This window comes from Tenrec ecaudatus, chromosome 4 (assembly GCF_050624435.1).
Source record: "Tenrec ecaudatus isolate mTenEca1 chromosome 4, mTenEca1.hap1, whole genome shotgun sequence".
Classification (NCBI taxonomy): Eukaryota; Metazoa; Chordata; class Mammalia; order Afrosoricida; family Tenrecidae; genus Tenrec; species Tenrec ecaudatus.
In genome coordinates, this window is record NC_134533.1 from 178,230,793 (window position 1) to 178,807,508 (window position 576,716).

General features: G+C 44.9%; 2 protein-coding genes, 3 non-coding genes and 1 pseudogene across 6 annotated transcripts; 1 reads left to right on the plus strand and 5 right to left on the minus strand.

Annotated features, from left to right (window-relative positions):
• Positions 1–17,657: 17,657 nt before the first annotated feature.
• On the plus strand, positions 17,658–355,739 carry OSBPL10 (oxysterol binding protein like 10). 2 transcript variants are annotated; one of them, XM_075547106.1, is made up of 12 exons: positions 17,662–18,222; positions 140,892–141,067; positions 145,595–145,674; positions 196,978–197,169; positions 268,103–268,313; positions 285,129–285,283; positions 315,304–315,453; positions 337,049–337,529; positions 347,643–347,829; positions 349,873–350,055; positions 352,569–352,722; positions 354,485–355,739. In XM_075547106.1, exons 1-12 carry the CDS (start codon positions 17,939–17,941, stop codon positions 354,527–354,529), a joined length of 2,298 nt encoding a protein of 765 aa, XP_075403221.1. In that variant the 5' UTR covers positions 17,662–17,938; the 3' UTR covers positions 354,530–355,739. The 2 variants fall into 2 exon arrangements, with proteins under 2 accessions (XP_075403222.1, XP_075403221.1); XM_075547107.1 differs by lacking the exon at positions 196,978–197,169 and having other exon boundaries at positions 17,658–18,222.
• Positions 56,789–56,895, minus strand: LOC142447496 (U6 spliceosomal RNA). Its single transcript, XR_012784194.1, has one exon. It is a non-coding gene; the product is annotated as a U6 spliceosomal RNA (small nuclear RNA).
• Positions 355,740–366,337: 10,598 nt separating the features above from the next.
• STT3B (STT3 oligosaccharyltransferase complex catalytic subunit B) lies at positions 366,338–459,153 on the minus strand. The gene is made up of 16 exons (XM_075547108.1): positions 458,479–459,153; positions 417,720–417,828; positions 413,452–413,739; positions 406,566–406,631; positions 404,518–404,617; positions 388,228–388,326; positions 386,256–386,402; positions 384,654–384,702; positions 382,948–383,102; positions 380,509–380,720; positions 379,016–379,203; positions 378,302–378,473; positions 377,221–377,394; positions 374,364–374,477; positions 370,449–370,661; positions 366,338–367,993 (listed from the first exon to the last, which is right to left on the minus strand). Exons 1-16 carry the CDS (start codon positions 458,790–458,792, stop codon positions 367,913–367,915), a joined length of 2,481 nt encoding a protein of 826 aa, XP_075403223.1. The 5' UTR covers positions 458,793–459,153; the 3' UTR covers positions 366,338–367,912.
• LOC142447372 (U1 spliceosomal RNA) lies at positions 393,736–393,868 on the minus strand (annotated as a pseudogene).
• A 22,200-nt stretch (positions 459,154–481,353) lies between the features above and the next one.
• LOC142447346 (U1 spliceosomal RNA) lies at positions 481,354–481,515 on the minus strand. Its single transcript, XR_012784087.1, has one exon. It is a non-coding gene; the product is annotated as a U1 spliceosomal RNA (small nuclear RNA).
• Positions 481,516–540,930: 59,415 nt separating this feature from the next.
• Positions 540,931–541,121, minus strand: LOC142447389 (U2 spliceosomal RNA). The gene has a single exon (XR_012784117.1). It is a non-coding gene; the product is annotated as a U2 spliceosomal RNA (small nuclear RNA).
• Positions 541,122–576,716: the final 35,595 nt, after the last annotated feature.

Here is a 576,716-nt window from a genome sequence, read left to right on the forward strand (position 1 = left end):
CTTAAGGTCCAAAGGGCAGCATTTACCCAGCACCAAGCTCAGAAGGTAGAAGAGGAGGGAGAATGGAAACAGGAACAGAGAGAGGAAGGGATGGTGCATGGAGAGGGCTGTAAAGGAGTGGAAACAAAATGGGTATTAAGTACTGAATGGAACCCTAATCGCCACTCTGTAAACCTTCACCTGGTGTGCAATACAAAGCGCAACAGTTACAAGACAAAAGGCAGAAAAGCAATAAAAGTAAGGAGACAGTAAAGTTTCTGGGAAAACAACTACTTTACAGGACTCAATAGCATTCGTTCCCATGACCCATCATGCCTGCTCCCAAGTAAAACATGTCCGAGGAACTTCCACCCAGAGCTGTGAAAGGGCGTGTCCACTGATGTTCATTCTCAGCATTCACAATAAATAGCTCCAGTTTTTTAGTCTGTTTTCAAAGGATACACTGAAAAATTCTAGCTATCATGTCTTGCCTACATTTGTGCTAGTCCAGGTTGACTAGAGAAACAAATCCGGAGACACTCATAGATGTGCAAGAGAGAACTTTATATCAAGAAGTAATTAGGCATCAATAAAGCATCCCAGCCCGGTCCAGATCAAGGTCCATAACTTCAATATTAGCCCCTAAGTCCCATATTAGCTCATGAATTCCTCTTCAGATTCATGCAGCACATACAATGATGCCGAATGCAGGAAGACCACAGGCTGGTGGATGGAAAGTCTTGTGGATCCAATGGCAGTGGACACATCTCCAAGGCTCTGGTTGCCATCAGTGTGGCTCCATGTGGCTTGTCAACAGGAATGTGTAAGAGAGAGGTGGGGGAGAGAGAGTTCCCAGAATCCTCTTGAGAAGGTCATGCTTATGACCTGATTGACAGGCTAGACTCCACCCCTTCATTCTTATGTATCAAATTGACATGAAATTGTGTAACCACCACAACGTCTACTGTCTGCCGGCTCTGCAGGGCTCTGAGGGTCTTAGAGCAGGACCGTGTCTTCTTCTCCACCGTCCTCTTGGTCCCCGGCACCTGGCCGTAAGTGAAAACTCAGAGTAAAGGGACACCAACGTGTGCATCCTCAAAAGCTTAGCACTAAAGTTCTATGTTGGGCTGTGATCTGAGAGGTCAGCAGTTCAAAAGCACCAGCCGCTCTGAGGGAGAAAGGTGAGGCTTTCTACACTGCTAGAGAGTTGCCAGCTCAGAAACCCACAGGGGCAGTTCTGCCCTGTCTGACAAGGTTGCCATGAATTGGAATGGACTCAATGGCAGAGAGAGTATAGAAGTGCTGCCTAAGAATAACCCTAACCCTAACCCCCCCTAAGAATAACCCTAACCCCCCTAAGAATAACCCTAACCCTAACCCCCCCCTATTTCCTTATTGGCCTCTTGTCTTGTCCTCCGGGTGCCCAATAGTATCCAATTGTCTTCTGTATTTGGACAGAAATGTTAGCTGACAGTGGAATAGATGTCAACCCTTCCTGGTCTTTAAGTAAGAGTCAAAGCGTTTGTGTGTCTGTGTGTGAACTCAGAGAAACCAGGTTCGAAAAGCTTAAAGCTCTCCTGTGGATCCTCAGGACACAGTCTGTACCTGACATTCCAAATCCTTCTAGAGCCACTCAGGTCCCCAGCTTGAGCAATTGCCACATTTAACAAGGGGTGAAAGGTGGCCCCATCTTGAAGTTTTTAAAAATGCAATCATACACAGAGCTGACTAAAATTAAATAAGGAAGGACTTTGAAATGTTCTCAAGTGCCATTGTGTAGAGGTGATGTTTGTTGACACCGGTCCACTGCTGTTTCCTCCTGTGACGGCTCTCCAAGACTCTGGTGGTCTAATTGGTTAAACATTAACCACCAGGTCAGTTGTTCAAACTCAGCCGCCACTTCTCGGAAGAAAGATGAGGCTGTCTGCTCCTGTAGAAAGTTCGTCTCAGAAACCTAGGGGCTGTGTTCCACTCTGTTCTTTGGTCACTATGCGGCAGACCTCGATGGCAGCAGATTTTTTTCCTCCCAGGCTCAGGGCTGGTCTCCAGAGAGCAAGCCCTGTGCCAGGTGGGCAGGCAGAAGCAGCTCTTCACATGATGCCCGTGCTAGGAGTTTTCAGTTGTCCCTTTGTACTTCCTCCTCTTCCTTCTCTCTGCCCTCTGCCCTGGGAGCTTGGGCACTGGACAGGACCCACAAATGTCCTTGCCCTCGGCCTCTGAGGATTCAGCCAGGGAAGACACAAGTGGGAGGAGGATCCTGCATCCCCTGAATGAGCCCAACAGGCCCACGGTTGTCCTGTGCGGTCTACTTCAACTCGTGGAGACCCGTGTGTTACAGAGGGGCATTTCATCCCACGGCGTTTCCTTGCCTGTAATCTGCAGAGGCGGAGAGTCAACCCTTTCCTTTGAAAAGCCACTGGTGGGTTCAAACGGCCACCCTTTAGAACAGCAGCTGAGCACAAACTGTTTGTGCCACTCAGGGACCTTTGAGTGATGAGACCTGTTGCTAAATCCAGTTCCCCTGGGAGACCATCGAGCTTCTTCGTGGCCTTTTTGTCTCTGGGGTCTCCTGGCAACTGAAGACTGGTGGGAAGCCAGCCTGGGTCCCTGAGCACTTTCAGGAAACAGGATGGGGTGGTTCAGGGCAACTTGGATAAAGCGGTTCCATTTCCTCCTTGGGGTTGTGCTTTTAGGGAAGGAAATAATAAAGTGAGAACAAAATGCTTTCTACACTAATCCTGCCTCATTAACACAACAAAGACAACCATTTCCCAAGTGGGATTATAACCAGAAGCATAAAAAAACAACAAAACCCACTGAATTGAGTGGATTCTGAAGCACAGACACTCTGTAAGGTTTTTTGAGGCTGTAGCTCTTTACTGGAGCAGACAGCCTCATCTTTCTCCAGAAGATTGGCTAGTGGGTTTGAACGTCCAACCCCATGGTTAGTAATCTCGTCCAGCGCTGACCTGAAAATGCCACCAGGGCATAAAGGTGAGGATTTACAACACGTACTTTTGGCAGGCACGGGTCAATCCATAGCCTCTGCCCTGTGTTATTTGTTTTTGTTAGATGTTCTTGAGTCATTCAGACTCACAGGGACCCAATCGCTAACAGAACAAAACACTTCCTGTGTTTCCTGTACCATCCTCAGTCCCTTAGCCCCTCCAAATCCCTTGCCATTGCTGCATGCAAAGCACATTCACCTCTTCACTGAATCCCCAAAGTGTTATAAGTCTCAAACCTCACTGGGTGTGACTTCTAAATCAAGCTTGAATGAGACGTTAGGGCGTTTCCAACCTGGGGCAACATTTCCCTTCCTCTGTGAACTTGTGGCATCAAGAATGCAAGCTTTCTCTTTCCAAAGCACTGTGATGGAATGGGCCCAAGGGAGACATTCTCAATATAGCTACATGCCTGTGTGCTGCTTAGCATCCACTTGGCATCAGGCAACATCTGTCTGGCGCCCATAAGGTTAAAGTAATCAAAGCCCAAATCAAACCTACAACTATTGCCTTAAAGGCTTGAAGGTAAACAAGCAGCCATCTAGCTCAGAAGCAACAAAGCCCACATGGAAGAAGCACATCAGCCTGTGTGATCATGAGATGTTGAAGGGATCAGCTATCAGGCATAAAGAACAGAACAATCATATCAGTGTGAATGAGGGGGAGTGCAGAAACTGAAGGAGCAGTACTGTTTTATCCTGAGTCAGGATTGACTGGATAGCCATGGCTGGGCATTTCACAGCGCACATCATGGACAGCATGCCAAAGGTGGGGACAAAGAGGAAGGAACAGGAGTTGGAAAATATGGCCTTGGTGATAGAAATAGAGCTAGCGATCACATGATCGAATTTTGCAAAATCAACCACTGCTTCATGGCAAATACTCTGTTTCATTAAGAGAAGCAGCAGCTACTTTACACGTGAACCTCACCAGATAGAATTCACAGAAATTTAGTTGATGGCATTGTGGGAAGAGAAGAGGGAGAAATTGAAGATCATTTGACAAAGCAAAATCAGGCACTGACTGTGATACAGACCACTAATTGTTCATCGACAATTCAGGTTGAAGTTGAAGAAACTTTTAAGCCCACAAGACCCAAAACATGACCTCAAGTACATCCCACCTGAAGGTAGAGGTCATCTCACCAACAAATCTGACTCATTGGACCCGAAGGACCGAAGACCGGAGAGCTGTGGGAGGACCGCCAGAGCAGCAGATGGGAAGGAAGAAAAAGGACCCAGGACATAAAAAGACCAAACTGGAAAGCAGGGGAAACGCTGACATTTGCTCTTGAATGTAGAGAAGTTAAAGCGAATGGAAGAAACGGTGCAATCAAAGAGCTGAATAGAAAATGCCAAAGGGCAGCTTGAAAAGACAAAGTAAAGCATTGTTATGAAATACACAAAGATCTCGAGTTAGAAGACCCAAAGGGAAGAACGTGCTCAGAATTTCTGATGATGAAAGAATTAGAAAGAAAAAAGAAAGAATTGGAAAAAAAATTCAAACCTTCAGTTTCAGTATTGAATTCAAAACACGGAATGAATCAGGATGCAGCAGAAGAAAATGGAAGGAATGCACAGCCAACTCTACTCAAAAAGAATTGCTTGATGATCAATCATTTCAGGACGTAGCATATGATCAAGAACCAATGATCCTGAAGAAAATCATTCAAGATGCACTGAAGGCATTCCCAAAAAACAAAGCTCCAGGAATTGTCCTGATCCCAATGGACACGTTTCAACGAACGGATGCAGTGCTGGGAGCACTCGTTAGCCTATGGCCCAGAAATTTGGAAGACAGCTACCTGGCCAACTGACTGGAAGAGACCCATTTCTGTGTCCGGCCCAAAGAAGGGGGACCCAACAGAGTGTGGACATTGCTGAGCCGTACCACTAATATCACATGCAGGTAAAACTTTGCTGAAGATAATTCAAGGCTGGCTAGAGTAGTGTATCAAGAGGGATCTGCTACAAAGCTGGATTCGGAAGAAGGGGTGGAACAAGAGCTGTCACTGCTGGTGGATCGTGCTGAACGCAGAGAATACCCCAAAGGTAAGTATTTGTATTCTATTGACGACACAAAGGCATTTGACGGAGGGGTTAGAAGACTACAAATAACATGAAAATGGGAATTCCACAACATTTAATTGTGCTCATGAGGAATTTGTCCACAGGCTAAGAGGCGCCAGTCATTGAAAGAGTGCTTGTTTTAAAATCAGGTGACGTGTGTATCAGAGCCATAGCCTTTCGATATGTTTAGTCAATCGGACTGCTGAGCAAATAACCCAGAGTCTGGACTATGCGCACATGATGAAGAAGGGCGCATCAGGATCGGAAGAAGGCTTATCAACAGCCAGCCATATGCAGACGACATAGAGGAGGACTTGAAGCCCTTGCTGATGAAGATCAGAGACTATACCTTCAGTATGCACTACAACTCATTGAAAAGAAAACAAACATTTCACAACTGAACGCAGACAACAAGATAATCAAGCGAGAAAACACTGAAGCTATTAAGGACTGCATTTTACTGGGATCCACAGTCAGTGCTCCATTCCATTGGGCAAAACCCGCTGCACACAAAGACAGAACTTTGAGGACTAAGGGGCACCTGATTCAAGCCACGGGACTTGCAATCAGCTCATATGAGCGTGAAAGTTGGACAGTGAATGAGAAAGACAGAAGAACTGATCCCTCTGGATCATGGTGTTGACGGAGGATATTTAAAGTGCCGCATATTGGCATAAAAAGCAAATGGATTTGTCTGGGAGGAATCGTAGATCCGAGGATGGAGAGACATTGTCTGTCATACTTTGGACAGATGATCAGGAGGAATCCGTCCCTGGAGAAGAACTTCCTGCTTGCTAAAGGAGAGGGTCTGTGGAAGACCCTCGCTGAGACGGCATGACACTGTGGTGCCAACAATGACAGCAAACAGAACAATTGTGAGGGTGGCAACAGTGACATTCCCAATTCGTCAGTATTCTTTCAAACTCTATGCTGGCTGTGCTGCATCTCCCCCACCCCCCAGCCCCTTTTGATCAGAATTCTTCCAGCGTGTCTTCGATTCAAATGTCCAGCGATGGTCTCATGACAAAGGAGGCAGCTGTTCACAGAGGCCATGATCACACATTCCAGATCCTCTTCCTGTTCTTGCCTCCCTTTCTTCCTCTGCTACCAGACAGGGAGCTTTCTATGGACAGAGACGGGCTCTCTTTTCACCCTGGAACCCCCAGGGATGAGCACAGTACCTGTGGTGGTGGGGGTAGTGGGGGTGGGGGCTGCTGGGTGCTTTCAGACTCATAGTGACCCAGAGGGCAGCAGGACGCAACACTCCCTGGTGCTGTGCCATCCCCACAATTGTTACATCTGGCTCATCGGTGCAGCCACCGCATCATGCCATCTTGTTGAGGCCCTTCCTCTTTTTCACTGTCTCCCTAATTTATGAAGCGTGATGTCCTTCTCCGGGGACTGAAACGCGTTCAAAGCACGGATGATGAAGTCTAGCCATCCTCGGACCCAGGCAGTAGCAATATCTGTTGTGTGAGGGAGGGCTAGTTAGACTAGTCTGGGCCAGCAAGTGTAGACAAGTGTATCATGAATTTGGATGGCTGCAGATCAGGTTGTTGTAATTAGAGCTGTCTCAGTTCTGATCCTGGCACTTACTAATTATGTGAGCAAGAAAGATCCTTACTCTGTGAACCTGGGTGTAATATTTTACTAAATACAATTCTCTCTCTCGTGCAGTGTTGTTGTAATTATCGGGGGCGGGGGGGAATCTGTGGATTGGAAATGAATACAAAAGATGACTGGGTGTCCTTTCCAGGGAGTGTTCATTCCTCTAAAGGAGCCCCAGGGTCATCTGATGGCACAGGGCGTCTCCTTTCGTGTGCCTTGCTCTTAACCAGGCCTCTCGACAACTCCGCAAGGTACAAGTTAAGTTGTAGCAAACTAATCGGAATAGCTCCTGTTCATGACCATGCAAGCAATTCCTGTTCATAGCACGCAGATGTACTTTGTCTGGTAGGGAACATGAATGTCGTGCACCAGCTTTAACATTGTACTGGCTTCCCCATTATTAATGAGTTGAATAAAATCTTGGACAAGGCCTCATTTCATATGTGCATGAGACTTACAATTTTACCTTTTGAAATGATAACTGAGCATAACGAAGAGTTGTAATAAGAGATGTAACATGTGTATTCTCCCAGACCCTCTCAAGTAATAGCTAGCGGAGAAGATGGCTATTTTATTGGCAAACTGAGACACCAGACAGAGTGTGCCACCGGGTCACCAAGGGCATAGCAGTTATTTTATCAACTGGTCCAGGCAGGGTTGAAGATGGAGAAATTCTCTGGCTGGCTGGATGTGCAGTTCACTTGCGCCGCTCACATTTCTCTTGGTCACAGGCACCAACACCTGCCTGACATGATGTGGGTGCTCATATCACTGAAGCAGACCGAACAGCCCGCCTTCAAACAGAGGAGACGTGTACCTGGAGCTGAGGTGACACCTTTTTTAACAATGCCACCAGAATCTTTCCTGCATCTCTCAAGTCCACCTCTGCTTTTTGGCTTGATTCTCTGTTCTTGAATAGTTCCTAGGACATGGGAACCTTGTTCACACAGCCAGGAACATGGTGGCCAGCTGACCCCAAGCCTTTCTCCCCAAAGCTTCTTTGATGGGAGAATGACATTTTCTTCTCAATTCCGGTGCAAAGGTTAGTGACTTAAGTGGGCTGCTTTGGAAAGCTATCGATCTCTGAGAACTCAGTTGTCAATGTGTAAGAAAAGGTTGTTTCCTGGGTGACCATAAGGCTGGAGCCAGTGAAAGAACCGCTCTACTGACAAGAGAGAGTGTGCGGAACAGAGAATGCAGAATGTCCTTCCATACACTATTGGGATTGGCTGGGAAGTTGAAGAATAACCTAATCAGAACCAGTCAGATTGGAGTGTATTGGGGGGCTACGGGAGGAAGAACCATGCAGGAACAGGGCTGAGAACACTCTGCTGGGGATCTGGCCATCCATTTTCTTTTCAATTTTTTCATGCATTTTCATAGAAGAAATCATGTGTCTTAGAGTGAGTGAAATAAAAGATGCGCTCAACTAGGTGCATAGATTACCCTCTGTATGTCAGCCACTGTGATAGCGTCCTTCCAAATCTTATTTAACTCTCCCAGAAACCCACTGGCTAGGTCCAAGGAGCTTCCCTCAGCTGTTAAGGAAACTGAGGTGCAGAGAGGCCATAGGAAGGCACGATACCAACTAGAGTCAAATGGATCCTCAAGCCTATTTGAGATGGACCCTTGTCTTTGGAAGCATGTATTAATACAAACTGGATGTTACTCTGATCTTAATCTTCGTCCTTCATCTGAGAAGGATGGCCATGCCATGATGAAAGGTGACAGGGAAAGACTGTGACCTGGTATCTGCGTGTTGCTGTACTCAGGTGCAATGGAGTTTGCTTTGACGCACAGTCACTTCGTGTGGCCAAGGAGATTTTCAAGGTCGCAACCTCTATGAGAGTGGATCGCAGGGTCTGTCAGGTATAAGACTCATGAAAGGGAATGTCACTCACTGGAGACAGGAACATACCTTCCAATAGCGTGAACTGGGGTGATGAAGAAAGTGGGGGATCAAGGCTGACGTCTGTGACGACGAGACAATATCGTCACACAGGTTAGTTCATGTGGAACAGGGCTTGAGCAGCAGTCCTGCATATTTAAAACACAAGGGAAGTTGTCTAAGGGGACACCCCTGGGTGACACCTTTGTAGTGACCTAGGTTGAGGGAATCGAATGACTTTGTTATGTCTAGTCTTCAGGCCTGGTCCTGGGACAGGAGCAAAATTATTGGGAATCAGAGTTGGCAGCGTTCCACTATGGGAACAGAGGTCGCCAGAGAGGTGATTCATTGCAACAGTAACTAGAGCAGCGGTTCTCAACCTGGGGGTCGAACGACCCTTTCACAGGAGTCACCTAAGACCCTATTTCTGATGGTTCTGAGGAACCGAGACACTGCTCATCCATCCGCTTCCAGGTGGGTCCGCCCACATGCAGATATGCCCACATACGGGGTCACCACAACATGAGGAACTGTATGAAAGGGTCACGGCATGAGGAAGGTTGAGAACCACCGAACTAGATGAATAGTTCTTTAGAGTTATGGCAGGGAGTCAAACTGCTCCACGCTCCCAAGCATTTACCTTTGGGCCAGCAATTGATCATTTTGACCCCTGTACTGCCAGGACTCTCCTTATCAAGGCACATGAGAGAAAAAGATTTTTAAATACCCATGTATACACGAAAGTAGGAATGACTGTTCAAAGTCACTGGATTACACCCATTGTGGCCTCTGGCATCTCTGCTGCCACCCCCACCCCCACCCCACCCCACCCACTTCTGGAAGGGATCTCTCACTGCTGGTCACTCTTCCTTCTTGATGGTCACGGATACTCTCCCTTCCTGTTTCCGAGAGAGAAGCTCACTCTGATACCCGGTGTAAGGGCGAAACCGAGCAAACCCCTCGGTGAGTGTTACACGCACGTTAGTTGCGCAGTCTCACTAACAGTCGTTTGCTGCAAGTGACAGAAACACGGACAGATCTGACGGGTAACATCTGACCTCCTCAGGCTTCAGTCGGGAAGGGAGAGTCCAACTCCACACCCGCTCAAGGTCGATTGCCATATGGCCGAGGTCGGATGAGCCATCCAAAGCAATTTCCCGGCTCATGAGGGAGGGGGGAGCGGGGAGGGAGGGGAAAAAAAAGAGGACCTGATGCCAAGGGCTTAAGTGGAGAGCAAATGCTTTGAAAATGATGAGGGCAATGAATGCACAGATGTGCTTACACAATTGATGTATGTATGGATTGTGATAAGAGTTGTATGAGCCCCTAATAAAGCATTTTTTAAAAAAAGAATTGAGGACAACAACAAAAATAAAGCAATTTCCCTTCACCACTGTTGTCAATGAGTGCAATATTTGGGAACTAGCCATCCGCCCAAATTCTGATGTTACCTGTTTGGTTTCCCTTGTTAGCAAGAAACCATCTGATGCAGGACTCCTGGGATACGCTGAGAGCAGTTCTCACTCAGCGCGCACCTCCTGTGGCAGGCTGTGCAGCTGGCGGGTGCAATGGGATGGTGAGGATATTCATGCTGTCGTTCTCTTTATTTGTGGCCACAACAAAAACACTGAAATGAAGCAAAAACTCAAACGCTGTATCCTATTGTGTAGTGTTTTCCTATTTACAGCATGGTAAGTGGGTACTGTCCAATATGCTTTTCGGATGAAAAACAAAACAAAAACCCAAACACTGAGAACCTGGGGGATAAGTTGTCCTAATGACAAGGTAGAGGGAATGCCCTGTGCCCCCCCCCAGGTCCACTGGACCCCTAATGCCATCTGAGCCAAGGTTCTTCCATCCTCCACCCCCAAATATTTGATAAAATATGTTGCAGACAGACTACTTAATGGGGAGAGTTTAAAAAAATCTGGGTTTTTTTTTTGTCTGACATCTGCGAATTCACTGATTTTTTAAAATCTCTTTAAAAATGAATGATGTTCATAAATGTTCATAAGGAGGCTATTAGGGCTTAAACATTGTCTATTGACATTATAACAGTCAAACTTACAGAGCCCGGTTATGCACATAAATCGGCCATACTTTTATAGCCTGAAATAATTTACTGCATAATGTCTGCTAGTAAATCCAAGCATATGATCCTCAATGTGACTTGTCAGAAAGCAAACTCACCGGCAGTAAAAAGGGCACAGGATCTATAAATAAAGGTACTCACCTTTGCCTCAAGGTAAATCTCTAGGATCATTTCCTCTCCTTTGGCTTTTGCCCCACCGTGAGTGCAAAGCCTTATGGGAAAGTGGGTAATTAAGGTTTGTGTCAATGTCCTGGGCCAGTGATTTGCCGTTTGAGACCTCTCCATGATGAGATCTTCTTGGGGCTGTGGGCTGCTTCCACTAGAAGTGGATGCTGTGCGAAAGCTTGTTTGCCTTTTCCTGGGTTGGGATCCTGCATCTAGCTTGTCAATCATTGTGCTGGAGCCATCGGTGTGCCATCTGACCTGCTAAGGTGGATTCACTCATCTGCAGTCAGAAGTCTGCTGGCTGATGGGGTTCATCAGCCCTGGTAACTTTGTGAATCAGGAGAAATCTCTGGCCTGACATCTGATCCATGGATTAGGAATTTGGCCACCTCTCCCATTGTGTGAGTAGTTTCCTTGATGTAATCTCTCCGCATATATACACATAGATAAACTCCACTAGTTTGCTTCTCTAGAGAACCCAGCCTCAGACACCCTTCTACCTTGTGTTAGTCCCCCAGATTCACCGCCTCATTGCCATCTGGGATGGAGTTCCTAAATAATATTCTTTGCGCCTGTCCAAGTGCATTTGTCAACTTTGTGTTTTGCTTTGCTTTGCTTTCTCAATTTTGTCCTCTAGGGTTGAAAATGGGACCTCTTTACTTACTGCTGTTGATGTCCAAGCAATCGTGTTTTCTTTCTTCAGTAGACTCAACCGGTTGAAAGCAACGCGGACGTTAAAATGAATCCAGAAAGAAACATCAGCATGTGGCAGCAGCTTCTTTCTGGAATTTCCCTCCTTTCTAAAAACGAGCAACAGAAAGATGCCTGATGGGTTTTCTGCAGGATTTTTTCTTTCTTTCTTTTTAAACTTGGGAAAATCAGTTTTATGGGTAAATGCCAAGTAACCCACTACCCCCTCCTTGTTTGGCAACTTATATTAAAAAAATGTTTTTGTCTTTAGATCTTCGCAGCCAGAGAACAGCTCATATCAAGATGTTGAGAAACCTCTAAGCAAACTTGTGTCATTGTTTTCTGCTTGGCAGCGTGGAGAGAATGCAGCGCTCCTCAGTGGACTGTAGCGAAAGAATGTTGCAATTCTCGGTTCAATTTAAAAGGTTTCTCTGAGCAGAGGTTCTCCTCTATAGGAAGGACTGCATTGTCGTTTTCTCTCTTTTATGACTCTTTGGTGTATTTTACCGGTGCAAGTAACCTACCTGTTTGGTTGTTTGACATAGCCAGGAGGACGTTGGGGCAACAATTTGGCACATTAGTTAACACTGTCATCGAAAGAGAATTGTTCAGGAACCTCCTATCATGAGTCTGGGAGCCCTGAGTCCACTCTGAGCTGACAGTGAGACCCTGGGGAGTCTCTTGACGTTCTGGACTTTTATTGTCCTTATTAGTAAAATGGAGATGTTGGCCGAATGCCTCCACTTCCCGCACTCCACGGTGCGTTTCAGCACAAGGCAAGTTGGGGAGAGATGTGACAGGCGTTCTTCGTGGTGACTTTATATCGCCGTACACTGCTGGCATGCCACTTCATCTTTGCATAGGGGGTCTCTATGGATTTTTTTAAACCTCTGATGTTTATATCTTATGGTCTTTCAGGAGCCTCCATATTGCTGAGAAACAAATGGATATCAAGAAGCTTTCTTCTTTTAGCAGGAAAAGAGCTGACATTGATGGTGTATTTTTGGTTCGCAAAAAAAGGTGCATATTTTGTCTTATTTAATCATCATGTGTGTTCATTGTAATATACCAGTGGGTGGTGTGTAGAAGAGACATCTAGCCTTTTATCCAAAAGGTCTGAGTAATATTGCCTGGGAAACAGAAAGGCTTGAGTAATTGATGGTGTGTTAGTCCCGGTAGACTAGAGAAACAAATTCATGGACATTCATATGTGTATAAGAAAGACTTTTATATACAAGAGCAATTGAATATTGAAAAGACATCCCAGTCCAGTCTGAATCAAGTCCATAAATCCAGTGTTAGCCCATATGTCTGATACCAATCTACAAATTCCTCTTCGGACTCACGAAACACATGCAATGATGCCGAATGCAGGATGATCACAGTCTAGGGCATGGAAAGCCTTGTGGATCCAGTGGCAGTGTAAGCATCTCATCACTGGCAGGGGTCTCCATGTGGCTTCTCCAGCTCCAAGGCTCTGGCTGCCATCCGCCTGTCTCCATGTGGGCTGGTCAATAAGAATGTCTCACTGGGACTGGATGTATGTCTTGCTATTTATCTCCTGAGAGCTTCCAAATGAAGCCATCAAGGTACAACCTGATTGACAAGTTAAACTCCACCCCTTCACTCAAAAGTCTCAAATGGACAACAGATTATGTAACTACTGCAGATGGTAAGTACCTAGATACTCAAGTATAAGTTGACCCGAATATCAGCCGAGGCACCTAATTTTACCACAAAAACTGCATTAAAAATGTGCTGAAAACCTCGGCTTATACAGGAGTATGTACAGTATGTAGACATCCATCATCCATCCATCCATCCATCCATTCATCCTTTTGTTTCTTCACTAGGAAGCTCATTCCCTAACCTAGGGGTACACATACACGGGCCAATTGCGACCTGACATACCTTTCTTTTGTAGATTTACATTGAATAATATTTACACTTTTTGGTCTATGGGTTTCTCACAGTGCCCCTCCATCCAGATATAAAAGAGTTCTATGACCCCTCCCATTCCAAACATTCTGCACAGCTTCCCTTTGTGGTCGCATCTTCCGTCCACCCCGAACTCTTGGTCCCCACGGAGCTATCCTCCCTCCCAACAGCGTGGCCTTGGACAGCAGGTCATAGCAATGGAATCGTATGGGAGCCCAACTTCTTCCACCCACACAATGAATTTGAGAGTCAGCTGTGATGCCACAGGTGCTAATGGCTTTTGTTGTTGAGTCCCCTGTATGACTGGATCACTGTGTTATTATCATATGTAATCCAATCCCTAGTTGAGGGCTATTTGGATTGCGTCCAGGTTTTGGAGGGTTGTGAATAAAGCAGCAATAAACACTCGTAAATCAATACATATAAGTTGTATTACTTATTACATTTAAATAAATATCTATGAGTGGGCTTGCTAGGTCATGTGGTAAGTGTTGGTCCAAGCTGGTTATATCTATTTACACTTTGCCAGCAGTGTGTGAGAGTTTCCGTTACTCATTACCAGCATTTCATATTGCCAAGTTTTTGTTTTCCTTAGGCATTCTGATAGGTATAGATCCAAGACTAATTCCCTCACTGCCATCCAGCTGAGTCTGACTTATAGTGACCCCATAGAATGGCCGCATAGGGTTTCTGTGACTGTAATTCTTTCTGGGAGTAGAAAGCCCTCTTGTTCTCCCACGGAGTGGATGGTGGTTTCGAACTACCGACCTTACGGTTAGCAGTGCAACTCATAACCCACTACATTACCAGGGCTCCATGTCTTTTGGTTAAGTCAAGTGTAGTTTTTGCTCTTATTCAGTTGATGTAATTGGACTGCTAACTGCAAGGTCAGCAGTTTGAAACCAGCCACTCCACGGGAGAAAGATGACACTTTCTACTCTCGGAAAGAGTTAGAGTCTCAGAAACCACAGGGGCAGCTCTACCTTGGTTTTCTAGGGTCACTATGAGTCAGAATCAACTCAGTGCCAGTGGGTTAAGTGCCTAGTGTTTAACCAGAGCTCTGTAATGTACTTAAAAACTGCAGATGATCCATTAAAAAAAAAGTAGCCAAAAAAATCACTGCTATCAATTCTGACTCACTCCCAACATTTAGGGCAGAGTAGGTTCCCCAGGCTGCAAATCTATATAAGGGCAGAAAGCTTCCTCCTTCTTTGTGGAACTGCTGGAGGGGTTGAACTGCTAAACAGGCAGCGCTCCTAACGCACTAAACGCTCATGGCTCTGCAGGCATAGGGCCCATATTTCTATTTTATTGCCTTGGGCCGGAGTCACTCATTGACCGGAAGGCACACTGTCCACACCTTAACCCCGCTCTGTTTGTTTTTCCATGGAATCAGCACAGGTGAAGTTCAGGTGGGGGCTGTATTTACATGTCACTGAATTTGAAGTCTGAAGATTTTCGTGCCGTATTGGCTGCTCTCTGAGCCTGTTTCTTCTGTGAAATGAGGTTTCATTCATCAAACTCTTACTGTGTGCAGGCCCCAGTGACTGGCTCTTCACCGCCAAAGTACCTGCCCTGCTTCCCTCTGAGTGGATAACAGGAGAATCAATTAAAAAAGTAACAAAAATATGCAGGAAACAGCTTTCTAGGCACTGAGTTGAATGTTCAGTGGTTTCATTAAATAAAAGAAATGAAACTGGTTACACAATCAAAATGCCTGAGTTCAAATCCCGGTAGAGACTGATAGCTATGATGATACAGAGTAACTTGCTCAATAAATATCACCTCTTATTGCTAATGTTGTCATTTGGGGCCCATGGCACATCCGAATAGGTGTTTCTTACATGAAGACCTTTTCCTTCTCTTAAAGGAATGCTGAATTTCACTGTTGTCTTGCTGAACTAAAGTGGGTCAAGGAGAGTTTTCGGAAATGACTTTTAAAGGAAAACTCCATGAGGACTAATCAGGTGAAGAGAACATGGAAAAGAGTCGCTGACAGAGGGAACAGCATGCGTCTCATCTCTCGTCCGATTACCTCCTCTTCCTCCATGTGTTCCATGTACTTCTTGCTATGGACTTGCCTCCTCGGCTCTTTCTGATCCCACACAGATGGCTTGAGAAATCTTATCTCAGCATGGCCTTGGCTGTTCCTTTTAGCTTAGTTCCCCCACCTCATGGGACTATCTTCAGGGCATCACGTTTTTATTCCAAGGTGAGAATTTGCTAAGCTAGCTCCTGCAGTCACAAGTTGACTGGGCAGAGCCCAGGAGCGGAGGCATGGGTTAGATACCATGAAATGAAATGCTGGTACTTGTCTCCTTTCGGTAGAAGCTTATGATGGGGAAGCTCTCCCCTAAGGGGGTGTTGATTAGCATGCAATGACTGATGTCCATAGTTTAGTTGGTATCCACTCTTTCGGTGTTTGTAAGGAGGGATTCAAATACTCACAGACTGATCAGTGTATCGGTCAGTGTAGGCAAAGTTTCGCTGTGGTAACAAATGGCTCTTCGTATCTCAGCAATTTACAACATACGTGTATGTTGCTCATGTTGCGCGACCAGGCTCTGTTGTTCTTTCTATGTGTTTTCATTCTGTGTCTCAAACTGAAGGAGGACCATTAGCTGGGCCGGCCTGCTGTCCTGTCAGAGGGAAAAGAGAAAGATGCTTGGAAGTGGCACACCTTTCTGCGTTCACATTCCAGTGGTCAGAGAAAATCACAAGGCCATGCCTGATGTCAATGGGGAGGGCAGATACTCTTCTGATCGGGAAGGTCCTGGAAGGGGGGCAGCGTGGGGATTTTGAACAAGTAAACATTCTTCTGTAAGTCATCACAGCCCATGTCACTGACCTCATTCAAACTCAGGTCTGTCTCACGTCAAAGTTGGGCTTTCTCTCATGGGATCCCTTTGGGAGAACTATGTGAGTGCAGACACCTGGAATTGTCATTTATTTGCAATATGCAACTACTTTTCACCAGTCTCAAGCCTGTTCCCACTAACATTTCTAGAGCTAAGCTGCCTTCGAAAGCATCTTAGAAGGATGTGAAGTCATAAAACGGCTATTGCTGGGAATTCCTACCAGGAGAGCTCATTCCATTCCACTTAGTAAACAAACAAACAACCCCCCAAACTGTTTAATTATTTATCTGCTCTCTACGACTGTAGATCCTTAGGGCAGGAGTCATATCACCCTTTGTTTCCTTTTGGTTGTGGATGTGTGTGTGTGTACAACTGAAGCTTCTCAAAGCTAATTTCCTAGATGGTTTTAGAAATTTCCAGATTGCATTAGATATTTATAATCACCAAGATTATTAACGGGGTGGAGGGAAAGAAGACATCTCATTTATTTTCGCCAAAGGGCAATTATTTTGATTGAGAAATTCTGTTGACGCTCTGTGCATTTTTAGGGGGGGGGAGGTAGAAGGTGCTAAGTTTCTAAGTCTTCTGTTGCTTTCTCTAGCTTCAAGCAGCCTTCGCACCGCTTCAGAGGCGCTGGTCCCAGGTTCGCGGTGCTGTTTGGTAGGACTGGGTGGTGTTTGGTTTGCCAGGTGTATGGATGTGTGTCCTCAGGGCCCAAGACTGGGGTGAGGTAAGGGAGGCCTCCAGGGCGCACTGTCAGGAAGCACGTGCCTGGAGCTGAGCGTTCCCTAGGTGGGGTCCATTGTGAGTTTATCAGAATCCTCCCACGGTGCAAATGCTCAGGGTGCAGTGACCTGTGAGAAGCGCCAGCCCTGCCAGGCCCTCCTCTCCCCTCAGATGTGCAGCAGAAGCTGAGGCCCTCCCGGCCTTGTACTTCGCTCTGCGCAGGAGGCCAATTCCCAGGATACTGTGTGCCTGTGTCTGGCCCACGTTTGTGGCGGAAGAGAGAGGGAGAGAGAAACAGAGGGAGAGGGGGAAGAGAGAGAGAGAGGGAGCGTGCTCCGGTGCTCGTGTTGGGTCGGGCGGTGCACATCCGGGTGGGGTTGCCCCTCCCTCCAGGTCCCGAGGTGGGTTGGGGGCGGGGAGGGACGCGGGGACGTCCCCTCCCAGCCCCCTGGAATCCAAGAGGGGGCGGCACCAGGCACGGGAGAGGTGCCCGGGCGCGCGTATCGGGCGTGCCCACCCTGCGGCTCCATCGCCCTGGGCCGGAGCGTCCGTAGGGCCCGGGGGAAAGAGAGGGAGGAGGAGCCCGCGCGGAGAGCGCGGAGCCGGCCACCCGCTCGGAACTTGCCGGGCAAACTAGTGCGGAGGGAGGGGCCGGGGCCGGGGCCCGGGCCGCGCGGGGAGGAGGGGCGGCCGCAGCTGGGTCCAGCCCCGTTGGCTTTCTTCCCAGCTCTCCTTCGCCTCCTCCTCCTCCTCCTCCTCTTCCTCCTGTATGAGTCAGGCATTTCCCGGGGACTTAGAGCAGCCGCGGGCGGCCCGAGCGCCGGGAGCTGTAGCAGCTGCAGCAGCGGCCGCCTCGCCAGGAGCCCAAGCGCCCAGGCTGCCACCGCGGCGGGCACCCGCGCCCCGGGCGCGCACGAACCATGGAGAGGGCGGCTCCGGGCGCCGACGCCGGCGGCGGCGGCAGTAACAGCAGCAGCCGCAGCAGCAGCCGGGCCACCTCGGCGGGCTCCTCGCCCTCCTGCTCCCTGGCCGGGCGGGGGGTCTCCAGCCGGTCGCTGGCGATCGGGCTGGGCGGCGGCGGCAGCCGCAGCAGCCCGGGCTCGGTGGCCGCTAGCCCGTCCGGGGGCGGCGGCCGCAGGAGGGAGCCTGCGCTCGAGGGCGTGCTCAGCAAGTACACCAACCTCCTGCAGGGCTGGCAGAACAGGTAACGCGCACGACCGTGCCCCCCGCGCCGCCGCGCGCCCCTCCGGGGGGATGGGGTGGAGGGTGAGCGCGCACAACCGTGCTCCCCGCGCGAGGTGGGGATGCCTTCGCACGGTGCCCTTCCTGCGTCCCTGCTTTCCTTCGAGGTGGGGTACCCAGGGTGGGGCGCGTTCAGACCCCAGCCCAGACCGCACCGCAGTGGCCCAGAGAGGCCAGAGCCCCGCTTCTGCACCGGCACCTTGGGGGGCTGGAGCGGCCGAGGGAGCGTGGTGGCCCCGGTGGACCTGCCAGCCGTTTCCCGGAACGGAAAGGCAGGTAGAGAGGGCCGGCATTGTGCTCGATGCCAAAGCGTTCACCTGTCTGGTTCGTTCAAAGCAAGTCTCACCAAAATAGTTCGTTTTAAACTTTGGTGCTTACAACGAGAGCAAGAGCCAGGACAGCCAAACCTCTGCCACTTCCCGTCCTCTGCGCCCCTGGTGCTCATGCAGTATGCCCCCCTCTCCGGTTGGTGGTTGGGAACCTCCAATCTCTGCAAAAGTTTCGTGGGAGGGTGTTTATTTCTAACATTGTCCCCTCTTTCGGAATGGATAGTTTGCATTTTACATTATTGTCTTATCACCCTCCACCCCCTGATGATTTTTGAAGTTTTCTGCATATTCTCCCCTACAGTTGGGAATGTGGACACGTGGGAGACGGGATATCAGGGCGCACTTGGTGTGGTTGTAGTGTGCATACTATTTTAATGAAGAAGACAGAGAGAGTGGCCCATGTGCTGCTTTTTTCACTTTCTACGCAAACGAGGGGACCTGGGAATGATCCATGCAAATGGAACCAAGCTTTTGGGAAAGGGCATCTTTTGGTTCTGCTTCTAATAGCTCGTGGATCTTAGTGGACCTTGAGCACTTATGGGGCTGTGATGTTTTGAGTCACATTGGGGGGTATGTCTTGTTGGTCTCCGTTGGTTAAACTGGTGTATTAGTTGGTCATAGTTTCCTGTAGCTTGTTTGGAAATAGTGCAGACGGAACATTTCTTGATGGGCAGATCTCATGCATGAAACGCCACGGGGGAAGGGAAAGCCTTCCAAGGCTCTGGGAACTAGGTGGCTTCTCTGCGATCATAGAACTTTCTTGGCTTCTCTGCGATCATAGAACTTTCTGAGGATCTCCTCCTATGTCCCTTTCATTCTCAAATTAACCCCAGGGCTCCCTCTAAGGGTTTTTACTGCCCCCATCACCCCCTTGCCCTTCTTGGACTTTGAAAAGAGTAGAGTGTGAAGGATGAAAGAAATGAGAAGACGAATGTGATGTCAATTCTTGGTAATTGTGTGTCCTGTTAATGACACCTCGGGGTGCCCCTCCAGTGACCACACTCTATGCGTGCTTGGGGCGATCACTTTTCATTGCTTTTTCTTCAAGTAGCTTATGAGGCCCACAGAGTTTGTACCCAGAATTCCAGTGCTTCTGCTTGCTTGGGGGCAGTATTTCACCTGCCATGTACATGCCGGGATTTGTTCTTTGGAGTGGATTGGGGAGGACTGCGAGTAACTCTCGCGGCAGAGAACTAACCACTGTCGTCACCCTACGGGACTGAGACTGCTTAGGTGACATGTGGGATTGTGTCCACTACAACGCATGCTTGAGTGAGGGCCCACGGTTCCTGAGTTGGCTGGCTGTGTCTGCCAGTGTGTGTTCTTGGCACTGAGAACTCACTGTTTCCCAGGTCTACCATCCACTCAAGTTCTTGTTCTAATAATGGTTAATGCTTCCGTACCAGGGTTTATATTTCCCGCATGGTTGAGAGTCCATTAGTGATTTGGAAATGATTTATGATGATTCTGTGATTGTGCATTTCGCTCTTCTCAAGGGAATCTTGCAGGTGAGTAAGTAAAAAAGTATTGCTAAAAAAATCATAGAAACCTTTATTAATCAAAAATATCCAAGAGTGGTTGTTGTTTCTTGACATTTTTCCCCTGAGGTCTGTATAATTCTTTTTAAGAAAAATTTAACTGTTTTTGTGAACTGGGAAAAAGCTTATAGAGCCAGATCTGTTTTCTTTTCAACAATCCATACACCTTTTGTTTTGCCTCATCAATTGTAACAATGTAACATCACTGACTATCACTTCCTCCTTGTTTCCTGTTTTCTTTTCTCCTTCTCTCCTAACCCTTTGAACTCTGTTCTTGGGTAAGTACTGTCTTTTTGATCTTGAATGGTTGATCTTAGTTGTGTATACCTCTTTAGTGTTATTGAAACCCTTTTAGATTTACCTATTTCTAAGGAGCCCTGCTGGTATAGTGGGTATGCGTTGGGTTAGCAGTTTGAAACCAACACCCATCAGAGAAATACGAGGCTTCATACCCCCATAAGAATTTACACTCTCAGAAACCCATAGGGGCAGTTCTGCCCTGCCCTCTAGGTTCCTGTAAGTCAGGATTAACTTGATGGCAGCGAGTTTTTGCTTTGTTTGGCTGAAAATTAAGCCATGGGAGAGAATTCATTTCTAGACTTGAGGAGTGAATAGAATCTCAGAGTAGTTTTACTCCTTTTACTAGACTTTCTTTCTGGTGTTTTTAATTTTGTTCCACTTTTATCACCAACTCTATCCAGGACTTGCTAATCCCGTCCCTTTTAGAGTTGTCAGTAGTGGTAGGCAGTCTCCATCTGGTTCTTCTGGTCCCAGGGTCGGAGACTAGTGTTCATGTAGTCTGCGCAGCAGGTGATTGCGTTGTTTCCTGCGTCTTTGATTTACGTCAGTCTTCTCTCCTCAGGAGAGACCAGTAGTTGTACCTTAGAGGGCTGCTCAGAAACTTTGAAGTAAGTCGAGAAGGAGCCCTGGTGGTGCTGTTAGGTCAGAGTTGGACTGTTGACGGAAAGGTCAGCAGCTCGAACACACGAGCTGCTCCTTGGAAGAAAGATGAGGCTTTCTGCTCCCGTACAGCCTTGAAAACTTCCGGGGGCAGTTCTGTCCTGTTTGTAGGGTCAGTATGAGTTCCAAGTGATTGGATGGCAGTGATTTTTGTTTGTTTGGGGAACCAAAGAAACTGAAGAGTAAGTCAGATGGGTGTTGCAGGGTGGATGGGCTAAGGTGACATTCCCATTGGGTAGCCCTTGCTGCTATGATGTTTTGTCCTATAGGAGAATTTCCTTGGCACAACTGTCCAGGCCTCTTCTTCACCGATAGCCTTTTCAATTTCTTAAAAAACCCTTCATAAGAAGCCCCCGTGATAGTCTTGTGTCCTTCAAGAAAATCGACTAAGGTTTTTTCTTTGGAATCGTAAAAAACACTTCCCAGTTGGTCTTCATGCTTTAAGCCTGGAAGGATGTCTGAAGCGGTGACATCATTTGGAAAGAGAAGTGGACAGGGGAGCGGTAAGTGGCAGGCCATTTGGTGGGTACAGACTTCAGGTGACGCATGAAACTCCAGCGTCTGGAGCTGAAGGAACCAGGGTGAGCGGGAACCCCGAGAACTCGTGTGGAGGCGGGCATCACATGGGCGGGCGGCAGGGGGCAGGCCGGTGCCCTGGAGACTAGGATTGGCAGTCCAGCTGGTGTTGTAATGCCCAGGAAGAGTTTGGGTTGGGAATGACCTGGTCTGATTCGTCCTTACAAGCTCTGCTTGCTGGGTGGAGGTGAGAGTGGAAACCCCAGGTCCAGCGAGGAGGGAACTGCAGGGTGCCCCGGGGGAGAGATGCTGGCAGCTAGGACTTGGGCAGGCAGGGCATGTGCACAGAAAGGCCAGGCTTATGAGAATGAATGGGAACCCCGAGAAGGATAAGGAAAGTATGATTCGCTAAAGAATTTCTCGTGTCATTTGGAAAGGTAGACTTGGGTGGCCTCCAGACTCAATCCTGATACCACCACTTCACAAGCATATGACCGTGGACCCGTTTCTTTGGTGCTCTGGATGTGTGTTTTTCTTATCTGACACATGGGGGAAAATGATCCTGCTCTTCTTAAGAGGGTCAATAAGAGTCGGAGCCGTCTCAAGGGCACCTAGCAAGAACAACAACTTGTTATTGGTCCATTGTGAGCATTAAATGAAGATATGAGCACACAGGATGTTGTTAGGTGCCGTTGCGTTGATTCCAATCCATATCAACCTTATGTACAACAGAGGAAACGCTGCCTGCTCCGCACCATCCTCACCATCGTTCCTATCTTGAGGCCATTGCTGCGCCACCGTGTCTGTGTTTCTCCGTGAGGGTCTTCCTCCTCTTCGCTGCCCCTCCACTCTACCAAGCATGATACCCTCGTGACAACTTGGCTAAAGTATTAGCATACAAGGGACCGAGAAAAAGCCGTTTGCAGCAAGAAAGAGAAGGGGTCGCTAATATTAGAACTTCAATTTGTCCCTTCTGAAAGATTTGACCTTGTCTGGTTTTAATTTTGTGGGTATGCTGGCTACCTTGATGAGCCCAGCTGGTGCAGTGGTAAAACTATCTGGTTGGTGGTTCAGAGCCCGTCTGCCATTCTAAAGCAGTAAGGCACGGCGGTCTGTTTCCGTGTCACCGCCTTGGGAACCCTAAAGGACAACCGTACTCTCTCCTGGGTCACAATGAACTCCATGGTTGTGGCTTTGGTCTTTCCGTTTAGTACTGTTACCCTGAGGAGTTACCCTTTTACGGCGAGAAGTCCCTAGGGGGGCCAGTGGTTAACGGGAGCAGCTGCTAATTGAAGCCACCAAGAGATATCTTGGAAGCAAGGTGGGGCCATCTGAATCCAAAGAATCAACCAGCGAAAGCCCTGGGGAGCCAGTTCGACTCTGACACATGCTGCTCATCATGGGAACTACACAGAGGGAGCAGGCATCTTCTTTGCTCTGTACTTTCCCATTTCATCTCAGAAAGATGACCCACTGTGTGATTCCACTCCTAAGTCCACCAGTGCCAAGCTTACATATCATGTTAAAGGTTGGAATAGTGGTCCCTGGTTGCGTGTGAGAGGTCAGGATAAAGGGCAGGGGCGTGTTAAGAGTTGATGCATTTTGACCTGGGTGTGTTCCATGTTGATGGTCCATTGAAACGCACGCCCCGTGTGTATTTTTCTACTGCCTTAGACTTCACCTCTCCCCCGAAACAGCCCAGTTATTCCGAGATGATGTGAAAGAGCCTGAGCAGCTTTCCTTTGAACAATAATCTTTTCAAACCACAAAATGCATCCAAGTTCACTTTACGTTAAAAAAGGCAATGGGGGTTGTGGGCGGGGGAAGAAAATAAACATCGCCTGTAACCGCACTAAGCAAGGGAAACCTGCAGGAACCCCATGGACCAGACTCTACATCCAAGGTGGTGGGGGAAGGGTCCTGCGGGAGTGGTTAGCACATAGCATTGTTCAGTAAATAGTTTGAACAGTAAATGCTTGGTAGGTCAGTCAGCCATCCCTTTGTTATGATTGCCCATCAGGGAATCTGGGGTTCCCTAAAGGTGTTCACACACAGGCACAGAGCAGCTTGGCAGCCCAGATCCCATGACGTGGTAGGGCTTCCTCCGCACACACTGACCAGAACATCAAACCCACGGCCTCGTGGTCCTCAGCCCGGCCATCCACAATTACCTCTAACATTATCCTCAAAACCCAAAAACCCCTCAACGCCATTGAGTCTATTCAGAGCAGCCCTAACATTATTTTTTTAACATCGTTTTATAGGGGGCTCCTACAACGCTTATCAAATGCATCCATCAATCCACTGGGTCAAGCACATGTGCACATTTGTTGCCATCATTGTTCTCAAAATATTTGCTTTCTGCTTGAGCCCTTGGCATCAGCTCCTCATTTTCTCCCCTCTACCTCTCCCTCGTGAACCCTTGATAATTTATAAATTATTATTATTTTGTCATGTCTTATACTGTCCGATATCTCCCTTCACCCACTTTTCTGTTGTTCACCCCCCAGGGAGGAGGTTATATGTAGATCCTTGTAATCGGTTCCCCCTTTCTACCCCACTCTCCACCCTTCTGGTATCACCAATCTCAGCACTGGTCCTGAAGGGATCATCTGCCCTGGATTCCCTGCGCTTCCAGTTCGTATCTGTAGCAGTGTACATGCTCTGGTCTAGCCAGATTTGTAAGGTAGAATTGGGATCATGATAGTGGGGGGAGAGGAAGCATTAAAGAACTAGGGGAAAGTTGTATGTTTCATCGTTGCTACACTGCACCCTCACTGGCTCGTCTCCATTCTGCGACCCTTCTGTAATGGGATGTCCAGTTGCCTACAAATGGACTTTGGATCTCCACTCCACACTCCCCCGCTCATTCACTATGGTAAGGTTTTTTGTTCTGATGATGCCTGATACCTGATCCCTTGACACCTTGTGATTGCACAGACTGGTGTGCTTCTTCCATTTTGGCTTTGTTGCTTCTGAGCTAGATGGCCGCTTGTTTACCTTCAAGCCCTTAAGACCTAGACGCTATATCTTTTGATGGCCAGGCACCATCAGCTTTCTTCACCACATTTGCTATGCACCTGCTTTGTCTTCAGCGATCCTGTCGGGAAGGTGAGCATCATGGAATGCCAGTTTATTAGAAGAAAATATTTTTGCATTGAGGGAGTACTTGAGTGGAGGCCCAATGTCCATCTGTTACCTTAATACTAAACCTATAAATGTATGCATATAGATCTGATTCCACATCTTCATATATAAATATATTTACATGTGTACATGCCTGTATTTAGACCTCTATAAATGCCCTTTGCCTCCTAGTTCTTTCCTCTATTTCCTTTTACTTTCCTCTTGTCCCACTATCATGCTCAGCCTTCATTTGGTTTTTAGTAATTCCTCTCATTTGCATTGCCCTTGATCAATCCCTACCAGTCCTCTTACAACCTCCTTGCCACTGTTTTGGATCACTTCACTCTTTTGGATCACTTGTTATTTCCTTGTCCCTGGGTTTGTTAACACCACTTCCTTTCCCCCCACCGGGGATCCCCCTTTTCCATGTCCCCCTGGAACTGTTGGTCCCGTTGTTTTCTCCTCCAGACTGTTCTTCCAGCCTATCTTATCCAGATAGACCTGCAGAGATAATAATATGCACAAAAAAAACCCAACAAGACAGAGTAAAACAAAACAACAACAAATAAACAATGGCAAAACCCTGTAAATAGTTCAAGGTCTGTTTTTTGACCTTTAGGAGTGTTTTTCTGTCGAGTCTGATACAGAGGCATTAGTTCATGGTCTGTTTGTTGACCTTTAGGAATGTTTGATGGGGTGCCATATCCTGGCCTCCAAAGTCTAGTTTTGGTATTCCCTCGGGACTTCCTTGCTCTGCTCCCTTTGCTGTTGTGTTGCACGCCCTTAGTGTTTTCCTTGGTGTGGTGGGGTCAGATCACTGTGTATCGTGTTCCCCTGTGTAGGGCTCTGGGTCAGTAAGGGATGTCGTGTTCGTAGTGGCAGCCCTTACATTATTGAGATGCTCAGTAAAACATTAATTTTAATTTTGCATGGTTCGGATAAACAAGCGGCCATCTAGCTCAGAAGCAACAAAGCCCACATGGAAGAACACACCAGCTTATGCGATCACGAGGTGCTGAAGGGATCAGTTATCAGGCATCAAAGAACAAAAAATATCATTGTGTGCACACCTCCATGATAGGATTGCTGAAGACAAATGGGTGCATTAGCAAATGTGGCGAAGAAAGCTGATGGTGCCCAGCTATCAAAAGGTAAAGTGTGTGGTGTCTTAAAGACTTGAAGGTAAACAAGCAGCATCTAGCTCAGAAATAACAAAGCCCACATGGAAGAACACACCAACCTGTGTGATCACAAGGTGTCGAAGGGATCAGGTATAAGGCATCATCAGAACAAAAAAACCTTACTATAGTGAATGAGGGGGTGAGTGCAGAGTGGAGACTCAAAGCTCATTTGTCGGCCACTGGAGATCCCCTTGCAGAGGGGTCTAGGGGAGGAGACGAGCCAGTCACGGTGCGATGTAGCAATGTTGAAAAATACAACTTTCCTCTAGTTCCTCTTCCCCCCACCCCCCTCCACTATCATGATCCGAATTCTACCTTGCAAGTCTGGCTAGACCAGAGGATGTACACTGGTGCAGATAGGCACTGGAAACACAGGGAATCCAGTACGGATGATCCCTTCAGGACCAGGGGTGTGAGTAGCGATACTGGGAGGGTAGAGGGAGAGTGGGTTGGGAAGAGGGAACCGATTACAAGGATCTACATGTGACCTCCTCCTTGGTGGATGGACAACAGAAAAGTGGGTGAAGGGAGACGTCGGACAGGGCAAGATATGACAAAATAATAATTTATAAATTATCAAGGACTCATGAGGGAAGGGGTAGCGGGGAGGGAGGGGAAATAATGAGGACCTGATGTCAGGGACTTAAGTGGAGAGTAAATGTTTTGAGACTGATGAGGGCAATGAATGTACCAATGGGCTTTACACAATTGATGTATGTATGGATTGTGATAGGAGTTGTATGAGCCCCTAATAAAACGATTAAAAATATTTGCATGGTTCAAAAGGGAATATAAAAAAAGTGAATATATATCCTAATGACTTAAAGCAGTGGTTCTCAACCTGTGGGTCGCCGGATTCATAACAGTAGCAAAATGACAGTTATGAAGTAGCAACGAAAGTTATTTTATGGTTGGGTGTCACCACCACATGAGGAACTATATTAAAGGGTCATAGCATTAGGAAGATTGAGAACCACTGACTTAAAGGGATGTTGTGTGTTCGGTTGGTTTTCATTTTCTTGGTATTGTGCTTTCCAGGAGAGTTGACAGAGCGAGCAAATCAGTTTTCCACTCTGCGCATCTGCACATCTTGTTTCATGGCATTGCTTGTAATCCTCACAGTGTACCAGCATTCTTCCCCCGTCCTCTCTGTGCTTCCCATGTCGTTTCCATTCATCATCCTTCCTGTCTGTCCTGCCTTCGGAAGGTTGCCTCTGTCTACATGCTGGCCTTTTGAGTTCAAAGGGTTGGCTGTTGTGCCTACGCCGTCACTTTAAAACGGTGCCTGAGAAGCAGAAACGTTCATTTTAATGTAGTTACCATTGTCAGTCTTTCCCCTGTCCCGTCCCCTCCCCTCCAATGGTTGCTTCTTTTTGAGTCTCCTTAGGAAACCTGTGCTTACTCTGAAGTCGCAAAGAAACTTTGTGATGTTTTGTTCTAAGATGAAAAATTGTTTCCATGGCTTGGAACTCCTTACACGTTGGAGTAGATACTGAGGGCCTGTGACAATGGACAGACACACAGTGGATTTTAGGCTCCTGGTTTGTATTATTTTCTTTAGGCTGCTGGGACACATTGGCTTGAAGCAACACAAATTTATTCTTACAGCTCTGGACGTCAGGAATCCAACATGCGCTGCTCTGGATGGAAATCAGGGTTTAAGGAGGGTCGGTCACAATCTAAGGGACAAGCTTCCTTAGCTCTGGTTGCAGCCAGCATTCCTTTGCTTGTGGCTCCATCACCCCAACCTTGGCCTGCTCCTGCACATCGGCTTCTTGTCTATGCTACATTTTCCTCTGGCTCCTTCCTAGAAGGGCAGCAACATTTAGCACTCATATCCAGGTTAAGCTTCTTATCTTCAGATCCGCATGTCCTAATTTAATCACATTCGTAACAGATTTCGAGTTTAGGTTGAGGGCATCCTTGGGGGCCGATCCTCGGCCTCTCACACAGTGGCAGCTACATGGTAGTTCTCAGGATGATCTGATGATCATCTTCCCTTCTCCCTCCCTCCAGTTAGCCCACCCTTCAGTGGTTGCCATGGTGACGGCCACATCTTTCCTGGGAAGGCACAGGTTGTTGTCACGACTCTTTAAGTGGGCTTGTTGAGAAACGTTGTCGTCGGCAAATGTGTTTGTCGCTGTCTACTAACTGGGCTCCTTGGGCAAATGGAACGTAACCTTGTGAGGGAAATCTGCTTCTAAGGCCCACAAATAAGCCCAATTTCCTTTAACAGTCAAAGAAGCGTTTCTTTCAGGTGGCTTTAAACACTAATAAGCAATCAACTCTGAAAGTATGCATGTCATAATCCACGGGTTTTCCTTTTATCATCTAAATGACTCATTACTCTGAGGCTTCAATATAAAGCTCCCATTAGCATCCGTTTCAGACACCCTCAGGCAGTACTGGGCATGCCCACCATCTTTCGGATGCGTTCCGACGACTGTCTACACCATGCTCCCAACAGATGCAGTATGTTTCCACTCCTAGAGGTCTCCCTGTGTTTCTCTCCAGTCATTTCCCTTTCACTGCAGCCCTTTGTGATTTTTATTCTCATAATGAGCTTTGTCTGTACTTATGATATTGCATGCAACATGGAAACCATGCAGGTAGACTACCTTTTTGGAGAATGGCTTTTTCGTTCCATCTCATGTTGTGAAATTTATCCATGTTGTGTCCACCCAGCTTTGGTGGTGCCAAGAAGAAGGCCTGAAGAAGGGTCACCGGTTGGATCCAGCAGCAGCTCCGCAGGAGAAACAGTGGGGCATTCTTCTTCCATAAAGACTGACAGCCTTGGAGACCCTCTGGGGCAGTTCTGTTCTGTCCCGCCGGTTTGCTGTAGGTTGGAATGGTCTCCTGGCAGTCATTTTGGTTTGAGGTTCTGCTCCAAGGTTGGAATTGGGTCACGCGGTACACCCACACCAAACTCACTGCCAGCGAGTCCATTCTGATGCATAGTGACTCTGTAGGATAGGGTAGAACTGCCCCTGTGGGTTTCCGAGACTGTAACTCTTTTTGGGAGTAGAAAGCCTTGGCTTTCTCCCAAAGAGTGGCTGGTGGTTTTCAACTGCTGACCTTGCGGTGAGCAGCTTGAATTGTGACCATTACATCACCAGGGCTCTTCTCATGGAGCCTGGGGTTGAGTTATGGCTGCTCAGCGAGAGGCTGGAGGCCGGTGCCCACCTAAAAGACCCTTAGAAGTGATCTGCTTCCAAAACATAGGTGCTGAGCACCTGGAGTCATCGTGAGTTCTTGTGGACTCCTGGGTACCTGGTGAGGTAAGTAGAGGGTGAGCCCGGGCCCTGGCAGACAGGTGGGCATTTCTCATCCCCTCCTTCCTCTCTGTGGGGGCCCAGACCCAGTGTCCTCAAGGCGATTCCGACACCTAGTGACCCTGTGGACCAGTGGCCTTGCTAATGCCTCGACCCTTTCAGACAGCTCCTCATGTGGTGGTGACCCCCCAACCATAACATTATTTTTGTTGCTACTTCATCACTGTCATTTTACTGCTGTTATGAATTGTCATGTAAATAATATCTGATATGCAGGAAGTATTTTCATTGTTACAAATTGAACATAATCAAACCATCGTGATTCATCACAAAACAGTATGTCATTATATATTGTGAAATATTTATTTCTAATGACAAATAAATGAAATTTTGTCTTGAAGCATGGTATAGCATGGGTAACAGCCTTCATGCCGGGCACTCGTATGTGGCCGTGTCTGCATGTGACCCGCCTGGAGACGGATAGAGGAGTGGTGTCTCGGTTCCTAAGGCCATCGGAAATAGATGTTATCTGATGGTCTTAGGTGATTCCTGTGAAAGGGTCGTTTGACCCCCAAGGGGGTCTCGACCCACAGGTTGAGAATGGCTGCTGTAGCGTCGAAGTGCCCCAGGGGCTTTCTGAGACTGTAGCTGTTGCTGGGAGCCCAGAGCCTCCTTGTTCTCAAAAGGCTGGTGGGTTTGAACTGTTGCTTGTGCAGTTAAGCTGCCCAAAGCTTAACCCGCCGTGCCACTAGGCTTCCGAGTTGGGCGCCCCGTGGTCTTAAATGATGTGGGCTGCATTGTGGTGGCTGTCCACACTTGCTGCTGAGCCAAGGGTCCCTGAGATGGAGTCTGCTCAGTGGGCGGGTGACGAGCAGTCTGGGCTGGGACGGGAGCCTTAGAATGATTGGGCTGGAAGCACAGGCGACCTTCAGTTCAGCCCGAACGGATGTGATTTTGGGCCAGACGGAGATGGAATGATAAAGAAAATTACCCGGACTTCAATCGTTGAAAGCTCAGATTGGCTTGACGATGGGATGGTCGCAGCCCAGCAAGAGAGTACTTTCATTTGTGCACCCCCCCCCAGCAGTGACGTCAATATTAGTGCTACAGTGAAGAAAACCAGGAACATGCAGGCTTTCTAGCAAGCCTCTCCTTGGAAGGTCAAAGAAGAAACTTGAATGACGAGCAGGCTCGTGGTTTCATTGCTTAGGTGGGTGTGTTGTCTGTAAACACTGGGATGGCGGGATGGGAGCTTGCAAGGCTTTTCGGTGTGGTATACCTGCCAGGAAGCAGCCACACTCATCCAGCATGCTGGCTGAGGACAGTGCCGAGGCGAGGCATCCGGCCAGCGTGTGTGCAGCCAGGACCCTCGTGGGGTGGGATGTGGTCACATTCAGGCCTCTCCGAGGAGGGGGTGCAACTGAGGCTCCGCCTGCCCCATTTTCAGAGTAGCCGAGACGCAAGCAGTCAACCCAGAGTGTCCTCCGCTCCTCTTTACAGAGGTGGTCACTCTATCAGAGCCACCGTGGCGGGCTAACGGTTCCCTGTAAACTCCCACACATTTTCATGGGCCCTCTGATCCGAGTCGGGCAATCGCCCCTGTCTGCTGGATGCCGGCAGCATCACCTGACAGCATCACCCAGCAGCATCACCCGACACACCCTCCCTTGCATGCCATTCGGTGGGCATTTGCCGAGCCCCTTGTGTACATGCCCAGGACCACGCACACAGCGAGAGACACACGGGGACAGAACACACAGGTGTTTCCAAACACGGGTGGAAAAGTTCTGTTATCTCTTCATTCTAGCTTCCCATGAACGTCCCGAAGCCCCCTCGTTACCAGCAAGTCCCGCCTTCAGGAGCTCCAGTCTGAAATGCTGCTGCCGCTGAGTGCGTGCAGACTCCAGGGACCCTCGGGGGCGCCTGCCCTCCGCCCTGCCTTGGCCGTGAGCTTCCGGGGGCAGGCCACCAGTCTTTCTCCCCCGGGGAACCAGAGCGCCTGCCATCTGGTGTAGGGCGGGGCAGACTTCTTCTCTACAGGGTCTCATGGCTTAGGTTTCATGGGTCTTTGTGGAAAATTCCTCAATGCTCCCATAGTGGACATGTAGGTGTAGCTGGGTGGGGGTGGGGGGATGTGAGTGGAGGGGAACTGAGCAGATCCCAAAGGCTCAAGTAGAAAGAACATGTTTTCAAAATGATGACATCATTTTGTACAAGTGTGCTTGACACAGTGGATGGATGGATGGATTGTGATAAGAGCTGTACGAGCCCCCAATAAAATGATTAAAAAAAACCCCACCCCAAACTACACTTTATTTTCCAAAACAGGTGGTGGGCAGGGTCTGGCCTGCAGGACCTTTAAGTAGCAGCCGTGGCAGCCTGGTGTGGTGGCTCAAGGCTCAGACTCTGCGATGAGACATCCTATGCTGGCTACCCTGCTCTGCCTGTGTGGCCTTGGGCCAGCTGTTGAACATCTGAGCCTCAGTTTCCTTCTCCCTAAGACGAGGGCGGTGTCGTGCCTGCCGTCGTCGGGCTGTGGGGGTCCGTGGAGAAGGATTGAGGACAGTGGCCCACACATAGTGTCAGGTGACCAGTAGGTGACACAGTCCCGTCTTGGGCTGCCTTCATAGGTGTGGCTAAGTGTGAGCCTGTCGTTACAGCCATTGTGTCCATCCATCTCCTTGCTTGTCTTCTTTTTCACTGACTCTGCTAAGCACGATGCCCTTTCCTAATGCCTGGCCTCTCCAGAGGACGTGGCCAAAGTGTCTGAGGCGAAGTCTCGCCATCCATACATCCAAGGAGTATTCTGGCCGTACTTTGTCCAGGTGGCTTCCAAAGCTGGCGCATAGAACACACTCTTCTGTAGGTGCGTATGAAGGCAGGGTGGTGAATGCCATGGTGGAGGACACGCCCGAGCGCGCCCCTCGGCCTGTGCATCAGGGGAAAGGTGACGGGCGAGGGAGCACCGAGAGTAATGTGAACTGCGGTTGCTCCTGCAGATGAGGGCTTGGCGCCTGCGTCCCAGGCAGAGGCTCCGGGGCTACAAAGGCGTGGAGATAGGAAAGATCATCCTCATAAAATGCAGGGTGGGGTGTGGTAAGAGACGAGGCTGTAAAATACAGAACAGGCCCGGAGCGGACCTTGTGCGCTGCTAGACCCCAGCTCACCCAGTACCTGCGTTGTCAGCAGGGAAGGCACACATGGGCAGGCCCAGGAGGCGTCAGACCCGTGACGTATGTGGGGAGGCTGCTTCGAAAGGTGTGTGGGGAAATGGAATGAAAAGGTAATGGACTTTTTCGTGAGCTGTATCCGGGACTGTCTCCTAGTATCCAGTTTAACTCTTACCGAGCCAATCAGGTATGTGGTACGTATGCTGATCTGTCCACTCCCCCTTAAGTCTGTCATCAGAGAAGTCCAGGTTTCGGTTGGATATGTGACTGTTGGAAATAAGACTGTCTTGGGTGCCCCCTTCCTCCCCCACTTCCCTCTTGCAGCGAGGGATGCTGTACAGGCGATAACGCTGAGTTGCCACCCGGGCGTTTCCTGGAAACATCATCCCTGTGCCCTCTGGCATGCTCCTTCTCTACCCTCTCCTCTTGGCACACAGATGTGAGAATTGGAACCGGAATACAGACGCGATGGCTGGAATTCCAGAAGCCCTTTGGAATGTCCAGAGGAAGACCATCACAAGACAGCAGAGGCCTGGCTTCTTTAAGGCTGCGGAGCTCTGGAGTCCTTTCCATGAGGGAGAAACCCTCTTCCATCGAAGCGACTCCTGCTCTGTGAGTGTCGATTCTGTGCTCCATCGGGTCTTCCATGGCTGGTTTTGCAGAGGTCGCTGGTTTTCTGAAGTGCTTCAGGGTGGACTTGAACTTTCAGCCTTTGGGTTAGCAGCTGAGTCTGTTCGCACCACCCAAGGAATCCCATCCATCAAACAAGCCTGATACATGAGACAGTCCCTTGGTTGCTGCTCAGATGGAAGCCACAGGCTCTCCATCGATTTCTTGAATTTTAAATGAGCCCTGATCCTCCCCTGAATGGCCTGGACTCCAGGGTGGACCCTTGAGAGTGGACAACTCTGGCATATTGAGTAGCCTGGCCTGGGGGACACCACAGCGTTTCAGCCTCTGAACACACGCTCAGCCCTGTATCCCAAACATCCCCTCCCTCGATGCAAGCATTCCCTTCAGTCTCTCTGTACCTCTTACACATGGCCTGTCACCACCCGCGCTCACCCTGCCTGACGCAAGTGTGCGTCGCAGGTGGAGACACGAGGTTTCAGCGGGACAGTCGTTGCAGTTAATACATTGTAGAGCTGGGCTCCCTTTAACTCTAAAGCAGTGGTTCTCAACCCGTGGGTCACGACCCCTTTGGGAGTCAAATGACCCTTTCACAGGGGTCTCCCGATTCAGAACAGTAGCAAAATGACAGTGATGAAGTAGCAACGGAGATAATGTTATGGCTGGGGGGTCACCACCGCACGAGGAACTGTATGAAAGGGTCGTGGCATGAGGAAGGCTGAGAACCACTGCTCTAAAACCTGTTTTCTTCCTGCTGCTCTGCAGAAGAACATGGTGGTGCTGGTGGGGGCAGGGGTCAGGTCTTCTCCTCCTTTATAAGTGGCATCACCAAAGCTTTCAGGGTTCGGCCTCCTGGTAAACCAGCTCCAGCTCATTCCACTGCAAAAGAAACACGGTTCCGTTTCCCCCCTTACTCCCCAGCAGCGGCCTTTCCAAAGAAGGCATCTTGGGGTGCCTATAAGTGGTTTTTGTAGCTCTCTCCTGGGCAGTATCACTTGCTCTGAGTGCGTGAGGCCTGGTGGGTTGCTTTGTTTTCTGTTCAGAAAGTGTCACGCTGCTTTAGGGCTGGCTGTTGAAAGGTTTCTTCTGAGCTCCTCTCTGCCTGGGTTTGGTTCTCAGTAAGGCCTTCCATCGCCTCCTCTGCCCTTCCTTGACTGTGGTTTATGAGTTCTGAGTGGGAACGGGATTGTTGTGACCCTGGGGCAATTGTAAATGGAGTTCCGGATGCAATGGTGAGGCGCGTGACTGCACACGAAAGATTGGTCCACCCAGTGGCTCGTGGAAGAGAGACCTGGCTCTCTGCTCCCATAGGGTTGAGAGACGCCGTAGGGAGCCAGCGCTCCTCCGTCCCAGGGGTTCACGATGGGTCCGATTCGACGGCATCAGCCACAACCGTTTTGTAAGGGCTGGTTACACGATGTGCTCCCCATGCATTAGGCTCAGTCGACATGGTCACGCCTTGTGGAACACACTCTACTTTTGGGAATCTGGCCTGTCTGGATTCCACCCTACTACTAATGCCTTAAAAATGGGCCTCCTGGACCCCTTGGTTAACCACGTAGCAGAAAACTTTTCTGAGTGTCTTCCAGCTGACTCGTCCAGGGGATGGGTCGCATCGGTTTGGAGTCCAGCAAAGCCCGGTGGTGCTGGCAAGGGCTGCGGAGGGAGCACCGGGCCCACCAGTCTGTGGCCGCTCCTATCGCTGCCCTCTAGGCCCTAGCAGCGTCCCCCGCGGTCATTACTAGCCTGGCTAATGCGCGCCTGTTCCTTTTTATGAGAAGCCCGATGTTGCTGTCGTGGCCCAGAGCACATTGTAACACTATTACAGCCACTTAGTTCATCCAACATTCTTGTAACTGGAATTGCTCTCTCCAAGGTCAGTGTTCATGATTTCCTTCAGACTCAGCTTGAGTCTCAGAAGATGGTCTTAAAAGCCAAAGTCATAAAAAACAAAACAAAATAATAAAATAAAATTAAAAAGCCAAAGTCACCTCCCGCCCCCCACCCTGCCCAATGAGACTAACAAGCTAGGCTGTCTTTATGGGACCAACAGACAGGGGTATCACAAGGCCTTTGTAATCAAAGGGAGAGGACTGAACCCGTGTCTGTGACAGCAGGTTTATGCTGGGTCAAGTGGTTTTTCCTATGAGAGAGCTCAGCATGACCTAAGTTGGAAGACACAGCATTGCAGTTAACCGTTTCATGGGATTGTTCGCATTTCCGGCTATCTTATTTAAGAGCTTACTTCCATTTCCTTCCCAGCATTGCTGTTTGCTGTGGCTTTTTGATGTTTGTAGTGTTCTGTTTGCTTGCTTGTTTATTTTTGTGCGACTTCTTAATCGCAAACTGTCAATTCATTTGTGCCACCGCTAAATGTATCGTGCGCTCTGGGGCGTTCTTTGTAAGTGACATCGGAGGGCACTTGGCTCATTTCGCGTGCGGTCTGTTGTCGTTGTTGCCAGGTCGCTTCCAGCACAAGCAGGGAGCCCTGAGCGCAGAGTAGGGCAGCAGCTCCTTAGGGCTTTCAGGGCAGTGACTTTTCACAGGAAGAGAGCGGGCCGGTCTTGCAAGGTACGTCTATCTTTCTGTGTAGGCTTGAACTGCCCACCGTTTTGCTTAACCAGTAACACAAAAGTACGTATGTCCATGGTGGTGTAGTAGTGACGCGTTGGGCCGGCTACGGCAAGGTCAGCTGTTCAAAACCACCAGCTGCTCCCCAGGAAAAAGACGGGACTTTCTGTTCCCGTAAAGAGTGACAGTCTTGGAAACTCACAGGAGCTCTGAGCTGGAATTGACTCGTTGGCAGTGACTTTGGCTTTTTGGTTTACTATATACATGCCAGCAATCTGATTTTTAATACGTTTATGCTGAGATGTTTACAGGTAAAGAAGCATTGTGTTCACAACTTGTTCTCAGAAGGTTTAGGAGAAGTGTGTGTGTGTGTGTGTGTGTGTGTGTGTGTGTGTATACACATAGAAAAGAAAAGGGATAGCCAGGGTGAATGATAATCATAATAAAATATTAATACCCCAAATCAAGTTCACTGCCACAGAGTCGATGCTGACTCACAGTGACCCTGTAAGACAGGGTCGAACTTCCCTGTGAGTTTCCAAGACTGTACCTGTTGACGGGAGTGGAAAGCACTCTCTTTGCTCACGTGGCTGGTGGTTTTCAACTGCAGACCGTGCGGATCTATGTTGACAATGGTTTCACCATTTATGTGGGATTTTCCTCTTAAAACACGGTTCACCCTAAAGGGGTTGTTGTCTGTTGTCAGGCGTGTTCTGGGAGACGACTCTTGGACATCCACATTGAGTAGGCGGTGCTTCCTAGTACTTCTCTGGTCCTCTTGCGATTCCTTCGCCTCGCTCAGGGGAACCTGCGGACGCTCTAAAGTACAAACCAGATGCTGCCTTTTAAAGACTCGAGGTCACAGATTGCCGCGATAAGTTACTGCCCTCTGTGTCCCGTCCCCCCCACCCCCAGGCCTCCCTGGACGGCCCTCTGGAAAAGAGCGACCAGGAAGGGGGTGGGGCGGATCAAACAGACCCTCTGCGGAGGGCCTGCAGGGTGGGGGTGCTGGTGCGGGGTAAGGGTTCTCAATTGTGATCACGTTGGTTAGGAATCCTCAGGGTAGTTTGGGGACAAGTGGGAAAAAAAAACAAACACGGTTCACTGTCACTTCTTTGTCCTGTGATGCATTAGCGTCTGCTCTCCGTAGATGCCCAGTGGCTGTAAAGTGAGTCCCAGACCACTAGATAGTAACTACAGTGAAGTCGACTGAATTGGTGAGCGCCTAGGAGCAAATGTTGAATCCACTTGGCAAAGGCGGCCTATTTGCAGCTTATGAAAAGACCCTTACGCCAAGGGCTGGGAGATTTGCGCCTTCATCTCTTCCCTGTGTCACATCCGTGGCCACTGGCTTCTGTGTCTGTAAATGGAATTCAGAGGTAACTATATTGCTGGCGTACCCCACCCCCTCTTATGCAACACAGGGGCATTGGAGTGAATCACCACTGACAGGCCCTTTTAAGCCGACGAGTTATTATGTGCTTCTGTGATTTGGAATTGAGCCGACACTTGCTTTTAATGGCCCGGAGTGCATTTGTTTGTCTGAAAGAGCCAGTGCAGTGGACAGTGTCTTGGGGAGTTTTGCGGGATGGCGGTTCCGGTCCTGCGAGTGGCCTCCATGTATCCTGGTGCCCTCGCTGCTGTGGCTGCCGATGGAGATGCGGGGCCCTCACACAGATGCCTTTTGGAGTCAGAGGTTCATGGTGCTGTATCCTCGTGCAGAAGGTCCACACTGAGAGTGCCTTTGCCCTGCCTGATGGGTTTCAGACTTCGCAAGCCAGCCTCCCATCTGCCACTTCCTTCTCCTCTGATACTTCGATCCCTGCTCTTTGTGGATGCCCACCAGAGGAGGCCTGCATACTAACCAGGCAGGCTAGTGGTCAGCACGCACGATTGCCCTCCTGTGAGTGACCGCAGACTGGGCTTCCCAGAAAGGGTCCTTTCTTGTTCCGGGCCCTTGGTGGGGTCAGGTGGGGTGGAGAGGACTCAATAAAGCCGACGCTGAGAACCTGTTCATCCTGGCTTCTGGGTATGGCATCAAGAAGAAAGCAAAGCACAACCTAAGGACCACTCAATGTGAAGAGGGTTGGGGGTGCCCCCCAAATGCACCAAGCATCGGGCTTTTATTCTCCCTCCTGGCTGGACTGGGCTAGCCCGTCTGCATCTACTGCCTGCTGGGGCTGGTTTCTGAACAAAGCCAGGGCTCCTGCCCTCTCCCGTGAGCAGAGGGGCATGCTTTCCACACTGGACCCCACTACTCACGTGGGCACCTGGCCTAGTCTTGCTGTGCCTTCGAGAGGGAAGGGGGCCTAGTGGAAGTGCCCACCTCACCGGGCTGCCAAGAAGATTGAGTTAAGTGAATCATTTGTAAAGGGCGAGGGCCAGTGCCTGTCGTATAGTACATGCCCTAACTCGTTGCCATTGCGTGGTTCTGACGCATGGTGGCCCCAGGTGTGTCCGAGTGGAACCGGGCTCCGCTGGTCTTTTGGAAGGGATCACCAGTCTTCTCTCCCAAGGCTCCTTCCTCGGGGTAGACTTGAACCGCCAGCCCGTTTGGTTAGCTGTCAGCCAGCAACGTGAACTATTTGCACTCCCCAACGACAGTTAAACCTGGGATGTGACTCCAACCCTCCGGTAGTGACCCCACGAAGGATTTCTGAGACTGTGAATCTTGAGGGGAGCAGACAGCCTCGCCTTCTGCTGTGGAGCCGCTGGTAGGTTTGAGGCGCTGACCTTGCAGTGAGTAGCCCAACGCCTAATCTATGACGCCACCAGGACTTGTTTAATGAATGCTGGGGAAAGGTCACACAAGCAGACTAAACATGTGGGCGGTGTGAGCTTGCTCTGCTTTCCAGAGCTTGAAAGATGGCTCAATGGGTAAATAAATAACCATCAGATATTTTTTATTGCTCTAAGTTTTTATGTGCAGAGCTAATGTACTTTTTATCTCACCTCACAAAGCATGTTTACGTACACCTCAGAAGCATAGCTAAACCCTTTATGATGTACGTAGTGAAACATGTTCTAAACACTTATTTAATAAAATCTTCCTCTCATGGATGACCGACATCTCCTTACGTGAAAATTCTAGTTCTATTACATCCTTGCCAGACCTGGTATTATCAGTGTTTCCCCCCTAGTCATTTTAGTGTGCACATTATCTGCAGCTCATCGTAGATTTAATTTGTATTTCCCTAGTGGCCACTGATGTTGACCATCTTTTCACGTGCCATGTTGATTTGCCACCCAGAATTCCTCTTTCCTAAAGTTTCTGAGATTTTTGTCCATTTTTAAATTGGGGTGTTTGTTTTTTTATTGTGTTTTGAGAGCTTTACATACTATGGATATAAATTGTGAGAGATGTAATTTGCAAGTATTTCCCCCAAGTTTACAGCTTGTCATTTCCAGTTAAACATTTTCAAATGTGCAGGTTATCATTTTTTTTACGTTATATGTTGTACAAATCTAAGAACTCGCTTAACTTCAGGTCCCAGAGATTTTTGCTTTTAAAACTTTCTAGGTCTACATTTTATATTTTAATCTGTGATGTAGCTTCAGTTAATATTCGGGTAAGTGTCGTTTAGGATGAAGAAGCTTTTTTGCTTTTTCATATGAGTGGCCAATTGTTCCAACGCTGTTGTTGGACAAATGACACTTGACTAATTGAGTTGCCTCTGTACCTTTCTCAAAACCCAGTTGGTCATATTTGTGTGGTATATTTTAATCCATCTTTCTCTTTCATTGATCTTTGTGTCTCTGCCAATGAGACAGTCCTGATCCTTGTAGCTTCATAGAAAGTTCTAACATGGCAGAGTGCCTGAGCCAATTTTTATTTTTCAAAGGTGCCTTGGCTATTCTAGTTAAAATAACTAGAATAAAATATGACTATTATCTAACATGAATTATAGAATCGGTGTGGTTAGATTTAGAAAGCAATAGGCTGTTTTTATTTGTTGTTGTGTTGTTTTTTTAATTGGAATTGTGCTGGGTCTGTAGCTAGGTCTTCACTGTGTTGAGTCTTTCAGTCCATGAACAAGGTATGCCTTTCCACGTACTAGGACTTCTTTGATGTCTTTCATAAGCCTTTTTGTGGTTTTCAGCATACCAATTCTTTATAGGTATATATTCAAGTATAAGCCGACCCGAATATCAGCCAAGGCACCTAATTTTACCACAAAAACGGCATTAAAAATGTGCTGAAAAGCTCGGCTTACACATGACTATATATGGTTTGTTTTGTTAGATTTAAGCATGGTCTTGTTTACTTTTTGGTGTTCTTGAATGTGCGCTATTTTCTAAAATTTGGGTTTGTAATTGTGTGTGGTTTATTGAAATGCAGTTGAGTTTCGCATACTTGTCTTGTAGCCTAGCACCTTGCTAACACATCATATTAACGCTAGAAGATTTTTTTTTGTTTCAATGTAGACATCTGCAATGTCAGGGAGTAGGTGCTGTTTTTTTTTTTTCTCCTTTCCCATCTGGAAACATTTTCTTTTTTTAAATTTCCTATTGCATTTGCTAGAACTTGTACTTTGAGTTGAACAGAAGTGGTGAAAGCGCGCCTTCCCAACACAATCACTGAAGACAAAAGGGTGCATAAGCAAATGTGGTGAAGATAGCTGGTGGTGCCCAGCTATCAAAAGATATAGCATCTGGGGTCTTAAAGTATCACCACTTTGTGCTAATAAGTCCACAGCCTTATAATTATGTCTACATAAACCCCTCAGGGTTAATAATGAGAGTAGCGATACCAGGAGGGGAAGGGGAAGATAGGGGGAGAAAATGGGGACTGATCACAATGATCTATATATAACCCCCTCCCAGGAGGACAGGCAACAGAAAATTGAGTGAAGGCACACATTGAGCAGTGTGAGACATGAAAAGAAAACTATAAATTATCAAGGGTTCATGAGAGAGGGAGGGTGGAGGAGGGAAGGGAATGAGCTGATACCAAAGGTTCAAGTAGAAAGGATATGTTTTGAAAATGATGATGGCAACATATGTACAAATGTGCTTGACACAGTAGATGTACATATGGATTGTGATAAGAGCTGTACAAGCCCCGAATCAGATGATTTTTAAAAAAAAGTGGTGCAAACGAGCATCCTCACCTTGTCCTCGATGTCAGGGAGACACAGTAGTCAATAGTTCACCATGAAGTATGATCCTAACTGAAAGTTTTCCCTTTGAGTTAGTTGGGGGTTTTTATCAGGCAGGTGTGTGGATTTTGTCCAAAAAAGCTTTTTATACATCAATTGGTTTAATTGTATGGTTTTTCCTCTTTAGATCAATAGTCAGCAGTTACAGTCCATGGGCCAAATCCTGCCTATTGCTTGTTTTCCTAAATGAGCTTTCATTGGTACACAGCCATGCCCATTCCTTTACATAGTGTCTGTGGCTTCTTTCAGGCTACAGTGGCAAAGTCAAGTGAAGGTAGTCCCCAAGTTACAGAATATTTGAGGGTGTTTTTTTTTTGGTATATCTTATTGTTAGTTATACACACACACACACACACAAAAATACACTATTTTACAGTGTTAAAAATATATTTGTAAGTTTTTATATGCAATGTTTTCAACTCCCAAAAGACTATAAAGACCAGATTTATAAAAATAAGGAAAAGGCACTAATAATGAAAATAAGATAAAGGGAGAGGTATTTGACTTGTCAGACGGACTGTAGATGGAGTAGTTGGGGGGGAGCGCAGTTGTAAGTGGGGGTTACATGAAGTTGCAACAGAGGCTCATTGCATGAAGTGCTTGCTAACCCCTGCCTGAGATTGTTACATTTGAACTTTGAACCAACCTTGCATTCCCAGGATATATCATATGTAGTCATAATGCGTTGCTCTTGTGATACCCCTTTTAATGCGCTAATACTTGGTTAAGGAGTTTTGCATCTACACTCATGAAAGATACTAATTTTCTTCTTTTCTTATATTGACTATGCCTGCTTTTGGTATCAGAATAATGTTGCCCTTAAAATGTGCTGGTAAATGTTTCTTCCTGTTATATTTTCTGTAGTTATCACTATCTTTTCCTTTAAATAATTGGTAGACTTTACTAGTGAAACTATCTGGCATGGAATTTCTTTTTCAGAAGGCGTTTCATGACAAATTTGATTTCATACTCACAGAGATATTAAAGTGATCTGGTACTCATTGGGTATGCGTTGATAGTTTATGGCTTGGGCGGAATGAGTCCATTTCATACTCACAGAGATATTAAAGTGATCTGGTACTCATTGGGTATGCGTTGATAGTTTATGGCTTGGGCGGGATGAGTCCATTTCTTATAAGTGGTTGAAGTATGTGTGGGGAGCTGCTTGAAGAGGTCCCCTTTTAATTTCTGTGGGGTCTGTGGTCATCTTCCTGGCCTGTGCATATCGGTGCTTTGTACCTTTTCTTTGTTATTGGTTGCCTTAATAGAGATGATCAATTCTCTACATCATTTTAAAGAGCCATTGTTTATTGTCCTGTCTTACTGTTTGCTATTTAATTGATTTTTGTACTAATATTTTTTATTCTTTCCTTCTGCTCTGAGTTAGCTAGTTTATTGTGCCAACCTGGCTGATAAACACATACGGGGTTAATTGAAGGGCGGAGGGATAAATGGCTCAGTGAGCCTCGTCTTTCTAGTCTCGGATCTCTTGCTTTCTGAAAGTTGGACCAGGATGAAGCTGCCTTGGCCAGTTCCCTGCTTTAGTTGGTGGGGTTCCCTTCCTGCAGGATATCCCTGAAGAGAAGCCACATGGACCTATCCCGATGCAGCCCTGGGTGCTGGATCAGCCGTGTGGAGACCCCTGCCAGCGCTGAGGTGCTTACATGTTCACTGACTCTGCTTTCTTCCTGCAGTCGGCATCGTGTGTGTTTTGTGAGATGGAGGAGGACTTTGTGGATTGGTGTTGGACATATGGGTTAATGGGTTAATGTTGGACTTGTGGGCTTGGGCAGCACTGGGTGGGATGTTTTCTTGATGTGCACGTAACTTTTACATAAAATTCTCTCTTACACATGAGTTTCTGTGGATTTGTTTCAAAGTACCCAGAGTTAATACATTCTCCTTTATGTTTAACTCCCTGCCACCCTCCCTCCCTGAGTTTCTTGAGGTGGAAGCGTACATCATTGACTTCAGATCTTTCTTCTTAGACCTTTCATCTTTTTGAATGTAGCATTTCATACTATAAGTTTTTCTCTAAGTACTGCTTTAGCTTCACTCACGCTGTCCCGGAAAACACCAAACAGGAAAGTTCGTCTTGGGATTTCCCCTTACAATCAGTGGAGTACGGTTGTTTGAAACTGGATAGTGGAACGTTCCCAGCATGGGATCACACAAGGTGGGATGGAGGAAGCTGTTACCACACTCCTGGATAAGTTCCTATTTGAAAGGGTTTATATCTCCAAACACTAACACCTGTTTAGGTAGAAACTGAAGTTCCTTTAATTATTATTGATATTTAAGATTTGATTGTAGCAAAAAGATGTAATGTACCATTTATCATTTTCACCATTTTTAAACGTACAATTCATCGGCATTAATGACATCCACAATGTCTTACAACCATCGCTGTGGTCCATTACCAGAACATTTTCATGTCTCCAAACAGAAACTGTATCCATTAAATCATAATTCTTTATTTTTCTTCCCCCGGCCTCACATAGTCACCCATCTGCTTTGGTTTCTATGCATTTGCCTATTTTAGACATTTCGTATACGAGGGATCATACAATATTTATCTTTTGGTATCTGCCCTCTTCCATTTTGCGTAATGTCTAGCTTCGGAAGTCACCTTTTCCTGGCTTGCCTGACCCGTTCAGATCCCTCTAAGTGAGGCTCTCCCGCCATGCGTCCTGGTTGGCGGCTGACACCGGGGTGTCACCGTGAGGCAGCCACAGGGTTCACATTTGCTTGGCTGCGAGGTATTGTCAGGTGCAGTCACCATAACTACCCCGGTGGCATACTGGGCTACGCGCGGGGCTGTTGGCTCAACAGTGTGACCCTGTGGGAGTGTCTCGGAAACCCACAGGGGCAGCCCACCCTGTCCTACAGGGTTGCACACCTGCCCCATCGGACTTCCCTGGCCATCAGCTTTGTGGACACGGATGACCAGCTTTGTCTGCTGCAGAGAGGCTGGGTGGGTTTGAACTGCCGGCCTTGTGGTTCACACTGGAGCACGTAACCCTCTGTCCCACCAGCACCCCTTCAGTTGAGAGTCAGTGCTCAGTGCTGGCTTGTTGAGCAAATGACTGAACCAGTACAGTTAGTTCCAGAACGTGATTACTTGCTTGGAAATGTACCATATTCCGTGGTGTGCCCCACATGAAGAGCATGCCCGGAAAACGAGGAAACAGTGGAAGGAACGGGGCCGGCTTGAGCAAAGGCTGGCCTTGGGAAGTCTTCGAAGGCCTTCGCGCGCAGCAGCCTTGGGTACACATAGCTTATACACGGTTATTTGTACAACCACCTGTAGGTGAGATTGTTAAGACTTTGAACTGTTATTGTCCCTTTGGGAGGAGGGCTAAGGGTTAAAAGCTGGGGGTGAGGGTTGTTTGTGTGGAAGATTTCATCAGATGTCTCCTCCAGGTAGTAAGCAATACAGAAGGGGGCTGATGAGTTCGAGGGAGAGGTGGACCACCAGTGTCTCGTGGGCTCACTAGGGGAGGTTCTGAGGGGCTTGGTTGGTGTCTGAGCCAGTGCAAGGGGCCGCTGAGCGAGATGAAAGAGTAAACCGTTCTTGTTAGGAAATGGATCGTGTTAAGTTGGGTGGACTGCCTTACATCACCCAGTTCATGGTGGTTTATCAGCCTTGTTATCTCATGTAGGTCAATTGGATCTCAAGGAATTTGGCCAGATGACAAACGATTTCAGATGGTTCCTCTATTGTTTTCTCATTTCCACAGTGTTTAGAATCCCAGTAGAGGGAAAGGCACCTTTTTCCTGGAATGTGAACTACATTTGGGGTTGTTTAATTTCAAATGACATTGTTGCGGTGGGCAGGGCAGCTGAAGGTCTGAATGATACACCGGCTCTGGCAGGCCAGTCATGCTTCGCTGATTACCTCTGGCATCCAGGGCTTGTAAATCGAGGTTGATGAAACCCCAAAATTGGTTCAAGAAGGGAATGTGTGAGGCTCCCTATTTGCACAATGCTTGGATCTTACTCTATTTACAAGGGACTTCAAAAAATTAGGGAAATTTTCTATTAATTTTCAACTCAGTTTTTCCATTATGTTTGTTGTTGTATTCTCACGTTGCTCAGAGAAGTTGTGTGTGAGTGTCGAGTATAATAAGCATTCAGTGAAATCTTGAACGGGTCCTCCCTGTCCCAGGGAACTTGGAAGAACAGCTTTACAGTTGCAGACGTCAGACCTCAGCCAGTGGAGTTATTGTCTTAATTGATAGCAACTTTCCTGGGTTTGAGTAAAGGAATCTTGGTGGGATGCTGTGGGATTAGCATTGGGCTGCTCACTGTAAGGTTGGCAGTTCAAATATGCCAGCCACTCTGGGAGGAAGAGGAGGTTGCCTGCTCCCGTGAAGACGTGCAGATACGGAAATGCTCTCTAGGGTCATCTAGCTGGCATCTGCTCAGTGGCAGGTAGTTTGGGAGTTTATGTATGTAGGCTGACAACCCAGGGAAAGTTCTGGCTCTTTATGTACCGTATATGCTCTAGTATAAGCCAACCCGAATATCAGCTGAGGCACCTAATTTTACCACAAAACAGCATTAAAAAAGTGCTGAAAAACTCGGCTTAGACACCAGCATATATGGTATACCTTATCCCCGAATGCATTTTCCAAACTAAACCCACGTGGCTTACTAATCAGGTGGAGTGGGGAGATGAACATCTTCCTTGGCTGGACATTGTTCTGAGGCCTGGTGGGGTCACAGATGAACTGCTCAACCTTCATTTTATGAGCAACGAAGCAGCCCCGCAGGATACACTGAAGTCAAAGTCGCACCCTGGGTTTCTGGCAAGCCTTATCAGGCAGTTTTGGAGAAATGCCAGAAAGGCTGAGCTAAAAATGGCCTTTCAGTCCTGTGGTTTCTGTTCCATAGCAAAGCATACCCACCAGCTTCTCATTAGCTGGCCAGTGTCCTGAGACTCATCTGATGTTCTGGTTTATTTATTAGCTCTGTGTGATGGAGAGAAAACTTCCAAATGAGTTGAGAGCCTTTCTTGAATGTCGTGTTCCTGAGTTATTAAAAGATCGCATTTGGGATATCGTATCTCCAGGTCTTTTGCTAATTTCCTGTGGTGTACAGCAGAGAGAACGGGTAGAATAGAAGCGTCTTTGAGGAAGTTGCTTTTATTCCACGCTCCCCTCACACGCACCCCCAACCACTCCTGATTATGAGTAAATTACCCACTGTTAGAGTCACTTTTAGTCTGTTTGTAGGTAGCTTGTGATGTGTGACGGTCCTACAGCACAGGACGGACGTCCACACAGAAAGCAGTCCCTGGTTAATTTTGATGACAGCGGACTAGTGGTTTGGGACTTGTCTCCACAGGCTGATGGATCCCAGGAGTTCTGGAGGACATAGATCTTGCATTGCTTGGGATCAGTTCTTGTCTGGGCCTAGGCTTTCTGGAAAACACTTCCATCGCTTACTCTGCCACACTTGAAAAACTGATTTTGGACCAGAATTCAGGAATGTGTTTTTTAGGACCCTGGACATTTAGAGATAATTTTGGGCTTCTGGGGGGCAAGTGCCATGGTGCATTCGTGAGCTTTCTTGGTGCTGTTGTGTAGTTTACCTTGTGGTTTAGGGCCTAGGGTTGCACACTTCTACTGTGCAGGGACAGAGAGTAAACGATTGAGGCTTTGTGGGCCATTCAGTCTTCTAATTAGAAACAAGGGTGTTCCCATGAAATTTTATTTTCAAGAACAGGTGGGAGGCTGTATTTGCCGATGGAACATGGTTTGACTGTTGGTTTTTTGGAAACGAGGGTAAAACAGATTTGGCTCTTGTTGGTGATAGAAGAATCCAGTCGTCAGACCGTGAACTTCTCAGTTAGGATTTAACATCCATGGTGGTGGAAAGGCAATGATCAAAGTGAAAGGTTTTCTTTCTTTTTTTGCAGGGGGTGGAGGGCTTGAGGGGTGGGGGGGGTCTCCCCTTGTATTCTGGGTTGACTAGAGAAACAAATCCAGTGACCCTCATGTATGTGTATGAAAGAGCTTTCTATCAGGGAGTGATTCTTTATCAAGGAAACATCACAGCCCAGTCCAACTGTGATAGTTTTATTTTTGTGTGTGTGGGACATGGCACCTGTAAGAAGATATGGTTGGAGGTTAGCTTGTCAATCAGGTTGTAGCTTATGACCTCTGAGATAAATGGCTCCCTGGAGGCAGGCCGGCCTCTCTCGCTGTTGGACAAGCCACACTAAGACCTGTGCGAGCCCCCGTGATGCGGTCACCGCCCTTGGATCACGCAACTCTGCACCCCCTGGCTCGCGATCCCCCTGCACTCTGCATCACTGCCTGTGGCTGCACGAGTCTGAAGAGGGATTTATGGACTAGTATCAGACTTAGAGATTTGATCTGGACTGGGCTGGAATGTTTGCTTGATAGACACTTATTTCTGGATAGAAAGCTCTCTCACACCTAGATGAGTGCCGTGGATTTATTTCTGTAGTCGACTCAACCTGGCCTAACGCACCAACTCAAGTCCATAAGTCCTACTCCACAAGGCATGGCCGTAAAGATGCGGTGGTTGTGTGGGGTGGAAAGTTCGGGTGTCACAAAACATGGCCTCCTCGACATTCTTCATAAGCACGTTAACCTCTGTCCTGCCCTCGCCCCTATGAAGTTGTATTTTTTCTGGATAGGAATTTCCAAAGATCCAAGGCTGGCAAGATTATTTAAGATAGGGCTGCTGTTGCTCACGGTATTTTGAAATTCTTCCTACTTTTGTCTCCCTCCCCCTCCTCCTGCATAATTTCCCTCAGAATAGGTTGTAAGCCACAGTAGGAGAAAATTCTTCCAGCTGTATTGCCTTACCTCGTCACTGACTACAAATGGGGCTAGCCAGTCAGCACGGCTCTCCTACCTTGGCCGCTCTGCCTTGCCCTCAGCTGTTTCCAGATCTCATATCTGCGCTCAGAGGAATGAGAGAAAGCTCTAAAGGCAGAGTTCTGCTTACAATGTAGCGGGTGTTCAGTGGGTCGCAATCTGAGAGGTTGGCAGTTCAAGACCATCAGCTGCTTCGTGGGAGAAAGAAGAGCTGCCTAATCCTGTAAAGACTTACAGTCTTGAAAACTTACGGGGCCCTATGGGGTCTCTGTGAGTTGGCATTGACTGGATGGCAGGGAGCATCTGAGGTTTGGATAAGGGTGGTGGGTGGTGGCTATAAGCCCGACACTTCTAAGGGCACAAACCTGATTTGTCTGGAAGGCAGTTATGCTCCCCACTGTAGCACCAATGCTGTTTATTTGGATGTGGAAGTTGTGGGAGGGAGAAAGAAAGAAGAGGACACACCTTTGTCATGAGGCTGCCCCAAGGCCACCAGATGGCTTGTGAGGCCCTCAAGGCATGCAGTGACTGCCAAGGCTATCTGACGTTTGCTTGAGAGACCTGAACTTTCAAGTGCTGTCCCTCTCCCTGACGTGAGGGGCGTCTGGTTTCTGCTTCTGGGAGACTGTACAGGTGCGATAGAGCCTGGCCACCAGCACTGTGGTCTCCTTACGTTACTTACCCTCCTCTGTCTGGCCTTCCTCGAATGTGGGAGCAGCCTTGTCCTAACCCAGCGAGATTTATTATCTGGGTGGTGGGATCAGAACTGTTTGGAGGGCGTGTTGGTCAGGAGGTTTCAGAGGGGGCTTTACAGCATTTCTGGGAGAACCAAGCTTGGATGCTAAGTGCCAGGAAACGGCCTAGCTTGGCGACATGTCCTGTCATTGACAGCTCTGACGGCCACCTCACTGCTGCCTGGTTGGCGAGCGCCAGAGCTAAAGGGACAACGTGAAGCATCTGCCGCAGCTGCTCCAAGAGATGACCTGGACCCACCACCATCTTGTCAGATCTCATCTCCCAGCGGCTACCGACTCCTTACGGTGCCCCTCTGTCTTTCACATCTCACAGGGGCTTGTCTGTTTGCAGGGATCTAGCTGCAAGGGAGTCAGTGGAGTGCGATTTTGCTTTATTTAGCTTTCTAGCCTTCGTAGGCTAGGAAGGCGAGTTAGAAAGCTGTCTGGTAGGCACTGTTTGTGACATGTGTGCACGGCTAAGCCCCCTGGCAGGTGGCTTCTGCTTGTCATGACAGGAGCAGAGAGAGGGGGCTGCTAGGAGAGTGGAGGTAGTAAGATCAATACCAATACCGGTGCTGTCGCCAGAGCAGGCTGTTCACTGTGAGGTGAATACCTGCCTTGGGTAGAAGTAGATGCCCATGCCCCTGTCCCCATCCTGCCGTTGGTGAGAGGAAAGAAGTGTGGCACTCACGGGGCCTCTTCTTAGGTAGCAGAACAGTGGGGAGGTGCAGGGACCAGTCTCTGTTGCTAGTTGGGCCTTGTATTTCCTGTGTGAGCTTGGGTAAGTTATTGCACCTTTCTGAGCTTCAGTCTGTTTATTTAGAAAACAGCGCTTTGCCCACCATATGGGGGTGGAGTGGTGGGGGGTGGTGAGCGTCACATCAGGTCCCATATGACTCTCGCATAGGCTTTTGATGAATGTGACGAGGTGCCTAATGTGACGAGGCTGCTGCTCTCCACTTCCCACCTTCCTCCCCCTTCTCCTTTTGTCTGAACAGTTCGCAGATACGTTCAGCCCCCTGCAGACAGTAGTGCATATGTTTTTTATTCATTCGCTTGCTCTTTCTGTCGACTCTGCGGGTACCTTCCGATTCCCCTTTCCCCCCGAAATTATGATGGCAAATCCCACGTACACAGGAAATGGAAGGAATTGTACAGGGAACACCTGGATTTTACAATGAGTGTCTTATCATTTGTCTCATCAAAGTTATCTATGCCTCACCCATCCAGCCTTTCATTTCCTTACACATTTCAAAGTCATTTGTATACACGGAGAGTTCACGTTCCTTTCAGTATCTCAGAAGGCATATTGTTAATTAAACTAAACCCAACCCCCTCGCCGAGTCCATTCTGTTTCACTGTGTCCTTGGATAGGGCTCCCAAGGCTGTAACTATTCCCCAAAGCAGATCGCTTCCTTTCTCCCTTGGCTGATGAGTTCGAATCTCTAACCTTGCAGTTAGCAAGCACTCCACATCTTAAGAGAGGAGAAAGCCTCGTGTTTCTCTCGAGGTGCGGCTGGTGGAATCGAACTGCAGGCCTTGCAGTTAGCTGCCCAATGTATAACGCCCTATGACACCAGGACTCCTGATCATTTAAACAAACAAGCAAACAGCAGCAACAACAAAAGCCGACTTCTGGTAGCTTAGTTACTAGAGTTCAGTAACTGTTTCATGTTTTCCTTTGGATAGGAGCTCGTGCAATGAAACGCACAAATCTGAAATGTGCATTTGTTGAGTTTTGACAACTGCGTACACTTGTGTTACCTACACTCTTACCGAAATATAGAATATCACCATCTCTCCAGGAAGTTCTCTCTGGTCCCTGCCCCTTCCGTCCCAGCAACAGAATTTCCTATCCATGGGACCACGCCGCAGACCCTTGCTTGCTTCTGGCTTCCTCCAGCTAGCGTGAGGTTTTGGAGATGCATCTCCGTCGCCCTGTCTGCTGGGAGTGTGTTCTTTTCTGGTGGGTGAGGAGGCTGGCTGTACCATTAGGCCTGACTGCAGCGAGATGGAAACATTCCCAGCTCCCCACGTGCAACCTAGAGGGCCTCTCCTCTTTAGGCTGCTGCTGTCAGTGCCCAGAGACTCCTGGCTAATGGCTGGGGTGGAAGGTGCTTATAGACCCTTTAGCTCCGTCCCCCTCCTGCCCTGTGCCACCTTGGACAGGATAGCCATTCTCGTGACCCCCGTTTTCCTAGCACTCGGGACCCGCCCAAGCGGGACTTCGAGGACAGGAGAAATGGGCCTTGGTAGCAACACCTCAGGCGGTTTTTGTTTGATGATTTAAAATAGGACACATTCAGCCTTATTATGGTCGGGGATTTGCTTGTGCCGAGAACATGCCAGAAATTTTAGGACCAGTTTGCTGCAGCAGCTGGAGCTGGGAAGAAGGCCCTGTTTAGCTTTTGTAGCGCAGATTCTGAAGCTGCTTAACTCTGTGATGGGGAAAAATCACCGCTATTCTCCTAGCTCCTGTTCCCAGTTCATTCCCCACTTCTCCTCCCCTTCTTCCTCCTCGCTCTCCCTGTTTCCCTGCCTGGCTTTTGCACATTCACATGCACACGCACATTTTGAACGAGTTTACGTGGAATGTCTTCTCTGCAAGTTTGTTGTGTTCCCGTTGGGTCAACTCCGAGCGACCTCCTGTGACAGGGTGGAACTGCCCCAGAGTGTTTTCTAGGCTGTGTGGAATCTTTCCAGGAGCAACTAGCCAGACCTTTCTCCCGCAGAGCTGCTGGGTGGATTCAACCTGCCAGCCTGTGGGTTTGCAGTCAAGTAGATGCTGACCTGTTTGTTACTGATTACAGAGATCTTTTTTGAAGGCGGTTCAGCTGTTTGAAGGGCAGAAGGAAGAGGGCCCAGGAAGAAAGGCCATGACTAGATAATGGCAATGCAGTGTCTTGGAAGAAGAACTGATGGTTTCACTTCTGGCTCCCTTGGCTAGCAAGGTGCTTGGCTTTCATTCCTCGCCTAAAACTGTGATTCTATCAAACCCAAGTCAAACCATTCTGCTGCAGAACGTCCCTCTGTAGATAGGGTTTCTGAGACTAAGAGCCGTCACAGGAGCAGGCAGCCTCACCTTCCTTCTGCAGAGCTCCCGGTGGGTCTGAACCTCCAACTTTGCAGCTAATGGCCCACGGTGTTCCCAGAGCTCCACCAAATCGACACCTAACTCCATGCGATCCAGTTGATACTGACTCTTGGCGGCCCTCCTGTGGGGTTCCCCGACGGTAACTTCACAGGAGTAGAAAGCCCTGTCTTTCTCCACAGAGCTGCTGGTGGATTTGAGCAGCTGAACCTGCGGATCGCAGCCCATCACATCATCCATCCCCCTTGCTCTACAGAGGGAGTTTGTTACGTCATACAACTGTGGGAGCCAAGTGTTGGCCTCAGAGAAACCCCACAGTTGGCATTCCTTCGGCACCGTCAGCACCTGCTCTTGCTCTGTGCCCAGGTTGTGGGATCTGTCGGCACACTAAAAGCATCTGCAAACGTGACTGCCTTGTCCCATCCGGGACCAGCTGAACCAGAAGTTTCACCTTTCTCTAGGCCAGTGGTTCTCAACCTTCCTCATGCCGCGACCCTTTCATACAGTTCCTCATGTGGTGGTGACTCCCCAAGCATAAAATAATTTTCGTTGCTATTTCATCACTGTCATTTTGTTACTATTATGAATTGGGCCTGTGAAAAGGTCATTTGACCCCCCCAAAGGGGTCGCGACCCACAGGTTGAGAACCGCTGCTCTAGGCAGTTCTCGTGGACAGATGCAGTTTGAAATCATGCACTAAGTACCTTACAGACCCATTTGGGGGCACATTTTAATCACCATATAATACAAGTAGATTTAGTGATGTAACAGCTTCCTAGTTTAGCTGACCAAATGGCTGCTGGAATCGGAAGTCCAGGGTAGGCCAGTCTGATTGCAAATGCCACGTGTCTCCCATTGCTGTTTCCCGCCTGGCCCTTCGTGCGCAGGATTTCCATAGCAGGAGTTGTCATTCTGATGTCCATGCCTTCATTGCCCCCAACAGGGATGGCGGGCAGGGTATTGTGGACAGGACCCTTGACCTCAAAGAGCGGAGTGGCTCGGGAAGAGGCCGTGAATGGGCCGGAAGTAGTGGCATGCTTCCTTCCTTTGTGGAGGGGCTGAGCTCGGTGTGGTAGGCCGGGTACTCATCCTGGAAGGGATGTTCCTACTTCAGATCCTGATGCGTGTGAGGGCGAGCATGGGCTCTGGGCAAGTGGGCAGGGAATGGAAGAAATCCCAACGCTGGAAATCAGAAAGAAGTATGAACTGATTTCTTTATGACCCAAGTTGATATTCTTCACGGAAGAAAAAAAGTCTGTGTCTACTGTGCATAAAATTCACGACTTCTCACTTCAAGCCTGGACTTTAAATTTGCATTTGTAAAAAATTTTTAAAGTGCTCGACACAGGTTTTCTATAAATTGCAAATTTCATTGAATTGAAAAGGATGAACAGTTTTTCTTGCTGTTGTTGAATATGATCATATGTCTGGAAGATGTGAATGGATTCAGAAATTTAGAGCTAAGAAATCCTAAGTACATAATGCCCATTTCTAACCACGTGCGTAAGACACAGATGCTGGAAGAGGGTAGAACTACCCCTGTGCGTTCTGAGACTGTAACGCTTTATGGGAGGAGAAAGCCCTGTATCTCCCCTTCAGAGAGGCTGATGGTTTTGAACTGTTGACCTTGTACTTAGCAGCCTGGTGTGTAATTACCATACTGCCAGGGCACCATAATGTGAATAATAAAGTTATTCTTGTAAGAAATCTTTTTAAGCAGTGAAGTCCCCAAGGAATCCCAAAAATAGACTTGGGGGGCAGGGCTTGGCAACTCATCAGGCTCGATCGGAAAACATTCATAAAGGTCAACAGACAGACCTGGAACGATATATAGGCTTTTCTTTTGTATCTTGTTTTTTTCATGTCTATCTATATAAGATCAGCAAGATAAACAATCCTGAGGACAAAACAACGAGACCGAAAGTTCCAGAGGGACATGAGAAAGGGGGAGGTGAGGGAAAGGAAGGGGGTAGCCAACAAATCCAGGGACAAGGGAACAACAAGTGATCTAAAATCGATGGCAAGGAGGGCATAGAATGCCTGGTGGGGCTTGATCAAGTGCAATGTAACCAAGAGGAATCATTGAAGTCTAAGTAAGTTTGAACATGATAGTGGGACAAGAGGAAAGTAAAGGGAAATACAGGAAAAAACTAGGAGGCAAAGGACATTTCTAGAGGTCTAAATACAGGCATAGACATATGTAAATATATTTATATATAATGATAGGGCATAGATCTATGTACACATATGTTAAATATTAAGGTAGCAGATGGACATTGGGCCTCTACTCAGGTACCTCCTCAATGCAAGAACACTTTATTCTAATCTGGCACTCTGTGATGCTTACCAGATTGCTAAAGACAAAATGGGTGCATAAGCAAATACGGTGAAGAAAGCTGCTGGTGCCCAACTATTAAAAGATATTGCATCTAGGGTCTTAAAGAGTTGAAGATAAGCAACAAAGCCCACATGGAAGAAGCACACCAGCTGTGTGATCATGAGTTGTCGACAGGATCAGGGATCAGCCATCAGAAGACCCCGAAAATAATTATATCAATGCAAATGAAGGCACGGAGTAGAGACCCAAAATCCATCTGTAGACAATTGGACATCCCCTCACAAAAGGGTCACAAGGAAGGGATGAGCCAGCCAGGGTGCAGTGTAGCACCAATGAAACATATAATTTTCCTCTTATTTTTTAATGCGCCCTTCCCCTCACTATCAAGACCCCAATTCTACCTTACAAATCTGGCTAGACCAGAACATGTACACTGGTACAGATAAGAGCTCTCTACACAGGGAATCCAGGACAGATAGACCCCTCAGGACCAATAACGAGAGTAGCGATGCCATGAGGTTAGGGGAAAGGTGGGGGAGGAAGGGGGAACCGATCACAATGATCAACATATAATTGCCCCCCCCCCCATGATGAACAATAGACACATGGGTGAAGGGAGACAGTGGATGGTGTAAGAGGTAAAAATAATAATTTATAAATTATCAAGGGTTCATGAGGGAAGGTGGGGGAGGGAGGAAAAAAATGAGTTGCTGATAGCAAGAGCTCAAGTAGAAAGAAAATATTTTGAAAAGGATGATGGCAACATATGTACAAATGTACTTGATACAGTGGATGTATAGAGTTTGATAAGAGCTGTAAGACCCCCCCCCAATAAAATGACTTAAAAAGAAATCTTTTAAATAGTACATAGTATGTCTAGAGATAACATTTAATTTGCTTTTTCAGTTTTACATATTAAAAAGAATATATGTAATTTTCTGCAACTTAAAAAAAAAACCCCAACAACACTTGGTATGGCTTCCACAATTTGTGTTCTTGTGCCTCCTGTGTCCTGTTCATTTTCAGGCTGCATCCCACACCGCTGTGCAGATATATCACCAGGTGGGTGATTCATCCTGGCAACGGACACGCTAGTTGCTCACCACGTTTGGCTCCGTGAACAGTACTGCTGCCATGTGCATGCTTCTTCATGTCCCCAGCTGTAAGAGTGGAATGAATTGTGAGGTTTTAGAGTTAGCCACACGCTCACTTTTATGGAATAAAGGCTGAGTTGTTTGCTAAAGTGGGTGCTTCAGTTTAATGCCTACGAGTACAGTCTCAGCGTTCCCGTCCTGCGTCTCCTCCAGCCTTTGCTCCTGTCAGACTGCTCATTTTGTCGGGCTGGGGGAGCCCTGGTGGCAGCTTCGTAGACTACATGTTGGGCTGCTAACTGCAAGGTCAGCTTTTCAATTCCACCAGCCACTTGGGAAGAAAGGAGGGTTTTTGCTCCTGTAAAGATTTACAGACTCAGAAGCCACAGGGGCAATTCTACCCTGTTCCATAAGGGTTGCTAGGAGCCGGAACCCATTCGCTGGCTGTGCTTCTAATTGGGATCTCATTAGTGTCTTAATTTGAGTGTTGGTGATAATTAGAAAGGTGATCTCATCATACGCAGAATGGGCACTCTTCTTTGGTGAAATGTCAGCTAGTGTCATTTTGCCCTGTTCCGTGTCTTTTTTCACTTTGGTTTGTGGATGTTCTTGTTATATTCTAGAGACTCACCTGCGGTTGCGCATCCGTGCAGCAAATCCGGTTCCTTGGTTTGTAGTCTGCCTTTTTATTTTATTGGTGATGCTTTGGAAATTAATCTTCACTCTTTTCATGATATAGCAACAGGCCGCCCACTGTGGATCGTTGCCCCACTCACTGACAGAAACACCCACCACTCAGGTCAGGGAAGTTCACGGAAAAATGCAGTGACAGGGTAATGGAATTTCCCCACCAAGTTTCTGAAGCCCTCTCCTATACCTAGTTATGAGTTTAGCTGCCTATCGTAAAGTCATCCTTTCGAAACTACCAGCCGTCCTGTAGAGAAAGATGAGGCTTTCTACTCCTGTAAACAGTTACAGTCTCGGAAACTCACGGGGACAGTTCTACCCTGTCCTGTAGGGTCGCTGCGAGTTGACATGGACTCAATGGCAGTGAGTTTGGAGGGCGTTTTTTTGTATACTGAAGATTTGCTATAGGTACCCACTTCGAAAAAAACTACTCGCTCTCAGATCTCTACTTCACTCCACATCCGAACTTGCAACTCCCAGCCCGGTTCTCAGCGAGCCAGTCCACACACACCTTCTGTTGAGAAGTTCTTAATTTTAGTGTGGTAACATTTCAATATTTTCTTTTATTGCTAGCTTGAGAGATATTTTCCTGCTGAAAGTTTTATAAGCTTATTTTTCTTATCTACATTCTTAACCCAGCTTGGGTTTTGCGTCTCTGATGTAAGATATGGATCCAGCATCCTTTTATGGTTCCTGCTACACACAGTGTTTTTAGGAGAATGCAGATCATCTAGCTTCCTACCCAGATCCAGGCTCATGAAAACACACATACACACACACACAGCAAACAAATGAAACCCTCTGCCATGGAGTCAATTCTGATTCACAGGGACCCTCCACAGGGTTTCTGAGACGGTCAATCTGAGCAGACAGCCTCAGCCTTTTTCTGCAGAGTGCTGACCTTGGGGTTAGCCATCCAGCACCAAACCCATCACTCCACCAAGACACCGCAGGCACCTGAAGGATGCTTCTTAAAGGCTGCTGTTACGTCGTGGGGACCCCTTGTGAAACAGCGAAACTACCTGGTCCTTTGGGACCACAGGTGTGCTTGCGTCCCTTGTGGTGGCCACTGTATTTCGGGTGTCTTCTAGCCCAGCGCTCTACTGGGCAACATTCTGTTTGGATCCACAGGATGTTGGGCAGTACGTCAGCTGACCCCTCTTCCCATGTTGTCTACTGTGGAAGCTCCTTGAAACGTGCCCGAGTTGTTCCGGCTGGAACTTAAAGCATCAGCAGTTTAGCCATGAAATCATTGTGGTTTGCTTTTTTGTTTTTAACTTTAAAAATATGGAAGGCTTCACGAATTGGCATGTCATCCTTGCGCAGGTGCCTTGCTAATCTTCTCTGCATCGTTCCAATTTCAGTCTAGGTGCTGCCGAGGCGAGCGCGCGTTGTGTGTTTTTTTCGGAGACAGTTGAAGGTTTTCATCGATAAGGAACCAATTTCAAAGGGCTGGCTTCTTCTCACTCTGACACCCTACCCTCCTGCCTCCTCTGCCCCCCTAGAGCTGTCAGAACCTTCATCTGGAATTTCATTTCACAGATAAATCGTCATGACCTATCTACTAAGTTTTGACCTAGCTTGTGATCCAAGGAGCCCTCGCTGCCCTGTGTGTTAGATGTTGAACTGTCCATCAGCCCCTGCACAGGACAGAGAGGAGGCTATATGCTCTTGGAAGGATTTGCAGTCCTGGAAGCCCTAGTCAGAATGTATGCAGTGGAAGTGGGTTTTTTTTTTATTGTCACACTAGATTTTATTGAGTTTCTAAGTTTCACACAATATATACTATTTTGATACCGTTTCAACTTCTGGCAGTGAGGTTCTCAGTACAAAATTCTAATACCACCAATAAGAAAATATTTCAAGTATTGTGCTGACTCCCAACTGGTCTTTCCTCATCCTGTACCTCACCACATTCCTCAAAGTCAAAAGAGAACTAAGGATTTTCTGATGTCATGCGCTCAGCTGCAAAGCTAACAAAAGGGAAGTGGGTTTGTTTTGATTTGGGTTTGGGCCGATGGTCTGAGAATTCTCCTGCTCTCTTACCAGACACTTCTCCCACCCCCCAAAGAATCAGATGGCCTTTCATTAAAGTTGATTTTGAAACTTGGGCTTGACTTATTCTTCAACTCACTGCCATAGATGTACCGTATAGACTCGAGTATAAGCCGGCTCGAATGTCAGCCGAGGCACCTAATTTTACCACAAAAGCTGCATAAAAAATGTGCTGGAAAACTCGGCTTATCCACGAGTATATACGGTACCTTCCAAACACATCAAGGTCAGGGCGAGGGGGCTCCTGCCGTGGTCTTGCCGGTTCCCCTTATGTTCCTGCCTAGCAGATACCTAGGAGCAGATTGTATGTGCTGTGTAGGAAGCTTGCTTTGGGGGCTTTTTCCAATTGCTCAGCCCAGCTTTAATGGGAAGCAGAGGCAGCAAAATTCTTCTTGGAAAATTAAAACTGCTTAGCAGCACTCCGGAGGCACATTGCGTACACGCCATGAAAACTGGAAAGTAAAACATGACACTTTATAAAGAGCATAAAAGGATCCATGTAACCTGGAGGAAAGTTGTCAGTGCCATGACCAAGGACGGAGGCCTGTTTATTGCTTCACTGTGGCCACGCAGGGTCACTCTGAGGCTCGTGGGCTCCTGGGCAGAGAAGGCTCCACCTGCAGGTTGCTGCTTTTCACCCGGAACAGTAAACCCATCATCTGGGAGGTGACAGCTTCAGTCTGGCCTGTACAATCCCACTCGATGCTCCGGGCTTCTCAGGAAGGCTTCGCCATCTGGGAGAGATGCCTTTGTTGACCTGCTGGCCCAATTGCAGTGAGGTAGAAGATGGGAAGATTCACAGCGAAGAATGACCCTCCCACTCCTGTGTGAGCGTATTGTGCTTGCGGACTTCTGGAATAGACTCCGTAGCAGAAGATCGATCTCCTTTCCCAGCCAGTGTACCCACCCACTCCTGTGTGAGCGTATTGTGCTTGCGGACTTCTGGAATAGACTCCGTAGCAGAAGATCGATCTCCTTTCCCAGCCAGTGTACCCAAGCCTTAGCTTCTGTAGGTGCCGGTTGCTAACAGCTCATACCTGTACCTGTACCTGTTGTGGGACCATGGCTGGAGAGGAGCCTCCTAACTGCACGTGACTTCCACTCTGCTTCCTGCCCATCCCCTGGCTCTGCTGCCACTGCCTCCCCAGCGTCTCCGGTGTTAGCACTCTCTCTGTTGTCTGGCCCAGGAGGTCCTTGGCTTAGGGATCTCGACCCCAAAGGACATGCGTCCCTCCTGTCACTTTTTTCTTGGCGGTCATAAGATCTCCATTGCCACCTCCAGGATGATGACTTTTAAGACTAGCGGAGTAGCAAAATGGACCGAAACCTCTTGTTAGAGTTCTGACGATTCGTTACATGGTCCCACTCCACAAGGGGGCCATGCACCTCGTTTACATTCTCAGCAAGCAGTCCAATCCCTCGGGTGGACCACAAGCACCTTTTTGTTTGTTTAATTTCACACGGTCAACTGGTGCCAGTCACAAAGACTGTGGTTAGGTCGGGCAAAGCACGGAATTCACTGTAGCACACCCATGGCCCACAAACTGGATCCAGGCTCTGTTCACATGGTGCCCCTTGCTTCAGTCCTGCCCCCACCTCAGCCTGGCAAGTTCACTGTCCTTGGATAAAGGCTTCCAATGTCGTCTGCTGAGGCCTCTTGTGCCATTCCCAGGCAGATACTGCTACCTCTGTACCTGCCCTGCCTGCCAGCAGGGCCTTTTTCACAGGTTGTCTTGCATCTGCCTCTGGTGGCTGAGGGAGTGTTGTACAAAGGCGGATAGTTCATGAACAAGAGACAGGAAGTGGACATTTGAAAAAACAAACACACTTGGTTGTGTGATGTCATGGATTGGAGATCCGCTGAAGTCCTGACTTGTTGCCTCTGTGAAGGGAACGCTTTGGAGATACGGAGTGTGCCGACGGGAACTGAGGTCACACAGGAGTCGGGTGGGTCATAATCTCAACCGAGACTCAGAAAGAAGGACAATGGCTGTATGATGCAGAGTTATGCTGCAGGGAAAGCCTGGGTGACCAGAACCGGAGAGGCGCTTCCCCGAGAGCCTTCGAAGAGGGCGGGATCCTACGGATTCTACCCTGAAGAATGTGAGACGATGCATTTCTGTTGCTCAGAGCTACCGCTCAGTCGTATTTTGTCACATTAGTGCCAGGAAGCGAATACAAGTGATTTCCACCTTTTTTGGTTGGTTTGTTATCAAAAAAGATAAAACTTTTGTATCTCTACTCCCAGCTTTAGGAGCGTTGGTGGTGCATGGGATGAACATCGAGCTGCTACCTTCAGTGTCAGCTGTTCAAACCCACCAGCTGCTCCGCAGGAGAAAGATGAGGGTGTGCTCCAGTAAAGGTCCCAGTCTAGGAAACCTGTATCTGGTGGCTGTGAATCAGGATCGACTGAAGGCAGTGAGCGTGGAGGGAGCTTTACTCTCAATTTTCAGTAGTTCGTTTAGTATCTGGCAAGGAGCCCTGGTGAGCTAAGGCTTATGCATTGGGCTGCTAACCTCCAGGTCGGCAGTTCGAAACCACTAGATGCTTCTCAGGAGAAAGATGAAGCTGAGCCCTCCCATAAAGAGTTTGAGTCACAGAAATCCGCAGGGGCCGTTCTGCCCTCACCTAGAGCGTCATATAAATTGGCATCACCTTGATGGCGGTGGGTTTGGTTTTATTTCTCTTTTAGTATCAATTGTGTTAGATACCTACTAACAAAAGGCATTGTGTGTCCGCTTATGCTTGTAAGTAATTTGCATGTCCTTAGTCCCAGCAGCATCTGCAGACATTTGAAAAGTAGCCGTATTTGTGTGCATGACACTGTTCATGTTAGAACAGGGGTCATGGCAGCTGATGTTTTACAGGGCTCAGGCCATCCCACGGACACTAGGTGTCAGACAAACGGGCGCTGACCTCTGTCTCACCGTCGTGCCAATCTGGAGAGGTGGGGCTGTGGGGACCTAGGAAGACCACGCATTTGACAGGGCGCTGCTTCTGGGCTCTGCCTGCCGTTGCCGTGTGGGGCGATGAATACAGCCCAGCTTGGACACAGATGTGGATTTTTATAAGGTGCTGCTTTGTAAAACAACTTACTGAAATCCATATGGATAATCTTTTTTTTAATCTGCCTGAATTTTTATAGATCATCTCATTTTTTAAAATTCCAGTTCACACACATTTTATTGTAGTTAAAAAATAAAATTGGCCATTTTAAGCATTTTAAACTGTGTGATTAAATCATGTTAATTATATTCATAATGTTATGTAACCTACATTATTTTTGATTTTCAAAAATTTTCCATCAGTCCCCAAAGAACCTCTGTACCTATTAAGCAATTGTTCCTCAGTTCCTCCTTCCAGCCTCTGCTAGCTTTTATTTAAAAAAAAAAATTTTTTTACTAGGGCCTCATACAACTCTTATCACAGTTTATACATATATCAGTTGTGTAAAGCACATTTGTATATTCATTGCCCTCATAATTCTCAAAACATTTGGTCTCTACTTAAGCCTTTTGTTTTATTTTTTTCATTTAAAAAATTTATGATTTAAAACTTTAGAGTAAATTGTTTTTCCATTCAACAATTCATACATTGATTGCAGTCCCCAAGATATACCAGCCTTCTTTCTTCCCACTTCCGCCCTCCCTGTGCCTCTGATAGCTTTAAATCTACTTTCTCTCTCTCTGCATTTGCCCGTTTTAAATTTTTCTTAAAAATTGCTCTTAGGGGCCATCAAGCCGCCTCACACCCCTAACACCCCTATGCACAGAGAAGCAAAACACTGCTTCCCAAAGCCTGACAGCCCTCGGAAGGGCAGTTCTACTCTGCTTGCCTGGGGCCACTAGAAGTCTGAATTGACAAGATAACTGTGTGTAGTAGAATTTTATCGTGGTTTTAATTTGCATTTGCCTGGGGGAACCCTGGTGGCATAGTGGTAACATATTGGGCTGCTATCCACAAGGTTGGCAGTTCAAAACCACCAGCTGCTCTCTGACCGAGAAAGATGAGGCTTTCTACTCCCATAAAGCGTTCCCACAGGATCAGGTTTATTCTGTCCTCTAGTGTCAATAGCAACTTGATGGCAGTGAGTTCTACGGATTAATGGTCTTGAACGTGTGGCTGTGGGCTCCTTGTGTATCTTCTTCAGAGAAATGTCCATTCAAGTCCTTGTCTATTTTATTCCATTCTTTCACTTATTTATAGTGAAAGTATATGCAATGAAACAGATACGAATTCAGCAATTTCAACATGTACCGCATGTACATGGACCAGTGACATCGGTTGCAGGTTTTAAGTAATGTCACCTTTCCCAGGTATCTCACCACCATTGACATCACAGAGGACCGACTCCTGAGCGTCTCCTCCAGTCCTTCAAGTTGCTGTTAGCCCTCGATTCCCACGCAGATCACTCTGTAAAAGGATGCCACCCTCCAGTGGAGTGGTCTTTACTACTTGAGCCTGCTGTTGTTTGGTGTAAGTGTTAGGTTCCTGGATTAGGGTACCTTGCTTCTTCCTTCACGGGCTGAAGGAATTCACGTGGCAGAAGCACGTTTGTAATCCAAGTGACTTTTAGGAGGAAAAGGGACGTTTCAGGTTTTACAGTCTCAAAAAGCACACGCTCTTTCAGGAAAGCATGCAAGGCTGCGTGGGAACCATGCCAGGGCTCACGGCTGAACGCAAAAAATCGTGCGGGAAGAATACAGGAACAGGAGTACCAAACCATGCTTGTGGGACCAGGACAGCCCAGGGGCCAAGAGAGGCCTGAGGGCACGTGTGTGCACCCCTGTGCTGAGAGCTGAGAGATCCCCCCTCCCTCCACCTGTCAAGCACTCCTTGAAAGAGAGGGGAAATCAAAGAGGCTTGGGCTTCCCGTGGCAGCCTTTTACCCCTACTGGCTGGGGAGGGGTGGTCAGACCCTTTCCTGGTTACCTCCCATAAGGAGCTCTTGTGCAGTAGGGTCAGCATTGGGCTGCCAGTCACAGGGTCAGCAGTTAAAATCTCTCTTCACTCCGAAGGAGGAGCATGAAGCTGCCTGCTCAGTACAGAGTTTACAGTCCTGGGGACCCTTGGTAGGGTTGCTGTGCTTTGGAATCCATCAAAGGAGACTTTTTGTTTGTATGATTTGTTGTAAATGTGAGTGAAGAGGATGGTTTTGGCTTATGATGTTTAAAGTTTAAAGGCTTCCTGTGGGCAACGGTGTCGGGGCATCATCCAGCCTCAATAGCTCCACAAAGTTTAGTCTGTGAAAATTTGAAATTCTGCTTCTTGTTTTCTCTCCTTTTGATCAGAACTGTTTTATAGAATCTTCGCTCAGAATATTACAAAGGTTAGGCAGGCACCACCCAGTTCTAGTCTCGCAGCAGAGGCGGCAGCTTGTTCATGGAAGCAAGCAAAGTAACAGAGAAGTAGGAGACTCAGAAACAGGACCCAGAAAGAGGAACTGGGTTGTGTGTCTGCTTGTAAACAAACAAACAAACAAACAAACAAACAAACAAACAAACAAATGTACAAAAGAAAACACGCTGCATCCTATCTGCTGACTGCCACTTTCAGACTCTGGTCTGGATGGACATGTCTGTAGCGATGCTGTGGATCCTGGGGACTGGAGAGCTGAGGTTGGGAGCCCCAGTTTTGGACCAGAAGGGCTGGCGGTGAGAATTTGGCTGATTGATCTATTGGACTGATTGTAGAGAAATCCTTCTTCCCCTAGAGGCTCTGAATCCTCTGTGATTATGGCCTGATTTTTCTTTTTGTGGGAAGCAATCAAATTGGCCAACACATGTGCTGGTATTTTAAGCTGTTAATGTTTAAACGTGTTTGTTGGTAAAGTTGTAGAACGTGGGCCCACCCTTCTCCTCACGTCTCAATATGAGGCCTTTCTTGAGGACATGTGCTCAAGACACGAGAATTTCCCCGCAGTCTACTTAAACTTGGGTGAGCAAGGTAATGGGGATATTAGGGAGTGGGGGGCACCCTTCAGGAAGGTGAGGTTTATTTAAAGATTTCTGTCCCTATGCCTACACATGACTTCAGCAAATGTGGACTGTCATCTAAAAAGTTGACTTTTTCTCTGCTTTAAAAAAAATGTTATTAAAATATCATTTTATTGGGGGTCTTACAGCTTTTCTAACATTCCATGCATCAATGGTATCAAGCATGTTTGTACATATGTTGCCATCATTTTCTAAACATTTACTTTCTATTGAGCCCTTGGTATCAGCTCTTTTTTCCCTCCCTCCCCATCCCACCCTTGTGACCCCTTGAAAAATGGTAATTATTTGCTTATCTTACACTGACGCTGTCTCCCTTCTCCCATGGTTTCTGTTGTTATCTCCCTGGAGAGGTGTGTTCGGTTATGTGTCGATCATTGTGATCGGATCCCCTTCCCTTCCCTCCTCTTCCCACCTTACCCGTGCCATTCTGGCATCGCTTTCTCATTCCTGTGCTTGGATTCCAAGTGTTGTGAGCTCTTAACTCTTTTATCTGTACCTGTGCACGTGCTCCGGTCTAACCCACAGTGAAAGGCAGGACTGGGGTCATGATAGTGGGGGTGAGAAGCCTCAAAGAAACAGAGGAATATTGTGTGTTTCAACGGTGCTAGACTGCACCCTGGCTGACTCATCCCTTCTTTGTGACCCTTTTGTGAGGGGATGTCCCAGTGTCTACAGATGGGTTTTGGGTCTCTGTTCCAACCCCTTTCATTCTCAACAATATGATTTTTTGTTTGTTTTGGGTCTTCTGATGCCTGTTATCCCATTTCGATGACACCTCATGATCTCACAGGCTGGTGTGCTTCTTCCATGTGGGCGTGTTGCTTCTCTACTAGATGGCCACTTGTTTAACTTTTAGCCTTTAAGACCCCAGACGCTGTATCTTTTATAGTCAGGCACCATCAGCTTTCTTTACCACATTTGCTTATACACCCATTTTGTCCTCAGTGATTATGTTGGGAGGGTGAGCATCACAGAATGCCACTTTGTTTGTAAAAAGACTAGACTTTTTCATAGGTGTCTAGCATCATCGGGCCTGATCACACTCTTCAGTACAAAGGAAACTGGTACCCACAGAGATTTGGTGACTTTCCTTTTAAAAAATATTATTTTGTAATTATAAAATCAATTTATTACTTAATAAAAGGCTGCTTAACATCACTAATAGGATACAAAATGGTATGGCTTTTATGGAAGCCAAATGTTTCTTTATTAGCAGCCTTAAGAATGTCTTTAGTGACTCAACTTGTAGCAGTATGTTCTGAGACAGTGATCAGAGAAATACACAAGAGATAATGTATGAAGATGTTTGTTACTGTGTTATTTATGATTCTGAAAAATAGGCAACAACCTACCTAGATAGGGAATGGTTAATAAGGTGATGCTGTAGTCACTTGCTGAAAGATGCTTCAGATGAGAGTTCTAATGAACATTTAGGGACAGTGGAATTAATATTCTTGATATGGTGCTGAGTGAAAAAGACAGGTTGCAGTTAGATATACGTGTGTCTGTCTCTGTGCATGCATTTAACTGGACAGTAAGCTTTTAAGGAGACATTCTGAAGTATTAACAGTGTATTTGGGGGAGGGTGTAATTAAATTTCAGTATCTATAACAAACAGGAGAAAAACTGAGTTTGTTTTTGTTTTGTCTTTTAAATGATTGAATGTCTAATGTAAAAGACCATGTGTCTTAGCCATTGGGCTTATTTGCATACTTGATTGCACTGAATGGCACTAGCCATTGCATTTTATGGTCAATTTATTTTCAGTTTAAAATTGTTCACTTTTATCCCTACCAATACTCATCAATATATAAGGGGGCTTCAAAAAGCTTGACGACAAATTCCATCATTTTTCTGTTTGACTTTTTCACAAACCTTTTGAAGACCCTTGTGTTAGTCCCGGTAGATTAGAGAAACAAATCCAGAGACAGTCATATGTATAAGAGAGAACTTTATATCAAAGAGCAATTGTACATTAAGAAAATATCCCAGCCCAGTCCAGATCAAGTCCATAAGTCTGAAATCACCCCATATGTCAATACTAGTCCATAAATTCCTCTTTAGACTCACGCAGCACATGCAATGATGCTGAATGCAGGGAGAGTGGGTGCAAAGTCTTGTGATCCAGTGGTGATGGAAGTATCTAAGCACGATGTGGGTCTCCACATGGCTCCTCCAATTCCAGGGCTCTGGCTGCATCTGGGTAGCTCCAAATGGCTTGTCAGAAGGCAGAGGAAGCAGAGAGAGTTGAAGCAGAGAGTGTATCAGCTCTCCAGTGAGCTTTTTACCTCCTTCGCACCTCCTAATGAGGTCATCAAGCTGTGACCTGATTGACAGGCTAGACTCCACCCCTATAACATATTTAACAAGTTGACATGAACTTACGTAACTACCACACTCCCTGGTATAAAAGTTTTGTGTTGGAGGTTTTAGACGTTGGGTTCAGGTGTTAATGAGGCACCCTAAGGTGGGCCAACCTTGACCCATGGAGACCCTCGGTGGATCAGAGTAGAGCTGTGCTCCGCAGGGTTGTCCGTGGCTAATTTTTTTTTAGATCTACAGGCCTTTCTTCTGAGGTCTCTCTGGATAAACTTGAACTTCCAATCTTTCAGTTAGGAGCTGAACAGGTTAACTCTGTGCACCGTCAGGAACTCCAGTGAAACATCTAGGTATGTTAGCTGCCTAGTGCTGCTGGGCCAGAGGTACCACACATGGTTGCTTTGAGCCAACAAATGCATTTTTTCACAGAGAAGGAGACTAGAAATCTGGCATGAGGGCACCGGTTCTAGGGGCAAACTTTCTCCGTCTCTGGACTCTGGAAGAATGCCCTGGTCTCTTCTGAGCTTCATACGATTGCTATCACCCTTTTCCATCTCTGGCTTGTCTAATCTCTTTCCGATCTCAGAAGAGGTTGATGCAAGACTACCCTGGCCTCATTAACATAACAAGGACAATGTGTGGTAGTTGGATGATTTTATGTCAACTGTACACTCATGGCTGGGGGTCCAGTCAAGCCTGTCAATCAGTGTTGCTGATGACATCCCCTTGGGGGTGTGGCCTTCTCTAGATGAGTGAAGGATATTGGGAACTGCTTTCCCTCTGATCTTCCAACTCCCTGCCTGCTGGAACTTTGCCTGCCTTGAAGGGTTGGCTCCAGGTGGGCTACCGGACCCTGAGAGCTGCAGGTGCCCTGCCGTGCTCCCATTGACCTTGGATCCACATGACTGCACCCACTGGCCTGTGATCTTCCTGCTTTTCTGTGTCACCAGCATGTGAAGAGGGATCTATGGACTAGCACCAGACTTAGAAACTTGAGTTGGACTGGGCTGGGATGCCGTGTGGCTGTATAATGACTTCTTGATATGCAGCACTTTCTGACACATGGATGAGTGTCGCTGGATTTGTTTCTGTAGACAGCCTGACCTCACACACACCCCATTCCTGAGTGGAGTTGTAACGAAGAGAATAGATATCAGGATGTTCAACACGTATTTCTGGTGGGAGGAACATACACACACACACACACACACATGACACAATTCAATTAATATAAGAGGGCTTACAAGAACTTAACGAAGGAAAATGTGTCATTTGACGTGTGGATTCCTACTTGGTGCTCTGACTGGGAGCAGAAGGGAGATGGTAAGCAGCAGCAGATAAGAATAGTTCTGAAATGTTTGAAAGTATTCTGGCAAGTCAAGGGCCTGGAAGAAATACAGCCTGCACTTTTTTTCCCCTGGAGGGATTTATTTGGCAACCAGAGTGCTAAAGGAAGATCTTTACGTATATCCCCTGCTTCCTGATATTTAAAGAATTCATCTTCCTTGTAATTTAACACCAGTGCATTTTCTCTTTCTTACCAAGGAAAGGCTGTGGCCCTCGGAGACATGAAAGATGGTGGTGGCTGAAGCTGCTTCCCTAGGAGTGATTTCTCAGCAATCCATTGCAACAGGATGTGAGAAACCAGAAATTGGGGTCAGCAGGGAGTTGGGCAGTGGGCAGGCAGCCAGACACATCTCGGGGGAGTCTGAGGCATCTAGACTTGATGCTTTAGAATTCTTGGTACACTTCCAAATCATTGTTTGGCTTTTAGCTTCTTCTATTGGAATTTACACAGAGAGCTGTGTTGGACTAAGTCTCAGCTCCCCTTCAGTAGTCTAAAAAAGTGACCACGTTCATATTCGCCCAAGAATGTGCTCCGTCTGCCTTTCCTGAGATTTAGTTATTTATTAACGATGGCTTTGCATTGTACTTTTATCTTAGATTTTGGAATAGGAGTTAGCAGTCTGTCTGTCTTACTTTTCCTTTCTGTTTGCTTCAGGACTCGATACATATAGTCTCCTGTGTCTATATGGCCACTGAAATATTAAATATCAAATATATACCTTTTCTCCTTTTGAAGTTATATCCTTACATATTGATATTGCAAGTTTCCATCACTTGGGATGTCGTAGGATTAGGAAACACTTTCTGACTACTTTCTTGACCCTTTTAACAAGTATTAATTGAAGCTCAGCCATCCTCATCTCCTGGGACAGCCATCAGTGGTGAGCTTGCAGGCCCTGCCCTCAAGGAGCTGACATTCTGGCAAGGAGATGGAGAAGTAGGAGGGTTTTCAAAACTTAAACAGTGTGATCGCAGTAAGCAGGGGTTGCAGGAGCCCAAGGGGAGTATTTAACCAAGCTTTGGGAGCTTGAGAGGACTTCTTAAAAAGTAATATTTTCACTGAGTCTTGAAAGTCAGAGGGTCTTGGAAGGCCCCAGCAAAGTCAAGGAGTGGAAACTTTCCAAGCAAAGTCTGGGCGTCGCAGGTGAAAAGTCCCATACGTAAAAGAGACTGTTACCCCTTTGGGAAAAGATAAAACCTTCTGGTATGACAACTCACCTCTTAGCTGCTCAGTATGATGAATTTCGACATTTACATCTAGCTATAGCACTACCACAGCGAATCCATTTATACAATGTTGCCATCACTCAAGAAAATCCCCCTGTGAGCCTCCCCAACTGGTCCCCCATACCGCCTCCCGAGAGCCACAGTCTGGCTCCTGTGACCAGCTTGGTCTTGCTTGGATTTCATGCAGTAGCCTGGCTTTCTTCGACATAATAATAGGAATTTAGTCCCCATTGTTGAGTTAGTAGTTTTTTTTAAATCTTTTTATTGGGGCTCATAAGGCTCTTATCACAGTCTGTACATACATCAATTGAGCAAAGCACCCTTATACATTCGTTGCACTTGTCATTCTCATAATTCACCTTCCACTTGGGTTCCTGGAATCAGCTCGGTTTCCCTCCCCGATCCCACCCCTGGTCCCTTGATAGTTTATAAATAATTATTATATCTTATCTTACACTCCCCGGCGTCTCCCCTTACCCGCCTCCCCATTGCCCATCTCCCAGAGAGGAGGTTGCACATAGATCTCCAAGATCGGTTCTCCCTTTCTACACCCCCTTCCCTCCTGGTGTCGCCACTCCCACCGCTGGTGTTGAGGGGTTCGTCTGTCCTAGATTCCCTGTGTTTTCAGATCCCTACTGCACCGCTGTACATCCTCTGATATAACCAGGTCCACAAGGTAGAATTGGGGTCATGATAATTGGGAGGGGAGGAAGCGTTTAGGAACTAGAGGAAGGTTTTGAGTTTCATTGTTGCTACACTGAACCCTGAGTGACTCATCTCCTCCCCACTACCCCTCTGGAAGGGATGTCCAGCTGTCTACAGATGGGCATTGGGTCCCCATTATGCATTCCCCCTCTTTCACGGTGATGTGATTCTCACCACCACCCCACCTTTGTTGTTTGAGACCTGGTCTCCTCTGCCCTTCACGATCCCCTATGTTGGGAGTTAGTAGTTTTTATGGCTGAATTACATTTAGGTTATTTCTAGCATTTGGTTTTAGTGAATTAAAAATTCTATGAGCCTTTGTGTACAAACTTTTTAAACAGACATATGTTTTTATTTCTGGGTCTGACTGACTAAGAAACTATCTTTGCCAGGAGGGTAAGGGGAAAGGTGGGGATGGAGGGGGAGGAACCGATCTCAATGATCTATATATAACCCTCTCCCTGGGGGACGGACAACAGAAAAGTGGATAAAGGGAGACATTGGACTGTGTAAGACATGAAAAAAATAATGTATAAATTATCAAGGGTTCGTGAGGGAGGGGAAAAATTGAGCTCATACCAAGGGCTCAAGCAGATAGCAAATGTTTTGAGGATGATGATGGCAACAAATGTACAAATGTGTTTGAAGCAATGGATGGATGGATGGATTGTGATAAGAGCTGTACAAGCCCCCAATAAAGTGATTTAAAAAAAAAAGAAACTATTAGAATTAAAAGACTGGTGGGCGGGGAGGTCAGGGTGCATACCTAAATTGAAAGGTAAATCCAGATGAAAGAGGTGGTCAGAACTAAGGTGCAGAAACACTGGAGTAGTTTAGGAATTGACAAAACATGGTGATGTGAAATAGATGGGTGATATAAGAGGTGTTATGCATTAAATGTGTTGCCCAAATATGGATATAATATATAATCTCACCACTATATTGAAGAATTGAACAGGATGAGATCACCTTCGCCTGCAGTCTAACCATGCAATTAGTCAATCAGTGGAAATCAAGCTTCTGAGTTGTAAAAAGAGCAGAAGAGGCTATAGGCGCCCACAGATGAAATGGGCTCAGGCGAGGCTCATCTACAAGGCAAAGAAGGCCCAAGCTACTGACAAGGAAGGGATTGTCACGGCCAAGATCTGACTGGACTCCCAGCCTCCAGAACTGTAAGAAAGTACATTCTGTCTTTCTTGAAAACGTCCACTTGTAGAATGTGTGTCCCCGTAGCACTAGCTAACTACTGAGACAAGAGGGAAAGGAAACCTGGGGCCTGAGGGTCATTGGTAATGTTTTTCTTTAAGCCAAGTGAAATAGCAAGCGGAGGGCTAGGAGGATCATGATGGGTGTAGGCACGTTGCCTGTGAGATACTTGCAGGCAGGGAAGCGGTGCAGGAAGCGGCTGGCACCCCGGGATCTGTAGGCCAGAGGGGACATCTCTCTGGTCTGCAGGGGTGGAGCCTGCAACGGTGACCAGAGATGTTGGGAAAGACCCACGGGTGAGAGAAAAATAAAAACAAGATATCATAGTCATCACTGTATCTTGTTTCAGAACACAGTAAAGAGCTGCTGTAAATCAATAGGACAAAGGTAAACAAACTAATAGAAATGAGACAAATGATTAACGCTTTCTTGGAGAAGAGGAAACAAGAATATTCATTAAGCCCACGAAGGTTTGACAACCTCACTAGCCGTCAGGGCAATGGAAATCAAACCCATATTGGCTTTCCCCCTCCCCCCATGCCCTTTACATTGGCAATAGCAAAAACAAGAAGCCTTGAGAATGGGGGATGGTAAGGGGGGGGTGAAGGCAGGAGGACTCATGCACGCTGCTCATAGGAGTGCAAGTGAGCGCAGGCTTTTCAGAAAGCCATCTGCGTCATGTGCTGAAACTGAACACAACTGAGTAATTCTCTTCAGCTGCGTCCCAAGATAGCGGTCGCACCTTGGCACCCGGAGTAGACACGCAAATAGTCATAGCAGCCTTCTGATACGAAGCCATCGGTGTCAGTCAAGAGAAGAATGAATAAGTTGTGCATTCATTCAATGGAATTGCATGTTGTTTTGGTTAATTACCGAGTTGGTTCCAACCAGTTGTGACCTCATGCCCACCAGAAGGACTCACTGCCCTGTCCTGCAGCGTCCTCACAGTTGTCCCTTTGCTGAGCTCCTGTGACAGCCTGTGGCAGCCCGTCTCCTTGAGGGCTTTCCTCTGTTTCGCTCCCCCTCCACTTTGCTGAGCACGATGTCCTTCTCCAGGGACTGGTCTCTGCCGACAACTTGTCTGAAGGATGTCGGACAAAGTCTCACCATCCTTGCCACTAAGGAGCACTCTGGCTGTATTTCTTCCAAGGCAGCTTGGTTTGACCTTTTAGCGGCCCATGGTATTTTCAGTATTCATCTCTAGCGCCACTCTCCGAACGCATCCATTCTTCGTTGGTCTTCCTTGTACAATGTCCAGTGGGACAGTGTACACCAGCGCGGATGGGTGCCACAGAGGAGCAGATGCCAACATGGACGAATCCCACAAAGATAACGCTAAAGAAAAAAAAAACAAACGAGATTGTTGGAGACAAAGCAGAACCTGATACTCTTTTGAAATGTTTGAAATCAAGGGAAACAGTCCCAGGGATTGCTTACGGGCCCACGTGCACACGTAGTAAAGCCATGGAGGTAGAAGCGCACGGCACGGTAACGGGTGAGTACTGCGGTCTCCTTTAGCAGTGTGGGCGGGTTGCCCACCAGGGCTTTCTTCTGCTCCAAGAAGCTTTGTTTATTGAGCGGGGGCATCAGGTACGTGAGTATTCATTGTGTTCTCTTACGACTTTTTTCCACTGTTGACTGATTTTTGTTTTAAAGGAGGAGCAGGTAAGGACAGAGAGCATTGGGAACACAGTGTGCTTTACAGGATTTTGACTCTGACCCACAAAAAGAAATATTTTATATTGCACTCCTACGCATGTATAAAAACAGAACCAAAATAAAGAAGCAAAAGGTCCACAGGAGATATTTATTTTCTTAGGAGATACATTCTGGTTATTTATTTTCTTAGGAGATACATTCTGGTTATTTCTATTTCGTCTCATTTGATGAAAAACATACTGTTGGTTACCTCTTTTCGGCACCGTCTGGAGACAGTTTTGCTTTTTCATGACTGCCAATTAGTGGGTAGAGACACCAGAGAGGGCTGCTAAACACCTTACAATGCACAGGTGTTCCACCTTAAGCAAGTGTTACCTGGTCCATAAGACCAATGATGGTAAGATGGAGAAATACTACCCTAAGTTGATTTCCTGAGTTGGGTTTACAGGTCTGGCGGGGCCACGATGCCAGGAGAACCAGAGGAGCGTGTTTTAGCAGGAAGTGAGCAGGGAGATAATTCACACTGTGAGCTGTTGAGAGAAGGCAAGTGAAGTGGTCTCTGGGTGCGGTCATGGGGCTCGGCAGCGGAGATGGACTGGAGACTGCAGCTGGGAGAGTGGAGCTAACACTGGGGGAGTGAGGAGAGAAGACGGGAGAGAGATTTCAGGAAGCTTGGCAGTGGAGAAGACAAGAGTAATAAGGAGCAGACCTTAGATTTGAGGGACGATTTTTTTAAAGGTGGGAGGTTTTTATTCATTGTTGGGTTGCTATGAGTCAGAATTGACTCTGGCGTTAGGCTTATTGATTTTTTGGTGGAGATTTTTTGGTCCACAAGGTGGACAATTGAGTGATGCTGATTCCAGGCTTTCAGTTGTGCCGTCATTCTTGCTCTTCTTTTCTTGATCTTTCCACCACCATTCACATAAACTTGGTGTCTGCTGAGCAGCAGAAACTCACTCAGAAGCAAAAGCAAACTCCCCTTCCCGCCACGGATAGCGGTTGTTCTGTGTATCTACTTACTTTGTATGAACGTGAGGCCATACATGAGTCGACCTCTTAGCTCGCTCAGCACGTTGTTTTCCACGCTTATCCCTGTTGTGACGTGCATCGCAGCGTGATTTCCTCTCTGGTCGAGTAATGTTGCATTGCGTGCGTGCATGTTATGCTTCCTCCTTTTGAATATTTAGAAAAGCGTTCCATGAACGTTGGCATATGGGTTTCTTTGATGTTTCTTCCACCTCTTCTGGGTGTGTAGCTGGGAGTGGAACTGCTGGGTCACAACATGCGGTCTTTCTAAGGAGTCTTGGTGGCGTAGTAGGTGATGTTGGGCTACTAACCCAGTGGTTGGGTCCACCAGCCACTCTGCGGGAGAAAGATGAGGCTTTCTGCTCCCGTCAAGGTTTACAGCCTTGGAAAACTTAAAGGGCAGTTCGCCTTTGACCTATCCATTCCTGAGTCAGAGTGGACTCTAAGGCAGTGGGGTCATGGTAGCTCTATTGAATGATAGGGTAGTAGGTACGCCATAACTTTAATGACTGTGGGTTTATCTTTTTTTTTTTTGAAGATAGGATGTGTGAGCCCTCCTACTTTATTCTTCAAGATTGCTTAGCTATGCAGGATCCTCTGCCCTGCCATATAAATTTGAAGATTGGTTTTTGTTTCTGTAAAGCAGGTGGTTGCAATTTAGACGGGGATTGCATTTGTAGTGTACTTTGGATAGCAGTGATCAAAACATCGAGACAAAAACCAAACGCACTGCCATGGAGGTGATGCTGACGCCTAGCAACCCTGTAGGACAGAGATGAAGGGCCCTGTGGATCTCCGAGAGGGTACCTCTTTAGGGAGCAGAAAGACCTGCCTTTCTCTCTCGGATTTGCTAGTGGTTTCCAACTACTGATTGTAGGCTCAGCAGCCCATGTGCCGGCTCTGTGCCCCCAGGACATCTTGCCTAGAGGCAGCCTTCAAGAAGGGGAATCTTGAGGACATTAAAAGGATGCTAGAACAGAGTGAGTGAAGATAAAAGCTTGCGGGCGTCAGGGAGGGTCAGTGTAGGTAGTGGCGCTGAGAGGGTGAGAACACATGGAGACCTTAGTCAGCAGTTTGACCTTAAGATAAGGGGAAGGAGGTGGGACATTTAGGAGAGAAGGCTTTGGAGCAGTCCTGAGTGATGACAGCCAAATCCAAGATGTGTATTTGGTGGGAAGCCAATCAGAGAGAGGTACAGTGAGGCCAATCTGGGTGGGCCGTCAGTGGATCCTAAGGCCCATTCCTTTTTAGTGCTGGCTGGACTCTGTCTCCCATTAAACTGTGAGGCAGGGTTTTAGATGAATGAAGGAGAATGACTGATAGGGCAGACAGACCCAGTTGTGGAGGAGTCTTATTCTGGAGCCAGCTTTGGGGAATGAGAAGAGATTGTGAGGTGCTAAAACATTCCAGGTTTTAACCAGATGGGAGGAAAAGTTGGGACTGGGTTATTGTTTCAAGAATATGCAATAGACTTAAGAAGGCAGCAGCAGGGAGACGTTGGCTGAATGAGAGAGAGCTTTGAACAGTCATGGGTGTGAGGTTGTGAGAAAGGATGCTTTGGACCTGGATGAGAAGCCTGAAGGGAGAGGGCAGTGAGTGATAGGGTCTCTTAACTCAGCCCCACTGGTGTTGGGAAAAGCGGCCTTTCTGGAAGCAATCTGGGGAGTGTTCTGCTGATCTGTAGTTGTGCCTTTCAGTGCTCTGACTTGGGGTGAGTTTGCTGCACTTTCTCTGTAATGAGTGATCATAGCCTCTGGAGAGGATGGAGAATCCCTATGGTCAGGAGTTGGCTTCAAAGCCCCTGTATGGCGTTTGAATGTGCTGTGGTCCTTTGGCTTCAGAGAGGCATGGCCACTACAGGTGTGGTTACAGTCAGTGGTGTTCCCCCCTGACCTCTGGAGGGCAGCAGGAATAACAAGGCTCCATCTGGGTTCGGTTCCATGTGGTTCTTTCCTAGAAAACGGGTGTTAGGCACCATGGTGGGTCCTACAGTCAGCAGCCAATAAACCTTTCAAAGCACATGACATTCCAAGGTGTGGGGGGGGAAGTTTTAACACTGTTTCATTTAATGGTTTCAAGGAAAGTGGGACTTTTTCCGTGAAACTTTTCTGTAGGTGAGCTATTTTTTTTTCTTTTGTAAAGAAAAGCTGGCATTTTTCAGACTGCCTTCCGGAGAAAAGAGAGCCTTTTTTTGGGGTGGGGGGTGGGGGCAAGGAGATCACTACGTGTCCCACAGAAATGGCTGGTATTTGACCATGTGAACAGTGTACTTAAACAGACAAACAAAAACTATCAAGATGGGTTGAACTGGAGATGATGAACATCTTTGTTTTGGATGCCTTGGAATCAAATCAAAATGGTTTTAACTCCTTTATTTCCTAAAAAATAGACTTATTTCTTTTTGGAAGCACACTGGAATCTGTAACAACATCAAATTAGCAGTGGCCTACATAAGGTATCAATGGATGGTGGTTGACTAAAAAGCACACCAGAGGCACTGAGTCAGTAACTAAACATTAGCACCCCACCTCTCCTCCCCCAAAACAAAAATTGTTTGGTAGGATCACACTATTTTTTCTTTATTTTTTAATAAATCATTTTATTGGGGCTCATACAACGCTTATCATGATCCACACATACATCCATTGTGTAAAGCACACTTACACATTCGTCGCCCTCGTCATTCTCAAACCTCGCTTTCCTCTTGGGCTCCTGGAATCAGCTCCTCATGTTCCTCTTCCCTCCCCCTCGCTCAGGATCACACTGTTATGACAAGAAGAAGAGTAGCTTTAACAACAAGCCGTCTCGGGGATGAGAACCTCTGGAGCTGACATTTGTTAAGGCCAGGTGGGAATAGTGGACCAGAATGGAGTTCCGTCAGGAAATGCTGCCCTGGAATTGAGAAGGGATGAGGAAGAGGGATGAAGGAGGCATAAAGATGAGGCTTTCTACATCCAGACAGCGGTACAGTCGTGGAACCCAAAGGGGCGGCTCGGCCCTCTTGCGTAGGGTCGCTGCCAGCCAGACTGGACTCTGGCAGCGACTACAAAGGGGCAGAGAAAAGCTTTTTCCTCCTGGCACCGTGACGCTCGATTCTGATTTGTAGACTTTTTGCTGTCACCTCAGTAACTGCGTTTCCAGAACTCTGCTTACACACCGCACCTTCCCTTTACGGTTTGAAGTAAGACACACCCCCCCCCCCCCCGCCAAAGAATGAATTTTTTCTTAATAATAATAGTTTAAAAAATAAATAAAATAAAAGTTTTTCTTCTTCTTTTAGTTGGGAGAGGGCATTTACCAAGATGTGTTTCCTTCACTGCCATTTCCAGCAGTCTGCTTCAGGGAACTCACATTGTGGTGGAACAGCGTGAGAAATCCTGTGTTAAAACGTGACCCTTTGTTAGTGATCTCCCTCTTGGCCCAGTGTGTGATTGCTCCAGTTTTTCACATTTTCTGCTTTGTGGTCGATGGAGGTTTTTCTTTGTTTCATTGTGTCGTTGTCATTGGGGCCATTTGTTTGTCTTCTGTCTTGATGGTGTGTGTTTTTCTGGACATGAAACCCAGATTGGTTATACCTATAGACACAACTATCTGGATCAATAGATCCAGATCGGTCTGGATCAATAGATTCAAAGGGAGGCTGGCAGGAAACGGGAAGCTGACAGCCATGGGTACAAGGAAGAAAAGTATTGGAATTGATTATAGGGATGGTTGTACATGCTTATGAGAGTGATTGAACTATTGAAATATACGATATGTGAATTATATGTCAGTGTTGTTGTTAAGATAAATTAGTTATTAACTTTGGGAATGAAAAGGTTAAGGAGGTTTCCCTATTACATGGTTTTTGAGTATCCCTAATGTGAGAAATGCGTTTTGAGATTCTAAGAGAAATGGGTTGGGCTTTGCTAATTGATCACCAAACATTCCTTTATTCTCTCTCTCTCTCTCTCTCTCTCTCTCTCTCGCTCTCGCTCTCGCTCTCGCTCTCGCTCTCGCTCTCGCTCTCGCTCTCGCTCTCGGAACTCTGGTTTGGATCTGGGTTGTGGTGCAGCTTCTTCAAATGTCTCACCTCCTCAGACTCCTTTGCTACTAGAGGTGACCCCAATACTGGCCAAACGAACAGTAACAAACTCATCGCTATGAAATTGAATGCAACACCAAGGGACCCTGTCGGACTGAATCCACTTGAGCTTCTGACACTGAATCTTGACAGTGGCAGGCCGTTCCACCCGTCTCTCTCAGTGACTGTGCTTAGCAGCTGCCAGGAGAGTTCATCCTCATTGAATACAAAAGACCTCAAAGTGCTGGCACTCACTGTAACCTTTGTCTTTTCTTCCTTCCTTTTTTGTTTTTTTTTACATTTTATTAGGGGCTCATACAACTCTTATCACAATCCATATATATATATATATATATATATATATATATATATATATATATATATATATATATATATATATACACACACACACACACACACACATCAATTGTATAAAGCACATCCGTACATTCTTTGCCCTAATAATTTTCAAAGCATTTGTTCTCCACTTAAGCCCTTTGCATCAGGTCCTCTTTTTTTTCCCCTCCCTCCCCGCTCCCCTCTCCCTCACGAACCCTTGATAATTTATAGATTGTTATTTTGTCATATCTTGCCCTATCCAGAGTCTCCCCCCCCCTCTCTGCCGTCCATCTCCCAGGGAGGAGGTCACATGTGGATCCTTGTAATCAGTTCCCCATTTCCAACCCACTCTCCCTCTACTCTCCCAGTATCTCCCCTCACACCCCTGGTCCTGAAGGTATCATCCACCCTGGATTCCCTGTGCCTCCAGCTCCCATATGCACCAGTGTACAACCTCTGCCCTATCCAGTCCTGCAAGGTAGAATTCAGATCATGGTAGTTGGGGAGAGGAAGCATCCAGGATCTGGGGGAAAGCTGTGTTCTTCATCGGTACTACATCGTACCCTGACTGACCCATCTCCTCTCCTAAATCCCTCTATGAGGGGATCTCCAGTGGCCGACAAATGGGCTTTGGGTTTCCACTCTGCACTTCCCCCTTCATTCACTATGGTATATACATATATATATATATATTTTTTGTGTGTGTGTGTGTGTGCATGATATCTGGTCCTTTTGGCACCTCGTGATCGCATAGGCTGGTGTGCCTCTTCCATGTGGGCTTTATTGCTTCTGAACTAGATGGCCGCTTGTTCACCTTCAAACTTTAAGACCCCAGACAGTATCTCTTTTGATAGCCGAGCACCATCAGCTTTCTTTGCCACATTTGCTTATGCACCCGTTTGTCTTCATTGATTGTATCATGGAGGTTTGCAGCCAATGATATGATTTTTTGTTCCTTGATGCCTGATAACTGATCCCTTCGGGATCATGTGATCACACAGGCTGGTGTTTTCTTCCATGTGGGCTTTGTTGCTTCTTAGCTAGATGGCCGCTTGTTTATCTTCAAGCCTTTAAGTCCCCAGACACTATCTCTTTTGATAGCCGGGCACCATCAGCTTTCTTCAACACATTTACTTGTTCACCCGCTTTGGCTTCATCAGTTGTGTCGGGAGGGTGAGCATCGTAGAGTGCCAATTTAATAAAAGAAAGTATTCATGCATTGAGGAAGTGCTTGAGTAGAGGCCCAAGGTCCTTCCGCCACCTCAATACTAAACCTATAAATATAGACACATAGATCTATTTCCCCATCCTCATATGTATGTTTGCATGTACATGTCTTTGTCTAGACCTCTATAAATGCCCTTTGCCTCCTAGCTCTTTCTTCCATCTCCCTTGACTTTCCTCCTGCCCTACTACCATGCTCTGTCCCCACCTGGGTTACAGCTATACCTCTTCTCTACGTAACCTTACCCTTGATCATTCCCTACCAGGCCTGCTACTCCCCCCTCACTACCATTTTGGGTCCCATGTTGTTCCCTTGTCCCTGTGTTTGTTCACAGCAGTCCTTACCCCCCACCCCCCGCTTTCCCCTATCCCAAGTTCCTCTGGAACTGTCGGCCCCGTTGTTTTTCCTCCAGATAGTTCATCCAGCCTGTCTTATTTAGACAGACCTGTGGAGACACTAATATGCACGAAAACAAGACAGAGGAAAACAAAGCAACAGCATACAACCAGACAACAAAACAACAACAACAACAAACCACTGACAAAGAACAAAACAAAACACATCAAGAAAGAAAAGCTTGCAGTTAGTTCAAGGATCGTTTGTTGGCCCTTAGGAGTGTTTTCCAGTCCAGTCTGTTGGGGCACCACGCCCTGGCCCCAAAGTCCACTTTCAGCATTCCCTGGGGACCTTGCCACTCCATTCCCTTGCTGTTCCGCTGTACTCCCCCAGTGCTTTGCCTCAGTGTGTGGTGGGATCAGGTCAGGTGCAATTCCCACACTGGGTCTTCGGTGCTGTCCCCTGTATCGCCTTTGGTCACTGACGGGCATCTTGTCTCATATTGGGGCCAGCCATGTTGTCCTCTCTGGACTGGCTGCTCTACTCAGGAACATCATCCTCACGGCCTGGTGGGCCAGGCTGTGCTCCACTCTCTCCTCCTCTCCTTTCATCTACTCCCGTGTGCTCTGATCAGATATGTCCCTGCCTCTTGGGGGAGGGGCAGGAATCCACTTAATTTTTGGTTTTCTTCCTTCTTTCTGCCTGAAGGTGCTCTAACCATCTTGCTACCAGACAATTACAAGTCACCGAGATTGATGGAGTCTTCTATGGCATCATGAAGGTACTCTACTATCAGCCATGAAATCTCCATCCTTAGAGCAGCAAACTTAAAGCTCTACTTGACTAATCTATTGTAGTTGACTTTCTGTTCTAGGCAGCCAACTGTGTTAGATCAGGTTAACTAGAAAAACAAATCCATAGACACTCGTATGTGTGTAAGAGAGAACTTTATATCAAAGAGTAATTGTACGTTAAGAAAACATCCCAGACCAGTCCAGATCAAGTCCGTCTGATATTAGCCCATATGTCTGATACCAATCTACAAATTCCTCTTCAGACTCATGCAGCAGATGCATGAAAGATCACAGGCCAGTGGGTGCAAAGTCTTGTGGATCCAGCGGCAGTGGAAGCATCTCAGCGCTGGGAGGGGTCTTCACGTGGCTCCTTCAGCTCCAGGGCTGTAGTGTAGCTCCATGTGTCTTGTCAAGAGAAATGTCTGGCAGGGAGTTTGTATATCCTGCCTCCAGTGAGCTATTTATCTCCATAGGACCTCCTAATGAGGTCATCAAGCAGTGACCCGAATGACAGGCTAAACTCTACCCCTTCACTCTTGGTAGTCTCGAGTTGGCACCAGATTATGTAACTGCCACACCAACTATGAAAGATGCTCCTAGAAAGATGATGTAGTAGGAATGAATCGAAGTTCTTTTGACTGTATACATTCCCTGGATGGCACGTGGGGTTAAGTGCTCAACTATTGACTGAAAAGGTTTCCATATACCCCGAGGCACCGAGGAAGAAAGGCCTGGTTACCTGTTTCCAAAAGTGCACCACCTCAAAAACTAGGCCCATCAAACCTTCCTCAAATCCCCAATAAGAAGTTTAAAGAAGAAACAAGTAAAACGGAAGCCTGTTTATATGGTTCTGTTCTGCACACCTCTGGTCACACCTGGAGTTGGAATCAACTTCACAGCAACACATTTGACCTTTAAAATTTTAAAATTAATTTTTACCATGGAAAAACATGTTCTTCAATCTATAAAGCAGATCCTCTGAAAGCTCTACTTTAAAGAATGTGTCTAGGTTTATACTTATTTATTTGGCCTTTATTTTAACAATATGATTTTTCCCTGATTGATGCTCTGTGATAATGGCATTCTGATCGTCTGCTCATCACCTCTCATCACCTCTTCTCCTTATTTGACAACTGTTTGCTTTTGTATGAGCGTAACTTTGTAACTTTTTATAGTTTTGCCTCTTACCAAGGCACTTTATATCTGCCAGGGTTTGGGAGAACGGTTTTATTACACTGCAATGGTCTCCTTTATCCAGGGTGGTTCTGAAAATCTGGAGGTGAGTTGACTGAGTTGCACATTTATCTGTGATAATCTCCGAGGTTTAGTCTCTTTTGAATGATTTTTAGTCTTGACTGTAGCACTTACATTTCTCTGTCTTCTTTCCCTTCAAACTTAATGTGCTGTAAACCACCACTTAACTGTCCTAAGGAAACACTTCATGTGAAAGCTCTTTGTGAAGTTAGGAATCCTGTTGTACTTTGATTGAACACCTCATAATTGCCCTCCTTCTGCAAATTGGATTTTGCTAGGGTCTTCTGATAGTGCTGAGCTTTATCCTCCAATGGGAAAAAAGTTCAGTTCTGTTAAAGGATATTTAAGGAAGAATTCAAATTGCTGGTAGACTATAAAATGCTAAAATGGAAGGGAACCTCAGCCAATGTGACCCCCACCTCATTCTGCGGCTACAGCTCTGAGAGCTACTCCAGGCCTCGTTGTTGAGTTACATAAGCAAGTCTCCAACCCCAAAATCTTGCTTCTTAAGCCAAGGAGTCCCTGAGGCATCCCAATTGTAGACTCGGGGGCAGCGCACGGCACCTCACCTGAATGGGTTGGGGGTGACTCACAAGGGGGTCACACGGAAAGTCCGGTGTAACGGCATGGCAGGTAGGGTAGGGGGTGCACACTAGACAGACCACTTCATCTCTGACTGTAGGAAGAATAATGGGGATTTATGGGAGATGCTGAGGACGAAAAGTGTAGAAGTGCTGTCAGGTTAGCGGGTCCCAGGTCAGGGAGCCCTGACAGAAAAGGAGATTGACTAATGAATTATAACAGGTCCAGCTCGCTACTGAACAGAGAGATACCCATCTACTCTGGGTCAGGATGGTCAGTTACGCTTGGAACTATGTGTCTGGTCTGTCTATATAAGAGACACAGGATAAGCAAGCCCAAGGAGACAGCAAAGGGACTAACAGTTCCGTGGTGGAGTGGGGTGGGGGAATGGGAGGGGAGGAAGTTAGTGGGGGTGTCAGGGAGGGGCGCAGTGAGCCAACAACGACAGGGACGGGGATATCCCAAGTTCTAAAATTGATGAGGAGGGTGTAGCGTTCTTGGGTGTGTTGGATCAGTTGAAATGTTTCAGAGAGTAATAGTAGGGCAGGAGGAAATGAAAAGAGTAAAGAACAAGAAAGTAAAAATTATACATATATGTACAAATATAGATGTGTATATACATAAATAGATAAAGATAGGTGTTTTGTGTGTGTATATGTATATATTTAAATACAAGACAGCAGATGGCCTTTGGGCCTCTACTTAAATCTTACCTCAGTACAAGAATGGTTTGTTCTAATTATGTGGCCCTGTATGATACTCACCTTCCCGACATGATCGCTGAAGAGAAAATGAGTGCCTAAGAAAATGTGGTGAAGAAAACTGATGGTGCCCAGCTATTAAAAGTTATAGTGTCTGGGGTCTTAAATGCTTCCAGTTAAACAAGCAGCCATCTAGCAGGGAAGCAACAAAGCCCACATGGAAGAAGTACACCCGCCTGTGTGGTCACGAGCTGTGGCTAGGGATAGGTATCAGAAGTTCAGAAACAAACAGTCAAATTGACGTGAAGGAGCGTGGACAAGGTGAGACCCCAAACCCACCTGTAAGATAATTGGACAGTCAGAAGAATCCCTCGGAAGGGATGATAAATCTAGGGAGCCGTGTAGCACTGATGAAACACATAGCTGTCTTCTAGTTGTAACAGCAGTGATGACTGTGTAACCCTACTCGAGGGGAACGAATAACCGAAATTCAGGTGAATGGATACATTGGGTGGTGTAAAATGTGGCAAATAATAATATATAATAGTAAGGATTCCTGGGGTGGGGGTGGGGGAGGGAGGGGACAAAGGGGAGCTGATATCAAAGAGTTCAAGAAGAAAGTTTTTTTGAAACTGATGGTGGTAGCAATTGTAAAATTATGCTTGACCTAACTGAACTATAGATTGTTGTAATATCTGTAAGCGCTCCCAATAAAATGATTAACTTAAAAATAAAAAGAATCGTGTTGTTTTAGATGGCCCTGACAGTAAGTGTGGCAGGTTATAGAGTTGTTTTTACTAATCTGAGCCACAGTGTCCATAAGTAAACTGGAGTCGCTCCACTTTCCCCCGGCGCGCAGCAAAATCTTTATATTTTGAGGGACTTTTTTGTAGTGTTCATGTTTCTTGGGAAACAGGGCCGTTTGGCTTCAGAAAAGTACCTTTAAAAAAAAATTCAGGTTTATGGAGGTAAGTAAAATTCATCCTTTTTAAGACGATAGTTGGATAAGCTTTGACAATGGGTATGGTTTGTGGAACTGCCACCATAAACAAGACAATATTTCCACCATCCTAACAAGTTAGATACATTTATTTCTTTTAATCAAGGTGAAACAATACTCTAGGTTTTTAATTTTTCGAATCCTCCATTGGTGCCTGCTTTCGCATTAAGTTGATATGTTCAACTTTTAGCATTTAAGTTTTTCTTCACTAAATATTTTTGAGTTTTTGTTTTGAAGTGGTTGTCCTAGAATTTATCACATATATATTAATTGATCATCTTCAAATATATACAAACTTAATTCCAATGATATAGAGCAGTGTGACTCTTATGTAAGTTCTGTTCTTTTATAGCTTTTTTGGTAGCATTATTAAGATAATATATTTTACAAACCTCAGAAATACATTGTGTGATTATTACTGTTATCGACTGTTGTCATTTCTTAGCTTAATATCTAGCGTAGGAGCCCTGCTGGTGCAGTGGGTTAGGCTGTGAGCTGCTAACTGCAAGGTCAGTAGTTTGAAACCATCAGCCATTCTGAGGGAGAAGATGCCGTTTTCTGTGCTTGTAAAGATTTGCAGTCTCAGAAACTCACAGGACCAGCTCTACCCGGTCCTATTGGGTCACCAGGAGTCAGAATCAACTGACTTGTTTGGTTTTTGAGATTTAATATAGAACTTTGCTTCTACTTGCTTTCTTTGTGTTCTTTGTAGCAAATATATTACACATATGGTATATTTCTATATGTTAGTGGCCCCCAAATGTATGTTACACCTACATGGGCACACTCACATTATTTTATACACTTTCTTTTAAAATTAGTTAAGGGAAGAAAGTAGAAAAATTGCACCCATATTATCTTTATTACTACAAGATTACATTTATCACTACTTTCTGTTTGTTGATGCAGATTTGTTTGTTTATAAGAATTCGAATAACAGTCTGGGTTCATTTGCTTATTACCAATGTGGTAGTTACACGTGTGTGTGTGTGTGTGTGTGTGTGTGTGTAACTTTTCTTCTTATTGTCATCTAGTTGATAGCAACTCATAGCGATGTAGGACTGGGTAGAACTGCCTCTGTGGGTTTCTAAGCCTGAAACTTTATGGGAGTAGAAAGCCTCATCTTTCTCCCATATATATGTACATGCATACACATACCACACATAATATAATATACATATAATCTATTTCACTGCCTTCAAGACAATTCTGAATCAGAGGATTTCTGAGATTCGGAATCTTTACAGGAGCAGACAGCCTCATCTTTCTGCTGTAGAGCAGCTGGTGGCTTTGAAGCTCCAATCGTGTGGCTAGTAGCCCAACACTAATCCCACAGTGCCAGCAGGGCTGTGTGTACATATGTAGTCGTTCACAAACAGTGCCATAAAGTTGATTCTGACACATAGTGACCCTATATAGCATAGGTCCCCAAACTTATTTGGCCCGTTGCCCCCTTTAGAGGACAACAACAAAAAATTATTCGTGCCCCATAGCAAGTAAAAATTTTGGACTTTAGCCCACAACCCAGGGTAAAGTATAGGTGTCTGTTTTCAAAGCACCCCTGGATACTTCCACCACCATCACCCCATCCTGAAGGTGGTATCGTACACTTTTGGAAATACTGCTGTACTGAGTTTCTGAGATTGTAAGTCTATGGGAACAGAGCTTGATTATGGAGTGACGGATGGGTTTGAACGGCCAACTCTGCAGTTAGCAGTCCAACCCGTAGTAGACGATGCTTATGAAGATCCCAAGTGTAGAATATGTCTCAAGGAAATGGCTCCTGCCGTGGTAGTCTCCCACACTCATGGGTCAGACATCAAGCTGGAGGCTTCTTCTGACTCCTGGAATTTCAGGGGCAGTTCAAACGGCAGGCTGCTGGCTGTAGTTGACTTACAGGCTATGGAAACCAGTGAATGTAGAGAGCCGCAAACAATATAGTAGACCACTGGCTCAAGTCCAAAGACTCAGAAATCAGATGATGATGATCCAGGCTGAGCCAAAGGCTATCGAGCTCTGCCGGAATGTCCACAGATTTGGCTACAGGCTCTACCCCTGAGGAAACGGCCTTTACACTGACTGATGGCTCATAGCAGATGTCATCACGGAACTTCTTAAATCAGTGGTTCTCTGCCTTCCTACTGCCGCGGCCCTTTCATACAGTTCCTCATGTTGTGGTGACCCCCAACCATAACATTATTTTTGTTGCTATTTCATAACTAATCCTGCCACTGTTTTGAATCGTAATGTAAATATCTGATATGCAGGATATATGTTCATGATTATACATTAAATATAAGTAAACATAATTAAACATAGTGATTAATCACAAAACAATATGTAAATATATATTGTGAAATATTTGTGTCTTCTGATGGTCATAGGTGACCCTTGTGAACAGATCGTTCTGCCCCCGAAGGGGTCGCAAACCCCAGGCTGAGAACCGCTGACTTATATCATATTAGAACCCCTCATGGGGGTGACTTTACATCCTAGTTGCCCAAACACTGAGAATGCTGACCAGCCTTGGTGACCCACCGTCGTAACCATCACGCCTCTCAGAAGAGTCCTTTTCCTAAAGCTAGCTTTCCCTGAACATAGGAGTCCGCGTCTGTCTTCATTGATATTGTTGGTTTGAATTTGATACTGTCATCGGGTCTTCCGTCTTCAAAGCATGCATTCCTAAAGATCTTTGAACAGATCTGTTTATTTCCTGGAGACATGAAGTTTATTTTTGAACTTTTCCTTGACAGGCCTGTTTGTATCTTGATGTGCAAGTACCACACTGCCTAAATTATTGAAGCTTCATAATATGTTTAAATGTCTCTCTCTGCTGTGTGTGTGTGTGTGTGTGTAGTATTTTGCTGTTCTTTTATTGTGGAGTAAAACACACAGGGAAAAGCAGATAAAACTCCATTACACTGCTCAATTCATCAGAATACTGAGCGTACCCCAGAAACCTCTGCCCCTCCACCCCCCACCCCCGGTGTATGAGGCCCTGTCTTTTCTCTTCTCCCTCCTCCCTCCCCTTTCCTCTTTCTCCTCAGCCTTGCCGTAACCTTCCAAGTCTTCTTTATTGGTGTGAAAAACATTTAAGAAATTATTTTCTGTTCTAAGTCATGTCATCCAGTATTGTCTTTATGAGATTGACTCATTCTGCTGAGAATGTTTGGTAATTACAAAATTTCATGTCAACTTTATAAGTCGGGCTAGGGGTGGTGACTAGCCTGTCAATCAGGTCACACAGCCTGATGAGGCCTCCTTGTAGGCGTGGCTTTTTCATGAGGATTCTGGGAACTGCCTCTCTTTCTCCCTGAAGGCAGGCCACATACTCTCTCTGTTTCACCTTCCTGTCGAGGAGACACAGCCACATGGACACCCGCACCAGCGCTGAGATGCTTCCACTGCCATTGGATGGACAAGACTTTTCACCCACTAACCTTTGATCTCCCTGCATTCGGCATCATTTTGAGTAGCTATGTGAGTCTGAAGAGGAATTTATGGACTAGTATCTGACATATGGGCTAGTATCGGACTTATGAACTTGATCTGGACCGGGCTGGGATATTTTCTCAATATATAATTGTTCTTTGATATAAAGCTCTCTCGATTTGTTTCTCTGGTCAACCCAGCCTAACACAAATGTCTTCCAAATTCATCCATGCCACGGGGTACTTCAGTTTCCTTTTCAGTTTTTAGAGATGTATGATATTCCATTATATGTATGTACCAGAGCTCATCCATTTCTTCACAGACTGACTTTTTGGGATATTTTCGGCAGCCTGGATGTCATCGTTAGTGAATTGACTATTCATGTCTTCTGTCCATTTTTGATTAAACGATTTGTGTTTTTCTTCAACATATTTATAATGACTACTTTGACCTCCTTTTCTATAAATTTCAGTATCTACTTGATCTTATAGGTAGTTTCTATTGCCTGTTTCTTCCCTCCATTAAACACGCCCCCCCCCCACTGTATGGACAATACTTTCCTGTTCCTTTGCAGACCTCATCATATTTTGTTGGTAACTAGACAGCTTAGATAATACAGTTTAGTACCTTTGGGTGCCAACTCCCCTACCTGGGGTTCATTATAGTAGTTTATTTGCTTAGTGGCAAGCTGCATTATTTCAGTGAAGCTGTTTTCCCCAGAGGGTTGGGTCTCTGATGCTGCTTCTCTGCAAGGCACAGCTTTGAGTGGGCCTGTAGTCGCCCTGGAATGACGGGGTTACTGGTTAGGCTTTCTTCTGTCTTTTCCTGATTTCGCTTAGCTGTTAAATTTCACAGGTTACTAGACAACCACTCTATTGGTTTTAAGAATGCCCCGGAGCATAAATTTCACAACCAACTAATTCAACTAAATTGTGGTTCTTTCTAAGGGGTAATTTCCGAAGTCAATGTTTGATCTTTGTTCTGAACTCTATAGAACTCCCTAGTTCTCTGTGGCAAACTGGCTGTTCTGTGCCTTAGGCTGTAATTTTATTAGATCCACAAATAATCTCCCAGTGCCTTTCACTACAACCTGTACTGCACCCTTCCCCCCATTATGATTGGAATATATCAAAGATTGTGCAATCATAACCACAATCAACTTTAGAACATTTTCTTCTTTTTTGTACACATTGTTATTAGCTCTCCATTTCCCCGGCAGACTCCCCTACCGTAACCTAAAGAAACAGTCCAGTTCCTGTCTCTATAATAGAGTTACCTATCCTGCAGTTCCTGAAAGAAAATCATGCCACCCTCCCATCTCACAGCAGATAGAGTACAATTAAAATACAGAAAGACCTCAAGCCAAAAGAAAACAAAGGAATGAAAACCAGAACACATTTAAAATGAGTTAAAAGGGAAAACAAGCGATAAGATGTTAAAATTTAACCAAAATATATCTGCATTCGTTCACTTTCGAGCGCACGATGAGGGCAAGGCTGGTCACGTCTCCAGTCAGTGGTTGGGGGGATTCGATGGAGGTTTGATTCCTGTGGGCCCTGTAAGTGGATTTGGAGCTTTCCTGTCATCTATAGCCTTCTGTAAACCAGGTGCTCAGAACTTAAGCTGCTAATACAGTTCCAGCCTCTGATCTTGGGTTTTATTTTTGATTATCCTTAGGTCACCCAAGGTGGTGTGCTACTCTTTGTAGACTTGGCTGACACCTCACTCAGATGGCTGCTTATTTTAAGACAAGCTTTCAAGCCTGCAGATGATGTTCTTCCTAGTGGCTGGGCACCATCTGACTTCTGCCCCACACTTTACTATAACACACATATCACGAGAGATCCCTTTGTGAAAGCACTTTGGAGCAGGGCTGCATCATGAAAATGGGTTTTTCTTTTGTTAGGGCTTAAGCTTAGGTGTAAGCTCAAAATTCATATATCTAAGGTTTATAGTTATATCAGCTCCACTTTAGTGACAGCATATTAGCCTTTTGAGAGATAATATAAGTAGCGTCCATGGGACGTTTGGTAATTATAATAAGAGGATAATTAAACTAGCCACTGGTTTAGATGACCATCCTGGCTTCTAAGGAGAAGTCTGGTTGTACTTCTTCCAAGACTGATTTGTCTCTTGCCAGCCTTATAATTTAAAGGCATCAATTCTTCTTTCATCTTCCTTATTCATTGTCCAACTTTCACGTGCATATGAGACCACTGAAAATACCACGGCGTGGGTCAGGCACACCTTGATCCTCCACGTGACATTCTTGCTCGTCAACACTAGAGCGGTCGCCTGCAACGGACTTGCCCAGGACACTCCGTCTCTTGATGTCATGATTGCTGCTGGCATGAACATTGATTGTGGATCCAAACAAGATGAAATCTTTGACAGTTTAGGTCTTTGTCCGCATAGCAGGGTATTACCTCTTGGTTCATCTGTGAGGATTTTGGTTTTCTTTACATTGAGTTGTAGGCCATACTGAAAGTTATAACCCCTCCTATAATCTGCATATCATAAAATTCAATAGTTCAGTCACATCAAGAATAGTTGTATGATATGCAAATTATGTGCCAATAAAACTAAAAAGGGAAGAGAATAGTTGTATCATCACCACAATCAATTTTAGAATATTTTCCTCATTTTTTTCTACATGCTGCCTTCAGATGCCATCTGCTTGGATATATTTTAACTACTCTGTCTATTTAGGTGTTTACATCAGTAGTGAATGCATCAAACTCGATTTGCTTCATGTTCCTTTTGTTTATTTAGCATTTTAGTGCATTTTGGTTAAATCAAATGGTTACTGTTTGTTTGGATTGTTTTGCAAGGAGTGGTGCATTTATCCTGATCAAGCCTCAGTGAAATGTGAAACATCACCCAAATCGCTCAAGTGTCTCCCGTTACACAAAAAGACATGAAGAAATTCTTAGCCCTAATTCTTACAATTTTTCAGAGTAATATGGATTGTGTTGATTATTTTTACAAGAAGTTTATAATTTCATGAAGATTTTAGTTCATAAAAGTAATGTTCCACATACATTGCAAAATATTGTTTCTTAATGTGAGACGTTCTATATTTCAAAAACTGAAAGTTATAAATAAATATGATAAAAAGTTGATGAGAGGTAAACCCATTTATGGTTTAATGCAAAAAAACACTTAACAGTCAAAAAAATACATGGCTACTTGGGTAAGTTGGTAAAAAAAAATCAGCTCTTTAATGTGTTAAATGCTTCCTTCCCCCCTCTATCATGATCCCAAGTCTACCCTACAAATTGGCTAGACCAGAGGATGTACACTGGTGTCTTATATTCATTATTAGCTTTTCCCTCACCTTCCCCGAAATACGCCTAAGGAATCATTAATTCAGTTACTGTCTCTATAGGTTTACCTATCTTGGATTTCATATACAGAAAAGCATTAAAAAAAACCAAATTCACAACAATAACAAAGTAAAACAGATAAAAACCTCAATTGAAAAGAAAGCAGAATATATTAAAAACCAGAACAAATTTAGATGGAGCATAAGGGAGATCAGTTGATAGAGTGGTGAATTTTAATCTAACTGCAGTATCCTTAATAATCCGCTCTCCAATAAATTCTGCATGATAGCAAGACTATTCACAACTCTGTTCCATGTTCAAAGGGGATTCACCAGGGGCTTAATCTATGTGTATTTCCCTTTCACTGTTTTTAAATGGAAAATCAAATCAAATGATGTAATCTACATTTTTACCTGTTTGCTTTAATATACTTTACAGTGCTCTTTGTCTGCGTGCAGGCCTGTTCCCATCCCTCAACTGTGGTCAGAGGGGTTTACCAGAGATTTAACCCCTGTGTGGACCATGAAAATGGATTTGGGGCTTCCCCTGTCATCCACAGCCTTCTGCAAACCAGGTGTTCACAATTTAAGCTATGATACCATTCCTTCCCGTAGCTTTAGATTATATTATTTACAATCCTTGTATCACACAGACTGCTGTGCTTCTTCCATGTGAACCTGACACTTCCCTGAGACGGCTGCTCATTTAAGAACAAGCCTTTAAGCCCCCAGACCGGATTCTTTCTCATATCCAGCTTCACCTAGCTCCCTCGCCTCACTTGGCGATAGCACTCGTGCCTGCGGGGATCTCGTCCTGAGGTCGAGCAGCCATCAGGGCCATGTCTTAAGAATTTAATTCTTTTTAGATTGGGGCTAGCATTAAGTGGAAGCCCCAAATCTATGTGAGCATCTCTGATTCCTATATGTCTCAGTGGCATCCTTGTCATTTTATGTTATGTAACATGAGAGCATTATCAGTGATATCCCCGGGGTATCACTTCTACTGTATGCTGACTTCTAGCACCCGTACAGGGCAGGGTAGAACTGCCCATGTGAGGCTCTGAGCCCACGCATCTTCACAGGAGTAGAAAACCTCATCCTTCCCCTGCGGAGCTGGCTGGTGGTTTCAAACTGCTGGTTTCGGTGTGCAGCCCAGTGTGTAACCACTGCACACTGATGGTGTCACTAGTCTAGCCAAGGGATTAGAATGTAGACACTGGAGAAAAGGACATTATAGGAATATAGGCTAGCTATTCACCTCAAAGCATAAATTGTTGGTCTGTGTAGATTGAACTCTTAAGTGTCTGTACATCACTTCCATAAACAACAGGGGCTGGAGACAGAGCAGATCTCCCAACAGTAGTCATTCACAACAGCAGGTTCATCCTTACCAGGTGGATACACGTCATCAGGAAGCAAGGCGGGCATTGCAAGAGCAAGTGTGTGATGCCGTTCTGGGCCGCCATTCATCCAGCACCCGCAAGGCAAGAGACTCAAACCAAGTCCACCGTCCAGCAGTCCTCTGCCCGTGGGCTAGTAGTCACCTGCTTTTGCTCATTCTAGGCTGTTTCAAGGCTGCAGTCCTTGGTCTGTATCAGCAAGTGCCTCAGGCCTCTTCATTTCCAGCAGGAAAGTTTGTGCCATCTGCTTATCGAAAGTTGTTCATAATCTTTCCTCCGATCTTGATGCCAAATTCTTCCTTTTGTAAACGGTTAATTCGATTATTTGCTGTGCACACCGATTGAATAACTGTGGGGAGAGTCTGTAACTATGACGCGCGCTTTCCCCGATTTTAAACCAGGCCGCGGCCCCTTGTTCTGCCCACCGCCTCGTGCTCCAGTTGTAGGATCCACTCGAGTGCCATGAAGGGTTTGGATTTCTCATTATTGGAAATGTTATCCGTAGTCTGTCGTGAGCCACGCAGGCAGATGCATTTGCACAGTCCACAAGATGCACATAACCGTCTTTCTAGTTTTCTCTGCTTTCAGCCAAGACTCACCTGACGTCAGCCACGCTCTCCTGGGTGCCGTGCCTTCTTCTGGATCTGGCAGCTCCTTGTCGATGTACTGTTGCGACCATTGGCGCATGATCTTCAGCATGTGAGATGAAGGATATTGTTCAATAGTTTCTGGATTCTGTTAGGTCGCCTTTCTTTGAAATGGGCGCAGCTCTCTTCCAGATGATGGGCCAGGTCGCTCTCTTCCAGATCTTGGCATAGGTGTGAGTGAGCGCTTCCAAACGTTTCGATTGGTTTTCTGTCAAACATAAGAGATACTGGATAATGAAGAGGAAGATGGAATAATTGCATTAAAGTGCTGTTAGTGAAGAATATTGAGTATACTACTAACTGCCAAGAGAGCCAACAAATCAGTACTAGAAGAAATGCAGCCAAAATGCTCCTTGGAAGCAGGGATGGTGCGATTTTGACTGGCTTACTTTGGACATTGTGTTAGGCAGTGTTCACTGGAGAAACAAAAGCAGGACACTGAAGATTTTATATATATACATATATATATGTGTGTGTGTTTATACAGCGAGAAGGAATACAACAGCTAATTAGTCCACACAGCAGTCCAGAGGGCTCGCCCCAGCTCACTTTCATGTGACATTTAATTTACTAAAGGTCCTTCCATTGCACGCCGGCCGCTGGTCCAAGGTCAAGGAAGCAGATTTCTAAGTGGATGACAGGAGGCTTGGAGTCGCCTGCCCGCAGCAGACCCGGCAAGGTGGTGCAGCCACAGCAGGAAGACGTGATTGGGGCCGAGGCCCACCGAGGCCAGGAGTGCAGCAGTGTACTGAAGCAGGTCGAGATGGAGGCCAAGGCGTGGTGATGCTCAGCACCGCGACAAGATCCACGGGCTGGCTCGGCCTCGAGAGTTAGCAGAGCAGCTAACTCAGGCAGCGGCTCGCTTACATTCGCTGGCCCTGTCACGCGCCACAAAGAGGAAGAGGCTGGCCTCAAAGAGCCATTTGTCATCTTGGTTGCCCTCCAGTCAAGCTGTGACTTGATTGACGGGCTAAACTCTGCCCACATGTTCCTATGGGGAGCCGTGTTAACACCCAAAACCCTGACTACTACAGACATTAGTATCAGGAGAATCAATTTCTGGTAAAGCAGAAAGAAGGCCTGTGGAAATGGAGGCAACTCCCAATGAGTGAGATTGACCCAATAGCCACCACAGTGGGTTGCAACTAACCTATGATCATGAGTTGAAGCAACCCTGGGCAAGTTTCATTCTGTTATATATAAGAGACCTGGGGTAACTAAAAGCAACTCACGCTCATTCGTTTTGTTTTTTGGATTTTTTTGGACTATTTTTCCTTCTTGAAATTCTGTACACATTTTCGGTATGCTTGTCGAGTGGTAAAATCACCCTGAATAGTTTTCTAGCCAGGTAGTCCACAGAACTCCATGCCTTAGCATGGGATTTGCTTGCAAGGCTCTCTTACACGTCTGTTCTGACCTAAGATGGATATCTCATATTTTTCGTTTTCATTCTTATTGCCGTTTATTTTCAGTATCTGTAAGTCATAACATTGAAATCTGTGAATGAGCAGCTGAGAATGATCACATTAGCAAATCATGCGCTGCAACATTGTATATAGTACATACTGCTAATGATAAGATGTGCAAAAAGCAGAAACAAAACTGAAGGTTTCAAGTGTGGTGCACGGTAATCGGAATAGGTCCTACGTTGGGGAGTACCTGCACTTCTGTTGAAATGACTGGCTGCTTTTGTTAACTGTATTAAAACTACCTATTTCCTATAAAATGTTATATATTATCAACTTTCTTTTTTTCTTAATTATATTGGTTAGGACTTCTAGACCCATGTTAAAAAACACTGTTCAATGATGATATTTAATCTTGACTAGAATGTCTGATGGAGCACGATGCTAGCTTTCTTATTGAGACCGCTTTTGTGTTATTTATAACACACCATGACCTTTTCTCTTTCCAAGCATGGATGTTGAGTAGTAGCAGGAACCTTTTCTAAAATGTTCTTTTACCTTAATCCTGGTGTGAGCTGAAGCCGGTGTACTTTTGACAATGAGATGATTGCGAGTCGATGTCTCTGTGCTGCTACTGTACAAATCTGCTGATTTATCTTTTTATTTATTTATTAAAAATCATTTGATTGGGGGCTTGTACAACTCATCACAACCCATACATCCATCTCTTGTGTCAATCAAGCATATTTGTACGTTTGTTGCCGTCATTCTCAAAACATTTTCTGCTTGAGCCCTTGGTATCAGCTCCTCATTTTCCCCTTCCCTTCCCTTCCCGCCCCCCACCTCCCTCACGAACCCTTGGTAATTTAAAAATTATTATTATTTTGTCATGTCTTACACTGTCTGATGTCTCCCCTCATCCACTTTTCTGTTGTCTGTCCCCAAGGAAGGGAGTTATATATGTAGATCCTTGTGATTGGTTCTCCCTTTCTCCCCCACCTTCCTTCCACCCTCCCCGTATTGCCACTCTCACCACTGGTCCTGATCATCTGTCGTGGATTCCCCGTGTTTCCAATTCCTATCTGTACCAGTGTACATCTTGTGGTCTAGCCGGATTTGTGAGGTAGAATTGGGATCATGATAGGGGGTGGGTGGCGGGAGTTGAGGAAGCATTAAAGAACTAGACGAAAGTTGTATGTGTTATCGTTCAAATCTGCGTATTAAATGGTTCTAATATTTCATCAACACAGGACCAGTAGTAGATGGACTTTGGATAGTGATTTCTGTTTTTCTACTTCCCTTGGTTACGACTCTAGTCTTAACCAGTCTAGATGCTGCTGAGTTAATAATTCTGACCCAGGAGCGTGAGACTAACACGGTGCTTTTAGGATTTTCAGTGGCTGGGTTTTGGGAAGCACATCATTAGGCCTTTCTAACAAAGTGCCTCCAAGGAGACTCAAACTTCCAACTTATTCAACTGCCAAACTTGCCCATCCCTCGTACCGTCCGGAGATTCCAAACTTCTGGGCTACCAGCTCACATTGAGTCATTTCCAAGTCCTAGCAATCCCACGTACCCTGTGGCTAAATTACAGGTGCATGCCTGCCGGAAGGTGTTCAAGGCTGTGACCTTACCGAGGCAGAATACCTTGTGGGGTGTGACTGTGCCTTCAAAGCAGCAACTTTCTCTTAGTGGTTAAGTACTTCATGTGCCTCCATGTTTCTAAGAGGTTAAAAGGATGGAAACGTGACTTTTGGACCTTCTTAGTGAATCAAGTTCAAGGTCGATGTGAGGATCTGAGCCTTCTAAGTAGAGTAACTATTGGGGGCAGAAGGCACACATAGTAACTATTGTCTGGAAGCATGCAGGTGCACTTTTAAAAGTCACCTTGATGTATGAGCTGTTCCTGAAACTCTATTAGTGGCTTGTTGTTATTTTTTCAGGCAGTTTAAGATGATGCCAAATGGACAGGATGTTTTGGTTATGTGTTGCCTGTTTTTTGAAAAAAAAAATCAATACCTCTGTATTAAGATTTTGTAAGGGCTTAAGTGCTCATTTTCTACAGAGTTTTAAATAACATTTGCAGTTCTCAGTCATTTTTCTTACCAGTTTTTATACTTCAGGAGTAGATGGTAACAGCTGCAAATAGAACCAAGTTGCTGTCAGCCCTTGGGAGTCTAATGACCTTGTTTTTACTGCTTTTGTGACTTGCTTTGACTTTTCTGTACCTTTGGGGCCCTACTTTTGCCCAGGCAACCCATCTTGTGTGGGCCTTTTAAACTTTCTCACCCCTTCCCTACACGACAGCCTTCCAGACCTGAATCCCAGTGGTGAAGAGGTTGGGAAAGGGGCCCGCCAAGCTAGCAGCACAGGTGCTGGGAGTCTTCACGCATTACAAAGCTCATGGGCGGTCATGTGCAGAGCTCCTCCAAGGCGCACTCAGCCTCTCCCCCAAGATTTAGATACGGTGCTCCTGGTTAATTCCTTCATCCCAGCTTTCAGGAAGAGCTAAATGGGAAGAAGCTACCCTGATGAGAAGCTGTTAGAGGCAAGTACAAAACCTGCAACAGGCGTGATCTTTTCAGCTAAGTGGGTGATATCTTCAGCTAAGTGGGCGATAGGAAAAAATGGTTACAGAGAATGGAATCTCCAAAACTCCAGTCATTTGGGGCCAGTGAAAGGACAAGCTTTTGGACCCCTTTTACCAGGTGGCGATGGATAGATGAGGATGGTGTTATCATTAGTTGCCATCTAGTGAGCTCCGGTTGGTGGCACCTTTGTAGCAGAATGAAACCTTGCCTGGTCCTGTGCCATCTTCACAATTAATTTGGTTTGTTGGAATCCGTTGCTGCAGTTCTGCGTCACTCCATCTCCTTGACGACTTCGCTTGTTTGGTTTGGTTTGTTTTGCTGACCTTCTACTTTACCGAACAGGATATCCTTTTAACGAACAGCAATTAATCTTTCCTGATGATGTGCCCTACGTCAACCCAAGTCTCCTCATCGTTGTATCTAGCGAGCATTCTGGTTCGATTTCTGCAAAGACTGATGTGTTTCTTCTCTTGGTGGCCCACGGTGCATTCTGTATGCTTTGACAACATGTAATGCTAATAAATTATTTTTTCTTCTGTGTTTCGTTTCCCACATTAACATGATTATTGAGAAATCTGAGCATGGGCCAGGCACGCCTTAGTCGTCAAGTGGCACTGTTGCTTTTGACATTTTCAAGAGGTCTCTTGCCGCAGATTTGCCCCGTGCGATATGTCATTCGATTTCTTGTTTTTATATGTAACATTAAAACTGTATTGTTTTGTCAATAAACCATGATGAAACTTAGAACTGGACCACCTGGCCCTTTCTCTTCTTATCTCCTCCCAGTTCAACAGGCTCGCATCGCTTAACAGCCAACGTTCTCCTAGATCTGCAGTTAAGCTCGACACGGTCAAGCCTCAGCACAATCTTCTTTGTCGTTTTAGCCTTCTTCCGGAAAATAGGCACTCTGCTTCCTGTCATATCGTCGCTTTCTCTGGGCACACAGAATCTTTGCCCTTCTTGCACTGTGTCACTATGTGGGGCTGGTGCCCGCCACTCTTCTTACAGAAAGTCCGCCGGGTTTTAGGAACATTCACCATGTTCACAGGAGCGCTACTGGCACCAAAAGCATCGTTTGATTTCTTGACTGCCGCGACCCTGAACGACTGTGCTGAGCTTAGTAGATATGAGTCATTCACTGCTGTATTTTTTTTCTCTCTCTTTATCAGGATGCTGTTTTTTTACAATACAATTCTGAAAATAGTTAAGATGACCTGACATCCAGGAAAGGCAAATTTGGTGCCAACTATCCAGTTTGAAGGCAGGGGAAGTGTGTGGTATGCTATCTAGAAGATTTACGGAATGAAGGCGGAAGCGTGCACGATCATGATCATGAAAGTTTAATGGCAGAAGTTAAATCATTGAGGGTCATCATTTCTTTAGAAATTAATTTTAAAAGACTGCGGATGAAAATATCCTGGAAGTATTCTGAAGATGCTTCCGTGGTATTTGGGTCTCACAGTAGGTGAGAAATTTCACAACAAGTGCAATTTTAATCTGTCTCAACTCCAAAATGTCAGTGATGCAGGAAGTTTCCAGAGTTTATAACTTCGCTGCGTCTTGTATGTGGTTGGAAAGTTCCACTCACATTATTGTCACTTCACATGTTTTATAGCATTCATATGTTAGAGTCATAAATTCTACATGAGACTAACATGCAAAACACTCTGTGGGTTCCTGTGTTCCCATGCTGCTTTTTCAGACCAGTGTGTGCATCTCCTCAATGAATTTGTGCCAGTTTTGCTCGTCTTGTCTTGTACTACATCCTTGAATGCAGTGGTTTCTGAATACCTATGGAAATGTGCCAAGGCGTTGTCATGACTGTCTCTGTAATTCAAGGTGTGCCATAAATCGAAGAAGAAGTGAGCTGATGTTTTAAGTTTATGCCAGGGTTTCTCAGCGTCAACACTATTGACCATCTGAGATGGCCAGTTATCAGATGTGAGGGACTGTCTTGTGCACTGTAGGATGTTTAATAGCATTCCTGTCAAATGGCAGAGGAAGCACGCCTGTTCCCACAGGAAAAATACATGTGAACAATGAAGTGTGAGCCTATGGGGTAAAGGCAAAAATGCATGTAAAATCGAGGAATGTTGCTTCTGCCAAAAAGAGGTCATCAGAAGCACAGGAAGGAGGAGGGGCGTTTGACATGGGCCTTGAAGAATCCATAGGAGCTCATCAGAGGGGGAAGCCAAGGGCTTTCACCACAGAGAAGTCTTAGCCAGTAAAGGCGAAGTGGCTCTGCTTCGGGCTGTCTTTGTCTGGAAGTGTCATAATAACTGTTAAACTTCTATAGATCTGATCACGGTCTTAGATTCAACAGTTGACGCTTTTTAATTCAACTCATCAATTGAACTATCCTCAATGTACTGTTGCTTATCCTATCCCCCCCTCCCCTGCCCCCGGGTTTTCTCTTCCTATCCCTCCTCCTCTAACCTCTGAACTTTGTCCTTTGGTAAGCGCCGCCATCTTGGACTTCCAGACGCACTGCCATTGAGTCAATGCTGGCTCAGAGCCACCCCCTGCGGCTTTCTGAGCCTGTAACTGCTTATGGAGCTTGAAAGCCCGGTTTTCTCTTGTGGAGCTGCTGCTGGTTTTGAACTGCTGACCATGAGGATTGCCGCCCAACGCCCCCCACCCCCAGGGCTCCCATTTTGATTTTAATGGTTGGTTGTCTTTGTCCTGTTAAAGACGTAGTACAATTTTAAATTATAAAAAAAGGGGGGGGGGATCAAGTTTTTTTTTTTTTTTAACCCAAAGCAACTGGCTGGGCTTTGTGCTCTCCTAAGGAGTCACAGTCTTGGACACCCGCAGGAGGTCGCTGTGAGTTAGCATTGGCTTGATGCGCAGTGAGTTGGGTTTGGTTAGTTTACTCTGGGGGAGGTAGTTTTAGGAGGGAGCTAAGTCATATTTTCAGGACATGTATTTATTCTAAGTTGCCCTTTAAATGTAGTCTTCCCATGGAAATTGTGGATTTTACCTGAGTAAGGGATAAAACTCTAGGACTTGGCTTTCCTTTCTTCCCCAAAGCCTTGAATATGTACACAGCAGATCTGACTGAACTCTCAGGGGAGGGGCTGAGACAGACCGCACCGCCAGGCTCTGGCTCTCCTCACCTGGTGGCCGTGTACCTGCAGCCCTGGGACACCGCCCTTGACAGGCTTGGCCCAGTCTGACGGCTTCTCTCATCTTCACAGTCAATTCCTTTAAAGACAACTGCCAAATACAGTTCACAACGCCAAGTGTGCTTTTTGTTGTTGCTTTGTGTTCTTTGACTGCAGTAAGTGTGTTTGAGAATGTTATGTTTTAAAAACACAAGAAGAAAAAGAAGCAGGTTTTCGGTTGACCTAGTAGAGGTGCCTCTCCTGAGTCTCTCGTCTCTTCATGCTGATGCCTGGTCTTTCCGTGGGACCTTGTGCACTGGGTAGGGACCGGCCGCACCCTGGTGCTTGGGTGGGAAACGGATCTTTGGAGAGAGAGCCAGGTACGGGGAGATGAGCACCGGGCGGTGTCAGTAAGACAGCGTCTGTGCAGTGGCCATCCACCGCTCCCCCTGCCAGTGGGGATGCTCGATTTTGGTTTTATAGGGTTGGGTGCTCGCCTGTCGGCATCATCCAATTAAAGGAAGCAGGTTCTGATAATGCAGACTGCATGTTATTCCTTTGCGGATTGTTGGTCTCGCCCTGTATTGTAAAGTGTTTAGGTTAGGGGGAAATTCTCCTTCACGTTTCCGTTGCCCCTTTAAAAGCCCCAAGGTGATTTTTACACCCTGTAAAAGCTCTCCATCAGCTGCTTTGCATTTTCCCCTGGAGATTCCATGGTCACTTGGCTATAGCATCTGTTTCCTGCTCAGCGGTGCTTCCCAGAGCGGGCAAGACTGCACCCCGCCATCCCACCCCGCTCGCCCCAGGTGTGCTAGCATGATTCAGGGCCTGCAAAAGCCCATCCCTGCACTTGATCCTAGATCATGAGCTTTAGTACGTTTCACATTGCTGGGGTGGGGGTGGGGGGAGGGACTGAATTATTTTTTTCTTTTCGGAAAATGTGGCTGTAGGCCAGATACATTTGGGAACCCCCCTGTATTTGGAGGTTCTTGTTGGAGAGCAGGCTACATCTTGGAAGTGAGGTTTTTTTAGCCAGATGTGTGTGCAATGCCGTGATGACGATTTCAACCTTGGCGTGACAGAGCCTCACAGAAGCTGTGTGTGTGTGTGTGTGTGTGTGTGCATGTGTGCGTGTTGGGATAGGGGACAGATCACATAGTGACCATCTGAAAAGCGACAAACCCAAGTCCTTGTCCTGCCTTCTCTACTTTTGAAAAATTGAAGATTATAGCATTAAAGTTTTCTTTTCTGCTTTTAAAAAAATTAATAGATTTCTTTAAAAAAAAAAAAGCTTGACCTCAGGAAAAGAAACGGGAATAATGATACCAAGAGGGTAGGGTGAAAGTAGGGGGAGAAAGGGGGAGCCAATCCCAGTGATTGATGCATAACACCCCCCCCAAGGGGATGAACAGCAGAAACGTGGGTGAAGGGAGGCAGCGGTTGGTATAAGATATAAAAATAATGCTAATTTATAATTTATCAAAGGGTCACAAGGGTGAGAGGGAGGAGGGAAGGAAAAAAGAGGAGCTGATACCAAGGGCTCAATTAAAAGGAAAATGTTTAGAAAACAATGACAACACATGTAAAAATATGCTCGATACAATTGATGTATGAAATGTTATAAGAGCTATAAGAGCACCCCATAAAATGATTTTTTGAAATGATTACATTAAAAAAAAGTATAAAATGTTACCATCTAGCTCAGAAGCGACAAAGCCCACATGGAAGAAGCACACCAGCCTGTGCGATCACACGGTGTTGAAGGAATCAGGCATCAGGCATCATCAGAACAAAAAAATCATATCATTGTGCATGAGGGGGGTAGTGCTGAGTGTAGACCCAAAGCCCATTTGTAGGCCACTGGACATCCCCTTACAGAAGGGTCTTGGGGAGGAGACAAGGCAGGGTGCGATGTAGCAATGATGAAAAATACAATTTTCCTCTAAATGCTTCCTTTCCCCCCCCTCCCACTGTCATGATCCGAATCCTACCTTGCAAGTCTGACTAGACCAGAGGATGTACACTGGTACAGATGGGAACTGGAAACACAGGGAAGCCAGGGTGGATGATCCCTTCAGGACCAGTGGTGGAGATACTGGGAGGGTGGAGAACCAGGGTTGGAAGGGGGAACCGATTACAAGGATCTACATGTGACCGCCTCCCTGGGGGACGGGCAACAGAAAAGTGGGTGAAGGGAGATGTCAGACAGGGCAAGATATGACAAAATAATAATTTATAATTATAGGAGCTGATAGCAGGGGCTTAGGTAGAGAGCAAATGTTTTGAGAATGATGAGGGCAATGAATGTACAAATGTGCTTGACACAATTGATGTATGTATGGATTGTGAAAAGAGTTATATGAGCCCCTAATAAAACGATTTTTTAAAAAGCTGTAAGAGTCTCCAATAAAATGATTTTTAAAAAGTATAAAATAATTAAAATTGTTTTCTAAGTGCAAAAATCATTAAAAAGGGTTTTAGATCTACAGAAAAATGGAGAGTTCCCTTCAGCCTCCTCATCCCTGTCCACTCCCTTCCCCTCATTATGAACGGCTTTCCTGGTGTGGTACATTCACTGCCACTAAGAAGCCCAGGCGGGCACACACTTATTAACCAAATTCATTCAGATTTCCTTTGCCTTAACCCGCTCACCTTTTCCTGATCCAGGAGACCACATGACATCCAGTTGTCACATCTCCCCGGGCTCCCTTTGTACCTCTCTCCCAGTGTATTCCGGATGACCTGAACACTGAGGATTTCTGACCATGTCATAGAGACCACAGGATGCCCAGATGCTGGCATTTGTGTTCCTTCTGACTAAAGGGAAGATAGTGGGCCTGGAGAGGGGGTGGGGGAGTAAAGTGGCGTTCTCATCTCAGCATCTTCAGGGTGTATACTAAGGGTACCTATGAGTTACATGATCATGACCGCGGGGTGTTGGTTTCAAGCGGTGGCGGAGGGGTTATGAATTAGGCTGAGATCCCGAAAGGTCTGCGGTTTGAACCCCCAGCCACTCCTTGGGAGAAAGACGCGCTTTCTACTCACGTAAAGAGTCGCAGTCTTTGGAAACTCACAGGAGCAGTTTGACCTGCCTTCCAGGGTCCCTGGGAGTCCGCACCGACGTGGTGGCGGTGAGTTTCGAGTTTTCTGCTGTTGGTTTTGGTCATCCGGTTGCAGTCGTGTGTGTCGCCAGCTGTAACTGGAGCAGCAAAATCACTGCAAACTTAGGCTTTACCCTTCTCCTCTTCACGGCGTGCTCTTGGGAAGGAGGTCACTGTGTCCAGCCCACATTGACGCCGCCCTTCCTTTGAGTGGTGACACATCAGGCAGCTGACTGCAGGGTCTTTGAAGGCCCCCCCCCACCTGTGCCGGGGGTCTCTGCTCCTGTCGTGTTACAGCCTTGGAAACCCACAGGGGCAGTGACCCTTCCCTGTCGGTCCCCATGAGTCCACATCGACTGGATGGCAGTGGGTTTGATTTTAGTATTTTACTTGTCTGACCTATTTGGGATTTTACTGCTTGGGAACTTGCCTCTTCCTACGTAAGTGTTTTTTGTGTACCGGCCGAGGTCTCCACTTCGAATTCATTACCCCGTTACTTGTTCTAACTTCCTCTGCTTGCTTGTCTATAGATTTCCACCTCCGCAGTGGGAATCTGCCAGGTCTCAGTTAATGGTTCAGTTCCAGTGAACACAGGTAGCAGTATCCGAATTGCTAACCTGCACCCTTGTGGAAAACAACCTTAGCAGCAAAACCACGGCGCTTACATGCGGTTCCTTTCGCCCTTCGCTTTACAGACTTCCTGCCAATGATGCTTGGGTCGGCACCTTTGCTCCTACGCCCCTTAGTAAGTTGGTTCAGATATTTTTAATCCAGGTAGATCCCCTCGATGCAGACTCCCTTCTGTTCCAGAACCTCCTAAGTCAGCGGTTCGCACCCTGTGGATAACGACCCCTTTGGGGGTCAAACGACCCTTGTACAGGGGTCGCCTAAGACCATCATAAAACATCTATTTCCGATGTTCTTAGGAACCAAGAGTCTGCTCCTCTATCCGTCTCCAGGTGGGTCTCCCACTTGCAGATACGCCCACAGACGAGTACCCGGCGTGAAGACTGTTACCCATGCTACACCATGCTTGGCACTAGAAATAAATGTTTCACAATATATAATTACATGCAGTTTTCGTGTTGAATCACTATGCTTTCATAATGTTTGATTTGTAACAGTGAAAATACATCCTGCATATCAGATATTTACATGATGATTCATAACAGTAGCAACATTACGGTGGTGAAGTAGCAACGAAAGTAATGCTATGGTTGGGGAGTCACCACCACTGAGGAACTATATTAACGGATTGAGGCATTAGGAAGGTTGAGAACCACTGCCCTAAGGGATCTTCAAACATTTGCATGCCTTCAGGTTTACTTTTTGTGCTATTTGGTTCTCTGGGTTTTGATCAATGCATAATGCTGTGTACCCACCACTACAAATTAGTTTCAGCATTCTCAGATTTCCTGTGCAACACCAGTCCTGCCTTTGCCCTGAGTCCAGGCAAACACCGATTCTTTTATTAGCATTACAGGTTGGCAGAGGGAACCCTGGTGGTCCCGCAGGGTAAGCACTGTGCTGCTAACCACAAGGTCACGGACTCAAACCCACCAGCTGCTCTGTGGGAGAAAGATGGACTGGTCTGTCTGCTCCTACAAAGAGGTAGAGTCTTAGAAACCCTACCGAGTCCTCCTCTGTCCTCCAGGGTCGCTATGGATCGTCACGGACTCAATGGCGGTGGGTGTAGGATTTGGGTTTTTCAAAAAAAGATTTGTCATTACGGTCTCTCGTTGTAAAACATTTTGCACATTTCAAGTTTTAATAACATTTAACCCTTTCTTGACATCTAATTCACGTACATTTCAGTTTTTCCAGTGGATAGCTACTGAAGATGACTGGCCGTTCTGAATTCACCATCACCCGTTGCTCCTGGGGGGACATAGGAGGATGGGTTTCACATTGCAGTGGAGAAGAGAATAAATACGAGACTGACATGCCTGTCACCGCATATAAAAGTAATTTGTTTAGGTTGCCTGTGCAGCCTGGCTTAGTGAGCAGACCTGCCTTGTTTGTGGTTGTGCTTCCTTGTTTCCCTGGGTCCCGGAGAGTGATCACCATTCACTCAGCAGGGTCAGAGACTCTTTCTGGAAGCCATTCTTCCTTCCTTATGAACTGCCCCGCCCCATGGACCGTTGGCCACCACGTTTGTATCTTGGTGATAGGACTGCTCACTGTGAGCCAGCACATCCTCCCTGGGGAATCCTGATGTGGAGAGACGCCCACCAGGAGGGTGTTCTCCTGGGACTCGAAGGTACCACCTCACGTTCATTTCTGGAGAAGCGGAGGCGAGGGTCAGAGTGAACATATCCTCTCTGTTGGCTGGATTTCAAGTGTTGGCTTGCAGGCCCATCTTGTGTTGAGGCTTTACCCTTGGCTTTTGTGGGATGCCTTGTCACCCCTGTATTTGCTCACACGGATTCAAATGGATTTCTCTTACTTGCGTGGAAGCAGTCTTCATGGAGTCATCTGTGTTTCAATGGTTTTTTTAAAAACTCTTCCAAGTGCTTTTAAGTGTATCTGATGTGTCATGCTTATTTACACATCGTGCTGAAGTGTGGGAAGGGTGAGATGGGAGTCGGCCGAGAGGCACTGGAGAGAATGAGTGAATCTCCCCAGGGAGAGGAGACACAGTCTAGGAAGGAGGGGACCCGGCTAGCCGGCAGTGCCTTCCTGATAAGAGGTCCCTCCGTATAAGCCAAGGGCAGTGTTTGGGAATGGGATCCTCTTTAGGAGCTGCAGGCTTTTTGTGATAGGAGGGCCACGAGGTCTAGGCCCTGAGGGTCTCAACCGTCCTCATGCCGTGACCCTTTCATACAGTTCCTCATGTGGTGGTGACCCCCCAACCATAACATTATTTTCGTTGCTACTTCATAACTGTCATTTTTCTACTGTTATGAATCAGGCAACTCCTGTGAAAGGGTCATTCAACTCCCAAAGGGGTTGAGGCCCACAGGATGAGAACCGCTGTAAGCAAACCCTCCCCTTAAATTAGTGGAGGCTCTTGAATTTATTTTCCTGTAATTGAGAAGCAAGATAGTATTCTTTTCATTTTGGGGAAAATAACTAAAAATCACCTCAGAATTATGGTTGAACTATTAAATTGCATGATATCCTAATTATATCTCAATAAAACTATTTTAAACATCACCTCAATAGGTTTTCAGTGTAAAGGTCTATCCGAAGGGGATAGTGCTTACATTTGTCCCCAGAAGATTCGAGGCAAGGAGTTGTGTTGGGGTGGGCAGGATTTAGAGCAGCTTCAGGAAAGGAGAGCAGAGCAGTCCAATGTCATGCTTGCTTGTTTTCCTTTACCCTCCAACAGCTATTTAATGAGCATCTGCTGGTTCCAAGTGTTGCAAGATGCAGCTGGGCACACCGTAGGAAATGCAACAGTTATTTCCTGAACGCAGCCAGCTTACATGCTAGTGCAGTGCTGCCCAGTGGAACCTTCGACCGTGGCGGGAGTGATCTTTAGGTGTACCGTCTGATACAGCCCACGATAGCCATGTTTGGGTTTTGAACATTTGAAAGTCGGCAGGTGTGATGGAGGAGCTGAAACAAACTATAGGGGGTCAAGTGGATTCTACTCATCCTCCAACTTCGACTGCCTCCTTCTAAGAAACCAAGGGGAAAATGATACAGTTGGCCGGAATTCTGGGTTCAGAAATGCCACATATGGGAAATGAGTGATTTTTGTGGTGACATTTCCCAAAGTGGCTTCTATGAAACATTCATGCTATGAGATATGCTGCCCAGGGACTCCCAAAATACCATGTAGGTTTGATCCATCCTAAGCTCTAAATTCACACAAGTGCATAAGGAGACCTTAACAGCAACTGCAGAACCCATATACACCATTGTAAGCAGAGTCAGAAGGTGGGAAAAGCTTCCTTGTAAGTACAACTAAATAAAAGGGAACAGCAAAACCAGTCGGACTTCTCTGCTCTGTATTAATTTGGGCTACTTTGAACCACAGGTTTTCTCACAACTCACTGCCATCAAGCTGATGCTGACTCAGAGGAACCCCAGTGGACAGGGTAGAGCAGCCCGGGTGGGTTTCCAAGACGGTAACTGGTTGCGGGAGTAGGAGCCTTGTCTTTCTCCCGTGGAGTGGCTGGTAGCTTTGGCCTGCAAACACAGTGTTTATGGATACCAGCATAGACTAGCTTAGAAAAATTGGCCAGATGATGCAAACACAAAATAATATGCATCCATAAAATTCTCTGAAAGATTTTAATGGTTATTGACAAAATGCAATCATCCCGTCCCCAAATGTACAATGTCATATCTAGGAAGCTGGCGGGATTCCCATATTCTAGGAAAACCAAGAACTAAGCAGAGAATGTGAACATTTGGTTCCAGTCTATTTATATAATAGTGACATCCTTTCCTCACTTCTGAAATACCTTCTTGAGCAGCAGAGGAGGCAATGGAGTGAGAAACCGAGAGAGCGGATCCTGCCCCATCCATCATGCTTGCGAACATCCATCACACTCGCCGCCGCGGTGGGAGAAGGCTGAGAACTGCCGAGTCGTGCATCTTCCAAGGTCCCTTTCAGAGCTGGAATTCTGTCATTCCATGACAGCTTTATTGAGAGGGTTCATTGTAGTAAAACAGTGCTTCATGGACGAACTTAAACTCTAGCCTCAATGAAGGACACGCTCAAGGTACTTAAAGGCTTCAATACCAATCCCGTGTATGAGGCAGGAGGCCCAAGTCATGCTCAGCGTTCGAAAAACCTTCACTTTTCTATTTGGAACTTCTCAGCAGCTCTGCTTTCCTCAGATTTACCATTTTTAAAAATCAGTGTCTGTGTATCATGGAGCATGTGGGGAAATTGGGCTGGCCCTGGTGGCACAGTGGTTAAGTGCCTGGCTGGGAATGGAGAGGTGGGTAGCTGGAACGTACCAGCTTTCTGTGGGAGAAAGGCATGGCAGTCTGCTTCTGTAAAGACCACCGCCCTGGAAACCCTGCGGGCAGTGGGACCCTGCTGTATCGGCTGGCAATGAGTCGTGATGGATTTTTCAGTAACTTTATTTTTAAGTAGGGCCCTACTTTCCAACACCTGTACTATACTAATACATTGAGAGTACTGTTTATAAGTCAGACCTGCCAACTAAAATATTTCCGTAATATAGTTATATTTACAAAAAGACAGTGATTCATATTTGCTTATTCTGGGCTTGAAGCCACTTTGCTTTTCAACCAAGGCATTGGGAATCATGGGAGTATCTGTAGGCAACTGGACGTCCACTTACAGAAGGGTCACAGGGAGGAGACGAGCCAAGCAGGGTTCAGTATAGCACTGATGAAACATACAACTTTCCTCTAGTTCTTTAATGCTTCCTCCCCCCACTGTCATAATCCCAATTCTACTTTACAAATCTGGCTAGACCAGAGGATATAACAGTGTTATTGGCATATAATTCACAGAGCAGGTTTGTTTTATGGAGCGCTGGTGGCGTAGTGGTTATGTGTGGGGCTGTTAACCATTAGGTCAGCAGTTCAAAATCACTAGCTGCTCTGAGGGAGAAAGACAGGGCTTGCTACGCCCATAAAGAGTTAGTCTCAGAAACCCACAGGGGCAGTTCTACCCTGTCCTGTAGGGCTTCTATGAGTAAGTATTGACTTGATGGCAGTGAATTTGTGTTTTCTTCATCCTATTTTAAAGAACCTCTGTTTGGCCTACAGAGTCCAGACTATTTCTTACCTGCCCCTAGGCAGCCACTGTCTGAGGAGTATTGTTTGGGCCTGCGGGCCCTAACATTCCACCTTAGGCGGAGGCCAGGGGCAGCAGGGGCCCTGTGAGTGCCATGGGGACCTGCCGTTTAATTTGTCCTGAAAGCAGGGCTTCTTACTGGTTCTTCCAGTTTTACCCCCTGCTAAGAGTTTGCCTTTCCACCCCAGAGACACTAATCAGGATCAGTCTTATCTCCAGGTGTGTCTTGCATTGACACACACTTGTATCAGCCGCACACAAAAAACCCCGCGTGAATGGAATGGAATGTATACCTAAGGACCACCTGGGTTTCCTGATAAACTGTAGGCACTGACTCAGTGTCTCCCAGGTGGAAATGGACATCCTCAGTGGTGGGTGAGGCCAGAATGAACCTGTGCTGTGAGGACGGCGAGAATCCTGGCGACTCCCAGGTGTGTGGCAGACATTGAGTCGTGGACTCTTGGTGCGAAGAAAGCGAACCAGATTATATGATCATTGGCGTACAGGGCGTGTGGCCCCATTCACTCGGGAAGTGGTTGATGAGGAAGGGGATTTACGTGTGCCGTAAATATTTCCAAGGATTGGGAGACTAATAAATGCCATCGCCAGAAGGGACGGCTGTTCATTACATTTTGAAATGGAAGCCCGGGCAGTATTTCGATCCTGCTTTTGATTCGCAATGCCGAGAAGTGCAACCATGTGGAATCTCGGCATTCCTCGCCTCTGAATTCTGTAACCTCAACCCCCGTCCCTGGCGTCTAACGACTGGGAAAGCCAGGATGGGAGACATGGGTCTTCTGAGTCCCAGGGCATGTCCTGACTTCGGCATTCCAGTGTCTTCCACTTCCCCAATGTGCAAAGACCTCACCAACCAACCACACTCCAAGCAGATGTCAGGTTGTTGAATTTCCAAGCTGCTACTCAGAGTGGGGGCAGTTCAGCGAGATGGAAGTGAGCCTCACCAGTGACAGAATGACACGCGTTTCGCCTGGGATGCGGGAAGGCCCTGGAAAGGAAAGCTAACGTGGATGCCGAGGGTCTGTATGTAAGTCACTGGGCGCTCTTTTGGTCTGCAGCCAGGAGAGTGAATTGCTCTGCTGAATTGGTGAGTCGCTGTAGACATGCTCATTTGCATTTTGGGGCTAATGAAAGAATTGGCCTGAGAGGAGGCGATGCAACGAGGACAAGGCTCCCCTTCCCCACTCTAGCTTTTTGGTGTGTTTTTGTTTTTCCACCTTGGGCTGGGCTAGCCATAGGGTTTATTAGCCACAAGAATCAGTGAAATGGAATCTTGTTTTCCATTATACTGCTTCTCTCTCCCAGCACTCCGTCCCCAGGTGCCTCACAGGACACCACGCAGAAGACCAGACGCCACGTCCAGTTGCTGTTCTGGTTGAATGCCAGGATGGTGTTGAGCTCTGTTTAAGCACTGTAGGTCGCGGGGAGAGAACGAGTCATTGCTTCTGGAGGTCTGGCAGAAAGGGGTTTGCTTATAGGAATGGAGCTTTGAGAGACCAGCTGGGGGCCGGGGACCAGGGCCAACCCCCTGAACAGGGTGCATGTCAGCCTAGGCGTCTTTAGCCGCTAAGTAAGTTCCCCCACAGCTCATTGCGGACAAAGGGAATGGCATTAAGGCCAGGAGGAAGAGCCTTGATGAGTGCTGGCTGAGCTTTGTTCTTTGAAGATGCTGCTCTCTCTGACCAGAATGACAGGTCTCCCCAGGGACCTATGGGGGCCCCTCTGAAGATCACTGCTGCAGAGGATATCGCAAGGCTTCCTGTTGGTCACGCATCACCAGAGAAGCGAGAGCCAAATACAACAATGTGACTTGTGGGCCCCGGAGGAGCCGCTCGCTGATCCCCTCCTTCTTGCCATCTTTGGGCCCGCAAGTGCAGCCATCATTGATCTATAGGAGATCAATATTCCCCGGGTACTTAGGAAGGCTCCTGGCCTATGGAAATGGAGCATTAGATCCGGGCATTGATCGCTATAACCCAAAGAATCATAGAACGCTTAAAGGCAAACAGACGTCCTGAAGATGTTGCAAACCAGACCTGCCTCCCCCCAACCCCTCTCACCCAGGTTTAACGTTTGGGTATCTAGTGTTTTCTCAACCTCGCTCTCACCTGTGATCCTCAGTGGATACCAGGAGACCGTTTACTGGCAAAACCATCACACCATGGTCTCAGACCGGCTCCCTTGCTTCTGAAATGGCTGGTGGGGCAAAGAGTTGTCAGACTGCAGATGTTAGAGAAGGGAGTGGCTGGTACACTTGAGCTGGAAAAAACTAAAAAAGGGAAGCTGTCTTGCTGACATAAACTGCTGCCTGGGCTGTCGCAGTGAGCTCTATTTGGCTTCTCCTTAAATTCTTACCTGCCGCTCCTTTCAACCCCATTTGCGAATCCTTCTGTCCTGTAATGTCATTTTTGTTCAGGGGCCTCCCCGCTTGTCCAGAATAGAGGCCCCAGTCCTTACCACACTTTGAAGGCCCTGTGCGAGCCGACCCTTGAGTGCCTCTGTAAGGCAGTCTCCCATTACTCTACACACACAAACACACACACACACACACACACACACACGCCACCCCTCCCCCACCAGCCCACTTTCTTTTGCTTGTCTCCAAACCCGAGTGTGAGTCTGCCTGCAATGGTATTTATTACCTAGAACACACTATTCCATCAGGTGGCAAGGCACCCTCTTCCTTCCTCCAGGCCCCAACTTGTGTCCCCTTACACACACGGCCTTCCGCAACCAACCGAAGAGGTTACAACTCTCTAAAGGACTCACTGACCCGTAACACATTTGCTTCTAGATTTGTGTTTTCTCCCCAGCTCCCACTCTATCCGAAACCCCGGGAAGGCCAAGATTTTTCTTTGTCTTGTTGACTTGGCCAGCCTGGACACTTGGAGCTGTGCCTGGAACGGAAGATAAATGAAATATAGATCACCTCCCAAGTTAATGAAGTAAGAGGCCAAAGGCCGCCTATCTGTTGCTGGTCCTGGCCCTTGTCCAGAGTAGCTGTGGGGCCATGGGAGCTCACTGAAGTGTGCTCGCATGTTTCATGACTGAAAGATCTTTCTGTTTGTGAGAAAATCAAATGAGTTATTCAGATACGTGTGGTGGAAGCCCAGGCACAGTGCTCAGAATTAGAGTCCCCCTTTTTTCCCCTTTTGGTACGTACAACAGGGCCTGTGCATACAGCAGATGGTCACAAACAGTGGGCTTGACGTTGCCTTTCCTCTTGGGTACGTGATGTCGCATCCAGCCTGGTAACCTATGACCTAATGCAGACCTTTCATGAAAGCCTGGCATCAATAATTCAGAGGTCTGCTTCCCAGAGCCATAAAAGACCTCTGGGCATAGAATCTCCAACACAAATGGGTTTGGCAGGCAAGTGGTCTTAAATGACTTCAAGTGCTGGTTCTTCCAAATTGAGCTTTACTTCAGGGAGTCCTGCATGAGCCCTGGGTAACCTGAAAATACAGGTTTGGCCATCAGATTACGGCCATCAGCTAGTGGTCCACCGTGCTTGGCAGGTTTGGCTCTTGTGCTTAGCAAGGAGGAGGGGTGGTGAGAGGGGAGAGCTAGAGGGTCCTGGTGGCCCCAGATGAACCAGTAATCCCTGGTAGATTAGAAACAGGGTATCGTGCTAATTGGTAGAGTCTGGCCAGGGTGGACTACACTGGAGTCTTAGAAACAGTCACAGCGTAGCAAAAAGAAAGAAATGCAATCTCTGGATGTGGAAGACAGTTTGGGCTCCAAAGAGTTTCCACAGTGTGGTAATGACACACGGGGCACGGATACTGAAGGGACCATGTTTTGTTTGCTGATCTTTTACCCCGAGTCCATCAGGGAACATGTGTCTAGACCCCTGTAAGTGCACAGTGCGGTGCCAAGTCCAGAGGGAAGCACAGTCAAGTGACATGTCCCCAGCGGCGTTTCCAGTGTAGACGGCAGAGATAGTCATGCAGCCGATAATAAAACCATAAGAGGCCACATGACGTCCCACTTCCCCTGCTCCATCAGTGCGCTGCTCAAGAGTAGAGGGGAGAGAGAGACATGAATTCTGGGTGAGGACAATAAGAGAGGTGGCTAGTCATCTACGAGGTCAAAAACCCCACGATCGTTTACTTCTCTCTTTTTCCCCCCCTGACTTTTTGAAAGCCTCCCCACACGATTGATGGTGAAAATCATTTAAGACGGTATGAGAAATGTATAGAACTAAATGAAAAGGGACTAGTGGGTGAAATAGATGCTTTTGTTTCATTCTTGCTTGGCGATGAGAGTAGCAGAGAACCTGCCTGGTAAACGAACGGGCTGGAACGCCACCCTTAGGGGGCGGATGCCTGGAGAACATGGGTTCGGTTCCCATTGTGGAATCTACAGCAGCTTTAGGGACATCCCACGCTCATAGGTGAGTAGACGAATGAGCTGGAACAGGGGTGACCGCTCAAAATTCAGGCTAGGATGGTTGCCACGCGCGGGTGACAGAGACCTTGTCATTGTTTCCTTGGGTCTTCTCTTTTGCGAGAGGATGGGCACCGTCAGAATTGCTCCCCAAGTGATAGGTTTTTGGCAGCGGTTCTTTTTTTAAAAGAGATGATAGAATGAAACATGTCAACCCGATTTGGAAAACCTCGTCAGCATTGTTTGGAATTCAGTTGATGTTTAGCGCTCTCTGCCCTCCTCTCACGAGGCAGTGATCTTATCTCCTGTGCTGAGTTCGGGTCAGGCTCGTGGGTGCGTTCCTTGTTGTGTACGCTGGTCACGCGCTCCTTGGCGCCGCGATCCGGTGGATGCCATCGTGTGATTTGAAGCACAGGTTTACCAGGAGGAAGAAACTCGGTGTGTGCGCAGTGTGCAATCAACCAAGCGTATCCGAAAACACGACGCTGCATCTGTGAAGCAAGATAAAGTATGTTTGTCAAGACACTGTTACAGTGATTGGCTAGCCTTCCTTGAATGTTGATTTCAAGTGTTTGACAAACACTTATTACGCGCTTGCTTGGTGACAGGCACGGCTCTCGCAAGTAACAATACTAAAAAAAAATAATTTCTTGTTGGAGCCCTGGTGGCATCACTGGTCAGCTGGCATCAGCTGCTAACTGAAAGTTGCCAGTTCCAACCCTATGGTTGTGCAGGAGACAAGAGGGGGCTTCCACTTGCTCCTGTACCGACTGCAGCCCAGGAAGGCATCGGGGGCCCTTCTGCTCCGTCTCGTAGGGTCTCTCAGAGTGGAAATGGGCTGGGTGGCACCTAGCAACCGCGAACAGCCCAAGGTCCTCCCTCTTCACACAAGTCTTAGCGAGTCGTACGTTTATTACCCGGTTCCTTTGGCGCTTACCGTTTGCCTTGTACCTAGGGCAGCCTGCGGAGAGATGGCTGGCTTGTGAAAAGCTCTTTAGAGGAAACCTCTACACTGAGGAGTCTGTCGGCCCCTCCCCAACCCCCAACCCCAGGAAAATGGCTGATCCTCACCCTGGTTGCACTCGGTGGCAACGCGCCCCTTGGTTCCCATCGCCCCCGGGGTGGAGGGGCTCAAGAGCAGATGGGAAATGACTTTACTACCAGGTCGCCTGTGAGCCTGCTCCGCCCTCTGGGAGTATGTGCTCCCCTGGGAGCAAGCCTTGCGCCCACACAGCCACTCAGGGGACCCGACGTGGCCTCGGGTGGTTTTGTTTTCTGGTTCCATGTGTTGGTCCCAGTGGATCGTGCTGCCTGGAGGCTTTGGGGCAGGTGTTGGAGGAGCGGTGGAGCTTTTTGTCTGGTTTGCGTAGTGATTTTTGGTTAGTGGAATTAGCTTCATGTAATGAGATGCCAGGCGGTGCCCTGCCAGCAAGCACATTTCCTCTTGTCTGTTTGCCCAGAGTTGCTGTGGCAGCCTGATCTGATTGTCCATCCATCATTTGGGCTTTTGGCTTTGGTGGCTGGACCCTATTGCCCTGCCTGTTCCCATCTCCTCTTCCCAGAATGGTGAGGGGGGGTGGGGGAGCTCTGCGATCTGCAGGCTGAGTGGCTTTTATGCTACTGCTGAATGTTTTTGGTGTCCTGCCAGGCTGGGAGGCTTGGGAGCCCATGCTGGGGAAAGGTAATCAAGCAATAAAGCTAATTCAGGGTGTGAGAAGGCGGATTAAAGTGGGCGTAGGAGTGGGAGAACTCAGGATGAGCGGGGAGCCAACCAGGCGCTCACAGTGGCTGGAATGTGTTAATTGATCCTGGAGTCAAATGCTTCATCTCTTTTAAGCTTTGGTTGGCCGGGTGGTTAGGATTTTTTTTCTCTTTCATCTTCTTCCCTTTCCCTCTCTGAGCTTTTAAGTCGCTGGGCCGTCCTTGGAGTTAGGAATGACTCCTGGCAGTCTGGGTTCCCTAGCTGTAGCAGACATCTCACCCTTGAATGACCATGGGAACATTTCCTGTCCCCAGGTCTCCTACCGGTGATGGAAAAGACTCTCCACTGCTGAGGCCCCTTGTTCTGATACGGACGATTTAGTGTGTGCTTCTCAGAAGTAAGGCCTGGACACCTGTTTTCCAAAGAGGAGCCATTGAAAACCACACAGAGTGCAGTTGTACTCTGCCAAGGGGGTCACCTGGAGGAGGGATCAGTGCCAACTGGTGCTGCCTTTTTGATAGAAGCACCGCGGTGATGCCAGATTGCCTGGGTTAGGTAACTGAGACGTGTTTGATGGGCCTCGCTTTGCCAACTTTAAAAAGAGGTACTAATCATAATACTTTGGGAGTAAAAAATAAACTGTCTCTGCCATTGAGTTGATGCCGAATCAGTGACCCTATAGGACAGGGTAGAACTGCCCCTGTGCGTCTCCAAGACGGTGACTCTTTTGGAAATGGCTGGTGGTTTCCAGCTGCTGACCTTGATGTTAACGGTCCACCTCATAACCATGATGCCACTAGGGTGGGCTTCGTACAAGACCTTTTGAAGGCACTTTAAAGTGGGGTGCCTGTTAGCATGCCTGAATGATTAACCCAGGTCTGAGTCAGTCTCCTCCTTGACCATGAATCCCAGCTTCTGCTTTCAGAATACGTGCACCCCTTCCCTTGAATGAATGACTGTGTAGTCACGATTCCTTAAGACTATAATAAAAATATTCTCAGAAAGGACACTTGTGGACAAAACTATAGTTTGTGGTTAACTGACTGATGAAGACTTCGTAAGAATAATGAGAACGTCCCCGCCCCCCAATTAAAATACTATTATTCTCGGGAAATTGCATATGCAGTTTGCCCTCCAAAAAGTCTTATGATTAATTGGTGTTGTGAATTATATTAAATGTAAGTTTCAGAGTTTGAAGCACTCGGTATTTTACCAAGTATCATGCCAGCCGTAACAGGGCTGCAATAAAATGCCGGCATTTCTGTGTTTGCACAGCTTAGTATTTGTAACATTGTTGATGTACTTGGTGACTTATCTTTATCAGCCTCCGAAGTGCCAAGGAGTCAGGTGCCAATTGGGACCCCGGTCTCTTTGGCTCTCAGGAGTCGTTGAAGAGAAATACCTTCTTGAATTCAAGTGCTGCCCCCTGACATGATGGACATTTTGCGAGTGCTATTACAGACTTTGTTTTGGTTCATGTGGGCAAACCTCTGATTGTTGTAACTCTTAATGAGTGTGTGTGTGTGTGTGTTGGTGATGGGGGGGCGGGTGGGCTGCTGAATCCAAGAAAGAAGCCGATTCTTGTCGTGAAACTGGCTTGCCGCGTGGCCAAGAATGATGGATTTTGGTCTTTTTGTTTGATCTCCTTCGCAGCAGTTTGTTACTTCGGTAACCACTTTGAGATCCTTTCGGTTCCTATTTGAACTAGTTGGTTGGCTTGTTGGTGAGCCCTTTGAGGCCGATTCAACAGAAATGTCAACTATCGTGAAGTATTTAAAATCCCGTTGAAGCCGACCAGCCTGAACTTCCCGATGTATACCTACTGGTCTATATGATAATCAGGCAAAAAAGAAGCCCCTCTCATTGAGAAGGAAAGATTTTATTAGAGCCATGAAGAAATAAGAAATGGAAGACTCATGGGACCGGGAAGATATAAGGTGCCATATAATAGCTTTCTGTGTCCCCAGCACTAAGAACACCCCATGCAGAGCCAGCAGAAGAGGGTCAAGAACCCTTCACGGCAGATTTGTGCTGAGCGTCCTTGAGGCGTCCTTAGACACTTCCTCTGGAGTATCGGGTAAACTGCTTCGAAAACATCTCGATTCGCCTGGATGCTAGTGTCAGGTTCACATTCAAAAACATAAACTGAATGTACGAAAAGTCACTTGGAATTTCATTGATCATTTTTTTGGGGGGGGGGTGGATTTCTATTTTCCCTTTTTTTCCTTCTGCTCTGAGAAAGCCAGTTCCCATTCACGTTGTCCTTCTTAGAGACCTTTTAGACTGCTCAACTTTAGCTTAAAAAAAAAACCAACAAAAAATCCCTCCCCTCTAGAACAATAATGGGGGTAGTGGTACCATGAGGGTAGGGGGGAGGTGGGGGAGAAAAGGGGAACCGATCATGATGATCAACGTATAACACCCCCCACCCCACCACACACACTCAGGGTGACATAAACAGAAACATGGGTGAAGGGAGATAGCAGACAGCGTAAGATCTGAAAAGAAGAATAATTTGTAATTTATCAAGGTCCCATGAGGATGAGAGCGTTGGGGAGGGAGGAAAATGCGCTGATATCAAGGGCTCAAGTAGAAAGAAAATGTTTTGAAAAGGATGATGGCAACATGTGTACAAATGTGCTTGACATAATGAATGTGTGGATTGTTAAGAGCTGTAAGAGCTGCCGATAAAATGATTTTTTTTAAATCTAAATAAAATCCCTCCATCTGAGACTCTCAGAAATTAATAAGCTTATGTAGAACCTGTTTTTCTGTTCAATTGAAACAATTTTGCCCACTAATTGTGAAACTGAGTTACCCATATGTTCATGTTATAGAATATACACTTGGTTTTTAAAGTGGCCCCAAAGAGCAACAAATCTATATGAGTTTTTGCTTCACTTTGTTCAAAGAATTCATTGTATCAAAGCTCTGCTTTCTCAGCAAGTGGAAGGCCGTGGGAGCTGGTTTTCATAACATGATCTAAAAATTTCAGTTCTATTTTCTCCCAGGACAAACTCCCCTGCTCCTGCAGTACAATCTGGGTGTTTCATAGTCATGCTAAGAAACGTTCATATAAATCAATCTACTTAAGAAAATGTTTGGGAAAAGCATGGTTTATTTTAACTGGCATAACAAGGTCTTAAAATAGGAGACACTATATTCTAAACGGCTTCCCTAGAAAAAGAAAAACGAAAACCAACAAGAACCTTAGAAAGCATACAAACAGCCCCAAGGTTATGAAAATAAAATAATTTACTATCTCCTGGTAATTTTAATATATTTCCACAAATAACTTACCCTGATTAGGTTAATAATAAGTAAGCATGTACATAAATCAAATAGTCTTAATAGTTCCAGAAATTAATGAAAATAAATTAATTCTGATACCTAGGGGTATCACCCACTTTGAGAACACTGATCTACCGTGCACCCACCACGCTTTGCCTTGGAGTTGTTTCCAACGCGCAGACGCTCCGTTTCTGAAATGCTCATCTTTATGGGAGTAGACACTCCCATCTTTCTTGCAAGGATTGGCTGGTGGGTTTGAGCCGCTGATTTTGTGGTTAGCAACTCCACTCTTAGACTACAGTGCCACCAGGGGGTCCTGATCCAGAATTTAGTAGCAACATTTTAGCAGGCAGATTCCTAGAGCCCCACCCCACCCCTTTGTTCAGAATGCAGCAGTGATCTTGATAAGTTTAATACCACGTTGAGAAATACATGATGATCTTCCCCCCTCTGTCTAAGAAATCATTCTCTTGTCATCTCTGCCTTATGTTGCAATAGAAAACGTGTCAATCCAATACTTTTTCTTTCGAGGTGTGTCTGCGTCTTCTCTATGGAGCATTTAGAGCAGGGGCCCTCAAACCTTTTAAACAGGGGGCCAGTTCACTGTCCCTCGGACCATTGGAGGGCCGGACTATAGTTAAAAAAAAACTATGAACAAATTCCTTTGCACACTGCACATATCTTATTTTGAAATAAAGAAACAAACGGGGCAAAAAACACCGACGGGCCGGATAAATGTCCTTGGCGGGCCCCATGTGCCCGCAGGCTGTAGTTTGAGGACGCCTGCTTTAGAGTGTTTCCTTGAGCTGAAACTTTCTGTCGTGGTTCCAGGTGTGTCTCCAAACTACTGAGTGCACCGGGTTGCTTTCTGTCCAAACTGTTTATTGGATTGTGGCAAATACCTGCTCCTATTTCTCTAAATACTCTTTTTAGCCTTTTCTTGCCCCAGGGATCTCATGTGAGATGGATGTTGATACTTCTTTTTTATTACACTCCCCGCCCATGTTTTAAAGGCTTACCCTGATGTCTGGTTAATCCCAATGCCTTGATGAATCTCCCAGCTCCCAAGTCTTTCTTTCGCCACATTCTGCATTTCTGCCATTCCTCTGAGTTATTTTTTCGTTGTCTTTTTCCTTTTGGTAAGTCATTTCATTGGGGACTTGTACAGGTCTTATCACAATCCACACGTGCTTCTATTGTGTCAAGCACATTTGTACATATGCTGCCACCATCATTTTCAAAGTACTTTCTTTCTACTTGAACTCCTGGTATCAGCTCCTCTATTTTTCTTTCTTGAACTCTTATTTTCCAAACCCAGTATTGTCAATGGGTGGTTTTTAAATACTTCTTTCCACCCCACCTTTTCAAATAGCCTCCCAAAGTTCGCCTAGACCAGTGGTTCTCAACCTTCCTAATGCCGCAACTCATGTTGTGGTGACTCCCAACCATAATGTTATTTTCGTTGCTACTTTATAACTGTCATTTTGCTACTGCTATGAATCTGGCGACCCCTGCGAAAGGGTCAGTCGACCCTCAGAGGGGTCTCGACCCACAGGTTGAGAACCGCCTACCTAGGCGATTTAAAACACGGGTTTTTGCTTTTGCTCTTTATTTTCTAAGAGCAGCTCACCTGCTGCTGATAAAAACATGTTCTTTCCTTCTTTCTGTTCCTCCAGTACACAGTAGAACCCCAGTACTCTGCCGCATCAGGACTCTGCAGCATCATCAGATTTTGACATGAATTATCAGGAAAATTTTGCATCCAACCCAATATGTGATTTTTGTAAACAAAAGCAGTTCATGTTTCAGTCACTCGGCGTTAATTGGCAGTTAATACGCGTTGTTTAAACCTTTTGCGGCTGTTTCAAGTGGTTTGGTATAATTTTCTTCATTTTTGTGGCTTTTTGTACTGTTTTTAGATAAAAGAACATGGGTCCTAAGAAAGAGGAGGTTAACCGTGTTATTGATATTGTTGATGATAATTTAGTAAACTCTTTTAGAATACACTTAAGGAAACGCCAACAGCAGATCACATTAGACAGTTTTGTTTTTTTGTTTTTTCAGAGAAAACCAGCCAGGTACTAGTGCAAAAAGACAAAGAAGGGAGAAGCAGTTACGAATTGATTTTATGGAAGACGATTCCCCTTTCAAACAATGACTCTCTCCTCCATCCCTCTTCTCCATATCTGTGTCACAGGTCCAGATCCTCTTCAATCTCAAGTTATGGGCCATATTGTAATTGTTAAAAAAACTTTTAAAATATTGTATTTCTTACTTAAATTATATTATTTAAATTTGAACTGATTTACTTTGAAATTTCTGTGTAATGTTTTGTATAAAAAGGCAAGATTAAGGTAAAAGCTTGTTGGTCAAGAACGGATTAATCCATTTTCAGTTATTTCTTTTTATTCTTTTTTTTAAACATTTTATTAGGGGCTCATACAACTCTTATCACAATCCATACATATACATACATCAATTGTATAAAACACATCTGTACATTCTTTGCCCTAATCATTTTCAAAGCATTTGCTCTCCACTTAAGCCCTTTGCATCAGGTCCTCGTTTTTTTTCCCCCTCCCTCCTTCAGTTATTTCTTAAGGGAAAAATTGATTCGGAGTTCGACTGCATGGCATCCTGATTGATACTCCTTCTAGAACAGATTAGAGTCGATGTTGAGGTCTGGGGTTCTGCTGTACAGTTACTTTCTTCCATAGCATGCACCTTTGGTTACCATGTGATGTTCAGCAGGTGTGCTGCCTTCTTTGTGGGAGGTGTGATTGCTCACGTGCATTGGCAATGAGTTAACTTGAAGTGGGGAGGGGACTCTGTGGGTTGAAGTGCAGCCTGGGTTCCTTCACTTCCGCCTCTTCTCCCAGCCAGAATTTCCAGAGGACGTTGGCCCCAGGGACTTTGACCTCAGTGATTGTGAACTGCCTGGAGGTTGAGTGGTGGAGAGTTGGGGAGGAGAATTTCTTGAAATTAACAATAGAGTTTCTAATTATAAATAAAAATGTAGACTATATTAAGCATCATTTTTAGTGGTGTGTGTGTATGGAGATACTGCAGTCCTCTTAAGTTAGCCTTAGCAATTAATTCCTAAATTCTTCACTAAAACAAGGATCTAGAAATGTGTTTGTTGTTAACGTTCATTTAATATAGTGATAGGGTTTCATCTCACTCTACCTCTCATGGGCCCTGCGTTATCACTCCCCCAAATAATGGCTGGTAGTAATACAGCTCTGTGCTTTTGATCATCCATGATCTTTTCAGAAAACTTGTAAATTTCTGGGGGGAGGTTCATGTTCCAGGATGGGCCAGACAGGTCAGGACTGTACCAGAGGCTTGGGGCTCTGCTCTCATGAAGATTACAGCTAAGACATCCTTGCGGAGTAGTTCTCCCCTGGATCACCGGGGAGTGCCGTGAGTCCGAATTGATGCCATGGCAGTGGGGTGGGGTGGGCGGGGCATATTTCTGAAGGGATGGGGTACCAGGAGATGACTGAAATGGCATGGTATGTTCATTAGGAATCCTGATCCGTTGTGACGAATGTTAGGTGCCATCAAGTTGGATCTGACACAGTGACTGTCAACAGTCACAAGTATAACTGAACCAAATACAGCCCATCCTGCACCATCATTGCAACCATTTCTTTGGTTTCAGCTCCTTGTTGCAGCCGCCGTGGTGAATTCATCCTGTTGAGAGTCATTGTCTTTTTTACTGACCAAGCACCACATCCTTCTCCAGAATAATCTGTGTCAAGATGGTTTCAACCACCGGTCCCCCAACCTGGCTGCCAGGACAACCACCTGGAGAGCTTTAAAAGCTCACCTCCAGCTGTTTAGTTGGCCTGCGTGCACACCGGGGATGGGGCAGTAGTATACCCTCTTCCTGTCCCCTAGAAGGTTGTGGAAATGTCTCAGGGTTGGAGCCCAGCTAGCACATCCCCTCGGTCCAGCTTTCTGTGTCCCGTCACTGGAGGGTGGCCGTGTTCTCCTCGCACCAGAGGACTTGTCGACTCTCAGCCATCACATCCAACTCCGAGAGAGCAGGCGGGGGCACGACAGAAGTGTAGCGCGTCACCTCTTCTAACTGGAATTTCCAAGACCACAGACGGTATATGTAGGTGGAATACAGGTTGGAGAATGTGTTCTGAGAGAGCGTGCTGTTCCCAGCTTTAAAAAAGAAAGCTTTGGTTTGTTTCTTGAGAGAGAAGAGAAAATGGATATTTTGGTGGGCCACTAAGCTCCTTCTGTCACACTTGACTTCCAAATACCAGGTAATCCATGAAAGAGCTGAGGTGCAGATCTTAAATTTAAGTCAATAATTTCTCCTCTGTTGTTGAAAAGGATGTCCAGTTGATGCCCACTCATAGCGACCCTCTAGGGCAGAGTAGACCTGCCTCTGAGGGAAGCAAATCTTGGAGTCTTTCTCCTGCTGAGCCACTGTGCGGGTTCAACCCATCAACCTTGTGGTTGGCAGCTAAACTTTCAGCCAGTGTGCCACCAAGGCTCCTTAGCCTTTTCCCAACTCCCAATCAAAATGGGACACGAGTGTTGGAAAACAGCCGGTGGAGTTGCATCATAATTGCTTTCAAGAGTGGTTCTTTCCCTCTCGGGTGTGCTGTCTCAATAAGAACGGATTTGCTTGTCAATGAAATTAGGGTCTTGAGAAGCTCTCAAAACGGGAAACATCCAGAGCTCTGTGTCTGGTCACAACTCAGACATGTGGTCCTTATTATTGTAACGCACACTCTGGTAGCACTTGACTGCCGTCCTTTTCATTAAAGAAATTCGGGTGGTAATTCTATGTAGCAAACCAGTGACTGTTTTGGCCATTTTTATGTGAACCAGTCAATGAGATGAAGTTCCCCACGGTGCGGAGCCGTCAGCACCATTCATTGCCAACTTTTCATCACATGTAACAGGACCCCAGTACCCCTAAAGCAGCGCTTCCCCGTCTCCTCTCATACCCGCTTCTGGTAACCTCTAATAAAAAGTTTGGTCTAGTGTAGGTATTTCCTAGAAACAGGCTCATGTAAGACCTGTCCTTCTGAATCTGACCTATGTCACCCAGCCTACGGTTTCTAAGTCCATCCATGTTGTAGGTTCCAGGGCCTCGTTTCTCTTTAAGGTTGAATTACATTCCGCGGTGTGGGTGTGGGTGTGGATCCCCTCCATGTGGAGACAGTTTGGCCTTTTGCGCCTGGTTCTTTGAGTGGGACCTCACGTGAGTCCAAGGGGTAAGGGCTGCCCAGCTAAGAGGGATCACCTGGGGGCTGATGCGAACTGAGCTTCAGTGGCCTGGGGGTGGGCCCAGGAGGCGCGGTGCCTCATGGGAACTTCGTGGGCAGACATTCTACTCTCAGAAAGAGTCAACTCTTCCCCTCCTTCCTCGATCCTTGTCCCAGGAAGTGGCTGCAGAGCAGTGTGGGAGGAGGGGGCTGAGAAAGGTAACGTACTGACAGTCACCAGAAGCAGCTTTGGAAACTCTGCCAGGAGTGCTAGGGGGCCTGCCCAGCCTGCAGACCCCGACCCCCACCGTGCATGGGTTGTCTTTAGAACAGGTCTGCTTTAGAGTTGCCATGTCGTTGTGCCAGCGCTTGTCCTCAGGCTGTTGGCCGAGAGCTGGGCCAGCCAAGATGAGCCTGCCCAGGGAAAGAGCAATTGTGATTCCCCCGTGAAGATGTTGGCGGGAACATGGACTGTGTTTGTTGCGGTCTCCTTTCCAGGTGCGCACGCTCTGGGAGCGTCTGCTCGGTCCTGGTTCTGAGGGGAGGAATGTGCTGGCAGTATGCAGCACGCTGCGTGTGTCGTGTTTGGTCCTGGTATACTATGGACCCTTCCATCTCACATTTGCTCTTGGTCTCTCTCACCCCATGCTCATCTCTGTTTGCATTTGCAATTTTATTTTCATCTTTATTTGCGTTCTCAACTCTAGGATTCTTGAATAATTCTCCTAATTTTTATCTTACTGTGGCTTGGGTGACAGTGGACAGAGCAAACCAGTTTTCCATTTAGCAGTGTATTTTTTGTTTCGTGACTTGGTGGCCGTCCCCTCCGTGGGCCACCACGCATCCTTCTTCCTCCTTGGAGTCCCGGTATCTCTCTGCTTTCTCCGCCCTTTCTGCCTTCTGAGTTTCGTGTTGGGGACAAAGGCTGTCCCTTTGGGTTTTGCATGGTCATTTGTTCTAAGTACATTCCTCACGACCTATGCTGTCCACTTGATAGACCTGTCTGCAGTTTGGCTACAAGGTGAGTCACCTTTGCAGGGATGGCCTCAGTTTCAGGTGTGAAGGATGTCAAAGGGGAAACAGCGCAGCTGCAAGGTAATGACTCAAGGTCTAACAGGATAGTTTACATTTCTTGCTAATTGGGTGGGCAGAGTGCAGAGACATCTCGAGAGCCAAGGTCAGCGCGGGGAGGGAGAGAAGGGGACGCCAGCTGCTAGCAGGGGCTTGGAGGCAGTTTAAAACAAAATGGAGTCCCTCATGCTAAGCTGGGTTACTGCACACTGGCAATAGCTCTGCTTCCTGTCGAAGCCCAGACTGGACGCCACCTGGAGTCCTAGGAATGTGGCAGAAGAAAACAGTTGACAATGGAAAAACATGAGTGGGTGTGATTTCGATTATTCCAAATGTCCTTCACCTGGAGCGGTTTACCCCCAAACGCCAGCCCCGCCATAGTCGTCTGTAGGTGTGAGGAAAAGACCAGTTTCAGATCAAAAGCCTGAGTGTCTGGAAAGGGTCCTGAGACACTCCATCCACTGACGACCATAGTCTGTGAAGAGCCGCAGCTGTTGAAGGCCATCTTCCTGAATGCTCTGGGGCAAATCGGAGATCTGAACAGGACTGGTCGTGGTGCTTCGAGCAAAGATGGTAGGTAGCACAGTCGTTCACAGCGGAGCGGCTGTGAGAGCGCCCCTGGCTGGTCTCCATCAGATTAACTGCAGCTGCATTCCCGTCTGCTCCCCCATGGTGAGCACCTTGTTGCTCCGGATCTGAATCCCTGTGGTTTCTGGGTTGGAACCTCCCCACCATAAAAATCCTGTTAACGCTTCTTCCAAGTCCCCCACCCAAGAGGAAATACAAGTCCTGCAGCATAAAGTCCAGAAAGTAGGGCTTGTCCTTCCGGAAGGCACAGGCCGCTGGCAGCACCAGCACATCACGGCCTCAGACTGACTGCGCAAGGCCTTCTCTTCCCTTGGGAGGAGCGCCGCTCTTCGTGAACACTCAGCTCTGCACGGCCTGGCGTTTTGTACCCCTTGGCATCACCTGCTGGAGGATGATGGGGAGGCGGGCGTGTGTAGGGGGTTTTGGAAACCAGCTCGTCCAGTGTGCAGGGGCTGGGGTGGGGGGATGGGATTTGGAGAGCATGGCGTTTTCCCCCAAACTCGTTGAAGCCCCCTCTTCTTCCTGTTGCTGCGTCAGGGTCTTGAGCTCTGAGAAAGCCACGGCTTTACTGCCCCCAGCACTTCGCTCAAAGCTGAGCAAGAAAAAGGTCTCCCTGGCCCTTCCTGCCCATTAAACCTCCCGGCCTGCATTTCCCTCGGTGCCCAGAGCGGGGTCGGACTGGCTGGGCCTCTACCCCCCAGAATCCTGGGGCCCAGCCCCTTGAGGGCAGCCGCAGCGTGCAGTGGACAGCGGCAAGTTACCTGGCCTGTCCCACCCTGCCTCCGTTCTCGATGGAGGAGATACACCCCTGGGCAAGAGTACCATAAATTCGGCGTCAAGTTCGCCATAGCTTTGGCTTTGCCCTCCGTACTTCCGCGCGGGCTCCTGTCCAAACCATTTCCCAGGCCGGAGCTTTTCAAAGTGTGACAATGCCCTATCCTAAGTTGACTCCTCCAAGCCTAGTACGCCCTGCCCCTCTGTTCTGTCTTTGGTGTCTGCCCTACTATACACATTTCCTCGTCTCAGCTGCAATCACACAGATGAAATTTTTTTAATTCTACCCACTTTCATCCATAACATCTTTGCACTTGCTGTTTCCTCTGCCTGGAAAATCCCTCCGTTTCTCCTGATCCTTCAGAGTTCCGGTCCTTTGCCCTCAGGAAGCAGTCCCTGACGTTCCTGGTCCAGTCAACTACTCAGTTACTCTTCTCTAGCGCAGCTTGAGTGTATCCTTTTGTACCTGGTTTTGTTCTAGCCCCATTCTCCGCCCTCACATGAGAGCTGGGGCCCTGTTTGCCAGCCCCCATTCCCCATCCCTAACCCATTGCCCTTGAATTGATTGACTTAGGTGACTTCCGTGAGTGTTGGCGTAGAACTGTGCCATACGGTTTTGAATAAAAGGAAACCTGGCATTGCGTTGATTCAGGCTCACAGTGACCCCAGGGCGGTGGTTCGCGACTCCTTTGGGGGGTCGAGCAACCCTTCCCAGGGGTCGCCCGATTCATAACAGTAGCAAAATGACAGTTAAGAAGTTGCAACAAAAATAATGTTATGGTTTGGGGTCACCACCACAAGAACTGTATGAAAGGGTCGCAGCACGAGAAAGGTTGTGGTTCTATCTGTAAGAGCCCCCAATAAAATTAATTTAAAAATACAAAGAATCTTGCCTTTTAAAAAAATGGCCCTGACAATAAGTGTGGCAGGTTATAGAGTTGTTTTTACTAATCTGAGCCACAGTGTCTATAGGTACACTGGAGTCGCTCCACTTTCCCCCGGCGCACAGCAAAATCTCTAAGTGTTTTGAGGGACTCTGTAGTGCCCATATTTCTTGGGAAACAAGGCTGTTTGACTTCAGAAAAGTACATTTTTTGAAAAATTCAGGTTTATGGAGATAAATAAAATACATCCTTTTTAAGACGATAGTTTGATAAGCTTTGACAGTGGGTGTGGTTTGTGGACCTACCACCATGAACAAGACAATATTTCCACCATCCTAAAGTTAAATTTATTTCTTTTAATCAATGTGAAGCAATGCTCTTTAGGTTTTTAAATTTTTCGAATCTTCCTCTGATGCCTGCTTTTGCATTAAGTTGATATTTTCAATTTAGCATGTAATTTTTTTCTTCACTAAATATTTTTGAGTTGGACTTCCCCTGTGAGTTGCTGAGACACAAACTTTTTATGGCAGTAGAAAGCCTCGTCTTTCACAGGCCATCGTAACCCACTGACCAGGGCCCCTAAAGGGTTTCAATAGCAGATTTCTTTACAAAATAAAGCTGTCGTTCTTCCTGGTGCCTCTGGGTAGATGCTCATGTTCATGTCTGTAACTTTAGCACAATGTTGCTCACATAAAAGGCACGCTTTTTTTACAAAAATCAATTTTGGGACTAGAACTTGAAAAAAAAAAAAGTTGGGCTTGGATGGATTCTCTTCTTAGCCCTAACCTGAATGAATACAATCCGCAGTGCTGTATTCATATCCCAGGACCCATTTAAAAGTGACCACATTGGGAACTGAATGGAAGTCCCTGGTAAATAATACAGCTAAAAAACCAAATCTCCCAAAAGGACAAATGGACCTCATTTTAGGTCGATCTGTCAGCATTGTAGCAAATTAACCAACGTGCTGATGATAATGTAACATGAGCATGTGCGCTTTGGGGAGGGCTTGTTGAATGACTTGTAGGCACAGAGATGATGGAATAGCCTGCCAGAGAGAATTAGCCGGCTTTTCAAGCTGCAAACGCAGAAACCACGGCTCACTGAGGGTGAGCATCCTGACCAACATCGCAGACCTGGGAACCTCGTGGTCTCAAGTGTGGCTGGTGGACAGCAGATCCACCTCACCTAGGAACCTGTTAGAAATGCAAACATAGATCAACCAGGTCAAACTCTGGGGGAGGAACCTACCAAGCTATGTTTGAACAACACCAACCAAATCAAACGTGATGCTATAGTGGTAATGCTGACAAGTAGCGACTCTGCAGCACTGGGGTGGGGTGGGGGAACTGGCCCTAGAAGTTTCTGAGGCTGGCACTTGTTTTGGGAGTAGAGCAGAGCGGCTGGCCGGTGGGTGCTTTCGCCTTGCTGACCTTGGAGTCAGCAGCCTAACTCTTAACCATGATGCTGCCCAGCTCTTGTTGGAACAAAATTGCGGGTGATTCCGATGCTGTAGCTGAAGTTTGGGAACCACCGAGTTGGACCACAGTTGGGATTCTTATTCCCAAATCACGTCTCTCCTCCAGGCTTGCATCCACTAGTTGCATGTTGCTCTGGTGCTGGAGGCTGGGTCCCCCTGGTGAACATGTTTCAGCAGGGATTCCAGCCTCCATCTAGGAAGAAAGGCCTGGTGGTCTAGTTAAAAAAAAGTCAATGCAAACCCTTTGGATCACAATAGCACTCAGCCCGACTTGCTTGCGTTGATACCTATGGCAGGAGGGGAATCACTCGCTTGGGGGGGGACGTCGTGTTTGGAGAAGTAGAGAACCGGCTAAAGTGTGATTTGAGGTGCATTTCAAGCTTACAGGACAATGCAGAGACTTGACTGTCAGCCCCCCTCAAGGATCGATCCGTAGGCAAATTCCTGGCCTTGTTGATAGCTGGAATGGAAATGTGAGTTATGACCTTAAGACTCACCTTGGAGAGGGGGAGAAATAAAGACCCACCTTGGGAAATTTAATTTTTAAACTTTAAATAGCAGAACCCTGGGTTCAGAAGACGACACAATATTCCGAAAGCCTGCGTTCATCCTGGTGAAACCTCCGTTCTTGCTTGCAGTGTCTTTGAAAGCGATCTGCCAGTCCATCAAATCTAAGTGCACTGCTTCCGGGCTGTGTTCAGTGTGTGCCTGGGCTCGTGCTGGCACCTGACCAGGCCGCTCCCCTGGGCACCTCCGCCTCAGCAGGTGCCCCTCCCCTCCTGGCCGGGCTCACAGGGGCACCCACAGCACTGCAGCAGCTGACTGACCCCATTGTGCAGGAAACGCCCTGCCATCCGACTCTGTCTCATTTCTTTAAACATTTTTCAACCCCTTCAAAGTGACAGAATCAGGAAGGGCACTGTCTGGCCTATCATGCTTAGACAGGATGAGGTTCTCAGGTTGTTAAGACAACCGACTCATTCTGTGGCGGGCAAAGTCAGGAAGAGTTGAGCCCCTCTCAGCGCCATCCTTTAATTGGGAGACTGAGCCCTCCCGTGTCTGCGCCATCCTTTAATTGGGAGACTGAGCCCTCCCGTGTCTGTTGCCCGGGGCATGAGCAGGGGAGAGTGACCCGGGAAATGATCCGAGAAGCGGGCTGAAAAGTGCGGTGTAAAGTCTACTCTGGGCTTCGCTTGGTGGGGCTTTAGAGACATTTAGGCTTACAATGGCTTCTGCATCACTTAGGCTACTTTTTGAAATTCACAGTCCTGATTTCCTGGCCTTATCCACAAAGATTCTGACTCTCCACGTATCTGTTGGGATTTACCAATCCGCATTTCTTTTAAGTTTAATCTGATTTTTTCCTTTTAATTAAAAAAATAATTTTCTTGGGGACTTACAGCTTTTATAACAACCCACATTATTATTTTTTAATTGGCTCTCCCAACTGGTTCAGAAGCAGAGTCACTGAACCAACCCTTTAAGAAACACAGTTACTGTCAGAAGCTGTGGGTTTCCCTGGCATCCACCAGCCCCTGCCCAGGCTGTACGCATGGGCTAGGGGTGAGGCAGAACTGCTTTGAACATTCCAGTTCAAATTAAAAACTATCATTTGTTGACTTTTAAGCTTCTTTATGGATTTTTTTTGGCTACATATCTATATACTTGAATATAAGCCAACCCGAATATCAGCTGACACACCTAATTTTTTTTGCACCTAATTTTACCACAAAAGCCCCGCATAAAAAAATGTGCTGAAAAACTTGGCTTATACACGAGTATATACAGTATTTAACATTTTATTTAGAGATGTGTCGGTGCTTTTATTTATGGTTTTGCTTCCCTTGTCTTGCTGCCTCACTCAGCTTAAAAGTAGTCACACACATTTTATCCTCAACACATACTGTTGGATTTTACTGTAAGTCATTCACATAGCAAATATTTGTTTGCTGTGAGGTGTAGTTACAGTGTGGACCTCCAGGTGTTTGACTTGCTTGAGGGGTGGGTGTGGGGAGCGCATTTGCTCTTTTTTTTAGCTGACATGGAAGATGTTTGATACACATTTTGAAAAATCATATTCTTCTGGGAATTTTAATGGACAGGTTTTAAAATAAAGCTTGTGATTACATTATTTTCATCTGTGTATTCTTTGTCCTCATCTGACGAGTTTTGGCATCTGTTTTCTACACTGAAATTTATATTCTGCATTTCAAGCTTGTCTTTATAATCATATCTCAGACTGCTGTGAGGTGTGAATTAATGTGTGCATGGCATGCAATACACAGACTGTCAGCCAAATGCTGTTATTACGCTCATCAATGGTTCAGATTGGATTTTTTTTTAAAGATCCCAAACAAGCATATATGCTTATCCTGTAGACTGGGCCATATTAAGTTTTTCTTTATAGATTTATAATCCAACGCATTGGCATTGCATTCTTGAGTAAAAATGGATCCTGTTCTAATGGAATTCTTCCATACTTGAAGGTTTTTTGATAACCTAGCATCTCTAGCAGCGTGTTGGAATCTTTATTGCATCGATTCTCAACCTGTGGGTCGCGATCGCTTTTGGGGATCAAACAACCCTTTCACAGAGGTCACCTGATTCAAAACAGTAGCAAAATTAGTTATGAAGTAGCAACGGAAGTAATGTTACGGTTGGGGGTCACCACAACATGAGGAACTATGAAAGGGTTGCAGCCTTAGGAAGGTTGAGAATTCCTGCTTTATTGTGTGTTTGGGGCTTAATGGCGGTGATGCTGGGCATTCCTGGTCACTGGTGCAACAGAAGACACATGGGGGGGGGGGCCGAGGGAGGGCAGTATGTAAGAAGGCCACTGCTGTTCTCCAGCGATTGACAGTGTATTCCAGACTTCAAAGATTGATGAGGCCTGAGATTGTGTCCAGGTGTTCTGCCTTGATATCTGCTGTAAGGTTTTGTCTGTAGGGTCTAGCATTTTCTCTTCAGGAGGGCTTAGGAGGGAAAGTCTCCAACATGTGTCCTCTCTAACTGGCCTGTGTTAGAGACTGAGTGCTTGCTACGAACTCATTGGAGGTGACGAGAGGGATCGCGGGATTGCAGATCCCACTGGGGATGATGTGTAGATGCTCTTCCAGACTCTAGTGGCTCCAAGGAGAGCTTGTAATAGTGGGTTGATCCCCTGGGGGATGGGAGGAATTCACTTATATGATAGATTCTAATACTTTTGAAGACTTAAGTCAAACCTGGGGGAAGATCTTCCCCCCTTCATGTATAGAATTACGCTCACTGGGTTTGCGTTTTCCTCGCTTCCTGTGCGCAGTAGATTGGAAGTTTGGGGAACATGGTACTACTAGAGCTGAGAAATGGCAGTGTTTTCAGTGTCTGTAGGCTGAGGGGAATTGGAGACCTGCCTCCACAATCGATTAGTTCAGCGCTTGAAGCCGGTGTCATGTTAGGCCTGGGAGCGTGGAAACAGGAGAGGGAATACCAAATGCTGGGGCCAGTTTGGTGTGCTGGTGGGGGCGTGGAACTGGGGGTTTAGGCGGAGTTGGCTACCAAATAATCCAACTCCAGAAGCCTAGGATGGGCTGTAGGATAAGGTCAGAGCTGTCCTTGGCAGGACGGGACAGGGTGTGGAGGCCTGAGCAGAGGCCAGGTGGGTGGGCTTGGATGGCAGATGCTCATAATAAGACAACACCTGGGGGGAGTGAGGCAGGGCCCAGCAGGAGAGAGACATGTCGCTCAGGCTGTAGGTCACCCAGGAGCTTGGTCGTCATCCCCCTCTCTCCCTTGAGGAATGGTGTGCTGTGTCCGCAAGGAACACCCAGGGCAGGGAGTCTCTGGTTTGAGCATTGGGTATGGAGATGGTGACGCTGAAGGTCTTGAATATAAGCAGACTCTGATGCCATCGTAAAAGCGACTGGTAACCTGGGCATCCGAGAGGAGGCATCAGCTCAGATGGCAGGAAACAAGTGAAAAGGTCCTGTTCCAGGTCCTTTACGTTTTTGTCATTTTAATTTTCACTTTGGAAATTGGATGAAATCATTGAGCCCTTTGTCACTTTGTCAATACCGGCCTGTCTAGCAAAGTTTCTCTTCTAAGGATTCCCTGGTTCCGCGCCCCCCCCCCCCCCCCGAGTTCCACTTTTCTCTGTAGCTCACTTGTGGTGGGGACCGGGGACTTCTGCCTGCTATGAACGAGTTGCTCCCTCTTCAGAGTTGGGCTGGCGGCTGGGGGTGTGTGCCTGGATCCCGAGCCTCCCCTCACAGTAAAATGTGGGGTTGGTTGTTAAGATTTTAATCTTGAAGTTGAACCTTAATGAAACTGGCGGGCAGATGGCGGGGGTGGGGTGGGAATTAAAGGGCTGCAAATGCAGACAAAATACCTCTTGAAAGAGATGCAAGATTTGGAAAGCATGGAGTGGGTTAGGACCATTGTTTTGCATGTGAGTGTTCTCTGTGTGTCATTTGTGTTTCTCAAATCTAGTGGAGTCTGCCGGAGGGACAGATGATGACTTATCCTTAGCCCTTCCCAGAGAGGGTTCTCCTGTCTGCCATAACTCCCAACTTTGGAAGTGGACAGGGCAGGGGGGGGGGCACAAAGGAAGAGTTCCCCCGGTGGGCAAATGGTTAATGTGCTCGATTGCTAATCAAAAGGCTGGCGGTTGAGTCCACCCAAGGGCACCTCCTGATCAAGCTGACCATCTACTTATGAAAAATCCCGCCCCTGGAAGCTCTGTGGAGCACAGTTGCACTGAGAAGCAGTTGGGGCCGCTGTGAGTTTGTGGACTGATGACTGGTACTGCCAGGAAGCCGGTCTCAGGCAAATGAAGATGGAGTTCAAGGTTTGATTTCACCCCTTCATGGTTCTTTCTCTCTCTCGACTTGTTAAGGTGGCAGGCGGCCTCTCTGAGTAGAATTCAATTCATACTTCTGTCAAGTTGCACACTAATGTGCTTTTTTTTTTTTAAAGGCAGGAGCTGGGTTTGGCTTGTCTTTGGAAGGGAGGACCTTTGAGAATGTTTCAGGATTTCTTCTAGCAATGTCACTAGGATTAATGAAGCCTGTGCCAGAAATCTGGTTCCCTTTCCTGTTGTGAACGAGAGCCAGGACTTTCAGTTTTAGCTGCAGGCACCAACCAGCAGGACTTGACAGAGCCGTTACCCTGTAGGAAACCAAATTCAATTTCTTCCCTCTCAGGGGGATGTGGCCCGCAGACACTGCCCTTCTTAATGCCGTATGGACAGCTATTACCTGCCTGTGACCCAGGCTTTCTTGCCTCTGAGGCCACCCTGAGAGGAAGGACACTGTGCTCTCATGTGGTTTTCAATGATGCGTTTTCCCGTCAGCTCCTTCGCTCTTCGAAATGTGATCGAATTTTTAACTGACCTTAGAAGAGGGGTCAACTACTGATGCCCTTCCATAGGCCCAGGTGACTCAGACCTGTGGACTTGCATCTGCACTATTGTAGGGAGCAGTGGAGACATCTCTCTCCTCTCCCATCTGAGGCCAGAGGTTCGAGTGCAGCTGTCACCTTGAAGTCAGTCATGAGAGCAATCAGTGTGTCCCCATATCTGGCATAATGTGGCATCCGTGGGTGGTTCTGTTGCCCTTACTGAAAAAACAAATAACAACCTGCATTCAGTTTGTTTCCCTGGACCCATTTCTGAACAGCGTCCTTTACAAGCACTTGGCTTACCTGTTTGGACAAGACGCTGCACTTGGGAAGCCACGCCTGGGGCAGTGGGTGAGGCAACAGGTTCCCAGGTGAGAAGGGGATGGAGGCAGTGAGTAGTGGTTCTCAACCTGTGGGTTGTGCCCCTTTTGTGGGGGGTCGAACGACCCTTTCACAGAGGACGCCCGATTCATAACAGTAGTAAAATTACAGTTGTGAAGTAGCAACAAAAATAATGTTACGGTTGGGGGGGGTGTGTTTCAGCACAACAGGAGGAACTGTATGAAAGGGTCACGGCGTTAGGAAGGTTGAGAACCACTGCTCTATTACAACCGACCACATGGGACACATGAATGAATTGCAGTTGTGGGCACATTGCTTATGTCTTTTCTTTGAAGCTAATTCGTGTGATCCCCTTTTCTGCTGTAGAAATGGCGCGCTTGTGCATGTGGGGAGGGGTGGGGTGTACGTGGGGACCACGGGGTACTGCGTTCCATCGCTCAGCTCGCGAGGACGATTGCTGCTAATGCTCTGACTTGCCAGGAGCCGTGTGCGCTGCGTAGCTGGCGCCCGTGACATTTAGGTCAAGCTGAAATCGGGCCTAAAGAGAAGGCCATGGAGGAAGGACTTGAATAATTCCACCGCTGGCTGGTGAGAAATTCCCCTGGTGGTTCTCTCGTTGAATATAGTTGTTGCCTCATGTAAGAAGTAGGAACGGATTGCAAGGAGAAGGTGGGGACAAAAAGGTTGTTTGTTTTGGTTTTGTAATGAGTCAAGCGCAGGCAGTTACTAGAGCAGACCTCAGTCTGAGTGTGGGCTCACCAGGTTTCCTAGTTGTGAGCATTCTCATGTGGGTGTGCCCTGGTGATAACGCTTGTCCAGGGGGTGACGCAGGGGCCCAGGTCGGTTATATGGTTCTGGGATTGCCCTGCAGGTGATCTGTGTTGTCACCTGGATGCCTGCCTCTGCCCCGCCCCCTACTCCTCCCATCATCCCTCCTTCCCTTCTGTGTGGTGTACAGACTAGGCTGACATTCTATCTGCTTCTAATTTTTTGACTGGCTAAAACTTCCTCTGGGGTCCTTCCCCTGGGATTTCTGATTCAGCAGGTCGGTGGTGGGAGGCCCTAAGACTATATGTCGCAAACAAGCTCACGTGTGACGTTGATATGGCTGGGCCAGGAACCACACTGTCATATCCTGTTCCGTGACACATTTTGTGTGTCTTGGTTGACCTCTGCCGGTCATGAGAAATCCCTGAGTGGTGCAGATGATTAGCACAGCAGCAGAAATGGAGGCTCATCTCCTCGGAGGCCCTTTGGAAGAAAAGTCTTGCGAATGGTGTTCTTCTGAGCCGAGTCATTCATATCTATGGAAAACAGTTCTACTCAGCTGCCCATGGCATTGAGACGTGTTGGCATCGACTGCCTGTAAGCGGTCTTGTTTGAATCGTGAGAAACAGAAGTGACTCAAGAAAAGGGCAGGAAAAGGGCGAGACAGTCCTGGCCAGACCACAAGGAATGATGAACACAGCTAACAGTAGTTTTCGGAAGGGAATTGGAGTTTTGAAGGAGAGAGAACTGGACCCACCCATTGCCATTGAGTTGGTTGGGACTCGGGAGACACCCTATGTTGGACAGAATGGAACTGTTTCTTGAGGTTTTTCCAGGCTGTAGATCTGCTATGGAAGCAGCTTGACTCTTCCCCCACTGTCCAGCCATTACTGGGTGTGAACTGCTGGCCCTGCGGTTGCAACCCCATGCTTAGCCTACAGTGCCGCCAAGGCTCCTTAAGAATTGGTCAGTCAGGCTAATGAGATGACTGCATCTTGCTCTGTAGGACTGGGCGCTGCTGCTTGACTGGGCGCTGCTTCAACTTTATTAACGTGGGAGCCATGAGCCTTTGTTAGAGCAGGAAGGATCGGAGAGTGAAGTACATACAGGTGTCAGGGAGAAAGTGCATGCCTTCAAGGGCTGGAGTGAGACCCCAGAGTTGGGAATTGCTTGCGTGGACAGTCCTGGAGCCTGAATGTCGATGAACTAGGTAGGTTTAGACCCCAAAGCCTGAGAGGCATTTCTTGGGCAACTTTCCTGGTGTCTATGGATAGTTGGTTAACTGGGATCACAATGTCTGAGAGTTGCTGGGTGGTGCACCCTGCACTTGGCTCTGAACCAAAGGCTGGAGGTTCAAGTCCATCCAGAGAGGTCCTCGGAAGAAAATCCTAGCAGCCTGCTTCCAAACATTACCCCCACTCCCTCCATTGGAAACCTTAGGGAGCACGGTCCAGTTTTGACATGCGTGGAGTCTCCATGGGTTGGAGTAAGCATGATGGTAACTGATGAAATTGCCTATTAGTTTATTAGGAGATTGAATTAAATGGGAGATTGCCGAATTTTCTTGGTTCTTTACTAAGGGAAACATGAAATTATTTGGAACAAGACAGTGTTATCTAATGAGACTATTAGATATGAATCTGCCTTCATAGCTCAGTAGCCATTTGGAAAAATACAAATGGAAAAGCCTATAGCTTTAGAAAATGTAATGATTAGTACGGCGTGAGCACTGGATTTGGGGGTGCGAGGAAACCGACCTCGTTGTCTGGGTCCACTGGTGCTTGCTTGCTGAAAACCCGACTTTCCAAAGAGGGGATTCCTCCCAAGCAGCATGGTGGTGATAGGTGCCCTCAAGCCAGTGCTGACCCATAGCGACCCTCTGCAAACAGAACAAAACCCTGCACGGCCTGCATCGGCCTCACAAATTGTTCCTGTGCTTGAGCCCGTGGGGCAGACGCTGTGCCGCTCCATCTCGTTGAGGGACTTCTTCACTGCCCCTCTGCTTTAAGCAGGATGTCCTCCAGGAATTCGTTCCTCCTGACAGAATGTCCGAAGTATGTGAGAAGTCTTGCCACCCTTGTCTCTAAGAAGTATCCTGGCTTTACTTCTTTCCAGAGAGACTGGTTTGTCCTTTCAGCAGTCAATAGTACTTTCAATGGTCGCCTTCAGCACCACGATTCAAAGCTCTTGGTTCCTCTTCCGTCTTCCTTCTCTAATGTCTGACTTTCACATGCACACGAGGCATTTGAAAATCCCATGCCACGGGCTGGCACAGAGCTCGCTCCAGAGGTCTGGGCAGCAGACTGGCTCCGTGCAGTGCATCGTTTGGTCCCTTGACTGCCGCTCTCATGAGCAGTGATTGCGGATCCAAGCGAGACAAAATCCTTAGCAATGCCAATCTTTTCTCCATTGATCAGGAGGTGACCTATTGGTCCAGTTGAGAGGCTTTTGTCTTTCCCCTGAGTTGTAATTGATACTGAAGGCGGCAGTTCCGGATCTTCATCAACAAATGCTTCAAGTCCTCCTCGCCCTTCGCAAGCAAGGTTGTCATCTGCATATCGCAGGTTGTTGGTAAGCTTTCCTCCAATCCTGATGCCACATTCTTCATATAACCCAGTTTCTCTGATTGCCTCCCTTTCAGACCAGATAAGCTTGAGAGGATATAACCCTGACACATGCCTCTCTTGTTTTTAAACCACGAGATCGCCCCTAGTTCTCCTTGCAGAACTTGATCCACGCACAGGTTCCATATAACACAATGAAGTATCTGGAATTCCCATTTTCTCAAGGTTAGCCATAGATTGTTAGGATCCACACAGTTCAATGTGTTGGTGAAGTCAATGGAACAAAACATCTTTCTAATATTCTTTGCTTCAAGCCAAGACCCATCCATCCATTAGCAATGATATCCCACGTTTCACGTTTTTGTGCGAACCACTGGCAGCTCCTTGCCAGTGTACTGCTGCAGCTGCTGCAGGGGGATCCTCAGCAGCGTTTTACTTGCATGTGATTGCAGTGATATTGTGGTATCATTTGAACAGTCTATTGGGCCACCTTTCTTTGCAAAGGGCAGACATAGGATCTCTTCCAGTCAGTTGGCCAAGTAGCTGTCTTCCTAATTACCTGGCATAGACAAATGACTGCTTCCAGTATTTCGTCAGCTTGTTGAAACAATTCAGTTGGTATTCCATCAATCCCTGGACCCTTGTTTTTGGCTAACGCTGTCAGTGCAGCTTGGACTTCTTCCTTCAGCACCATTAGTTCTTGCTTGTCTGAGTCTGGGTAAACTAGGGAAACAAATCTACAGAAAATCATATAGAAAGAGAATTTTATATCAAGGTTAAGTGTACATTCAGAAAGCATCCCAGCTGTCCAGTCCAAGCCCATAAGTGCAACTTAGCCCTTATGTCTGACACTGATCTACAAAGTCCTCAAACTCACAAAATAGAATGACGCCGACTGCAGGAGGACCACAGGCGAGTGGGTAGAAAGTCTTTAAATCCAATGGTGGTGTGAGCATCTCAGCGCTGGCAGGCTGCTCCAGCACCCAGGGCTGCATCGGGGTAAGTCCATGCGGCTTCTCCTCAGGGATGTCTCACAGGAAGTGAGCCTTGCCAGCTGAAGCAGAGAACTAGCTAAGGCAGCAGCACATTGGTCCAACCATCAGTGAGCAAGAGACAAGAGAACTAGAAAGGTGAGACTCACCGAGCCATTTATCGCTCCGCCCTTCAATTAATCTCACATGTGTTTATGGGCCAGGTTGGCACAATAAACCTTAACTATTGGGGATGGACCACAGAAAGGTGGGTGGAGGGAGAATTCGGACAGTGTAAGATATGACAAAATAATTTATAAATTATCCAGGGTTCATGAAGGAGAGGAGAGTGGTGAGGGATGGGAAAAATGAGCTGATACCAAGGGCTCAAGTAGAAAGCAAATGTTTTGAGAATGATGAGAGCTACAAATGTGCTTGACACACGATGGATGGATGGATGGTGATAAGAGTTGTACGGGCCCCCAATAAAATGATTAAAAATAAAAATAAGCCTTAACTCATTGCTCATATTGCCACCTCCTGAAATGGTCGAATGTCAACTAGTCCTTTTTGATGTAGAGACTCAATCTTCTTTTGATGATTTCGTCATCATTCAATCTTTTGCCTTTATTACAACTTGAGGCTTTAAGTTTAAGATAGGTGGAACCTGTTCTTGGTGGTTTTTAAGGTTTAGGCTTTGCACGTTTTCTTTTCTTTTGCCTTGTCTTCTCGAGCTGCCCTTTTGCATTTTCTGTTCGACTCCTCGACTCCGTCATGTGCTCCGTTTGCCTTAGCTGCTCCTGTCCTGTTAAGAGGAAGTTCATTCTCTTCTGCCGTCTACGTTGATCTTCTCTTTAAAATGATCTTTTCCTTCACGAATGGTGCTCTTGATGTCCTCCCACAGCTCAAGTCTGCTGTCATCAATGTTCGTGAAATTCAGTTGCGATTGGCTCAGGCTGTATTCTGGCTCTTGTGGACTGGTTTCCATTTTCTTCCGTTTCAACACGAACTGACGCGAGCAATTGATGGTTTGTTTTGCAGTCAGACCCCGGCTTGTTTGTAGCTGCTGCTGGTGGATTTAATTTTCTCTTCTCACAGATGTAGTCAGCTTGATTTCTGTGTATTCCATCTGGAGAAGTCCACGTGTATCCTCACTGTTGGGGAAAGGTATTTGCGATGAACAAGTTGTTGTGCAATCCTGTGATATCTGCAGCCTCGTTTCTGTCACCGAGACCATATTTCCCGATGACTGTTTCTTCCTCTGTTTCCAATTTTTGCCTTCCAGTCACCCAAATGCATTTTGATGTCACGTTTGATAAGTTTCTGACTAAAGGTGTTAGTACAATTCTTTAATTTCTTCCTCACTACTCTGGGTGGTTTGTGCATAAATTTGAGTAATGGTGTATTGATTTTCCTTGAATATAGATATAATCCTACCACAGATGCCATTGTACTGCAAGATAGACCTTGAAATAGCCTTTGATCATGAACACAACACCGTTCCTCTTAATTGGGTCAGTCCTGGTGATTTTCTGATTCAAATGCCTATGATAGCCATCTTTCTGCCTTCCATTTCATTTTTGACAACTTCCAATTTTCCTAGATTCATGCCTGGTACGTTCCAAGCTCCAGGTACTAGATTGTTACGGTTGTTTTTTTCTCATTTTGAGTTGTACCCCATCGACAAATGAAGCTCTCAAAGGCTCTGTGCCACCCACGGCAGTCGACTGGACTCAGAGCAGGCAGCTCTTTCTCGGCCATGTTTGGAGTGCATTCAGACCCGGTGTGGGGGTGGGGGTCCATCTTCTGCCACTCTCTCTGGCGATGCCCCATTCCCATGCAGTAGGTCTTCAGTCCAGCTGTTCATGTTTCAATTCTGTGCATGAGGTTTGCAGCCACTACTTCCTCCAGAATCGACAGCCGGTTCCATCTTTGTAGTCTTCTCTGAGTCTGGAAGCTCCACGGGAGCCAGGTCACTCTAGGTCATCCTGCTGGCATCTGCAATCCCAGTGGCCTAGCTCCCAGCAGCAGCAGCATGCAAGCCACCGCGGTAGCCCGGTCTAATGTTGTAACTGGGAGGCCCACCCATGACGGGATCTGACTGATGTCGAGTATTGCTCTGTGCGCTTCGGAATCATTGAACAGGTTAGAGAGCCTCTGTGAGCCCGCCGTCGTGGCCAGGTGTTTAGCTTCACTGACTGGCAACTGCGAAGTTTGTTTGCTTTGTCATGGATCACTGTTAGCTAGTCAGAGGGAATGGCATTCTGTATGTGTATACGTGTGTGTGTATTTCTCAGATGGGCCTGCCTTTATTTTTAGTCGTCCTGTGGTCGTCTTGGCAGTCCTGGTGGTCGAGGGATTGAGTTGGGCTACGAACTGCCAGGTCAGTAGTTCGAAACCATCAGACACTCCTTGAGAACGATGGGGCTTTCTGCTCCCATAAAGAGTTAGTCTGGGGAACTCACCGAGGCGCTTGCACCCTGTCCTATAGGGTCGCCATGAGTTGGCAGTGAGTGTGGCGGTTGACTTCCGGCCAGTGTGTACCTTGTGTGAACTCATGTTGGACATCTGAGCTACTTGATGAGACAGCTCCTCTGACCATGCTGTCGGTACCGGAGGTAAGACCAGACTGCAGGAGGCCTTTCAAAAGGCTGCCATGGACTGGCAGCTTTGGATGGCTGGTTCACATGGGAGCAGGGGAGACGGTGACGACTGCTTCTTAGCTGATGGATTGGGACTGTAACACAGCTTGGTTTAATGGTCTATCTGACTTGCTCCTCTTTCCAACCTGGACGTAGGGGAGAGTTTGGTGGCATTTCACCCCTCTGGAGCACAGAGGGAATTCTTGCCTCTTTGTCTTGGGGGGGGATGTTAAAGAATTCGCTGGAGTGTGCACGCATATCTGACAGAACACTGCGCTGGGAGCAGAGAGCCGTTTGGAGCCCTGAGACTGGCCAGGTGTTCAGCTGCCTCACAGCACCTGTGCCACCTGAGTGTGAAACGACCTCTCTTAGAGAGAGACCTGGTGAATTCCAGCTGTTCCTGCGAGGTCGTGGAGCGTGTGATGAGAGGCTGTGTTAAAATGCACCTGCCACTCGTTCACTGTTCCGGGCTTAATGTGGCACCTGGGGGAAGCGGTGGGCATCAATGGCACCACCCCCTGTTCCAAACCCCATTCTTATTTCAGACCAGCTCTCGTGGCTCGTGGCCTACTTCCCTGGAGCCACCGGGGAGGCTTTTGATTTCCAGCTCCTGGGACGTGGGGCCTGCTGTCGGGTTGTCTTGCGTATTTGTGTGCTGCCCTTGCTGCTTTGGTGTGGGAAGTAGGGCGAGGAGCGTGACGTGCTTTTGTTTCTCCGCGCAGGTACTTTGTGCTGCATTTTGAGGCTGGCATCCTGCAGTATTTCGTGAACGAGCAAAGCAAACACCAGAAGCCGAGGGGAGCGCTGTCGTTGGCTGGAGCCATCGTGTCCCTGAGTGACGAGGCTCCCCACATGTTGGTCGTGTACTCTGCCAACGGAGAGATGTATAAATTGAGAGGTACGAAGGTCTCCTCCTGGTGACTTCCAGACTGGAGTCCTGGGTGACATTCTGAGCTTCCCTGGTGATGGCTGGGTGTGGAGGTCCAGGGGTGGGCGGGGGATGGTAACCGCCCTCAACATTTCATTGTGTTGGAGAGTCCTCCATGGGAACAGAAAGGTACCCCTCTTCCCCCAGGGTGGGGTCAGGGGGTTGACAGTAGGAATTGCTTGTCCTTATTAATTTGCGCATTAGGATTAAAGACAGAAAGGGCAAGAGATTTCAAAACGGCTGGGCTTTGCAATCTTTTGAAGAATTTCTATTAGTATGAATTTTCTTTGGATTTATAGTTTGTCTTTTCACTGCATTATGTTGGGGGGCTAAGCTATGAGGACATGAGAACGTGTAATGTGTAATGGTCATTGTCTCTCTCCCTGGCACCATCTCTTAGTAAAGGGCCGCATTTGCTCTAGAATTGTTTTTAGTATACAAGGGGCTTCAAAAAGATTGCGGGACCAATTCCATTGTCTTTCTTAGCTCCATGTTCCCCTGACACATCGACCTAGAACTCAATGCTGTTGAGTCGATACTGACTCATAGTGACCCTATAGGACAGGGCAGTTTCCAAGACTGTAACTGTTAATAGGAGTAGAGAGAGCCCATCCTTCTCCTGTGAAGTGGCTGGTGGTTTCGAACTGCTGACCTTGTGGGTCACTGCCCAACTCATAACCACTATGCCACCAGGGCGCCCTGAACACATCGAAGCCCTCCTCGTATTGCATTCAGTTAACTGTGGTATTAAGGCCAACCAACTCAGGCTGAGTTAATTTTCCTCTGCAGGCTGCCTCCCATTCTCTTGGTTTCTTAAGCAGAGGTGTGCTCGGCTTCCTCCGCAGTGACCAAGCCTCTTAAGGGAGCCTCACATTTCACTCTAACACACATCCCTGGGCAGTGCAAATAGCTAACGTACTCGGCTGCTAACCAACAGGTGGGCAGTTCAAGTTCACCCAGAGGTGCTTTGGAAGAAGGGGCTGGTGGTCAGAAAATTCAGTCATTGAAAATTCTCTGGAGCACAGTTCTACTCTGACACACATGGGGCTACCAGGAACTGGAGTTGACATGAATTAGAGTTGACATGGTGGCAGATCCACCACAGAAGTGTTCCGAAATGCCAGGCGTGGTGGTGGCAGGATGATGGCGGCACTAGACAGCTTCCCTGGACTCTGTTTCAGTTGCTTGGCCGTGATGCTGCTGTTTTCCAATAACATAAAACAAAAGAATTTGGATGCACAAAAATCTAAATGTACATGCACAGTAGCACGCTCAATGTCATTGAAGGTCTGAGGAAAAGGTAGCAGTATGCATTGGGGATCTGTATTAAGTAGAAAAAGGGGAAAGAACCACAAATCAAACCCACCGCCTTTGAGCTGATTCTGAATCTTACCCACGGTATATAGGATTTCAAAGGCTTTAAATCTTTACAAGGACAGAAACATACAGCAGCTGGTGGTTTCGAACCACTGACCCAGTTTTTGATGGGCTGGTGTTTTACCCAACAGCACCCTGATCCAAGCTCCTGGTAACAAGCATTCTCATGACTCAGAACTCACTGCCATAGAGTGAGTGCCATGTGGACTCCTAGCGACCCTGGTGGGCAGGGCAGCACAGCCCCCGTGGGTTTCTGAGACTACCTCTTCTGGGGAGTAGAAAGCCCTGCCTTTCTCTCTCGGAACAGCTGCTGGTTTCGAACTACTGACTTTGTGTGTCACGTCACCTGGCGTCCTTCCCTAAACATGAACCCAAAGCAAACTTGCTGCCATCGACTGTCACTCAGAGTGACCCCCTGCGGGTTTCCGAAACTATTTACAGGAGTAGAGAGCCCAGTTTTCTCCCAAGAAGCTGCTGGTGATTTTGAACTGCTGACCATGTGCATTGCAGCCCAGCGCGCATAACCGCTACACCACCAGGGCCCCTGGCCTAACGTTTTGTGGTGCTTATTCATGCTGCTTTCCTACCTAGTGTTTCCTCTGTCCAGGGGAAGCGAAAGCCTGAAGGGAGTGTTCTCTCCCTCTCCCTCTCCCTCTCCCTCTCCCTCTCCCTCTCTCCCTCTCCCTCTCTCCCTCTCCCTCTCTCCCTCTCCCTTCCCACCCCCCCCAAGTGTGTGTGTGTGTGTGTGTGTGTGTGTGTGTGTGTGTAAAAACCTAGATTTCCATCTCAGCCAGCACCATGCTTTACTGCCCAAGAGCTGGAATGAACTTTATCTGTCTACACGTCAGATCTAGACACACGAGTTACACACCTAATGCAATGAAGAACGCATCTAGTTAATGAAGAGCGTTCTTCAGGTTGGAGGACAATCTGCTAGGATCATGTTCTCCTTTGAGATTCCTGCAGCGCACTTTCCAGCTGGCTAGATTTATACTGTGTTGGGCTGCACTTTACTCTTTATTGCTTAATAAATTGTCAGAGCACAGCAGAAACAATAGCAGGTGAAAAAAATTAATGGCACTTTATTTTATATATTTAAAAAAATCCTGCCTGTGGTTTATAAAAGGACACGAATCTGGGCAGAAGCAAAAGCCAGCTGACTTGACAATTGAGCCATCCAGTTTTGCCTTTCAGTAGTAGATGTTCTCTGGGTTGATTAAACCCCCCTGGGTTTTTAAAAAGAAGTAAATATTAAAATTATCCACCTGAAGTTTGTTGGAATTTGCATACATACTAAATTGGGAATTACCTACTTAGTGTGGGGTGGGGGGAAAGGGGGGCAGTGGATGCGTCCCAGACATCTGCCATCAAGTCACCTCTAGACTCCGAGTGGCCCGACAGGACAGAGTGGAAGTGCCTTTGTGAGGTTCTGCAACTAAATCTGTAAAGGAGCAGCCAGCCTCCTCTTTCTCCTGCAGAGCAGTTGATTGCTTTGAACTGCTGACCTTGTGGTTAGCAGCCCAACCCATAGACCACACTATACCACCAGGGCTCCTGACAGTCACATACAATTTACAATATAAGAAATAAAATGGGCCAACTGTGGTTTAAAACAGACAAAGCAAAAGAACATATAGAAATAGGTGAGTTGTTAAAAATGGCAGATTATAGGATGTTTCTGTCTACATTTGCTATTTTTGTTTCAATACTGTTTTGTTTTTAGAATTATGAAAGCATTAGAGTCCTGCTAATAGTTGATTATAAATGTCTTGAGATAGAGACAGCTCTAAAGTGGTTTAGTTTTATTTTCCCTAAGTCTTAATATTAAAAAACTGAAACATTGAAATAATCATAAGAGATGAGTTTCTTGTTGTTGTAACAACTGAAAAACCAGCACAAACCAACGCAGATGCATGTTTGTGCATTTGGAAACCTAGGCCGAGACTGAACTGATACAGAGCTGGGCCTTTGGCCGTTTCCGTTTTCATGGCCTTTGTGCCCCCTGGGCTCCCACTGTGTGGTCCTCGTGGCTGTGGTGCCACACGCCACCTGTGACCTTTCTCCTGCCTGGATTCTTAGACAGTGCTATCACAGATAGACAGTTAAACTTTCTTGAGAAAAAGAGGATAAACAACCCCCTCCCCAAACACTCAATCCAGCGACATTTTCTCCTGGAGAGTTGAGCTCTCCTCTCCTGGTCTGAGTCTATAATGCTTTGGACCAGGAGCCCGTCTTCATGGCACAGCCGGAAGGACTGTGGGATGGAGCGACAGACTGCCTGCTTGTCGCTCTGTTTCTCCACCTGAGCGTTCAAGGCGCAGCCGGTAGACTCCTCTTTGCAAACGGTGATCACTTCCAAGAGTTCGCCTGTGCGTTTTTCTGAGTCGATGTGTATGCGGTTCATCACTAAATCCGTGGTCTAGAGTTTGCTCCAATGTGTGCCAGGCCAGAGTTCCAGGAGAGAATCGTAGGGTGTCTTATTTGAGAGATGGGGTGTAGGTGGGAGAAGATAACCGCTTGGTGAGTTGAACTTTAATGTCTCTTTGGGGGAAACTTGAGGATCTCTCAGGCAGCATTTGGCATCTTGTTCTGTCCAATGGTGATATGAATCCTTGAGAACACATATTAAAATGGTAATTCAACCGAACGCTTATTTTGTAAATGGTAATAACGTCACAGTACAACGCTGGTGAATAACAAAAGGCCCTGGAAACGCGCACTGCGATACTCATATTGGCCACCCGAGGTAGAGACATTCAAAAATAATCACGTTCCCCTTCCCGGCTGCCTATTCAGCAGAGTAGAAATGATTTTTTCTCCCCTTCGTCCAGAGGAGATTAGAAAAATAAAAAGTAAAATTGTTCTTAGAGCAGGCATTTCCAAATACATTTTTAATGTAGTTCAAGGGGGAATTTTCTGGGGAGATGTAGTGTCATTTGTTTTTTGGGTTTTTTAGGTTTAAGGGGAAGCTGCTTGAGGATATTGAGGTTTGCACTGCTGAGTCCCTGCCTGCTCCCTGGCCTGCACTCCCCAGGGCCCCCATCCTCGTGGGTGGGCATGTGGAAATCGATGGGACGGGTTTTGAAACCTCCTCAACAAGCATTGCTTTCTCTATTTTAGCTGCCGATGCCAAAGAGAAACAGTACTGGGTGACTCAGCTTCAGGCTTGTGCCAAATACCACATGGAAACGAGTTCTAAGGTAAGTAGCAACAGCAGGGGAACTGGGGTGTTCCAGTACCCAGGACATGCCTAGCCCCGCAGCCTGGGTGCGTGAAAGAGTTCCTTTGGGGAAATTGGTCTTTCACAGAGTCTTCTAAATCATGTCCCTTCATGGAATTCCTACCTAGTGGCTACATTTCCATGGAAATCCAGGCAAAGGGGGTTGGGTTCTCTTGTAGGTAGAATGCCGAGGCAAGCTGGCAGCTGATGGACCAAGACTGCTCTTGCTGTCCATGTGGTCCATGCCGGCAGCTGGTAATCGGTCTATTGAAGCTCAATCGGATTTCCTTCTAGATGCCAGCGTCGTCCGTGACAGTTCTTGAAGAATTGTTGTCACTGATCATTAAATGAAATCTAGGCCTCAAATTGATTATGTGCCCTGCAGGGAATGCCTGCATTGTAAGTGTCGGGTAGTTTGGGTCCAAGTACAAATTATTTTCTCCTCGGGATATGGTGTGGTCTCTTGTGTCAGATGTTGTGGGAGTGACAGTGTCCTTCCTCGTGGATTGTTCTGCAGGGTTTCCTAACACTCAGAAAGATGGAGTTATAAAATTTGCACAGCACAGTAAATACTAACATTCAGAATGAGGCCGTTCCCTTTCATCCCATTAGCTCACGCCTGTGACTTCCACCTGTTCCTCCCTCCTATGTAAGTCTGTCCTCATTTTCCGGAAAGACTGATCAGTCCTTGATGGTGGTGTGGGTTATGCTTTGGGCCACTAACCACGAGGTCAGACGTTCAAAACCACTGGCTGCTTCATGGGAGAAAGACGAGGCTTTCTACTCCAAGAGTTTGTTTTGGAAATGTGCTTGACACAACGGAGGTCTGTATGGCTTGTGAGGAGAGTTGTCAGCGCCCCCAATAAAATGATTTAAAATCCAAAAAGGTTTGTTTTGGAAACCCACAGGGCGCGTCCACCCTGTGCTGTAGGGTTGCAGTCAACTCGATAGCGGTGAGTTTATTTTGGGAAATGATTTCTATTCACAGCAAATCCTTCATCTCCGTCACCTTCACTTGCTTCATGCATGGCTTTTCTGTTAGTCGAAGAGGCTCCGCCGAGCCTGTTCTCGCACTAAGATAAGGCTAAATAAGAACACTACACACCTGTCTGGCTTACCGACAGACGCACTTTGGAGTGAAGCTCCTGTCTGGCCTCCATCCTTTTCCTGGCTTTTTGTTTGGGTATCCTCCCTCTGGTAGAAAGACTCTCACGTGCTAATGATTTCATGCTTCATACTTGCCCACTTTCTTGCTTGGGGCTGTGTGAAACGCCTTAGACCACCTGTTGTGTCTGAGTGCAGCCCAGGATGGTTTCGTGACTGCAGAGTGGTTATTCTGTGGCTGGCTGGCCGGCCGGTTGGCTGGTGCTAGATTGTCCCCTTTCCTTTGGCTTGCTTAGGGTGGTAGTTCTCTAGTGATGCCCTTCTTGACCTGCCCCAAAGCTGTAAGCACTGGGCGGGGCACTGCTTCTAAAGTTTATCTTCTTTCTGCTCTCCCTTGTTTTCCAGGATTAGCATTGGCAGGACTCTGCCGAAGTGTCCAGACCTAGGTGGAGTAGGCTTCCTCTTCCTCCCTTTAATGTATATCTTTTGCTTTTATAAGACCCAAGTGGATCACATTAAAAGGGTATCTTCACCTATTCACATAAAGCAGAGGTCATTGCTGTTAACCGCTTCTTGAGCACCCCGTCGGAGATGTAGGGGTGTAGGTACTGGTATTCGCATATGTGTGTGGATACGGCCATGTGTATCTATAGCTACAGTCTCTATGGATGGGATCCTATAATGGGCCCTCGTTTGCTTTTCTTCGCGTTTTAGAGATCTTTCCATCTCGATCTGCTGCACTCCCCTTAGGACGGTCAGTTGTCCTTCCGGGGAGTGGGCATCTGTGCCTTATTTAACGGGTCTCTACTGGTGGGCACACAGGCGACTTCATTGCTGCCGCTTCGGTCCGTGTTTTGGTCCACAGAGCTTTTTGTACCTCAAGGAGGATTTGTACTGGTAGACTTGCTGGCTCAGTGTGTCTGCTACATTTCATGTTTTCTTTCTTTTTTTTTCTAGTGAGAAAGTGAGTGAGTTAGTGAGTTAATGAATGAGACAGTGAGTGAGTTAGTGACTCAGTGAGTGAGAGAGTGAGTGAGTGAGACACTGAGTGAGATAGTCCATGTTTTCGGTTTTGCTAGACGCCGTTGAGTGGGCTCTGAACCTGTGTGCAGCAGAATGAAGCTCTGCCTGGTCTTACAGACTAGAAGGAAATATCGCCTGGGGCCGCGCCATCCTCCCCATTGCGGGTATGCCCACGCCCACTTCCACAGGCATTGCTGCTGAGTGGTCCAGTCGAAGCTGCCCTACTTGGTATTCTCGCCCATATTGTGTGCGAAGTGATGTGCCAACCTCTCCCACTGATTGTGAGCAGTACTAGCAGTCAGCGTGTGACAGTGCAGAGGTGAAAGATGTTACCTCCATATTGTCCTCGCCAGGGCTCCTCAAACTTTTTAAACGGGGCCAGTTCAATGCCCCTCAGACCCATTGGAGGGCCGGACTATAGTTTAAAAAAAAAACTATAAAAAAATTCCTATGCACACTGCACATACCTTATTTTGAAGTAAAAGACAAAATGGGGCAAAAACACCTGGCGGGCTGGACAAATGTCCTCGGCGGGCCTCATGGGGCCCACGGGCCGCAGTTTGAGGGCCCCTGGTCTACCCTCATGACTGGGGCTGAATACAGCTTTAAAATGTGGCCCTTTACAGTTACATGGGAACTGCCAATGTTTATCCTTGTTTGTTCATATTTTTCCTTGATTTGTGGTACCTTGATGCATTGGAAAGATGTTATTTGCCTGCCCATGTACATGGTAAATATTTTCTCATAGTAGGTCATTTGTATTTTTATTCTAGTGTTTTGTAATCACATTAAGGGAATATTTTCATTTGGGGCTCTGCTTTAGTATTATTTAGAAAGGTCCTCTCTATTCCAAAATGATGAAAAGAGTCATCTTCTAGGGATTTATAGTTTAGGATTTTATGTATAAATCATTCATCTGATGTTTATTTGGGGAGCAGGAAGTGAGGTCAGGGGACCAGCTTTGAAGTATTCTCTCTGGTGTTTTGATGGGACAGCTTAGAGGGAAAGAGAAAGTTACTGCCATTGAGTCGAGGCGAACTCACCGGGACCTGATAGGACGGAGTAGAGCGGCCCCTGTGGGTTTCCGAGACTGTCACTAGTTATGGGAGTAGAAGGTCCGTCTTTCTCCCTCAGAGCAGCTGGTGGTTTCTAACTGTGGGCCTTGTAGTTAACCACTGAACGTGTAGCCACTACGCCACGGAGGAGGCTCCTTTGGTGGTCAGAAAACGGGGGAGGAGAACTTGATTTTCAGATATAATCTTTGCTTCAGTTATTAAATAGTGATCAAGTTAGTGTTCAGTTTAACAGCCAAATACTGACTTGGACATTCAGGCCTGTTAGGTGCTGTGGAGCCCGTTCTGACTCCCGGGGACTCTGTGTACAACGGAATGGACTCCTGTCTGGCCTGGTGTCACACTCAGTTCTCGCTATGGCTGAATGCATTGCTACCAGGACTAATCTTATTAGTACCGTATAGACTCGTGTATGAGCTGAGTTCTCCAGCACATTTTTAATGTAGTTTTTGTGGTAAAAATAGGTGCCTCAACTGATATTCGGGTCGGCTTATACTTGAGGATATATGGTATTTTTTAGTCTTTTCTTGGCAACCTAGCTATGATCTATTTGGAACTAAGAAATTGTGAACAGGCCTTATTCAGCAGACACATTCTGAAGCCTCAGACTGGACCTAGGTTAATATTGAACATGGATATAAACTTGGGAGTCATCTTCGCTGTAGGACAGACAGCTGCTCAGTCTGTCCCTGGTGGTTAGGAGTGCATGCTAAGCCGGACCTTTCTCCCTCCGCCGCATTCCTCACCATTCTCCCGGGGGATCCCTCCCCAGGGATTCTAGAGCATCTTCTCCCTACCAAAGAAGCAAAGCAAACCTACTGCTGTCGATTTGATTCGGACTCACAGTGGCCCTGGAGGACAGAGGAGATTGACCTCCTACTCTAAAGACTGTTGTTCCCTGCAGAAGACCTTCCTCCCGCAGAATGGTTGGCGTGTTCGAACCTCTGACCTTTGGCTTTAACCATTGTGCCGCCGGGTCTCCTCTTTCTCCCGACACCAGCTTGGGATTTCACCCTTTCGAGCCCCTTTATTTAGAATGAGGTGCTCCTGGAATGAATCGTCCGCAGTTGGGAATGGTGCTCATTAAACGCGCTTTAGGTGCCCGGGGTGGGTAGGAGGTGAAGTGTTGGTTTCTCGGTGGTGAGAACCACGTGATGACCATGCTCGGAGAGCACAGTGGGGCTGAAAGGGACCCTAACGCGAACCGGTGCAGTGCTCCCTAATTCCTGCCCTGATTCTTTAAGGAATGCCGAGCATTTAGGGATTGACCACAAAGTCCATGAGCTTCAGTGGGAGATTCAAGAGCCCTTTGTAGAACGAAGTAACAAATCCCCGGAGGCTCAGGGTCTCAAGGCTGATGCCATGCCTGGGGCTTCTCCCGCTCCCGCTTTGCAGCTAGAACACCTGAGCCCAGCTGTGTCCACAACACACGTAGCAGACAACGAGGGTGGCTGTGGTGGGACACACTCAGGGCGCTCAGAGGATGCCTCACTGGCTCAGTGGCTTCCTTCTGGCCAGTCTCGCCCATCCCTACCCGCGCTCCTGTCCGCATACTGTGGACTCACTGGGAGCTCAGGTTCTAGAATGGCAGTACCATTTTTAAAAATGATGGAAGTGTGTCTTGGTCTGGGCACTCCAACTCAGTGCTGCCTAGTGGCTTTCCACGCATGATGACCCCACGGGACACGCTAGAACTGCCTTTATGGATTCCTGACGCTGTAACTTTTTTCTGGGAAGCCACATCTTACAAGTAACCACGACACCGCCAGATCCCTGGGGTTTCTAGAGGAACAAGGTCAAGGAAGCTTGATTTGGCTTGAATGGATTTTGTCTCCGCCCAGTAACGTGTTGTCAGTCTTAACCTCTGTCGCTGTGGTGATAGTCCCCATTTGGGAAATACTTGACTTTGTTTTGCTAGTGAGATGGGCTAGTGAGGAAGAGGTCTTCAGTAGGTCTTCTACAAGATAACACAAGAGCAGGGTAAGCGTGCAGACGTGCGGGAAGAGCCATGTCAACCCACGTGAAGATCACCCGGAGCAGAAGTTGGAGGTTCGAACCTTCTCGAGAGCTCGCACCAGGAGCAGGAGGCCTGAGTTCTCATGTCTAGTGTCCTACAAGGAGAGAATAAACACTGGTTACAGCCGCCCATCTGTGATGTCTCTACTCCACTAGAACATTAAGATACAGAATCTTCACTTCAAGGACGTGGCTCGTGCAATTGCGAGGAAGGGGTTCACACCACTGTGGTTCATGGGACGTGTTGGCAAGTCCCAAATCTATGGCTCTCAGGTGACAGATTGAAGACCTCTGCTGGCCCATGTGTTTACAGGGCTGACCCATCTGGAGGCCTCTGTTGGCCACCGGGTCGCATGGGTTGGGCAGTCCAAACCTGCAGGCCACCTGGCAGGCCCCAGGATCTGCAGCTGATGTCCTAAGAGCCTGAAGGTCAGGTCAGAACAACCAGTATCTCTTCTGGATGGAGGGAGGTGGGGGCTCAGGGCCGAGGCAATGGCTGGCTTTAGGAGACTAAAGGGCAAGACAGGACGCTTGCCAAAGCACGGAGAATGCCGGTTCTCACCACGGTGATGTCAGTGTTAGCAACAAGCAGTCCTGAGCATCCAGGGGAGAGCGCGTTGTTTTGTTCTGCGTTCTTGCTGAGGTACCACACTCGGCCTCACCATCTGTCTATGAAGAGACCATTTGAGTACCTTCCTCCAGCCGGTCATCCTCCTCCTGTTTGCGTCCACGAGGGCGCTTCGGAAAAGGCCGTGGGCGCATGGAGTTTTCCAAGGACTTTTTGAAGCCCCTCACAGACATTGGTGTTGTGAGACCCTCTGCCACCTCCCTCTAGGTCTGGGTCACAGACCTGCTGGGTGGCTTTTCCCGTGTAACCGCTGAGTGTCCGGTTGGGCCCTGTTGGGCTGACGATGTTCCTGTGGTCTCTGTTGGGCTGTCACTTGATGACTCCTTGCCCTTTTTTCTGGCTCACTTCTCCTCCCTCATTCCTTGGGTGGCTCTTACTTAGGTGAGATGGGAAGTTGCGGAACCAAAGGAACATTTTTACTCTCATTTCACCTACGTAACAGCCTAGAATATTTTCTTTTTTTCTTAATCCGTGGTGTGTGGGGTAGTAAGGAAGTAGAGATGTTTGCTGCATTTGAAGTAGTTGACAATATGGAAGTTCTCGCTGTAACACTGGTTCATTTTGCATGCAGTCAGTGTAGACAGCCTCACTTCCCAAGCATCCCTTCCCTGAGCCCTCACCTGTCCTTGGGGCTCACAGAGCCCAAGACAGGCTACCATCCTTGCATTGACCGCACTGGGCTAGGTTCCCTGTCTGACACCTACACTTGACCTTGGGAGCAAACGCCAGCAACCACATTCTGTCGGGGAGACAGTAGTTCCTGAGGCATCTGCTTAAGGCTTTTGAGGACACTCTGGTGAGCTCAGATTGGTAGATGGTGAGGGCTTGGCCTTGCTAGGTAATTACAAATTAAAATTAAAATGATTGGATAAAGTCTTACGCTAATGGTGTCATGGAAGAATATGATTGTCGAATACAGGACTTTAGATTCCTCACATGTGTTTGGTCTTGAGTGAGCAGAAAGCTGCTGAGTTTTGAGGAAGGTATCATAAATATTCATGCCAGAAGCTGCCAAATCACGAGCATTCCCCCCCCCCCCCCCCCATCGTTCTTTTTCCGCCCTGGAGCAGGGGCGCTGCATATTAATTGGTGTGAGGCTGTATGGTGTGTCAGCAGTGTCGTCTCTGTAGTGGCTGTCTCGACCGCCCCCAGAGTTGATGGGGCAGCACTTCCTCTCCCCTTTAAGGACCTGCCTGTGTTGACACTACCTCCCAGTGACAGCTGACGCTGGGGAAGGAGGCCTTGGCGTCTGCTGCTTTTGCTACGACTCCGGGGAGCCCCCGCCCAATGTGAAGCATTCAGTGAGCATCCAGCAGACAAGCTCTTGAATGTGGTGGATTTGCCTGGCACGGGGTGGTGCTGGTTGGTACGCATCTGCTCTGCCCTGGGAGTGTGTCCTTTGGTGGTGTGTTGCTTGTGACTCCGTGGCCCTATGTGACCGGGCAGGACTGCCCGAGAGGGTTTTCCAGGCTGGAAATTTTGGGAGTGGATCCTCTGGCCTGTCTTCTGAGACGCCATCAGTGGGTTCGAACTGCCAACCTATTGGCTAGCAGTTGAGCGCTTAGCTGTTGCATCACCAGGACATACTCTGCAGACGGCTTTGGTCCCACGGTCTCTATGGGCAGTCCCTTGGCCACCATTCCCACCTGTCTGGTTATGTGTACATGGGTGGGTTTGATCAAGAAGGCCAAGCTGGTGGCCCCACCCCCTGGTAATCTTCGTTGACCCAAGTGTGCAGAGAGCCCTGCTTGGGGCCATTCAGAGACTTTATCTGGAGTGTTAGGGGTGACATGTAGATTATGTCTGTAGAAATCCTACTGCGGATGTGTGTGGGGGGGTGGGAGGGGGGAGTGGTATGTCAACCCCATAGCATTGTAGGAAGAGTGAGAAGATTTGAAACTATTGAACGAGTCTGTCCACCAAGCAGTTCTAGTGTGTTGGTGGCAAAAACCTAGAAGCCGTCTTGTCCTGCTGCTGCATTTGGGGTGGGAGCCAAAGGGCTCCGGCTTCTCGTTTGGGAGGCGTCTCAGCCCAACAGCCAGGGTCACCAGCATGCTGGGACTGACCAGTGGCCTTTTAGAACCGGAAACTATGGGACTTGGGGCAGCATCTAGTCAGTTCCTTCCCTTCCCCCAGGCCACCGGTGTCACCGAAATGCAAACAAAATGTATACACTGTTAACACCCAGTGTTATTTCCTGGAAGAGCACCATGCAGTACTGTTAGCCACTCTGAACTTTAAGGATTTTGGCGGTGTAAGAACCCCCAATCAAACGATTTATTTAAAAAAACAAAAACAAAACTGTCAATTAAAAAAAAAAGTCTAGGACAAAACAACCCAAAGAATTTTGGTGGTAATCTTAACCCAGCAACAAATAGTCTTCTTTGTGTGTCTCTCTCTGTGTGTGTACAAGAAAGAGGTTTATAGACAAGCGTAATTGAATATTGAGAAAACATCTCAGCCCAGTCCAGATCAAGTCCCTAAGTCTCATATTAGCCCATATATCCAATACTGATCTATAAACAGGAATATGACAGGCCATTGGGTGGGAAGTCTTGTGAATCCAGTGGTGTTGTAAGCATCTCAGCACTGGCAGGGGTCTCCACACAGCTGCTCCAGCACCCAGGGTTACATCAGCGTAGGTCCATGTGGCTTCTCTTCAGAGATGTCTCACAAGGAGTAAGGCTAATCAGTAGAGACTCTCCTAAAGAATGATCCAAGAGTGAATGTCTCCCAACTCCAAGGAGGAAATACAGGAGTTCCCAGAATTCTCAGGAGAAGGCCAGGCCCACACAGAGGCCTCATTGGCTATGATCCAATTGACAGACTAGACTCCACCCCTTAACCTTAATCCTTTCAAGTCTCAAATGGACACCAGATATCAAATATCCAAACCCATCCATCTGAACACAGGAAAACAGAGAGAATCATTTGTAATGAAGACAATTATAAAAGAGATACAGCTATCAAATTTCCAAGTGGAGAGAAAGCCAAGTCAATTTTTAAATAGAGCAGATGAGTTTAAACTTGAAGAAATAAATTATAGGATAACCCCAAAAAGGATTAATAAACTTCATCAAAATAAAAATGGAAATAATAAAGATTTAGTAAATATTAAAACAACAGCTATATACGTACAAGATAGACAAGTTGGTGATATAAACAAAGCTGTAAGACTATCCGTAGTCTCCCTCAATGGAAGAATACTTTAATCTATTAAATTGGCATTCTATGATGCTCACCTTCCAGACACAACTGCTAAAGACAAAGCGGGTGAATAAGCAAATGTAGTGAAGAAAGCTGATGGTGCCCGGCTATCAAAAGACATAGCATCTGGGGTCTTAGAGGCTTGAAGGTAAACAAGCGGCCATCTAGCTCAGAAGCAACCAAGCCCACATGGAAGAAGCACACCAGCCAGTGTGATCATGAGGTGTTGAAGGGATCAGGTATCAGGCACCATCAGAACAAAAAAATATTATAGTGAATGAGGGGGAGGTGGGGAGTATGGAGTGGAAACTCAAAAGTCCATTTGTAGGCCACTGGACATCCCCTTACAGAAGGGTCTTGGGGAGGAGATGAGCCAGTCAGGATGCGATGTAGCAACGATGAAAAATACAACTTTCCTCCAGTTCCTAAATGCTTCCTCCCTTAGCCCCCTTCATTATCATGATCCCAATTCTACCTTGCAAGTCTGGCTAGACCAGAGGCTGTACACTGGTGTAGATAGGAGCTGGGAGTGTAGGGAGTCCAGGGCTGACGGTCCCCTCAGAGGGAAGCTCCAGACTCTTAGGGGTGGTTCTCCCCACCTGTTCCTGCCTCAACCCACAGCCACCACTGCATGCTCCCTTCAGGAGCAGTGGTGTGAGTGGCGATACTGGGAGGGTCGAGGGAGGGTGGCTTGGAAAGGGGGAGCCGATTACAAGGATCTACATGTGATCTCCCTGGGGGACGGACAACAGGGAATTGGGTGAAGTGAGACGATGGAAAGAGCGAGATATGACAAAATAATTGATAAATTATCAAGGGTTCATGAGGGACTGCAGTGGGGAGCAGAGAGGGAGGGGGATAAATGAGGAGCTGATACCAGGGGCTTAAGTGGCGAGCAAATGTTTTGAGAATGATGAGGGAAGTGAATGTACAGATGTGCTTTACACAACTGATGTATGTATGGATTGTGATAAGAGTGGTATGAGCCCCTAATAAAACAATTTTAAAAAAGACTATCCATGGTTTGACATGATCCAGAGCCCCACACCTTTTCATAGTCAATAAAACACATGTAAACATGTCTCTGACATTGTGTGCTTTCAGTCAAGATTCATCTGACATCCATAATGATGCCTTTTAACCCGTGTCCTCCGGCTTGAACTTGTGGCCGCGTTGGTCAGTGTACTGCTAGAACTGTTTTCATTCCAGCTGGTGGGGTCACTGAGTGTTAGTGAAAAAATAGATTTGCAACGAAGAAGTAATTGGTCTTATAAAACTCTATCATGCACTTTACAGCTTTGTTTCTGTCACCAAATTCTCTTCTTTCTCATTGGCTCCGACCTTCTTGGCGTCACTCGAGTGGTGGTGGTGGCGGCGGCGGTGGTCTCTAGCTGCCATCGAGTATGTTCTGATGCTTGGAGACCTTATGCCCCGCAGACCCAGACACCGCATGGCCCTGCCCTGTCCTTACCACTGTCCCTGTGCCTGAGCCCATCGTTTCAGCCGCGTGTCAATCCATCTCCTTGAGGGCCTTTCTCTTTGTCACCACCCCCACCCCCTACACTTTACCAGACATGGTGTCCTTCTCCAGGGACTGACAGTATGCCCCAAGTATGTGAGGTGAAGCCCTGTCATGAAATGGAAAACAGTGGGATGAGTAAAATGTGGGGAGGGATGCTAGACTGCCTTTGTTCCACGTGTCTAAAACAGGAAAAATAAAAACCAGAACAAATGAATAAAGACAGAAGAAAACAAAAGAGAACACGTCACTGCCATCGAGTCAGTTCTGATTCATTCTAAAATCACCCTGACCCGATACGGCGGTCTCTAGCCACGCACGACGCTAGCTAAATGTGAGTTATTTGAGAGTGCATAGAATATCAAAGTGTGAGTTATTTGAGAATGCATAGTATATCAAAGTCGCCTCCTCAGTCTCAGTAGCTGCATGTCGGGTGCATGTTTGACACTCGGCTAGCACATTTCCGTCACTGCAGAGACTTCTGTGGGGCACCTGCTGACACAGTTTCAGCGACGACTTTATAAAAAGAGAAACTTGCAACGCCACGTTAGATCTCCGGTGCTGTAGACTTTTGTTTCTTTAAAGTTAAAAGGTTTGGGAGGAACTTGTCTTCCCCTGCCTCCTTCCCCTCCTATCAGGGGTTCTGGTCTTCTCGGAGCCCTGGGTGTTCTACGTCGAGATCACTTGCATTTCTGCAGTTGTCTTCTCTGTGCGCTGCGGATGCGCGACTTACCTGTGTGAAGGCCAAATTGTTCGCTTAGGGTCAGGTGTGCTACAAGCTCACTGTTGCTGGAGCTGTTTATCTGGAAAAGATCTACGTAGGTGGATTAGCTGTAGCCCATCTCTACAATGGAACAGCCACCAGGAAAGCCGGCTTTCAAGTCATGAAAAGACGGGGAACCACCCATAAATACATCCTGCTAAGTAAGAGAAGCCAGTTAAGAAAAAACAAAAGCCAAGGGGTGCGTAGAACTTCGTGGGGCGTGCGTAGAACTTCGTGGGGGGTGCGTGCAAGTGGTCAAGTGCTGGGCTGGTAACGACCTACTTCCAGGTGACCAGTCTTGAAGCTCCTCGACGCACACGGGATTGCCACACCTGAGAATTCGCTCCTCTGCTGAGAATTCTTCAGCTGCTTCCTCCTTACCTGCACTGTGTCCACAGGTGGGCGGACAGGAGCCACTTGCTGTGTAAGTGCTCACTAGTCGTGCACGCCGTTTCCCCTTTCATCGCCCTTCCCCAGTAGTAGCGGTAGCCGTAGCCGTGTTCGGCACAGCCCCGATGGCAGTGGCCATGTTTGGCACAGCCGCGGTGGCAGTGGCAGTGGCATTGGCTTTTGAGTCTTCAAGACACGAAACCTAACTTACTTACCTTTTACTTTGCCTTCCAGGTGTTAGTAGCGCCGAGTAAGAGGATTGATTCATTCTTACAGAGAACGCAATTTTCACTCCGTAGCTGGATATCAAGAGTAGCATTCAAGCACATTGTCTCTTTTTAATTTAATTTTTCTTTTCGAGAACTGCCCTGAGGAGCACATTTTTGAAGAAAGATAATAAATGGCGACTTCTAGCACTGCTATGCAGAGAAAATGGTTTCAAGATGAAGTTCACAGCTTTCCCGTATCTGTTTCCCCAGTCAGGTGCTACTGTTACCACATTGTACTGGTGAGAGGCTCAGGCATGTGCCCCAGGGCGTGTGGCTAACAAGTGGTTCCCATCTCGTCATTTGAGAGAGAATGTATGTTTTATAAAAACGACGCTTTAAAAGCGTATGGTTCCGTGGCGCTCGGGCTATTCACCAAGTTGTACCACCGTCGTATAATTCCGGAGCAGTTCTGTCCCCTCGGAGGGAAGCTCCAGACTCTTGGGGGTGGTTCTCCCCACCTGCTCCTGCCTCAGCCCGCGGCCACCACAGAGCACGCAGTATGTGTGACGTTTCATGTAATTCATCTGGTGCTCGACGTTCGGGTGGTTTCTACTTCTTGGCTATCAAGATTAATGCTGTCGTGACGATGTGTGGGTGCGAGTGTTTGTGTAGACATTTCTCCTGGGCCTAAAACGAAGAGCGGAATGGCCAGGCCGGATGGCAGCACCGTGTTCAACTGCTTGTGAAAAACTGCCTGGCTGTTTCCCAAGTGGACTCACCATTTCACATTCCCACCAGCTATGTAGGAGGCTTCCGGTTCCCCCACACCCCCCATCCCGCCAACACCTGTGACTGTCATTGTTTCTTTTTCTTCCCCATTGTGACATTCTTGCCGGTTTCATTGTGAAGGGATCAGTGTGCATTTTCCTAAGGAGTATGACGGTGACTCACTCCGTGTGTTACTGCCGAGCCGATAGCAGCTTGAGACAAGTGTAAGCAGAGCGAAATAGGAACAAGCATGGTTTTTAAAATGTGGCGGAAGCAGAATGGTAACAGGGAAATGTATCCCTGGAGTGGACGCTGGCAAGAGGCAGGGTGAGCCGTTTCAGGAGCTTGCCGTGGGACGCTGATGCAGCGGGCCACATGTTCGAGGCGACCTGATGGGCCCCTGGGAAGAAATGCTTTGAAGCCCTGGCTCATTGGGCTTTGGTGTAGATCTTCTTTGAAAGAGTATCTATTGGCACCATTTGCACATTTTATACTTTTTAAAAATTGCTTTTGTTCAATATCTTCTCGGTCCTGCCCCGGTAGGTATCCAGGAGCCTTGGGGTCAGGTGGTGGGCTGCCGACGACACAGCTGTTCACTCCTTGGGAGAAAGATGAAGCCGCCGTCTCCTGTACAGATTTTCAGTCTCAACAGTCCTTTCTGTGGCTTCTATGAGTTGGAATCCACTTGATGGCAGTGACTTTGGTTAGACTTTTACCTGATAAGTGATTTGCAAATACCTTTCATTTTATGTGAGTTGTCTATTTTCCCATTATGTATATATATGTAATTTACTCTCTATATAAAAAAGATTTGCATCTTTTTGACATAAGTATACTTTTCTAGAGAAATTATTAGCTGCTTCTTGTACAGTGGATAGAGCAAAGAATTAGCACCAAAGGACCTGGCTTTTAGCTAGGCCCGAGCCAGTCATGAGCCCCATTATCTAGTGGTGACTTCTCTGAGCCTCAGTTTCCACTTCTGTAAATTAGGCAGAATGTCAAGCTTACTGGATGACATAAAGCACTTTACAAATATCCATTGGTTTTATACCACGTGATGACCCAGCTCTGGCTAGAACATCTCTGTTGATGAATGACTGAGTTTGCTAGGCTCCATCTGCGGGTGGGTCCCTCAGGACTAGTCGCTAAGACCTTCCTCAAGCGTAATTTGAATGATTCTCAATGATTTGATGGCCTTATTCAATGCTCATATTTTTTTCAACCCAAACCCACTGCCCCTGAGTTGCTTCTTAGAGTGATCTATAGGGCAGAGTGGAATTGCTCCTTGAGATTTCCCAGACTCTATATCTTCCTAGGAGCAGGAAACCTCATCTTTCTCTCAAGGAGTCGTTGGTGACTTTGAACTGCTGACCTTTTGGTCAGCAGCCCAGCTTGTTGCCCACCACACCACCACCAGTTGCTCTTTTCATCATCCTCATGCATTTGAAAACTCCAGTATGACCTAGACTTCACCGTTTGGCGTTATTCATACTGTACGTTCTTGTAGTGAGTGGCTCTGGCCTTATTCTATCAGACTGTGAGATTAGAGGTGAGTTTATAGGCTGTGGGTTGGGACAGTATTGAGTCCAAAATCAGCCCTCCCACTAGTGCAACTCGGGGAAAGTTAACCTCCGAGCCTCAGTGTTTTCATGTGTGGAATGGGAGCAATAGTCATCTTAATGAAGATTGAATCATGGGTGGTAGGGAGGGTGAAATATCACATTCATTGTGCTCCGAGGTAGTAAGTGTTGAATCTCTCAAATAATTAGGACATGTGTTACCTACTTACACCACCTTATTAAACTTGATGCTTTGTTAAAATGGATGGTTTTTTAAAAATGAAGGTAATACTATTTTGGAATCAACCCAGATCAGTTGAAAACTGAGGGGCTGTTTCCCTTTCTCCCCAACTCCCCTCACTCACAAGCATCCCGTCACCCCGCCCCTGGGATCTTTGGAAGATTACACAAGCCTGGTAACAGTGTTTGTCCTGGGGAGGAAAACCTTGGTGTGGGGGTCAATTTATATACATTAAAAACACACTTACTGAAATGATTAACGTTGAAACTGGAGAACCATTCTAAAAGTCTGCACAGACAGGTTTTGCTGTGTGTGTGCTCAGGCCGGCACTGTGAAACATTGCCCCTTGTTGTATTTTGCACGGGAAAGTCTTAAAACCAAATGTCCTTGAAGATAACTCGATACATTCCAAATTCCTGCCAATTCATATTAGGCTTTTCTTCTCATTAGCCACAGTTGATTAGAAATGTTTCGAGTGTAATGCTCTTAAGGGGATATGCTGCTGTTCCCCATTTATTTGAAACAAATAGTAATTTAACGATGAGCCCTGAGGGGGGAGCCTCCTTCCTCAGCAGGACCCTCCCCTCCATGTTAGGGCAGGCCTTGGTGGATTAGCACAGAGTTCGTTCCTATCTCTGGGTAGTCTAGTCCATTCAATGTTAACCAAATATTGGCTGTTTGAAGCCACCGAAAGGATTGATTGATTGATTTATGGGGGGTGGTGGGAAGGGGTGTAGTGAGGATAATTTCTTCTGAAAAAATCAGCCATCAACAATTCTATGGATGTGACATAGGGGCCACCGGGAGTTGGAATCAATGTGAGGACAAGGGGTTTGGGGTTTTGTTTGCTTCCATTCTGAATTCTATAGCAGAGCTTCCTCTACTTGGAGATGTTGGTGAGAGAGATGCCATTAGGAACCGAAGTGCGGTTGAGTCCTATGTAGCTCTCAAAAGAGCCAACTTGTGCATCCTGCTGTATCTTGGCCTGGTTTAATATGGAAACCAAAACATTTTCGTTCCTCAAATTAGGTAAAAGCAAGATGTACTTCATCCCCCACTGAGAGGCTGAGGAACAGATTGCCCAGGTTGTGAAGCAGAGCATTATGGGAGTACTCCGAAGTAGCACACCTTCAGGGAAATAGAATGTGCCGGTTTCACGCTTGATAAACTCCCAGTACGGAAAGTTGGACAAGCTCATCAGAAGATTTATTCTTCCCTTGGCTCCATCTTTCTGTTTTCAGCCATTGGGCTATTTTACCTTTATGATATACTAAGTTCAGTGCTATTTTTCTTTGGAAAATTTTCACAGATAATTACCTTTTGGGTATTTAAAACTAAGTGTAAAACATCACCCTCCTAAACACACCATCAAATTAATGAAATAAAACACAATATAGGAGCAGCTTTTATTAAAACGATAAAGTCTGGAGGTTTTTTAAAAATCATCTTAATAAAGTGCAACTAGTTTGTATTCTTTCTGAAGCATACATTTAACAATTAGGCTGATGGTCCTTCCACCAAAAAAAAAAAAGAATTAGGGGTACCCAGGATGGCTTTCCAATGTTTTTTCAGAAAAAAAGATGGCACAATTTTGATTCGGTTGACTAGTTTGTTCAGCCGTTTATACGACTTAAGTAGAGTTCTGGTTGACGTCGTAATTTAGCCATTGGTTTTGGTCCGGAATGGTGGGTGATTTGGTGTCGGTAGACGTCTGTGTGAGGCGGTGCCGTGGGACAAGGTGGGCAATGCTTAGTCTGAGGAGAGTCCCCTCTGTGTGCTACCTCTGATTCTTACCTTTAAAAAGACCAACAACTTTGTTGTTAGGGACCTGCAGTTGGTTCCGATTCATCTGGAACCTATGTGCGATGGAAGGGACCCCGGCCCCAGCCTCCCCATTGTTGCTGCCTTTGAGCCCGTTACTGCAGGCCCTGGGTTAGTCTATCTCGTCAGCCAGCTTATTGGAAAAATAATTTACAACCCATGAAATGTGCCCGTGTTAAGTAAAAAATCCAATGATTTCTAATTCAGTTGTGTCAACATCACCACGATTGAGTTTTGGAGCCTCCCCATCACCCCAGTAAGAAGAAGCCTGTAATCCATTAGCCGTTATCATTCCCCACTTCCCATCCCAGGCCGAGGCGACCATTCCTCCACCATCTGCCTCACCCGCCTTGCCCTTTTCTGGGGAGTTTGCCTAAATGTAATGAGGCGCCGTGTGATCTTCTGTGCCGTGGCTTAATGTTTTTGAGGTTCATCGATGGTGCAGGATGCATCAATTCTTCTTTTTTAAATTGCAGGAGTGCATTCCATTGTAGGGATATGCGTCGCCCCATTTTCTCTGTTAATGAACATTTGGGTTCTTAATGCTTTTATTTTGCTAATTATGAATAATGCTATGAGCACTCATGTCTAAGTCTTGTGTGGACCTGTTTCATGTCCCATAGCTGGCTGCCTGGGCCAGGAATTGCCAGGTCACGTGGTCACTGCATAGCCTGGTCTGTTTGTAGGGCTATTTCCTTGCTTTACTTTCTTCACCAGCCTGGGAATACCTGAGGCCAGAGAAGCAAGCCTCCTTCGTGTTTCCCTCCCTCCCCCTTAGCCTTACACAGGTGCCGGTGAATGGACAGTAGGTTCTGCCCAATTGCTCTGGTGCAGGAAAGAAGCTGGTATCCTTACTCTGGGTGTGGCTTTCAGGCATGAGGCGGAGGTGTATCGAGGAAGCTGAGCTTAGGAAACTAAGACCCAGTTGCATTATTGCTCGCTAATTTGTCACCTTTTCCTTTATCCTTCTCTGTGTGACTTTCTAGTTCTTGCTCTTTGGCCTAAGGAGTACAAGAGAGACACATGGAACCGATCTGGACACAATCTGTAGCTTAGAACCCGACCAGCCTGTAGACAGAAGAATGAGAATAACTGATGTTTCTTTTAACCCACTGAATATGGGAGTGTTTTGTTTGTAGCATTAATGTGGCAATAATTGGCGGGTAATAGAGGTCGAATAAAAATTGCCCTACTCCGACATAAAGCCATGATAATACAGACTTGGACTCCTGTCCATGGGTCTGGTTGGCATAGGAGATGAAATTAGAATATCTACAAATAGGGATGAAGGACACACCTGATAGACGAAGGCCTGATGGTAGAAGACGGAAAGATGTGGAGCACCTTTGAAGTCAGGTGGCAGGCCGCTAATGGCTCCTGGGTTTGGCAGACAAGATGGCAGGCCATTAGCTCAAGACCAAAGAACCAGAGGGCCATGGGCCAAATGCAGGATCCACACTGAGCAAAAAGCAAATGAGCTTTCCTACAGTGTCCACTTACGTAAGAAGCAAGCCATACCCCTGAGGAAACGTTCTTTCCTTTGTGTCAGGACTATGATCCGCATAAAGGGGCTGCTCTCTGATCTTACAGCTGCACGGCAGATCCCACTGTAGAGTTAGTTACATTGTGTTCGGCCACATCACGGGGACAACTGGGCCTCCACTACCAAACCACTGACCATCCTGCTCAGCCAAGTTAACACCAAACCTAACTAGGACACCAGCCAAGCACATAACCACTGCAATGCCAGGGCTTCCTGATAAAAACTAAAACTGCCTTACTTTCTGTACCTGGTAAAGGGCTGCATTTTGCACCTAGGTCTCTGGTACTCCAGGGCAGGGGTGCTCAAACTTTTTAAACGGGGCCAGTTCACTGTCCCTCAGACCGTTGGAGGGCCGGACTATAGTTTTTTTAAAAAAACTATGAACAAATTCCAATGCACATTGCACATATCTTATTTTGAAGTTAAAAAACAAAACTGGGCAAAAACGCCCGGCGGGCCGGATAAATGTCCTCGGCGGGCCGCATGTGGACCCCGGCTCCAGGGCTTCTGGACTGGGCTACCTCCCTGTGTACGTGACAACTGATGCATGGATGCTGCAGGCCAACTGAGCATAGGTTATTTTGGTTTTTGTCTGGGTATCTTTTAGCACCTGACACAGCAACACCTCCAGAAGGTAGGAGAAGTATGTTGTTAACTTTTCAGCCCAGAAAGGGAAGTAGATCCTGAATATGTTATGTAGGAAGTGAAAGAGAGCTGGGAAGTTAGTTGAGCAATTTGGGCCTGAGATCAGGAGGAGCCGGCTTGTGTAGTTGTTATGCATTGGGCTGTGATTCCCGTGGTCCGCAGCTCCGATGGGGAGAGAGATCGTGTTTCTACTCCCCTAAACAGTTACTCTTGGAAGCCCACAGGGGGCAGCTATGAGTCAGCACTGACATCATGGCAGTAGAGTCACTTTTGGGCTAAATAAATCGTCCATCCATATCTTAGTTGTGTGCAAGGCCCCCTCACCCACGCCCACCCCCGGTTCTTCCAGACGCTGGTATTCCCAACCTCTTTTGCCTGTGCTATGGATAAAATGCTGCCCTCCAGCTGGTGATGCTGTCAGGGAAGCATTGGGCTGCGAACCACAAGGTCAGCAGTTTAAGCCCACCAGCTGCTCCTCAGGAGAAAGCTGAGGCTCCAGTAAAGATTTTTAGCCCCAGCAACCCCACAAAGGTCTCGATGAGTCCGAATCGATAGCAGCGGGTGCGAGAGAATTGCATTTGGGTTTGGGCAATGGGGCATTTTAAATGGAGGGCTGAGTTCCATTAGAAGGTTGGCACTGCCTGCGGGCTCTGTCTTCTCTTCCTCGGAACCCTCCTTAGGCCAAGTCAGCAGCTGGAAAAGGTTGCTGATGCTTGATACTGTCTTTAGGAGATCTATGTCTCTAGATAAATTTCCTCCCCACCCCCCATTCCTCTACTTGACAGCTTATCTTAATGGCGTCGACCTGCTACTTTGCTCCTAAGCAGATCTGCATACCTCTTTGGAGTTCCCATGTATATTGGCTAGCAGGCATGTAAAAACTGCCTACTAGGTGCAAAAAGGGGCACGGTGTGTGGTGCTCTTTCCTTTGGGGCGTGTAGTGTAGAACCTTTTAGTTTTCAGATTTCCCTCCTGTTGACATGAAAAGCAAAACGAGTGGAAAGAGCCCTTTTGTTTTGAGGAGGGAGCCAGTTCCAATGCCACATAAACGTCCTCTTCAACAATCAGTGGGGCCCTGCGCATTGTAAGGTCCCTCTGCATAAATCACCTTGTAACAGGGTCCTCAGCCTTTGGCACCCTTGACCTTAGGTGTGGGCTGGGGATTTCTCTGTGTGTAGGGGGGCTGTTCTGTGTCCGTTATAAGACACTTCGTAACCTCTCTGGCCTTAACCTTTCCACCACCACGGCTGCCCTGTTTGGTTGCAACACCTAGTAAGATTCTTTGGGCTTTTCCAAATGGTCTCTAGGGGGCAAACCCACCCCTAGTTGAAAACCAGTCACCACAGTCTTGTGGAGGTAGATACGATCTCCATTTTGCAGAAGAGTTAATGGAGGTTCAGGGGGTGCTTGGCAGAGGTGAGACGTGACACCAGCCCTGAGCTCTGGGTTGTCGCCTTGGAGTCCCTCTGGACGTCCCCCCCCCCTCCCCAGCTTCAGGGAAGCCTTGCTTCCGGGGGCGAGAGCGTAGCAAGGCGAGGAGACGGTTTGCAATGGAGCTTTTCCTCTTGGGAAAGACCTGCTCCCCTTGCCAGATGCGAGACAGCTCATCCATCACTCTGTGCTTCTCCAGCAAGAAGGGACAGAGATGCGCACAGAGCCATGTTTGAGCAGCGAATCAAGAATCCACTCGGTCCTGCTGTACCTGGCCCGGCAGGCACTGTGCTCTGGGGATCCCCGGGCCCAGACAAGAGAACTCCTTGTGCCCGGATTCTGCCCGTCTCTGCCAAGGGCTGGGTGGGGCTGCTCAGCACGTGTTGCTGAAGAGGCAAATGACATATTTTCTCACGTTTGATTTGCCTCGCTGCTCTGTGCTTTCCTGGCCGAGTGGAGAAGGGACGAGGGAGATGTGTGTGTGTGAGGCTGAAGCTTGACGGCCCTGGTGAGCTGGGCTGTGGCCAGTAGGCTCTCAGGACTCGCCCAGAGGGTGTCAACCTCCTTATGGGCTGCACCCACTCAGCCGTGGTGAGGACTCAGAGCGGCACCTCCTCTTGCCTCATCCCTCTGCGGGCGGATGCGGAGGCAGGCTCCTGCCACCTCCCTCACTTCTGGCAATCGAAGGTAAATGGGGAGTGGGGCTGAAGGCTGGGGTGGTGGTTCCTCTTCAGCTACAGACGAAGTGGTCTTCTCAACAGTACAGACAGGCTCTGAGGGCCTCATGGGGGTTCTGCAAACCAGGATGCTGTCCGTGTCCTCCCTCCCCGAGTGCCATGCACAGTACTGACTGGCTAAGCTGGACACGGTGTCTCCTTGGAATGTGGTTTGTAAAATGATATCAGAGTTGGTTGATGTTTGAAATAACAAGCAATCCCTGTACCTCTTGTTCTGTGAGTGTTTTCTGCCTCTTTGGTCTCAGCATCAGAGAACGGCTTTTATGTGACAGCTTTTGATGCCGCCTTGAATGGCCATGCTGTGAGCCCTGTCTTCAGTTCTTCATAGAAGGAGAAAGTAGGCAGACACACCCCAATGGTGGGTGCACCTGAGGATGGTAAGCCACGAACTTTGAGTATCCTGATGGGGCACCCGTGACCTTTGATGTGTGGTGCTTCGGGGCTATCTCAGTGCTATACTCTTTGAGGGAGAGGGAGAGGTTTCCCACGAGGGCTGCACAGGTCCCGCGAGGGTGAGTGCGAACGCTCTTGGAGAAGCTTCATCCAAGACATCTCGGGAGTGAGCACTGCCATTACCAGGGTGATGGATCCTGTAATGACCAGGTTCAGGTGCAGGAGGTTCCGAGGGTGTGCTGGGAGCGCATCGCCTGCTGACCTCGGCCTTTCTATGGGACGGGGAGGGGGAGAAGATGTCTCTCACCTTTGTCTTCTTTTTTTTTTATTTTAATTTTTTAAAACATTTTATTAGGGGCTCATATAACTCTTATCAATTTGATAGTGTGCTTAAGGTAGAATTTACATTTGATTCTTGTTTCTACCTACTGGAAGCCCTTTAAAGACCCCTACCTACATCTTCTGTTCCTCTTTCCCATCTCCTGCCCAAGTGATAATTTTGGTTCTGTGCCAGTTTTTAACAAGAGGGAGAAACGGATCCACGTTTTACCTGTTTTGTGATTTGTTGGGTTTTGTTTGCGTTTTTCAGCGAATGGGTCTTTGAAATCTTTCCAAGCTGCTATGGGTGTAGATCTGTCCATTTAAAAAATTCAATTGTGAGATATTCAATGGAATGCTTGTGTCATGATTCCTTTAATAGTTTCTTGATGGGCTATATTTTTGTCTTTTCCTCCCTACATAATAAACCCCCCTACATTAAAGAAAACAAACAAAAAACCCCAAACTTGCTGTCTTCAAGTTAGTGCTGACTTACAGCAACTCCCTGTGGGTTTCCGAGACTGTAATTGTTTATGGGACTACAAAGCCCAGTCTTTCTCCCAAGGAGCTGCTGGTGATTTAGAACTGCTGACCATGAGGAGCTCAAGCCAACTTGTAACCACTATGCCACCAGGGCTCCCGTCCCGTGCATAGTAGACTCTCAGATTCAGAGAAGGACGTGTTTGGATTTTGATATGAAGTGGTCGGACCAATGAGACAAGTCCCCCCCACCCCAAGAAAAACACAATAAAACTCACTACCATCAAGTCAATTCTGACTCCCAGTGAGCCTTTAGGACAGGGTAGAACTGGCCTTGTGAGATTCTGAGACCGCAACTCTTTTATGGGAGTATAGAAAATCTCTAGACCAAGGGAATCTTCTAGTCCTGCCATGAGCTCTAGGAATATTTGCTCAATGTCTCGTGGCCTCACATTTTTTGAACCAGAGGAATTTGAACTATAACCTGTCTCACCCTCCGATCAAGCTTTAAATGGTATCAATTTGTCTGTGTGTGAGTTACCTGTTGTTTCATGGCAAACATTCCAAAACTTAAGGTCATCAACCAACCATCCTTTTTGTAGCTTACAGTTAATACTGGCTATCTCTTCTCATTTGGGTTGGGTCAGCTGATGGTATCTGGATATGTTAGGTATTTACAGACAATTGACAGGTGGCCTCTCTCACGTTTGTGATAGTTGGCTCGTCATTGACTGGACTATGGGGTTGGGTGGGGACCAGTGAGTTATATATTTTTTATCCTCTAACAGTTTAGTCTGAGTCTGTTCACACAAGACTGGACAAAGTTTCCGAAGTCGCAAATGCAGAAGTCAAAGGCCTCTTGAAGCTTAGCCTTGGGCCTGACCTCGTGTCACTTCCTTTGTAGTATGTCCGTCAAAGCAAGGCCAACTAGTTCCAGGTGGTAGGGAACAAACGAAATTCCATCCCTTGGTGGGGAGTAACAGCTAAGCACTCACGTCATTTTCATTGTCTGCTATCACCTATACACGGTGCCTTTCAGTATTGATTAAAGACAGAAGGTAAAAGAGGAGAGGGCAGCCAGAAGCTGAATTTAGCAATATGAAGGGACCTCCCAGTAAATACTCTTGATGAAAAAAAAAAGTACCTTCAGCAACTACTAGTTATAGATAGGAGATATTCTGCCCAACAGCTAATCTGTGAAGTCAGAGTCCACCTGGCGCCTCCTGAGTCTGTTTAGGGTGGGGTTTGCTTACTAAGCATGTAATCTGGAATGAATGTTTCTGCTTGAAATATGTACCCTGTGCTCTGTAAACCCAAAGGACAGGCCCATCATTTCCATCTGGAGGGTTGGGCTTAGAGTCTCCCAGAGGAAGCGAGTTGGCATATATTGAACAAAGGAGATTGGGGTGAGTGGGGGTGGGGAGATGCTTGTAGCTAAAGGCAACAGCCTGAATGAAGGGTGATATTGCTTGGCAATCCCCACACACGTAAACAGCGCTCTTCCCACTTTCTCCCTGTGTTGACTGATTGGCTTCTTGGTCCTTTCATGATCTCTTCCGGGCATTCTGAATTCATCCTTGGCCAAGTGCTACCCTTTGATCTTGTTTGGTTGGTTTTAAGGAGTACATACTTAGCGGGTGTTACTGGTTTCCTTATAGGCCTGTCTGTTGGACTGAAATGGAGCCCTGGGGCTGAGATCAGCTTCGGGCCTGAAGGGTGTCTAAGGGCTGCAGCATCTATCTGAGGGGAAGGTCCATCAGACTCCATGAGACAGGTCTTTTTCATTGAGTGCCACATGTTTCTTTGCCCTTTCAGAGTGGTTGCCAGGGGCCCTGGACACCATTCTAGCCCTTCCGGTCTCAGGGTATGGAGGTGGAGCTTCACGTGGCTCATGAACCCTTGCTCTAATTATTTCCAGCTGCCTTGTATTCTCTCTCTCTCTCTCTCTCACATGTGGGAGAATCCAATTGTCGCATCCTAGAAGGCCCCTCAGCCTTACCTTATATAGGTAGAGTCTAGTGAATGTCTACCATATAGCAAACATGATGGCGAGAGAAAATTGTGCATATCTGATGTGGCCCTGCCTGCTAGGCAAATGAGATAGAGGTAGCCGAGCACCGCTGTGAAATCCTAGTAATGAATTACGTGACGCACTGTTCGGTGCTCTTTCTCTCAAGGCCCAGAAACGTGGGTCATGAGTTTCTGAGACTGATGGATGCCAGCCCACAATCAAGTCCTCTCCATTGTTGCCAGGAGGACCCTGGGGTGTCCACGAGCCCGTTGTTGTAGGCCCAGGGGTGAATGGTTGCGTCTCCTGAGCCCCCACCCCGCCTCCTGGAGAAGCTGCCCCCCACCCCTTTGCCAGAGAGACTCTCTTCATTTCCTGAGCCTGCCATGGTAAATCACTGCCAATTAGTTGGCAGTTGAAAACAGCAGAAATGTTCTTCTTAAAGGTCAAAACTCCAAAGTCAAATGGTCAGGTAGGGAGGGCTACACTCTCCCGAAGGTTCTAGGGGAGAATCAGCTCATTGCTGTGCCCTGCTTCAAATGGCTCCTGGGATTCCTGGGCCTGTGGGTTTCCAGTTGGGGTCCCTAGGCTTAGGGTCACCCCTGTCAGCTGAGTTGCCTGTTACATGCAGCTAAGAGCATGCTTAATCATACTATCCATATCATGATCAAGCTGTGGTTAAATAATGAAGAGGAACAAGGTGTCACTTTTCCCTTGTTCCATCTCACTGTGTAGCACCATATTCTAAACCACTGGGCCATGCTTTAGATGGGCAATGCATCTTGGTTTTTGGTTAGAAAAAGCTTTTTCAGCTGTTCCCGTGCTTTGTAAACTTTGAGCCAGAGAGGCGGTGGCAAGGAACGGGCACGTGGGAGAGGCAGGCATCGCTCCCATTTATTCCGGTCTCGGCACACAATGAAGAGGTTGAAACAGTTGGTTTGGGCTTTGATAGTGGAACATGTTGTGCTTGAAAAAGTAGCCCTTTTGTTTTCAACACGGTCGGAGGTTTGGGAATGGTTAGTGAGTTTTAAAAATAACCGAAGGAAAAAGTCAATGGGTGGACTTGGAACTAGAGCGTGGCCTTCATATTCTTCATGTTTGGAATGAGAATCATTTGTGTTTCTTAACCACGCATTTGCCCATATACATGTCTGAGTTTGCAAGCTTGAAGGCCGGTGAGGGTGGAATCCTTCCAAGAAGATCCAATGGCCACAGCAGAGAAGAAAATGAAATACTTCTCTGTGGAAGGGGGTGGGGGCTCGTTCAGTTCAGCAAGAGGTGAAATGAGAGATTTAGAGAAACGACTTGGAGAAGAACAACACTGGGATGTATGCCAAAGCACACACAACCCTCCAGCGCCCTCCAACCAGGAAATTTTCATTGCATGTGTCCTGAGACAACGCTGAATAATCTTGCACAGGGTGAGACTCCAGTGCCCTTTCTCCCTTCTAGGGCTGCCACAAGAGGATGCTTTTAAAGCATGGACATTGAGGTTTCACTCTGGGGCAGCGCTTCCCAAAGTGAGGCATGCAGGCCAAGCAGACACCCACTCTTGAGCCTGTGCTCAAGGGCCGCAGCACCAACGTTTTTCATTGCAAGGGGGGGCGCCGACTTTTTTTTTCTCTCTCTGGAGAAGGGACAATTAAATTTGGGAACCTAGCTCAGCTGGGGGCTTAAAGGGGTCTTGGCTATGTCTCTTTGTTCTTCTTCAGTGGACCTCTGGGTGTCCTTTGGTCCTTGGTTTGTAGGTGATATTCACGTGACTTCTGTCCACACCCCACACCCCCCAATGTATATACCCAAACCAAGCTAGGTGAGTTCATTCTGACTCGTGTGTGGACGACGACTGCATTCCATAGGGTTCTCCTGTTTGTGGCCTTTGGGAAGCAGGCTTGTCTTCTGAGGGGCTTCTGGGTGGCTTTGAACAGTCAGCTTTCTAGTAGTTGAGTACATAGGGCCACCCAAGGACTCCCTGTGTGTTCCTTGATATCTGGGTCTAATCTGCTCTGATTAACCTTCAGAAGTGATTACAAGTAGAACCCACTCCAATGAACATAGCAAAGAAAACCCTATTCTCAAACAGGCATAGGGGTTATGACTCCAACACTTTTTGGGGGGAGTGGGATGGGATTAGGGAGATGGTGGCGGGAACCTCGTGGACAGGAGGAAGAAGACAAGAGCGTGTTTCTTTCCATCTGGCTCTGCCTTGGGTGAGCTGTGGCTGCCTCTCTGGTGTCTCACCCATGGGCCAGCCTTCCTAGCCCCAACTCTCCCACGGGCAGTCCTCACTGTGTCTAGCTCCTGCTGGGTGACTGTAGAGTCAAATCGGCGTCTATCCTTCCCTTCTTTGTCCCCCAGCCTTGGTGTTCCTGGTCCCTGGGTTGTCTCACCTTTCCCTGGTTGGTCCTTACACTCTTCCATCCTCTCTCTATCTGCCTTCTTTAGAACATTTAATCTTTGAGTCATGTCTGATGTCCTGAGTGGTCCCTGATTGAGACCCCCTCATTTTGTGGCTATACTGAAAACACCCCGTTGTCCATGGTGCAGTGCGGAAAGGAAGTGGTGGAGGGGGTTCGCCCTTGGACCACTCATTTGGATAACTGAGTCTGTGCAGATAGGGATTTGGGGTAGCAGCAAGGAGCTGAACAAGGAAGGACCAGTTCTGGAAAAGGACAAGTCGTCAGCAACTCTTGTCAGAAGATGAGGAATGAAAGGCAGGAAGGATCCGAGATAACACGTGAATGGAGGTTGGGATAGGGAAAACCAACCTGCATCAGCTGATCTGTAACGGGGTCGGGGTTGCGCAGATCAGGTATTTGGAAGGAGTCCTGGCGGCTCCGTGGTTAAGCACCAGCTGCCTAATGGAATGATTGGAAGTTTGAACCCACCACCTGCTCTGGGGAAAAGATGTGCTGGTCTATTTCCGTAAAGGTTTCCAGCCTTAGGAGCCCCTTGGGACAGTTCTGTCCTATAGAGTGGTCGGGAGTCGGGATCACCTGGACAGCAGTGTGTTTGGGAGTTTAGAGGCATTCAGTAGCAAGTTCCTCTAGAGAGCATCATACGGATCCTCGGACAGACAGCCTCCTTTCCGTCCCTAGAGTAGGCATTTGAGAATCCGCTGGGACAAGGTTGACAATTGAAGATAGAAATGAGGGAAAGTTCTTTGTCCAGAAAAGCACATGAAGGAAACTGAAGGCTGGACCGCGGGGTTCACTCACGGTTGGGTGATGGAGGGGTAAGTCAAGGGCATTGATGAGATCGAGGGCGTGTATTCAGATACAGGAGAAAACTGGGATCGAAGCTCTGAGTGGCGGGAGTGCTCGACAGCTGCAGACCAAGAGGGCCTTCAGCGTTGTCGGGGGAAGGCCGAGGGAGCCTGGTGAGGGCTTTGTGGCTGTCAGACTTTAGCTCTCTGGTCGGTCTGCTGCTGCGCAGTTCCTTCCAGCTTGCCCTCCGGCAGCCTCTGAGCCCAGTGGTGCAGGAGCCCCCTGAAGCCAAATCGGTCCCACACAGGGGAGCCATGTAACCTTGGGCATGGTTTGCTGCCGACCACTTGGCTCTGAGGCACCCGATGACCCCAGGAGCAACGGAATGAGATGCTGCCTGGCCCTGCACCATTCCCGGATCTCCAGAAAGGCCGAGTCCATTTTGGGGACCACTGTATTTTGAGGGTTTCTCAAGTCCTCTTCCAGCACGGCCTTGGACACTATTCCACTGTGATCCATAAGTGTGTTTGTAAGTAGATGTCCAGGCCTCTTTGCCTCATCGTTCATAATCTGAAGCTCCTCTGGCCACCGTAGGTGGCTCTACCAGTATTGGAAATCCCAGTGGCAAAGCTTCCAGCACCCTGGCAACTTGCTGACCACCACAGTACAACCGACAGATGGGCAGTGGATGAGACCTTTCAATGCTATTAACACACATGGGGGAGGGGGGAGCCTGCCTGCGGCCTCGAACAGAGGTTTGGGGGCTGCGCAAAGCACCAGCTTACCCACACCCCTGTCTCGGGCACGCAGAACAGTGGAGAATGTCCAACGGGAGATGGGCGCGCTTGCGGGTGCCTTCCTCCTCCTCGCCATGTGTGCTGCCAGGGACTCCCGCTTTGCCGTTCCTTTGGCTGAAACTCGAGCCAGAGCGACTTCCTACTGCGTGTGCTCTGTGCGCGGTAACCAGTGGTTTACAATAATAGAATCCATTCACCCGTTCGACTGTTTCTTACCGAAGCAATGGAATTGTCCAGCAGAACGTTTGAGAAAGAGGAGAAAGAGCAGCGTGCTCTTGCTGCTGTAAGGGTGGTGTGAACATTCAGGAAAGTACCCTCAAGTAGTTCCCCCTTGTGTCAGTGGGTTTGCTTTTCATTTAGGAAGAATTTTTGAATCGTTGTTTAGAATGCTTTTAGCCATTGTTATCCTGTAACACCCGCCCCCCTGGTCATATAGTTTGCACTTTATGGGGAAATAAGACCAGTCTCTTAGTAATATTCCGTTGCTATTCCACATGCAAAGGAGCTGTGGTGGCGTAGTGGTTACGAGGTGGGCTCCCTAACACACAAGGTCAGCAGTTCGAAACCACCAGCTTCTAGAGGAAAAAGGTGGGACTTCCTACTCCCATAAAGAGTCACGGTCTCGGAAACCACAGGGGCAGCTCTCCCCTGCCCTGTAGGGTCTCTGAATCAGAATCGACTCGATGGCAGTGAGGCGGTGGTTGTTTCACATTCAATTTGGCAAAGTTCAACCTGCAGTAAAGAAAGAAGGTCTTTCGGAAGAAAGGCAGGTACCCCGGGAGGATTGTCTGTGGGAGCCTGTCTGATGCTTAAGGGCTTAATCCTATTCCTCACTCCGTGGGCTGTGAAATACTCGGGTGGAGGCTGCTCACGGGATTTCTAGAAGCTCCCAATTGGAGCCCGCACACCTTTCCCCCCTCCAAAGCGCCTCTCTGCACTGTGCTGATAGAAGGTGCAATCCGAAAGACAATACACGGGGCACCTTTGGCGCAGTAGAGGATGATGGGCACTTCGTTCCAGGAATCCTAGTTGCACACCTTAAGCAGTATAAACTATAAGCCAGACTATCATCTGTCTTATCACAGTTGTGTTTTTTTTTTTGGAGGGGGCTGGAGACAACCAATCGTTTACTGCCATGTTCTTCAGTAGGACCTTAGTTCCATTAACCCAGTGTTGGTGTCCTTGTTCATGGCCTTCTCTGCCCTCTATCTGCAAAGAGAGTGTCCGCCCACCTGGCTGCTGCCATTGGTCTGTCGAAGACTTCCAGTGACTGGGGCCATGCACGCCTACCTCTAGAGAGCCCGTTCAGTCACTGGAGGTATGCCCGGGGGATACTCTGCCATGTCTGCACCCAGTGTCAGATTGGGCCTTTCTCTGGAAGTGTGTCTCTGTATTTCTCAACAAAGCTCCTTGAACAAATGAGCGCTGGCATCATGCCACCGGGCGTGCTTTTAGAAAGTAAATCTGCAGGAGGAGGAGACGGATCGGCGAATATCCGAGATGACAGAGCAGACTCTACATACTAGTTTAGTGTTGTCCAATTCTAAGTGTTTCAGATGGGTTCTTCTGGAAAGTAGAGCCTGAGAAGCCTTGGATATAAGAAATATCCTAGGAAAGTGGTGGAAGGGAGGCTGAGAAGAGGGAAACCAAAGTTGTATCCTGTGGCTCCCTGCTGTGGACAAGGAGAGCTGATGCCCACTGGCCACTCGCTCAGGCCCCTTAGAGAGCATGCTTCAGCTTTGTCTCCTCCAGCCCCAGATGAGGAGCTTAGTTACCCCCTGGCTCTCACTGTCTACTGGTCAGGGTGTGGCCCACGGGCTGCGCACTCTCTCTTGCATTTCTAAATTTACCAAGGCGCCTGGTTGACTGTCCAAACTGGCTAGTACCAGGAGAGGAAATCGCACAGCCCAGGCCTGCTACGAGCATCTATGTGCCGCTGGTTGTCTCCACTGCTGGCTTTAAATGGGTGGTGGAGGCATGGAAGGCAGGACACAGAGGTATACAGCCAATGCCACTTCTGGCTCTCTCTTGGTTACCACTTGAAGCCTTCCCCCTGTATTTCTCATGGCTTCGCGGGTAGCCACAATTGATGCTATCTCATCACAGAGAATTTTTGTCCTGAGTCCATGTGACGGCTTTCATGTATTGGTCCCTAGCACTTAATCTCCCTTTTCTTCCCTCACATGGCTTGATGGGATTAGACCAAGTGGTCCTTTAGACTTCCAGCCAGCAAGTCTGTTCAAGCTGTAGGAATCCCGTCAGATTTTAGCACAGAGTAAAGCCCTTGAACAACAAAGAGAATAATTTAGACTCTTCCATCAGTGATAAGGGGAAGCTCTGGGGATAGGCAGAAATGTAGGCGAATCCTTCATGCACTATCCTGCAGAGAGTGATAAGAGTTCCATTTTCTTCCTGTGCCCCGGACTTTGTTCTGACAGTGACGTGCTGACTCAGATGAGTCATGGTTGGTGCTATTGTCAGGCCATCTTCTTCCCTGTCTCCAGAATATGGGCAGAGACCTGCCCTGCCCACATCTTCTTACACCGCCACTTTCCTCACTGAGCCAGTATGCGTGCTGTGAGCCATGTGCATGTCGAGCAGGACATGCTTTCTTTGAGCTCACACATTGGGGAAGTGGCCGCACCAGGGCTCTGTTAGGCAAGAAGTCTCCACTCATGACATGGAAAGACATCTTCCCTCACCCGAAGGCAGCTGGTTAGAGCAAGGAATCAAAAACATGATAAATACAGAGTGCAGTGGGCTGAATGGTGATCCCCCCACCCCACCAGAAGATCTGCCCACCCAGGAACTTGTAAATGTGACCTTATTTGGAAAAGTCATTTTCACAGATAAAAGCTCAGGATTTTGTGAGATCATCCTGGAAGAGGGTAGACCCTGAATCTAACAGCATGCGCCCTTCTAAAAGGGGAGAGGACACGTGAAGGTGAAGGCAGAGATTAGAGTCCAGCTGCCCCAAACCGATGAACACTTGGAACCTTCCGAAGCAGGACCAGGCAAGGGAGGATTCTCCGTCTGAGCCTTTGGAGGGAAAGAGCACAGCCCTGTGACACTTTGGCCCATGGCTGCTGGCTTCCAGAACAGAGACAGAAGGCTTTTCTGTTATTCTAAAGCACCGAGATGGAGAAGACGTACACGCGAGCCTTGCGTTCAGCATGTGTGCAATTTGACTAAAAGCACTCACCAAGCTTGAGGTCTCGGCCAGGGCCCTTTTCTTGGACCGCGGGTTTCCTGGTAGAGTCTGCCTTCATACCATCTCTCTGTGTAAAGTGTATCTGTAATGCTCCTGCTACCATTTTCTCTTTTGAGTTACATTTAAAATGCAGGCCAAACTGACGACAGAGTCCTTCTGGATTTGTATGACTTTTTCTGGGCTTTTTATAGGTGTCCTCTGGAGTGCAATGGTGAATGTGCTCAGCTTCTAACTGAGAGGTTGGAAGTTTAAGTTCAGGGGGCCCCTAGAAAGCAAGGTCCATGATCTACTTCAGAAAGTATTAGCCTGGAAAGCTGAATGGTGATACGAGATCACCGTGCATTTGGAATCAACTTGATAGTCTTTCATAAATGCCATTCCAATCCACTGATTCTGACTCTGGTCCCATAGGACAACTAGACCTGCCCCGTAGGGTTTCCAAGGTTGTAAATGTCCAAGGGGGCAGAAGTGTGCAGGTAGAACTAGAGATTGGCCACAGCCATGTGCGGGTGGCAGCCTAGCTGCATCGTTTGATAGATTTAATGAAATACTGGGAAGTAGAGGGCCAACAAAACGAGTTGGTTGACCTTGAGGACTGAGAACATCTACGGTTTCCCTAGCTCTGCTACTGGCTAGTCTGACACTCGGCCACCCCTTTGAGAATGGTGTGCACCTCTTCCAGATGGCTTTTAATGGCTCCAGCCACACCCTCTCTGCTTGGGAATGCTTAGAGAATAATTGAGTACTTATCTACTAGCTGAAAGGTTGGTGGTTCAAACCTACTGATGGGCCTTGTGGTATACTTTGAAAGATACAGAGCCCTACCCATTGCTTTGATTGGTGTGGTAGTTACATAATCTGGTGTCAGTTTGGGACTTGAGAGTTTTAAGAGTGAAGAGGTGGAGTCTAGTCTGTCATTTGGATCATAGCCAATGAGGCCTCTGTGTGGGCATGGCTTTCTCTTGAGGATTCTGGGAACTCCTGTTTTTTCCTCCTTGGAGGCAGGAGACGCTTTTCTTTGCTCACTCCCTGGGAGACATTGCAGCTGACAAGACACATGGAACTGCCTAGTGCCCTGAGCTGGAGAAGCCACATGGACTACACTGGTGCAACCAGACCTGTGAAGCTGGAACAGCTACGTGCAGACCCCTGCCAGTGCTGAGATGCTTACAGCACCACTGGATCCAAAGACTTTCCACCCACTGACCTGTGATCATCCTGCATTCAGCATCATTGCATGTGTTTCGTGAGTCTGAAGAGGACTTTTTTTTCCCCGAGAAACCTTAAAAACCCTAAAAACCTGCAACCCTAAAACCCCACAACCTGAAGAGGACTTTATGGATTGGTATCGGACATATGGGCTTAGACTGGACTGGGTCGGGATGCTTTCTTAATGTACGACGACCCTGTACATGAAGCTCTCTGTGGATTTGTTTCTCTAGTCTACCAAGACCAACACAGTTGGGTTCCAGTCTGCGGCAGCCCAGCAGCACAGAGGGGAGCGGCGCTCAGGATTTCCAAGGCTGGAAATCTTTACAGAAGATTCCTCCCACAGAGCGGCTGGTGGGTTTGAACCACCATCCTTTTGCAAAGACCAGCCGTGGGAACCCCAGGGAGCAGTTCTAATATGCACACAGGGGTGGGGAGGGGTGGCAACCATAAGGACAAGGGCAGGCATTCTGTCTTTGCCAGATAATTACTTCCTGTGCCAGGTCCTGTACATTTCGGTGATTTAGAATGACTGACACTTAGTTCTTAAACCCTTTATTCTTACAGTGGTACCTTGTCTGAAGTTCTTTGGTAAAAGTCAAAGGGTCTGAGAGTGGCTGTGGTTAATTTTCTTTAGATTGAGAAATTAGTGAAAAGGAAAAAAAATGTTATTTGTCAAGTCTTGTGTCTTGGGTTCAGGATTCTTAAATAAGACGCAGTCTCATCTCATTTATGTTTTAACATGTCTAGCTTGTGTTAGCAGAAGCCTATGAACTTTTGGCAAAAATGATAGAGACAAGGGAAGATACTAGTAGGAGGGGAAGAGTGACAGGTCGCTGAGGCAAATGGTGTTGTATACACAACCCTACAATAACAGGGTGCTACAGGCAACTGTATGGATAGGCACACAGACAGAATAGGTGTGGGGGAGAGAGGGAGTCTATCTGTAAATATATATAGGCTTGACAGAGGATATTTGGATATGCGCACTTTTTGCTACAAATATATCCATCAATGGGGAGCACACAGGAAGCAAAGTTATGAAAGGTATTTAGAAATAACCAAATCCCTTGAGGGGGACTGAGTTACTAGGCCTGGGGAGACACCAGGGTGAGTTGGCATAACTTCGTTCACGAAGCTTGTGCTTTACATCCTACTTTGTGTGAGTACGCACTAGGGTCTTAGAGACCTGTGAATGATGTCTACTTAAGATGCAACTGCTGGTCTCTCTCAATCTAGAGAAAGCAAGAGTGATGAAAATAGAAAGAAGGGGACTGGAACCATTAGACCAGTGCACTAGGGGGCCACATAAATGTTAGTCTGTAGTAACCCGGAGACCGGAAGAATTAGATGGTGCCCAGCAGTCCTTACCAACTGCTCTAAAAAGGTTCATATTAGAACATTCTGTTAGTGGTTACACTTTGGGCTGCTAACCCAGCAATTTGAAACCACCAAGCAGCGCTGAGGGAGAAAGACTGCGTTTTCAACTCCCGTCAAAAGTCACAGCCTCAGAGACCCATAATAGGGGTATTTCTAACTTGTCCTGCAGGGTTGCTATGAATCATTATTGACTCGATGGCAGTGCTATAAAGAGTGAGAAAATGTACAAAATCACAAAAGAGACTCGGCTTACTCATCAGATTGACTGGTGGATTCCTTTAGTCAGCCCTGTGCTAGGAAAATCCACACAAGATCCAAAAGGGCAGGTGAACAATTCAGATGGTTAGGAAAGGAGGGATAGAAACGGGGAAACTCGGTGGGATAAATGACAGTACCTGCCGGGATTGCCAGGGGCGTGCCAGAACCAAATGTGCGGGAGCTGTTGAGTGCAAAACAGGTCTGTGAATCTTCACCTAATTCACAATCAAAAGGTAAAAACAAAAAACAACCCCACCCCCAATGAACTCGTTCTGGTTTGTTCTTTCTTTAGCCGTAAGTACCTTAAGGAAGCATAAGGAAAGGGTTAAGTGTACATGCATCATAATATGGCCATGTAGGTGGTTCAGATGTATAAAAATGCAGAAAAGACAAATATCAATGGCTCCTAAGGTTCTGATCAAAGATGGTGTTTTAAGGGAAAGTCCTGTTTTATGGGGCTTGGCAGATTTCTGGAGCCCCCTTGTAGTTGCACCCCCTACTCCTACACGCACTCTCAGATTGGATTGGTAGTTTAGTAAAGCACTACCTACCTGGACCCCCCACTGAGTGATTAGCAAGTTTTGCATTTCTGTCTGAATCCAGCCAACACCACCATGCTTTGTACGGTAAGTAGTAGGGTTTGCTCCACAGATCCAGAAATCTCTCTGCGTAGCTCCCGCTCATTGACACCACAGTGGCACGGTTTAATTCTTTGCCTGTGAAACCGTTTGGAAAGCGAGGAGGAGGGAGGGTCCTTTTGAGCCTCACACTTGTGTGCCTGAGCAGTCTCGAAGGATATAATTATCTCCTCTAAGTAGCAAGTGACGCCTCTGTCAGAGATTAGTTATTGATTTTCAGAAAATCAAATGTGCTTCTTGAAATGTGCTGCCCGGGACTTGCGTTGGGTGCTCCCTCCCCACGGCTGGTTTCAGCAAGCTCCCCTTTCCCTTCATGTGATGGAGGGATCATTTATAGAATTCCTTGCTGGGCGTTTGCCTTTTGTTCTGTGATTCATTCTGGCATAAAATATCTTCTGGGTCGATTACGGGGAGACGTGAGGAGAAACAGAGAATGGAATAAATCACGAAATGCCCATGTTCAGGGCAGAAGTAATGCTGTTTCACCAGGAAGATGACCCAGCAGAGACCACACGTGCCGTGGAGCCGTATGCCAATTGTATGCAAATAACAGTTTAATACCTGAATGTGGCCCCGAGGAAAAAGCTTTATTGGAGCCCCTGTTCTGGTTGGCTCCTCATTTCCGAGTGTCTATAGGAGATGCGGGAGCTCTGGCTTGCCTGGCAGTTTTGCCTGTCATTTCTGTCAGCTCGCTGACCTCAACTCCTGTTGCTCTCAGCCACACGCACTGCCCCCCAGCCTGGCTGCTTCCCTGTGCCAGCACACCGGGTGGTCACCCCTGCCTCCACCGTCACCACCACCATGGGCCATTGGCATCTTCTGCGTCTCTGCCTAGGGAGTGTTCGTCCCCAGATGAGCTGGCTCGTCCCTTTGCTTCATTCTGATTTTAATCCACTATGACCTTGTCGGCAACCCTTTCCCGCCTTTCTCCATCTCTGCTTAATATCTTTATCAGCCAAATCACTTTCTAGTTCGCCTCCTTTAAAAAGGGTTTTTTAATCTGCCTGCCTCACCCAAATGCCTTTTCCAAGAAAGGCAGGGATGCAGATTTGGTTTGTTGCCCAGAGACGCGCCAGGTGCAGAGCACCCCAAAGCACCGCTTGCTGCTACGTCTGCTTCCAATCTTGAGGAGCTGTGTGTGCCTCAGAGTTGCACTGTGCTGCTTAGGTCTGCACTGGCTGACTTTTCAGAAGTGGTTTGCCAGGTCTTTCCTCCGACATGCCCCTGGGTGGACTCACGCCTCCGTGTCAGGTTAAGAGGCCATCTGGTGCTGAACCATTTGTTCATTCAGGGGCTCCTGCTGCAGAGTGATGCTCAATCCGTTGATGCTGTTGTCTCAGGGTGCTTTTCGCCCATTGAATGTCCTTGTGGCGTGTGTGTGAGGTGACTTTTCTACACCCATCTGCCTTCTAGGAAAACAGAAAGACCAATGGGTTGATGTTAATATATATTTTTAATTAGGCTGTCAAGAAATAATAATGTTGTTGGCAGGGAAGAGACAGTGGTCTAAGTGGGGCTGCTTAAACTTGTTCCGCTCACAGCCCCGCTTTGGTCTGAGAAATTTGGGACCTGGGCAACCTCTGCTGGCGAGGCTTTCAATTTATTACACATTTTATTTTGAATTCATTCTTCGTTCTTGCACCTTTTCGGAAACCTTTTTACAGTAGCTAAGTTTTTCACCACCCCCGTGTTCTGTCAGGCGACCCTGTATGTCCCGGCCCACAGTCTGAGCAGCTCCAGTGATGAAGATGAGCTTCAGAGAGATGCCTTGGCTCTCACATCTCTGTCTTCGTAACACTTGCAAGGTGTGGTAGGCTGCATTTTCTAGAGAAACAGAGCCAGTGAGACTCATAGGCGGATAAGAAAGAACTTTATATATCAAAGAATGTTATGTGAAGAAGGCACCCAGCCCAACTGAAACCCCTGGGGCTGGACCGATGCTCGTCAGAGCACTCTTCTTCCTTGCACAGATGCTGGTGGGTGGGTCAGGCAAGCAGGCAGGATGCTGGGAAGCACGGGCCCTGGGTGCAGAGTCCCATGGAACCAAGGTCTGCAGGAAGTTTAGGGAGTGCCACAGCGCAGTCTGCAGTGGCTGACCTAGAGCCAGATCCAAAATCCAGGAAGGCAGGATGGTGAATGCCAAGAGAGGGACATTCTCAGCCTGTCTTATAAAAAGGCCACCATCCCAAAGAGGCAGCATCAGGCTGTATCCTGACTGATAGACTGGACTCCACCCCTACCACCATGCAGGTACATCAAGTTGACATAAATCTGAGGTCACAAAAGGTGAAGCCCTGTGTCCTGTTGCATAGAACATATAGTGGCCACTTAAATAGATTCCTTGCCTTGAGTGTCTCCCAACCTGGACTGGGCAATCAGGTATGCAGACAGATGACACCGGGGAAAAAGGCATTCAGTGCTCGGAGTAATGCAAACGGTAGTTTCTCCTTGACTTCTGCAGATACACTGTCCATCACACAGTGCCCCTATTCTCGTGGCTAACTGATTGTAATCCATTCTATTTAAATGTGAAGGATGACCTCTCCTTATTTCAGCCCTCGTGAGCTCCTGGTGTAAGTGCCTGCCGACTGGCACGCTGTTATTCTCCACGGCAGAGGAGAGGAAAGGTCTGAGGATCCCAGTCTAAAAATCGTCTATTGAGAACCTTCGAGGACCCAGCGGCCTGATCTGCACCTGAGGGGAGACAGGCTGAACTGGGCAGCATTTCTTTCTGTTGTACGTGGGGTTGCAGTGAGTCGGGAGCCCACTGCCCTGGAGCGAACAGCAACAGTGAAGAGTTCTGCCGACTCTTTCAGACCTCGGTCAGAGTCAAGTATAATGGCATTATACTGCAGTGTAATGGCAGAGCTCGGGCTGACGGGGGCAGCTTAGGGAGTATGGATTAGAGTAACGGCTTCCTCATTTATCTGTGTGCCTGGGGAGAGAGGCTGCTAACTCTCTCATCTAACTCTCGCTGCAGTTCCTTCCTCTGCGAAAGGGAAATCATAGCATTTCCCTCATAGGGCTATTAAGAGGATTACCTGACTTAAGCTACACACATACTATTTAGACAGTTCAGGGCATCTGGTGCTACAACAGGGTCAGCTGTTACAGTGATTGCCAGCTTTGGGTCATAGCAACCTCGTGAGTTCAACAGAAAGCCCATTCTTTACAACACTCTTTGAAAATTTTAATCTTTACAACACATTCTAATGTCTTCTCAGTTTTCCTTCCTGTCCCACTCTCATGCCTTCAGGGCTGGGCTGTGTCAAGGATGGATGCTAGATCTTTGTGTTTTGTGCATGTGTGTCCGCGCATGTGTGCGTCCATCGCCCGTCCTGCGCCGCCTCTACTTTTCTACCCCCGTAGCTTTTCAAACTCAGTGCTGGGGTGTAAGTGGGTCCCATGTTGTTATGCTCATGAAACACTGAGCAAGCAGATGGACCCCTGGAAGGACACCCTTGTTTAGGCCAGGATAGACATTTGAAAAACTGGACGAGATCCATGTTTGTTCCCATTCCAAAGAGAGGTCACCCTACAGAGCACGCTCAGATTATAGAACAATATCATTAATATCCCATGCAAGTGAAATTGTTCTGAAGAGCATCCAACCGTGGTTGCAGCAGTACTTTGACAGGGAGCTGCCAGAGGGTCATGGGTGGCTTCAGAAGAGGATGTGGAACAAGGGAGATGATTGATGTCAGATCTTGATTGAAAACGGAGAACACTAGAAAGCTGTTGTAGTTTGACAATGCAAAAGCATTTGAATGTGTGAATCACACTAGATGATGGATAACCTTGAGAAAAATGGGAACTTCCGAACACTGTATTGCGCTCATGCGGAACATATACGTGGATCCAGAGGCAGCCGTGTGGAAAAAGAATAAGGGCAGTGCCGCATGGTTCAAAGTCGGGAAAGGCGTGCCTCCCGGCGGTATCCTTTCACCATTCGTGGCCAGTCCATGTCCTGAGCAGATAATTAGGGAAGCTGGATTATATGAAGAAGAATGTGGCATCAGGGTTGAAAGAAGGCTTATTAACAAGCTTTGGTGTGCAGATGGTGCTGTACACCTTGCTTGCTGAACGTAAGGAGAACATATGAAGCACTTGAAGACGAGGGACCGCAGCCTTCAGTCTGGATTACAGCTCAATGTAATTAAGACCAGCATCCTCGAAATTTGACCAATTAATGGAAAAAAGGTTGAAATTGTCAAGGTTTTTATCTTGCTTGAATTCACAATTAATGCTCGTGGAAGCAATGCTTGCTTAGCTTTCACATACTTGAAAATAGTACATGATTTTTTTTTTAGAGGAAGAGGGATTATGAGATAGTTTGGGTTAAGTTTGTTAAGAAGATAGAACCTGGTGAATCTGATTTTTTCCCCTCCCTAGGGTTATTTCCAATCAGATTGATTGCAATTCATAGTGACTACATCGGATAGAGTAGGACTGCTCTGTGGGTTTCTGTAATCTGTAAATCTTTACGAGAGTAGAAAGCCTGATCTCCCCCCACCCCCGAGTGGTTGGTAACTGTTAACCTAGAAATTAGCCTACAGTGCTTAACTCACTGCACCATCAGGGTTCCTGGAAAATGGCCCCTGTGAGGCAACCCCCCCCCCAAAAAACCCCAAAACCAAAGCAACCTGATAATATATTCTGGAGAATAAATTTAACTAAACCTACCTCATTATAGGAGCCCTGGTGGCAAAATTGTGACACATTGGGCTGAAATCTTCAAGGTGAGCAGTTCAAAACCACCAGCCGCTGCGAGCAGAAGGAGTTAGTCTCAACACAATCACTGAAGACAAAGCAGGTGAATAAGCAAATGTGGTGAAGAAAGCTGATGGTGCCAAGCTATCAAAAGATATATCATCTGGGGTCTTAAAGGCTTGAAGGTAAACAAGTGGCCATGTAGCTCAGAAGCATCAAAACCCACGTGGAAGAAGTATACCAGCCTGTGTGATCATGAGGTGTCCATGGAATCAGGGATCAGGCATCAAAGACTCAGAACAAAAAATCATATTTATTAATGAGGGGGAGCACAGAGTGAAGACCCAAAGTAGACAATTGGACATCTCCTTACAGAAGGGTCACAAGGACGAGATGAGTCAGGGTGCAGTATAGCTCTGATGAAACATCCAACTTTCCTCTAGTTCTTTAATGCTCCCCCCGCCCCACCACCACCACTATCATGATCCCAATTCTACCTTACAAATCTGGCTAGATCAGAGCATGTACACTGGTACAGATAAAGGAACTCAAACACAGGGAATTCATGACAGATAAACCCTCAGGACCAATAATGAGAGTAGTGATATCAGGAGAGGTATGGGGGGGGGGAACGGGAACGATCACAATGATCTACATATAACCCCCTCCCAGGGGGACAGATAACAGAAAAGTGGGTGAAGGGAGACATTGGTCAGTGTAGACATGAAAAAATTATAATTTATAAATGATCAAGGGTTCATGAGGGAGTGAGGGTGGGGTGGTGGGGATGAGCTGATACCAAGGGCTCAAGTAGACTGCAAATGTTTTGAAAATGATGATGGCAACAAATGTACAAAGGTGATTGACACAGGGATGTATGTATGGATTGTGATAAGAGCTGTAAGAGCCCCCGATAACATGTTTTTTTTTTAAGTTAGTCTTGGGAACCCACTGGGGCAGTTCTACCCTGTCAATCAGGTCCCTGTGAGTGGGCGACTCTGGCCATAAGTTTGGGGGGTTTTGGTTATCTCATCTATATATATTTTTGGCCCCTTGGGACTATTTTCCAGGCCCGCTGGTGGTATAGTGGATTCGGCGTTGGTTTAGTATCTGCTAGATTAGCTTTTTGAAATCACTGGCCACTCTGCAGGTGAAAGATGAGGCTTTCTACTCTTTTACAATGGATAGTCTCAGAAACCCATAGGGCATTTCTGCTCTGTCCCAGGGGGTTGCTATGAGTTGGAAGTGACTTGATGGCAGTGAGTTTGGTTTGAGGACTATTTTCTTCTGAAATATATTCTCCCTTGCCCCCTTTACGAAAGAATTCAAAGACATGAAAAAAGAATAAGCTCTAAATTAAAAGTCAATTGGATGCTGACATAATTAGTTGAGTCTCAGAAATTTTCCCAGCAGAAACACTTTCCACAATAAAAAAGTGTTTGCCACAAATGTATGTTTAAGTCATTTAGACCTGTATTTTGAAATTTAATTTCCCCCTGTTCTCTTTCAACTTTTTAATTCCAGCTCAGCAAGCGGCTTTAAGTCAGGGTCAGCTGATGATGTTTTCAATTTTAGTATTCACAGTATTCAGACGTAGTATTGGAAAATTGCCCATACAATGGGGGTGTCGGGAGACAGTGAACTCAGGGTCAAGGGAACAACAAGGGATCTGAAATCAACAAGAAGGACGGTGTGAATACCCATTGGGGTTTGAGCAATTGTAATATAGCCAAGAGAAATTACTGAGAACCAAATGAAAGGTGAACATGATAATGGGGCAGGAGGAAAGTAAGAGCAAACAGGAATGAACTAGGAGACAAAAGCCTTATAGAGAGGTATAATTATAGGCATGTATATATATAAATATATAAGGATAGGGATATTGATCTATGTACATATATTTATATGTTAAATTTTTATGCTAGCAGGCAGACTTTGGGTCTCTACTTCCCTCAACACGAACACTTGGTTCCAATAGCACAGCACTCCATGATACTCACCTTCCCAACACGATTGCAGAAGTCAAAATAGGCATAAGTAAATGTGAATAAAGCTGGTGGTGCCCAGCTATTAAAACACACACCACTTGGGGTCTTAAAGTTAAACAAGTGGCCATCTAGCAAGGAAACAACAAAACCCACATGAAAACACACCAGCTTGTGTGACCACAAGGTATCCATGGGGTCAAGTATCAGAAGATCAAAAACAATTATATCGATGTGAAAGAGAGGGGTCAGAGTGGAGATCCAAAGCCTATCTACAGACAATTGGACATACCCTCACAGAAGGGACAAGTCATCCAGGTGCGGTATAGCACTGATGAAACATACAACATTCTTCTGGTTCTTTAATGCTCCTAACCCCCCACCCCCAAACTATCACGACTCCAGTTTTACCTCACAAATCCCGCTAGACTGGAGTATGTACATCGGTACAGAAAAGAGTTTTGGACACATGGAAGCCAGGACAGATAACGTCCTCAGAGACCATAATAAGAATAGAGATACCATGAGGGGAGGGGGAGATAGCAATGATGGATGTATAACACCCCAATAACAGGGGGACCAATAACAGAAACGCGCGTGAAGAGATACAGTAGACGGTATAAGATATGGAAAACAATATATATAATTTATCAAAGGCTTGGGAGGGGGAGGGAGGGGAAATAGAGGAGCTGATAATAAAGCCTCGAGTAAAAAGATGTTTTGAAAATGACGATAACTTACAAGTTTGCTAGATTGATTTATGGGTGGTTATACCTGTAAGAGCCCCCAATAAAATGATTTAAAAATATAGTGTTATTGAATATAAAAAACTGCCCATAAATGCTTCTTTGTAACAAGGGTGATTCTTAATATTTGTCCTTTAGTTTTAAGACCCTGCCTGAGCAAGGCATTATTGACCAAAACAGTCTTTAAAAATCAACATCTGTGCCAGCTTAATAATCGTTTACCTGCAGTGGCACACGAAGGCGGCCTCACTTTGGATGATGTATTCATGCTGGTGCCTCCTGAGAGCACTTGCTAGATGGTGTTTTTGTTCCTTCTCCAGCTTCTCAGTAAGCTAAGTAGTAATGGCATTTGAGAGGGGAGGAAACTCGCAAGCTTACTATTCCTAACAGTTATCAAGTGGTCGAGCCCCGCTCGCACCATTGACGTCAGACACTGTTTAGAGACTTCATCCCACTGTTCTGCAGGACCAGACAGCTTGTATAGATCGTGCAATGAGTACAGAAACCTTTAGATAGCCCGATGCTTTTTCTCCACGCCTCAGTCAGGCTTACACTTCCTGGGCTTGTTCTTGATTTGCGTGGTTGGTGTGTTAGGCAGGGTTCTCTAGAGAAAGAAAACCAGGACACTTCGTAAGGGAGAGAGAAGAATCAGCCTCTGAGAGCCATTTCTCTCAGTCGCCCTCCAGTCAAGCTGCAACTTGATTAAACTCCACCCACATGTTCCTACGGGAGCCTAGTTGGCACGCACACACAAAAAAACCCTAACTCTCACCATTGGACTCAAACTTGTCAGTTTTCTAAACATGTCTTCCCTCCATGCCTGTGTGGTCAGTAGATGTAAAGACTTTGTCCATTCAGTTCCCTCCCCACAACCTTGGGAAACGTGTCAATCCAACAGTGAATGCCGGTTGGTGAGTACCCTGAAACCTGATGGTGTGCTTGGACAAGACGAGAGACTCAGGACTGGTCTTTCCAGTGCTGTTTTTGGTCGTAATCATGAAGTAGGCAAGTGATGCCTTCGAGCCAGTTTGGGCTCCTCACTTAGCCAGTGCTACAGCAAGCAGACGTTCACTTTCTCCCTGTTTACCAGGCACAGCACGATCTCGCCCTCATTGCCATGTAGTCAGTTTCAACTTGTGGCATCCCTGTGGACCTGGGCAGAACTGCTGCTGTGGACCACAGATGTTGACAGGAATAGAAAGCCTTGTCTTTCTCCGTTGGAGCAGCTGGTGGTTTCGAACTCAAATCTTGCAGTTAGCAGCCTGATGTGTAATCATGCCATCTCACTCACTACCATCGAGTTGATGCCAATTGATTACGACACCCCATACACAGTTACTGCCTCATTATCTCAATGTCCCGCTCTTTAATGGGACAGTCAACACAGGTGTGCAAAAAAAGAAACCAAAAACCATCAAAGTGATTCCAATTCATAGTGACCCTATCAGGCAGAGTGGAACGGTGCCCATGGGTTTCGGAGGCTGTAGATCTCTGGTGACAGAAAGCCTCATCTTTCTCACATAGAGTGGCTGGTGGAGTCGAACTGTGATCCTTATGGGTTGAAGCCCAACACATAACCTATGCCACCAGGGCCCCTCTGCCACAGCTATAGATGTTAGAATTCCCAGCATGCCTTCTGAGGGGACACAATTCAGTCCTTAGCTCGGGCTCCTTGTGTCCAGAGTCACCGGGATCCACTGGGTTTTTCAAAGCAGTGCCTTTCAGAAGCACTTGCCCGGTTGTCTTCCAGCTGCCTCTAGCTGGGGTCCAGTTGCTCACTTTGCACATAGTCAAGTCGAGCACATACCTGATGGGGCCCCCAGGGCACTCCCTTTGGCTGGCAGGTGAGAAAAGGGGCTGCTTCCTGAGGGGCGGGGGCATCAGGGCCAGTCAGATGAGCAGCTGATGGGAGTGGGGGGGGAGTTGGTTTATTATTCCCGGGTGGAAGCTGTCGCCCTGACTCAGAACTTCCCACATATGGCACACTTGACATTTCTGGTCGCTCCCACTGGAGTAAATATTTGGAACAAGACGCCATGTTGTTTCAGAGACTTAATATTTTAAATGAGAGGCAAGGATGAAGTTTTATGACATGTAAGTAGAATTTCAAAACAAAGCCTGGGGCTTTCAGAGACACGCTACTCGGCGATGACAATTGCTGTTCGCTGCCTTCCCTGGCACTCTCTGCACACCGGCTGTGAATTAAACCGTGAGAATCCCACCGTTAATGGAAAATTAAAGGTTTTTCGATTCAAATTTACTGCTTGTGAATTCAAATGACAGCCATTAAGTAAGGAGGTTAGACATCCGCAGCGGGATCATTTGGCTCCTAGGTGAATTTATTTATGGCCATTCGTGGGGATTCGTGCTGCGGGGAGAGGCCCCCTCTCTGCTTTGTGATGCAGTCCTGGTTGGCACTCGGAGTTTAGAAATGTTTTGCTCTATTTGTGCCCCTCGCTCCATGCCCTGCCCCTACGTGCTTGTTACCTAATTTCTGACCCTGTCTTTGGGAGCCATTTAATTGTAAGTTGGGCTTCACCATTTTGATTGCATGAGAGAATGGATGGGGTCCGTGACTCCTTAGGATTTTGTGCTGAGCACATTCTTAGCATTTTTAGATTCGGACTAGGTCGTCATGGATGAAGCTTTAGGTGAGGTAAGGGAAGAAGCCAGCCCTGGGGGCGTGGAGCCTGCATGTCAGGCACCCAGCACAGCATTTTCTGGGTGATCCGCTTTAATCTGCGTGAGGGCTCTTTGGGGTTAATGTTATGAATCCTCGTTCCAAGTTTAGAAGCCCGGTGCTTGAGGAGAGAGTTTAAATAGCTCGCCGGAGGCTGTACGGAGAGAACCTGGTGGAGCTGAAAGGAGGAAAGCTTGTCTGTCTGCCTTCAAAACCCACCGTAACAGCTGCCTGCTATTGGATCGGAATAAGCTTCCCAGAACAATCAAAATGTATTCTCGGCGACCGTTGCTGCTCAGGCCAATTTGCCGTGGTTACAGGGTTCAGGAAAGGACCGCCTTCCCACTGGGCAACCCCAGTGAAATGAGCGAAGCTGAAAATACAGATGATGGCTATATCCCACTGTGACCAAAATATCTGTAAATAGACGTACGGTCATTTAAAAATCAGTATGCCGCTTTCCGCCTTCTGTGTTCCTATTGTACCTACATTCAAATCCCAAGAACCTTTATAAGTTGTGGTATTGAGTGGTAAAAGGCTGCCTTCTGCACACGTTGCCTCCCAGCTTCTGATCCTTTGATGATTTGTAAAACTTAAGGCATCGGCGCCACTGAACAATTTCCAGAGCTGTGACAGTGGCCCAAGGCCCTATCTGCACTGTCTGGGCTTTCTGCTGCTTGCCTTTGTCTTCCTACGTCTTACTTCAAGCCCTTCTGCCTCGGAGCCCCTCTGTGATGAGTTGAACTCTCATTCATCTCCCAGCTTCTGTCACGTGTCTGGGGACATGGTGGTTAAGGCACTCAGCTGCTAACCCCACAGTTTGGTAGCTCACACCCTCAGCTGCTCCGTGGGGGAAGGATGTGGCAGTTCGATTAAGGAGGGTAGCCAGACAGAGCGACAGCCTTGGAAATCCCATGGGGCAGTTTGACTCTGTTCTATGAGTTGGTGTTGAAGCCAAGGCACTGGGTTGGGTTCGGTTTATATTATATCTTTTTTGAATATGTGTGTGTGTGCCTTTTATTTCCAGTGCCATTATAAGCATCTCTTGCAGATACTCTCTCATACAGCTTGTACTTTTTGACATCACACAATAGTGTTCTTCCAGCCATGCAAGGGGTTCCCAGAAAAACCCGGAATTGTGCTGCGCAGAGCAGAGCTTTCATAGTAACGCATTTTTCCAGCTAGGCAAGCATCGAGCAACTTGCTCTGAGTTAGTGCACTCAGTGGTGTTGCCTGGGAAGGTTCTCTGTGGTCACAGCGATTTTTTTTTTTTTTTTTTTGTAAAAACAGTTTCACTCGAACCTCACTTTTTGTAATGGCTGATTTAAGAGAACGGTGTGTGGCTGTGAAATTTTAGTTCCTGCTCAGAAAAAATGCCGCAGAAACTTGTGACGTAGAACACAGCTTACAAGGACAGCGCTATGGGGAAAAGGTATACAAGTGGGTTTTTTGTGTGTCAAAAAAAAAGTGAAATGTAGATTCTTGACAAACCTTGTTCTGGATGTCCATCAACTTGCTGAACAGATGAAAATGTCAACTCGTAGTGCATTTGGAGTTCCTTCCACCAGGTCAGACTGTTCATCAAGCTTTCTATTGAGATTTTCTGAAAAGATAGTGTAACATGTGACAAAAAGGCCTGATTTGTGGCAGACGGGACTGGTTTTGCCACCATGACCATGCACCTGCTCATGCAGCCATCTCAGTGTACCAGCTTTTGGCAAAACACAGCATGCCTCTTGCCCCTGCACCTTATTCACCTTATCTCACTCTGTGTGACTTGTTTTTGCAAATGGAGAGAGACATGAAAGAACGAGTGGAAGAGGTGAACAAAACAAAACAGGAAGGTGCTGTCAGTCATCCAAACAGATGAGTTTGAAAAATGTTTCCAAGAACAGAATCACAGATTTGACAAATGAGTTAAGTGTAATGGAGAGTACTTTGAAGGTGATAAGGTTGGTTCATAAAAAAAAAAATTAAATACATAGCTTTGGAGGGGTTTTTTAAATCCATTTTTTGGGGTGTGGGGGGAGGTACTCCCTCGTGTAGTGGGTGTGATGTATTTGATATGAAATCTCAGAAGCTGGAAAAATTCCAGTGTATCTTAATATTTGTCTTTGAACACTGAAATCAAGTCTAGGAGCCATTGAACTATAAAATGTCTAGTTTAAAGAGGAGCCCTGGGGGCACAGCGGTTACAAGTTGGGCTGCTAACTGCAAGGTCCGAAGTTCAAAACCCACTAACTGCCTCTGTGGGGAAAAGACGGGCTTTCTACTCCTGCAGACAGTGAGTGATGGAAACTCACAGGGGGGATGTTCTACCTTGTCCTGTGGGGTCACTATGAATTGGCATTGACTTGATGACAGTGAGGGTTTTTTTAAAAAATTGAATTAAAATAAAAAAAATAGGTAATGCACTTAACCGGACTCAGAATGAAAGACTGAAAAGCTATACAGTATTAAAAACCTCCTTCTCTTCCTGATTGCCACCCTCCAAGTCCCCACTTCATAAATACATTAGGGCTTTGCTAGGTTTACCTGTATCTTTCTAAAGTTCTTTTGTGTAGTTGTAAGCAAATAATAGAAATTCCAATTTTCCACAGAACTCTGCATTCTATCTAATGATTTCTCCCCACCCCATGCCACTTTTTTCCTGCCACACACTTTTAGCTAAACAGTAAAGAACTTTTAAAGACTAATTCCAAGCGGTTCTTATATATGCACAGCTCAGGAATATCCCACTGTGTAGATGTGCCCTTGTTTATTTCACCTGGCTCATATTGCCGGGCATTTGGCCGTCCCGTCTTTTACCATTAACCATCCTGCCATGTGTCTCACTGCACTCAGATGTCATTTGACCCAGTGTAGATGTATCCAAAGCATCCTTTCCCTGAAGTGGGCTTGCAGGCTCCTTAGGGAAGCACTTTTGCTACTGTGGCAGGCACTGCCGATTGCCCTTCTCAGGGCAATCTCTAAAGATTGCTTCTTTCTGGCCCCAGCAACACATGTGTCATCAAATGCTTTGGATTGTTGCTTATCTTACAAGTCAGGATGCTATCCAAGTGTGGCTTGAGTTTATACTTACCTTAGAACTAATGTTGAACATATTTTCCTATAGTTAAGGGCCATTTGTGTTCATATATGTATAGTCATATCTTTGTCCATTTTTACACTTTCCTATTTTATCAGTTTCATGGAATTACAATATATGCCTAATAAGTAAATTAAGATAATTAGATTTTCATTTGTAGGGAAAACGTTGCCGTTTTCCCGAGTGGAATGCTGTGTACTGTGATGGCGAGTCTAACGTTTTCCCTTGTAGAAGTTTTAAATTTTCAGGTAATCAAATTTTTCAAACTTTTTTTTAAAGTAGTAATCCTTTTTCACAAGCTTTCTTCTAGCGCTATTGTTTTCCCATTAAGCATTTGAACCATTTTGGATCTTTGACCTGAAGGAGACATTCAACCTTGCCTTTTAAAGGCTGGTTTAGTTTTCTAGTGCTACTATAATAGTTATACCACAAATGGATGCCTTACACAAAAATGGATTTCTCTAGATATCTGTGAGTTGGCTTTGGGAATGTCCCTATATCCTTTCAAGGTTCCATCTCTGGGCCCAGTGGCCCATGGAGAGCTCTCCCTGTATCTTGGCATCTTGCTTCCCCTTGGTCTTGGAGGTTCTCAGAGCAGGGACCACCTTGAGCTGGAAGGATGTGCTCCACTCCTATCTTTTCTTTCTTGGCAGTAGTCAGGTCCCTTCTCTCATGGCTGTTGTCACACACTTTTATCTCTGGTGAGGAAATTCTCCTTTTATGGACCAGAATAACAGGGATAAAAATAAACTCAAACTGCAAAATAACAGGGATAAAAACAAACTCAAACAGTTGACTCTGACTCCTAGAGACCTACAGGACTGACTAGAATTGTGCCTTCGGATTTCCAAGGCTGGAAATCTTCCCAGGCTCAGATAACCTCATCTTTCTCCCTTCAGCATCCAGGGGCTTTGAAGCATTGACCTTGAAGTTAGCAGCCCAGGACTTATTCCACCATGCCACCAGGTCTTCTTTCAGGTGTATGTCTCTCCCTAACCCCCTTTTACCAAGTTGGGTGATTACTTAATGGGGGGGCAGGTGATTATATCATTAGAGAACTGCCAATCGATGACAAATGCCTATCCGGTTGTTTCAACATTATGTCTTGACAGGTTTATCTCACTCCCAATGAATTGAGGTGCTGTCTTGATCATACACTACGTTAGCACATAGATTATACATTATACATTGTACTTGTAAGTCAGGATTAATTGGTAGATAACTTAATTCATTAATTTGACAAACATTTATTAAGCACTTAATAAATTAAACGCTGTGTGCCAAGTTTAGGGATATGAAGATGAATAAGAACGAAGCTGTTAAAGTAACAGTGAACATGATCTTGATGTAGTGTTTCAAGAACAGTGTAGAGGCTGAGGCCTAAAGGAGCTGCTTCACAGGTGAGGGCATAGCTCAGTGGAGTCTTGGAGAGTCGGCATAAACTCGCCAAACTAAGGAGGAGGTGAGGGGAGTGAGTGTGTGCAGAAGCACCTGTCCATGAGTGTCTGATCTTCAAAGGGAGTCTCTCAGTAACTCTACATGGCCATAGTTTGCAAGCAATTGGGGATGAAACCAAAAAGAGGATAGAAATTCTTTCTTTAAAAAAAATCATTTTATTGGGGTCTCTCACAGCTCTTACAACAATCCATACATCATTGTATCAATCAACAATGTGTGCATATGTTGCCATCATCATTTTCAAAGCATTTTCTTTCTACTTGAGGCCTTGGTATCTTCCCCCCCCCCTTCATCCACACTTGTGAACCCTTGATAAATTATAAATTATTATTTTCATATCTTAGATCATCTGCTGCCTCCCTTCACCCACATTTCTGTTTGTCCCCCTTAGGGGTGGGTTGGGTTATAAGTTGATTATTGTGATGAGTTCCCCCTTTCCCCTCCATCTTCCCCCTATCCTCACGGTATCACTACTCCCATTACTGTTCACCTGTCTTGGATTACGTGTGTCGAGAGCTTTCATCTGTACCAGTGTACATGCTTTGGCCTAGCCAGGTCTGTCAGGTAGAACTGGGTTTTATGGTAGTGGGGGTCGGGGGGAAGCATTAAAGAACTAGAGGCGTGTTGTATGTTTCATCAGTGCTATACTGCGCCCTAGCTGGCTTGTTCCTTTCTTGTCACCCTTCTGTGAGGGAATGTCCAATTGTTTACAGATGTGTTTGGGGTTTCTGCTCCAACCCTCCTTGTCCCATCAATATGATTGTTTTGGGTCTTCCAATGCCTGATACCTGATCCCATCAACTCCTCATCATCACACAGGCTGGTGTGCTTTTTCCTTGTGGGGTTTGTTGTTTCCCTGCTAGATGGCCGCTTATTTCTCTTCAAGCCTTTAAGACCCTAGATACTGTATCTTGTAATAGCCAGGCACCATCAGCTTTTTCACCACGTTTGCTAATGCACCCATTTTGTCTTCAGCGATCATGTTGGGAAGGTAAGCATAATAGAATGCCAGGCTCAATGTCCGTCTGCTACCTTAATACTTATGTGCATAGACCTATATTACTCTAGTTCTATATTAATATGTTTACATATATACATGTCTATATTTATAGTTCTATAAATGTCTGACCTCCTAATTCTTTCCTCTATTTCCTTCTGCCCCACTATCATGTTCGACCTTCATTCGGCTCACTGTAATTCCTTTCAACTACATTGCACTTGATCAAGCCCCACCAGGCATTCTTTGCCTGCCTCATCATCAATTTTAGATCTCGCATTCTCTTGTTCCTGAGTTTGTTGGCTTCCACTCTATTTACCCTGCCTCCTCCTCTTCCCTGTCTCCCTGGAATTATTGGCCCCATTGATTTCTCCTTGGGATTGTTTATATAGATAGAGGAGGGGGAAAAGTGGGGGTCGGGGGAAGCCTATAAATAGTTCCAGGCCTTCTGATCAGGTCTGCCTCCCACGTCAGAAGTCTGTTTTTTGGATTCCTGGGAAACTCCGTTGCTTTGCTTCTCTTGTTGCTCTGTTGCACGCCCTCTTTGTTTCGCTCTCGTGTGGTGGGGTCAGACCAGGCGCAATTCCCACCCCGTGTCTCCAGTGTTGTCTCCATAGAGCTGTGGGTCAGTGAGGAGATGTTGTGTCTTGGGGTGGGGCCAGCCCTTTGGTCTTCTCTGTGCATTGGCTGCTCCAAGCAGGAATGTCAGCCTTGAGGCTCGGTGGGTCACAATGAGGTCCACTCTCTCTTTCTCTTTTCCCCTTAGTTTGCTCCCGTGGCTCAAGGAGACCCACCACTCTCCCCAGGCTGTATCTTCAGTGCCGTCTTCTGTAGTGCATTCTTCTGGGGCGGGGGAAGACGTAGCTGGGATTGGGGCTGGCCCAGACATTTTTTTCTTAAGCAGGTGTTATGGGACTTGGGCGCTTATCTCCTCCATGTGTCTGGACTGATGAAGGGGCACTTCTATGCGGTCCAAAGTCAGCCAACACGTAGTCATGTTCTGCAGGTCAGTTGTTGAGTTTTGACACCTGTTGCTTATTCTAGAGTACTCCAAGCTCCCGAAGCCGAAGTCTCACTTTGCTACCCCATGGAACGCCCAGTTCTGCATCTCCTTGTAGCCAGAGACACCTCATTGCGGGGGCCCCCGGTGTTGTCACAATCACGCATCACAAGTCGCCTGCAGCCGCCCGAAGAGCCAAGAGTCAGATTTCCGGCCAGCTTCATGAAGTCAGAGAGGTAGGCCATGCGCTCCTCCTAGGCTAAGTGGTCCGTGGGAGTTGGGGGCCACAGCTGTTCTGCCTCTGTTTCTTCTTGATATGTGAAGAGAGGGGACCCCACCGCCACAGCGCGAGCCCTCCTGGTTACAAAACAAACTATTTCATAGGTTAAGCCAAGTCCACACCCCCCCCAAAACAGACAGAAATGGAAGTACTTCCAATATGGCAAAGACAAGACCGGAGACAGTAGAGGGTAATCAGGAAATCATTGCTCTGAAGGTCAGGAAGTGTTAGATCGGAAACGGATTCTTTCTCATTTCTGCCCTGTTTCGCTTTTTTCCTTATTTCCGTCCTCTCTGGGACACACTCCAGAATAGTGCTGGGTAGCAGTAAGGAGTTAGACTCTGGTTTAAGAACAAGTCTCGGAACAGCCCTGACCTCGGGACCTGCATCTGAACCACGGAAAGAAAACAGCCTTTAGTGTTGTTTCAAAGGAGTCCCGACACAGCGGTTCAAAGTGCATTGGCTGCAGACCCAAAATTCGGCGCTGGAGCTCAGCAGCTGCTTTGTGGAGAGGGACGTGGCAGTCTGACTCCACATAGGCGACAGCGTGGGCAGCCCCGTGAGGGTCATTCCGCTGTGCCCTACAGGACCTCTGCCCAGAAGCGACTAGAAGGTCATAGGTGTTTTGTTTTCTGTGCCTTGCACCTATTCCAGGTGATGCAACAATCATAATATTGCACGTGAACATCCTTGACCTAGACGTGCCTTATGACCGTGAAAGGGACTAATGCTTTGTTTTCACATCTGATCCACTTGCTCACTTAGAGAAGGTAGCACAACGCTTGCTCTCACAGGGAAACGGGACTCCTAGACTCGGACGCAGGTGCTCTTTCAGTTAGTGCACCTCCCACTGAATTGTTAAAATGCCAGGAGCCAGTTTTAGGTAGTGCTTTGTTGGCAGACTCGTTGGAGAGAAAATCCCAAAGTCTTCTGATTCAGTCAATGCCTAAAGAAGACGTTTTTGCCCCATAGATTGTTGACCCTTTTATACACTCTGTTGCCTAATGGAAGGTACAGAGACCGAGTTCTAAATGTTAAATTGCAGGTAGAATTCTCATGTTGAACAATGCATTTTGGCATTTTTTGGAAATGTTTGGCTGTTTGCTTAATTTGGTTATGTTATTTTAGCAGATGAATGATTGTGTATACATAGCGTTTCACTTTTCATAACAGCTTTGCAAGCCACTGTGTCGCAGTGCACAGAATAACCTCAAGCCGGTATACACAAGGACTGGAATAGTATAAGGCACCCATCTCTCAGCCTCAACAATTTGACCTTCCGTGGTTGTTGTTTCATCTGTTTTCTTCCACACCTGTCCACCTCCCGGCTTTCATGTTTGCTAGAGCCTTTGAAAGAACTCTAAGTATTGTATCATTTTATCATTGCCAATTAATACTTCCATATTTATCCAAGATAGGGATTAAAACAAATAAGCAAAATTTAACAAGAACATCATCGTAGAAAACAAAACAAGGCTAGAATACCACCGCCTTGCTTCTCTGTAGATCTCATTGCACATATCTTTTACAAATACTTTAAAGACTAGAGGACCCTTGGTGGTGCTGTCAGGTAGTCATTGTACACCAGCCCTCAAGTAGGGCGGTTCGAAACCTGCTTGTGCATGGGAGAAAGATGCTCCCGTAAAGACTTAACAGCCTCAGTCAAAATTGACAGCGGGAGGTGGGATTAAAGATGATAACTTAAAAAATGAGTTGATGATAATTCACAAAGTCTTGATTTTATGCAAGTGAATCTGTAGACGGTTATCAACGATGATGGTAGGCCTGTCTCAGGAGGAGAGAAATGGGGTGGGTGTGTCCTCTGAGCTGTGCTTTACTGCACGCTGAGCGTGTGAGCTTGATTTGATAGCGTTTGGTCTAGTAGAAAGCCGAAACCTGCCCGACCTTTTTAACAAAGTCAAGTGAAAAAAAAAACGCGTTGGTTTGTATATTAAAAATAGATAAAATAAAGGGTGGAACACAAGTACATTTAACAAACAAGTATAAAGAGAAAAATCCAAATTGCCATCCTTTCAGCTATAAAGTAATGATTTACTTTTCAGTGAATTTACTTTTCCTATAGCCACACACATCAATACACACTAACATTGCTGGATAATTGCATATGTTTATCTTTTTCTTTGTCATTCTGTGGAGGAAAGACTTTGACATATTCTATGGCGTTTCATTATAAAAATAATTAGGCAAAATGTCCCCATAGCCATTGTGATCCCCCCTTTGGTGCTCTTGGGAAGCAGTGTGGCACATCAGGTATGCTGTATTTGGAGCACCCGGCTTGCTGAAACATGGATCGTCTGTGACCTGGCTGGGACGCCTGCACCACACACATTAGCGTTGCGCAGGTCAGTGGCAGGTAGAACCCCTGTGATGGTCAAATGGGTCTGACGCTTGGATGTTTTGCCTGTGTGCTCTTCTCTCTGGAGAGAAGGCGAGGCTGCTGCTGGTGCCTGGCATGTTAGGATGCGCAAAGAGCCACTTTGTAAAGCTCTCTGAGCAAATTTTATTCTCCCCAGCAAGCTCGGCAGCTTAAAGGGTATATTAATTTCAGACTACCGAAGCTTTTAGATGCCACTGTATTTATCGAGTAAAGGAGGAGAGGAAAAGGGAAGAGCATTTTTATTCCAGCTGTGGAGGGAAGATAACCTTATGATCACTGGAGCCGGGGAGGGAATCGCCATAGACAAGACAGATGCGCCCAGATAGCTGAAGAAGAAATGTAGCCCTGCCATGGGCGCCGGGATAAGTAGTAAATGGAATGCTGGAGCACGGGTGAGAATAATGGGGCAGTATAAGTGATTACATAGCCATCATCGAAAATATGAAGAATTGAGATACCAAAGGTGAGTCCCTGAAGGTCTCCAGCAAGAGGAATAGAGGCAATTTTAACCACAGTATGATGGCAAGGAACAGGCATCTTTCAACAGATGAAGATGAAAGCATCTTTGTTTACCAAATTATCAACAGCAGTTGAAGCCATTGTGGATGACGGTGTTGACCACAAGGGGGCCTTTTTACTACAGTCTGGTGATAACTCAAGGCTAAACAGAATCATGCATTGCACTTGACCCATGTAAATTCCCTGTTGAAGAGTGTTACAGGTTGAGTTGTCTCCCATGTCTCGAGCAAGGGTGCACCAACATCTAGGGAACCTTGGTAGCAGAGTGGGCTACAAGTTGGGCTACTAACCACGAGACCCGCAGTTCAAAACTACCAGCCATACAATGAGAGAAAGGGGAGGCTTCTTACACCACTGAAGATTTACAGTCTCAGAAACCCAGAGGGCAGTTCTTCTTAGTCCTGTAAGGCCACTATGAGTGAGAATCGACTAGTTGGCAGCACTTTTGGAGTTTTCAATACGTTTGTGAGAAAATCCCGTTAACTTTTATTTCCATTTTTCCATGAACTTTTTGAAGTCCTCACATCTTTGTTTTAAAATCCTAACTCCTTTTAATGATGACAACCTCACTGGGGAATGGGCTTTCTTTGTTGTGTTAAATAAGCAAGGTTAGTGTCAAATGTATCTGAAGCCCCTCTCTTTTGAAGATTCGCAGTGATTATCCAATTTCATGTCAATTTGATAAGACATGACAAAATGAATTATGAATTATCAAGGGTTCGTGGGGGATGGGGAGGGAGGGGAAAAATGAGCTGATGCCAAGGGCTCAGGTAGAAAGAAAATGTTTTGAGAATGATGGTGGCAACAAATGTACACATGTGCTTGACACAATGGATGGATGCATGGATTGTGATAAGAGTTGTACAAGCACCCAATAAAATTAGTTTTAAAAGAAAAAAATAATAATTAGGAAAAAAATAAAGTGTTCTGGAATTTCAAAAAAAAAATTAAGGGGTTAACATCTATCCTGTCAGTCAGGTCACCAGGTCAATCTGGTGATCCCTCCCTGTGGGCGTGACCTTCTCATAAGGATTCTGAGATTTCTTCTCTTCTTCCCTGGAAGTGGACACACTCCTTCTGCTTCACATTCCTGTTGACATGTCATGAGGATTTGCACTCAGAGTGCTGAGATGCTTCCACCTCCACTGGATCCACAAGACTTTCCACTCACTGGCCTGTGGTAATTTTGCACATCCGCATCATTGCATAATGCTCTGTGAGTCTGAAGAGGAATTTATGAATTGGTATTAGACATACGGGATAATATCAGACTTATGGACTTGATCTGGACTGGGCTGGGATGTTTTATTAATATATAATTACTCTTTGATATAAAGCTCCTACACATATATATGGGTCTCCCTGGATTTGTTTCTCTAGTCTAGCAGGACTAACACAGGTATAAAAAACAAAGGGAGCAGAGCAGAGACGGGGGAAGAGAGATGCCCGCACACATGCAGATTGCCTGTGCTGGAAGCTCACGACCTCCAGGACCTTCTCCCGAGCCAACAGTGAGAGAAAACCTTCCCTTGGAGGCAGCACCCTGAGTTTGGACTTACGATGAGCGGAAGTGTCTTTTCGTTAAAGCCATCATACCCTGTGGTATTTCTGTGATGGCAGCAGGAGCTGTATGCTTTGGGAACAAGGGCAGGAGGAGGAAAGGTAATTTGGATCAAGTTATCCGTAGTAATACAAGTCCTGAATCCAGTTCAGAACATCATGGGACTAACCAAGCAATAATGTATATAAGATATTGAGTATTTAATTTTAGGTAAAAATCATGTTAGTGCTAAGACAGCATGTACTTGTGTATATGAAATAAGTAAGGTGTGTGAGTCCTGGAAGATTAGAGAAATGAATCCAGGGACACTCATATGTGTATGAGAGAGAGTTTTACATCAAAGAGCAGTTGTGTATCAAAACATCCCAGCCCAGTCCAAATCAAATCCATAAGTCTGATATTAGCCCGTATGTCCAACACTGGTCTGTAAATTCCTGTTCAGTCTCATGCAGCACATGCGATGACGCAGAATGCAGGCCGGTGGGTAAAACGTCTTCTGGATCCAGTGGATGCATCTGTAGGTCCGTGGCTGCAATCATCGTGGCTCCATTGGCTTGTCGCCAGGAAGACAGTAGCAGCACAGAAAGTGTGTGGGGCTCCTCCAGGGAGAAAGTTCCCAGGATCCTCCTGGTGGGTGTGGCCTTGTGACCTGATGGACAGGCTAGACTCCACCCCTACATTCTATTTATCAAGTTGACATGAAATTATGTAACCACCACATCAGGAAACCGGAAAACAGAATAACATGCACTCTGGGGCTCTTGCCCTCTTAATTAGGTCTAGAAGTCGTTTGGAGTAATGGTGTGCAGAAACTAGACTTTTACTTGCAAACCAAAATAGAATTTTGGGTAGCAAAACAACTTTATATATACATAATTTTCTCAGAATATTTTAAGAACACAGTATTGCTCAAAAGACCAGAATCAAAGCCACTGCCATTGAGTTGACACGTGGGGACTGTAGAGACGGAGGAGAACTGCCCCTTTTGGTTTCCGTGGCTGCACGTCTTTACAGAGCAGACACCTTCGTCGGTCTTCTGCGGAGAGGCTGGTGGAGTCGAAGTGTTGACCTTTATTACACGCGGGGTGGTTTGGGGAGCCCCTTAGTTTCTGTAGTCAGTGTCAGTGAGGTGGGTCTTACGTAGACCGTCCTCTAACTCCCTAGTTGACCAGCACTCCCCACAGTGCTTTGCTCTGTCTTCAGGAAACCTTAAATGGAAGCATCGGATAGCACTTTTCTACTATCTATTAAAAAAAAAAAGATCCCTTGTTGCCCTGGGGATAAGATTTGAGCCCTTCTGTGTGGCAAATGGGTCTTCTGGAATTTGTTCACACCCCACATCGCTTACCTGCTTCCTGCTCTGCATCCCACCCTATTCCCCTACCCCCCACTCCTCTGACTCTTCCACTTACTATCTCCATCTTTGGGGAGGTGCATTGCCTGATAGAAAAATCAGAGATGATGGAAATATCTTTGTTCTTTTCTGCATGGGGCTAAGAACTTCTTGTAATATGGTGGGCCACCTAGAGATGTGCTATCAGTGTGAAATTTTAAAAAACACAGCTCTTGTTTACCAAATGCTTTCTGAAAAAGCACCACCCTCGTCCAAGATCCTGTTACTGTAGGTGTGCATGTGAGTACGTCACACATGAAATCGACCCCTTGCCATCAGGCTGATCCCCACTCAGAAGCCTCGGAGGACAGGGTAGACCGCGCCAGTGCTTCCAAGACTATGTGTCCTTACGGACGCAGGTGGTCCAATCTTTCTCCCAGTGGCTGGTGGGTTCGTACCACTCACCTTTGGGTGAGCAGCTGAGGGCTTGACCACTGAGCCACCAGGACTTCTCATGTAGGAGTGTGGGTGTACATGCGTATGTGAGTTGAATGAAAGAGTTCAAAGTAGAAAAATCAACATCTTTTCCTCATTCCTCCCTAGAATTGCTAAGAATTGACATGCGAGGGCTATTCTGTGACCCTGCCTGCTAGCATGTGGGAATGTGCGTGTACACGTATGGATGTGCATGCACTTACGGGACTATTTGTGTTCTACATCTGGTTTCAGTTTAACGATTTCATTTCTGGGATTAGCCCTAGGAACAGTCTCCAAAGAGTTTGGCCGACAAATTATTTCCTCCACATTTAAATATGGTAATAGGCGCAGGCATGGGATAACACGGGCTTGCGAAACAATATGAACGTTGTGGAGTCAAGGTTCTTATGGTTCTGACAGGATGTTTATTTCATCTGTGATTCACGCTTGAGGCTTATTCACTCTGAAATATCCCCAGCTCATTAGGAAGGCGTCTGGATCCTGTAGCTTGGCAAGAGACGAGCTGGTCCTGCTGAATTGTAATGGGTGTGGGAGAGACAAGTACATAGATTTAATTAAGCTTTCTGTCCCAAGCTACGGACAAATTAGAGTGATCCTTTTCTTAAATTCTTTTATTGGTAAATACTTTGCTTCCAGACACCCATCCCTGTGAGGAGGGTGTTGACCCTCCTGGGTAGACACTGGAGACAGAAGCTCTGTGGAGGCTGTGTAATTGGGATGTAGTATGGTTCTGAGGACACATTTCACAAAGTGTATTGGGCTAGTTGGGGTTCTCCAGAGAAACAAAGCCAGTGGTGCATATACGTGTATGTACGTAGAAAGATGCACATTGAGAAATGACTCACACCAGTGGTAGAAGTGGGTAAGTCTAGTCTGGTTCAAGTCTGTAGGTTGAATGTAAGCTGGAAGGGTCTGCTGTGGCTGACAAACAGGAAGCAGGGAGACCACAGGCGGGTGGGTGCAGCGCAATGGGCAGGGATTGGCAAGTGAGACACATGGGTTACCCCCCCAAAAAAACAAAATAAAACTGGATGTGATGTAAAGGGGATAGTGCATTTAGAATTTGTTCCTCCAGGTCAGACTGTTAACTAGGCTTTCTATTTAGAGCCATGGTTCTTAACCTGTGGGTCGTGACTCCTTTGGGGGTCAAACAACCCTTTCACAGGGGTCGCCCAATTCATAACAGTAGTAAAATTACAGTTACGAGATAGCAACAAATAATTTTATGGTTGGGGGTCACCACCACATGAACTGTATTAAAGGGTCTTGGCATTAGGAAGGTCGAGAACCACTAATTTAGAGGTTCTGAAAAGATTGCGTAACAGTATGTGACAGGACAGGTAGATGGGGGACTGGCTTTGCTCCCAGGACAACACCTGTTCACGCAGCCCTCTCAGTGCACCAGTTTTTGCCCAAGATCAGCATGCCTCTCTTGCCCCATACACCTGACTCACCTGACCTCGCTCCATGGGACTTCTTTTTGTTTCCATGAATGAAGACTGAAGAGGGACATATGAAAGGACAGCGATTTAAAGTAGAAGAGGTAAAGGGAAAAAATGAGGGAGGTGCCATCCAAACAGATGAGTTTGAAAAAAGTCTTCAAGAATGGAGTCACAGATTTGACAAATGTATTAAGTGTAATGGAGAGTACTTTGAAGGTGATAGGGTTGCTTCCTTAAAAAAAAAAAATACGTAGCTTTGAAAAAAATCTGTTTTGGGGGGGACACTCCCTAGAATAATAGATTGAAAACACCAGGTTCCGCCAGTGTGAGCCGGTGTCTGACACTGTCAATCTCTACTAAGAGTAGGCCAACACCCGGATGAAACTTCTCTCGATTGTATCAAGATTGTGACCAAATTCAGGAAAGGGTAGTGTTCCACCCTATTCTCTCCACAACTGTTGACCACCCTGCTAGCTCAAATCTGGGGAGAACCCTGCCCCACCCAAATTGACATCAGTCCTTTCACATATCATATGCAGAGGTGGTGTTTATGTGGTTCTAGTCATGTAATTTAGTGTTCATATGCTCCAAGGTCACAGTGCATAGGTACAGTAAAGAGTCTTTGATTAAATTTCCACCTTTATAAATGGCTATTGACTCAGTCCTCTCCCCACTCACCCCCCCTGCTCCCCCAGTTGGGGTGATTTGGTGGGATCCTGCTACCCAGGGACGTGGTGAAGGTCTGCTTAGATACATGGTGCACAAGCAGCCTTTGCCGTGGGAGCAGTGATTGTAGAATACCACCGTAATGAATTTGATTAGCTGATTAATTTAAGTAACGATCAGCCTTGACAGTGTTAAACACTGGCCTTCCCGTCACCAGGGCAACCACATTTAGGATGTAAAGTCACAGTCAACCTGTGTGTGAGCGGAATGATTTTTGAAAACGTTTTCAATTAATTCTCCAGTGCAGTGCACTTTTTGGGTAAATGATGACAAGTCATCGTAGCGTGTATTTTTGGTAGTGATTTGCCAGCTCTCAAAATAATTCTGCAGACTTCAGTATTCAAAACTTACAGTGTGGGCTTAGTTAACGGCAGTGATTGCCACACAATTTTTTTAAAGGCATAGAGTGCTATTTTCCCATAAACACATCTCACAGATCCTTTTGTAGAAGAACAAGTGAAAAGTAGTGTTTTATTAGTGCCGATTTACTACTACAGGAGGTAAATGGGCATTTCCTGATGAGCAGGCCGGCTGGGAGAGGGAGGGTTTATGATGCCAGTGTGACCCCCGATGCTGTGTATTGGGGAGGCGAGCATCTGTGTTGTCCCTGAAACCCTTGAGAGCGAGCCTGAGAACACAGTCTGAGGGAGCGACCTGGGATCATGAATGAACAGTATTGCCGGTGACCAATGAAACAAGGGGCCCTCAGTCTAGTCCCCCCAACAGTGGCTGCGGGAAAGATGCTCTGGGGGGGCCTGGATGGTGCAGCTAGATTTGGGTGTGGGGTGGGGAAGGGAAGCACAGGGCAGAATGAATTAGCTCACAAGAGTAACTGTTGACCCAGACCAGGAGGCGACTGCATTCGGGATGAACTGCCGACTTCATGTACGAATGGAACACGCAGAGGCCAGGAGGTAGAGAAGTAGCCGAAAGCTGCCACTGCAGCCAGCCGGCGGCATGTAAGCAGTGTGTGAGACCAGAATAAGTGCCGTGGCGCCGAGATTCTTCCTCCTGTGGTCCTACTGGTAGTGTCTGTCCCCAAGGATCCCCTGACCGATGCCAGTCAGACCAGACCTGGGTACTGGACGCTCCCTTGAGGGCCAGCACGGGTTTCCAGTGTGGGGGATGGAATGATCTGGTCCAAGCACATGCTGGTTGGTGAATGGTAGGTGGAAATGATTAGATGCTTGCGTGAGTGCTGACTTGTGAGAGGTGGTTGCGTCTAACCAACCCGAGTGACGTCATGCATGATTACAGCCGAGAAGCCCCCATGGGCCACTTCTATAGCCCGTGGATGGCTGTGGGTGGACACAGACTCGGGGCACCTACCAGCAGCACAATAGTTAGGAGCCATCGGAATTTACTGGAAGCTGAGGCCAGTGTGGGCCAGCTGGCTGTCCAGGTAGACCTCCATGCTGTGGGCCCGTCAGGTTGTCCGTGGAAGAGTCATCGCTGGATTCATCTTAGAGTAGATTAAATTTGTACCTTACAAAGCTTCCTTGCTGATGCCTAGGTTACTGCTGAGCAAGTGGAGCATGTATGCGTGCGTCTGGCTCACAGAAATTCATGCCTTTGACCCTCTAAAGGAAGTTAAGTGAAGCTATGTCATGTCACACGTGGTTTTGTGACAGAAAAGGCTCTTCTGCCTGCTTTTACCTCGGTGGTGACTTAATACAAGGAGCTCCCCTGTGAATCCTCTCAGCTCTTGAGATAATAAAATATGTTAGGTAATGAGTGAGTGAACAAGGAGCGAATTTGACCAAGTTCACCGGTGGCACTGAAGCCACCCTTGATATCTGTTTTATGGTTATTTTTATTCTTGGTGATTTCTGCAGAGTATGAAAGTACCCTCTACCACAGTGGCGCATCCTGTGATTTCAGGATCAGAGAGCGCTTCTTGTTGAAAACCTAGTCATCTTGTTCTATTTGCAGGTACTCTGGTTAGGGTCCTCTCACAGCCCTGTCGGGCATCTGGGCATTACCAGATGACAGGTGAAATGTGTGTTCTCCTGCCCAGCGTCCCCAGCCACGCCTGGTCTGTTTCCAGGACCACTGCAGTTTCCTTTCCGTTCCCATGAAATTTTGTCGTCCTTCCCTTTTTGCATCTACTGTTATATTTGTAGTGGAACTGCCTGATGGATGGATGTGTAAATAAAACACCCCCAACTTTAGCCACCACGTATGAGGGGACTTCAAAGAGCTCTTGGGAGAAATGGGATATAAAGACTCTTTTGGTCAGGAATCAGAAGGCAGCAGGGATGATGCCAAGCACAGCTGGAGGCTGGCACACAGCATACTCTCCCCGGGCATTCTGGGGGCCTCTCTCAGGTTGACCTCCAGCATGGTAGGTCAATCAAGACAGATTTTTTTTTAATGTGACTGCTCGTGGCTCTGAAGCAAGTGTTTCTGGGGACAGGGCTTAGAAGGTGCCAGTTTTTTAAAACTTGAGTTGGAAATTGGCGCACTGTGCTTTCCACCATGCGTTATGAGTCCCGGCGGTCACAGAGCCAGAGACCCTCCCCCCATGGAGAGAAGAGCAGCGGCATCTTCATCTACCGAGTCAACCGTCTATATTTTACACGTATGGATGGATCTGAAGCCCTCCATGCCCCTTTCCTTAGTCTATACGTCTAGAAATCAGGCCCTTGTGAAGGTTGCTCTTTTAGGTAATAGTATTGAAGACGGCTCTTTCGTCTTTTACTTTGAGCTCCTGACAGTGCAGAGTCTTCCCACCCCCTGTCCAAGCTCCTGGCATCAGACCGCAGCTGGTCCGGTAGCCTCGTCATTAGAATATCTCGTCTTCTGAGGCCACTTGGAGAGGTCCCAGTCTAGTAGGATGTTGTCAGGACATAAAGTCCTTCAGAGTCCAGGGACTCCCTCCCGAGGAGAGGTCCTCAGAAACACATACTCCGAGAGTCCAGCTCAAGGCAATTTAAATCTTGAAGAATGACCAGGTCGACCAGCAGGGGCAATGCTTACACACGTGGCTGCTGACTGAAGGGTTGGTGGTTCATACTCACCCAACAGCAACATGGGAGAAAGACGTGACCTGCTCTCAGTACAAATAGACTGGACAACCCTGTGGGGCAGTGATGCTCTATCACGTGGCATCGCCACGAGTCGGGATTGACCCAGCGGCATCCAACAACAGTGGGCCCATCAAGGCCCTGCTCGGTCAGGATGCCTCCGCTGTTGGTACAGCCCAGTATATGTGCGTATACGTGAAGAGAACCCATACTTACCAAGTGCCGGGGCCGTTCCTGCCCCCCCCCCTGCCCTCCGAGGGCCTGTGGCGTGTGCTCAAGCAAACGCAGAACAGGACATGCCCGTGCCAGACTTTGAGCCCACAGTAGTCTCGTGATGAAGGTCTCTTTCCCTCCCACCCTCCCTCCAAGCCGTGCACAGACAGCTCCTGTCGCCTCCCCACCTCAATCTACACAAGCTCCGCGTGGTGCCGAGCAGGAATAGCGCTCACATCTAGGGCAGCATCTGCCCAGATCGCTTACTTCATGTGTGATTCCCAGGTTATATTTGGCATGAAAGGCAGCAATAGGAAGTCTTCATTTGTGTAGCTTTCGCTTATATTAACACTTTGTCTTATAGAGGAAAAGAGCAGAGACAAACAACCCAAACAAATCTGTCCGTGCCTGTAGGTAATACATGAGTAAGCAGCGCCATTGCTGCAGGGCGCCGGGGGAGGATGCCCACACGAGGGACGGAATCGGCATTCGGGGGGGGTGTAGGCTGCTCGCGGACCCCTGAGAGGACCATTGACCTTTGCACTCACCTGTGAAATGAAGGTGCCCAATCATCTTTAAATCAGAACTTGCGGCCGCGGCGAGGAAGACTTGGTGCACGATGGGATTTCTTTCTGAAGGCTGCGCCTCCCAGCAGTTCATTTCCGAGTCGGGTGATGATTCTCCACAGCTCAAGGGTCGTCTGAAAATGGGTCCTTGAAGAAAATAGGCCTGCTGGGTTTGTTTTCTTTCCAGAGAGATTCTATGGGTGTGTGTTGTGTATGAAGACATCCGGCCACACAATGAGCACAGCATGACACAACGGCCAAGCTGTTTCATAGCATGATCGACACATAACCTTAGCTGTCACGTTGCACTCACCGCAGCCTTGGCTGCAGCCAGACACAGGTTGATGCGAAAAATAATCTGATTGGAGATTTTAACCTATTCTGGTAAATGTGAAATGTTGATAACAAGGTAGTTGGTAGGCGATGAGGAAGCATCTGTGAAGGGGCTTGAAAAAATTGGTAGAAAAATGGAATGGAAGATATATACATCACACGCATACACATGTATGTACACGCATGTACTTACATACACAAAGGGGTGGCTTCTGCCCGACTGCCGGGACTGTGCAATGCACGGCGGACGGGTCAGCTCCGAAGGGTAGGGTGTCCATTTAGGGGCTGTAACAGGGACAATCTGAATAGATTTTCTTGACTATCACAGGTGCTTATTGGGAAGAAGTTTTCAGAAAATCGAAAACAGCCTTGCTGGAAAGCTGGGGACGTTTGCTCCGCGGACGTATTGTTGTTCCATCAGGACAGTGTACCCCGCTTTTCTTTGAGAGTGTCGGTTGCTATCCTTAAGAATGTCACTGACGAAAAGAATTGTATGAGCCCCAATAAATTGTTAAAATAATAATAATAAAAAAAGAATGTCACTGACTGGGGAGAGTTACTCACACACTCCGCAGCCCTGACTTAGCCCCCCAGACTTCTTTGTGTTACTAAATCTGCATGACCATTTGAACCCCCAAGGACGCCGAAACTGCCATTGAAGTTTCGTGGTGGGAATGGCTGAGCACTGCAGTCTTTGGGGAAGGGTGAGGAGCCCAGGTGCTCAGACTTACTGGCCACTACCTGCTTTTCAGAAGAACACAAGAACTTCCTCAGTGCTCCCTGGCCATTAAAAATTGTTGGACTGTAGCCCATAATCCAGGATAAAGTAAAGGTATCTGCTTCTGTATGCCCCCCATCTTCCCAGTGCCCCCCAGGATCCCCCAATTTGGTTGAGAGCAGCGGTTTTCAACCTGTGGATTGCGACCTTTTTGGGGGGGTCAAATGACCCTTTCATGGGGTCGCCTGATTTATAACAGTAGAAAAATTAGCAATGAAAGTAATTTTGTGGTTGGGGGGTCAAGCATAACATGAGGAACTCTATTAAAGGGTCGCGGCATTAGGAAGGTTGAGAACCACTGCTTTAGACTGATGGAAACACAACTTTCACAGGAACATAGGTGTCGCTCACGGGCTGTATGTGGTCCTCAAAATCATCAATCTAGCTAACCTCACACACCTCCCTAAAGGGAAGTAGTTCTAGCCAGCGCCTTAGAGGTGAATGTTTAACTAGTATGGTTTTGAGAATGGTATATTACAAATATTCAGATGACCCTGGGCAGAATAAAGGTTCCCCCCACCCTTGACCTTGATGGAGAGTCTGTTAAACCACTTTACATTTTGATACTTTAAATTCAGGTTCCAGTGGTTTTGTGGCAATACTTCCTGGCTTAGTGTGGCAGTTATATAATCAACTTGAGCAAAGGGGTAGAGTCTCACCTGTCAATCAGGTCATAGCCACTGAGGCCTCTGCGTGGGCATCGCCTTCTCTGAGGATTCTGGGAACTCTAGTCTACCTTCCTGGTGACAGGCCACGTGGAGTCACACTGATGGCAGCCAGAGCTCTGGAGATGCTCCACTGCCACTGGATCCACCAGACTTTCCACCCACAGGCCTGTGATCTTCATGCGTTCGGTATCATTGCATGTGCTGTGTGAGTCTGAAGAGGAATTTATACATTGGTATTGGACTTACGGACTTGATCTAGGTTAGCTGGATGTTTTCTTAATATATAATCATTCTTTGATATAAAGTTCTTTCTTATACATACATGAGTGGCCCTGGATTTGTTTCTCTAGTCCACCTGGACTACCACACTTAGTCTTGTATATATTCTTCAAGTTGGAGACATTCCAATATAAAACTTAATGTACATTGGTTTTCTAGTAGGAATGAATTAAGATTCATAAAAAAAAACCAAAAACTTGGGTACTGTATTTTGGGGGAAGGGGAGCTAGAACACCATTTTAGTATAAATTTTTATCTTCAGCATGAAAAAAATTATCCTTTGACATGTTATTGTAAATAAATATATATATATCTGTGTGTGTAATTTGTTTGTTACCAGCATATTTCCAGAATCAACATCTGACACTTTAACACTCAGGAGATAAGGAAAGGTGAGGTGAGGATTTCTCACTGACAGAGGAATTATCATAGGAAGACCTGTTATTTAGAATTTACTAACATTTGGGTACATAAATCACAACAGTAATATTTCATAATTACATGATGCCTTTCATTTGAGGCTCCAAAATTAATGTATAGTCCAACTTGTGAGATGTGTCAGTTGTATTAAACTCTGTGCTTGGAATATATTGATGGAGATGATTCCAGAATCAGAACTTGGATGTGGAATGTCTCCAGCTTGACAGGCTTCAAGAAGTTTATGGAAAGACAAGGTGAAAAGGTAGTGGACTTTTTTTCCAAGAAAATTTTGAAGCAGTGTGGTCCTGAGCCCCCAGACCAGTAGGATATTCCAAGGTGCTTGGTTATGGCTGAGTATTTCCCATCACTGTGTCCCCTGAATAGCCTCCTGTGTTCATGGATACATTTGTAGCATATGCAGATCCCTATGTCAGAATATCCTCTGTGAGCCCTTTGGTGTGTACTCCTGGGTGTAGTTCCTCTCCCCTCCCACACTTGCTCAGCTTGCATGTTTATGCATCAGCTTATGAATCACTCATGATCAAGATGGAAGAGTTGTGTATGTAATACGAGAGGGCTTCACAAGGTTCGTGGACTGGGAGACACTGGCGTTTTTCCACCTATTTTTTGAAGCCCTCTTGTATTTGCCTCTGGTGCCTTTGACTCTCGTTTTCCACCCAGTGTTTTCACCCACTGATCTTTTTTGGAGTTGACTGTCCCCCTTGTAGTCCTATTTCTTTTATCACATTAGATTTTTGAGTGAATTCAATGCACCTGGACCCCAGTGAGAAGGTACATACATTTTTAAAATTGAGATATGTGTTGGCTCTACATTGGTGAATCTCCTGAGTTCTCTCTGTTGCCTACTAAAAGCAACCACTCTTTCTATGTCTTGTATGTTTCCATACATGTATCATAATATATTTCCATATATACCTGCATGTCCATGTATCTCCTTAGCCTTTAAATACTTAGACTTGCATTTTAAAGACCACCAACTGCCGTGGGTTGTACACCTGGTCAGGTACTTGGTTGTACTGTAGCATAAACTTTTTTCACTTGGGAAGGGAGACATCAGGCAGTGTAAGATATGACAAAATACTAATTTATAAATTATCAAGGATTCATGAGGGAGGAAGGGGAAAAATGAGCTGATACCAAGGGCTCAAGTAGAAAGCAAATGTTTTGAGAATGATGAGGGCAACAAATGTACAAATGTGCTTGACACAATGGATGTATGTATGTATGGATTGTGATAAGAGTTGTACGAGCCCCCAACAAAATTATTACAAAAACAAAACAAAAAACTTCTTTCACTTGGAAATATTTCCTTATCAGTACTTGTGAAAACTGCCTCTTTCTTTTTAATGTCTGCAAAGTATTGTACAGAGGAACCCTAACATCATACTTTCCAACTTCTCGTCAGCAATTAAGGTGGCTTCAATTTTGTTGCTTTTCCCTGTTCATACTTTTCAACTTCTCGTCAGCAATTAACAGGTGGCTTCAATTTTGTTGCTCCCCCCCTCCCCCCTCCCCCACCCCCACTCTACATGAAGTAGCGTCCACCAGGGATCATGTCCTAGAAGTTAAGGGCGGATCTCTCAGCATAGTTCATGGATGGAGACTTACTCGATGGAGCGATTTATAGCACTCCCCAAATGTGGGGGAGCCTCACTGGCTCACAGTGCTATCAAATGTTGCCTTTTGTCAGTTGACTGAGAGGACGTGGTATTTTGTAATTTTAGTTTTTTTCAGGCCAGACCTCATTTTCTATATGAAAGCTCTTCATGTTCCCACTTTTACATTATCACGGAGGCAGAATTATTTGGTAATGGTTTGGGTTTTTTTTAAAGGGAATTAGCCTTTCATTATTTGTCAGCTATATTTTGATTTATTTTTATGTCTTTTACTATGTTGAAATTTATTTTTATGTAGCCAATTTACCGATCCATTTTTACCGCTTTATCAAGCTGTACATCATTATAAAAATTACGTTCTACTCTGGGATTATTTAAACAAAGAAACCTATGTTTGCAAATACCACCATGATTTCATTTTTTGAGCGCTTTATTGAGATATAGTCCCACAAGATTGGCTCATTTTAAAGCTATCGAGCTCACTGAGCCCGAGTAAATTTATATAGGTTGTTCCATCACCACAATTCTGCCACCGTGGTTTTCTTTTCATGTTTGAATTCGTTTGAGCAGGAATTTATTTTGGTGTGAGGAGATTTATTCTACATTTTATTACTTATTTATGCCATTTCCCCAACACTGTTTATTGAATAGTTCTTCTTTTCTCCCCCATCCTGCATTGTCACCTAAATTTCCTTATGTATTTGGATCTGTCTCTTGTCGGTCTTGATTTTTCAACCTATTCATTGACTAGAATTATTTTATTTCAAATCTTGCCAGTTCTTAAGTGGAGAGCAAATGTTTTGAGAATGATGAGGGCAATGAATGTACAAATGTGCTTTGTACAATTGATGTATGTATGGATTGTGATAAGAGTTGTCTGAGCCCCTAATAAAATGATTAAAAAATAATAATAATCCACTAACAAAAACTAACCTTTGTGAATATGTCTAAAACTCTGCAGTTGTGTGAAATAGACGGGGCTGCCAGTACTCAATAAATTAAGAGGAAAATTAAAAAAAAAAAAAACAACTAGCAGGTTTCCTGGCGGGCTAGAGATTGATGGGACCTCAAAGACTGGCCCTTAGTCACCCCCAGGACTGGAGCTGGACTCTCCTCTGTGCTAGCAGATCAACCATTTAAGATCCAGAGGGCAAGTTCTGAGGGTTGGGAAAGGAGGAGGAATGGAACCCAGGAAACAGGAGGTGGGATGAATAAGTGATGGTACTTAAAAGGGACTGCAAGGGATGAGTTGAAATAAAATGTGTATGAGTTGCCGAATATAAAACTGAAGCGCTGCTCTGTCAACCTCACCCAGTTTCTAGTACAAAGTTTAAAATAAGCAAATACCCTTCCTTTAGCTCAGTGGTTCTCACAACCCTTTCATACAGTTCCTCATATTGTGGTGACCCCCCCCAACCATAAAATTATTTTCATTGCTACTTCATAACTATAATTTTGCTACTGTCATGAATCGGGCAACCCCTGTGAAGGCGTCCTTCCATCCCCAAAGGGGTGGCGACCCACAGGTTGAGAACCGCTGTTCTAGATGATGCCTTAATTCCTGGTGAGGCTAGTGTTACGGATTACATTGTGTCATATCCACACACACCCCTCCCCGCCCAACAAAAAATAAGTGTTGTGAATCTTAACTTTTTTTGCCTGTGGTTACAATCCCATTTGGACATGGGCTGCCTCTGCTAGGTTAATGAGACGACTGGTGTCGGATTTACCTGGAGTCAGTCTCTTTTGAGATATAAAAAGGGTTAAACAAGAAAGCAGAGCAGAGAGGGGAAGATAGGTGACAGACCACAGGAAGATCTCCCAGGGCCAGGAAGTCAGGAGACCAAAGGCCTCCTCTAGAGCAGTCACTTTGAGTTCATTAGAGTCTGGCCTGGTCATGACAGCCACCCATTTGTGGTATTGGTGTTACAGCAGCCTGAGATAAGTTAAGACAGACTGTCCACCCTACTGATCTTAGTCTTGCTTTGTTTGAACACTTTGGCTGTGTCCCCATAAGAACTTTAAAGCTGCCTTTTCTGGTTCAAAAATTATCACTGAGCTGCCGTCCTGCTTGCATTTTTATTAGGGTCACATTATTTGTATGCATTAAGGACTAGTGTCTGCATTGTTAACTTTTCCATGAATATAGGAATAGATGGGTACTCATCTTTCTAGGCTTGTCCGTGTTCTTAGATGGCGCTCAAGGGCATTTTAGCTTGTACAGAGCCCACATGTGCCTCTTAATTCTTCAGTATCTTATTCTTTGGGTCGCAAAGGGATTCTTTGAAAGTTATGTTTTCTACCTGATGAGGTCACTTTTAAAGAGAAAAAAACTGGTTTTCTGTGGGTTGAATTTCTTCCCAGAAATCTAAACCGCAAGCCTCTTATTGTTTGTTAGTTTCCTTGAAGATATTGGGTCTTCTAGATAGAAAATCTTATCAGTTACAAATGATGATGACTTTCCCACTCCTCTCTGATGTGTGTTAACTTTTAAAGTGATCACCTTGATTAAAAGGTAATGTCCATTTGGAGTCGTGATCATGATCTTCATGGGTTTAGTTCTGATTTCTTTTGCTGAAAATGCGCCCAGTTGGTCCTTTGAGTATAAAATACACACGTGTATTTTTCCTTGGCCAAGCATTTTTAGAAATGTGGACAGGTGATTCATTCCTTCATCTGTTAAATATTCTTGCAGGCCTATGATGAGCCAGGCAGGATTCTGGCATCTGGGCTCCAATGGAAACGAAACAGATGTAGCCTTTGCTGTCAGAAGCTTAAAGGCTAGTGAAACGGACAGAGACGGAAATCAAATGATTAATAACTGCCGGATTCGCTGAGATACAGCAGGATTAAGGGCAATGTGAATTTCGCTCGGACGGTGGGGTGTGTGTGAGAGAATTTCAAGTGTCTTTGTGTTTTGTCCTTTTGGTTTTTATTTAATTTGGAAATGTGTTAATGCATTAGATCTCTTCTGGCTCCTCCCCGCTCCCCCACCGGCACGTCTTCAGCATTTCTCCCAGCCGCAGAGATTTTAGTGCAAACTCAGTGACTGATTCGCCCTCTCCGTCCACTGGTCGGCATTTGCTTGTTCTCATGATTTCCAGGACGCTGATTGTTTAAGAAATGAACTGAATTTGCTATCGAGCAGGGTAATTTATCACCTTGGATGGAGATAACGGTTGCTAAGGCAACTGGTTACACTCAGGGACCACAACTTCGGAACGTGACACCTGACAAGATCTTGCAACCTGTGATCCTTTCCTGGCCACCGCTCTCTCTGTTGCTGCTGGCCAGGCAAGCCTGTGTGTCGCCTTTTCCCTCCATGCCAGCTCCTGAAATAGTTGCCCTTCATCTCTTCTTCCAGCTCCCGTTCCCTTTTGCCCCCCAACGAACCTGCCAGGAGGACAGGCGTGAAATTGCGAGTCAGGGGCTTATTCTCAGCCATAGTCCAGGGTGTCTGTGGGCTGAAGATCTTGAAGGACACCTAGGGCTAGGACAAGCAGTTGCTCAGCCGCTCAGGCGAGGGTAGAAAGGCAGACTGTGGCACCTTCAGTCTGTGTCACTTGGAGTTAGTGACTCTCCCATCCTGTGGGGGTGTGCTTTGTCCAGAATAATGAAGTTCTTAGGGCATTATGGCCTCCCATCTGTAGTTCAATTCCTCATCGTCTGCCAGTCGGCAAGGGCTGTCTCAGGAGCTCTGGAAGCACACTGGTTAAACGGACAGCTTCTAGCTCACCCAGCAGCTCTGCAGGACAGAGCCCTTGGTGGTCGGCTCTTAGAAGACTGCTGCCCAGGGAACCGCAGAGGTCAGCTCTTCTCTATCATTTGGGCTCTGTGCGTGGAAAATCGACTCCACGAGCCCTTCTGTCGTCGTCGTAGGTGCAGTTCTCTTCCCTGGAGGAGTTTGATTCTGAATTTGGCAAAACCACATCTCTCCGTATCCACTGTCCTCTTCTGGTCCAAGTCACCGTCGTTGGTCTGTGAACTGCCCTCGTTTTTGTCCAGGGCCTCCATGCGGCCTTCCCCGCACAGCAGAATGAGGCACAGGCCAAGTCAACGTGCTGCTGACTCCTGTTGTACCTGGACTCTGACCCTGGAGTGATGACATCATCTGACCCTGGAGTGATGACATCATCTGACCCTGGAGTGATGACATCTGACCCTGGAGTGGTGACATCTGGCTGTGCCTCTGAACTCATTGCTTGCCACTCTACTACCCCATATCCTGGGTCACCCTGTACAGTAGAGACCCTGATCTGGACTTTCAGCCTTCAGAGTGGAAGAAAATGAAGTTCTATTGTTTGTAGCCACCCCGTTGTGCATGCTTTGTTAGGGAAACACTAAGAAATGAAGATTGTCATTCCAATGACCAGTCTTTTCCTGGTCCGAGCGAGGCTGGTGGAACCTCTGAGATGGTGGCCCTACGTCACCTTTCTGGTGCGGAAATGAACGTGTCCCACTTCCCCCTGTCCGACTGTCAACCAGACAGTGGGTCTGTAGTCGGAGTAACTCTGGAGAGGCATGAACCTGGATGGTGACTCAACCAGGGCGCATTTACTCAACACTGAAATCCCGAAGGGCTGGGAAAGACGGAGCACTGCAAACCGGCAATCCAGCAAGGTGAGGGTACCTTCAGGGGTGCCGTCACCGTTGAATGGTAACAGTGGTCTGCCGTGTGAACTTTACCCAGTTCACATTAAAGGCTTAAGAACAGGGAAAAAGCAACCGGTGGTTCTTTGGTTTGCGATTGCTTAGGCTTGTCTCGAGGTCTAACCGCGAAAGGGCAGGTATGGAGCTTCGAGGCGCCCTGCACTGAGTACGTTCCCAGCAGGGCTCCCCCACTGCTGGGGTCACTGGGGTCACCTTGTTCATCAGTGGTGCCGTGTTCTTTGCAAAGCATATGAATGTCCTTGGGGAATGGCCGTTCCTCCTCCTCGCTGGGGGATCTTGGGAAGGCCTACCTGGCAGTGTGGGTCTCAGGATGTTTAAAAGGAAGGTCCGATCGTGTGCCACATCGTCATCTGGCCGCACAGACAGTCACGGTCCCAACGCCCATAATGCCTTTTGAAAAGTTGGTGTGCAGACAGTGGTTTGTAATACAGGTGGGCGCTGCTTTGTGAGGTGCGTCCAAACACGATCACTGTCACCTGACAGGTATTTGGGCGTCTTTTACACGTGACATTGTGTACTATGCACTAAGACATGGGACTGCTGTTGCACATGACCGTTCCTACATGTGGACACGTTTGACTGACAGCTGTGGAATGGAGCTCACTAGGAACCCGAGGACGGCCTGGATATAACATCGTGTTTGAGCAGCGTCCGTATTCCCCAACGTCCTGTTTCACGATCGGATCGTGCACATATGATAACGTGCTGTGTGTTTTTATGTGTTGCAGGCACTTTTTGTCTGTGAAGGGTCTCTGCCATTTTCATATACTTGGGTATTGAATAGGGTTGGTTGCTGCTTTGCTCAGAATCACAAGAAGGCTTACCTCGTTAGGTGGGCCCGGTTGGGAGGGAGAGCCGATCGCCAGTCATTTCCGATGATGGGACGGAACACTTGCGTGGAGCTGAGAGAAGGAGTATGAGGCAGTGTACAGCCCCATTGACTGGTTTTCTTTCAGCGCGCAGTCGTGGTCTTCAGCGTGAAGCTCGGTGAGCTTCCAGAAGGGCACACTGAGGATGAGGGCGCCGGAGGTCAGGGTGGACGGATGGACGGCCAACGTCTATTTGGTCCACCCTCACCTGGGTGTTGAAGGAGGCCCGCGGCTCAGTGGATAAGTGCAAGGTCAATGTCAATGGTTGGAACTCCGTAGCCACTCGGTGGTAGAGCGGCGTGGCCATCAGCTCCCGTCAGGACCACAGCCTTGGAAACCCCCCGGGGGCAGGCCTGCTTGGTCTTGTGGGCTTGCTGGGAGGTGCAGTGGACTCACGGAAAGGCGTTTGGACTTCCCGGTGTGAGCTTGAGGGAGCCCTGGTGGTGTGAAGTTTAAAACACTTGACTGTTGACTAGGAGGTCTGGGGCTCGAGCACATCAGCAACTCCCCTGGATAGAGATAGGCTGTCTGCTTCTAGAACAATTACAGCTTTGGGGCAGTCCTGCGCGGCGGCCCTGCAGGGTCTCCGTGCCTCCCAGTGGGCTTGACAACAGTGGGTTTCCCTGGTGCTCACTGGCTTGCCCGCGGAGCACAGCATCCCATGTAATAAGCTGTGGATTCCCAGAGCAGGTTAGTGCAGGGAAGGTCTTGGCGGGGGTGGATTTTGCATTACCGGTTCTTCCCAAAGGAAGGGTGGAGATCACTTGCAAAGGGCAGACCTTGAAGATGTCCCTTTTAAAGAAGCCCCCAAACACACCCCCAGTTCATATGTTTAACGTGGGAGCAACGGGTGCTGCTTAAAGCTGAGGAGAGGGGTGTATCAGACCCCAAGCACCTTTTACGTTAAAAAAAATAATAATAACAGCATCAGCAGTAATAATTAAGAGTGTTTGTCAGTGATGTTGAAAGCCAGGAGAAAAAAGCCGGGTGTGCTTGTGAGAACAGAAAAAGTCATTAGGCAGAAAAAGTTGCTCCTTTGGGGCTAGAGTTTGCTTGTTTGAATTAAAATCTAAATCATTCCTGGTTGAGCACGTTCACCAAGTGAGGAGCCCTGATCAATTAAACAGTCTAAATAAATTGCAGATCCAAGCAGATTTAGTAGTGGGGAAAGGGATGTCTGATTAATTTTTAAAGCTTCATTGAGGTCGCTAATGCAGCCGTTTATTGCCGATGACAGGCAGCGTGTGGCTGTGCTGGTCGCGTCCCCTGACTCCGTTAGTGGGCCTGGTCTGTGGTGTCCACTGTGGGGGAAGCAGCTCTCATCCTTCACTGGTGCTTGGCTCGAAGATGAGAAAGCACGACTTTCGAAGCAAGAAATTCCACTTGCTGAAACAAAGGGCTGACCGCTTCCGTCCTAACGCAAAGCATCTAGGATTTGGGAAACATACTTTGCTTTTTCATTAATTGATGATGGCATCCCTTTGTTGGTGCTGGAGGCTAGTTGGCTAATTCAGAATTTAGGCCCGGAAGTCAAACTGATGGTGTGGCTTAGCCTTGCTGCTGACGACTCACCGCACGACCTTAGGCAGGTCCCTTAACCTCTCCTTGCCTCTGGTTCCTAACCTGTAAATCTGAATGATCAGGAGAGAAATTGAATTAGGTTAGTGTTGGTTTCTAAGCCACAGGGTAAAATAAATATTCATAACTCACACTGATATAAATGACTGAATAAATAGGGAAGGAGGAAATAGCTCTTTCTTACAGTAGTACTCTATTAGGCGAGGTTCTCTAGAGAAGTGAAATGTGTTATGTATCCAGGAAGATTTACAACAGGTAATGGCTTACACAGTTGTAGAAGTGGATTTGTCCAGTCTGCTTCAAGTCCGTAGGTTGGTTGTAAGCTGGAGGCGTCTCCTGACTCCTGTAGCTGCAGGGACTGACAAATAAGGAAGCAGGAAGGCCACAGGCTGGTGGGTGCAAAATTGAACGAATCCAAGGTCTGTAGTTTGCTTATGGCTCCCGAGATGGGCCAGTGATGCAACAGTAAGTCGATGGGCCAGAAGTAAGTGAGCCTTCTGCACAATGTCATTGGGCACTAAGAGTAGGCATGCCTGGAGTGAAATCCCCATTGTGTCAAGCCTGTGACCAGATGAGGAAGGGGTATCCTACCCTGTTCTTCCACAACTGCTTGGCTGCTTCATCATGGAGGCGACCACACTGTTAGATCATAACATGGGAGAACCGTATGATGGGGTGAATCCTGGCCGATCCAAGTTGACCTAAAACCTATCACACACTCCAATTAATGTCGAAGGGATGAGAGCAATTGAAGGTTAAGCATAATAGTAGTACTCATAGCAACCATCCACGGACACTAAAATTGCTGCGAGGGGCTGGTGAAGTGATAGTGACTCACGGTGACGACCCCACGTATAGTGAAACAAAACACTGCCAGGTCCTGCTCTGTGCCTTCCTCACACTTGTTATCTTTGAACCGGGTTTTGCAGCCTTTGTGTCCATCCGTCTTCTTGAGTCTCTCGTTTTCGCTGCCTTTCCACTTTACCAAGCGTGATGTCCTATTCTAAGGACCGATCTCACCTGATAACATGTCCAAAGTATGTGAGACGAAGTCTTGCTGTCATCTTCCAGGGAGCCTTCTGGCTGTACTTCTTCCAAGACAGATGTGTCTGTTGTTTGGACAGCTTATGGAGCTGACAGCTGGTCATCCTTTTCTTCCCTTCTCAGGAGTTTCACCACTGTGCTTTCTCTAGGACAGTGCTTCTCAACCTGTGGGTCGCGACCCCTTTGGGGTCGAAAGACCCTTTCACAGGGATCGCCCAATTCATAACAGTAGCAAAATTACAGTGATGAATAGCAACGAAAATAATTTTATGGTTGAGGGGGGGTATGACAGGGTCGTGGCCTTAGGAAGGTTGAGAACCACTGCGCTACCTCATTGATTACCTTCCCTCTCTCGCCCTTTCCCCTTGGGATCTCCAAAATACTTTCCCTTTGGTGTGAGAGTTTTTTATCTAGCCCCACTTCCTGGCTCAGCGCTATCATAGTAGTTGCTCTTCTTTGAAGGGCTAATTTCACGCAGCATAGTGTTGCCCACATCCATCCAGTGCTTCACGGTTTCACCACTGTTTCTACCGATGTATCATATTCCAGTGTGTATGCATACCGAGACATCCAGTCTACTCATAATAGTCGTGTCCATCTTCTTGATATGTGGCCAGTGCTGTGGTGAACCTGGGTGTGCATGTGCCAGTTTGTGCTGTGACTCCCAACTGGAATATGCTCCAGCAGAGTGATGGCTAGGTCACAGGGAACTTCTGTTACCAGGAGTTGGAAGTAGCACTACGTTGCTGTCCCCAGTGACGGTGCCTATTTTACAGCCCCGCCAGCAGTGTGAGAGAGAGTTTCTGCTGCTCCACAGCCTCTCCAGAATTTGTTGTTGTCTGTTTTGCTGTGCGTTTTAATTTGCCTGTCGTTACCATCTAATGCACTGTAGAGTCCATTCACGGCTCTTAGTTCTGGAACTAGCCTTGTCCTTTGTTGCACTGGATTCCCCACCCCTAGGAGGAAGGCCTTTCTTGATAGTAACCTGTGTCTTTCACCTACTGTGTTTACAAGGCATTGGCTATCTTCGAGCCCTGCAGGGAGAGACCTCAGGAAGCTAGGTCTGCTAAGGAAGCTGTCTGTACTGAAATTGACTCTGGATCCACTCACTCTTGCAGTAACACGCAGGATTGACGTGGTCGTGCTTTTGCACCTGTTCAGCGGGCAGTTGGAACCCAACATCTTTGTAGAGTGTTGGGCTGGCAGCAGGCTCTAATCCGTTCCTTCTGAGCGGGCCAAGGTCAATTTTCCAGGCCTGTGAATCTTTCCTCTGCCCAGATGGGAAGTGAGGATGGTGAAACTTGGTCTCACATACTGTGGACATGTTACTAGGAGAGCACAGTCCCTGGGAAAGCCCATCATGCTTAGTAAAATAGAGGGTCACTGAAAAAGAAAGACCCTGACAACATAGATGGGCACATGGCTCCCACATCGGGTCTAAACATAACAATTGCCAGTCCAACTTGACAGCACCTAACAGGAACAGCCACTTAGCTGGTATCCATAGCAACTGGTTGTCTCTGTAGGAACTTAGGGAGCAGCACCTTGGTTGCCATATCGTGGAGATAGCCATGTGGGTTGCACAATCTAGTTCAGTTGTACCTTGCAGAAATCACATGGAGCCCATGTCTGAGCACCTTGGGTTCAGTTGGGAGAAGGAGAATCCAACCTCAAACCAGTTCAAGGTCAGTTGCCATAAGGCAGGGGTGAGACATGCCTCCACCTTCCAACTTTCTTGGCATTATTGTGATGCCAACCATTCCTCCCACGGCAGTCTGTTGTCGGTGCATGCTACTTGTCGGCTGGGTTCCATAGTGTGTCTCAGTGGCTGCACTGAACTCATGGACAAAGCTCATAATTAGAGGGCTTTATTAGGGACGTTAACAGGTGACCACAAATCAAGAGCAGAAAATATTTGTACCGTCTCTTGTCCTCAGCAACAGCTTGCCTTCAACCAGCAGGCAAATCTTCTCCCTCCCGTCCTTAGCCTCTCGGGCCCTGTGGTCCCTTGGCCTTTCCTGGTTTGAGGGCCAGGAAGCCCATCCCTCTGCCTCACAAGCTCAGTGCTGCTTCTCTGCCCTGTGTTGCGGGTCTCTGTGGGGTGTGGCCTCTGGGGTCTTCACTGTCTCCTCTGCTCAGCTCTCACACGTGCTATACGGGCGGCTCTTTAACGACAAGGGTGGGAGCTCCTGCCTTCCTGCGTCTGAGATGACTTGCTTCGACTTCATTGCTGCTGCTGCGAGAGCCTGTCAACGCAGTTCTGGCTCGCAACCACTGCACGCACAGCGGAATGGAACACTGCCGGCGCCCGCACCCTAGTCCTGATTGCTCTTACGGCTGAGCCCATTGTTACAGTCACGGGGTCGATCCGTCTCGACGGGGCCTTCACAGGGAGGGCAGAAGGAGCCAAGCTACGAGTTGGAGTCCTCTATCCTTTATGTGCATGCAGCGACTGCACAGAAGAGCCAGCCTAAGCAATAGCACGCCACCACATCCCTAAATAAGGACAGTCCCTACCCCAGGGCTCTAAACATTTCTGGTTCTTGTGCCTGACATTCAACCTCCAGGGCAGGGGTCCTCAAACTACGGCCCGCGGGCCACATGTGGCCTGCCGAGGACATTTATCCAGTCCACCGGATGTTTTTCCCCCATTTGTTTCTTTACTTCTAAATAAGATATGTGCAGTGTGCATAGGAATTTGTTTATAGTTTTTTTTTTCATTTTTCAAAAAAAACAAACTATAGTCCGGCCCTCCAACAGGTCTGAGGGACAGTGAACTGGCCCCCTGTTTAAAAATTTTGAGAACCCCTGCTCTACGGTGCTCTAGAAAGTCAAGATGGCAGAATCCTAAGACTCCCCCTGCCTGCTGAAGACAGCCCCATTGTGGGAAAGCCAGAAGCTCTCTCGGTTATAGAGTGTTTAAAAATTTAACTTTCATTTTGGTGGGAGCCAAAGGTGAACTGAGGGTGCCCCCCCACTAAAACCTGCTATCGAGTAGATCCTGACTCTCAGTGGCCCTATAGAACAGTCGAACGGGCCTTAGTGTTTCTGAAGGACATCCTGGCCCTTCTGCAGAGACTGGGGGGCTTGAACCACCAGCCTTCCAGTTAGCAGCCCAACATTTACCCTACCACGCCATCGGGCTCCTTTGTCAGGGGAGGAAGTCACAGATTGTTTTGGAACTGAATGAAAATCTAAGCAAACTCATCGGGCGTGAAGCGCAGTCTGTGTTTTAGTCTTCCTTCAGCAAGCCACGGGCATGAAAGACTGAATTGCTCTGATAACCTTTTTATCGTACATGTTCCTAATTTTTATGCTGCTTTGACTGTTTCATGATGGTTTCTCTCCTTAAAAAGACAAAATCTGAATGTGTAGCATAAGTTTTTATAGCATGTTGAATGTCAGGATGTGGCTATGAAATTTTACTGCTTAGGGCTCTGCTTGCAGAAGCCCTGCGTGGTGTTACGATGGTGGCTTATTCCCGTAAGCCGTGGTGGCTTGGCGCTCACGGGTTTTCTGTAAGAGAGAGTGCTGGGAGGGAAGAGGAAACGCTCAGCATGTTGAGGGTTTAGCAGTCGTTGGCAGGCTGTGGGCTTCAGTTGTTTGTATTGGCATACGCATTAGGGGTTGGGACATAGCCATGCTTGCTGGCCGGGGCATCTGTGAGACAGGCTGGTGTCTAGACTGTGCTCACTAAGGTATCTGAGCTACTTTTTCTGTGTTCTCTGAGATTTGGGCCATCGTCATACTGGGGTGTGAGCAATCTTGACGGAAACAATGTGTCCTTGCCTTGTCACAGCAAGACCCTTCGTTGACCTGAAATTATATTGTGGTCCCCAACTGGGAAAGCAGAAACCTAGTGGCCCATCATCACACGATTCTCGCTCACATGAGCGATTGGACACGCCTCCAAATCCTTTATCTGCTCAAAACTTCTTGTCTGATACCCTTCACATGCCCAAATTGAACTCACACTGAGAGTGTTGGAGAAGATAGCCCCCTTGCTGTTGTAAGTTTAAGCTTTGAGGAATTGGATGTTGGAACCTTCATGTTCTTACTGGAGGTGGACACATATGTTTAGCTATCATTTCATGACTGCTCACCCTGCACCAGGCACTGTGCTCAATACCGATAGATTTGCTTCCACCAGTGAGCTCAGCCCTATTAGCTTTATTTTACGAACAAGGAACTGGAGGGGTGGAAAGGTTAAGTAACTTTCCTCAAGGTCGAGTAGCTAATAAATGTGAAGCAGGAATTCAAACTTGAGCTGATTGACTTCTCAGCCCACGCTCTTAATTGTGGCTGTAATCTAGTCTTCTGCGTGTGTGCAGCGTGTCTGAGAACAGGACTCAGAGGATGAAAATACCTGGCAGCAGACATCCTTCGTGAGAAGAGGCAAGATCAAGTTCAGGAGGAGCCTTGCTTGTGAAAGACCTATTGCCATCTATCTGTCTTGGGTTGGCAGTTTCTGCAATCTAGACATAAACCCTTCGTGGGAGCTGGAAGAAACGTGTGCTTTCTTATGAAATTACGTAGGAAGCCAATGGGATCTCTTTAAATGTTTGCTTCGTCGGCACAGTATGTATAGCATTCTGCAGGGTTGGTCACCAGTCGATCTAAAAGGCTGTCACGTCAGCCAGTGATTGGTGTTGGGAATTATGAGATAGTTGGGGTTCTTTTTCCATATTGTTGTTGGTTGCCGTCAAGTTGGCCCCAGGTGGCGATGACGCGTGGGACACATAAGGAAACATTGCCGGGTCCTGTGCTGTTTGCATCCCCACCCGGATGCTCACGTTCCCGGCGTGGCCACTGTGTGCTTTCCAACTTAAGGTTGGGAGACCTTCCAACTCAGGGACTCATCTTCCAGCACTTGATCAGAGAGTGTTCTGTGATCCATTCGGTTTTATCGCCTGGTTTTCACAAGTGAATTGCTAGGTCTTTCTTCCATGTCCATCTTAGTTTGGAAGCTTCGCGGAAACCTGTTCCCCCTAGGGGACTGTGTTAAGCCTGGTTGACTAGAGAAACAAATCCAGTGACACTCACATATGTGTAAGAAAGAGCTTTATATCAAGAAATATTAAGTATCAGGAAAACATTCCAGTCCAGTCCAACTTAAGTCCATAAATCTGATACAAGTCCCTCTTCAGACTCACGAAGCCACATGCAATGATGCAAAACGCAGGAAGATCACAAATAGCTGTGACCTTTTTTAGGGTTCACAGAAATTGTAGATTGGAGAAATGAAAACATCCTCTGAGATCAATTGGTTCGGTTTCATTTTCTTTCCTGGGCCCTGAGGCAGATGGGTGCAAAGTCTTATGGATCCAATGGCAGTGGCTGCATCCCTAGGGCTCTGGCAGGTCTCAGTGTGGCTTTCCAACAGGAAGGTGAAGGCAGAGAGAGACCCTCCTTGTGTTAGGGTACTCTAGAGAGACAAAACCAGATTGCTAATAATTATATATATCACAAGAAATGAACTGTTAAATTATATCGAGGTAGATATATAATACAAGAAATGAATGGTTAAATTATAAAGCAATACAAATGGCTCAGTGCCACTCACTCCCGAGAGAGAGTTGTGAGACACTGGCAGTCCTTCAAGTCTTGAGGGCTGCCAGGTAGTCCTCTGCAGAGAGAGCTAGGCTATCCCAGCACAGGCAGCAAACAACAAGGTAGGTCACCAACTGTCAGCCAGGTCACCAACAGTCAGTCCCTAGCTCAAAAGATGTAAATTCCAATCCTGTGGTCTTAAAGGCACCTCAACTTACAGCGACACAGTCCACAGGCTAGGCGTCCCACAGGTAGCGTAGTCTGTAAATTGAGGCACAGAACAAGCAAGGCAGCCGCACAGTGGTCTGATGATCAGAGTGAGAGACAAGAAAGGCGAGGTTCATGGAGCCATTTATCTTCCTGCCCTTCAATTAATCTCACTTGTGTTTATGTGCCCGGCTGGCACAATAAATTAACTATCTCACTCCTTATGAGAAAGCCACACCCATAAGGAGGTACCATCAGGCCGTGACCTGATTGACAGGCTAGATTCCATCTTTATGCTTTGACATATCATGTTGACATGCAATTAAGTAACCAGCACAGGGACCCTGCTGATTATTTGAAAGATCGTTAGGGTAGCTTCTTGCATCGTAGCAACATGCAAGCAGCCACAGAACAACAAACTGCTAGACTTTTCACATTAACTCATGGAACTTCTTTTGTGTTTTACAGATACTCCATACATCTCAATTCATGCCAGCTGCACTTCATGAGCTCCGCAGCCACATGGGGCTTAGTGGCTACAGTATTGGGCAGTGTAGAGGTAGAGGCATGCATTGGCAGCTTCTTGTGTCTGGACCCAGAGCCCGGAACCCTTTGTGTAAAAGTGAATGCTGTTGTTTCAGTTAATGGAATTAGACTATGCATGTATGCAGAGACCTGATTGATGCCGCTAAGAAGAATTGCAGTTAGTTTGTCTAACATCTACACACCTCTGTCCCCTTGAGACACCGTGGTCTGGAAGATGAGCAGGGTCATACCTAAGAGTTATTGGCGTTGCCAGACTGAATTTCCAGGCCCACGGTGCTGTGGAAATAGCAGTTACTGTGACGCCCCTCAACATTCCGACAGAAAAGCTGTTTGTATTTTACGCATCCTCTTTTAAGTGGAAAAATATCTATGACCTTTTGTAGGGTTCACAGAAATTGTAGATTGTGGAAATGAAAACATGCTCTGAGATCAACTGGTTCAACTTCATTTTCTCTCCTGGGCCCCGAGGAGCAAGGAGGTTAAATGCTTCGCGCGAGGTCATGGAGTTGGGTCTCTTGACTAGCGGCCATTGGGTTGCCTTGGCACCAGGGAAGGTCATGGGACTCCATGGGCTCAACACACCACAGGAAAAGGGAGGGAATTCCATCTCAGGGCTGATGGTTAGGCGTGCGCTATCTTCACAGGTCTGCGCAATGGATTGTTTTGGTTTTTACTGTTTTTAACACCGGACATGCATTTTCTGCTGGCAGTGAAATGGTTTGCAAGGGTTGTTCGTCTCTCTGGGAGGATCCTTTAAAATGTTTACTGTTTTGGTGTGTGTGTGTGTGTGTGTGTGTGTGTGTGTGTGTGTGTGTGTGAGAGAGAGAGAGAGAGAGAGAGAGAGAGAGAGAGAGAGAGAGAGAGAGAGAGAGAGAGAGAGAGAGAGAGAGGTGTCAGTTACTGCTTGAAAAAGACCCTAAGTGAAGTTGACATTCTGTGTAGGGTTGCCTCAAGTTCAAGTCCCCCAGAGGGTGATGTTGGCACGCTGGGAGAGTGGATAGTCTGAGAAATCACTTAGAGCTGTGTTGCTCGACACAACACCCGCCGGCCTTCGCTGCTGACCTCTGGAGGGCAGCGGCCAGGGATGCTACTCAACTCCCCCCAACAGGTGGGGACTGCCCCTGACAATGAAGAATTATCTAGGCCAAACTGTTGATGGTGCCAACGTTGAAAAGCCCAGACTTTCTGGGAGAGAGGTGGGCACCCTGCATATCTTGGTACTTTCTGTATTTGACAGACACCCCAAACCAAAGCCCCTTTTCTGTGGTGCGTTCGTCCCGCTCATGTTTCTCATGCCTGCGGCCTTAATTACAGGTGCTTTTTTGCTTGGAAGCGTTAGGTCTCTTCATTCATGGGGAGTGTTTTGTAAAAGAGGTGTTTCTTAGAAGACCCATGGTTGAAACGAGTCACCGTGAACTGTGAGAGCAGCTCCGCTGCAGAAGGCGACTGTGCGTGTGGCACTGGCAGGCTTTAGCCGAACTGTGCCCGGCACGCCTCGGCCCTGCAGTGCTGCCGTCTGACAGCCTGATCCAGAAACGGCTAGCAGTTTCCATGAGCTCCACTGCCGTGGAAGTCACACGCGAAGTCTAGAATGCCTGAAGACCCTCCAGGTGTTTTCATTTTCTGTTTACATTGTTTATACCACAGAGGGCGTGCAAATAAGTCCGTACCGGAGTGTGGCACTGACGAACTGTGCCAAGTGGAGGGAGGTAGCAAGGGCTGGTGGCCGCCCGTCTCTGCTGGTGCAGCTATTTTAGGCAGAGAGACGATGGCAGCAGCTCTCCCCCGCACCCCCCATTTGTGTGGAGTTCACAGGAGGTGTACATGCCTCAGCCCCAGGAGCCAGAACACGCCAAGGGGATTCAAGGCTGACGACGGTGTCTGTGGCCTCGGCTGGTTTTGAAATCACTAACTCCGTCGCTCGCTGCCATTGAGTGGCGTTGTGGGTTCCACGTTGGGCTGCTAACTGCATCGAGTTAATTCTGACCCGTAGTGACCTCCCATGTGTCAGACAGAGTAAAACTGCCCTTTTCAAGGTTTTTGAGACTTTGGAAATCAGATTGGCACAGCCGTCTGCCGCAGCACCTCTGGGTGGGTTTGAACTAGCAACCTTCTGGCTAGTGGCCGAGGATTTAACTGTTTGCACTACTCAGCATGCTTGTTTGTACTTAAATTCTAGGAAACCCAAAGTGTATGGGTTTGGCCGGGGCGGGGGAGTGTCAGTCAGCCCGTTTTACCTTCTGTAACAGTCGGTGTATTCAAATAGCAGTGAGTTTAAAACATGCCGGCACACACCTCAAAACAAAACAAAATTGGGTCCGCTCTCATTGTGCGATGCAGGCAGTCCCCGGTGCACGATGGAATTCCATCCCAGTGGTTCTCTTGTAAATGTGAGTCTCAGACTTCAGGTGTTTTTAAGTTTTCATTAATACTGCCTTTGATTGCCAATATTTTTATAAGTGGATCTCTTACTCTGGTAGTTGGCATAAGAATAATAACATCAGCAAACGGTATGCTGCCAACGTGGGAGGCTGTACATACTGCCCATGATCCGATGTGCAAAGGCACACACGCTGGAGCTCAAGTCTGTCCCAAGTCAGGGACTTCCCGTAATGACGAGTGGCCGCCTGTGCTGGAGGCCGGGAAAGGGGGGTCACTTCACAACACGGTGAACGGGGAGCGGCTCTCCGCTTCCTTGAGAACTTGGAAGAATTTCACCGCAGTCAGCAGTTTAACGATTTTATAAATGATTTTCCCCTGGATGAACATTGACTGAAAGTTCATCAAAATACCCGATTCTCGAAAGCTGGTGGACTGGTCTGTGATTTCCAGGTTCCCGTCCGGCTTGCTCGTGGTGAGACCCCTCGCCGTACCGCACCCCTGCTCTGCGCATTGCCCGCGCAATGAACAGTGAACCACACCGGATGGGCCTGTGTTCTTTGTTCCTGCTTAGAAATGTCGCCTCTGAGATCCAGTTTTTCATGTTAAGCCCTGCGTGCTTGGAAGATTAATGAGTTGCTTGCTGGATGGTCTGTTTTTCCGAGTTGGCCCTTAGGAGAGCTTTTAGGGCCTGGAGGTATATTTTTAATAGATGCTGCGTTATTAAGCTCAGGCTGTATTAAGCTCAGTTCCCTAAGGCATTGTGAAGTCTAAAAAGACCTCACTACTGTGCCGTCCCCTGAGAGTCCATAAGAACGTGAGTGTTCACTGGGTCGCGGTGTGGCATTATGATAAATATACGATAGCCAGGTAGTACAGCGAACCATCTGCCGGGCGCAAGTCAGAGTTGATCCTGGCTGAATCCGTAGAGGACACTGCCAGGGTATCTGCCAGTGTGAGAACCTGGGGGGCAATGGCTTCCGTATTTGCTGTTAATCCTTCCTTTTTCACGTAGCCCTGCAGACTCCCTCCCACCAATTCAGATGCCGACTAAACACCAGACCGGCTGGTTTTTACTAAATGGGAGTTTGGGGCCAGAGAATGAGCCTTCCCCATTAATTCTGCCATTAAAAGCCACGATGCATGTGCTCCCAGCCTGTGAGGTTTGAGAGAGGGTGCATTGTGGTTTTCAGATGCGATTTTTCACCTCGCTTAAGAGCCGAGTCCAAGAACAGGCTGTTCCAGTATATTTTATCCACTTATGTTTTAAAAGAAAACCAAACCCATTTTGTTCTGCAAAAAGGTCAAGCAGGTATTACTCCTCCCCGCCCTCCCCCCACCATGACCTTTATGTTCCTGAGCCGAGGATCAGAATCAAGCCCGCCCCACCCACGGTACCTTCTGCCTTTGTAGAATTGTTTGCGAGCCTCAAATAAACCCATGCTGCACGCCCGCCATCCAGGGAATCTTCTTCCGTACGGTTAAGATTTGCGGCATAATATTAAAGTGAGTTCTAAGCAGCATATCTGTGTCTTCTGTACCATCTGGCCTCCACACTTGGAAAGTGGATTTGATGGTGTCTGTGCTGAGAGTGGTTTGAGTTTTGAGGCATTGCCACCTCGTACCCAGCATTTTAGTTTCCTTGGATACTATAACAAAGTGCCCCAATGGGGTGACATAAAATAGTGGAGATATATTCGCTCACAGTTTGGAAGGCTAGCAACCTGCAATCAGCTGGGCCATGTCCTCTCTGAAAGCTCTAGAAGAGTCCATTTGATCTCTTTCTGGTAGCTTCTGGTGCTGCCAGCTCAATCCTGGGCAGTCCTTGAATTCTAGAAGCAGCCGTTCAGTCTTGGCATGACTTTCCTCATCGAGTGTCATTTCTCCTCTCAGAAGGACAGGAGTCGTAGTGGATGAAGGCCCGCTGTGTGGCATTATTTGACCTTAATTACAACCTCAAAGACTCTATTTTCAGGCCAGGTAGAAGTTTCTGGTAATTGAAACCAAACTAGACTCACTGCCATCAAGTTGATTCTGACTCACCAGGACCCTAAAAGACAGAGTAGAACGCCCCCGTAGGCTCTGTGAGTCTGTCAGTCTTTACTGAGGCGGATGCGAAAGCAAGAGTGTTGGACACATTTCTAATGGGTGGATGTGTCCTGTTGGTTGCAAGGGGTACCACGTGGCAGTGGATGGCCAGACCTCAGGCTTTCAAGTGGAGGCGTTGGGGCTCTGATCCCAGGGGTTGGTCCTAGTTAAAGAGGAACAGTTCAGTACCCAACGTCTCAGTGGCTGGTTTGCCTGTTGTCCACAAGTCAAATGCCAAAAGATCCCTCATTTGGCCTCTTAACCTGATGCCCTGCTTTATCCATGAGACAGTTAAAGTTTATTGTGCCAACTTGGCCGACAAACATGTGGGGTTAATTGAAGGGAGGAGAGATAAATGGCTCGGTAAGCCTGCCTTTCCAGTTCTCAGGTAGCTTGCTCTCTGATGGTGGGACCAGGGTGCAGCTGCCTTAGCCAGTTCCCTGCTTCAGCTGGCAAAGCTCACTTCCTGCAAGACATCCCTGAGGAGAAGCCACATGGACCTACCCCGATGCAGCCCTGGGTGCTGGAGCAGCCGTGTGGAGCCCCCTGCCATTGCTGAGATGCTTATAGGTTCATGGATTCGGCTTTCCTCCTGCAGTCCGCATCATTGTATCTGTTTTGTGAGATGGAGGAGAACTTTGTGGATTGGTGTTGGATTGTGGGCTTGGGCAACACTGGGTTGGGATGCTTTCTCCATGTGCACTTACCCTTTATACAAAACTCTCTCTTATGCCTGAGTTTCTGGGGATTTTTTTCTCTAATGTACCCAGACTAACACAGTCCCCATGGGCAGGTAGTAATTGTCAGCCTGCAGGTGGTCACATCTGGGTCTCAGTGGCAGACTGTTTCCTATACGTGCCATGGAAATCACCCTTAAGCATTCTGGGACAATTTGGCACACGTTCTTTCTTGAGCACATACTCGGGTCCCCAAGCACTATCACACACACATGGTCTTTAAGAGGTTTGGGGAGCAAGTGGCCCCAGGGGAAAAGCCATCCTAACATCCGCCCTGGGCCAGCAGTCTTCCTCTTTGAACCCAGACCAGCGCTCGAGTACTTTTATAATCATTTTGACAACTTGCTAAGCGGGAGGGGGTGGGGACAACTAGCTGTTTTAATTTGTATTTCTTTTTTTACTTTAAAAAATCATTTTATTAGGGGCTCATACAACTCTTATTACAATCCATACATACATCAATCATGTAAAGCACATTTGTGCATTTATTGCCCTCATCATTCTCAACACATTTGCTCTCCACCCAAGCCCCTGGCATCAGGTCCTCATTTTTCCCCTCCCTCATGAACACTTGATAATTTATAAATTATTATTTTGTCATATCTTGCGCTGTCCAACATCTCCCTTCACCCACTTTTCTGTTGTCCTTTCCCCAGGGAGGAGATTATATGTAGATCCTGGTAATCGGTTCCCCCTTTCCAACCCACACTCCCGGTATTGCCACTCTCACCACTGGTCCTGAAGGGATCATCCACCCTGGATTCCCTGTGTTTCCAGTTCCTATCTGTACCAGTGTACGTCCTCTGGTCTAGCCAGATTTGTAAGGTAGAATTGGGATCATGATAGTGGGTGGGGAGGAAGCATTTAGGAACTAGAGGAAAGTTGTATGTTTCATCATTGTTACACTACACGCTGACTGACTCATCTCCTCCCTGAGACCCTTTTGTAAGGGGATGTCCAGTGGCCTACAAATGGGCTTTGGGTCTCCACTCCACATTCCCCCCCTCATTCACAATGATATGATTTTTTGCTATGATTCCTGATCCCTTCAATACCTCATGATGGCACGAGCTGGTGTGCTTTTTCCATGTGGACTTTGTTACTTCTGAGCTAGATGGTTGCTTGTTTACCTTCAAGCCTTTAAGACTCCAGACACTATCTCTTTGGATAGCTGGGCACCATCAGCTTTCTTCACCACATTTGCTTATGCACCCACTTTGTCTTCAGCGATTGTGTCAGGAGGATGAGCATCATAGAATGCCAGTTTAATAGAACAAAATATTCTTGCATTGAGGAAGTACTTGAGTGGAGGCCCAATGTCCATCTGCTACCTTAATACTAAACCTATACATATATGCACATTGATCTATTTCCACACCCTCATATGTAAATATGTGTACATGCCTGTATTTAGACCTCTATAAGTGCCCTTTGCCTCCTAGTTCTTTCCTCTATTTCCTTTTACTTTCCTCTTGTCCCACTATCATGTTCAGCCTTCATTAGGGTTTCAGTAATTCCTCTTGGTTACATTACCCTTGGTCACACCCTGCCAGGTCTCTTACACCCTCCTCACCACCTATTTGGATCACTTGTTGTTCCCTTGTCCCTGGGTTTGTTAACATCACTACCTTTTCCCCTACCTCCCCCCTCCCCCATTCCCCCGGAATGGTCCTGTTGTTTTCTCCTTCAGTTTGTTCATCCAGCCTATCTTATTTAGACAGAGCTGCGGAAATATTAACATGCACAAAAACAAGACAGAGCAAAACCAAGCAACAAAATAAAACAAAAGAACAACCAGCCAATGACAAAGAACAAAACAAAACACAGAAAGAAAAGCTTGTAGTTAGTTCAAGGACTGTTTGTTGGCCTTTAGGAGTGTTTTCCAGTTGAGCCCTGGTCTCAAAGTCTATTTTTGGTATTCCCTGGGTACTTCATTGCTCTGTTCCCTTTGCTGTTCTGTTGCACTCCCTTAGTATTTTGCCTCGGCGTGGTGGTATCAGATCAGGTGAAATTTCCACACTGTCTCCAGTATTGTCCCCTGTAGGGCTATAGGTCAGTGAGAGATGCAGTGTCTCATAGTGGGACCAGTCATGTGGTCTTCTCTGTGGATTGGCTACTCTGAGCAGGAATCTCTTTGTCAAGACTTGGTGGGCCAGGATGTGCTCCACCCTCTCTTCCTCCCCCTTCATTTGCTCCTGTGTGCTCTGATCAGACATGTCCCTCTCCCGGAGCTTCAGATTCAGTGCTGTCCTCTGAAATAATTTTTTTCTAGGGGGGAGAGGCAGGTGTCCACGTATTTGGGATTCGACTGGTCCCGTAGACCTCTCCACTGGTTCCCTATAATTTGCATTTCTTTGATTACTTAGGGAGAGAAAATTTTCACCTGTTTATTGATCATGCACAACTTAATGTTGGTAATTGCCTGCGTTGTTTGCTGCTGAGACTGGTGATCTCTGTTTGTTGTCCAGAGGAAGGAACACCCAAATGGTCCGTACTGGATGGACTTTAGGATCATGTTTTTGACCCTCAGGACCAGCCGTGAGAGTACTGCTGCCAGGAGAGGAAGGGGGTGGGGAGAAAGCGGGAACCAGTCACAATGAGCGACATAATAACCTGTCCCACCCCCCAGGGAGATGGACCTCAGGAAAGTGGGTGAAGGGAGATAGCAGATAATGTATGATAAGAAAATAATTTATAATTCATAAAGGGTTCATGAAAGTGGAAGGGTGGGGGAGGGAGGGAAAAAACAAGCTGATACTAAGGGCTCAAGTAGAAAGAAAATATTTTGAAAATGATGATGGCAACTGAGATATAGTTAGTTTATTGTGCCAGCGTGGCCGTTAAACACATGTGGGATTAATTGAAGGGTGGAGAGATGAATGGTTTGGCAAGCCTCGCCTTTCTTGTCTCTTGCTCTTTGATCATCGGACCAGTGTGCAGCTGCCTTGCTTGTTCTGTGCCTCAGTTTGCAAGCTACACTACCTATGGGACCACACAATTGGAATGTACATCTCTGGAGCTGGCACTGATGGTTGGTGACCTGGCTGACAGTTGGTGACCTGCCTTGCTGTTTGCTGCCTGTGCTGGGATAGCCTACCTCTCTCTACAGAGGACTACCTGGTGGCCCTCAAGACTGAAAGGACTGCTAGTGACTCACAACTCTCTCACAAGAGTGAGTTGCACTGAGTCATTTGTAGTGCTTTATAATTTAACTGTTCATTTCTTGTATTATATATCTGTATATAATTTAACAGTTCATTTCTTGTATTATATATCTATATAAATATATATATATAATTATTAGCAATCTGGTTTTGTCTCTCTAGAGAACCCTAACACAGCAACCTATGTACACAAGTGCTCCACGCAAGATATAACAAAATAATAATTTATAAATTATCAAGGGTTCATGAGGGAGGGGGAGGGGGAGGGGAGGCAGTGGAAAAACTGAGGAGCTGATGCCAGGGGCTTAGGTGGAGAGAAAATCTTTTGAGAATGATGTACAAATGTGCCTTACATAATTGATGTATGTATGGATTGTGATAAGAGTTATAAGAACCCCTAATAAAATAATTTTTATAAGTGCTTGACACAATGGATGTATGTATGTATGGATTGTGATAAGAGCTTTGTAAGAGCCCCCTAAAAAATTATTTTTAAAGGTCATGTTTTTGTTTTCAATTAATAATGTACTGAAGTGCTTATAATAAGTGGAAAAATATTTTAAATGTTTGACTTCTAATTGCAGATAGTATCAACGGGTATATAAATATGGCAAGTGTTACCTGACCCAGTCAGGAATGTATATGCTGTACAACTTGGGTGACAAAGGGAAACCTATGCTCTCTCTCTTTTATAAAATTTATTTTTGAAGAGTGATTCAATTACTCTCGTGAACCCCCACCCTATTCATGGTTCCAAGAGGACTGTAGTCTCGTCTAGCCTGAGTCTCTTGGTCCTACTAGTATTTGGTGGTCTTTCTACAACATGGCTATGCCTCAGTTTCCTCTGGCACTGCACATAAGCTGACTCTCAGCCACGTTTGGGCTCCTCCCCCTCCCTTGGTTCCGCCCCACATACCTGCAATGCCTCTCCGTGGTCTGGCCCCTGCCTATCAACATGGCCTCCACTGTGTCTCACAGAGGCACCCAGGAGGGTCTCGGTTTGTCCTTGTCCTGAGAGAAATACATGCCATGCAGCCGGGTCCTGAGCCTGTAGTGGAGGGTCCACAGTTCACACGGCCGAACTTGGTTCTGGAGAAAACTGGTGTGGAATTTCAGAAACTATTTGCTTGTCCAACGAAGCCCGGCTTTGACGTATCATGTCTCATAGTGGACTCAAACAAGCCTCTCTGTCTTCTGTACTGTTAGTGTGTACATGGAACTACTGTCCCTACTGTCCCCATGCTGAGCTCGTCGTGGCAGCCACTGTGTCCGTCCATCTCCTGGAGGGCCTTCCTCTGCCGAGCACGATGTCCTTCTCCAGGGACTGGTCTCTCCTGACAGTGTGTCCAAAGTATGTAAGACGAAGCCTTGCCAGCCTTGCCTCTGAGGAGCACTTTGGCCTTACTTCTTCCTCATTTTAAACTCTATGAAATAGCTTTTGGGGGGGGCCTTAATAGCTGGACATGCCTGTGTTGAGCTTTGCACGATTACTTATACATCTTCTGGAAATCAGTAATTACTCAAAGAGGCTCAACCTAAGGAAAAGGAAATAATAGTAGAAAACAACTGTATCTTGGTAGCCTATTCTATGAAAGGTATTGTGAGGGAATCCTTTTGCTTAATTTTCTCATTTAATTCCAGAAAAAAACCCTGTAAAACGGAATGTTCTCTCACGTCTTAGAGGACAAAATTGAGGACCAGAGACAGTTAATTTCTTTGCATCCGCTGATACAGAGCTGAGTCTCGGTGCACGGCTGTCTTTGAACTCACAGCTTCTGCGGTCGGCCTGGACCCTGGTATTCGCATGTGGAACACTCGGGCCCGGTCCCTGGGAATTACCAGAGAAATGAACCACGATGCAAGTATTCTCAATGGAGCAAAAGATGGAGGTGTACTAAAATAAAGCTAGAAATACTTGAAGAAAGCATGCAAGAATTCCTTTCCATACCTTGGAGTGGGGCAAACCTTTCTAAACACAACTCAAAAATTTTAAGCCATAGTACAAAAATAAAATATAAGATAATTCATATGTTTGACTTCACAGCATTTCAGAAAATATATACCAGTGAGAAGGGGAGGGCCGGGGAGAGACAAGGTAACTACAAGCTGGGGGAAATGGAATTTGTAGAAAATGAGGAATTCTCCCCGCTGGATTAGGAACTCCAAGAAGCTGCCAAAGGAAAGCTCAACAGCCCAGGGGAGAGTAGGGAATGCATGTGTGAGGATTGTCCACTGAAGGAAAACGCCATTACCGGCTCTTTGCCTCCGTCCTTCGCTGGTTGAAGCAACATGAGAATTCTGGAAGCTGACTTTGGGTCCTCCAAGCTTTTAACAAGTTGCCTCTACTTAACCGGATGAACAACTTAGGTGAAACCTTTGCGGATCATGTTGTGTTACCAAGTCTGCTCTGATTCCCGGCTTGCCTATGCATGAGGGGAGGCGTCAGAAAACGTGTGAGGATAATTTGAAAATGATGGCAATACAGTGCAAATGTGCTTGATACAATCGATGTATGACTTGTAAGAGCTCTAAGAACCCAATAAAATGATTTATTAAAATTTAAAAAAATGTGTGAGGTATCCATTATCTCTCAATTTTATTGTTGCAAGAAATTTTTTTAAAAGATCATTTTATTGGTGGCTCTTACAGCGCTTATAACAATCAATATATCATTTGTGCCAAGCGTATTTGCAAATAGGTTGTCACCCCCTCTAGAAGTAGTGCAGGACCAGGGAGAGTTTGTTCTGTCCTCACACTCACGGGTGTGTTTGTGGCTGGTGATCGGCCAGTATTGTGGCAGTTGAGTAATGCCTTCCAACAGAGGGGGCTCCTCTGCCTGCACTCTTTAGGACAATGAGGTTTTGTGACCCATAGCATTTTCAGGGGCTAACTTTCAGAAATACATCTTAAAAATTTTTTTAGCTATGAATTACAATGATGGTTATATTATGCCTAGAAACTTTAGTCACCAGAATTACAACGTATACAGTATAAGAGTGCAGGTCTCTGAAATTTGGAGCATGTTTCATGATGAGAGGAAAGGCAGAAATTGAGTTTGGGATTATTATCTGTACCAGGAATTATTCATGGAATTTGAGGACTAGGCTTCTGTGGTAATTACATAAGCTGGTGTCCATTTGGGACTGAGAGGATTGAGTGAAGGGGTGGAGTCTAGTCTGTCAATCGGATCATAGCCCATGAGGCCTCTGTGTGGGCATGGCTTTCTCCTGAGAATTCTGCCTGGAATTTCCTTCTTGGAGGCAGAAGACACATTCTCTGTTCACACCCTTGGAGACTCTCTACTGACAAGACTGACTTCCTGTGCGATATCCCTGCGGAGACTGACTTCCTGTGCGATATCCCTGCGGAGAAGCCACATGGACCTACCCTGATGCAGCCCTGGGAATTGGAGAAACCATATAGAGAGCCCTGCTAGCCCCGAGATTCTTAGGAATACCACTCGATCCAGAAGTCTTTCCACCCACTGGCCTGTGACCTTCCTGCATTCGGCATCATTGCATGTGTTTTATGAGTCTGAAGAGGACTTTACAGATTGGTATCTGACATATGGGCTAATATCGGACTTATGGACTTGATTTGGACAGGGTTTGGATGCTTTCTTGATGTACAATTGCCCTTTATATAAAACTCTCTTACACACATACGAGTTTCTGTAGATTTGTTTCTCTAGTCTACCCGGACTAACACAACTTCTAAAAGAAATCACTGAATGGAGTGTTTGAGAGACACGGTGTTGAGTTTGAGCTGCTGGCCTTGAGCTTAGCAGCCCGACACCTCAACCACAGTGTTACCAGGGATCAGAGACCTTGGAAAACCGCACCAGAGACAGTGATAGGTAGAGAGGATGCCCTGTACCCTCTGGTTTTCTGAAGTCGCTGTGTGTGTGTGTGTGTGTGTGTGTGTGTGTGTGTGTGTGGCAAACACCTAGTAGCAAAGTCCAATTTGGACATTGCCCTTTGTACAACTTGGGTAGTCGAGCTCTTTTGAGTTACAGTTTATGAATCATATTTTACAACTATGTTACACCCAGAAACTTTGATCATAAGCATTCCAAAGTCTCCCAAGCCTTGATATTCTTAGTTATTCATTGATTGAAAAAAATTTCTTTTTAGTGTGGGAATTGGGCTTGTCTGATCACAAAGTAGATAAATATTGCTTCACTTTCGCAAATGATGAATCCCAACAGGGCCCCCTGCTCTATCGAGACCAGTGAGACTACTCTCAGGAATGTCTCCTTACCCAGAATGCACAGCATTCACATCCTGGGTTCCAGTGTCTCCACATTCTTGCCAGCATTTATTGTGTTCTGGGATGTTCGGGTTTTGTTTTTGAACTGGTGTGAGGTGATAGCTCATTTGTTGTTTTGATTGACAGCTCTCCAATGGCGAGCGATTGGCCCCGGTTATGTGTCTGTCCGCTGCTTGAAGGTTGTCTTTGCTGATTGTCTGTCTTCATTTTGTTGGTATCGAGAAGATTTTGTTGGCCAATCATGCACCAACTGGGCCATATCTTCAAGTTCGAGTCCGTGACCTTGAGGACATTTTTGAGTTGTGTCAGCGTCCTCACTTTACCCCCGGCCCCCTTTCTGAGCTGTTCTCCTGCCATGAACACACACTCGCCGGCTCCCCAATTCCTTTCTCATCTTTTACATTGCTGTGGTCCATTTGACAAGAGTTTTCCACTGGCTGATTTCCCAGATGTAGATTGGCGGAGTTTTCTGTGAAGATGCCTGTGGGTAGACTCAGTCTTCTGTCTCTGGGTCTTTAGCTGTTTGTGCCCCCCAGGGACTCACAAAGAGAATCACAGGTGTGCCTGGAGCCAGTCAGGCCTGGCACTTTCCACTTCATTGTAGCATGGCTTCCGTGGTCAGTTGTCTCCCATCAGCAGCAGCACTGTGGAAATGCTCCCTAGTCCAAATTTCATGAAGCTCTGGGACCTACCCTCTGGTGTACAGAAAATACAGGGGGGAGAGAGGAGCAAGTGAAATACCACACGAGGTAGCCATCAGATAATTCCACATGTAAGATCACAGACCTTATCTCTTCCATTGTTGATCTCATTGGAAGAGAAAGAAGAAGATGTTTTTAGTTTAAAACAAAAAAATTAACCACAAAACACTAGCAACATAGCAGCTAAATTCTACATGTGAACCTTACATTTATTTTGACAACTGGGGACCTCTGATTCTGAACTGTGGGTTAGATCATTTGCTGCGTCATTATGTGGAATGAGGGAGTTGTGGATAGGGCTGAGAATACTCTGACTTTGGGGACGTGTGTTAGTCTTGCCTAGGAGTAAAGGCGCAAGATGCCTTTTGCAAGGTGGGGGAGAGATGCTCACAAATGCCCACTTGCATATAGTTAGTTAGAGCATGCCTGGCAAAAGGTGGGTTCTTTGAATTTTTCTGACTATTGAATTTTTTTTAAAGCATAAGTACAGCTACCTGAAATGAAAACAAGCAAGCCCTCTAACCCCGTGGTTCTCAAGCTTCCTCGTGCCGCAACCCTTAATAAGAGTTCCTCATCTTGTGATGACCCCCCCCAACCATAACATTATTTTCGTGGCTACTTCATAACGGTAATTTTGCCACTGTTAGGAATCGTCATGCAAATATCTGATATGCAGGATGTGTTGTCCTTTTCTCTCTTTTATAGCCTTTTCTCTTTTTTTAAATCATTTTATTGGGGGCTCATACAACTCTTATCAAATCCATACATACGTCCATTGTGTCACGCACATTTGTACATTTGTTGCCCTCATCATTCTCAAAGCATTTGCTTTCTACTTGAGCCCTTGGTTTCATCAGCTGCAGGATGTATTTTCTTTGTTACAAATTGAACATAATTAAGCATAAAGCATAGTGATTAATCACAAAACAGTATTTAATTATTGTGAAATATTTGTGTTTTCTGATGACCTCAGGCTACCCCTGTAAAAGGTCGTTAGACCTCCAAAGGGGTCATGACCCACAGGTTGAGAACTGATGCTAACCTGTCCCTTTTCACACCCTGGAATCCAGACCTCCCCCTGCCCTCAAAGCCCCAAGGGGTCTCTGCTGCCCACTGGCCCTGCCTCTTCCTCCTCCCTCCCTACCTTCTTCCTGGTGCCCTGGCTTCCTCTCTCTCACTTCCAACCATGCCCTTCTTGCTCCCACCTCTGGGACTTGGCACCGCCTCTAGCGTCTTGCTGGGACACCCTTCCTTTGGCTCAATGCGTGGTGGTGGTGGGGGTCTCCCCTCGTTTCCTGAAAGTAATCACTAGCACTTGATTTACAACTGTACCCCTCTCCCTCTTTGTTTAGTCTCGCACTCTCCCCCTCTCCTCTGCCGCCTCTGACATTCTGCACTCCTGCTGCTCTGCCCTTATCCTCCCAAGGTCAACCGCTGGGGGCGAGGGTCCAGAGTTGCTCCATGCAAGACTGCCAGAGCCTAGAAGAGGGCCGAGGGAGGTCTGCCAAGGCTTTTGCGATGTGTTCCTGGAATCTCTTCCCTGAAATGTGTTGCTGTTGTGCCCAGTTGGGACGGAAGCCTGTTGGATCCTGCAGGATCGCCGTCGTCAGGAGTGGGTCACGTGTCGTTGGTTCATTTTTGGAAGTGTCTAGAAGCTCTGCTGAAACCCATTCAGCGTCACAATAGCGCACAAGCGTCCGCTGGCAGATGGGCGGTAATATGCATGAGGCGCATCTGCTGGGGGTTGAAACGAGGTCTCCTATCAGGGGAAATGTCAGGAAATTTAAACAGCCTCAAAGAGAAAGTTACCACTGTGAACTGAACCTTGGCGATGAACCTGATAGCCTTTAACAGTAACAGAAGGGAATCCGTAGGTGAACATCATTTAGCAACTGAAATGCGGGTCTGGGCTGTGAAAGCCAATAAAATTTGTTCTATAAAGGCTCTCCAGAAATGATTCACCAAGAAAAGGAAACAGTATTTGCAAAGCTATTTTGAACATAAAAATCAATGCCCGCAAAGCGTGAAGTCCATGTCTTTGAGTATATATTTCTCAACTTGACTAAGTACAGTGGTGAAGATTGTTCCAATTTACTGTTCGTCAGAGAACTTTAGAATAATTGAGTCAAGCTGCCCATTTTGAAGTAGTAGTATTTGGATGAGAATTATCTTTTTTCAACCTGGGATTATGAGAGGCTGCAAATTCTATGTAAGTAGAAGAGAACTGAATAATATTGTAATATTGTTTCTCTCTCTCTCTCACACATACATACGTGTATTAATTTCCCTTCTGAGACTAGAGCTATTTGTTGTTTGATAGATCTACACTTTAAAAACATTCTAATTTTAAAATATTTGGTAATTATGTAAAATGAGGAAGGCAGGTATTTCTAGACAAAGGACTAAGCTAGAAGAGTTGAATATCATTTCTATTGAGTCCGTCAATTGCTACCTACACAGATTTCATGCTACCTGCCTAATTGATGCAGGCAGAAGGTTCTTTTGTTTTTTTAATCTGTGTTTCCCATCCCTGTGACAGTCACCATTGTGGATACCATGCCTGCCTCTATTTTAAGCACTTTGCATGTATTCTCAGGTAAGGTCTCCTTGAAGTCGTCCAAGTTCTGCCCCACATTTGTCCCTGTCCTTTTGATCAAGATCCATCTGTTGGGTCTGTGAGCTAAACATCTGGAGAAGGGTCAGTGGGCATGAGCCATTTATTCTGGGCTCAACTCAAACCTGTCTCGGAAGAAGTACAGCCAGGAAGGAAAGATGGTGAAACTTTGTCGTTGGTACTTGGATGTGTTGTCAGGATGTGTTTGTACCTGGAGATAGGAGTGTGTGCTTAGGAGAAGTCTGAGATGGCTGCGATACAAAGCTAAAACAGTAACGGTTGTGGGGCTGGAGTGGGAGCAGGCAGCATTTCCTTGTGTTAGGGTGTGTTTTGTCCTGTGCCTGGGTCACCGTGAGGCAGAAACGGCTGTACACCCCCTGGCAGTGGCAGCACGTCAGTTCCTCTTGTTTTAGAGCAGAGCTGGGGCGGAGCAGCCGACCTTGGCTGAGCACTTGCTGTGGGCATTAGAAACGTTCTCAGTAGTTCTCCTGTTAAGGTCTTCATTCTTCACAACAAGCGTGGGTGCTTGGAGCTACTATGATCCTCAGTTTATACCGGGAAGGAAGCTGTGCCCCCGCCCTGAGCTCTGCCGCTGCTGCTTGGGAGCGGGTGGGCATTTCTCCATGAAGAAACAATTTCACTAGGTCGGAACTTGCACTACCCACCCCCTCTGTGCTTGTGTTTCCTGTGACTTTTCCGCACAGGATGGCATTGTGGGAGGCGAGCGCATCTCAGGTCAAGCTGCACATGAAGGCTTGCATGTGCCTTAGCGGCTCTGTTTCTGTAGATCTCCACCGAGCAGGGGTGAGGCCGTGGGCCCTTGTTTCCCAAACAAGCCTTGCAAACCAAGGGTGACCTGTTTGCCAAGGACGACAGACCAGCGGATGGCAGGGGATAAATAAGTGATTATGAACGTCAGCTTGTTGCCTACCGATGGGCTTTGGGTCTCCACTGCGCACTTTCCCTCCTTCACAATGATATGATTTTTTGTTCTTTGATGCCTGATACCTGATCTCTTATAGAAGGGTCTCAGGGAGGAGAAGAGCCAGTCAGGGTGCAGTGTAGCACTGATGAAACTTACAACTTTCCTCTAGTTCTTTCATGCTCCCCCCCTGCCCCACTATCATGATCCCCAGTCTACCTTACAAAACCAGCTAGACCAGAGGATGTACAGTGGTACAGCTCAGAGCTGGAAACACAGGGAATCCAGGACAGATGAACCCCTCAGGACCAACAATGAGAGTAGTGATACCAGGAGGGGGAGGGCAAGGGAAAGGTGGGGGACAAAGGAGAAACCAGTCACAAAGATCTACTTATATATAAACCCCTCACTGGGGGGCAGACATTAGAAAAGCGGGGGAAGGGAAACATCAGACAGTGTAAGACATGACAAAATAATAGTTTATAAATTTCAAGGGTTCGTGAGGAAGGAAGGATGGGGGAGGGAGGGGGGAAATGAGGAGCTGATACCAAGAGCTCACATAGAAAGCAAATGTGAGAATGATGATGGCAACAAATGTACGAATGTGCTTGATGCGATAGATGGATGTATGGATTGTGATGAGTTGCACAAACCCCCAATAAAATTATATTAAAAAAAAGAATTGTGGCTTGTTGGAACTGCCTCCCCACCTGTTCTTAATTCTTGAAGTTCTCAAAGGAAAGAGGCATGGGATATCCCCCACCCACCCCAGCTGTTCCCCAGAGGATAGGGAGAGTAGATTTTAAATTTTTGGTCAGGAAAAGATATTAAAAAATATATACACCCATTCAGCTTTTGGGTTACATGTTCAGTCCATACTGTGCCTGCTGTACATGTAATCGTGCATGCACATGGCTGTTTACTGCACAGATGTCTGTTCTCCCTGTCTTCTGCCCGAATTGTTCCACCAGAGTGGACTCAGACACTCAAATTTCTCTCTGTTGTTTTCAGGGTCCATGGACTCTCACATAGATACTTTTTTGAAAGAGCTCAATGCTCAAGGCTAATACTCTTTGTGACAGGAGCTAGATTTCTGTTTAAACCTGACTTCAGGGAAAGTTTTGATTCAAAACTTGGACATTCTTGTCACAGAGTGAATTTGAGGGTCTCAAGTGCTCATTGTATTAAGTCTGGTTTCTAATAAGAATTTTGTTTCACATTTCTCCTACTTCATTTGATTAAGACCCATCGACTAAGGCCTTAGGAGCCCTGCTGGTTTAGTGGTTACACACTGGGCTGCTAACCAGAAGGGCAAGAGTTCAAAATCACCAGCTGCTCCACAGAAGAAAGACAAGACTTTCTACTCCTGTAAAGAGTTACAGACTTGAAACCCCACAGGGATTTTACCCTGTCCTACAGGATCATTGTGAATTGGAATGAACTCCATGACCGCGAGTTTATTTTCGGGGTTTAGTGGCTCTTTGAGCAAAACATCCAGAAATACTAGCCAAGGCCAAGTTCATGGCTCCTGAGTCTTTTCTCACTCCCATTGACCCTGTAAAACAGGAGAACTGCTGCTGTGGGTTGCTGAGGAAGCAGAAAGCCTCATCTTTCTTCTGTGGAGAGGCTGGTGGTTTTGAACTGATGACCATGCAGTGAGCAACCCAACTCAGAGCCCACTACGCCACCAGGGCCCCTCCGTTTCTTCTGTTCTCCTGGCAAAGGAGATAGTAATTCATGGAGGCCATTAGACCTGCAGTCCAGTTCCTTCCCTGATTCCTGGGATCAGTTCTCCAATTTAACCCTGAACACCAGTCTCTCGGTTTAAACATTGGAGGACATGGCATGGCCCCTGGGAAATGACCTCTATGCCCTTTCTCCTTACCTGGGTCTGGAGCTTCTAGTCTCCATGTTTCAATTTTGTTTGTTTATTGACTGATAGTGTGGCCACTCGCCCCTTTGTAAAATCTCTACAATAACAAAGGAGTCTTTCAGCAGAAGCATGCTCCTACATTCTGTGGGTGCTCTTAGAAAGAACCATGGAAAGCCCATGGAGGCCAGAATCTCGGGGCTCCTAGATTCTGGATCCATGATCCTCTCTTCTAGGGGTTCCATGAACTATTTTCACCGTTTAAGAAGCCCTAATAGCACCCAGTTACTTCCCCACCTCCCTGCTTTGACTGAAATTAGATGACCATTTGGGTACTCTTCTGTCCTTACGCAGATAACTGAAGTTGAGGAGTTCTGGTGAGCCAGGTGAGTGGGATGCCTTAGTGGGGAAAAGGTGGGGAACACCGACTAAATGGGGAGCCTCCGTCTTCATTGGCAGCCTCTCTCTTACTGGGATCCTTCCCATTGGGACAGCCCCAACTCTGCACTTTAGCAGGTGATCTTGTACTTGTCTTTGAAGACTTGACAGATGCGTGCTTGGTCTCCTCGATTCTTTCTGAAGACTCAGAGGGACCTTGTCTATTGCCCCACTGCACCTGTTGGTTTCTTCGGTCCCCATCCACCATTTAGGTGGGAGCATTGTTTGGCAAAACCATCCACCCTTCTGTCAGCAGGGGGCAGCATGGGAGTGGTAAAAGTGGCAATTGTTCGAATTAACCAGGCTTTCAGAGCCTGCTAGCAACTCTGGGAACCCCTGCCTCCTGTGGAAGCCCAGGAAATGGTTATAAAATAAACACAGCAGCACTCAAATTCCGCATGTCGTTCCTTTTAAACTGACATTTGAAATGATTCTTGTTATTCAGAGATGGGCGTTTTCAGAGACATAGGGTTTTTTTTAGTTTTGTGGTTTTGACCTGTGTAGGGTGGAGGATGAGACCAGGTATCTCCCCTCACTTTGACCAAGTTAACCTTTCATCACTGCTGAACTGACATGAAAAGAAAGCCAGTTTGTCCCTGGAGTGAAATCTGTGTTTACATGTGGCTGTGGAGAGGATTGCGGTGCATGTTTATTTCCACAGTTGATACACATGAGAAAATAGCTGCAAGAGTAGCTAATACTACACATTTTCTGAAAGGTTAGTTTAATGCTGATGAATTCACAGTACGCAGGAAAAAGGCTAAAGGGAGACCATCTTTGTAAGCATTCTCAGAGGAGAAAATACTTTCTCTTTCTGGCACCCAAATTTGCCAAAATTGTAGTTGTGGTGTGTTGAGTGTAACTCAGAGACCTTCTAAGAGTGAGCCAGACCGTCCCACAGGGTCTCCTAAACAGAAAGCTAGGAAGAGTGGATCACCAAATGGTATTTCCCCTCTTCTTTCATTCATTTTCTTTAATCTCCTTTTTAAAACCCATTTCATTGATACAATTTACACGGGTTACAATTCAACAATTCGATCACATTTAAAAGAGTTGTGCAAGAATCACAATGGATGTTAGAACTTTTTTGGTACTTAGTGTGCAAAGGCTTTGGACTGTGTGGATCATAACGGACTTCAGACTCCGGAGAGCCTTGAGAAGAAAGGGAATCTCCACGAAGAGGCAGTTGTGCAGACAGGACGAGGGAATCGGGCATGGTTTAAAAGCAGGAAAGGTGGGCGTCAGGGTTGTATCCTCTCACCATACTTCCTCAGTCTACACCAAGCTGCTCATCAGAGAAGCTGGATTATATGAAGAAGGCAGCAGCGGCAGGGTTTGAAGGAAGGCTTGTTAACCTGTGATGTGCGGACGTGCTACCTTGCTTGCTGATAGGGAGGAGGAGCTAAAGCTCCTGCCGATGATGATCAAGGACTGCAGCTGCAGTGTGGATTACAACTCAGTTTAAAGACAGCAAAAATCCTCAGAACTGGACCAATACGTAGCAGTATGATAAATGGAGAAAAGGTTGACGTCAAAGATTTTGCCTGGATTGGATCCACAATCAATGCTGATGGGATCCAGTGTTGAACAGCAAGGATGTGACTTTCAGGACTAAGGCGTGCCTGGTCCAACCCCCAGGGTATTTTCAATCACCTCATGGGCATGTGAAAGTTGGACAGTGAATAAGAAAGGCCGACCAAAAACACGATGAATTTGAACTGTGGTGTTGGCGAAAAATATTAAAGGTACAAAAGAACAAACAGCTCTGTCTTGGAAGAAATACAGCCAGAATGCTCCTTAGGAGCAAGGATGGTGGAACTTCATCTGACACACTTTGGGCCTATTGTCAGAAGGGACAAGTCCTTGGAGAAGGACATCATGCTTGGGAAAGTAGGGGGCAGCGCACGAGAGGAAGGCCCTCAGCAAGATGGATTGACAGTGGCTGCAATACATGATAGGTTCAAACATAAGGACGATGGAGAGGGTGGCACGAGACCGGGCAGGGTTTGTTGTGTTGTGGCTGCGGCCACTATGAATCGGAACTCACTCGATGGCACCTAACAACAACAACAACTCATTGTTTGCTTCCCATTTTCCCCCAAACTCTCCTTCAATAGAAAGTATTCATCCAGTGTGAGAGATAGACTTGTCCCCAGCTTCTCTCCCCCCAATATATGTCAGAGGTAGGGCACTTCTTGCAACTAATGGTAAATGATTGTCAAGTTATCGCCCTGAAGGTACCAGCCAACCAGAGCAAGCAGACCCTATTGTCTGTCCCACTGTAGGTGGGGGTCATTCCCTACTGTTAGGGACAGTGGATTGTTTCCCCCTGAAAGCTCAGGATAAATCAAGTCTCCAGCTCAAGGCCAATCCAGGTTAGGCTGCCACCATGAATCTAGGATCCGCCCATCTTGTCACATATGTACCCTTAATCCCGCCTCTTCCTATAGCATGTCCACCCCTAGATCATCCCCCTCCCATTGCTGTATTGCCTATGGTACAACCCCTTCCGGTGACGCATGTCATTACCTATAATTATTGCATGCCCCCCAAAAGATCTCTGAGCCTTGGTTTGAAGTAATCCCTCTCTCTTGCCCTCTGCCCCTCCCACATCCCCATGTTCTGCTGACCATGCTGCCATGAAATGTGCCTACCTTCTTCATTTTACTATCTCTCCCATCTCTCCTAATTTCTATGGCTTTACTGTAATCTTTATAGGTCTTAACCGTACACAGTTGCGCTTACTGGATGCATGGTAGTGTGAGGGGCTGGTGTCCCCACAATCGAGCTACTGTCTTTGAAGATTTGCCTGTGCTGGATTTCATACCCACACAAAAAGGAAAAAAACCTAACAAAACAAAACAAAAAAAACCTCCATTGAGAAGAAAGCAGAAACAAAACAATTTAAACTTAGAACAAATTTAAAATGGGTCACCAGGGGGATCCGCTGATAGGTGTCAAATTTGAACCTGACTCGGTCTACAGTAATGCACTTGCCTGACGGCACGGCTGTTCACATGCGCGGTGTGCGGTCGGAGGGGAGGCTCAATATACGTGGTGACCCTGCGAATGGATTTGGGGGTTTCACTGACATCCATAGCCTTCTGCAAGCGGACGGATCACCAGGTTCTTGAGCAACTGATGAACTGGAACCACAGGCCTGTAGGTTGGGAGCCAAGCGTTTAACCATTGCACCATTAGCGCTCCTTAGCCAGAATTCAGCAACCCTACCTATTGATACACGTGTAACCACTAACATAGAGCATTACGTGAAACATTTTCCCTCTTAAAGCAGATTTGGCTGAACAAATAATCCTGAAGGCCAAAGCAATGGACCCATAGATGTATTCAGTGGTTCCGTAACCACTTCTTTAACCTTGACTTGCACCAGTCGTCCCTGGGTACCATGTTGGACTGTGGTCTGAGAGGGTGGTGGGTGATGTCCACCCGACATGCCTTGGAAGACCCTGGACAATTGGCTTCTGAACTGTTTAAATCACGGCTGCATTGGGAAGACTCAAGAGAGCTCTTGAGAGAGAATTGGCTGCCGCTCTAGCAAACCCCAAAGCTCCTGGGTGGTAATTTTAATTTCCACAAAGTTAAGGGAAGTGTTAGACCCATGAACCCAATGTGAGAGAATAGATAACACAGATAATTGGTTTTGTTTTTTTTTTAGATTTAAGAAATCGAGAGCCCGTGTTCATACATTCCTTTATAATCTTACTGAATATTGGCATTTCATTATGAGGCACTGTGAGATGTGAAAGAGGAGGTGGTGTGTGTTGGGCTCTGTTGGCAGTGAGTGTTTATTGTAGGCCTTTGTAGGAAGTTAGGATAGGGTCTCTACGCATCAGAACTGACTTGGTGGTACACAACAACCGCCTGTGTCGCTGGAGCCCTCTGACAGGTAGTTGTGTGACCCTGCCATGTATGTCACCAGCAATGAGTGTAGGCAACCATTCATGATTTGGCTGATTCACATAAAAGTGTTGACAGTTGTTCCACTGACTTACAACACGAGTTAAAAATAGTCTGTGAAGTAAACATTGCAAAGTTTTATACTCATATTTCATGTGTATAGGAATTCTCTATTGGGTTAAAACCAGCGTCACAGAGGAATGGGAAGAAATGAGCCCAGATTGAGAGGGTAGGTCTTCGTATTCACATGACGTCCATCGACACATCCCAAGGACTGGCTAACTGGACCGACCGGAGCAGGCACCTGACTCACGGGCAGCCAGACGTTGTCACTTGCTCTCAAATGTGAACGACAAGTGGAGGAAGAGTCTTAAGACTGAGTAGATTTGAATTCACAGCTCTGCCGGAATGTGCGCAAGAAAGCGAGAGAAGAAAAACAGACCGAGAGACAGAGGCAAGAGACTTACACCTCTGAAGGCCAGAGAGAGTAGCCCTTGCTAGTAAGTTCCTGCAACTTCTTCCTTGCGTCCAGGCGACAGCACACTTGCATTCTTACCCTGGTGGTATCCATACTCTTGTATTCATACAACAATTCCCCCTCTCCAACCAGCTGCGACTATTTATCGCAACTAAACCTTCTCTGTGACCATGGTCCCACTAGGCTGAGAAAAACATGCTACTGGAAAGATGAAATCTTGCTCTTGACTACAGAGGTTCCCGCTCTTGCTATAGCAAGAAAAAAAGCATCCTAATCCTGCTCATCCTGCTGCCTCTCCTTCTGCACTTGTTGTTTTTGAGGGTCCACTGACGTGTATACATAGAAATGGGAGTGTTGGGTGTATTTCCTCATGCAGCTACATCTCGGAATGGCATTCACATCTGCCGATCTTGTCTACCTGGAAGGGAGGGTCGTCGGTTCCTCTCTCTCAAGGCGCTACCTTAGTGCAGCGGTTCTCAACCTGTGGATCGCGACCCCTTTGGGGGTCGAATGACCCTTTCACAGGGGTCGCCCGACTCATCACAATAGCAAAGTGACAGTTATAAAGTAGCAACGAAAATAATTTTATGGTTGGGGGAGTTACCGCAACTTGAGGAACTGTCTGAAAGGGCCGCAGCATTAGGAAGGTTGAGAACCACTGCCTTTGTGCCTGCCCTCTTAGCTATTTAGTCATTCACTCATTCTTTTAAAATAAGTTTGCCAGGCCTTGCCCTAGGGCTGGGGAGCCACAATGAGGAAAGAAACAAGGGCCTTGTCCTTGTGGAGTTCAAAGCCACTCAGGTGCTGCCAGTGAGGGGTGGAACCCCATTGGTCTGCCTGGTGGAAACAGCTAGTGTATTCGAGTTCTGATGAAAGAACAAATTAACCAGAAGAAAGTTTGCAGACTGGTCTGGAAGTTGGGCCTAGAATCCAGTCAGGGAAGGCCTTGTTTTTCCAGGATCAAAAAGGTCAAGTAGGTTTTATTTATTTTTTTATTTAAGAACTTGAGACTCATTGATTGTGAGCCCATGTGCACAGTTCCATTGTTTGCCTCACTTTGGAGGAGGCGGGGTACTAGAGAACTAGTGGTGAAAACTGACGTTCCAACCATCCAGGCTAAACTCACTGGGATCCAGTTCATCCAAACTCAGCAGTCCTAATAGCATTTCCGAAATGAAACCTTTCCAGGGACTGAGAGCTTCCCCTTTGTCCCGAGGAGCAGCTGGTGCATTTGAATCATCACCTTATGGGGTAGTAGCCCAGTGCCTAACCTATCGTACCCTCAAAACTTCCAGAAAAAGGGAGAAATGGCTTTAATTCTTTAGTAGAAACTGAAGGGAGCCTTTGGCTTTGCTAGAGGACCATGCCAGTTTGTTAAAAACTTTCAGAACCCTTGTCATTTTGTACTTACTCTTTCCTCCCCTAACTTCTCTTTTCTTTTAAAATCATTTTATTGGGGGCTCATGCAACTCTTATCACCATCCATCCATCCAGTCAAGCACATCTGTACATTTGGTGCCCTCATCATTCTCAAAACATTTGCTTTTTACTCGAGCCCTTGGTATCAACTCCTCATTCTCTCCTAATTTCATTGTTCTCGCTCCCCCCCTCCTTTCCATTCTTTACAAACATATACCTCTCATGAATAATGTTCTTTGATTAATAATAGTACTCAGTTCTATTGTTCTGCTAAATGAAGGGTTGAAGGTGCAAGTCTACCCAAAGGCACCATGGAAGAAAGTCCTGGTGAGCTATTTCTGAAAAACATCATCTACTGGAAACATTCAGATGCACACTTCTATGAAAGGCACAGTGTCATCCTGAGTCAGAATGACTCCTGGGCAACTGGTTCGACTGTTTTTGGTGGGGGGTGAACTGCTTGCTCCCGTAAGCAATTACGCATTGAGTATGTTGTGTGGCTGACTCTTTGCTAGGTTGTGGAGATAGCTCTGTGGTCAGTGATAGTCTTGTAAATCCTGGGTGATACAAATAACTGAGTGTCCAACTGTTAACCAAAAGGTTAATATGCACTGAAACACATGGGGTTGCTGTGAGCCTGAATCGGCTCGAGAAATAGTGTTCCTTGTTGGCGTGTATTTGTAGAAGCATACTCCTAAAATCGTACCGAAGGCCCACCCAGTAGTTTCCAACTCGGAGGCGCTGTGTGGAGCTGGTTGCTGAGACTATAAACCTGTGGGAGCAGACAGCCTCATCATTCTCCGTGGAGCAGCTGGTGGGTTTGAAACAGGGACCCGGTAGCTAACTTCCTGGTACCTGACACACTGCACTGCCAGGCCTTCCTCATTTAGATGGTCTTTGTCAGAATTATACCCTTAAATCGCTTTCTGCACGTCAACGGACACCGGGCATCAGCTAAAGGAATTCGAGGGGGAAGTTGAGGTGGATCCAGGCCAATCGGTTGCCATCTCAGGGACAGTTTTCCATGGGTCTGCAGAGGCTGGTTGGTTCTGTGTAAAGCACAGTATGTGTGCTGTGTATCATTGTTCGAGCGCATATTTGAGAACCTTGAGGAGTACATTGTAAGCTGTTTATGCGCCGGAAGAATTTTGTTCTTTCTTCTGTAAAATGATGGCCGCAGTGTCATTTACCCAGTGGGGATACAGTAAATATTAATTACTGGTGGCTTATCCTGTAACATAATTTTCCCTTCCAGATTAATGAAGCAGATTGCTGATGGATGCATCTGCCTCTCCAGAGTTCGTTTGCCAAGGCTCAAGTGTTGTATGGATCTGCCTGGAGGGGCGAAGTTCTTGCCCATTTTTCCCCTCCCTCTTTCAAGCACCCTTTGGAGACACATTTCCTTCCTGAGAAGAACTGATCCTAGTGAAATTAACTTGAGCTGGGAAAGAGAATCCTTCTGTCATGTTCCTGTCTGTTGCTTTGGGAGATATTTGAACTGAGAACAATCATTAAGTTTAAAAGAGAGTTAGCAGGCTTTCACTGGGTCAAGCTTGTAATAAAAAATTTTTTTAATTACACAAGAATAAATTTGTGTACGAATTTATAAGCTGTAGTAACAATTCTAGAGTTGGGGAGCATATCGTGTGGGAGTCGGACAAAAACTCCGAAGGACCACGGAGCAGACCAAAACTCTGTGAACGCAGAAGTGATTGGGCACACAGAGACTAGTGCTAGGTGTTACAGATTCTACTGTGTTTTCCCAAAAGATATTTCACACTGCCTACAGTTTTAATCCCATTTGGGAATGGGGCTGTCTTTGTTATGTTAGAACAGATTTGGGGAACTTTTTTTTTTCTTCTATCAAGGCCCATTTGCATATTTCAAACATCATTCTTGGAATTCTGCTGGTCAAATATTTAATTAACTTACCCATAGTGAGGAGTCCTGGTGGCGTAGTGAGTTTTATGCTGGCCTGCTAGCCGCAAGGTGAGCCGTTCTAAGCCATCACTCTCTCCAAGGAAGAAAGATGAGGCTGTCTGCCCCCAGAGGGCTGAGCACAAGCGACTCCATCTTCAGAGGAGTGTTTCCAGGCCAGCAAGCTCAAGGCCTAGTTTGCGATAAAGATCTGCACAACTGAAGTTAAAATCTAGATGTCCATTTGGTGTGTTTTCTTTAAGAATTCTTTTTTTTTAATCCCATGCAAAATTAAGAATTTCCTTCAATTAGAGGTGGGATATCTGGAACCCCCGAGGTTCCTTGCAGGGGATGGAACCTGTGTGTGGTCCATGAGTGAATGAAAGAGCTCAAAAAAAAAATCCTTACTCTTTGCTTCTTTGTTTGCAAAGTACCAATTCTGCAAGAGAAGAATAACGGGGGTGGGGAACAGTTCATGTGTCACCTTGCATTTACTGAGAAATTGTATAGGAACTGATATTTTAGGTTACTTTCATTTGCTTTTCATTTTGTTTTATAGTGTACATGAGTATGTTGAGCACACAGCGTGCTTACCACAGATAGCTCTGTGTCTGATGAGAGAACTTGTGAGGGGAACTCCCATGCCATCCCTCATTCTCCACGATCCAGTTCTTGTTGACTATTATGGAGTGAGTCCTGGTGCCTCAAAGTTAATTTTTAATAAATTCTAGCCCCTATAGTGATCCTATTTGGAAATAGGCGATCCTTTGTTAATGAGACCTTATCAGCATAAGGTTTGTTTTAAGCCAATTATATTTGAAATATAAAAGTGTAGATCAGGCCCAAAGCAAGGAAATGCAAGTGAGAGAAGCTAGATGCCACCTGACAAGAAAATCGCTAAGAAACTGAGGTACCGAAGCTGCGAAGAGACGGACCTACTCAGAGCCGGGAGAGAGCTTTCCTCGGGAGCAGTTTCCCAAAGTGGGTAACACCGCCCCCTGGGGGCCACTGGAAGAATCGGGGGGGGCTACAAAACAGATCACACTATCCTTGGACCTGCTAACCTCAGTGCAGCGGTTCAAAACCACCGTGTGCTCTGTGGGAGAAGAGGAGGCTTTCTACGCCCAGAACATTAGTTTCTGAAATGCACAGGGTAGTTCTACCCTGCCCTGTAGAGCAGCGGTTCTCAACCTGTGGATTGAGACCCCTTTGGGGGTCGAACAACCCTTTCACAGAGGTCGCCCGATTCAAAGCAGTAGCAAAATGACAGTGATGAAGTAGCCATGAAATAATTTGATGGTTGGGGGTCACCACAACATGAGGAACTAAATGAAAGGGTCCCCGCACGAGGAAGGCTGAGACCCGCTGTCGGGTCTCTGAGTCAGCATCGGCCTCGTGTCAGTAAGTTATGAGACACTTTATTTCGGGGTGTGGGCTGTCATACCAAAAACTTTCATGGCATTTTTTCCCTCAAAGGGGCACAGCAGGCTGACGCTGTTTGGGCACCTGTGCTGGAGAGCGATCCTGGTTTCAGATTTGAGCCTCCTAAACTGTGACAACATTGATGTCTGTGTGTGTGGCCTTTCTGTCACAGCGCTGTGAAAGGCAAACATTTTCGAATCATGTTTTCTCATGATTTACCTGAGAAGAATGTACTTTTCTCATCAAGGTCTCGCTCAGCAGGGTGAGTTAGCCTGTGGATAAGCTAGCTGGCTTCCAAGCTTCCTCGTTGTTTTTAGGTGGAAGGCCTCACGGGGCAAGCACCCAAACAGAATGTGTGAACTCTTGTGCCGGGGTCTGGCCTTCTTTGTAGCCCAGCGTTCTCCGTGCATCCTGGGAAAGAGGCAGGGCCACAGAGACAGTTGGATGCAGAACACTGGGCCTTTAGGCTTATGTCTCCACTGGATTTTCATATGGACAAATCGCTTATCTGCTTAGTCCCAGGATCGGACAAAGTGAGAGCCAAAATGAGGAGCCTTGCTTTGTGACCAGGGAGGGAGCCTGGGAGGCCTCATCAGTTAATGTTGGCCTGCTAACCGTAAGGGGAGCAGTTTGAACCCAGCAGTAATGAGGCTTTCTGCTTCCATCAGGATGTGCAGGCTCAGAACCTTGGCAGGGGGGTGGGGGTGGGGGGGAACAGTTCTGCCCTGCCCTTCAGGGGTCCCCGTGAGCGAAATCGACTGCACGGCAGTGGGTTTGGGTTTTTCTTTCCTTTTGTAGGGGGGTGGGGGTTGCGGGGTATGACCAGAGCAGAATGGCAGGTTTGGAGTTGTAAATGGTAGAGTCTCTAAGAGATCACACAGAAACGGCCCTGTTTCTGTTATTCGTGTAAATGCCTCTGATTCATATGAAGGGCATGCATAGAGAAAGGGAAATTTGGGGGAAACAAACAAAAAAACTCCTTTTAAAGCTGAAATCAAGCTTGGGGGGGACCTCAGTCAGGCTTGGCAAAGATGGAGAAAACTCGCTTTCCATTCTTGTGTGGGTTTGGGGACAAACTAACTGGGCCATGGGACATCAGGTCTAGATGGAGCCACTGCCTCTGGGAATCTGAGTGTGTGGGGACCTGAGGACCTATTTCCTTCGCCCTTGGGAATTTTGAATAGCAGGCTTGTTCCAGAACTTTCTGGAGCCTATATAGTTGGTCCCCTATAGTTGTTTTTTTTTTCCCTTCCATTGCTGGGTACCGTCTGGCCCATATGCCACTCCCAGCCCCCGATACTGCTGCTGATAGAGGGAGACGCATTCTGCTTCACTTTAGCTGAACTTAAACACGTTTTCTCAACTGGATATGGAAACTTTTCTTAGCCTTTCTTTTAGGTGCATTATGCTGGTACATGTGCAAAGAATTAAAGTATTGAATTACTAATTGGTTGTTGTTTTTTATCCCCCCTTGTGAAATTGGTTAGGGGGAGAAATGACTTGCAGAGTGCTAGCAAGAGAGCTCGCTGCCGAAGGGATACAGAGTGGTCTGAATTTTCCAATGGCGAGTTGACAGTTTTTATTGAAAGCCTTAAAATGTTAAATACCCTTTAATCTAGCAATTCCTCTGCTAGAACTTTATTCTAAGAAAAATCATTAAAAATGTATGCTAAGATTTAGCTAAAGAGTTTTCTGAATGATAATTTGTCACAGAGAAAAAGGAGGAAATCATTGTGATGTTCAGCAGGAGGGACTTGGGCAGTAAATAGTGACCTCTACCCTGTTTTAAATGGTGTTTGAGAAATTCTTTGACATTGTATGCTGAATGAAAGCAGGTGGGATAGAGCATCCTGGGGCACAACCATTTTCATAAAAGTACAGTTATGCATAGAAAAAAGTTGTAAGTACATAGACCAAGATTTTAATATATATATTTCTCTTTGGTTTTAAATAAATTTTACATGGGGTTTAAAAAATTCCATTTGAGTTTTATTTTACCTGTAATGAGTTGCTTTTGTAATTTAAAATATGAGGATATTTTTAATTAGAGCAGAGGGTGGCCTGGTGGGGGATGGAACTGCTGCAGAAGCCTGGTTTTGTGTGTTGTGGGCTGGGGTGGGGGGGGGCAACTCTTTGCCCATCAGTTTCTGTGCTGGACTCTACTCAAATCAGCATTGTGGTGGGAGACAGAGAGTAAGAAAAATGAGTACTTGATTGTGATAAGAGTTGTAGCGTCCCCAATTAAATTATTTTTAAAAGGAAAAAGATGAGTACTTGATCATTGTTGTCATTATTAATAGCTGCTGAGTTGGCACTCAGCTCATGACCACCTCATGCCCAGCTGAACAAAAGCTGCCATTGTGCAATCCCCATTCCAGGGGGGGGTGGTTTTCCATTGGCTGAGTGTTTGAAGTCAATCATTAGGCCTTTCTTCCCCGTCTCTGCGAAACCCTGTATCATAGCAACACTAAAGTTACCACTGCCACGTAGGGGGTGGCAATGCATAAAGGTGCATTGGTAGGGAATTGAACGTGCGTCTCTGGCATGGAAGGTAAGAATTCTGCTGGACCACTGATGTTCCCATTCAACAGCAGGATTTAATTTTTCTGTTGATCACTTACCTTCTATTAAAAATCTGGGAACAAGTTGAGATTATAGTGTGGTTCGTTGTTATTGACTAGCTAGCATTCAGTACTGACAGGTGGAATTAAAAAGAACAAATGCTACCTCTGTTCGGGCATCATCTGTTACTTAATTTTTGCAGGTCTACTTTGCATAGGGTTACAGCTTACACAGTGCAGCCATTAAAACCAGATCTATGTTTACTGATATAGAAAGATGCCCAAGATGTGTTTCCTCCACTCCTTAAAAACCTTATCATCATGAAAAGTTTCAAACATAAACAAAAGTAGACCTGAGCATTGTAACCACGCTGCCCCTTCCGCAGCTTTCGTAGCCAGTGTTGTGTCATCCGCCCTTCCTCCCAGAGACCCTGGCTGGTACGGACGGCTAACCAGCTCAGCACTGATGGAAAGGAGGGTGGGCCATGCCCACCCAAAAGTGCCTTTCAAATGACCAAACCCACACTGCTGTTGAGTCAACTTCAACTTATCACAACCCCCCAGAGTTTCCCAGGCTCTAAATCTGTATGGGAGCTGAGAGCCTCGACTTTCTCTTTAAGAGTGGCTGCTGGGTTTGAGCCTCCAACCTTACAGTTAGCAGTCCAAAACTTACCCAATCGTGTCGTCAGGGTTCTCATTGAATGTCTGTGGTGTCAGTGTCTACTCTGAAATATGTAGAGTGGCGAAGAGTACGCATTGACTCAAGAGCAGCTGGCTTGATTTGGTTTTCTACTCCCTGTGTTAGGCCGGGTTGACTAGAGAAACAAACCCGTTGACACTCTTATATGTGTATAAGAGCCTTTAGATTAAGAAGTAATTATATATCAAGCAAGCATCACAGTCTAGTCCAGATCAAGTCCCTAAGTCTGACACTAGTCCATAAGTCCCTCTTCGGATTCACACAGCCACATGCAGCTATGCAGAATGCGGGAACATCACCTGCTGGTGGCTGCAAAGTCTTATGGATCCAATGGCAGCGGCATCATCACAGGGCTCTGGCAGCACCCAGTGTGGCTTTTCAACAGGAAGGTGAAGGCAGAGAGAGAGGGTGGGAAAGGTTCACAGGACCTTCCTTATGAGGAGGTCACACCCACAGGAGGCACCATCAGGCTGTGACCTGATTGGCAGGCTAGCCTCCACCCCACACACTTTCAAGTTGACATGAAATTGTTACTTCCACCCCACTGCACATCCCACTAGATTATTTTGAAGCCAATTCCATGCATTCTTTGTTATAAAAGGTCACAGAATTGTTGATAAGGGATAAGCCCTTTTCCGTCGACAGTCGCCCTTGCAGTAGACAATTGGGGCTGCTCTGTAAATGACAGTGAAAAGGTATGCTGAAGCGAGGCACACAAGTATTGCAATTACCAAGGGACCAGGACAGACTCCGGGTGTCCTACAGCTCGGGATTGACATTTCACCTACTCCGTTCTTCAGTCTTTTTCCTTCATGACGTACACAAAGGCCCATGTCATTGTTGAACTTGAAGCCTGCATCCGTCCGTCTAGCCTGCCTCCTCTCTAGAGGTCGAAGTAGAAGAGCCGAGGAGTAGAGTCAGTGACCCAGGTCACAGTGTCAACAGTGCTTGGCTTTAGGAAGTGGGATTACAAGGAAGTTTGACCTCTCGGTCATTGCTTTTCCTGTCTGAATTTCAGCCTGGCGGTTATTGATGGAGTTAGCTAGTCTTTTGTGGTCAGATACACGAAGCAAAGAAAAAAAATTGTTCCCAGGGGTTGAAGAAGGATGGTAGCATTTGAGGAGGTGCAGAAAGAAAGATGACGCTTAACTGTAGCTGTTTTATGAGGCGCCGGCAGGAGTGGGAGGGCACTTCCAAAAGTCCAGGCAAATCCACTTGCCTTTTCCTTGGAGGTTGTGAGGCACTCTCCTGTTTGCTTCCAGAAAAGATACTGATAATGTTACCAATCAAAGGATGCACATAGGATTCAGTCTCAATCTTAAGGGCCCTGAACAGGGCGGGTGGGGAGACTGAGTGTCAGCCGGGCCTTGCCACTCCATGCGGAGTGCTTTGTCCCTGACAAGGTCACCAGGCCTCTCGGAATCCATGTTTGCAGCCTGTGAAATGAGAGAGCCTAATGGTTCTTCCTGCTCCGAATGCTCTGACCTCACTTTTTCTCGACCGTCCCCACCTGGGCTTGGTTTTTCAGAGTCTGTACAGATAAAATTTGCCTTTTGTATTTGTGCAGAGTGCAGTTGTTCGTGGAAGAGGCGAAGGCATGCCTGTAGAGAAGCCCGAGGGGAGGAAGTGATGGGAAGGATCCATTGTAAAATATGTAGCCTCCGAAAATGTCACTGGTAGAAGTCACTCAGGTGTGAGACCTGTGTCCCACAACTCTGCCATTTGGGGAAGAACATTGGATTTGAATGCGGCTCCGCCCACGTATCACAGCACAATCTCTTGATAAGACAAAACAGAGCTTGTTCCTCACGGCCTAGGAGGAAACACCTCTGCTGAGAGCTGGCCTGATCTCTCGGAGGGCAGGAAGGCCACGGGCAGAATGCATTGAGAATCTGCAGTGGACTGATGATGAGAGGATTCAGTAAAAATCCCAGTCCTGGTCGGGATGTGCTCCCTGCAAGAGCGTGGCTGCAGTCCCACGGGCAACTGGGTTTATCACCAAATGTTCTTAAATCTGTCGGGGAGCAGAGATCAGTCGGGGAACAGAGATCAGTCGGGGAGCAGAGTGGAGACAGGGCTTTTGAGGGGTTAGCAGCTGCTGATGTTGGCAAGTGTCTGCTGGGAGAATTCCACGGAGAACTGATCCCATTCCCAAGACGTCAAAAGGCCCTGTTGGACCTCTCTGGTGGGGGCCCTGAGATCACACTGTCATTCATAATTCACTCAGAAAACCCCAACTGGGCTCCTGCCTGAGCCAGAGTCTGAGCTAAACCCGGGGGAAACAGGAACAAAAGTCATGGCTCCTGCCCTTGATGATCCAGGCGAAGGAGCCAGAAGGGGAGCAGGGCGGGAGGTGTTTGCAGCGCACTGGACTAAGGGCTTGGGGAGCGTGGGCAGCAAGGATTCCAAGGAGTGGGTAGTACAAAATGTCGGGAAGGGGCCTTGACAAATGAGAAGGGCCTGTATGCTGGGGGTACAGGTAGACCATCAGACCACCCTAGACAGCAGCAGCAGTGTTGTCAGTGGAGGGTTTCCTCCACATTTTAGCAAAGGAGGAAACTGAGCCCCAGAAGGTAGAGGTTACAGTTTCTAGGCCATCCAATCACACCCTGCTCCAAGTCCCTCCCTTTAGCCATAATTAAGGCTGAGGAACTGGGACTCCACCCCACCCCACCCCAAATCAACAGTCCTACAGTCCAGGATTGGTGGAAACAACTCCAGGATTTTGAGGCAAAGAAGTCATTCAAAGGTGGAGTGCCAATTGCTCATGATTTGAGACGTTCCTGTAATGAGCAACCAAACAATTGCTGATGTGGGGAGTCCCCTGGAATACTAAGGTGATGCTTAAAAGTATAGTGGGAAACTATAATCCTATCACAAGGCGATAGTAAGCTCTAGGGGTGGGGGGTTGGGTGTGTGTACACACACACACACACACACACACACACACAGATTATTTGGGTCTAAAGTTCCTTGAAGCCTGACTTGAGCCTGACTTCGACCTCGTTAGCCAGGGGCCAGCTCCCTGCCCCAGAGGAGATACTTGGGAAAGACTCCCCAATTCCACCAGCCTGAGGAGAAAGGCTCAACCTGGACCAGCTTGAAGGATCCCCAGTGACACATAGGGTTAAGCAGTGGGTGACTTTCCAAAAGATCCGAGTTTGACCCATCAGCCTGCGGCCCGCGGGAGAGAGGGGAGCGGCTGCCGAATGAAGGTCTCCAGCCTTGGAAACCCGTGGGCCAGTTCTCCGCTGTCCTGCAGGAGGGCTGTTCTGAGTCCCAATGGACTCGGGAGCAGCAGGGAGGCCACCTGGAGCATGGCATCTAATGGTTCCACCCGCTTCCAAGCAAGAGGGACTGTGGTTCCGAAGGCCCCGGTACACGGGTGAGCCCGGGCATGTTGCCAGCCTGCTGTGGGACGGGGAATCTGTGGTTGGGAAGTGCTTTCCGCTGATCTGTTGACTGGTAATTGCCGAGTGGCTGAACTAGTGTGTGTTGGCACTTTACCTGCCAGGGCCGGGCCTGTCTCCCTTCCTCCTGGCTGGGCCTTTCTTTCCCCGGTTTGCCCAAGCTGGTGGAGCTGATCGCCCTTGGGTTTTGCATGTTCGTTTCAAGCCTCACTGACCATGCCTGCTTTTTCTAGCCCCCAGTGACCCTGCGAGCAGGGAGCTCCTTGTGACTGGCTTTTGTCGCTGCAGAGCCCCTGTTGGTGCCGTGGGAAACAGGAAGTAGGGTTCCCTCCCTGGGACGTGTGCCTTTCAACTCGACCTACGTTTAGTCTGTGTCACAGCCCCGCAGCTGACATGTTTGAGATGTGGGTCTCTCAAGTTTAATCAGAGGCCATTTCCGGACCGGCATTTAAAGATGGCGAAGCCTCTGTTTGTGGAAGCAAACTCCAGAAAGCGATGAAATGTAGCCTGTTATTTTTAAGCCCCGCAGGTGATCCTGTTGATGTGCCCTGGGAGAAGCGCCTAGGGTTCCGGCTTAAAGCGTGTACAATTACAGTAGGCCCACCCAGGAGGGTTTTCAGGGCGGGCAGTGACTAGGTGCCTTCTCTCAGGGCTGCCCTTTGCTCTGAGTTGATAAGCCTTCTTGGAAGCTTGAAGAAGGGGTGAAGGGGAAGGGGCTGCTTTAAGGATTTGGAATTGGAGTTTTCTGGTGCAGGCAGACTTTGGGGACCACGCTCATAGGTGACTTTCATTAAACAAGTCGTATTGTTAGGTACCCAGGAGTCCGGTCTGACTCACAGTGACCCGGTGCACAACAGCGTGAAGCATCGCCTGGTCCTGTACCGTTCTCACAGTTGCCTTGGGGGGGCCCACTGTGTGGCCACCGGGTTGATCCACCTCATCAAGGGCCGTCCCCTTTGGGGCTCCCCTCCACCTTACCAACCAGGATGTCCTTCTCCAGGAATTGGTCTTTCCTAGTGACATGTCCAAAGCCATCGGTGGTTCTAAGAAGCTTTATGGCTGTCCTTCGTTCGAGAGAGATCTGTTTGTCTTTGGCAGTCCATGGGACGCACACTGTTCTTCACCGGCACCGCCGGATCATTCAGACACATCGCTTTTCCTTCATCTTCTTCATCTTCCTTACTCAGTTTCCCTGAACACCCAGAGATGGAGACAGTTGAAGCTTTTCCTTCCATCCCTTCGTTCTTCCTCGTCGAATGTTAAAAGACTTCTAACCACGATAAACACTCCAAGGGTAGGAAGCCTACATTTCTTTCAGAAGTCACTTGATTGCTTTTGGACCGAGTTCAGTTAGTGTGAAGGGCAGATTGGCACCGATTTGTGTTCTAAAAGGCAAGGGTTACGTTCTGAATCGTGCAGACAAATAGCGGAAGGACCTCGATGAGCCGTCATCTGTGCTCCAGCCACTGGCACCAACCACCTTCTGCGTCAGTGTGAAGTTTACCAGGCAATGCGTGGGAGCCGGGAGACAGCAGAGGTGCATGGGGTTGCAGTGTTTCCAAGGGAATGCTACTGGGGTTTTAGGCAAGGGCTGGCTGTTCCTGTTGCGTAGGGCTGTGCCCTAACCTGCACGGCATTTTACATCCCTCCTCGCTACCCAAGGAGTCCGTGGCCAAAGCAGGAAAGGTGTGCGCCAGGGGTGCATCCTCTGACCATCCTTATTCATCTGAATGCGGAGCAAATCCTCAGAGAAGCTGGCTTTATAGGAGGGGAAAGGCTACATTTTTAATTGTTAACAAATTACATCTTAACAGATTAATCTTAAACTGTTACATGTCTCGTGTTTTGATTAAGAGCAGGCTATCTCAAAAAGCATAAACAAGTAAGGTGTCGAGACCAAAGTTTATGAGTGACTCCCAGGATGGGAGGGAGGAGGGGTGATGGGGAGATGGTTGTTTATGGAACTCTGAGTTTAGTTTATGGTGACAGAAGTACCACGTTAATAAGGTTGTAGATACACAGCTGGTGATTGTAAGTTGTGACCTGCAAAAACCTGAATTTGTAAAAGTGGTAGGGCAGATGGAGAAGGGAAAAGAACAGGGTGGGGAGTGCAGTTTACTGCGATGGAACAATCCCATCACCGATAGAGTGGCACGGAGGATTGAAATTGTGGTCAATAAGTTGTAGATCTATAAAAAGATGAATTGGAAAACTAGCTTAACCAGTATCAGTGGTTCTCCACCTTCCCCATGCCGCGACCCTTTCATACATTTCCGCATGTGGTGGTGTGACCTCCAACCATAACATTATTTTCGTTGCTACTTCATCACTGTAACGTTGCTACTGTTCTGGGTGGTTCGACTGTTCAAGGAGTCATGACCCACAGGTTGAGAACTGCAGTAAAGCGTGCCAGCCTTGAGCATTCTGCTCTTTGAAGATCTACCGTATGGGAGCAACTTGACAGCAGCAAGTGGAAAGATTCGGTGGGAGCCTTTGGCCTTAAGCAGTTCTCTCACCGCTGTCGAGTGGGGTTTGTTAAGCAGGGAATGATTCAGAAAGGGTGATGAGCATGATGGTGATTACTGTCACTGAGTTACACACAGAGAAACTGGGAGCGGTGTATGTTTCACTGTGTATATTTGCAACAACAATGCACCAGAAGGGAAACTGCAAGCATCGTGGGGTTATTGTACTCTGGAAAACGTGGGCTCTAGAGGATGGCAGCTAAGGACGAGGAGGTCAGTGTCTTCCCAACAAATGCCGGTAGCCCCCTCCAGTCATGGTCACTGCCAAGCCCACTCTGCTTTCGTTTCCAAATGTTTCCTCTAAAGACAGTTCTGCTCCTTGCGTTGGCCTTAGGTTCTCGATGCAGACTGTGGAATTATTTTCCCAGAGCAGATGCAGGGGTTCAGTCTCTGGGCACATACTTCTCTCGTAATAGAGAGGACGCTTCTGTACCTAAGATTTACATACTCTTCTGCTGGTAAAAAACAACCCGAAAGCATGTTTTTATCCTACTTTGAGCACTTAGGATGCAGTTAGTTATTTCTGTTGACTGAAACGCAAATACATTCCATCTAGGTAATAACCTGACGATTCCTCTTTTCTTAGGAGTCCTAATCTCACCCATAGTTGCAGAAAAGATAATGGATCACACTTCTCATCATGGTATATTTTCCCCTTTCAGTGCCGCATTTTTGTAAGCCAGGGTTTTATGGTTGGATTTTACAGAAATGCTGACTACGACAAATAGCTTGAACTCCACCCCCCGTTAGCAGCTCTACTTTGAAGCCAAAACGTATAGGAGCGCTTCAGTTGGCTTGAGGCTGAATGTAACCGGCTGGCTGTGTTTCCTGACACGCACACTGACTGGGGGTGGGGGGTGGGCTTCCTCTCTTACTGCATCTCCAGCAACGCTGTGCTCATCCCGGATCTATTAGGTCGGGGGGCTTCTGTGGGATCTGCGCCCCCAGGGGGCTCTCCAGCGCTTTCAGTGAGAGAATGGTAATCCTGGGAATTCATTCATTCATTCAACAAATGTGGCCGGTGCTTGGGTGCAATCAGTGAGGCCACTCGGGCCGACCCCCACCCTTGTGCAGCTTCCACACGCGCGTCAATGAGCGTCAGGAGATGACAAGGTGTATTGGAAGGTGGTGAGTGCTATGGAGAACCAGGAGGCTGGCTCTGAGATTTGGGATGCCAGGGATTGGCCGGAGATGCAAACTGTCAATGAGGTGGTTGGGGAGGCTTCCCAAGAAAGACAACTGCTAAGCACAGACCTGAAGGAGAAATCGATGCAGAGGGGACCCCTCTTGTGGACCAGGCACTGCTTTGGGATTCAGAGGGCTTAGGGGTAACATCTCTAACAGACAGAAAACAGCCTGAAATGGCAGCCGATGGTGTGTGTGTACGCTACGGTGAGCCCGTCTGTGAATATTGAACTTGGTCATTTCTGAAGTAACGGCACCTGTCTTGGGAAGTTTCAGTGGAGGAATGTTTTTAAGCAAACCTCTCTAGAGTACAATGGCAAATAGGAGGTATTTGCTTTGAGACTTGAGGTGAGTTTTGTGTCCAAGTAAGAAATAGTGGTCACTGCCAAATCCTGGCTCTCCCCAGCCGACATCACCATGGTGGTAACAGCGCCCAGGGGTGAGCCTGCCAATGCGGGACACTGACTTCACGTTAAGGGTGGCTAGTGTGGGGGGAACCTGGAGGATGCGGGCTGGAGGCCAGACTAGGGGCTTTTGCCTGCCCGTAGCAAATGCTGGTAGCTGTAATTGAAGTTCGCCACAAAATACGCTTACCTCGGCTCACTTTAGCTCAAGTCACGACCCGGGCTGGGGCAGCAATCCCTGTTTGGCTCTTTGTTGTTTGGTTTGGTTTTCGCCTCCTCTCTGACCTCTTCTGGAGTGCTGAGGGACTTAAATCCTCAGTGGGGAGATAGTTGGAGTTTGGGGTCTCTGCACTGGTTTCCCTGTGATCTTCACGGGTGTCATGGCCTGCCCGAAAGGTCATTCTGCGTCTTGAACTTTCAAGAGCACCGCCAAGGAGTTGAGAATTGGAGCCCGAGGGAAAGCGGAGCATCACCTTTGCTGTAGCACTATGCCTCTGGTGCCCCATGGGCCCCGGCAGCCCTTTGAAGTCAAAGAACTTTAAAGATGGGCACAAGGACTTCTGTATCTTTCTTTAATGGATCTACCCCTGATGTACTTTCCAAAGCTCTGTAAAAATCATGCCGTCAGGCCTAGTGGTGCCTTTCAGCTCTCAGTTCTTAAATTCTCTTGGGGTTCGTGTTGTGGGTGTGCGCAATTGGCAGGTAGTTGTTTGGAGAGATTTACCTGGACAGAGTTCACTCGGTTCTGTGTCTTGCCCTCTGGACCGACTCTGGGCTCACTTGCCTGGGTGATGATGGCTTTTCTCTCTCCTCGCTGTTGCCCAGTTCCACGGTTAAAGCACCGAGTTCCAAGGCTATTGAGTGAAAGATTTCTAATGCTTGCTTCCTCCCGGTCTTGTCTTGCAGATGATGAACCAGGTGGAAGGACAGCAGAAGAACCTCGTGCACGCCATTGAATCCCTCCCAGGTTCTGGTCCCCTCACTGCCTTGGACCAGGATCTGCTGCTCTTGAAAGCTACCTCCGCTGCCACCCTCAGCTGCCTTGGGGAGTGCCTCAACTTGCTACAGCAGAGTGTGCACCAGGTGGGCCAGCCCAGCCAGAAGCCAGGGGCCTCCGGTAAGACTTGCAGTGGACTCTCTGGTGTTTGGAGTGGCCCTGATGTGTTTCTGTTTCTGTCCTTCTTTTTGTCTGATCATTCGTTCACCATCCCTCTGCCTGTTCTTTTATCCCAGTGTCTTGTCATCAACTTACTTCTCACTCTTGCAATGGGTTTCTGTTCGCACTAGTTAGCATCCTATTAGAAATGCCACTGACCTGTTCACGTGAATCCCACGAGACTCATTTCAGACAGGCTGGCATCAAGTAGTAGATCTCTTTCCATTGTTCCTTTGTTCTGTGTGTAAGACCCCTCGCTAGGAGGCATGTGGCTCACTACCTGTAACGGGCTGACTCTGTGGATTGGGGCCACCATGCTGTTGGCACCTGCTCTCTGCTGGCAGACTCCCTACGTTGTCCTCAGCTTTTGGCCCACTGACCTCATTGCGGGGAGCATCCTCGGGCATGTCCCCTCTTGGATTGTGTGAGGATTTCTCTGGGACACATTCAAGAAGCATTCCTGGCTTATTAATACATTAGAAGTAATACTACACCCCCTGAAGCTGTGTCAGTGTTTTAGAGGTGGCTTTAATCCATATACAGCTGAAGATGCTAGTGAGGAATAAATCCTGTAAGAAAGGTGAGGTTTCTATGTCACAGAATTATTAAATATTACAATTAACAGAATAACAGAAGCCTTATCAAGCTTTGTTGCCCAGGCGTCATTTAATTAACAAGGAATTGAGAGCAACATAGGTGACTGAAAGGACGCTAGGGACATGTATTCCCTAGGGCTTTGTGTTTCATGTTTGCCTCGAGTGCCCTTTCCTTCCATGTCACTGAAGATTAAAGGCAACAGCTCCTCTTCCAGAGTAGATTATGTTGAGTGTCTTCCTTCAGTACCCCGCCATGGTTTATTGAGCGCATCGTCATCAGCTCCTGAAGAGTGGGTGCAATACTAACTACTCGGTGAAGGTACTCCAGTGTTCATGTTTTGGGAGTACCTTTACCGAGTAGTTAGTATTGCACCCACTCTTCAGGAGCTGATGACGAACTGGTTCACCCAGGACCTTGGTGCTAAATGACCTGAGCGAGGCTCGAGGCTCCCCCTTCCCACTGTAACATCGATCTTCTTCGTGTGGCATTTTGTTCAGTCCAGAGCAGGCTGCCCAGTGAGTCCTTACACCGAGAGCAGGGATGTAGAAGTCTACTCTCACAATTCAGTGTATCGTACTATCGTTTCAGACTTCAAGAGCGGTTGCAAGCCTAGTATGAAACTTTCCCAAATACTTACATCTGCTTTCCCCAAATGGGAAGATGTCATGTTTGTGTCACTGGTTTCTCTCTCGTGCACTTTATACGTTTTAACCAGTTTGAGAGTAAGTGGCAGGCATGGTGTTCCATCTCTTTTAAAAACTGCAGGGCTTCCTTCCTTAACATTTGGGATGTTTTTTGATGTAATGGCAGCTTGATCAGGATCATTAGATGGGGACATGAATACAGCCCTGTTTCTGAGTCTACCGATGTTCATAAATTTCCCTCGCTGTCTCATCAGCGTCCTTGATAACAACCTCAGCAGAAACACGGCTGCTGCCAGCTCCAGGCCAGGAGAGAGTGTGTGCTTCGCGCAGGCACAGGGGGAGGTACCCAAACCTACTTCTCTCCGTGTCCGCTTCCTGCTCAGTCTGCCAGGTGAACCCCGTGTTGCCGCTCCCGTGAGATGCTGGGCACTTCAACATCTGTGAAGTTGGACACAAGTTCAGGGTCAGGTCTGGAGCCTTTTTATCGCTCTCCACGGTCTCTCTCTTTCTCTTCCTGCATGGTAACTTCAAGTCTCCAACACCTAATGGATTCCTGCCAAAAAGACGAATTCTGAGCAGGATGATTTTCCTGTTCCTAAAACGAAACACTCTTCCCGACTGTTCTCTAGCAAATCTTCCATTTCCTTTTATGCTTTCTGTTGGTCCCCTGCTGTTTTTCCCTGGGGTGGCAAGAGTGGCTTGTGCTGGATACTCCACAAGAGCTTGGCAGTTCAAATCCACTCAGAAGAACACTTGATTTGCTGCTGTGTGACGTTGCAGCTGTGGAAGACCCACCGAGTGCAGCTGCACGCTGTAACACCAGGGCTTGCCCTAAGTGGGAATGGACTTGCGAGTAATAATGAGCCTTTGGAAGGACAGAAAGCACTGATGCCATTTCAGATGTGGTGACCGATTGGAAGGAGAACTGTTGGGTAGGAGAGGAGACCAGTGGGCATAGGCTATTATGCCACACATGCAGGAGCTCCCAGAAGTTTGTGGGGAAATTCCATTACCTTTTTATTCCTTCCCCCCACAAACTTTTTGAAGACCTTGCTTGAGATGACGTGACATGACGGAGTTAGTTTCTTCGTGGGGTCTCTCCCCACTCCCTGTTGAGCCCCTGCCTGTTATTTCGTTTCTTCCCCTGCCATGGCCCCCTACCAGGGAACCTGGCCAGAAGTTGGACAATTGGGAGCACACAGGCATGACAATGGCCATTTTGTTTCCTTGTGGTCTTGATGCCTTTAAAAGTGATATATCCCGTGTGATATAGTCACTTAAGTTTGAAAATGTTCTGCATGCATCTGGTAAATCCATGTCACACATTGGGAGAGGAAAAAAAAAACCAAACAACAAAATCTGTAATTGCTTCCTGCGTCCAAACATCTTAGTTGCCTGCAGCTAAAGAGAGTCCCAGAATCTCCCGCTAATGGAGTAAGCGTATGGTGATGCTGGAAATGTAGCCAGAAAAGTGTGTTTGGTTAGAATCTGAGGGCTGTCGAGGTTGATGGTAGCTGTCGAGGTTGATGGTAGCTGTCGAGGTTGATGGTAGCTGTCGAGGTTGATGGTAGCTGTCGAGGTTGATGGTAGCTGTCGAGGTTGATGGTAGCTGTCGAGGTTGATGGTAGCCCACCGATAAAAACATAATGCTTATGTCTACAGCGCGGCAGCGTGACATGATGGAACTAAAAAGGCTCATTGCAGTGAGACTCTGCTAGTGTTTTGTGTGGATGCTCGATGGGCCGGGAGGTCCAGATTACCCTCTGAGCACCGAGTATCTCTACGGGTGGCTCTTGCTTAGCCTCTTTGTTGTCCCCGTTTTCTTCCTTTCCCCACCCCCACCCCCTTTTTTTGAATAAAAAATTAATTTCTGGTCATGCAGCATTTCATCTTCCGTAGCACTTCATTATCCCGTCTGGAGAACAGGCTGGCTTTGGAAGCTTTGCCTGCAGATGTTGCCGTCTGAGGCTCATTTTCTTTCAAACTCGCTCAGTAACTGGACAGGCAACTGAACACAGTCCTCATCTGCCTCCCACCTATGCGGTTAGGCTCACCAACCTGTCTCTCCTGATCGCATTAGGATGCAGGGGTGCCGGAAATGCTTTATTTTACCCCCTTTTAATGGAGACACTGTCATTAAAACGAATACGGAACTTTAACTTTCCGTATGCAGTTCTCTTGAGGTCTTGAGGGTGAGTCAAGCCAATTCAGCAGCTTGACGGAGGCGATGGAGCACGGGGGCTTTCGCTAGCCTGGAATGCTTGCTTCTAATTCTGCCAGAAAAGCCAGGCCCAGCACCCCGACTTGGAAAGGCTGCATTGCTTGGAAGTCTGGGCTCTGGTTGGTGGATTAGTAGGGTTCTAAGGCTGCCAAAGGCAATTACACCAAACCAGGTGACTGAAGACAACAGAAATCTGCTTCCCAGGGTTGGAAGCTGGGAAACTAAGCTGTGGACAAGGTTGGTTCCTTCCTGGGGCTTAGGGTTGGTTCCTTCCTGGGGCTTCAGGTGGTGGTCTTGGGTCTCTAACTCTCCTTGTAGTTGCCACAATATTAGTTGCCCCTTGGCTTGCAATAAGTGTTGCAACAACAATCTTTACCGATATTGTCACATGATGTTCTCCCGGTGGGTCTGTGTCCACCTCCCCCTCTTCTTAGAAGGACACCATTCCTAATGGATTTGGGGCTCATCCTAATCCAGCCTGACCTGTTTTTAACTTGATTATATCTACCAAGGCCCTGTTTCCAGAAAAGCCCCCTTCACAAGTTCCAGGTGGGCTTGAATTTTTGAGGAACATTATTCTAGGACAGAGAAGTCTCATGATTGGGGGCATGCACAGTACTCTTTTCTGTATTTCCTCGCAGTTAATTGCTTGTAGACCTTGATCTGGGGGGCACAGTTCAAATTCAGATGGAGAACCTGTAATCCGACAAATGCATGCTATCACGAGATAAGCACTAGGACCCTGCAGGAGCCTCGGTGCAAAGCATGTTTGCAAAGGGACCTTGGAGTCGGAGTCCCAGAGCAGGAGACATTGAAGGCTCCGTGGCCCACACATGGGACCTTAGGCATAAATCAAGAGCAAAGGGACTAGAGCCATAGATGGGGCCAAGTGAAAAGTTATTGCTAAGTCTGTATGGCTTTATTCCAAACAAAACATGTTCAACCTGTCTGTGATCAGCGAATGGCTCTAGAGACTTTCTCTCTGGAATATACTTGTCTCAATCATGTTCAGGTGCCTAAAGAAAGAAGAAAAGGTCCAATCAAAACAGTGTCTTCCACGGGGATCTTCTGGGCCAATTTCATTCAAGATAGGTCCACTCAGGAGTCTCTGGTGCCTGGTTTGGGGGCTTTTTTTTGGGGGGGTGGGGTTTGAGAGGGAGGGTTCCCACATGGATAGTAGTCTAGATTTTCTCAAGCACAGGACCATCTCAGCCCAGGGCTTACTGTGAAGAAGTTTTAAGACAGTTGAAATCTGCGTAGCTAAGGAAAAGGCTATGCAAGTTACGTCAAGGAATTTTGTTTCCATCATCCCTGTTCAGCTACTCATTTCGGATATCAAGGGCTGTCCTGTGAGAATTTCATTGGCTAACCCTAACCCACCCACACTACAGCCCTGCACTTGCCCCTTCAGGCTTTGCGTGGGTCCCAGTTGAGTCCACTGTGGATGCCAACCCGCTGTTTTGATGCAGCATGGAGAACCCCCTGTTCCTATCAAGTGGATTACAACTCATAGAGGGGCGGGGCAACAAAAACGGAAACGCTGCGTTCAGAAGTGTACAAGGTGGCACACTTTCGAACACTCGCCTACTTGAGACCAAGTCGGAGCCCTGGTGGCGTAGTGGTTGTGTGTTGGGCTGCTAACAACAAGGTCAGCAGTTCCAACTACAAGCAGCTCCTCTGGAGAAAGATGGGTCTTTCTACTCCTGTAAATAGTTAATCTCAGAAACTCACAGGGGCAGTTCTACCTTGTCCTGTAGGGTCATTATGAGTCAGAGTATAGCTCCAAAGGGAGTGAATAGAGTGAAGCCAGGTAATTTACCAAAGCTCAAAGGTCAGAAGTATTAAGAAAGAAGGAAGGCAAACAGGAAACACAGGGAAACAGAGCTGTTACAATGGGGGTGTGGGGGGGAGTCATTCTTGACACCGTGGGTATGAAGTATTGAATGGGAAACTGATCTAGCTGGTAAACCTTCACCCAACTCATAAAAGTTACAGTAAAACACAAATGTACAAAGGAGCTTCAAAAAGTTGGTAGGGAAAATTCTCTCTCAATTCAGTATTTTCATAAGCTTTTTTTTTAAGTCATTTCATTGGGAGTTCTTACAGATATCAGAACATTCCACAGTTCACTCACATCAGGCAATATTGTACAATTGCTACCACTGTTGGTTTCAAAACATTTTCTTTCTTCTTGAACTCCTTGATATTAGCTGTTTAATTCTTCCCTCCCCCACTGTAGAAAAATATATATATATTTTTTAATATATCCATGAACTTTTTCAAGCCCTTGTATGGACCTAGATGGAAGGCGTGTCAAGAAACATTTTGACATTTTGTTACATTTTGAACATTTCAGTACTCTTTCCTATGATTTTGCAGCAATATCGGGACTTAGCCTCGTATTTGAAGGAGTGAGGCCAGGGCAGGATTTCCTTAACTCATCCTCCTAGTCACGTTCATTCTCGGAGGAGACTTGTGGGGATCTAGTAAGGCGTTTTCATTGGTGTTAGGGAGGGAATTGTGTTTTCCCAGTGTGTGCGCGTGTCCGTGTCCCATTTGGGAATGGGCTTTTCTTGGTTATCTTACTGATGTCCTACCAGCGTGGAGGTTTCTGCCTGATCATGGTTGAGCACGTTCGGCAGAGAAGAGAAAGTACAAATGAAGGAGTGATAGAGCCTCATGGAGCTTCATCGAGGGAACTTAGGTTACTACTGGGACAAGTACCATCCTCTAAAACTTGTGCCCGGAATCCGGCTGCTAAGCTCCGGAGCTGTCCTTCCTCATAGTCACCTGCTGGTGGCCCTGCTGTTACAGCAGCAGCACATGTCAGGAACCTGCTTAGTCCTCGCATCTCAGAGCTCTCCAGAAACTGCCCTCTAGGAAAGGCTGTTACAGGACTCTTCTCGGCCTTTCCGCCGGTGGCCTTCTGCTCCCCCTGGTCTCCTCCCCCCAGCAGCCCAGTCCAGCTCCCAGCGTCCATCCTTTCTACTCTCACAGGCTTCCTTTCCTTGCCGGTCTGTGACCTTCTTTCTGGCCACTGACTGCTTCCAGTAGAGATTTACTCTGCACGGTCATCTTCCCCGATGTTGTGATTGAAAGCACAAGTGGGCGAGTCCTGTTGAAAAAGAGAGAGAGGAGAAAAGTCGCTATGGAGAATACGAGTCATTCTGATGGGTGGATTTTTTTTTTTAAACAGGACCTGCCCAGAGATACAGATCGTGAGTGGAAACCACCCTTGAGAAAGCATTTCATTACCAACAGAAAGCTTTTCCAACATGAACGTGCCTTACAGTCTTCTTGAGTGTGTGCGTTGTCTTCCATTTTGGAAACCCCTCTTGATGTTTCCTGCACCTGGGAGACACGGTCATGGTGTTACAGGGAGGAGGCAGGATTTTAGCAGGGCCAGCCACTTGTGACAGCCGCGGTTCTCAACCTTCCTCATGCCGCGACCCTTTCACACAGTTCCTCACGGTGTGGTGATGCCCAGCCATACAATTATTTTCGTTACTACTTCATCACTGTAGTTTTGCTACTGTGATGAATCGGGTGACCCCTGCGAAAGGGCTGTGTGATCCCCCACGGGGGTCACGACCCACAGGTTGAGACCCGCTGTGTCACAGGGATCTGGACAGAGAACGGAGTGCCGGCGCAGAGAGTGCACCTCTTGATACTCCAAGGCAAAGCTGAATGAAGGCCATGGCTGGCTGGAGATAGCGCCACAGTTAAATCTTTTCTCATTCTGCTTCTGGTTGGTTTGGGGAAACAAAACACTTCTTTTTAACTGTCCTTCTGCCCTTTGTTCTTACGAAGGCAGGTACAAGAGGGAGTGCAAGGGTGTAGAAGCCGGTTTGGAGGAGTAAGCCTCATTTGGTAGCCCACCTGACCCTGTGCTTTTCTGCTGTTTTCTGTTGTCTGTGATGGTCATCTTATTATAAACCTTGGGGTGGGTTAGAAAGTTAAATGGTAATTAATAGCCAGTCGATTTTGCTTTCAGCTGCTGATGCGCTGGAGATGGCTACTTGGATTCCAATCTGCTTTGAATGTGTACATGAAAACAAAAATATTGGCATATTTTTGACTCTTTTGACCTTTCCATATCACTTTCTACAGGAGAGCCACTGTTTCTAACAGATTGTATTTTATCAACTCCCAAACACCACTGCTAAGACACACCATTATTTCTGTACTAACAAGAAATAAAGAAAACCCTGCTAATTAAATTATAAAACCATTAAAAGTAAGGTGAATTCCAATTTCAGAGATATTAAAATGTGAAAATAGATGTGTCCTTAGAGTTAATGAAATATGATCTGACTTGCATTTCTATGATGCCATCTTGCGTCTATTTTTAATAGAGTAATTTAGCCCATCTGTGTTTTTCCTAAAACTAGTGTTTGTATGTAATGAGAACATTATTATCCTTACCACCCTCGAGTGTTTTTGTGAAAACCTGTTTTGCATTCTTCTACTTCAAAAACAGAAAGACTGCATTGGTTTCCACATTCAGATAGTGAGTGGTACTTTCTCAGCCTCGTTACCCAACTTACGCATGGAATGTCTGTTTACTTTAAAAACAAGTATTTCTTTTCCCACGGATCTCCTTTCTCTTTCTTGTTTGAACCCTGCCGTGTCAGCTCACTTGCTTTCTGCTATTGTGTCCCACAGGTTGTATTTCTCCTACTAGTTATTGTTAATCCTTCTTTCTTATTAAGTACATACGAAGGCGCTTCAAAAAGTTAATGGAAAAGATAACTAAAAATAAGATAACAGAATTTTATATGGTAGTGCTATGATTTGTCATAAGCTTTCTTTTTACCTGCATTTTACTTATCAAAGTTGACAGACTATTTTTAAATCTCTCATGATGAAGACTTCAGCGTCCTTGCTTTTTTTTTTTTTGGCTGCTTCTCCAGTTAACATCCCAAATCCCGTTAATAAAATATGGGGCCGTTGTTACTGCTGTTTGAGTACACATTTCTTACATAAGCAATGCATGCTCATGATCACTTCTCACTTAAAATAACTTCAATTTTGATATGTAACCAGGTTTATACTCAAGTCTAGGATGGTGACGAGGGTGAGGGGTGTGTGGCGCTTGATTTGAGTGAAAAATATGGGGAGGCAGCAAAAGGGATAGGACGAAGGAACGAGCTGTCCCCTTCTGGGGCTTAGCCACTGGCCGTCTTAGAATTAGCAGTGGGGCATTGTCTGGTAAACGACAAGGGATGAGGCGCTCAGCTTGAAAGCACTCAATACAACAGGAGAGGGGCTTCAAAATGTAATTAGCTTAATGACACGGATTGAATAAAACTTTGGGGGCATCGATTCACCGATGGGCACAGCTCAAAACGAAGAAAACACATAGTTGAAAACATCCGTTAAGCAGAATGTGGAACGTGCAAAGTATTGATCCAGAAAAATTGGAAGTCAAAATGAAATGGCACACATGAAGATCAATAATCCTAAGTATTAGTGAGCTGAAGTTGACTGGTACTGGCCATTTTGAATCAGACAATTACATGTTTTGTTATGCTGGGAATGATAAATTCAGCAGGAATTACATCACATCATCCAGAAGAAGCTTTATGCTATTTGTGATGTAATATCTGCATGTCTATAAGGAAGACCAATTAATACATCTGTTCAAATTTACATGCCATCTACCAAAGCTAGTGTTGACGAAATTGATGGATTTTATCAACTTCTTCCACCTGAGCTTGATCAATATGTAGTCAAGGTGCCTTGGTTATGAATGGTGATTGGAATGTGAAAGTTGTCAATACCTAAGGAGCAGTAGTTAGAAAAGAAGGTCTTGGTGACTAGAAGGTGAAGATTGCATGATACAGTTTTGCAAGACCAAGGACTTCATTGCGAAAACCTCTTTTCAACAACAAAACGAGCAACTACACGTACGACCTCTCCAGATTCAGTACACAGGAATCAAAGTGACTACCTCTGTGAGGAGAAAAGATGGAAAAGTTCTGTCTTAGCAGCCAAAACAAGGACACAGAGGCCGACTGTGTCCCAAACCAGACCATCACTTGGTCATGCAAGTTCAGGTGGAAGGTGAGGAAAATGAAAACAGGTCCATAAGTGCCACAACATGACCTTGAGTAAGTAGATCAGCTCTGGGTTTAGAGAACATCTCAAGAACAGACAGGGAGCATTGAACTACAGCTATGAGGGATACCGGTGACAACAGCTGCTGAGCTGTGAGATGGCATGAAGAATATGTCTGCAGATGCTCATTAAAAAGACAAAAGATCAAAGTGGATATCAGAAGAGACTCTGAAGCTGTTCTTAATCATAGCGTAGCTAAGGCAAGTAGAAGAAACGAAAGGGCTTGAGGAGAACATTTCAGAAGGCAGTTGGAGAAGTCAGATTTGAAAGTGAAATGTGCCAAGACCTGGAGTTAGAAAATGAACAGAACATGGTGCACTCGGCAGATCTCAAAGGGAAGAACCTGAAAAAAACATATCGAGCCATGCAGTCAGTGTCCAAGAAAGCGGGAGGAAATCAGAGTCACTGTACCAGGAATTGGTCAACGTTCAATCCTCTCACGAGCTAGCATATGATCAAGAACTGCGTTTATTAAAGGAAGCAGTTAAGTTCATCAAGGTCATTAGCAAAAAACAAGACTCCAGGAGTTGACCAGTTACCATTGGAGTTGTTTCAAGAGACGGATGAAGCACTGGCGGGACTGTAGAACACACCAGGTTTATCCATCTCATCAATCCTTGATGGGGTCGTCATTAGAAAATGTCAGAATTGTCTTGGCATCCAGTGCAAGCTCAGTAAGGGGTGGCCATTGTTAAACCCTGGTGGTATAGTGGTTGGACGTTGGGCTGCGGTCAGCATGGTTGGCAGTTCAAAGCCACCAGCAGCTCCTCGGGAGAAAGATTGGCTTTCTGTCCCCATGAACACTTATAGTCTCGGAAGCCCACAGGGGGTCGCTGTGAGTTACCATTGACTGGAGGGCAGTGAGAGTGAGCTTGGGTGCAAAGGTGATTTGGCAGGGGATGGACATGACCTGCCCTCTCTAGTCTAAATCTGTAGTATGTTTGTATTTTCTTCTGTTCATCCTCTGGTTTTTAGTGTGGCAGTGAAGTTCAACACTGGCCTGGTTTTTTGCCCTTCAAAGTTTGATCTACGTTTTCTATCTAAATGATCTGTCCTTCACGCCCTTTCTTCTCTCCCATCTTGTTACCATCTCTGAATTGCGCACTGGCAGGACACCCTTATTTTCAGACACTGTGTATTTGGCTTTCTGCAGCATTGATTCTGTATCCAGGAATCGGTGGATTTTACCTCTACAGATGCTGACTTGCTTTTCTCCACGTAATTCCATAATGCACCCATCTCCCTTTTTGCTACTTCTGGCTTCCTCCTCTTGTGTCAGAGGCTGCCTCATCCTGTATTGCGCTGGTGTTGCCCAGGACACTGTACAGTAGAAATTCCAGAGATCCGCTCTAAGTCATCTTGAGGATGGCATTTCTGTCTTCCAATTCTGTACAATCTTTTTGTTTTCTCTATATTAGAATTTTCCTACTGCTTCTTCAAATGAGACGGGTCCATCCAGACTCCCAAACTGTTGGCCAAATTCTAGAGTAGCTAGCTCATCTGAAATGGACTTCTAGCTTCACTCAGCGGTTCTTCGATTCTCTGAATCCACGGAGAATGCAGAAAACTATATTTGCCCTTGTATATGCACTACTTTCTTGTTGTCTGCCTTGGTCTTTGTTTATCCCCGTATGTAGTGTGCCAAAGACAGCCTAGATTCTCTGCTTCCTTCCTCACTGACTCCTGGGATATCATCTGTGGGTGATGGAGTGACAGAGAGAATGTACTTTCTTGATTGCCTGGACAAGCAGAGATGTTTTGTTTTTTTCATGGTACTTTCCAAGACATCTTCACTACTCTAAAGGACATTGTTTCAAGTATATAGTACCTTGTGTTTATGACACTGACGCCCAATATTTAAAGTCGGAATCTACTCTGGGTCTTTGAGGCATAAGTCAGTTAGCAGAACAGGTAAGAAATGCCTTTCCAGAGGAAGGTAAAAGCAAACAGAGGAACAATCTAGGAAGCAAAGCTATGGGTAGAGGCATAAACATAGGTGTGCACTTATGTAAATATATTCATAAAAATAGAGGTATTTGCATAGGTACATATATTTATACGGCAATACATTGAGGAAGTGCACGGCCTTTGGGCCTCTGCTCAAGCCCTCCTTCAATGCAAGAACACTTTGTTCTAACAACCTGGTATTCTGTGATGTTCACCCTCCTGTACGTTCACTGAAGACAAAATGGGTGCTCAAGAAAATGTGGTGAAAAAGCTGATGGTGCCTGGCTATCAAAATATATAGCATCTGGGGTTTTAAGGGCTTGAAGTTAAAACAAATGGCCATCTAGCAGAGAAGCAACAAGCCCACATGTAAGCAGCACACAAGCCTGTGTGATTATGAGCTGTCAACAAGATCAGGTAACAGGCATCAGAAGACCCAAAACAAGCAAGCAAGCAAGCAAGCAAACAAACTTATTATTGAGAATGAGGGGGTTTGGAGCAGAGACTCAAAATCCATCTGTAGACAATGGGTCATCCCCTCACAGAAGGGTCACAAGAAAGGGATGAGTCAACCAGGGCACAATACAATATTCCTCTGGTTCCTTGAGGCTTTCTCATCCCCCATTATCATGACCTCAGTCCTGCCTTTCACTGCAGCCTAGGCTGGAGCATGTGCACAAGTACAAATAAGAGCTCAGGACACACAGAATCCAGGTCAGAGAAGCCCCTCAGGAACAGAAATGGGAGTAGTGACACCAGGAGGGTAGGGGAAGGTAGAGAGATGAGCGGGGACGAAACCGTGCAGAAAGGGAGATAGATGGCTGTCGATACAAGATAAGAAAATACTCATTTATAATTTTATAATTTATCAAGGGGTCATGAGGGTGGGGGGGGGAGGGTAAGAAGAGGAGCTGATACCAAGGGCTCAACTAAAATGTAAATGTCTAGAATATAATGATGGCGGCATGTGTACACATATGCTTGATACAGTTGATGTGTGGATTGTTAAAAGAGCTGGAGGAGCCCCCAGTAAAATGATCTTTTAAAAAAATGCCTTTCCATTCTCACTTAAAACAATACTTCATTTTAATTGTGTTTTAGGTGAAATGTCGCCTAAGTGAGGTTTCCATTTTAAAACTTTTATACAGACTGGTCTGTGGCATTGATGGTAATGTTGACATTGCGTCAGCATTCTCATTTCCATTGTTCCGATTCCCTTGGTCTAGCTTCCCCTCCTGACTCTCTCATCTTCGCTGCTGGGTCATTATTGATCATTTGGTCTCGTAGTTAATTGTTGCAGGGAACACATTACACATGAGTGATATTTATTTTAACGCCAATCTGGCTGCAAGGTGACCTGTGGGGGTAGCTTCAATCCCAAGTTCAAAGGTTATCTTAAGATAATAGTCTTGGAAGTTCCCGTAGCCTCTGTTTGAGTTGTGTTTCACAATTTTCCTTCTGTTGTCTCTGGGCAGAATCGTTGGTAGTGGAGGCTGGGCATGCGCTAGTTCTTCTCGTCTCAGGTTAGGAGTTTGTGGTTCCTGTGGGCTTTCAATCTTACTCTTTTTCTTCTTAGGAGTTGACTCTAACAGTTACATCTCGATGGCCCCGCATCGGTTTCGCCCACCTCTCAAGGCAGATCCTGGTGCTCTGAGTCCTTGATTTCCTGAGCCCAGCCCCCTCTACTTTCCCGTGTCTGAGGCTGCCTCCCCAGTTCTTGCGGAATCCTTCGCTCTGTGATTTCAGGGCTGTGACTTTTTGCCCTGTTAGTGACAGCAAGGACTGTTGAGCAAACCATGTTACATAGAACGCTTTGCCTTTCTCCTCCTTTAAAAAATTTTTTAGGCCACGAGCTCAAAATCATTAAAAATAGCGTGTGTCGGGGAGGGTGGGGGGAAAGGAAAACGAGGAGCTGGGTCCAGGAGCCCAAGCAGAAAGTGAGTTTGAGAATGATGAGGGCAACGACTGTATAAGTGTGCTTTACACAATGGATGTATGTGTGGATCGTGATAAGAGCTGTATGAGCCCCAATAAAAGGATATATATAGATATAGATATATATAGATAAATATATATATACTGTCTCTGGATATTGTGGTCACTCATTCATTCATTCATTCATCAAATGTTGATTGAGGGTATATCCTATGTGGGGCTGTGGTCCAGGTCCTGGGAACGAGTGGTGGGCAAGGGCAGCAGTGCCCCCTGCCTGAGGGAGCTGATGCTCTGGCCAGAGAGCATTCTGACCGTGCCAAGTGCTGTGAAGCGGTCAGCAGAGTGATGTGACAGGGAGTGGCCATGGGGGCTGGAGAGGGCCCATGAGGCCTCTCTGTACGAGTGGTGGTTATGCCTGACCCTTGGATTCACACAGCGACTTCATCGACCTCCAGATGCATCAACTAGAGAGGTCAGCCTTCAGGAAGAGGGGAACTGCACATGCAGAGCCTCTTAAGACTGTCATGAACTTGACTCCTTTGAGGTAATGGGAAAAAATCTCAGCATAGTCTGAGCATAGTGAGCAACAAGGCGAGGACAACTATGTTGGGTGGGCTGCTTTGTGGCTTTGCCCTCGAGCAGGGGTGAGGGACCTCTGGCCCACAGGTAGTGTAAGGCCCACGAAGGCATCCGTACCAGCTGACATCACCCGCCTCACCGCAGAGAAGCAGTTCCGTCCGTCACTTCAGGGGTGAGCGAATGAAATGTTTGACCGCACATACAGCAGGCTCAGTTTTAAGTGGATAATTTTATAAATATCCCAATGGCCCTTGGATGAAAAGGTTACCTCCTCCTTCCCCGTAAAAGATAAAGCCAAATCATTGAGGTTTTATTCTGATGGCAGTGAGAGGTCATTGAGGGTTAAAGCCGTGATCTAATACTGGGCATTTAAAAGCAACAGAGATTATTGTCTAGAATAGTATTTTTGGAGAACAAGGTATCTACCAACTCACATATAGGAGCACATACACCCCTCTTTCCAGCTGCCGCTGTCATTTTGTTTCCATCAAGTACCTTGGGGTGTTCGTGTTTGGGGGTACGTAGAGATGCTTCTTCGGGCAGCTCTTGTGAAAAGACTGGTAGGTATCGCTGACCGCTGAGTGGGTGCAGATGAGTCTGTCTCTGCTCTGCTCTACCTTGGTGCTCCCACTTCCTAGACTGAGAACGGAATATTCATCTTCTTAGCTTTTTATTTGCTCATTTGAAGCAGGGGTTTGGAAGAGGCTGTGAAAGCTTTTGTTTTCGTGAGCTCCTGGATGTCTTCCTGTTTCAAAATCATAATTGCCCACCAGCCTTTTTCCGCTTGGTCCTCCGACTCTTCATGGTTTCTTGCTTCTGACTGTTTTAGGCGACGGTGGTAACTGAGGCAGCTGTGTGTATGAGTTCAGTTCACCTCCTCGGCGGGACCCCAGACCATGCCATCAGCATCCAGGGAGCACTTGTCCCCCAGGGCCGTGAGAGAGAATGGTACGGTTGCCAGGGTAGCCCCAGCCAAGGATAAGGTTTTACTCTGTGTGCTGGGCCTGAGGAGAGGCATGGCGGAGGGTGGACAGAGAACCATGCACACAGGACATTGAAGAGATACAAGCAGGATGAGGGAGCGGGGAGAGAGGGGGAAAAAAAAAGAGGACCTGATGCAAAGGGCTTAAGTGGGGAGCAAATGCTTTGAGAATGATTGGGGCAGGGAATGTGCGGATGTGCTTTATACAATTGATGTATATGTATATGTATGGATTGTGATAAGAGTTGTATGAGCCCCTAATAAAATGTTAAAAAAGAAAAGGGGAAAAAAAGAAAATGATTAGGGCAAAGAATGTACAGATGTGCTTTATATAATTGATGTATATATATGTATGGATTGTGATAAGAGTTGTATGATCCCCTAGTAAAATGTTTTTAAAAAAAAGATACAGGCAGATCCATAGATTGCAAATTAGCTGAGTTTGAAGCCAGTTCCGTTACTGTGAAGGAGCCCTGGTGGTTCCGGGATTCTCCTTGGGGCTGGGCCGCTCCCGCATGAGTTGCTGATTCAAGCTCTGTGGAGCAAAGGCCTGGTGATCCGATCCCAGAAAGTTTAACCCCAAACCCGTTGCCTTGAAGTTGATTCTGACTTAGAGCAGCCATGGAGGACAGAACTAGGACTTCTCCATAGTATTTCTGAGGCTGACATTTCAGGGATGCACCCTGCGACATCTTTGTGCCAGAGAGCAGCTGGTGCGTTTGAACTGCCGACCCTTTAATTCGCATCCAGGCACTTCACCGCTGTCCTTCGAGGAGAGAGACCCTGCGTGGTAATGCTACTGGGTCACACGGGGCTGTTCTGAGTCAGAGTTGGATGGCACACAACAGCGTCTTATAATGAGAAATGTCCCTCTCATTCCTTCCTCCTGTATGAAGCATGTAAAAATATTCTGATACATGACCTTTAATATAGTACCAGGGAACTCACTGTTGATGAGTTGCTTCTGACTCAGAGCGACCCTCCAGGGAGGGGTAGAACTGCTGTGGGTTTTTGAGACTGTCTCTATGGGCGTAGAAAGCCTCCATTTTCTTCCCTTGGGGTGACTGGTGGTTTCGAACCGCAGACCTTGAGCTTAGCAGCCCAACACATAACCACCGTGTCATGAGGACTCTTTAATACTAGAGATGGGGGGCTTTTATTTCTCATGCTGGAGGGATGATTGGAGAGCTGCTTTTGCTTTCCAAGTTGGGGTTCCTAAGAGTGCTTCTCGCGAGATGGGGAGGACCAGCCCTGTCAGCGATGGGCTTCCGGCGTCGGCTTGCCCGGCCTCGACACGTCTGACGGCAGAGACGACGTGTTCTGATTGCAGGCACGTTTGCTAACTAGTTGTCATCATGTCAGCTCACATCGAAACCACCTTTGGAGCAGCGCAGTTTTTAGAACATTTGACTTCTGATTTTTTTATTGTTAACGATCCGATTAACATGAAACAGAAGAGAAACAAACACGCCTAAGAAAATTTGACTTGGGTAAAGGAGATTTGCTTTTGTCCAGATCTGAGGGGGTGGGAGGTGGGGAGGAAGCCAGTGGCAGCTCTGGTCCTCACGTTATACAAAGAGCTGCTTAAAGCTAGCTTGTCAGAACCTAGTTTTTCACATCGAGCCCCATGTGCATCCCCCGTGGGGCCCCATGTTAAGCAGGTTTCCTCATACAACGAGGTGTACGTATTTCTTGGGCTTTTAAATGTTCCGTTTGGAAATACTTGGCATCATTCTAGGTCTTTATTGCAGAAAACATCCTGGGATGGCACGGGCCCAAGTCGCATTCCACAGAGCAGCTGAAGAACGGAACCCTTGGCTCTCTGCCATCTGCCAGTGCCAACATAACCTGGGCCATTTTGCCAAACTCCGCTGAAGACCAACCCACCTTACAGCCCGAGCCGGAGGTAAGTTAGCCGCCCTCGCTTAGCGCATTCATCGCTTGTGAGACTGCTTGTTCAGAAACACGGTAATTATATTTGTAACTTGCTCATTCCTGTGTTTCCAGAGGAGCCAAATTATAAACTGAAAGACTTTGCGGGGAGACAGATAGCCAGCCCGGCACGTCTCTCGTTCCTGTGTCTGGCATCTGCCGTGGGTGAATTGTGACCAGAGATTAGAGGGGTGTGTGTGGGTGTGGGGGGTGCCCCCATTTTCATGGAAATGGGAGTCATTTTGACTTTGGGAGAAATTCTACCTGACCCATTAAAACAGTGCCTCTTGGCATGATGGGAGCAGTTACAATATATCATGTCAGTCCCCAGAATAATGGCAGCTTGGTGCGGTTCATGCTAACACAGCTCCTGCCTCACTTGCTTGACTCCCGCACGCTACAGAACCTGGCCAGGACCGGGGCAGTGGCCAAACCTCCCCGCAGGTGCTGCGCTGCAGTCCAGGCTGCGGCTGCAGTCGAGAACTGCCCTGCCTTGTTAGGGAAGACTGGCCCTTGTGGCTCTTAGGGACCAGCCAGGCTCCGGTCATTAAGCTTCATGGATTTTATGTCATTGGCCCAACCTGCTTCCCCGAGGAACTGTCTGTCTGTAAGACACAGGGGGAGCCAAGGGCTGCCCTTGACACTTGTCCTTTGTGTCATGAGTGAATTTGCGTTGCTTCTCTGCATTTTGAAGCCCGGTACCCTCTTGACGTGAGCTCTCAAACTGGACTGAGACCCACTTAACCATGCGTCAGGGGTTAGTCCTGATTGTAATTGAAGTCATTTTACCCTGAAAGGTGCAGAGCACTCTACGGAATCGATTTTGTACAGTTGAAAGGTCCCCGGCAGCTTTCTTCAATCAATTGATCCTGGTGATCAATCAGAATGTTTCTCCAAGCACAGATGGGAGTTTAGCTCGTATGAGAGACGGCATTGTTTGACACGCCCACCCCCACCGCGTGCCCAGTATTTAATTAGAATCTTGACAATGATGAAGAAAAATATGAATTAATTCTCAGAAGAATACCCACTGCCATCGAGTTGATTTTAACCCATAACGACCCTACACAGATCTCTGAGGCTGTAAGTTTTTTATGGGGGCAGATAGCCTCACCTTGCTCCCAAGGAACAACGGGTGGGTTTGAACTGCCAACCTTGCTTTTCAACCCGATGCCTACCCACAGCACCACCAGACTCCTTCTGAGGGGAATTGGGGATGGGGATTTCTCACAGGCCTTTGGCCTCTGCTCATATAAAGAGTTTCAATGTGGGGGAAATGCGGCTCGTGTGAAGATGAGTTAGAAGGTAAGTCGGTGGTAGGAGCCCCATTGTCGTAGGGCTCCTTGGGGAGACTCAGCTGGGTTGGCATTCGAGGATAAGTTGCCCAGCTGCAAAAGGGTTGAAGAAATACGATCTCCTTTTTCTCCTAGAAAAGAGCCTTTGGAAGATCACACTGTAATGCACATATTTAAAGTCTTGCCCTAGAGGAAAATTAAGCGTGCAGATAGGAGTTTTTAGATCTTCAGAAATCCCAGCAATGTTCTGGGATAAAAGCCAGCAGGTCCCATAGCCTAAAAAACTTACTTTTAGGACTGGTTGTTTGAATTCCTTATTCTGTGAATTCTTTTTAGTTCTCAACTCCCCCTGATAGGGGCTAGCTTTTGTACCTGAAGTCGTTAGATTGCAAAGACTGTTCTTGGCACTTAAATATATTGCCCCTTTTGCTTTACCTGCCGATGCCGTTGGCAGAAAACAGTATATAATGGCCCACAAGTAGTTTCCAAGGTCAACTTTACAAAGACACGCTGAAGATGAAGAGCTAGGTGAGCGTTTCCCCTTGAGTTAGAAGCAATCATTCTTTTCCGGGTGTCATTTTCGCCCTTACTCCTTCCGTCAGCGCAATCTGTGATAACATTTGCTCATCCTTCAGAGCCACGAGAGACTTACGGGGTGATGCTGCCTTGGTGCTTTCGGAGAAGAGGGAATTGGAGTTCTTCTGTGGAGACTCCCCTCATCTTTTCCAGCAACAATGCTGGTAGATGATTCTCACAACTCAGACCAGCTAGCGTTGGTCGGACACCATTTTTCATTCAGGCCAATGCGCTTTGTCACATATATATTGGTCTTAATAGTGGAAGAAACGAGAAATATCCACCCAATTATTTTCCTGTCAGGAGGAGGAAAATGTTTTCATTCCTTCCCTTCTCTACAATTTAGAGAAAAGAAATGAAATGTCTAAAGGCTAAAATCTCCAGAAAGAGAGGGCTCGTAAACGCTTTTGATACCTCGGATGTAGTTACGTGTACAAGAAATCTACGGAACAGCTAATTTGAAGAACAGTTCTGGTGGCATGTTAGTGAAATGAACTGTTTTTTTCTGGGTAATTGTTTTAATTATGTTGGGTCTTTGGGGGCAGTAATTAGGGTATAGAAGGTCCCTTCCCTCCTCCTGAGTCTGGCTTGTCATAAAATAACTTAGGAGCACCTGGGGGTGGGGAATGCCCTGTAAAATTTAACCTATTTTAATTCTCAGAAGAATCAAAGCGCTAAGACCGGTGTGTAAGTTAAAAGAGATTTGTAGTTGGCTCTGTTATCAAATGAAATGATCTTAACGTTTTATTCTGCTGAGGCTGGAAGGAACTAAGTGTGCAAATGAAATATTCTTCCACAATGAAATGAGTTAGGGTCTTGGTTTTACCCATTAGTGGAACAAATGTTCACCTAATAACACTGGGACCTTAATCTTAGATAGGAAGGGGTTTTGTCATGCCTTCCCAGCTGGAAGATGCCTGGTGATGGATAGGAAGGATGGTGGGATTGCTCTACTGTGGGCTGACCCTCCGGACCTACATTCCTGCCTCCTGATGGGAGACTGGGAACCCAAAGGCCCCACATCGTAGACTTCTTGCAGCCAGGTTTCTAAATGCAGAAACAGGGAGAGGCATTCGTGTGAGATTTGGATGTCTGAGAGGGGGCCCTGTGCTGGCAGGCAAGTCCATGGAATGGGATCCGAGGGCTTATGGGCAGTTTCTGTAGCCCAGCTCATGTTCTGGGTCTTTGTCCACCTGTGTCACTGTGAGAAGCCACATGATCCTGGTGGCAATCGTTCACCACCTTTGGGTCATGGCTACATAGAAAGTCTCTAATGGGGCTCCTGACTTCTTCAGCCTTTCCAGTGATTGGGCGAGTACCGGATGCTTATGTCAAGCCCCTCACTGAGCGGAATAGCAGGGCTGGTTCCTGGTGGTTTGTGCTGGGTCATGACCCGTTAGGCTGTTGGAATAGGAGAGTGTGGTGCCACTTGGAGACCGATCTTGAGAGAGACAGCTCACACGACGAGACACGTCTACCTTTATGGGTGTTGGGTCTGAGGGAGCAAACCTTAAATTAAAAACCACATTTATGGAGGTAGAAGTCACCAGCAAAGCCACTCTTTCTAGACATTCCTCTCTGTGTTGCCAATTCAAAGTTGAGGGCAGCTGCGTACCCCCGACCCCCTCAAAATGTCCCCACGTGCCATTATAGATAGTCAACTTCTCCCCCGACCCGTGGCACCCGCTTTTCTGTTGTCTGAGCCGAGGTTTGCCGTGTGAGTGGGGTCCTGTAACGGGAGACCTTTGGCTGGCCGGGACGTTTGCGGTCTCTGTTGTTTCGCAAAGCAGTCATTCATTCCTTTTGTTGTTGTTGTTGTTGTCTGTCAGGATCCATTGTGCTCACACCTGAGGGCATCTGATGAGCCTGGAGTTTGATTTCTTCCACCCCTCTGTTGCGGATAGGCACCCTCTGGTCTGTTCCGGACCATCCTGTCTGCATGTGACACCCCTGGCCTGTGAGGTCTCCAGGCTGCAATCTGTATGGGAACCGGTTTCCAGGGTTTTTCTCGCCAGGAACCAGAGTGGGTAGAACCGACATACTCTTCAGGTGCTGAACCATAGTACTGCTTCCAGCTTTTGCTTACCACTATGATTTCTATGATAATTATGAGTTACCCCGTGTCCAGGCACCTTTCCCTTCCTCCTAGTCGAGAAGGTTAAAGAAACGGCACAGAAGTCATCCTGCTTGTCCCAGCACTCAAGACTCCGACTGCACTCACCGCCATGGTTCACGGCCACCCTATGGGGCAGGGTGGGACTGTCCCTGTGGGCTTGCGAGACTGCCGCTCGTTATGGGAGTGGAAAGCCTCATCTTTCCCCCGCAGAATGAGGGATGGTTTGTGAACGGTAGGTCTGCAGGTTAGAAACCCAACATAAGACCCTTATGTCACCAAGGCCCCCGCCACTGAGGCTCTCAATCCACCACATACGGTCCATTCCTATCAGCCTCTGGCTTATATTGCCTGCTAAGAAGCTCTGCCTGAGTGTCAGCAGTAGATATATAACAGTAGACCAACCTCCCTCCCGCCCCCACATCTAGCATGTAACCTTACCCAACGTTAGAATGACATCTCATAACAGTCATGTGTACTGAGCTTCCACCTGTATAAATTAGCCAAACACGCTGTGGTCATGCATTTGTGTAATTGGATTTTCAAGTAAATATGGGATAATCCTCTTTCCCCTGAGGGAGAGATATAATTTTTTTAAGAATGAAAGGAGGAGGCTGTTATAAAAAATGTAGCTGAATTCTGTCTCAGGAAGAATTTTCATGCTCTTGGTTGGATTGACGTTTTTAGCCCTGAACTTTTGAACCACTTAGCAACATGGAAAACTGTCCATTTGAAATCCTCTGACGTTCACCTCGAAGCCTGGCCAGTATAATCACTCAGCCTGTCTCTCTCCCCTCCTCTTCTTCATCCCCACGATACGTAAATGTGATGAGACTGAGGTTATGTAGCACTCATGGGCGCATCATAGATTTTTGAAGCAAACTAGATAATATGCTGTTTCCTTTTATCGTGTGGATGGTTCTTAGAATGCAAATTTTCAGACATATTGATTGATCAAAAAAATCTGACACACATTAATTGGTGGTCAACAATTTGACCGAGGAGTGAGGCAGCTATCACTGGCTTCTAATGGTTGAAACAATCACTTTTATGTCCTCTGACCGCCCTGGAGAGCTTAATTCCAAATGGTTGCTAAGAAGGACATGTCAATGACATTCAGAATTGAAGAGTAAGTCCCTGGATGAAATGATTCTCTTCTTCACTGCATTTCTCCTCCTAGGGAATTGGATTGCATCTCCTTCCCCAAACCTCTGAGGTAGGTTTTCGGGGGGGTCTTTGAAACGAAAGTTTAGAAGAGTAAAATTGACTTTAGGAATCGTATGTCCACTCTCCAAACTGGAGTAGTTGACCAGCTTGCCAAACTCATTGTTACTGAGTCCACCTACTGGGTGTGGATCTTACAGGACATCAGAGAGCTGCTCCTAGGGATTCTTAAGGTTGTCATCTTTATGGAAAGTGACTGCCACGTCTCTCCATGGAGTGGCTGGTGGATTTGAATCACTCACCCTGGGCACTAACAACCTTTTACATACAGGGACGCACGTAACCACTGCACCATCAGAGCTCCTTGGAAGTTGTTCAGTGATACGAACCACTGCTGCTGTTGTGTGCCGTTGAGTTGCTTCCCACTCACAGCAAGCCCGCGCACAGCAGAAGGAAACGCTGCCTGGTTTGTACCATCCTCACCATCTTTGCTCTGCCGAACCTCTCCTTGCAGCCACCGTCGGTCCTCATCTTCACTCGCCTTCCACTTGACCAAGCGTGACATCCTTTTCCAGGGACCGGTCTCTCCTGACAACATTCCCAAAGGGAGAGGATGTCTCATCCTTGCATCTTGGAAGCATTCTGGCGGTACTTCTCCCAAGATTTGTTGGCTCTTCAGGCAGTTTGTCTGAATTTCATACTCTTCAACTCAAAATGGAGACGCAGTGGCACAGTAGGTTAAATGTTGGACTGCTACCTGAAAGGTTGATGGATCAAACCTACCAGCTGCTCCTGGGGAGAGAAATGAGGCTCTCCACCACGCTGACATCTCAAGAACCCAAAGGAGCAGTTCCACTCTGTCCCGCACAGTCATCATGCGTCGTAGTTGACTGGCTGGCAGTGGTTCATTTGGCTTTAACATCGTAATTTAAATGCAGCGATTCTTCTCCGAGCTTCCTTACTCATGGCCTGCTTCCACGTGCGTATACAGCGAGGAGCACGTCAGTCCTCAAAGGGATGTCTTTTCAGCACGTTCAAGGGGTCCTTTGCAGCAGACTGGCCCAGAACGGTTGCACCAAACTGGCCACTGGTAAACACGAGGTTGATGTCCCCCCAGTTAGTGCCGTTCCGTGCCCCTCCGTTATATCGGCATCACGCCTGGGCTCAGCAGGCTTCTTTCAGCTCCACAAACAGTCACAACAGCAAAGAAAGCACTCACAGCAAACCTGACACAAATGGAAGCAATCATGAAACTGCACCTGCTGATATCTGGGAGTTGTGATCGTTAAACTTCTGGGTTCAGAGTAGCGAGCTTTAGGTTTCTTCCATTTTTCTCCTGACCGAAGCTATTGGCTCTTTATCCTTTTGTGTATCGTTACATGATTGTCTCAGGGCTGCAGCATTCCCCCACATTGCCTCCTACTGATAGTATCCTCTAGAGCAGTGGTTCTCAACTTTCCTAATGCCGCGACCCTTTCATACAGTTCCTCATGGTGTGGTGACCCCAACCATAAAATCATTTTCATTGCTTCTTCATCACTGTCATTTTGCTACTGTTATGAGTCATGCGACCCCTCTGAAAGAGTCGTTCGATAACCCCCAAAGGGGTCGTGACCCACTGGTTGAGAACACTGCTCTAAAGGAAAGAAGAAACAGGTTTCTTAGTATTCTACCTTTTCTCTCAAGGGAAGCGTCACCCTTTCACTGTATCCGATAGTCAAAACTGAGCCACTGGCAAAGGGCAGGTGGGTTTCCATTTCCATGACCATGTTAGAGCCATCAGGAGCCATCCTCTGAACCTGTGAATTGACTTTTTGTGAGCCACAGCAAAGAGGGCAAGATGCGCTCATGTCTGCGGTGCCCCCAAATCGAGCTTGAGCAGATGATTTCGTACGGTGTAGCGGTCGTCTTCCACATCCCGAGATCCCCTCACCTGGCTGCTTTGTGTGAGAGAGCAAATTCTTCGTGGCGGACTCCATGACTGGTTCATTGCTGGTGGAGACTCCACTGTTTAGCAAAGTACTTTTGTGCCTAGCGGATGACCTGTGATTATTCATGAATAATCATGAATATTCATGAGTGCATGTGAGCGGCAACACCCACCTGTCCTGTGAGTAGCTTAAAGGGGTGCTTCCGCTTGTCCTTGTCTCCGTTCTGTGCTCTTCTCTGGGGATTCGGGCAGCCCCAGCAGTAGTAGTGCATTTGACTTCTTGAGGGGTATCTGACTTACGTGTAGGCACTACTGAAGTGGAAGGCTCTTTTATGGCCCTGGTCCTCAACTTCTCCAGGTAGAAGCCTTTCCTCCTGTGTCCTCCATTTCTTAGTATTGTGTTTGAGCCAAGAGGTGGTAGGGATCTGTGGGGAAAGGAATCAAGTGGTCCTTGCTCTTGATTTGGTTTTTGCCCTGGATTCCTGAGCGATGCCTCTGAAACTCTGGCATTTCTCCATTGGCCGATGTCGTGGATGAGACTTCCAGACCGCTCCCGAGGGGTTTGAGATTGAGAGGTGCCTTTCAGCGAGCTGGGAGACCCACTGGGTGGTGTATCAGTCCAGTCTCGGGGTGAGCTCAAAGTTGAATGTAATCCATCATGCGTAGGTATCTAGACTAATAAGGGCTCTAGGTGCAGAATCATCAGTGGGTTTCCTGGTGGATCAAAGGCACCGGTGCACATGGAAGGGTAATGTGGCCTGTCTTGAGAAAGGAAAACTGCATTGAGAAGCCTCCCAGCCCTCTGTGTTGGGAACCCCATTCTGTGTGTCTCTTCACCCAAGTCCTTTTTGCTTTCATACAGTTGAGCTGTTCTCTTGAAGTGTCAGACCTGAGAGCTGTGGGAGCCAGGAGGTCAAAAGTGACTGGCGCTTGGAGATCCCCAAGCTCAAAACTGATACCCGAGTGGGGCAGAGGGAACCCCCCAATTTGTAGCCTGCACATCAGTTTGTCTCTTACCTTGAGACCTGAGCTAGCTGTGTGGGTTAGGACCAGAGGAAGTCTTATTGAGTCACTGGGTGTAATAACCCACTCAGACTTGGTTCCCAGCACAGGGAGGTGTGGAGCACTGACCTGTTGGGGGAGCCAGGGAGGGACATTCCATTGAGGGCCTGGCATTCCAGGAATGAGCAGTGGCTTGATTGCCTGAATTTCCTTGTTTTGGGGCTGTTGGCCCGGGGGAACCTAGTGTGTCCATCAGACAAGCATAGAAGACGGGCCTCCTGACTTTAGTAAGACCCTCAGGACTTACTAAATAAACCACGGAGCGATCTGGGTTGTGACTTGTTCTTGAAAATGCACTGCTCCCTCACCTGTCTGCTGTGTCACGGTATCATCGGACGATGCTTAATCTCCACAACTGCTCGTTTATTCGTGCGGCACATGTTTATTGAGCACCTACTATGCGCTCGCTGAGTGTGGAATGGGGGAGGGCCCCTCAGGTAGGCAGATGGCTTCCTAACCCAGCTTACTAGTGCTGGGCACACTTCACCGTGGTTCTTGATTATTTTTTATTTCTCGACATTAGCAGAAGAAAGGATTCTTAGCCACGTGGCATTTTCAGGTTAGCACACCAGAGCTCTGAACGTCTTGGTGGCTGCGGATCTACCTACAGCCCATAGCAAGTAAAGCGCCCATGTGTGAGATGACACAGACTTAAAGGCATGGCTTTGTGGTTCTGTAAGAAGCTGTAATGTTCATGCCTCCTGTAGTTAGTATTGCCTACCTGCCTCGCAAAATGTAACGTTTCTGCCTGCCTTCTTTATGATCGGGCGTCCTGGTGGTGTAGTGGATTATGCGTTGGACTTGGAACCACAAGATCAGCAGTTCATAACCACCAGCCGATCCAGGGGAGCAAGATGAGGCTTTCTACTCCCATCAAGAGTTACAGAAACCCACAGAGGCACTTGTACTCTGGATTCGGCTTGATGGCATGTGGGTTCTTCATAACCGATCCACAGCAAACAGACCTAACGATCGCGCACACAAACCTAAGCCCTGTAGACATGTTTCAGGCACTTGGTTGGATGCCCTAGCACAAATCCTCCTTGGATTTGGCCTTGGCTTCTGGGAGCATCAATGAACTCTCAGACCACAGGGCAGCATCACGGGACCTTTCCCAGCGAGGCTTTGGCAGGGCTTGTTTTCAGTGGATGCTACTTTTGCCAAGGATGCCTTTCTCCCTCCATCCCGATTACCTTCCTCGATTTTCTTTGTGTGAGTCCTAGCTCAGAAGGTTTTGTCCTCTTGGCTGGGTATTGTACTTATATGAGACACGGCTCTCAAGTCCTACCTTCCTGAGGGTCAGCCAGGCGTGTCTTGTAACATGGGGGGCGCTTTTAGGTTTCAGCCCTGAGATAAAGGAGCTCTTGGGAGTGGTCACATGCCTGTTCACCATGCTTGTCTCCCCTCCCCACCCACCCCCCACCCCCCGACAGTGCAGCTTTGTGACATAGACACCCACCAGAGTGTTGGGGGAGACACCAGGTTGGATGTGCCAATTGTGAGCTGGAGACACATGAAAAAACACAAAACAAAAAAACGACAACCCCAAACCGCACCCACCGGCCCAATTCCTCCCATCCTGCCTGCCCACAGGGGTGCCAAAGGATTAAACGCCTTGAAACTGGTGAATGAACGGGATCCATACTACCTCTTCCCTCTCCCTTCTCTCCTGTCTGTCAGTCCTGTGGCCACGGCGGGGAAGAGTCAAACCTGAACCCGAGGTGGAGAGTGAAGCATTGTAGCCATGTGGTATGATCCTTCTTAGTATGCTGGGGGGGGGGGGGATAGGAGTGGGGTGGGGGGAGGTGGAAATTCCTTTCCTCTGGCCCTGTTACTGTGGCTCCAGAGTTGGCAGCTACGACGACAGGTCTGCATTGCCCATGAAAGAGGGTCCTAGAGATGAGCTCGCTGCCACTGTCGGCCTGGTTTACATTTTTATTACCCCGAGATGAAGAACTATTCTCTAGGGGTGATTTTTTTCACTGGCGCTGACGACGTTTGCTTTCCTTCGACGCAAAGTCAGGGCTTATAGATGCATGTTAGGTGGGGGGGGGGACTAGTATGTGGTGGAAGAAAGAGTGAAAAGTTTTGCTCGTGTATGCTGTGGACTTTGCCTGAGTGACCAGTGAGTCCTTGGGCCCCGTTTTGGACTTGGATTGAGTTTGGAAGACAGTTTAGGAGGTTGTGAGTTGCCAGGCCTCGCCATCTGCTAAATCATAATTGTAACACTTCTGGGGCTTGGGGGTGGGCGGGTAATAAGAGGTGTGAGCAATGAGTCAGAAAGTAGATTGTGTGTATGAGAGAGCAGACAGACAGACAGCACATTGTAGAATTTTAAGTTCTGGCAGTGTTGGCAGATCCGATGGATCCTATAGTACCGGCACAACCTTTCCTTGTCTGCCTTCCCCATCCCCCAGCTGTACTATACATATGTACGGATGTGCTTGACACAATGGAGATGTGTATGGATTGTGATAAGACTTGTAAGAGCCCCCAATAAAATAGAATTTTAAAAAAAGAAACCAACTCTGTCATTGAGTCACTTGTGATTCATAGCAACTGTATATGACAGGGTAAGACACTATAGCTTTCCAGCTATCGATGGCTTCATCTTTTTCCAGTAGAGGGGCTGGTGGAATCGAACTGCTGATCTTGTAGTTAGCAGCCCAACACCTAATCCACAGCCAGCAGGACTCCTGCCTGTGATAGTCCTGTGAAATGCTCTCTCCCCTGGTGAAGGTGAGCATAAGAAAGGCAAGAAAACCAGGACTTGGTTCGAAAGTAGGAAATGAGCGAAGCGTCATAGCGAACAGTGCATCAACTCCCAGACCGTGGCCTGCTCCTCCTCCCAGCTCTCCAATTGAGTTCTTCCTTGACCTTCGCATGAGAAACCACTTTAAGAACAGGAAGCATCTATGGCTTTGTGGCTTTCGATCGCTTTCAAATTTATATTCCAACACTCTGAAGCCTCACCTTGTCCTAGCAAATGCTTGGTATTTAACCTACAGTCTGTGTTCAGATAAGGGCTTTGTGAGTTACGCTGGGAAAGGGCCTTAGGAATTATATTTTATTTTACATTCTAAATATTTGTGTTCTAAAATGGAGGGCCTGCCTCTACTTTTGCCTTTTGCAAAAAGCAGTAGGTTATGTAATGCATGGAGAAAATGAGTCCTTTGGGAGAAGCAACCTTTCCTATAAGTAGATCAATACCATTTTCATGAACCAGATTGAGAAAATAAATGAAAGCCAGAGGAAGGGGGACTGCCTTTTGTTTACCTGCCTTTTCGGAAATTCCATTTTGATGAATTTTTAAAGCTGTGAATTTAGAATGGAATCTAATAATGGAAATCCCTCGGGTGAGAAAATACACACTCGTGATAGGCATTTCTCCAAAGTGTTAATGCTGCTTGTCCAGACAGTGGGGACGCCCTGTCCGTGCAGAAGTGAGGGACAGGAGCCTGTTCACACAAGCCACTTCCGGAGCATAACCACAGGCCCTCGTCCATGCAAGTGTCCACTGCACAAAGGCAAGTTTTAAAAATTATGTCCTCTTAGGACACTGATTTCTTGAAGGAAAAGGTGGTGGAATATAAGATAGGACAAAAAAAGAGTTGTGGTAAGGGCAATGAGAGATCCTGTGTTGGACTAATACTTTCTGCTCCTCGCCAACGTCAAGACGTCACTCCTTGACAGAGGTGGGTTGGACAGACTCCAGCTCTGGAGGCTGACGGAACAGGTAGAACCCCACTCCAGTTAGCTCCCTGGGAGACTCAACTGATGGATTACATTGGGCCCATCCAGATAGTGTGTTGCCTGTCCGCTGATGAGCAACCTTAATTCCATGTGTAGCCTCCGTTCCCCACTGCTCTGTACCCCATAGATGCACAGTCCTGGGGGTCAGAGCGCTGTGGGCCATCAGGCTGCCTGAGAAAGCAGTTGGGTTGTCTGGCGTTCACAGAATACCTTATTTTAGGATCTTGGAAATGAAACGTGAATCAACCTCTGGCTTTGAAGTAGAGCGAGTCGTTAAGTTCTCTTTGAGAAACAGTCTGGTCAACGAGATGTGTTATTGGAAGAAAGGTAACTAACCAACTTTGATTTTTGATTTCTAAACTTGCTTTTTACTAATCAGCTATTATGTGCTGTGTGATGCCCTTCACCCCCTCCTGCTACGTCCCAGGAGCCTAGGATGAAACCAAACAAGCCCTGAGGTTTGCTCTCTGACAGTTCATACCTTCCATAGCTTGGCAGTAGGGGGAGGAGGAGGGCTTGATAACTGATTAGAAAACGATGTAATTGTTTCATTAAATGAACCGTGGATAGCAGTTGGATGAAGCTGGAACTAAGTGGCCATTATACTGCTATGGTCTATCTGTTTCTTTGTTCTGCACAGCAAACCGATATACCTTGTTTTGCTTGTCACACCCCTGAAATCACCTTCTAGGTAATTGGTGGCCTTCCAAATTCTGAGTGCACACTATGTCGAGGCTATTTCCCATGTCGATATAGAGATTGTGAGCAAAGCCTTCTGTTCTATGATTGGCATTATGGACCATAATGTATTTAACCCCAGGGGAAGACCTTTAGGTTGTTCAGTTTTTCGCTGTTGCCACATATTTTGGCACACATATTTTGGCATATAAATATGCAAGGATGTCTTTTATGGGAAGATTTTCCAGCAGTGGAATTTTCGTAGAATTCACCGAGTGAATGTGTGAACTTAAAATTTTGATAAAAACCTAACCCAACCCAACACCACGGAACTCTGGGCCTTGTCTTGACCCTCTACAGAGTTTGAGGCTGGAAATTTTTGTGGGAGGACACAGCCTCAACTGTCTCCCAGGGAGTTCCTGGTGGGTTTGAACCACCGATCTGGCAGTTAGCAGTGCAACACTTACCAACTCTGCCACCAGGACTCCTTATGTTTTGCTCAGCATTACCAAATTCCACTGTAAGACAGAATCAAATCTCTCTCCTGCAGAAACCTGGTGCAGTAGTAGAACTCTCAGCTACTGTGTGGGAGACCAGGGTTTGGTCCCTGGCCCCTGTAGCCCCAGAGCTATCAGCGTGCCTCTGCCAGGGTGTCTTGGGTGCTACTATGATACTGAACAGATTTAAGCAGAGGGTTACTTTCAAATTTATATGAAGCATGTATTTCATGATCCCGATTAGAATAACAACACACTTGTCCAGGAGTAGAAAATTCTGTCAAGATGTCTACCCATGTGACCAAAAAACTTGTCTTGGAGAGTCACCATAAAAACTCAGCCCCCTGCCAGGAAATGATTCTGACTCATAGCGACCCTGCAGGACAGAGTAGAGCGGCCCCTGTGGGTTTCCGGGGCTGTAACTCGTTATGGGCAGAGCAAGCCTCATCCTTCTCCCAGGGAGCAACGGAGTAGATTCCCATCTTCAAATTCACTCTCTTTGATGGGCGTGTGAGGTGTCACGACCCACAGTCGTCATCCATGGTGCCCGTCATTGTCCACATCTCCCTGGAATGATTACAGCTGTCTCAGGACGGTCCCCTGAAGTTCTCACGAAATGAAGCAGTGGAGAGCGGGGCCAGGCCAAGCATGGATTTTAGCGTAGAGGACGTACTGAGCCTCGTTTGGGATTTATGGCAGTGGAATAATATGAGGAAAATAAGAATTGCGGCAATTACCCTCTTAGATCCAGAGTATCCAGTCATATTTGAACGAAAATACAGGGAAACCTTGGTTTAATATCCTCACACAGTGGTAGAGAAATGGACTCACACAGTGCAGATTAAAAAGTAGAGAAACGCCTACTATTTGCGCCCAAAGGTATTGAGTGGGGTTTAGAGCTTGTAACTGTCACGAAGCCGCCATTGATGGTTCTTTGTCCGGGACTTGGGGGCTGTTGTGGTTTTGTTTTGTTTTTTTGTATTGTTTCCTTTTCTTTTTTTAATCTACGAAGCACAAGTGCCCATTTTCTCCCAAGTACTTATTTTCTTGATCTGTGAAGGTTTACAGAAATCAGGATGTATTCATGCAGCACATGCTGGAGCCTTGTCCAAGAAAAGAAAACAGACCGAGCCCGACATTGCCTGAGCTGTCGGTGGCTTCTAGAATTCCCAGCTCCCGAGCTGCTTGCGTACTAAATTGCTGGATCTTGTGAGGGGCAGGAGAGAAGGGTACAGAAACTTTACTTTTTTTTTCTTTTTAAAATCATTTTATTGGGGACTTGTACAATTCTTATCATAATCCATATATACGTCCATTGTGTCAAGCACATTTGTACATTTGTTGCCATCATCATTCTCAAAACATTTGCTTTCTACTTGAGCCCTTGATATCAGCTCCTCGTTTCCCCCCCTCTCTCCCTGCCCCCCAACCCTCACAAACCCTTGATAATTTATAAATTATTATTATTTTGTAATTTCTTACACTGTCCGATGTCTCCCCTCACCCACTTTTCTGTTGTCCGTCCCCCAGGGAGGGGATTATATGTAGATCCCCCTTTCTACCTGACTTTCCCCTTCCCCTCCTGGTATCGCTACTCCCATTATGGCTCTGAGGCGTTCATCTGTCCTGGATTCCCTGTGTTTCCAGCTCTTATTTGTACCAATGTGCATCCTCTGGTCTAACTGAATTTGTAAGGTAGAATTGAGATCACGATGGGGGAGGAAGCATTAAAGAACTAGAGAAAAGTTGTATGTTGAAACTCTACTTTTTGAAACAAAGCGAGAGTGGGTTGGTCCCTTCTGATCTTGGGAGGCAGGATGCTACCAGGCATTGATGCATTTGGCACGTGCCTGGCACATCGAGGGCCTCGATGATAATACGTTCTGGGGGCCTAGAGAGAGCATTATCTTCCGAAGAATTCTTAATGCACTTTGCTTTCTCCATTATTCATGATGCAATCCTGTTTGGCTTGCAATGTACAGTAAATGCTTCTTGCTCTAAATGACTTGTAAATGAAGACTCCTCTGCGGTTCACAATGCCGCGGGTTAGTAGGTGTTTCCTGGCTGCTCTCCTGTCCTTCCGAAATGTCCACTGGGGAGAAGCAGCTGAGATTTCCAAGTGAGCGGCAGAAGTGATTAAAATGGACAGATAAAATTTGAAAATTTTATTCATTCATTCGTTTATTTATTTACTTATTAATTGTTTTATTAGGGGCTCATACAACTCATCACAATCCATACATGCATCTGTTGTGTAAAGCACATTTGTACATTCATTGCCCTCATCATTCTCAAACATTTTCTCTCCACTTAAGCCCCTGGTATCAGGTCCTCATTTTTTTACCCTCCCTCCCCGCTCCCCCCTACCCACTCCCTCATGAACCCTTGATAATTTATAAATTATTATTTTGTCATATCTAGCCCTGTACAACATCTCCCTTCACCCCCTTCTCTGTTGTCCGTCCCCCAGGGAGGAGGTCACATGTAGGTCCTTGTAATCGGTTCCCCCTTTCCAACCCACCCTCCCTCTACGCTCCCAGTATCGCCACTCACACCACTGGTCCTGAAGCAATCATCTGCTCTGGATTCCCTGTGTTTCTGGTTCCTATCTGTACCAGTGTACATCCTCTGGTCTAGCCAGACTTGTAAGGTAGAATTCAAATCATGATATTGGAGGCGGGGGGAAGGAAACATTTAGGAACTAGAGGAAAGTTGTATGTTTCATCATTGCTACATCACACCCTGACTGGCTCATCTCCCCAAGACCCCTCTGCCAGGTGATCTCCAGTTGCCTACAAATGGGCTTTGGGTCTCCACTCTGCACTCCCCCACTCATTCACTATGGTAACATTTTTTGTTCTGATGATGCCTGATCCCTTTGACACCTCGTGATCGCACAGGCTGGTGTGCTTTTTCCATGTGAGCTTTGTTGCTTCTGAGCTAGATGGCCGCTCATTTACTTTCAAGCCTTTAAGACCCCAGACACTATATCTTTTGATAGCCGGGCACCATCTGCTTTGTTCACCACATTTGCTTATGCACCCATTTGTCTTCAGCAATCATATCATGGAGGTGAGCACACAATGATAGGATTTTTCTTTCTTTGATGTCTGATAACGGATCCCTTTAGTATGTGATCACACAGGCTGGTGTGTAAAGTTTGAAATTAGACTTGAATTGACTGCCTGCTGTGGCCACCGATGAACACAGTCACATTGTCCTTTCAAAGCTCACCACTTTTCCCATCTGCTGTAGGGCCCTGGCGATTGTCCTGATCGAACTACTGAGAATTCCAGCTCCTTCCTTAAGCTGTGCCTACACAAGTTTGAGAAGTCTATTTGTTCAAGTCTTAGCCCACCCCCACCCCCCTGCGTTCGCAGCCACGATCCTCAGAGCTGTGCTGCTTAAACCTGAGTGTGTCTCACCAGCCGCAGCGAGACACAAACCAGCTCGCTGCTGCTGAGTTGCTTCCGGCGCCTGACAGCGCCTCGTGGGTCGGAGGCAAACTTCGCTCCACAGACTTCAAAGGGTCTCTGGGTCGAGTTGAATTGCTAACCTTTCAGTCAGTAGCCAACCACTTAACTCTTTGTACCTCCTAAGGGCTAGTGATCACCTGACCAGCTTGTTCTGCTAGAGCAGCGGTTCTCAACCTGTGGGTCCCGTGACCCCTTTGGGAGTCACGTGACCTTTTCACAGGGGTCACCCGATTCATAACAGTAGCAAACTGACAGTTATGAAGTAGCAATGAAAATACTTTTATGGTTCGGGGGTGGTCACTACAGCCTGATGAACCGTATGAAAGCGTCACGGCATTAGGAAGGTTGAGAACCGCTGTGCTAGAGATTCCCAGGCCCCAGGTCAGGTTTCTGATTCAGCAGGGCTGGAGCCTGTCTGGGTCTCCGCTCGCTCCCTGCCTGAGTGAGAGTGGGTGCCCATGACTGCATCTTTTGTGAACAAAGCCCGGCAGCCTGGCAGTGAGCAGCCTCAAGCCTAGAGTCTGGAAGCATCACGACACATTCCCACCGACCTGACGGTCTCATGGTGTTTCCTTTTGAATAAAGCCTTTGACCATCTTGGAATCAGAAGCAATCCATCACAAAGCATAAATCAATAATCTGTGCATCGAAGAGCTAGCCTTCATTCTGTTTCCAGTGTGCATCCGTGGTTTCTAGAGGAAATTGTCGGCAGTGGAATTCATGTACGTGTTTCAAGTGTTTAGCTACAGGGTCGCCTAATTACTGCTTGTCGCCCCAGATACATTATTCCGAGGTGGACGTGTTGGTAACTCTGTTTTCTTGGGTCTTGCTTGGAAATTCAAGAGTTCTGAAATGCTCTCTTGTCCCCGAGCTGTATCATCCAGGGGTTAAGAGAAGCAAGCCTGGCAGTACCCGGAGCAGCCCAGGTGAGGCTGTCAGGTGGACTTTCGGGAGGAGGAGGAAGCGCTGGCTCTGACAGGGTGAACTTAGAGAGGCATCATGGTGCAAGGGCATCCTTTCTGAGATATGGCAAATGATCGAAGGTTACAGTGAACCAGGACTATATTCTAGGTTTTTTTTGTTTTTGTTTTTTAGCAATCATGCCCACTGAGACTTAGTGCCATGGCCAAGGGAGACCATGTGGAAAATCCTTGCCTCATCCGGAAAGAGACGCGGGCTGTGGGAAAGGATCAGCTTCCGGAGGGCCCGTGTGGGATTTGCTGGTGGGAAGAACAGCGTGGAGCAATGGATGGGACAGCAAGGCCCTGGGCTGAGTGACTGGGAGAAGAGTTCTTACTGAGATAGGAAGGTCAAGTCTTGGAGGGGTGAACCAAGAGGCCTGTTTTTTTGGTTTGTTTTACAATGAATGTCTGATGGTTGTTTTAAAGGTCAGTACAGAGACACTAGGAGCTGTTTTTACTTGACATTTACATTGCCCCTCAGGCCTGCACCACCATGTAGTTTTGATTCTTTCCTGCCTGGTCACTGTGAGTCCAAATGGGCTCAGGAGAGGTTCACCACCTCATTGATCTCCTCTGGGGCGCCCTGGCCGCAGTAGGGAGGGCAGATGCTGAGTGCCTGCAGAAAGATGAGCGGGTTGGCTGTTGCCTCTCCACTGGTCTGACTATATGAGCTTTGAAATGCTCATTAAAATAGTGTATTTGTTTCCTTAAGGTAAAATACAAATTAGAAGAATCTTAGTGGCTTAAGATAAAACAAGTGTATTGGCCTTGCAACTTGACCTTCCCATTTGTTGGCAGGACTGTAGGAGCCCTGCTGGTGTGGAAGTTTTACATTGGGCTGCTAACCACAAGGTTGGCAGTTCGAAACCACTAGCTACTTCTTAAGTGAAAGTACTTTCTATTCCATAAAAAGTTGGTTTTGGAAACTCCTTTTCTACCCTGGCCTATAGGGTGGCTGTGTTAATCTGGGTAGACTAGAGAAACAAGATTCATAGACACTTTATATACACTTTATATTCATAGACACAAAGAACTTTGTATGCAGAGTAATTGGACATTAAGAAAACATCCCAGCCCAGTCCAGATCAAGTTCATAAGTCTGATATTGACCCTTACATCCAATACCAGTCTGTAAATTCCCCTTCAGACTCACACATGTGCAGTGATGCAGAGTGTGCAGGAAGATCACAAGCCAGTGGGTAGAAAGTCTTGTAGATCCAGTGGCGGTGGAAGCAGCTTAGTTCTGGCGTGGGTCTCCACGTGGCTCCTCCAGTTCCGAGGCTTTGGCTGCCATCAGCACAGCTCCATGTGGCTTGTCAACAGGAATGTCTCACAGGGAGTGTGTGTCCTTCCTCCAGTGAGCTATTTATCTTAGCGCCTCCAATTGAGGTCATCAAGCTGCGACCTGATTAACAGGTTAAACTCTACCCTTCATTCTTAACAGGCTCAAGTTGACAACAGATCATGTAACTACCACAGTGGCTTGAAGTCAGAATCAACTCGATGGAAGTGAGTTTGGAGTTTGGGTGTTCAGTTCTCCTTCTGGGGGTGTCTAGGAGAGAATGTTTCCTCACTTTTCCAGCTTCTAGAGGGCACCTGTCTTCCTTCCTCTTTGGCTCCTGCCTTCACCTTCAGAGTCAGCAGCTCTGCCTCTCTCTGCCCCATCTTCTATTCTCCAGCGCCTTTTGACCACAGCCAGGAACGAGTTGGCAATTTTAGGGAGCCATATGATCAGATTAGTTTAGATTAAAGCCCTGACTGTGCTGTCAGGGAAGTGTTCAACTGCTCACAGAAGGCATGGTCAGTGGCTCAAAGCCCCCCAGGTGCTCCTCAGACGAAAGATGAGACTCTGTTGCATAAAGACGTATAGCCTCGGAAACCCTACCTAGAGCACTGCTGAGAGTCAGAGGTGACTTGATGGCAGTGAGGTGGTTGGAGTTGTAGGTGGTTAGATTGGGCTCACCTGGAATCACAGCGATTCAGCTTCTTTTGTCCCATGCGGGAACATTCACAAGGTTCTGGGAATTAGGATGTCGACATCTTAGACAGGGGCCATCATTCTTAGATAGCTAAGGGGGAGATGTTGAGTTGGCAGTTAGACAGACAAGGCTAGAGTTTTAAAAAGGAAGAATGAACCTGAGCAATAAATTTGGAAGCCATCGCCGTGTCAATTTTGTTCAAAGCCAGGGAATTGGATGAGATCACCCAGGGAGTGAGTCTAGACATAAGGTCAAGGCACAGACAGTCTGGCCTCAGCCACACTTCCCTGCAGTCAGTCTTTCTCTGCACTTGGTGCCACTCCTGCTGGCAGGAAACCCCTGTCCTTCCTCTGAGCCAAACCGTTTTTCTGGGATACTCGGCTGAAAGCCCTCTCCTCTGTTCAAGTTTCTCTGATCACCCCGGCCACACTATTCCTGCTGGCTTTTGGTGTTTTACTATACATTATTTGTCCTTCTATTTGTTTTCTGTTTTAAAAATAGCAGCTTTATTGAGATATAATTCACATACCATAAAAGTCCTCCAGGCAAAGTGTAATTCAGTGGCTTTCCGCATTTGCACAGATAGACACAGCCATTACCTACCACCGTTGTCATGACCTCAGGAAGAAGCCCTGCCTCCTGAGCTGTCGGCCCCGAGCCCCCATCACCCCAGCCCACTGCAGCCATTCATCGATTTTCTTTCCATAGATTTAGATGTGCTGATTCTGGGCTTTCCTATAAATGGAGTCATGTAATAGGTCTTTGGCAACTGCTCGGCCTTTTATTCTTAAATCTGGATTTCATCCTCACCCACTTACTTTCCCCCATTGCCTTTTTTAAACACGGAAAGGTTGGTAGTGTGGACCCACCAGCCGCTTGGCAGCAGCAGATGTGTCCGTCTGCTCTTGTAAAGACTGCAGTCTTTTTGTTTGTTTGTTTTTTCATTATATTCTTTTAAAAAAATCATTTTATTGGGGGCTCGTACAATTCCTATCACAATCCATCCATCCATCCATTGTGTTGAGCACATTTGTGCATTTGTTGCCATCATCATTCTCAAAACATTTTCTTTCTACTTGAGCCCTTGGTATCAGCTCCTCATTTTCCCCCCATCCCTCCCTGCCCCACCTCCCGCACAAACCCTTCATAATTTATAAATTATTATTTTGTTGTCTTACACTGTCCAACATTTCCCTTCGCCCACTTTTCTGTTGTCCATCCCCCAGGGAAGGGGTTATATGTAGATCCTTGTGATCAGTTCCCCCTTTCTACCTCACCTTCCCCTTCTCCTCCTTGTATGGCTACTCTCAATATCAGTCCTGAGGGCTTTGTCTGTCCTAGATTCCCTGTTTCTAGTTCTTTTCCCTACCAGTGTATATCATCTGGTCTAACCGGATTTGTAAGGTAGAATTGGGATCATGATAGTGGGGTGGGGGGGAGGAAACATTAAAGAACTAGAGGAAAGTTGTGTGTTTCATTGGTGCTACACTGCACCCTAGCTGGCTTGTCTCCTCCCCACAACTCTTGTGGAAGGGGATGTCCAGTTGCCTCCAGATGGGCTTTGGGTCCCCACTCCACACACTTACTCATACACAATGATATGATTTTTGGTTCTTTGATCCCTGATCCCTTCAACACCTCATGAACACACAGGCTGGTGCGCTTCTTCCATGTGGGCTTTGTTCTTCTCAGCTAGATGGCCCCTTGCTTACCTTCAAGCCTTTAAGACGCCAGATGCCGGCACCATCAGCTTTCTTCGCCACATTTGCCTATGCACTTGGTTTGAAGACTACAGTCTTAGACTCCCTAAGGGACTGTCCTACTCTGTCTTACAGGACTGCTCTGAGTCAGAATGAACTCGATGGCAGTGGGCAGGCCGGGGGGTGTTTGTTTTGGCTTATTCATCCCTTAAAAAACAGGCACCTCTTATAAAATGGGCGTTTGTGTTGGGATCATAGAAATGAAAACCTGGAGAGCAAATGCTTTGAGAGTGATGAGGGCAAAGAATGTACGGATGTGCTTTATACAATTGATCTATGTATATGTGTGGATTGTGAGAAGAGTTGTATGAACCCCTAATAAAATGTAAAAAAAGAAAAATGAAAACCTGAAATAGACAGGATTACTGGTGGCATAGTGGTCACACCTTGGGCTCCGATCCACAGGGTCAGCAGTTTGAAACCACTAGCAGCTCCTCGGGAACTTTCTACTCCCCTAAAGAGTTCCAATGTTGGCCCTCACAGGGGTAGTGAGTTTGGGTCATACGATAAGATGACAAACACTTGGCAACCACATTGTCCATTCTTGGATTTTTCTCCAATGCTAATAGTTGATCAGAATCTTTCTTCTCAGCCCTAGAGCGTTAAGGACATCTGCCAGCCTTCAACACTGGTGTTCCTCTGGCAAAAGGGATTAGACACCCCCAGCCTAATAGATGCACAGCTGCACAGTTAGGTATGTTTAATAAACACAGTGTGGCTGTAGGGAAAGTTCGTAGAGGGACTCACTCCTGCTTAGGATGGACATACCTCTAGCCACATGAAGTGTGCTGAATTCTAATGTGAAGGTTGAACCTCCAGCTAAGAGAAATTATCTGTGTCAACCAGAGTATCAGAGGACCTATCTTAATACCTTTTTATCTGTGGCACTTGCTACCTAGGGATTCAAGTTGGCTGGATTGATTGTAACTCTTTCGGGCTTTGTGGTCTCTTGCTGCTGCTCAGCTCCTTCATGTGTCTCTATGTCTCTTATGTCTTTTCCTTCAACGGGTGCCTTCCCTCGTACCAGTGCCCAGGAGGCGAGACCGGGGCCTGGAAGAAGTTCCTTCCCTTTCCTGGTTTTGTGGAGCCAGTTGATGGAGGTCCTGGCTGAGTCATGTCTCAGACCGCGTTTTGTTCATCGATTGTGCTTCCCAGATCTGAATGTGACCATGAGCTAAGGAGTTTCTAGAAATGCCTATGAATCCCTTGCTGGTACAGTCCGGATCCAAGAAGTGATGTTTCTGCCTAGTCAGGGCCCTGGGAGCCTGGGCCTGTGCAGCAGGACACTGAGACGAGGAGGCCGGGAAGGGAGTTAGCTGCAGTCACTCGGCCAGGAGAGCGCTGGTGCTGGAGGGGCTCTGCTGGAGGTATGTGGTTTCCAGTGAGACATGCCCGTGGGCACCACTGTGACCCAGTGAGGACATGGCAGGCTAATGAGGTGAGTGGCCATTGGCTGAGTGCTTCCTGGATGCCGGCCACTGTGCTCAGTGGGATTGTCCTCTGAGATGGACAGCACCCCCTCCATTTGATAGCTGAGCAGCACCTGTGAGCAGGGGTGGATTTAGATCCTGGCCCAGCTCAGAGCTCCCCCATTATACTCTTTGCCTCTTAAAGCTGGGGTGCTTATGTTCTCTGCATTTGGGGCCTCTCCTGGGAGGTTGGAAATGTGGTCTCGAAGGACACAGCATCAGGGCCATGGGAACCTGAGCCCCTTGAGAGCCCCCACGGTTGCTTTCGGGAGGTCTGGCTGAGCCTTTGCCTGTCTCATTCATTCAGTAGTGGATTTGACGTAAAGTTCTAGACCTTCTGCTAATTGAGATAATGTCATAAAGCACTCCCTCTCCTTCACGGCCCCACGTCTTCCCTTGAGCCTGTCTTCCTGGCGGCAGGCTGATGCTGAAAGGAGCTTAAAGGAGATGCGATCTGTGCGCCCTGGTCCCTGCATGCTGCTACACAGGGTGCCCGCTGCCTTGCTGCAAATCCACGACTGCAAGATTGACCTTTCGTTTGTTGCTTCTTTTATTACTATATATGATTTTTGTACTTTCTTTAGGTTTTCTCTGTTCCTTCTCAGTTCCTGTCTCCACCCACCCCACCCCCCTTTTTTTTTAATTAAAAAAATGAGACTGCGGTTTCTGGGCCGATCATGTGAAAAAGAATTAGAAAAGGAGGCTGTTGCTCTTCCCTGTGAGTGGATGCTTCCCTTGGGACGCCTGTTAACCCCAGCCTTGGCCCAGAAGGAATGTCTGCCCCCGGCCTCTACCCCGCCCCAGCCCTTTACATGCCCCAGAAGTGCCTGCCTGCTGTCAGGGAATGTTTATTTAAAATCACACCTTTCTGCAGGTCGGCCCCTTTGCTCAGGAAGAGCAGCTGTCCTTCCAGGCTATGCGAGCCAAGTGTGGCCAGTGTGTCTGTATGTGTGGTTAGAGCACCAGCACACCGCCCCCCAAGGACTGTGGCGACAGCGGCAGCCCTCTCACAGCTCCAGGATGGCAGCTGGGACCAGCCTGCTGTGTGGACGTGCTTCTGCTCAGGCCTACTGAGGACAAGAGCCAGCTCCTTCAGCATCGGGCTTCGCCCCCAGTGGCCCCGCTGTACCTACCTCCACGAAGGTCTCCAGCGTGCCGCGGTGTCCTGGCCTTGAACGTGACTCCACAGAAAGGGTAGCTGCATGGGCAGGAGCTTTCAGCAGCCGCTCCCCGTCAGGGCCCAGGGGCGTCAGCTGTGCAAGACACCACCCAAAGAGGTGTGTCCATCAGCCTCATCGTGGTCATGGCTTCCGACCGGAGGGGACCGTTCACCCATAAACCTAAGAGCCCTTCCACCCCGAAGGATGGCCTGCTTTGGGGGGGGTTTAGAAACCAGTGCCAACGAAGCACTTCCAGAGAAGTCCCACCTGTGCTGTGTGCGGAGGACAGTAGGTCATCAGGAACCGCCACTTTGCAGTCTTGTGACACAGCTGTCCATCCGTCTGTGTCCTCAGGGGAGATTGTTTTGTAAGCATGTGACAGTGCTGGTTTGGTGCTCCTGTGATAGAAGCTTCCTGGTGGGGGGAACAAGGGGCAAAAGGACCAGGTGGAAGCTGCCGGGCGCTGGCCACCTGTGTATGCCCTGGGCTCTTCCGACGCTCTCTGCCTGTGGGCAGAGCTGAACTGGATCTGCAGACACGGCCAAGCAGTTTCCATGACCTTGGGCTGCGAGAGGGGCCTCTTAGGATATGAAGTTTTACTATCATGAAAATACTGTTGGCGATTGAAGTAACTGCTGCAGTCGTTTGACTCATCTGCTTGGAAATAGTGAAGCGAGAACATGAGAGATCAAAGGGGGCAAAGCCCTTGGTTTTCTGGAGTCTGTAAGGGTTCATAAGAATGAGAACGCCATTATCATTACCAGTAGTTTGGACCCCGTGCACCTGGACCTGGTAGACACGCTGGTGTTCTAGCTTCTCCAGCATTGGCGGTGTGTCCGCTTTCATCCCACCGCTGTCTCCCTCTTGTCTTCGTTGTGCCTGTCTCCAGCTCCCTGACCACCGCCCAGCCTCAACGGCACATGTACTTTTTCTAGAATTGCTCATTTACTGGCAAACCAACTTCTATCGAATCACGTCCCTCAGTGAGCAGAGTGTACCTGCTCCGGTGGCTGGTATTGCATGTTATTATTGCATGTGACCCTGAGAAAAAGGTGACCTAAGGGGACATCCTTGCCTGCTTATGACTTTGCCCTGTGGCCATTCGTCATGACATTGTTCTCATGGGGGGGATACCTGAAGGGGTGGTATGTTGGGTCTTTTTTCTCACTACCGGCCTTCCTGGGACCCTCAGTATTGGGTTTTGTTTTTCATTTGTTTATTGTATTTATTACATGTCTAGATTGGTTTCCTTCCCCTATAACTTAATAGATCGAATATGTTCAGTCTTGTCATTCATACGCCGGTTCTTTTTATTCGGCTCAGTTCACCCCAGCGCCTGCTTGCCTAGGTAACAGTTTGCAGGGCATGTTACCCAGGTTTGAAAATGATGGAATTGTAATATGCTTGGCTGCTGGAAGAGAGCTTGACGGTCATCCTCTGGCCAACTCTGTTTTCTGCCCGTGGTCATGTAGATTTTTCAAGACATATGCAGGTCACTTTAATTCAGGGGGCCTTGTTTTTCTGTGGAGCATGTCCATGTAAGAAGGCCCATGACAGGAGGCCTGGACACTGGATGGCTGTAGGAGTCCCCTTCACCCCCCCAACCCTTGCTCAAGTGCCCTTGCACCACCTGTGCGTTTGTGATTTCAGGCCTCTGGGGTGTGAACTCCCTGCCCAAAGACAAAAAGACACCTTACAAGATTAGAGAGGGGCGCCCACCCACAGACCTTGACTATAATGTCTCGACTCCGTCCAGTAGAATTTTAGCACGTGGGGTTATCAGACATTTAAAGGGGAAACTGGTGGCTCAAGCTGTTTCTCTGGGGCGCTTTGATTTGAAAGCCAGCTAAGGCTTATGAGAACTGAGTGGGGGTGGGGGGTACAGTATTTGGGAATGGGGAAACATGGGTTCCTACAGCCCTGAAAGAAGGCCATGTTTTTGCATGTGAGATGAAGTGGGTCCTGAGACAGGAAATCGAATGGACTGTGCTGTAAATGTCTGTTGATGGTGTTTCACGACAACTGACCTAAACTGTCGTTAAATGATGTACTTGTATTGAATAAACGGTTGGAATTTCCGTCTTGCTTGGAATCTGCTTTCATGTTGAAGTAGGATGAAAAACAAGAGAGCAAGCCCAGGATAATTGTGCCTCCTGCCCCGATGAGCCCTGGGGAAGACCCCGTTGAGTCTTCCCGGGGCCAATCGCACACAGGTCATCGCTGTGACCCTCAGACACAGTGTCAGGAATTCGATTCCCCCCACTAGTTAAGGACCGCAGGACGGTGGCTCGGGAGTCACGCTGCACTGTGGTGACTGTCGGATGTCCACTCTTAGAGTCCATCTCTCACATGGTCTCAGCCCCTGTGGTCTTTGACAGGCCCTGGGGTGAGCCGAAGGGCAGACCTTTCAAAGAATCCAATTAAAGTGATGGATCTTCTCATCTGAAAACTATCGAAACATTTTGTGCATAAAATTTCAAAGATGGTCATGGATACCTTTCTGCCAATCCATGGAGCCCAGGGCAAGGACACCGATCATTCCTGAATGACCTAGGAATGTTCTGCACACCCAGCCTGCCCATGAAGCCTTTCCCCATCCATCAAATTCTCATTTGCCTTTTCCCCATTTACAAGTAGATAGGACTCATTTGATGTTTTGTAGCCACAATACCCTAAGGTGCTCCCGTGGTAGAAGTGCTAAGACACAATTTTTGTTTTTATTAAAAAACCTCATTTTTCCCAAGTCTGCTTTTTAAAAAAGATATGTTGTAATTCCATTCCATGTCCAATGTTTGTGGTTGGGATGGCTCATTTGCAGCTATCTCTGGGGTCGAGATATCTGAAAAAGATTCTTCATAAGTCTTATAAGCATTCCCAGCATTGCAAAACCCTTTCTCGTTTTCCATTTTCTTTTGAGATTGGGAAATACCGTTCTTCTGCCTTGGCACGCATCAAGACAGCTGGGGGTGCTTCTGAGGGAAATCCCAGTGAGCTGCAGCGCGTGGCGGGCCAGGGTCAGCCGAGAGAGGAGCGGGGGCCCGTAAGGGCCGAGGGGAGACTCTGGTTGGGCTCGTGGGCCTGGTCCCGGGAAATGACACGTAGGTCCAGCCACGTAATGAGTAAGTATCTTTGGATTGGTTCTTGGAATAGCAGAATCAACAAACCCCAAAGAGAACCAGGTTTTCTTCCTTTAAAACCAGGTTCACCTTCTTGAGTCCTGGAAATACCTTCTAAAGGTGGGTGCTTTGTGGAGGCTGGCAGTTTTGTGTTTATAATGCTAATTGACCTCTTTCAAACAACCTTGACCTTTTGAACCCTGGCACCTTTCTACCCCCCCAACCCCCTACCCACCCACCTCCACCCCGTTTGGGCCCACAACAGGCGGGCGGGTCTTAGCTTTCTGCAGAGGACTGAACCCCAGAGTGGGCAGTGGCGTGGTCTTCTGACAGGGTCATGACCAGCATTATGACGGAACCCCATCTTGGAATGGCGTCTTCCCCAGATAGGCGTACATTCTTCCCTTGAGCTTGGGTGGGTGGAGGAGGATTTGCTGAGAGAGAAAGGGCACGTTCTCAGGAGCTGTGATCGGCCCTTGATCCGCGTTGGGCATGCGTTACGTACACGCGGGGGATCGTTGTCAGTGAGAGATGCTGGTCAAGCTTGGGCCCCATGACTTTTCTTCCTTTGACTGCACTTCAGGGCCCCAGGAGGCCCTGCTCTGAGCTCTGCCTACCAGTTGTCCTGCAGCTGGTCTGCCTCTGGGCTCCGTGCACAGCCTGCTTTTGCTCAGCTCGGGCCAGCTCCCCGGCTGTCATGGGAAGCCTAAAAACTGAAAGTGTGATGTTGAGTTGAAGTGGAAAAAACTGGAGAAGGTTGTGTTCGCATGCGTGCGCCTCCTTAGTGTCACGCGGCGCTATCTTGTGGAAGGCTTCCTGGCTGCTGGATTGATTTTTTAAGGATACAGACAGCAGACGGAGGCGTGGTCCCAGGAGGGGCGGAGGGGGGCAGTAAGTAGGGAAGACGGCCATTGCTCCGCACATGGGCTTGTGGGCAAATGGAAAATGCCATCTTCCAAAGAATGAATCATTCTCTGCTTCATCGCCCCTTATGGCAGCCTCACTTGAGCCGTGGGTTTGTTTTCGTGCACTGGCAGTACTTTGTGAGAACAACTCATTTCAAACGGGAGTAATTGGGCTCAAACCCCAGCCACTGTCTTGTTGACAGTTTTACAGCCTTGGCCCCTCCCTCACTGGCTCTCCCAGGAGTCGGGCCTGGCGGTAGCTTGCCTTAACTTGGCTTGATTTTCCTTTTGCCTCCCCACACAGAAGGCCCAGCTGGGTTGAGGGGAGCCTGCTGGCCCAGAGGACCACTCACCAGATTGTCCAGAAAGGAGGCGGCAACAGCCCTCTGTGCGGGGAGGGATGTGCTATTGGGAGCTTCTCCCATCTTGGTGGCAATTTTGTGGAACTGCAAGCTCAGAACAGGCCGACGCTGCCGCCCACTTTCCAGCTCCTCAGGCGTCTGGAGGAAGAAGACGGTGGCCCTCCCAGTCCTTGCTCGAGCCATCCGGGTTCCTCCCTACAGTCGCCTCCGTGGCAGTGGCCCTGTGGCGGAGCAGGGCCTGGAGAGGCTGGGTGGCCAAAGTGAGTGCTGCGCTCGCACGGTCTCCCCTGTGTCATCTTGCTCATCTCCCCAGGGGAGAATCAGGGTGACCCATGTGCTCGGACTTGCCTCTGCTTATTCGTTTCTGGAAAAGGATGGAATAAACGCTCCCAGGCGATTTCAGCGTACGCTGGCCAAACAGCACACTGACGGTGTCAGAGACGAGCCTGGAGAACCAGGTCTGTGTGGGAAGGAGACTGGCACTAGGCTGGGGAGAGCCCTATGGGCATCACCCTGACCATCTGAAGCCTGTCTTGGTGTGATGGCAAAGGATTTGCCTGTGTGTTTATGGAAAGTGCCTATCTGAGTTGAAAGGCATTATCAGGTTGATAAGAGAAGAGGGCAAAGAAGCGCCCTTGTCTCCCCTCTCCGGAACCTTTTTAAAGGTGACTTTCGAGTGGACAACTGCCGACACCTTGATCACTACACTAACCTTTGTACTACCCTGGAAGAGCTTGGATCTAATGCCATGATTCTGCCTAATGAGGCTCTTAAATCGTCAGTGTTTGCACTGATATGTATATCCTTTCCATCTGTAATACCGTGGAGCGCCTGCATTTCTGTAACTTAAGTTCATTCTGCCTGACCTATCACAGGTGATTGGAAAAATGGATAATGGGTTATGCCGTGTGCTATTGGTCACACGTGAACAGGTGGTACGAAAACGCAGGCACACATGGGATGGCATTCCTTCTTTCAGCAGAATTCCAAGGGCAACTCTTCCTAGTAGCCAGAGTGGTTTTCATTGGGAACTTGGTGATTGGTAATTCCCCTCTACGTAGCCTGTTTTTTTTCCCTTTGATCATTTGAAAAATTGGAATCAAGCAATCGAATTAATAAATTTACACCAAGGAAAGGGGGAGGGCCTGCTGGCCAGCATCCAGCCAAGCATAGGATAACGATTTAACCCAGAAAAGTTCGGAGTTTTTGCTTAAATTTTCGCAGATCTCCTTCCCTAGATTAATGCTGAGACATTCCCTTCCTTTGTCCTCGCGATAATAATGGATGTGTAGAAGTAGCCCCAAGGTAACTTCTCCGTAAAATAATGGAATTCTAGGCAGTGCTGAGGACATCAGCTTTTGCTGAGAAGCAGAAAGTTTTGCATACAATATAGTGTCTAGATTGTGCAGGCTAATAGAGTTGTTGGGAATAAGCTAGACAGAGAGGACCGTCACATATGCTTTAGTCTGTTATTTGAAGAAAGGAAACTCTGGGTCAGGGCAAATTCGAAGGTCAAGAGTTTCACTCCTGGGTGGGGTGGGGGGGCGGATGTTGAGTGTGTCCCCTACAGTGACGACACACTTAAAGAAGCTCGTCCGTAGCCCCGTGTGCTTCGGGACTGAGAGCATCTCCCTGTGGCTGGATTGGGCTCCTCCATCGCTGCTAAGCACACGGGTGTCTGTGCTCTGCTGTTAACTTCTACTGGACCAACTGATGGCTTTTATTGATTCCTTTTAGCCAAATGCAGGTCCCGAACCTGTTTTGTCTGAAGATGAACAAAGTGACACTGAAGATAAGGAAGAGACAGAACTGGGTGTCATGGACGATCAGCGTAGTATAATTCTTCATCTCATCTCACAACTCAAACTTGGAATGGATTTGACCAAGGTAAGGGGGCCTGGGGCCCATTGGGTTGGTGGCCAGCTGTTCGGGTTTCTTCTCTACTCCCCTGCTTCTTAGTCACAGTCTTTTCAACTGTGGTGGGATTCCAAAAACGGCCTGGGGGGGCTGGCCAGACTGGCTTTCTAAGTACAGTTATTCCAGGTAAACTACGAAAGGGGACAGTTCTAGAGAGAGGTTTGTGCTCTCAGGAAGAGCATCGTGTGTGATTCTCAGTATGAAAAGCCTAGCCAGAAGATTCTCGTATGCAGTTTTCCCCTTGCATATGTTGTAGAAATGGGTCAGTGATCACAGTTACTAGAAAGCTTGATGGAGAATGTCTAAGAGTTCAGGGTTGTGGAAGTGAAACACGGTGGCCGAGGCGGCAATGCCCTGGTTGGGTTGTAACTCAACCAGGGCAGGTGGAGGGTCGGGAAACGCCCCTTTTTTGATCCTAACGGGTAGCCTGTGCTTGTTTCATGTTCTGTTCTAGTGAAGACTGAAGGTGACCTATAAAGACAGGCCCTGCGTGGCACAGCTGCCGTCGAGGGAAACAGGAGGAAGGAAAATGGTGGACAGGGAATGAGGCCAGTGTGCCTGCCTGCCCTCAGCCTGGGTCTGGGTGCAGTGGATGTCTCTTCTCAGCTGGGGCCCAAAGCACATCCCTGTAGCTGATCCAGAGCTCTGAGATGTCTTTAAAAAGTAACCTGTTGGTTGATAGGAAGGCAGTGGACCCTTCTTGGTGCTGAGCTCAGCCAAGCTTCGTCCTGGGGAGCCTGCTCCAGAGAACCCAGCGCTCTCACCATGGACATACTTCCATCGTAGAGACACCACATTCCCTCTAGGTGACCAGGAGTGACAGTGTGGGGCACAGCTTAAAGAATGCCTGGTATTCTGAGGGCAACGTGGGAAGGAGCTGGTCGTGGAAAGAGCCCAGACTTTCTTTGCAAGCCTGCCTGCGTTGGCTCGCTTCCGTCACTTACTCAGCTCACGGTGCCTCTCTGGAATGGTGGTGATGGGAGGTCATGTGTAAGTGGTCCTGGCTGGCCCTGAACCCCACCGTAGGTGTTTCATCATGCTTCGTGCCATTCCAAATGGGCTAACTTGCATGGTGTAGAGGAGTAGCTCTCAAGAGAGAGAGCCTTGCCCTGGGTGGAAGCTGGGCTGGGGATGGAAGTCCTAGCTTCTCCAGGCTGGGCCGGAAGCTGGGGGTGGACTTGAACTTGTTTCTGGAGGCACGGCCTGGCAGGAGAGTAACTTTGCCCGCCTGCAGGGAAGGGTCTGGAATCAGTGTGTGAGACCAGAGAACGCAGACAGGGAAGGGGTGTAGGTGCAAGAGACGTGATAAGGAACAGGTGACAGGTCATTTCTAGGTGACCAGGAAGGCAAGGCAGAAGCCTCCCAAGGTAACAGGAAAAACTTTTCTTTGAAATGCTTTTAAGTGTGTGAATCTGAGCCCTCTGATGCAGGGAAAGACCTCGCTTCTTCAAACAAAATAGTGTCGTTCCCTCCCACCCCACCCCCCACCCCCACCGACACACATGCACATACCTAGCTGCTCAGGAGGCCAGATATAGAAGGTTCCCTGCTTTGCCATTCTCCACCCTCTGTGGAAGCCTTCCCAGATGCACACCAGGCCGTGACTATTATGCCCCAGAAAATCTGCCTTTGTGTAACTTCAAACTCTATAATTCCCATCTCTTTTCTGCTCGAAATATCGCTTAAATGCTCATCATGTTTTGCAGACTAACCCAGACCAAGTTTGATTTAAGGTCCAGTGGATGGAGTCCAGGCAATGTGCACCAGAATGCAGGCCACTTAGGGTCTCAAACCATGCCATTTCCCAGTGGTGGGTTATGATGCATTAAAACCAAAGCCAGCCCCCAATAAAATGATTTATTTTAAAAAGCCAGTTGCTGCCAGTTCACATACCCAGGTGTGTCCGAACAGAATGATGTACCTGAATGGTTTCCAGTGGTTGATTTTCCGCCCAAATTATATTACCCTGTCTTTGGCTCTGAGCTGCCTTTGGGTGAACTCAAACGGCCTAGCTTTTGATCAGCAGCCTAGCGCTTAACCATCTTCATCACCAAGGGGGGGAATGAGTGGGTCAGACTTTTTGTTTTTCAAGTACAACAGGATATAAAACACTTGCCGACTGGCCGCGGCAAGCTTTTCTTTTGACTTCTGTGTATGTGTGCACCTGGGGACACTGGTCGGAAACACATTCTCCTCTCAGAGTAGGGATCTTTCAGACGATTGGTGTGAAACATGGGCGTGGCATCACGACAGCCACAGGAGATGGACCCTAGAAGGTAAACTAAAAGCGTCTGGGTCAGAGGCGGAGGAGCAGTGAAATGCTGAGGGGACTTGCCTTGTGGCACGTTGAGCGTGTGAGAGACTTCACGGTCTGGCTCTCTTGTTTGAAATAAACCATCAGCACGGTGCACTTCCTGTGGATGATTTTATTAAGAGGCGATTGCTTTGTGTGTTTGGACCCACAGTCTGTTCCTGACAGGGCAGACGCTGCGTTCATCTCGTACTCCATGGGGTACCTGGAAGAACACTTCTGGGCTACAGTTTATTAACATTTACTTGCTGGAAGTCGTTATTCAAAAACCCAGGGAACCGTTGACAAGCTGAAATACCTGGGAGAGGAAGAGGGGGCCTTTTATTACCTTGGGAGGTTTCTTGGCTTTTATTGGCTGCATCATAGAAAGGTCGATGACCCGCTCCTGTCACTGTCTCCCCTTCTCTCGGCTTTCGCCCACGTCGTTGACTGAAGCGTGTGCTCTGTTGACTGTGGAAGAACTTAGCCTGAATGGCGCCTCTTAGGCGCAGGTGCCCTGCAGCTAGAACATGCCTGGTCTCTATTCGTGCACTCAAGGGTAGAGCTTTGGTGTCTCTCCGTAAAACAAGGGGCCTCTGAGGATGTGACCAGGGTGGGCACCTGAACACATCCGTGCCAGCCTGACTGGGCACCCAGAGCTTCATTGTACCTTTCCAGACAGGGCATCTTCACGAAGATGTGATCTGTAGCATCACAAAGCACCCCAAGCTCAGAAGACCCCCGGGCTCTGCTGTTTAATGGCCCCTGTTCTCCAGTCTTGGGGTTCTTAGCGTTTGAACCAGGGACTCTGTGTTTCGATGTGGCGCTGGTGCCCAGGCAGGAGTTCTTGGGGTCTCCAGCACCCCGCTGGGTTCCTTCTTTGCGCATCTGTGTTCCGATTTCCACTGCAGAGCCTGTGGTTTCCTTCCCATTGGATGGCATGGGAAGGCAAGGAAGCAGGGCTCTGGAGAGATCGGAAGAGCCACCATTGAAGGGTGGAGGGGCACAGAAGGGCCTTTTGAGGAAGGGGCATTTAGGTTGAGCCTGAAGTGCAATTAGCATGAGCCAGGCAAGGGATGTAGGCAGGGCATTGCCAACAGCAGGCGCTGCCTGGGCAGAGCCAGAAGGGAGGAAGCCAGCCTGGCTGGAGGGTGGGAAGTGGCACCGTTGGACCCTGGAGTGGTCCGTAGGAGCCGTGTTTGCTGTGTGCCTGTCATTTTGAGAGTTACGGTGCTCTTGGAGGATGGAGGCAGATGAGAATATTGGGGTGTGGTGGCCAAGAGAGGTGAAGTAGTTGTGGCAAGGCCTGGGCTCCAGGAAAAGAGGCCCCCAGATTTCCGTGTCGAGGCTAGAGGTGTATGACCATTTCTGCTGACTTCTCGGGGATCGGAGAGGTAAAAATACTTAGTTTGCTCATCTAATAGATCTTTATGGAGCACCGCACGGGATAGCGACTGTCCAGACACTGCTGTGCACAGCAGTGAACAAGTTCTCCAAATGGGCGAGCGGGCACAGTGATGCCAGAAGAGAGATCATATACCAGTTTGCTGGCCACAGAGTCCCAAGGGAACAGTGTTCCGTGCTTGGCTGCTCGCTGAAAGGTTGAGGGTGGGGACCCATCAACTGCTCCATGGGAGAAAGCGGTGACACTCTGCTTCTGTTAGGATGGCAGCTCTGGGACTCTATGGGGCAGTTCTTCTGTGTCCTGTTGGGTTCAGTGGAATTGCGACAGTGGCAATGCCTGCCCTCCCCCCTACCGATCTAGAGAAGTCTACAGCGCTGAGAAGTAGTGATGAGCAATCAAGCAGGTCAGGGAGGGTGGGAAATGATGGGGAAGGTGGAAGGGAGAGCCGCCTTTGAGTGAAGCTCTTTAGGGAAGGAGTCTCTCGGGTGACATTTGAGCAGAGTCTGGATTAAAATGACAAACTCCACTTGTGAGTAGGGGACTGGTGTTTCAGCCAGAGGGGAATAAGAGTTTTTTTTCCTTAAAGGCTCAGGATGGACATTTTGAGGCAGAGCAAGGAAGCCAGGGCGGCTGGATCGGCGGGAACTAGGTTGAGTTGGCAGTTAGGTTGGTGAGATGGGAAGGGCTGGATTGCAGGAATTGGAAGGGCCGGGGAAGGGGCCCTGCATGACGCCTTAGCCACTGGAGGGGTCTGAAGCCAAGGGACGCCTGCCTGGCGGCTTTCCAGGACCACCACCCTGATGTCTGTGTGGAGAGGAGACTGGGTCCGGGGAAGGCAGCTAAGGGTGGGAGCGGAAGGAGTCCTGCCGTGACCCAAACAAGAGATGATGGTAGTGGAGTGGCAAGGGCTGAATCTGGATGCACACAGGCTGCAAAATGTCCGTGGGAAAATGGAATTCAGGGACGATGGCGTTTTTCCACCAGCTTCTCGAAGTTCCCCTCATCCTTAGAAAAATAGCACCAACAGGATTTGCCTGTGGACTGGAGGTGGAAAAGATGAGTGAAAGAGGAATCAAAGATGACGCTAAGTGATCTGAGTTCCCTGGGAGGGGTGAATGGTTTGCACTCAGCGACGGACTGAGAGGTGGGTAGTTCAAACCCGGCTGGGGGCAGAGGGATGGACTTACATAAAGTCACCGCTGGGGAAACTAGAGGGGGTGGAGCTCTAGTCTCCGAGATGGAGGCTCCTCCTGAGCCTACTTGATGGCCTGCTTTTCTTTTGTTTTGATTAAGGGTTTATTTATTTGGGGGGAGGAGGACTCTTAAGTTTGTAGCCTGAGAACTTCAACCAGCATAACAAACAATTAGAGTTACTGGTTTTTTTTAATCTCTTGCTGAGTAGCTAATCACCCCAAATTGTAGTGGCTTCAGGCACTCACCACTCACCACTTTATTTTCTGCCGCTGGACTAAGCTAGCGGGGCAGTTCTGGATTTACCGGTGGCTGCCTTGCTATGTGACTGCAACCAGCCGGCAGGACGGTTGTGAGCTAGACTTGGCCGATGCTGGGTCTCTGTCTCTCTCTCTCCATGACGTCTTAGGATTTTATTTTCACAGCGTCTATGCACATAGGCTCCCCACTAGTGGCTCCTCGGGAGAAAGCCGAGGTTATCTGTTCCCTTAGAGAGTTGCAGTCTCAGAAAACGTATGAAGTAGTTCTACTCCATCCTCTGGGGGTGCCATGAGTTGGAATCGACCCAGTGGCAGTGGGCTTGGGTTTGGGTTTAGAGAGTGGGTGAGATTTTGAGGGGATGCTTAACAATAGTTCAAGGCCGACTCTGCGTGGAAGCTGTCACAGGGAAAGGAGGGTCCCTAACCCCTAACGCTGGGGATACACATTCCATATCAGGGTCTGGTCAGATTCATAGTTTGAGGGAGAAGCTGGTTGGGGTCATTCTTCACTTTCCATGAGTCTTTGAAAATTGTTAATAAATGAGTGTAATTAATGTCTCTGAATGGTGCGTGCATAAACTGCTGAAGTTGGCAAATGTTTTATTATGTGGGGGCTTCAAGAAATTCTTGGAAAAATTCCAATATTTTTAATTTAAAGTTTGCATGAGCTTTTTGAAGTCCTTTGCATGTATTTCACCACATTTTTTAAAGAAGAGGAGAAAGAACAAATTGACCGTGACACTTTGTATTAGGCCTTCTCAACCAGCAACAGTAGCGGGGATGCATTATACCTTGTAGTATACCTTAGCTGCTTGCTGATGGTAGTATACATTGATCTCAGCTTTTTAGAAAGCATTAGCAGGTCTGCTGAAAATCACAGAAGTGCTCACCAAAGCTTTTGAATATATACATAATTAAAATGCTTCAGAATTAAACAACTGAATAAATACAACCCAAACCAATCAAACTCATTCTCATCCTATAGATTTGGATTCACTGTGACCCTACAGGACAGGGTAGAACTGCCCCTGTGAGTTTCCAAGTCTAACTTCATGGGAGTAGAAAGCCCTATTTTCTCCCATGGAGCGGCTGGTGGTTTTGAACTGCCAACCTTGGAGTTACAAGCCCAATACATAACCACTATACCCTCAGGACTCCTGGATAAGTACAATAGAATATAAAATACTCAAGTAGTATGGAGCTGGGGTCAGCTGCCAACATTTTGTATATAAGGACAGAGACTGTGTAGCTTAGGTTTTGAGGACTGCCTCAGTTAATCCACTCTGCAGTGAACTATTCTCAGCAGAGACATGGTGATTGAGGCCATGGTGCTAGTTTCTGACTCTGGTGTAGAGAATCATGCCACAACGCACATCCATACGCTTACCACTGAGCGTACATGAAAACCCAGCGTCATTACCTGCATACACTTTTGTGACCCAAGTCATTGGGTTCCCAGTTCTTTCCTCAACAAATCGCTGTTTCGTTGGCCATGGGAGTCGCTGACTCGTGCGAAAGAACCCCAGGTGGTGCTGTGAGACAAGCATTGGACCTGCTCCTCAGGGTCATGGCTCAACCCCACCAGCTACTTCACTCTACTGGAGAACGATGAGGCTGTCTGCTCCCATACAGGTTTACAGTCTCAGAAACCCTACCGAGGACTGCTGTGTCTTAGAATCTACCCGGTAGGGAGGGCTGGGGGTCGGAGAGTGCAAACCCTAACGTGAAGTCTGGAGAGCTTAGGTTCAGGTACCTCAAGCTCAGGCTCCTTTGTAACTTTATTTTTTGGATGGAATTATTTTCTTGGGCTAAATTTCAAGGATCCCTCAGCGTATGTACAAATGCGTGTTGCTGCGATCCTTTTAATAGGCGGTGCCTGATTGGTGCCCTGAGGAGCCCTGGTGGTGTACTGGTTGTGCGTTGGGCCATGATTCCCAAGGTCAGGAGTTTCAAACTCCCAGTAGGCTCGTGGGAGAAAGATAGGACTCTGTACTGCCATAAAGAGTTACAGTCTCAGAAACATGGGCAGTTGTACACTGTTACAGGGTCGCTATGAGTCAGCATTAGCTTGATAGCACTGAGTTTGCCTTTTTTAATAGGCTGGCAATGAGTTGGAATTGGCTTGATGGCTTTGAGTTTTGAGGTTGATTGGTTGGTGGTTTTTATGGAAAGGGTAAAGGGCCCGGGGTTTGTCCTGGAAGCAAGTGTTGCCAGCAGAGTTGTGGACAGACATTCAGGGGCCTGTAATCTCCCGCATTTTGCTTCTATTTCCCTTTCCTCTAGCCTTCAGCAAAGCGCTCCCCTGGTGGTGTGGTTATGTGTTGTGCTGTGATTCAAATGGTTAGCAGTTCAAATCCACCACCCTCTCTGAGGGAGAGACTGGTCTTTCTTTTTTCGTAAACACTTACAGTCTTTGAAACCCACCAAGGCTGAGTCGGCATCAACTCGATGGCAGGGCATTTGGTTTGGTTTAGTACACCCTTCTGCAACTGTTCTGTTCAAATTCTGTTCTTTGCTTTCAAATAAAACCTGCTACCTGTTCTAAGATGGTGTCCTTTTAATAGAAAGCGTAGTAGTACGTGTTAACCATGAACGCTGTTCTGCAGGCTAGCCATAAACCTTTAGCACAGAGTGATAGTGTTAGTTGCATATAGATGGGTCTCCCTGTCCACCTGAACTCTGCCTACAGTTTTATCCCCTGAGGCAGCATTGTGTCATCTCCGCACTCGTCTCTGCGCCGTGGGCAGGAGCTCATTCATCCTGCTCTGTCAGAGAGAATTAAACTAAGTGGTGGCAGGGTCCTGGGGGCGGTGAGGGATCCAGCATGGGCTGGAGCATATATCAGCTCTCCTACTTATCAGCCATCTGTCAGTGATGACGTCTCTCTGGGCCTCCGTTTTCTCATCTCTCAGAAAGAATGGCTCTGCCTGCTCACTGGGGTAACTGAAAAAGTTTGCACAAGACAACGAATGTGAAGCTCAAAGCCCCACCTTGGGCCCGGGCTTAAGTTCAATACCTGGTTTAAGTGCGAGACCTTGCATACATTCTTACAGTAGGCTTTTGTTTGTTTGTTTTTCTTTGTTGAATTATTTCTCCTTCTTCTCTGATCACCTGTCTGTGTTGATTGATGATTTGGAAGTCCAGAGTAATTCTAAAGGATCCTTGGTGGCATTGTGGAGTAAGCATGAGGCTGCTGACCAAGGTCTGTGGTTCAAACCCACCCACTTCTCTGTGGGAGAGCGAAGAGGCTGGCTGCTCTCACAAAGATTTACAATCTCAGAAACCCGATAGAGGACCGCGGTGAGTCGGTGGCATGGGTGTGGCTTGAGGGCTGGATTATGCAAACTGGAATGCCCTCCAGGGCTAACCTGAAGTTTGGGCGCTGAAGCATACCCATTGGTAACTCATAAGGACAAGCCAGCATTCTACTTCAGAAAACTTCACACCATGTGGAGGGCAGTTCCACACTCGGGATTGCCATGAGTTGGTACTAAGGGCAACTGGGGGTGGTGACTGACTATTTCCCAAAGTGTCAGAGATGGTCCAGGCGCGTCTATGATCGCTGGGAGACTGTCTTTCCCTCTCTCATGTTCTATCTCATCTCCGTTGTCCTCACTGCCCCTTGGATACTGCTCCCTGATTGTGACAACCACCAACATTTAGTAAGCATTTATTGTATTCTAGGCATGGGCCTACCGTAACTTAATTCTTGAATCATCGGGGGGAAAGAGACAATCCAGAGAGCTGGCATTCTTGTCTCCATTTGGCAGTTTGACATGCGTGAACTTGCCCACATCTCTTGCCCAGAGATGACTTTTGGCTCGCTGTGCTGATTTTTCCATGCAAACTGACAGCTCTGACTCGGAGAGGATGCAGGGATTCAGGTGCAAAGGTTTATGAAATGACCCTCGTGATGTCCCCATGATGGGCCACGTGGAAAGGGGCCAGCACTTCAAGGATACCCAGGTATACCTGTTAACTAAGTAAGGACACCTTGGGCAGCGTGTATTCGCTACCCTAACTTTTCCTTCTGTTCTTGGAAACATTTTTCAAACTCATCTGTTTGGATGACTGACAGCACCCTCATTTTATTTCTTCACCTCTTCCATGTCATCAAATCAAATCGTGTCCTTGTATGCCCGTCTGCATTTGAAGAAACAAAAAGAATTCACATGGAGCGAGGTCAGGGGAGTAATGTGTTCAGGGCAAGACAGGCGTGCTGTGTTTGGCTAAAACCCTGCACACTGAGGTGGCAGTGTGAGCAAGTACATTGTCATGGTGGCTAAGCCAGTCCCCCATTTGCCACAAATTAGGCCTTTTTTGGTCACACACTGTTAAGCAATCTTTTCAGGACCTTTAAATAGAAAGCTTGATTAACAGTCCAACCTGGTGGAATGAACTTCAAATGCACTCTCCCCCTCACATCAAAAAACAAATGAGCATCTTCTTGATCCATAATTTCACTTGACAAGCTTTTTGGGGGCAAGGTGCTAATGGCGAGCGTCTTCCACTGGCTTGATTGATGTTTGCTGTCAGGGCCATAAACATAGCACCATGTCTCATCACCAGTAATGACCTTGAAAAACAGAATCTGGGTCACTTCAGAGCTGCTTAATGTGCAGCGTGTTTCCAGTTGAGGCTCCTTTTGCTGGTCTGTCAGAACCCGATTTCGCAGTGACCCTTCTCTTTCCCAAATCTTCTGTTACTATTTGCTCCCCCAAGTTCCAAGATCATCCAGATAACTCCCCCGTCTCTTCAGTGGTCCGTCGTCGGTCTTTGAGCACAAGTGCACACATTTTGCCCGTTTGGGAAGTTAACAGATATCCAGAACGAGGTTTGTTGTCAATCAACATTTCACCTTTTTTCAAAATGAGAAGACCACTCATACTTGAGTTTTTCCCATCGCGCTGCCCTTGTAAGCTGTGTTCAACACCACAACAGTTTCTGCGGCATTTTTCCCAAGCAGGAAACAAAATTTCACAGCCGCATGCTGTTCACCGTAATTGGCCATAACAAAAAATCGAGGTTCAAGTGAAGTTGCCTTTATGAAAAAATTTATTGTGACCAGAGAGAACCTCCCCAGACAATGCCACTAGGTGCACTAACTCGGAGCAAGTTGCTTGATGCTTGGCTAGCAGGAAAAATGAGTACGACGAAAGCTCCGTCCAGTAGAGAGTTTTCCCCAGTTTTGGGGGGTACCCCCTCGTATGAAGGAGATTGCCCAGGGCTTTCTTTGGAGAAGATTACACCTATATCTGGCCAAGCTTTTCAGAAGCCCGCCACAGCTCTCTATTTGGGCTAGCAGAGCTGCCATTTGTCTGGGTCGCCTTGACACCCCCATCCTGGGTGGTGTTTGATTCTGGCATTCGAAGAAGCCAACCTGCAGCTTAGTTGTTCACTTTTAGATGGATGCAACTTTAAATGTAATTAACTGCTCTCCGAGTCCTTAGTGAAGAGCTCCTTGGCCCGCCTTCCCCCATAGTAGTTCATTGTCTTAATTATTTTAATGGGAGAAAAGGCAGGCCTTACTGATGGCTCAATAAATCTGTAGCGATTTCAGGCCATTTGGACGCCATCAGTCTGAACAGCTGGGCCATCGCTTACCCCTCAGTCGGAGGCAGCCCAGTTAGTACTCTCCACTTCTTGGCTCTGGATCTCCAGCGCCCAAGGGCCAGATGATTAAGCGACTTATTTGCAAACATACCAAAAATAAGAAGAGAAAGAAGGCTCAGGGGAGTGGTCTTAGAGCGAAAGAAATGAGACCAGACCAGGACATCTGCTTTCATGAAAGTGTTTCCGGTGTGAGGTCGATCTGGTATTCTGTAGACACCAGATAGAGATGAAAGAGGAAAGTGGGAATTCTGTTCCCAGCCCATTCTCCCTCCCCACCCCTTACCTCTCCAGGGATTCCACTTTTCCCAGCCCTGACATAGACACAGCATCATTTTCTAGTGCAAAAATGCGTACCTAGTAGGTTAGACCTGCTGCTGCTAATGAGTCTGTGTTCCCCGAGTCTACAATTTGGGGAGGATTTTTTTTTTTTGAAAATTGGTTATTCTCATGGACTGCACCTTCCAACTTCTTATTTTGAGCATTTGGAAATTGATCATGTGCAGTCTACAGTGAAATTTCAAGAGCAAACAATGAATGCACCTCACCCTTATTGGCCACTGCTGATCACTTTGCTACTTTGCATTTCTTCTTTCTTCCTCCCGCCCTCCTCCCTTTCCCCCATCCTCTCTTCTTACATCCATTTTTCCTTTCCTCTCCCCTTCCCAGGCCCATATTACATGCATATATGTACACATATTTTTTAAAAGAGTATATTGCACAGCACAATTCTTCCTACATCTTTTAGTGTTTCATAAGAATAAGGAAACTGAGGGGGGAGTGGGGAGGGAGGGGGGAAAAAAGAGGACCTGATGCAAAGGGCTTAAGTGGAGAGCAAATGCTTTGAAAATGATTAGGGCAAAGAATGCATGGATGTACTTTATACAATTGATGTATGTATATGTGTGGATTGTGATAAGAGTTGTATCAGCCCCTAATAAAATGTTAAAAAAAAGAATAAGGAAACTCTTTTACACAATATATTTGCTGTACAATGTAATCAATGTAATACCAGTTGCCTAGACAGCTAGCGCATAAGGAAAACGTCTCAGATCATCCCGATAATGTCTTTTATAACTGTCTTGTGTGTTTTAAATGTACAGATCTGATTATCTTGCATGTGGTTTTCATGTCTCTTGAACTGCTTTAATCTGAAAAAGTCCCCTTCCATCTTTTTTTTTTTTTTTTACCCTGGCAGTGATTTTTTTTTTTTGAAGAGTCCAGTTCACGTTGTTTGTACCATGTTCTTCAGTGTGTATTTTCCTGGTGATTCCCCCATCCCCTATGGTTCGTTTCAGATTACACGACAATAATGATAGGCTGTTGATGTCATAGCTAACTGATGCCGCCTTGACAGAAGCGCTGCAAGGGAATGGCTTTAAAGAACAGTCTTTTGTTTTCACTCTCTGGTGTCCGCCAGGATTCCTTGGTGCCTGCCCTTCCTCCTCCCCTTTCCCTGTATCTATTCTGGTTTTAGTTATTGTTGCAATTTAGATAACAGCTAACAGAGCAGACTAGCTTTCCATGTAACAATGTATAGGTGTTTGGTTTGTGCCCTTAGTTAGAATACACTCAGTGGAACAGCACTCTCCCACCGGTCCCGCTCCGTCAATTCACCCTTCTTGCCTGTCTTCTGAACTTCGTTTGGGGCACGATCCGGTTGTGGCGGGTTGATTGGAGGAGTACGTTCCTTGCGCACGTCAGTGTTCACTCTATAGGCTGGCTGTCGCTTAGCCGCGAGGTGGATCCAAGGAGTTGCCTTCAGCTCCAGGTTTGACTCTAGAGCCAGTCAGTTTTGGGGGTTCCACCAATCTCTGTCGGACCCGTAAGTCTGGTCTTTTTTTTTTTTTTTTAATGTGAAGTTCTACATTTTTGTCCTGTTCTCTCTAAGGCCTCTCTGGTCCTCACAGAGCGGTCAGTAAGGTTCTTGTGGTCTCAAGGTTGTGGAGACTGATGTGTGCGTGGTCCCTTAGGCTATTGGACTCACCTGCTGCATCTCTTCCCATTTTTTTCGCTCCTCACATCGGGGAGAGACTGATGGTTGCATCGTAGATGATTGCTGGCTAGTTTTTAAGGCCCCGTTTGCTACTTACCACAGGAAGAGGGAGAATACCGTGTCTGTGAATGATGCTATGCCAGTTGATTGAGCCGCCCCCAGGACTGTGCTCCTAAGCCCCCTAAGAACAGTGACTCATTCCCCAGGCTGTTTGGTTACGGGTAAGGTGTTTTTTGTAACTTTGCCCCTGTTTTTCCAACGTGTGTTTATTTATACCACATACAAATAAACGTATGCACAGATTCTCTCCTGTCAGACCGATGTGTGATCATGAGTACAGTCCCATTTGCCCAGTGGTAGGTACTACCTTCACTGCCAGGGGCGAGGAGTGGGGTCAACATTTGCATGTGTGAGGGAGGTTGCCCAACCCTTGTGGGGGCTGCACACACACAGGCTCCATTACTCCACACCCCTTCCTTAGGAGACAGAGAAAATCGAAACCCAGAGAGCAGGTCATTTGGAAGATCAGCACTTCTCCCTTAGTCTAAACGAGAATTTCCACTGGTGAAAGCTAGAAACTGCCCGGTAGTGTGCACATGCACTCCAGTACCAGTGCAGGGGCCCTCCAGTACCTGTGCAGGGGCCCTCCGGTACCTGTGCAGGGGCCCTCCGGTACCTGTGCACGTGCCCTCCGGTACCTGTGCAGGGGCCCTCCGGTACCTGTGCAGCTTGCATATGTCTCGGGAGCCACTGGTAATGTTTGCCAATGCTGATGTCGCAGGATTGGGTGTAACTGGTGTGCACCTCCCAGTGTCCCCCTTGCCTTGGTGGTCCTCTGCGGATCTCCCTGTATTGGGCATTGCCTTTTCCTTGACCCACATGGATATCGCCTACTTTTTTTTTAATCGTTTTATTAGGGTCTCATACAACTCTTATCACAATCCATACATACATCAGTTGTGTAAAGCACATTTGTACATTCATTGCCCTCATCATTCTCAAAACATTTGCTTTCTACTTAAGCCCCTGGCATCAGCTCCTCATTTTTCCCCTCCCTCCCCGCTCCCCCGTCCCTCATGAACCCTTGATAATTTATAAATTATTATTTTGTCATATCTTGCCCTGTCCGACGTCTCCCTTCACCCACTTTTCTGTTGTCCGTCCCCCAGGGAGGAGGTCACATGTAGATCCTTATAATCGGTTCCCCCTTTCCAACCCACTCTCCCTCTACACTCCCAGTATCGCCACTCTCACCACTGGTCCTGAAGGGATCATCCGCCCTGGATTCCCTGTGTTTCTGGTTCCTATCTGTACCAGTGTACATCCTCTGGTCTAGCCAGACTTGCAAGGTTGAATTGGGATCATGATAGTTGGGGGGGAGGGGGGGAGAGGAAGCATTTAGGAAGTAGAGGAAAGTTGTATTTTTCATTGTTGCTATATTGCACCCTGACTGGTTCATCTCCTCCCTGAGACCCATCTGCAAGGGGATCTCCAGTGACCTACAAATGGGTTTTGGGTGTCCACTCCACACTGCCCCCTTCATTCACTATGGTAAGACTTTTTGTTCTGATGATGCCTAATACCAGATCCCTTCTACACCTCATGATCACACAGGCTGGTGTGCTTCTTCCATATGGGCTTTGTTGCTTCTGGCCTACTTTCTACTTAGTGATTTTCCCCTTCTCTCCTCTCTCGCCCCTAGTAGCTATCCAAAAATGTTTCCTAATGAGTGTGAAGATTTTCTTGGATTTGTTGTTATAACGGCTCCATACAGTATCCGTCCTGCTGTCATTTGCTTGGTTCACTCAGCCTACTGTCCTCCAGGGTCATCCGCATTATGAGATACTTTTGGATTTGTGTGTCTTCTAAGATGCCATCATTCATATTCCACTGTGTGTATTTGCAATGGGATGTGTGATCCGTTCATCTTTGGATGGGCATGTAGGTGATTTCTGTTGGTGTGCTATTATGAATCAGGCCACAGTGAACATGGGTGTACATGTAGCCGTTGGTGTAGACTGTATACCTATTAGGGGAGTGTTGGGTCAAATGGTACTTCTAGTTCCAAGGCAGTGCCATTCTGTTTTCCCCAGTGGATGGACTATTGTCCCACCAGGAGTGTATGAGCGCCCCAACCCCACCCCCACGCCCTTACCAGCGTCTGGGTTCTGTTTTATTGAACTTTGCTAATTGTTTTGATTTGCATCTCTCTAACAGCTAACGGTCACGAGCATTCCTTCATGTATGTTGGCCACCGGGATGTTGGTGAAGTGTCTTAAGTATGTCTTCTGCTCATTTTTTAATTTGCTTTTTGTTGTGTTGGAGGCGTTGAAATTTGAAGTTTTCTATACATTTTAGGAGTGAATGCCTTATCAGATGGCATTGCCAGCCCTCCCCTATTCTGTACGATCTCTTTGCTCTCGTTCAGAGAAGTCTTTTGATGGATGTCAGTCATTCTGTTTGTTTTTGGTAACTCAGAAACTAATAGGCCTAGACTCACCCTATGATATGTGACCTCTTTAACATAGCAAAGGAAAACCTCTGTTTCCAAACAGGAATAGATTTTCAAGTACAGGGATTAGGATTTCAGCTGCTTGGGGAGGGAGGAGGCGCATTGTATTCCCAAGCAGCTCATTTTGAAAAAAGCCCTTTCCCTCTTTGATAAAGAGAAGATGAAGATGCTTTTAGACTGGGATGTAACTATGGTTTACTCCTCTTTGACTCCCAAGAAACTTTTGAAGACCCACCGTGGAGCCCACCAGCCCATTCCTTGGGCACTAAGAATGATCTGGGGTGTGTGTGGGGGGAGAGAAAGAGATAGATAGATAGATAGATAGATAGATAGATAGATAGATAGATAGATAGATAGATAGATAGAGAGAGTGTGTGTGTGAGTGAGTGAATGGGGGACCTGGTTTGAGCCCACTCGTCCTGGACACCAGGTGAGCATGTCTGCTGCGTCTGAGTCGGTGGGTCTCTGTCCCAGAAACCATGACCCTAAGATCAGCTTGCTTCCTGGCCAAGCTGCCACAGGCATGCTGCTCTGAGCGCCTTCATTTGTATGGCTGTGACTAGGCTGGGATTCCTGAGTCGATGTCTTATTTAAAATCTTGACTCAAAGGAGTCTGGAGTGTTACACAGGTGATGAAGGAGACCCCGCACTAAGAAATATGAGAGTGTCACCTAGCACCTCAGAGGAAATAAAGATCTCTCCCTCCAACCATTGTAATTTATTAGGGCTTCCTACCTCGTGCCAGGTCTCTCCCAGAGAGTTGAACCTGTGCAAAGAGCGTCTGCTTTGGAAATGTGTGCATAAACCAGAGCAAAGGCTGCATTGTAGGTGGGTGGTCGAGGTGGGTGGGGGGGCACCATGGTAGGTTAGTCTTGGAAACAGGAGTCAGAAAAAAACTTTGAGGAAATAATACTTGAGCCAAAGTAGCACTTTATCCTCTAGACAAAGCAAGAGAGAAGGCATGAGAATGAGGACAGAAAAGAGAGAGAGAGAGAGAGAGGCATGCGAGAGTAGAGAGGCGTGCGGGGGGCGGGGGGGGGGGGAGGGTGAGTCTCCTGTTTCCTAGAGCCATCAGGTCTGTGTTGGCTTGCAGAATGATGCATCTGGTAGTGCTCTCAGAGAGCTGGTGAAGGCAGCCTCCTGCCCACAGGAGGCTGGAAGAGCAGGAGGCGGCTGTCCTTTCCCAGTCTAAAGAGGGGTGCTGTGCTGGGTCCCCATTAAAGACCCACGGCCTCCCTCCCATCTGTAGCAAGGACGATGATTTTTGGAACGCTGGCTCGCCTTGCTATGCTACAAAGCATGAAGTGGGCTAGAAGGTAGAATTCATACCCCTCGCTCTTCCCCTTGCTGCCCCCCCCCCCCGGCCATTTGTTAATCAGGTGAGGTGGCCCAACTGTCCCAGTGTTTAGGTCCCTAGTCTGTGAGAAAGAGAAACTATTCTCATAAAGAAAACCAACTAGCCCTGTGGCCCTCGAGTCGATTCCGACCCTTAGCGACCCTATAAGAAAGAGTGGATCCTAAAGGAAAGCTGTCCCACAGGCATTCCACGCTGCACGTCTGTGTAGGAGCAACTGCCTCATCTGTCTCCCATGGGACAGCTGGTGATCGGAAGCGCTGCCCTTTCCGTGGGCAGCTGCGTGCTCTAAGCACTGCGTCACCAGGACTCATATTGTTAAAACCAGAAGTTGGTAACCACGGTGTTGTAAGAGAATGGAGAGAGCTTTGGGGTGCCCTTGGGGAGCTTTGGGGTGCCCTCCTGCCTATCCCCCCCCCTCAGCCTCTTTGTTCCTTCAGCCGTGGAACTAGAGCATCAAACTCATCTCAAAAGCCCCTTTGGTTCTTAATATTCAGCCATTCAGGATTTCCAACGGAATTCTTCCCCTTGTTGACTTAATCTAAGCCGTGAGGCAGTGAGTTGGGAAAGCTACCTACATTAGGGGAAATGCCCCAAATTCTTACCCTTTTCAGAGTGCATCCTTCGAGAACAACTGTTGGAGCTGATATACCCATTGTGTTTTACATCTTGGGTGCCAACAGGAGAGATTGTTGCCAATGAAGCCCCAGGGTCACCAGAAGGATGGTAGCCCACGCCAGGAAGCCGTCCTCACCTGAGGCTACCTACCCCTTCAGGACAAAAACCCCTTTCTCTCTGGTTTGTCTTCTGCTCTGCTCTTTGTAGCTGGCTTCGGTTCTGCTTTGCATAGGGGCATTTCTGTCTGTCACAGCTTGGAAGTGACAGATGCCACTGCTGTGTGTCAGTCCGGACTCACAGCCACCCCGCCGTGTGTGACAGAGCAGAGCCGCCCAGAGGGCTGGCGAGGCCCTCATCTTCACAGAGGCAGATTGCCAGGACTTCTCTTCCTCCACGTGGTTGGTGGTTTGATGGCTTAACAGCCCAGGGCTTTAGAAAAAACATTTTAAAAGATACTAAACTTTTCAGAAACAAAAACATCCTTCCCATCTCTGGCGGGTGGGCATTTCCTCAAGGTTCCCTCCAGATCTGTCTGTCTGCTCCTCTCGTGTCTGCCTGTCGCTGTCTCTCAGGACTTTACTTCTCCCTTTTGTTTGCAAGGAAGTCTTTGCCTCCCAGTGGGTGTCAGGGACACAGTTCTTATCAGGCTGTGTGACATTCATGGTCAACACGTGAACTCCCTCACGAATGTTGTCATGGGTGTTAGGGAATATTAAAGGGCAAAATTAGCGTGAACTTTGGGCAGCTCACTTGAACCAGGCATGGCTCTGGCCTAGTGGTGTGGCGTGGCCTGGCGTGGCACGACGGCAAGGAGTCAGCACGTCTTAAACCAGCCTCCTAGCTCGTCACCCGATGACTCTGTATACGGAGGAACCATATTAGCTCTGCAGGCGAAGGCTAGCTGTGCCTTACAGTCTCCAGGTGGCACAGTCACACCCAACACTGATACAGAGTTAAGCTCCTTCTAGGGCAGTGGGAAGCAGACTGGCTCCTTTGTACCACAGCAGTGGTGCCGAGTTCCCTGCTTCCAGCCCAGGTTCACAGTCATTCATTGGCTGGAGTGATGGCCGTTTGGGGGCAGAGCACACCCGCAGGGCCAACTGGATTCACCAAGTGTTCTACTTCATATCTTGAGTCATGGCAGCCCCTCAGCAAACCTTGGGGTAATCCCTATGCCTGTTTCCTTAGCACAGCGGGTCTCAGCCTTCCTCATGCTGCGACCCTTTAATGCAGTTCCTTGTGTTGTGGTGACCCCCAACCATAAAAGTGTAACGTAGTCGAGAGGCACCAGAGACCAAACAGTTGAATTTGAGCAAATAGGCTTTAATAGGGAAAAAACAAAACAACAGCTTGGGCAAAGTCCCGCAGTCCACAACATCCGGGCCGAGGGAGTCGCACTCCAGGCTACAGGAGTGGTGTTTATATAGCTGGGGAACATGTGACTGGGCTGCCTTGGGTCCATATAAGGTAAAGTAGTCAGGGATTGGGAGATACAGGTATGTGTGGGTTTCTGGAATGTAAGGTGTCTTCCTGGTCCCAGGTGTATTCCTGCCACGTGCAGGGCGGTGGGCCGAGAACAAAGCGGGCTGTGAGCAAACAGGGCGGTGGGTAAAAGAAAGGGAAAAACTTGCAAAGCGGCTACAGGTTACATTAGCCTGCTCTGGTCAGCTCCGCAGGGGTGTGGGGGAGATTCAAGGTCACTCGCTGCTAGTGGCTTCAGCCAGCTCTGGTCAGTCCCGCATGGGTGGGTGAGATTCAAGGTCACTTGCTGCTAGGAGCCGGCCAGAAAAAAATTATTTTCGTTGCTACTTCAACGGGGGTCTTGACCGCTTTGGGTGTTGAACGACCCTTTCACAGGGTTGCCCAATTCATAACAGTAGCAAAATGACAGTTATGAAGTAGCAGTGCAAATAATGTTATGATTTGGGGGGGTCACAACATGAACTGTCTTAAAGGGTGGCGGCATTAGGAAGCTTGAGAACCACTGGCCTAAGACCATCGGAAAACACATACATCCAATGGTCTTAGGAACCAAGACTCCGCTCCTCTATCTACCCACATGCAGATACACCCACATACGAGTACCCGGTGTGAAGACTGTTACCTATGCTACACCATGCTTCAAGACAACATTTCATTCATTTGTCATTAGAAGTAAATATTTTATAATATATAATGACTAACTGTTTTTTGTGATTCATCACTAGGCTTTAAGTAGGTTCAATTTGTAACAATGAAATCACATCCTGCATATCAGATATTTACATGATTCCTAACAGTAACAAAATGACAGTGATGAAGAAGCAATGAAAATAATTGTGTGGTTGGGGGTCACCACCACGTGAGGAACTGGATGGAAGGGTCACGGCATAAGGGAGGTTGAGAACCACTGACTTAGGAGAAAGAGGCGGCTTTCAGCTCTCCTGGAGAACGGCCTTTCCAGAAGCCCTCAGGGGTGGGGAAGTTCCACCCTGTCCATAGGATGGCTGAGTCAATTGATGCCTTGGCGTTGATTGTGTGTTCATTTGATGTCAGAGGACATTTCACTGCCTGGTGACCTGCCTCCCAAGCCCCTGCATTGGCTCCTTGCACAGTTTCACCTGCCTTGATTGTGTTGGGGGACAGACACAGCCTGGGCCTACCTCTGACCTTCTCTGGCTGCAGAGGAGGGGGAGAATCCAACTCCACCCCAGCCCAAGGGCTGCTTCCACAAGGCAGAGGTCAAACAGGCCGCTACCCACATCCTCCTTTCTCTTGGATAACTGTCCTCCCATAAGTCATTGCAATGGCTGCCCAGAACTCACAGACGACATTCACAATGACAAGGGTTTACTAGGGGTGCTAACAGGTTGAAAAATACACAATGCCTCTTCTCAGCCATGCTGGCAGTAATGCCTCTCTGGTCCCCCGACTCCCAGCCCAGTAGTGCCTGGGCACCCGCCTCCACGGGCCAGGAAGCCTGGCCACCATGGGTTGGCACAGCTGCTCTGCTCTGTGTGCTGTCGCCTCTGGTACCTCTTGTACATCGACCACATCAGGCAGGGATTGAGACGATGCTATGCCGGTGGCTCTTCCTTCTCCATGGTCTTCAGTGTCCTCTCCCTACTTCTGAAATGGGAACACTGGTCTCTCCCACTTTTAGTGCCTCATACGCCCTATTTGCATAGCCCCACCCAATCCTCTGGTGGGAGTTTCAAAGACATGGATAAAAGAGTAATTCCAAGTCCTGGCACTTCTCCACACGGGGCCTACACACACCTCTTCTCACAGAGCTCTCTCCACTCCCTTGCTGGCGATAGTCCCTGGTCTGCCTGGGCCCCTTTGAAGTGGCACGTGTATGTGCAGCATGCGCGTACACACACACACACACACACACACACAGCATTTGTGCTCATGAGTATCCTCTGAGCATCCTGTTACCCACAGTCATCCAATCGATTCTGACTCATCCTGACCCTAGATAGAGTTTTCAACATTGTAAATCTTTATGGAATCAGGCAGCCTCATCTTTCACCCTCAAGGTGGCTGATGGATTTGAACCACTGATTTTGCAGTTGGTGGCTTGGCACTTAGCTGACAGCACCATCAGGGCCTCGTGAGCACCCTCCTTGGCCAGGCCTGAGGTCAGGAAGAAGAAGGAACAACCCAGCTACACGGGTTTCTTCACATCTGTAAATCACGGACAGACAGAGACAGAGAGAGCGAGAGAGACAGAGAGAGAGAATGAGGATGAATGTGTGTGTGTGGAGAGCGCCAGAGCAAAGGAAGAGAAGGCGGCAGCTGTTGTTTCAGCTCAGACACGCAGAGAAGCAGGTTACACAGAACAGTGCTCACCACGATACTGTGTTGGTTTTGACGTTGCTGCTGCTGCAGCCACTTCCAATTCCCTTCATGTTGTTTCGTAGGATTTGTCATTTGTGCAGGAATCAAAAGAAATGGGCCCTTGGCGTCAGCCATGGTGGATTTGCTTCCCAGGAGCTGCGGCCTTTCTGTTCTCGTTCTCTCTCTCTCTCTCTCTCTCTCTTCTCTCTCTTCTCCTCTCTCTTCTCTCTCTCTCTCTTCTCCTCTCTCTTCTCTCTCTCTCTCTTCTCCTCTTTCTTCTCTCTCTCTCTTCTCCTCTCTCTTCTCCTCTCTCTTCTCTCTCTTCTCTCTCTCTCTCTTCTCTCTCTCTCTCTTCTCCTCTTTCTTCTCTCTCTTCTCTCTCTCTCTTCTCTCTCTTCTCTCTCTTCTCTCTCTCTCTCTCTTCTCCTCTCTCCTCTCTCCTCTCTCCTCTCTCCTCTCTCCTCTCTCTCTAGATTCCAGCCTCACTGTGTGTCCTTCTGTCTGCAGGTAGTACTTCCCACATTTATTCTGGAGAAGCGCTCCTTGCTGGAGATGTATGCGGATTTCATGGCTCACCCGGACCTGCTGCTGGCCATCACCACGGGGGCCACGCCTGAGGAGAGACTCATCTGCTTCGTGGAGTATTACCTCACCGCCTTCCACGAGGGCCGCAGGGGTGCCCTGGCCAAGAAGCCCTACAACCCCATCATTGGCGAGACGTTTCACTGCTCCTGGGAAGTTCCCAGGGACAAGGTCAAGCCAAGGCGGACTGCTCCCCACTCTCCTGGTGGCTGTGTCAACAACCCAATGGCCGATGGCCCTTCCAACAGCTACAAACTACGGTTTGTGGCTGAACAAGTGTCTCACCATCCACCCATCTCCTGCTTCTACTGCGAGTGCAAGGAGAAGAGACTGTGCATCAACACTCACGTGTGGACCAAAAGCAAGTTCATGGGCATGTCCGTAGGGGTCTCTATGATCGGGGAAGGTAAGCCACGTTGGTTGTTCGACTTTGGCTCTTATACCCAGGACAGTTTTATCCCTGGTGGACGAGTGATGGGCGTGTATGCGGAGTTCTGTTTTTATTTTGTTTTGGAGTGGAATGGGGATTGGAGGGCGGTGGGGGCAGAATGGAGAGAGCAGGTTTTGTTAACTGTGTCTGCTTTCAGTTTCTGGTAATTTCCCAGCGTGCGTAAGGTGATGGGGCAACAGCTGGTCTGCCGTTATTGGCCTTAGCAGCCACCCGGCCTGGATCTTCCCTGACCACATGTGTGTGTGAGCCTCCTTGTGTGTCTCTTGTTTCCAGCCTTGCATGAGGAGTGGGTTGGTTCCCACATTGTTATTCATTCTCACCGGTCTTCTGGCCCCAGACAATGAGGATAACAGTGCTGCCTATTCAGAATTTGCTCATAAAAATTCCCTAGGCGACCCTTTCGACTGTGCTAGAAACTGGGAAGCAGGAGCACAGATAAGCGTGCCACTGGCGGATTATGGCAAATAGCTGTGAATGAAGTTTATTCATTGTTTGAAGAAATTTATAATCATCCTTGTTAAATTCAAGCATCTGTATTAGCGGGTTTTTTTTTCTTCTCCATTTTTTGTTTGCTGTAGACTGCCGCCCCACTCCCACCCCCAACATACACCAAACACGGGCGTGCACGCACACACACACGCACACACACGCACACACACACACACACACGCAGGAATATCTATCACAAAATTTGGCTTTCGGTTTCAGGGGGATTTATATAGCTCCTCGGACACCCTCTCAAACCCCAGGCGGCAAGCACATCGTTCATTCCATTAGCACATTTTCTATCGAGCCTGTTGTCCTAGGAGCTGTGGATACTTCCGTGAACAAAACACACTGCAGTGCTCTGCCCCCTGAAAGTTTCTCATCGGAGGGCGGGGCGGATAGAGTAAAGAACAGGCTGTGTGGTGGGTTGGAAGGTGACAGGTGCTACCGTGAAGCCTCAGGCTATGCTAGGGAAAGGTTGAACACGGGGTGTCCGGGGAAGGCCAGACGCCAGCACAGACTGAAGCAGTGGGGTGGGGCTGGGCCCTGCGAGTTAGCCGTGAGGAGCTGAAAAGCAGAAAGAACAGGGCGGACCCGGAGGCCGCCCCGCCTTGCAGCGGGCGCAGAGTGGCTGTCTGACTTTCAGACCGAGTGACTGAGCACAGCAGCTTGCCCACGGGCGCATGTACAGTACTGAATGATGTCCAGTCTCACCCAAACGCAGGGGACGTGCTGGGGGCACCCTGGGTGGGAGGGAGCCCCTTTCATTCGCTCTTCTCTGCCAATGAGGAATCGTCCCTGAGAAGGTCGGCGAGTCAGAAGCCCAGAGGTGAGAGGGCAGCTGAGTGAGCAGCCAGGCCAGGTTAGCGGCTGGCACAGCGTTTCAGGATCCCTGTAGTAGCAGAGGAGGGGCCTCGGTGGCCCCGTGGGTTAAGCGCAGAACTGCGTACCGAACGGTTGGCAGTTCGAAACCATTAGCCCCTCCATGGAAGAAAGACGTGGCCTACTTCCATCCAGATCGCAGCCTTGGAAACCTGGGCAGTTCTGCTCTGTCCACCGGGGTTGCTGTGAGCAGGCATTGAGTCCATGGTGGCGATCTCCGGGTTAGGGCAAAGTCAAGGGTGTTGACATCCGTCTCCCAGTGTCCTACTTACCTGATGCACAGACGGCTGTCTTGATTTGGGTGTACTTCCAGGGGAAGAAAGATGGTGCATTGGATAGTTCCTGCCAAGCCACGTCTGACCTCTGTGACCACTGGTTCCCCCCAACTCTGCAGACTTCTCTCAGAGCAACAGGGAGCCACAGCGGAGCGCCCAGCATGACTCAGCACAGACCCAGCCCTGGGGTTCTATGAGCCCCCAGAGCTTGGCTTCCAGCACCCCAGCTAGCTCTGATGATTGAAGTCAGAGGGGTTCATGCCAGAGCGAGCGTTCCTGAAGACCCTAGGTGGGGGGTCTGCCTCAATTTGTAGGCTTGGATTTTTGGTCCTAAGAATGGGGGTGGCATGATTCTTAGTGTGGACTTAACTTACCTGGGCCTTTCTCTTTCCACCAGTGGTTAACCACTGGTCTGAGCCATGCGGTGGCTCCTGGTGTGCAGTCTGTCCCTTTATTGAAAAACAGAAATTGGTATTCAGGAGGGCCCGTCTCATTCTATTTAATTTTAGTACTGCTTTATCTTTCCCAGATGATAAATTCCTGGAAGGTGAAATATGTTTGTTGGCTAAAGGAGGTAGAGCGTTCAGACGGTTAGTTTACACCTTCACGCTGTTAGTTTGTTCTTGGGCTTGCCTCTGAGCAGAGGATCTCCGCTCATTTCCCAGAGAGAGAGAAACCAGAGACTGTGTCGCATGTTTGCCTCCTTATCTGGAACCATTGGTCCCTCTGTCTGGTCAGCCCCCCGGCATTCATTCGCGTATTTGTTCATATGGCAAGTGGTGGCCCCTGTCCTCGGTGCTGGGCATTCAGCAGTGACCAAGCCAGACAGAAACCCTGTCCTTTGGAGAACTGGCATTCTGATGGGACCATTCAGAGCGAGGGCCTGTGTGCGGTGTGCAGTGACGGGTGATGTTGGGTGCTAGAGAGAGCAATGGGAAGGAGCGGCAGGGCAGGGACGGGACGGGGTGGGGAACAGGGGTTTGCATGTTAAACAGGATGAGCCTCCATGCGGATGGAGACCTGAAGGAGGTGAGGAAGTGACAGACGATGTTTCAGGAAAAAAGCCGGCCAGGTAAAAGGTCCTGAGGCAGACCATAGCTGGGATGGTACCAAAGCCAATGTGGCTGGGAGGGAGGTCAACGAGGGAGGCTGCATCACAGGGCATCGCGGAACGATCTGGGCGTCGCGCTGAGGAACATAGAAGTCAATACAGGGGACGTGATTGGAGCAGCATCTCTGTGGTTGTGTGACTGATGGCAGGGTCAAGGGAGTAGTCCAAGGTCAAAGATGGAAGAAGAGAGAGACCTATTATCTGTGCGATCTCTCTGTTTCTCACTCACACAGTTTAAATGTGTCATTGATCAGAATAAGTCAATAGAATATCTTCTGATAAAGTAAATGCATTTTTAGCACACATAAATCAAACTTACTGCCATCAAGTCAATGCAGACTCATAACGACCCTATAGGATAGAGTTGAATTGTGCCTGTGGATTTCCAAGACTTGTAACTCTTAATGCCATAAAGACTTCTCAACCTTCCTCATGCTGTGACCCTTTCAGATGGTTCCTCATGTTGTGGTCACCCCCAGCCATAACATTATTTTCTTTGCTACTTCATAACGGTCATTTTGCTACTGTTATGAATTGGGCCACCTCTGTGAAAGGGTAGTACGACCCCTAAAGGGGTCATGGCCCATAGGTCGAGAACCACTGCTTTATGGGATGGCATCTGGTGGTTTCAAACCGCCAACCTCACAGTTAGAAGCTCAATGTGTAACCACTATGCCACCAGGGCTCCCTTCTTATACTGAGAAGAAAATGCTTATTCAGGTTCCTTTTTGGGGATCCCTACACGTGGCACCGGTCAAGAGGAAGGAAACCATCGCTTCTTGCATGGGTGGAGAGGGCAGATCCTCCCGGCCTCCCCCAGTGATGTTCCCATCTCCAGGGCCTGGGGCTCACTGGGGGTGTGGCCACATCACCGGGGCGACTGTGCTCCAGTGCTCCTTCTCCCCTCCTTTCCCTGCGCTGAATCCTTCCGTGTCTTGGTCACCGCCTTTGTGCTTCCAGTCCTTCCAGTGATGCCACTCCTGCCCCCTGCCCAGCTTGATGCATTGCAGCCTCTCTGTAGGGTTTTTTACCGCCACTTTCCTGAACCTGGCCCAGGAAGTGGACTGTCTTCAGACTCTCTGTGGAACGTCTCTGCAGGTTAGGCAGGAACCCTGCTGGCTTAGTGAGCTGCACATTGTGCTGCAGCTAACTGCAGTAGTTCGGAACCACCCACCACGCCCTGGGGAAAAGGTGAGGCTGTCTACTTCCATAAAGACCATCTTGGAAACCCATAGGGGCAGTTCTACCCTGGCCTATAGGGTCACTGAATTAGACTGGACCTGATGCCCGTGAGGTTAAGTTTGGGTTGAGTAAAGTAGACACTTGACGTTTTGGAAATTAAGTTCGCCTCTTCCCCAGGGTCAGGGTCTGCTGTTTACAATTCACATTGCACAGCCCGGGGCTGTGTACTTAACTGCAGGTGGAGCCACAGACAACCCCCTCCCAAGGCCCCCAATTGGAGGCATTCCTGAAGCAGAATTAGCATTTGCTGCTCTTACTTGCGTGAACATTCCAGTGAGAACATCTCCGTAATTAGGGAGCTGAGTTTAGAAGGAAGGTCTGGAGAGAGATTCTGGTGGGCTCCTCCCTGGTCTAGCCCTTTCTGAGCTCCCACCTCAGTGGGAATCCCTGCTGTGTGGAAAGACCCTGCAAGGCCAGGTGGCATTAGGCCTGGGACTTGACCAATGCTTTGCCTAAACCCTTTTAGTAGCTAAGGCATCGTATATGACCTTATTTTCATACAAAATGTTTCTAAGAATCCTCAAACTTCAAGGTAGAAGGTTCTGGTTCCTACAGGCAGAACTCCTGGGAAGGAAGTTTTGGAAGAAGGAAGGTGGGGGCAGACCCATTTCCTTTTCCTTTGCTTATTCCCTGTACGGATCCAGCATAATCCATGGCTTTGTTGATTGGATTTGAAGTTATGTTTTATGCAAACCCTCACTTTACAAATTAGATCTTAGATGAACCAATTGAAATTTTGAATGCAAATTCAGGGGCTGATTTCCTACGTGATACCTGCTCCTCGTCAACATGATTAGGTTCCAAACACCAGGTTAACTGTAAATCAGCAGTATGTGTAAATGGAGGGTGATGACATCATTCCGTGACTCCCAACCAACTGAGAGCCACAGCCCAGCTGAATGGTGACACAGTCTTCAAGCATGGCCCCCTTGGGCTTCCATGACTGCCAGGCTGACATCATTAATAGTTGGTTAGGAATTTTAAAATTCTTTTTGTAAATGTGAAATGTTGGATAATGAGACAGTCAATAAGTGAGGAGCGGGCGGATTGCCTTTGGACGCTGGCATATTTGACGATCATGCACTACCATTATAAAGTGCTTCATTCCTGCCTTGAATTTACTTTCACTGCTGCTCAGACGCTGACAGCTCCTAATTGAGACACTGTTCTGTCAACCCAATAGCTGCTGTCCAAGGGAGAGCGAGGGCCCTTCTGCAATCCACACCCACCTCCCTGCTCCCCACTGCTGGGAATGAGAGGCTTCCAGCTGCTCCCACAATTGGTTTCCCCACAAGCCCACAGAGTCCATGCCCTGCCAGTGGCACAGCCTGACTGGTTTCTCAGGAATTGGGGGAAAGGCAATTAGCTCAAGTAAAACCAGCCAACAGGACACTGCAAACAGACACCTGAGCAGCTTGCTGCGACCCTGTGCTTTCCCATAAAAATGCTCTATAGGAATTCTATGGCGAACAGGGGCAAAATTATTTTTTTAAGTTTATCAGTTTGGAAATCTTGACACTTTGCCCTGGGTTTATCTGGTAAGCCATCTTGTGGAATTTCAAATGTGAGTCTCCCGGAGGCGCGAGGACTAACCCAGGGCCTGGAAAGATGGGTGATGGGGAGTTTTTCCAGCTTCTCCCAGCCTCCTACGCCAATTAAGAAGGAACTTTCATTTGCAGGCCTATTTGTAAGTCTAATTTTATTGTGGTCTTTTATTCATATTAGGGGGATATATATGTATGTATATATTTTTTCTTAATTTTAAGCAACTCTGAGAAAAAGGGCCAGCGCCAAGGAGGCATCATCAGGGTGATTTAACGAGTGAACACACATTTATGGATCTGCAGAAAAGAGCCAAGGGAAGGCAGCCTCCCCAGTGCCGTCAAAGCACTCAGCTTGCACACGGGCTTCTGGGGACTTGGGGGGAGGTTCACCTTGGTTTCGAAGGGTTTTTTTTGAAAGACAATGAGGAGGAGTATGCTATCTCTTAGGTAAAACATTAAAATAATTGTAAAAAAAATAATATATCCCACCTGTCTCTGTCATGTCCACCCCCACCCCCACCCCACTGCCAGCGTTTCTGATTTGGAAATGCCTTGCTAAGAGTTCACCCTCCAAGCCAGCCACTGTGAGCCAAAGGTCATGGGGATGAAGTTGTCAGGATCTGGCAGTGGGCCAGGGTGCGTGCTCTGAACCGAGCTTAGCCTCCACCTTCCCACCTTAGAACAGCTCAGCCGGGTGTGGCTGCAGTTCGCTCTGTGCCACTGGTGAGGGCCCTAAGGCCCCGAGAGGGTACGATCACCAGGCTGGTGACAGAGGATTGGGAAGCCCTGACCCCGATCTGTAAAAAGATAGGGCCATATGCTCCATGGAAATAAGTTATAAAGAAAATATCGTGGGCACAGTCCCAGCCACCAGGCTGACGGGAGGTGAGGGAGCCCGTGGCTCGGTAGAGCTCTTTCTGAAGCCAGAGCCTGCTGGCCAGACAAGGAATAAGTGATTGTCCCCAAGGCATTCCCAATCAGGGGAAGAAAGCATGAACCATAAAATTGGAACAAAAAAGAGAAAGTGGGGTGGTGACATAGGGGAGACCTATTGGCTACTTGGAAGAAGCCACCATCAAGTGGTCATCTTAGCAGGAACCCTGGTGGTGCAGAGGTGAGGCATTTGCCTGCTGAGAGGTCAGGTTTCAGGTAGGTCAAAGGTGATGATTCAAACCCACGAGCTTCTCTGTGGGAGAAAGAGGTGGCAGCCTGCTTTGGTAATGATACCAGCCGGGGAAACCCACTGTGGCAGTTCTGCTCCACCTTATGGGGTTGCTGGGAGCCAGAGACCGCGTGCTCTGTTTTAGTCTGTCAGTCGGATCCCTAGCACACACCACTCAGTTAGCAATACGAAAGGTTGGCCATTTGAACCCACCCATTGGTACCTCTGAAGAGAAAGCCTGGTGATGCAGTACGACTGCATGCAATAGGGCTGTGTGTGTAGAGCAGGTCGACATGCAGTGGGACTCGGGCTCCAGGCCACACAGGGCCACCGTGCGTTAGAATTAACCATGTGGCAGCTAATAGCAACAACACCCGTTGGCCCTGCTGGAAGGTGTGTGGATCGACGGGTGGGGCATAGGCGGTGGGCCTCCTTCCCTTGGACTTTGCAGCCAGGATGACTGGCAGCTTGCCTTTGGGATAGGGGAGGGTCTAGTTGCCGGGCAGGGGCTGCCACAGTCCGGGTCTTTGCAGACCTGGGAGCAGCACTTTCGTGGAGCAGTGAGAAGCATCCGCGGGGGCCTCTCTCCAATGTCCACATCTAATTCCTAAACATATGTTGCCTAAAATTTTACCCTGGATGCAGGGCAGCCAACTGACTCAATCCACATCAGAGGAAGAAATGGAGCTTTGTATTAGAAGGTGCCCACCAGCACGGAGACCAGCAATAATAAAGGCTGTCTTTATGGTGCCCTTCCTGGCTGGAAGTTCGAATAGAGAATATTTAACTTCGAAATTGATATTTCGGGGAGTCACGGAGATGTATTACATTAACGCAGGCTTCAGGGTAACCATGGGTACCGTGTTGATCATGAGCATCCAGAGAGCATCGGGGTTCTCTGCATCGAAGGCCAGCCTCAGGATGCCTTTGTTGACTAAGTAGACCGAAGGGCCGAGCTCTTCATCACTAACAGGTAAATAAGAGAAGCCTCGTGGGGCTATCAGGCCTTTCCCGGCGATGTCTCCCTGAGCAGTGTTGTGGGGGACAATTCCATAGAGAGCAGAAAGTGCCGTAGACTCACTGTATCTTGGAAGGGGGGATTGTTCTAACTACATTAAGTGAAATAGCCTGGGTTCCATGTTGGTCTCGTGTCTTAGCTGAAATAGGGGCGTTCTGCCCATGCAACCGCATTTGCCCCTGCAACCTCGGCTTTAAACATGGTCTAGTTCAGATCTGACCATTCCCCTCCAAGGGTCCTAATTCCTGAAGACCTCCGGGGGGGGGCTCCCCTTGGGGCAGTTCTACTCTCTAAGGTGTAGGTGTGTGGAGCGAGAGCGGTAGTTGGCCCAGGGCTTTACTTTTAAGCAAGCAAGGTCAACTGTGTTATGGGATATGCTGCAACCAGAGTGGAGATGGTGGGGGAGCAGCCCCATCTGCTCAGATATTCCACATATTTGGATCCTGTGTATTGAAGTGACAGGTACTCATCTCTGTTCCTGGATGAAGGGAGGGGGCTTTAATGGTGACGTGTCTGACCTCCGAGCCCACCTGAGGGTCGGCGGCCACCGCTCTGCTTTTCTTAGTCCCCAGCTGCACCGCTTATGGGGTGAACCTCCCGGCACACAGGGACGCATGCGTCCCTTTAAACAAACCCAGAGCGGGTTCGCCTTGCGCGTCTAAGCCAACCACTTACTTCACTGCTTGGGAAGAACTGAATTTGATGGGCTTGGCTGCAAGCGTGATGGGCAGTTCCAGATAAGTCTGTTGTGACGAGCTGCTAATTGGTTCCGTGACCTGTGTGTGCAACAGAACCAAACACCGCCCAATCCTTAACATCCTGCTCCCGGGACCGGTCTGTCCTGATAACATGTCCCAAACCCATGAGCCCTTTCCCCATTCGTACGTCTAAGGCGCATTCTTCCGAAGCCGAGCTGCTGTCTTCCTGGAAGTTGGAGTCTGTATCGCCTTCATCAGCACCTCATCTCAAAGGCTTCCGTCCTGAGGTCTGCCCTGTGCTTGGCTTTGCCCAGCTCTTGTGCCTCGGAGGGAAGGGAAAAGACTAAGGTGGGACCACGGCAGCCACGCGCTAGTGCCACCTTTGCGTTTGCACACTTTATTTAAAGACCATTTGATTGGGGGCTCCCACAGCCCTCTCAAGAATCCATACATCAGTTGGATCAAGCCTATTGGTACATATGTTGCCATCATTATTTTATAAACACTTTCTATTTGAGAGCCCTTGGTATCCGCTCCTCTTTTTCCCCTCCCTCCCTGCACCTCCCACTAGTTTATAGTTGTAATTATAAATCACAATTGTTTTCATACCTTACACTGACCGCTTTCTCCCTTCACCCACGGTTTCTGTTTTTGTTTTGTTTTTAATCCCCCTGGTTGGAGGGGGTGGGGTGCAATAGGCTCCCCCTTCCTCCCTCCACACACCTTCTTCCTACGCTATTGCCGTTTTTAAAAAACACTTTAAGGAGGTTTTTGCTGCACACTGGGACCTTTCATGGGTCCTCTCCCACCACAGGACCTTTGTGCTTGCTGCTTCCTCCGAGTGGGACACTCTTCCCTCCCCTCTTCTCTCGCTCCGCTCAGGCCTCACGGTTTCAGAGTACTCTTCCCGCCCAGGTCAGCTCCCCAGTTGGCGGCTGCCATAGCTCTGGGCGCACGCCCCTCACACCTCTGTCAAAGGTGCAATTGCTCATGGCTTATTAATAATGTCTGCCTTTCTGTTATGTTCCGGGTGGTGGGGAGGCGGGGGACAGAAATGGTCTGTTTGTTCATCACTGTATTCTCAGTATCGCAAACAGCTGCTAGCACACAGTGGACACCTGTGGGAGGCCAGGTTGACTAGAGAAAAACCCAGTGACACTCATTTATCAAGAAGGAGTTACATATCAGAAAAACATCCCAGCCCGGTCCAACTCTCGTCCAGAAGTCTGATAGCAGTCCATCAGCCCCTCTTCAGACTCACGCAGCCACAGGCACTGATGGCGGACTGCAGGAAGGTCACGGGCCAGTGAGTGTAAAGTCATGCGCCAAACCCAAGGTCGGTGGAAACATGGCAGGGCCCCAGAGCACTCAGGGTGGCCAGCGAGCAGGAAGGCGAAGCCAGAGAGAGGGGGCCCTCCTTATGAGAAGGCCCACCTACTAGGAGGCACGATCGGGCTGTTGATAAGGTTGGCCGCCACCCCTGTACTTTCATATATCTCCACGTTGACATACAGTTACCCAACTACCACGACGCTCAGTGCGGCTGACCTTTGCAGCGTTGGCAGATGCGACACCTGTCACAGGATGCAGTTTGGTTTCTCCATCTTCGTGCCATCTGATCCACATCCACCCTTGTCTCCGCTCCCCCAGGTGTGCTGCGGCTCCTGGACCACGGGGAGGAGTATGTGTTCACCCTGCCGAGTGCCTACGCACGCTCCATCCTCACCATCCCGTGGGTGGAGCTCGGCGGGAAAGTCAGTATCAGCTGCGTCAAGACCGGGTACTCGGCGACAGTCACCTTCCACACGAAGCCCTTTTACGGAGGGAAAGTGCACAGGTAGGAGGGTGCCCAGAGCTTGTGGAGCTGGGGAGCCAGGGGGCCCCCCTTTGCCTTGGTTTTTTCCCGGCACAGGCCTAGGGAGCTCCTGCAGTGGGCTGAGGTGGAAGTCCAGGTGAAGTCGTGAGCTGATCCGATCCCTGTGGATTGATGTCTGCGGCGTGGGACCCGAGACCAGGCGTTTCCAGAAAGAGGCGATCCTCTCCCCATCGCCCACAGCAGTTCTGGGTGGGGAGCCCTCCCCATTGTGAATAGGTGGTGAGGTGCTCCCGGGATGGATTTGCACAACATCCACATCCGAGACGTCTCCATGGTGGCATGCTCTGTCTGCTCCCACAGCCCGGCAAGCCCGCCGTTTCGTGTGGTGTGGGCTCTGTTAGCATGTATCTCTAGTGTGTATCTATCTCCAGCGTGTATCTCACATCGTGAAGCTACGAGATCATGACTTTTTCCCCCCCCGGGGAGCCTGACTCGCACACACTGAAATGGAGGAGTCCCTGCTCAATGACTGCTCTAGAAGTACCCTCTTTCAGAGCAGACACACTGCTTTGTCCCTTCTGATGAAGTTCTTGTATGCATTGGATTTTTAGTTGATGCCATGTGTTTTTAGTCACAGAAGGCATGCTGAAGTCCAGGAGGAAAAAAAAAACAGTTCTATAACGGTCATGAATTTTGATACATTTGTATGGGACCTGTGACCGACGTGGATTCTGGTGGTGAGACGGATCCCAGTTACATAGGCCCCATACTGTGGCGACACAAGCTACAACCGCAATAGCCAGAAATCCGAGAGGCTGAGAATGTGGTGGGCTGTATGTGTCCCACAGAACCCAGGTGGCACTGGGGGTGATGAGTTGAGCTATCAGCAGTCTGAACCCAACAGCCCCTCCATGGGATAAAGAGGGGGCTTTTTGCTCCCTAACAATGTATAGCTTCGGAAATCCAAAGGAACAGTTCTATTCTGCCCTGTCGGACTGCTGTGAGTTGGACTTGACCCATGGCAGTGAGTGTGGTGAGTTTGACATGTCAAATGCACCGTGAAAGGGACAAGCAAGCTTCCATCTTATCCCCCCCCCCCGTGGGAAATGTTTCCATCTATGGCATTGGCATGAGTATATCCGAGGACAGATTGGCAAGCTGATGTTACCAACACATGTCAGTTCACGTGTCCTCCTAACTCTACAGCATGACCTTACTTTGCTAGCATGACATCAGTCATGCTAAAGAGGGCATTTTCATCATTGTTTCCCCCCCCTCTGTGAGAACCAGTTATTAAATATTTACCAGCACACACACTGAAGCCCTTCCTCCGTGTGCACCCCAGAAGTTTCCAGAAGACCTGGCAGTCTTGGGTTCGCTAGTAGTTACGGCTATGGAAAGAAGACTTCCCAGCTGCCTTAGAAAATGAAATGTAGCCCGAGAAACCACGAGACGGTCAGAAAAGAGCATAGCTCCATCTAGGACCCTTTCAAGGGAGCCTGGGCGGGGCTGTGAGGAGGAAGCTGCTGGTGGCTTTGCTGAGAGGCCCAGCGTGGCTTTCACTCCGTCACTGGGTGACCACGTCCGTCCTTGCCATGGTGATCTCGGTTTAGATGAGTGGTCATGTTGGACCCACATCGATGAATTTAAAAGTTCTCCCTCTGCCTTACTCTCCCTGTGGTTAAAATGTCGTGCTAATTAGATCCTGTTGTTGTTTTTGAAGGGGTGTCAAAAAGATTCTGCAAAAATGACATTAAACGATCATGGTGTTTTCCCATAGATTTGTGAAGCCCTACTTGTTTTGCTGTATTGTTACAAATTGCTCTAAGCTGATAACTGCTGGATAGCCTCTGCTTACCAGTTTCCCCATCAAGTCCCTCCCCCCACCCAACCTCCCCAAGGCTGTTGGACCAGATCTTCCGAGCTCCTCTTTAAGCAAGGTCACAAAAACAGTTCTCCCCTCCCCCTTCCAAAAGAGTCTCCTCTCAGTACTAGGGCATCTCGGGAAGCCCCGAGTATGGACGGTCTAGCCAGAGTGTGCTCACTGGATTCCTTGGTTCGTAGGGTCACGGCTGAAGTGAAGCACAACCCAACCAACACCATTGTATGTAAAGCTCACGGGGAATGGAACGGTACTTTGGAGTTCACCTACAGCAACGGAGACACCAAAGTCATTGACACAACCACGTTGCCTGTGTACCCCAAGAAGATTAGGCCTCTGGATAAGCAAGGCCCCATGGAGTCAAGGTAAGAATCACACTCCCTCCAGCATGTCTGTCCTCAGAGCTGGACTTCAGGGATACTAGGGGGGCCTCTGTAGCTCGTCTGGTAGAAATGGACCTGGGAATGATGTCCGTCTGATGCCAGTGACAGTTTGTGCTTCCCAGTGGGGGCGCCTAGTAGCAGATCCTTGGTAGGTTTCTGTGTCCTGACTTGGCCATGATGGCAAGGGCGAGCACATCGTCTGCAGCCTGACCTGAAAGTCTGTCAGCTCTGCCGAGGCGCTGCTAGATGATTGTACCGCTAAATACGGAGGACTGGGCTCAAAGAACTGTGCAGTGATCCATGAGCCTTTGTTACCCTTCTCAGATCACTCATAAAAGTATTTTAAAAGCAAAATATTCAGTGCCAGTGTGCTAAATAGCATGTGTTGGGGGGTGGGGGGCATATCTGAGCTCCCCTGGCATCCCTCTTACCAAGAGGCGTAGGGAGCAGACACGCCTTTACCTACTCTGACGCCAGCATTCTTCCCACGCGACGTCTCTGCTACGTTTGATAACCCGTCAAAGAGAAGCCCACGAGGTTTGTGTTGCCGGGGCCAGGGGTTTCAGAACACATGGATTCACTTTAGTCACAAACTCTACTTCTGTGAGTCTGTCATTTTAAAAAAATCATTTTATTTGGGGTTCATACAGCTCTTATCAAAATACATACATACATCAATTGTGTAAAGCACATTTGTAAAACACATTGCTCTCATCATTCTCAAAACATTTGCTCTCCACATAAGCCCCTGGCATCAGGTCCTCATTTTCCCCCTCCCTCCCCGCTCCCTCATGAACCCTTGATAATTTATAAATTATTATTTTGTCATATCTTTCCCTGTCCGATGTCTCCCATCACCCGCTTTTCTGTTGTCCGTCCCCCAGGGAGGAGTGTGAGTCTGTCTTGAGAGGGAAATGTTCAGCTCAGAAATGATTTCAAACCCAGGACTCAGACATTACTCACAATTAAGGGGGTTGATTAGGGGAGTTAATAGATTACAAGTCAGGATCGTTGGTCCTCAGGCAGCCATCACGTCTCTCTGTGATCCCTTGCCTCTGCCTCCAGGGCCCAGGAAGCCCGCCTCTTGCTTTGGGTCCTCTCACAGCCTGGGGGCGGCTGCTCATGCTGCGTCCCATTGTCCCATCGAGTCGCAGTGCCACAGTCTCACAAGCCGCTGCTCTAGGCTGCCACCATTTCAGACAGAACCTCAGTTATCCTGGGCTTTCTCTGTCTGCTGCCCTGATAGCCGTGGGGTGGGGTGGGGTGGTGGTGGTTGGTGGTGAGGGAATGGTAATGGAAACTGACCAATCCCCTCTTTCACTGTTATACACGCCCTGTTTGCATGTCCTGGTGGGTCTTAATAAGAGAAGCGGGTAGAAATTTCACTCCCCTACACCCCCGGCTGGAAAGGGTAGAGTGAAATCCACTATCTGTGCTCTGTCCTTGGCAGTGGGTGCGGCCATGGGTAGAGCCCATGGGTTTGTAATTCAGCTGCAGGGGTCAGTGGTGTGAAACGTGCAGATTCACTTTGGTCTTGCACGCTCCTCCTGTGATTCTGCCCGAAGGGGAAATTGTTCATCTCAGAAATGGTTTCAAACATAAATTGGGGTTTGTTTTTCAAGGAAAGCAAAACAGCAGACAACAGAAAGAAAAACCTCCCAACTATCCAACACTAGGAAAATGGCTGTGTGAATCGTGGACTCTCCTCAATCAGTGTAGCCTCAGTGTGCTGTGCATTTCATATAGCCATTTAAGGAGGTGTGCATGCAAGGGGAGCATGGAAATAACAGAATTTTTTCATGAACTTAGTGAAGTCTTCATTCATTCCAAGATGATTGCAGGAGACTCTTCTTGGAATGTTACATTTTCGCTTTTTTAATCTTTCAAAAATGTCGATGCTTTTAAAATCTTTAATGAAGCGTCATACCCGGGACACGGGCAAAGCCCAGCGCCTGATTGATTTTTGTAAATGAAACATGATTGGAAAACAGCTATCTATGGTCATTCATATTGTCTAGCTAGTATCCACCCACAGTCATAATGGCTATGTCTGCCTTAAGGGGCCCTGGTGAACCTGTGGGCTAAGCTTGGGCTGCTCACCTCTAGGTCAGCGGTTCAAACTCACCAGCTGTTCTGAAGGAAGATGAGGCTCTCTGCTCCTGTCAAGAGACACGGTCTTGGATGTCCCGGTAGAGGCATGCTGGGTCCCTGTGAGTCAGAACGGACTCAGTGACAGTGGGTTTGACTTCCAGGGGGTACTTACTGCAGTCTTCCTGCGACAGCACCAAAGCTAAGAAGTGGCAACTCGGACCGCGTGCTCCACAGAGCAAAAAGCGTTACTATCTGGCCTTTTCCAGAAAAAGTTTGCCATCCCCAGTCCTCATTCTGGCTCTTGGTGGGTCCAGAGGTATCTGAAAGGAGCTCCCCCTGAAGGTGGCCTATCCCAAAACCTCCTTCTTGCTCAGGTGGTCACTCTTAACTCTGCGCCTTCCCAGGAACCTCTGGCGGGAGGTGACTCGCCACCTGCGCCTGGGGGACATCGAGGCAGCCACGGAGCAGAAGCGGCGCCTGGAGGAGAAGCAGCGGGTGGAGGAACGGAAGCGCGAGAAACTCTGCACGCCCTGGCAGCCCCGATACTTTGTCCAGGAGGTAAGCCAGCCCACCTGCCACCCAGCCCCCACCGCCAGGAGAGCAGGAGCCAGAGGTGGGGCTTGGAGAGTGGGGCAGGGGCCTTTTGCTCCTTAACCCAGCAGTTTGCATGAATGAGAATAAATGGGCAAGGAAGGCCCTGGGAAAGATGGACTTGATTTTGGCACTAGGTTCAGACTAGATTTGGGGAACCTTTTTGTGAAACTGCATGAACTGGGCAACTGATAGTTCCCCTGTGGCCTCTCCTGGTCAGAAATGCCCAGCAGCCTACCAGGGAGGGGAGACCTAGGATTGAAATCTGCATGCTGTTCAGTGTACAGCCCCTGAACATGTTTGGGTGGCAGGACCTCTCATGATGGAGAACTAGCATCTCAGAGCTGGCTGGGCTGGGCATCCTCCACCAGACAGGCTGCTGCCACCCCCCAGGAAAGTAATCTTGGAAAGCAGAACTTGTCTCCACATGATTATGCACTTGTGGGGCAAGAGGACCGAGCAATATGTACCTGGATAGTAGCCCACCCAGCAGGTAGCCTACATGTGGGAAGCAGGCTGATGAATCCAGGGCAGACAGGAGAGTCCCATTTCTGAAGGGACAAATGCCACTCACTTCCAGGCAAGGAACTGTCTGATTCGTTAAGAGAAACCAGAAATCTGGATTTTTTGGAATGGTAAATCTAACTTTCACATTGTGAAGAAATTTAGAAACTTTTAAACATTGAAATCAGTGTTACCTAAAGTGTGCCACACACCCCCCTGGAATGCGCTAGGAGAATCCAGAAGGGCCTGCCAAAGCAGATGCCTCCACTTTATCCTGGATGATGGGCTAAACATTTTTAATTGCCAGAGGGGGATGTTAAGTGATTTTGTTTTTTCCCTGAAAAGAGATCAGTAGGCCAAATAAGTTTGGGAACCTATGACTTAAACATTTTAAAGTCAGTTGAAAATAATGACATAAGCTGTCTTTTGCCATGTGCAGCTGATCTCTGCCTTATGCTACAAGGAAAGATTGCTAATTGGGACCACTTTTGTGTAGCCGTGAGGTTACGGAGTGAGGTATAGCAGTGCTCACTGTGGTAATGAACGGCAGGGAGATGGACATAGCTGGCTTCCCTATTGCCATGGGGCAGGGGGGGTTCACATGTACTGCCCCTTCCTTATTCTGACACCAGCAGTTCTCATGCCCGTCTACATGTGTGCTGGGTTCAAGAATTCACTGCAGTGGCCGCAAAGAACTCTTAGGCAATACTTACAGTTAAGGGGGATATGTAAAGGAAGTTAATAGTTTGCCACGAGTCAGGATCAGCAAACGATTAGGAGACGATCAATCATTGAGCTCAACCAGCTGCCAACTGCCTCTCCTGTTAGCCTCTCCGCCATGTGGTCCCTGTGGCCTTTGCCTCCAGGAGCCATGCAGCCAGCGCACCTGTCTCAACGTTTTACTGAGTTAAGCCTCCTTGATGCAAACCAACAGCTTCCCCCTTCTTTTGTTGTTTGTGGGGGGTTTTATGGGTTACGTTGTGAGGATCATTATGGGATGGTGATGTGCAGCGAGGCCGAGGAGAGCCGGTTTGGGGGAGCGCAAGCTTGGCTGACTGAGATGTCAGGCACAGGGCAGAGCACGGGCTGGCAGGGGCCCCTGCCCAGCACTTGGCTTCCAGCCTGCTGTTGGGGAGTGTCAGAGGCGGGGTGCTACCCTCGCAGCTTTCTTGGAGCTTGTTCCCCGGAGAGGTCTCCACGTAATGTCTCCCTCCTTCTCTTGCAGGGTGATGGCTGGGTCTATGTCAATCCCCTCTGGAAGGCACATTGAGGGTGGAGGTGCAAAACTTGCCGAAATCGCTGTTTTGGAAGGAATTAAAGTGGTACAGTATCAGGGTTCGGCTGGCTCTCACTGACACCCCTCGATGTCCTCCAAGGCGTGGTACCCGAGAAAGGAATGCTGTGCCGTGAAGTGTGCACTCCCAAACATCTACTGTGGGATTGCCATTTGGGACATGTGTGTGGTACACAGACCTCTGTGAGCTTTCTGCACACTATGTTCACACGCATGCACGATACACACGTCTGCTGGGGATTACGACACATGTAAATATTGCACTTCCAAGCTTTAAGTGGGTAACTATAAGCTCCTTTCTATCGGTGAGGTGTGAGGTTCTCTACTGGGCACTCACAAAGGTATTCTCACTCCCGTTAAAGAGAGTTGGCCTGGCTCGGTTGACATCCACATAGAAATCGGGGGCACTGTCATTTCAAAATGGTGGGTTTCCACCTCCCCTCCACATCCCCACCTTAATGTTTCCTCTGCACCGAAGAAAGAGGAAAACTGGATTTCTTGCTGGCGGGGAAGGTTGCAGTGGTAAGCAGTCGTTGTTGGTCCTTGCCGGACACTTCCAGGATGGAGCAGAACCCCTCTGAGAACCAAGAGCCAGACCTCACCTGGAATTTTCCTCCATCTGTCCGCCTTTCCCCAGAAGCTCCCTGTCAATGTCTCACACTTAAAGTACTTCTTTTTTAGAAGCTGCTGCTTTTATAAAGAATAAATCATGTGGTGACCTCACCCCTTTTGTGAAGCTATATAAAGGGCTCTAGAAGTTGGATAAACACACGCGCATGCGCTATAAACATGCACCGCAACCTCAATCTGGTGGGTGGTTTGGGCAAAGAGAAAAGGATGGCCTATGGATTTTCTCTCTCTTTTTTTTTTACTTCACTTCTCTGGTTTGACCCCAGCTCTTGAGAAAGCCATGATGATTAAGACATACAAAAGCCCGCCGAAGTGTCCCAGGGTTTCAGTGGACTTTCTGTCTTCAGCTTTTACAAATGAGGGAAGACGAAGTATTTGATTTTTGCTCAGTGCTTATTTTTTACAGTACTATTCCAATGATATTTATAAAATCCAATAGCATGGCAGCTTTCTGTAGTAATACTAATGTTGTGCCTTTCGTCTGCAATCTTAACACCAGTTGTTCACACTTTGTAGATATTAGACAAATATATTTCGATTAAATACGCTGCTTCTCTGTGTGTCTGTCCGTGTTTTATTTTCAAGGATCCACATTTCCGCATGGAGTTGGTGTCTCTGACTGGGGTCCCATTTTAAGGGTTAGGGTGCTGTTCATTAATTTGGTTAACGATAGCCATTATTTAGCACAAAAATGTTTGAACACATTTGAGAAAAGTCGCCATATAAATTTTATTGATATTTTTCTGCCATGTTAAAAACATCTAACCCCCCCTCAAAACAATATCTAACCCGTTTCCAGTGAACGCTCTCAGTTAAGAGGTGGTCATGATAAAGGCTTGTTTGCTGTGGTCTTGGAGTTTCTAGTCTGCCTCCCACGCATAAGCCATCCAGGAAACGCCTGGAGAAAGGTTCATCTTTGTCCTTTTTTTGTGGTGAGTAGATGCATTTTGGCCTTTAAAGAGACAGGGAACTATCACGTAGCAATAGTTTCCAGCATGAGAGACCCCGTGTCCTCAACTGATCTAGGAGAGAAACTGAGGTTGCCAGTGCCTTCACAGCCACCCCACCGCGCCTTCCTGCCCTCAGGTAGCACGAGCCATCTTCACTCCTGGAGTCATCTCTGGTTTTCCATTTGACCATGTACTAGCCATGTAATTGCCCCCCTCCCATTTGGTTTACTGATATGAAATCCACATACCATACACGTCCATAGTTAAATCGCTTTCAGAGAGTTGTTTAGGCGTCCCCCCCCCATTCCCACATTGTTTGCTCCCAGGTTCCCCTTCCCTCCCCCGTAAGTCATTCCACTAGTTATTGTCTCTATGCTTCCAAATCCCTGTTTTCATAAACTGAGGCATACCTGAGACAATTTAAAAAAGACCACTAGCAACAAATATTAAAATAAGCCAGAGAAATTTTGGTCATGGAACAAGCAAGAAATAATTGAAACTATAGCAAATTCAGATTGGGTCAAGAGGGAGGCCACTGAACAGGTATCAATATTGTACCGTAGTTCCATCCACTATAATCGAGTTTACAATAATCTGACAGCAAAACTGTTCGTGTCTCACTACTGTGGCCAGAGGGATTCTACCAGAGGCTTATGCCAACTAGGTACTCTACAGACGGAATTTGGGCTCCCATTGCCCGCCATAGCCTCCTACAAATTGGGTGTTCCCAATGAAAGCTCTGATACCTTTCCCTCTATTTGGATTTTGTAATTATGATCGTTGGATCACACGGGCTGGTGTGCTTCTCCCATGTGGACTTAGATGCCTCACTTAGATGGATGCTTGTTTGAAAACAAGCCTTAATGACCGTAGACACTCTTCCACTTGTTTCTTCACTACACTTGGTTTGTAGCACCCTTATCGTCAGTGATCTCTTGAAGGTGAGTATCGAGCCGGTCCAGGTTATGAGAGCTAACTGTTCTTGGATTGGGGCTAGAATTATGAGTAAATGGGAGGCCAGAATCCAACTGCTTGTCCACAAGTTATGTATGACTTTGGTTTATTTTAGCATCTTATCTCTTTATGAGCAAACATTATCAATCCTCCCCTTGGGGTATAAGGATAACATCAATACTTTAATCAGCGGCATAGAATTTAAGCTACCGTGAAGAAAGGATGTGAGTACAGTACAGCTTCGAACTGCAACCCGTGAGTAGTTATATCCAAGTACTTCTAAGTAACGTGTTTAGTTTCACCCAGTTTTAGGCTTTTCACAAGCGGAGTCAAATACTACACTCAAGCATAGCTGGGTTATCTGAACCATTGTTTGGTTTGTAGGCCAACCCAAATGGCTGAGCTGCTCTACTTGTTCTCTCTAGTTTGTTATTCAACAATACAAAAACAAACTTAGGATGTAATGAATTATTTTTTATCATTTTATTAGGGGCTCATACAACTCATCACAATCCATACATACATCAGTTGTGTAAAGCACATTTGTACATTCATTGTCCTCATCATTCTCAAAACATTTGCTTTCCACCTACGCCTCTGGCATCAGCTCATTTTTCCCCTCCCTCCCCTAACTCCTCCCTCACGAACCCTTGATAATTTATAAGTTATTGTTTTGTCCCATCTTGTACTGTCTGACGTCTCCTTTTACCCATTTTTATGTTCTCTGTCCCCCAGGGAGGAGGTTATATATAGATCCTTGTAACCGGTTCCCTCTTTCCACTCCATCCTCCCGGTATTGCCACTCTCACTGCTGGTCCTGCAGGGATCATCCATCCGGGATTCCCTGTGTTTCCAGTTCCTATCTGTACCAGTGTACATCCTCTGGTCTACCCAGATTTGCAAGGTAGAATTGGTATGATGGTGGGGAGGAGGAAGTATTTAGGAACTAGAGGAAATTTGTATGTTCCATCATTGCTACACTGTACCCTGACTGGCTTGTCTCCTCCCTGAGAGGGCATGTCCAATTTCCTACAGATGGGCTTTGGGTCTTCACTCTGCACTCCCCCTTTCATAATGATGATCCTTTGTTCTGATGATGCCTGATCCCTTTAGCACCTATGATCACGCATGCTGGTGTGCTTTTTCCATGTGGGTTTTGTGGCTTCTGAGCTAGATGGCTGCTTGTTTATATTTAAGCCTTTAAGACCCCAGATGCTATATCTTTGATAGCCAGGCACCATCTTCACATTTGCTTATGCACCCGCTTGGTCTTCAGTGGTTGTGTGGGGAAGGTGAGCACCTTGGAATGCCAATTTAATAGTGTTCTTACATTGAGGGAGTACTTGAGTGGAGGCCCAATGTCCATCTGCTACCTTAATACTAAATCTATACATATATGCACATAGGACTATTTCCACATCCTCATATATATATTTACACATGTACATGCCTTTATATTTACATATGTACATGACTTTATTTAGACCTGTATAATGCCCTTTACTCCCTCTTTCCTCTATTTCCTTTTACTTTCCTCTTGTCCCACTATCATGTTCAGCCTTCATTAAGCTTTCAGTAATTCCTCGGTTACATTGCCCTTGATCAAGCCCTACCAGGCCTCCTACACGCTCCCGATTAGGATCACTTGTTGTTCCCTGGTCCCTGGGTTTGCTAACACCACTATCTTTCCGGAACCCCACCTCCACCTCTCCCATGTCTCCCAGGAACTGTTGGTCTCGTTTTCTCCTCCAGATTGTTCATCCAGCCTATTTAGACCTGCAGAGATAACATGCACAAAAACAAGACTGAGCAGAGCAAAACAAAACAAGCAGCTAATGACAACGAAACACAGCAACAAGAAAAAAGCTTGTAGCTAGTTCAAGGACTGTTTGTTGGCCTTTAGCAGTGTTTTCTGGTTGAGTCTGATGGGGCGCCAAGCCCTGGCCCCCAAATCTATTTTTGGTATTCCCTGGGGACTTTGTTGCTCTGCTCACCTTGCTGTTCGGTTGTATGCCCTTAGTGTTTTGCCTTAGTGTGGTGGGATCAGATCGGGCGGAATTCCCGGTGTCTCCAGTGTTGTCCCCTGTAGAGCTATGGGTCAGTGAGGGGTGTCCTGTCTCATAATGGGGCCGACCATGTAGTCTTTTCTATGGATTGGCTGCTCTGAGTGGAAATATCGTCTTCAAGGCTTGGTGGGCCAGGATGTGCTCCAGTCTCTCTGCCTCCCCCTTCATTTGCTCGTGTGTTCTGATTAGACATGCCCCTCTTCTGGAACTGCAGATTAAATGCTGTCCTCTGAAATAAATTCTTTGGGGGGGGGGGCAGGTGTCCATATAGTTGGGATTGGGGCTGGCCACTCAGACCTCGCCACTGGTTCCCTACTCCATGTTGGTATGTTGCATCCACATGATGGAGCACTGGGTTGAAGTCTGGTCCCCCTTTCCTGTGGAGATATAAAAATATACTCCCCTTGGGTGGGTTAGTGCCATGTTCCCCCCACTACCCATTCCCATCACTCAGAAACTCCCTTATCCTTTGCTAATCAGACTCTTGCTTTTGCTTTGTTAGCATGTGACGTATATTACTAATCAATAGTTTAACACCCCCTTTGAATTGTATGTAAATTGAATCACGTTTTTTAGCATTTTTATTTAAGACTATCTTATAAACATTTAAAAAATAAGGCTCTCACAATACTTAATTTTTCCTTTGTAACGGGCTTCATGGGAACTCGCTCAGCTGTCACACAGAAGATGTGGCAGTCTGCTTCTGGAAACACAGCTATGGGACTGGATGGGGCAGTTCTCCTGCTGGATCGCTGAATCAGACTTGACTTGATGGCAGTGTAGGAGGATGGCAGTAAGTGGATATTCTAGGATGTGAACATAGCACTATCAATTTATCCTACTTTGGATGGTCTTGGGTTTGTTTTCCATTTGGGGGATAATATGAACCATATTGAGAACATTTATGCCTATTTAACCACATGTGCATTAGGTTGGAATTGCCCTGTAGCTCAGATCTTTTTATTTCTTCTTCTCTGTAATTAAGGGGACTTAGGGGTTCACTATGGTTGGAGCCCTGATAGTGTAGTGTTTACTAATTGGGTTGTGATCTGTATGGTTAGCAGTTAGAAACCAGCTGCTGCTTGGGAGAATGACTGAGTTTTCTACTCCTAGGGCAGTGGTTCTCAATCTCCCTAATGCCATGACCCTTTAATAGAGTTCATGTTGTGCTGACCCCCACTCCCCCAACCATAAAATTATTTTCGTTGCTACATGAAAGGGTCATTCAGCCCCCAAAGGGGTCGTGACCCACAAGTTAGGAACCGCTGCCAAAGGGGGTCACATCTGATGGCTGTGAGCGAGAGGGTCACTGTGAGTTGATTCAGTGGTGGAGAGCCTTTTGGTGTTGGTGGCGCCAAGTGATTATTTGATTGCTAGCCAAAAAAATCAGTTGTTTGAAACTACCAGTTACTCCACAGAGGTATGTATCAGTTGGATTCTGTAAAGATTTACCACCTTGGAAACCATATGGGGCAATTCTATAAGGTTCACTCGATCAGTCAATATGGACTTGGTGGTAGTTTGGTTTAGGATTTCATTTTGGATTAGTTTCTATTGATGCATTTCAAATTCACTTATTCTATAGATGTTTCTAATCTTGATATTTTTCATTTTAGTGGTTTTATATTTTTAATGCCTCCAACTAACATGTTTTTTTGACTCAACATATGAAACATAGTTATAACTATTTTAAATTTGCCTGATTGAGGCATTTCTGGGCCTATTGATGGCTTTTTCCAATATGGGCCTTAATTCCTTCGATTGCCAGACATCTTGAATTTTATCTTGTTGGATGCTGCATTTATATTGCTATGTTCTTGAGTTTTGTATCATGACACCATTAAATTATATAAATGCTTGATCTTTTGGAGACCTGGCTTTAAGTTTTGTGTGTGCAAGACCTGGCAGAGTAGTGGTTGAGTTGGGCTGCCAACTGCAGTCAGCAGTTCGAAACCACCAGCCACTTCTCAGAAGACGGGGCTATTCCTGTAGTCTTGGAAACCCACAGGGGCAGTGGAGTGGTTTGGGGTTTCCTGCAACTACCGGTGATTATTAATTGTTCAAGTGGTTCTTTGTCTGTGGTTTCAGTTAGCTGCATGTGCTCCCCTTCACTGAGCTTATGAATTTCAACAATTGGTACATTTTATTTCTAGTTCTCATTTGCTCCCCTTCCAAATTGGCTTATGTTCTTTCCATTCACTCCTTGATCATTTCCATCGCAGACAATCTTCCACACAGGCTTCAATGGCAGTTATTGCCAGGTCTTCTTTATGTGGCCTTTGGATCTTTGAGGTTGTGGGGGTTGTTTGCAATCCTGCACTATTGACTTCATTTAATGTAGTCTTACGTTCAGAACCAGGTTAAATATGTAACTCACTTTTATTAAGCCACACAGCTAATGTGTGTTTGACCTAAACATATACAGAAGCTGACTTAAGAATTTACATGGGAGTTTCTTCATCAGCATCCTCCTCTCCACATATATATACATATATTAATTTACATTCAAAATGAACATGTAGCTCACTGAAGAGGATCTTCAGTAATTTCCAAATAAACTTTTAGCACCCGATTTTCAGGCAAAGGGTTAATTTTGAGTAGTTTACTTTTATAAATTATGGGAGATTCCCCAAGTTTTTCATTCCTCCTCAGGTTTGCCTACTGACCGAAATCCCTAATGTATGTTCCTTTTGGGGGAAAGAAGTGTAACGGTAGCCTGACTAACCCCATCTTCTGCAGTTTATTGTTCACATGTACCCAGGACTGTAACAATTGCCCTCCCCGCACTGTCCCCTTTCTCAGAGCTCCTGTGGGATACAACCCCGAGCACTGATCCACTCTAACCCACTTGTGTGAAATGTGGATGTTTCTCTATTTGGAACAATTAAGTTGTGCCATGTGCACAAGAGAACGCCATGTTGTCGCATCTGGAGTTATGATTCAGTGGCTTCAGCGTCCCGGAAAGTGGATACTTGACATGCTAATCAAAATGACTCCATTGTTTTTTTTAATTTAAAGAGAATAGATACTTAACTCTCCGAGAATAAGTCTTAGTGAGTAAATGTACTATCAAGAGATTGTGAATGTCTTTCTCTGGGAGACACAAAACTCGGACTGGGTGTAGCCGACATAGGGGAACATGTAAGCCACAGGATGACACACAGGACTAGTGAATTTTCTTACATCCTACTCCCTACAATGGACTAAATTGGGATCGACTCCCTTGCTAAGGAAACCCACACAAACTGGAAATCACGTTTCCCCTGAGAAATCTGCAGTGCTGCACAGCAATACTTTGGTAATACTAACATAAAGACGGGCAGTCCACATGTGTTTTGCAGTTTGCTTGGGTGAAGACTTGGGAGAATTTCAGCCTGGAAATAGTAGCTTCGTATTAATTATCACATCAATTCCTTGAATGGTTAGGGTGATTCTGGCTTGCTAACTCCATGAAGCTTGCTGAAATGAGAAAAAAAAAATCACGTAGTCTCAAATTATGTCTTGAATACACAGAGTGCACATTACAAAATATGACTACATAACTCCCCAAAAAAGTACATACAATGGAAACAGACCCACATGAACTTTAGTGCATCTATGGGACAATTAAAAATAATGAAGCACGCTGTTTGAGACTAAAGTACTCTGTGGGCCAATGGTAAACCACAACAGCAGCACAGGTTCGAGGAAGAGTCTGGGAAGGAGGATTAAATCCCGGAACTGAAAAGTAAGTAAAATTAACTTGATGGATGGGTTCAAAAGTAGGCTAGCCATAGTAGACGAGCAAGGGTGTGCTTCTGGATGACAGAATCTGTAGAGATGGGTCTAGCACGTTTAAGAACAGAGGCTGTGGTAGAACAGTATTTGAGAAACAGCTCAACACAAATAACATCTAATTTTTGTTTGCCAAATTCCAGTTCTGACCCCTTAACCACCCTGTTATGTTTCTAAACCTATGTGCTTTTTTCCCTTTCCCACAGCAATGTAAAAAAGTACACGGGCCCCTCAGATACTTCCTAAGGGATGGAGCAGTTGGCAAACAAAAGTAGGTGCGTGTTATTTGTGTAAAAACAGGTAATAACAGAACTTTGAGAATATATAATGCATAAATAACTCTAATATCAACAAAACAGGCCTCAACAAAATGCACTAATAAAAATATTTCTAAATGTTTAATTACCCCTAAAACCTTTCAAAGGTGTATATACAATATGAATTCAAAATAAAGGAGGACAATTCAAGGAGAAATAGCCAAATCAGTAATGTGATATTTCAAAATGTCCGCAGTAAATAAAACCCGATATAAAAATGACCATTAACCTGACCTTACGAGTATATGAAAATGGGTTTCAAAAAGTTCATTAAAAAAAGGATAATTTTTCTATGAACTTTAAAAACTACCTCATGTAATGTTCTATTACCTACCAGCAGCTGGAGAAATGCACACTGATGGCTACGGGAACCTGGTGCCAGTGAGTGAGGCTGTTAGCTGCAGGGTCGGCAGTCTGAATCCACCAGTCACTCCATGTGAGAAAGACGAGGCGTTCTCCCATAGAAAGTCTTAGAACTGTCCCCGCAACAGTTCTCCATCCTTCAGGGTCACTCTGAGTGGGGAACTGACTTGATGGCAGTGAGCTAAAGGACATTTGAAAATGAGTTCTGGATCAAGTGTCAACCAATTAAAAAATATTAAGACCATATATCTGAAAAAAAAATTTTAATTGGAACTAGAAAACTACCATTTTAAAAATCAAGAAATGTACTAAATGTACCATTCAATGAATGTACAACGTAAATTCATATCTACAAAATGAATGGCATTTAGTCTTCAGAAGTTGCAATTAAGGATATGGGGAAAATGTACAGCAACACTAAAATACCACCCACCAACCCCCTTCCCAAAGGTAAGATGTGTAAATAATGTAGAAAATATAGGAAGAAAATCTCATGACTGCAAACATTATAGACATTAAAACAATCACTAACACAAATATGAGAGGGCTACAAAAGTTTATGGCAAAAATAATAGCATTTTCCCAAATTTTTATTTGAAATTTCGACAAAACGGGTAGATTCCTTGGGAAAAAATATTTTTTTCCCCAAACTAACACAACCGAGAAAACAAGGAAATTATGCATGCTCAAAAAAATTTGGTTAATTTCCAGCACCCATGGATGCCCATCCAGCAGCAGCAGCTCCAAATTCCATGATCTTCTGGCCTCCTTGGCTATGATGGGAACAGGCTGGGGTCTTAAAGGCTTGAAGTCACACAAGCAGTCATCTAGCAGAGAAGCAACAAGCCCACATGGAAGAAGCACACCAGCCTGTGTGATCATGAGGTGTCAACGAAATCAGGTAACAGGCACCAGAATACCCACACAACAAAGAAGTATGTTGAGAATGAGGGGGATTGGAGCAGAGATCTCAAACCCATCTGTAGACAATAGGACATCCCTTCACAGAAGGGTCACAAGGAAGGGGGATGAGTCAACTAGGGTGCAGTAAAGCACTGATGACACAATATTCATCTGGTTCTTTGAGGCTTCCTCACCCCCCACTATCATGATCCCTGCCCTGCCTTTCAGTTCTGGCTAGACTGGGGCACGTACACTTAAACAGGTAAGAGCTCATGACATACGAAATGCAGGTCAGATAAACCCCTCGGGTACAGAAATGGGAGTAGTGATCCCCGGAGGGTAGCGGGAAGGTGAGGGATGAGAAAACCGGTCAGTGATCAATGCATAACCTACCCCTCCCAGGGTGATGAACAGAAATGTCGGTGAAGGGAGACCAGTGAGTGTAAGATATGCAAATAATTTATCAAGAGTTACATGGGTGGGAGAGGGGAAAAGGAGGAGTTGACACCAAGGGCTCAAATTACTATACTTGTGTATAAGTTGTGTTTTTCAGCACATTTTAAATGTAGGTTTTGTGGTAAGGTGCCTCGGCTGAAATATTTAGAAAATGATCATGGCAACATGTGTACAAATAAGCCCGATACAATTGATGTATGGAATGTTTTAAGAGCTAAGAGCCCCCAATAAAGTGTTTTTTGTTTTTTTAAAATGGGAACACATACTCTACTAGGATGTTTTCACCCTTTTGGGCTGCTAACAGCAAGGTCAGCTGTTTGAAACCACCAGCCACTCCTCAGGAGAAAGACTAGGCTTTCCACTCCCTTAATAGGCTATAATCTCAGAAGAAGAAAAAAGGCTATAGTCTCAGAAAGACATAGGCAGTTAGTTCTTCCCTGTCCTATAGGGTTACTGTCAGGGAGAACTGTCTCAGTGGGATGGCAGTGAGTTTGGATTTTGAGTCCTCTGGCTCAGGTGCATTAGAACTGCAGCAATAAACCCTGTAACACAAACCCATTGTTAATGGGTTGATTTAAACTCATAGCAGCCCTGGATTGGGACCAACCCTTGGAGAATGGCCCTTCAGAGGTTCGGAGACTCTCTCTCTCTCTGTCTCTCTCTCTCAGTAAAACACCTCATCTTTCTTCCTTGGAGTGCTTGGGTTTGAACCACCCAGTCTTGTGAGTAGCAGCCCAATGCTTAACCCAAGGTGCCACTAGGGATCCTAGGCAACATGAAAACTTAAATTTTGTCTGTATTTATATTACAAAGCATTATAGCTTTGTTCCATTCTTAAGTATAGCATAGAAACAAGTTTATAGCCTAAAATTTTAAGGTTATGATCTTTAATTTTGGTGATGTAGTGTTTGTGATCACACATGAAGTATATTTTAGAGACCAAGAAAACATTTTATGCCAATCATCCTACACCCCAATGCATCCAAACTACTATGATTTCACTTTTCTGCTACAGTGAAACCACAAATACTTAAGCGACTATAATTAGTTTTTGCTGTTTCCCGAACTAAAAGTGGTCAAGGAGGTTCTTCCTGCTCATGAGAAAATTATAATGCTGATTAAATCCGGGAACTTTATGGAACAGGTTCCTGTTATTTAAATTGAAAAGATAACTTCTTTCCAAACACAAGAACTCAAAAGGAGAGGTCCATACTGGGAATAAAGAAGATACAATAGTTGGTGCAAGTTGAATTAACACAGCATTCTTTTTTGTAAGCATTCTCAATGTTTCTATAAAAGGGAACCGAGGAGGAGGAATGTCTTCAGTTGCATGATTCCATTCAAACAAGACCACTTGTCAAAGACAACACGTAACACAAAATTTGAATGAACTTTATTTCCCCTACAGTCAACAACTTCTCTGCATTGAATTTTAACGTAACAAAGTAAAACAGAATCCCCCCCCTCCGCCCCAATGACAAGGTACCAGAAATCCAAATTTAGTTACATTTTATTTGTGAAAATGTTACAGCCATTTTATAGGTCTGTAAAAGAACCATCATTCGGGTCAAAAATGAATTTTATAAATCAAAGACATATTCTACACCTTGGAAAAGAAAATCAGCAGTAACATTCTCACGGAACATTGTAAATTACATTTTTCTTCATAAAAGGTACATACTATTCTGCACTTTCCCACCAAAAGCAGTGGTGTAAATTATGCTTATTATATAAAAAAACGTTATATCCCGTGGCAGGAAAAACCCCTTCTCTTTCACTTTTACTAAACAACTGAAGAAAATTTTCAAGTCTGTATAAAGTTGCCTCAAAGCTGGAAAGTGAACATGGTCAATCTCCATTTATATTTTAGTGCATTTGACAATTGTCACATTTTTAATAAAAGTAAAAAATGCATATAGCTCTAAAGAGTGTTTCATCAAACGCCTAAGAGGTTTTAAAAAGTATGGAGCAGAGAACAAAACCATTGTGATGGATGTTTTTTTTTTTTTAAAACATGAAAGAAAGTTTACAGGCGAAGTTTACAAATCCTTTGTCATGTTGAAGAGTCACAGAAAATGAACTTTGGATACCTGTCAACTTGAAGGGTTTTTCCTTAAAACTCTTGCATGTAAACATAGTGCTACCCTCAGTACTAAGATACCAAACTCCATCCTGGTAAGCAACAGTCCGTGCTGTTGCCATGATTTCCAAAGGATATAAATTTAGCCCTTGAATGAACAATGTACAACATCTGCTCTGTAAGTACCTGGAGAAAACAACTCGCAGCAGCCACGTGTCAACATAAAAATACTCTGTGAACCTGCTGGCGACTCAAGAGTTCCATCTTGGAAACAGCAGCAGTTTCTCGGACAGAGGCAACAGTAAGCAAGAGAAAATGGACATTTGATGAAACATTCTTTGCACTGGAGAAACATGAAAATAAATATATTTTTAAGGAAGTATAATTTCTTTCCTAATACCTCTCTCTTTTCTCAGGCCTGTACTCATTTACTAGTTCAAGAAACTCTCCTCACCCACTGTCATTTGTATTTTACATATTGCTATTTGGGGAATTCAAATGAAATGCAGGTCTTGTAAAAGAATAAAAACTGACAAGTATGCATGTGCCAAGGACCAAATTAGAGGGTTCTTTGGTGCAATTAGTCCAAATTTTCAGGTTTGAAGGATAATATGTACCAATAAAAAACCTGCTGCTAGACAGCGACAGCAGTGCTCGGTCTTGCTTCACACTACAAACCGGAAACAGCTGTTCTCAATAAGCCAATTTTATTGTTTTTAATCAGGCATCGTCAGAAAATTTTGTACATTAACCTGGACCAATGATGGTTCTGTACCCTCTGTTGCTGTGAAACATGACATGAGCTAAAGGCAAAGACCGGTTCTCACAAGGACAACTGCTTCAAGTTAGGAACCAGAACAGTGGATTTAAACAGTCTTCTTAGATATCTTCTTGCCTTTCTTAAAAGCTAGCTTATTTTTAATGTAGCCACGCTTCCTTTTGGTAGTCTAAAAAGAAACACAACATATGGGGTCAGTTGTAGCTTTCTAAAAGATTCAAAAGCAACATCTATACAACAAGGAAGTTCAAACAGTTTGTGGAAAATTCTCTTAATTCCATTTTTTCCACGAACAACTTCAGCACTACCCCCAAATACACGACTTACTGAATAGAGATGAATGAACTGTCAATTAACGTGGCCCTTCTGGCCATAATTCCTCATGTGACATATCTGAACATTACCCATCCAGTAGCTAAAATCCCATTTTGGAGAGCATATAATAATAGACAAGATTACGGTGGGATTGAGATGTGACTTGTGATCAAGTAAAGGGTGTGACTTCATTCTTAGGGGCATCTTGAGATTTTTGCTTAGTGGAGGGTGTGAACCTCGCCACATTCTTTGTTTCCTAGGGGCATCTCTAAGAATCTAGCTTAGGAGAGGGTGTGGTGTAAAACATATATATCCTTTGTTTCCTGGGATAGGGTAGATACACTGGTACCACCGTACAGTTCTAATGCAAGATGCAGTTCATCAGCTCACCTGAAAAGCCACACCTCTACTTCCTGACTGAGTTTTGGTAGAAGCAAATCCTGCTGTGACTCTTTCAGCATTTTGGGCATCTGGCTCTAGGACCCTGCAATTGGCTTACCTCTCTGCCTGACTTGGTTTTGGAAATGAAGAATACCCATCACCACATGCGAGACATTGGTCTCAAAATTAATTGAGTTTTTGGTGGTATGTTGCAGCAAATCCCCAAACCCCGGGACATGAGGGAATGTAAGCAAGGACGAGTGGGGTTAAAATGGAGAATACAATTTTGGAAAAGCCACATTTGGGACATCTTTAATCTCCAACTCCTGGGACCAGTTTGCTATTCTTTCAAAGAGTATTACCAGCAAGAATACTTTATTAATTTCTTTGAGCAATTCCCTACAGTTTGGACTCCATCAACAGCCATGAACAACCACTGAACTAGATGCCTGGAAGATGAAAGAACTCCCAGAACATTCATCATCAAGCCAACGAGCACCACTAACCAACTCAATGAACCCTGCCCTTTCAACCACTAAACGTTTACCTGGAATAATTACTTGAGCTTTCAAGCTCAATAAAATACAACACTACACCAAGGAAGTGGAAAATTGTTAATGCTGCTCCTGACTCGGCCTCCACGGAATTAGCTCTGTGTCAGAAGGCAAGCTAACAAGTTCTGGAGCCCCAGTTCCCTTACCTACAAAATGAGGTTGACTGTACGTATCTATGGCACTGTAAGGGAAATAAAACTACTTGGCACATCCGCCAAAAATATCTTAGGTAAGAAAACAAGCTTCATAAATGATTAGGCTTAAAGAGATTGAACCAACCAAGCAACTAGTCTTAAATTTTACATATCAGCTATGGCTAACTTGTTGCCTTACTTATTCTATCAAGCGTATGGTATTAAAACTTCATCAAGCACATTAAAAAAGTCAAACCAACTCAGTTTCTAACATAAAGCCTTAAAAAAAAAAAAAAGTAACACTGGGACTACAGAAGCCAAGACAAGGATGATACCCCAAAGGCCAGAGAGCAAGACACTTCCCCAGAATTCAGACTCACAGGCATGATCGTACATTGCTGTTCCTTAGTCACACATTTTGTTGTACTAGTTACAGCTGCACTAACACGGACACTGATCCTGAAGACTGAAAGCAGCCCTTCAATGGGTAGTACCTTATGATACAACCTTCATGTGTCATTTGGCTGTTAGGTACTTCCCATCTCCTACAGCTGAGCAACCTGTAAAACACTCACTTTTAGCAGTGCTTTATCAGTTGGCAGTGAGGTTTTGCTTTTCAATAGCAAAGATTAGTGATCTGTGGAAGTAAGCGATATAGATCACAATAAGGTATTTCAATATTATATACTTGTTAGAAAAGGAGTATGATAGTCTCATCCCAATTCTTGACCATATTTGTCATGTAAATTATAGTTAAAAAGATAAATGAATTTTGATGGTGATGGGGGGCGGCTTTAGAAGGCCTCACTCAACTCAAGCCTATTCTCTATCAAATAATACAGCGACATTATGCTAAGGGGACATGAAAATCCAATAGAAATTTGCTTTGAAAAAATGAGAAACCAAATACAGTTCTAATCCTGAAGGATTAGGTATTTTCACTTTGACCAGGTTTAGCAACGGATGGCCAGATACACCTGACTTTGTGAGTAAGTGTTAATGAGAATGGGACAAACCAAAAGGCAGGACCACCTCTGAAAAATCTGTTGCTTGGTACGTCTGAGATGCTCAGTTACAAAGGAACGCCCCCCCAGCAGGCTAGCCTTATATTTTTTACATAGTCTTTAAATATGTTTCAATTGTCAGATTTAGAAACTTTTCAGTAATTGTTTTTCACACAAACCGACCAACCCTCATTACCCTATTCCTCTTTATACAAATGACTTTCTCTGGCACTCACCTTCTTTGACAAGTACTTCTGTTTGGGGATGATGTTGGTGACTCGAGGTTTGTGGTCTAGGGTCTCCCTGTTATCAGGTGCTTTCACTTTATATATCCTAACAAGCCAGTGTTCCGATGTAAAGGCTTCCTCCAGATGCCTGAACTTAATGTCCTTGTTTCCAATCTCAGCATTACGTGTTCGGTCAAAACCCGGGGGGGTGCGAAAATCCAGCTGCAAAAAGTGACATTAGAATAAAATGTTCAGTATTAGAAAACATTTAATAATAGAAGACAGCGTATATGCTAAGCATCTCTTTAGAACAGTACTGAATAACAAACTTAATAGCGCTAATAATGTTAATTAAAACTGTAACCAACAAAACCAGTGACTACTGAGTTGATTCTGGCTAATAGTGACCCTGTGTGTGTCAGCCTAGAACCGTGCGCCAGTTTTCCATGGCGGATGTTCAGAAGTAGACCATCAGGCCTTTCTTATGAACTCGAACCTGCAGCCCTTGGTAAGCAATCAAATGCTTTAGTATCTGTACCCCCAGGAACTCTAGGATAGTTATCGTATGCACTTGTGGATAAGCCGAGTTTTCCAGCATATTTTAAATAGTTTTTGTGGTAAAATTAGGTGCCTTGGCCGTTATTTGGGTAGGCTTCTACTCGAGTATATACAGTAACTAGGTACTATGAAGTCACTGAAGAATGACTCTAATACATCAAAATTAGTATTTTACTTTATCCATAGACAGAATGAACAGCCTATAAACATAAAAAGCCAAACCACTGAAATGAAATCTATCAAAGCATTTTTAATAGGTATGAAAGGGCTTCATAATGTTTGGAAAACGAGAATGAAAAATAGTAGCATTTTTCTCTAAACGTTGTGAATCTTCCTCATATAACACTATAAGGCTTTGAGCTTACCTATGGCTGCCTGAAACAATCTTCACTTAGCAGTTCTACATGACTGGCTCTTTTCTGGCCTCTTCAGGTAAGCATTTTCTTTAGACTGGTGGCTTCAGCCACTGTTATTTCATGGTTCTCTGTTCTTTTATGCTATAGCACGTGTTGCTGGTATTTAAAAATATTACCTGCATTCTCCACCAGGAAGCCAGCTGCTATTCTCTTCTACCTTATTCGCAACGCTTTATAGTTTCAATGTTTTACTTGCAGATGTACAATAAATGTTTGTTAAATAACCAGAAAGAAGGCAAGGATATAAAGGGAGGTCAAATTCGAGGGAGCTTAAAAGTTTGTGGAAAAATGAAATTAAAATATAATGGACAATTTCCACAAACTTTTAGAAACCCCCTAGTCTGAAGCATAAAAAGAGAAATAATGGAACACATAAATCCAGCAGCACAAGGAATTCACTTTAAAACAAACCTAAGTATACTCAAGAAATGGAGTAATCTTGTTCTCACTTGTCTACACAAGTTTTCTCTCTTTAAAAAAATTTAAAATTTTAAAAACATTTTATTAGGGACTCATCCAACTCATCACAATCCATACATACATCAATTGTATAAAACACATCTGTACATCCTTTGCCCTCATCATTTGCAAAGCATTTGCTCTCCACTTAAGCCCTTTGCATCAGGTCCTTTTTTCCCCTCCCCGCTCCCACCTTCCTCATGAGCCCTTGATAATTTATAAATGATTATTTTGTCATATCTTGCCCTATCTGGCGTCTCCCTTCACCACCTTTTCTGTTGTCCGTCCCCCCAGGGAGGAGGTCACATGTAGATCCTTGTAATCGAGCTCTTATAGATATCAAAACATTTACTTATTTGGTTTTTGAACTCCTTGATATCAGCTCCCTTCCCTCTGTTACACCATCCAATATACCCAATCGCAACAAATTGTTGTTTGCTCCCCTCACGTGGGGTTAAAGAGTCATCACTGCTACCCGCCCTCTCTTCCCTCAGGGAACCATTACTCCTGTTACTGCTTCTGAAGGGTTGGCTATCTTGGCTTTCATGTACTGAACAATCTTAATTATAAGAATGGACATACACAAGTATAACATGATTAGAACTAGAGGATAGTTATGAGTTTCATCAGTGTTATACTGCACCCTGAATTTATCATCTCTTGTGTGGCTCTTCTGTGAGGGACAGTCCAGTTATCTTACAGGTGGATTTTGAGTCTCCATTCCATCCACATCCCTTCACATTGATTTGGCTGCTTGTTTTTTGAACTTCAGGTATCTATTCCCCTCATGATCACAAAGGCTGGTGTGCTGCTTCCATGTGGGCTTTGTTGCTTCCCTACTAGACAGCAGTTTGTTTATTGATAGCCTCTAAAACTCCAGAGGCTATGTATTTAAATAGCTGGGAACCATCAGCTTTCCTCACATTTACTTATGCACTCATTTTGTCTTCAGCAATCATGTCAGGAAGGTACATGATCGAGTTTTAAAAGCATTTATAAGAGGGATTCAAAGAACTCCTGGGAAAATGCCATTATCTTTTAAATTCTATTTTCCCCACAAGCTTTTTGAAGCCTCCTTGAATTATTCCTGAGTAGAGCAGGCATCAAAATTAATTCATGCTGGAAGCATGGTTTTAAATTGTTGGTAAAAAATAGGAAGTGAGATCTGATGAGACTATTAGAGAACACATAAACTAATCATAGATCCATTTTCTGAGGTAACTAATTGTGGTCCTATGTGCTGCTTTCTTTTTTTAAATATTGTTTTATTAGGGGCTCATACAACTCTCATCACAATCCATATATACATCAATTGTGTAAAGCACATCTGTACATTCACTGCCCTCATCATTCTCAAAATATTTGCTCTCCACCTAAGCCTCTGGCATCAGCTCCTCATTTTTCTCCTCCCTCTTGAATCCTTGATAATTTATTAATGATTATTTGGTCCTATCTTGTACCGTCCGACGTCTCCCTTCACCATGCTTCTTTCTTAACATGAGTTTGGAGAACAGGCAGTGGTTATCAAAGAGAAATCAAACCTCAATCTAGTAGTAAGATTATTTTGTGAACCATGGTAAACCAAAAGCTTGTTTGACAAATCGACTTTGAGGTACCGCAATGAATGAAACAGTGACATGCAAATTCCACTCAAACCACTGCATATATGAGCCTCTATCAACCACCGTCATGGTATTTTACAAAAGGATAAAATGTGTTTCACAAACAGAGGCTCAAATAAACCCCTTTAGTTTGGACAGTTATCGTAATCTCTGGTGATGGTATAAAATGAAACAAGCAATTCTTCCTGTGTCTCCCGGAATAATTTAACCAGAGAGCAACTCAGAACTGGGCAGTTCTCAAACTGTAATATGAAGGTACTAACTTGGTATTGGACTCATGAAGGGATTTCAAATAGTTTCCAACACCTCTATTAACAGATAAGGGGAAAAACCTCAGGTATTAAGCAGAGAAAATGAGAACTGTCCAAGAGTGAGATCTAAAATGCAGCATGGCTGACCAAAACTACTGCCCACTCCTTTTGCCCAAATGCCTGTTTGTTTTTATATCATAATAGCACCATCAAATTCAGATCCCCCTAGTTAGCTGTGATAACTGCAAACGTGTGCCTACACAATTCTTTAATTTCCCCAACAAACAGCAAGGTGACCTACCTAAGATCTTAAGTTTTGTAGCTGAGAGAACTTTCCCTGGAGAGCAATGTCTTTCAAATATCCTCAGGTAAAAGACGGGATTGGCAGACAAAGGTTGAATTTGAGCCAAATGCTTTTGGGAAAAGTTCCCGATCTAACAGATTCCTCCCACTTAATTTTTTAAATAGAAGTTTCCTAAATCTAAATTTAATGAACAACAAAATCTTTACAGAGCACATTCCTCAGGACAGGATACGCAAAAAACAATAATTATCGTATGTTTTCTTCAAGAAGCAAACAAGAGTTAAAAACATTCTTTAGAATGTAGAAAAACTAACCTGCATTTCTCCAAATCTGTAGTATGACATTTTATACATAAGGCAATTCAACAAAGTGGGGGATCCTGCTTTGTCTACACGGAATTCTCCCTGTGGCGTAAAATAGTCACTCTCCTACAAGAAAAAAAAATGCAACATTTTGATGTCAGTCAATTCTTCAAAGCTATAGCTCCTCCTTTTCACTTCTCCATAAGAACCAATGTTTGGAAGTATCTTCATAAAGTTTTATCATTAAAAAAGAAAAGGGTAAAATAAGGTATATAAAAGATTAATATCCAAGCTTAATACGTAACATATGCATCCCCCTTTAAAGCCCCAAACAAAACCATCACAGGTGTTTAAAGAAGCCAATTCTATTGATCATTTACAAAAAAAATAATATATATACCTAAGAAAACAAAGAAAGAACAATGATGCTTGTTGAGAAAGTGCAGAACAATTAAGCCCGCTACATTTTAAACCATGTTAAAGTCTTAATTAAAAACAAACACCGGCTAGGGCTAGCTCCAACTGCTCCCTCCCTACTTAAATCACTCCTTTAAGAAAATTTCCTATTTTATTTTTCCATATGAACTGTAAAATCAGCTTTTTTAAAAAAATAATTTTTTGGAGGCTCGTCCAATTCTTATCTCAATCCATCCATCCATTGTGTCAAGAACATATGTACATTTGTTGCCATCACCATTCTCAAAACATTTGCCTTCTACTTGAGCCCTTAATATCTGCTGCTCATTTTCCCCCTCCTTCCTCACTCCCCCCTACCTCATGAACCCTTCATCATTCATGTATTATTATAAAACCAGCTTTTTTACCTGGGCGGTAAGAAGGGTGTGTTTAGAAAACTCCTATAGTTATTTTTATTGGAATCTTATAAAATTTCTAAATTAACCTTATAGAGGGGCAACTTGGCAAATAGACGTTTTTTAAGTTATTCCTAACCTAGGACTTTGCCTAGGACTTTATCCTGCTAAGAAACTAGTACCGTTTATTCTCAAGTATAAGCTGAGTTCTTCAGCACATTAATTAGGTAAAATTAGGTGCCTCAGTGGATATTTGGGTCGGCACACACTTGAGTATATACGGTATACGGAACCATCAGTTAGACTCAATATACCATGGTGCATGCACATAGTGGTACACACTATACAGATGTAGTAAAGGAATGAAACAGCTTTCCACGCTATAATATGTAAAGTTCTGATACCCACCCCCTTTTTTTCTTTTGGGCATGGGATAAGCATTTACTGCATGTATATTCTCTTGTATACTATTTTTGAACCACATGAAGGTATTATCCCTTAAAATTTTAAAATAATGAATCTTTTAAGGCATAGAAATAGAGGATTTCTAAATACATAACTTTGATTTGTCACATGACACATTTTCAACACCACCCAAATAAACCCACAAATGAAAAACATGTTCAGAGAATTAAATTTCAGAAGATTAATTCAATTCATAGAAATAATGTCTATCAGAGGGAGGGGGAAATATGAGGAGCTGATGCCAAGGGCTTAAGTGGAGAGCAAATGTTTTGAGAATGATGATGGCAACAAATGTACAAATAAAGAGTTGTATGAGCCCCCAATAAAATGATTAAAAATAAATAATAAAGAATGCTTATCCTGCCTAGGGAAAAATGTCATAGCATTTACATTTGATAAGAAATTTGGAACCTCCTTCGCCCTCACTCCCATTATAAGACACACATGCATATACTTCCCCCTAGTCTCTTATTCTGCATCAGTGGGGAATCCTCTCGTGTTTTATGTGTGCATCACATAAAGCACAATGTTGGCTGTCCATCCTATAGGAATACCTAACTAAGTGGGAGAAAAGACGGAATGTAGTGACAGAACAGGCTGGATGTGATATGATGACAGTACACACATGGGTGTACCAGTGTAAGGCTTCCAGGAAAGTCAACACATCTCACACAAGCACATGTGTCAGATGAATCAAAAAAATACAACCACGAGGCAAGTTTCAAGGGATAGCATGGATTGACAAGCAACAGTTGATAGAGGGAAAAGAAAGCCAATAAAGGATAAAAAACTGAAAGGAATCAAATTCTTAAGCTAGGGAACTCTGGACTTCCTAACAATACTTCACTACAGAGGCTTTATGTATCTCACTCTACAACACTACAATTGGCTACTTGAGGCATCCCCTTCACCTGGGTTAACACCATTACAGCTGTGGGTGCTGGAACAGGACCCAGTGTTCAAAGCACATATGCGCACCAGCCACAAGCATCATGCTCACTGCACCACGCTGACAGTGGCAGAGCTTTCTCATTCAAACTCTAGCCTGTCTCGCTTTAAGGCCCTTTCCTGAGATCTACGAAAGAAATGCTTTTTGACAGGACAGTGGCACAGTTAATATGCTAGTAGAAGGAACTAAAACTGATGGTGCTATCAATTACAAAAACTATGCTTGATCTAACTGAGTTATGGATTGTTATATCTGTAAGAGCTCCCAATAAATAATAATAATAAAAGGAACCAAACTAAGGCAAAGATAACAATTTCAAGAAATCAATTCAGTAGCAGTTTTTTAGGGGTGGGGGAATGGGCAGGATCTTATTTAATCTTCAGAAATAACAAATTTAAAAGTAAAGAGGTCTTGTTAAGAGATTTCTGTGTGTGCGTGTGTCTGGGGGGCATGTCTTATGAATGAGCTTGGGAAGTTTTTAACCTGGGCATATTCCTCTACTGTCTTTAAATAACATTTGGGTGAGGGATTAATTTTGAGGAGAGAATAATGACAAGAAAAATGGTGCAATGAGCACAATAATAGAATCACTTGGTGACTATGAGAGATTTTTTCACAAACCATTAATTATCTTGCTCCTTACCCGAATGTCTTTTGGATGTTCTCCTTCAGCTATCCTAACCATCCAAAGAAACTTGTTGATGTCATCACCAGAGTAGCCAATCACGCCTCCAAAAATAACCAAAACATAATCTACATCCAGAGTCCTCATGATTTTATAGGCTGCTGATTCATTTGAAGACATAGCTTTTCCTACCTACAGAATGAAAAAAATAAAGAGAATCTGTGCTTAATCCCCGAATTCATTAAAAATAAATATGTACACACTTTTGCCACAAGATGGAACGCATCTCAATAGTTTGATTTACATGGAACTTGTTTTGGAGAATAATTTCCGATAACCATAGTAAAATTAGAGATTTAAGAATATCTCACCTACTGAACCAATTTATGTCAAAATCAAAGTACATGCAATAATGTTGTGGATAATAATTAAATTTCATGAAATAAATGTTGTAAAATAAAGGTAGTCAGGCTTAAAGGAAATAAAACTTTTCATGGCCTCAGGCCAGGGCTGGCCATTTTTCTATGTCCAGTCTAGATGATAACTAATTATAAAACTAATAGAATTCATTTAGTTAGGTAAGTTGATCTATGAGAACATTTCAAAGTACCGATGTGATAAATTTATGCAGATTTTTAGTCAATAGTTAACAGAACTTGCATGTTCAATATAATAGAGCATTTGCTCTACATATTTGGAAATATTATTCATTTATCAAGTAGACACAAATGAAATATAGATAAGTATTTTAAAAGTTGCAAATTTTGCCAAATTCTCCAGTAAGCTAAAAATGAGAATTTAAGATGTCTTGGGAAAATTCCATTATTCTTTAATTTCACTTTTCCATAAACTTTTGGAAGGCTCTCATATTACAATATCTCACAAGATCAGCTCCCAATTCCAACTAATACTTGAAGAAGTCAACATCATTTGTGAAAACAAAATAAACAAACATGCCTTCATTGAGTAAATACGTAATACTTTGAGAATTTAATTCAACACATCAAGAGTATTCATACACACGTTTTCTATTTAATAAGAGAAGCCTGCCTGCTAAAAGGATTTTGTATTTTTAGCCTTTTGATTATACAATTCTTACCAGTGCAATGTGGCTGTTATTCCATGTGTTATTGTCCACCAAAGTAGTTCTGTTAGCCATTCCGGCTATCTGGTAGCCATAATCCCACCAAGACATCACTCGGGCGTGTTCATCCGTATTTTGCCTTAGCCAAAAGTAAGCTTCTCTAAAATCATCTAAGATATTCCTAGTGCTGAAAGAACCACAATATTCTGTTAAAAGAGGCCTTTTAAGTGTCAAAAGGGTAGCTTAAAGTCTCGACCATTAATCACTACGCGTTTTAAGGATGGTGGCTAACGGTCTCATTTAACAGGGGGAAAAAGCAATCAACCACCTAGCAGTAAAAAAAAAAAATCAACAGACCTAGGTTAGAGATTTTCAAACTTTCATGTGCATACAAATAATCTGATTATCTTGTGACCAGAACAGACTTTAGACCAGTAGTTCTGGGGTGGAGGCTGATATTCTGCATGTCTAACAGCAGGTAAACGAAGCAGTATGTAAATCATATGGGAGGCTGTTAAAAGCAGACTGCTAGAGCCTGCCCACAGAGTTACTGGTTTGGAAGATTTGAGGTGAGGTCAGTATGAGGCATTTCTGGCAGTGATATGGCCAAGGAGCTGGCCTTGGGAATATCTGATGTATGTAATTATTTTGCAGGGATCTTCAGGAAGAAAGCACGAGATACAGTCTTTATGCTCTATGGAAGGGTGTGTGTGTTAGCTGTTTCCTTACCCATCATGATTATAAGAGGCTAGGACCACACTTGGGCTGGAGTAGGCATTGCTTGTCACCCATGTGCAATGGACTGCAAACATCATCAACAGCATTAGCATCAGCATTGTGACAATGCTTTTTATATTAGGACCTAATCCTTCTTCAGTCTTTTCCTGTTCAGTTACATGTTTCCTCACTTTACCTGCCTGAAGATTAGAAGAAAAAAAAAGTTAAACTCTTTAGTGTCTTTGTTTCAAGAACATACACAAAAAAATCGAGAGAAAGCTAATTCATAAATTTTATTCTGCCTCAGAAAACATACTAATTGTTAGGTACTCTTGCAGAAGGGTCCCAGGTGGCACAGTATTTAACTGCTGGGCTGCTAACCAGAGTCAGCAGTTCCATACCACCATCCATCCTCTCCTCCGGAGAAAGCTGCAGCTTCCTACTCCCATACAAAGTTGGTTTCAGAAACCCAGAGGAGTAATCTACCTTGTCCTCAGAATTGACTCCATGGCGGTGAGTTTGGTTCTACATTTTTGTGGGTGACAGTGTTTTCTACATATTATCAACAAAGATTTTAAAGTCAGTGGGAATTAGAAGCCCTTCTCCTGTACCTAATTCAGGAACAGCCAAAGCGCAAGCTATCATCTTTAAGAAGTGGCTTCTAAAGCCAGTTGTTCTTGTGTTTTACTTATTTTCAAAGGGAGATAAATAATCAAAGGCCCTATTTATGGTAACTTTTCCTTATAAAACTCTTTAAAACAAACAAGCACCCTGAAAATGGTATGTCCAACTTATAATCCAGAACCACGGATGACTTTAGTATGGGGAAAATTAATAAAACACTTTCAAAATTAATACATATACACTAGGAAATCCCACTGCTTAGTTGTATCCAAGAATCTAGTCGATACTCCAATGACATAGTTAACGTCATTAAGATACGTGCTCCGATCTCCACAAGGCTTTTCTACATTTGCACCACACGTAGTTCTGTTTGCTACCTGAGGGCCTAGAGGCTCAAATGGAATTACATTATATGGGCCAGTCGTTCTTAAGCACCTTATTTCCTTTGTTTTATATTGAATCTACCAACTGTCATCTTCAAACATTTTCCGTATAACATTAAACAAGTTGTATGGCACACACACTTCAAGGATCAGCCATGGTTTCAATGGGGTTTATTTTATACTGGCCAATTTTATGCAATTTAGTACAGCACTGGGTTTTTGCACTCAAAAATGGAAGAGTATGAACAGACCTTAAAATTAAGTATTTATAAAAATACCTCACTAAAAATAAGTGATTTGTTCTTGAATTACACACTGTACTTGTAGACTGAGCTAAATGACCCAGCCAACATTCAAAATGTGAGGCAAACAGTAGAGGTCACAATGAGAGAAAGTACAGTTTGTCTCATCTTTACTTAATCACATACTACATATAGCTTCCTGTGTGGAAGGAAAAAGCACATAAAATTTTTAAAGGCCTTACTTTAGATTCCCCACCTTATCATACAAGTTTCCTGGATTTCTTTTGTCATCTTCATCACTGCTATCCTCCACAGGAGGGTTTTCCCTTTTCATGTCATCCCCCAAATAGTGCTCAAAAACATTGGAGAAGGCAATGGCAGACAGCATACACACAACCGGCGTCAGAGTCAACATGAGCCGCACCATCACCCCAGCAAAGTAGACCGCGCTGATGGCATACAGAGCAACTGAAAGACAAGTTCTCTTGTAACACAGATGGAAAAGGCATTCACAGGAAACTAAACTATAGACTTGATGCCATATTAGAAATCAAGTTTAAAAGCAGACAAGTACCTCATAAAGCTCTAGCTAATATCTTTGTATGTGCTTAAAAGTTACACTGAGAAATTACAACTAATATTGACTAAATAAAATGACATGGCAACAGTTTATAAAAATGCATCAATTCAAATTTAATTACAGTTCCTCAAGGAGATTATACTTTATGCATCTTGTCAATAGCATTCAATATTAGAAAATCCATCACTGACAGATGAAATGTTACTATGCATTACATTATCAGACACAGTAAATTTACAAACTCAAAGTCTATGAAAAATTAGTGGCAAAATCTATCAGAAAGCCTGCTTCAAGGGAAAGTGAGATGATAATTTATTCACTAAAGAAAGAACTTGTAAAATTTCTTCCAAGAGACTTAAAAAAGATATTTTTAAGCACATGTCCAACAGCCAGAACTTTTTGGAAATGTGCTCAACACAAGGAAAGGTTCTACCATTTCTGGCTAAAGGCTCTAATTTACGAAGTCAAACAGTCATTTTAGTTCTGATCTTATGTTTAGCCAATTATAACTATTTTTCCCGAGGCACACAATGAATTTATTTCACCATAGTCCACAGTACACAGTTCTATGACCATTTATACATAAAAATGTTCTGCTTTGTGCTGGTTCCTTTGATTTATCCATGCTGTTCTTTTATTAATTACTGTGCTAAATTCCACTATAGAAATATATCAAAATTTATCTACCAAAGGTGACACTTGGAGCATTTCTAATTGGACGCTATTATGAAGAAAAGTTGCTAATGTGCATCCTTAAACACCTTTTTTGGTGGATTTACATTCTCTTTACCATTTTGTACTAAGTACTGAGTCAAGAGATAGGCCTAAGTTTGCTAACTTCTTTTAAGCGATAAATTGCTCACTGGCTCATGGCCAGTTCTAAAGACCATCGATCTAGGTAAACTAGAAAAAAATGAGTGTTTACCTTTAGTTAACACTCACGGAAATGGCTCTTTGTCTAATAGTAACTTATAATACTATTTAGAATAGTGTCTCCCAGGATCCCATTATTCCTGTACTTGCCATTAAAGTCTTGATTTTACTACTTATTGGCTTGTGTGGCCTGTGCACGTTATAAAGCTATTCTTGGTTTGAGTCTTATCATATGTACAACAGCCACAGCATAGTCCTTTGGCACCTGCTCACTTTGTCTATATCTATCTTGGAAGTGAGATCCTAAGTACATGACTTTCAAATAACACTTTGTATTTAAAATCTTATTCGCCGGATAGGGCAAGATATGACAAAATAACAATCTATAAATTATCAAGGGCTCATGAGGGAGGGGGGAGCAGGGAGGAAGGGGGAAAAAAAGCAAAGGGCTTAAGTGGAGAGCAAATGCTTTGAAAATTATTAGGACAAAGAATGTACAGATGTGCCTTATACAATTGATGTATGTATATGTATGGATTGTGATAAGAGTTGTATGAGCCCCTAATAAAATGTTTTAAAAAAAATCTTATTCAAAACATACATAAATCTATCAAAGAGCATTTTACTTAAAACTGGTTCTTATACCATTATTCTTAGACATAAAATGGATACCCAAGCCAATGCCTTCCTACTCAATCAGATCTAATTTAGAAAATGAAGCCAAGATTATGTGTCAATAAAGCTACAATTTTAATTCTGACTATAACAGCCAGGGGTCCTCAAACTTTTTAAATAGGGGGCCAGTTCACTGTCCCTCAGACACGTTGGAGGCCCGGACTATAGTTTAAAAAAAAAACAAATTCCTATGTACGCTGCATATATCTTATTTTGAAGTAAAAACAAATGGGGTAAAAACACCCGGTGGGCCAGATAAATGTCCTGGGTGGGCCGCATGTGGCCCACGGGCTGTAGTTTGAGGACTCCTGATAATAGCATTACCTTTTTCAGTAGCCATAATTAAATGCAAAATTTATATACTAGTCCTAAAGGGACAAAGTTAATAATTAGATTACTATATGTAATCAAAATTCACCAAATCTTTCATGGTTAAGCATCTATACAAAATGGGAGAAGTTTTATATTGAATATGTAGAGTTAAAGAAAAACAAAACTATAAAGTGAATTAATAACTTAAATAAGGAATATAAATAATGATTCCAAATTATTTATTTAAGTTCTTACCAAATACTCGTTCATCATTGATATTTTTGATGCAGAACCATAGGCCTGCTGGGAAGGTACATACAAGAATATGTAGATCAAAGAAGAAAGACACCCAAGTCGTAGGCTGATGCTCAGATACTGATGCAATAATTGGAATGTGTATTTTTGCATACCTAGCATAAAGAAGTTGATATTATTTAGAGTGAATACAATAATGATAAATCAGGAGTTTTTAGAAAAATGTCCTTTAATTGTAAACATAGTTCCCATCCCCTACCCATTCTTATTTATATATTCCAATGTACCCCAGGTATACTGGAAACACCTCCTCAGTTCACATTGGTAACACAAAAACTAATATGCCCTCTGTACAATCAGGAGAATCACTGTCAGTCTGTCCTATAACACTGTAGCAATCATCCATATGAGCCAGAGGCTAGATGCATCTCCAGGTCATTTCTTTTTGACAGCTGAGGTCAAGAGTGGGGTTCAGGCCCATTGGAAGTATGGGACTTTAGAACAGGGGATTCTGTGATGTCTAGTGGTTTAACAGTTAACACATGACATGCAACAGGCAGAATGGAGAAAAGCCACTTCCAGAGTGTCCAGGAGGGTAAGCAAGATGACTGGTAGGGGCTAGGTCCTACTGGATCTACAAGAGGCCCAAGGCCATGTGTATATAAATAAGACTGCCCAGCAAAGGAGAGGATTAAATTTGGGTATTATTAAAGGGTTATGTGTTTACATGACTGCATTATGGATACTAAATGTTTCTTCAACTTGGTATAACATAGGCCTGCATGTGTAATGGATGTCAATATGACTTATCATGATTACAGAGAGCTTGCATGTCTACCTCCAGCCTATACGTAACTGGATATGCTAAAGGGGGGATTAGGAATTGTCTGGAAGGAACAGGTTTTAAACCAGACCCCTTATGTAGTTTGGGGCTTGTTAGGAACCTGAGTTCTACCCCAACTGGACTGATTTTTCCAAGTGTCCAATTATTAGCTTTCAGTCATCACATATAACTTGTTTACAGAGTGAGTGGGGTGGGCTGTTTATGCTACTGATTGTATGTATCCTTTTAAGCAGACTCCGCAGGGGGTGATCGTGGTTGCGTGCTGTGGGCTGTTCAGATGCATCTGATGTCATGTGACAGAGAACTGCTTCATCAGGGGTTCTAGGCTATAAGCTTTAGGGCTCTTTTCTCTCTTGGAGCCACTGGGTAAGTTCAAACCACCAACCTTTCAGTTACCAATCCGGTTTTTATCTGTTGGGCCACCAGGGCTACTTCATTAAAAACTCAAAGCCAGGGCCACTGAGTTGATTCTGACTCCAAGAGATGCTACAAGTCCAAGTAGAACTGGCCATTTGAGAGGAAAGGGACACTTTTTACGTACAGGTGGTTCCCACTAACCGCATATTCAAGTAATCATGAATCTGTTTTTTGAGTACAGCTTATTAGTTACTAAGTACAACATACACCATTTGGCTGATGCTATCATTCTTAGACATGCACGTGCAGATGTCCAAAGATCACAAGTGGATTTGTACAGCTATCCATAAAGGCAGTGATAATGAAAACTGGAGGTGGGGTGGTGGAAGGGAGGCGATTCAACCAAATGTCAGAGGTGAATTAAGGAATTGTTCAAACAGAACTCCACACACATTAAGTTGAAGACAATCTTTGATAAAAGGGCAGGTAATGCACCTACACTTACCCAGTGTCCCATAGTGAATAAAACCTGCCACTCCATGGTGCAATGTAACCTTCCAAGGAAAAATACAGAGAAAATTCATGTCTTTAAAAATGTTTCAGCATGGATCGACTTAAGCTAATATTAATGTAATTTCAGTTTTTCTTTTATAGATAACATATTCCTGACAGATGGCAGTCAAAAGGTTATGATCAAATAAAAAATTACAATAGTCTTAGGAAAGGCACTTCCAGAAAAATACAGCATGTTAGATACAATTGAATTACCTATCTAGATCCATATATAGATAATTTAACTTAAAAAAAGGAGAGGGCGTAAGTTACCCAATTCAGCACACTAAATTCTATCAGGTAAACAACAAAATTCATATCAAATCAAAATTCCCATCACTATCAACTTGATTCTGACTCACAGCATCCCTGTAGGAAGGAGTAGAACAGTCATCACGTGGTCGCTGTCTCCAATAGCGCTCCCCACCCCCGTTTCCAAGGCTGTAAATCTTTACAGGAGGAGGAGAGGTCATCCTTGGAGACACTAGTATGTGGGATATGCTCAAAGTTCAGATAGCAGCTAAGAGCTTAACCAGTTAAGTACTGGAAGCTTTAAATTTTCTACAGCTCAGACCTTTTATCTAGCAAGGAAAAGATGCTTGAAAGTGGATTTATAAGAGTATGAAGCAGCAAAATCACATAAATATACACTCATGATAAAGTCAGTTACTAGCTATCATGTGTATGTGTGTTTTTTGACAAAAAGCTGACACGTGGCTATCACAATATATTACAATGAGAAGTTACATGTTTTAAGATTACAGCGAATACAAGTTTAAGAAATTTTAGACTTGGTTTAGAGGACAAACTTTAGAAGTTAAGCAATGAACTAAAAAGATTGTTAAAGGATTCCAGAGAAAGGGGCTTAAGTGGAGAGCAAATGTTTTGAGAATGATGAGGGCAATGAATGTACAGATGTGCTTTACACAATTGATGTGTGTATGGAGTGTCATAAGAGTAGTTTGAGCCCCTAATAAAATGATGAGAAAAAAAAAATTCCAGAGAGCAGGAAGGGTGTATCTTCCTTGAGATATGTACTGAAGACAAAGGAGGATATAACCCAGAAATATAGAAACATTCCAAAAGCATGCATCCAATTCTTGCCCTTCTTTCAGTAAGAGAGAGGGACAACATATACACAAGGTCCCAGGCACAAACATTCACGCTCGCTCCCCTACGTACAGACCCCGTACTTGTCAATTGGCTGCCATTATATTAACTCTGAAGAGGGAGAGAGTAGGGTAGGAGCAACCTATGTGGTTACCACGGTAAGAAATAATAACTTAAAATATATAACTGTTCATAAAGAAACGGTTATGTCCACTTTGAGGTTATTAAAAGTATATTTATTCAAAACGTATCACATGTATTTTACTCAATATAATAAACTTGATACTCTGATACTCTAAAAAGATATAACTTGTATTAATGCTATTGAGATTTTAGAACTTTTGCTATTTAAAATATTTTTCATAAAGAAAGTTTGATTACTACAATAAATGGAATTTGTATCCTTTTAAAAGTAATGTCGAGATACAATTCACATCTCACATACCTGTGTAAGTAAGATAGATGACACTTAGGAACACAGCACCCGCAGCTAACGATACACCCACAAAGAAAAGGGTCTGGAACTCCTGTTTGGTTAGTCGGTCTCTCAAATACTGCAAGAATGCGTAAGCTTGCAGCAGTGCAAAGACACCTAATAAAGAAGACACACACATGAATAAGCCAACAGAGCATGTCCCCCGATCATTTATGAATGTTCATTCAAAAGAGCTGCTGCTTTTAGATAATTTCACCTAGCCAAGATTCCCCTCGTCAAATGACAGCTAACCGATTTAATGTATCAAAACATTTTATTATACCCTCCCCTGCACCTAATCATTCTCTCCAAACATGCATCTAGTACCATGGACCACCAAAACCAAACCTACCACCATAGAGTCAAGTCCATTTTTATTCACAGTGACCCTACAGAACAGAGTAGACCTGCCCCCAAAGAGCTTCCTCGGCTGTCATTTTTGCAGAAGTAGACTGCCACATCTCACCCACAGTGACTGAAGCTTCCAAAAAGTTGGCTTTCTGGTTACCAGTCCGGTGTTTAAATTAGCCACCATACTAGCTAGGGCTCCTGCCATGGACTACCAGGTGCAAAAAAAAAAAGTAACAACAATAATCCCATTTCAATACCTGAAGCTCTATTTAGCACAATGAATTCTTCCCTTGCCCACACATTTTAATTGGGAAAGGAAGTAATAAAGACGTCATTAGAATAACAGAAATTGCACTGCCAAGGAGCAGTGATTTGATGAGAAAATTCTGACATACAGGCACTGGTTGTAGCAGAGAGATAGGATACGACCTTAATTAAGTAAAATTCCAAATTACCACAAAAGTGAGAAGGCTACACATGCAAAATTTAAGTAGTAACATAGAAAAGTATGTAATTAAAAAGAAGTAAAAATATAAGAAAAAAAAGCATGAAGGGCCTAACTTTAAAATAAGCGGACATTTCAACACACCTGGAATGATTTTTAACTTGTTTTTTAAAAATTTTTTTAAAGGAATTTTTCTTAAAAGCTCATTTAAAAATGTCTAAATAAATGTTAAATTTTGATTTTAAAAATATAACATATGCAGCAAAAAGGTGACTGCGTGGTTGCATAAGCACTGCTTCACATTTGTTCTACATTACCTTTACGCTCAAAATTGAATATGCATTTTTCTATGTTTCACATCACTACTTGAGAAATCGGTAACAAATCAGAAACAAAAAAAGCACTTCAAAAACAACACTTTATATATTTTAATATGTCATATAACAGAGTAAGGCAAACTTCTTTACTTTTGGGGGGACTGGTGAACTGAATAGTCAGAGATAAGGAACTTCATACATAAAGTTACATGCATTTCTATACTTATAGGAAATGTCACCAATAAAACAGCTACCCATAGATTTTCTTTGAATACGACAGAGTTTTATTCACAGATCTCCCATCATCTTATTAATTGTGGTCCAGGTTATTAACAACAAAGTACTGTTTATATAGAGGATAATTACAGAGAATTCTTCCATCAATATAAAAGGTATAGACAGAATATCAGCTAGTGAGCTGTGAAAGACAGAAAAATGGAATGTCCCACCTGAATTGCTGAAATGGAAGGTGCGTGGCAGTAAAGCAGAGATAAGTCTACTGTTCAAACTTTGTTTACACAAAGTTAGCTATTCAATGTTTGCAAGTAGCATAGATTATCCAAAAGAGAATGATTTTACCTTTTATAAAACCAGCGATGGAAAAAAGAAAACAAAAAAAACTAGCAATGGTTGAGTATATACACATTTTTGTCGGGGGGAAAAAAATTCAAACTCTTTTATAGATACTCATTTTTAAAGCGGTGGTGCTTTAGACTCTTTCTGACAAAAGTTAAAACTAAAATAAAACACATTCAGGTTTTTTTGAAGATTGCCCAACTACATATTTACATATTCTTTAGAAGATGGAAAATGAGTATTTTTTGCATACCTGCAGCTGCCATGTGTTCACTTGTTCTGATTGGTTGGAATCCCACAAAGGGTATCTGCATGGACAATATTAAGCCCACAATGTAGAAAGTACTATATGCTATAAAGACAAAATAGGAAACAAGGACAATTTATTACTACCATTATGTATTCAAAACATAAAATATACACATGAATTGTGTTCTTTTTTAACTAAAGTTTTAATCAAATTCATTTTAAGCATCTTGAAATGACGGTTCTATTTAGTACTTATTTAATTATCAATCATATATTATAAATCACACAGATTCTACTTGAGTTTTAATTACTTGATTTTGCAGAAAGTCATATTTGCATTCCTTCTCCAAATAAAATTGTTTGAATCCACTCATTAATAATAATTGATTAGATCTAAGAAGACACATCACATGTACATGAAACAAACACCATTCCCATTGGCATCAAAGCAAAATATGCATAAGCTAGTGAATATTTATCATCAGAATATATAAATAGCTGCTATTTTCTGAGTTCTCTAATACATCATACTCTTTTTATAGTCTCACAATAATCTTTGCACACACAGAAACACCTAGGAGTAAAAAAATATTAAATTCTATGACCGGTTAAATTTTTTTATCATACAAGAAAATGATTGCATAGATACAAAACCAAAAAGCAAAGACTAGTTACTGAGTTTAGGTTCTAATGTAGGAAACTTGCTCCCAACATTGAGTATACTTTAGTATTTTCAGCATATGTTCATCTAAAATGTATAGGCAAATATGGGAGGGGTTACAATTTAAAGACTAAGAATTTCTTAGCATCACAATTTCTCAGAAATCATAATTAAAAATTAACTAGGAATACAGCTAAAACCCCTTGAAATAAATGAATGTGAAAATTATTACATTTATAAAATTTATCTATACCTTTTACGAAACATTTGATAGAGATCAGAAAATAAGTGAAATCTAGTAAAATATACTAGAGCTTTTATTTAAAAATAGCAAACTGTTCTATTTCCCCCTTCACACTGCTTGCATAGGAAAGAATGTTTATTTGCTTTAAAGAAAACACCACCACATCTATAGAACGTAAATTATGGGGTATGAGCTAAAATATTAAGCTGCTTCCCCAGTTGACTAACAAGTGATAACTAAAGACAGTAAAAATAACAGGAAGCGCAAGTAAATTGAACAGGGAAGACACAAGTATGTGAATAAGTTTCCAAAGGCCCAAAGCCAATACAATGAATTATTCAAACTCAAAAGTAGTGAGAGCCCTGGGAGCAATGGTTGGGATCAGAGTTGGTCAGGAGGGTTGGATGGTGGAGGCATGTCTGAACACTACTACCTCACAGGACTGGGGTTTAGTTTGATTCTTCTGCCACTTATAAAACCAGAGGAAGTAGGATGTGGCCTCCTACATCACTTTTCTATTTCAGAAGCCTCTATTAACACAAAATAAAGCTAAAACAAACATACACTTATTACATTTACTTTTGAAATGGCCTCTATCTAAATCAGCCTCAGTTATACCAAAGACACAAATCTGACAAATGTTATGTCTGCAATAAGCCAAAGATCACCATTTTCTTTTCTGTATTTAAGTTTTCACTATTTTACTTAATTTTTTGGATCGTTGATCCTGAGATGTTTACATAAGGTGATACACGTTCTATCTCATTGTATCCTCTAACAGATAAAACCAGCGTCTCAGTACAAAATTGTGTTTAGGTGATATAAAATGTCAAACTTCACAAACTCGTCTTATTCTCATCCTTCTTAAATTTGTAAAATCATATATATACATATTCCATTTAAATCCAAATTTAAAATCCACATGTAAAATATAGGAAATAAGAATTATATACACACTGGAGTAAAAGTAGTGGAGTAGCCCTTAATCTTAATATAAACCCCAATATACACTGCAAAAATAAGCCTTTTTCTGGACTACAGCATCAAATGGTGTGGTAAAATTACACGTTTATTCATTCCAATGCTAACTATATATTACTATGGTCAAGACAGTCTAAATATAGAAAATCCCTTTCAGATCAATCCTACCAAAAATAAGATAAATCCTACCACCCTCTAACACAGTGGTTCTCCACCTTCCTAATGCTGCGACCCTGTGAAAGGGTCATTCAACCCCCCAATGGGATCACGACCCACAGGTTGAGAACCGCTGCTCTAGGAGCTGAATAACTAGTTGGGAAAATCAAGAGAATGTATACAAATAACCAAAACATATAAAAGCAGCAAGCACATGTGACATCCAACCAATTAAAACAAACAAACAAACAAAAAGTACCACATAGCTCTGTATGAGGGAGCAATCTCCATCTCTTCCTGGCATGGACAAAATAGCCAAGAAGGCCTGTATTGCTACCTGCTTTCCAATGTTGCCAGGAAGCCTCAAAGCCACAAACTCAGTTAACAATAACTTCTTAGAAATTCTCTAGGAAACCTGGCCAAATTATCGTCTACCTCTATCACACTTTCTATATATCTATGTTAAGTACTGTTCTTACTCTTTAAACCAAGAACACAAAAGGCATCCCCCATCAAAGTGGTGAGTTCTGAAAGAATTCACACCCTCAGGAATGTTATAAATCATTCATTACATCATGAAAACGTTACCACACTGCCATCCTGTGGAAGCACAATTACTGGCCTTCATTGCTGCTGATCATACTTCCAATGTGTAAGAATTCCAGAAAAATCACCATTAGAAATATATAAACACGGTCCTATGTACTATTTTACCAATTTTTAACCAGAGAAAATCACTTTGATTCAGGACAAATAGTAATCTTCTCAACAGAACCTTTCCAAATTACTTAGAACCCAAGCGTTTAAAACGAGACAGATTTGTACACAGTAGAAATAAAACATTGCCTTTGCCTTAATGCATTCAACCGAGCATCTATAAAATGCAAGGTCATTTCAAGTTCCATGTGAATGCTAGGTTTTGAAAAAGTTCCTGTTGTTTCCCAGACTTAGAACTTTGAGTACCTTCTCTTGGACGAAACATTAACACTTACATTGGCAATACTTTTTATACATTAAAATTACTATTGTACTTCCTTTTACTTAAATGCAATACTATGTTCCCGTTAATTTTGATCCCCATTGAATCTCACTGGCATTAAAAGGTTGCATTTTATCTCATCTTAATGGAAATGGTTGACAAAACTCTCCTGTCATCTACCTTCTCTCTTTCAAAAAGAAAAAGTATTAACCAAGAAAATCAGCATGAAAATACACTCTTCACAGAAGAGGTATGGTAGATATTTAAAATCAAACATTATCCAGTGTACAAGAGGAACATTAGATGCATTTGCACCTACTTAGACTTTAGGTGTTACAGAATTCTGATGACTTTCTTTCATAGCTAAGTCAGCCTCCAACTTGGAGGAAAAAATTCTGCATTTAAATGGTCATTACATAGCTAAGTAAAAAGCTAGCTAGATGACTGACATTGAGTCAGCTCATGGTACCCTGGGACACTATGATCACAGCACGGCTATGAAAAAGGACACTAAAATTAGCTGCAACTATGTTTTTATGTATACATGGTTTCTGCCAACCCAAAGAATCAGCATAGCATGCTTATGAAAATACCTGGCAGGGAGAGGGAATGATTGACAAAAGACAGGCAACACAAACATTATTTGCATAAATGCCAGGTATTACCAATTTTGCTGTATTATTGATAAAGCTAGAGACGTGAGTGAAGAACTAAGATGTTTACATGGATGAAATTTTATATTTAAGAAAAAAATGATTCTGCTTGATCAGCAGAAATATTTAATTAATTTTAAAAGGCAAGCGTTATGGGAAAAAATAATTTTTCCAAGTATGCTGCTTATTGTCAATTATGTTGGGAATGAGCCACAGAGTTAATATTTTATAAGCCCGGATTGTTAAAGCATTGAGAATTTGTTTAAAATACTCAAGTAGAAAGACATTTATAATCACAAGATTTTAAAATAGCAACTATATCTTATATTGATAGCAAAATGAAGTGCAAAGTTTTTTAAATCTAAAAGAAAAACATTTGGGCTTGCTTTATCTAATATGCCAGGAAGTAGTAATGGAACAAAAATCGGCAAAAGTATTTCATTCATAAACCAAGAGAGTGAAACAAGCACAAAATAAAAAGGAGTTTAAACAACACTGCACCACAAATCATGTTCTGACCAAACAAGCTAACGATTTGTTTAGGTCTTTCCTAACACATCCTTTTCTTAATGTTGGCAACTACTTTAAATTGGCTTCTAAATTTACTGACCACTAGGAATCCATTAATTTCTCCACAAAAGCAAATCTTTTTAACTATGAAACAGCTAACAGCTCTCAATAAGAGCAAACCCTTAAAGAAAATTTTACTTAGGTCTAGCCTTCTGAATTAAAAGCCTTTTGACCAAACCAATGGATTATTATAAAATCAACCATTAGAGACCCTACCTAATACAGGTGGCAGAAGCAATAGCATGTCTCGTCTTCAAGTATATACCTGAATTAACTCCTATCCCAATAGCCTTTAACAAACCCTCTGACAAAGCTTTTGTAATCCAGTGTTAGGAACGCCTTTACTACCTAAAAGGCATACTTAGGATACTTATCTGCAATATTCACTTTATATGATTAACAGTGCAACCACTGCCTAAATAAAAAAACAAAAACAAACCAAGACCATTTGCCTGTATGCTCTTGGCTCATGTATCCTGAAGGTGCAATACATAGGAAAGGCTAGAGTACTACTGATAAATTTAACATTCTAGAGTGGTAATATCATACTTATTTAATCCCTGCAAATAATGTATTTCGTCCATAGGTTCTAAGGGTACTTTCTTGTTTTGGAGAACTATCAGCCACAAAAAAAGTTGTACATCCCTTTATTGTTTTCAGTATTTTAGAGCCAAACCATTAAACTTATTTTACTGAATTCCATTATAAACACTGGCGTGTAACACCAAATATTATGTGGTCCTGGAATTTGACTAGGCTGCTGCCGCCAAATTGATTCTGACTCAAGGTGAGCTCGTGTGTGTGTAGAGTAGACTGGCTCCATGGGGTCTTTAAGGTTGTGACCTTTGAGAATGGAACACAATGCTTATCTTCTTCCTAAGGCTCTCTGATAGGTTTGAACCTAACACTTAACTCTTCGTACCACACCCCAGGGATACTGAATGTACAATTAAAACACAGAAACAAAAACCACATACATGCTTCAGGATAAATTTTACATTATTGTATAACATTCACACAAATCTTATATTATGTGTTACTTAGGATCAGACAGTCATGTGTTATATAAGATAAAATTTGTGTAGTTATGAGTTAACTTCATACCATTGTGGGTCATCTGCTAAACACTGAACTTATTCAGTATACAGAAATTTACTAATTATTTTCTTGACCCTGAAAGTGTTTACTATATTCTTTTTTTTAATGTTAAACAAAAGTTGCTATCTAACAGTTTTTTTCCTATAATTTTTTTTTCTTTTAAAAAATTGCAGGGGAAAGCTCAAAGCTTTCCCCCGCATTTGGGGAAATCGCAGGGGTCAGCACATCTGGAGTGCGGTGGGTGAGCCTCACCCTGGGAAAACCACCTTCCTGATCAAGGTGTCTCCCCTGCCAGGTACGTATGCTAGCTAACAGTTTTTAAACAGGTTCTGTCATGTATAATCCTGCGTGTCATTACACTAGGCAAGGAAACTGATGTTTAGCATTTCTATTCCATGAAATGTTAATAGCAATTTAAAAGGCTTCTCTGTAGTAGGAAAATATTAACTTTTACATTGCTCTTTGAATTCTGAACTTTACAGCTCTCATTTGAGAAAGAAATTTTAGTTTGTTCCACCATGACTTTTTCATACTTGAGTTCTCACTGATTTACTGAGAAAAACAGGATAATTTAAATTACGCTGTAAGCAGTACAAGTTATGTGGAAGACCGGAAATGTTCCTTTTTTTCTATCTTACTAATTAATCCATGTTTCTGCCTCAGTCAACTGCTTCTACTCCTTGTTATTTCACAATAATCCTAACCCCTCTTCCCAGACGAGCAACTTCCGAAAGCCCTGACATGGGCTATGGCTGGAACTGTGTATTCATATAGATAATAAGGAGCAAACAACAGACATGGTATTTAGCTTGACCTATTAAAAGTCCCTGGGAGGTGTCATGATTAACATGCTCAGCTGCTAATTGAAAGGCTAGGAGTTTGCATTGCACCCAGAGGCACTTCAGAAGAAAGGCGTGGCACCTGAAAATGAGCCATTAAACTTTTATGGAGCACAGCTCTACACTGACACAAATGGGGTCCAGTATGAATTGGTTTTAACTCAAAGACAACTGGACTATTACTGTGTGTTGGTGAGTCATTTCTGACCCATAGCAACCCTATGGGGCAAAGCTCAACTGCCCTGTAGTGTTTTCTAGACTTGATGGCACCTAAAACTCTTTACAGGCACAGATCGTTACATCTTTTCACTCCATTAGCCATCCCATGCTAAACATAACCACCTACCTTTGTGTAACAACCGAATGCCTAATCATTGCGACACCAAGGCTTCTTGTGCTAATTATTAACCTTTTAGTAAACACAAGGCAGCCATTTTTATTTGATGTCCTAAAAATCAAAACCGTAATATTTTTCAAGCAACACTACCAAAACAAAGACTATTAATAACATATATTTTAAAAATTAGATTTAGGGATATCCTTCCCTTGTTTAAATAGCTGTTTCCCCTGAGCCCCTCTTAGATTTAATCTACTAAAACCATATACAGCAAAACCTGTCAAGGTGTGTAATGTGGAAACCTGTCAGAGAAGGCAAATTCAAATATTTCCCACTAAAGCGAGCAATAGAAAGTGGTAAAGGCAGAAAAGCTGCAAGACCTGGGGGTGGGGGTGAGTCCTGTCAAGTTCCAGTTTTAAATTAAAAAACTGCTGTAGTATTAATACATTTGGAACCAAAGAGGTATGAAATAGCGTGTATGATGTACATATCTATGTATGAATGCAGAAAATGATGAATGGCACTAAATCCTAAAAGGGTTGTAAGTGATCGACACGTGAAAGAAAAGGAAGATTTAACATCAAGAAATATAAGTATGAAGTACATTAGTGGCCTAAAATATTGGAAAAAACAGACCTGTTACTCCATTATTTCTTTCAAACACCCAGAAATGATGAAGTAAAAGGGCTGAACGGAAAATTTCAAAAACAACTTGAGAAGGAAAAGCAAAAAAATCATGACGAAATGTGCAAAGACCTAGAGTTAGAAAACCAGACGACAGGAACATGCTCAGCATACCTGAAGGTCAAAAAATGAACAAAACAAGTTTCAATTTTCACACTGCAATAGCGAAGGATTCTACAAGCAAACACTGAACAAAGTAGGAAGCAATAAAAGATGACAAAGGGAATACTCATCATACAAAAAGGAACAGGTCAATTCAACCATTTCGAGGTACCACACGATTCAGAACTGATGGCACTGAAAGAAGAGGCCTAGCTGAAATGAAAAACAAGGTTCCCAGGACTGAAAGAACACTGAGGCGGTCCTAGAAGCACTCATTAGTAGATGCCAAGCAATTTGGAAGACAGCTAACCTGGAAGCTACCAGCTGGAAGAGATCCATATTTGTGCCCCTTCCAAAAAAAAAAAGAAAAAAAGGTGACCGAACAGAATGTAGGAATTGTTGAACAGTATCATTAATATCACATGTAAGTAAAATGTTGCTGAAAATAATTTGAAAATAGATGCAGCCGTACATTGACAGGAGCTGCCAGAAAGTCAAGCTGGATTCAGAAGATGTGCCTCGTGGTATATCATTGTTGACTTCAGATGGAGCTTGTCTGAAAGCAGAGAACATCAGAAAGATGTTTACTTGTATTTTATTGACTACGCAAAGGCATTTGACTGTGTGGATACCAACTATGGGTAACATTGAGAAGAACGGGTTATTCCAGAATACTTCATTATGCTTATGCGAAACCTGTACACAGACCCAAGAGGCAGTCATTAAACAAAAACACAGAATACAGTATAGTTTAAAATCAGGAAAGGTGTGAGATCAGGGTTCTCTCCTTACACTCTACTTATTTATTGGCTCCGCAAGCAGCAGTCGAGTAGTCAAAAATGATGTATTACAATGGACAAATGTGCCACACAAGACCGGCACTGAAGTGTTAGAGGACAGAAGTCACTTTGAGGACCCAAGTCACATTGTACAGTCAGTGGTCTCATGTATGTGAAAGCTGGATAATGACTAATGGAGACTGGGAAATAACATGCATTTGAATTATGGGGCTGGTGTACGATACTAAATATGTATACCACAGACTGCTAGAACAATGAAACAATTTGTCTTGGAGGAAGTACAGTTCTTAGAAGCAAAGATAGTGACACTCCATTTCACATACTTTGGACATATTGTCAGGCAAGACCAGCCCGTGTAAAAGGATTTTCATGCTTCGCAAAGGATCAGTGAAAGAGAGTAAGACCTTCCACAAAGGGACTGAGAGAGGTGCTGTACTAGGTTCAAACCCAACAATAATCTTGAAGATGGTCCAGGATTAAGAGTTGGAGGCAACTTTACAGCATCTAACAGCAACAGAACGAACCATTACAACAATTAAAAGTGGCTACTTCTGAGGATAAGAATTTGAGTACGTATTTAAAACTGCTCAAAAGAATTAACACCAAGCCTTCTCAAACAGTTCCAAAAATCAGAGTGTGTGTATTTCTTAAATTATTCTAGAAGGTCAGCAATCCCTTGACAGTGAAGCTAGACAGAGAACCAAACCGGAAACTCAAAACTCATTGCCAAAAGTCAATCCCATCTCATAGCGATCGTATATGATAGGCTAAAATTATCCCTGTGGGTTTCCGGGGCTGTAACTCTCTCTGGGAATAGGAAGTCTCATTTTTCTCCCACAGAGGAAGTTATAGTCCTTATGAATGTAAAAGCAAGCTTTGTCAATGAAATACAAGCAAATGGAATGTGACAGCATACTAACTGAAAGTATTGTGTGCTGTGATCAAGCAGGGTTTATCGCAAGAATGCAAGGGTGGCTCAACCTAAGAAAATTCAGTCAGTTTAATACAACCATTAAGACTATCATGCCGAAAAGGAATCTGACAAATTCCAATTATCCTTTTATAACAAAAAACACCCAAGCTAGGAATAGAAGAAACATTACTCAATATGATAAAGCTCACGGTTAACATCATATATATGTCAAGGGTGAATGACTATTAAGCGTGAATCCTAACACTGGAAACAGGACAGGATGCCCACTTTCACCAGTGCTAGTCATCACTGTGCGGAACATTCTATACAAAGCAATTGGGAATGAAAATAAAACATATCAAAATTAGAAAGAGGTAAAACTTTTCTTCTTTATGGATAATATGGTCCAATTTATATAGAAAACCCCCAAAGTATGTAAGAAAGCCACTCAAGCTAAAAAGCTAATTTAGCAAAGATATAGAGTACTGCAATCAACACATTAAAGTTTATACCAGCAATGTACAATCTGGAATAGAAAATTTTAAATCATGTCATTTACATTAGTATCTAAAAGATTAAAATAATTAGAATTAACCAGGGAGGCAAAAGAATTGTACAAAGAAAACTACAAAATATTGCTGAAAGAAACTACTGACCTAAGTAAACAAGATTCCATATCAAACTACTGTGGTATTTGCATAAAGATAAGCACATAGACCAATGAGACAGAAGTGAGAGCACAAAAATAAGGCCAAATACTGACAGCCAACTGATTTTCAACAAGGGCGCCACTTATAATCAATGGGGAAAGAAGCGTCTTTTCAACCAGTAGTGGTAGGCAAATGAACTCCCACATCCAAAATAAACTGGACTCCATGGGACATACAGGAGGTAACACAAAATGGATCACCCACATCAACAGGTCAGGACTTCAAAAATTTTTAATTCAATTTTCCGCCAACTTTTTAAAGTGTTATCATATGAGAGCTAAAACTATAAAACAACAATGGACAAAGTCTGTATGACTTGGATTTGGCATGAAGCAAAGTACCAGAAACAACAAAGGAGACATATAAAAATTTTAATTTGTGCATCAAAGGATATTACCAGGAAAGTAAGAAGACAACGTATAGACCTGGAGAAAATATCTGCAAATCATAAATCTGGATTGGAATGATTTAATATGTAGAACATATAAAAAACCTACAGCCATACAACAAAATTTTAAAATGGACAAAGGCTTGAAATTGTGTTTTCTTCAAAGAAAATACACTAATGACCTATGAGCACAAAAAAGTTGCTAAACCATCATGAATCATTATTCACTGCTATTGAGCCAATTCCAACTCATAGTGACACTGCAGAACATGGAAGAACTATCCAGGTGGGGGTCTCTGACCGGAACCCTTCACAGGAATAGTAAGCATGTCATCGTTCTTCCCCAGAGAGGCTGGTGGTTTTGAAGTGCTGGCCTTACTGTGCTTAGGAAGGCCCTACACCACCAGGGCGCCTATTCATTAATCATTGGGGAAAAGTAGATCAAAACCACAAATATACCAATTCACAATCATTTGCGGCGGATGTCAGAAAAGCTAGAAAATACCAAATCTTTGTGAGATGTGGATAAACTGGAAATCTTTTTTTGCAATGGTTCAGCTGCTAAGGAAAAGTTTGCAATTCTTAAAAAGGTTAAACACACAAAACTCTTGTATGACCCAGCAAGTTCACTCCTAGGTACGTGACCCAAAGAACTGAAACAGGGACTCAAACAGACACACTAGTCTCCATTTATTGCAAAATTATTCATAAAAGCCATAAATGAGCACCACGCGCATGCCTGTTTGTCACATAATAGTATGCAAACTTGTTTTCACTTTGAAACAATTGAACAAACCCCTCTAACAACAATCTTCATCACAATTACCTTCACTTACTGCTTAGGCAGCTTTGAAATCATTGCCAAGGCTTGTCTTTTTCTTGCACTCAGGTGAGGGTAACCAAGAAGCAAGCATTTAACTACAAATTTGGCTTAAGGACCAACATAGGAACTGATCACCTTTCTAACACAAGACTGCCTTTCTCATACACATAATGGAACATTACTCAGACATAAGGAGAAATACAGTTCTGATATATGCTAAGACAAGGATGAATTTTGTAAGCATTAACACTAGATTTATGAACCTTCTTATATATCTGTCTGTAAGGCCACATGTCAAATTGACACGTGGACAGATACCACACATTTTCTTTAAAAAGCAACTTAATTATACACTATTAGCTTATATAAATTTATAGTATTTAACAGTACAGAGGTAAGATACTGGGTTCAACATGTCATAAGGGTTGCTTAAGTTGGTCAGTATGACAATCTCTGCTGCATTGTCTGTCTTTACCTGTGATGCTTACTTTCTAAGAACTTTTTGACTATGTTTACATTTATTACAGAAGTAATGCTTCCATGGAATTACACAGATTTACTGGGATTAATACTCAATTTACACTCAGGTTAAATTGATAATGTAACTGTAGAGGTAAGGTTGAACACAGAACATTTTGAGACTAGAATATTTAGAAGAAAACAAATTTGGGGATATATTTGCCTCAGATAAAAGTCTGCATAAATGGTAGGAGGTAAATGTAAATGGTTTCTGTAATTTTCATTGAGGAAATCGAGATGTGTCAAAATGACACATCAGGACAATGTATAACTTCAATTCTATTCATTATCTGGAATAAGTACATTTACAAAGTTGGAAAGTAGATTAGAAGTTATCAGGGGCCAAGAAAGGGGAGGATGGAAAGTAGTCGCTTACTGTTTGGGAGGAGGATAAGGTTTTGGATCTGAATGAAGGCTGAACAAGTGCATGTAATTAATGCCACTGAACTGTACACTTTAAGATGGTTCTATATAGTTCACCACAATAAAACGAAGAAGAAAATGCTGGCGCCATTGAGTTATCTCATTCCCCATCCCTAAAACTTAAGCTGCCCTAAAACTTAGTTTCTTTGAAACAAAACAAAGAACCATCTCTAGTTTTGTATTAGGTTTTATCTCCCAGTAGTCTTTAATAGCTCCTGAAACATAATAACCCCAGCCTCTGGAACTCTGGTCTCTTCTGGTTATTTTCTCTAACTTTAACATTGTCAGAAGCAAACTCTTAAGGAGCACTTTGTGCTACTCTTGCTAAAAGCAACTATAATAATATTAGATCACTTTATCATCACAGCTTACTCTTACAGGTAGGAAGTGTTCCTATCTCCGCTAGACCTTAGAACAGTTAAGCATAAAGTAGCATTTTATTCAATGTTACAAAGTTAGTAAAGTGACCAGACTTGACATCAAATCCTGGTAGTTTGGCTCTGTTCTATCCCTGACGAGGGGGGATAGGGGAAAAAGAAAAAAAAAAAAAGAGTGAAGCACACCCTGGCTCACCATGCCTTAAGGACAATGTTCCTGTTCAGAACAGCAATGCACAGAGATGACCACAGGGCTGGTCCTGTGACCATGGGACACACGGCGGGAATTGTGCCTGCCATGAGCTCACTATGCCGAAGCCAGCCTCTGGGGGCATGCAGCAGAACAGTGGGGGGAGCAGAGCAATGAAGTTCCCAGGGATAGAGCATGGCACCCCATCAGACTCAACTGGAAAGCACCCGTGAAGGACAACGAATAGACCCTGAACTATTTATACATTTGTGAGTGTGTTGTTGTTGTAGCCATTGCTGCTTCGTTGTACTCAGTCTTGTGATGGTACATAGTATATGTCTACCTGGAAGGGATAGGCGGGATAAACAAGCCAGAAGAGACAATGGGATGACAATTCCGGGGGCACATGGAGTAGGGGAGGCGGGGGAAAGGAAGTGGGTGTTAACAAAACCAAGGACAAGGGAACAACACGTAATCAAAAATCAGTGGCAAGGAGGGTATAGGAGGACAGGCAAGGCTGGATCAACGGCAATGTAACCGAGAGGAATTCCTGAAACCCAAATGAAGGCTGAACATGATACTGTGACAAGAGGAAAGTACAAAGAAATAAGAGGAAAGAACTAGGAGGCAAAGGGTAGTCATAGAGATTTAAATATAGGCATATAAAGATGTAAATATATTTATGTATTATGAGGGGGAAACATCTATAGACATATATTTATAGGTTGAGTATTAAGAAAACAGATGGACCGTGGGCCCCTGCTCAAGTACTCCTTCAACACAAGAACACTTTGCTCTAACAATTCAGCAGACTGAGATGCTCACCTTCCTGGCATGATAGCTGAAGACAATGGATGCACAAGTAAATGTGGTGTAGAAAGCTGATGGTACCCGGCTACCAAAAGATATAACATCTGAAGTTTCAAAGACCAGAAGATAAACAAGGAGCCATCTAGATGAGAAACAACAAAAGCCATCTAGAAGAAGCACACTAGCCTGTCAAAACTCGATCACTGAGGACAAAGTGGGTGCATAAGCAAAAGTGGTGAAGAAAGCTGATGGTGCCCAGCTATCATGATATAGCATTTGGGGTCTTAGAGGCTTGAAGATAAACAGGTGGCCATCTAACTAAAAAACAACAAAGCCCACATGGAAGAAGCACACCAGCCTACCCCAACATGAACACTGAAGACAAAGCAGGTGCATAGGCAAATGCGGTGAAGAAAGCTGGCAGTGCCTGTCTGTCAAAATATATAGGATCTGGGGTCCTACAGGCTGGAAGATAAACAAGGGGCCATCTAACTGAGAAACAACAAAACCCACATGGAAGAAGCACAGCAGCCTGTGAGACCACAAGGCATTGAAGGGACCAGGTATGAGGCATCAAAGACCCCCCCAAAAAAACAAATCAGCATTGTGAATGAGGGGAAGTACAGAGTGGGGACCCAGGGCTCATCTGTAGGAAATTGGACATCCCCTTGCAGAAGGGATGTGGGAAGGAGATGAGCCAGTCATGGGGCAGTGTAGCAACAATGAAATATGCAATTTCCCTCTAGTTCTTGAATACTTCTTCCCCGCACTATCATGATGCCAAGTCTACCTTACATATCTGGCTGGACCGGAGGATGTTCACTGGCACAGATAGGAACTGGAAACACAGGGAATCCAGGACAGATGAACCTCTCAGGACCAGTGGTGAGAGTGGCGACATCGGGACGGTGGAGGGACGGTGAAGGAGAATGGGGTAACAGATGACATGGCCTACATATAACCTCCTCCCGGAGGGATGGACAGCGAAGAAGTAGGTGAGGGAGACGTTGGATGGTGTGAGATATGACAAAACAATAATTTATAAATTATCATGGGTTGAGGGGAGTGGGGAGGGAGGGGGGAAAATGAGCTGATGCCAAAGGTTCAAGTAGAAAGCAGGTATTTAGAGAATGATGATGGCAACATATGTACAAACGTGCTGGACACAATTGATGTATGTAAGGATTCTGATAAGAGTTGTATGAGCCCCTAATAAAAATGATTAAAAAAAATAAAAATAAATAAAATGGGGATAGTAACAGTGTTATTATGAGTCATAGTCTCAGAGGACACCAAAGCTAACTGGAATAAACAGTTCACAAAGACAATATTTTATATCCTACTCTGGTAAGTAGAGATTGGGGTCTCTGAGAGACAAAAGCAACTATCTGTGGTGCTCCTACTGGTCTCACCCCATCCAGAGGAAAGGATGATGGAAAGTCACCCTTGCGTCAGAACATCAACCATTTAAGATAAAAAAGGCAGCATAGAATGATGAGGGCTATCAGTGTGTAAATAGGCTTGGGGGAAAAAAGGGAGCCTACATCCAAGATCAAGTACAGAAAGGTAAGAAAGGAGAGAGGAAACAGGAAATACAGAAGTGGGATACCTAATGATACACTGACGGGATTACAATGGATGAGTTAAACAAAATGTGTATGAACTGTCAAATGTAAAAGTGACCGCCTCCTGCGTAAACCATCTAATTGATTTCAAAGTTTTTAAAATAGGGAAACTACTTGAGTTAAATACATGTAAAACACTAAAGAAGTTGTGGTACATATTAAGTTGGTATATTACTGCAGTCATGATGACTAAAATGCTTATAAATGTTAACGGATATACAATTTAAAAAATTTTTGAATTGAAATAACATATATTCATAATTCATACATTCACTGTAAAAGTCACTCTTTTTAACGTCCATGTCAGAGATTTCTAGTTTATTACAATAATGTACAACTATCACTAACTCAAAAAACATATTTCATCAACCTAAAAAGAAATTATGAGTCTATTAGTAGCCATTTCCCATTTCTTTCTCTCCTACTTCCTCTCCAACTCCATGGCAACCACTAATGTCCTTTCTTGTCTCTACGGATTTCACTATTTTGACCCTCTCATATATACACTAATAAGTGGCCTTTTAGTTTAGTTTCTTTCAATTACCATAATGGTTTCAAGATTCATCCATGTTATAGTATGTACTAGCACTTCAATCCTTTTTATGACTAATATTCCACTTTATGGCTATACTACAATTTGTTTATTCACTCATCACTAGATGGAGATCAGTCTGCTTCATTTTTTTAACTACTATGAAAAATGTACTATGAACATTTATGTACAAGTTTATGTGTGAACATACTATTTTCTGTTCTCTTGGGAGAAAATAATTAAGAGTGGAATCACTGGATCAAAAGGTCGATAACTCTACTTATAACTCTCTGAGGAAATGCTGAAGTATTTGGCAAAGCTTCTATACTTACAAAAATGAACTATCATTCAACACCTTTTATCTTTATGCTATGGCTTTTTGATAACACTATAATAGAACTGGTATTTACAATTTCTCTAATTCAACAAAAGCTAGTCTCTATTATAGAAAATGAGCTAAAGTAAGGCGACATCACTAAACATCCAAAAAATTGTGCTAAAACCTAGACAGAAAATAAAGTTTTCTAAAGAAAAGAGAGAATTATTTTATTTTTGAGATATGCAAAACAGGGTTTTCATAAATTTTTCAAAATGTTTGAGAATGTTTAGCCACTTAGGGTGATGAAGCTTAATTGGAATGACATGTACAATACAAAAGATGTGAGTTTCATAACAAGTGACCGTTTCAAAAGAGGGAAAATGATGGACAAACACTAAACCAAGACTAATTTCTAAAACAAAGTAAAAACTCATCAAGAAGCAAAATAAAGACAGCTGTTTTTACCATTTCATATGTAATATTGGCTATACAAAATTATTTGTGAATGAAAAGAATGTATATAAAACACCTCTTTAAAATGTTAGATGTCAAACTACTCACCTATATAGACTCTTCTGCTGTATCTCTGCATCAGTAACAACACAAATACATGCAGTGGGATAAGGTTGATGATGAACACATAACCACCCCAAGCAGAAACCTGTGGGGGAAAAAACAAACAAACTAGGGTAAATAGTTTATATTTTTATAGTTAAGATTTTCTTGTCATGACAATCAACAGGCAACAAATACAAGACACTAAGAATTTTAGTCATTTTGAGAAATGTTTACATGTAAACTTTAACAGCACTTAACAGCCTAATTATCTTTTATTGAAAATCAACTGAAATAGCAAAATCCTATATATCCATTATTTTCATACACAAAGTAGACATTTTTCAAATGAGATTAATTTATTAAAGTTAAAATATTATAACTTGTGAATTGGCTTATATACACATAAAATATTTTAAATAGAAAAATGGATTTTAAGTCACCTACTTTTTGATTATGTTGCAAGAAAGGTTAGAGAATAAAAACAATGTTAGCATCCAGCAAAAGCTCAACCAAAAGAAATATTCAGATGTGTTCAAGTATAATTTATTTCCTACAAATATGTAACAAAGCAAGATCTAATTTTAATGTTTTCTGGGCTAAAAGTTAGGATAATATTATTTAGTCAAAGTGAAGAAATGCTAGTAGCTAATAAAAGATTAAAAAGAAAATATCCCATTTAAAAAATATCTATTTTTTTGGAGTATTTAATAAAAGACATTAAGGCCTTGCCATTTACAAAGTTCTTGGATGTGATCTGAAAATTAACATGAAAGAATCACTACACCAATAACTTCAAGAAATTTATACATATACTATATTTTAATAAAGCTAATCTTATCTACAATGTTTCAGACTCAAAGATCCAGCTTTTTAAATATACAAGAACATTAATTTACTGTGTTAGTCACATACTATTTCGACAAAAATCAATATTAACCTAATACTCCTCATAGTACGTCTGTCCCCCCGCCCCAAATTTAAGTCTTTTAAGAGGATGGGGTTTGCTATTACTGATATAACTGCACAATATGTGTCCCAGGATATAAAATTTTAAAAAAGATTATGATAATATGGACACATACATTCTTAATCATTTACAAGAAACCACTGACAAAGAATTAGTAATTTTCAGTGTTGGATTACTGTATGTAAGAAAGACAGAAGGAAGAGATAATATGGAATCTAATCGTAAGCAATCTGTTGCAAAAAGTATGCCAGTGATTTACAAGCTAACCTGGAGGAGGTGCTGACTGTCTTGGGTAATGATTCTAAGGAAACCCTAGAATTCTAAAGAATGAGCACTGACTTCAATATGCTACTTTACCTATTTTATCCATTAAAAACACAGATAGCGTGGAAGCAACGGGAAAATAAACTGATGAATACTTGCTGATTTTATGTACAATCTTTTATAATATGTTGCGATTTTATTTCTTTTATTTCTGTCCTATGACCAGTTGGTGGTGAGTCCACTCTGATTCATGGTGCCCCCAGGCCGCCAGCCTTTAAACTAGCAGTCAGGCACACTGACTGTTCTACCAGGTGCTCCTCCTGGTCTATACAAATTCATTTAAAGGGGTTTTCTTCATTATTTTAAGCAACAGAAAAAAGTCTGAACATAGAACACTATTTCTACAACTTTCTCAATCCTTCCAACTCTTTAATCTTTATTTGGGTTACTGTTATTTTCATAACAAATTTTAGTGTATTACTTAAAATTATTTAATTGTTAAGCAATTTGTCTAAAGATCCATTAAAAAGTTACTAACAATACCACGAAAGTTCAACATTTCCAAACGTAGAACCTTTTGTTTCACCTGCTTCAAATATCGTATTTGAAATACTTAATCAGAATCTCCTCAGTAGTGTACACAGGAAACAGGGTGTGGAGAATGGACATATGAAACAAAATCAAAGTCACAAGACTTTAAGAGAAAAGAAGTGGAGAACATGTCCTGGATAAGAAGGGAAGAAGGAAGAGGAAATACTCCATCCAACTGTTGGGACCAACACCTGTTGGCCCTCATGTAGTTTCAAATACGAAACCTTACCATATAGAAATAAGATAAGCAGCAGCACACTGTCCAAAACACTGATCCAGTTTTTACAGATTTTACCTAAAAACAAAAAAAAAAATAAGTAAATAAAGCAGCTGATATGTTTATAAATACGTCTGGAGTTTATTTTTTTTAAAGCTAAATATTTAGTAAACAAACTATAAAAAGCCAAGGTTATTAGAACACTCGCGATAAAATGTTATCTAATGCACCTGAAACACACTACCACAAGGGTCAGATGTTTCTTTTTAGTCTAATTTTCAGGAAAAAGAATCAAATTACAAAAATATACATTTTTCCTTTAACTTTTTGTCTTAAAATGATTATAACCTTAATTAAAGAATCTGTAGGAGTTTCATGATTTAGTAAAAGACACTCATTAAAAATTTGTAAATTATGTTTTCACTGCCCCTTAAGGAAGGCTTATCATTTAAAGACTTATGGTGAAAGTGTGCTAGAAAGCAAAAAGAACCGACATCTCACTAGACATTTGTTCAGAAAGTCTAATCTATAATTTTCTTACAACGGACTATTTTATCATGTAACTCGTATACTTCTATGAACACACATTTTGACATTTTATCACTACTTTTAGAAGTTTGCAGACACAATAAATAAGAGATCAAAATTCCTAAAATAATTACTATAAGGTTTAGTTATCTGTAAGTGAAATCATCAATTTATTTGGACCTAAAGATAATTTCAACCAATGAAAATTAAAAATCAACTAATTTTTATTTCCTTAATAAATTTAATAAATTAAAAATAAAATCTTATATGCTTAAGTGTAAAAAAAGCACATGTTAGCTGCTTCTGAAGAAGAAATTTTAAATTTCAAAAACACAAGGTCCAAACACCGAGGTTAATGGACAGGGTCATCTTTAAAATAATTCAAGGAGGGTCCTAGAAAACAAGATATAAATCCCAATACAATCACTTCTGTTTTAAAAGATCTCTCCATAAACATTCACTAAACTTATGACATCCAGGCAGCTTTAGCCCTGAGACCCAACGTAGGAGTCCTAAATTAAAAATCTTTATGGGAGCAGACCACCCTCTCTTTCTCCTGAGGAACAGGCTGGTGGGTGGAAGTTTACATTTAACAATGTCTTACAAAGCTGTTTTGACCAGGGGCTTATGTAAAGAGCAAATGTTTTGAGAATGATGAGGGCAACGAATGTACAAATGTGCTTTACACAACTCATGTATATATGGATTGTGATAAGAGTTGTATAAGCCCCTAATAAAATGATTAAAAAACAAACATGTCTTTATCTAGACTCTAAAAATGCCCTTTGCCTCCCAGCTCTTCCCTCTATTTCCCTTGACTTTCCTCCTGTCCCACTATCATGCTCCATCCCCACCAGGGTTTCAGCAATTCCTCTTTGTTACATTACCCTTGATCATGCTTAACAGGCCCCCCAGTCTCCTCACCACCAATTTGGTTCACTTGTTCTCTTGTCCCTGGGTTTGTTAACACCACACTTCCTTTCCCCCCACCTCCCCCTCTCCCATGCCACCCTCCCCCATGATAGGTTCCACTGTTTTCTCCTCCAGCCTATCTTATTTAGACAGACCTGTGGAGATAATAACACGCACGAAAACAAGACAGAGCAAAACTAAGCAACAATATACAACAAAACAACAACAAACCAATGGCAAAAAGAAACAAAACACAACAAGATAGAAAAGCTTATAGTTAGTTCAAGGATCGTTTGTTGGCCTTTAGGAGTGTTTTCCAGTCCAGTCTGTTGGGGGCTCCAAAGCCCACCTTCAGCATTCCCTGGGGACCTTGCCGCTCCATTCCCTTGCTGTTCTGTTGCACCCCCTTAGTGTTTTGTCTCCGTGTGGTGGGATCAGATCAGGATCTATGTGCATATATTTATAGGTTTAGTATTAAGGTAGAAGGATATTGGGCCTCCACTCAAGAACTCCCTCAATGCAAGAATACTTTCTTCTATTAAATTGGCATTCTACGATGCTCACCTTCCCGACATAACCGCTGATGACAAAGCGGGTGAATAAGCAAATGTGGTGAAGAAAGTTGATGGTGTCCGGCTATCAAAAGATATAGCGTCTGGAGTCTTAAAGGCTTGAAGGTAAACAAGTGGCCATCTAGCTCAGAAGCAACCAAGCCCACATGGTGCAATCACGAGGCCCCGAAGGGATCAGGTATCAGGTATCATCCAAACAAAAAATCTTACCATAGTGAACGAGGGGGTAGTGAGGAGTGGAGACCCAAAGCCCATTGGTAGGCCAGTGGAGATCCCCTTGCAGAGGTCTCGGGGAGGAGACGAGCCAGATAGGGTACAACATAGCAACGATGAAAAATACAACTTTCCTCTAGTTCCTAAATGCTTCCTCTCCCCACCCCACCCCCACTATCATGATCCCAATTCTACCTTACAAATCCGGCTAGACCAGAGGATGTACACTGGTACAGATGGGAACTGGACACACAGGGAATCCAGGGCGGATGAGTGGAGATACTGGGAGGGGATAGGGAGGGTGGGTTGGAAAGGGGGAACCAATTTCAAGGATCTACATGTGACTTCCTCCCTGGGGAACAGAAAAGTGGGTGAAGGGAGATGTGGGACTGAGCAAGATATGACAAAATAATAATCTATAAATTATCAAGGGTTAATGAGGGAGGGACAAAAAATGAGAACCTGATGCCAGGGGCTTGGGTAGAGAGCGAATGTTTTGAGAATGATGAGGGCAATGAATGTACACATGTGCTTTACACAATTGATGTATGTATGGATTGTGTTGAGTTATATGAGCCCCTAACAAAACGATTAAAAAACAAAAACAACACTGTTTCCAAGTCAAGTCTGTAGTTTTAAATGGGCTCTACTACAACGAGACCATGAAAACAAATTGCAGGGGTTCTCGAATTTTGGGGGGAAAGTACTATAAAACAAACCAACAAAAAACCACAATGAAAAAGAGGGACAAAAACAAAGAAAAGTCCATTCCAAGTTTCCAGGACTTAAAAATATGTGGCGAGTTGACTTCCTTTAGACTAGTGGAAGTCTGCTTTGAATCCAGTGTCAGAGTGTATGGTTCCCCTCCTCTCTAAAATATAACCACTCCTCCCTAATTTTGAAAAGAAAAGTTAAAGATTACCTTTAACCTGGAGAATATAACGTAGAGGTGCAGGGCGTTGCTGACATAATAAAATGTTCCAAAGTTTAAGTGAAAAGTTTCCACCAGGGCACATTAAAGATTATTCCTATTTTATCTACCTTGAGAGAACAGAAGACTAAGAACTACATGGCTTTGCCCAAACTGTTTCCATAAGACAGAGAAAAGGAACGGATATTTTAAAGTGGTAGGGCAGGTATGTTCCAAACAGCCTAAATGTAAATGGTAAGACTGAAAGAAATCGTGTTTGCAGACAGTGAGATGGGCACAGCCAAAAACAACCCCAAGGACGAGGAAAGCAAAGTTCCATCCACTGCCAGCCAGTTGATTCCAACTCCTAGGGATCCTCCCACAACTGTAAAGTTCTTGTAACTTTTTTATTGGTATAGAATTCACACAGCATACAATTTAATCATTTAATCATATTAGGGAGTTAGCATATCATCAGCACAATTTCAGAACACTTTCTTCTGATACTCGAAAATAACTTTCCATTTACTCATAACCTCCCCTGCTATGCCCCTAAATAATTATTAATCCAGGTACTGTCTCTATGTACCTATCTGAATTTCATAGGCAGAAAATCGTTATCACACACACACACACACACACACACACACACACACACACACACACACACACACACACACACACACACACAATGATGAAACAGAAAACCTCAATCAAAAAGCAGAAAATATTAAAAACGGAAACAATTTTAAAAGGAAAATACAAATGATAGAGGGTTACACTTTAACCCAAGGGCATCTGCCACCATCCACTTTACAATGATCTATGTCTGATAGCAGTGCATTCACCAGTTTAATCCATGAGGGGACTCTGCAAAGGGATTCTGAGTGTCCACTGTCATGCATAGCCTTCTGCAAACCCAGTGTTCACGATTTAAGCTCTGATATCAGGACTGTAACTCTTTACAGGAGCAGACAGCCATATCGTTCTCCAGCAGAGTGATTGGTGGAAGATTAGAAGCCCAATGTCAAAACCACAGCACCACCAAGGCTCCCTAGACAAACTTATGGGCCTAATGATAAAGGGAAGCGAAAGAATACTAGAAGAGAAATAGTTCAACTGAATTTTAGAAAGACGGGTAAGCTATCCATTAAGCTGAAGCTAGAGAAGAAAAAAATGTCAGAAAAAGCCTGAAACTGACTACTCATTCAATCTCTCACACCTGCATTTCAGTTAGTAATTTGTGTATCGATTTTGAAAGCACCTTTCAACAGATGTTTAGAATTCATCTATGGTTCTCCTTTAAGGTGAGCATGATGTTGAGCTTTTTCCGCAGAGGGGTCCAGAGGAAGTGTTGCAGAGCAGGCCCTCCTGCCTTTTTAGGACAAGCTGTGTGGGAATGGGCACAGTGAAGCCCATACCAGACACTGGCCCAGAATGCAGTCTCTCTGGGACCTTGCACCATTTGATCTGGTGATAATCTTTCTGTACCCCCTTGACATAATAATCATAGTCAACATACTCAAAAGGCCTCCAGCCCCCATGAAACCTCACCTTCTACTGCACATCCATGCCAGAGGTCGCCAATGGCCATATTAGGCAACGCATGTACCAGGCAAGCAGTCTACTGCTTGCCAAGCAACTCCAGACAAGCTCTGTCTGGTGGAACCAGAGAACTTCTCAGCTGTCAGGGAGCTGAACCACGTCTCCATTTAAAAAGTCGGCTTTCCTATCATCTTTTTTAACATAGCTAATACTTCTTAAGATAAAGCAACTGTCTAATCCACAATGTCATGGACTCAGACTGCTATAATCTACTACAAGAAAATCAAGATAACATTTTAACTAGTAAATAGTTTACATTCTAAAATGTCCTTTAAATTTCAAATTCACAAATACTTGCTTCAAAACCTAGCTCTATGTGATTAGAAAGTAAATTTCCTAACCTTTCTGAACCACTTATACTTTAATCAACAATTATATCTTATTTTGTAAAGTTCTGGGAAATTTAAAAATAAAAAGTAATATTCCACATTGTAGATTATTCAGCAGATAACCTAACATTAGAGCACCTCCTCTTATTCTCAAGATATTTTGAAGGAAATACAGAGCTGGAAGATGGAAAATTAGCTTTGGAAGTGGGCAAAAGCAAAGAAAAATTGACGAGGGGAAAATTCTTGGTGCCAAAAAATAACTAGTCTGGTTGTCTTGCAGACAACACCTACAGAAGAAAATAAAAAGATTTAAAAAATCAAGTAGTTCTGAAAATCAAGCAAAATGTACTTAAATCAGTGTTTCCCAAATCAAACTACATACTATATTTCTAGTATTTATATATTTTTCCCTTTTCGTGTATTTTCCTACACTGCCTAAATTTCCTACACGTGGGAAATACTGTTCTAAAAATTTCTTTAAAACACATACAACAGTTGAGAATAATTTAATAGTCATAAATCCTGTCAATCAAGCCTATAAATGCTGTATTTGCAACATGTATTGCAGGCTGCATTATAATTGTTCTACTGACATAATTAAGCACACTACTCATACTGCTTCCCCAAAACCAGTCTCATATCCTTGGGAATAATCACCACCATGAAGCGTTTACAGTTCATTTTTACAATTTCATTATAAACGCAAATAAACCAAATAAATCTATGTTTAAAAAGCAAATGATACATTTACATAAGATTTCTTTTACTTTGCATTATGCTGCCAAGATCTATCCATATTTATACCAATTATTTTAATACATTTAGAAAATATACTATTTTTAAAAGGCATCATGAATGACAGCAGTCTAAAGCATAAGGTTTTTTCCCCCTCAGCTCCACACAATAAATAAAAGGTTTCCATGAATATTTTTATTTCAGCAGCAGTTGCAACATCTTGCTGCTTTCTCAGTACCTTCTTGTCACAACTGTGTCTTTTTTCTAGCTTTCTGTCTTTTAAATTCAAGATCAAACAATCACTTTTTGTGAGTGACCACAAGATTCTCTTTTAGAATTCTTTGCCAAGCAAAAATATCCACCAAATTAAAATGTTTTAAGATACGTAAAATTATTAAAAAGAAAAAAATCATGCTGCCATTCATTTATCTATCAAAATTATACATAATTCAATATAGGGGAAAAAAAGTATTCACATAAAACTTTGGGCCAATTTCCACCGCCTGAAAATAAAAGTTCAACCAATAAGTGAATGCAAGCAGGTTTTGATTTGAACCCAGCAAGCAACATCATTTTCATGCAAAATGTAACAAAAATAACTACATTTAAATATTGTGATAACAGCAAAAGCAATAATAATAATTCTAGTTTGGAAAACGCTTTGAAATCCCAACCCACTGAACCACATTTCAAGTTTTCTAAATAACTCTCTTACCTCTCTCCATTAAAAAAACCAACCAGCAGATGGTATTTTTATCATGATCTATGAGTCAGAACTAGCAGTAAGTTTGGTTTAGTTTTATTTTCTAAAACATGGAAAACAGGATTTACTGCAGGACTGTGGTGGAAATTAAATTCTGCATACGCATATGAAACTAGACCAAGAGGAAAAAACATCCCATGACATTTTAAAATGTTACTGATTATTAAATCTATTGTGAACAGCAACAATGATCTCTATATTCACCATTAATTGATTAGCAACAAATATGGGGCTAAAGATTTCACTCCAGGATCTAAGCAATACAATTTACAGTATTCTCAGCAGAACGGTCATGGATATTAATGGTGACAAAACATTAAGTGTTACTTACCCACAAGTAGTATGTGAACTGAAGTGCAAAAATAGCAATGCCTTCATTATCAAAAGATCCTGCTACTGATCGAGATATATAACCTGGTACAATAGCAATAAAACAAGCAGCTAAAAGTCCTGCTCCTTGGTTCCAAAGTTCTCTGGTAAGCAGGAAAGTAGATATAGATGTAAGGCCGCTAAAAGTTGGTGCAAGAAACACACATACATCTCTTATATGAACTGTTATATTCAATGTATTTAAAATCCAATGAATAAGGCCAGCTGTTATCATCAGTCCTGGATAAACCTAGAAAGAAAGAAAAAAAAGAGAAAGAATGAAGGGAAAAGTTAATCATACATAAACAAAATACCTGAAAATACTAATATAAGTGCTCTTTTTTACTCTTTATTTCTCAGTCTATATAACAAGCTGGAGAACAAAACTTAAACCCTGTGTCTTCTTTATATAGAACAAAATATAATGTGTATTTTAGACTGGACAGTATAGAAAAAGTTTAATATAGAGGGATGCATATATAATGAGAAAAGGCAGAATGTAAAGGAGCAATGATTAAAATTGAAAATGTTTAACAGTAAAAAGCAGTAGGGAACTAACTTAATGAATTGTGATCTTCCTACTGACAATAACTCTCTTATCTTACATTTTAAAACAGGGTCACAGTAAACCTTACCCTCAAATTTGGAATTTTAACACATTCTAATTTTCAAAGGAAATGAGAAAAAGGAGAGAAGGTGAAGTAGAAGTTGGAAAACAATAAATTATGTGGTATTTATAAATAATTCTCTTTGTGAGCTGAAAATTATGAAAGTGAACCATTTTTAGCTAGGAAAGAAGGGCTAGACAGCTGGTGAATTCCAAAGTCAATGACTTAGGACTCCTGGAAGTATGCAAGTTCTTATGCCACTCTAAAATTCGTAAGAAATGAAAAGGAAATAATATACTGGAAGAGGTCAGGTAATTAATAGTATTGTCCTGACCTTCACAATAAAAGAAGGTCAAATGTTGAGAGTATTTATTCTTAAAAGATATTTTTCAATGATTACAATATGCATTTACACTTTTACTCTTAGCTAAATCCTAAAAGATCCATTTTCTTCCTCCATCATTGAAACCACAAAGGTAATGCTATAAATTTTCTTTACGTTTCACTACCTAAAGTCGCAAGTCTTCATGTCCTTCGTTCACCTTTGTTTACATGGGGAGAAAGAAAGATAGGCCAAAGGCAAAACTACCATTATTCTTTAAAAAGGAAATTTTTGTTCTATTTCCTATTCAATACCTCAGTCTTCGGGTATGATTCTGTCACTAACCTTCCAAGAAACTAGAAGCTTGAAAATTTTTATGTAGGTCAATATTTCCATGCAATATGGTAGACTGAACTGATGTATCAATTTATATTACATTAAACCTGGAGGAAAGGCCACCCTACCAAAAAAAATAATAGACAATCTAAAAAATGGGGGTGTGGGGAACTCAACAAATGCTAAAAAAAAAAAAAAAGAAAAGAAAAAGAAATTCAAAGCCATACTCGTGCCATGGGAGCCCAAAGAAGGGGAAAAAATGAGACCCAACAGACTTCAGGGACTGGTGGTTGGGGAATTACTGTATATACTCATGTATAAGGCAAGTTTTCCAGCACATTTTTAATGCAGTTTTTGTGGCAAAATTAGGTGTCCTGGATGATATTTAGGTGAGCTTATACTCGAGTATATACGGCACCACCCATCCAACATAGAGACTTGAGAGAAAAAGTCTAGGTTCCTAGTATAAGATAGGGCCTAGAAGGGATGTCCTGGTTTATGAAAATAAGATGAGACAAATTCTATTCATGTATCAAGAGAAAGCTTTACCTTCCTTCTAAAACATGGAGTTGAAATAAAACATAGGAGAAATTTTTTAAAAGTCCATTGATGTGTGTGAATATGGGTTCCATATTTTTAACTATAAGAATCCTCAAGATAAGAAATGATCTCTAAAAAGTCTCCTAAAACCACAGAAAACCTCCCAGGGCTCCAGCAAAGGCAAATGTAAAAGATTACTATTATACAGATGGTCCCACATTCCAGGGCATCAGAATTCTCAGAGAAAACAACCCTGGCAATGAGGATGAATCCAAGACACAACGTTATAAGCCATAGTCCTCAAATACGTATAAAATATGGCAGGATTAGCACCATAAGAATTACACGTGATAGGTATTTACCACCTTACCCTCCAATAGTCAGATCCTCTGACTATTCCCACCCAGGGGCTAGCATGAATGTCTTATTGTGTCTGTTATCTGTTTATATCAAAGGTACGATTTCCCCAAACCAGAAACGCAACACATTATCAACAAGAAAAACACATTGCTTTCCAGCACTTGAACAATAACCAAAACACTGATAGAGTTGATTTCACCTCACAGGTGATCTATAGGACAGAGGAGAATTGCCCCTGTGGGATTTGGGAGGTGAATTTTTACAGGAGCATAAAGTCTCATCTTTCTCCTTAAGAGTGGCTGGTTGTTTCAATCCACTAACCTCGCTGTTAGCAGCCCAACTCATAACCCACTACACCACAAGCGTTTGTTTTTCTAAACTCAAAGAGAATATTTACAATATTTGGCTATATCCTAGTTCACAAATTAAGTTACTAAATATCACAAAGAACTGAAATGCATAGAATTTGTTCTCAGCATAATAAATTTGAAACAGAAATCATAATAAAGAAATATCTTTATCATGGAAAATGAAAATGTAAATAATCTATGATCCAAAGAGTAATAATTAATGGGAATTAAACTATAGTTTGAATTAGACAATAATGAAAATACTGTAAATGGACCCTAGTTGCCCTGGGATACTCTCTAGATCAGGGCTGCAAACTAATTCATTCCAGTTTGACCCCCTGCTGAAAATTTGCATTTCTACACCAGATGTACTGAATTAAAGTCAACATTTGAGCAAGATCGCATGTGATTTTGTAAACCTTGAACAAAAACTATTTCCTGAGGTCACCTTTCAGTTAGAAAATATATTGGCTCACAAAATAAAGGAGTATCAAACAAGTATTGCACTCCTTTAAAAACACAACCAACTGTGAAACCAAATGCTCGTCAACTACTTTAAAACAAATATGAGAGTGTTGGGTGCAGGGAAACGGGATAAATGGAAACATCAGTAGAATGGGAATACTGAGAATGTTCTCACATTATGAAGAGTAGAACCAATACTCTTAACTATTTGTGTAGGAATTGTTGAATGGGAACCTAAACTGCTTGTAGTGTTCACCAAAACCACAATAAAGTATTATTTTTTAAAAATACAAAACCAATGCTTCTGGAATACAACCAAAATATTAGAAGATGGTCCAAAAAAAAGGGGTCAGAAAAACAGCATAAAACATAATCAATACACATAAATTAAAAACAAATAAAGCAAATGTACATTAAAGAGAACCAGCAAAGTCAAAAGTTTCCTTGGTTTAGGGAAAATATAAACTGATTAAGTTCTGATAAATTAGATCAAAAAGGAAAAAAAATGATCAGTCCCCTGACATTAACTAGTGGCCTTTTCTTTCACATTCTCTTCAACATTTCTACACCACAAATCAGTTTCTCCATATTCATTTAAAAGTACTCTATTTTGGATTACTTTAGAGAAGATTTTAGGACAGCAATTCTCAACCTGTGGGTCACGATCCCTGGGGGTGTGTGTGTGTGTGTCAAAAGGCCCTTTCACAGGGGTCGCCTAATTCACAACAGTAGCAAAATAACAGTTACGAAGTAGCAATGAAATAATTTTATGGTTGGGGGGGGTACCACTGCTTTAGGACCTGGAAATTTAATGGTTATTTGATTCAGCTGTTTGAGACAGATGAAGCTTTCTGCTCCCATAGAGGTTGACACTCAGAAACCCAAAGGGGCAGGCTCTAGTCTGTCTAGAGGATCTCCATGAGTCAGAATGAACTCAATGGCAGTTCAGTTTTTTAAAAATTATTCTGAATGTCAACTGCCTTCCAAAAGTTAATTTTCAACTGAGCTGCTTTAACACACATAACCTGAATTGAAGTATATTGTAATATCTGACTCCACAACCTGTCAGAAAGTGGCTTAATGTAATGTAATGATAACTCAAAGTAGGTGAGCGGTATAGTTTACAGTCAGCTACAGAAAATATATTAGTTAACTTTACAAAACTTCCAAGAATCTCCATCCCTTGGAAAATTATGTTTTAATCAAGTAACTACAGAATTGTCTAATAAATAATTGCTAATATACTTACAGTACCACCTACTATTCTTCCTAGTGGATACCATGCTCTTTCATCAAACCAATTTAAAAATTCATAGAACCCATGAGAAGCAAGATGATGTGTCGATCTATAGTTAAACCTAGAGAAAAAGAGGAAAAAAAGGAATGTTAAACAAATGCTTAATAGGAAGACACAGCTCTATTTTCCTTGATGTTATTATTACTGTGCATTTCTTTTCTATAGCTACATATATATATGAAATCATTTTATTGGGGGCTCATACAACCCTTATCACAATCCATACATACATCAACTGTATAAAGCACATTAGTACATTCATTACCCTCATCATTCTCAAAACATTTGCTCTCCATGACTACATATATTTTTATAGCAACTTTTCCAAACTTGATTATTTTTAAAGAAATGCCTCACTCTGAGCATAACTAAAAATGCAACATGCCACATCCAAAAGGAAACCCCACACCTATAGAACCAGTCATGCTAAAACTAATATTTGATCATCGCTTGGGGTCCAGATAGGATAGGGAAGGTCAAGGCCCACAGAATTCATCAAATGGCAAATTAAATTCATCAATAATCTCAAAAGATTAAGAATCACCGGCAGGCGAGGAGACATCAAAACAGAAGCAGTATTTGGCATAACAAGCTCCAACTCTAAAACCCCAAATGTCTCAAATGGGATAAAGAATGATAGTATCACTTAAAAACAAATCATAACAAATTATAAAACAAAAACCCAAACTCACTGGCATTGTATTGATGCCAACTCATAGTGACACTATAGACAGGGTAGAACTGCCCTGTGTGTGTCCCAGAATAACTCTTGAAGGGAGTAGGAAGCCTCTTCTTTCAAGTGGCTTTGTGGCTAGTGGCTGTGCAGTCAGCTGCCCAAAGCAATGCATAATCGCCACACCACCAACCAGGGCTTCTCACAAATGATACCACCTCTGTACACCAACAATATGACCTTAGTGAATGGGAAATTATACTGATCCATGAAAGAAGACATCACAATAAACTCAAACGATATTGAAGAAAGCAGTTCAAAACACAAGCAGAAGAAAACACCACATGAAGACAATTCTAGGGACATTCCATGTTTAGTATAAGGCCACTAGGGACCTGGAGGGAAACCTTGAAGCAATCCCGAGAGCAGCAGCAGTATGGACAAGGAGGGTTTGCCAAGCAGCCAAGTATCAGAAGAAGTTCCTCAAGGAGAAGCACTACACATAGTGAGTGCAGAAGTCTATTAATAATGCTGGACACAAAGAAGGAAAGAAAATCCAACAGTCCTTGAACTTTGTAGTCACAATCACTAGACTCAAGCTTTGTAGTACTTACAGTTGTATCGAAAACAAAAATAACGCTCATCCCAAAATCAAGCATTTAATAAGAATCATGAAAATGAATGCTAAGCCTCAAAAATCAACAAATAGAAGAACTGATATCAGACAATGGAAATAATACTATCTTCAGAGAGCATCCTAAAAGTGTAACCTAAAAGTTAAGAGTGCAGGTGCTAGAATTAGGCTGCCTGGATTTTATTCTTAGATCTACGTTTACAAACCAGACTAGATTCTCTGTGCTCGACTGTCTTCATCTGTCAATCAGGAACAACAGTTAACTATCACATAAAGTAGCTATGCGGGGTCAAAACAAAAGCACCTCTGAAGGGCTTACACAGAGAGGGCACTACCATTATTATCAGCGAAATAAAGATTTAATGACAAAGATGCGAAGATTGCGAACAGCAAAAATGTGATTCTAAAAACAAATGAAATTAGAGTAAATAGCAGAAAGGACAACAATGGAGAGCAAAATTAACACAATTTTTGGAAAACAGAACACTGAAAAAATTAAGAAACCTAAAGACAAATCCATTAGTTCTTACAGGTCTTTTAAAAAGAGCCACAAAGGATTGAAACAAAAACCTTCATATACATATAAATAATTTTCCCAATGCTAAGGATTTTAAAAATCCTTAAAATCATGCAGAGAAAAAAATGATTAGGGCAAAGACTGTACAGATGTGCTTTATACAATTGATGTATGTATATGTATGAACTGTGAAAAGAATTGTATCAGCCCCAATAAATTGTGAAAATAAAAAAAATCATGCAGAGAAAATAGATTATCTACAAAAATAATAAGTCAAATTGATACAAGAGAGGAGTCTTCAAAATGTTCGTGGAAAAAATAACATTAAAAAAAAAACCTAGGTAGGGATTTCAAAATACATTTTTGCACCAAAATAAACTTGCATTAACTTGTAACATACCTGAAGAGGATTTCATTTGAGACACTAAGAAGGATAAGGCAGTAGTTTGCAAGGAGCCCCCATCAGAGGAATAGGAATTCTACTAAAATTGAAGCTAGTTCAAGTATCCAGTTTATGTTGAAGCTTGGTGGAAGAATGGTGAAATAGTTGATGCTTTACAAAGTTTATGTGGACAATGCCTCAAAGAAATCAGCAATTGATAAACGGATAATGTTTTAAGAAGTGATTAGGATGATAATAATGACGCCTGCAGCGAAAGACCACCCACATCAAGTACGAAAGAATAATTAACATCACAAACAATAGCCAGTATCACAGACTTCTCAACTGATTCCACTAACACAATTCTGATTGAAAAATTAAAGTTGAGCAAACTTTCTGCTTGATGGATGCCAAAACTATTAATGCACCCAGATAGCTGGCGACAAAATCCTTTAGAATTTCTTGGAAAAACTGTAAAAGAAGATAAAGACAAAAGGCAAAAGCAAGGCAATGGCTACCAAGAAGTGAAATTGTGGCATCCAAAAGCAAAGGTCATGGCACTATTATTTTGGGAGGCTCGAGGCATTTTGCTTGCTGGCTTTCTGGAGGTTCAAAGAACAGTAACGTGCTTATTATGAGTGGGTTTTTTTTTTTTTAATATTAGTGCTTTAGCACATAAATGCCAGCAAACCACCAGAGGATCCTTTCGCCACCCATGCCCCTTGCTCATTCCTCTCATCAAACATGGGCAATTTTGTGAGCATTTCAATAGGAAATCATTAGGCATCTAACGCACAGTACTGATTTAGCCCGACTTACTTTGTTTCCAAACCCTATGTCTTTAGAGAGTACCCATTTCTCTTACGTTAATAATGAAAAACAGACTGCACTGAAACAGTTAAATTCCCAAGGCCTTTGGTGCTTTAGGGACAACCTAAATGGCTGCTATCACCACTTAGTGCTTTGATCTGGATGGAGCCTACATTAGAAATAAGATTTTACACATTTTTATTTTAATCTTTTAATTCAATTTTCCACTAACTTAGAAGTCCACTGTATTTCTCCGTGGTATATCTGGATTTTACATTGCAATGGGGTAATAAATGTGTATTTCTGGCTGAGGGAAATGGATTTAAACTTAGAAGTATAGGAAAAACAATGTGTTAGCAAGAAAGGTTAATCTATTGTCAGAAACGCTATTTACAAGAACTAAAATTAAAAGGGAAAATCTCGAAGCATTTATTACACGTACAAAGCCAGGACCATGAAAAGGTTGCCCCTTAAGTAAAAAAAGAGATTAAAGATACTATTTCCACCACCAAGGAAGTGACAAAGCTTTTCGTTTCCTGGGAGCAAGAGTTGGGGCTGGAAGGAGGGGCGCTCAGTTGGAAAAGTCCAACTACTGCTGAGGGTGAAGTTTAAATTCATATAAACTCCCTGGGTGGCACAATCTGCCACGATCTAAACTACGAGAGAAAAGGCTGATGGTACAAAGAGAGATGGGAAAGTAGAGTCAGTATGATGCCTGAAGCTCAGTTTTAAGGGAAAGAAGCTGGTGATCTGAAAAATTATTTTACGTACTTGAGTATAAGCTGACCCAAATATCAGCCAAGGCACCTAATTTTAATGTGCTGAACATCTGTAGGCAACTGGGGATCCCCTTACAGAAGGGTGGCAGGGAGGAGATGAGCCAGTCAGGGTGCAATTTAGCAACGATGAAACTAACAACTTTCCTCTAGTTCTTAAATGCTTCCCTCCACCCGCTGCCCCCACTATCATGATCCCAATTCTACCTTACAAATCCGGCTAGACCAGAGGATGTACACTGGTACAGATAGGAACTGGGAACACAGGGAATCCAGGACAGATGAACCCTATAGGACCAGTTGTGAGAGTGGTGACACCGAGAGAGTGGAGGGAAGGTGGGGTAGAAAGGGGGAACCGATTACAAGGATCTACATATAACCTCCTCCCTGGGGGACAGACAACAGAAAAGTAGTTGAAGGGAGACGTCGGACAGTATAAGACATGACAAAATAATAATTTATAAATTATCAAAGGTTCATGAGGGAGGATGAGACAGGGAGGGGAAAAATGAAGCGCTATACCACGGGCTCAAGTAGAAAGCAAATGTTTTGAGAATGATGAAGACAACAAATGTACAAATGTGCTTGACACAATGGATTTATGTATAAAATGGTTTTTGTTTTTTAATGTGCTGAAAAACTCGCCTTATACACGAGTACATACGGTAATTATTTTATTTTAAATCATTTTATTGGGCGCTCATACAACTCTTATCATAATCTATCCATCCATCCATCCATCCATCCATCCATCCATCCATCCATCCATCCATCCATTGTGTCAAACACATTTGCTGCCATAATCATTTTCTCTCTACTAGAGCCCTTGGTATCAGCTTATTTTTCCCCTCCCTCTCGAACCCTTGATAATTTATATATATTTTTTCATGTCTTACACTGTCTGACATCTCCCTTCACCCACTTTTCTGCTGTCCATCCCCTAGGGAGGAGGTTATATGTAGATTGGCTCCCCCTTTCTCTTATCCTCCTGGTATCGCTACTCTCATTATTGGTCCTGAGGGGTTTAACTGTCCTAGATTCCCAATGTTTCCAGTTCCTATCTGTACCAATGTACATCCTCTGGTCTAGCCAGATTTGTAAGGCAGAACTGTAGAATTGGGATCATGATGGGGGTGGTGTGGAGGGAAGAAGCATTAAAGAACTAGAAGAAAGCTGTGCATTCCATTGTTGCTACACTGCACTGACTGGCTCGCCTCCTCCCCATGGCCCTTCTTTAAAGGGATGTCCAGTTGCCTACAGATGAGCTTTGGGTCTCCACTCCGCATTGCCCCAATTCACAATGATAGTTTTTTTTTATAATGGCTTGCACTAAATCTCTTCAACAGAGAAGTCTTCAAGTACTGTATATATAAATTTCCTTAGTTACCATACTGTAAAATATTGATGTGAAAGCTTGAGCTTAATCCTATTTTCACGGGCAAATTTCCTCTTCTAATCCATTCCCTTAACTTTGATCACATGATTCTTTTCACAACTCCTCACTCCAAGTTCTAAATCCAGATATAATTTGTCTACTCAAATATCTACTTAGATGGCCACCTCAAGCTGAACACACCTGATAAACGGAACTCATTTCCTCTTAGGAGTTATAGTGGGCTCTTCTCACTCCACAGATAGGTCTTATATCCCTCTAATGGCCTTTCCCTAGACGACTGGAGTTCTCGTGGTGCAGTGAGTAACATGTTGGGCTACTAACCTCAAAGTCTAATTCAAACTCACCAGCTGCTTTTCAAGAGAAAGATGAGGCTTTCTGCTCCTTTACAGATTTACAGCCTTGGAAACCCACAGGGACAGTTCTACTCTGCCTGTCAAGAGTCCTTATGAGTTGGAATTGACTCAATGGTAGCGAGTTTTCCTGCCACCTTAGGTGTTCCCAGTGCCCAGTTTCCCTTCCCACTTTTCAATTCATGTTCCACACAAGGGCAATCTTCTCTCTAAAATAATCTCATTACTTTTTATACTAATCCTTTCATTGTGCCCCAAATTCATAGTATAAGAATCTAACATTTTAAGACACCCTTCTCAATGCCCACCCTGAAATGGCACCTACTTACCTCTTTCTCACCTTACATTCTTAATGTTTTTATTCTGTGAACACATACTGTCCATGCTGTTTCTACCTATGGGTTTGCACAAACTGATCTTGCCTAAAGCACAAATCAGCCTTCTATATCCTTCCCAACACAGACCTTTGAATACTACATCAAGCTCACCTCTTAAAGTAACAATGCTTTTCAGACAAGAATTCCCAGGTGGTGAAATCGCTTGAGCACTCCATTACTTGCTGAAAGGTGGGAGAGGTTTGAATCCCCCCAGAATCACCTCAGAAGACAAGCCTGTTGAATATGTGCCAAAGAGAGCAAAGACTGAAACCTCACTGGAGTAGATCTACTGTGCATGCATGGGATCGTTATGCATTCATTAATTAACTAGATGGCAACTATCAACACTGCTTTCAGATGAGATGGCACCCTCCTTTGTACACTACACCTACTTTTCACCATACTAAATTGCACAAATTTACCTGTTTGTCTCCTTCACTACATCATGAAATATGTGAAATCAGAAATGTCATCTTAGGTCTATTAATAACAAAATGAGTAATAAATGTTTACTATATACCATGTGCCTTTATATTTATCTACATTAACTCATTTAATTTTCAAGATAAGTCTCTGAAGTCAGTATATTACCAAATTACAGATGAGAAAATTCAAACAAATAGTTGTAATTTGCTCAAAGTCACCCAAGTTATAAACACAGGTATAGTCTATTACGTATCACCTGGCCTCTACACAAATATGAACAAACCAATGTTTTAACCTCAGTACCAGAAACAGTGCCTCACATACAGTAAGACCAATCCATGAGCATCTCCTGAGTACAAATGCCCCTGAACAGCAGGAATTTGAACTGCAGGCACACTTGTATGTGGGTTTTTTTCCTCTTGCTGCTATTATGGTACATTCAAGTGTTATGATTATCGGATTAAAATGGCGATGATTAATTTTAGTGTCACCCAGCAGTCTAAGCAGACACCTGAGCTACATATAGCAACAGGGAAAATCTGAGTGCAAGTGGTCTCTGTTGTTCAAGGGGCAACTCTAATGTGATTTAGTGCTAGAGTGAAATTACCAACTGTGTACAATATCTTAATTTCTACTCTAATTAAGGTAAACTAGTCTTTCCATAGAAACAGATTATTCAGATAGGGAGTAATGAAAATAGTGCAACTGGTTTGATGAAATTATCATGTCCTCTGTTCAATGCTACTCACTCTCCTCCCACCCTACCGCACCTCTAAAATCTATAGATCTTCTACATCCCTCACAAAACCATTCAGCATTGGATACAGAAAAAAAAAAATCACCTGCAGTCAAATGAGTTTTTGTTTCATTTTATTCTTTAAAAATAAAAATGACTAGTCTGAATTAATTACCCATCGGAGCAACTTATCTAGCCTTATCCTAATAACCTCCATCTTTCTCATTATATCCTAACTATAATGGTCTTAACTTTCTCCAACACGCCAAGCTTGGCCCTGCCTGCAGAAATGTGTTGAATCCAGATGCGGAGAGCTAACTCCTTCATGTCATTTAAGTCACCTCAGAAATGCTTTTGTCATTTTCAAATCGGTAGTGGGCGCCTTGTATACACAAGCCCTATGTATACAACACACAGCAACCACTAGCTAGCATGTTACTTTAGGTTCTCACAGTCTCTAAAAGTGAAATTTAGTCCTGAATGGCACAAATGTGACACCGTGGGCTGGCATCAAGTCAACCCACTAGCTGCTCTGAAGGAGACAGGTGAGGCTGCCTGCTCCTGTAAAGATTTACAATCTCTGAAACCCCTTAAGGTCACTATGCGTTAGAATTAACTAGATGTCTATGGGGGGTTTGATGGCACAGACCGTTTGCAACTTAACTGCTAACCTAAATCTTGATGGTTTGAACCCACACAGCAGTACCATCATGGAGGAGCCTTCGTGGCATAGTGGGTTGCTAATTGTAGGTCACTATTTTGAAATTACCAGCTACTCTGCAAGAGAACGGTGAGCCTTTCTAATCCTGCAGTCTTGGAAACCAATCATGGTAGTTCTACCCTGTCCTACAGAGCAAGACACAATCAACTTGATGGTAGTTGAGTGCCATGAAAGAAAGGCCTCACAATCTGCTTCCATTAGGATTGCTATTAGTTAAGGATTAGTTGATTCCAACTCATGGCACCCCTACGTATAGACCATATGTACAGAAGTAGAACTACTCCGTATGTTGTGACCTTTCAGAAACAAATTACCAGGACTGCCTCTTAAGACACACCTTTGGAGGGGTTCATCTGAACCTTTAGTACTTAACTCTTTCTGCCACCAAAGACTGCTAAGATCAGACCCAACAAAATGGAGCAATTCACATGGGTGGCCAGGAGTCAAATGCAATTTAATAGCAGCTAGCAACAGTGCACCATATATACCAGAGTATAAGCCGATCTGAGTTTCAGCCAAGGCACCTAATTTTACCACAAAAACTGCCATGAAAAATGTGCCGAAAAACTTGGCTTATACGCGGGTGTATACGGTAATTAAAATCATCTTACTTTGTTTTTACTTGTCTTTGCCATTCTAGAAAGTAAGTTCCACTATAACAGGAACTCTGTCTATATCACTAACGCATGGCACTGTGCATGGCACAAAATTACCACAATGAAGATTTGTTGTGGCAGTTACATAACCTTCAACTTGCGAATGGGTAGAGTCTAGCCCAGTGCTTCTCAACTTTCCTAATGCCACGACCCTTTCATAAGTTCTACATGTTGGGGTGACCCCCCATTATAAAATTATTTGCGTTGCTACTTCATAACTGTCATTTTGCTCCTGTTATGAACTGGGTGGGGGTCCCTGTCAAAGGGTCGTTCGACCCCTAAAGGGGCCGGACCCATAGGTTCAGAACCATTCATTGGTCCAGCCTGTCAATCATGTCATAGCCAACGAGGCCCCTGTGTGGCATGGCCTTCTCCTGAGGATTTTGGGAACTCCTGTCTGCATCCTCTCACTGGGAGACATTCCTGTTGACAAACCACATGGAGCTACACTGATGGAGCCAGAGCCTTGGAGCTGAAGAAGCCATGTGGAGACCCATGCCAGTGTTAAAATGCGATCATCACCACTGGATCCACAAGACTTTCTACCCACTGGCCTGTGATCTTCCTGCATCCAGTATCATTGGATATGCTGAGTGAGTCTGAAGAGAATTTATAGACTGGAATTGGACCTATGAGCCAATATTGGACTTGATCTGGACTGGGATGTTTCCTCAATATACAATTACACTTTTATATAAAGCTCTTTCTTATACATGGGTCTCCCTGGATGTGTTTCTCTAGTTACCAGAACTAATGCATTTGTTTAATGTTGAGTGCTTTTGAAGGTCTCAGGTACTAAAAGCATCTGCTTTATCATAGTTTACATATGCAAAGTCCAGAAATCAGTGCATTCCAATTTCTAAAATGTACATGACATTTCAATTTATTACCTCTTCCCATGGAAACATATGGTAAAATAATGGTAACATAAAAATTAACAGAAATATATATGTCAAGAATAGATAAAAATGCATTTAAGACAAGATCTATGAATTTAAACTTCCATTTTAACCTCATTTCCTAGCAATCAAGGCAAGGGGGGTGAGGGGCAGGAGTAACAGAACACTAAATAGGAAGTATTTTAAAAATGATATTTTCTGAATCAAATTAAATTCTGGCATGTTATTAAATGATTCCAACACGAAACTGTATAAAATATAAAATTTAGCCCCTCATTTTTTGGCAAGAATTACACTATTTTATCTCTTTTTGGTTATGTACATGTAAGAAATGTAACAAATGGAGATTTGTTAAAATGTAGACTCCAGTTTAGTATTTCTGGAGTGGAAATGCAAATTCTCGGAAGGGGATCAAACTGGAATGAACTGGTTTATCTTTCTTTACCTTCTAGAGGAGCCAACTGGCACAAAGGTCAAACCTAGCAGCAGCTCTACAGAGAAAAGTCCAAGTGACCTGCACTGGTAGTGATTCTTGTTGTAAGGTGACCTGAGTCTGTTCTGTGTTCAACGTTCGGGACCACGGTCCCATCAGTGTCCGTCTGTTGTACATAAGGTTGCAATGTGTAGGAACTGACTCCATGGCACTCGCAACATCCCAACAGTAGGCAAAGCAGTACATGGAGCAAGATTACCAACACTAAACAAATGTATCTTGTGCATCTTAGAAAAAGCTAGGAGCTACATTCAAGATTCTGTAATCATGTAATTATTTTTCTTGAAAAGTTGGACAAAATATGGAAATCAATGAATTACAATCCTCATATAGCTTTTTACCTCAGAGACAATAATCCTGGACTTAAAGCTATACTTAAGGACCAAATTATAACTAAGAATCAAATACAAACTTCACCCTAGCCCTAGGGGCGGCCATCTGGTAATCTTATGTGGGAAAGGCAATAAGCAAGTATAATCAGAGAAAAGAAAACAGGGTACACCGAAGAACTGACTCAGTTATTTCTCTCCATTTAAAAATATTTTATTTCAAACATTTTGATAAAATATAGATTCTATGAACTTTGTCAATTACATGAATATAATAACTGTCATTTAAAATCACCACCCTAGACACAGGAGAGGGGGATGCGGGAGAAAGGAAGTGGTTGTTAATAAACTCAAGGACAAGGGAAAAACAAGTGATCTAAAATCAATGGCGAGGAGGGTGTAGGAGGCCTGGTAGGGGTTGATCAAGGGCAATGTAACCGAGAGGAATAACTGAAACCCAAATGAAGACTGAACATGATAGTGGGACAAAAGGAAAATAAAAGGAAATAGAGGAAAGAACAAGGAGGCAAAGGGCATTTATAGAGGTATAAATACAGGCATTTTCATATGTAAATATACTTATATACGAAGATGGGAAAATAGATCTGCATACACATATTTATAGGTTTAGTATTAAGGTAGCATATGAACATTGGGCCTCTAGTCAAGTACTCCCTCAACACAAGGACACTTTGTTCTAGTAATCGGGCATTCCGTGATGCTCACCTTCCCCACACAAAGTGAGTGCATAAGCAAATGTGGTGAAGAAAGCTGATGGTGCCCACCTATCAACAGATATAGTGTCTGGGGTCTTAAAGGCTTGAAGATAAACAAGCGGCCATCTAGCTGAGAAGCAACAAAGCCCACAAGGAAGAAACACGCGCACGCGCGCACACACACATTCTCATTCTCTCACTTTCCACAAAATGGAAAAGTCTGCGTAGTCACTTTTAACTGTGCAACATCTAGCTTAAAAATTTACACCTGTAACTACCAAAATTGGGTAGGTTAACCTCTAATTCACCTACTTAATGGAAAGAGCCCCAATACCACCAACAGAAATAACTAATTAAGGATGCTATTATAAGCCTAAGTAGATCAGGTTGGGGAAGGAATAAATGTCAACAGAAAATAAAAACAGAATACTGAAAAATAAAAGTTTAGAATACTATTAATTGATCAAGCACTTAAGGCTTTGTAGTTCTTCTGTTCTCTTTTACTAGGTACTCTCGGGTTACGAAAGGTCTGAGACTCGACAGGTGGTGGTCTTCATACATACTCAACCTTTAGCACTAATAGGAACAGAAACTGTAAAGCAGCTGAACCAAGTTGACATTTCAATCTACCTCTTATTTCTGCCATCTAGTGGCTGGATCAAAAGCAATAGCAGGCCAGAATGACACAGTAATATCCTATAAAGCATCTATTCTCAAAAGGATCCTTGGTAGTGCAGTGGCTAAAGCCCTCAACTGCCAACTCAGAGATTGATGGTACAAGCTTACCATCATTCTACAGGAGAAAATGTGGCAGTCTGGTTTCTGTAAAGATTTATTGCCTTCGGAACCCTCTGGGCAGTTCTACTCTCCTAAAGTCATTATGAATTTAAAAAAAGACCACACAGGTGTGGGTTTGGGATATTTTTTAAAAGATACTTTATGGGAACTATTATAAATAACAATCTGGGGGGGTTGAAAGCATTGATGATTTTATAGCCCAACCCCATGGGACTAAACAGAAGTGTATGGAAAGGGAAGGGATATATTGGAATGAGCAAGATATGTCAATAAAAATATTATTCAAGAAAAAAAGTAACCATCTAAAGCTAATCCTACCAAATGAAATGCTATCTAGTAATAACAGCAAACACACATAGCCAATTTTATAACTTAAAACCAAGGAAACGGAAACAGGAGGATATAATGAAGCATGCTATGATCAGCTTGGAGTCCTGGGGGCATTGGGTAGGCCATTAACCACAGTCAGACGTACGAAGTCACCAGCATTCCCCTAAAGATTTAAAGTTCTGGCCCCAATCCCAACTATGTGGACACCCCCCGCCTCTTTCTCCCAAGAAGAATGTACTTCAGAGGACAGCACTGAAGCTATCGCTCAGGGAGAGGGGCACATCTGAGCAGAGCACAAAAGAACAAACAAGAGAGAAGGAGAGAGAGTGGAACATATCCTGGCCCACCAAGCTCCAACAACAATATTCCTGCTCAGAGCAGCCAATGCACAGAGAAGACCATAGAGCTGGTCCCGCCATGAGGCACAACGTCTCTCACTACGGTCACTACAGGACAACACTGGAGACACAGTGTGGGAATTGTGCCCAATATGACTCCATCACACTAGGGCAAAACACTAAGGGAGTGCAACAGAGCAGCAAAGGGAGCAAAGCATAAGTCCCAGGGAATACCAAAAAATAGATGTGGGGTCAGGGCGTGGCACCCTATAGACTCAACCAGAAAAACCAGAAATACCCCTAAAGGTCAAAAACAGACCTGGAACTATTTATAGGCTATTTTTTATTGTCATTTTTTTTCATTCAGATATACACACACACACTGACACACATACACTTTCTTTCGTTGTTTTGCTCTGTCCTGTTTTGTGCTTATTATTCTCTGCATGTCTACTTAGATAAGATAGGTGTGACAAACAATCTGGAGGAGAAGAAGACTGATGGTTCCAGGGGGTACACAGGAGAGGGGAGGCAGGAGGAAAGGAAGTGGGTGTCATCCAACCCAGGGACAAGAGAACAAGTGATCTGAAAATCAATGGCAAGGAGGGTATAAGTCGCCTGGTGGGGCTTGACCAAGGGCAATGTAACTGAGAGGAATTACTGAAATCCAAACGAAGGCTGAACATGATAGTGGGACAAGAAGAAAGTAAAAAGAAGCAGAGGTAAGAAGTAGGAGGCAAAGCACATTTAAAGAGATCTAAATACAGGCACATACATGTTAATATATTTATATATATAAAACAATAGGGAAATAGATATATCTATACAAATACCATATTTACTCGAGTATAAGCCGAGTTTTTCTGCACATTTTTAAGACAGTTTTGGTGGTAAAATTAGGTGCCTTGGCAGATATTCAGGTCGAGTACATACGGTACTTATGTTAAGTATTAAGGTAACAGACGGACATTGGGCCTCTACTCAAGTAATCCCAATGCAGGAATACTTTGTTCTAATTACCCAGCATTCTGTGATGCTCACCTTCCCTATGCAATCGCTGAAGACAAAATGGGTGCATAAGCAAATATGGTGAAGACAGCTGATGGTGCCCAGCTATCAAAAGATATAACATCTGGGATCTTAAAGGCTTGAAGATAAACAAGTGGCCGTTTAGCTGAGAAGCAACAAAGCTCACAGGGAAGCAGCACACCAGCCTGTGTGATGAGGTGTTCTTATAAGTTCTACACTGTTCTATAGAGTCTGATATGATTAAGAATTGACTTGATAACACTGAGTCTGAATTGAGTTTACTATGATTTTAGATTCATCCATGTTTATGTATCAACAAGCAAAATGACAATACAAACTTCAAAGGAATATTAGTAACAAGAACTCTTGACTTTTACTAGGTCAACTCTAAAGTGAAAGACTCACAAATATACCAACGGCCACTGCTACACAACCAAATCACCCCTTCTTATTTACGTACAAGTAATTGCAGTTGGCCTATTACTCTCACTAGCTCCCCTCTGCTCCTATAACTGATGGCTGAATTGTTTGATTGCAAAAACATAAGCCACATGCTTGAGGCACATATCAGATAGTGTTTCTCTACATCTAAACGTATGGAGAAAAATCAAGGGTTGTTCAAAGGCTGAAAATGGTTCAAGACTTAAGAGAGTATCTATCTCATCTCATTTAAAGTGAGATGCATGAGAACATAGAATAAAACCTCAAAACAGAATTCTTGCCCACATTCATAGCAGTTTTTGCCTTAACTAGAAAAGACCACTATCAATTTTCCCCTGTATCCACTTATATAAGACCTATAAAGGATAACTTAATAAACTTACTGGGGGAAAAGAACAATGAGAAGCTGACAAGAAAAAAAATTACATAAAAATAAGAGGCAGATATAAGCATTTTAATGCTATTGGAAAAAATCAAATTACATATAAAACAGTATATTTGACAAACTAAAATTATCCAATAATACTTTTTAAAAACTAAGCCCAGGAGCCCCAATGGCATGTGTTAGTTACATAATCTGGTTGTCAATTTGGACCTTGAGGTGAGTAAGAGTGAAAGGGTGGAGTCCAGTATGTCAATGAGGCCTCTGTGTGGGCATGGCCTTCCCCCGAGGATTCTGGAGATTGCAGTATTTCCCCTTTGGAGGCAGGAGACACACTCTCTCTGCTCGCTCTACTGACACATGGCACTATGCTAATACACCCCTTGCCCTGGGAACTGGAGGAGCCAGGTGAAGACCTACATCAGCACTGAGATGCTTCTACAGCCACTGGATCCACAAGACTTTGCACCCACTGGCCTGTGATCTTCCTGAATTTGGCATCATTGCATGTGTTTCGCGAGTCTGAAGAGGACCTTATAGAATGGTGTCAGATATATGGGCTCATATCAGACTTATGGACTTGATCTGGACTGGGATGTCTTCTCAATATTCAACTGCTCTTCTATATAAAGCTCTTTCCTATACATGAAGTGTCCATGAATTTGTTTCTCTAGTCTACCCTAACAGCGCAAAAACTGATGCAAAAAGGATAGAGACTCTCTTTTCTAGTGAACACACACACCCCCCCAACATATATTTAAGTATATATATTCAAGCATAAAGTATACATATCACAGAAACAGAACCGCCAACAAATAGATACAAACACACTATATTTACATTTAGCCTTGGTAGGCCCTGTGGTTAAAGAACTTGGCTTTGGCCACTAAATGAAAGGACTGTAATTTGTGCCCACCAGCCTCTCCCTAAGCAACCTGGTTCTGCACAAATTTATAGCCTTGGAAATCCTAATAACAGTTATACTCTAGTCCTAAAAGGTCTCTATCAGTAGTAGGAATATACCTACAACTAGGCAAAAGGTTTGGTTTGGATATTTACATGTTTATTATATTATCTACTAAAAGTTATTATATACAACTTACAAGCATCATATTCATTATAATAAATATTTAAGTCAGGCACACATTTGCATATAATATGAATAAGATTTCTATGTAGCAAACATGAGTAGTATCTCTTGACCTACTATTTGCTAAGAGAAGTAAGGTGATTTGGTCAACTAATAAGCTCAAAAGGCTAAGTGAACATCATTCTGCAGGGAATATTCCCATGAGGGAAAAGTAACATCAAGAGATAAACCAAATCACTCAAAACAAACAAATGCATACAGGCCTTCTCTGGATAGCTTAAGTCTCAAGACTTAAGTCCTTCTCAAAAACAAGAGTGCTATGTTAAGATCTGAGTGCTATGTTAATAATTAAACACTGACATGTTGAGTGGCATGATACCAGTGTAGTCATCAAACTTATGAGAGTACTAATTATCAAATGAACAGATAATTTTTAGGGGGGAGCAATTAGTGTGTATAACCTGATGTTCACATTCTATAATACAAACAAAAGAATAAGGATGAAAACTTCAAATCTGAAAGACTATCAGTTCTAGTTTCTAGCTAAGTGACTCAGGAAATGTTACTTAACACCATTAGGCCTCAGGCTTGCACATCATCTATCAAATAAACCAACACCACTCACTCCTCACTTAATGACATGATTAGGAAGTTCCATACACCAGGTCATGATCATGTGAAATAGACACGGGAGTCAGGGGCCATGCTTCATCTTCAGCACAAGTGTCCACTCCCACACCACTGCTGAACTACTAGGCACCCTCAGAGCACATAGCACAGAGGGTCCCCTTTCCCCAGCATCATAGAGCCTGCAGGATTGGGGGCTGTGATCAGGTATTGCCTATCGTTCTTCTTGGACTAGGACCTCACTTGTTCTCCCATCCATCCTGGGGGCCTGCTTCCCTCTCCTCACTTTCGTGCCGCCCCACTCAACCTCCTCTTTGAGCCCTTCCTTACCCAGCATCACCCTATGGCCCTCCTCTTTACCACCAACCGAACTGAAATCTATGGCCTGACATCTAAGGCCCAGTCAGGGGGCCTAGAGTACCGGAGGTGCTACCTGACAGTCTTGTGTGTTTTTTTTTTAATTGATGGTAAGCGCAAAATGTTGGATAATGAAGTGAGGATTAGATATATACCAGTATTTCAGAAATCACTGCGTGTAACTTTAAAGAAAAAAATCATCCTATAGAAGCTGAGGTGGATTCAAGGGAATACATTTTAGAAAGCAATATAGCAAATTTTCTTTGTTCTCTTCTAGGGATGAAGTTCATTCTATTCCAAAACTACTCAACTTACCAAGTTAAAATGTTGTTCCTCAATCTATTTTCAGTAAAAAGATATCAGCAAACAATCAAAAGGAAGAAATGATTAAAGGAAGAGTGAACCAGTATTTTTTTTGAAAGGGATTGAAGAAACAGGTAGAAAAATGTAGTTTAGTATCTTTAACACATCTAAAATAACTCCATCTGTAACATTTATTAAATTCTTCAGATCATGATTATTCTGAAAATTACGAATGGTACAAATCCATTTACTGAACTATCCTAATTTCCCCCTTTTTACAAATAACCTTATACCATGCTTAACCTAATAACCATTTTTTGCCATTTGGAAAATAGTCTTGACACCTATACTTTGTCATGTTATTTTATCAACATTATCGCAAACATGCTACACTTTCTTAATAAGTAAACTAATTCTTTCTATAACTGTATTACTGAAAATGACTCTGGAAACTTCAGGAAAGAAAATGAATGGGAACTTTGATCCTAAGTTCTTAGGTCAAGGTCTAAAGATGCTAGATATTCATTATATATCAAAGAACCCCTCCAAGAGTAGCAGTATCATCACTTTTTTTGTTTTCGAATTTCAAATCCAAGAAATTTTAGAGAAATTTTATGTCTGAAGTAATATAAGTAAGTCATGCCACCAGAAACACTGCTATTACACTGGAGAGTTATATTAAAATGTCCGTGTCGATATATACAACTATAATGACTGAAAATTTTACTTTGACATAAAGCGAATCTTCAGAATTGGAAAGTAGGAAGGAAATACTTGCAAATGTGCTCGTGCATCGTTTTGTGTTGTGTTTAGGCGTGAGCACAGGACCTTTGGTATTACTCAGTCTTGCATTTTGGTCACCACCCCCTCGGCCAGTTTGTTGGAGCACAACAGCTTGCCTATCTATTGTGCTAAAAACGATGCCAACGGGATTTCAAATACCAACAGCCTCAGTCATATTAGACATGTTTAATGGGAGCTTCTAGACTAAGACTGGAAAGAAAGCCTGTCAATCTACTTCTAAAGTCAGCCAATGAAACCATAAAGGACAAAAGAGCCCTTTCTGAATTGCTTGCTTTGTCATCAGGAGAGTTCAATTGCTTCAGTAGGAAATCATGGTTGATGAAGTAGAGGGCCAGGACGAGCAAGGGAAGACTTGACTATGCCAGCAATCCTGAGGATGACACAGGACTGGACAAGGTTTCATTCTGTTCTGTATGGGTCGTTGACAGAGTTGGCGTTGACTTGAGAGCAACTATCCATTGATCTACCTTTTAGAATTCAAAATTGCTTGCTTTCAAAGTATGTAGGTTAGGTATTGCTGCTTAATAAAACTGCAGCACCAGGCATTTCTTTACATAAAGAGTTCAGCAAGTCAAAGAAGGTCACACATAAGACAATGCAATTTTCCAATCTTCAAATGAAGCAAAGCTCACTAATAATTTTTACAGATGTATACATGTGAGGTTCTATTTTTTAAAAAAACATGGCTAAGAATGTTAAAGAAAACTTGAATAGTAGTTTCCTAGAAGTGAGAAAAAACAAGATATAGAACAAATTCCAAAAGATATAATTAAATTGATAATGTTCTAGTAATCAGGTAGAGGGTTCATATGTGCTTATCATTCTGTGTCACAACTATATGGTATAGACATCCTATATACACACTACATTTTAAATATAATCAACTTACTACCATAACTTTATGTCATACAAGTATTATTAATCATGTACAAGCTAGATCAAATACTTAGATCGCACACTCCTAAAAGTCTGGAATAATTTTTTTTTCTAAAGGAAAAAACACATTTTTGTTTTTGTGTTAGTCTGGGTACTTTAGAGAAACAAATCCACAGATATTCATGTACAAGAGAGTTTTATATAAAGGTTAAGTGTGCACTCAAGAAAACATCCCAACCCAGTGCTGCCCAAGCCCACAAGTCCAACATTAACCCATATGTCCAACACCAATCCACAAAGTCCTCCATCTCACAAAGATGCTGACTGCAGGAGGAAAGCTGAGTCAGTGAATGTGTAAGCAAATCAGCACTGGCAGGGGTCTCCAGACAGATGCTCCCCAGGGCTGCATCGGGGTAGGTCCATGTGGCTTCTCCTTGGGGATGTCTTGTAGGAAGTGAGCCTTGCAAGCTGAAGCAGAGAAGTCGCTAAGCAGCTGCACCCTGGTGCGACCATCAGAAAGCAAGGGACCCAAGAACTAAAAAGGCAAGGCTCACAGAGCCATTTATGTCTCTGCCCTTCAATTAACCCCACATGTGTTTATCAGCCAGGTTGGCACAATAACCTCAGTTTTAAATGCATTTTACATTAGGTACTTAATGAGGTGAATTATTTTTTTGAGGTGAATTATATTAACATCAAAATAAAACATCAACAGTTAAAACCTTCTCTGTTTAATAAAGTGATGAATTAAGTGTTCCTCAGGAAATATTTTAAGGAAATTCCTATTTGTTTCTCTAGCTCATTTTTCTACGTTGAGTATACGAGGGGGTACCCAAACACAACTGGAATTTTTTTCAAAGCTATGCATTTAAATTTTTTTTACCAAAGCACCCAATCAAAGTACTCTCCATTACACTTGATACATTTGTCAAATCCGCAACTCTATTCAAACTCATCTGTTTGGATGGCTGACAGCACCTCCCTCTTTTTTTTTTTTTTTCCTTAAGCTCGTCAATGACCTCAAATCACTTTTTAATGTCCCTCTTCATTTGCAGAAACAAAAAGACCTTTCATGGAGCAAGTCAGCTGAGTAAGGTGTGTGGGGCAAGAGAGGCATATTGTTTTTTGCCAAAAACTGGCACACCGAGATGGCTGTGTGAGCATGTACACTGTAGGGCAGCAAAACCAGTCCCCAAGTCTGCCATAAACCCTTTTGTTGCACAATGTTATGCTATCTTCACAAAACCTCTAAAGAAAAGCTTGATGAACAGTCTGACCTGGTGGAACGAGCTCCAAATGCACTACAAGTCGATTCACTTGGGAAGTTGGCAGCCGTCTAGAATGAGGTTTGTCATCAGATTGACATTTTACCTTGTTTGAAAGAGAAAACCACTCTCATACACTTGAGTTTTTCCCCCGAGTGATGTCCTTGTAAACTGTGTTCAAGGTCACAAGAGTTCCTGAGGCATTTTTCCTACCCAGCAGGAAACAAAATTTCATAGCTGCATGCTGTTCTCTTAAATCGGCTATCATAAAATATGAGGTTCAAGTGAAACTGCTTTTCCAAAAATTTTCACTGTGACCAGGAAGAACCTTCAAAGGGCACACCTCTGGAAGTGCTAACTCAGAGCAGGTGGCTCAATGCTTAGCTGGTGAAAAATGCATACCATGAAAGCTCTGCTCTGCCCAGCACGATTGTTTTTTGGGGATACCCCTGGATGACTGACTGGCTTTTGTGTAGTTTTAAGCATTGCATCTACCTCACATTGTTTCATCACCCTGTTTTATCAAACGCCAGAAAACTGCTTAACATAATTAGAAAAAAAACCCCAAAACTTTATGGTCTAGAATAAAAGTAATCTTGGGATTGAAATTAAAGTCTCACTTTGGAAGTTTTTTAAATTAAAAAAATTTAAGAATATATTCAACGTTTAAGTGCAAATGTGTTCAAGGAACCTAAAATCGTTTGGCGAGATCATTACGGCATACGAGTTTTGTAAAGGGCTGACGATTCATTTGTTCTAGGGTTCAAACCACAGTAAAAAGATAAACTTTTATATCATTACTTATTAACTTCTCAAAACATACAATGTCCAATGATCTTCCCAAATACTGGATATAGACAAAGCTATTTTCTTTTTTTGTGTGTGCTACAAAGTAGGAACTTTTATTAAATAAAAAAATGACAGAATATTGTTTCTCAATATATCCTCCAGGTAGGGCTATAGAAGACAAAGCTATTTTCACAGCAGACACTTTAATGGAAATAAGCAACTTATTTCATTCCTAATAATATTTTAATTAAACAGCATTTAACCTATTAAGGTAAACTTTAAGTGAGATCAGTCAGCTATGATGGCTTCCTAAAGTGTTGTATAATTTGTTTATGTATTACCTATAATCACAAATTTAAATAAAAAACAAAATGGATCATTAATCTAACCTCACCCAAATCTGCATGAATTTCATATAGTCTAGAACTAAGGCTTATGCATAGAATAAGTTTCACTTCTGGCTATTCTTCCACATCTGAATATAGTTCTCAAGTTCAAAAAAGTGCCAACTATAAATTTTACTTTTCTCATTTATAATCTTAAAAATTAAGGATATTAGAACATTTGTAATTCAGATTTGGGGGGGATAATAACTAGCCTATCATCTTTTATTTGGTGTTCCCTAACTGGTGAATTACAATCTCAGACAGAACTCTCTAATTGTTACTTGTACTTAGAAGAAATACTGATGAAATTAAATTTCCATCCCTTGAGAGTCCTTTCTGAAGGTGTCCAGTAAACCAACCTGCCATCTCCCAATTGCGGATGGCAATCTTTGACACTCATCTGTCATTTCTTCTGTAAACACTATTATCTTTCTTCACCAAATCTTCCTATCCTCTGTAAGATTAAAATAGTACCTTCATTATAAGTATAATTATTATGTTACTAGACATATGGTTTTACTGACATCAGTCAATTTAAGGCTTATCAAAATCTTACACAATACAAATTTGCTGTGTCATTAGTATTATCATCAAAACTTAAAATATTGAGTTCACCAATGAGCACTCAGATTCCCAATACTGTGAAGGAATTAGAACGTATGGCACACAGAGACCTGAGTATAACTACATCCTATGGCTTTCCTAGTCTGCAAATCTCTACAGGAGGAGCAGACTGCTACCTTTCTCTAACAGGTGTTGATGATTTGAAAGCAACGCCCTTCCCATTAACTGCCCAGTGCTTATTAAGTCATTGCAATACCAGGGCTCATTCTATAAGGTGTTATGGAAATATTCTACCAGGAGACACTAGTTCTCAGAAAAGAGCACCATGCTTCAGAGTTAGCACACAAAAAAAAGAGGAAGACTTCCCCAGCCCCCAACCCCATGAAATGAATTAACCCAGTGGCTGCAACAATGGGCTCAAACAGCAAATTATGCGGATGGCTCTGCACCAGGCAATGTTTCAGTTTGTTGTTTGTAGGATTGCTGAGTTGAAACCGACTCAAAGGCACCAAACAGCAAAACAACAACATAGAAACATTTTTAAAAAGGTATTCGTGTTCTAAATAATGTTCTGTTCATGTATCTCTGTTGTTGGCATCTGAGAAAGTCTATTGTGTCAGCCTGGCCGATAAACACAAGTGGGATTAATTGAAGGGCGGGGAGATAAATGGCTCCTTGAACCTCGCCTTTCTTGTCTCTCACTATTTAATCATCAGACCAGTGTGAGGCTGCCTTGTTTGTTCTGTGCCTCAATTTACAGGCTACACTACCTGTGGGATGCCTAGCCTGTGGACTGTGTCGCTGTAAGTTGAGGTCCCTTTAAGACCACAGGATTGGAATTTACATCTCTTGAGCTGGGGACTGACTGTTGGTGACCTGGCTGACAGTTGGTGACCTGCCTTGCTGTTTGCTGCCTGTGCTGGGATAGCCTAGCTCTCTTTGCAGAGGACTACCTGGCAGCTCTCAAGACTTGAAGGACTGCCAGTGTCTCTCAACTCTCTCAGGAGTGAGTTGCACTGAGTCATTTGTACTACTTTATATTTAACTGTTCATTTCTTGTGTTATATCTATCTTTATAAATATATATAAAATTATTAGCAATCTGGTTTTGTCTCTCTTGAGGACCTTAACACAGCATCACTATCATTATTAGTATTACTAATTAGTATTACTAATGGGGATGGGGGAAACCTTCATAAACACCAAAACTCAAAGTACTATAAATGTACATACTTTAGGCAAAGAACAAGTAAGCTTCCCTGACTTTATATATATATATATAAAACTGGTTTTCAAACTCTTCTAAAAATGAAACTGGCCTATTTAGTCAAATAAAGTCCTATAACAAAATTTCATTAACTTGTGCTTTAGAGTAGAATGAACAAAGCCTATACTGAACAAAGCCTATACTTAAATCACCACTAACCAACTAACCACTAACCAACCTTAGCAACCAAGCCCTGAACCACTGCACTTCCTGGTATTTCCCAGAGAGCCATCCTTGGATCAGCTGTTCATCCAAATGAATTTCTCTACCTACTAGCAGTACTTGATGATTTTTTAAAATCATTTTATTGGGGGCTCATATATCTTAACACAATCCACACATACATCAATTGTATAAAGCACATTTGTACATTCGTTACCCTCATCATTCTCATATCATTTGCTCTCCACTTAAGCCCCTGGCATCAGCTCTTCATCCCTTCCCCACTCCCCCCACGTCATGAACCCTAGTTTATATATTATTATTTTGTCATATCATACACTGTCAGACATCTCCCTTCACCCATTTTTCTGTTGTCCACTCCCCAGGGAGGTTTTATGCAGATCCCTGTAATCAGTTTCCCCTTTCTACCCCACCCTCCCTCCATTGCCACTGAAGTGATCATCGATCCTGGATTCCCTGTGTTTCCAGTTCCTATCTGTACCCGTGTCCATCCTCTGGTCTAGCCAGATGTGTAAGGTAGAATTGGGATCATGAGAGTGGGGGTGGGGAGGAGAGGAAGCATTAAAGAACTAGAGGAAAGTTGTATGTTTCATCATTACTACACTGCACCCTGACTGGCTTGTCTCCTCCCCGAGACCCTTCTGTAAGGGGATGTCTAGTTGCCTACAAGTAGGCTTTGAGTCCCCACTCTGCACTCCCCCTCATTCACAATGATATGATATTTTTTGTTCTTTGATGCCTGATACCTCATCCCTTTGACACATTGTGATCGCACAAGCTGGTGTGCTTCCTCCATGTGGGCTTTGTTGCTTTCGAGCTAGATGGCTGCTTGTTTACCTTCAACACACATGATTTTTTTTAAACTTGTACTTTGAATAAAACATTTTGTCCAAGGGCAGTCTTTTTAAAGATCCTATACTACGCTAAGATACTTCTTTCAAAGACCAAACAAAACAAAAAAAACCAAACCTCCTGCCATCCAGTCTATTCCAAATCATAGCAACCCTATGTAAAATTTGAGACTAAATCCTCTTGGGAAAAGCCAGCCTTATCTTTCTCCCACAGCTAAACTGAGGATTTAACTGTAAGTAAACCTTGTAATTAGCCCAACACCTAACCTCAAGGGCCAGCGACAAGAGCTACTAACTCAATAAAGTCCAGAAGGGAAAAAAGAAAGCAGCAGCAGAGAAAACAATGAATAATGAAAGATATTCAAGATTCCATGACAGACACACACAATCTCACACATACAACCCTTAACACAAGGTAAACAATCCTCCACAAACACACCATTCATCAATAGTCCATTCCTAGGCATTCCTAAATTCCTTCAGCTCAAGGCATTTCCAGCATTCTCATTGCCCTTTTCTTTCAGGAACTGCCAACACTCCCTCACTCCCTATCTCTTCTGTATGTCGATTTTAACATATCCTCTTCAAAATGAGTAACAGTGGACAAAAGCAATAATTTTAGATGTAGCAATCTTGCTTTTACTTGGTTGATTATTTCATTATCATTTGTCGAACACAATGGTGTCTCTTCTCCCCAATCCCTTCTTCTTTAGATCCTGTGTCAAATGAAAGATGGAATGTCTCTGGCCGGCTAGTAGTATTCTTTCAAAAGCTGTCAAGGTTGACTGCAGCTCAAGAGAGTACCTTCCCCTTCTGCTTCCTACAAGTACTTACTGGTAGAAAAGCACAGACCACCTCTTCCCACAAGTAAGTAGTCTAGTTAATCAAAATGCTGCTGAATCTTACCTTGTTGACCCACTTATTTAATAAGCCATTTGACCAACAATGATGAATCTTTAAAACAATATTGAGTCAAAAAAAGAAAACACAAAAGCTTCAAGTCCATTTATTTATTTAAAGTCTAAAAACAGTAAAACTGTATTACTCAGGAATGAGCAAATAGTTTTATCCTTCATGTGAGGAAAAGGATGTTAATTAGGTAATCTTCATCTTACTAAGGATTCAAAGAACAACTGACCCTGTGTTGTTGTTAAACAACCTATTTAACAATATCTATAATATGCTATGCTGCAACACATAATTTGCTGGTTTTATGATTCTCAGATGTTCTAAGATCAAATTAATAAAAATATTGATAATAAAAACCAGCAATAATGAACACTAAGACCTTAAAAAAAAGCAAAAATATTTGACTTATGTCAGAACCACTTATGATGAAGGCATTGGAATGGAGCTCTTGTAAAAGTCTTGAGTAGGGAAGAATCCTGAAAGCAGGCACCAGGCCTTCTTGAGGTGGTGGCAATGTACTATATCTTGAACTGGGTAATGGTCACATGAATGTTTATAACCACTCCTTCTACGGTCTATCAGATTTATGTACTTTTCAATATGTACTACATTATTGCCATAAAAACCTCCTTTTGTTTTTTTCTTTAAAAAAAGACTAAAGGTGAACATCATCTCATTTATCATAAAGCCTTTATAGAACACATTTCTGCTTGTTCAATATCATCAGTCAAAAACAAGGCCAGGGACTGTAGACCACAAGAGCCAAATGTAACCCTGAGTATATCCTACCTGAATTTAGAGACCATCACAAGAACTTATAAAGATCTAACAAGCTGAAGGTTGACAATAAGAACACCATACATGAAGAAAGCAAAAGGTTATTACAAAGACAGGAAAGAAAGTAAAAAACAAAGTAGATGTCAGAAAAGCCTGAAACTTGCTCTTGAATGTAGAGCAACTAAACCAAATGAGAGAAATGGTGGAGTGAAAAAGCTGAACAAAAAAATGTCAAAGGGCAGTTAAAAAAGACAAAGTAGATTATTATAATAAATTGTGCAAAGACCTGCAGTTATAAAATCTATTGAGAGATACAGCGTCTGGGGACTTAAAGGCATGAAAGTAAACAAGCGGCCATCTAGCCCAGAAGCAACAAAGCCCACATGGAAGCAGTACACCAACATGTGTGATCATGAAGGGCCGAGGGGTCCAGGTTTCAAGCAACAAAGGCGGGGGGGAAAATCTTATCGTGAAATGATGGGAGCGCATGATGGGAACCCAATGCCCATCTGTAGACAACTGGACATCCCTTGCAAAGGGGTAGTGGGGAGGAGATGAGTCACTCAGGGTTCAGTGTAGCAATAATGAAACTCAAAACCTTCCTCTAGTTCTTAAACGCTTCCCCCCCTCCAACTATCATGATCCCAATTCTATGTTGCAAACCTGGTTAGACCAGAGGATGCACAGCGGTACAGCTGGAATCTGGAAACACAGGGATCTAGGACAGATCCCAAGACCAATGGTGAGAGTGGCGATACCGGAAGGGAAGGGGGTGTAGAAAGGGGGAACCGATCTCAGGGATCTACATATAACCTCCTCTCTTGGGGATGGGCAACAGGAAAGCGGGTGCAGGGAGACGCCGGGCAGTGTAAGATAAGATAAAATAATAATTTATAAATTATTAAGGGTTCATGAGGGAGGAGGGAGCAGGGAGGGGAAAAAAGGAAAACGAGCTGATTCCAGGTACCAAAGTAGAAGGCGAATTTTGAGAATGATGAGGGTAATGAATGTATAAGGGTGCTTTACTCAATTGATGTTTGTATGGATTGTGATAAGAATTATATGAGCCCTAATAAAATGATTTATAAGAAAGAGATTTAAAAAATCAAAAAGAAAATACAGATGTAGCATATCACAAACTAAAAGAATTGAAAAAATTCAAGCATGGAGTTGAAATCTTGAAGGATTCTATGGGCAAAACAAGAGGCAATGCAGGAAGCACCTAAAGATAGTATAAATAGTCACTGTGCCAAAAAGAATTGGCTGACCAATCATTTCAAGAGGGAGCATATTATGAAGAACAAATGGTACTGAAGAAAGAAATCCAAGTTGCACTAATGACATAAAAAACTAGGCTCTGGGAACTGGTAGATTACCACTCTGAAACATCTCAACAAGTCAACAAAGCACACTACTAATAAATCTACACCAAGATATCTGGAATATAGCCACCTGATCAATCAACTGGAAGAGTTTCCTATCTGTGTCCATTTCAAAGAAAGGTGACCCAAGAGAATGTTTATTATAAAAAATATCATTAATATCCCATGCAAGTAAAATTTAGCTGCAGGTAACTTTAAAACATTTGCAGCAGTACATTCACAGGAAGCTGCTAGAAATTCAGGCTGGAGTTGGAAGAGGACATGGGACAATGGGATATCAATGTTGATGTCAGATAGATTTTGGTTCAAAGAGAATACCCAAAAGATATTTATTTGTGTTTAATGGATATGCAAAGGGATAGGATTGTGTGGATCATAACAGTGTTAGTCTTGGTAGACTAAGAAACAAATCCAGGGAGACTCATATGTATATAAGAAAGAGGTTTACACACAAGGGGAATTGAATATTGAGGCAATATCCCAGCCCAGTCCAGATCAAGTCCATAAGTCCGATATTAATCTATAAAGTTCTATTCAGACTCACGTTAACACATGCAATGATGTCAAATGCAGGAACATCACAAGCCAGGGGATGGGAAGTCTAGTGGATCCTATGGCATTGGAAGCATCTCAGTGCTGGTAGGGGTCTCCACATGGCTTCTCTGGCTCCATCAGCCTCTATCCATGTATCTTCTCCACAGGGAAGTCTCACAGGGAGTGAGCCAAGGAAGTAATACCAATACTTCCAAGGAGGTAATACCAGAGTCCCTAGAATCTCCAGGAGAAGACCATGGATGCCCAAACAGAGGCCTCATTGTCTATCACCTGACTGACAGGCTAAACTCCGTCCCTTCACTTTTAACCCGTAAATTGACAAATAATTATATATAACTACTACAATAACAAATTATAGACAACATTAAGCCCACATGAAACCTGTACATAGACCAAAAGGCAGTTGTTTAACAAAACAAGGGGATACTGCTTGGTGTAAAATTAGGAAAGGGGTCAGGGTTGTATCCCTTTCACCTTATGTATTCAATTTGTATGCTTAACAAATAAACTGATAAACTGGAATATTCGAAGAGTACAGCATCAGGATTGTAGGAAGGTTTATAAACTGCCTGCTCAGAGGGAGGAGGACTTGACACACTTGCTGATGAAGACTCAAGAACTGTAGCCTTCAATATGGATTACAACTCAATGTAAAGAAAATAAAAATCCTCACAACTAAACCAATAAATGGAGAAAAGTTCGAAGTTCTGAAGGATTTCATTTTGTTTGGGTCCACGATTATTGCTTATGAAAAAAAGACGTCAACAAATCAATGGACAATATTGTACAGGTCAAATCTGAACAAGACCTCTTTAAAATATTAAAAAAGCAAAGATGTCACACATTGAGGTCTAAGATGTACCTGACCCAATTTTCAATCGCCTCTTTTCCATATGAAAGTTGGACAATGAGTAAGAAAGACTGAAGAACTGATGCATTTAAATTATGGTGTTGGTGATTACTGAAAGCATGATGAAATGCAGAACAACAAATATGCCTTGAAGTATAGCTAAAATGCTCCTTTGAAGCGAGGATTGGTGAGACTTTGCCTCACATACTTGGGACAAGTTATCGGGGGAGACCGGTCCCTGGAAAAGGACATCATGCTCGGTAGGGTAATCACAAAAGAGGAAGACACTTAATAGGATGGATTGGCTTGATAGAGTGGCTGCAATAAGGGGTTCAAACCTAACAGCAATTATGAGGATGGTGCAAGACTGGGCAGCATGGACATAATTATTTTGTCCAACTGCTCTGGATCAGTTTGGTTTACATTCCTCTTAAAACAAATTTTGCCCCTAACAAACAATACTTTAAGATGTACATATACCAGAACTTTGTAAGTCAATTACTATAATTTAGTTTTTAAAATGGTATGGAAACAGTATGTTCCCTTCCATGTTACTGTTATGTATTTATCTCATATACTGAAATATACTGAATTATTACATATCTATCAAGAGTATGGATAGATTTTTGTGTCCCCCACCCTCCAGTCATATGCAAAAACTTTATTGACAAGTTGGGAGGGCCCTCCGGCCTCTTGTTCCTAGCCCTCCTTAGTTGGTCATGGAAGGGAGTGTCACATCCACATTAGTGGGAGCACACACAACACGCTACCTAAAGTTACTATACATTGGAAGACGAGTCGGGGGGGGGGGGGCCCAATCTCAACTACTATGTGGACACCTGCCCCTCCCCCGAGAAGAATTTATTAAAGGACCGCATTGAATCTGCAGCTCCTGGAGAAGGATCGAAGCACAAGGGAACAGATGAAGGGGGAGCAGAGTGGAGCACATCCTGGCCCACCTTGAGGATGATGTTCCCAATTAGAGCAGCCAGTCGCCAGAGAGGACCACATGGCCGGCCCCACTAGGACACATGATGCCCCTTACTGACCCACAGCCCTACGGGGGACAACACCAGAGACACAGTGTGGGAATTGCACCGATCTGATCCCACCACACCAAGGCAAAACACTAAGGGGTGAAACAAAACAGCAAGGGAATGGAGTGGTGAGGTCCCCCAACAGACTGGACTGGAAAACACTCTTAAAGGCCAACAAACAATTCTTGAACTAACTAAAGGTCTACTTTCTTGTGTTTTGTTGTCATTGATTTGTTGTTTTGCTGTATATTGCTGCTTGGTTTTGGCTCTGTCTTATTTTTGTGCATGTTATTATCTCCACAGGTCTGTCTAAATAAGATAGGCTGGATGAACAATCTGGAGAACACAACAGGACAACAGTTCCGGGGAGACATGGGAGAGGGGAGGTGGGGGAAAGGTAGTGGTGTTAACAAACCCAAGGACAAGGGAACAACAAGTGACCCAAATTGGTGGTGAGGAGGTGTGGGAGGCCTGGTAGGGCATGATTAAGGGTAATGTAACCAAGAGGAATTGCTGAAACCCTGGTGGGGATTGACCATGATAGTGGAACAGGAGGAAAGTCAAAAGAAATAGATGAAATTGCTGGGAGGCAAAGGGCATTTATAGAGATCTAGATAAAGACATGTACATATGCAAATATATTTATATAAAAGGATGGGGAAACAGATCTATGTGCATATTAAGTATTAAGGTAGCAGAAGGACATTGGGCCTCCACTCAAGTACTCCCTCAATGCAAGAATACTTTCTTCTATTAAATTGGCATTCTATGATGCTCACCTTCTGGACACAACTGCTGAAGACAAAGTGGGTGAATAAGCAAATGTGGTGAAGACAGCTGATGGTGCCCGGCTATCGAAAGATGTAGCATCTGGGGTCTTAAAGGCTTGGGGGTAAACAAGCGGCCATATAGCTCAGAAGCAACAAAGCCCACATGGAAGAAGCACACCAACCTGTATGATCACGAGGTGCCGAAAGTATCAGCTATCAGGCATCAAAGAACAAAAAAATCATTTCATTGTGTGATCACCTCCATGATACAATCACTGAAGACAAATGGGTGCATAAGCAAATATGGCGAAGAAAGCTGATGGTGCCCAGCTATCAAAAGATATAGCATCTGGAGTCTTACAAGCTTTACTGTAAACAAGCGGCCATCTAGCTCAGAAGTAACAAAGCCCACATTGGAAGAAGCACACCAGCCGGTACAATCATGAGGTGTCGAAGTGATCAGGTATCAGGCATCATCAGAACAAAAAATCTTTCTATAATGAATGAGGGGGACAGTGTGGAGTGGAGACCCAAAGCCCATTGGTAGGCCACTGGACATCCCCTTACAGAAGGGTCTTGGGGAGGAGATGAGCCAGTCAGGGTGCGATGTAGCAACGATGAAAACATGCAACTTTCCTGTAGTTCCTAAATGCTTCCTCTCCAACTATCATGATCTCAATTCTACCTTGCAAGTCTGGCTAGACCAGAGGATGGACACTGGTGCAGATAGGAACTGGAAACACAGGGAATCCAGGGCGGATGATCCTTCAGGACCAGTGATGTGAGTGGTGATACTGGGAGGGTGGGTTGGACAGTGAGAACTGATTACAAGGATCTTCATGTGACCTCCTCCCTGGGGGATGAACAACAGAAAAGTAGGTGAAGGGAGACATCGGACAGGGCAAGATATGACAATAATTTATAAACTATCAAGTGTTCATAAGGGAGGGGGGAGTGGGCAGGGAGGGAAAAAAATGAGGAGCTGATGCCAGGGGCTTAAGTAGAGAGCAAATGTTTTGAGAATGATGAGGGTAATGAAATGTACAAATGTGCTTTACACAAATGATGTATATATGGACTGTGATAAGAGTTGTGTGAGCCCCTAATAAAAATTAAAAAATAAACGATTGGAAGACGAGGGCTGCTCCACAGTTGTATAAATAGATCAAATCTTTAAAACAAACATCCAGTGAAAATGATGCATCTCGTCAACATACACAAAGCACACTGGGATCACAGTTTACTGGGGAGCCAATGGGAGGAGAGGGTCCAGACGCCCACAGTATGGGGCAGGGGCAAGGCAAGCACAGGCATGGCCACGGAGACATTGCACATTTACAAGACCAGGTACTGAGGGGTTAGCGGCCACAGGCTCTTCATTCTAGGATAAGGAGGATTTCTAAATCAAAAATTGAATTCTGACTGGGGCGTGGGCGTGCTATTGCATGCTATCACCAAAGGAAAAACACATCACTGTAAGAACAAAAATCTTAAAGTACCCAAGAGTAGCTAATAAACTTGCAAATATGAAAAGAATTTAAAAAGAAACTTCAAATTGGTTATCAACTAAATCAATACTTTAATAACTGACAAACATAAATATAAGCCTTTTAAAACCATGTCTCGTCAATAGCATTTCCTTTTTGACAATATCCACACAGTGTCAAAAAGAATACTTTTTAAACCTAAACTGACTTATTATAGAACTTACAGGCAAACATTGTGTCTAATTGGTTTAAATAATCAATTCCGGAGAAGTCCAAAAGAAAGAAGAGACTTTCTACTCAAATAAAGGGTTACAGCCTCGGAAACCCACAGGGGTAGTGCTAAGCTTCCTACAGAGTAGCAACCTGACAGCAGTGACTTTGATTTAAAGGAGTCGGTTTCACAAAAGTTCTATCGAAAAAAAAATTCTACAGATAAACTCATAGGCACAATTGTACCCTACCACTAGGAGTTAGCGTCAACTCCATGGCAGTGAGCATGTGCATGAGCCTTAAATTGCCAGCATTTCTAATATTGTCCATTTTCTAAAATTGTCCAATAAATTGTCCATTTTTAAAGTGGTAGCCTATCTTCTAAAGAACCCATTTGTACACTACTTCTCAGAATTCTCCAAGGTAAACACAGGTGGAAAGATAATATTCTTAAAAATTTAACCAAGAAATAACTATACTACGTGAGAAAAAGTATTTCATCCCTCTGGTTCTCAGTTTCTTTATTCAGAAAATAGGGTGACAGGCCAAAAACTGTATAAGCCATTGGCTATAAAATTCTGAGTCTATTCTAAAATTATAGCTGCCTACCTCATAATTCCTTATCTGGAATGTTTTAATACTTCCAATCTCATTATTATAAACAAAGTAAATCTAAATGAACACACCATTCTATTGGACTCAATAATCTTTTCCTCATTCATCCAGTCCTTTAAAATCTATACTGCTAAAAACTCCCTAAATCATCCAGACTAAGTAAACTCAAACCATGTTCAACTCTTCTTTCCTCCACCAAAATAATTAGCCATCATCCAAGTAGCAAGCTTAGGGAGCAAGATCCTAGTGACCAGGCATTTTGATATATATCAATATATATGTTAGACGTAAAAGCAGATGATTAAAATATATAACATAAATAGACGAAACATTCATTCATGCCTGTCTTGAAGACAGAGCCTACTGCTGCCCTGTAAGACAGGCAAATTGCTTGTTAGGATTTGTGAGACTGAAAATCTTTATAGGTATAGACAGACTAATCTTTTACCCAAGAAGTAAAGGGTTTGAATCACCAACCTTATGGTTGGTGTTCCCAATGCTTAACCCACTGTACCACAATGGTTTCTTAATAGTGTAAATGACTCTGAGATATCATAAGGAAAGCTAGTTAACAAACCTGCCTTAGAACCAGAAGGTACATTAAAGCAAACAGACATGGAAATCAGGCTAACAACGGAGCCCCTTACTGAGAAGCTGATCCTGACTCAGCAATTCCATGTGTCACAGAAGAGAAACAGGATTTTCTTGGCTACATAGGATTTAATGTCTCAAAAAACCCAAAGGAATAATTATCTTCTGTCTTACAGTCACTACAGGGTCATATGAGTCAGAATCAAAGCAGTAGCAATTAAGTTTGGTTTGGATTTTTAGGTTAGTTGTTAAATGCAAACCCATTTGTGCCACCCAGGGACCTCTGGAATCCGTGTGTGAAATACCAGGATTGAAAATACTTTGTTATCTATGGAAATAAAAGATATTAAGTTTACTGGATCACCTCAATTCTAAAATACCACTAGATGGCATACATTCTAAAAACAAGTACTTTTTACTATTTAGAACATATACTAAAGTTATCTTGCAACACTAAATTCCCCAAAATGGAAAAGGCCACAGTTGACAATTTAGCGTACTGGACACAATTCTTTAGAACTGGTTTTAACTACAAAATCGTACAAATTTTGCTAACAGAGCAATCATCAACTTGTATACAATTGTTTTTTTTTAATGTTTAGATATCTTTCATTCGAAACTTTAAACAAGCAGTTCTTCAAGAAATGAAATTCTAAAAGTGATTAGTTTTCTTGGCAAGCCCACAAGTACAGTTTGTCTACATTTATCCATGGTAAGAGCGCCTCTACAGAACCCTGGTGGAGATGGTTTCTAACTAAAAGGTTGTGGTTCGAATCCACGTAGCAGCTTCTGAGGAGAGAGACGTGGCAATCTGCTTCTCTAAAGGTTACAGCCTAGAAAAGCCCACAGGGAAGTTCAACTGTTGCATGGAATCAGTGTTGTTAGGTGTCCTGGAGTTGGTTCTGGCGAATATAAACCCTCTCTCTGCACAACAGAATGAAACACTATCTGGTCCTGTGCCACCCTCACAATTGTTCTTATGTTTGAGTTCATTGTTAAAGCCACTGAATTAACCCATCTTGTCCAAGGTCTTCCTCTTTTTAATGCCCTGCTACTTAACCAAGCATGATGTTTTCCCAGGGATTGCTCTCTCGACTTGTCCAAAGTATGTGAGGTGAAGTCAAAATCATCTAACTGGCACACAACAGTAACAGCAGCAGCAACCACAGCACGGGAGCCTCTTGAGGGCCTAGGTTCCCAAATTGACCTGGATCTACTTCCCCATTTGCAGAAAAAAATCAACTCACCCCCACAATGAAAAACTTTTGTACTATAACCCATAATTCAGGATAAAGTGTAGCTATCCGCTTTTGCAGCCCCCTGGATTGCTCCAGCATCCTCCCATGGGCAGCAATACTGCCCACTTTGGGACACACTGATCTAGGACAGTTGTTCCTGTCTCTCCCAATCCTAAACCTAAACCAAACACGTTCCCCTTTTTAAAAAATTCTCAACTTCTAAGTTCCTGGAAATTATCCATAGCCAAAATAGTAAGATGAGGACACAAAAGGCTTCTCAGAAAAGATAGTTTAAAAACAAAATATATATTACACTAGGTAAAGAGTATCCAGACAAAAAGGGGTGAAGACAGCTGCAGATTAACCTTTTAAATTTCCCCGCTTTCAATAGTATCACTACTTTGGCCCATGCAGTATGCACTTGTAGGTCTCGTATTGTTTGAAAAAATATGTTTTACTTTAATCATAATTATGTTTAATGACAAATGTAATTTTGCAATTATACATAACACTAAATTAAGCCTTACAAATAGATGAAACATAAGAGAGTCAGATGAGAAATAATCAGCAGACTAACCACCAGTATTTTAGTAATTATAAAAATTTAGAATTTCCACACACATGTCTAATAAAAATAACATTAATAATTTCTACCCACTAGTTTTTCCTGAACCCCAAGTATAGCACAGTAAAATCATCTAACAAACCTATACTAATATAGGAACTTACTCAGTGAAGTCACTAACCCATGATGGAATCAGATCGTGTTAGTACAACTTAGGAATGATCAGAACCAGTTTTTATACACATTAAGTTCAAGTAGTATATAAACCAAATCCCACCCAGAAGCAAGAGCGTCTCTTTCTAACAGTTGAGCAGCAATGATGAAACGCGTTATTACAGGGAACAATGTACTATACGTATGCCTTCAAACAGGAAGTAAAAGAAGGAATAGGCAGATGACACGATATGATAAAGTAACTAGTGTTAATTGCTAATTTTAGAATCTAAGTAGTGATTTAGGATAGTCACTATAAATTTCTTCTGATGTTTTTGTATGTTTCAAAATTTTCATAAAACTTAATGTTTGGCAATACGTGGTTATAAAGGGTACCCTGGTAGTGCTGTCCAATAAAGGAGCTGAGGAAGGAGGAGGAGGTTACCTGCTCCTCTTAAGATTTATAAGCCCAGAAATCTCACACAGGGGTAGCTAGAGGTGTCAGATGGACTTGATGGCAGTGGGTTTGAGAGTAATTATAAAAGGCAAACTGGTAACCCTGTCAGTTAAATGTTGGACTGCTACCAGCAAGGGCACGGGTTCAAAACTACCAGCAGCTCAGTGGGAGGAAGATGAAGCTGGCTACTTCATAGATTTATTGTCTTGGCCTCGGAAATTCTATATAGCGTCACTATGAGTCAGAATCAACTCAGGGGGCAGTGGGTTTTAGTGTAGTGTTAAAATAACCTTCTTAACATAGTGGTTAAAGTACTGGGCTGCTAACTGCAAGAGAGATGGGTCAACCCCACTAACAGCTCCACAGTATCACTATAAATCAGGAGACTCAATAGTAGTGGGTTTTGGTATAGCAATAAAAGAACTCTGGTGACAAAGTGGTTTCAGTCCTGGGCTGTTAACTGCAAGGTTGGCAGTTCAAACCTACTAGCCACTCTGATGGAGAAAAAGGAAGCTGTCTGCTTCCATAAAGATGTATAGTCTCAGAAACCCTAAGGAGCAAATCTATTCTGATAGGGTTGTTACAAGCAGAACCAACTCAATGGCAGTGAGTTTGGTTTAGGCTTTGTGTAGTTGTAACTTGGGCAAAATCTACAGTGTTTCCAAACTGTTAATCTTTACAGAAGCACAGGGCTGCTTCTTTCTTTCAGTCACTGGTGGGTTCAAACCAGCAAACTTTTAGTTAATAGCCCCATCGTGTTTAACACTATGCCAATAGAGCGCCTTCTGGGTAGCTCTAGTATATCTCTGCCTAAGACCATCACATTTTCAAGTACATAAACAAATTCAGAAAAATGTGATTCAGTTGTTAGAAAATATTATTAACCTTTACATTTATTTCTGAAAGCATGTGTACACCAATGAATACTGAGATTTACAGTGAAGTTTTAACATTTACTCATATCCTTAAACACTCAAATACAAAACAAACAACAACCAAATATATTAGGTACAGATGGCTAGTGAGTTGCTCCATCATCAAACTGGTTCAAAAGCCATACCATATAGATCCTTGCACTAAGGAGTTTCTAAAGCTTGGTCTACTACCAATGCTATCTTTATGAAAACTATCCATGGCAGTAAGGCGTTTTATGTCCTACCCACAAAAACTCACTGACTCCAACTCACTGCTAGCAACCCTTAAGGATAGAGTAGAACGGCCCCTGTGATTTTCCAAGACTGCAACTCTTCTTAGAGAGGCGCTCTGGTGGCATAGTTGTTTGGGCGTGATAACAGCAAGGCCAGCAGTTTGAAGCCACCAGCCACTCCAAGAGATTAAGATAGCTTTCTACTACTGTAGTTATACGAATTGGAATCAACTCGATGGAAGTGGGTTTGGTTTCGTTTCGTTTTTTAAAAATTATTTTACATGACTAGAAAGCCTCACTTTTCTTCTGTGGAGCAGCTATTGTTTTTGAACTGTTGACCTTGAGGCTAGCAGCCTAACAAATCACCATTATACCATCAGGGCTCCTTGTTCTACACAAGATAGCACTCAAAATCTCAATATATAAAAACTCCAAAGGGGGAGAAAAAAAATCTAAGGTGTTGATTCATTGATTCAAACTACCTCAGAGCCTAGTATATGCCTCATGATACTAGGTGATTGCTACCTGTAAGTCACCATACTAAACCTAAACAGGAGCAGGTCCAAGCTCATCAGCCAAAGCAGCTCAAGAAACAAACTGGACCTTGCCCCTTTGATGTGCTTATAATATATAAATGAACTCAGATCTCAAAACCAGACAAATTTTAAATTACAATGAAATCAGTGACAGTATACCTGTTGTGAAGTGCAGCTGGACAGCTGTTGCTAATGATTTGGGGGATGTGTTCTAAAACTGGTATTGTTACCCAGTCTGTCTTCTTCAGTACTGAGGTCAATAGCCTCTTTTTGACATCTACAAGTGAAGAAAAACATGGTGACCTCAAGTACAGAAAGTAGTCCCCAACTTGCATAAACATGAAAGCATGCCTATTAGTAATTAACCTATTCAGACTATAGTTTCTATGGGAAAAAACTACATTCCAAGGTTCAATTCTAAACTGCAGCTTTCTACTCAACAGAAAGGCTAACCACAGGCCAAATCCAAGCCACAGAAATCTCTCTCATTCTAGGGAGGATCCACTATAACCTTGAAGGAGTGTAGGAGGGGATCCTCACCTTACTTAGGAAACGTTTATAATGTCTCCATGGAAGAAATTACTATCATTTTAGGAGACAAGGGTTACGGACAATGTAATAGGCAAATACAATACAAAATAATTAAAAGGTACAACAAAAATCCCTAAAAACTACAATGCCCTGTGGATATATACCCAACACTCAAACCCACTGCCACTGAGTTGAATCCGGCTCATAAACACCCCACGGGACAGGGCAGAAGCTACACCAGGACTACCAAGGCCGTGAATCTTTGGGGTTGGAAAGCAGACAGCCTCAGCTTACTCCAGAGCAGCAGCTGGTGAGTTCAAACTGCAGATCTTTCAGTTAGCAGCCAGGCCACTAGATGCTGTTAAACTAGTCTGGCCAATTAAACCAAAATGTCTGGCATGTATATACAGACTGCATAGTTTCAAAATGCTTTATCATGCCTGATCAACTCAGCTGATAAGGATATAATTACATGAAGCTCAGTTACAAAAATTTTAAAAATAAGTTCAGTATACTTTTAAATTCAGTAAGTATATGATATTCCTCATCACACACCATGCCTTATAACAGTTTAAAAGGTTTCTAAACTAAATCCAGTGACAAATTTTAAAAACCAGTAAAATTGTGACAATGAGTCATTTTTGGCAGCTAACTTAAGTCTTACACAATTTAAGAACATTGTAAAATTTATAGGCACAACCCACAATGAGAGAAAGTAAACCATTGACTAGGAAGAATTCAGAAATAAAAATAGTGACAATGGCAAGGAAATAGGTAGGGAGAAGCGTGGGCAGGCCAGAATAGATTGGTCTATGGATACAGAGCTTGCAGAAACACTTAAATCTTTATTAAAGGTTCATGCCATCACTACATTATAAAATAGTAATCTGAAAGACTCCCACCATCAGTATGACACTAGATTAAAGACCAGTATAAGCAGATTTGTAGGAAAACTGCTTTCAAAATTCAGAATAATGAAGGCAGGCAAGTTACTCTCTACCCATCCTTATCTCCAACTTTTATGAACTTTCCACCAGAATGTCTAACTACTAAGGTCTTCAAAAAACACAAAAAGAAAACCCAAAGTGGTCTGCAAAAGTAGTTTTTGAGGGGCGAGGAGTATATAGTGCGAATCTCTTAAGCATTTTACTTAGATATGAATTTATATTGGCAACTCTCCATTAACAATAAGGAAAATTATTTTATTACTTGTATGATTCCTACTAATCATAATTACCTAATATTGTAATAAACATTTAACCCCAAGTAAAGTAATATGTAAATATGAAAACATCAGTAAGCAGAATACTTAACTATTACATAGGCTTTTAAAAATTGAAAAGTGTACATATTTAGATCAGTAAATAAGAAATAGATTGAAGTGCTAAAGGATAAAGTACCAGAAATGTGTTTTTACACTTAATAAAAAATGGAAGGAAATTATTTTCATATGAATGAAAAAGAGGTTATACTCACATCAGGCATATTTGAGAAACAAGAGACGTGAGCTTTCAATTATTTATCTCCTCTTAAAAAAAAAACTCAACTAGTTTGTGAAGCAGCCTTTTCATGATCAGATTACTCGATTTTAATGGAAATCGTTGGCTAGTTTAATGCAGACTTCTAATCTTCCTTCAAAATAATAACGTTATTCAATTGTGAATTTCTCCACAATTCTTTATTTCAGCTTCACAGTGATATTAAATAGTACTGACTTCCATTCTTAAAAAACGCTATCTCTGGAAATACTCCTCACAATTTTTACCCGTAACGTTTGGACAATCATGAATTTTTTGCGGTTTTACTCTGAAAAGGCAGAACTTTCTCTTTTCACCTTGCTCAGTAAAAAACTGTTTTCATTTTCTGGTGCGAATTTCATGTTTATCTACTTTGCTTAAATGTTCCAAAGCTAAGACTACCTAAAAATACTACTTATGTCTAGGTTATAAACCTTGATATTCATGGGCTCATAAATAATCATGACTAATTCATTTTCTATCATTTCTATCATTCAAGTCCAGTAACATTAAAGTTATTAAAAAAAACTAAATCTAGAAGGGAAAATAAAACTCCAAACCCTTGAAACAGAATTAAAACGTTTCACAGGCTCATGTCACAGTAATTAACTGTTTATCTAAATTGAATTCTCCATGAGTGGGCCCCTCTTGGTGGTGATAGAATAACCTGTTTTTCTCTGTAGATCAGAATTTCAAGCCAGCATTTTAATATATGGGTAACTCATCCAGAGAAATATGTATTGCCTATCTATTTAGTGACTCTTAAGATTCTCTGCATTTCCAACGATTAAACAAAGATCCGAAAGTTCTCATTACAAAAGTCCCATTACCTCAACGCGGATAGATCAACAAGATGAATTACGTTACAAAGATCTACTCTCAGGTGAAAAGGACTTCTCAAGTCAGGTTGGACAGGTTGGGGAGGCGGAGGGGGAAAGAATGCAACCTTGCTCCAGGTGATCCTCAAGACCAGCTGAGGGTCTGGTCCGCCCGGGGTAAATTCCTAAAGCAGGCAAGTCGGTCTCGCTACCGCGTGCAACTCTGGCACTGCAGATGAGGACCCCCCGCCGCTATCCGGGAGACTCCGCGCTTGGCCACAAACCTCCCTGCAGACATCAGATAAAGGAACTAATGCGACGCGTTCGGATATTGTGCACAACGCACTGAGGGGGAGTTTGGCGCACAGGGTAAAGGATCTTGCTCGGGAAAGCAGCCCTGCATCACTGTGGAACAGCTGAGAGCACTCGGGGGCCGTGCAAAGCAAGCCACTCTCACAAACAGCGAGTGCTAAATAAACGAGAGCGCCCAGCGTTTCGGCTCACTTTCAGAGCTAGCGTCTCCTCGCCTCCAACACCCCGCACTCCGTCTGCTGTAAGGAGAGCAAAGGAGGCGCGGCGCGAGCGGGGCTGCCCGGACCCCGGGACCCCACTCCAGCGGCGACGGGGCACCCGACCGGCCCCCTCGCAACCAGCCCAAAGAAAGGACGCGCCAGCCGCGAGCGGGAGGCCAGGGCCGGACGCCCGAGCAGCGAGCGACCTGCGGGCTCCCGGCGTGGCCGCTCCGGACTCCGCCCGCGGCGGCGACTCGAGCCCGTGGCGGGGGGCTGCAGCCGCCCTCCGGGGGGGCCGTCGCAGCGGCCCGGGGGGGGCGAGGACGACGCCCGCGTTGCACTCGGGGTCCCCGACGCCCCGCCTCGGGCGTGCTCCGGGCAAACTTCGCCCGCGGGCGGGGGGCGCGCCCGGAGCCCCGGGACTCGCGGGCGGCGCGGGGCCCAGGGAGCGCGGCGGGCAGGGGGAGGGGCGCGGGCACTCACCACGGGTCGAACTCGTGGATGATGCTTTCGAAGCGGATGACGGCGAAGAGGCGCGAGCTGAAGCCGGCGAGCCAGGCCAGGAAGAGGATGGTGAAAGAGAGCAGCGACTGCCAGCCCGCCGGCTGCGACAGCCCCCCGGACAAGCCCGCGGGGGCCGACTTCGGCGGCGCCGCGCCGCCCGCCGCCTTGTGCGCGCACTGGGCCCCGGGCCCGTGGTGGCCGTGCCGGCTGTTCCCCAGGGCCATCAGGCCGCTCCACGGGGACGAGTTGAGGGACGACTTGTGCTTGCTCTCCGGGGCCGAGGGCTCCGCCATGTTGTGCCCCGGCGGCGGGTCTCGCTCGTCGCCGCCGCCGCCTGGTGCGAGGGGTGCTGGGCGGGGATCCGAAGGAGGAGGAGGAGGAGGAGGAAGAAAAAAAAGGAGGAGGGAAGAGCTCCGCGCGCTCCCGCCCTTAGCGCCGCGAGGCTAGGGGACGGGGGGTGGAGGCGGCGGCGGCAGCGGCGAGTCTCCGCCTCAGCAGCGGCCGCGACCGCCGCTCTCTCAACGCGGATGGCCGCTGCACCCCACTAGCCATCCGTATCTCCAGTGCAGCTGCGGCGGCGGCTCACGCCGACGGGACGAGGGCGCCAGAGAAGAGCAGACGGAGGCGGCACCACGGCCCGGAGCAGCAATGACATTCCCCCCCTCACCGCCGTCGCCCGCCCCGCCGTGAGGAGCAGGGGGAGGAGCCCCCTGGAGTCCGGGCGGAGCTGAGGCTACCGCCGGCTCCGCCCCCAGCCCAACAGGAACTGACCCCTCCGCCTGTCACAAATCGACAGGTCCGTTAGGGGGCGGGCCCAGGACCACGGCGCCCGCCAATGGGTAGATGATGTGGGCGCGGCTTGGCGCAACTGTTCCCCGCCCCCTTTCCCCCTCTCGGCCTCGCGCCCATTCTCCCGGCGCGGCCGGGGAGCGCGGCTACGGCTTCATTGTCAGTTGGAAGATGCGGTTTCGCGCGCCCGTGCGGCCGCTACTGTAGGACGCCCGGGGAGTCCTCTCGTTTCCTGGAGTCCTGCCCGGCCGAACGTTGTGGACGGGGTCGAGGACCGCAGCGCAGCCTCCGCCAAACTCGCCTGAAGGGGCGCGAAGGGCCCACACCTGCCGGGCGAGCGCTCGCAGGCTTTCCTCGGGCGTGACTTTTCACCCGCTTTGCGAGGAGCGCCCGCCACGTGACTGGCTGCGCAGGCGCGCTGCGCTAGCCTTCGGCGCGCCGGTCTCGCCAACGGGGATTGACCACTCGGGGCGCTCTGCGCCCGGGAGTAGGGAGTTCCGTGGCTGCGGCGGCGGTTCGGCCCGCGCCGGGGTCCTAGACCCCGCATTCAGCCTCCAGCTGGGCGACCCGTGGGATCGTGTGAGTGCAGGGAGACAAGTTTGCTGGCGCTGAGGACTGCTCCAGAACCGGCGGTCGCGTTCCCAGCTGTGAAAGGCTTTGTGGAATGGGCCAGGCGAGACGTCCCGCCTTTTCAGCGCTGTACTTCCCGTATTGCAATTACTTTCCCTCCTGGGTGACAAAAGAGAGGAGCACTGCAAAGCAATAAATGTTCCTGGAAATAGGGCAAGTCCAAGAGTCACTGTAAACGTCTGTTTCACTCCCTCACCGCCATCGAGGCAATTCTGACCCTGTAGGACAGAATGCTCCATCGGTCTCTGAGGCTGCAACTCCCTACCTCAATAGAAAAATCTCATCTTTAGCCTCGACCGTCTACATACATTCCTTCAAGGGACTGGAAATATTTAACTTTCCTTAGACCTACGCTGCAGCCCCTTTGTCACTGGAAAATAATGGAATAAAGATCCCTGTAAGTGAACTTACGCAGATCTAGGTCTAGGTGCAGGTTTCCGTTGCATTTCTAGGAGTCCCCAGTTGGTGCAAAAGGTTCAGAGCTGACTGTTATCTCATAAGTTGGTGATTTAAAACCTTCCAGATGGGCCTGTGAGATCGACCCAGCTCCTTGAGTCTGAGAGGGCCAGCTAAGAACAAGGTTGTATTTCTATACCTTTCTCCCCTTACTTACCTTACCTCCCACTAGAGAAAGTGTTCCCAGGCACTCTAAATTCAGAGCAAAACAAGTGGGTGACAAGGAGTAGAATTGCTCTAGTATGAAAGGCAGGGAGTTTTCCAGTATAATCACGATCCAATTGATCATTTTTTCTTGTAAATTCACAGATAATTATCCATTTTATTAGGTAAATAACATCTGGACTTAAAAGGGTGCATTCGTGAAAATTTATAAAATCCTTGATTGTTTTCTTAAGTCATTTACAAATCTTAAACTAGAGGTTTTGTTTGAATTGTAGGTTTTGAAGACATGAGGTAAATAAATGAGTGTACTTAGTACAGAGATGCTTTGTGAGCATATGGGTTCCAGCCCCTTTCAACCTGCTAAGTGGTTCACTTTTCTGATGCTCCTTACCAAAAAAAAGGAGGGGGGGGGTGTCTCATGAAGGAAAGGATGTAAAGGTTTCCAGAAATAGACTTTCCCATCGACTTAATAGCCAGCGTTGATTGAACATCTCAATTTTAATGAGAATTATGGCAAAACATTAACTGATCCCTGTTGCACAGGCTAAGGTGGCATCTCTTTCTCAGAACTTTAAGCAGTCCGTGCTTAAAATGCAGAATTTGGAATATGTCGGCCCATGTTCCATGAACTGAAGTTCCATGAAGCCTACAGTAACACAATGTATTTTGCATCTTTAGTTAAACTTGGTTGGCTGTTTCTTTTATATAGTCTGATGGGTAGATGCCTTCGATTATATTCTGCGTTATCTTCTGCTTTCTTTTTGGTTGATTGGCCGGAAGCCAAGAAGAAAAAGGCTCTGTTACAGCCCTAACTTTCCACAGACTGGCTGTGTGAACTCCAACCAGACCCACTGGTGTTTGTCGATTTCAGCTCATTGCAGCGCTGGAGGAGGACAGACTAGAACTGCCCCTGTGGGGTTTTGAGGCAGTAAATCTTTATGGGAGCAGTCTTTCTCCTGAGAGGCTCCATCTATGGCAGTGTGGTTGGAATTGTTTCTTTCAGTCTTGTAAAGGGAGCTCTGGCTGCAGAGTTGGGCTGCTAATCGCAAGTTCTGCAGTTTGTATCAACCAGCCAAGCCTCAGGAGAACGATGAAACTTTCTGCTCCCATAAAGATTGACAGCCTCAGAAACCCATAGGGACAGCTCTACTCAACGGCAGTGAGTGTAGTTTGCATTTTTTTAAGCCATGTAAGGGGAGGTCTGGGTGGCAGAAACAGTTTGCAATTAAAACCCAGTCATCATATGCCACCCATCTAGAGCCATGCCTAAAAGGTGGCAGTTCAAACCCACCCAGCGGCTCTGTGGGAGAAAACCTAAGGAACAGCTCTCATAAAGATCACAGCCAAAGAATGTCCCATGGAGTAGTTCTCTCTCTCACCAAGGGATTGCTAAGAATTGGAACCGACAGCTATAGGGTTGGTGTTTTTAGTCCTGTTACTTTGGATACATCACCAGCATGGGGTGCCCTTTCTACTGTCAGTATCAGTTGTTAATCAGTTAGAGATAGCCTTCTAAAAACACTTTCTATCATTGCAAAAGGACATGGTAGTGGTGAGGGTAAAAGTTGCAAGAAAAGATGCTCTTGGTGGTCATTCATTGATTTCCTCCTACAAGCCAAGCACTGCAGGCACTGAGACACAGCCCTCATGGTTCTTGCCCTTATGGGGTGCACCAGCCAGCCTTGGGTAAACAATCATTAATTAAATCATAGGGGTGTTAAGAATCAAAATGCTACATGACAAATACTATGGGAGAGACACACTCGGGGGATTTAATCCGCACCTCAAGTGTGGCAAAGACAGCACAGAGGAGGAAACTCAAGGATTGGGAACTGAGGGTGCGGATGAATGAGCCAGAAGAAGAAACATGGAAAGGGGAAGGGAGATGTATAAGGAGCCCAGAAAAGGGCCAGTAGGGCTGCAATAGAGAGGGACAGTAGGATGGACAGTAGAAAGCGTACCTCATGGTAAGAGATGTTTAACCTGAGAGCAATAACATAGTGGGTTACTTGTGGATGGCTTAAGGACAAGGTCCACAGTTCGAAATCACCAGCACTCCCGGGGTGGGAATGGGAGCATGGGGCGTGTAGAATGAGGCTTTCTGCTCTGGAAAGATTTGCAGTCTCAGAAACCCCCAGGAGCAGTTCTACTTTGCTTCATAGGGCTGCTATGAGTTGGACTCCACCGATGTAATTGAGTTTGAGTTTGTTTTGTTTTTTTCCCGGAGGGCAATAAAGACTGTTAAGCGGGATGTGGTGGTGGTGTATGAGGCAGAGAAGGATCACGTGTGTTTTGAAAGCCTGCCGAGGCAGCAACCTGGAGACCGAGTAGGAGAGCGTAAGAGTTGGAGAGGTCTCATCTATCTACCTGCACCAGCAGCTGAGATTTCGAAGCTTACTTTTGTGAGAAATATGGTACTGGGGAACCACTGAAGAATCCATAAAATGAGTTTCAGCATTTTGAATTTTCAATGTCAAAACCATTAATATCAGGAGGAAGAAGTGGTTTCCAAGTTGTGTGTGAAAATTGATTGAGTTGCTTTGCCTCTCTGTTTTTCTTGATAATGCTAGGTGCCTCTAATGCCTTGTCCCTGCATAACTTTCTATAGAAGCTGATAGTGAAATTTAAATGGTGAGATTTCAGGAATGGAGTGGTGGGACATTAGCAAAGCGGTCAAGCAGACAATGAAGGAGGGTCTCTCCCTCTTGAGGAGAGGCAGTATTTGAGCTGAAACTTAACAGGTAAAAAGGAGTATATTAGACAGATACCAGGAGGAAGGGTGGGGGGAGATTAAAATCAAGAACAAGGAAATCCTTCAAATTGGTACCAACCTGCCATAGAGTTAACGCGAGCTCAGACATCCTGTGGGTTTCTGAGACTGTTTACAGAAGTAGATAGCCCAGTTTTTCTCCTACACAGCTGCTGGTGGTTTTGAACTATCAACCATGCTGATTGCACCCAGCTCTTAACCCACTATACCACCAGTCTAATATTAAGGAAGGTGCACTGAGAGATGCAACTGAAAGGGAGATAAGAACCAGATAGATTATCAAGGATTTGCCTGTTTGGTTAGATATTACCCTGTAAGCAAATACAAAATACCATTAAAGCATTTTGGATAATAACATGTAAATATTTTTACAGCAGTGTGAAGGCTATATGTGGGATACAGAAAGGTCTTTCCCCAGGCTGTCCCGCCCCATATTACATGGCACATGATATGTGACTTGGAGGTCAGCTGCTTAGAGGTTGTCTCCCTGAGGGTATCAGCCATCTAGAGCAAAAAGACTCTCTGGTTTGTCCCACCGTAAGTAGGGCCTACTTCCTGCTAATAAGGATAATGGATTACTCCCCTGAAGGAGAGTCCAGAGACAAGGTCAAGCCAACTCAAGGAGGCCAAAGTTTAGGCTGCCATCTTGAATCTAGGGTCAGCCCATCTTGTCACATGTGTACTCCTAATGCATCCCCTTCCTATTGCATGTACACCCCTAGGTCATCCCCTTCCTGTCATGTGTATGCCTGCTGTACAGCCCCTGCCTGTTACATATGTGTAATCAAGGGGGCTTGCACGTCCCCCAAAATGTATATAAGCCGTGAATGGAAATATATCCTGCTCTCGGCGTGGACCTGGCTGCTGAGATCATAGCCGTCTGGGAGGCGAGCAATTGCATGCCTTATATTGTCTGATGTCTCTTTAATTTCCCCCTCAATTATACAACTACCCCTTGGGCCCGTTTGATTGTGGGGGCTGGTACCCCACAGCTATATGGCAAGGTTGAGATTAACACGGTTATAAGGAGGCATTGCAGATGTTCAGGCAAGAGAATTGGGTGCCAAGACAGGGACAATAGAGCCCTGAGAGGAGGGGACAGACAGGAGAGGTATCATGAGGGTAGAATCTGCAGCAATGTGTCCTGATGCTGTGAGTGAGACAAGAGGAAGTGGGGTTGGATGACAGGGCTGGGAGTGCGGAGTTTGTGACTTAGCATTTGCATGGGAGGTCGTGTCACACATGGGGCGGGGGACTGGTCAAGCAGTAGGTTTGGAGGGAAGATTAACATTTGACATGTCACATTTTCAGTCTCTTATTTAGGATACCCTTAAGAGCGACATCCAAGGAATGTGGCTAACAAGCACTTTAAAAGATTAACATACAGGAGGAAGGATTTCTAGAGAGGGAAAGGTTGGGACAATGCAGCTATGGATGAAAGAAATTTTTGAATTAGTTTTGTTGAGCGATAATTCACATATCGTACATTCAATAGTTCAGTCATATTAAGAAGGGTTGTGCAGTCATCCTCACAATCAACTTTGGAACATTTTCTTCCTTCTTGTTCCAATTGGTGTTGACTTCCCGTTTCCCCACCCTCCCCTTCCGTTCCCCAGGTGATTATTATTTCAGTTACTATCATCATAAATCTACCCACCCTGAGTTCCCTGTACAGAAAAGCATGCAAAACAAGGACAAAAAAACAAACAACGAAGCCAGCATTAATGATCATAGAAAACGGGGGGGAAGTCCAATCTAAGAAAAAAGTAGCGGATATTAAAAATTTAGAATAAATTGAAAGTGGAGCCAAAGGGAGATTTAATGATAAGGTGTTACATTCCGGTATAAGCACAGCTCCTAAGAACTACTTTACAGTGCTCAGGTCTGATAATAGGGCTGTTCACATTCCTAGTCTATAGACCGTGCTGCTCACTGGGGATTTGATCTATGTAGGGACCCTAAAAATGGATTGGGGGCTTACACTAATATCCATAGCACTCTGTAAATCAGATATTTAGAATTCAGACACTGATACCCTTCCCTCCTCCAAGTTTGGATCTTATTATTTACAATCCTTGGATCACATGGGCTGGTGTGTTGCTTCTCTTTGGACTTAACTGACTCCTCAGTTAGATGATGTCTTGAAACAATTCTTTAAGACCTCGGATGCTATTTTTCCTGAAGGCTGGGTATCAGCTATGGATGAGATTTTGCTGGAATCCAATTTAGGGTCAATGAGAATGAACCTAAGACACTCCCAAGTTACGTGAGAAGAGGTAACTTCAGATGGATCGAAAAAATGAAGAACTAACAGAAAGCATGATAGCCGAGTAACTATGAGGGGCGGGGGGATAAGATGAGGTGAGGAAGTGTGACATAGGTTGAGCAATACAATTTGCGCTTGGCAACTATGAGTTCATGGATGATTTTAGCAGATCAAACTAAGACAACGACCTACTTAGCACAAGCTAGAGAGACACACGGCCTAGGACCAAAGCCTGATTCCACTCTTTCTGGGCACTTCTTTGCAGGGTTATCTCAGTTCTGTGCCTTGGTATCCTCATCTCTAAAGTGTAGATACATGATGGTGTAGTGGTTAAGCATTGTGCTGCAATCTGAATGGTCGGCAGTTCAAAACCACCATCAGCTCCTTGGGAGAAAGAAGGGGCTTTCTATCCCAGTAAACAGTGATGGGCTGGCTATATGAGTCAGCATCGACTGGATGGCAGTGAGTTCAGAGTGACCGGGTAGATAAAGGCAGCACTTAACTCTTACAGTGGCAGTAAAGAGAAAATGAAGTCAGACCTGGAAAGAATTCAGAGCAGTGCCTGGCCCAAAGGAAGTACTCAAGACCTGCTGGTTATTAACAATTACAGGAACGACGGCAATATCCAGAGTAAGGGCAAATGGCTTGTGAGCTTCTCGGCTTCCTTGTAGTGAAAAGCATCTGCGTAAAAGTAAATACTACTTAAGGAATAGATACTGCTTCCGGGATGTCTATCTGTTGAACTCAGGGCCACCTAACATGGGAAGAAGACCTTGGACACTGGGCGTGGTGGGCAATTTGTAAAATGGCTGGTCATCATGTTCTGTGTCATCTCCACTTGTGTTTGGGCTAGGTCTACTGATTTGTTTCTAATGCATTATGAACAAGAGGAATGAAATGGTATGTCTGGTTAGGTTATCAAAGAAAGATCTCTCCTCTCTTTCAGTCCCACGTTTCACGGGGCTATCAACCGGCAAGGACCTGAGACCCACTGACAGCCGGAGCGAGTGAGCGTGCGTGAAAGCAGATGTTTCCCTCGTTGAGCCTCGAGCCATATGTAGCCCTCCAGGACATTTGGTGAGAGAATCTGGACTGCGGGTACTGAGGGTTCGGTTCTGTATCAGGGCTTGCCAGTAACTCAGATTTCGTAAGGCACCTTACGGAAGCTTTCTGAATAGATGTGTAAAACAAGCACAGCTGCGTTAGCTTAAAGCCAAAGCTTTTCCATCGTAGGAGTCTACTCGGTGTAATCTCAGAAGAAGAACCCAAAGTAGTGACAGACTCTGCCTGTCTTTTCATTGCTCTGGTCCCAGCCCCTGGAAGCAGGCCTGACAGAAGCCTTAAACATATTTGCTGGATGCTTGACAAAGTTGAGAGCACTGTAGTACAAGTAGTCCCCACATTGTGACGAACCACACATAGGAGTGTCTTGGACTTGGCTTTGTTTGGCCTTTTTTTACACCTTGTGAATAATGTACATGACCTGCTATGCTGCAGCATGTAATTTGCTAATGTTATGCTCAGATGTTCATTCCCAGATGTTGATAACATTCCCAACCCCCAAAGACAGAGATTGGATTTATGAAGATATTGATAGCAAAAGTGAATTTAAGACTCACCCAATTTATGTCCGAATCCAATTAGGATGAGTCAACAGAAAGGAAGGTATAAGTCTGAGGCAACCTGTATTGCACTGTTTTGGTTGCTACAAACAATGTTAATAAAGCAACTCAGCAAAGTTCTATTTCCGAGGTGATGTATTCTTAAATTTCTATGGAAGGGAGTTTCTCTACATTGAATTGGAATTTTGGATGAGAAAGGGTTTAAGACAATTACTTAGCATACAAAGTTAGGTAATGTCTAAGTGGTGAAAAACTCAAACCAAACTCGCTGCCATTGAGTTGATGTTGATGCCTAGTGACCTTCTGGACAGTATAGAAGGAGATTGTACCTCTTTACAGGAGTAGAAAAGGGATGAGAAAATGAGTAACACTTGCGACTTACCTTATGATCTGATACAGTAAGAGTGTACAACATTTTAGCTAAAGGATCACACAGTAAGTGTTCTTGGCTTTGTGTGTCACACAGTATGAGGCAATTACCCAGTTCTCCATCATGAAAGCAGCCACAGGCAATGCACATGTGAATGGACATGGTTGTGGTGCAAAAATATGGTTACACCCACAGGCCATCACTTGCTGACCTTTGTAAAATATTCATGATCTCTTATGAGTCGGCATGGACTTGATGGCAGTGGTTTTGGGTTTTCTTTTGTTAAGTACACACTCCTTCGAAGTGAGGATGTCAAGACTTCATCTCATGTTCTTAAGACGTGTTCCAGGAAAGCTCTATCTTGGAAAAGGACATCCTGCTTGGTAAAGTGGAGGGTCAGCTGAGAAAAGGAAGACCCGCAAAGATGGATTGACAAAGTGCCTGCAACCATGGGCTTAAACAGAACACCTGGGAGGACAGTGCAGGGCCGGCAGTGTTTCACAGCGTCCCCACAGCTCGATGGCACCTAGCAGCAGCAGCAGCAACAAGACTTAATCTTAGTTAAAATCTAGAGGGAGGCAAAGTTTTCCATGACACACACCCCGCAGAAGACAGAGAGCTTGTGCTTGGATGGTTAAGTAAGAACTCCCCCAGGAAGTGGCTGACATCCAAATTAGTCTTAAAGAATAGATAGGATTAAAAACAATTGTTGTTGTGAATTAGGTTTACTGATCATCAATTTTACATTCAAGGATCAAAGCACATTTTGTTACAACTTATCCATGACAATCCCTTTCATGTACTCTGACTTAGTCCATTTCCTCCTTATGCTTCCTGTTGCCATTCCTTCTTTTCAAAACCTCTGAACTTTGTCCTTGAGTAAAAGCTGCTGCTTTCCCCCCCTCATCTTAAATAGTTGATGACTGTCACACAGGGAGAGTTCATTTCTAGACCTGATGTGTGAATAAAGACCATAGGGTTGGGGGTTCCACAAGTTCAAACAGTAAGCCTGGTTTTGAATTCTGGTCCATATTTTTTCCTCTTCCTATCCAGGATATTGCAACAATCCTTTTCAGAGTAGTTGGTAGTGGTCGCCAGGCACTACCTTGTTCTTCTGGTCTCAGGGTTGTGATAGGTCATATTTGTGTATTGATTAATCCATTGAACTAAATGTTTCTGTGTCTTTTTATTGTAATCACTCTTCTTTCCTCTGGGCAATGAGAAGTTAATATTTACACTTTAGAGGGCTGCTCATGAGTTTTTAAGACATCAAAGTCTACCTTCCAAAGCAGGATAGAGAACATTGTCTTTGTGAACTATATTATGTCAATTGACCTTGGTGTGCCTTGTGCCTATGGTCCTGAGCCCCCCGACCCAGCAACTTATTCCCTTAAGGTGTTTGGTTACGTCTAAAAGTTTTCATAACTTTAACCCCAGATTGTATCACTGCATTCGTAGATTTGTTTGCCCCCAAGGTAAATATACATATACAAGTATCCTCCAGTTGTCTGCCAGCTTGTCATACTGTGGTGGCGGGTGTGTTGCTGTGCTGTTGAAGGCTGTGTCCTTGGTATTTCAAATACCAGCAAGGTCACCCAAAGTGAACAGGTTTCAGCAGAGCTTCCAAATTAAGGACAGACTAAGAAGGAAGAGGCTGTTCACTCTAGAGGAATAAGCCACTAACCCCCCTATGGATGGCATTGAAATATGATCAGTCACTGAAAACCTAATGAGTAGAACATTGTCAGAGAGAGAGGTCCAGAAGATAAGCCCCTCAGATTTGAAGGCACCCAAAATCTGACTGAGGAAGAACTGCCTTCTCAAAGTAGACAATAACAACGTGGATGCCGTGAAGTCTGTGTAACAACGTGGATGCCATGAAGTCTGTGGGAGTAAAGCCGTTGGAAACTTCGTTTGCTGATGGGGTGTGACTCAAAATGAGAAGAAACAGCTGAAAACATCAATAATTGGAATTTGGGATGTACAACGTATTAATGTGGGAAAATTGGAAGTCATTAACAATAAAACTGAATGCATAAAGATTGCGATATTAGGCGTTAGTGAGCTGAAATGGACTGGTATACTAAGCCTGTAAGGACACAATCAAGTGCTGCATTCATCATCAAAAAGGACATTTCAAGATCTAAAAGTACAATACTATCTGTGATAGGATAATGTCAACCCACGTACAAGGAAAGTCAACCAATGCACCGATTATTCTAATTGATGCATCAACCACAAAAGCTAATGATGCAGAAATTGAAGAATTCTGTCAACATTTTCAGTAGAAATTGATCACATATCTAATAAAAATGCAGTGATAATTATTAGCCATTGGCATGCACAAGTTGATAACAAAGAGGAGAAAACAGTATTTGGAAAATAGAGACTTGGTAACAGAAAGGAAGCTGGAGGTTGCATGGTAAAATCTTGCAAGACCAACAGTTGTTTATAGAAAATTCCTATTTTGAACAATACAAAAGTGACCATAACATGAACTTATGCAGATAAAATACATAAAAATCAAATTGGCTACATATGTGAGAAGCTCAATATCAGAAGCTACAACCATACCAGGAACTGACTGTGGAATAGGCCATCAATTGCTCATCTGTAAGTTCAGGTTGAAGCTGAATAAATCTCAACAAGTCCATGAGAGCCAAACTATTAACCTTGAGGATATCTCACCCAAATTTTCATCTCAAGAACAGATTTGATGAATCAAACACTAATGGCAGAAGATCTGATGAGCTATGGGATGATAAGAAGATCACACATGAAGAAAGCAGTGTTCTTTACTAGACAAAAATGAAAGAAAAGATCAAAGTGGATGTCAGAAGAGACTGAAGCTTGATCTTAATTTGTACAATAGCTAAGGCAAATGAAAAAAATGATGAAGTAAATAACTGAACAGAAAATTTCAAAGGATAAATCAAGAAGACAAGGTCAAACATTATAATGTAAAAAGACCTAGAGTTAGAAAATCAAAAAAGATAAACATGCTCAGCATATCTTACACTGAAAGAACACAAAAACAATTTCAAGCTTCAAGTTCAATAGTTAAAGATTCTATGGGAAAAATTTTGCATGATGTGGGAAACAACAAAAGAAAATGGAAAGAGTACACAAAGCTACTACCCAAAAGAACCAGCCGATTTCCACCATCCAAGAGGTAGCATAGGAGCAAGAACTGAATGTGGAGCTCCGAGCTTCATTTAAAGCCGTGGTTCTCAACCTTCCTAGTGCTCCGACCCTTTAATACAATTCCTCATGTTGTAGTGACCCCCAACCATGAAATTATTTTGTTGCTACTTCACAACTGTAATTTTGCTACTGTTATGAATCAGGTGACCCCTGTGAAAGGGTCATTTTGAACCCCCAAAGGGGTTGCGACCCACAGGTTTAAAGCATTAGTTAAAAACAAAGCTCCGGGCAACAAGTGTACAAATGTGCTTGACACATGGATGTATGTATGGATTGTGATGAGAGTTGTATGAGCCCCCAATAAAATGATTAAAGAAAAAGGAAAAAAAAGCTCTCAGAATTCATGGAATACCAATGACATGTTTCAACAAACTGATGAAGCACTGGAAACACTCGCTTGTCTGTGCTAAGAAATTTGGGAAACAACTACTTGGCCAACTGACAGGAAGAGATCCACATGTTTGCCCATTCCAAAGAAAGGTAGCCCAACAGAATGCTCAAATTATAGAACAATGTCCTTGATATCACATGCAAGTAAAATTTTGCTGAAACTTCAGGCTGGATTCAGAAGAGGACAGAGGATGTCATTGCTGACATCAGATGGATTGTAAGTGATAGGAGAAAATCTAAGAAAGATGCCTACTTGTGTTTCATGACTACGCAAAGGCAGATCATAACAACCCATGGATAGCCTTGAGAAGAATGGGGAGTCCAGAACACTTCCTTGTGCTCATGCAGAACCTGTGCATGGATCAGTTGTGCAGACAAAACAAGGCCACCTGCATGCTTTAAAATCAGGAAAGATGTGTGCCAGTGTTGTATCCTGTCACCGTGCTTATTCCATCTGTGTGCTGAGCAAGCAATCAGAGATGCTGAATTGTATGAAGAAACACTCTGCCTCAGGACTAGAGGAAGGCTTATTAACACCCTCCGATACGCCAACCTTCCTTCTTTAAAGTGAGGAGGACTTTGCTGGTGAGGATCAAGGATTTCAGCCTCCAGTAGGGCTTGCAGCTCAGTGAAAAGAAACCCAGCATTCTCATAGCTTGACCAGTGGGTAGCATCATGACAAGCAGAGAAAAGATCGTCCTTGCAAGAATTTCATCTTGCTTGGATATACAATGAATGCTCATGGAAGCAGCAGTCAAGAGATCAATGATGCATCGCATTAGGTCAATCTGCTGCACAGACCTCTTTAAAAAGCAAGAATGTCACTTTGAGGACTAAGGTGTGTCTGACCCAAGCCGCAGTATTTTGAATCGCCTCCTATGCATGTGAAAGTTGGACATTTGATAAGAAATACTGAAGATGAATCGATGCGGGTGAGCTTAGGTGTCCGTGAAGAATATTGAAAGTACCATAGGCTGCCAAAAGAGTGAAAAGATCTGTCTTGGAAGAAGTACAGCCAGAATATTCCTTAGAAGCAAGATGGGGGAGGCTTTGCCTCACAGCCTTTGGGCATCTTATCAGGAGAGACCAGTCCCTGGAGAAGTACATCATGCCTGGTAAAGTGGAGGGGGAGTGAAAAGGAAGAAGGCCCTCTGCAAGATGGATGGACACAGTGGCTGCAACAATGGGCTCAAACATAAGCACAATTGTGAGAGTGACGCTGGATCTGGTGGTATTTAATTCTATTGTGCAAAGGGTTGCTTTGAGCTGGAACCAACTTGTTGGCACCTAACGACAACAGCAAATATCTTCCATCAAACCCATATCCAGTTCAAAGTATACTCCCACTCTTGCTCGCACATGTTTAGTCTGGATGTCTATTCATACGTCAGCTTAAACATCACACTATTACCAGTTTGTGTATTTACCTCTGTTGCTTTTACCTCTTGCAAACCACACTCAGTGTCTTCCTTTGCTGCCATCATTTTGTCCAACCTCCCTCTTATTGTAGATTTCTTTGCCTTTCACCCACGTTATCACTTGTCAACTCTCTAACCAGTTGCTTTGCCTCCCTCCTTCCCTCTCTTACCCCTAATAACACCAAAGAACATTCTCCTTCATATTTTTTAAAATCATTTTATTGGGGGTTTGTACAATTCTTATCACTATCCATCCATCCATCCATCCATCCATCCATCCATCCATCCATCCATCCATTGTGTCAAGCACATATGTACATTTGTTGCCATCATTCTCAAAACATTTGCCTTCTACTTGAGCCCTTAATATCTGCTACTCATTTTCCCCCTCCCCACTCATCCCTACCTCATGAACCCTTCATCATTCATAAATTGTTATTATTTTTTCATATGTTACACTGTCCGACGTCTCCCCCCCGCCCTCTTCTCTGCTGTCCATCCCCAGAGAGGAGGCTATGTGTAGATTCTTGTAATCAGTTCCCCCTTTCTACCCCACATTCTCTCTACCCTCCAGGCATCACCACTCTCACCACTGGTCCTGAAGGAGTCATCTGTCCTGGATTCCCTGTGCTTCTAGTTGCTATCTGTGCCTATGTACATCCTCTGGTCTAGCCAGATTTGTAAGGTAGAATTGGGATCATGATAGTAGGGGGTAGGAAGTATTTAAGAACTAGAGGAAAGTTATATGTTTCATCGTTGTTACTCTGCACCCTGAGTGATTCATCTCCTCCTCACAACCCTTCATTAAGGAGGTGTCCAATTGGCCATGGATGGACTTTGAGTCTCCACTCTGCACTCACCCACATTTAGACTGATATGCTTTTTTCTTCCTTGATGCTTGATTCCTGATCCCTTTGACAGCTCGTGGTCACACAGGCAGTGTTTCTTCCATGTAGGGTTTGTTGCTTCTGAACTAGATGGCCACTTGTTTATCTTCTAGCCCCCAAGACCCCAGACGCTATATCTTTTGATAGCCGGGCACCATCAGCTTTCTTCACCACATTTGCTTATGCATACTTTTGTCTTCATTGATCATATCAGGAAGATGAGCACCCACTGAAATGATTTTTAGTTCTTTGATGTCTGATAACTGGTCCCTTCTACACCTTGTGGTCACACAGGCTGGTGTGCTTCTTCCATGTGGGCTTTGATAATTCTGAACTAGATGGCCACTTGTTTATCTTCAAGCCTTTAAGACCCCAGATGCTATATCTTTTGATAGCCTGGAACCATCAGCATTCTTCACCACGTTTCCTTATGTAGACATTTTTCTTCAGTAATTGTGTCAGGAAGGTGTGTATCCTGGAATGCCAATTTAATAGAATAACATGTTCTTGCATTGAGTAAGTGCTTGAGTGGAGGCCCAATGTCCATCTGCTGCCTTAATACTAAACCTATAAATATATGCACATAGATCTGTTTCACCACACTCTTATATAAATATATTTACATATGTACATTCCAGTCTTGAGTCCTCTGTAAATACCCTTTGTCACCTAGTTCTTTCCTCTATTTCCTTTTACTTTTCTCTTGTCCCACTATCATGCTCAGCCTTCATTTGAGTTTCAATAATTTCTCTCGGTTACCTTGCCTTTGCTGAATCCCTACCAGGCCACTCACACCCTCCTTGCCGCTGATTTTGGATCACTTGTTGCTCCCTTGTCCCTGGGTTGGTCAGCACCACCTCCTTACCCTCTCCTCTCCCTCTCCTGTGTCCCCCGGAACCATTAGTCCCGTTGTTTTCTCCTCCAGTCTATTCATCCAGTCTATCTTATCTACATAGATATGTAGAGATAATAATATGCACCAAAAATCAAACCATAGCAAGATAGGCGATGAGTGAGAACACAGTGATAACAACAAAAAAGGAAACCAATTACCCATCGAAGAATAAATTAATTAAAAGAAAAGAAAAAATTTTTTAAAGAAAAAAAAACCCTGTAAACAGATCAAGGTGTGATGTTTGATCTTTAGGCGTGTCCTTCAGTCAGATCCAATGGGGTGTCATGCTTTGACCCCAGAATCTGTCCTTTGTACTCCTCGGGGGCTCCCTGCTCTGCTCCACAGTTGCTCTGCTGCGTGCTTTTAGTGGTTTGCCTCGGTCACAGGGTCAGTCTGGGCCAGTCCTGGCACTGAGTCTCCAGTGTTGGCCCCCTTAGGGTCCTGGGCCATCGAGGACGGCGTGTCTCATAGTGGGATCAGCCATATTGTCCACTCTGTCCATTGGCTATTCAGAGTGGGGATATCGTCTTCCAGGCCTGATGGGCCAGCATGTGCTCCACTCTCTCTTCCTCCCCCTTCATTTGCTCCCATTTGCTCTGATCAAACATCCCCCTTTGCCCTAGCTGCAGCTTCAGTGCCATCCTCTCAAGTAAATTCTTCTTGGGTGAGGGGCAGTTGTGCACGTAGCTGGTATGGGGACCGAGCCCTCAGGCCCCTCCACTGGCTCTCCACTCCTTGCCGGCACACTGCATTAGTCTGGCACTGGCTTTATATCTGGTCTCTCTTTCCCTGTGGAGACACAAACAATACCCTCCCCTTGGGTGGGTCAGCCCTATTCCCCCATCACACATCTTTTGTTCCCCCTTTTCTCCCTCCACCCCCTTTTTAGTTGGCTACCTTATGTATCCCTGGATTTGGTCTGGCCCCTGCCATACTACCTGGACCTCACCCCTGGAGTGTTTGTATACAGTATCTATTTCCCTGTGCCCCTCTTGCACTTACCTTTCTAGAACGTTCTTCTAAGCACAAAAACATTTTATTGACTTTTTATAATAATGGTCTCATATATTTGTCCTTATGTAAAAATGACTAATTTAACTGATCGTAAGTTAAACCTCCAGATTCTTCCCTGTAATGAGATGTTTTGCAGTTTCACCTCACTTAAAAAATAGATACGATTTTGACACAATAGATTTGGAGGGTGCTGTCAGGCATTAGAAGCAAAAGAAAAGGAAAAACAAAGCCTCATATGATACATTTGGAAATCAGTTGGTAATGTGGAATTGAGGTGCATCATCATAATTTATCGTCATTTGCTACCATTCAAACAATGACACACTCCTGTCTTCCAATTTCTGGTTATGTCATTCATATCTTATTTTAGCATTCTGAGTGTTCATATTTCTGTATCCATGATCTCATGGCTTCTAATGAAGGAAGATGCATCCTTTAGGCAGGTGTTTGCCTAAGTAACACAGTTCACATGAGAGTAGCTTCAACAAGTAGGGGTCCTTGTCCCCCAACATGACGTCCAGAGATGGCCGGTTGGTATGGGTTCAGTTGCTCAACAATGCCGTCGGGGCGTCTGGTGTTCCCCATGGTCTGCTGGATTATCTGTTACCCTTACTCTCCTTGGTCTCCTCTGCAGCGTATCTGAAAGGTGAGCATTCTTATCCCAGATCCTCTTACCTGCACCATTCCAGGTGCGCGTTGGCCAAGAGGGGAGCTCAGTCAATATTTGAATCTAGAAAAGAAAGAGGGGTAGTTTTAGTTAGATGGAACCCAAGGAGTAAATACAAGATCCACAGCATCTTTGAGGCTGTTTTAAGTGGCAGTGTGTGTCTGTGTGTGCGTGTGTGTGCGTGCGCATGTGATTGTTCAGATTTGTAACTGTTTCCTAGAAAGCTTTCGAGAATTACCACTTTGGGGTCCTTCCGACTGATATTTTTGTGACCCTGATTTCAGACAGTGACTACCCGATATTTGTTCCTTATGCTCGCTCAACTTTGGGGTAAGTAATCATTCCTGTATGAAACCCTTTATTCCTGGAAGATTTAAATAACTCTGTTTTCCTGGTTAATCCAGGAACATCTACTCAACTGCCTTGCTGTATTTTTGGGGTGTGCTTATCATTTTTCATTCTCTTGCTTGTTGCCGCGCTGCTATAGGATGGCTGCTTCAGCTCCAAACTTCTCTGCACCATCTGACACAATCAGGAGGGACCAATCACCTCTAGCCATTTTTTGAAAACAGGAAAACAAAAGTTCCATAAAAAATTCCCTTAGCTGATTTGCTTTTTAGGTCTCATTAACAAAATTCCACCACTTCCACCTCCCATGATCACATTATGAATCCCCCTAACAGCCACCCCCACCCCCCAGTTACAGCCTCATTTTTTTTCCAGCCTCATTTCTTTAGGAATGTGTGCCTACTTGACAGCTCACACAAAACCCCTGAAATGGAATTTCAAGGGCCCTGATGGATGTGACTTTGATCATGTGCCAATTCCACAGCAGGTGTCAAGGCCAAGAGTCAGCCAGGATCCACCTGCTAAGAAACCATGTTGGGTAGATCCCAGATAAAATTTGTTTGTGGACAATCTTCGGAGAAAGAGTAGCTTTTGGGAAGCAACACATAACTTTGTTCTCTCCTACACCTAGGATGGAGAACTTAGGCCAAGATAAAAGCAGTCTGGTTATTTGTAGCATCATGTGCATATCAGATGGAGTAGAACCAAAGCATGTAAAGTTGGAGAATATGTAAAAGAAGTATGTTAAGGCGGTGGTAACAGGCTACGAGGAAACCTTCCTTTAAAAAATCATTTTATTGGACGTTCTTACAGATAGCATAACATTCCACAGTTCACTCACATCAAGCAGTATTGTATATTTGCCACAATCAGTTTCAAAACATTTCCTTTCTAAATTCCTTCGTATCAGCTCCCCTTTGGCCCATCTGTCCCTGACCCCTGCTCCCCAGGCACCCCTTTTTTCCATCTATACTTTTCCCCCCACCCCCCATATCTTACATAGTCCAATATATCCATTCATATACAATTCTGTTGCTCAATCACATCAAAGAGAGTTGTACAGTCATCAGTGCTGTCAGCTCCCTATCCCGCCCTTCCCTCATTCCCTCAGGGAACCGTTACTCCTGTTACTGTTTCTGAAGGGTTATCTCTCTTGACTTTATGTACAAAACCATCTCAAATATAACTTCAACATTCTTTTGGGAAATGCAAGTACATATAAACACGTTTTCTTATTTTCCCATTGGTTTCTCTAAACGTCTGTTCGCATGAGCATTGTCTTTTCTAAGTAGTTATATTTGAGCTCTTTCTACAGTATTGACTAGAGAACTTTAGAAATTCCTTTTTATGGTTGCATCTCATTCCATGGGAGGGATACCATCATTAGGTTAATCTGGGACCCATTGGTGGACATGTGTGCCCTTTCTACTCTTACGGTATTATAAATAAGGCTACAATGAATAGACATAAAGAAGTAACTTTGCCTCAGTGCAAGAGTTGGTTGGAGAAAGTTTGTATGGGCACATCCCATTTGTAATTTCAATAGATATTGATATCTTGCCCTCTAATATGGGTGGTACCGATTTACATTCCCACGTTATATGGTAGACCCATTTCCCCAGGACTCACAGAGAGGGTGTTAATGATCTGTTGACTTTTTGCCAACAGGTGAGGTGCGAACTGGTAGTTTTCATTTGCCTTGCCCTTACGAGTGAGGCTGAGGGTACTTGATTCTACATTTAACATTTCAGACACTCTTTTCACATCTTCAACGAGGCAGAATTGCCATCACTGATTGTGTATCCTTAAGCATAATTATTGGAGTCATATGCTCCTGTTATTCAAACCATTAACATGGACAGTTTTATTTGCCAGTTGCTCAGAAAACGAGGTCATCTATATTAAATTGATGCAAATCTGTTCTTTAAAAAAATAAAAATACAACTTTCCCACTGCTCAATTTAGCATGGCTCTTAGATGATCTATTCCACATTATGTACTTTATGAAAGTACTTTTGAAGTAATGAAGGAATTTTTTATGCTCCATTAAGAAATTCAGGTAGAAAATACTTAAAGATAAAGTAACTGTTAGTAAAGCAGTTCTCTGATAGAAAGGTGATTGGTTTTGTTGGAATGATCTTCGCTTCGGGAAGTTTTGCACCTTCCTTATTTGTAGCTAAATTGTCCACGTTTTCCTGAGAGCCTTTTAGGAGCAGATGTGTCAATAGGTTACTTTAGCAAATAGCGTTTTCTTTCGGTGCATTTCAACTACAGTGACCATATTATTAGGCAATGGCGTTATAGGATTTTTGCCAACAAAGGCTTGCACTATGGCTTTTTTTTTTTTACATGTTGGTCACATAGATTTTATTTCTGGTCACATGGAAACTTCACTTAAGCTAAGCATGATGAACAATTGCTCTGAGAGCCCAGGATCTGGCAGCGTTTCCTTCTGTGGTAGGTTGCTGCGAGATGGAACTGACTAGCGACAACAATGATTAACTTGATTGAAAAGAATGAATGCACAGTTTCGATCCTTTCTTTTCTGATTCCCGAGGAGATGACCAAAGGAGCCCTGTGGCACAGTGGGGCATGCACTGAGCTGCTGAATGCAAGGTCAGGAGAAAGGTGAGGTTTCCTAAGAGCTCTTAAAGAGTCATTGTCTCAAACACCGGAAGGGTGTAGTTCCATAGCAGTCCCATAGCTGGAGTCAAATCGATGGCAATGTGTGTGTGTGTGTGTGTGTGTGTGTGTGTGTTTGGGGGCCCACCAAACTTGATTTATGACTTCTTGATCATGGTTTCTATCTTCATTATACAATTCTAACCAAAAGCAATATTTCCAGACTGTTTTTATATCCATAAGCAGATTAAAGAGAAATGAATGAAATTACATGACTTAGCTGCAAAATGGGAGGGAGGGTGCATGACGCTGAAATCCACTTCTGGAAGTGTCAGGAAGCATGTGGAGACACGTGTGGCATGTGCGTGGGCATGTTAGGCCAGACTATTTTACTTAATTTGATCATTTTCCCCACGGTTATTTGGGTGGACATATTATTTTCAATAAATTACAGTTCAGTGATATAGATGCTATAATAGCTTCTCTTCCTAAACATTAAAAAATATATGAATCCAAGCAATCACAAAATCAATAACTGCTTTATTTTTGCAAGATAATTTATGAAATGATGTTCTTACGTGGTGGACCATTAAGTTAGTGAGGTTGAAGTTCAGAGCAGAAGTATATAAAATGCAAAGGTTTTATTACTTCATACTACCCAACAAACAAACAACTCCCCTCAATAAAACCCAAACCTCCAAACTCTGCTGTCCCGTCAATTTGGACTTCGAGCAACCTTAGAGGACCAGAGGAGAACTGCCCTGTTGTTTCGGAGGCTGTGCATCTTTCAAGGGGCAGAAAGCCTCAGGTTTTTCCCACAGAGCCGCTAGTAGGCTTGAACTGTGACCTTGTGGTTAGCAGCCCAACCTCTGCCCCAGGGATCCTATTTCATACTTCAGGTATCCGGAAAGCGGGAAACTTGAAACAGACTTTCAGTGGCTTAGTAAGCGGCTTCTGGCCTCCCCAACTGCCAGAAAACAAGTTTCTGTGGGTTGAAAGCACCCACGGTGGTAGCAGCACTACTAGTGCAGCAGCACGAGATAACCGAGACAGAATTTCACTTAGGAAGTACACAGAACGAACCTGCCCAAGGCACTGAAGGGGATTTTGTTGGTTACTAAATTCGTGAGACGTGGAAGAATGGAGGCTGCATTAGCTGGAAGTGTTAGAAAGACACATGGTTATTTTGATAAAAAGAGCTGAAGGGAGATATTAATTACAAATATTTTGAACTTCTAAAGCATAGACACGTTATGAATGCAGTTACATTTGGGGTGCTAATTCTGCTCTTGATAGTGTGGGTTTCTTAGGCTCTTTCAGCTTTCAAAGGACAGAGCTCATTTGGGTGACTGGGTAACGGAGTTTATTGAGAGGTTGCGTGTGTAGAGCTCTGAGAGAGACAGGAGAGTGTCTCCATACTTGCTGGACCGTGTAGAAAACAGGCAGTTATTTCAGGAGACCCAGCAGTTCTGGTGGCTGCACAAAATCTTACTAGGCCAACAGGTCGACAGGCCCCCTTCACTGCCCTCAGCAGCTCCCTACATAGCGTCCTGCCCATAAGATGAAGCCACTGTTCAGTCTTGGTTTACTCTTAAACTCACGACTCCTGCTCTCCTGCCTCTTTCCTTGTATCTCCTTAAATCTCCCACTGTGTTGTAACTTCTGTTTACTGTTGTTTCTTGCACATCTCTCAACTTCTCAACGGTTTCCCAGAAGTAGACCCTGACATGAGGTTTCCTGTGGTTTATTACGATGCGGTATTAAAGCAAGTGTACAGAGGACAAGTAAATGACGGCGGTGGAGGAAGCAGGCCAAGGAAGGAATAAGAAGCTAAGCAAGGAGGGTATCTCAGGAGGGTCCTTTAAGATGATCCTGTGAGATGTGGAACCCAGGTTTGTAAATCATGCCTCAAAGTTGTCCCAGGAGGCAAGGGGCTGAGCATGCCTGTTCCCATGATCCATCAGTCACTAACTTAGGGCTCTGGGATCACAGAACCCTAGGTGTTCTTGCTGTCTGGTCAGAAGCTAAGTTGGGGGTGGGGCTCCCACACAAAAGGTAAGCAAGGATTTGAGATTGTCTGAGTGGTTTCCATATCCCTTTTAATATGGCGTAAGCTTGAGCTTTCGAGGAGTAAAGATTTGATCGGGTTAAGAAGTTACCCTCCAGTGTAGTGGACAACTGCAAACCTCTAGACTAGGCTTCTTTCTCTGCTTCCTGGCCATGGCAGGGTTGTAGGGCCACATGTGGGATGTAGAGTCATCGGTGTGCAATGTGATTAAGGCTCTGGCAGGAAGGCTGAGGCTATTGTTCATCTGCCACCACCCCCCACACACGTCCTCCCCAGGGGAGAGTACGAACACATCCCCCCACTACCACAAATTGTGAAATCGAGTTTCCCGCATTTGGGGAAATCGCAGGGTCAGCACATCCTGAGTGCAATGGATGAGTCTCGCCCTGAGAAAACCACCTTCCTGATCAGGTATCTCCCCTGCCGGCTAAGTATTAATTATTAATTCTATTGTTCTTTTTAAGAAGAGGGCAGAGTAACAGTCTGGCCCCTTGCATGGTCCGTTCCAGTACAAACTACTTAATTTTCAGTTTCTCCCATTATACCTACATGGATGCTTGTTACTGTAATTTTTTTGTTTCATTTTGATTTTTTTTTGCCAAGTGTGTCTTGAAGTGGAGTCCTCAGGTGACATAGATAGTTATGTGCTCAACTGCTAACTAATGACTCAAGAGTAGCTGTTTGAATCCACCTAGAGGTGGCTCAGAAGAAAAGGCTGGTAATCTACTTCCCCAAAAGGAGTCACTGCAAACCCCACGCAGCACAATTCTATTCCAATGCACGTGAGGTCACTGTGAGTTAGAACTGAAGCTACGGCAGCTGGTATTTGATCTGGAAAAGAGCTATCACCTTTAGATCTCAGATTTCATCTTTTAGACAAGCGCTCTAAGCAGTAATTACTATTCATAAAAAGGGAAAATGCGTTTGATTTTTTTCATTAAAAAACACTTCCAATCGTATTTCTTTCTTTAGAATCTAGGTACAGAAAGTGCTTCTTAACAATGCAGGTCGTTGGCATCTGTATGTCTGTGGGTGGCATATGAGTCTGCATTTGCAATAATCAGCTAGATAATCAGACTCATGGCAGAATTTAAGGACCACTCTTTACAGAGTAGATGCATTCCCCCCCCTTTTTTGCTCTCAAGGAAACTGGAGCTGTAAATAGTAAGGAATGTACCCGGTCTTAATCAACGTACACCTCAGGTGTCTTAAAAGCTCTTTATCATGTAAAGAAGGTTTCATTGATGCTGTCTTTTCAAGGTGAAAGTGCACTTGTTTATAGAATGTTTGCTATCACATGGAAGCAAATTTCAAGGGATCTATGTGAGTGATAGTGTGAGCTAGACATTGGGTTGCTAACCAAAACCAAATCTACCAGCCTCTCTATAGGAGAAATATGAGGTTGCCTGTTTTCGTAAAGATTTACAGCCTCAGAAACCTTGTATAGGGTGGTGGTGAGTTTGAATCTATTCAACGGTAATTTTTTGTTTTATGGCTAGACAACATCTCCATGAATACCCATTTATTTAGGCTAATTTTAGCCTCCCAGTTGTGAAATTATGTAATTGTAATTTTAATTCAAATATACAAATATTCATTCTAGCAATAGCAACAACAAAAATCTTGGGCACAAAGGCAGCAGCCAGACAAATCTGTGAAGGTGAAGGCTCTGGTAGAACACCATCAAGAGTTTCCATCGATGGTTCAGCAATGTTATTCCATGCACAGGGTTATCGTGTATGTGTGAGTTGGTTCAAACTCGTTGCATGTGGTAGGCCAAGAAGGTTATCCCATATATACAAAAATAATCAGAATGTGTACATGGAATTTGGGGACTATGTGAATGTCAGAATTAGATGAAACTGTAGTTCTGCCATATTCAAGACGTACCTCAGATCTTGCATGTCTGGACTAGACAGCGCGAGGAAACAGCTGCTTCTCTATCAGGAGTGGTTTGAAACATTTGCGGAGTTTAGCAGGGTGCTGAGTTCTGCGCTTCCAAATCAAAGACTTGTCTTACCACAGAAAGATGGAATGGTGTCAATAGAAATCTGATTTTTTTTTTTTTTAGTTTTAGTCCCCATAAGCTATTCCTCTAGTGCATAGGCTTTCAACTTCACTTGTTCCACCATCCCCTCTCCAGAAAACCAAAACAAAGCTCCTCTACCAATTACGAGCTTTTGTACTGTAGCTCACAATTCAAGATAAAGTATACCTGTCTACTCTTGCAACGCCCCCGCCCAATCGTAGTTCCAGCACCCTCAGGCGATGGCATTGCCCACTTTAGGAAACACTATGTTTATTGGGAAGAATTAAGAGACTCCAGAAGGTAGCAGGCTCACATCTATTCCTGGTCTTATCTGAAGTCAGAATTTGTGTTTCTTCCACTAAATTAACCTTTTGCTAGGTGTGTAATACAGAACCTGGTGGTGCAGTGAGTTAAGCATTGGGTTGTTAATCACAGGGTCAGCAGTTCAAATCCACCACCCCTTTTACAGGAGAAAATTGATCTATCTGTTCCTGTAAAGATTTACAGCATCCATTCCCAAACTTATTTGGACCCTTTTCAGAAACAAAACAAATGACTCAGTGCCCATCTAGCACCTAAAAACTTCTGTACTATAGTTTATAATCCAGGCTAAAGTGTAGGTATCTGCTTTTGCAGCTTCCTGCATTGTTCTAGTGGGCTCTCCTCACCTCCTGTCCCCCAGGGGACAGAATTACCCACTCTGATAAACACTGATTTGCAGTCTCAGAAACCCTATGAAGCAATTCTACTCTGTCCTATAAGGTCACTATGAGTCAACATCAACTCAATGACAGTGGGTTGGCTATATGTGTATTGAGCACAACCTACGTGAGCATTGTGTTTTACTTTGGCTTCCTACATTTAAAAAATATGAGATCTTAATTTTATAGGAATCAATGAAATGAATCATAAAAAATGACTAACATATAGCTTTCATTAATCTAAGAAATTCAGCAACATAGAAAGTACCCCAAATTCTATACTTTGAATTCTTATTTTACCTTTATTCTAAAATATATGAACATATGACATAGACATTATATGTAATTTCATGTATATGTCACACCTTAGATGTGAGTAACTTAAAAAGTACAACCATGATTTCTTTGGTTATAAGAACCCCCAGTTTCAACCCCACATTTTATGGGTAACCAAGAAGTCGGTCCCAAAGTGAAAAGTGGTTTGCCAGAGGCACTTAGACTCAGAGCCCAGTTCTACTGATTCCTAGTGCATCTTGAATGCTTCTCATGACACCACCCTAAATATTATACAAAAGTAAGAAGTGGGATTATAGTATAAACTTTAGAGTCCCAGAATAACACAGATGATCAGAGACAGAATAATGCTTGACAGGGAGTTTCTAGTAAAAATGTTGAGAGAATTCAATAATGCTACACAACAAAAAAACTCCAAAACACAGTGGCTGAGTACAGAGAGTGTTGATGTTTACTTGTGGCTTGTCAGCAGTCTGTGACTCTGTTGGGTTTGATGATACCAACTGGATTTATTTTCAGCTGTGGGAAGGGTGAGGTCTTCTACCTCAGTTTTCTCAACTTCCTTAGCCTCAACAACTATTCAAATCATGTTTTTCTCATGTAGAAACAAAAGAAGCAAACTGAATCATGTGAGCACTCTTAAAATCACAGTTTGTGTAATTCTACACCATTTGTGTAAGGTTATTGATCCAAAATTGTCATTTGCCAAGTCCTATATCAAAGGGGCAGGGCTGTATACACCACTAAATCCCCTGGGAAGCATCACAAAGACTCACAGTAAGAAAAGAGTATATGATCCTATTCCAGGAGAATAATGAGTTGAAAACAGTAATCCAATTTATTTTTTAAAAATTCACTTTTGGTCTTTGGTTATTAGAAGATAGTTTATAAATTGTAGTATTATACTTAATAAGGAGAAAATTTATGATCCATAAGTAGGAATAAATTCTAATATACTGTGTATATTCTCTTCTTTATGATAAGGGAACATAGTATTAATTAACATTTCTATATTTTTTTAGCAAAGTGTATGTTTCCTCTGAAGAATGTTTCTTCAGCTTTGTTTAAATGAGAGAAAAAGAAATAAATTCTGGTTGTAAGCTTGTCATTTGGGGGAAAATTTAATTCTATGAGGAGTCTTAATGTTTAGGGAATATAAGCCGAAACTCCATTTACCTAATCATAGATTCAATTATCAGATAAAGGAAGGTTCTGAATCCAACATTATGGAACTAGGAAGCAATAAATAAAGAGATCAATCCAGAGTCCAGGACAAGCAGTAAATAAAAGGCTTTGTAGAGACCCAGGAATAAGAAAGAAGCCTACCCGGACTCCCAATTGCAATCCCAATTCTATCCTCATCTATTCAGACTCAGACACCTTTCTTTTGGGAGGCCTAAACTTGACTTCTGAACAAACCTCATTTCAAACTAGACTAAAAAAAAAAAAGATAATGCATTAGCTCATCTGAGTGGCAAGTCCAGGGTTTGTTATGATTTCAGGTACAGGGTGGCCAGAAGCTCAAACAATGCCACTAGCACCCCCTTTCTCCATTGTAACTACCTGCAGGTACCAGTCACCTCTGTGTTGGCTCAGTTTCCATAAGGTTCTTCCCTTGTGAGTCAAGATGATTACTACATCTGCAAATAACTTAACATCGTGTCCGAAATGAGAAAAGACCGGTATAAACCTTTTCTCAGGATTCCCAGCATCTAATTCTCATTGCATCTTATCAGCTCAGAGACGACAGTGTGTTCATTCCTGAATCAACGACTGTGGCCAAGGAAATGAATTGTGGTGCTGGCTTAGTCTTAGGTCACATGCTCCATCTTTGAATTTGAATGGAGCACCACATGATGTGTGTTGGTTGAGAATGGGGAAAGAGATTTTCCATAGGAAATTAGTTCACAGTTACCGTAATTAAAGGAAGAAATATAAGTGCTAGATGCCAAAACAAGATATTTATGCAATGTGTGCACATTAAATGTTTCTGGGTTGGATTAGAAATGTCCTTAAGTTGTTTATAGTTAAAGGCCATTTACAGAAATTCCATTATGAACTCTGCTAAGAAAGTATCTTCCTTGTCACTTAAACTCCTGTGTTGGAAAAGGCCAGCAGTTCGAAACCAACAACCAGCTCTGTGGAAGACAGATGAGGCTTTCTACTCTCTTAAAGAGATACAATCTCGGAAACTCACACGGGGCAGTTTTATCCTGTCCTGTAACCAAAATCACTGCCATTGACTCATGGAGGCCCATTGTGGTTTTCTCAGAGACTGTAACTCTTTACAAGAGAATAAGGCCCCGTCAGGCTCCCTAAGGGCTGCGGGTGGTTTTGAACAGCTGACCAAGGAGATCATAGCCCAATGCGTAACCAATACACCACTAAAACTCTTCTTATGTCCTTTAGGGTCTCATAAGTCAGAATTGACTCGATGCCAGTGAGACTGGTGTTTGGTTTGAATACTAAACTCTATATAGGGCTTCGGCGGCTGTAAATCTTTATAGGAATAGATGGCCTCATCTTTTCCCCATGGAGCAATTGGTGAATTTAAATCACTGATGCTGGAGTTAGTAAGCCAACGTTTACCCAACAGCACCACTAGGAGTCTTTAAATACTTATAGTATCATATATTTATTGAGCATAATCTGCCTAGGACAGCAAGCACTTTCATTTAATTCTCATAGCACCTCTGCCAGATAAGTAGTCCCGTTACTCTCTTAAAGGGGTGGAAATGGCTGGGTACCTGGATCTCCACACACAAGACTGAAGGTTTGTGCTCATACCTCACACCATATATAAAAATTAACTCAAAATGGATTAACTGATGAAACGTAACTATATTTCAGAATTAAAACCATTGCACTCTTAGAACATCACCATCTTTTGGTCCTAGATTTTGAGACTCAATTCTTACATATGACACCCAAAACATGACAGAATACACAACTTGTACTTTATCAAAATTTTAAACTCTGTGCATCAAAGGACTTTATGAAGAAAGTGTGGAGACAACCTATAGAACAGGAGAAAATATTTGGCATCTGCTGTTAAGAACTTTAATAATGTGATTATATAAAGAACTCATAACTCAATAACAACAACAACAACAAACCACCCCAGAACAGCCCAATATAAAATGGACAAAGACTCTGAATAGGCATTTCAAAAAGGAGCTATACAAATGCTCAGGAGGCATATGAAAAGGCAGTCAACGTCATGAGTCGTGGCTGTTGTGTGTAGTGTTGTTTCTTATTCATAGCCAAGTGACAGAGTAAAAGTGTCCCAAAGAGGTTTCTGGGTAATCTTTACATAAGGAAATTGCCAGATCTTTTTTCTCACAGAGCCACTAGGTGAATTGGAATTGCCAGCCTTTTTCAGTTAGCAGCTAATGGCTTTACCATTTGACTCTATAGAGAGGGATAAAAATAGAAATGTACAGGGTGCAGAATAGCACTGATTAAGTACATAACTTTCCTCTTGTTCTTTACTGCTCCCCTCCCCGCCCATATTATGATCCCAATTCTACCTTACAAATCTGGCTAGACCAGAGCATGTACACGGGCAACCATAAGATCTGTAAACACAGGGAATCCAGGACAGATAAACCCCCTAGGACCAATAATGAGAGTAGCAATACCAGGAGGGAAAGGGGAAGGTGGGGGGAACAAGGGGGAACTGATCACAATGATCTACATAGAAACCCCTTCCTGGGAGATGGACAAGAGAAAAGTGGGTGAAGGGAGATATCAGTCTGTGTAAGACATGAAAAAATAATCATTTATAAATTATCAAGGGTTTAGGAGGGTGGGAGAGTGGGGAGGAAGGAAAAAGATGAGGAGCTGATACCAAGGGCTCTAGTAGAAAGAAAATGTTTTGAGAATGAGGATGGCAACAAATGTTCTAATGTGCTTGACACAATGGATGGATGTATGTATAGATTGTGATAAGAGTTGTAGAGTCCCAATAAAATGATTTAAAAAAAAGAAAAGCCCATTATAAAGTAGACATTTATGCAATTTATATCTTAACTGGTTTGCAGTCTTATTTTTGCACTTCTAACAAAAAGATAATTTTAACATCTGGGTTTCTTCGTTCATTGTTAAATCTTCTGCTGCTCAGTTGATTCCAACTCATCGTTAGCCAAAGATCAGAGCAGAGCTGCCTCACAGTTGTAATCCTTGTGGAGGAGTCCTGGTGGTGCAGTGGTTAAGTAGTTGCTAACCGAAAGGCTGATGATCTGAACCCATCAATTGCTCCGTTAGAGAAAGACGTAACAGTATGCTTTTATAAAGATTGTAGCCTTGGAAAACCTATGAGGTAGTTCTACTGGGTCCTATCCTGGTCACTATGAGTGGAAATGGACTTGATAGCAGTGAGTTTGATTTTTGTTTGTTTCCATCTTTCTAGAACACACAGCTTTTCCCCGTGGAGTGGTTGGTGAGTTTGAGACAAAGACTTTTCAGTTAGCAGTTGAGCACTTAACTACTGCATCACCAGTCAACAGGGAAAGGAAAATCAGAAGCACAATGAGGTACCACCTCACCCTCACGAAGATGGCCATTACCATAAAAATGTAAATTAACAAGTATTGATGAAGAACTTTTGGTGGGATTGTAAAAGAATACAGTCAGTATAAAAATAGTTTGGTGGTTATTAAAAATTAAACACAGAATGAACCTATGTAATATATTGAGTTGTGTTCTCCCCTCCCCCTGTGTTAGTTTGGGTAGACTAGAGAAACAAACCCAGAGACACTCATATGTACATAGAAAAGAGCTTTATATAAAGAGTAATTGTACATTAAGAAAATATTCCAGCCCAGATCAAGTCCAGTCCGATATTAGCCCATATGTCTGATACCAATCTATGAATTCCTCTTCAGACTCATGCAACACATACTATGATGCTGAATGCAGGAAGATCACAGGCCAGTGGATGGAAAGTCTTGTGGATCCAGTGGCAGTATAAGCATCTCAGTTCTGGCATGGGGCGCCACATGACTCCTCTAACTCCAGGGCCGTAGAGTATCTCCATGTGTCTTGTCCACAGGAAGATGAGGCAGAGCCTGTCTGTCTCTCTGTCCTGCTTCCAGGGAGTTATTTATCTCCTTAGCCAGCGCCTCCAAATAAGGTCATCAAGCTGCGACCTGATTGGCAGGCTAAACTCCACCCCTTCACTCTTAATAGTCTCCTGTTGACAACAGATTATATAACTACCACACTCCCAAAATATGAAGACTGGTGGATTATCTTGACAACCTAGTCAATATGACAATCTTCACAGTTAACTCTAGTTTTGCCAGACAATGAGAAGTTACAGCCCTTCTCTTCAAGCCCTTGGGAAGTCTGGTACAGTTATAGTCTCTTACTGCGGGTTCACCCTGTTTCTGGCACTCGTAGTTGCCTTCTTGGTCCTGGGATCTCAGCATCTGGCAGAATAAAAGCAATTTCAAAGGAAGTGCCATACAGTGACACCAATACCCTTCTCCCATCCCCTTCCCCAGACCCTCTTGAGAAATGTAGGCATCTGTCCAGTGGGGATTCTCCCTATATCCCTGTCATGTTGCAAGCAACACACACTCATGAAGAAGACAAGGGGAGGATTGCCTCTGCTTGACCTTCGGATTTGGGACTTAACAGCACCCACAATCTGAGACATTTTCTTAAAGTTTTATGAGTTTCTGTGAGAGATGACAGGACCTAGGGATGTGAGGAAATACATTCATGGGAGGAGTGGGGTTGGGGTTGGGGTGGGGAATGGAGCAGAATTGTATCTTGGAAGGGTTGGACATTGGGATAGCTTTGAACTTTAATTTTTTGAGATGAGTCTGGTATTCTTCTAAAAGAAATTATTACTATAATATGTATCAACTTAGTTGGGCAATGGTTCTCAGTATATGCAATTACTTCCATTTTGTGATCTGATATAATTATCCTATGTCTTGTAAACCCTCACCTCCATGAAGTCAATGAGGCAGGATAAGAGGCAGTTTTGTTCAGGAGTTAGAATGCAGTCTACAGAAATAGGTTGTATTGTATCTTGAGTCATGTCTATTGAGATATGAGAGGGGTTAAATAAGCAAACAGAAAACAGAGAGACCTACACCCACCAAGAAAGAAGACCCAAAGTAGAGTGTGCCCTTTGGCCCCAAGGTCTTTGCAAGGGGAACTTCTTAGACGTGGGGGGAGATGGATCTCAAGACGCATGGCGCTCGCTAAGGAGACCCTAAACTGTGAGCTAACAGAGAGAGGAAGCCTGCCACTAGGGCTAGCGCACTCTCGATGAAAGCTTCCAACATTTAAATGGTGAGAGAATTGATTATGTCTGTGAAAACCATCCATTTGTGATTTTTCTGTTATGGCAGCATTAGATAAGCCAAACACTGTATGAACCAGCAATTTCCCTCCCTGTATACGGAGCCCGGGTGGTGTAATTCCAACTCACCGGCGCTCCTCAGGAGAAAGGTGAACCTTTCCACTCCTGTAAAGATTAGAGGCCAGAGGCAGGTCCCATAGAGTAGCTGTCTGCTCTGTCCCATAGAGTAGCTCTGGGTCAAAATCGACTCTATGGCAGTGAATGAGAGACTGTGCATATACTAGAGAATTGAAAGCATGGACTTAAACAGCAAGCCTTGCTATTGCAACCAAGAGAAATTTAGTGGCCCCTAAGAAATGACTATGCCCTGGTGGCGTAGTGATTATGCATTGGGCAGCTAACTGGAAAGCTGGCCTTTTGAAATCACTACACCTCCTGCAGGAGAAAGACTTTCTATTTCAGTAAAGAGTTACAGTTTCAAACCCCGCAAGGGCAGTTCTACCCTGTCCTATAAGGTCACTGTGTGTCAGAATTAGCTAATAGCAGTGAGTTTGGTTTTGAAATAAATTTTGCCCCTGGCACTAAATTTCTCTTAAGGGTGATGAAAAAAAATTGATGGTCGCACTATATGGTGACCATGATCAATTTCACTGAATGATACAGGCAGACAGGTTGAAACAGCAAATCTTTTGGCATATATATTTTACCACAAATATAGATTGATAAATAAGAAAATGAAGCACAGAGTGGTCAAATGATTTATTACACAGAAAACCCAGGGAAACTTGTATACTGTTGGTGAGACAGCATAAAAAAATTATCTTTTAGTTCCTAGGAATTAACACAACTAAGGTTGATTTTTCACTCATAGTTTATATCTAAGTGACCGTTTATAATCATCTCTGTTTCACCTAGTGAGGCTGCTATGACTTCATTTTTGCCCTCTGTTAAAATGGAATAATAATACACTAATTATAGCATCTTCATAATCGGATTAGAGTGTCTACATCAGGAACTAGTAAATTCATTGGAGGAAAACGGCGGGGGTGGGGGGGGGCGGGTGGGGAGGCCAAGGACAGTGCTTAGTAGAGTGAGTGCTCGCTGGACAAACAGTACAGAGTCCCTTAGCTGTTCACGGGGAGGGGGGGGAGGTAGGGGGGGGGGAAGGGACAGTTCTCAGATGCAAAATGTGAACTTCAGACAGAACATTCGAAAACCTGTGCCTGGATCACAAAGGCAACCCGCACACAAGGGAATAACAGTGATAAGCTCAGACCACTACTGGAGAAACAACTCAAAGGTCATGTTCCGTTGAAAGTGGTTTAGCACTGTGGTCTTCCCTGGCAAATTGAGGGCGGGCGTACACATGTTTGTATGCCAGGTGCAAACAGTGAAGCAGCGAGATGCCCGGCAAACCACCTTCAAATTCAACCTTGGTAGTTCCTCCTCACAAGGGATATGCCCAACGCTGCCTATTTAAGTCGCAGTCTTGTATATTCATGAATCAGGAAGTAGAACCCCCAAAGAAAAATTTTATTTAACTCACTCTTATTTCACATACATACACAAAAGAAACATTTTCAATCTCTCCTTGGCAGCTCCGGCCTGAAAACATTCCAAAGAAGCCTGATGCTTGCACTCTTATCTCTGGGGAATGCTATGTCTCAGAGGCTCCCACGGGATTAATGAGCACCATTAAGTCTTCGCTCTCTCCCCTAGGAGCCTGGTACTGAAAACAATGTCTCTAGCAGTTGGCCCAACTTGCCAAGGCAACCTTCCCCCACATGGAGCTTCCCAGGGCATGCTCCACTCCCGGTCCTTTCTGCAGCAAGAGCCCAACCAAACACGTGTGAGACTGGAATCTTGTTCTCTGAAATGATAGCTTTAAAAGGAAATTTATGCCAGTGTGAATTGCAAGTTTTTACTTCTCTAAATTGAGAGCCCAAATGAAGTCCACGTTCCCACACGTTCCCTGTGCTACGTTTTGAAGGAGAGAAAACCCTTACGACTGCAAGTCCACTTTATAATCTGCTTTTAAAGGTGGTGATAGGAGAACCAATGATGAGGATCTACATGTAACTTCCTCCCTGGGGGACGGACAACAGAGAAGTGGGTGACGGGAGACATTGGACAGTATAAGACATGACAAAATAATAATAATTTATAAATTATCAAGGGTTCATGATGGAGGGACAAATGGGGAGGGAGGGAAAATGAGGAGCTGATACCAAGGGCTCAAGTAGAAAGCAAATGTTTTGAGAATGATGATGACAACAAATGTACAAATGTGCTTGACACAATGAATGGATGGATGGATTGTGATAGGAGTTGTATGAGCCACCAATAAAATGATTTTTTTAAAAGTGATTATAAAATGAGAGATTCAAATCTCTTTCTACATACACTGTGTAACAGAAATAATGAACAGTTAATAGATAGTGACTTCTGTGACTATAATACAAGGGCCTTAATTTAGTTCTCTTCACTTTCCCCTATTCATCTTTGTGCCCTTCGGTGAAAGAGATTTATTTTATACTGTACATGTAATTATGGCTTTGAGTCTCTGCTTTAGCACTAAGAGATGCCTTGTTCTAGCTCTCCTTCAAAGGGAGGTTTTCTCATTTCAGAGGTATAGTTAAATAGTTTAAAGATAAAGCAGTTAAATCATTTAAATATAAAACATGTCAATACAGCTTACTTTATAGGCACTGTCCACATATTTGGTCCAGAGCTGTGGAAACCCTTGTGCTCAGTCCTACGCTGTCCTATAGGTTTTTCTGGGTTAGAATGGCCTCACTCGGTGGCAGTTGGTTCTCTTGGTGTTCTGACCATATATGGTTGGCATTAAGGTTTGCACAGGAAAATACATCAGAGACAAGAGGACTGTGCAGTAGTTACATAATCTGGTGTCAATTTGGCACTTTAGAGTGAAGGGGTGGAGTTTAGCCTGTCAATCAGGTTGCAGCTCAATGACCTCATTTGGAGGCACTAAGGAGCTAAATGGCTCACTGGAGGCGGGACACACACTCACTCCCTGGAGACATTGCAGCTGACAAGGCACACGGAGCTATGCTAGGGCCCTGGAGCTGGAGGAGCCACGTGGAGACCCCAGAGAGCACTGAGATGCTTCTGTCACTGGATCCATGAGACTTTTCACCCAATGGCCTGAGATCTTGCATTCGGCGTCATTGCATGTGTTGCATGAGTCTGAAGAAGAATTTATAGATTGGTATCGGATAGATTGGCTAATATCGGACGTATGGACTTGATCTGGACTGGGCTGGGACGTTTTCTCAATATTCAATTGCTTTTGTATGTGCCGTTCTTTCCTGTACACATATGAGCGTCTATGAATTTGTTTTTCTAGTCTACCCGGACTAACACAGACTGATATTACATCAACCCGTTTATGTAATGGATTCTGACTCGGAGCCATCCTGGAGGACTGTCCCATAGGTTTTCCAAGGCTGTCATCGTTCTGAGAGCAAAGTGCCATGACTTTCTCCTCAGAGCAGTTGATTGGTTGGAACCACTAACCTTTCGGTTAGCAGCCAAGCATTTAACCCCTATGCCCCCAGGGCTCCTATAGCATATCTAGAATAGACGAATGCACTTTATTACTGCTTATTGGGGATGGAAGGACGGGGATGCAGGGAGCCCCTGCCTCGCAGCCGCAGAGTTTCTGTTCCAGACAATGGAAAAATATGGCCATGGACAGCAGTGATGGGAGCACCAACTGATGAATGTAGTTCGTGTCAGTGAGTTATACATGGAAATTATTCTGCAATGGGAAGTAGTTTGTCAGCTGTACTTGCACTACACTTAAAAAGGGAGTTCTGCACAGGAATTCATGATGCTCAAGAAAGAGTCCTGGTTCTGAGTCATAGCAACCCCATCAAACAGAAATCCTTGGGGTTTCTGGGACGGCAGATCTTTGCAGGCATGCAAAGTCCCCTTTACACCCTGGTGGCTGCCAGTCTGACACCCTATGAGGCAGCTACACTTTGTCCTATGGGATGGCCATGAGCCAGAATCAGATACGAGGAGCCTCGGGGGTGTGATGGCTATGTTCCCTGCCTCTGATAGAAAGGTCAGTGGTTTGACCCGTCAGCCAATCTGCAGGAGAAAAGATCCTGCAATGTGCATCTATTAAAATGGAAGCCTAGGAGACCCTGGGGCACCAGCAAGAACATCAGGTACAGGGCATTTTCACCAAGTCAGTAGCATCCATTCTACTCTGGTTTTGTTTGAGGTCCAGGTTTTTATTTGCACTATTTATTTCCAGCCCCCAAAATAGTCCATTAGAAAAAAAACCCTGCTTTTTAATAAATGTTTCTCTCTCTCTCCTTTCATTTCCTTTTCCAAATTGAATACCTGATCTCCATTTCAAATGGTAGTTACCAACTTCCTGGAATTATAAAACATTCTTGAGGTCAAGAAGGTGCCGTCGCTGGGGCACATTTTCCCCCTGGGCTGAAACGCTGTGGCCGATCTCTGTTGCCACTGGGTCTGTCCCCCATCCCCTTCCACCTCCCCACCCCATGGCAATCCCATGGGTTTCAGAATGGAACTGCTCCATAGGATTCATCTGTTGTTGTTTTTTTTAACTTCTTGAAACAATTCACAGCAAGACATACACTGATTCAGCAATTTGCACGTGCACAATTCATTGTCATCGATCATACTCTTTAAGTTGTACAAACATTCTCCCCCTCCTTTCCTGAATTGTTTCTCTTTCATTAACACCAACTCATTGCCCACCCTCACCCCCCAAGTTTCCTATCCAATCTTTCAAGTTACTGTTTTCAATTGATCCCAAGTAGATAGTACTCAAAAGAGCACAATGCTCAAGTCAGACATTCTTGATGAATGAAGATAAGCTACTTGGCTGTAATCTTAAAGAAACAGATTGCCGGGGCTGTTTCTGTGGTACTATTGGGGGGCTCCAAACCCCAAACCAGGTAAGCTGTGAAGTGAAAACCTAACATTTTGAGGGGGGCCAGGTTGGGTTTTGAGTGCTGCTCTCTAAAGTATCAATACAATAATACAACAAGGTTCATGTTTCCTCCCATACTAAAGATTCTTCTTTTAAAAAAAATCATTTTATTGGGGGCTCATACAACTCTTATCACAATCCATCCATCCATCCACTGTGTCAAGCACATTTGTACATTTGTTGTTATCATCATTCTCAAAACGTTTGTTTTCTACTTGAGCTCTTGGTATCAGCTCCTCATTTCCCCCCTCCCTCCTCGCTTTTCCTTCCCTCATGGACCCTTGATAATTTATAAATTATTATTTTGTCATATTTTACACTGTCCGACATCTCCCTTCACCCACGTTTCTGTTGTCCATCCCCCCAGGGAGGAGGTTATATGTAGATCCTTGTAATCGGTTCCCCCTTTCCACCCCACCCTCCCTCCACTCTCCTGGTATCGCTACTCACACCACTGGTCCTGAAGGGATCATCTGCCCAGGATGCCCTGTGTTTCCAGTTCCTATCTGTACCAGTGTACATCCTCTGGTCTAGCTGGATTTATAAGGTAGAATTGGGATCATGGTAGTGTGGGGGGGAGGGGAAGCATTTAGGAACTAGAGGAAAGTTGTATGTTTCATCATTGTTACACTGCACCCTTACTGTCTCATCTCCCCGAGACCCTTTTGTAAAGGCATATCCAGTTGCCAACAAATGGGTCTTGGGTCCCCAATCTGGGGTCTTAAAGGCTTGAAGGTAAATAAGCGACCATCTTGATGAGAAGTAACAAAGCCCACATGGAAGAAGCACACTTGCCTGTGTGATCACGAGGTGCTGAAGGGATCAGGAATCAGGCATCAAAGAACAAAAAATCATATCACAGTGAATGAGGGGAGTGCAGATTGGGGACCCAAGACCCATAGTAAAGATTCTTGTCCAACCTACCAGAGACGTGCCAAAGGGAGGGAAAGAAGCAGATGGCAGAGAGAGGACAGAGATATGAAAAAGAGTGATGCATTTATTGGCAGTTATTGGAGAGTCAAAAGAAAAAATATTTTGGGGTCATGGGGAAAAGTACTTCCATATAAACATTTTCAAATAATCATGCTAACAAGAATAAAACTACAAGTAAGTAAGCTGTCAAATAGCCAGCGAGCTATTGAAAATAAGGACATTTGTTTCCAGGTGTGCTTAAGTGGTACCTGGCGTGCACAGACCTGAGTCAGAGGGAAACCGGGGTGTTAGAGAAGTAACGTGATGTCAAACAGTATATAGTTTCTCTTTCTTGACCAACATTTTGATATCTTCACACTCTTGTTAACAGCATAATCAAGGCTTTTTTTGAACAGTTGTTAGAGTAGCTTTGTGTATTTAAAAAAACCCTACCCCCTTCTATGTGATGATTTTTGACGTATACCCGAATTCCTATAGTCCTTGGTATTATCATCTTATATCACTATAGTGACCAGCTGCTGGAAAATCAATTGACTCCTGGTGACTCCAGATGTGTCAGAGCAGATCTGTGCTTCTTGAGGTTTTTCAATGGCTGATTTTTTTCAGAAACAGAAAGCCGGCCTTTTATTCTGAGGTATCTCGGGGTGAACAAAAGTTAAAAACAGACAAATCAACAAAATAACTAACTAGCTTTCTTCCTCAGTTCCAAGGTCAAGGAAGGTGATGGGGTAGCTCATTCATGATTGCTGTGTGGGGGTTTTGTGCAGTCTATTTCAACTCATAGCGAGCCCATGTGACAGAAGAGACCCGCCCCAGGCTTTCTTAAACTGTAATCTGTTTAAAAAATCATTTTAAATTTCACCTATTTTTCCATTGATGCCCTTTATCTGGTCCAGAATTCCAATTGCAGTTAGTTATTGTATTTGCTGTCTATTATTGGGTAACAGATGGCCATAAATGTAGCAGCTTAAAACACACATTTATTATCTCACAGATTCCATGGTCAGGAGTTCAGCTACAGCTTAACCGTGTCCTCTGCTTGGGGGGGTCACAAGATGGCATTCAAGCTGTCAGCCAGTTTGCAGTTGCAGTCTTATCTGGAAGCTCCACTGGGAAAAATTTCATTGCAAGCTCATTCGGGTTGTTGGCAGAATTCATTCTCTTGAGTTTGCAGGACGGAGAGCCCCAGATTCTTGCTGGCTGTTGACTGGAAAACTGCTCTCATGCCCTAGTGCCTGCCCTCAGTTTCTTGCTGTGTGAGCCTCTTTTATTTTCTTCCAATCATTTTATTAGGGCTCATACAACTCTTATCACCATCCATCCATAAATCAATTGTGCACAGCACATTTGTACATTCATTGCCCTCATCATTCTCAAAACATTTGCTCTCCACTTAAGCCCCTGGCATAAGCTCCTCATTTTCCCCTTTCCTCCCTACTTCCCCCTCCCTTATGAAGCCTTGATAATTTATAAATTATTATTTGTCATACCTTGCCCTGTCTGACATCTCCCTTTACCCACTTTTCTGTTGTCCACCCCCCAGGGAGGAGGTCACATGTAGCTCCTTGTAATCAGTTCCCCCTTTCCAATCCACCCTCCTTCTACCCTCCCAGTATTGCCACTCACTACTACTCCTGAAGGGATCATCCACCCTGGATTCTCACAGGCTGGTGTGCTTCTTCCATGTGCGTTTTGTTGCTTCTGAGTTAGATGGCCACTTGTTTACCCAAAAGCCTTTAAGACCCCAGATTCTATATCTTTTGATAGCCAGGCACCATCAGCTTTCTTCACCACATTTGCTTATTCACCCACGTTGTCTTCAACGGTTGTCTCGGGAAGGTATCATAGAATGCCAATTTAATAGAAGAAAGTATTGTTTCACTGAGGGAGTACTTGAGTGGAGGCCCAATGTCCTTCTGCTACCTTAATAGTATACCTGTAAATATATCCACATAGATCTATTTCCCCATCCTCATATATAAATATATTTGCATATGTACATGTCTTTATCTAGACCTCTATAAATGTCCTTTGCCTCCAAGCTCTTTCCTCTATTTCCTTTGACTTTCCTCCAGTCTCACTATCATGCTCAATCCCCACCAGGATTTCAGCAATTCCTCTTGGTTACATTACCCTTGATCACGCCCTACCAGGCCTCCCACACCCTCCTCACCACCAATTTGGATCACTTGTTGTTCCCTTGTCCTTGGGTTTGTTAACACCACTACCTTTCCCTCCACCTCTCCCTCTTCCATATCCCCCCGGAACTGTTTGTCCCATTGTTTTCTCCTCCAGATAATTCATCCAGCCTATCTTATTTAGACAGACCTGCAGAGATAATAACATGTACAAAAACAAGACAGAGTAAAACCAAGCAACAATATACCACAAAACAACAACAACAAACCAATGACACCCCCACCCCCCAAAAAGAAACACAAGAAAGAAAAGCTTGTAATTAGTTCAAGGATTGTTTTTTGGCCTTTAGGAGTATTTTCCAGTCCAGTCTGTTGGGGCACCATGTCCTGGCCCCAAAGTCCACCTTCAGTATTCCCTGGGGACCTCGCTGCTCTATTCCCTTGCTGTTCTGTTGCACCCCCTTAGTGTTTTGCCTCGGTGTGGTGGGATCAGATCGGGTGCAATTCCCACACTGTGTCTCTGGTGTTGTCCCCTATAGGGCTGTGGGTCAGTAAGGGGCATCTTGTGTCCTAGTGGGGCCTGCCATGTGGTCCTCTCTGTCGACTGACTGCCGAAATTGGGAACATTGTCCTCACGGCCTGCTGGGCCAGGATGTGCTCCACTCTCTCCTCCTCCCCCATTCATCTGTTCCTGTGTGCTCTGATCATATATGTCTCTCTTCCAGAGCTGTAGATTCAGTGCTGTCCTTTGAAATAAATTTTCCTGGGGGGAGGGGCAGGTGTCCACACAGGAGTTGGGATTGGGGCTGGCCCCTCAACTGTGTGAGCTTCTTAACATGGCTACTGCATCTTCAAGACCAGCTAGGGAGAGAGGCTCCCACACAAGTCTGCTATCAGGATGAGACACTGGCATGATGTAATATAATCACAGAAGACGGACGTAAGGAGTCCTGGTGACACAGTGGGTGAGCATATGTTTGTTAATTCAAAGGTTGGTGGGTTGAGCCTACTCAGTGGTCCATGGAAGAAAGAGCTGGCAATCAGCTCCCATAAGGAATTCAACCCAGAAAACCTTCCAGGGAAGTTCTACTCTGCTCTCTGAGGCCACTTTGAGTTGAAATCAGCTCAATACCATCAAGTAACAATACTTAAGGGAGTGATATCCCATCACTTTCCTGATCTTAACACTTGGAAGTGTCCGAGCTAGTTATATTGTTGATTTGTGTACCGTTGTGTGCACACATTATCACAATGCTTTTTTTCTGGGAAAATGGGGAGGGGGGCATACCTGTTACACATATGAACAGTAATACAGTAATAGGTCTCTATCGTTTTTATCTTTGTTTTCATTTTCCAAAGAGATGTTGGAGAACAGAACAACATAGTAAGTTCATAAAAGAGGTAACAGAACAGATAGAAAATAAATCATCAGCTTGCAAGAAGGATCATATCTTTGATAGATAGTTTTAAAATTTGGGGAATAATTCTGGCCTGAGATATACAGTGAATATTTATTTCCCCCCTTTAACACTGGGCAAAATGAAAGCATTGAGTTGGAATACTGAAGGACTACACTGGAAAATACTGAATGACCCAGGAAGCACCCAAAAGCTAGAATGAATATACAGTGTCACTGTACCAAAAAGAATTGGCAGGCCAACAACCATTTCAAGAGGTAGCATATGATCAAGGACAAATGGTATTGAAGAAAGGAGTCCACGCTGCACTGAAGGCGTTAGCCAAAATCAAGGCTCCAAGAATTGATGGAATACCAGTGGAAATGTTGCAGCAAGCTGCTAAAGCATTGGAAGCACTCACTCGTTTATACCAAGAAATTTAGAAGACTACTGCCCCAATGTAAACAAACTGCCCCAAGTCCTTCCAACTGGGCCAATAGACAACCAATTAATGGAGAAAAGACAGAAGTGGTGAAGAATTTCATTTTGCTTGGATCCATGGTCATTGCTCATGGAAGCAGCAGTCAAGAAATCAAAGGATATGTCTTATTGGTCAAATCTTCTACCCAAGACCCCTATAAAGTGTTTAAGAGTGTGTTAGAGTGAGTTCGCTAAAGAAGTAAAACCAGTGATGTTTGTATGTGTGTGTCTACAAAAAGAGATTTATAGCAAGAAATGGCTCACACAATTGTAGAAGTGGGTAGTCCAGTCTGGTTCAAGTTCATGGGTCAGGTGAAAGCTAGAGGCTTTTCCTGACTCATGTAGCTTCAATAGCTGATGAGCAAGAAGCAGGTATATGAAGCAGGAAGACCACAGGCTGGTGGATGCAGAGGTTGGCTAAATGAATTGGAGTTCAGCAAAATTAATCCCAGGTCAGCAGTCTGCTGGTGGCTCCTGAGATCAATAGGAGATAAAAGAGGAGATAGAAGAACCAGATGGAAGAACCACACAGTGTCACTAAAACTGGATCACACCACACATGAAAGCTTCCTCAATTGCATCTAGACCAGCAGTTCTCAACCTGTGGTTGACACCCCTTTGGGGGTTGACCACCCTTTCACAGGGGTCGCCTGATTCATAACAGTTATGAAGTAGCAACGAAAATAGTTTTATGGTTGGGGGGGGTCACCACAACATGAGGAACTAGATTAAAGGGTTGTGGCAGGAGGAAGGGTGAGAACCACTGATCTAGACTGTGACCAGATTAAAGAGGTGTTACTCTAGCCTATTTTCCCCACAACTGTTTGTCTGCTTCACAGAAGATCCCATCATGGAGTTGACCACACTCTGTTAGATCATATCATGGGAAACGTCCTGGCCCAGTCAAGTTGACACAAACCTAATTATCACAAGAGTAAGGATATTATTTAAAGAAAGGATGAAGGTGATTCTGATGCAACCAGTGGTGTTTCTGCTTTTTAAAATAATTTTATTGGGGGCTCTACAATTCTTATCACAATCCATGCATCCATCCATTGTGTCAAGTACATTTGTACATTTGTTGCCATCATCATTCTCAAAGCATTTTCTTTCTACTTGAGCCCTTGGTATCAGCTCCTCATTTTCCCCCTCCTTCCCTCCTCCCTCCCTCATGAACCCTTGATAATTTATAAATTATTATTTTTTCATGTCTCACACTGTCCAATGTCTCCCTTCACCCAGTTTTCTGTTGTCTGGTCCCCAGGGAAGAGGTTATATGTAGATCATTATGGTCAGTTCACCCTTTCTCCCCAACCTTTCCCTTACTCTCCTGGTATCGCTACTCTTATTATTGGTCTTGAGGGGTTTATCTGTCCTGGATTCCCTGTGTTTTCAGCACCGATCTGTACCAGTGTACATTAATGGTTTAGCCAGATTTGTAAGGTAGAATTGGGATCATGATAGTGGGGGTCGGGGGGTGTAGGGAGGGGAAAGAAGCATTAGAGAACTAGAGGAAAGTTGTTTGTTTCTTCGTTGTTATACTTCACCCTGACTGGCTCACTTCCTCTCTCAACCCTTCTGTAAGGGGATGTCCAGTTGACTGCAGATGGGCTTTGAGGCTCCACTTCACACTCCCCTTCATTCACAGTGATATGATTTTTTGTTCTTTAATGCCTGATACCTGATCCTATCAACATCTGATGATCACACAGGCTGGTGTGCTTCTTCCATGTGGGCTTTGTTGCAGATGGCCCCCTGTTTATCTTCAAGCCTTTAAGACCTCAGATGCTGTATCTTTTGAAAGCCGGGCACCATCAGCTTTCTTCATATTTGCTTATGCACCTGCTTTGTCTTCAGAGATCGTGTCCGGGAAGTTGAGCATCACGGAATGCTGGTTTAATAGCAGAAAGTCTTCTTGCATCGAGGGAGTACTTGAGTACAGGTCCAATATCCATCTGCTACCTTAATACTAGACCTATAAATATGTGCACATAGAGCTATTTCCCTATCATATATAAATATATTTACATATGTACATTCCTGTATTTAGACCTCTATAAATGCTCTTTTCCTCCTAGTTCTCTCTGCTATTTCCTTTTACTTTTCTCTTGTCTCACTATCATGTTCGGCCTTCATTTGAGTTTCAATAATTCTTCTTGGTTACAAGCCCTATCTTGATCAAGCCCTATCAGGCCTCCTACATCCTCCCCACCATTGGCAATCAGTGGTGTTTTCAACCACCTCATATTCATGTGAAAGTTGGACAATGCGCGAAGCAGATGGAAGGATTGAGGCATTTGAATGAAGGATAGTGCCGGAGAATGATACCACACGTACTGTAGACTGCCAGAAGAGCAAAACAAATCTCTGGATTTGCTACAGTCAGAATATTCCTTCAAAGAGAGGATGGTGGGTCATTATCTCATATACTTTGGAGATATTATCAGGAGAGACCAGTCCTTGCAAAAGAACATCATTCATGGTAAAGTAAGAGGGTTAGCAAAAAAGAGAAAGAATGTGAAGGGATGGATTGACACAGTGCTTGCCACAGTAGGCTGAAGCATAACAACTGTGCGGGTAGCAGAGGACCTGCGGTGTTGTGTTCTGCTATACACAGGGCTGCTCTGAGCAGAAACGACTCAGTGGCACTAACAGCAAGGTGTGCCATTCAATAGAGGCAAAGGCGTTACTTACCTCTGGGCACCTCTCTGTCCAACCAGTCAGAGCCCCAGGTCACAGGGACTGATTCATCTAGGACCCACCACAGCCACTAAGATCTGCTCAATTGAAATTCTAGGGTCACCGAGAAAGAAGGAGGGTATGATTTGTCGATGAACTTGTACCTCATAGAACGTGAACAGCAGTAGGCATCCTACTGCTTGTTCTTAATTAAGTTTTGCTAGAAGAGATGAAAAACCTCCCATTATAGTAATTTTAACAACATAGAAATGTATTTTTCCTCACATAATGAAGCCTGGAGGTCAGCAGTCTAGGGTTGTGTGGTGGCCCCAAGGTCATTAGGGAGTAGGTTCCTTCTTGCGAGCGCTGTCATGATGGAAATGTGGTTCTACCCAGTGGTCCAAGAGGGCTGCTTGAGTTTCCAGGCAGCAGGGTGGAAGAAGGAGGAAGGATGGTTTCTTCAAGGACGCTTGCTGGAAATTGCTCGTGGCATTTCTCCGTTCCACCCTCATAAATAGCACACACTAAATAGCAATAGAAGCAAGAAAATGTGGCGTTTATCCTGGGAGGCTTGTGCTCAGCCATTAATTAGGGATTTTATTACAAAGGAAGGAGGGAGAAGAGTTTTAGAGACTAGCCAGGTATCTCTGCTCTGCCTCTGCCAAAGAAGAACCCGACTGAGAATGGGGTCTATGTTGCAGAAGCAGGGCTCAAAGATGAAACAGAAATCCCGCTCTGATGGTATTTTTGAATCTTTAGATCAAGCTGCCCCTGAAGCCAAACTACTTCACTTACTGAAGTCCCCCACCCCTGCTTTTGGCAAATGACAGAATCCTGACTCTACAGAAAGGAGGGTTTTCCTGGAAGGGACTGGTAGGTCATTTTGATTTGCCTGTCCTCGCAAGCTCTCTGTTCCCTTCACAGCTGATGAGAAGAGCTACTGAGTTTCTACTTAGCTCTCCTAAGCGCCAAATGATACATTTGGACTCTCCATTTCCTTTTAGCCTAAAGGAGAAGGAACTGCTTGTGTTTTTCAGAGCCTGCCTTCATGGATTTGATTTAATTTTTAAAAAAAATGTGGACTTGTAAATCTCCATGAAGACCCATTAGTTGGAATTCTCAGCCTTACCTGTTGTTAGGCACATTTATTAAACTTTAGCAAATGTTTCTTGGAATTCCTTGGTTATTCAGTTCAAAAATCTTATGTCAGAATAGTTGGGCTGCATATGTACCTCCTCTTTCTTGATTATGATTTTTATTGCTATTCACTGTGTCTGTGGGAATTAGAAGACCTGGTGGAGTAGTGGGTCTGCCTTGGATTGGTCACTGAAGGGTCAGCAGTGGGCAAGCATCAGCCGCTCCATGGGAGAAAGATAGGGCTTTCTCTTCCTGTGAAGAGTTACACATTCAGAAACTCCCAGCAGGGCAGTTCTACCTTGTCCTGTAGGGTTGCTATGAGTCAGCATCAACTCCGTGGCAGTGAGAGTTGAGGGAGTATTCGAGATTCAGGAATTCTTGTCTGTTGATTGGCAGCTTGTGCCATGATAGTCTCATTTTTAAGGGGCTCCAAACAGTTTGTCAGCAATATAACTCTCATTTTTAAGGGATTCTCAATAGTCATTCAGCAAGATAGCATTCTCTCTCTCTGTCTTGGTCTCTTTCCCTCATCAAAAATAATTCTGCTAATAGTATCAATTCGCCTAGTCCATTCAATTGGCATCTTTCCCCCTTTGGGCCTTTCCTTTGAGACAGAGTAAGAGAATAGGCTTGGGAAATTTCCCAGCAGATTCTAAAAACATGGTTTCCACTTAAATTATTATGCTTCTCTGTACCTACTTATATCAGTAAAGTGATTAGAAGTGTCTATGAAATGCAATTTTCAGGCTATGAAATTTGACTTTTTGAATTTAAATGAGGCCACAGCACCATATGGCATGAGGCGGGAGAGGGGAAGCAGTGCTCAATTTCTTATCTAACAGAGAGTTCCTCTCAAGCAAGGGAAATTGCCGTTACAGTCCAAGTTTCACCTGCTCTCTCAGGCTTAGCATTGCCTGCTGCCTCCCAAAGTATATAGAGAAGGGATTGTCTTAAGCCACTGTGAGAAAAAGTAGCTACAGACCATCACAAACGAGGAGAAGCCATCCGAGTCAACCACTGCCCATCGTCCTGCACACAGGTGCTGAGGTGGCCCGGACAACACTTCCAGGAATGAGAAAACTCTGGGTGGCTTTCAGTTCTCTGATTATGGGTTTTAAAAAAATTATTTAATTTGAGGTAGAGTTGCCTTACAGATCCTTCATATCCCCAGGGCATGATAAGTAAGCAGTTGCTACCAGCATAATGCAATTATGCTTGGGAGCACCTCAGAGACTCCTAAAGCTTCAGAAACACAAGGTCAAACTCTAACTGTCCAGGATGGCGGGGGAGGGGACCTACTGATTTATGGGGGTAGGGACGCTTCCCTTTGAGCCTGTCACAAATTAAGGGAACCCAGGGAGCTACACATTGTCTTTAGGATGATAAATTGGATCCTGGTATTTTAGACTCTGCCGTGGAGGGACAGAGTGCCCTTTCCTTCCGGATAGTAGGGGATGAGTGGATGAGACGCGCACTTTCATCTGCTTTCTCTCAGGAGGGCCTCGGGAGAACTCAGGAGGGATTAGCCCCACCTGGGGGGCTGTGGTCTCTTGTACGTTGCCAAGGCACTTGGCAAAGCTTCCTCCTGGGATGGCGGTGCTGGGCGTTGGCTTTAGCAGGTCGCCTCGCCATGCTGCCCTCTTCTGGGTTGGACCTGGAGGGCCACGTCAGGGCGGCTTCTCCATTTCTGGCTCCTGGTTGGATCTGACACATGATGAGCACTCGCAGGTGGGTGTCCCCCCTCCAGAACGTCTCAGGGGATCACCGGCGCTGGCTTATATCCCTCGGCTGACCGCAGGCACGGCTCCTGTCAGGCTGCCCTGTCCCGTGTTTTCTCTCTCTCGGTGGGCTGCGAGTTGTGTTGGCACTTGAAATAAGAGAGTCTGAGCGCCCTGGGGACGTCGTGGCTACGAGTTGGGCTGCTAACTGGCAGGTCAGCAGTTTGAATCCACCAGCCACTCTGCGGGCGGGGGGGGGGGGGGAGTTGAGAGGGGGTGGGGGAGAGGAAGCTTTCGAATCCAGTAACCATTGGAAACCGATAGGGGCAATTCTACCCTGCCCAATAGGGCTGCTTTGGAATCGACTCCGTGGCAACACATTTTTGAGTTTGAGATCACGCGATTGGAAAGTTTTAGAGAACAGTTTAAAAAAAATAAATCGGTCCTCTCACAGTGTCCCATGCGAAAGCAAACTGTCACCCCGAACCATTGCCTGGCTTTACCCTGTGGGCTTCAGGCACTGAAGTGGGTTGCACAGTGGAAAAAAAAAAAATCGTATTTGGAATTTAGGTAACAATTTGCATTTCAGATCGTTGACTTTTTTATACCACAGTCTAAACTACTATCAAATCTCCAACCTCTCACTTTTCCCCGACTCCTTGATGGCCCTTCTCCCTCTGAGAGTCACTACCTTTCCTACACCCAGGACAACACCCTTCCACCAGCTAGCCCAGCGATTCTCAACCTGTGGGTCGCGACCCCTTTGGGGCTCGAAGACCCTTTCACAGGGGTCTCCCGATTCGCAACAATAACAAAATGACAGTGATGAAGCAGCAACGAAAATAATTTTATGTTTGGGGGCTCATCACAACACGAGGGACTGTATTAAAGGGTAGCGGCATTAGGAAGGTTGAGAACCTTCTAGCCCATTGCTGCATCTTTCCTCTCTTGCTCGCCCCCCTTTAGCAAGCTCCCAAGTCAGAATAGGGTCTTTTATGTCTTTCTGAATCATCTTTGTCTCAGATTATAAACTTTTGAGAGCACTGGCTGTTTCTAGTCAACCCTATAAATCTCCACAATATAGGCACACACAAAAAAAGACCCAATAAATATTTGATAATAATGACAATTCTAAGATGATACTTTTAATGTTTGCTATTATCAAAGTGAAGCAGTATACTTACTGCAAAACAGCACATAATATTGTGTCTTTATCTTTTTAAAAGCTAAGTGCAGTTAGCTCCTTTTAGTCATCTCTGTAAATTAAGAAAGAGAGACTATATTACTCGGTGAGCACTGGTAGGAGATACTAAGTTTATATAATTATGTTCAATGCTAACTTAATTTCTTCTCAGGTGTCTAGTCAATTTTTCACTTTCCTTTGTTCATGTACAAGCCTAAGTGAAGTGATAGCAACACTTCTGTACCATCTATTAGATGCAATATGGTTTTTTCCAAGTATGTATCAAGGGCATAGGGTTGTATATACACTCATAGCACTTAGAATTGGCTATAGCCCTTTATGACTTTCTAGTCATCCAGTGGTGGAATTCTCACTTCACGTGCAGAGACCTGGATTAGATTCTCAGCTGATCATGGAGAGGGCTTGGGACTGGCAGGGTTTTCTTCTGTTTTGCATGTGGTCACCATGCAAAACAGGGTATTTCTAATCCCCTCATATGCATGTGAAAGTTGGACATTGAATAAAAAAGTTTGAAGAAGAATTGATGCATTTGAATCGTGCTGTTGGAGAAGAATATTGAACGTGCCTTTGAATATTGAACTGCTAAAAGGACAAACAGATCTCGTTTGGAAGAAATAGATCAGATGTCCCTTAAAGGCAAAGGCGGCAAGACTTCGCCTTACATACTTTGGACATCTGGTAAGGAGAGATGTTGTGGTTGGTAAAGTGAAGGGGCAGCAAGAGAGAGAAGACTTTCATGAACTCCCCACGAACCAAGGGCTCATTAAAGAGAACAGATACCTTGATAAGCCTCACTGGAAAGCATCAGCCCAAACAAAAATGGTATATGATTCAATGGAGCAAATAGTGGTGACATAGGAATTGTGTGAATTATTTCAATTGAAGTAACATTTTGGTATCCCACGCCCCCCCCCATAGATAACTCATTAGTATTCATCATGTTGTAGAATTGTGAAAATTCACACCGAGGATAATAGCAATTTATTCTTCTAGCTAATATTTATGAAGTTAATGAAATTATATAGACTTGCTCTAAAATTCATTGAGCATCACAATTCACTGCCCTAGAATGCATTTAATCATATTCATTTGTCCAAAGATTGTATTAATGCACCTCGGAGGAAGGAAAATTATGGAATAAGGGGTGAGGAGCTTCGCCGCTGAACCCAGGAGGCCAAAATAAGCGGGCTCACTCCTGGAAACCACAGCAGGTCAGCTTAATTGAAACACTTCGAGCTTAATTGTAAAACCTCAAGCTGAAATGTAGCATATCTCAGCAAAACAATGTAAAGCGCTCTTCTGAAATTACCACATATTTCATTTTTCAAAATCTATTCTTTATTCACTTTTGAAATCAACAGCCTAACCACATTTGGGCATCACTTGCAAATAAGCTAATGGTATAGCAGCACCAAATGCTACAATTATCTCTTAATTACACACAGCAGGCTTCTGATGTGTGTCCCCCCTTCCGCGGATACTTAACAAGAAACAAAGACACTCAGGCAAACCAGTTGGAGAACCCACGCAGGCAATGATAGGTTTCCTATGACAAGCTGTGGGGGCAAGAGACTAGCGGCAACTGTCGCCAGGAAGAGGCTGCCCAACTGAATTCAGGAACGAATCAGACTCAGTCTGTTCTTCTGTCCACATTGGGGAACTCAGAAACAAAGCGCTAGCAATAAGCACATGGACAAATCAAGCGTTTATAAAGTAGCCCTGGCCCTTGTAGGTGTGAAATGAGGAAACTTCAGGTGCATCACTCGGGGCGATTTTTAAAAGCTTCTTTGAGAAAGTGTGACCAGTCCCCTGTTACTGTGAGCTCATCTATTTAGCTGGGGGAATGGTCTAAGACCAGAAGTAAGTCAAACAACTCCATTTCATCTTCAAGGGAGACTTTTGTAGTTGGGAAAAGCCTATCAATTAATTAGTCAATGCGAGTTTATTGCTTGGCTGTTATTTGCTGGCGCTGTCCCAAAGTGAGGTTAAGGAAAACTGTGAGTACCCTGCTTTTTCACACTTTCTGTGGCAAAGCTGCCGGGGGAAGTAGCACTCAGCCGCTGGGGGATGGTGTGAACGTGAAAATGGATCCACTGACTGAGGGCGATAATAATTATTCTCTGTGTATAAGTCACTTGTCAGACAACAAAGGACATTCACAGGCTTTTCTTTCTTGGATTCATCCCACAGCCCGTGAAACGTTAGGGAAAACTAATATTAACCCTTTTCTGCACATGAGAACGTCTCTTGATCAGCAGTCTAGGATTTTCAAAGAGCTAAGGGAGGTTGAGCAATTGTCAGCTGGGTACCCAATGCACTCCAATGACCACGTCTACCAAAGGAGGGTACACGAGTGGACTTTTGGGGGGTGGGGGTGGGGTCTATGGAACCTGACCTAAGAACAGCTGCCAGATACTCATATCCAGCTCCATTTGGGAAATTTCAATTAGCCCCATGTGAACCCCTCAACCTTGCCCCCTTCTCTATTTCCATAGAACATTTATCTTTAATTCAGTTTTCCACATTTCTCCTCTTTCTTTGTTATCTAGCGCTTCTGCTAGACCGGTATTCTGAAATCTGGCTTTAGAATTTCTGGGAACAATGGTTCTTGAAGGAGACAGTTTGCTACCAGATCTGCCTGTACTATTTGCTGCTGCTGTGGGGGCTGGGGGTAGGGAGAGGTGTTTGGAGGGCAGCAGGGAGCAAGGAGACCCCTAGACTAGACCCTGAGCTCCTTAAAACTTCTGCTTGCCTTTTTCTTCTTTATGACCTCAGGTTTCACAGTAAACCCACCATCAATAGGAAACCGAACAGCAACTCATGATTGTTGACTCTACGGGCAGGTAGATTATTCTTACAATTTGATTATTCTTACAATTTCTGTGTAGCAGACCTTGTGGGCAGAGCCCAGTTCATACCCATGCCTCCGGGCTGTCATTTTCTCTGTAGAAAGAGCGAAACAATATGATTTTCTAAATAGTCATTAACAAAAATTTGGAAATAGTTAAAAAATAAAACCAGCAAATTGTGCTTCAATATAAATAAAACAGATAAAGAAATAGATATTTGTTGAATAAATGAAACTGATATGCAGTTCTTTAGCATGGAAGAAGATACAATAAGGGAGCGCTGTCAGAGAATTTATTTAAGCGAGGGAGCAGTAAATGGTATCAGGAAGATCTAATATGGAAGAATTTGAAGTCTAAACAAAGCTTGTCTGCTTAGTTGTATTGTTGCAATCCATGGACAAATTATTTTCCTGAACGATTCCTCATTCTAGATTATCTTCAAAATAGAAACCCAATTCTGCTTTAATTTCCACAAACAAAAGACTTGTCATTGTTTGTAGGAATGGTAAGGGAGCAGTAATGTGGATCAGCAAGAACAGTCCATTTGTAGGGCATGGGTCAAGAGACATTGCCTATATATACTGTTCCTTTCCCCGAGGTTTCAGTACCTGCCAAAAGAGGTCATAGCACCTTTCTATAGAGTCTTTACATTCAAGCGTGTATCATGCTTTGTTCCCTGTGACCTCAACCACCATGGCTACAAACTGAGTAGAGAGGAGAGATAAGTTCCAGTTTCCAAGATGCCACAGCACAGAAGTCTTGAGTTGACCTATCTCTATCCTGGATGATGGATGGGCTCTCTCAGGAGGAATGTAGGAATATGGCACAAAAATAGACGCAAGATCAAGGCAGCATGGAACACAAGAGGCAACAGGATGATGGTTCTAGGAGCAGAATCTTGAAGGGAAGACCCAGAGAACAGAGTCAGTGGGTCATGGGCTACAGCTGTAGAAGCAGAAAAAAAAATTGTTGAAATTCTTTGACCTCAAGCGATAAAAACTCATCTTGAACTTGCATAGGCAAAAGGAACGTATTGGGCAATATAGGAGTGCTATTTGGGTTTCCCAGACTACGACTGTTTACGGGAGTAGAACGCCCAGCCTTTGCCCTGAGGAGCTGCTGATGGTTTTGAACTGCTAACCATGGGGATCACAGCTCAACTCGTAAATACTGCACCAGCCCAGAGCATGTACACTGGTCCAGAGAAGAGCTCTGGACACACAGAATCCAGGACAGATGAAGCCCTCAGAATCTATAACCCCCTCTTGAATCAGCTCAAGCGTCTGATTCAGCATGATGGTGGTGAGTGGACAGCCAGGGGGATCAAGTGTGTGGTTAGGGAGGACAAGAACAAAAAGTGGACCTCTCCCAGAAATGACTCTCCATGTGCTGTGCTTTTGCTGTCCTTGGAGGGTCTGCCCCATTCTCGCTTCTTGCTGACAGGTGCTGCCTATTCAGAGAAAGGGGACAAGGCCACTCGGAACTCTAACCCTAAAAAATCCCAGAGAAAGGCTCTTATGGATTCTGTTTGAGTCACATGGTCACGCCTGGATGAATTAGTGTAACCAAGAGAGGTATGTGCCAAGAGATGGTCTCTCCTGTGAGTATCAGTCGGTTATTCTAATAACACTGCCTAACAAGTAACCCCAATATTTCAGTCACTTTCAAAACAAATAATTATTTCTCATTCCTGGGTCTGGGTTCAGCAGGGAGGCCTCTGGTTTAGATTTTAGGGTTGGATTCTGACCTGCTTCGTAGAACGTCTCATGCTGGGACAAGCGCTATGTGGGGGTATGTTCTTTAGCATGGAGAACGAGAGATCGAACAAAACTGCAAGAACATTTTTGCATGGTCTCTGCTTCTACTTTTGTCTTATTAGTTATCTACTGTCGCTTTAGCAGAAATACCACAAGTGGATAGCTTCCATGAGCAGACATTAAATTTTCTCTCAGTTTGGGATGCTCTCTCTCATTGCCATTGAGTCAGTGCTGACTCATAGCAATCTCCTGTGGGTTTCTGACACGGTAACTGTACTGGGGAGGAGACAGCCCAGTCTCCCCACCCCTGGCCCCAGGAGTTACTAGTGGTTTCGTTCTTCTAACCATGAGGATGTCAGCCTCATGTGTAACCAAGCGCTCCTGGGTTAGGAGTCTAGCAGTCCATATTCCTGGGGATGACTCAAAGGGAAGTCTCACTGTCTGCTCTGGGGAAAGGCCTTGTCTTTTCAGCTTCTGTTCCCCCATACCTTGGCAGTCATGCGTATCTCCCCTTCTGCTTGTGCTGGCTGCCTTAACCTGCTCCGTTAGAGCTCAAAACAGAGTGATTTAAGACATAGCCCACCCTAATACTGCCTCATTAACTGTGTGGGTCTCGTCCAGCAAGACCCTCACGCGGTGACCCGGAGGGGCAACGAATCTGGATGGAAAAAAGACACAGAGACGTGGGGCAAGACAAGTGCTGATCAAGCCCGTTTATTTGGTCAAAACTCGGGGTATATATCTACAATAAAGTGGAACTGGGAGGTGTATATTCTAATAAGGCATACTGCATAGCATCCAATACAATATGTGTATTACAATGAAGCATAACAACGTTAGCCAATCAGCTGCAGGTAGGAAGTGGGAGGCACATATTCTAATGAAGCATACTGTATAACAACCAATCAGCCACATGTTCCTAATAAGGTAAAGAGGGTGCGCAACAGTTCTCAAAGACGTCCGTGATGACGTTCGTATGCTAATTAAGGCTTACCGGGTGAACTTATCACTATGTTCCAAATATGGTATGTCTGCAGTCCAATGGGTGTTTGGTACTTTGACCAATGGCAGCAAGGTCAGCTATCACAACCGCCTGTGCTACTGAGCATGTAGCTTGGATTGTGGGGGCAAAGTTGGGCAGGAAACAAAGTCTTGCTGTTAGAAAGCAGCCAAGTTTCTGCTACGTGGCTGAGGCCAAGGTCTTAATGGCTATCGGTTCCCAACAATTAACAGAACAAAGATTACCCATTTTCAAATGGGATTTTATTACAGGTGAAGGGGTTAAGATTTACAATGCATGTTTTTTTGGGGGACACAATTCAACTCACAATAATTTTCATCATGTACACTAATATTCTTTTATCCATGTGGTCAAACTGAACATCAGCTGGACAAAAATGTCCAAGAGAGTTGGGGAGGAGAGAGAATCGTGCTGGAAAATAATGCAATCTTCTGTAACCTTGAAGGACATTTAATAGCCTTGGAAGTCTGCTGAAATCATAGTGTTTTCTGGCTCTCCGGTTTATCTAGTGGATATATACCTCAGTTCAGATGTTCACGTGCGCACTAAATACAGCATTATTTTTCTGTTAATGGAACCTAATTCTATTTGGCGTCCCCATTCAGTCAAGTGGCTGGAACTTAATCTTACTAATTCAGAATTGGCTCTCTCCATCTTTACCAAGATTGTATCTAAAGCTTGGAGACTTATGCTTTATCAAAACATATCTGGGGAACCTCTAGCTTTATTTTGTCATTCCTCTGTGTACACGTTCACAGAGACACTCATTATTTCTCTGACCTTAGAAATCAGTCCACACAGATGACCGTTGACATACCACTTCTATGACCTGCTTCACAGTTTCTCCACGGTCCTCTGGAGCAGGAGAGGCATCTAGCCATTTCTGTGCCATACGGGATTCCTAAGACCCAGTGGCTAATGTTCTGACTGCTTAGAACCACAGGGGGTGGGGGGCTCCCTGCATATCTACTAGAGGCAGGATCACCACAGGTTATCATGTCATTTTTGCAACAATTCTCGGCAGTTCTATTCACATAGTCAGCAGACATCTGTTATGTAAACCCTTAGTCTTAAAAATCTGTCTGAGGGCTTTGCTTCTATAGGGGTTCTTTCTCAGTTGGTACAGAGTTCAAATCTCTAGGGCAGTCTCTTTTTTCTATCACTAATCCCTCCACTCGTCCCTTTCCCAGCCCAGGAGGAATTTTACAATGCTGAAGGAAATAGTAGATACTCTGCCCCCTTTCAACCTTGGAGTTTCTGTACCATATAATTTAAAAAAATCATTTTATTGAGAGCTCTTACAATGTTTATTACAATTCACACATCAATTGTGTCAGGGATATTTGTACAAATGTTGCCATCATTCTTTTCTAGATAGTTACTTTCTAATGAGTCATTGGTATCAGCTCCTCTTCCCACCCCACCTCCCACCCTCATTGTCAGGGGAATCCAGCCCCTAGCACATCATTACGGGTCCGGTAGGTGCAATTGTCCAGCAATAATAAGAAAAGATCATAGAAAAGTTATAGAGAGCATGAGAGATAGAAGAGAAGTATTGAAATAAATGGAGTCAGACACAATTGATGGTAGTAGCATGCTCACCTCAGCCCCGCTTGGTGGTCCACGTGGAGGGAGAGAGAGTTTAATGTTAGCCCAGGCTTTTTATATTCTCTGGGGACATGCAAGCCCCCTAATTACAGATGAGGACATACGTCACAGGAAGGGGTTGTGCTATAGGTAATACAGTAATGAGGGGGTGGTCTAGGGAAATATACACAATAGGAAGAGGAGGGATTGTGGGTATACATGTGACAAGATGGGCGGATCCGAAGTACAGGATGGCAGCCTAACCTTGGATGCCACAGATCAGTTTGACCTGTTCCCAGGCTCAATTGATAGAGACCATTAATCCATTGTCTCTAGCAGCAGGGAGCAGGCCCACCCCTGTGGTGTGGGGAGACAGCAGTATGGCAGGGACTGCCTCCAGGGAAGATGCCTGTGAGCATCTGACTTCCCCCACAAGTCCCCCTTCTGTTTTATATATAAAATTCCAAAGCCACATGGGCGATATGGTTATTTTCTATACATTAAAAGCTGTCAAGACAAATCTTCATGATCCAATTAATATAGCCAAAAATTCAGAATCCAGGTGCTGGGGAAATATTTAGAATCCAGGTGCTGGGGAAAAGTCCCCTATGCCCATCTGCTATAGGAGGAAGGTATAAGAGAAATTGGATACCGCGGCAGGAAGAAATAGGGCAAATTAGGAATGTCTGCGTCTATAGGGAGAATGAATCAACCATGTGCTCACTTTAAGGCAGCACAACTTTAGGGGAGAAACTGTGGAAATGATACAACCGCAGGAACATGTACCTGGACTATATCTCCAACTACCAGAGTGGCAGTCTTCCAGCCATGGAATACTAGTCTTCCAGATTCCCTCTGTACCAGTCAGGGAATAAGTCCCAGTTTTATTTCCCTACAGTGCTAGTATTTCACACCTCATGACCCCTTGATAGATTATAAATTATTTCCATGTCTCACACTGACCACTGTCTCCCTTCCCCCATGGTTTCCATTGTTCTTTCCCCTGGAGGAGTGTGTGTGGTTGTGTGTCAATCAATTCCCCCTTCTTCCCCTCCTACCCCCCTTTGACCCTCCCCATCTGGTATCTCTCTTCCCATTCCTGCTCCTGGGCTGCATGTGCGCTGAGCTCTTATCTCTTATCTACGGCTGTGCACATGCTTCGGTCTAGTCTGAAGTGAGAGGCATCACTGGGGTCGTGGTGGTGGGGGTGAGGAAGCCTCAAGGAACCAGAGGAATATTGTGTGTTTCATTGGTGCTTTACCGCACCCATACTCTACATACTTTTTTTTGTTTTAAATAATCATTTTATTGGGGGCTCTTATAGCTCTTACCACAATCCATACATCCATCCATTGTACATCAAGCACATTTGTACATATGTTGCCATCATTATTTTCAAAACATTTTCTTTCTACTTGAGACCTTAGTAACAGTTCATTTCCCCCCTGTCCCCCTCCCTTCCCCCTCCCTCACGAACCCTTTATAATTTATAAATTATTATTATTTTTAATGTCTTAAACTGACTGATGTCTCCCTTCACCCACTTTTCTGTGTCCATCACCCTGGGAGGGGATTATAGGTAGATCATTGTGATCTGTTCCCCCTTTCTACCCCCACCCCCACTTCCCTTCCCCCTCCCCCTCCTGGTATCACTACTCTCATTATTGGTCCTGAGGGGCTTATCTGTCCTGGATTCCCTGTGTTTTGAACTCTTCTCTATGAATACATGCTCTGGTCTAGCTGGATTTGTAAGGTAGAATTCGAGTCATGATAGTTGCAGGGAGGAAGCATTAAAGAGCTAGAGGGAAGTTGTATGTTTCATCATTGTTATACTGCACCCCAACTGGCCTGTCTCTTCCCTGTGACCCTTCTGTGAGGGGATGTCCAATTGTCTACAGATGGGCTTTGGGTCTCTACTCCGCCCTCCCCCTCATTCACATCGATATTGATTTTTTGTTTTGGGTCTTTGGTGCCTGCTACCTGATCCCACGGACACCTCATGATCACTCCTCTACCATCCTTTTATCAGTGCTGAAGATGGCCACCATTTGTCCTCTCCTCCACTCTCTACATAGGCCCGGGGATTTTGGAAATTCAAACCAGGATAGACTGCATTCCTTTACCCTTCCCTTAGGGCTTGTCACAATCCATGATGAGTTTAGAACTGCCCAAGTGCTTGGAAAGGAAAGGGACTAGGAAAGAAATGAACTATGGGGGTGAGGGTGGGGAATCATAAAATCACTTTATGACACTTGCCAACTCCATTGGTCATGCTGCAGTCCCTTAAAATCTTAAGGACATAAAAATCGAACAATACAGACATAAACCATTGCTTTCAGATCGTTGATGGATTTTGGCAATTCTGTTAGAATATGAGTTTGGACTTTTTTTTTGACATTGTGGGAAATCACAGTATTTCATGCTAAGCAGCAAGTTCATTTACATTGTGAAATATGATTCTAGAGGACCTGGAAGGCAATATAAATGCCCATTCTTTTTTTCTACGACACATCGAAAAAGGTGGCTCTTCTCTTCTAGAATGATGTGAAGCACCAGTCTATGGTAGATCGCATTCATCACCATACTTGCGACTTCACACTGGCTATGGGATCTCAGGGTGCTCAGATATTTGAGTGTTTAAAAAAGTACTTGACGGAGTTCCTTTTGGAGCTGTCTGATCAGTCACTGAAACACAACTCCCATATTTTTCAGGAACGATTCCCATTCTAAAGCCAGGATTGTGGGTCTGGGTGACCTTGACAATGGCTGCCTGGACCAGATCTGAATATCGTGTCCAAACTGGCCAATCTCTTGGAAATTTGGGGTTAAGACCGAATCGAGAGTCAAATTTCTTGGCTGGATTTGCAGGCCCTAAGAAGAAGACGGTGCTGATTTATGGGAAAATAAAATAAAAGATGCCTCTGCTGAATGAATCCTCCTGGTTTTGCAATTCCTGCACGCTTGCCTTTCTGAGGCTCTTTGTTTTCTTACCTCAAGGCGCTTGAGACACTGCACAGCCTCACCATAAAGCCCCCACTTTATGAGCGTGGCTTATCCAATTGTTTCCAACTAAAGAACTTGAGCACACACACTTTTCCTTTTGCTGAGCTAAGTTAAACCAGAACCTTATTTATATCAACCAAGGACTTAATTAAGTTGAGTGGGTAACAGCATTGAGATGGTCTTGGATAATCACGAATAGCTAACAGCAGTTCAGGAAAAGAGAACCTGGTGGTGACGGCACATGGAGGTGTATAATCTGTGCACATCGATCTGCCTGCACAGAGGGCTGGTGCTCTGCATGAGACTAGACACAGAAAGAGTTGTGTCCTGTGTTAGTGAACAGTGTGAACAAAGGAAAGGGAACTTTCACAGTCTGTGTGGAGCAACTTAGTGTGTGGAAGTGGGAGGAGGGCACCCAAGCTAAGTGCTCACGCCAAACAAAGGAGGTTTTGGTAGTGCATATAGTTTAGGCTTCCAGACTGCATGCTTTCATGTATCGTTATATTGGCTTTGTAAAAAGAAAAAAGAGAATCATTAAAAAAAATAAGTTGGATCACATGTTCATAGCCATCTGCTTCTGGTGACTAAGTTAGGGGTACAGAATGCCAAGAAAGGATGTACTATCTTTCATCAACCAAGGCAAAAATAAAAATCACAGATCAAAAATCAGAAGTTGGTGGAAGAAGCATCCGGATTTCTCAAATAACTCAAGAAATATGCGGATGGCATACCTCTTTTGAACTCTGGAAAAATCTGACTTTTCGGAAAGAGTTTTGTCTGTGAAGGCGATAAGTTCTGTCAGTGAAAGGCTGAAGGCCTGGGTCTTAGTTCTCTCTCGTGTTACCTGCTTCCAGGGGGTTGCTTCTGACCTTTCTTGGCACTATAGGACAGAGTGGCATTACCCTATCAGGTTGGCAAGATTGTGAATCTTTCGAACTAGGCTGCCTCATCTTTCTCCCGGGGAGCAGCTTGTGGGGCCGAACTGACAAGTCTTTGAGTTGGTTCAGTAAAATGCTTAACTGCTGGGTCAATAGGACTCCTCTCTCTCTCCTGTTACTTGAAGATAATTTCCCCTTCTCTTACATGCCCTCTACCAATCAACAGTTAAATGAGCCGGGGGACCCCTAGAATTGTGCTTGATTTCATTTGTGAGGGATTCTCTTTTCTGGCCCCGATGCAAACCACATATCTATGGTCTATGAGTTTGTCAAGGGTGCTAAGTCCATTCACTGGGGAAAGAAGAGCCTTTGAAATAAATGGTCCTGGAAAAATTGCATTTCCACATGAAGATAAGTTAAAACTGGTTGCTTGCCTCACACCACACCCCAAACCAAATCAAAATGTCAACCATTTTGAACCAAATGTACCAATTAAAATCACAAAATTTTTAGCAGAACAAGCAGAAAGAACACAACAGGCCAAGCCTTTAAGAGTGGTTATCTAATCACACAGATTGAAATAGCAAACAGCAAAAGACAAAATCAATCAGATCTCAAAAAAATGAAGACTGACCATCAAAAGACTTTACCGAAAAAGTGACGAGGCAAGCTACTATCTGGGAATTTATCTTCAGAAACCATATATCTGACAACAATCTAATAACATATCATTATTATTTATTCATACATCATATAATGTTAATACAATCAGTTAATTTTATCAGCACAATATATTAGTATATGTTATAATATTATAATGTGTTATATTTTAATATAATATATATAGGCATATATACAACTTAACAACAAAAAGACTTGGACCGCAACGGAGTACTTAACAAGTAAAATGGGCAAAGATCTTGAATAGACATTTTCCCAAAGAAGCCATTCACCAAACTCATGAAAAGTTGCTCAGTGTTGCTAGCAGTTAGAAAGAGAAAACTAAAGCTGCAACGTGCTATCATTGCACTCCTGTCAGGATGACTAAGATGAAAATAAACTAAACCAAACCAGAAAACTGCACATATTGGAGAGGATGTGTTGAAATTGGAACCCTTATCCACTGGGGGTGGGAATTCAAAACGGCATAGCCCCTGTGGGTAATGACGGTGTTTCCTCATACGCTCCAGACACACACCCAAAAGACTTGAAGACTTGTATAATATTGTTCATATTATAATATAGTATAATATGGATCATTGCAGAATTATTTACCATAACAAAATGAGCAGACAATCTAACAACAAACGAATGAATAAACAACATGTGGTGCACTCATACAACGGAATACTACCTAGCCAGTAGGAGAACTAAAGTCTTGATACATGTTACAGTATAGATAAAGTATGAGGAAATGAGTGAAATAAGTCAATCACAAAAGGACAAACATTGTTATGGTTTAAGGCAGATGTATACAAGGAAGTTTACTAGTTGCTACTAGGGATGAGAATGAGGGGAGAAGGGGGAGTTAATGGTAATGTGAGATAGTTAACATTTATTGTGCCAACATGGCCAATGAACACATGTGGGATTAATTGAAGGGCGGAAAGATAAATGGCTTGGCGAACCTCGCCTTTCTTGTCTCTTGCTCTTTGATCATCGGACCAGTGTGCGGCTGCCTTGCTTGTTCTCTGCCTCAATTTGCAAGCTACACTACCTGTGGGACACCTAACCTGTGGACTGTGTTGCTGTAATTTGAGGTTCCTTCAAGACCTGCTTCGCCACACTATGGGAATATACATCTCTTGAACTGGGGACTGTTGGACCCTGTCATCTGGCTGACTGTTGGAGAACTACTTGCCTTGCTGTTAGCTGCCTGTGGCCGGAGAGCCTGAATCGCTCTACAGAGGATTACCCAGTGGCCCTCAAGACTTGAAGGACTGCCAGTGTTTCACAGCTCTCTCATGGAAGTGAGTTGCACTGAACCATTTGTAGTGCTTTATAGATGAATTGTTTATTTCTTATGTTATCCATCTATCTATTATATATATGTAATTATTAGCATTCTGGTTTTGTTTATCTAGAGAACCCTGTCTAACATATAATGGAAAAAGTGCTTTGGTTAAGGATGGAGAGGCATAGCTGATGATTGCAATTGCTGTCAATAAGTTGTATAACTATGAAAAGTTGAATTGGCAAAGTTGTATGATAGACATTTACAATGACAACAAACAAATAAACTACAAGTAGCTGTTGACGCTGCTTATGTATGACCAAACAGTTTATGGGATTTAGCTCCTTGGTTTGGAGGTTTCGGGTCATGGGACATCTCAATAGACATAATAATATGTTTAGTGCCTTTTAAAAAATCATTTTTGGGGGGATTCATACAACACTTACCACAATCCATCCATCCATCCATCCATCCATCCATCCATCCATCCATCCATGTGTCAATCACATCTGTACTTCTGTTCCCACCATCATTCTCAAAACATTTGCTTTCTATCTGAGCCCTTGTATCAGCTCTTCGTTTGTGTTCAGTGCTTTTGTTCTACCTCCTAGTTTGTTGTGAAGTGTCTGATGTCATACAAGCTTCCAAGTGGCCACCCAAGGCCAACGAGTTGGTCTCTATTCACCCGGAGCAAGAGGATGAAAGAGAGTCCGGACTATGAGGAGGATATGGAATGTGTGGCTAACTCACTCCATGAACAACAACCTCCTGTCTCGGCATGAGGGCAAAAGAACTGGACAGTGCCCAGCTACCATTCCTGAATATTTTGATCAAAGTTTCTATAGAAGAATCCTGATAAAAAGGGGCTAAATGCAGGACAGAACTTTAAATTCGAATATACTCTAGACTTGGGTAGACATAAAGGTGGATTCACCCCTTCAACCGTTTCTCTGGGATAATCTTGGAACCTTAAACCAAGAATATATTCTGAAATCTTAAAACTGAACACTAATGTAGCTTAATGAGTGAAAAAGGTGTGCCTTGAACAGTATGCTTTTCAAGAACTAACTATGAGATGGGAGCAACATGCCAACAGCAACTCCAAAGATTAGACAGGAAAGTAGCGTCAGTGACTTGATGGCAATGCGGGAGGAACAACGCAGAAATGGAGAAGGAGAACGGTTATACGGCTCCAAGAGTGTTGGCAGCATCACTACACTGTGCATGTGGAAACTGGTACTTTGGCATGGTTTGCTGTGTATATTCTCAACAACAACAACAAGATGAAAAAAACTGAAGAGAAAAAAATACCCCATAAAACTGTTTCCTGATGCAGCCTGTGATTCAGTGAATCTTTTGGGGGGAAGATATAGAAGTGTTTCTTGGAAGTTAAAGAGAAGGGAGAGGAAAAAATATTTAGATGGATTTATTTATTAGAGCATAAGACATTTGAGATTTAAGGCCCTTAAGATTGTGTTTATAAGCTGTAGCCAAGGGCTCAGTATTGAATTGCTCTGTAAAGATAGCAAATGCCTTCTCAAAAAAGAAACATAAATAAATAAAGGTAAACAGAAAGGTCCTAGTCCCTTAGTACAAGCTCCAGGAAAACACGTGCCTGGAAATGAATGGGACTCCAGAACCACATCTTACATTATTGGCCAACAAGACCAATAAGCTTTTTACAGAGAGTCTTCTTTGAACTCTGTTTCTGGTTCTTATAGGAATGGAAATTATTTTTTCTTGGAGATACTCTTTGAGTGTAGCAGTATTTATTCTTCTCGCTCCAACTTCAGAATTCATTTAATTTCCACGTCTGCCCTTGACCTTACTTCTCACTGTTAAATTTAGCTCTCTGTGATTGCTGTGGACAAGATGAGCACTAGACAAAATTGGACGAAGGTAGAATTTGCTACTGACTTCTTTTCATCTCGATTAGCACATTCTCTTTTCTCACCCCTGTCAACTAAGCCACTCATGCCGCCTGGGTAATGTGTCTTAAAGAAACCCAACTTTTTCACTAGTGCCTAGAAATTCTACTTCTATACTCACCAATAAGCAAATTCATATATAAATTTAAAGACATATAATTATTAAACATATATTGGGTGAAAGCTTATGTGTTAGGCATATGCATCTAAAAGCAATTGCAATGAGGTCCCTGTTTTCAGTCTGTACAATGAGTGGGAATTGGTAGCAGAATTCGTGTCTTCTGAACAGGAAGTATGAACAATGTACTTTATGCCCTGCCTCTACCACCCTTCCTTCAGTGAAGACCTGTATGTTTCTATGATGTTGAACATGTTTCACTAGAGTTTCCAGATGAAGATGTACTAGGAACAAATAACTGGTGATCTACTTCTGAAATTCAACCAACAAAACTACCTATGTATCAAAATGATGCCCCCAGCATCCACTCCTGGGGAGGGGGATGGCATAGTGCCGGCACCCGCTCCTGGGGGATGGCATAGTGCTGGCACCCGCTCCTGGGGGATGGCGTAGTGCCGGCAGGGTTTGTTCCATAGTGCGTGGGGTTGTCAGGGCCGGAGGGTTCACTCAGTGGCCACTGACAACAACATACGTAGTCTAGGCAAGAAGACTGATATAATTCAAATGTACAAAGATGCATATGTAAAAATAAACAACTCCAATGAGTAAGTGGAATGCTCAAGTAAATCACAGAAATGTGACAAAAGGGTTAGGGTCTTTGTAACTGCGAAGGAAAAAGTAGGGCTGGGGGCAAGGAAAGATTAAAGGTCAGATGAGTCTATTCAGTACATTCTGGGAAAAGCGTAAGATCGCATCTTGTTGGATCCTGGGTGTCTCCTTAACATTACTGGAAATGAGAAAACCAGGAATGAGCCCTCAGACACAGGAGTGAATCCGAGACCAAAACCTGAGGACGACAACTGACATATATTGCAAATTGGGGACTGTGGGAGATCTGAGCGATAGGACCGCAGCCTCCCTATTTCTTCAGAGATTAGGGGATTGGACCATAACCTAAATGTAAACTGTGTGCTGTTGCTTTTTATAAAAATAGTGTGCAATAAGATGGATATCTGTTTTGGAAATTAGAACTGGAGAAAAGTGGAATTGAGATGAACCACACTGGCATATTTATTGATCTGCCTTGGCTTAGCAGTTCATCCTTCGCAATATAGGTTTTCCTAAAGAAAGATAGTAATATGATACATTTCTTCAAAAGACTATTATGAAAATGGAAAGTGACTTTTTTTTCTTTCTGGGCAGATTTAACCTGATCCTGTCAAATCTGTCAGGACAGTTCTTCTCAGATTGTATTTATTGGTGAGCCTGATCGATGTCATTATTGTTAGCAGATGAGAGGGGAGTGGAAATGAGCTTAGAGAAACCCAAAGGTGAGTGAACATTCACCTTTTAATTCATGTGCAAAAATGCTATCACAGGAAATATTCATAGAACAATGATACGGAATTCTCCTAAATTTGGGAAGTTTAAGTGATGCATTTATGGATATAAAATTTTTTAAAAATCAGTGAGTTATAGATTTCAGTTACTAGGTTAGAGACACCTGAAATAACAGTGGCTTATAGTGGATGGAAGTTATTTATTTAAACAATTTTATTCATATATATACCAGTACCAGGCTGTTTTGCCTACCGCAGCTGTGAAAAAGATTTTGAGCTTGGGTAATACAAAACCGTCTATTTATTAAGAAGATAGTCATTTTGACATAGCAGCAGAGGTCTGATAAGGCAACCCCCTTGGGTGAAGAACTCACGGTCCTCTCTCTCTCTCTCTCTCTCTCTCTCTCTCTCTCTCTCTCTCTCTCTCTCTCTCTCTCTCACTCATTCTTTGAACCCTCTGTCTTCTTCAATAAAGCGAGATGATGGTGCCTCGTTTTCCTTGAGAAGATAACAATGCAGATTGCTCTTTGCATTTCAGGCTCTCGGATTGTGGTCCTCACATTTATCTCTAGTGGAGCTCATCTTTTTCTCTTCTGTTGGAATTTTTCTGCTTTTCACTTGATGTCTTGTGCCGGTTTTAAGGGATAGGGAAGTTACTGTTGGAAAGCATGACCCTTACTGCGGGGGGGGGGGGGGGTGTGGAGGGGTGGGGAAGATGCTGAGAGGACTTCTGTGGGCGAGTCCCAGAAAGGGAGACCTCTAATGATTTTCAAAGAAGGTTCTTTGCAAGCTTCCATTCTTATTAGAGTTCTACTCAAGACATAGCAAACCTTGAAACTCCAAGATATTGCAAGGGCTTCCAGGTAATTAACCCAAACCCACTGCCATTGAGTTGATTCCCAATCAGAGCACACTTGTATAGGGTTTCCAAGGCTGAAAATCTTTAAGGAAATAGATAGCCTCTTCTTTCTCCCACCAAACCACTCGTGGGTTTGAACCACTGACCTTTCAGTTAGCGCAGTCCAGTGCCTACCTGGCAGCACCACCAGGGCTTCATTCCAGGTAGTAGGCATCTCTAATTTCCTCTGTGGGAAGGAATGGCTCATCTTAAAGACCCTAAGGGACAGGCCTAAGGGACAGGCCTAAGGGACAGGCTTAAGGGACAGGCAGAACTGTGGTCCCAGGAGTCATGAGGCCCAACTCTGTTTCCAGATGAATAAATTGTGCACTTTAGTTGTGCCTTTTATACAAAGACCCTCTTTACCAGAGTCTTCCAATCGCTGAGGACAAAGTAGACATTTAACCTGGGTTAACATCCGGGGAATGGTCTCATCTGGGCAAATGGATGACTCTGGGTGTCACCAAATGTATGTTTGTATGAGGTGCTTTGTCGCAGGGGAGAGAATTTGTTATCTGCAAGAGAATATCCCCGAGGGGCCAGTTGGTTTTAGAGCTCAATGTACTGGACTAGGGGGTGTTTCTCAGTCATTGTACCAATACGGGCTAAAGGTCCACATTTCCCAAAGAGTGGCCTTTGGAAAGTTGTGGAAAACGTAGATTCCCACTTTGAACTACCTGGGGAAAGTTGTTCTACTTTGAAAACAACTTTTGCTGGACCTACTCAGACACTCTGAATTATCTGGTAGTCACATCAGCTAAAACCTTGCTATTTCAAGTGTAGTCTATGGCCAGCCTCAGTTGGACATTTGTGAGAAATGTGGAGTCTCAGCCCCACTCCAGATCTATGGGAGCAGGATCACCCTGCATCTCAGGGAATTCTTATGCATATGCACTTGAGAATCATTGGTCTATTTGAGAACTCAAAGAAATCCTTTACTGACCACCTTCGTGAGATTAGGGGGCAGAAAGATAGCTGCCGAGTGGCCACGTGATACAGCACAGTACACAAGGATTCTAGAAGGATACAGGTTCTGTGATGATGCAACGAATGGCGGTCTCGGTCAGCTCTTCCAGGGCAGGCATCTCTGAGACCTCTTAGAGGTAGATGTGGGCAGATGCCTGGAATTTCACCCTAGGCGGTTGACTTCACGGAGGGGCCACAGCATAGGAAGAGAGAATGGCAGCACCATGTGGTAACACTAGCTGAAGACTTCTTCCAGCAACCATTTGGGACAACTATAGCTGATTCTGAGAAGGAGCTAGGTGATGCCTGGGCTTGGAGGAGTGCTGAAAGTCTGTGTCCGGGTAGCACAGTTGATTGATTGTACGTTAGGGTTGCTATGATCGAGAATTGAGAATCGACTCAATAGCAGAACGCTAGCCTATGCAATGTCGGGGGGGGGGGGAATCAGGTCTGGTGACTACTGTATTTTTGAAAGCAAATAATGTCCTATGTAGATAATGTGCCCACATGGAAATGATAAAGTTAAGAAAAACAATTTTGTCCTCACACACCTTTGGGATTACTGTGCATGCACGTGGCATTTCCAGAGGTGAATTTTGGCCTTATCCATCCACCCACCCGTATTCCAGACAAATCATATCATTCTGTTCATTTCCTTTAGTCTCTTATGTTTATAAAAAATAGTTCAAATGTTGCTTTTGATCATAAGTGTATAAGAAAGAATAAACCCTGGTCAAGAAGTCATGGATCATGTTGGTAGTTTCCTGGTAACTAGAACATAAACTATTGAAATGGTGTGTGCGCATCCATTAATTTAAGTTGATCATTGTAGCCCATTTACTTAGCAGTTGAACGCAAAAACCTTATCAGATGGTCTTAAGTGAAACCATTAGGTTTATTTTAAGAGGAAAATAAAATTTCTTCTGGAGACTTTTATTTGTTGAATTCAAAGCCTGGTTATCTAAAATTATGCTTCAGTTTAAGATTTATGAAAGCAATAACATATAAACAACAACTTGTTCTTTTATTTTAGGCATGGGATAATTTCTTACTTATTAATTTTTAGTTCTTTGTGCATTCACACCCTGCTTTTACAGTGTCTTATTACTCCATTCACAAGAATGATGCTGTATTTCATTAGGAAATTATAAAAGTTAAATTTTGCATATCATTTGCTATCTACTAGTAAATACTTTTGACTTAAATTTCAAATAACATAAAATCAATATTTACTTTAAGTAATGTTTCCATGTGATCAGAGATAGAAATGGAAGCCAGTAATATGTAAAGAGAGAGAGAGAGAGAGAGAGAGAGAGAGAGAGAGAGAGAGAGAGAGAGAGAGAGAGAGAATAGTTAGTATAGTGCACTTAAAAAAATTGGGGCAGTGGTGTTCCGAGGTTGGTAAAACTGTCTGAACACCTTTGTAATTTGTGTAAGAATAGGTATATTCTCACAGGCCAGTACAACCCATAGAAAACAGTTTGCATTTTGGTTTGCCATACCAAATAAAATCAATAAATAACCCCATGGCAATAGAATTTTTTAATTATATAGCTTAATGGTTCTCAATTGGAGACAATTTTGCATACCACACCCCCGTTTCAGAAAGGGGGGTTCTCAACCACCAGCTGCTTCATGTGAGAGAGATGTGGTTACATTAAAATTATGAAGACCCAATGGGGCCATATTTTCTATCCTGTAGGGTCATTATGAGTCAGAATCTAGTAAGGGAAAGGGAAGAGATTCTCAATCAGCAGCTACTTATGGGAGAGAGATGTGGCAGTACAGTCTCATTAAAATTATGGAATCTCTATGGGGCTATTTTCCCCTATCCTATAAAGTCATTATGAGTCAGAATTGACTAGATAGTAACAGACTTCGTGTTTTCTTAGGAAAATTGGCATCTAGTAGGTAGAGACTACAGATATATTTTTAAATCTTACAATGTAGAGGGCAGTCCTGCAAACAAAGGGTTGTTGTTAGGTTCCATTGAGTTGGTTCTGATCCATAGCGACCCTGTGGCTGACAGAATGAAACAGTGCACATACCTGGACCATTCTCACAATTGTTCCTCTGCCTGAGCCCATTGTGGAAGCTACTGTGTTACACCATTTCCTTGAAGGCCTTGCTCTTTTTCATTGCCCCTCCACTTTATCAACCAAGATTCACTTCTCCAGGGACTTCTCTCTCCTGACATTTTCTCCTATCACGGCTTCTACTAACTCCATAGTAAAAGGAGCCACAGAACCATATTAAGAACAGCAGATTTTAAATCTTTTATAGTTTTGAATGGAATGGGGCTGTACTTTCTCCAAGACACATGTTTGCTCTTGGGGCCATCCATTGCCCTTTCATTATTCTTCTCCAGCACCACAAATTTGAACCCATGAATTCTTCTCTGATCTTCCTTATTCAGTGTTCACCTTTCACACACATATGAGGCAACAGAAAATACTATGGCTTGGGTCAGACTCACCTTCACCCTCAAAGCAACATCCTTGCTTTCGAATACTCTAAAGAGGTTTTGTGCAGCAGATTTCCCTAATGCAAAGTGTATTTTGATCTCTTGACTGCTGTTTCCATGAGCACTGCTTGTAGATCCATGCAAGATGAAACTAACTTCAATGTTTTCCCCATTTATCATGATGGTCCAGTTGTGAGGATTTTGGTCTTCCTTACATTGAGTCAAGCAATACTGAAGGCTGCAATTCTTGATCTTCATCAGCAAGTGCTTTAAGTCCTCCTTACTTTGAGCAAATAAAGTTATGTCATCTTCATATCACAGGTTGTTAATTAACCTTCCTCTAATCCTGATGCCATATTCTTCTTCATATAATCCAGCTTCTCTGATTTTCTGCTCAGCATATAGATTGAATGTACCGAGAGGATGCAACCCTGATTTTAAATAATTGAGAATGGACTTCTTGTTCTGTTCATACAATTGCCTCTTGATCCATGCACACGTTCTACATGAAAACTAAGAAGTGTTCTTGATTTCCCATTCTTCGCAGGTTATCCATAGTTTATGACTGTCCACACTGTTGAATGCCTGTGCATAGTCAATAAAAACAAGCAAACATCTTTACAATATTCTGTGCTATGAGCCAAGCTCTATCTGATAATAAACAATAATATCCCTTGTGGCACACCCTCTTTTGAATACAGTCAAAGCCTCTGGCAGCATCCTGTCAATGTACTGCCACAACCATTGTTGGATGATCTTCAGCTAAATTTTACTTGCTTGTGATATCAATGCTATGGCTCTATAGTTAGTATTCTGTTGGGTCACCTTTCTTTGGAATTGGCATAAATGTGAATCTCTTCCAGGTAATTGACTAAGGAACAGTCTTTCAAATTTCCTGGCATAAACAATGAATATTTCCACTGCTTCATCAGCTTGTTGAAAGATTTCAATTGGCATTCCATCAATTCCTAGAGCCTTGTTTTTGGCGAATGCCTTCAGTGCAGCTTCAACTCCTTCTTTCAGCCCCCTTGGTTCTTTCTCTTCTGCTACCTCCTGAAATGGTAGAGTGTCAGCTCCTTCTTTTGGGTGCTGCCACTCTGTACCATTTCCATCTTCTCTTGATTTCTTGTACTTTGCACATTCCAAATTCTGATCCCTCGCAGGGTTTTGTAGCTGTTTCTTCTTATCTTGAGCTATGCCTCATCAGTTAATGAAGACCCTGAAAGCTCCCTGCCTGCAGGCTTAAACAGACGCATGTCACCGTGGCCGACTCCGCTCAGAGAAATCACATCCTCCTCAGTCGCATTTCGAGTGCCCTCAGACTCGAGCGCCCCACTCGCCATCACTGTCTACAAGAACGTTCCACTTCTTCTCTTAGGCTTCAGTAGCTGAGAATGCTCTGAAACTGTGCCCAAGGTTTCCAGTGGCTCCTTGCTCTGACGTGGGGAGCTTAGCCCTTCTTCGTTGTCTGTTCTTAGTCTGGAAGCTCCGCTGGAGCCTGTTCACTTTCCTCCCATGTGTTTGAAATGGACTTGCATATCCCCAAAGACTTTACATTCACTGTATTTAGACCTTTCTTCCTCTTGAGCCACCAGACCAATAGATCTAAGGTGAAAGGAATCTGAGTTGTTGTGTTTTGATTTTTGAGAAATGTTTCTTTTACCTATCCTGCCAAATCTGCCTTTTTAATGTGTGTGTGAACCCTTCTCCAGCCTTGCCTTCTCCCTGTTCTCACCTTCATCCCTGTTCAGCAAAGTCAGCAAAGTCTTGTCTATTGCTATATAAACTGCATTTCTTCTTCGTTTTTCCTTATAGCAATTTGATAGTAAATATTTATCTTGGTAAAGTTGACTGAGTTTTCTAACTATATTCTCTAGTTTTGTCTTGAGGTGTCTAAGAGGTTTGTCATTCTTTTTTATTGATGCATAAAATCTATAGTATGAATGTACTGTGAAATCTGTTCACTTTGGGTGACCCTGCTGGCACTGGAAATACCAGCGACATGGCTTTATGCATCCCACCATCACCAAACCACTACAGTTTGACAAAATGACTGACAAGTGGTGGAAACCAAGGGCTATCCAGCGTAAAATGCTAATAGTGTTTATGTTACAAAACCCTGAATCGTATCTCAAGGATAGATATCCAGATGCCGTGTCCTCTATTCACTTTGTACCACTATGAGTGCTATTGAACAGTTTCACATGGAGGGCTGAGATGGCAAAGTAAGTAGTTTTCTAGCTGGCAGTTGACTCAACTAGATCATCATTTCAGGTTACTAGTTCTTCAAGGACCTTTGTAGGTTGTGATGTTAAAGTGATAGATTTCTGATCACTTTGGGAGCCTTCTGGTGTTTTTTTTTTTTTTTTTAAAAGAGGCACTGCCTTTCTCCTGTTTCATCACTTTTTCAGGCATTTATTTTCTTTCATCATTTTTCAGATACTTCTTTTCTGTATTATCAGTTCTGAAAAATAATGACAAGTGACTCAGCAGTCCCACCACCCATTCCTGCTGTGTTATCAGCACCAACAACTGGGACTACTTCAGCTTGATCATGTAGCTGCCTTGAGGCTAGAGTGGGCAGGAAATGATTATCCACGTGTACTTGCACCTAGCACTTGCTATGCATATCTGATCAATTTTGAGCTTAAAAACAAATTACACACACATATAAAATTACATTTTCGAAATAACCAGTGACTAGTTTTTATTCTTGTTATCAGCAGGCCACATGGAGAACTCACAGAATAAAGAGAAGGCATGCTTCTGGGAAGTCAAACTTATGGACAGAAAAGAGAATGCACTTGCCAGGCAGGGCTATTGAATACACTAAAATCCACCTGCATGGTACATGTAGATCAAAATAAAAATCACTTTGTTTATTATAAAGCAAACAATATAAAGCTTCAAGAGGCTCCATACTATCGTTAAGAGAGCTTTGGGTTTTAGGTGTACATCCTGGGTCTTCAGTATTTTGGTATGAGACTGACTGGGTTTTTTTCTGCTTTCATTTTGATCAAATTCTATTTATCTCATCAAATGGTGTATCGGACGGCTGCATAACTAACTCCATAGACTCTTGGGTGCCTTGATAGCTTAGTCAGTGGAGCATCAAATTTTAATTTGAGGGTCTAGGATTTCAGGCCCTCTTTGGGCAGATTTGGCTGGAAGATGCCTGATATAAACTGGAGTATTTGTTCTCTGAGTACCTCTTCCTTGTCCTGGAGTCAGAGGGTTAGGCTGAGCATGTTTTTCTCAGAAAATAGCAGCAGCAAGAGTTCAGGCTCAATTGTGGAAGTGTATGTCAAGTCTCTGCTGGCATCACATCTACTAACATCACATTGGCCAAGTCAGAGGGAAGAGCAGCCTGTCCAATATGAAGTCAAAAGAGTCACCTTGGAAAGTCAGACGTCACAGGAAGTATACTCTTGCCATGCAAGTGCGTGGGAGGAAGTGAGTATTTCTGAACAATAATCTAATTCACATCCACTGATAAAAGGAGTAAATGAATTGATATCATTTTTAAAAATCATTTTATTACAGACTCATACAACTCCTATCACAATCCATACATATATCAATTGTGTAAAGCGCATTTTTACATTCATTGCCCTCATCATTCTCAAAACATTTGCTCTCCTGGCATCAGGTCCTCATTTTTCCCCTTCCCTCTCCACTCTCCCCTCCCTCATGAACCCTTGATAATTTATAAATTATTATTTTGTCATATCTTGCTCTGTCCCACGTCTTCCTTCCCCCACTTTTCTGTTGTCTGTTTCCTAGGGAGGAGGTCACATGTAGATCCTTGAAATAGGTTCCCCCTTTCAAACCCGCCTTCCCTCCACCCTCCCAGTCTTGCCACTCACTCCACTGGTCCTGAGGGAATCATCTGCCCTGGCTTCCAAGTGTTTCCAGTTCCAAACTGCACCAGTGTACATCCTCTGGTCTAGTCAGATTTGCAAGGTAGGATTCGTGAGAAGACTATCAGTATTTTCCTCTTCTGTGATGAATTTATGTCTTTCTCAATGGTCTCTAAGAAAACATGGCTACTGCAAGATCTATGAATAACAGTGGGAGATTGTTTGATGCAATACGAGAAGATGAGCCCCTCAGGTTGAAGGTAAGGCACCCAAAGTGCACCTGGGGAAGGCTAACTCCTCTGACCTCTGAACCATATCAATGGAGTGAATATTTGGGGACTTTCATTTGCTGTTGTGGCATGACTCAAGATGACACGAAACAACTGCAACCACCTATTAATAGTTGAAACATGTAATATATGAAGTGTGAATCTAGGAAAAGTGGAAGTTTTGGAATTGAAATGGAATGTAAGAGATTGATATTCTAGACATTAGTGAGCTGAGATAGGCAGGTGTTGACCATTTCAAATAGGACCATCATGCAGTTTACTTTACCCCAAATGACAGGTTAAACTGGAAGGGCATAGCATTAATAGTTGAGTTAATCTGGGTAGACTAGAGAAACAAATTCATAAACATGCATGTGTGTATCAGAGAGCATTTTATATAAAGGGTAATTAGTTGTACATTAAGAAAACATTCATAACCAAGTCCAGTCCAAGCCCATAAGTCTGATATTAGCCCATATGTCCGATACCAATCTGTAAAGTCCTCTTCAGACTCACGAAACACACGCAGTGAAGCCAAATGCAGGAGGATCACAAGCCAGTGGGTAGAAAGTCTCTGAATTCAGTTGTGTTGTAAGCATCTCAGCGCTGGCAGGGGTTTCTATGTGGAGAAGCCTCTGGCTTGAGAGGTCTGGTTGCATCAGGGTAGGTCCATGTGGCTTCTGCAGTTCAGGGCACTAGCGTAGTTCCATGTGTCCTGTCAGCAGCAACATCTCCCAGGGAGTGAGCAGAGAGAGAGAATGTGTCTGCCTATGAGAGGGAAAAGACAGGTGTTGCCAGAATTCCCACACAACCGCCTCATTGGCTGTGATCGATTTACAGACTAGATTCCACCCCTTCACTCTGAATCCTCTCAAGTCCCAAATTGACCCCAGATTATGTAACTACCACAATAGTCAAAAGAACATTTCAAGCTCTGGGGGAGCAAAGGTGTTGGCCCCTGAGGAGAACAAGGCAGGCCCACCACCTTCCCCAGTTCATGACCCGTGGGAGAATACTGATAGTTCAGCCATGTTGCTTATGAAGCAATGGCTGGTGTGTCTTATCACCTGAGATAAACAGACACTTAGCTCCTGTTCCCTGAATAAAGCTGCAGAAGGCAGCAGCCTAAAAACGTATTATTTCATGTTCCTAGCCTCATGCTCCCCTCCTGCTTGTGAATAACTCGGCTGATGTAGCAATGCTTCTTTATAAACCTTCAAATTATGAACTGTCGTTGTGTGTAAACCTGTTATGTGTTGCAGGCTGCATGCAGGGGAAGTATTTAAGCCTGCCTGTAATATAGCTCTGGGCCCCGGAGTCTCTCGTGCTCCAAGGACCCCTGTCCTCCAACTGCACCCATCCTCTCATCTTTGGAATATAAGTTTTCTCCATTGCAGATCACGCCCCTTTCGAACCCATTCATGATGTAAGATATGGGTTAGTCCCGATATCAATATTATCTTACCAAGCTCTATCTTCATTAAAAAAATCATTTTATTGGGGCTGGTACAACTCTTATCACAATCCATCAATCCATCCATCCATTGTGTCAAGCACATTTGTATATTTATTGCTATCATCATTCTCAAAACATTTTCTTTCTACTTGGGGCTGTAAATCATTTAAAAAAATCATTTTATTAGGGGCTCATGCAACTTCTATCACAATCCATGCATAAATCAATTGTGTAATGCACATTTATACATTCATTGCTCTCATCATTCTCAAAATATTTGCTCTCCACCCAAGCCTCTGGCATCAGGTCCTCATTTTTTCCCCCTCCTTCCACACTTCCCCCTCTCTCATGAACCCTTGATAGTTTATAAATTATTATTTTGTCATATCTTGCTCTGTCCAACATCTCCCTTCACCCACTTTTCTGTTGTCCATTCCCCAGGGAGGAGGTCACATGTAGATCCTTCAAATAGGTTCCCCTTTCCAACCCACCCTCCCTCTGCCCTCCCAGTATTGCCACTCACATCACTGGTCCTGGGGGAATCAATCATCTGCCCTGGATTCCCTGTGTTTCCAGTTCCCGTCTGTACCAGTGTACATCCTCTGGTCTAGTCAGACTTGCAAGGTAAGATTTGGATCATGACAGTGGGGGGTGGGGGGACAGGAGGAGGAAGAATTTAGGAACTAGAGGAAAGTTGTATTTTTCATCGTTGCTACATCACACCCTGACTGGCTCGTCTCCTCCCTGAGACCCTTCTGTAAGGGATGTCCAGTGGCCTACAAGTGGTCTTTGGATCTCCACTCCACACTTCCCCCCTCATTCACTATGGTAAGATTTTTTGTTCTGATGATGCCTGATCCCTTTGATACCTCGTGATTGCACAGGCTGGTGTGCTTCTTCCATGTGGACTTTGTTGCTTCTGAGCTTGATGGCCACTTGTTTATCTTCAAGCCTTTAAGACACCAGATGCTATATCTTTTGATAGCCAGGCACCATCAGCTTTCCTCGACACATATGCTTATGCACCCATTTGTCTTCAGTGGTTGTATCAGGGAGGTGAGCAAAGATTGATATGATTTTTTTGTTCTTTGATGCCTGATAGCTGATCCCTGTGGCACCTCGTGGTCACACAGGTTGGTATGCTTCTTCCATGTGGGCTTTATTGCCTCCGAGCTAAATGGCCGCTTGTTTATCCCCAAGCCTTTAAGACTCCAGATGCTATAACTTTCGATAGTCAGGCACCATCAGTTTTCCTCATCACATGTGGTTGTTCACCCGCTTTGTCTTCAGTGTTGTGTCCGGAAGGTGAGTATCATAGAATGCCAATTTAATAGAAGAAAGTATTCTTGCATTGAGGGAGTACTTGAGTGGAGGCCCAATGTCCTTCTGCTACCTTAATACTAAACCTATACATATATGCACATAGATCTATTTCCCCATCCTCGTGTATAAATATATTTGCATATGTACATGTCTTTACCTAGGCCTCTATAAATGCCCTTTGCCTCCCAGCTCTTTCCTCTATTTCCTTTGACTTCCCTCCTGTTCCACTATCATGCTCAGTCCCCACCAGGGTTTCAGCAATTCCTCTTAGTTACGTTACCCTTGATCATGCCCAACTAGGCCTCCCACACCCTTCTCCCCACCGATTTGGATCGCTTGTTGTTCCCTTGTCCCTAGGTTTATTAACACCACTACCTTTCCCCACACCTCCCCATCTCCCATGTCCCCCGGAACTCTCAGTCGCATTGTTTTCTCCTCCAATTTTTTTATCCAGCCTATCTTATTTAGACAGACCTGCGGAGATAGTAACATGCACAAAAACAAGACAGAGCACAACCAAGGAACAATATACAACAAAACAACAACAAACCAATGACAAAAACAAAACAAAACATGAGAAAGAAAAGCTTGTAGTTAGTTCAAGGATTGTTTGTTGGCCTTTAGGAGTGTTTTCCAGTCCAGTCTGTTGGGGCACCATGCCCTGGCCCCAAAGTCCACCTTCAGCATTCCCTGGGGACCTTGCCATTCCATTCCCTTGCTGTTCTGTTGCACCCCTTCAATGTTTTGCCTCAGAGCGGTGGGACCCGATCGGATGCAATTCCCACACTGTGTCTCTGGTGTTGCCCCCTATAGGGCTATGGGTCAGTGAGGGGTGTCATGCATCTTAGTGGGGCCGGCCATGTGGTCCTCTCTGTTGACTGGTTGCTCTAATTTGGAACATCGACCTCATGGCCTGGTGGGCCATGCTGTTCCAAGCTCTATCTTGAGGTAAAGATATCTACATATATACAGGATGACTAGTTAATATTACTATTATGAAAATTTATACATTGACCACTAAAGCAAAAGATAAAGAAATGAAATATTTTTTCAAAAAAATCTGTAGTCTGCAATTGATCAAACATGCAAACAAATTGTACTGGCAATTACTGCTAATTGAAGGTAAACAAGCAGCCATCTAGCTCAGAAGCAACAAAGCCCACATGGAAGAAGCACACCAGCCTGTGTGATCACGAGGTGTCAAAGGGATCAGTTATCAGGCATCAAACAACCAAAAATCATATCATTGTGTGCTCCCCTCCGTGATATGATCACTAAAGACAAATGGGTGTATAAGCAAATGTGGTGAAGAAAGCTAATGCTGCCCGGCTATCAAAAGATATAGCGTCTGGGGTCTTTAGGGCTTGAAGGTAAACAAGCAGCCATGTAGCTCAGAAGCAACAAAGCCCACATGGAAGAAGCACACCAGCCTGTGCGATCACGAGGTGTCAAAGGGATCAGGTATCAGACATCATCAGAACAAAAAATCTTATCCGTGTGAATGATATGGGGGAGTGCGGAGTTGAGACCCAAAGCCCATTTGTAGGCCACTGGACATCCCCTTACAGAAGGGTCTCAGGGAGGAGACGAGCCAGTCAGGGTGAGATGTAGCAATGATGAAACATACAACTTTCCTCTAGTTCCTAAATGCTTCCTCCTTCCCCACTATCATGATCCTAATTGTACCTTACAAATATGGCTAGACCAGAGGATGTACACTGGTACAGATAGGCACTGGAAACAGGGAATCCAGGGCAGATGATACTTTCAGGACCAGTGGTATGAGTGGCAACACTGGGAGGGTAGAGGGAGGGTGGGTTGGAAAGGAGGAACTGATTACATGGATCTACATGTGACCTCCTCCCTGGGTGACGAACAACAGAAAAGTGGGTTAGGGGAGACATTGGACAGGGCAAGATATGACAAAATAATAATTTATAAACTATCAACGGTTCATGAGGGATGGAGTGGGGAGGGATTGGAAAAATGAGGAGCTGATGCCAGGGGCCTAAGTGGAGAGCAAATGTTTTGAAAATGATGGCAATGAATGTACAAATGTGCTTTACACAATTGATGTATGTATGAATTGTGATAAAAGTTGTATGAGCCCCTAATAAAATGATTTAAAAGAACAATTAGTCTTTGATATAAAATTCTCTATTACACACATATGAGTGTCTGTGAATTTGTTTCTCTAGTCAACCCAGACTAACACAATCACCAACATGTAATTATTAATTAAATAAAACTACACCACCACCACAATGCCAAGACAATAGTTAGTTTCAGTTCATTTGAAGGAACAACATAGTTTGGCTTAAACAAGTGACCAAAACAGAGAGCCAGAGACCTTCTGAGGAAGAAATGGCATTGGAATTAACCAAAGAATTAAAAAGGGTTCCCAATGGATGGAGAGAAAGATAAAGAAGTATCTTTATCTTATGAAAGCAATGAAATCACAGAAAGAAAACATCTTGCATAGAGTGTGGAACTAAAGTATTTCAGAACGTGTGTTCTGTTATATGCAGGGCTGTCACGAGTCTGAACTGACTTGACATCAATCTTTCCTCCATTTGTCATGCTGTTGTTCATTGGTCCAGTTGTGAAGATTTTTGTTTTCTTGACATCAAAGGATAATTCATCCTCAAGACGGTACCCTTTGATCTTCATCAAAAAGGGCTTCAAATACTATTCCTTTTCAGCAAACAAAATTGTGTCTTCTGTATATCACAGGTCATTAATGAGACTAACGACACCATCTTCTACACATAGCTTAGTTTCTTAGGTCATTTGTTCCGCATGCAGATTGAATAAGCACAGTGAAATGATCCCTCCCTGACCCACTTCTTTATTGATTTCAAGCTATACAGCATCCCCTTTTTATGTTTGAACAACTGCTTCTTGGTTTATGGTCTGCCCAAGCATCATTATGTATTTTAGAATTCACATTCTTTCAATGTTTTCCATCATTAGCTATGATCCACCCAGTTGCATATATTTATATAGTCAATAAAGCACAAATAAACTTCTTTCTGATATCCTCTGCTTTCAGCCAAGCTGCATTTCACGTCCGCTCTGATATCCATCATCCCGTCCCCTCTCCTGCCTCTGGCTTTGATTTCTGGCAGCTCCTGTTGTTGCACGGCTGCAACCACTTTTGATTCGCTTTCGCAAGCATTTGCTTGGGTGTAATATTAGTGATATTGTTCAACACTTTCCACATTTCATTGGATCACTGCTCTTTTAAAAAGGCACATATGTAGAGCTCTTCCAGTCGTTTGGCCAGGTAGCTGTTGTACACACTTCTTGGCAGAGATGAGCCCACCTTGCATCCAGCGTTGCATTTGTGTAGTCGTCCCGTTCCGCACATTACAGTGATAATACTACAAGTCCAAATGGAGGAAAACATTCACCTTCATCTCTTTCATGCTTTCCTTCTTTTTTCCTTCTGTCTTTCTAGGCGATGCAGGAAAACCTAGCAGAGATTTTGATTTCTATAACCTATGTACTGACGGTGTTTTATGGTAAGGCAATTTGGTTTCAAGGAATTGTCAACTCTGGACTCAGTCAGTGGTGCAACAGCCCTTGCATTTCTCCTTTGTTAACCCGTTTTTTACAATAGGCTCCAAAAGGGCACTGGGTGGTGCAAGTAATTTGTGGTTGGCTACTGAATCAAAGGCTGGCAGTTCAAACTCTCCAAGTGCTACAGTGAAAGAAGACCTTTGTGATTCGCTTCCGCAAGTGTCGTGTTACAGCCAAGAAAGTCATATTGAGCACTTCTGCTCTGCCACACCTGTGGTTTTCCTGAGTCCGAATTGACTTGACCACAATGAGCGTTGTATTGGTTTGCCATGTATGAGCCCTTTAAGAACTGTAAATTCGGAGGCCCCCATTCATGTGGTAGAAATAAAGAAAAAGGTAGTAGAATAGATTGAAGCAATTGTGAGCTCCTAACTCTTCACTGAGGAGGCAGAATTCGTCCACCTTTGGTCAGACTGGAGCCTTCCTTATACTCAATTCTGTGATGGGGTAATGAACAAACAAAGGAACACTCCGAAACACTCTTGACTAGAGTTATACATAATGTAGAATTGAGCTGTGGGGGCTGACGAATCTTGTGATCAGCAGGAAGATGACAGGCTGCTGGTGACACAGGTGATTGAATCCAAAGTTGGCCGATGAGATGGAAGGTTCCTGACTACTTCCTGGGACAGGCAGAAAATTAGGCAGACTGCTGACTCAAGTCCAAAGAACTAAAGGTCGTAGGATGAGCCAGATGTAGGATCCAGACTCAGTAAAAGCAAGCGAACTTTTCTGCAGCATCCACTGATATTAGAAGCATACCACACCTTGAGGAAACTTCCTTTCAATTGATTGGATCAGGGCTGTTACATGAATAAGGTGTTGCATCCCACCCTAAATTTCTTACAACTGATTTCTTAGCAGACCCTGTTATGATGGTTATTACACGGTGCTAAATCACATCATGAGTGATTAATGCATATTAATTAAGAAATGTCTGAGAATCTTGGCTGAAGTTGACCCCAATCCTTAACTATCACAGTGTGTAAAGCTTTTAGATGGTGGCTGGAGGTGTGACACTGAAACTCAGCCATTTGGGGCCTATTAAACCTGTTATAGAAACTTGGATTCTCTCCTACGGGCAATGGACATGCTTTTAATAGAACTTGTTATTATCGTTGTTAGGTGCTGTTGAGTTGGCTCAGACTCATAATGACCCTCTGGTCCTGGGACATCCTCACGATTGTCCTTATGCTTGAGTTCATCATTGTGGACACTGTGTCATCCCATCCTGTTGAGGGCTGTCTTCTTTCTAGATGCCCCTCTTCTTTACCATGCATGATGTCCTTTCTCAGGCACTGGTCTCTCAGGATGTCATTTCCAAAACAGATGAAGTGAGATGAAGTCGCACCATCCTTGCCTCTAAGGAACATTCTGGCTGTACTTCTTTCAAGATAAGTCTGTTTGCTCTTTTGTTCCAGGATACTTTCAATATTCCTCTCCAGCACCACGATTCAAATGCATAAATTCTTCTTCAGTTTTCTGACTTTCATATGCTTATGAGCCCATTGAAAATACCTTGTCTTCAGACACACCTTATTCCTTGCCTCACTGCTTTCTAAAACTCCAAAGAGATCTTGTTCAGCAGATTTACCCAATGCAATGTGTCCTTTGATGTCTTGACTGCTGCTTCCATGAACATTGATTGTGGATCCAAGCGAGAAAAAAATCTTTGACAGCTTCATTCTTTTGTTCATTTATCATGATGTTACCCATTGGTCCAATTGTGATGATGTTGGTCTCCTTTAAATTGAGCCATTATCTGTATTGAAGACTGCAATTCTCCATCTTCATAAACAACTGCTTCAAATCCTTCTCTCTTTTAGCATGCAATATCGTGCCATCTTCATGTCGCAAGTTGTTAATAAGCCTTCATCTAATCCTGACGTAGAGTTTTTCTTCACACAATCCAGCTTCTCTGATTATTTGCTCAGTGTTCTGACTGAATAAGTAGGGTGAGAGCATACAACCCTGACTCACACACCTTTCCTGATTTTAAACCATGCAGTATTCTCGTGTTCTGGTCACACCATTGCCTCTGGATCCATGCACAACTTCCTCATGAGCACAAGGAAGCGATCTGGACCTCCTGTTCTTCTCAAGGGTAGCCATAGTTTATTATGGTCCGCATAGTTGAATGCTTTAGAGTAATCAATAAAATATAAGTGAAAGTCGTTCTGGCATCCTCTGCTGTGAGTTAAGATCCAGCTGACGTGAGCAATGGTATCCCCTGTGCCATATCCTTTCCTGAATCCAGCCTGAATCTCTGGCAGTTCCCTTGAGTGTCCTGCTACAACTATTGTTGGATGATTTTCAGCAAAATTTTACTTGCATGTGCTATCAGTGATATTGTTCTATAGGTTAAGCTTCCTGTTAGATCACCTATTCTTTGGAATGGGCACAAATTCAAATCTTTTCCATTCAGTTGGTCAAGGAGCTGCCTTCCAAGTTTCCTGGCAGAGAAGAGTGAGTGCTCCTGGTGCTTCATTAGCTTGTTGAATTGGTATTCCATAGAATCTTTCAATACTACAGCCTGAGGCTTGATGTTTTTCCCCCTTTAGTTTTTTGTGTGTTTGTGTGTAGTGTTCCTGGAAGTACTGCAATACCAGACTGATGCGTGGAGTGAATGGAGCAAGCGCCTATTCCATCTCCCTGCTCTAAAAATCTATTTAATATATTGCCCTTGGATAGAGGACGTATCTGATATTAAATTGATAAGAACAGATACTACACTTGATCTTCGCCAAAAGGCTGAGAAATGTTCTTTCAGTTAAGATATTTTGAGTATCTTCTTCCATTTGAATTTTCTAACTTTAGGTCTTGCACATTTTTGGGGGGGTGCAATTATGGGTAATTTTCTTTTTTGGGGGGTATTTTCATTTTTTTAAATTTAAAAATTTTAAAAATCATCTTATTAGGGGCTCATACTATTCTTATCACAATCCATACAATTGTATAAAACACATTTGTACATTCATTGCCCTCATCATTCTCAAAACATTTACTCTCCACTTAAGCCCCTAACATCGTGAATATTTTATTATAATATTTATAATAAATAAATATTATATTGTATCCTTGAGGTATGTTTGGAGGTTTCCTGTTCAATCCTTGATGGCGTTATTTCTGCCATTTGCTTTTGCTACTCTACTATGAAGAGCAAGTTTCATAGTCTCTTCTGATCTTGTCTTTTTTCCCCATCTTTTAAAATCACCTTCACTTTCTTCATGTATGATGTTCTTAATGGGACTCCATAGCTCATCATTAAAGCTCATTAATAGAGTTTAGTGTGCAGCAATGGGCTCCAATGTGCATTTGAAATAAATAATTTGGAGAGAGGTTGCCTATGTTAGGGTATAGGGTAAAGACATCATCACTGAAGGTAATTTGTTTCCTCACTTGTGTAGCAGTTCAGTGGAAGGGAGGAGACCCAATCTTAGAAGCATCTTTGCTCCATGAGACCCTAGAAGAACCCAGTAACCCTTTACCTTAGTGCTCTACCATCGCCTAAGTTGCGATCCCCTTTGGCATAATTGAGACTAGCTTAGCTCTTTGGGCAGTGGTGGTTCAGGGGTAGAATCGTTGCTTTCCACGTGCACCTTTGGAGTTTGAGTCCTATGCTTCAAGTGCAGCTGTCATCCATATGCCAAGGAAGTTTGTATATTTCTATGGTGCTTCATAGGTTTTACTAGCGCTTACACCTTAAGATGGCCTAGGGGGAAAGGTCTGGCATTCAACTCTTGAAAATCTGCTAGTGAAAATCTTATGGATTGTAATATACCAATCTGCAATGGTTCATGGGGATGGTGCAAGCCAGGAAATGTATTGTTCCCTTGTGCATCAGTTTCCATCACTGGAGGCCAACGCCATGCCAGCTGACAACAGCTTAGCCCCACACAAGCCTTTCAGTTTGTGTAAAGGACAAAATAACAGTTTTCTTGTAAAGTTGAGAGTCCTGGTGGTGTAGTGAATTACACATTAAGCTGCTAGCCAGAAGGTCAGCAGTTCTGGCCCACTCGTCACTATGCAGGACAAAGATGAGGCTGTCTGTTCTGACAGAGATTTAAAGCTTCAGAAGCCCTAGAGAGCAGTTCTACTCTGGGCTATTGGGTTGGTCTGAGTGAGAATCACTTGGATGGTAGTGAGTTTATGTGTTTATTTCTTTTGTTTTTGTAAGAATGAGATCTGGAAATTTCACACAGTACTTCTGTTCAGAAATGTTTTACTGCCCAGTAACCAGACACACAAACCCAGCTGTGTGCAAGGGGAATTGACCAATTGGGGACATAAATGGGGACAGATGCTGACAACCATCAGTCTGCCATAGGGAGGAAGACTGGAAACTGGTATTTCAATGAATATGCCATTGTAGAAGCAAATGTGAGAAACTATGTATTTCTGGAGAAAGGAAGTATAATTTAACAAAGAGAAGGCAAATTAAAGTTATTTATGAAGTGGGATGGACATGAGTTAGCTCAGTTATATAAACTTATTGCCATTGGGTCGATGCCGACTCATAGTTTCCCAATAGGACATGATAGAACTGCCCCTCTGATTTTCTGAGATGGTAACTCTTATTAGACATAGAAAGCCCCATATAAACTTCCAGCTGGTGGTTTCAAACTGCTGACTTTGTGGTTCAGAGCTGAATTCATAGCCACTATGCTACTAGGGCTCCTCACTTGCACATACAGTGAGAAAAATGAAGTGGCTGGTTTGGGAAGCTGGAGGAGCCATGATACTTCTCACTTGGGCTGAAGATATAGGTAGAGCTACAGGGCATGTGCTAAGTGACTTGCATTTTGGCTACTTTGAATTTTGGTAGAGATGCACAATGAAAGGTGGGTACGGTGCTCCAAAGAGAGACCCAAAATGTAAATGTTGAGTGAGCATCAGGCTGGGTTTCTTGGAAAGCAGAGTGCTTGATGGAAATCACCTGGCAGGAGGCTAGTGCCAGTGCTTTGGGGGGTCAGTGCCTGTGGAAGAGAAGGGGAGGGCGTGGGATTGGGCTAAAGCAGAAACCAAACTGCCGTCTAGTCCCAATGAAAACCAACAGATCTTGCTGTGACTACTGGAAATGCAACAGCTAGAGTGTGGTCGTAGTGGGGACCAGGCCTTTATATACTCAACTTAAGAAGGAATTTGATGTGGGAAAAGGATGGTTCTCTTCTTGGAGGGAGGCTGACTATGCTGTCTCCAATGGAGCTTCCAGTTGAAGGAACAGGTTTTTTTCCTGAAGGAGGATCTGGGTTGTGAGGGAAACCAGCCCCTAACACATCATCACGGGTCCAGTAGGTACAATTGTACAGTGATAATAAGTAAAGATAATAGTAAAGTCACAGAGAGTATGAGAGATAGAAGAGAGATTCAAATAATGGAGTCAGACACATTTCACGGTAATATGCTCACCTCAGCCTCACTTGGTGGTCTACATGGAGAGAGAGAAAGAGAGAGAGAGAGAGAGAGAGAGAGAGACCCCTTTATTGCTAACCAAGGCTTTTATATTCTCTGGGGATGTACAAGACCCCTAATTACAGGTGAAGACATACATCACAGGAAAGGGTAATACAGTACTGGGAGGGGGATGATCTAGGGGTATCCATGTAAAAGGAAGGGGAGGGAATGGGGGTGCACATATGACAAGATGGGAGGATCTTGGATTCTGGATGGCAGCCTAACTTTGGATGTCACTGAGCAGGTTTGACCTATTCTTTGGCTCACTATAGAAACTATTATCAGTAGGGTGTAAACCCCACCTACAGGGACCAGACTAATGGCCTCAAGCCTTTAGGGAGAAGTAGCCCATTGTCCTTAACAGCAGGGAGTGGGTCCTACTTGTGGTGGGACCAGACAGTAGCCTGACAGCTGACTGCCTTCAGGGAGGGAACTCCACAATCATTTACCATTAGTTGCAAGCAGCGTCCTAAGTCTAGCATATATCTGGGGGGTGACTTGGGAGAAATCTTTCTGTTTCCCACACTGGGAGTTCAACTGAATCGGCCACAAATACACAACTCTCAAAATGCACCTGGAGAACACCAGCATTTAAGGAGCAAGAAGTTGTAAAGACACAGTGGGAGTTGGGAAGGTGGTGCCAGAGAGAGCAGGCTTTTCCATTTCCAGTTGTCATTGAGTAAGATTCTGGTGGCTCCTTTTAGAGCCAACTCTGCTCCATAGTGATTTCAAAAGCTAATTTCAAAAAGTATAGATCTCTAGACCTTTGTTCCATGGTGCCTCTAAGTAGAATTTGAATTTTCAACCTACCAGGTAGCAGACAAATATTAATCATTTGTACCACACATCTAGAGATGGTCAAATCATGGAAGTTGCCTAACAAGTGAACATGGAAAAGGAGTTTGAGTCTGTAGTGTTAATTGCTACAGAGATACTGACAAAGACGAGGATTTTACAATTAGGGACGCATTGTATTTTTAATATGCTATGCCAATGGGAGGTCTTACTTGAATGACGATTAGCAAGTGAAGAAATAGATCATCCTTTGCTGATTTCTGGTTGTGAAGAATAGAGAGACAAGTTGGCTATTGGTTTGACAGACTTCTTGTTCTTAGTTTTAGCGTGGGAGAAATTTAATCTGCTTCTATGTCCAGGGGAAGAATGATAGAAATGGAAAGGTTAAAGATTTGGGAGCACGGTGAGTAATTTATGGCAACAAGGAGCACACAGAGCAGAACCAAACCTAGATTTGAACCAAGAAAGGGAAAGACTGACACTGACATTTATTTATGCTTTCTAAAATGCCAGGGGCTGCTGGAGAGTTAGGCCTGATTAAATCCCTTCGACAAATATTCCCAGTTCTTATTTCGCAGAGCTGGCTCAGAGAAGGCAAGCCACTTGCCCAAGGTCAAACGGTTCCCAGGGAGCTGTGCCAGGGAGGCTATTCTTTATGTGGTGAGGGAGGTACATCTCATCCTCGGAAATACCAGGAAAAACAAAAGGTGAACAAGGAGCGGTGGAGTGTAAGTGAGGTTAGGAGAGGAAGCCTGGTCTAACAAAGATACCAAAAACACATGAGCTAGGCTAGCTACAGTCCTACTTATCTCCCAAGAGACACTCTGCAGACACTTTATCTTGGCCTGGTGGGGTCACTCTGAGCTACAGGGACATTCAGTACCTAGTACCTTCTCTTATATTGCTTTTTTACTCTTCTTCAATATTCTTATTGTCTATATGGCCGAGGTTGACTCACTTCTGTAGTGGTCATTTAGTCTGGGCCAAGGAAGTCTGGGTCCAACATTTAGGAGTCAACACAATGTAACTGCTTGTGTGCCCAGGACTCCTGGGTGTCCGTATGCCTAAGTGAAACTCTGGAGATCTATTACTCAAACGAAGAAGGAGAAAATGGATCCTGTATGATCTTTCTAAATCTTTACTACTGGGCACAGGGAACTCATGTGGGCAAAACAATGAGGATTGCCTGCTTCCTCAATGTGTAGGTAAGACAACGAATGACCATTAATTATTCTATCATAAATTTTAAAATGTATCCTGAGAAAGTCTATTCAGGATCTTATTTCTCTATGACTCGCCTGGCATTTTGGCATCATCTGAAGTGACTATCCTATATAGTCAGGGTCCTGGGAATACTGGCATATAAACTAGCAATAATGGTCTGCTTATTCTCCTGAGAGGTGGAAACCAATGTCTCACAGGGATAAAGAATAAATGATAAGGTTACTTAAAAATAAAAACAAACCTTAAAACATAACAAGTGATAATAAAATGAAATGAATGATGCAGACTGATGAGGTCAGTGACTGCTAGAGGGAATGAGCCCTCACCCCCTATGTCTCTGTCTTATTATTGATTACTATAAGGGAATATGACTAGTAGTATCTCCAGGGACTTACATCTATGAATACCGAACAAACCAAACTCATTGTCATTGAGTCAGCCCTGACTGGTAGTAATTCTTAAGACTCACTGGTAGGAGATAGCATCAAAATAGGACCACACTTGATATAACCAATCCCAGCCCTAAAAACCCCCAAAGTCCCACAGGGATAAAGAATAAATGACAAGGTTACTTAAAAATAGAAACATGAATCCCCTGAGGTAAGTACAATCAGCATGCCAGGAAGAGAAGAATAAAAACCTATCTTGCAATAAACGGGTGGAAGCATAGATAGTTGGAGGGAGGGCAGGCCACACCTAGGGAGATACATGAGAGCCCAGCATAAAGAAGGAGAAGGGGGGCAGGGGGAGGGAGAAGCAGGGTGGGGGAGAAACTGAGTAGATAGCATGGGGGAAACAGGGCACTAACCCACCCAGATAGAGAGTATTGGTTGTGTCCCCACAAAACTGGAACATGCATACGGACCCCACCATGACAGGCCAAACCAGGAGGGCAACGTAACCCGTGGAGGAATCCACAGAGAGACTGGATCATACGCTGGCCCCAACCCTAATTAGCCCGAGCCCCACCATCAAAGGGAGTACCACAGAAAATGAAAATAGATCGTCTGGTGTGGGAAAGGAACTGACCTACCAGACCACACCCAGAAGGAAGCTGAAGCAAAGGAAGGAGGAAGAATGGAGCGGAGCACACCTGGGCCCACCAAGCTCAGACGACGATAGGCCAGCTCGAAGGACCCAATGTACAGAGAGGACCATATAGCCGGCTCCACAGTGAGATGCTACATCCTGCACTGACCCATGGCCTTACATGGGACAGAATTGGAGACACAGTGGGGGATGTGCGACTGAGCTGACCCCACCACACTGAGGCAAAACACTGGGAGCATGCAATGGAGTGGCGGGGGAGGCAGAGCAAGGAGGTCCCGAGGGAGTATAAAGGATGGACTTTGGGGCCAGGACGTGGCACCCCATCAGACTCATCCGGAAAATACTCTTAAAGGTCAGCAAACAGACCTTGAACTACTAACAGGCTTTTTTTTTTTTTGCTTTCTATTTGGGTTTTTTTTTTCTCTTCTTTTAAATTTTGTATGTCAGTGGCTTTTTTGTTTGTTAGCTTGTCAGTGTTGCTGCCGTTGCGCCATGTTCTTATGTGCCATCCGCAATTTTATGTACCTATTACTATATCTGCAGATAAGATAGGCTGGACAAACAATGTGAGAAGAAAATAATGGAACCAATGGTCCCGGAGGGACATGAGAGTGTGGGAGGTAGGGGAAGGGAGGAGGTGTTGGCCAACCCAGAGACAAGGGAACAAGGAATGGTTCAAAAGCAGTGGAGGGAGGGGATGGGAGGACTGATAGGGAGTGAACAAGGTCAAGGTAACTGAAAGGAATTACTGAAACCAGAATGAAGGCTGAGCATGGTAGTGGGACGGGAGGAAAGCGTAAGGAAATAGAGGAAAGGAGTAGGAGGCAGCAGTTTTCTGTTTTGTGCTTCAGATCTATCCTGGTCTACACAACCATTCCTTCTGGAGGCATCCTGGTCAAGAGTTCTGGCCACAGCTGGCCAGCTGGCTTGCATTTGGATTTTCCCCTTGTTCACTGTGACTTTGGTTCAGTTACTTATAAACCTGCTTCCTTCGTTTTCTCACTTTAAACAAGAAAATAATAATGACAACCTGCCTCATCCAATAGCTATTTGGACAGAGTGAGCTGGCACAGGAGGGTTCCTTAGAGCATTTTTCATCTAGTAAATATTCAACAGACGTTAATTAGCATGAATTGTTATTGCTTACCCAGGTAGAAGATACATAAAGCAGCTTGAAAATATTATTATTGTTTTGATTTTTGATAAAATTTTTCTTTTCAGACAAATTGCCTTAATTGTTCATCATTTTGAGTTGCTTTTCCTATGGAAGAATTTTGCTAATATAGTGGATAAATTCTTAGGAAACATTGCTTAACTATTCTGTGTAACTCCCTCCTGTAAGAGAATAATATCAGGTGTAAAGTGCTCTGAAACAGCCAAGTGACCTTTAAGGAAAAGTAATTTATTCATAAAGTAAATCACAAAAGAGAAGGGGGAAAGGTCTGCCATATTGCCCATATCGGAGCTCTGGACTGGTGTATTGTTTTGCATCGCTTGTGTGGGTGGCATGTTAAGTGTAAAGAGCTCTGTATTTCAGAGCTGCTGGAGCCTGTGAAACAGGACGACAGAAATCCCCGATCGTTGGAGCTATGCCATCTATCCAACAGAACACGCCACAGGCAAAATAGTTGGCCCGAAGTAAATGTGGTGAGAACACATATCCCAAATGATAGCAGCAATCATGGCTGAGGCTTGCTGGACTCTTCCTGCGGGCCAACCTCACTGCATGTGCCAGCTCTCTGAGTCCTCTCCATGCTAAGGCCTGCTATTATAATTCTTGCTTTCAAATGTGGAAACCGGTGTTTAGGAATACGAACTCGTGTCTAATGTCATTAGCTGTAAGTGGCATGGCTTGGATTCTAATCATAATTCTTTGATTCCAGTACTCGCAGTTTTATGATTTTGATGAGGGCAGGAACGAGAGAAAGGGACTTCTTTCTTCCTTTCTTTGGTGGGGAGGCATTCTTTACAATTTTTTTATGACACTTGGATCCATTTGGGGTGTCCCGTATGCCTCAAGCTATTTCTTTCTAGTGTCAGTGACCTACTTTCCCATATTCCTATCATTAATATTTCTATTCCACTTGCTTTTTAAAAATATTACTTTTTTAATTCACTCCATTTGTTTTTCATAAAAAAATCTTTCAATTTCTTCTTTTTGACAAGCTATTGTACATCTTTATATTTCTGTGGGATTTTTCTTTTCTTTTTAAAATCATTTTATTGGGGCTCATACAACTCATCACAATTCATCCATCCATCCACTGTGTCAAGCACATTTGTACATTTGTTGCCATCATCATTCTCAAAACATTTTCTTTCTACTTGATCCCTTGGTATCAGCTCTTTACTTTTCCCCCTCCCTCCCCACTCCCCTTCCCTCATGAACCCTTGATAATTTATAAATTATTATTTTTTCATATCTTACACTGTCCGATGTCTCCCTTCACCCACTTTTCTGTTGTCTGTCCCCCAGGGAGGGGGTTATATGTAGATCCTTTTAATCAGGTCCCTCTTTCTACCCCACCTTCCCTGCACCCTCCTAGTATCACCACTCTCACCACTGGTCCTGAGGGGTCCATCTGTCCTGGATTCCCTGCGTTTCTAGTTCCTATCTGTACCAGTGTACATCCTCTGGTCTAGCCAGATCTGTAAGGGAGAATTGGGATCATGATAATGGGGGGAAGGAAGTATTTAGGAACTAGAGGAAAGTTGTATGTTTCATCAGTGCCATACATCACGCCGACTGGCTTGACTCCTTCCTGTGACCTTTCCGTAAGGGGTTGTCCAGTTGCCTACACATGGACTTTGGGTCCCCACTCCACACTCCCCCTCATTCACAATGTTATGATTTTTTGTTCTTTAATGCTCGATACCTGATCCCTTCGACACCTCATGATCACACAGGCTGGTGTGCTTCTTCCATGTGTGCTTTGTTGCTTCTGAGCTAGATGGCTGCTTGTTTACCTTCAAGACCCCAGTGTTATATCTTTTGATAGCCAGGCACCATCAGCTTTCTTCACCACATTTACTTGTGCACCCATTTGGGGAGACTTGTTTCTATTTTAAACTTTAAACTCTTCCCCGAAGGGTAAATTGTAAAGGGGTTCTTAATTATGGGGTTTTCTATAGATGAAAGGAGAGGGCAAAGTGGATCCAGTGGGAGAGTTCTTATCTTATGTGGGGAAGATTTGGACTTGATGCTTGATGAAGGCCCTGTGAGTGCAGCCACTACTCTATGTCGGTCGAGGCCTGTGTGTTGCTATGATGCGGAGCAGCTTTCAAACAGACCAAGACAGAGCAGTAAGAAAGGTCCAGTGATCTCCTTTGGAAAATCAGTGCTATGGATTCTGACGGCACTGCCCCATTCTGCATGGGGTTACCGTGAATTAGGGCAGCTAACAGCAATGCTGCTGTAAGGAACCTCTCAGCAGTGCAAATCGTTAACATGCTTGACTTCTAACTTGAGGTTGAAGTTCATCCGGAGATGCCTGGAAGAAATTCTTTGAAAACCTTATGGAGTTGCACTCGGAGCACGCCTGGGGTCTCCGTGAGTAGGAATGGACTCTACAGCAGCTGGATTCTTTTTCAGCTGATGGACGTGGGCAAGGGAGAAGGAACGCAGAAGGACCAAGCAGGAGAACAACAGTGGAAGCTGTCAAACACCAGCTTGAAACGCTGTGTAATTTTGACAGCAGTGCTGACCTGTCATGCACATCCTTTGCCGTCCCAATCTACTTGCTCTGACTGAGAAGGACTTTTATTTTCCCATTCTGCAATTGCTGGGAAGTCCTTCTTTCAAACGCTTTGTCCCACTGTCCTCCCAAGTATATTCCTCCACCCTTGTCAGACTAGGTTTGAAACTCATGGTCTTGCAGTTCTGGGCACGGTTTCTGGAGCCTCTCAGTTCTAGTTCATTGCCTCCAGCTGGTAAGGTGGAGCCTCTCTCTGAGTGCAGCCGGCCTCTGTCAGAAGACAAGAACATCTTGGTGACAGCTCTGACAATTTCCCACTCTCCTATGGAGAAGGACTGTTGTCCAGGGCTCTGGCTTATTTTAGCTTATTGTTGCTTATTTTTTTGGTAATGTCACCGGGCTTAATTCATGCTGTTTAATCAGAGTCCAAACCCTTTTAATGATGATGCTTTAACATAAACCTTCACCTCAGTCACATTTAAACCCAATTGGTGGTTTGGATGCATGTATTTATAATTACCAAATGTTATCCTGACATGCGAAGGGAAATAACTGGCAAAGAAACTACTTTGAGTTATCATTGGTGACTGCGCGTTGGATATCAGCCAGACACACACCTATAAAGCCAAGAGACAAAAATATTCTTCTGTACAGTAGACTGGAAAGAAAGCCTCATTCATCTTGTAAAAGCAAAACACGGTTTTCATTCTTTCATGCAGGTGTCAGAGTCCCAACAGGTACATTGTGCTAACTAGAGCTTTGGGAAGAAGAGTGGACACAGGGACCCCTGGCCCCTACTTTGCGCTTCGTTATGGAAGCAGTCAGAATTCTTTGGGCTATACATTGCAGAAAGCCCAACTCAAAATTACTTGAGCAAAAAGGAGATTTATTGCTCAAATAACCTAGATGTTCATGGGTTGAGCTAGCCGTAGGCACTTCAGTTCTAAATGATGTCATTAGGACTTCGTTTCTTTACACCTCTTAACCCTGCTGCCTGCTTTGCCAGCATCATTTTCAAAGGCCCCATACTGAGCACAGAGCTCTGTTTCATCTCCTCCCTGAGTCAGTTCTGACTCATCGCTTTCACTCACTGTCCTTGAGGTCATGGTGATGCATAGGAATCCCAGAGTGACTCTATAGTCCAGGACAGAGTAGACGTGCACTATACGGTGTCTGAGGCCACACTCTATATGGGAGCAGCTCGCCACATCTTGTCTCTCTTACAACTGTTGTTGGGTTTGGACAGCGGACCTTTCAGCCACAGCTGAGAGCTTAATTGTTGTACCACCCCATAAAGCTCTGTGCTCTAGTAAAAGTTGGCAACCTCGGAAACCTCAGGAAGTGGTACCCCTCTGCCCTGTAGGGTCACTAGGAGTCAGAATGGACTCCATTACAGTTTTTCAGTTTTCTTTTTGATATTATAGGGAAAAGGAACCCTGCTGATGCAGTAGCTAAAGCAGCAGGCGGCTCACCTAAAGGTTGGCAGTTGAAATCCACCAGCCACTCAATGGAAGAAAGATATGACATTCTTCTTCTGGAATGAGGATGGACCAGGACACCCCATGATGCCGTCCACACTGTCTTATTGGGTCACTATGAGTCAGAATTTACATGACGGCAGTGGATTTGGTTTGGGGTTTATAGTTTACACCAAAGGAAAAGTCAAGAGTAGTTTTCACTAGTTCTAAGATTCAGTCTGATTATCAGTGTCTGGGTAGAGCCTCACTCACCCAGACCCAATGAGAGTGGGGAGCAGTGGATCCCCAGAAAAAAAGTTTCTCTTATCAGAAGGGGGACTTCACACTGAGGTGGCAAGCACAGTTTCCTAGTGGTACTCACCATAGATCATCAAATGTCCATGAAAACAGAGTTAAAAATACTTAACTACAAATGGATGAAAATAAACTCTATGTACACGCATAAAAGTGCTTCCTAGATGGCAACAAATGTACAAATGCACTTGACACAACGGATGGATGTATGGACGGTGATAAGAGTTGTGCGAGCCCCCAATAAAATGATTAATTTTTTTAAAGTGCTTCCTAAACTATAAATTGCTATGCAGTTTTATGTTATCATTTTTAGAAATTTATTTAGGATTCACTTCTACAAATGAGATCAATGAGCTATACGTAGAACGTCTGGATCTTCAGTTTTCCTAGAAAATGCAAGTTGTTTTCTACCATCAGCAGCGAGCGAGTTTCTGGTGCTCCACTTTGCCGCCCGTGCTTGTTGTCCCTAGCTGTTCCAGTTATTTTCCAACTCGGTGCACATGAAGTGGAGCCTCATTGTTGTAGCTGGCGTTTCCCCAAATCTGCCAAGGAGTATTAAAAACATATACTTATTGAGTATCTCTTCAGCTCTTGGCCATATTCTGAGATACACTTGTTCCTATAGTTTGCCTATTTAACTGTTGTGTTGGTTGTTTGCTTTCTCAAAGATTCATAAGCAACGGGTTCTTTATATTTCAGAATACTGCAATACAACTACTGGACGTGTTGTCAAGAGAGGCCAGTCCCTGGAAAAGGTCAACATGCTGGGTGAGGCAGAGGGCCAGTGAACAAGAGGAAGGCCCTGGTAAAGATGGATTGACACGATGGCTTCCACTGTGGACTCACAGGTAAGGACAACTGTGAGGACGGTGCAGGACCAAGCAGTGCTCATTCTGTTGTGCATTGGGTCGCGATGAGTCCCGACTTGACGAAGCACCTCACGACAGGACTTTGTTGGTTACCTTGTTAGGGATAGATATTCACTCCCATTTTGTAGCTTGCCTTCACATGCTTGTGGTCATTTGATGAATGTAAGTTTATAATTTTTGCAGTTGATTTAATCAATCTTTTTCTATAAAATTCGCTCTAAATTGGTGCCTACTTTAAGAAACGTGTGCTCCTTCTGCCTGGGTCATAAAGATATTTTCCTCTGAAAGTATAAATGCTTTGTCTAACTTATTTAAGAATTTAATCTGTTTGGGGCCTCTTATGTCGTGAGATCTTTCATATGAATAGCCCATTGTCCCAGCATTAATTATTCAAGGACTGTTTTTCTCTACTGCTGGAAGCACCACCTCTATCTTACATTGGCTGCCACTATGCACATGCTTCTGTTTCTAGGTTACCTTTTCTGTTCCCTTGACCTGTTTGCCCAACCCTGCATCAATAAATGTGTTTTATTTCAAATATAGGGTATACACCTTGCTTGCTTGCGAGGGAAGAGGAATGAGGTGTGGCATAGGGAATTAGTGTTGTACCCAAACAGGTATTTCCCCCCTATGTTCTATCAATCTCCCAAAGTACTTCACTGACCTGATTTCCAGATGTTATATTACATTGTACTTAATAGACAACATTGTTAGTCCTTGTCATTGTCTACTGGTTTAGTAACAAACAAAGACACTGGCTTATTTTGCTTTCTTCAAATCATTCTGCTATTTGAATAACATAAAACAGAGTTAAAGTATTGGCGGGGCAAGGTTGTACACATATCTTTTTAGTTGTACAAATCCTGGAGAGTAAGAAATACCTTGGGGGAAAATATAATTGTTTCAAGATGGATTAGTACATTTGTATAGGAAAGAGACATGGAAAAAAGGTTGCTCTTAAGCTCAGGTCTCAAGATATAAAGAAACTCCCAAATAATTACACCTAGAACAAAAAGAAGCCTTCTGACTAGCCTATAATACACTATTAATACTGAATGATATAAATGGTAAAATAACATCAGGTAAATGTTAACTAGACAGAATAGAGTTTAAAAATATCTAACTTCCTCCTCCCTGGGAGATGGACGGCAGAGAAGGGGGGGAAGGGAGACTCCGGATAGGGCAAGATATGACAAAATAACAATCTGTGGATTATCAAGAGCTCATGAGGGAGGGGGGAGCGGGGAGGGAGGGGGAAAAAAAGAGGACCTGATGCAGAGGGCTTAAGTGGAGAACAAATGCTTTGAGAGTGATTAGGGCAAAGAATGTATGGATGTGCTTTATACAATTGATGTATGTATATGTGTGGATTGTGATAAGAGTTGTATGAGCCCCTAATAAAATGTAAAAAAGAAAAGAAAAAGAAAAAAATATCTAACTTTTGTGAATGAGGCTTTAGGCTGATAAGATTATTTTCTGCTTCTGTGAACTGATTTGATCATCATTTTACAAACCATCTCAGTGTGATCTTACAGATAAAATGACAGGATGCTTCATTCCATATTTGGCATGGCAACAACCCTCTTTGTTGTTCTAAGAAATTTCTTTGCTTGTAGCACTGTCAATGAACAGGCTTAAGCAAAATTTCAAGGAGAGGTGAATTCGAAAGGTTGCCAGCTTTAAATAAACTATCCTTCTTAGGGTGGGGTGGGGGCAGGGAGCCATAGATTAAGATCCCAGGACTGCGTGATTACGGTCATCAGAAATTAAGCTCTTTAAGCTGAGAGAGCACATCTTTTTAGTATGTAGTGCCTGGCACATTGTGACTGTATGTGGTGGTTATTGATAATAATTTTAAGCAGGGATCAAAGAATGTGTAGGAAAACAGCTGCCCTAAGATGAATTGGACTAGAGCCATGATGAACACTGTCTGATTAATTAAAAACCTTGATGCTTGTTAAAATTACCATTCTATTCAACAGAAGCCAGCCAAGGAAATATACAGCAAGGTTAAAGCCTGCATGGGCAAGTCGCTATCAGCTGTGCTCTTGACCTTTGACTCTCTACATCTGAACACGTTGACTCTTCGCCAACTTGAGGCAGAAGTCAATTCCCTTCCATTTCACAAACCAGAATTCCCTCTCCCTGGTACAAACCTGTAGCAGAGAAAGTGGAGGGTTAAGGTATAAATTGTATATCCCACATCAAGCTAGTGAAACACCCCCACCAGTATTTGGATTTCCTCCATCATTTGTGCCCACCTCCACCCTGGAGAACCTCTCTAGCTCCTCCCAGACATCCTTTTCTGTCCACGCTCACTCTTCAGAGCATCTTAAGCTCCTCTCTTTATTTCATCTACAGCCAGTCAGTCAACATCTTTCATCATGTGGTCACATCCCACAGGCTGTTGCAACCCCTGCGAGGGCCTTATTCAGTTATCCAACATGCATTTCTTGGGTGTGCGCCACATACCCATCCATCACTGTTCTCAGACAGCAATGAGCAAGCCAGACAAATGTCCTGACCGCCAAGGAGTTTATATGATAGTAGAAAGAGGCAGATAAACAACAACTAAAATGTACACGTCAGATAGAGATAAGAGCTAGGTGCAAAGATAAAGCAAGAGAGGACAAAGGGAATCTGAGGGGAGGTTGTCACTTTTCATAGGTGTCTCGGGAAGGTTTTTCTGACCATGTGACCTTGAGTACACTTCTGCGGGAAACTAGGGAGTGGACCTATCTGGGGAAAGCATTCCCCATAAGAAGCTCAATGTGAACACAGACTCAGAGGGAGAAGGGGGCTGCCTTGTTTCTGGGGGAGTGAGGAAGCTGAGTAAGCAAGGGAGCAAGCCGATGAGGTAAAGTTGGGGAGAGACTTGGGCAAGATCTTGAGGGCTCTTAACCTGTGCAGACCTTGGTTTTCACCTGGAGCAAGATGGGAGAGATTTTGGGGGGATTCGGATGAGAGAAATGGCATGATCTGATATGCAAGAGTGAGTCAATCAGTACTGCTTCATAATCAATGAAAATTGCAAAATGCGAACCTATGTTTCCTGACATAGCCTCCACCTAAGCCTTCACACGGCCAAAGGCAATGTCGGCATGCGTTCACCCTTCCCTGAAGAGTGCTCTGCTTTTGATTCCCACCACGTCAGAAGGGGAGTGGTGGTATACTTGAAGTACTCAAAGTCTTTCAATGTTTTTGTTTATATTTTTATGCTTGGGGAGCACAAAGACCCCGGAAGGGTCATGATCAGGACTGTGGGTGGATGAGTCCAGGTTCCAACAAAATTCTCAGAGGACAACCTTGACGCTCTTTTAAGAATGAGCAGGTACATTGCTGTGATGGGGGAAATTAATTCATTAATGAATCCACAAACATTTCCTCAGCACAGTTTTCCTGGCCTTTCACCCACCAATGCACTTTTCAATTTTCTTAATACTTTTCCCAAATAAGCCCCTGTGATTGTGAGCCTTTGAGAACATCTATAAGTGGGTGGACAGTTGCCTTTATCTTATTTCTGTTGTTTGTCACTTACGTGGTCAGGGTGGTTCTTCTGGCTAAATAAGCTCAAAATTCATTATGTTCATTATAACCGAGCACCAATTGTGAAATGAGCCAGGAGACAGAAATATATATTTTTAAGACCTCAATTTATGTAGAACCATTAACCTTAAAAAAACTGACCCCTGTGTAAGGTGGAAACCTGTCCAAGTAGGAAAATTCAAATATTTCCCACTTAGAGAGAATGATAGTGAAGTGGTAAGACTTCACCCTATCAGAGACTGAAAACTCGCCAGGCCTAGAAAAATAGCACAGTCCTATCGAGCTCTGGCCATCATTGGTTTCACTGTACTTGTATTATTAAACTGTAATGAGTTATTTTGAAAATGAGCACAGTGAATTATCCCACCAGAGACAAGTTTGAAGTTGCCCCAAATTAACGCAGTAAACTGTTAGAAATCTGGAAATCTAAAGGGTGCTTTTCCTCAAGAGGATGAGAATTCTGTACTGCTGTAGAGAAGTGGACGAAACATGTTATGACTAATCTTGATAAAATATTTTGTGTGATTTTGTGTGTATGTAATAACAATAGAGAGTGAGATTGGAAGGAAATGCAAAAGACAATCCGTTTTTCCTGCTGTGCTCATCTATTTACTTCATGATTGGAAATGGAAATAATTAGGGTAGGTGAAATTAGAGCCAGAATAATAATGAATTGGGATAAACTCTTTTATATTTCTGCCCTGCTTCTTAACAATCAGGACAGTTATGTCATTGGTGGCTCCATCTCTTGCTCTGTTAGTATGAGAAATTAATATAGGACTCCAGCCTTATCTAGGTAGGAAAATGTCCCAGGGTTGCCATATGTTGATTCATTCACCCTCCAGTAAAGTCCAGAAACAAAGGGCAGAGTTCAGTGCTTGCCAGCCTTCTAAGAGGGAACAGGATCTACCCTTGCAACACGAAGTCCTTTCTGCTGTACAACAAGGGGCAGCCAGACGTGCTGCCCAAGGACAACACTCCATTGCCAAGGAGGGAAGTTGGTGCCAGTCTTCTCTGGCTGGCTCTCGCATGTGCTAAGGACTGGTTGTTCTAGATTGGTCTCTCCATTTGCTTTCATCCGAATGGCACTTAACGTAGTTTTATTCTGACGGTGTTTGGTTAAATATGGGATACTGAAATCTTTAAGTTGATTTATTTAGCTGTATGTTCCTGAACCCTGAAGTCTTAGACCCAGACCTGACTCAGTGGTATCACCTCACCCAGAAACGTGGGCCTCGGCGCGAGGTAGAGTAATAGGGAGTATTTCTGGTTGTCTCTCACATAAACTACCTTGGCCCATAACAAATGCTCCGTAGGAAGCTGCTATGGTCATTGTCATCAGTATTAATGCCACTATTTTCGCTGCCTCTAGAGTCACACAGATACCCCCATTAATCTCACTTCCATCTGGGCTTGCTTAATGCTGTGGGCCTGAACTTCCACACAAGCATCCCTGTGCTTACAGCCAAGTTCCTTTCCCCTCCGTCTTTCTTTTTCTTTAAAGCTATAGTAACAGGAACCAACACACTTCCAGCCAACCGTCTGCTAGCAGAATGTAAGTCAGTAGGGATAAATTGAAACTGATGGACGCAGACAATTCTAATCAAAGTAGAATTAGGGACCCAGGGGATTCAGAAAGGTAGATCAGTAAACAAGAAAACCCATGGAAAAAAACTACCTGTATCATGATGGGAGTTCCCATGTGTGCTCTCTTTCCCATCCTCCAGAGAAGGGGGATCCAGGACCACCTCCTCTCCATCCCTTTTTCTTCTGTCACCTGTTGGCAACACTGGGCCTGTACTTTTTCAGGCTGATGACTGCTGAAGTTGAGCCTCTGGACACCCTCTACACTTGGGAGGGGCCACTGATGCCTATCTGCTCACTTCACGCATTCATGGTGCCCGCCCGCCTGCCTTGTGCAGGCATTTCATTGTACGGCCTCAGTGTTAGAGAAAAGTGCTTTCGGAGGTACAATCCTGGCCATGAGGATCCATCCTATCTGAGCGCTAGAGGAGGGAGGCCAGCTGTTTGCGTGAGACTGAGCATGACGAACTCACGGTGGTTTCCATGTCTCTGGGAGCATGCATATACATGCTTGCTGAGATTGCCCATTGAAACCCAGCACTTGAACCCTTTCTCTCGGCACTTTGTTCCAGGGCTCAGGCAAATCGTTGTTGGTGAACATTACCAGCTGTTGATAGAAATGAGAAAAATTGAAATGCCCCTGATGGTGTATTGGGTGTGCATTGGGCTGCTAACCTCAGGGCCAGCAGTTCAAAACCACCAGTTGCTCCATGGGAGACAGATGGGGCTTTCTACTCCCTAAAGAGTTCCAGTCTCTGAAACCTACGAGGGCAGTTCTCTCCTATCAGGTCGCTATGCGTTAGAATCAACTTGATGACAGTGAGTTATTGAGATGCTTGATCTTTAATGAGCTCAGATGGTGCTGTTGAGTGAGTGTTGGACTAGTCATCACAAGATCAGTAGTTCAAAGCAGCCACCCTGAGGGAGAAAGATGAAGCTGTCTAGTCCTGTAAAGAATTAGTCTTGAAAACCCTTATAGGATCACTGAGTTGGAATAAACTTGATGGCAATATATTTTATTATTTATTACTCTTTAGTGGAAAATTTCCTAGAAATGTGTCTTATAGGCGGAGAGTCACAAATTTAGAGGTTGTTCTGAATTAGCGAAACGTAGGAAAAAGAAGGTTTTGAAAAGATCATTGTTCATCTTTACAGTAAAACTTCGCACGACAGTGTTCATTTGTTCCACAGCATTGCCGAATCCTGTTATAGTAGAAAAGATAAGAAATTATGTCCAATTATTAAATGGAGATGTCTTATAACCATGGAAGTTTAATGAATATATTACTCACATACATTAATTCAGTCTTCAAAAATCAGCTTGGAGAGTAAGTAGGTTAAACACTTCTCCTCGAAATTATAGACCACTACTATCTAATCAAACTTTCCATGATATTGGAAACTTTCTGTGTCCAGTGTTGTCTAACATGATGAAGGTGACTAAGTAACTAGATTTTAAATTTCATTTTATTTTAGTTAATTGACGTATAAATATAAGTGGGCATTGTGGCTACTGGCTACCTTACTAGACAGTCCAGCTCCAGAAAATGTAGTCTTTGCTTTTTTTCTGCCTTTTTTCCCTTTTAATTTTTAATCCCTTTCTCTAGCCATCTGTGGCATTCATATTAACTCAAGGAAATTAAAAAAAAAGAGTTAGTAGGTGCTACAGGAATCCTGGTGGCTTAGTGGTTATTCACTGGGCTGCTCAAATCAAGGAAACTCGGCTGTTCAAAACCAGCAGCAGCTCCGAGGGAGAAGGATGAGGCTTCCTACTCCCGCAGAGAGTGGAAGCCTCATAAACCCTCAGGAGCAGTTCTTTCCTGTCCTATACGGTCGCTAAGGAGGTGGAATCGACTTGAAGGCAGTGAGTTTAGAGTCTTGGAAGCAGGCGCTGTTCTAAGTACATAACATGTATTAATTCCTTTTAATCCTCTCAATAGCTGTAGAAGGCAAGTGCTAATATTATTCCAGGTCCCTGTTTGACGAAACTGTTTGTTTCCACTATTTAACTGACAAGGTGATACTTTGAATGCACCCAGAGGCGAGGGCCGGGGTCTGTGTCCATAAGGTGACAGCCATGAACACGCGCTGGAGGACAGTGCTGCTCTGAAACGCGGTGCTGTCCCAAGTCAGAATCAACTTGATGGCCATGGATTAAAAAAAAAAAAAGTGATTCCTATTTTACAATTGATAAAATGAGACAGAGAAGTTAAGCAACTTGCTCATAATTGCACAGCGGTTAAGTGATGAACCTAATATTTAAAAACTGGCTTCAAAGACCAGACTTTTAGTTGTAATCTGTGCTAGTCTGGGTAAACTAGGGAAACAAATCCACAGAAATTTGTATGTATAAGAGAATTTTATATAAAGGGTAAGTGTACATTAAAAAAGCATCCCAACCCAGTGCTGTCCAGGCCCATAAGTCCGACATTAGCCCATATGTCTGACACTGATCTACAAAGTCCTCCTTCATCTCACAAAACACATGCAATGATGCCGACTGCAGGAGGAAAGCCAAATCAGTGAATGTGTAAGCATCTCAGCACTGGCAGGGTTCTTCACACGGGTGCTCCAGAACCCAGGGCTGCATCAGGGTAGGTCCATGTGGCTTCTCCTCAGGAATGTCTCGCAGAAAGTGAGCCTTGTAAGTCGCAGGAAGTGATCCTTGTAAGTTGAAGCAGGGAGCTGGCTAAGGCAGACGCACCTTGGTCTGACCATCAGAAAGCAAGAGACCCGAGAACTAGAAAGGTGAGGCTCACCGGGCCATTTATCTCTCCACCCTTCAGTTAACTCCATATGTGTTTATCGGCCATGTTGGCACAATAAACCTTAACTATCTCACAACCCAACATAGTGCTTCTAAATCTACATGCAAAGAAAATACGGCTTTTAAGTGGTGGGTATTGTTTTACTTCCCAAATAAGCACTTAGGGATTGATACTAAAGGCTCAAAGAATCTGGGAATGGAGGTGCTACAGGGAAGAACCAGAACCAGGTGAACAGGTAGACAGGTGGAGTTATCCCTGTACCTTCCAGGACCAAGGTCAGGCTTCTAGGTGGCAGTGTGTCCTCTGCCAGCAGTTGTCTCCTTTTGAATGAACGTGCCAAGTGTATTCATATAAACAATTTTTCCTACTGGATCTTCTAGCATGAGGAGACCCACCTATGCACTGGGACTCTGTACATGTGTGCGGCTTTATTTAAACTGCCAGGCCCAGGTGGCCCAGATTGTTTGTTCTACTGACAACTTGATTAGGCCAAGAATTCCTTTTTCCTGAATCCCTGGGGATCTGGGTTAGAGTTGGACAAAAGGAGAACTGCACAGAATTTTTGAGGAATAAGTGAAGTACCAGCCTTCCTTTACCTGGGGTCTTTTTCCCCATCAGAGACATTGAGAGTCATCAGCAGAGAGGGGTCCAGGTTCTCCTTATTCTCTCCAACCAACAGCCACCTCTTCTTCCATCTACTGATTATGCTGATCGGCAGCAGCTCCAGGGCCACTTCCAGAATGTGTTAGTCTGGGTAGACTACAAAAACAAATTAATAGACCTTCATATGTGTATAAGAAAGAGCTTTATATTCAAGATCAATGGAATGTTGAGAAAACATCCCGGCCCAGTCCAGATTAAGTCCATAAGTCTGATATTAGCCCATATGCTTGATATTAGTCTATAAATTCCCCTTTAGACTCACAAAACACATGCAATGACACCGAATGCAGGAAGATCACAGGCCAGTGGGTGGAAAGCCTTGTGGATCCAGTGGCGGTAGAAGCATCTCTGCGCTGGCGTGGGTCTCCATGTGGCTCCTCCAGCTCTCTGAGTTCTGGCTCCATCAGTGTAGCTCCATCAGGCTCATCCTCAATAATGAGAGAGTGCACATGGGTCCCGCCTCCAGTGAGTTATTTATCTCCTTAGCGCCTCCAAGTGAGTCATCCAGCTGTCACTTGATTGACAGGCTAAACTCCACCCCTTCATTCTTAATCCTCTCAAATTGGCAACAGATTATGTAACTGCCACACAGATGTTTGACAGCAGGGGCATCAGATGAGTGTCTATCAGGTCCCTTTGCAATCCTGCTTCAGTGGCTGGGGAGCCTGTCTTTTTAGATTCCCTTGTGAGCTCTAACGTGTCTTTTGGGACCAGTGGTTTAAGAGGACTAGCTCTCTCTTTGATCCTCTCGTTCTCTTCTGCATCTTCACTCTCATGTTGTTGTACGCCTTTGGGTTGATTCTAACTCACAGTGGCCCTTGTGTGTCAGAGTAGAACTATCCCATGGGGTTTCCTAGGCTGAAATCTTCCTGGAAGTAGATGGCCAGGCCTTTACTCCTGCACGTGGCTGGTGAATTCAAACCACTGGCCTTCTGGTTTGCAGCTGAGTGCTTAGCCATTGTGCCGCCAGGGCTCATTTACTGGCATATTCTCTTTTGATTGTATAAAGTCTATTTCCTCTACAACAACCCATAATGCCCATGGTGGTTCTGCTTCACTGGCCTAAATCCTGCCTGAGAGCAAACCCTCCTAAAAGAGGCTGGCTTCCTTGACACCAGAGAGACGGTCATGAAAGAAAGCGTCAGCCCTGGGATTACTTGAGAGGGTCCAGAGTGGTGACAATCTCCCTCTAAAGCACTTCATTATATTTAGTTTCTTGGCAGCTTCTCACCACCTCTCTCTCTACAAAGACAGGCTCCAGCCTTTATTTGCCAACTTCTGATTAAGGGTCCTCAGCCAAGTGTTCCCAAGGATTTGGTAGTCCCTCATCACAGAGCAGGTCAGTCCCACAGATGAAATAGACTGCTTACTGGTCCGCATCCCTGCCTCACTGCCAGGTCTGAGAGGTTGGACACCACCCTTCTGGCTCACTGCTCCGTTCCTAGGGTATTGTGCCTGAGGAAGGAGCTCAGTAAATATTTGCTGAGTGAATGAGTGGGGCAGCAGTGGTTCCGTTGTAGAGTTCTCTGTGGGAGACTGGGGTTTGATTCTTGCCAATGCACCTCCGTGAGCAGCCACCAGTGGCCTGTCAGTGGTGGCTTACATGGTTTGATGATACTGCACAGGTTCTCGCACTTCAAGACTAAGATGGTCTAGGAAGATAGGTCTGCCAATATGCTTCTGAAAAGTGCAGTGAGAAGTCTATGGATCATGTGACAGTTCCATAATCTGTCAACTTGCGAAGGGGTGGAGTCTAGCCTGTCAATCAGATTGCAGCTTGATGACTTCATTTAGAGGTGCAACAGAGATAAATAGCTCACTGGAGGCCAGCCTGACTCAGACTTATGGACTTGATTGGACTGGGCTAGGATGTTTTCTCAATATTTAATTGTTCTTGTATATAAAGCTCTTTCTTATACACATATGCGTGTCTCTGAATTTTTTTCTCTAGTCAATACAGACTAACAGATCACACCGCCTGATCTGCAGCTGATCATGGGGATGGAACAGAACAGGTAGCATTTGGTTCTGTGGTGCATGGGATCACCATGAGTTGAGAGCTTATTAAATGACAGCTAATCATAAAAAAGTAAGAGGAGCCTTTGTGTTGCAGTGGTTAAAGGGCTTAACTGTTAACTAAAAGGTTAGCAGTTCAAAGCTCCCAGCTGCTCTGCTAGAGAGAGACATGGCAGTAGACTTCTGTGGAGATTACAGCCTGGGAAACTCTGTGGGCACAGTTCCTCTGTCCCATACAGTCTCTATGACTCAGAATCAATTTTACGGCAATGGGGTTGGAATAGAGGAATGAAAAAGTAGGCTTTGGATTAAGATGGCTTTACTGTGGAGTGGGGGTGGGGGAATCAGGGCTGTAGCAGACCCTTTAGGATTCTGGATGGTTTTCCATGGGTCCCCTTTACGTTTTGGTTGAATGCTCCTCCCTCCCTCAGCTTCTGTGTGTTTTTGTTTCCGAAGGTCCATATCTACCATTCTTCTTTAGAGACTACTCCCAGGTTAGCCAGAGGAACCAGTCAAAAATGGCCTGGGAGTTTATGTCCCCTCCAGGGAGTCCAAGACGATGACGGACTGGGGTGGTCATTAAGGAGGCGCTGCAGCATAGCCTTCTCCCTGGAGCGCATGCTATGGGGGTCTTATCTGTAAGCTCAGCCCTCCCCGGCTTTGCCCTTCTATGCTCTGCTCATCCATTTAGAGGCCTTTCTTGGTGGCACATCCATAACAAATATCAGCACATGGATCCTCGCCTTCGGACACACATTTGGCGAAACCAGCCCACAACTATAGACTATCAAAGACAGAACATTGCCTTCCAATCTGGTTTGCTAAAACGTACGAACAACCAGCCCTCCGCCACCCAGACAATGCTGGCACATGTGCCCCTGAGTGGAACTGCTGTGGAATGGTTGGTTGGATCCAAATGCCAGGTGAGTGGCTGGGGCAAACGGTTTGTCCCAGCCTTCTCTGATGGCTTTGATCACAACACAATGGCAGTCACAAACCCAAGATGGTTTCATGTGTTCTTTATTCTTTGATAATAAGAATACAAGACAAGGTCATGTCATTGAGCCTCTAATCAGGGAAACATAAATGAGGTTTTCAAATAGAGAATTAGCCATAAAGGGATTTGGAGGGATCCAGAAGGAAAAGAGGGAAGATAAGATTTCCCAAAGATTAGTCTCCGCAGGAAGCTTGCCCCGTTACTAGGTCTGAAAGAGCAAAGAGAACACTACGCTACTCAGGTGACAATGCGTTGTTGTATGAGCCAAAGCACCTGGGCAGAAACCCAGAAGCCTGCCCTCACAATAACGACCGGTGCTTTCCCTGCGCAGACTGCTGTCATCGCCAAGTCCACAGCAAGTAATCTTTCTTCGTCCTCCTTCCCCAACTCTTATTGGAGACATCTGATGGGAAGACAGCAGGAAAGGCAGTCTGGGAGATGTAGTTTGCAGGCTTTTTCCTTGGCAGTTGACAAGAGGGTCCAAGAAGGGCAATCACAGGGCCAAGAGAAAGCAGACACTTGTCTGCCACGTGATCCCACTGTTTCTATCTTCCTAACTGTGAAAGTTGTTCAGACACATGTAAAGTACCAGAACTGATATTGGATAACCTTACTGTGGTGGGTGAGTTCAAGGGGGAAAGGAGAGGAGGGAGAGGAGGTACGGCAACGAATGGGACGGCGAAGACATTGCTTGCAGTCTAGAACAGTATTTGGCTCCTGCATTGTCAACTGCAAGCTGAATATTAACAGCCCCCAAATATATTTTATGGTGATTTGGGTGGCGGTTTACAGGTCACATTCGTCGTACATTCAACAATTCGTGCACATTTTGTTTCAGGACATTGGTTGTAATCCCCTTAATAGAACAGTACTCTTCCCACATCCTCCCTGAGTTCCCTGTATTCATTCCTCCCACTCCCCTGCCCTGTCTTGCTTCCTGTAAGCTCATAATAGAAACTTGCACATCTCCCTGGAGCCCGCAACGTGGTCTCAAACAAAAGCTAGTTTTAACAGGAGAATTGCAGACCCTCCTGCTTGTTACAAAACGAAGCTCATTTCCTGGAGTGGGCCCAGACACCTTGGCATTGATTGTTTACGAATCACGGCACAGTCAATTAATCCTATCTGCTTTGGGGAAAGAGGAAAAAAATCAGTGTCCCTGTTTCTCAGGTTCCATGCAAGATAGTCTCCCATGGGTCGCCCATACCTCACTCTTTGTTCAGAAATTTTTAAGTTACTGGTAAGAAATTTGCAACCGTACTTATTTTCTATTTCTGCTTTAATAAAACAGCACACCTTTGAGAACTTAAACCAGCACGGGTGTATTGTCTCACCCTTCTGGCTGGGCATCATTGTTGCGAGGTGCGGTGGAGCCCGTCCTCCTCACAGTGAGCTCTGTTCAACAGATGAACCACTGCCCGGTTGGGCACTATCCGCCCAGTCATTCCATTGGAGCCCATGCTTACAGCTACAGCGCCGGTCCATCTTGCTGAGAGTCTCCCTCTCTTTCTCTCCTCCTCTTTACTCAGCATGTCCAGTTGTCAGGGGGTCTGTGTTCCTTCTGCAGGCTCTACAGGGGAGTCTGTTTCTTTGTCTGTCTTTAGCTTGTAGAGGATGCCCACATTTCTTGGTTCATGGCCCTTTCCTTTATCTTCAAAGCCTGCAATGTCTCTTTCCTCTGTTATCTCTGCATCTATCCTTACATCATCTCTGTCTGACTTTGACTTTCCCGTCTCCCTCTTCTGAAAGTGGTTAGATTGCTTTGGATCCACGTGTATGACCTGGGATAACCTTGCCACCTCAAGATCCTTATCATAATCATATCTGCACAGTCCCGTTAGACATTTTAAGGAAATATATTAAGAAATCCTGGGAATTAGGATGGGGGAGAGGCATTATTCACAACCACTCTCTGTAATTTATGTTAAATGGGGGTAGAGGCGGGCAGGCGTTGAATGTTGAGCTTGGTTACATTTCTCATTTAATGAAAAAGACAGCTTCCATGTGACTGTTGAAAATGGACATTGTTTGGCAAATAAGTTCATGTAAATTCAAATTTCTTTGGCTCTTTTCTATTTTGTTTATTTATTTTTATTGTGATGAAAAGAGGTATCAGTATATTTGCCAACCCAACAATTTCCACATTGACAATTCCATGGCATTGATCACATTCTTAAGATTATGATGCCATTACCTGCTGTTTCCAACTATTATACCTTTAATGACAGATACCCACTGTCCCCCCCACCAAAAAAACAAACCCACCAAAAATCCTCGCTGTATTGTCTTAATGTTCTCAACTTTACCTCTCTGGGTTCTAATATCCATTTCAATGGCTACACAGAACTCACAGACAAAATTCCCAATTAAAAGGGTTTATTAAGGAAGTGAACAAGTTGTAATGCCAGTGAGAAATGCGCAGGGTTGAGTTGTTTATTAGGACAGGTTACCAAGTTCTTTCAGGTCTGCTAACGCATGCCCAAAGGGGCATATCACTTTGGTGAAAACCTGAACCCAAAGGCATGCAGCTTTCTGTGGGTCAAGCAAGTCCAACTCCCTGAATTAAGTGTCCAGAGGCACTCCACTTCAGTAAGTCTCAGCCCAAAGGCATTCAACCCCACTTCAGTGGGTCTGCAAGCCCAACGTTCCCAGTTAAGTTCCAACAGGTAACCCACTCCACAAGCACAAATGCACTCAGATTTACTTACTCCCTAGGAAGTCCACCACTCTGCTTCATGCTCTGGCTCCTGGTTCTGCTGCTGCTCCTCTGATGTTTTGTCTGTCTTCTGGATCCAGGAGGTTCACTGTGCAAGCATCTTGGTTCCAGAGGACAGCCTCCTCTCTGACTCTTGCTTGTAATGAAGTCGCTCCTCCTGCTTCTCAGAAGGCTCATTTTATACACAGCAGGATGACATTCCAGGGAATCCTGATCACAATTACTCACAGGTGACTACTATCAGTATCTTTCCCACCTTCTTACCAAACCCAGGCAGAAAAATGGTCACTTAGTGGGAATTAGAGATTTGGGCTAGAAGAACCATGTGTTAGTCCAGGTTGACTAGAGATACAAATCCAGGGACACTCATGTATGTATAGGAAAGAGCTTTCTATCAAAGAGTAATTGTATCTTGAGAAAACATTCCATCCTAGTCCAGATCAAGTCCACAAGTTCAATATTAGCCCATACGTCCGATATTAGCTCATGATTTCTTCTTGAGACTCGTGCAGCACGTGCAATGATGTCGAATGTAGGAAGGTCGCTGGCCGATGGGTAGAAAGTCTTGTGGATCCACTGGTGCCAGAAGCATCTCCACTTGGTTCCTCCAGCTCCTGAGTGTGTCTCCTCAGCAGGAAAGGGAAGGCAGAGAGAAGGTGTGTCCTGTCTTCAGGAAGGAAGACAGGACTTTCCAGTATCCTCAGGAGAAGGCCATGCCTACACAGAGGCATCATTGACGATAACCTGATAGACAGACTAGACTCCACCCCTTTGCTCAAGTTAACAGGAAAATTATGTAACTGCCACAATCCACATTAAATAATTCACTGCCCCTGTTTCCCTCTCTCCTCCTTGCTTCCATCCCTGATAACCATCAATGATCTTTGATTCTATATCTTCTCTTACTTAATATGAGACTCACAGTAATTTTCCTTTTGTAACTAACTTATGATTTCATTCAGCATAAGATTTTCAAGATTCACCATGTTGTGGCGGACAACAGAGCTTCACTTCTCCTGATGGCTACATACTATTCCATTGCATGGATATCGCACACTTTGTTTTCCACTCATCTGATGGGTGCTTTGGTTGTTTCCACCTCTGGGCCACTGTGAACGTGCTGCAGTGAACATTAGTGCACAGTTTTCTGTTTGTGGTCCTGGCTTCACGTCTGGGTAGACACGTAGAATTGGGATTGCTAGGTTACATGGCAATTGCACGTATGGTCAACTGTTTGAGAAATCATCAAAATGTTTTTTCCCCAGTGGCTATTCAAGTTTACCTTCTCACTAGAAATGGGTGAGGCTTTCAGTGTCTTTACAACCTCGTGAATGTTTATTGTTTCTGTTTTATTTGACCATTATCATTCTAATGAGGGTAGATGATGTTTTGATTTTGATCTGCATTTCTCTACTAGTTAATGACATTCAGCATCTTTTCAAAGACTGCTAACCATTTGTATATGCCATTTGATGAACTCTGTTTCATTATACAACCCTTTACTATTTTGTAGTTCATAGCCCTGTATTCATTAGGTGAATATTTTTATGATATCTCTATATTATTTTGGTGAATGTATATACAATAAAACAATAGAAAATCCAACAATTTCTACACATGTAATTCAGTAAGATTAATCACATTCTTCATGTTGTGTGACTCTTAGTTATAAGGGTTTTAATAGCTAATTTTGGGGAAATAGACGCCAGATCTTTCTTCCAAGATACCCATGAGAAGACTTGAACCTCCCACCTTTTAGTTATCAACTGAGTATGCTAACATTTGCACCACCCAGAGACTTCATTTTTAAAAAGCCTTCACTTTAATCTGAAATCTATTCTTTGTCTGGGTTGGTGTGGATTGCCATAGTCCATCAAACCTAAGACACGCTCACTTTTTATTTTATGAACTATTATGAAATGGAAAACACTGCCAATTAAATTATGACAAGCCTTCAACAGTAAGACATATCCCAATTTCAGAGAAGTTAACATTCCTGGGAGGAAAAGCACAATGCTGAAAGGCGGCATTTCAAGATTGCTGCTTCCCGTGATAGAGGAGGCTGTTATTTCTGGGATGAGATCAAGTTCCCCTTGAACTGTTTTTTGCAAGTTATCTTCTCTGCACTTGGCACCCGTGCCTGGGAGAACAAAATCGGGCTGTGCATTGGCACATATTTATATTACATTGATCTCTATCTTGCTAATTAAAAAAACAAAGTTTTCTAGAATCAAAGTTAGTGTTTATAGGGAACAAATTGGTATTTCAGACTAGGGATGACGCTTAACAAGACAATATAATAACAGGGCGTTAGAACAGTGTCTCCTCTGGCATCATTTAGAGGTTTACAGGATTAGCAAGAAGGAAAAGGGCACGCATAGTCAGTCCTATGTATTGTGGAATCACTGTACTACCTCCCAGACTGTGCACATTCAGTAGGAACATTTACCCTGGAAGCACGCAAACAACATGAGAAGGCGTGTGTTTTCCAGCTCAGGTGTCGATGCAATCAAGACTGTTCTTTGTCCTTGCTGAAGACAAGGCTGGGCATTACCATGGCCATAAAACCCTCACAGGATTTGGAAATCACATTCAATAAGTTATATGCCAAAAGCACAATGAACCTGATGATTGGAATGTGTTTTCTAAACCAGGAGTGTGTATGTGACTTGAACTCAGCCAAGACATGAACAAAGAACCACCCACATCTAGACCGGAAAACAGCGCTGCTGGATTTGGAAACTAGCTTTGCCACCATGTTCTTTTGATGGCGTTGATAAAACTTTGTTCCCAGGAGGGGGTTTGGTCTAGGGTTGTTTGTGTCTGCCCCACCCCCACCCAGTCCCAGGACATTTTATGGGGCTTTGCCTTATTCCCATACACTTCTCATAGTAGCTTGAGTTACTTTGAAAGGTTCTTAACCCTGATTGCATATTAAAATGACCAGAAGACCTTAAAAAAAAGCAAAACAATAAACAACCCAGTCCTAGCTCACAGTCTCACCCAATTAAATGGAATCTCAGAGGCAGAAGGAGCTAGACTTTTGTTTGTTGGCTGGTTTATGGCTCCCAAGTGTTTGTAATGCACGGTCCTTATTGAGAATCCCTCACTAAGAGCAATAAAGCTCACTCCTGCCTTTCTCAAGGGGAAGGAGGGAGGTTTGGTTTGGCCTGTGCTAGGAACAACCCTTCCGAAAGCAGTTGGCATGTTTGGTTTGGAATAGACCCTGTTGAGGGCCATGTCCCTCAGAGACAGACTCTGAGATGATCGTTTGTGTGCAAATGATTTTAATCAGAAGGTTCTCCCAGGAGAAACCCACAAGGTAGTAAGCAGGACAGCTCACTTGTCTTCAAAGATGACTACCTTCCATTGTTTCCCTCCCTGCTGGCTCATCCCACTTTGCTGATCTAGCTGGACTCTAGTCCCCTTCCCATCAAGACTGCCTCACACTTTGCCATAACCAATACCACATAGCAGAAGGGGCACGGAGGCGGTTACAGGCATTGCTTTGAAGAAGCCTGGCAACTTCTGTTTTTCTCTACACATGCACAGTCGGCTGCCGTGTAAGAAAGTCAGCCACCCGGAGACCACCTAGCTGGGAAGAAGGCCACGTTAGTGACATGAAGAAATTAAATGGAGAAGTGAGGACCCTGTCTGAGAATGGAAATCAAAACCTCACACGCATAACCGCAGCCACTTCATCCAACCAGCCCCTAAGTACTTGAGCCTCCCGTGTTGAGGCCCCCAAACACCAAGGGGTAGAGACAAGCCCTCCCCACCATGGCCTTGCCTGAATTCCTGACTATTGTGAGGGAATTTGTAAGCAAAGAAACTGGGGGCTGTTTAAGTTTTCAGATCGTTTGCTTTGCAGCCACTGAGAACTTAACTTGGGGCAAGTTGTGTAGCAAAAGGTCATGGAAACAGAAAGAAACCCAGCAGAGATGTGATTTCAAACAGAGCCCCAGGAAGGGCGGTTCCTGCCTGTTTCCATTGAGGAAACTTGAATTATGTCTCAGATTCATGCTGACCTAAGTCTTTCATATTCCTGACTGTTAGACAAGGGGCTATTGGATTTGACCTTGAAGCTGACACAAACTGCCAGGCTCTTCTGACTTTCTATGGAGCATCCAACTAGGTTACCCAACATCGAAAGTATGCCTGGCCGGGCATGCACTGATCAGAGCAAGTGATAATACCTGCTGAGGGGTAGCATGCCTCAATGTTCAAGAGACCACGCAACCTGCAGCAAGAACCCAGGCAAGTCCCATCGACTAGATGCTTAATTCAGTACAATGAAATCAGGACCCAATTGAACAACACTGAAACGTGGGCGACATGTGTTTGTATAGCAAGCAAGTAGGTGCAGTTCCTTTTTTTGCAAGTTAGGAAAAATGAGCCCAGAAAAATAATGCAGGTGAAAGATGCTTGCGTAGCACGGCACAGGAAAGTAGCTTCGTGACAACGCCGAACATTTCCTGCTGCTCAGAGAAGCGTGAAGGGGGAGATGCTAACTCACTGGCAGGCGTGTTTGACAGGGCTGTTGGCATGCCCAGCTTCCGAATTTCTGACCCAGTTGAAAAAATGCCCGTGGTCTTTTTATGGGACTTAATTAAAACATAAATAGGATTTGTTTCTTAAAAAGTGGAAACTGGTTAGAATTCCATTGCTGCTTCTAAAGATAGAATTAGTTTTCAACAAAGCATTTTAGCCCCTCTTGGCCAGCAGTTGGGGAAGATCTCACATTTTTAAAGGCAAATATTAACTACCTCTACCCTCTTCTCTCTAGTGGCGCTGGAGTGTGCCATTGAGTTGATTTGACTCACATTGTCTGTGTGGGGCTGAGTAGAATAGCCCATAGTGTTACAAAGGCAACCATTTGTTTGAAAGGAAGCAGAGTGACATGGTGGTTAAAGCACTTGGCTTTAATCCAGTGAGTTGGAGGGCTGGGCCCACGAATCCATCTGTGGCAGTCTGCATTCATGAAGATTTCTAGCTTTGTAAACTCAATGGACAGTTCTACTCTGCCCCCACAGCCGTATGAGCAGTTGACGGATTGAACTGCCAACCTTTAGGTTATTAGATAATTGCTAAACCACAGTGCCCCTGGGGCTCCTTTGTCTTCTTTCTAGTTCCACATCAAGTACCCAACAATATAACCACCCCCACTCTCAATATCCAAGGCAGATGTATTTACCCATAATATAAAGCAGTACATTTTATAGTATTGCTAGATTTAGCTCACGTCCAAGAACTATTCTTCACTTGGTGTTGTGGTTTTTCATGGGCACATGTTCATACTGAGTGAGTTTTACATATGACAGTTCAGAGCGGATCTAGTCTACTTGCTGTAAAATACAGCTTGGGCCTCTGCTGGGCACGCAGAGCACTGCCTTGGCGTTTTCTCCAGGGTGACACGACAGCTTTTATCATGACCAAAGGGGAGCTCTTGGCAAATGTTGCCTCATGCCAGCTACTGGCCCCCAAGCCAAGTTAACCAACGAATCAATGACACTCTCCGCCCCCCCCCCCAAACTGCTGGCACAGAGCTACCATTGCTGGGGCTTCTGGGAGAAAACTGTCTGGTAAGGCAGGCATCTGACGATGCAAGGGAGCATAATACAGATCTCCTTCCTGGGTGATTGTTTCCCGTGCACAGCCTCCAGCCAGCGGGACCCAAGCAGTATCAGTCTGCCCCAAGTTAGCAGCCATCCTAGCACCTGGGCATCATTTCCTCCTCCATTCAGTGCCCTTATCTGGAAATGGTGGAATTTTAATAGGCGACAAGAGGACCCCAGGGGTTTCTAAGTGATCTCAGATGGAGGGAGGCCTTTTGGGGTCACAGGCACAATCACTACTGCCTTCAGACCGAACTCTGATTGCTCACTGCTGGGGGTGATTGGGATTTGCAAATTGATTAAAAGCTGGAGATTGAGTAGCTGAAATAGAATTTCTCAGATAATTGCTGGACATGGGCCAATGCTCTTGCTGGACTGAGCTGCATATGGCTGATTATCTGCTCTCTGACTGAAACCAGATCCACAATAGATGTGAGAACTTCTTAAAGAGGAACCTTCTAAACAGGTGCTTTGTCTTCTGACACACAGAGCAGGAGAGGATAGGACGCTTCCTGTGTTTCTATTTCTTTACACCAAGGTGTTCACCAAAGGAGTGTCAAAGTCTATTCATTTTTTTAATTGGTATTTGACACCACAGTATTAAAGTTATAAATAGACTCCTTGGTGTGGAGTGCTAAAGAAAACAAAATCAAAGCTCAGAGGAATGTCTTAGCTGGAAACAATTTCAAAGGGCCTCCCATTTATTTCTTCACCTGCATCTTTTCTTTTGCCATTTCCTAGTTTTCTACTTGTAAATGTTGCTATCCTTCAGAGTTTTCCTGCACTTGAACCAGTCAGCCTCTCACAGTAGGCCACCTGGTTCAAAGAACATACCAGAACAGCTGTGAGAGTGTATGCCTGCCCAATGCCCCCAACAAAACCTCAAACAACCTTGTGCTACAGCCAAGTTGAACATGGTCCAAATAATATGTTTGTGGACGTTAAGAAATACTATGCCACCCAAGATTGGTGAGGGGGTCTGGAAAAAGCTAGTTCCACACCCAATAATCCCCCCGAGAACCATTTTGCCACATTGGTCAACAGCCTTTAAAAATGTACATGTCTTTAATCCAGCACTTCTCTAGGACTAAGTCCTTAGGATAATACCCAAAGATGAGTACAGGTATATGTTTCTGACGTCTGCTGCTTCCGTGTCTGTTTACAAGGGCAAGCCTGCTAGGGTTCCAGTTCATAAATGTATGGATTTACTCCAAACAAATGTGTGTAAACATGTGTCTGTGTAAGTGAATAGTGACATACAGATACTCTCAATATTATACGTGTCTTAGTCTTATTAGGGTGCTGTGGTAGTTATGTCTTGTGTCAGTTATGTTTTGAACCAGGATTCGTAGTGGTTTGGTTGTTAAGACATGGTAATCTTCCATGACATCAGCTAACACATATAGTCAACTCCGTCATGGGATCTGCTATGAGCAGCCAATCAGTTATAAGAGGATAAGGGAGTGGTACAACACCCTTACTCTGGTCATCGTGCTGAGACAATTGAAAGGAAATTTCCTTAGGGGTGCGCCCTGCTTCTCACAGAATCGGATACTGTGGGAAAGCTTGCTCACTTTTTGATGGGTCTGGATGCTTAATCTTGTTCACAGACTTCGGGTTGTTAAGATTGGAGTCAACAGACTGCCATATTGCCTGCCAATCCTGGGAATTATCAGTGGTCTGTCAGCTAACATGCAACCTTGGATGCAGCCACAAACCTGACTTTCTGACCGTGGATTCACTCACCCCTGCAGTGCAGTCACCAGCTTATTCCCTTCCTATCTTTCTTGGCTTAATCAGCCCCCACAGCTGTGCGGGTCAGGCCTTGGAGCCTGACTGGACTTGGATTTGCAGGCTTATAAAACTGTGTTTGCCGTTTTCTCGATATAACTTTCTTTGTATATACATGTATAAGATCCAATGGTTTTGCTTCTCTAGGAAACCAAAGCTAAAACATATGTGTTTTGAAAAAGGATACTTTTTGGTGCTAAAAATGATAACAAATTCAATAGGTACCTTTCCAATCATGGAAGCATTGCGAGAAATATATAGAAATGCAGTGTCACATAAAACAAATGTTTTTCGATGAACCAAGCACTTTAAGGACGGTTAGGATGACCTCCCAGATGAGCCACAAGTGGGAAGACCCTCCTCCAAAATGAGTGAAGAACCTGCCACTGAAGCTCAGAATCTGGTGGAAGACTGTTGAATGGGCGTTGAAGCAATAGTGGCTATAGCTGGGATCCCACGTAATTCGGCATTTTCAATTTTAAGCAAATATCTTGGCCTCAGAAAGATTTTGCTTCAATGTTTGCCAAAAGCGTTGTGTGAAGATCAATTAGCTAGAAGAATAGATCTTTGCCTTCTTTTCAAAAATAAGATAGATCAAAGAGAATAAAAATGATGTTACAGAATGAATTTTAGCCAGAGGTGAGTCTTGGATTTACCAATACAACGAAGAAAGTAAGGTCTCACAAATATAGTGGCTACTGAGGGGATCTGCTGGGGCAGTCAGGTTCAAGTCCGAGAAGTCAGTTTAGAATGGTGACTACTTTGGGGGATTCCAAAGAGATGATTTTGATAGATTTCCTTGAAAGACAGTAGAATTGTGGGTGTATAAGAAGAAGTATTAAGAAAAGTAAAACCTACATTGGTGAGATAAAGAAATTTTCCCAACATGATAATGCACCTGCTCATTCTTTGAGGGTAGCAAGGCTTATCCTACAAGAATTTCATTGGTAAACCTTTCTCCTCCCCTCCCTTTGTTGTTATTAAGTGCTGTCCCATCTGCTATGACTCAGAGTGAAGTGCTGTCTGGTCCTCCTGCATCCTCACAACTGCCCTGTGTCAATCCATCTCATTATGGGTTTTCCTGATTTTCATGGACCCCATATATTATACCAAGCATGATGTCCTTTACCAGGGACTGGTCACTCCAGATAACAATGTCAATGGAAATGAGGTGAAGACTCGCCATCCTTGCTTTAAGGATCATTCTGGGTGTACTTCCTCCAAGTCGGTTTTGTTTGTTCTTCAGGCAAACCATGGTGATGTCAATATTTTCCCCCAATATCATATCCATATATGTTGAGATAGTCAAAGTTTATTGTGCCAACCTGGCTGATAAACACACGTCGGGTTAATTGAAGGGCAGAGAGATAAATGGCTCGGTGAGTCTCACCTTTCTAGTTCTCAGGTCTCTTGCTTTCTGATGGTCAGACCAGGGTGCAGCTGCCTTAGCGAGTTCCCTGCCTCAGTTTGCAAGGCTCACTTCCTGTAATACATCCCTGAGGAGAAGCCACGTGGACCTACCCCGATGCAGCCCTGGGTGCTGGAGCAGCCGTTGGAGACCCCTGCCAGTGCTGAGATGCTATACGCTCACTGACTCGGCTGTTCTCCTGCAGTCGGCATCACTGCGTGTGCTTTGTGAGATGGAGGAAGACTTTGTGGATTGGTGTCAGACATATGGGTTAATGTTGGACTTGTGGGTTTGGGCAGCACTGGGTTGCCATGTTATCTTGATGTGCACTTAACTCTCTCTTATACACGAGTTTCTGTGGATTTGTTTCTCTAAAGTACCCAGACTAACACATA

Excerpts from the sequence above, each read along its gene's own strand:
- OSBPL10 (XM_075547106.1), top strand. The coding sequence starts at position 17,939 with ATGGAGAGGGCGGCTCCGGGCGCCGACGCCGGCGGCGGCGGCAGTAAC. Across the intron at positions 145,675-196,977 it reads ACATGGAAACGAGTTCTAAG|AGTACTCCAAGCTCCCGAAG; the intron begins GTAAGTAGCAAC and ends TGCTTATTCTAG. Across the intron at positions 347,830-349,872 it reads TACGGAGGGAAAGTGCACAG|GGTCACGGCTGAAGTGAAGC; the intron begins GTAGGAGGGTGC and ends CTTGGTTCGTAG.
- STT3B (XM_075547108.1), bottom strand. The coding sequence starts at position 458,792 with ATGGCGGAGCCCTCGGCCCCGGAGAGCAAGCACAAGTCGTCCCTCAAC. Across the intron at positions 417,829-458,478 it reads ATCCACGAGTTCGACCCGTG|GTTTAACTATAGATCGACAC; the intron begins GTGAGTGCCCGC and ends CTTTTTCTCTAG. Across the intron at positions 378,474-379,015 it reads GCCTCTTATAATCATGATGG|CACTAGGAATATCTTAGATG; the intron begins GTAAGGAAACAG and ends TGGTTCTTTCAG.